The 526,022-nt window shown below is 56.8% G+C and overlaps 12 protein-coding genes and 3 long non-coding RNA genes across 46 annotated transcripts; 6 read left to right on the top strand and 9 right to left on the bottom strand.

The window, feature by feature from the left end:
- Window positions 1–1,549: 1,549 nt before the first annotated feature.
- Window positions 1,550–18,536, top strand: GRTP1 (growth hormone regulated TBC protein 1). 5 transcript variants are annotated; one of them, XM_043891858.1, is made up of 10 exons: window positions 1,550–2,191; window positions 2,475–2,626; window positions 6,881–7,039; window positions 8,021–8,082; window positions 8,433–8,508; window positions 9,440–9,564; window positions 10,341–10,437; window positions 15,128–15,297; window positions 15,372–15,557; window positions 18,335–18,536. In XM_043891858.1, exons 1-10 carry the CDS (start codon window positions 2,145–2,147, stop codon window positions 18,422–18,424), a joined length of 1,164 nt encoding a protein of 387 aa, XP_043747793.1. In that variant the 5' UTR covers window positions 1,550–2,144; the 3' UTR covers window positions 18,425–18,536. The 5 variants fall into 5 exon arrangements, with proteins under 5 accessions (XP_043747793.1, XP_043747792.1, XP_043747794.1 ...); XM_043891857.1 differs by having other exon boundaries at window positions 1,553–2,191; window positions 15,131–15,303; XM_043891860.1 differs by having other exon boundaries at window positions 2,032–2,191; window positions 8,494–8,508; window positions 15,128–15,303.
- A 734-nt stretch (window positions 18,537–19,270) lies between these two features.
- Window positions 19,271–31,026, bottom strand: LAMP1 (lysosomal associated membrane protein 1). The gene is made up of 9 exons (XM_043891856.1): window positions 30,871–31,026; window positions 25,942–26,063; window positions 24,127–24,343; window positions 23,856–24,014; window positions 21,741–21,925; window positions 21,152–21,277; window positions 20,558–20,624; window positions 20,299–20,469; window positions 19,271–20,127 (listed from the first exon to the last, which is right to left on the bottom strand). Exons 1-9 carry the CDS (start codon window positions 30,920–30,922, stop codon window positions 19,988–19,990), a joined length of 1,239 nt encoding a protein of 412 aa, XP_043747791.1. The 5' UTR covers window positions 30,923–31,026; the 3' UTR covers window positions 19,271–19,987.
- A 17,976-nt stretch (window positions 31,027–49,002) lies between these two features.
- Window positions 49,003–75,468, bottom strand: CUL4A (cullin 4A). Its single transcript, XM_043891683.1, has 19 exons — window positions 75,287–75,468; window positions 74,600–74,715; window positions 66,553–66,656; window positions 65,698–65,767; window positions 64,635–64,708; window positions 63,532–63,694; window positions 63,165–63,254; window positions 62,084–62,166; window positions 60,392–60,459; window positions 59,916–60,034; window positions 58,155–58,347; window positions 56,874–56,978; window positions 56,523–56,633; window positions 56,363–56,448; window positions 55,699–55,806; window positions 54,465–54,578; window positions 53,789–54,067; window positions 51,913–52,065; window positions 49,003–50,438 (listed from the first exon to the last, which is right to left on the bottom strand). Exons 1-19 carry the CDS (start codon window positions 75,438–75,440, stop codon window positions 50,343–50,345), a joined length of 2,286 nt encoding a protein of 761 aa, XP_043747618.1. The 5' UTR covers window positions 75,441–75,468; the 3' UTR covers window positions 49,003–50,342.
- A 392-nt stretch (window positions 75,469–75,860) lies between these two features.
- Window positions 75,861–92,997, top strand: PCID2 (PCI domain containing 2). The gene is made up of 14 exons (XM_043891685.1): window positions 75,861–75,991; window positions 78,268–78,357; window positions 79,732–79,805; window positions 80,794–80,859; window positions 81,932–81,973; window positions 83,078–83,132; window positions 85,105–85,208; window positions 85,742–85,817; window positions 86,289–86,430; window positions 87,744–87,844; window positions 88,798–88,871; window positions 89,011–89,136; window positions 91,366–91,489; window positions 92,380–92,997. Exons 1-14 carry the CDS (start codon window positions 75,956–75,958, stop codon window positions 92,467–92,469), a joined length of 1,200 nt encoding a protein of 399 aa, XP_043747620.1. The 5' UTR covers window positions 75,861–75,955; the 3' UTR covers window positions 92,470–92,997.
- A 1,573-nt stretch (window positions 92,998–94,570) lies between these two features.
- PROZ (protein Z, vitamin K dependent plasma glycoprotein) lies at window positions 94,571–103,930 on the bottom strand. Its single transcript, XM_043891684.1, has 8 exons — window positions 103,590–103,930; window positions 102,375–102,538; window positions 100,074–100,098; window positions 99,574–99,687; window positions 98,322–98,453; window positions 97,951–98,036; window positions 96,690–96,807; window positions 94,571–95,931 (listed from the first exon to the last, which is right to left on the bottom strand). The coding sequence occupies exons 1-8, from the start codon at window positions 103,666–103,668 to the stop codon at window positions 95,417–95,419; spliced, it is 1,233 nt and encodes a 410-aa protein (XP_043747619.1). The 5' UTR covers window positions 103,669–103,930; the 3' UTR covers window positions 94,571–95,416.
- A 2,410-nt stretch (window positions 103,931–106,340) lies between these two features.
- Window positions 106,341–121,056, bottom strand: F10 (coagulation factor X). Its single transcript, XM_043892426.1, has 8 exons — window positions 120,900–121,056; window positions 118,196–118,356; window positions 114,018–114,042; window positions 112,969–113,082; window positions 111,371–111,502; window positions 109,033–109,265; window positions 107,742–107,859; window positions 106,341–107,012 (listed from the first exon to the last, which is right to left on the bottom strand). The coding sequence occupies exons 1-8, from the start codon at window positions 120,967–120,969 to the stop codon at window positions 106,384–106,386; spliced, it is 1,482 nt and encodes a 493-aa protein (XP_043748361.1). The 5' UTR covers window positions 120,970–121,056; the 3' UTR covers window positions 106,341–106,383.
- A 2,326-nt stretch (window positions 121,057–123,382) lies between these two features.
- On the bottom strand, window positions 123,383–129,679 carry F7 (coagulation factor VII). Its single transcript, XM_043891973.1, has 8 exons — window positions 129,560–129,679; window positions 128,351–128,511; window positions 126,922–126,946; window positions 126,737–126,850; window positions 126,098–126,238; window positions 125,432–125,541; window positions 124,535–124,658; window positions 123,383–124,033 (listed from the first exon to the last, which is right to left on the bottom strand). Exons 1-8 carry the CDS (start codon window positions 129,627–129,629, stop codon window positions 123,435–123,437), a joined length of 1,344 nt encoding a protein of 447 aa, XP_043747908.1. The 5' UTR covers window positions 129,630–129,679; the 3' UTR covers window positions 123,383–123,434.
- Window positions 129,680–132,541: 2,862 nt separating this feature from the next.
- On the bottom strand, window positions 132,542–225,154 carry MCF2L (MCF.2 cell line derived transforming sequence like). Of its 25 annotated transcripts, none has more exons than XM_043891954.1 (33): window positions 225,071–225,154; window positions 220,755–220,927; window positions 172,414–172,497; window positions 171,877–171,991; window positions 162,267–162,357; window positions 156,346–156,465; window positions 154,541–154,657; window positions 154,038–154,187; window positions 153,252–153,376; window positions 152,962–153,076; window positions 151,876–151,995; window positions 151,493–151,684; window positions 150,921–151,112; window positions 150,423–150,582; window positions 149,703–149,776; window positions 149,133–149,206; window positions 147,802–147,868; window positions 147,191–147,306; window positions 146,042–146,111; window positions 144,955–145,047; window positions 144,458–144,550; window positions 143,691–143,816; window positions 142,619–142,840; window positions 142,444–142,536; window positions 141,530–141,608; window positions 141,325–141,391; window positions 140,507–140,625; window positions 139,697–139,789; window positions 138,597–138,671; window positions 136,319–136,440; window positions 135,167–135,279; window positions 134,998–135,101; window positions 132,542–134,121 (listed from the first exon to the last, which is right to left on the bottom strand). In XM_043891954.1, exons 2-33 carry the CDS (start codon window positions 220,921–220,923, stop codon window positions 134,036–134,038), a joined length of 3,636 nt encoding a protein of 1,211 aa, XP_043747889.1. In that variant the 5' UTR covers window positions 220,924–220,927; window positions 225,071–225,154; the 3' UTR covers window positions 132,542–134,035. The 25 variants fall into 25 exon arrangements, with proteins under 25 accessions (XP_043747889.1, XP_043747888.1, XP_043747890.1 ...); XM_043891953.1 differs by lacking the exon at window positions 225,071–225,154 and adding an exon at window positions 224,193–224,298; XM_043891955.1 differs by lacking the exons at window positions 220,755–220,927; window positions 225,071–225,154 and adding an exon at window positions 217,098–217,116.
- On the top strand, window positions 201,091–203,298 carry LOC122686739. Its single transcript, XR_006338880.1, has 3 exons — window positions 201,091–201,194; window positions 201,383–201,465; window positions 202,691–203,298. It is a non-coding gene; the product is annotated as an uncharacterized LOC122686739 (long non-coding RNA).
- Window positions 203,363–204,304, top strand: LOC122686740. The gene is made up of 2 exons (XR_006338881.1): window positions 203,363–203,713; window positions 203,899–204,304. It is a non-coding gene; the product is annotated as an uncharacterized LOC122686740 (long non-coding RNA).
- LOC122686699 (basic salivary proline-rich protein 2-like) lies at window positions 222,118–228,205 on the bottom strand. Its single transcript, XM_043891880.1, has 8 exons — window positions 227,931–228,205; window positions 226,073–226,292; window positions 225,246–225,402; window positions 225,045–225,138; window positions 224,675–224,870; window positions 223,982–224,110; window positions 222,567–222,735; window positions 222,118–222,194 (listed from the first exon to the last, which is right to left on the bottom strand). Exons 1-8 carry the CDS (start codon window positions 228,203–228,205, stop codon window positions 222,118–222,120), a joined length of 1,317 nt encoding a protein of 438 aa, XP_043747815.1.
- Window positions 228,206–231,185: 2,980 nt separating this feature from the next.
- ATP11A (ATPase phospholipid transporting 11A) lies at window positions 231,186–335,230 on the bottom strand. 4 transcript variants are annotated; one of them, XM_043891617.1, is made up of 30 exons: window positions 334,851–335,230; window positions 284,808–284,930; window positions 280,794–280,883; window positions 279,805–279,885; window positions 277,207–277,314; window positions 275,074–275,202; window positions 273,352–273,455; window positions 272,874–272,924; window positions 270,184–270,248; window positions 269,478–269,559; window positions 268,087–268,237; window positions 266,677–266,874; window positions 265,876–266,049; window positions 265,062–265,225; window positions 263,368–263,439; window positions 262,263–262,336; window positions 259,093–259,196; window positions 256,657–256,838; window positions 253,788–254,039; window positions 252,528–252,702; window positions 250,966–251,068; window positions 250,577–250,722; window positions 249,982–250,041; window positions 249,390–249,517; window positions 247,598–247,733; window positions 242,333–242,398; window positions 241,610–241,713; window positions 239,542–239,707; window positions 235,282–235,385; window positions 234,441–234,577 (listed from the first exon to the last, which is right to left on the bottom strand). In XM_043891617.1, exons 1-29 carry the CDS (start codon window positions 334,887–334,889, stop codon window positions 235,293–235,295), a joined length of 3,420 nt encoding a protein of 1,139 aa, XP_043747552.1. In that variant the 5' UTR covers window positions 334,890–335,230; the 3' UTR covers window positions 234,441–234,577; window positions 235,282–235,292. The 4 variants fall into 4 exon arrangements, with proteins under 4 accessions (XP_043747550.1, XP_043747552.1, XP_043747551.1 ...); XM_043891616.1 differs by lacking the exon at window positions 334,851–335,230 and adding an exon at window positions 289,801–290,017; XM_043891614.1 differs by lacking the exon at window positions 334,851–335,230 and adding an exon at window positions 288,633–289,471.
- Window positions 335,231–347,069: 11,839 nt separating this feature from the next.
- LOC122686517 lies at window positions 347,070–348,560 on the top strand. The gene is made up of 2 exons (XR_006338802.1): window positions 347,070–347,227; window positions 347,855–348,560. It is a non-coding gene; the product is annotated as an uncharacterized LOC122686517 (long non-coding RNA).
- A 47,454-nt stretch (window positions 348,561–396,014) lies between these two features.
- On the top strand, window positions 396,015–431,811 carry TUBGCP3 (tubulin gamma complex associated protein 3). The gene is made up of 22 exons (XM_043892013.1): window positions 396,015–396,209; window positions 401,302–401,409; window positions 403,093–403,160; window positions 404,646–404,723; window positions 405,937–406,154; window positions 407,351–407,523; window positions 408,224–408,342; window positions 408,937–409,062; window positions 409,931–409,999; window positions 410,343–410,475; window positions 410,946–411,112; window positions 414,356–414,466; window positions 414,787–414,895; window positions 416,153–416,342; window positions 417,425–417,560; window positions 417,900–417,968; window positions 419,677–419,812; window positions 424,783–424,871; window positions 425,070–425,201; window positions 426,378–426,518; window positions 430,080–430,196; window positions 430,767–431,811. Exons 1-22 carry the CDS (start codon window positions 396,134–396,136, stop codon window positions 430,923–430,925), a joined length of 2,724 nt encoding a protein of 907 aa, XP_043747948.1. The 5' UTR covers window positions 396,015–396,133; the 3' UTR covers window positions 430,926–431,811.
- A 3,340-nt stretch (window positions 431,812–435,151) lies between these two features.
- SPACA7 (sperm acrosome associated 7) lies at window positions 435,152–449,913 on the bottom strand. The gene is made up of 7 exons (XM_043892187.1): window positions 449,782–449,913; window positions 446,197–446,253; window positions 444,697–444,801; window positions 443,626–443,730; window positions 441,555–441,650; window positions 435,924–436,004; window positions 435,152–435,305 (listed from the first exon to the last, which is right to left on the bottom strand). Exons 1-7 carry the CDS (start codon window positions 449,867–449,869, stop codon window positions 435,289–435,291), a joined length of 549 nt encoding a protein of 182 aa, XP_043748122.1. The 5' UTR covers window positions 449,870–449,913; the 3' UTR covers window positions 435,152–435,288.
- Window positions 449,914–526,022: the final 76,109 nt, after the last annotated feature.

Below are 526,022 nucleotides of genomic sequence, written 5' to 3'. Positions count from 1 at the left end.
GCGGGAGGGAGGCGCGCCCGCCAGGCCAAGGGAGCACCAACAGGGGCGGGGGCGCCTGGGCCCGGGGCAGGGGGCACGTGCCGGACGTGCTCTTGGAGACGGGGAGGAGGAACGTGTGGGCCCACAGAAAGGTCAGGACGGGAGAGGGTGCAGGGAGCCACCTGCCCGGGCTGGGAGCTGCCCTGTCCAGGGAGCACAGCGGCTGGGATAGGCAGAAACAGGGGGCTGGGGGCACCGGCAGCTGGGGGCTGCATGCCCGATGATTTTTAAGACCAGCATGGGTCGACGCCTGGTGAGCCAGGGGCCCCGCGCTGGTGGAAAGGCCAGTCACCGTGCCTGTGGACCAGAGTCTGCAGGAGGCCCCTGGGGTGAAGGCTGAGGAGGGGTTCTGTGTCTTTCAAAAGCAAAGCAAGCTAAGCTGAGGGCTTGGAGAACTTCCCCAGAATCAGCGAATGGGGGGCCTTTGTGGTTCTGTTCAACTGAGCATGAATTTCCTACAGAGCTCCGTGGAAACGGACAGACAGACGTCCCCAGTTGGGGGCAGGCGTGTTCCCCAAATTACTTCCCAGGCTCCCTGCTTAGACCTCCAACAGGATGCTCGGGAAAAACCAATGTTAAGGGCCAGGCGAGTTCACAACAGCCCAGCAAGCCTTGCAGTGGATGCTGGCAGCGCTGTTCCTACCATATCCAGGCACGGCTTACAGGCACCCGCCACCAGAAACGACATCAGAGTCCGAGGGAGACATTGTCCCCATGGGCCGGGCCTGGTGGAGTGGGCCGTGCAGCCCATGGCTCCATGGCGTCGGTAGGGTGGTGCCTTTCCAACGCGCCTGACTTCTGCTGTTCTGAATCCAGTTCTTAAAAATAACTCTTGGGATGCTGGGGGGGGCTATGAAAGTCCTTTATATCTTAAATTTAAAGGACCTTAAAATCCTCTTATCTCACCACGTTTCCAAAGCAAAACTCAAAATGCAGTTTGTGCACATTCTTGAGGGCACAATACAAGAAGCGGTTTTCAGGCCACACATGGAAACACCAGGGCACCGCGGTGCTGAACGGGGAGGAAGACGCTGTTCTGGGCCAGGGCCGCCCTGCGGGCCCAGTGGGCACACTGCGTGGTGACCACCGTGTTGGTGTCTGCAGGCAGGTCCCTCAGACTAAAAGGCGCAGGCGGCGGGGCATGTCTGTTCCGTCCCAGCCGTGACTCACGCTCCCCAGATCCTAAGCATCTGTGGAGAGAGCCCTGGAGCAGAGGGGACGCGAGCAGTCAGCCCTGGTCACCCCAGACGGACACCGGGCAGGGCATGCCCACCCTCCCGTGTGTGCGGGAGCCCCAGCTGCCGGCTCAGTGCGAGGGGCGGCTCGGGCAGGGCCTGCACCCCTGCCTCCGAGCCTGGTTTGGGGCGGTGGGAGGCAGGGACGGGCTGATTCCGCCGGGGTGGGGGAAGGGACGGTGGCACACGGATTAAGATCCACTTATTTGTGTCTTATTTTCAGGTCGGAAAGTGTAGGCTGAAAGAGAGCAAGTTAAAAATAAAACGGTCGTTTTCTGTAAAAAGAACATTAAACCAGCGGTCACAGGTCAGGACGCCGGCCTTCGGACCCGCGGGGCACGCAGGCCTGGCCAGCTGTCAGAAGAATCTAAACTGGACTCACCTCCTCCCACCTTAGCTTCGGCAGGGAGGCCCCGGGGTGCGGGGTGCGGGGTGCGGGGCGGCGGGACCTGACGCGCCGGGCCTCGCCGGGCCCAGGGCCCTCTCCCCGCCGGGGGCCATCCCCGCGCCCGCATCCCCCCGCGCCCCACCCCCTCCCTCCCCGCCTGGGGCCCCCATCCCCCTTCCTCCCCGCCCCGGGGGCCGGCGCTGCCGCGCCCCTCCCAGGCTCCGGGCTCCCGGCTCCGCGTGCAGGAGCAGGTGCAGCCCCTCCCGCCCCCTTCCTCCGGGCCGCGCCCCGCCCTCCGGGTCCCCAGACATTCCCATCCCTCCCCGCCCCCCATTCCCCTCCCCTGCCCTCCTTCCCCGCCCCCAGCCCCGCCTCCCGGCGCCCGCGGCCCGGCGGAAGGACGCGAGGCGCCCCGAGTCCCGGGAGGTGAACTTGGCACCCCTAGCCCCGCGGCCCGGGCGCCCCCTCCCGCCTCTCCCGGCATGGCGGCCGCGGGGCGCGCGCAGGCGGCGCGGGACCGTGTCCCCAGGTAGGTGCGCGGGGTCCGTGCGCCCCTGGCCCAGCGCGGGGGCGCGGGGCGGGTGTCTCGGCGCGGGCGCGGGCGGGGGCGGGGGCGGCGGTGCGGGCGCCCGCGCGCCCCTGGGCGGCCCCTGCGCTGCGTGCGCGCCCGCGCTCGGCCCGCCGCCTCTGCTGCGGGGCCGGGTGGGGGGCAGGGAGCCCGCGCGCCCCACGCAGGGATCGGGCGGCTGGGTGCCGAGGGTCCCACGTCCACGTGCGCGCGGAACTTTACTCTGGCCCTTTTTGTGCGGTAGGATCGATCCGTATGGGTTTGAAAGGCCTGAAGACTTTGATTATGCAGCTTATGAAGAATTTTTTTCCACCTACCTGGTGATCCTCACCAGGAGAGCCATCAAATGGTCCAAACTTCTAAAGGGCGGCGGTGGTGTCCAGAGGAGCATGACCGGTGAGTTCGGCGCCTGACCCAGCGGGCGCGCAACAAGTCATTCGGTCGGTGCCGTGCGCTCGGGGGAGCTCAGGACTTGGGGTTCCTTCGAGGCCGGGGGCGCTGCCCCCTTCCCAGCCGTGCCCCGCGCAGGCGCACAGGTGAGAGGCCCCCCTTTCCTCGCCTGGACGTGGGGCCTGCTCGCCCTTTGAGACGCATGGCGCCGTGGCCCTCTTTCCAGAAGAAGCCGGGTTTCCTGCTCCTCAGAGCGAGCGGCCAGGGCAGTGCTCCCGCCGGCTTCTGTGCGGAGCGCTCCCTGTCCCCGTCAGAGAGAAAGCGGGGCGCTTCCTGGACCCCTCAGCTCCTCCCCTGCTTCTCCTTGGGGGTCTTCCCCGCCCCAGGCTGTGCCCCGGCCTCCTTCAGGTCTGGATTGGAGCGCCTGCTCCGGGAAGCCTTCCAGTCTCACCCCGCAGCCCCACACTTCCTTACCACTCCTTGCCTCTCTCTGGTCCTCCACGTGTGGCTCTTACTTATTTTATCCTGTTTTCCGCGCTGGGGTCAAAGATCCCTCTGTGCCGGCTGGGGTGGCTGATGGTCCCTTAGCTGTTTGTTGAATAAATGAAAGAATGGTTTGCCTGCCTGCTCTCCCCCTGAGGATATCTGTATCCTCAGACCTGCCGGCAGGAGGTGAGGAGTGGGCAGGAGTGTCCCCGGGGGCGTTTCCTGACACAGGGCGTTAATGACGGTGAAGGGGTGAGGACAGGGGTCCCAGCCGCCGGGGCTGAGCGGTGTGACCAGAGCATTAGGGGTGAGGAGAGGAGGGCCAGAGGTGGAGCAGGGCCCACACCAGCTGACGGTGGGCACAGGGGCATGGCCAGGCGGAAGGAAGAAAGTTTTTAAGGGGCGGGGGGCAGATCAAGGTTTGTCTTTGAAGGGCCATCCGTCATTGAAAGGCAGATGTCTTTAGTTGTACCGAGGGCCACGCCCGCCATGCTGCTGGGCATTAACGTGCTTCCAGCTCTCTTTGGCTTCATTTTTTCCTTTTGATTTGTTTTTTAAAGTTATGTACAAGTATATAAAAATACAAGGTAGACAACTTTTGCACGTGGAAGAACATCTTGGTCACACTCGAAGGTGTGAATTGAACTGAGTTTCTCAGCTGCCCAGGCCCCCACCTCCCGTAGAGGGGCGGCTGTGACTGTCCCCCGTCCCCCCGGGAACAGGGTGCACCGTTTGCCTCCATGCAGGAGGCCGCCTCCTGTCCAACAGGGACCCAGAGGTCAGGTAAAGCCGCAGAGAATCACTTCAAGATATACAGGCGTTCATGAACCTTTTCACATAACACACGTGTGGACGTGCATTCCCCTTCAATTCTGTCCTTTGAGTCTGGTCATCTTTTTTTTGTACAGTAAGGGCCCACTAATTCTGTATCTTTCCTGCGGAAAGTGTTGTTGTTCAGTCGCCAAGTTGCGTCCAACTCTTCGCGACCCCACGGACTGCAGCACGCCAGGCCTCCCTGTCCATCACCAACTCCTGGAGCTTGTGCAAACTCACGTCCATTGAGTCGGTGATGCCATCCAACCGACTCTTTCTGGAAATTTAATTTGGTTTTATTGAAACCGCTATTATTTTTTTTTTGCTTTACCTTTTAAAATTTATGTAGTGATTGTTAAACTTTGTAATTATGGGGTAGCAGGTTTAGGAGCAGATATACTTGATTCCTGGTGAGCCTTGGCCTGGGGGTGGGGTTGTCTGTCAGCTGAGCCGGAGGGCATAGTGGCCTGGGGTCCTTTCAGGAAACCTGGCCAGGGGCCTGCAGGCTCACCTGATCTGTCGTCTGGGGTGTTGCCGCTGAGCTGGTGCAGCTTCCGGTGTGACGGCCGGGGCTCCCGCAGCACCCATGGCACTCCGAGGGAGTGGTCAGGCGTAACCTGGCGTGGGTTTGCTAGTCAGGAAGTGGGAATACAGCTTCTTCCCGCCAGACGTCCTGGGCTGGCGGGAGTGTCCACAGCTGTGTGACGTCCCGTGGGAGGGAGCCCGTGAGGGCCGTGGGCCCCAGGTGGGCAGTGGGAGCTCCATTTGGGGCCCTGACCTGGACGCCGGCGACCACACCTGGAGAACCGCCTTTGCCCCTGTTCCTCAGCCGCGTCTTGCTCTTGGGCTCTTCTGTGTGTGTTCTCTCTTGAGAGGACTTGTGTCCACGTCTGCAGATGAGCACTGAAGCTCAGCCTGCGTGAGGGTGTCAGCTGTGGGTGCGTGGTTTCTTTTCTTTGTCGGTGAGGGAGGTCCGCCAGGATCTGCGATCTCTCACCCACTCTCCGCGCTCGGCCTGGCCGGCCGCGCCGGGCGAGCTGCCCCTGTGCCCCTGTCCATCTGGCGTGGAGGGGCTTGACAGGAGCTCCTCCTGTTTTCTTCTTTCTCTCCTGCCCATGGGTGAGGGGGTTAGCACCATCTGAATAAGAATGAAATTGCAAGATATGTTTAAAGACAAATATAAAAAAAAAACCCCTGGGAACCTGCTTAACTCCTGGGACAGACAGCTGGGAGTTAATTCTTTGGGGTCGAGCTTCTCCGTAAAAAAATTTCCCACCTGTTTCTGCTGCATAGTTTACAGTCCTCCAAATGTCGGGATGAAGAGTGGATCAGCCCTGCCCTTGCTCTGAGGATGGGAGAACCATTTTCTTCCTCTTCCAGAGAAACTGAGTAAAGTCAGATAAGAGGCAATGAAAGTAGCAGAAGCCCTCATTCTCTGAAACTTCTGGATGTTGTTGTTGTTCTTGAAACCAACTGGGAGTCCGGAACCCTGACTGTATTCCAGGCCCTGGACTTTGCTTCCATTTTGCAGGGATGGAAGGAAACCGAGGCATGATCGAGGTATGGTCTGCCTAGCCACGTCCGACTCCAGAGTTGGGGGTTTAACCAACTTGCACTTCCCTTTTTATACTTTCTGTTAATTGTTTAAAACTTCGCAGTGAAGTTCACTCTTCTTGGCGTGTTGCCGTGTGAGTGTGTTCAGACGCACACTCAGGTAATCGCACCATGCGCAAGGTTTAGAACAGCCGGTCGCCTTTAGGGTCCCCTCCTGCGTGGTTCTGGGCGGCTGACCTGCAGGCCTGGACGTGGGTGAAGGCCTCGGCTGGGGGGGCGGGGACTAGCAGAGGCCGTGGGGCTGCAGGGGGATCCTGAAGGTGCGTTGGCGTCTCTCTCCCTTTTTCTAGCTCTTTGGTTTCTCTGCAGTTCTCTCAGAGTTACACCTGAGTCGTCCTCGTGTTAATACTTGTGGTGCCGCCGTGAAACTGGCAGTGCTTTTATTTCTGCTCTTTGCGGTCCGTCCATGAAGTCACCATGAATGTCTGTGCGTCTTTTCCTTCTGCCCCGTCTCAGTGGGAGCGGTCCCTGCCCAAAGCCAGGACTGAGCCTCCCCTTGTGGTTCGAGGGAGGATTAATTCAGGGCACCCCTGAGCATGCCGAGCCCTGAGGTTCTGTGTAAATAGTAGGAGGTTGGAGGGACGGTCCGGCTGAATGATTGCTGTGTTTGATAGACTGAAATATCACATCCGGTAGCGGGATGACCACGTCACACTGGCCAAGACATTCTGGCCACACGTGATCCTCCAGCTGCACGGGTGCCTCTGAGCTGCAGAGGGTTCTTGGCTTTCTCTGCCTCTGGCGGGTGGTGTTCAGGGCCATCCTTTCCTTCCCCTGGGCCTTCCTCCTCATCCCCCAGCCTCTGCAAACTCCTGTCCCGCACGCCCTCCGCCCTCCCGAGAGAGGCGGGTGCACGCGACCTGGCCTCCGGGAGGCGCTTTCAGGAGCTTGTGGACTGGTGGCTGTCAGTTTGAGATGTAGGATTTCAGCAGCAGCGCTTGTTTTGCTTCTGACCTAGGATGTTGTTCCTGTCATTTTTTTCTGTTTGGTACAGCGGGTGCCTGAGCCAGCGCTGATCTGTGCTCAGGGCCGTGGCGTCCGGCCCAGCCGGCGGGGCGGGCCGGGTGGGGAGGAGGCAGCCCGTGTCCCCGCACCGCTGCTGAGGTGGAGGCCAGGCTGCTGCGGCCCCCCGACCGCTCAGCATGAGCGGAGAGCGGACGTCTGTAGGGAGGGCCTGTACCTGTGGGCGGGGCATGCCTGTCTTGCTTCTTCCATGTCTGACTTACTGATTTGTGAGAGCTATCAATGGAAACTCTTGGAGGGGGGCCCCTCCCTGCAGCTTCTGGGGCCCAGGAGCCCCCCCCACCGCCCCCGGGCCCATCTGAAGCTGCCGTCTCCCTGTCTCAGTGAAGCGCTACATCCGCAAGGGCGTCCCGCTGGAGCACCGGGCCCGCGTCTGGATGGGGGTGAGTGGAGCCCAGGCCCAGATGGACCGGAACCCTGGCTACTACCAGCGCCTCCTGCAGGGGGAGCGGAGCGCCAGCCTAGAGGAGGCCATCCGGACAGGTGACGCGGCCCCCGGGGTGGGGCGGCCCTGCGGGTGGGGGCGGCCCTGTGGGTGGGGGCACCTCCCCCAGGGAAGTGTGTCTGCACCCAGACTCCTGGTCGTGATGGGGTTGAGGAAACCTATGCTGTCAAAGGCACACCCCTGATTCCCACTTTCTCAAAGGACAAGCAAAATGGGGGCTTATTTGACAGGAGGACTATGACCTGAATTGGTTCAGAAAATCCTTGAGCAGGCAACTAGGTGGTAAGGAAAATGGTAGAAAGAGTGGGTTTCTTCCGTGAGGACACTGTCCAGGGGCGTGAGGAGGTCGCGGAGCGAGCCGTCAGAACAGACGTGGGCTGGGTGACCCGAGGACGCACAGACGGAGCTGCAGGAAGCCGCGCGCCGCGCCCACTCTTTGCGCCCGACTCCGAGTGTCCGGAGACGTCACGCCCTGGCCGCTGTCTCATGACCCCAGCTTCCTCGCTGCCCACAGGCTCTCACAAGTGCAGAGTCCTCAGAAAAATGGTTAACCTAAGTTGAATAACTAGATCTTTAGGAGACACATCCATTTTTCAGATTTTACCAGTTTCTGAGAACGACAAAGTTAAACACGAAGTACTTCATTTAAAAAGTTGGTCACTTTAAATGTCGGGGAGGTGGGATTGACTGGGGACAGTGAGAAAGTGGCGTGGCCCCAGCGTAAGGAACAGGGGTCTCGGATCCCAAAGCTGCAGTGGGAAAGGCGCTGGGCCGCTGAGCCTGCTGGCCGCACCCTGACCCCCCAGAAAACCCCGGCCAGAGGCCTCAGGACAGACTCTGTCGTGACCTGCAGGGAACGTGGGTTCCCTCTGCAGGGACAGCAGTGCTGACGTGGGCAGGGAGAGACTGCAAGTGACGGGTGGTTGTTTGTCTGAAAAATGAATCTTAAAGGCTCTATTTGGTGTAGAGTGTTTGGATACTTTTATTTTTATTTACGGTGAAACATACACACCTTGCAGCCTCTGTCCCCTTTACGCACGAAGCCCCCCAGCCCTGGCTCCACCATCTGCTCCCTGTCTCTGTGAGTCTGACTCTCCTAGACTTCACGTGGGTGGAATCAGGCAGTGTCTGTCCTTCTGTATCTGGTTGGTTTCACGGAGCACAGTGTCCGAGAGGTCCACCCGAGCTGTGTGTGCGTCAGGGCTTCCGCCCCCTGGCTACAGTGAATTCTGGCTGAACAGGCTGTCAAGTAATTCTCCGAGACCCGCGGTCTGTGCTCTGGGGACAGACCCCGAGGTGGAATCGCTGGGCCACACGGCCGCTCTGGTCTGCTGTCAGGGAGCCTGCCTCAGTCGTGGTGCAGGGTCAGAAGAGCAGGCGCATCTTGCACCAGCCCAGGCGGGACGTTCACCACATCTGCCTCCGGTGCAGGGGCCGGGGAGAAAGATTTCAAAACCTGCTAAAGCTTCTCATCGTACGGGTCGTCACACAGGCGTGAGCACAGTTGGTCAGTCTACTCTGAATTAGTGAAAAACTCATTTCCCCCGATAGGTGCCAGTTTGGGGAATGTTCAGAATTCCATGGCAAAGAAATCTTTTTTGTAAAAAACATATGGTTGAAAACTACATGCTTAGAGGCAGCTAGTTTGCTGTTTGGCTCAGATCTGGTCTTTGTGGGCAGGTGCATGGCTAGGGGCCTGAGCTTGGGGGCAGAATTCCTGCAGCTGCCTGGAGGCCTGGCGTTATCAGCGGTGTCCACGTGTGTCCCTTCGCCGACACCGCCGCTCTGCTCCAGGCAGGGTCAGATGGTGTCCGTCAGCCCCTTCACTCTGCCCTGGACGCAGGCTCACAGAAATGCAGTGGGGGGTGGGGGGGGTGGCGGAGGTGGAAGAGGCCGCCAGGCGCCCTCCTGCAGACGGAAGTTGGCGGTAATGAGTTTGTCTGTGCTGTGCTAAGTCAGACGTGTCCGACTCTTTGCGACCCTATGGCCTGTAGCCCACCAGGCCCCTCTGTCCATGGGATTCTCCAGGCAAGAACACTGGGGTGGGCTGCCTTCTCCTCCAGGGGATCTTCCCGACCCAGGGACTAAACCACGTCTCCTGTCCTGACAGGTGGTTCTTCGCTGCTGGTGCCTCCTGGGTAGTTTTCAGTTTTGTCTCTTTATCTCCAGACGGAACTCTCAGCGTGTCCTGCCTGCTTCTGTTTTCAGTCTTAAGAATTGGGGAAAATTTCCAAAGCTTTATGTAAACTGCTCACGCTTCACCCACACTTCGTCCCCAGCTCAGAGAGGGGCATGGGAACGGGGGGAGACACTGGGGACCCGGCAGCCTGGCGGAGAGGGGCTGACGCTGGTGCTGATTGGAGAGTAAGGGCTACGGGGCGCTGGGGGCCCGGGGGCGGCCTCTGCTCGCACCCTGAGAGCTCTGCGGGTCCCCGCAGACATGAGCAGGACCTTCCCCGACAACGTGCGCTTCCGGAAGGACGCGGAGCCTTGCCTTCAGGGGCCCCTGTACAACGTGCTGCTGGCCTACGGGCACCACAACCACGGCGTGGGCTACTGCCAGGTGAACCCCGGGCCCCCCACAGACCCCGGGGCCTCGCCCAGCCGGGGCTCTCGGCGGGAGCGGGAGGGGGCAGCCGCGGACGTGAACACAGGCTGTGTTTACCGGACGTGGTGACCAGCAGCCTGTCGCCTCGGAGCCGATGGTGTGCGTGTGTGCACGTGTGTGTGTGTATGCGCGTGTGGGTGAGTGCGTATGGCGGGCTGGCCGGGAATGCAGGGCCTCCTCGGGAAGCCGGGCGGCTGGGCGGCGCGGCAGGCGGCGGGGATCAGTTCTCTGCCCCTGGAGGTGTTCTGTCTGCAGCATTGCAGGGACGCGTGTGCACAGCCCAGACCGTGAGCCCCGGGGGCCAATCCTCGGGCTGCCCGCCCTCCTGCTGTGTGCTCTGGAGGCCACGGTGTCCTGGGGGGTGTGGGCAGGAGGGCGGGGCGGAGGGGTGGGGTCCCCACGCTCCAGGCCCCAAGCCAGAGGCCAGGCCTCCCGAGAGGACGGCTCGGCATTCAGAGCCATGGGAGGTGGCGTCCGAGCGGCCCGTGTGGTTTCTCCTAGTGAGGGTTTCACGAGGATGTGCCCTGCAGAGTCCAAGAATCAGGCCTGACCGCATGTGTCTGTCGATGGCAGAGCCTGCAAGGCAGACGCTACCCCAGACGGTCATTCCAGAATCACACGCGTTCTAGGGAAGGACGAGGAAGACGGGGAGTTAGCGGGCAGCAGCCACACGTTTACAGGGTCTGGGGGTGGAGCCAGTGTCAGCGCAGGCCTCCTCTGTCTGATTTCAGGGGATGAACTTCATCGCGGGGTATCTGATCCTGGTGACTAAGAGTGAGGAAGAAGCCTTCTGGCTGTTGGATGCCCTGGTGGGCAGAATACTCCCAGGTACGTGGAGTCCCACCTTCTGGTGTTGGTGTAACGATGCTGCTGACAAGTCAGGGTGTGACGAGACAGAAGGCGTGTTTGAGAGTTGAGAGGTTGACCGTCCTTCTGCAACTGAATTGAAGCGAGACGCTCACTTCAACGGGGGGCCCAGCGGAGCGGCGGCCTCTCCCCCGTCACCCCCATCCCGCGGGCAGCGCTGTGTCTCAGCCTGGACGCCGCTGAGCTGCTTGCTCAGTTATCTCAGAGACCGAATCATGCCGGAGGTTCCCACCGTGACCATTTCCAGGTGTCGTTTGGGCACTTGGGGAACTTCAGGGAACAAAGCCTAAAAGCCTGGCAGCGACAGCAACTGAGAGAAGCAGGTGAAGACATGGTGCTGGGGGGCGGGAGGGGCCGACCCCGAGGAGCAGAAAGCAGGGCTCCAGGTGCCCCCCCACGCAGGGGTTCATTACAGAGACTTAAAGTTAGAACATGTCGTTTCCAGTAGTCCTTAGATTCAGTCCCACTAAAATACAGCAAAACGGGTCTTGCTTCAGAAACAAAAGGAAACCTCCAGGTGAGCGGTCAGGACTGGGGGGAGGGGTCACCGTCCCTGCTGGGGTGGGCAGGGCCGTGAGTCCTCGGGCCTCTGGGTGCGCCGGCTAGGTCGTTTCAGCGCGTGCTCGTCCTGCGTTTAGCTGCTTCTGTCTTAATTACACCAAAGCTGCACAGAGAATCCGCATCTCTGGAGTTCCGAGACTGCAGTGCTGACGGAGGCTGAGCGGTGGCCGCTGTCCTCGGCGTCCCCGTCCCGCTCGTGCTGGGCATGCTCGCCGCCCGTGCTCGGCAGGCTGGTGTCCGCGTCTGCAGCATCGCGTTTGTGTGCACACAGGTGCACACGCGCACACAGAACATGGAAGTCACTGACAGAGAAGGACACGATAGAAAGGTGAGCTGAGACAGCAGCTGGTTCTTTGGGAAAACTGTTGTAACAGACAGTCGTCTGACAAGACCAATAGAGAAGGGGATGAGGAATCTAGAAGTGGAAAAGGCGCTGGAATTGGAACCGCTGCAAGGACTCTCAAGAACCACTCGAGTGCAGTGAAGAGACAAACGGACGGTCTGAGAGTACAGGCTGACAGCCGGAGAGAGGACATCCGCAAGGCCAGACGCACAGACAGCAGCATCTCGGGAAAACACGAACGAACCGGCGAGTCCCGTTTTCTAAAAAATCTTGCAGAATGCAGAGAAAGATGAACTCGTCGACTCGCGTTGTGAAGCTGGTGTGGCCTTCCTGTCGTACAGGCTGATCTCAGGAGGGATGGGAACACAGATCTCATTAAAATAATACTCACGTCAGCACCCGGAGTTGAGCGATGGTTATAGGGTAGTGTTTTCTTAAATGTATGGCTTAATATATGGATGGATTAATCCATATATTAAGGACGGATAATGGCTTAGTCAAGGATGGAAGGATGGCTTAATCATGGAAGGATCACTGGCAGTCCCGAGCCAGGAAGGCTGGAAAGAAGAGCGTTGTCCTGGTGGTGTTTAGTCCCTCAGCCCTGTCCGACTCTGCAACCCCATGGACTGTAGTCCGCCAGGCTCCTCTGTACTCCAGGCAAGAGTACTGGAGTGGGTTGCCATGCCCCTCTCCAGAGGATCTTCCCAACCCAGGGGTCACACCAGGGTCTCCTGCATTGCAGGCAGATTCTTTACCTCTGGGCCACCAGGGAAGCCTGGAGAGGAGCGTGCTGGGGTTGTATTAGGTGCTGTAACAGTTGTTAGGTCAGCGAGGGATAAACAGGTCTATCCATCTGTTGTACTTGGCACGTGAGATGTATCGAGGAGCAGGTAAAAGACTGTTTGAAACATCATTCCATGACCGTTGATTGCCTATAGAGAAGAAAACAAAACTAGACCCTTGCTTCAATTCCAGGCAGATTCTAAACGTGAAGAAGCAAAGCTTTGAAACTTGAAAAGAGACAGAGAACAGTGTCATGATTCCAGAGCAGGAAAGACGTCCTTGAACAAAGTTCAGAAAGCATAAAAGACACAATTGATCATTTTAATGATGTTAAAATTAAAAACTGATTTTGACACAAGACATCCTCTGCAGAGTAAAAAGGGATCCATGCAATTAGCGTGTAAAGAATTCCTAAAAGTCTAGGTGGATACAAGTCGACAGAAAAGAAGGTGAAGAATATGCCTGACGGGCAGTTTACAAAATAGGAGACCTGCGTGGTCCCCGAGTTGGGGTGAGGCAACCGTGGTCTCCCAGGAGCGGGGAGGCCAGATCTCAGCGCCGAACCAAGCTGGACATCAGCGGCGTGGGCGCGGCCACCGGAGGCCTCCCCCCAGTGCCCACGACACCCCAAGTTCAGAGCAGTCGGGTCAAGGAGGAGCAGAGGCGGGGAGACTGCGACTCTAACGAGGTGGCGACGCGGGGTCCCCGGTCCCCTTGCTGGGCCCCCCGGGCTCTGCCAGCCCTGGAGCAGCATCTGTGTTGGTGTTTGATGTGTCGCTTGTCAGCCGCTCAGACAAGTCCCTGCGGGACTTCACGTTTCCCCTCTCGTCCCAAGTCAGCAGAAGACTAGCTGCTGGCACACAGACACGCTGGTTGCCCGAAACTGGACTCACCTGGTGGTGGGTGAGGAGCCAAGAGACACACGGCCAGGCTGGAGGCGGGAGGATGGGTCCTCGCAGGGAGTGCGGGGGTCTCTCCCGGAGCTGTGAGTCCCCAGCAGCAAACAGTCGTGTTAACCTAAGCGTTCGAGCGTCGTCCTGCTGGGGCTGGAGGTGGGAGGATCAGCACGGACCTGGGCCCAGGCCCCAAGCCCGCCGGCCGCAGAGGTCAGCGCCGCCGTCCCTTAGCGTCCCTGTGGCCTGCTGCTCAAGCGCTCCAGGGCGTCGGAGTTCTGGAACAGCTCGGGACAGTGCTTTCGGCTCATCTTTACCTTGGGAACAGAGCTGGGAGTCTGCACTGACGCATCGTCTCTGTTGTGGGGCAGCTGTCACCCCGGCCTGGTCGCAGCTGTGTGTGTTCACCTTTTGTTCCCCTAAAATCTATAACTGGGCTTGCCGGGTAAAATCTATAACTCGGCTTGCCGGATGGCTCAGTGGTAAAGAATTCGCCTGCCAGTGCAGAGACCCAGGAGACACGGGTTTGATCCCTGCATCGAGAGGATCCCCTGGAGAGGGAAATGGCAGCTCACTCCAGTGTTCTTGCCTGGAGAATCCCATGGACAGAGGAGCCTGGCGGCTGCAGTCCACAGAGTCACAAAGTCGGACAGGACTTCTCGACTGAACCGCCACAAAATCTAACGACTGAGACCTTTTATTCTGCAAAGACCTAGATCACAGGATGACCCAGACCTAAAATGGCTTGTTTTACATCAAAAAAGTTATGCCCGAGTCTCTTCCTCCAGGGACCCATCAGCCCGCCGCATCTTGAGCCTGCAGAAAAGCCCCGCTGCGCCTCCCACCATGTCAGGGACCGAGGTGGGGTCTGGGATGTCACATAAGGGAGGAGTCCATCCCTTAATGAACGAATGCATCTGTGTCCCGAAGAGCTGGTCCCACCTGTTTGCCCTGCGACACGGGAAGCGAGTGGCTCCCCTGCCGCAGCTGGACAGCGAGGCCCAGGGCGGGCGGCGGGGCTCGTCCTGGGGTGGTGACTCTCGGGCCCCCCCCAGCCCTGCAGCCTTGCTCATCCCCCCACCCCCCGTGCTGACACCTCTGGGCTGTGTGCAAAGGGGGCGCCCCGGGAGAGGCCTGACTCGGGCCCTGGAGGGGAGGCTGGGCCAGGGGCCCCTGAGAAGTTTCTCAGCCTCTGTGCGCAGACGGGACCCCGCAGGTGGGGCTGGCCGTCGGGGTTTGTAGGCGTTCTCAGCCGACCCGCAGCGGGGTTTCAGTGACCCTTCAGCGACCGGCTCGGGCCCGTGGCGGCTTCGGGGGGTGACCTTGACTCTTCTGGGAGCTGCCATAAGCCTCTGTAGCCAAAGTGAGACGGTGCTGAGCTTGCGTTCTGCAAATCCGCTCGTCTGCTCCGCTGAGCTGCTCAGGGCCGCCCCCCCGCCCCCGGGGCCAGACTGGGCACCGCTGGGCAGGGGCAGAGGGGGCGGCAGGGTGGGGGGCGGGGGCGGAGGGGGCGGTGGGCCGGACTCGCAGCGTGACGGCGTGGGGGGTGGGGGCAGGGGGCGTGGGGGGGAGGGGCGCCCCAGGCCCCAGGTGTTAATGACCCAACAGCTTTTCCAGCCTTGGGCTCGGGTGAGCGCGTGCTAACCCTGAAAACTGGTGATGTGACCGTCATGTCAGTATTCCTGATGATTCCGTTTTAACGAAAATACTTAGCAAGAATGTCCGTTCCTTTGTCGCAGTGAATGGCCAAACTTTATTACACTGATTGCTTACTGAACTTTTATGGCAAAGTTTAAGCATTAGGTTAAGTACACCATTATGATGATATACCACATTAACAAGCTAGAAAGCTACTTGGCAAGAGAGCATCCATTTAAAAGACAGACGAGCGGCGGGCGTGATGGGTGCCAGCAGGGGCCTCACTGTCCGCTCACTGGCCCGGCTCCCGCTCTGGGTGGGTCGTCCTCTGGGAAGGGTCCCCGGGGGGCCCCCACCACCACCTGGCTCTGGGGGCACGCAGGTTGCGGCCGCCCGACGGTGAGACCCGTGTCCCTGCCCCCTTGCCCCACAGCAGACTACTACAGCCCCTCGATGCTGGGCCTGAAGACGGACCAGGAGGTGCTCGGGGAGCTGGTGAGGCTGAAGCTGCCGGCGGTGGCGGCGCTGATGGACGGCCATGGCGTGCTCTGGACCCTGGTCGCGTCCCGCTGGTTCATCTGCCTGTTCGTGGACGTCCTGCCGGTGGAGGTGAGGGCGCCCGGCTGGGCCCGGGGCCGGCGGCAGGGCCGTGCGCTGACCCGCCGCTCCCTCCGCAGACGGTGCTGCGCGTCTGGGACTGCCTATTCAGTGAGGGGTCCAAGATCCTCTTCCGAGTGGCCCTGACCCTCCTCAAGCATCACCAGGCCTCCATCCTAGAGGCCACCAGCATCCCCGACCTCTGTGAGAAGTTCAAGGAGATCACCCGGGGGCGTTTCGTGACCGAGTGTCACAGCTTCATGCAGGTGGGTGTCGGCCACGCCCGCGGCCCCTGGGGACCCAGGGAGGGGCTCCAGGACACCAGCGCGCTCACCCCGCGCCCCCCGTGCTGTCGGCGGGGGGCGGTGCCACCTGGGACACCCCCCTCCCGCCCCGCTGCTGGAGCCTGTCCTGCTGCTCCTTGGCTTCTTCCGAGCCTGGGAGGTGACCCCATCCTGGGCCTCCCTGACGGTCCCGTCCACGCCGGGCCCACCCTCCTCCGCCTTACCCTGTTGCCTTCTCTCCCGCCCTGGTGGGGTCACACATGTCTGTCCCCCCCCACCCCCCCGCTGTGTTCCAGGCCTGGTGCAGGCTGTGTAGACAGCTCAGATCACCTGAGTTGATGACCTGGGTGCTGCATCCCACAGGCCCTCGGGGAGGTGGGGGTGGGCAGGGATCAGGGGGACGGGTAACCCAGGGGGGCCACTGACCCCAGCCACTGCTGGACTGCGGTGTGGACACTCAGGCCGTGTGGCTTTGGCGTCTGGCTCTTGGGCTCAGCATGATGCTGCCGAGGAGGCGTGGGGGGCTCCCAGGGAGGAGCCGGGGGCTTCCAAGTGCAGCAGGTGCCCAACGAGGGCGGGTGGCCGGCCTGCCTGTCCCTGACGGCTGCGTGTCTGTGGTGGGGTGGCTGGTGTTCTGGGCCCTGTGAGCTGAGTGGACTCGAGCGGATCACAGAGGGTGAGGTAGGGGGAGCATCTCACCAGACGGCAGAAAAAGTGCTGTGTAAAGAAACATGTCTTTGCACATGGCAGGTGTGGCCGCTCACCTGACGCGCTGGTGGGAAGCGACCCTGGTCTTATTTCCTTGGGGGTCTCTATAAACTTGTGCATTTCTGCAACACTGCAGTTTATGCATCAGAGCTCTCTGAAGTCCTGCCCCAGAACATCTAGAATCTCCTAGATCCCACGTGGAAGCTAGGAGCACTGTAATATGAAGAGGCCAGCCGAACCCCCAGAAGAGCCTGTTCTCCGGCCACTGAGACACCCGGGGCTTGCCCCCCAGGCTCCTTCCCTTCTCCTTGTCGTGAGGCAGTTTCTCTCTTACTGGAAACAAGTCTGAGTCCCTTCCTGCTTCCGCTTCTCAAGTCTAGTCTCTCCTAGGCCCCAAGTAGGTTTCAGAGCTGCTAGGAGAGTCAGCAGTCACAACAGGGTCAGAACTCAAAGAACTCAGTACAGGGACGAAAAGCAAAAATAGCAAACTGGGACCACGTGGGGCTTGAAAGCTTCCGTGCAGCAAAGAGAAGCAGTAGCGGATGAAAAGGTGACCCCCCCCAAACAGGAGAGTGTGTGTGCAGGTCGCATCCAGACGCACGGAGACCTCAGCTGGACACGAGCTGAGGCGTCCTGTTCACAAAGAGGCAGAGTACCCGAGTAGGTAGATGTCAGACACACAGGTCGCCAGCAGGCACATGAAAGGATGCTCCAGTTCACCCATCAACAGGGAAACGCACATCAAAACCACGTCACCTCACACCCGTCAGAATGGCTGTCATCCAAAAGACCACAAATAGCAAGTGTTGCTGAGCATGCGAACAGGGAGCCTTGTGCACCGTTGGTGAGAGTGTAAAATGGCGCACCCACCGTGGAACAGTATGGAGGCTCCTCAGAAGCTGAAGAGAGCTGCTGTCTGATCCAGCCGTGGCACTGCTGTACTTCTCGAAAGGAAATGGAAGCAGGACCTCCGGGAGACGCTGCCCACCCACGCTCACTTCAGCGTCACGGCAGCCGCAGCGTGGACGTGACCCGCAAGGCCACACGAGTGGGTGGGGAACCAGTGTGGTCCAGACACATGGTGGGCTCTCACTCAGCCTTGAGAGGGAGGGAGATCCGACACCTGCTCCACCCTGGATGAAGCTGGAGATATCATGTTCAGTGATTGTCACAGAAGGACAAAAACTGATTCCACTAACGCAAGGCCCCTAGAGGAGTCAGGTTTATAGAGATGGACGTGGGGGCTGGGGACGCAATAGGCTGGGAGATGAGGAGGAGCTGGAAGGTGACCCCGCGGGCGCAGAGCTGACACTCAGCCGCACACCTCGAGTGGCTCGGGGTAAATGGTGTGGCTTTGGTGCACACACACAAAACCAGCAAGAGTGGAGACTGGATGTTACCCAATTTTAATTCCAGTGGCTCAGAACCTCTGCCTTCGGAATCAGACGTTTACTTCATGGACTGGATTCAGCATTTTAAAACTGACCCGAGTGTGAGGGGGCAGGAGCCCGTGTGCCGTCTCCCCTGCAGCCAGACGTCCTGTCTCAGGCACTTTCCTGAGCTTCACAGTGGCTGCAGCCAGGATGTGGCCCGGCCTGAGGACTGACGTTCAGAGCTGGGCCCCAGCTGCACGCACACCCTGGGACCACATCCACCCCCCGCCCCACCCCTGGTCCTCAGAGCGCTTTGCTGAAATCCCTGCGGGTGTTTGGGGGGCACCAGCAGCCTGTTCTTGCTCAACCCTGCAGTAAGCCCTCCTCCGCTCCCCGCGGCTGGCCCCTCCTGGGCTCCCCATTCCCAGCCCTCCAAGAAGGGCTCCCCACGCCCGGCCCTCCCAGGGAAGGTCCGGCAGCCACGGCCGCAGCGCCCCCTGCTGGCCCCCCGGGGTGGTGTGGCCGCTCTGGAGGCGTCTGTGCTGAGGCTGGAGCTCTGTCACTGGCCGCTTTCTGCTTTGTCTCATGTGAAGGAAACTGACCTTCCTCCACTCGCTGGCCTCAGCCCGGCCACCACCAGGAGCTGGGAAGGTCTAAATGATCCCGTTTCTGTTCCAGAGAATATTCTCGGAGCCCGGCAGCCTGTCCAGGGCCAGCATCGCCCGGCTGCGGGAGCGCTGCAGGGCGCGGCTGCTGGCGCAGGGCTGACGCCTCGAGCTGTCACCTCCGGCTGGAGCGGTCACTGGCGACTGAGCGGTCCTTCTGTACGTGCTCTTCACTGGGAGCTGTCTGTTGTTTCTAAATACATATTTTTACCTGAGATGCTGATGCATGTATAGCGTGAGGTGCGTGTCTGTGTTCGTTACCAGTCTAAGGAAGTGGTTACACACACGGCATGTAAACCAGGTGTAAGACTGAGGAGCTGTCATCCCAGACCTCCTGGAGAGAAGATGCCCCAACGAGACCCCTCCTCTCCCGGCTGGAGGCTACGGCCCTCCACCCTGCCGCTGCCGTCTCCCTCCGCCTGGATATGGCACCGTTCGTGGGAAACCCCTTGCCCAGGAAGGCTGTGCCCTGCACGGGACATGGGGACGGTGGGCACAGGCAGGGGTGGGGGAACAGCGTTTCCTGGGAGGGGACCAGCTGCACCTCGAGGGGCACATCCCCCAGCAGGGGCTCCAGACCCCACTGCCCTGCAGAGACTGACCCTGCAGACAGGAGCTGCTGGGCTCAGCCCAGTGCCGCCCGCCCCCGCGAGATGGCCATGTTGGGAGCCCACGTGGCCTGCATCTGGGCTGCTGGAGGGCGGCCAGGGGCCAGCCTCTGCCTACTCGGCCCTGAGCACCCCTCCTTGGCCACCAATTTGTAGGACTGGGTAAGGAACCGTCTTCCACAGAGATCTGTCCCCAGAAAGCGGGCTCCCCTGCTGGGTCCTAACCAAAGACCACCTTTGTCGAGTCGCTGGCCTTGGGGCAGCCCCCCAAGCTGACCTGCTGACCCAGCTCATGTACTGCCACCTCTCGTGGGAGCCAACAAAAGCATGAGGGAGGCCCAGACAGACAAACAGATGTTTTATTAGCATCGTTACGGCAACGTGTCCCAGAGGGGATCCTTGGCACACAGCCCACTGAGCTGCAAGCGATGAGCAGAGCGGAAGGACTACTGTACACAGTGCGGACAGAGGATCACCCCAAACCTCCAACAGAAAACGGAAAATCACTTTACAAAAAAGTAAAATAAAAATAACACCCATTTTTCTATTTTAAAAAGTGCCAGCTCTCAAGAGGCAGTGCGTGGGCCCCAGGACCCAGCGCCAGGTGCCCTGAGGCTTGGGGGCCGGGCCAGGCCGGGCGCCAAGGTTGAACTGAGGAGCCGGGTCTGTGTCTCGCCCACCGCACTCACCGCCCGGCCACCACCTTCAACAAAGCCGTGGACCAGACCCTCCTGTGAGGCTTACGTCTGAGTGAAAAGCCCCAACACCATGGTCTCAAGAAGCCAAACCAAAGTGGAGCCTGTGCCCATTTAGAAAAGCTCTTACCCCCCACCCCCTTAAGAGTCCTACTTTGGTAAATATTAACGTTTAACCAGTTAGCAAAATAGTTAACCCAGTTAGCAAAATTAACACCGTCATTTCCATAGTTACTCTCTTGTGCATAGTAAGTGTTGCCAGATGAACTTCACGTTGGATAAAGCAGATTTGAAAACCAGTTTGCAAGAAAGTGCCCCGACAGTGATCTAAGCCCAGGGAAGCGGCCGGGGCTGTGCCCGCAGCTAGATGGTCTGGTAGCCGGCGTGGCTCCTCTTGCGGCCGATCAGGTAGGCGATGAGCACGATGAGGACCAGCCCGGCCAGGGCGCCGCCCACAGCGATGGGGATCAGCATGCTGTTCTCATCCAGCTGGCACTCCTCCACTGCGGGACGGACAGACAGACAGCGGGCTCGCCCCAACGGCTCTCGCGGGGAGGCCTCCCCAGCCCTGCTTGGAGGGTGGTGGGAGCACCCATGGCCGGGCTGGCCCTGCGGAGTCAAGGGCGCAGGCAGAGGATGCCGGGGCCCTGCTCCTGACCACCCTGCCTACTCACCAGGCCCAAACTTGCCCCCGTCCACACGGAACGCCTGCACCCACACTCTGAACACGTTGAGCGAGAAGGTGCTGGTGACCTGCAGGCGCTGCTCAGCGTTGCACTTGTACGAGTTCCCCGCAGTGGCCTGCAGCGCTCTCAGCGAGCTGTTGGTGGCCGTGAAGCTGCGGTCTGCAAAGGCAGTGGGCTGAGCGTGCCAGGCACCTGCAGGGCATGCGGGGTGGGGTGGGGTGGGATGGGGGGGGGGGGGGGGTCTCACCTTTGGCGTCGGGCAGAGTAAGGTTCAGCTGGACTCCTTGCAGGAAAACCCGGCTGGAGCTCTCGTTCTAGAGGAGACGACAAACACATGGTCACCATCAGACCAGAGGGTCACCCGCTGGTGACGGTGACTGCCGGCAACCCCAGCCTCAGGAGGAAACTACACGGCGCTCGGGAGCAAGAAGGCAGCCTGTCATCTCAGTAACGGAACTCCAGGTGGCTCCTTACAGTCCCTGCCCAGAGCCGGAGTCTTCTAGGATAGGGGCTAAAGGAGCCATGTTCCCCAAAAGCCAACACTGAACTTTGCGGGAAAGCGTTCATCAGGAGCAGCACAGTGGTCCGCTGCAAAGTGAGGCACGCACGTCCACCAGGGCCATGTCTGTGCGTCCCTGGTCTCCTGCTGACTGGACTCGCCCCGGGCAGGGGTGCAGAGTGGGGGCACGGGAAAGCCACTCCAGGACGGGGTGCAGACAGCACCCGAGGCCTCAGGTCACCCCAGCCCCTGCAGCACCACCAGTGCTGCGAGGGTTCTGCTGATGGACGTGGGCTAGGGGGCCAGGGGTCCCGCAGACCAGGCAGGGCTGGGGGGCCTCACCATTGAGAACTGAAGCAGCAGGAGCAGGAGGTTCCTGTTGGAGAGCTCCAGGGTTGCCAGCGCGGCAGAGCAGCTGCCCCCGAAGGTGGTGTTGTCGGGGTTGACATTGAACTCTCTGGTCACCGTCTGTGAGGAGAGCAAGGGCTCAGCTCCCCGCCCGCCAGCCCCAGGCGTGAGCAGGCAGTGGCTTCACGGCCCATCCACAGGAACAAAACCAGAAGGAGAGACGCAAGTCCACTCAGAGAAGACTGCTGGATGCAGACGGTTTCTGGTACTTCTGGCAGCCTTCCCCGGCTCTCATCGCTGCAGGAGGGGCAGGCCTCCGTCTCTCAAAGCCACCCCAGGCCCTTGGCCTCGGGGAGACTGTTATCTCCAAGGACAAGCAGAGAGCCCTGAGCACCTGGTGGACACTCAAGAGAGCCCGCCCTCTCAGGGCTGACACACCTGCCCCGAGGGAACGGCAGCTTCAGGCTCCGTGGCCTCAAGACAGCGGCCCGGGTGGATGGGGGTCCAGCTGAGCACCCCAGGACACACCACCCACGACCCACCCCAGGACCCAGCGCAGGGAGCAGGGCTCCGGCCGACCCACCTTGTTGTCGACTGTCCTGTAGGTGACGTTAAGCTGCAGCCCCATGCTGACCAGCAAGCAGGTCCCGTTGGTGCCATTCACGCTGTACCTGAACACCGTGGGGCTCGCGGGAGCTGGGGTGGGCGAGGGCCGTGGGGGTGCGGTCGGGGTGGCCGGGCTGGGCAGGTCCTGTTCACAGCGCGTCTCTGCGGGGACAGTGGGGTGAGTGTGCTCCGCCTCCAGGGAGCCAGGGCTCCAGAAGTGCTGAGCGGGAGTGGGCTGCCCCTGGCCCCCGACGCCTGCCTGCACTCCCAGCCCCTCCTGCTCCTGGAACCCTGGGGCCCCGGGTGGCCCCTCGCCCACAAGGACATCCTCTCGCAGAACAAACCTCCCGTGAAGTCAGGAACAAAACCTCAACCGTGTCCTGTGCCGTTGGGACGGTGTCTCCGAGACCATTTGAAACTGACAGTTCACACACTGTCTGAGCGCCTGTGCGCCGGGCTGGACACGGTCCCGAGGCAGCAGCAGAGGGGCAGGAGCACCCAGGCCAGGCGGGTACAGACACCAGACACGTGCCGCAGGCCGGCAGCAGCCCCGTGTCCCCCGGAGGGCAGCAGGGGCGGCCCCGCAGGCCAGACTCGGAGCCGAGACCCATGCCCAGGCCACAACTGCCGCAAGCCCGTCCAAGAGGCCACACCTAGCAGACGAGGGGGCCACGGGTGGGCGGTGACCCCAGTGGGGAGAGAACCCCATGCAGGAGGCCTCACGCCTGTGCCGTCCCTCCTTGGAGAGAGACCACCATGTGGCCACTGACAAGAGAGGGCAGCCCCTGCGTGGGGACCAGGCTACGTGCGGAGTCTGTACCCTCTGCGGTTCTGCTGTGAACCTAAAACTGCTCTGAAACCAGTACTCTAAAAACAGAGCGACACCTTAACAACATGAGTCTCTATGCCTGCATTCAGAGGCCTCAGAAGCAGAAGGCGGCCGTCAGGTAAGGCGTGCCCAGGCCTGGGCAGGTCAGGAGACCAGATGCTACCCGCCTGGCCTGACCTCCTGGGTCCACACAGCTTCCCTCTGCTGAGACCCATGCTCAGCTGCTAACTGCAAACCCGGGCTCCTGAGAGCACATGACCTGCTGCCTCGGGCACCCCCGAGCGCCTAGACCCCAGCTCGCACCCACAGCCTCACGTGCTCTCTGCCCCAGGAGTAGCCGGGACCCTCCAAGGGCTGGCCTGACCAGGGCCACATGGCGGCCTCAGAACCTGCCCCTCAGCCCTGTGACGGGGCTGTGGGCCACGCGTCTCCCGGTCACGGGGGGCTCCCTTTAGCCCCCGCCCCGCCACTGACATGCCTGTGGGGTCAGGGATTGGCAAGCCTCCTCTGAGGAGGGCCAGGCGGTGGCTGCTGCGGACGGTGGCCGTGGGTGCCTGGCTCCACCACGCGAGCGCAGGAGCAGCGTGAGATGGGAGGGCGAGGGCCCGTGGCTGCTCCCCACAAAAGGTCGGTCACAGGCACGGAAAGCCTTACCTCACCTGTTGTGAAACAGTCTTTGGATTTTTTTTTAACATTAAATCTCTGATCACAAACACCAACCTTCGTCCGTTGGCCGTGCAGAGCCCAGAAGCCTCGAAGCCCCACTGGGAGCAGGAGGGCCCAGGCCTACTGCCAGCCACAGGGAGGGCCACGGAGTTGCCACGCAGCCCAGCACCCGGCCACTCTGAGCCACCAGGCAAGGCTGGCACAAGGAGCTGGGTGGGGGGATGCCACCTCCCCCCATGGTGACCTGTGAGCTGACCAACAGGATATGAGGAGTCGGACGCAGAAAACAGCAGGCTGTGCGGTGCCCAGGGCACTCTCTGCAGACTCCTGGGCCCCCACGCCCCCTGAGAGGTCAGTACCCTCATCTCACAGGAGGGGGATGCGGTCTTCCCGACTGGCACCCTAGGCCCACCTGCCTGAGCGGGACTGTGGTGGGCGAGGCCTCTGTGTAGAGACCGCCCCCCCCCCCCGACCCCATCCACTCCATGACGAGGGCAGAGGGTCTGCCTGCTTTGCCCCGCACCCCATCTGAACCCAACCTCAGGGAGGAGGGCACCTTCCCCACAGAGGGGGCCGGGGCCCCGGCGGGGTCCTCACCCTCCCTGCTGAAGTTGCTGCCAGACAGGTAGGCCTGGATGACGGCGTCTTGGAGCGTGACCGTCACGTTGCCCATGTGGACCCGGGTGTCACTCACACACCGGTACGTTTTATTGATGTCGGCCTTGATGTCGGTCACCGACTCCACAGTCTTGACTCCTGTATTTTAAAAAATCGGTGTTTAACCCCTTGAAGTGCTTGCTTAAAAGCAGTTTAGATACTCCCCAACCCAGTTCTCTTCACCTCATCACTGGTCCACACCGGTTCTTACCTGTGGAGCTCGAATTGGGGAAAATGTCTGTGTCTGACAAGTTATAAGCAAAACGCATCAGCTGGACCTTGTAACGTGTTGCATTTCTGGTGAAAGTGAGGGTCAGCATGTGGCCTCTTCCAAAAGTGATCATGAGACTGGGGTCAGAAGCATTCTCTTTGCCACAGGAGCTGCTGTTTGACACTTCCGCACCAGGTGGCAGATTGAAGGACACGTTCTGGAACCAACACGACGACAGGTTACTACAGGGTTCAGAAACAACCACAGCTCGGAACCCAGACCCTCTCCACCTCAGACATCACTATCAATGCATACATTTGTCATAAAAACAAAAGACACGAAAGTATTTTATGTCAAGTAACAGACCAAAAAGTAATTCAAGTGTAAGATAAGGATGACCTAATTACTAACATTGTCTTCACTGATGTAATTTTACTTCACATAAGAACGAAAATAAATCTATCACATAAACTGAAATAATTCATGCTGGGCTCCGGGATGAGCTGATACTCTCAGGCCTTCGTGACTGCTACAGAGCTTATTTAAAGAACATGTCTCTCTAAACAAAGAGAAGATGAAGTTTACTGCAGAACTGTTTGCGTGAACTATTATAAGCAAAACGAACAACTACAGAACCACCAAAGCCCATCTTCATGACCTGAACTCAGCAAGTGACCAGCGAGAAGCTGTCTTAGCCCTGTTCTGTAGACAGACCACACCTGTGACAGAGATTTCGTGAAGTGGGAAGTCACATTACTGCAAACAAATGATCCCACTTGTGTAATACGATTAACATATAATGAAACAATACTTAAAAATTCCAACCCCAAAAAAGCGAAGTGGAAATTAAAAGGTGCCCGGACGAATCTTTACAATGAGAGGCATCTCTGTGGACAAAGCCTGCAGAGCTCCCTTCTGTCTGACAAGAGGAGTCCAGGCGGCTGGCGAGTCCAGGGGGCTCCGCAGGACCTGCTGGTCCTCCTCCTCCTGGGAGTCCTGGGCTCCCCCTGCTCTCCAGGCGCCAGCAGACGGCGTGAGGTGGACATGGGGATGGGTAAGAAAAACGGTGCTTCAACAAAGCACTGGCAACAAAATCTGATGTGAGGACATATTTACAGGAGCAAATGTAAATGGAAGAAGTAAGTGCAAAGTTCACAAACAGGTAATTAACGGAGGAAGAATCAACAGAGAGGGAGAAGGGAATGGCTCCCTGTGCCGGCGTTGTCTGGAGAACACCATGGACAGAGGAGCCTGGCGGGCTACAGTCCACGGGGAAGCAGAGTCGGACGCAATAAGCACGGCACAAAAGGCAGAGAAACGCTGCTCATCCGTCAGGGACCTCGGCCAGCAGCGAGCAGTGCTCCCTCTGCAGAAGTGCCGTGCTGCTGTAACAAGACCACAAGGGACGTCCTGGCAGACTAGTGCGGTCACCCTGCACCTCCAACACGTGTTCACGTTAATTCCTGCAGTGCAACAGCTTATCTAAAGCAAAACCAACAGATCAAAGAAAGCTCTATTCCCAGAGCTGCACACCAGGGAGAAAAAGAACACGAGAACTCGGCTACAGGTGACGGGCGAGCAGACCCGTGTCGTCAGCATAATGAAGCACTGCACTGTGAAGATAAAATGCAATCGCGAGGAAGACTGGAAAAGGCCCAGAGGGGAGCTGAGAGCAGGGCCCACGACGGTCTGCGTGACTGCAGCCTCAGTGAGCACAGGCCACCCCGTCACCACGGGACACCGCAGTGTGCGGCACGGTCAAGCAGGCCCAGCACGCGCGCACACAGCGAGGTGCGCAGGCCCGGGCTCTCCTACCTGAGGCCCACTCCTGGTGTCGTAGATGGTCAGGAAGGCAGCAGAGAAGTTGGCCATGACGCAGGCGGTCCCGTTGCCATTCTTCACCACAAAAACTGCCGATGTGCCATGCAGGAGGCCTGCTGACTCCCAGAAAGAAACCACCATGTGACTTTTTGAAAATGTCTGTGGCTCACAGTTGCAGCAGCGTGGCTGTTACTGGGAAAGCTGCTTAATTGCCAAGAAGACCGGGACAGGCAGGTACCGAGGACTGGGTCCACAGGGCTCCTGTCCCCCCACACCCCTGTGACACTGTCCTCTCGAAAGCCGCCCCGTCAGTGTGCCAATCTGGGGTCACCCCAGGCCTAGACGGCCTCACGCTGGTTCCTCAGAGGACCTCAGGGAGGCGGGGCAGGGTCCTGGAGGAAGGACTGAACCTTGGAACCAAACGCTGACATTCTACACAAACGGTGGACCCATGCTGCAGCTCAAGAGTTGCCTGATTTACCTGCTGACAGGGCAGGAAAAGCCACAGACTAGAAGATCAGAGTTCTTTACCCTCTTCCAGAAGGGCCTCAAAACACAGGAACTCCATTGGCTCTGGGCTTGGCTGTGCGACCTTAGGACCCCACGCCACCTCTGCACCGAGGCCAAGTGCCCGAGGGAAGGGCGGAAGGGAGCTGTCCAGCCTGGGCGTGACTGCGGCTCTGAGCCAGGGCCAGGGCCACAGCCCGAGCAGACAGCTTAGCAACAGGTGCACCCTGATTAGGGGCACAGAGCTGAGCTGACAGCCATGCACTTCAGCACCTGGTTCTTGCACAGATGGGCAGGAATACATGTTCTGACCCTTCTAAACCCAAGCAGCTTTCAGCCAGCACAGGTGTGGCCACGTGCCAAGAGACACACCTCTGTGTTTCTGCAGCACAGGTCCCTGCACGCCCTTCACCAGGACGGGACACACCCGCCTCTGACGGCTCTAAGGGTGAAGGCGACCCAGGTGGTGCACTCCGAGAGCAGCAGCTAGCTTCCCACGTGTGGTCCCTGTTGCTCATGTGTAAGTGACTCCAGTGAACCCAGTTCCCTCCACCCTTGCAACTGGCACCAAATAAAATCCTCAGAGCAACTATTATTTAGGCCTAAAGCAGAGAGGACAGACAGAATCCCCCACAGTCCACCCGTAAGCCTCAGGTAGAAGAAACATCAAGTTGGAGCAACAGAGAAAAGCTGCTACACAAGGACGAAGCCACCGAGGGCGTCACGGACATTCTTGTCTGTTTTGATTCACAAATTTTTAAGCTACTCCTCAGAATACTCAAGTAAGATGACACTGAAATCATTTCCAACGAACGAATACTGTTTTAAAAGGAGAGAAAATCCCATGATTCAGTTCTGACACTGAAGGTTTTAAAGACGCCTCTGAGCGCGACAGGGTAAACGCACGAGAGCCGCTGAGACGCCAGCCAGGCAAATGCAGGCCCAGCAGCAGAGGCAGACCCCGGGCACAGAAGACAGGCAGACACTGGACGCCGGCCAGCGCCCGGTGCACACGGACGCCCCAGGCCTGGGCGGCCCTGCCCTGCCCTGACTGTGGGATCCACGTGCCACCATGCGCAGCACCACGGGCTCAGCGGGGCAGGCCACTGCCTCCCACATCAGCTCCTACCAAGCTGCTCTCCTGTAAGAGTTCCTTAAATCACCAAACACTTCCTACTGACTCAAAGCCCTCCACTAGAAAACACTTCACATTAAATAACTTTTCAACCACATAATTCCCTCATTTAGTAATAAACATGCTAAGGACCTGAGCTTTCAGAGAACAAAGAAATATTACTAAAACAAACTTCAAACAGACTTCAGCAGCACTAGAGGCCCACATGTATTCTGGAGAGGCCCAGAAATTTTGCAATTAAAACAAGAAACCACAAGTCAATTTCAGTCAAGAGAAAAATGTCTACAACAGCATTATAACATAAAATTTTAAGAGAACACATGTATGCGAATGGTCAGAAGTTTCTTTTTAACTCTATAGAAACACCACTATCTCAAGTCAGAATGTTTCATAACTTGAGGAGTGTCCCTCCTGAAGGTCAGAACCTGCACCACGGGCAACCCCTCACTCAGGACTCACCATCATCCTCTCTCCAGGGTCCCGTGAGGAGTGAGCACCTTATTCCTTCAGAAAACTTCCATCTGGAGACATTTCAGTCTCCAAAACAAGCTGTGGGAGCATGCCTGCCTAAGGTGAAAGCTCAATCTTAAACAGACTCCTCCGTCACTCCTGGCCCCGTGAGCTGGGCTCAGAGGACCCACCAAACCCTTAGTTTAGGCACCTGTACAGTGAAAATAAGTGAGCCGACATGAGAGCTGTCAGAGCATCAAGTTAGCTGAAGCAAGCGGAGCGCTGAGAACATGGCGAGGGCCTGCCTTCAGAGTGAGCTGTTACCACTGATGCGTTCAGCGCCACAAGGCTTCACCTATCAAGCTCATCACTGAATCCGTGGCACCTGACACAAACCGTCAGGTAAGTGTTTTATTTAACGAGCACCTGTACTGTGCTTTGCAGGTAACTGATTTACTGTGACAATTTTAATAGGTAGACACTATGAGGACTCCCTTTCACAGATGGGGAGTCCAAAGCAGAGAGTTTACCACCATGCTCGAGATCACACTGCCACGATGGTGCAGAGCCAATCTGGAACTGGGCCTGCTGACTCAGACCACGTGCCTGTCGAGCTCACCACACCTGAACACTTTCTCTCCAACACTCAGTGAGCAATGATTATGTTTCAAATTACGACATACTCACTTGAGATAATGAAAAAGATTGCCATCTAGAGGAACAAGTCAATAAATTAACTTTTTAAAAGAAATCACTTTCTAATCCAAGATCAATTCTTTTGAATCCAGTATTTTTATAATCAGTGATACATAATCATGTATGAAGACTTAAAGGAAGAAAAAGAATCACAACCACAGAATCACAACCTCTAAGACTACTGTGTACATTTCCGAACAGCTGACATGCATGTTCTGCTAGGGGGCACTGTTGCCAAACTGGACGTCTCTTCACAGAGGTCCTGAGCACTTAATGTGTGAAGCTGAGATAGGCTGTAGGATATGGAAGATACAGGCATAAACATAATCACAACACAGCTGAACAGATGCTCCAGAAGATGTGTAGGTCATACACGCATGGAGTCAAGTCTTTCGGACACGCGAAGAAAGGACTACCACAGCCTGGCATGGATCTAACAATATAAATTCAAAATTATGGACCTGAAACATTTAAACTTCAAACCTAATGAAGAATTGGATCGCCAACCTGCGTAACTGACAAACTCCCACAAGCGAGAGTAACATTATCAGTAAAAAAAAAAAAAAAAAAAAAATTTTCCTCCGTATTTTGTAAGCAACAGTTATTCATTTTGAAAGGGGAAGGTCATCCGGGTGACATCAACGGTCAAGAGTCCCATTACGTAATACTTGATCTATGTATCAAAAAGTTTCAGTTCACACTTGCCTAGCTTTCTACAAACTTTTCAAACAAAACTTAACTTTCTAGTTATTAATGCAGGATGACTTTGTAATTTAGAACTCTGAAACATTTTTAGAAAAATGCTTTTTGGTGAAATTGTGTATAAAAATAAACATTAAACAGATCCAAATCCAAGCTCTTAACAAAACTTTTTAAAATGGATTTTTAATCAAATATAAAACTTAAAAGACTTGACAAAATGGACATCAAAAAAGTAATTATACGCACGATACTCCAAGCTATCAATGTAGAGAAGTTATGGATTTTTCTCTTCATCAGGTGAGTTTTTAAAACATGAAACACAGTAATAAACTTGTAACGCAGGCAAGCTTTTCTAATAAAGAACAGCCAGCCACCCTGACACGACAAGACTCGTCCCAGGAACTCCTCACCTAACTCAGGACACCTGCCAGGGAGAGCAAGGCTCCAGGTTTGCTGCTGGAATAAGGTCACCCCTTGCGGCTGGTCTTGCAGCTCAAAGAATGCATTTTACACAACAGGCAAAACAAGAACCTGAAACCAAAATCCATTCCGTCACCAGCAACAGGATTTCAGAGCAGACATCTAGAATTCCCAGAAGGTAGGGATGGAAAGTGCCTCTCTGTCTGCTGAACTCTAGGGCGCTCCAGTAGCACTTTTCAGATCCTAGCACTTTCATCTTCCCGTGTCATGGGAACCAGGAGAGAAAGTGCCAGAGAGAGAGTTGTCAAAAGCCCTAAAGTCAAATCAAACTAGGCAGTGATTCCTGTTCAGTTAACACGGTTTCTCTCTCGTTAGGACAAATAAATGAGAGCAAAATCCCTCAACGGAGAAAACACCCGCAACCACGCACGACTCTGGAGTCATACACACGCCGCTCTTCCGACGACGCCTCGCTAGACATGAGCACAGCCACTGTGACGCCAGGCCCTTTGTCCACTGCGGGCTCCCTGAAACTCCCCAGGGTAACGAGATCGTTATAACCTAATGAGAACGCACAGCGAGCAAGCAACGTCAGAACACAGGTCAGCGCTTCGTGCCGGCCCACAGGGCCAAGGGTAAAGCCCGCAGGACGGGCTCCCCAGGCCGGGGTCGCCGCCCGCCCTGTCCCCCGCGGGGACCGAGGCCCGCGCCGTCCTCGTCTCGGGTGCAGCCGCTCGCAGCCCTCCGCGACCACCGGAGCCCCCAAGGTGAGGAGGCGAACCGCAGCGCTGAGAAGCCGCCAAGTCTCCGCCAACGGACCCCAGAAGCGGGCTCCGGAGCCCGAGAGCCGCCCCGGGCCCCTCCGTCCCCTCCGGGCACCCGCGCCGACCCCGCCCCCGGCAGCCGGCCCGTCCGGCGCTCCCGGAGCCTCCGTCCCCCGGGTCCGCGCGGCCCCTCACAGCCGCCCCTCAGGCGGCGGACCCCGAGCCCTCGGCCCCCGCCCGGCGTCTCACCGAACAGCAGCAGGACCAGCGGCCGTCGCCGGGCGCCGCCGAGAGCCGCCATAGGCGCGAGCGGGAGCCGGGCGGGGCGGGGTCGGTTGGGCCGGGCCGAGCCGGGCAGGCGGGCCGGGGACTGATCGGGCCGGCGAGAGGGCAGCAGGTCCCGGCGCTGCGCCCGCTGCGAGAAAGAGACCCCGCGGCCGGCGGCGCCCGTCACGTGAGGCCGCACCGCTCCCGCGCCGTCACGTGACCTCCGCGGATCTCGCGAGAGCGCGCGAGCTCAGGCTCCGCCCCGCGCCCGCCTTGCACGTGACCTGCCCTCGGCACGTGACCGCTGCGCCACGTGACGCGGGCCTCGCCCGCTACCCTGGTCAGGTCCCGGGTCGCCGAAAGCGAAGGGCGGGCGGGGATACGGCCGGTCACCTGCCCACGGAGCCGCCGGGCCCGGCCCGCGGCTGCGGGAGGACCAGACTGCGGCTCTCCGCTGCGGGCCGAGGGTGGGCGCGCCTCGGCGGCCGTGCCATGCAGGGACGTGGCCTCGGCGTCGGGGGGCTCCTGGAGGAGGGCGGGGAAGTGGACACTCTTCCTGAGGGTCTCCACGAGGGCGGGGTGGGGGCCGGGGGCGGGGAAGTGGACAATCTTACTGAGGTTCTCCACGAGGGCGGGGAAGTGGACACTTCCTGAGGGTCTCCACAAGGGCGGGAAAGTGGACACTTCCTGAGGGTCTCCACGAGGGCCGGGTAGGGGCCGGGGGCGGGGAAGTGGACACACCGGAAGCACGCAGAGCTCGGGCGTAAGGAAGGCTGACACAGTCCGAGGTGGAGGGGCCGTGGAGGGCTCGCTGACTGCCAGCTGCGACCCCTCCTAGAGCGTCCCAGAGGGGCCGGGCGGGGCAGCGTCTGCTCGGAAGGTTCGGGGAAGCCCTAGCCCGCCGCTTTCACAACCTTCCTTAAGTGCCTCTCGCCCACGCCCTGGTCCCCCGCTCGCCTCGGGACTGCCAGGTCCTCTTCTCTGGACTGCGGTCCGGCCGCGCCGGGCCTCTGCGGAGAGGCGGCCGTCCAGCCCTGTCCACCCCGCCTGCTGCGGCCTCGGCGCCTCCGACCACCCGCTCGGGAGCCGCCTACCGTCACCCCGCCCAATAGACTGTGATTCCCTTGGGGTTGTGGTGGTGTTGACCTTCCACGTGTTTGCTTTGTGTAGGTTTTGTCTTTTCCTTGTCATTCCTTTCCGGTTTACCCACCCTCCCCTCCAGATTCTAACACACAGCTGAGAAAGTCTGACGCTGAAGGGCTTGAAGGCTGCAGTGTGGACTCACTGATGTCTTGGTGAGGTGCTTAGGGACCTTTCTGGATCTTTGCTGCTGTCCTGGACAGGGAAGACTCTCAGCCGGGCCTCACTTAAGAGAGAGGACGTTAAGAGGCTGAGGGAACCCCAGGCTTGTTGGCTTTTTGTTGACTAAAGATGCACAAGCTAGAAGTTGAGAGCTGTGCTTTATGCCTCTAACATTTTTAGGACTTCAAGCTTGGGGGACAGCATCTCAAATAGCCCAGAGAAAAAGCCAGGGTATATAGGAGTTTTTGCAACAAAGGGCAGGTAGTTCAAAGGTCAGATTATTGTTATGGAAAACCAGATAACCCAAGTTAAGGAACTTGGTGCTTTCTGTGTGTGAGAAGATGCAGGAGTCTGGGCTCGCTGACGTCTTGCCCTGATCTCCACTCCAGCTCTCTGGGGCCAGTGACCTGTGCTTTCCCATGCTGCATTCCCTCAGGACTTGTGGGGCTGGTTGCCGTGCAGGTTTGCTGGGTGGCGGACGTTTCCCCAGGCTGCACCGTCAGGGGTGGCTGCAGTCACTGAAGGATAATGGCCGAGACATCCTCCGTTGCTGATTTGGCAGGCTGCATTCTTAGTCCACGGTTTGTTCTGCTCTCCGGGGCAAGAATCTACTGCTACTGAAGAGTCAATTCGCTCGACGAGGTCTTATTAGGTGTTTGGGATCTTTCCAGGTTCTTGTTTGTTGCTGTTCTTGGTGGGGCAGAGTCTCAGCGGCATCACTTGAGAGGACTGTCCAGGTGCGCTGTGGAAAAGAAGAGGTGCGGAACTTCGGTCTCTGTGCCTTTACCGTGATGTCCTTCAGCAGCAACAGTTTGTAACATGATGTTCCTCCACTAGGTCATCATTTGAGCCCACATTTTCCTTACGAAGTAGAGTGCTAAGCTCAGGAGTAATTGGATAATTCCAGAACATTGCTCTTTTGTCTTGGACTTCCTGATGGTGAGAAACTACCAAATAATCTTAGTATGAAAACAAAAAGACCTATCAATTGTTGGTTCCTGGCTTGGAAGCCCCTTCCTGTGTTGAGAGACATTTTACCCTCTGAATGTGGGTGGCAGAGAAGCTGGCTGCCCAGGAACCCGTATTGGGTGTTGAAGGGCCTGCCCTGCCCTCACGAGTCAGGTCGGTGGTGAAGGGCCAGTGCCGCCCTCAGAGGGTCGGGTTCGCACCCTCGGCTGTGGCTCCTGTTGCCCCCTCGTGCCTGCACTCTCCTCGCATCTGCGTTCCTTTTGGAAACTCTGTGAGCTACCCAGAGTCCCTTTGGCAGGCAGTTTTATTTTCTTAGGCCCTTCAGAGCCCATTTTTTTGTGTCCAAATACCTAATACATGAGTTTAAAGTCTTCTCTTTTTAAAGACCCAAACAGTTTGTTTCAGCAAAAGGACCGGGCTTTTAAAGCAGCAGAAAATGAAAGATTTATCAGAAATTCTATGATGCTGTGTTTTCATACAGTATGGGAAATAACATGGTGGAATTTCCTTATTTGGTATTGCTTTTTGTTTTAATCCTTAATTAGGGTTGGGTCTGATTTTTTTTTTTTTTTCCTTTATGGCTGAGCCGGGAGGCTCTTGGGACCTTAGTTCCTCGACCAGGGATCAAACCCATGCCTCCTGCAGTGGAAGCACAGCCCTAACCACTGGACCGCCAGGGAATCCGCTCTATTCTGGTTGAAGGAAGGATGTGGAAAACCACAAGGGACTCCACACCTTCTGAATTCTTTTGGAGACAGCCTTTTTATTTTTGTTATTTAAAAAAAATATATTTATTTGGCTCTACCAAGTCCTAGTTGCAGCATGCAGGATCTAGTTCCCTGACCAGGGATCAAATCCAGGCCCCCTGCATTGGAAGCACAGGGTCCTAACCACTGGACCGGAGAGAAGTCTCAGAATGACGTCTTTAAGGATTGGCTTTGGTAACAATGAGCCGTGTAAGCTCCAGTGAAAGGCAAGGCCTCTTTACCTGTGAAATAACCCACCTCTAGCGCTGTGTGGGCCGGTTTCCCTGGAGGTATGGGCTCCATGTCTGAAGGAGAGGAGCAATGGTTGAAAGAACGTGAAATCGAGTGGAACAGCCCAGCAGGCAGTCTGTAGCTTTTTTCTCTTTTGCTTGAAGTTATACTATTTCTTGAGCTTTCCAGGTGGTACTAGTGGGTAAAGAATCTCCCTGCCAATGCAGGAGACTCCGCTTTGATCCCTGAGGTGGGAAGATCCCCTGGAGGAGGAAATGGCAACCCACTCCAGTATTCTTGCCTGGGAAATTCCATGGACAGAGGAGCCTGGTGGGCTACAATTCATGTGGTCGCAAAGAGTTGGATACAACTAAGCACGCACACACACTTTTTCTTGAGATATGCTAAGCAAACATAGTAATGTTGCATAGTGCTTTTCAGACTTGTTTTATGAAAATTTTAAAAAGAAGATTTGAATAAAAACAAGATCATCTGGTGAGCCCGGTGGTGCCTGTTACTTTCACAGTTTATCGTCCCTCCTCACCTGCCTCATGTTTTGCTTGGTTTTTCAGCTTGAGTTTTATAAAACAAACCCTGGACGTTTTATTTTTCACGTAAAGCTTTCACATAAGCAGAATGCCGTTATTATAGCTAATGTACAACCAAAACATAACAGTTTCTTAGTAATTAATTCCCAGTTGATGTTCATGGTTCTCCAGTTGTTCAAAAAAGCTTCTTTTTTTTTTCCAGCCAGTTTGCTCACTGTGGCTCCAATGAGGTCTGACTATTGTCTTTGAAGGTGTCTCAGGGCCCTGTCCCTTTGCACACCATTGATTAGTTGGTGTCCTGAAGGACACCCCACACTGTGGGTTGACCTGGGGAGCTGGTGAATGGCCGTTTCTCCCTCTGTTCAGGCACCTTGGAGTGGGGTCTGTGTTGTTGGCGTCACCTGGCCTGTTGGAGATGCAGAGTCTCAGGTCCCACCTTGGCCCTAAGCCCTCCTCCTCCTCCAGGGCTGCGGCCATGCTGGGCTGTGGCTAGCTGGCCTCATCCGCTGCAGGGTCCCCACCAGCCTCAGACCTCTGCCCTCACGGCTTCCTGGTGGGTCAGTAGGTCAGTGATTCCAGTGGGCTTGGCGGGTTGGTGGTTTGTTTTCTTTCTTTAGGATCTTAGTTCCCGACCAGGGGTCTAACCCGGGCCCCTCCAGCGGAAGTGTGGAGTCTTAACCACTGGACTACTAAGGAATTCCCCGGCCATTTCTCATTCTGTCTTCCCTGTTGTGTTTTCCGGCTGGAGCAGGCCTGTAAGATTTTCCTTCATGGACCCATTAGTGAAGTGAAGTGAGGTCACTCAGTCATGTCCGATTCTTTGCGACCCCATGGACTGTAGCCTACCAGGCTTCTCTGTCCATGGGATTTTCCCGGCAGGGGTACTGGAGTGGGTTGCTATTTCCTTCTCCAGGGGATCTTCCTGACCCAGGATTCAAACCCGAGTTTCCCGCATTGCAGGCAGACGCTTTACCCTTTGAGTCACTTATTCCAAAATACTGTCTATGCAGGACGGTTGGATCTGCGCCTGATTGGTGATTCTTTTGTCTGGTTTCAGAGCAATAACTCAGACCCGGAGCAGCTTCCAAATGTGAACCAAGCACTCTGGGTGGTGGTGACACCTCCCTGCAAGCTCCTCAGTGGGGACCGACGCCCCCTCCTCAGCTGGTGGGCCATTGTGGGGGAGGCGGTGTGTGTCCAGCCTGGCAGAGGGGTAATGAAAGTCTGTATTTCCAATTTTGCTGTGAACCTAAAAATGCTCTAAAAAACACAGTTTTTTGGACCTCCCTGGTGGTCCAGTGGTTAAGACTCTGTGCTCCCAGTAAAGGGGGCTGGGGTTCAATCCCTGGTCAGGGAACTAGAGCCTACATTCTGCAACTAAGAATTCACACGTTGCATCAAAGATTGAAGATCTTGCAAACTCTGTAAGACCCGGTGCAGCCAAATAAATATTTTTTTAATTATTGTCATATTCTGTTCTTTTTTCATTTGTAACCATTACTTTCCCATGCTACTACAAAATCTATAAAAACACATTTAGTAATAATTAATGTAACATCATTTGGTGTAATGTTTTACTTAACGATAGCTCCCTTAATGATAGCTTCCCTGCTAAATATAAAGAACGCTGTAGGAAAACCTCACAGCTCCCATGTCTCTGCTCCATGTCATCCCGGCCCCACTCACAGCATCTCCGACACCACGCCAGCCACTGCTGGGATGTGGGCCTGGCATCCCGCAGGTCGGGCTCAGCCCCACCCGTCAGAAGCCAGTCACCAGAAGAGCATCCCCAAGTGGCCCACATCTTCTGTCTGGCTTGTTAGAAATGCGTGTCCCCACCCCCGACTCAGCCTCCATTAAGTTGCTAGCAGGGCCTGCAGAGCTCACAGAAACGCTCCTTGAGTTTCCTGGTTCCTTCTGTGGGGCAGGACGCGGTGAAGGACACAGGTGAATAGGGGGTGAGAAGCCCGGGGGCGGGTCCCCAGGGTCTGGAGTCCCCAGCTTCTGTCCACTGGAGCTGGGCTGCCACGTGTGGTCGCCACCCTGGATGCCCTCTGAACCCCATGCTGTTGGGGCCTTCTGGAGGTTTCGTCACAGAGGCGTACGTGATGGTTAACTTGATTACCAGCTCCTCTTTCCTTCCCGAGGCTGGGGTGGGGCTGAAAGTCCAAGCTTCTAATCATGGCTTCTAATCCATGGTGACCAGGAGCCATCAGCAACTCCCCCAGAGTCACCCTGTGAGGACAGAAGCAGCTCTTATCATCAGGAACTTGCAAGGGGTTTAGGAAGTGTGCATCAGGAATAGGGTCAAAGACCTGGTGTGAAAAGATGCTGGGGTTTCCCTGGTGGTCCAGCAGTTAAGGGGTCCCCAGTTTGATCCCTGGTTGGGGAACTAAGACCCCACATGCCATGGAGCCACCAGAGAGCCTGCTCGCCACAACAAAAAAGATCCCACATGATGCAACACAGATGTCGCAACTAAGACCTAATGCAGCCAAATAAACGTATAAACCAAGGATGCTCCCAGTGGTCTTATCAGGACATCCCAAGGGTTTCTGGAGCCTTGTACCAGGAACCAGGGCCTGAGACTAATAATGTATATTTTCTGTTATCTCACAAATACTATGATAAATATCTTGAAGATAAGTTATCTGTTTATGATTTTCTCTGAGATTAATTTTTCTTGCAGATTGAACTGACCAGGTAAGAAGCAGTGACGTTCAGCGTGTACCTGCTTGTGTGCACATCCAGCAACAGGCTGGACCAGTCATTCTTCCCTCTGGGTCATCAGAGGGTGAATCTTGTGCTCCTGTTTCTATTTCACTCAAGTTACCCGCCCTTTGTGCTTGGCCCAAGAACTCCCTGGGAGGTCCCCTTGGAAGGGACCACTGCTCACAGGCATTAGGATTCCCAGCCTTGGACCTGGTGCCACAGAGCTGCCCGGCCTGGAGCTGTGAATGCAGAGTCCAGGGCCCCTGGCGCTCAGTCGGCCCAAGGGAGACCTGGCCTGCTCCACACCCCAGGACTGAGATCTCTCACTTCTCTTCTCCAGTTCTCCTGCCCGCTTACCTCAAGAATGTTTAATTTTGGTTCATTGATAAAAGGCAAGAGACTCGTGGCTGCTAAGTGTGAGATTAGTGTTAACAAATAACACGTCAGAAAAAGAGTAAACTGTGCTTTCAACTCAAAACTATGTTAACAAGTGGGGAAAGAGGTAAGACTCCCATCCTGAGATACTTTAAAAAAATCCACCTCTCCTCGGGGATACTCTGGGTGCTCACACCTTCCTACTGCTTAACACAATGAGAACATCTTTTATACACGTTCCGGGCGCCTCTCAGAGAACTTCCTTTTGATGGATCCCTTGAAATTTTTCAGCCACGGTAGGCTTCCTTTCAGATGGTTACAAAAGAGGAACTCTCCTGAAAAAGAACCAAAACGTGCTTTCTTAGAAAGCAGATCCAACCCAGTGGTTCCAGGTCGTCTGTGGCAGAGAACATGTGTGACTCCACTCGTGGCGGGTTTCCAGTTCCGTGCCCCTGGTCTCAGCGGGCGGGCCTCGAGCCTCAGCTTGTTTGAGAAATGAGACGTGGTCATCCGGGGCCTCTCCCTAGTCGTGGACGCCACAGGACGGGAGCTGAAGTCCACGTGAAGTCGCTTCTGCGCTTTTAACTCACATTGGTTCTGTGAGGCAAGTGCAACACGCCAGCCTGCAGCACGAAGGCCGGGAGGGCTGACTGGGGGAGGGTGTGGCCCCGGAGCCTTGGGGAGAGTTTGCGTTCCAGGCAGATGCCCGCTGTCCTTCTGAAGGCTCACTCAGTCGTGTCCGACTCTTTGCGACCCCATGGACTGTAGCCCACCAGGCTCCTCTGTCCATGGGATTCTCCAGTCAAGAATACTGGAGTGGGTTGCCATGCCCTCCTCCAGGGCATGACACTTCCCCACCCAGGGATCAAACCAGGGTTTCCTGATTACAGGCAGATTCTTTACCATCTGAGTCACTTGGAAAGATCCTTCTGAAGGCGGTGGTATCAACCCGCTGATCCAGCACTATCTGCTCTTAATGACAAAAGGCAAGGTTAGGACCAAGATAGAAACCTTAAGATCACGATGACCAGGGAGTTCCCTGGAGGTGCAGTGGTTGAGACTCCGCACATCCACTGCAGGAAGCATGGGTTCAATCCCTGGTTGAGGAAGTAGGTTCCCACATGCCTCACAGTGCAGCTAAAACAACCCACAAATCAAAAAAGGCAAAACATAGTGAAGACAAATCCCTGTCTCCTCCATGACAAAATGTACTTAACACAATGGATAGTTTGTGAATGTAGTTATTACTAGTTGGGTATTTCTACATATCACCAAGATTTGAAAATAAAACTGGCAAGAATTTATTTAAGAAAAGAAAACTCACAATGACCACGATTCCAACTAAAAAGAAGCCTAAGACCAGCGTCCTGTTGCCTTTTGTTTCTCCAGGTGGAGCCGGGTGAAGGCACCTCATTCATGTTCTTTTTTTCTTGTAACTTCTGCTTTTGCAAATCAGTTTTTTGAAAATTTTGTGTTAAATACACGAACCACCTTAGGTGTGCAGTTTGATGAGTTTTGACAAATGCCCTGCGAAAGGAAGTCAAAATGGCTCCAGTCTTGCCAAGAGAGCCTCCAATGGACTGGAGGCCAAGGAGGAAGGGGCGCTTGTGTGCGTCTCAGCCCCGATGGGATCTGGACTCTGACCTCCCCTGGTCTTGACACAAGCCTCCAGAAGCTCAGGACGAACGCCTGCCTGAGTGACCCGTGGCAGCCGATCGCTCAGACACAGCCTTCCTTTCTCCTGTCGGGGTCAGGCGCAGCTCTTGCCAGACAGCCTGAACAGCCTTATGGCCTTCTGCCCCGGTCAGCAGTTTCTTGGTCAACAGCAGACACCCACGAAACCAGCACCCCAGTCAAGACAGAAAGCGTTTTCTTCACCCAGAGGCCCTCCCGTCCCGCGGGCCTGTCCCCGTCCCGACCCCGGCGGCCGCGCGCCGGCTTCTGTCGCGGTTCATCAGGTATTCGTGTTGCAGAGTTTCATGCAGATGGAATCACGTGGTGTCTGCTTTTCCGTATCTGGATCCATCTGCACTGTGTGAACCACTAGCTCATTCCTCTCATTGCTGACAGCTGCTTATTCCAGAAGGGTCTGCCAGTCTTTCTACCCATTCACCTGTCGAAGGACCCTTGGTTATTCCCAGTAGTTTGGTGGCATTATACCTACGAAAGGAGTGGCTAGGTCATATGATTGGTGTACGTTTAGCTTTAAAAACAAACTATCCAATGCTGTTCCAAAGTGGATGTACATTGTGTTCGTAAGTTCCCACCAACAGTAGCTCCACATCCTTGCCAATACTTGGTATTATTAGTCTTTTAAATTTTAAAGAATTGGAGAAGGAAATGGCAACCCACTCCAGTATCCTTGCCTAGAAAATCCCATGGACAGAGGAGCTTGGAGGGCTACAGTCCATGGGGTTGCAAAAGAGTTGGACATGACTTCGTGACTAAACAACAACAAAATTTTAACAATTATGATAGTTGTCTGATGCTATCTCATCATGATTGTAATTTGCACTTTCTTGATGACTATTGAGGTCATAGGTCTTTTCATGTGCCTATTAATTCACATACCTTCTTTGGGTAAATATTCAAACTTTGTCCTGTAATAGATTACTAGTTTTCTTATTATTGAATTACAAGTGTTTTTATATATTCTGGATACAGATACTTTGATGTATTATAAATATTTTCCCTGTTCTATGTGGCTTGCCTTTTTATTTTTAACAGAAATAGTACCTTTTAAAAAGCAAGCTTTACATTTAATGAAAACTCAGTTTATCAGTATTTTTTATGCTTCATGCTTTTTGTAGCCTAAGAAATGTTTGTGTATCCCAACATCATAAATATTTTCTGTCATTTTTTTCTAGAAGGTTCATGGTTAGTTAGCCTCTACAATTAGGCATATGATCAAATTAAATTTTGAAGGTAGTGTGAGATAAGAGTTACTGTTCATTCTCCCCTTGTGATGAATGAAAAGACTTTTCTTAACCTACTAAGTCACCTTGGCATCTCTGTTGAAAACAAGTGGACGTATTGTGATGCCCCCTGTTTCACTCAGATGATGTACATGTCTTAATGTCACCAACATCATGACATCTTCACTGCTGTAGCCTTATAATTAAAGTCTTGAAATTAGGTAGAGTAAGTTCTCCAACTGTTCTTGTAAAAAAACTGCTTTTGCTTTTTGAATTTCCATAAGTATTTTCCATAATTCCATAAGTATAGCATAATTCCATAATTATGCTTATTCCATAAACATTAAAAAGCAGAGACATTACTTTGCCAACAAAGGCCCATCTAGTCAAAGCTATGGCTTTTCCAGTAGTCATGTATGGATGAGTTGGACTATAAAGAAAGCTGAGCACCTGATGCTTTTGAATTGTGGTGTTGGAGAAGACTCTTGAGAGTCCCTTGGACTGCAAGGAGACCCAATCCGTCCATCCTAAAGGAAATCAGTCCTGAATATTTATTGGAAGGACTGATGCTGAAGCTGGAACTCCAATCCTTGATGCTGGGAGGGATCAGGGGCAAGAGGAGAAGGGGATGACAGAGGATGAGATGGCTGGATGGCATCACCGACTCAACAGACATGAGTTTGAGTGAACTCTGGGAGTTGGTGATGGACAGGGAGACCTGGTGTGCTGCGATTCATGGGGTCGCAAAGAGTCGGACACGACTGAGCGACTGAACTGAACTGATGCTGTGCTTTTCATGCTGTTCATGGGGTTCTCAAGGCAGGAATACTGAAGTGGTTTGCCATTCCTTTCTCCAGAGAGTTGGACTATAAAGAAAGGTGAGTGCCGAAGAATTGATGCTTTTGAACTGTGGTGTTGGAGAAGACTCTTGAGAGTCCCTTGGACTGCAAGGAGATCCAACCAGTCCATCCTAAAGGAGATCAGTCCTGGGTGTTCATTGGAAGGACTGATGCTGAACTGAAACTCCAATACTTTGGCCACCTGATGCGAAGAGTTGACTCATTTGAAAAGACCCTGATGCTGGGAGGGATTGGGGGCAGGAGGCGAAGGGGACGACAGAGGATGAGGTGGCTGGATGGCATCACTGACTCGATGGGCATGAGTTTGAGAAAACTCCGGGAGTTGGTGATGGACAGGGAGGCCTGGCGTGCTGCGGTTCATGGGGTCGCAAAGAGTCGGACACGACTGAGCGACTGGACTGAACTGAACTGATGTTGTGCTTAGTCACTCAGTCGTGTCCGACTCTGTGACCCCATGGACTGTAGCCTGCCGGGCTTCTCTGTCCATGGGATTCTCCAGGCAAGAACACTGGAGTGGGTTGCCATGCCCTCCTCCAGGGGATCTTCCTGATCTTTTGTAAATGTCCTTTCTCAAGTTAAGGAAGTTCCCTTCTATTCCCACTTTTCTGAGAGTCATTTTTAAAATCAACAAGCGTTGAATTTCATAAAAATCTTCTTAATCTATTGAGATGATTTTATGTTTTGCTTCTTTCTTTTTTAGATTTTCAAATGTTAAACCAATCTTGCATTCTTGAGGAAAACTTCACGTGGCTTTGGTATATTATTGATTTTATATGTTGCTGTATTCAGATTGCTAGTATTTGGTTAAAGGACATTGGTCTGTACTTTCTTGTGATATTTTTGTCTGAGTTTTCAATCAGGGTAACACTGGGCTCATTAGTTGTGAGCTAGTCCCTCTTCTGTGTCTTGAAGACTGTGTAAGATTATTTTTCTTGACAGTTAAATGGAATTCACCAGTATAGTCTCTGGAGTTTTCTTGGTGGAAAGGTTTAAAATGACAAATTCAACGTCTTTAATGGATATGGATCTATTTTTATTTTCTATTTCTTCTTGTGTCCATTTTGATAACTTGCAGATTTCGTGGAATTTGACTGTGTGATCTGAGTTGTACAATTATTGGCATAAACTGATTCATAATGTTCCCTGTCGGATCTGCTGTCTTGTCCTTTCATTCCTGGTATTGATCATTTTTTTTCTCTTTGTAATTAGTCTAGCTAAAGGTTTATCAGTTTTGTTGGTCTTCTCAAAGAGCCTGGTTTTGGTTTCATTGATTTCTCTATTTGTTCTTTTTCTATGTTTTTGATTTCTACTTTTACCTTTTTTATTTCTTCTATTTACTTTGGATATAAATTGCCCTCCTTTTTCTAGCTTTTTAAGGCTTAGGTCATTGTTTTTAAAACTTTCATCTTTTAAAATGTAAGCACCTGAATCTATGAATATCCCCTAGGCACTTGTTAAGCTGTATCTTACACATTTTTGGTCGGTTGTTTTCTTATTCATTCAATTCAAAATATGTCCTAATTTTCCTTGTGATTTTTCTTTGACTTGTAGGTTATGTAGTGTGTTATTTATATTATCTATTTATGTTAGAATTGTTGGATCATTTATTTAGAAGTGTATTGCTTAAGTTCCAAACATTAGTTACTTGTCACCTATCTTCCTGTTGGATTTCTCCTTTAATGTCATTGTGGTCTAGGACACGGTCTGTCTAATTTCAGCCCTCCTGCCGCAGTGAGCTTGTTCTGTGATACTCCGCGTGCTTCCCTGGGCGAGCATCCCCGCACCGTCTGCAGCGCGTTGCTCAGCATCTCGTCCTGCAGTCACCGAGGTCGGGTCGGCTGACGATGTTTCTCGTCCTTCCCGTTCTTCTGTCTCCTTATCAGCCACTGAAGGGAGAGTGTTGCAACCTTGACCGTTGGGCTGTCTGCTGCTACCTCGCTCTTGCCTGTGTTGGGAAGCCGTCCCTGGAGGTCTATGCGCTTAGGGACGCTCTTACGGGCGCCTGTCTGTATGAAGTGCCTTCTTTGTGTCTGCAGACACTCCGTGTCTTGATGAGATGGGGAACCAAGCTCTGTTCACGGAGCTGAAGGATGGACTTGGCAAACTCGCACACACTCATGCAGGCAGAGTGTATTTTAAAGGATAGAGATGCAAAGCCCTCAGCATAGACACTGAGACGGGGTGAAGAGCCCCCAAAGGTCTGTCTTTGTTAGAATCGATCTGTTGTCTTTGGTTGGCCCGGGGCCAGATGCCTGTAATTTCTGACCAGTGCATGTAAATGTGTGATGTCCAGCTTGTTGTGTTTATGGCTGTCTTTTGGGTCTCAGTTCCTCAGTTTCTCCAGACATAGTGACGCTGCCCCTTGACCCTTGACCCTTTCTCAGGACCGCAGACCATTATTTAGGAGCCAGATGCATGTTTAAGAGCTGATGATCCACCAGGAGTTTTTCTCCTTGATAAACTGGGCAGCAGTTAATGATTGTCCTGTCCTGGGTCTGAAGGTTTTATGAGCCTCCCAGACCGGGAGCCGTTCCTCTCACTGTGTAGAAATGGAGACCAACGCAGCTTTAGGCTGGTGGAGCCAAAAACGTTTACATGTGAGAACCGGAATCAAAACTGAAACTAGGTGAAGAACCGAGGCTCTCACTTCTGCACCGACTGCCTAACAATGTCCCCCTCACTGAAGCCTGAAAGTGAAAGTGAAGTCGCTCCGTCGTGTCCGACTCTTTGTGACCCTGTGGACTATAGCCCACCAGGCTCCTCCGTTCATGGGATTTTCCAGGCAAGTGTACTGGAGTGGGTTGCCGTTTCTTTCTCCAGGAGATCTTCCCAACCCAGTGATTGAACCCAGGTCTCCCGCATTGCAGGCAGGCGCTTCACCCTCTGAGCCACCAGGGACGCCTCACGTTAGCCACACAGCTTGGGGGGTGTGTGTACTTGTGGGATTAGTGTGTGTGTTTGCATGAGTGTCTCTGCCTGCACGTGTACGCTCCTGCTTTGTGTGTGTGATTTCATGTGATTGGCTCTCATGGTAAAGCTTTTCTCACCTTTTACTTTGAGCCCATCTGTCTTTACACGTTAAATGACTTTCTTGTAGGTGACGTATACCTGTCTGGGTCTTAATTTTCTATCCAGTCTGAACGCCTTTGTCTTTTAATTGATGTGTTTAGATCATTTTATTTGTTCATTATCCTCCCACTTTCCTGGACCACTTTGGGCAGATTTAAGATTTATACCAAATTTGTTCTTCTTACCCAGGCGTACCGTGTTTGTCACTTGCGTTGGCCGGTGGCTCTGTTGTAAGCACCGCTGTATTGACTGTAACAACCCGGCAAGCAGCGTCATTATGTCTTAGAAGATAAGAAAGCCAAGGTTTAGAGCATACGAGTGATCTTCTTAAGGGCAGCAGATGGAGCGGAGCCAGGCTTGACCCCTGGGCCACCTAAGCCGGCAGCCCCAGCCCATGACTCCTGCTCTCTGCCAACCTGGGGCCTCCGTGTGGGAGGCTGGCAGCCTGTGCAGAGCATTGATTCCTCAATAGGGACCCTTAAAAACCGCCTCAGCTTTTTATCTTGCGGCTTCACATGTATCTGCACCTACGTTTATACACTGTCCTCCTGTCTTTGCAAGAACACATACAGGCACACAGATAACACTCATGCAAACACGCATGCATGCCCACGAGCACACACACACACACTCAGACATACACAGTCGCGTACTTGCAGACACACAAATACACACCAGTCACAGGCACTGCAGCAGCCGAGGTGTGGGGGCATCCTGTGCTGGGAGCGAGGGGGCGCACAGGCCCGCCCACCCGACTCCAGGGCGGGCTGGTAAAGCCTCAGCACGCAGTGGCTGTAGGAGAAGGAAGGGTGGCTTTTATGTAAAGTTGTTTAAAAACAGCAGAGAGCAAGTAACTGACTCTAGGCAGACCACGAAGCAGGAGCTGTTTACCGTCTCTCTCTTCACAGAAAAAGTTATAACCTGCCTTGGACTTGATGAAAGAGAAACGGACTCCAGACATTTGAATTAGTGCCCTCAGAACTTGAAGAAAGTATCATAGCCTTAAAAAAAACAAACAAACAGTCTTCCATTAAAACTGTGGGCACCAGGACAGAGCTGACTCACTGGAAAAGACCTTGATGCTGGGAAAGATTGAGGGTGGGAAGAGAAGGGGGTGGCAGAGGATGAGATGGTTGGATGGCATCACCGACTCGATGGACACGAGATTGAGCGAACTCTCGGAGACGGGAGGACAGAGGGGCCTGGTGTGCGGCAGTCAGTGGGTGTGCAAAGAGACAGGACTTAGCGACTGAACAGCAGCAGCCAGAAAACAGGAACTGACACGCTGATCTCGAGGCCACTGTGGGGAAGACTGACCAGAAAGAGAAGTGGAGAGTTCGCGGCAGAGCAGAGGTGGCAGGGGGGCAGCCCTGTGGTTTTCCATTCAGGATCTCCTGACCCGTGCGCTGCGCAAATTCCTCTCACAGAAAGTGAGAGCAGGACGGTGGAGGGGAAGGTGCCTGGCAGGACGTGAGTCAGGAGTCTTCACCGAGTCCTGTTGGCACAGAGGGAAGCAAGCCCTGCTGCAGTCTTGTGAAACAGAGACGCCTGGGACAGGATTTCAAAAGTTCTGTGGGAAAAAGCCCAGGTTTCACAACACAGCCGGCCTCAGAGCTGCAGACCAGCAGGCTGGGGAGCCAGGCCCTCTGAGTGCTGAGGGCCAGGGCTTCAGCGGGAGCTTCACACGCAGCCCGCTCGCAGGCACAAGGGCAGAAGGCCGGCATACCAGATGAGCAGCGACTCAGGATGCCGTCCTCTCACGGCTTCCTGTGGATAAAGCCCTGTAAGGGTCACCTCAGGGAAACAAACCAGGAATACAATGGGGAGGAAGGCTGGGGTTTGGGGAGGGGGGCCCCAGCCAAGGAGGGAGGGTTGGATGGAGGGAGTTCTGAGAAAAAGGTCTTTGAGAACGAGCTGGGTTTGTGCAGATCGTTTAATGAGAAAACTGCTGATCACAGTGATCAGACAAAATTTTGTGGGTTGTTTTTTGTTGTTGTTGTTAACAATACATTTAAAAATTGCTGTATTTTTATTTTAAAATGTCCAGGGAAGACAAAAAGCTGGACGATGGTCCGAATATAAAGCAAGTTAACACGTGACAAGAGCTTTGCTTGTCTGCCGGTGTTTGGGAGAAGAGAGCCCATTCGTCTCTGTGCCCAGAGCCTTGGCTGTCCCGAGTCAGAACAGCACTTCACTCCTGGGCTCCAGGGGGGTTAACAGGTCACAGATGCTGCCTGTGTGTGCAGCTTTCAGACCAGACATGCAAAGTCTGTTATACACACACACAGTCTGACAAGAGCTGTCGGAAACTGGAAGGGAGGAATCATGGGGAAGAGCGTGAGCCTTCATTTCTTCATTTTCAGAGCAGACGTTCTTGAGAAACAGTAAGTCCATGAGCCAAGAAGATGGAGGTTTGTATGACTCATGATAAAGAAAGATTCCTGTGAAGCAAGCAGGGAGGACACAGCTGGCTCGGTTAGGGGCCCTGGGCTCCCTGGGGTGGGCCGACCCACACCTCCCAGGGCGGGGTGTGGCTGGTGGCCTCATTCTGTTTTTTGTCAACAATTCATGATTAATTTTAATTACAGATGCTGTTTTGACAAAAAAATTCAGGAGGTATGAAAGGGTGTGCAGTCAACAGGTTCCCTTGGCTCTGCAAGTCCACCATGGGGTACAGCTGCTGTTACACACACGTGACTACACATGCACACACACACACACACGCGTGTGCAGGGGCGCTCTGCCCCCTCCACGGCCCTCCCAGCACAGTGGCTGTGACATCCGCTCCATCACGTCTGGACCCCGTCCAGGGGACACAGCACCACACTCCTCTGCATCCTGTCAAAGGACATTCAGGACTTTTTTCTGAAAATGCTGTTCCGGCATCGGAACTCCCTCCCCGCAAGTGTCAGGGTGTCGTGGGGATGTGGATTTTGGTGGGTCAGAGACACGGGCATCTTGGAACACTGTGCTGGTCAGTTTCCCTGAGGGACCATCACCCTGGCGGCTGCGGGCCAAGCACCGGAGCCCAGGGGCAGCACGGTCACTCAGCGGTCCTCCTCCTGACCCATCCGGTCTGACCTCCAGCTCTGACCCCGTTTCGGCCCCCTCCCACCCCCCAGACCAGCCCCTGCGCACCCTGCGGCCCAGGAGCACCCCCAGACCAGCCCCTGCGTACCCTGCGGCCCCCTCCCGCCCCCTAGACCAGCCCCTGCACACCCTGCGGCCCCGCCCCGCCCCCCAGACCAGCCCCTGCGCACCCTGCGGCCCAGGAGCACCCCCAGACCAGCCCCTGCGCACCCTGCGGCCCCGCCCCGCCCCCAGGACCAGCCCCTGCGCACCCTGCGGCCCCCCTCCCGCCCCCCAGACCAGCCCCTGCGCACCCTGCGGCCCAGGAGCACCCCCAGACCAGCCCCTGCGTACCCTGCGGCCCCCTCCCGCCCCCCAGACCAGCCCCTGCGCACCCTGCGGCCCCCTCCCGCCCCCCAGACCAGCCCCTGCGCACCCTGCGGCCCCGCCCCGCCCCCAGGACCAGCCCCTGCGCACCCTGCGGCCCCCTCCGGCCCCCCAGACCAGCCCCTGCGCACCCTGCGGCCCCGCCCCGCCCCCAGGACCAGCCCCTGCGCACCCTGCGGCCCCGCCCCGCCCCCCAGACCAGCCCCTGCGCACCCTGCGGCCCAGCAGCGCCTGCTTCCCAGCCCCTCCTGGTTCACCATCACACCTGGCTGGCTTGTAGTCCTGTGCACACCAAACTATTCAGCACTGCCTTAGTTTTACTCCCAAATTTGTCAGTTTTTACTTAAAAGCTTTTCCCCATGTAGATTTTTAAGAATGCCATTTACCTTTGTTTTTTAAAAGAGAGATCTTATAAGTCATTAGATTTTTTTCCACTCCAAATAAGACGCACTTCAGATTTTCTTCCATATCCAGTTTCTTTACTGCTGTAACTTGGGAATCACCGTATCTTTTAAAAAAAAAAACATTATTTGCTGCCTGCGGTCTTTGTTTCAGCAATGTGAACTCTCTGTTGCGGCATGCAGAATCTAGATCTTAGCAAGGACTGAACCAGGGCCCCTGTGTCGGGAGTCTCAGCCTCTGGCCCCACCCTGGGACGTCCCACAGTGTCTGTTTTAAAGGGGACACCTTCCTCGAGTTTAGGAGGTTTTCTGCCTGTCTTTCCCTTCTCAATCGTTTCCTCCTGTGTGTCTCACGTCACTGACCCTTAAGTACAATAAGACAGGACCAGACATGGGGCATCACGTGGGCAAGACTGAGGTCCAGGCGGAAGCGCCAGGTGCCGCCTCACTGTCCTGGAGGGGACTTTAGGGGCTGAAGGGCGGGGAGCAGTATGTTGGGTGCATACCAGTTTTATTAATGTGATTTTAAGGCCAATTGAAACTACTTTTATTCAGAGTAAGTCTACATTAAATTACAGTATCAACAATTGAGAGACATCGAACTTAAAGTCTAAGAAGCAGAAGCTACTGGTCTCTGATTGACCATGTGTGATAAACTCACAACTGAAAATTTACAAAGAGAAAAGAGGACACGCAAAGAGGGAGGGTTTTCATCTGGAAACCCATGAGATGTCATATTTTAAAGACGCATGTTTCAAAAAGGGAGAATCTTTTAATAATTTAGCACAAAAATCAAATGATATAAACTTGGTATATTCCAGAAAATATTGCTTTCAACACTTACACCATGATCAAAATTCCTTTGGTAGCTTTTAATCAAAACGAAACATGCTATTATGTAAAATATAAAGTACTTTTAAATGTTCTCACAAAAGTATCTTTGTTGTGGTTCCCACACGAACCAGCGTCCGCTGCGTGGCTCCCTTATGCACGCGCGTGACGGCAGGTGCCCATGAGGCCACCTCTGCGCCGCGCTGGTCTCCTCGAGGCGCTGACGTGGTCGCGTGGAGGACAGCTACCACCCAGGGCCGCGAAAAGAGAACCAGACTTGACTGTCGCCATCGTACAAACGCGCAGTTAGAACAGGGCACATAGCAGCCGCCCCCGGGCTGAGAACAGGGGCTGCCAGGCGCAGCCTTGGGACGGCACACACACACACACACACACACACACACGCACGGCTCCCGCCAACCCCCCACAGAGAAAGTTCACAAGCAACGCGGCGGAAGCGAAACAGAGACAGGGACGGCTCGCAGCGTCACACGCGCCAGGGCGACCTCCTCTCCACGGAGCGAGGCCTCGCGAGGAGCCTCGTCCAGAAACCAGGCCTCAAGGTTAAAACTTGGTGCAAAGGAACGCACAGAAGCTACTATGCAGGCTGCATGAGTCATCAGCTGTGGCGCTACAGGCTCTCCCTCGCGCTCACCAGTCAGGGCCCCGTTCTGGGCCCAAGAGCTTCTGTCCGAGCACACGGTGGTCCTGCAGCGGCAGGAGGCAGCACGCAGGGTCTCACACCTGCACACGCGCGCGCACACACACACACACAGAACATCAGCTTCTGCACAAGAACACTGCTTACAAAGGAGACTGCCTGCCTACCCAGCCTCAGCCACTCTGCGGAGCCCTGGAAATCATCAAACGCCTAAAGGAACAGGAGGAAGAACTGGAGGGAAGACACACGCCACCTGCGAGTCCCAGAGCCCGGAAAGTGGTCCAAGGACGCCCGCCCATGCAGCCCGCAGTGGCGACCCGGGCGCCGCGGAGCGGGCTTCTCCCTGAAGGGGCGCTGTGTCTCCCGGGCGGGCGGGCCTCAGGCCACGTAGTGGTACTGGTTTGGGCTGTCCTTGTCCCTCTCCATGTAGTCCCTGTCTATGAGAGACTCAATCCGCTTCTTCAGATCTCCAGGCTGGAAAAGAACAGCAGGGGCCTGTCAGAGGGCGTCTGGCTCACCTTGAGGGAGTGGGTCAGGGCGCACGTCTGAGGCATGTGGGTCACGTGATCAGGGCGCATGCCTGAGGCATGCGGGTCACGGGGCACGTCTGAAGTACATGGGTCACATGATCAGGGCACATGTCTGAAGCACATGTGGTCACGTGATCAGGGCGCACGTCTGAAGCACGTGGGTCACGTGATCAGGGCGCAGGTCTGAAACATGTGGGTCAAGTGATCAGGGCGCAGGTCTGAAACATGTGGGTCAAGTGATCAGGGCGCATGCCTGAGGCATGTGGGTCAGGACGCCGTCTGAAGCACGTGGGTCACGTGATCAGGGCACACGCCTGAGGCATGTGGGTCACGGTGCATGTCTGAAGTACATGGGTCACGTGATCAGGGCGCACGTCTGAAGCACGTGGGTCACGTGATCAGGGCGCAGGTCTGAAGCACTGTGGTCACGTGATCAGGGCGCACGTCTGAAGCACATGGGTCACATGATCAGGGCACACGTCTGAGGCACGTGGGTCACGTGATCAGGGCGCATGTCTGAAGCACATGGGTCACGTGATCAGGGCACACATGAGGCACGTGGGGCATGTGGGTAGGGCTCACGTCTGAGGCACATGGGTCACGTGATCAGGGCACATGTCTGAGGCATGTGGGTCACGTGATCAGGGCACATGGCTGAGGCATGTGGGTCACGTGATCAGGGCACACGTCTATACACATCTGTGCAGGACCAGAAGCTCACGACAGGACGACTCGGACAAAAGCTCCCTGCTTCAAAGACAATGTCAACATCGTAGCGCGAGCAGATGTCTTCCAAGCAGGGCAGCTGTCAGGGGCCCCTGAGCCTGCAGAGTGTCCTGTGAGGAGACTGCGCCCCACGCTGTGCGCTCATCACTGGGAGACACTACACTCACCCCAGTGGACGCTGTCCCCCTGCGAGAAGGGGAGGCCTGGCCCTCAGGGCGCAGCTCTCTACCCCGACAGCTGCAGGCCTTGCCCTGTGCCTCTGCTGAACGTCCAGGTCTCTGGTGCAGGGGGCCCTGACCCCCTCCCACCCACCCTGGGCCTGTGGAACCTGGGGGAACACACAGCCCCAATGGCCCGTCCAGCGTCCGTCCACTGCCTGGTCCTCCTGAGCTCGACACCACAGTCACAGAACCTCCCTGCTGCCCACCGGGAGCCCTCAGACGCCGGCACTAGGGAAACACGCCCGAGGCAGAGAGCCTGGGGCTGGGACCACGGTGGGAGGAGGGGAGGGCAGCTGCAGTCACCAAGGAACCGGGGGAAGCTGCTCGCTCTCGGCACTCAGAGGAAGGTCTCTGTGGCAAGTGACCAGCGACAGCAGGGGACAGACGGCCGACTCTAGAGGCCCTGAGACCCGGACGTGCGGTGCCAAGGGTGTGCAAACGCGGTGACTTGACAAGCCGACGCCTGCTTACCTTGACTGGGAACTTGAGCTGATTGTACAGCTCAGAAACGAGCAGGTTGTGGCCCAGCGTCTTCCTCATCTTCATGATCCTGACAATGGCAGCATCGATCTGGTACTGCCGGTCCTGGAACACGCGCTCCGTGGTGCTCACCTGCTCCTCCACCTGTGGGAGAGGGCCCGCTGCCTGACTCAGCGCTGGCACCGCCTCTGTGGGGGCTGCCAAGCTCCAGGCAGAAGGCAGGCCAGACTGCGGGGGGACCCCTGTTCTGTTCTGCGGCTTGGTTCCAGTGAAACCACTGAACTTCAGCACCAAAATCAGTGAATTTATAGGAATAGTGACATCAATTAAAAGACTTCACGTGCTGGCTTTGAAACAGAACTTGAAAAACAGAAACGAGAAACTGCCCGGTAATACGTGACCCTGATTTCTAACAAAAGTGACAGTTCTAGTAGGTTGTCAGAGAACCCATTCAGGTTTTAAAATAGGAAGGGTGGCTGGAATGCTTTCTTGATGCTAAGGTAACTTCTAACACAGAGAAATATTTCAGAGGAAAATTGAAACAGACGACTGGAACAATACAAGTAAACGTTCTTTAAAATGTGGGTCAGAGGAAGATCTTCGTTAAGCTGACCCTCAAGGCAGAAACTGCAGAGGAACAGACTGAACCTCCCACTGTACTCACGTGGGAAGGACCCTCTCAGAACGACAGAACCACCCACCACCAGTCCCCTCAGCATAAACAGAACATCCCTGCAAGTCAGAGGTGGGATATTACAATAAATGTACCAAGGACTCGAGTTCAAGCAATTAATTAAAAAAACAAAAAAGCACCAGCGGTGACCCACGAAAGAGCAGGGGCAGGACCAGTGAAGCACTGCAGGTGCGTGGCCGAGAGCTGGACGCCGGCACTTCCTCTCCAGTCTCAGCCCTGTGGTGCTGTTACGCCCACGTTAGAAGATGAAGAACTGAGCATTGGGACAGCCACCTAATTTGTATGAGCTTCTAAATGGCATAAAGATGCTCAGGGGACTCAAAGCAAGTGGCACTAACTTGGCCATGAACCACCCGTGTGCTCCCCAGCGGGGAGGGTGCAGGCAGGGGGGGAGGTCAGGGCCCCCAGGAGCTGGAGACTGGTGCGCGCTCATGTCAGCAAAGCTCCTGTCCTCTGACCCAGCGAGTCCAGGGTGAGGAGCTGAGACTCGAGAGAGCCAAGCCAGGGGCCGAGAGCATGAGTGTGGCTGGGTGGGGCCCCTCAGCTGAAGGATGGACCAGGTCCGAGGCACCACCAGGCTCTGCAGAGGGGCTCCATGCTCTCGGATTCAAGTCACACGATGTGTGACTCTGCACATGTAAAAACCAAGTCCTGACCTGGGAGGAGGCCCGCGCAGTCAGAGCTGGAGCTCCCTCTGGACGGAGCGCCTTCTGACAAGGCCACGGTGCCCGCCTGCTGGATCACAGCCCTGGGGTGCGAGAGCTCCTGCAGTAGGGTGCCTGAGGGCAGCGGCCTGGAGCCTGCCTGGGCCCATGACCCTGGGGAGCCTGATCAAAGGTACAGACGCTCGGCCTGGACACAGAACCCAGCGGCGGGGCCTAGAGAACGGCCGGGGGTGGGCACAGCTGCTAGGACAGGTCACCAGGTGTGGAACGAGGCACTCCATACGCGGACACAGGTGGGCTACAAAGACCTCATCTAGGACATGTTTGTGTGGACAGCAAGTTAACCGTTAGACACATGTCCTTCTGAGTTTCACTCCTATCCTGAGTATAAAAGTAGTAACAGTTACGCTAAAGCATCTCACAGACATGAGTGTGTAATGAGGGTCGAAAGTTCCTATAGACCTACGATCCCCTGTGAGCGGGGAAAGCGGAGGAAGCGGATACGTACCGTCTCCTTCATCTGAATCTGATTGATCTTTATCCGAAAGAGCTTGTGCTTGAACTCTGCGTTGAAGAGGAACTTGTCTCCATCTTCCACCTCCTTCCCTTTGGGACTCTTGAGGAGGACGCGGGCTTTGCCACAGGCCAGGGACTGCAGCGTCCTCCGCAATTCGCTGTCCTCTATGCCAGTGGCCATCTTGATGTCCTCGAAGCTGAAGCCGTCCCCTTCGTTGAACATGAGCAGCACCAGCGTCTGGAACAGGGACACCTGGAACTCCTTCTTTCCCTGAAAGAGAAGGAGCCACGCAAGTGTGTCTGCCAGCCCGTGAACGCCTGAGACAGTACTGACTAGTCGCCAGGTGAGGAGACACCCTCACGAGCCTGTGTGCGGCGTGCTGAGACGGAACTGACTAGTCACCAAGTGAGGAGACGTCCTGACGAGCCTGTGTGTGGGCGTGTTGACAGTACTAACTAATCACCAGGTGAGAAGACATCACTAATTTTATTGATTAAAATATTAGCCCTTTGATCACTTCATTTTACCAACTTCAAAAAGCCAGTATTGAGTTATATTGAATAATCCCTCCCTTTCTTTCTTTGCTATCAAAGTCTACTGGCAATTTAAAAACATCTTTTCATAAACGTGCTTCAAAAACATAAAAAGTGACAGACACAGGACTTGCCTCCTTGAACTCGGCTTTCAGCACCGCGTGGCCCAGCGTCGTCTGCCACTGAAGCTTCCGCCCACTGTGTTTCCCCAGATAAAATGTCTTGAACACTTCCTGTAGCTTGATCATCTGTCAGCAGAGGAAAGCGAGTGTGATCATGCTGAACACGCTTACTCTGCCACGACCGACGGCTCAGTGCCCAAGTTCCCAGGACACCGCTGGGCTGGACGAGGCCTGCTGCGCGTGCTGACAGCTGCCCACCGGCACGCGGCCCCGTGCTGCCACCATTTCAACAACTCCTTCCAGGGCGGGTGGGGCCTCCACCTCCCTCCCGAAGCCCCGCAGGCTTCCTCGGCCCCTCCCGCAGCCTCTGCGCCCAGGAGTGTCTGTGGTCTTGTCCGGTTGCGCTGCAGCTCCTCTTGCCCCAGGGGAGGCCCTGGGACTCTGGCCTGTCCCTGCCACCCCTCCAGGCCTGACTAGTCCTGCAGCGCATGCATGCGCAGGCACAGCCCGGGTGGAGGGAGGTGGGGGGAGTGTCAACCAGCAGGGGCAGACGGGGCGTGGAGGTTTTCTGGGGAAGAGCGTCTACTTGCAGGGTCACACCAGCCCCAGGAGCGTGAGAGTGCTGGGTGGAGTGTGGGGAGGGGCGCAGAACCATCCCATCGCGTGGGGAGACATGGGAGGGGGCGCCAAGTCTGGGACAGCTGTGATGGTCCTGGCGTGGGGGACTGGAGACACAGGCCGGAGGCTGAGAGGGAGGGAGCTGGGGCTTCCGGGGAACATGTGCATTCAGGGCACAGGGCAGAGGAAAAGGAGGGGAAGACGTGACAGAGACTGACTAGGGGGCCAGAAACAGGAGATTCCAGGAGACTCTGCTCCGGGAACAGGAAGGGCGGATCTGGGCCCTGGGCCCACACCGGCAGACACACCCCATCCCCCTCAGAGGGCCCGTGTCAGCCACACACACACCACCCCTGCCCTCTCAGGCCCTGGCTCTGGTGTGACGGGTGGGAGCATCAGCCCGACGAGGAAGCCCGAGGCTCCCACGCGGGAGCTTTTAAAGCCAGGGCCTTCATTGGCAGGCAACCGGCGGCCAGAGACAAGGAGTGTCCACTGTGAACGCTGCTCCCAGAGATGACACAGATGGCCAGGGTTTTCGGCGCGCGTGTGATTTCAACACTCCCCGAGGTGTGTGGGGCCCTGGAGCACTCGTGTGTGAGCGCTGGGCGGCAGGTTCTCGAGTGCTCACCTCTGGGGTCAGATGCACCTCCATGGGTGTGTATGTTGGCCAGTAGCCCATGGTCAGTATGTTCACGGTCAGGTCTATGGAGCCCGGGTCACTCTGATTCTGCATGTACTGCAAACACAAGAAACCGAGACAGATGGTCACCTTAGACTACCACCCAAAAGAATCACTCTTAAAAAACGAGTGATCCTGTTTCCAAACTACAGTTTACCTTGTGTTTTCATTTGTTTGAGACCCTGGAACATGGTCCACTGAAGCCACACACTCTGTTCTAAAGTCACTGGGAATGTTCTTCTTTAGTTTTGTCCCAAATATGGGTCATTAAACACATTTAAGCCAGAGTTTCAAGTGCACTTTTAGGAATTCTTTTTCTTTTTTTTCCAACTGTGTCACACAGCTGGCAGGACCCTAGTTCCCAGACCGGGGGTTGAACCTGGGCCCTCGGCAGTGGAAGCCTGGGGTCCTAACCACTGCACTGACAGGGAATCCCCAGGGGTTACATTTCTTTTTCATTTTGAAGTGTTTTGAACATGTGAAATGTTAACAGTGTAATTTTTAAAGACGAGGATTTTACATAGTTCACATACTTATGTACATGATCATTTCACAGAATTTAAAATAGTGTATTTTTTAAAAAGCTGTTTCATTTGAAAAGAACACAACTTGCCTGCTTGAAATGAACCATGATGTCCTTGGAGAGCTCCATGTCCTTGAACATGCCCTCCAGCTTGCTGGTGAAGGCGGCCCCACACTCTGGACAAAGCGGGAGGCGGGTGAGCATTTGGAGGCCCCGCGCAGGGGTGCTCACCCCACCCCCGGATGCTTACCGTGTTTCAGCTTCGACAGCATAGATTTCTCAGCGTCGACAGAGGCACTTTTCCCAACCAGGAGTCTTTTCGCTAAATCTTTTTTGTAAAATGCTTCAAACACGTCTTTACCTATTTATAAGCAAGCAAGAACCAGGTAAGACATTTGACAGTTACCGTGAAAATGTTCAGCTCAGCAGCTGACTCAGCCCAAGAGGCGGCCACACGTGCGTGTGAGCCAGCTCTTCCCGCTGAATCCCCACAAACACCCTCGCTCCGTCCACAGCAGCCGCCACCCCGTCCTCTGTCGACGGGGCGGGGAGGAGACAGGCTGGCCAGGAGCTGCAGATGTGTGCCAGGAGACCAGCTCACCGTGGATGAACCGGAACAGGATCATGACCTTGTCCAGCATCCTCTCCAGCTCCTCGTCCGTCGCCTCCTTATTCCCCGCTCTCAGTTTTGAGTCTACGTGCTTTGCTGTAGGAGATGAAATTATTTGAAAAATAAGCATTCACTATACAATACATATTCTAAATACAAAAAGGAAGATCTTTAATCTCTGTAAGAAAAAACTGAACATAACACTTGGAACTTTCCCAAAATGACATTATTATGTAATAAACAGGCAAACACCTGCTGTTCTAAGATCTGTGCTTTCAAGGCACCCTAGAACACACTCTGTGGTCCCACACTGGGGCTTCCTGGCACAGGGCTGCTCCAAAAACTGGAGCAGCCCACCAGCAGGATGTGCTGAGACACGCGGCCAAGGCTTCCTTACATGGAAGCACTCCTCTCGGGGATGACCCCGTATTGACAGAGTGGCTCTGCCTGCCCTCCTGCTGTTGACGCACAGGCTGCCTCGACCTGCCCGAAGGGAGAATCCACGCTCCCGAGGGTCTGAATGTGTCTTTAGAGAAACCACAGTCTGTAAGGTGGCACAAAGGCCAAATCAAACAGGTGCATTTGAATGTCTCCTCCTGTTGCTCTTCTTAGCTCTTCCCCTTATCGTTCTTTCTTCTGAACATCGCAAACGTACACACTTGTATTGTGACCTCCACTTTCCCACTAGGTACCTTCAACAGCCCACACCAGAACTCAGTCCTGCCCGCTGCCTCTGAACAATTCCAAAAAAACTGCCTCACTGATGAGACTCCATGAATCCTGAGTATATTTTGATGTTATCATGAAATAAGTATACAAAGGGATCATTTAAAAGAGATGCCAATCAATCCCACCACATTTAATACTGACTGGAGGATACAAGGTTGGGACTGAACAGACATCTCCTGTCCCGCGCTGTCAAGAGGTCAACAGTTACCCTCCCAATGTTCCTTCCTACACGACAAACCCAGGCCAGTTTCTGAGCAGGAAGAGCTCTGGAGCTGGGGGCCATGCAAACTAGGACACATCTGCTCGTCTCTTCCTTCTCTTGTGATGTCAGGCTCCATCTCATCACAAAACCACGAACACATGCTCCCTAGTGGAAACACCACGTGCTCACATACAGATTTAACACACACATGAGCACACGTTGGTGTCTGGTTGTTGGAAAGGCGGTCCTTTTAAGCCCCATTCCCGTCCTCCCCATGAGGCGCCTGAACTTCTGGGAAAACCTCTGCTTAAGCTGTGCTTTATCGTTCACGTGTTCCCTACCGATCAGCTCTGCAGGCTTATTGGGCCTCTTGTTGATGAACGTCTCAAAGGACTCCTTCATCAGGTTGATGAACCTCTCGTTCCGCTGGAAGCACACGTCGATCACGTGGTCCACGCGGTCCTTGAAGTCCAGCAGGTCCTGCACCATGTCCTTGTCTTTCTCAGGGTTGATGACAATCGTCGTCCCGAAAGTCTGCAGAGACACCAAGTCAGCGGCAGGGCCCTGGCACAACAGCTTTTCTCCTGCCATCAAACACTCGTGATGGTTTAACAAATCGATCACTTCCAATATTAAATGCTAAATCATTTCAGAAGTTTCATAAATTTAGTCCACATTCTAAAAATTAAGTAGGTATGCAACTAAGCTTTAAGGTTACAATTCCGCTTCTGAAAGAACTTTTTCTTACAAATCCCTCAGACATAAATTAATCCTCTTAATCTGTCACACCTGTCTGGGCTTCCTGACTACAGTTCCTTCTCTTTCACTCCTAACTGTGCTTTAGACTCTGGTTTTTAGCCTGCATTTTTATTTAAGAAATGCTACGTAAACATCACTAAAAGTCTGTATGACAGTAACAGCTGGCTACTTGACGACACAAACTACTGGCTTTCACAGGACACGCAAGGAGCTCCACATCACAGGTACGCATGGGGGCAGACTATGGTGGAAAGGCTGAGGTGAAGCCGCACAGAGGCTCCTGGAGGGGGGCCTGGCACGACCTGCAGGAGTGGGGGGCACCGTGTCACGCTCATCCTCAGCGGATAGCGGGGCAAGTGTTCACGATTCAATGTCTCCTGCCCAGGCTGGACGCTGCAAAGGTGCCCGCCTGTGTCAGGACCTGTGCCCGTTCTTTGGGGACCCCTGGGCAGCAGAACCCTCAACCTCCTAGGCCTTTCCTGGCAGAAAGTCCAGTGCTGACCAGGCCTGAGTTGCTTATGCCTCTCAGCTCAATACAGTGGCACAAGCTCTTGGCGGTATGTGTGCGTGTACAAACTTTCCACAGTCCTGACTGTTTCCTCCATCTTTCTTACTGAGTTGAATCTCCTTCTTGATGGGTACAGAGCCGCAGGCAGCAAGAAGAGCGAGCGTGTGCCTCGTGCACCCAGCCTGGTTCCCCGATGCTGACACACGGGACCCAACCGAGCAGCAGCACAACCAGGACCCTGGCCCTGACAGTTCACCCGTCGTCTCGTCCAGATGGGTCACAAGTCCACCTACAACTCACCAACTGTGCACCACCTGAGGCCAGCACCAAGATGAATAGGCCAGCACCACACAGATCACTCCTGTTGCCTTTTTATAACCAAAACATGCATAAATCCTGGATTTCTAGGAAACAAAGCAGCATGACCCTACCCAGACACACCAAAATGTGTAACAGTTCCTGCTGAGCCAAGCATGAAATCATGTTTCAACAGCAGATTCACAAAAACAACCTTTTGAAAATCACAACTATAGAACTCCGCTAGTACTTATGCTGACAACAAATGGCCAAACAGCAACTTTAAGAACGTTTACACCTGGATGCTATTTATCCCCAAGACCATGTGCACGGGGGGCCCAGGAGGCGATGGGCACGTCCAGCCAGGCCCCCTGACCGTGAAGGAGCAGAGGCAGCTCTGGCCCGGGCCCGGGGGGCCACTCCCCCACCCCCGACCATGAAGGAGCGGAGGCAGCCCTGGGGCCCGGGCCCGGGGGGCCACTCCCCGCCCCCGACCGTGAAGGAGCGGAGGCAGCTCTGGCCCGGGGCCCGCACACACCTTGATGTAGTCGCTCCAGTGCTGCAGCAGCGCCTGCTGGCCGCCCCGCACGCGGCTGAACAGCTGGTACATCTGCGTGAGGTCTGGCACCCGGTTCTCGTCCAGCAGGTGGTCCAGCCCTGAGACCACACGGCAGCGTCAGCTCTGGCGGCAGGCGGACACGGGCCCCGCAGCCGTCCGCCGCGTGCCTACGCTCCCGGTCAGCCAGGCCTGAGCACAGCCAGGCTGCCTGCCGCCAGAGGCTGGGGTCTTCCAGCCCCGAGAGGACTGCCGGGACTCTGGCCTGAGCCGCCTGGCTCCCCGCCAGCCCCCGACGCAGCTGGTACCCAGGCCCCTCGGGCTGAGGGCCACCACCCTCGCTGGCTCACACTGACTGCGTCACAGCGAACGGCCCCACGCTGCCACAGCGCCGCACCAACTCTCTCCCTGAGTGCGGGACAAGCGGTCAGAGCACACACGCAAGGTGGGAGGCCTACCTTTCTGCAGAATTGCTGTTAAATGTTCTCCTAAGAGCTGCTTCTCCACACAGGCGATCAGCGGTTTCCTGGGTGGGGGGAGCGGGGAGCACAAGGAGCCTGTCAACCAGGAGTGACGGGACCACGCCAGTGCCGACTGCCTCGGGCCCCCACGTCCAGGGAGGAGGGCGGCAGCGACGGGGCGCCCGAGCACGCTCCGGCCAGCTGCACTCCAGTCCCTGGGACTCCTGGACCGCTGCCCTCAGTCCCGCTCCGCTGGGCCCCACAGACCCCCCGCCACCTCCAGCTGCCCCTCTGCCCTCAGTTCAGCCTGCGTCCTCCCAGGATCACACATCAAAACCCGACTCCTTACAGAGGCTGGGAATGTCACAGGCAACAGAGAACCTGACAACCTGGAGACGGCCACGTGGGGTTGTCCCCTGCACAAGGGGACATGGCACCCTTCGGGGTCCAGGCCTCTGCTCGCTGAGCGCTGCTCTCAGAGATCAGAGCCCTGCTGCACTCTCAGGACTTACTAACCTTGGGCCCACTCGAGGGACTTCTCCCTGCACCTCACGTGACCCTCACGGCAGCCCCAGACGGACAGAGGCCGGCAGCCATGTGGGCCCCAGGCACGGAGGGCTCAGCATCTGAGCTGTGCCCGTGCCCTGGAGAGGGGGCATGCGGCCCGGGGCGCATTTATTTATCGGCCTTCTGCCTCTGCTGTCTCTGAAAATCACCTTTTACTCTGTGACCTTTGAGTCATCTGATACTGCAGAAGCCACCTCAGTGCTCCTCAAAACCCCACCCCAGGGAACCACCCTTCTCTCCGAGTCCTCTGCTTAGCCCGAGGTCACTCCTCACTGAGACGGGCGGGGGGGCTCTCTGCGGCACCTGCACATGGGCGTGTGAGCCCGCAGGAGGGCGTGAAGGCGCAGCCGCGGGGCCCAGCACCAGGGGCTGCAGGCTGGGGCGTCCCACCAGACGCAGCCTTCTGTCTCCCTGCACCCCCAACCCCCGCGGTCCCCACGGCACCTCCAGCTACGCGTCTGGGGACAGCCCGCTTCTGCTCCAGCCCCGTTCTCTCGAGATGACACACTGCCCCTTCCTTTCATCGCCCCCGCGCCCCCACGAGCCACCACAACCCACACAGTTTAGCACTTTCCCTCTTAAAAACATCTCTTTTTCATCTCCCACATCTCTGCTCTGACCTCCCTCGCTTGACTAAACATTACGTGCCTGACACAGACACTCAAAAAAGTTCCCCTTGAACTTCTCCTTAGATACTCATCGGTTTAGAGAAAAAAATTAGATGAAAAAAGAAAATAATCGGACTGAGTAGCAAAATAATCACAGCTCTATCAGTACATCAGATGTCCAACCAAAGTTTACAACCAAAACTGCCTGCATTCAGTGATACACCATTAACACTTCTATAAATTACAGATTCATAACATAAATTAAAAATGGTAAAAAGACACCAAGTATCTCTGCCCGAATCACTCCTTTGGACAGGAACTCAACACAGGCCACTTAGTCAGTGTGACTTACGACTATTGAATAATCACAAGTAATAAGCAAACTGCTCGAGGAGCAAAAATATGTCCAGGGTCAGAGAGCAGCGAGTGAGTCTGTGAGACGTCCCGTGTGTTGAGGAGTGGAGGGGACATTGTCCCCAGGAGGCCCCTAGATGGAGCCCAGAGCTGTACTCACTGTGTGCTGTGATCTAGGTATGTGATCACGCGGTCTGCCTCCTCCTCCAAGCGCTTACTCACATGGTCAAGATACTCTGGAACCTTCCAGAAAGAACATTTAAATACATCAGCAACAAAACACATTCTTCATGTGACCCAAGAAGTTCAAACATTGCTTTAGTAAAAGAAAAAGCAGAATTGCATGCAAGCCAAACGGGAACACTGACTAACGGGAGTGGGGAAGGGAGGCAAGGCCTGGGACAGGTCACGGCACCTGGGTCCACGCAAGGTGCAGCCAGCGAACACCAACCACACGCTTTCTCCAGGGGCCCAGAGTGGCCGCAGGGGCTCTCAAACCACACCCTGAGTTTCTGGGGGCGAAGGGTGTCCATGCTGCCACCTGCCTGCACGGCAGGGGCCCGGTGATAGGGTCCCTGAGGCCCTGGCCCAAGGCGGTGGCCAGGCTGCCCTGCGACATCAACTGCCCCCGCCTGAGCTGGCCCCGGGGCCTGCCTCTGGGCTGGGCTCTAACACCCGAGAAACCAGCTAGCGAGGCATCGGCATTCTATTACCACCACCTGGCATCCCCCACAGCTTTTAGGGTCATTTTATTCAGTGTCTCACACAGATGAAAATTTTTAATGTATCAGGTTTATCTTTCATAGCTAAGCATTATCTTTAGAGAATCCCCTGGTGGTCCAGTGGTTACGACGCCACGCTTCCACTGCAAGAGGCACAGTTCAATCCCTGGTCTGGAAACTAAGATCCCTCAAACTGCCGAGCACAGGCACCCCTCCCCGCAACACACACACACACACAAAATTATCTTTTATCATCTTGTTTCAGCTTGAGCTCCTTATGTAAATCAGAAGCTGCTTTTCTGGCTTTCTTAATGGGGGGATGGCAATGGAAAAGTTTCTAAAATAGGGGGAAAAAACCCTCAAAATACTAAGAAAGAATCTCATTACTGGGAATTGAAACTAGATTAGATTTTCAGTAGAATGTTTGCATGTGTGAAAAGACAGATGCTTAGAAATCACACTTGGATACACATCTATGAAAACAAAGTAAGGCACTTTAGAAACGTCTCGGCGACTCACCTCTCTTTCTTGCATTAACCTTTGGCCTTCTGCAGCATATAAACAATTCGTTTCTTCCAAAAATTTCAGTTCAAATGAGTCTTTATATACCTAAAAAACGAGCAGTTACTGGCCAATTACAGCGAAGAAACCTCTCATCCTGAAGGCTGACCCCTTGGCGAGGGCGGCTGGCTGCACTGCCATGTCCCTGCTTGAGGGTGGCTCCCTCCCCGGCCTGGATGCAGGGCTAGCCTGAGTGGTTACCCTCCTAGAGGGAAAACACTCCCTATTTTCAGCCAACGCTTTAACGACATGGGTGTCCACTGAGGTCTGACCTGGTTTGGCGGGCGGGGGGGGGGGGGGGGGGGGGGTCGGCAGCCGGGCCCACCTGGAGGTCGGACAGCATGCCCAGAAGGCTCCGCAGCAGGCTCCGGTCCACCGCCTCGCCGCTCCGCTCCCGCTCCACCAGCAGCAGGATGCCGTCGATGGTTTTCGTCTGGACCATTTTATCACTGATGATGTGGTTTCTAAACAGCTCTAACCCCATGTCCCTGCACAAACAGAAAAAACTAGATGTGTTAGGTTCACTCTTTACAAATTTTGGGTGAAGCTCCAGACACACTTACTTGCTAACTCACTAGTGCATGTGTCAACTTTTTAAAAAAAATTTTCCTTTTTGACAGTCTGGCACGCCTTGCTCTTCTTTTGTCACCCAGGCGGTCTGTTTCCTGTGTGAGCCAGTGGTGCCCCCGCCCTGCCCGGGGCCCTGGGGTCTCCTGTCCTCAGTGTTCCCCGAGCCCGTGCCCCAGCTGCTCCGTCTGTCTGTGCCACGGGACCACAGAGCAAGGGTGCCCGTCCTCAGCTCGCTGCCCGAGGACTCAGGAGGAAGTCTGGCCATGGCTGCAGGCGTCCTCTTCTGGAAGCTGAGATCTTGGCTCAGGCTCCAGCAGCTCACACTCAGCCAGCAGGGTGTGCCCTCACCCCCCCCCGCCCTCCGACGCCCACAAGCTGCGTGTCCCGGGCACAGCACGCAAATCAGGACTGACCACCCGTGTGGATGGAGGCCAGGAGGGCCGCGGGGACCAGCTCCGACACAGGCTGAGCTGCTCGGGCCCGAGGCCAGGAGGCACTGAGCGGGGACCTGGGCGATGGGGTCACAGGGTCCCGGCTCACGGGGCCCCTCAAAGGCCCGCGTGAGGAGCAGGTGGAAGCCGGGCCCCCGCACTCAGCTGATCAGCAGAGCACCGGGGGGCGGCGTGGCACGGACCGTGTGCCTGGCCCCCCCAGAGCAGAGTGAATGGTGGAGACTCTGTGCCTGCTGGCCCGTCCCGAGATTCCATCACCTGCAGGAGAACACGCGGGACTGCCAGCCGCCAGCTCGGCGGCCACCCCCCAGGGACCGACGCCCTGGGCTGAGGTTCACCAGGGGGCCCGGCGGGCGCGGAGGACAGACAGTCAGGCACATGTGGCAGCCGCAGCGCAGACACTCACCAGATGGAGGGCAGCGTGGAGTTCTGGAGCACGTACGTGCGGTCCAGGAACAGGAAGATGCTCCGGATCATGATCTGGGGGCAGAGGGCTGGGTCAGTCCACCCCAGGCCTCTGAGCAGTCATGCCGCTGTCGCAGATCTAACACGGCTGCCTCACCAAGACCCTCAGGGCTGACGTCCCTGAATTTAATTGTTCCCCTTGGTGCTGGCTTTTCCTCTTTAATCCAGAAAATATGACTGGACGGATTTCACAGCACTCGGCCTCTGAGACACGTGTGATCTCAGTCCCTTCCTCACTGACGTGCTCAGTCTCCTGAGCGTGGGCTCAAGCATTCCTTCCTGGCACGTGGGCATGCGGCTCTGCAGGTTCAGGGGGTGTGGAGGGCCCAGGACTCTCCTCTCAGGGAGCTCCCCAGACTCTGTCGAGAAGCTTTGCTCACAGAAGTAAACAGAACCTTCCTGACGGATGTTCGCCTGTTTTTACGACTCAAGCGGAGCTTGGCCCGGAAGAGACTCTCTTGTTGCCGCCTACTCACCCCCGTGAGGAAACAGAAGCGCTCAGCCCACCTGGGAGAGCTACTGATACTACCTCTGCTCTCCCTCGCCTCTCAGCCAGGTCACCCTGAAAACTCACATACATAAAGTCAAATCAGAATCTATATCCACTAAGTCTAAGCCTGGCTGTCTCTAGGTGCTGGGAAGCCCTGGGATTCGGGCTTGATTCTCAGGCACAAACTGAGGCCAAGGGAAACTTCAGAGGCTCACCAGGAGTCACAGGCCTGGGGCCACCTGCGTGTGGTCTGAAGGACCCGAACAGGACAGGCCCCCAGCCCCGCCCACGGCCCGCCTGCCTTCCCCGAGGGTGAGAAGAGGGGCGAGGCCACGCACTGTGAGAAAGTCACCCAGCTGGATGAGCAGCGGGCATCACCCTCAGCTGCCCAAACCCCCTTCGGCCCGGCAGAGCCAGAGGCTGGAGAGGAGGCCCGAGGGGACCAGTGCACCGAGCCGGCAGAGGGAGGAGGCACCCGCGACACTCGCATCGCAGAGGCCGTCGGCAAGCTTACCATCTGTCTGCAGTGATCCTGCCAGCACGTGTTAATCTTCTTGAGAAACAACACACTGTCTAGTGAGTCTGTGCAGACCTGCTAAGGAAGCTTCAGAAACATCGGCAGATTTATTGCAATTTTTACCCCTTAATTGCAGCTCTCTTCACCACAGACTACTGCATGCTATTTAGTACTCAGAGTACTGAAAAACGGGAAGCTCAGAAGCCACAAACGTGGTTTCTCAGTCCCCACGCCCCTGCCTGGGATGCACCTGCCTGCACTCACCTACCCCATCCCTTCGAGCCCACCTTGTTCCCTTCCCTCCCCTGCCAGGGTCCTGCCCCAGGCTCTGCAGACACTGTCCCAGAGGGAGGAAGTGGGTCTGCTGACAACAGCAAAGGTCCAGGATGGTTTCAGCCAGCGAGGCCCTAAGCTGAAAACCACTGAGCCACCCCCAACCTGCAGACTGTGAGTGGACAGGCAAGGGTTGGTTCATTTTGCCAAGTTTGTGGAAACTGGTTATAAATCACAGAAAACTAACAAGAGTTTTAAGAACAAGAATAAAAAATAGCAGAACTCTAAGATATTTTTCAGAATGTTTCCTAAATACTTCAAACCAGACTTAATAAATGGACACTCTCACTTTAATCAGATCAGCAGAGAAGTTTAAATGGTAAAAAAATTCTACTTCAAAAAAATCTGTTTTGTAGGGTTGTATGATATAAATGCAAGGTTTTGTTTCCATAAATAAAAGAAAATTTTAAAAGCTTTTGTTTTGATATTAAGGATATTCATTCATTCTTTATTCTATTAATGTTCAGTTTCAAAATATTTAGGTAATGAATAGGAATCGCCCAAATCAAACAAGGATATTCTCTGAACTGGAGGATCTGTGCTTGGACATGGCCCTCGCAGGCCTGGCGCAGTTGCTGGTAGAGCGTCGGGGACACTTTGTGGGAACAAAGGTTTTCAACAGCCTGAAGACAAAAGGAATAATGAGTCATTCACTATGAATGAGAAACTTGTTCTTTAAAAAAGTGTATTTGCATAAACCGCTATAATCCTAACAGAAAGGCGCTCCTTCAACACTTACACAGTCTACAATACACCATCACAGTGATTCAGGGCCATCACTGTTGGAACACCAGAGACCAGCAAAGAGTGGCCCACAACAGCAGGGACCCAGAACACGGACACGACTGCGCCCCGATGCCCGCCTGAGGACGGGGGCCCCGAGGGGGTGCGTCCAGGCCGGGCCTCTCCAGACCCCCCCCAGGCTCCCTGCTCGGCAGCCTCTGACCCTGGCCGCACTCCACTCACGCGAAGACCAAACTGGGCCTGAGCCCACGGGCCCGTCTGCGGTGGGGCTGCAGGGAGGAGTGAGCTGACCCTGAGGATCACAATGTGAAACCAGGCCCGGAAACCCCTGCTCCAGACCCTGAGACCACCCCATGGCAGGGGAGGGGACAGGAGACCCGGGCCCTCAGGCCCCCGAGTAGGTGACGTCCAAAAGCTCAAGGGCCAAGGCCCCGAGGGGGTGGCGCGTAAACTTGTCTGAAATTAATGAGGAAACAAGTGTTTGGGGTGGAAACAATTTTCAAAAAATATTATCAATCCACATCGAAGAATACTTGTATATTCTTACCAGTTCTAATAAAATTTTCTTTCAAATCTCATGTACAAGATCAGCACCTGACCCAATCCAAATATGAAATACTATGAAGAGAAATGCAGTGTTTCTACTGCCTATTTCTGAGCTATTTAAAAAAGTATGCGGGATATACAGAACGGACACATTTTAGAATCTTTGCTCAAATGTAAGGGCAACTTACGTTTTTATAGCTATAAAGAAAATAATTATGTAAAGAAATACATAACATATAAAACACATGCATACTTATAAAGTTCAAAAGAGAACATCAAATAATGGTAATAAGAAAACAAGAATACCTTTCCCTTACATTCTGTGTTAATGAGAACAAGGCGTTCCCATCCACATTTTCTTTCTATATCCTTTACCTCCTTTCTCAAAACTTAACGGTTTTATAATTCAGCCCAAGACCAACTGTCCTTTTCCCACTTAAAATAAAAAGGGGGATACTGTCCTAATAAAGACTTTTGTTCCAGTAGGTAGTCATTACAAATATAATTATTACAAAGTAAGTTTTTACTATAATACATGAAGAAAACATATTTTCTTTGGTAAAAATCAAGATAAGCTCAGTGGCGCATGTCCTTCAAAGAAGAACATCTTTTTTTTTTTTCATTTATTTTTATTAGTTGGAGGCTAATTACTTTACAATATTGTAGTGGTTTTTGTCATACACTGACATGAATCAGCCATGAAAGAAGAACATCTTAATCAGAGGCATTTTCTGAACGCTCCAGTTCCTGGAGCAGGTGTCAGTGTCCCCAGGACAACCTTTTCCCGGCTGTGAGCTTCCTGGTGAGTTCTGGAACCAGCTCCCCTTCGTGTGCCCCACACGGCACGTGCTCACTATTGACATCAGGTCCACTGAGACTGTTTTTAACTCGGAATCTGGAGCGCCCTTAAAGCCACGAGCCAAGCCCCGGGGCACCAGGCAGGCCTTTGCTGAGTCACTGCTGGCGTCTTCGTGTTACAGCCGCCCTGTCACCTGCTCTCCCCCTGGGGGGGGGGGCGGTGGGGCAGGGACGCCACAGGCCCTTCTCCCCAGAACTAGATCGGGAGGTTTAGTCACACTTAGAGATTCAGAAGTCCCTCTCAGGGTGCATGAGGCCCCCGTGGGGCCATGTGGGCAGCACAGGGGTCTTAGGGGATGCAGCGCCCGGAGGGGGTGAGCAGGACCCGGGTCCCATGGGCAGCAGACCCGTGTGGTTTGGTGTTTCCTCGGCCAGCCTCGCGGCCAGCAGCCTCCCAGCCCCGCCTCCCTCTCCACAGTCCCACACCCGCTTTGCACAGGCTTATCTGTGTCAGGACAGACAGTGTCCCAGCAAAACACTGACCCTGAGAGAGCGCCTCCCACGTCTAGGAGCAAAACAGCCTCGAGGGGGAAAAGTGAAAAACAAACACCGCCCTCCGAGCCCGGGGGAAACCACACCCCTGACCATTCCACAGACAGACCGGCCAGGGCCCTGCCCTCGCCTCGGCTGTGGGGCCGGGCTGCCTCCTCCAGCAGCCCCGGCCCCGGGCACCCAACTGGGTGCCAGGTGTGTCTAAACGCCACAAGCCCACCGCACGGGAGGAGCCCCCACCTGGATGCTGTCCCCCCAGGTTCCCGCCCACGAGAAACCAGTGAAGAGCAGTGCAAAAATGAAACAAGGACTTGGGCCTGAGCATGTGGCGAAGTCCAAGGGGACAGGACGCCCACCCTCCCAGCCCCAGTCCCAAGTCTGGACATGATTCCCTCATACAGAGGGCTGACTTCCAGGAGGGACCAAGCTGCTGAATTACAGAATCCTTCCTGTTAAGCCTAAGACAGCTGAACTTGAACATTATGTTTCTGAATAACTTATGCACTGAATTCACTCTAATTTACACTCTCCAACAGGCCATCAAATAAAGCGTCCACCTGTCTCCCATCTCCTGGGCTCCCTTGATTTACCAAATCCACCTGGTGGATGCATCAGCACCCGAGTCCACCCCATGCTCCTTCCCCAAGCTCACCAGGTACAGGGGTCATGGAGACATTCACCCCAGGACTCAGCACCAGCAGCAAGGCCTTCTCAAGTGCGAGGTCCCTGCGACAGGTCTGAGTCTGAGCATCAGAGCCAGTCTGAGACCCACACGGATCAGACTTGAGGCTGCAGGGGGAGGGGGACGAAGACCGACGCCCCGGGAGCCAGCGGGCGGCAGATGCAAACTCTAATACTTAGGATGGGTGAGCAACAAGGGCCGCTGTGGAGCACAGGGAGCCCCAGCCGAGCTCCTGGGATAGACCACAAGTGAAAAAACAGTAAAAAAAAAAAAAAAAAAAAGAATATATATGTCAAATGCATATATATAAGAATATATACGTAAAATATAAGAACGTAGGTAAAACTGACTCACTGCACTGTACTGCAGAGATTGGCATAGAACTGTAAGTCAACAAAACTTCAGTTTTTAAAAAAGTCAAAAGCAAAACAAAAATCTAGTCTGAAATCAACACACAGCCTTCCCCTGAAACACTTCTTGAAAATGTTCAGGTTCCTGTGGTTTCACTGAGCTGACGGGTAGGACTAAGACATAGACACCCAGATACACTTTCTTCAGTGAGCTGGGATTTCACACCTTAATTCAGAAAAGATCTATGCATTCAAAAATCTCCTCCTCCTCGCATTATGGGAGGAAAATGACTGAGTGGTATGTGGATCTACTGGTTCATCATCATGATCAGAATATCCCTTTCCAGCAAACAAAAATGAAGTGAGAAACGGCAGATGGGCTGAAGTTGCCCTCGGCCTCCACAGGCCTGGCTGCCTGCAAGGGAGATGCTAGACCCATTTTGGGGAAACTGGCCAACATCAAAACAAGAGGTCCTCCCTCCAACATCCCAAAAACCTCCTCAAACAGAACCAACCTTGCAAGCTCTGGTGAGGACTGTTACTCGAACAGAAGACTCTGGCAAAGTGCGTCCCACCCCCCACAGGAGAAGCTGGGGCTCTATGCTGAGGCCCCAGGGCAAGCACTGTTCCTGCCGCTGGAGGCCAGGATAACCTCCCCGTCAGGTCACCTACTCTCCCCCCCAACCTGCACCACGGGACCTGAGCGGCTCACTCTGCAGACACACACCACTCCGAAGTTCTGAGCGGCCAGGCGCCTGCCCATGCACCTGCCTCCAAAGGCCAGCCACTGGCCCCGACAGGCCCTCCAGAGACGCCCCCCGGGAGGAGTGGGGCCACTGTGGGGGGAAGCACCCTGAGCCTCAAGGTCCCAAGACACAACACCAGGACACCTGGAAACACCATTTGTGATAATATCCAAGGTAACCACGATGAAACACATCCTGGGTAAAAGTACAGCTAAGAAAACGCTGAGCAATTGATACCAGTCAAATCTCCAGGAAAAGAGCAATCATGAGCCCTAGCTGAAAGACGTAATATTTTACTAAATTAAAAGCCCCTGAGTTTGGGCATGTGGTGGGACACTTGCTTCTGGCCCAGACACAGCAAAGGAACAAGCCTCACTCTGCTACTGAAATAATATACAAAACCGCAGTTTCCAAAGCACCACACACTGGGTTCTGAGAGGCAGTGACCTCGGCAGACAGAAGACAGATAAGCACTGACCCCTTGGGCGTCCAGCGTCCAGGCTGCAGAGCGGACGCCCTGAGCTGAGGACTCAGGAAGGTCCTGCGTTGGCAGCGGGGCAGTTAGTCCTGGACAAAGCCCTGCTCTAGTACTGCCTGGCACACCTTAAAGGCAACAGTCTAAAAGGTCAAACTGACTCCAAATAATTTAACCAAGTTAGGAACAAAACTCAAGAATATTCACAGAAACATAAAAGCATCTAGCACACAAGTCAAAACCCACAATGTCTGGCATCCAGTCAGAGCTACCACTCAGGCAAAACGGGAGGAAAACAACGCCAGTGGAGAGAAAAATCAACCGTGCCACGCAGCCCGGAATGGAGACGTGGCAGATCAGGACGCAGAAGAGCTATGACTATGTCCACACGTCAAAAAAGCTAACTAGAGACAGAGAAGATACAAAAAAGATTCAAACTGAACACCTAGAGAGGAAAACAATGCAGGGTTGAAGATTACACCAGATGACATTAATGGCAGATTAGACACCGCAGAAGAAGAATGAACTGAAAGAAGTGGACAAACTGACTAGCTTCATATCCACTAAGGAAATCTGTAGTTGAAAATCCTTCCACCAAGAAAGCCAAGATGGCTTCCCTGGGGAATTCTCTCACACCTTTAGAGAGAAATAATACCAACTCTATACAAAGTCTTCCAGAAAATGAAAAGAAGAGAATATTTCCAATTCACTTTTTGAGGCCACCATTACTGTGTCACCAAAACCAGACACGGACATTACATGAAAATAATACATCAACATCCTCTGTGATCACAGGTACAAAAATTAACAAATGATTGGCAGACTGAATCTAACACATTAAAAAAAAAAAAAAATACTCATGACCAAGCAAGATTTATCCCAAAATGAAAGACCAGTCTAAGATTTGAAAAATCAATCAATGTAATTAGCAAACAACAAAAAAAGAAAAATGAGACGACCACCTCGACAGTCACAGAAGAATTTATCAAATTCCAACATGTATTTCTGATAAAAATGCTCAGCAAAATAGGAACAGAGAGGAACTTCCTTAAATTGATAATGCGTATTCTGGAAAAACCCACAGCTAGCATCGCATGATGTTAAATGATGAAAGACTAAAAGCTTTCTTTCCTAAGACTGGGAACAAAACAACTGTACCTGCTCTTTACATTTCTATTAACCATCAGAGGCTCTAAGCAGTGTAATCAGGCAAGAAAAGGAAATAAAAGGAATGCAGATTAGAAAGGGAGAAGTGAAGTTACTTCTATTCACAGGCAATGTGACTGTATAGAAAATCCAAAGGCATCTACAAAAAAAGCTACCAGCAAAAAGTGCAATCAGCAAGACACAGTACAGAAGATCAATGAATAAAATCATTTGTATTTATATGTACTATCAAGAAATTAAAATTTCTACCACGTTTCCTGACACCATAAAAACATGAACCGCTTTAGGGATGAACCTCACAAGGCCCGTGCAGTGCAACTACAGACACTGCTGAGACGGAGCAAAGCGAGTGGCCCCTGGTGGCCGGCTGGGCCGGCGCTGTCGAGGCACAGCTCTCCCCACGCTCCCCTAGTGCTCCACAGAGTCCCACCTAAAATCCTGGAGCACTTTTCTGAGAAACTGGCAAACAAATTCTAAAACCCATACGGAAATACAACGGACCTAGAACAGCCAAAACAAGTTTATCCTAAAAAGGATAAAGCTGGAGGGTCAATGCTCCAGACTTTGAGACTTAGGGCTCTCATACGGACAATTTCTGATGAAGGAACAAAGCAGCTCGCTGGAGGAAGTTCAGATGCCTGGACCGAGTGGACATCCACAGGGAGGACAATGAGCCTGGATTTACACCTCACAAGAGACACAACCACTCACCTGCAAACAGGTAATACACCTAAATGTGAAACTGAAAACCCTGAAATGTCCACAAGGAAATAAAACAGAGAATCTATACCACCTCAGACTTCTCAGACACTACCAGCACAATCCATAAAAGACCAAACTGATGCCAAGACTTCATCAAAATCTAAAACTTATGCTCTCTGAAAGCCATAGTTAAGAGAATCAAAAGGCAAGTTGTAAACTGGGAGAACATAAGTGCAAGGCAAATATCTGGAATACGATATGTACCTAGAATACATAACAACCCCAAACACTTGATGGTAAGAAAATAAACAAGACCATGAAAAATAAGCAGATGTGAACACACACTTCAGTAAAGCAGGTATGAGGAATGGCAATGGGCACAAGAAAAAAATACTTCATGTCATCAGGGAATTGCAAATTAAAACCAAGGTGAAATGCTACTACATACCAAACTAGAACAGCAAAAATTAAAGACTGACAATACCAGACATTGGCATGGACATGGAGCACCTTAAACTCTCACACGCCACTGACAGACAAAATCATGATGCCACTTTGAAAAAGCTATGAAACGTCTTATGAAACCCAGACGTTCATTAACTCAGGATAACCAACCGTGGTACCCAGCGTACTCAGCGACAAAGAAACCAGTTACTGTCAAAAGGCCCACACCAAATGCAGAAGCACTGCCCTAAGCGAAAGGAGCCAGGTACAAGAGGCTGCAAGAGGCACGGTTCCGTTTAGATGAGGTTCTAGAAACGGCAGAATGCACTGACAGACAACAAATCAGGGACTGCCAAGGACTGGGAGTGAGGCGGGATGGCTGGCTGCACAGTGGCCTCCGGGCACCGTCTGTGGTGACGGAATGTTCTACAAGTGGACACATCTGTTAAAACCTACTCAAGGACACATTCCATACCTTAATAAAAGTGGTTAAAACACACAACAGACTTACACTTGAGACAAGGAAGGCACACATGTTTCTCAAACTGTCATCAGCAGTCTTCTTTGGGTGGTAGGAATTGAGGGGATTTTCATTTTCTTCAGTGTACTTTTTCTAGTTTCCATAACTTTTATAATGTAATTGCTTATGTAAACATGAAAGGTTTTACTTATTTACTTATTTACAATTATCAAACTTTAAACTCTTTATGTCACACTGGGGAGCAGCCAATTAATGATGCTGTTGTAGTTTCTGGTGAGCAGCAAAGGGACTCAGCCACACACATACATGTACCCATTCTCCCCCAAACCCTCCTAGGAAAAAAGTTTAAATGCAAGTCTCTTAATAGAGAAGCTATATATTAATAGAAATGCTATTCTATTACCTAAAACGTAGATAAGAGTTTCATATATAACATAATGGATAATAATTTGCTGCATATTTGGAAAATGTTAAAAGTCCTATGGCTCTTAGAAACACATTTCTCTCCCATAAATGAGTTAAATTTAAATGCCTTTCAACAGCTTAAGGCTGAAAATGAAATAAAAATACCACAACCACCAAAAACAGAAAACATTCCTTGACTTGGGACAGGATGCCACAGAACTCCTACTGTTCCTGTTGGAGGCAAATACTCGGATTCTATTACCTCCTTACTTATTGTCTCTGAAAAACACTGAGGACCACAAAATCCATGGCAGTGTCACGTTTCACCGGAGCTGGATTATCGTGCTATTTAGACAACTATAAAAAAAGTCAGGTAAGTGGGAAACAGGAGGCCAGCACCCTAAGAAAAGGGAACCTTTCCATCTCAGTGAGCGTTCTATAAAGCTCTGCTTTTAGCCACCTGTGGATGCTTACCTGATAGAGCTCTTCCAGGTTATAGCGGATGGAGGTACTACTTTGTATGGCTTTCACTGCTTCATGAAGCTTCTGCCAGGTGTCCTGAGTGTAGTTATCAGGCAATTTAGGTCTGTCTGTAAGGGCAGACAGAGTCAGTAGGTAACAGCACCCATGCCAACAATCACACGTCTTTAAAAAACCATTCTACAAAAAAAGTACGTCAGAGACACACAGCTAAGGAACGCAGGACATTGTTTTCCCAGCACAACGTATCGTGTTTATAAATCTCTCGGGTTACAGACTCTGCAACCATCCCACCTTCGTTTTGCTAAGTAAACACATCTAATACTGATGATCAGTGTAAGTGCATGTAGAAGACATAAAAATCTTAGTGTTCTTTTACTTAACGAGTGGATTTCCCAAACGGGAGGACGAGGAATAGTTACACTCTACTCAACACTGAAAGTTGCCCGAAACTGCCCCCAGTTGGGAGGACGCTGAGACGTGAGCTCCTGACGGGCCAGAGGCGCCTGCTTGGGGGCCGCGACGCCGCAGGGCCGGGGCGAGCAGAGGGGGTGACCACGCCCGCCCCTCCGAGAGCTCCGGTCCCGCCGTGCCCGGCCCGACCCGCCCCAACCGGGCGGCCGCAGGGCGCGGGGCGGCGGCCGAGGGCGCCCCCGGCCCGCCCGCCGGCCCCGCACCCACCTCGGAAATTCTTGATCACGAGCTTCTTGGAGCCGCCGGCGCCGCCGGGCTTGGCGGTGACGGCGGCCGCGGCGAGGGACGCGGGCTTGGTGAGGCCGTTGGTGTGTCCGACGAGCGCCGAGAAGCTGCCCTTCCGGGGGGTCTCGTCAGCCATGGCCGCGGCCTCCGCCCGCCCGCCGCCCGCCCCGGCCCGGCCTCCGCCCCGGCCTCCCTCGGCCCCGGCCTCCCTCGGCCGCGCTCCCTCGGCCCGGCCCGGCCCAACCGCCGACCGGCTCGCCCGCTCGGCCCGCTCGGCTCGCCCGGCCTGACCCGGCGCCTCAGGCCCCAGAGCGCGCCGGACCCCGACCCGAACCGACCCGGCCGCAAGCGCGCGGGCACCGCAGTCCGCGTCCGCCGCGGCCCGTGAGGAACCCGCAGCGGCTAAGGGAGCGGCGGGCCCGGGCACCCGCGGCGCCAATGAGGCGGTCGCGCGAGGGGAGAAGGGAGTCGCAGCGCAGTCCCCGACCGTCCTCAGCCCGGGCGCGCCGCCATGCCGGCCCGGGGCTCGCGCTCCGGCGCACACACCGCCTCCGGAACCAACGCGCGCGGAAGGCGGGGCCGGGGGCGCGGGGTCGGGGCCGGACCGCGGCCCGGAAGTGACGCGCGGCGGCGGCGGCGGCGGGCGCGACCATGGCGCACATCACCATCAACCAGTACCTGCAGCAGGTAAGCTTCCCGGTCTGCGGACCGCCTGCTGACTGCCCGCCCGCTGCCTTTTCCCGTGCGCTGCAGCTGGAGCCTGGGGGGGCGGGGGGTTCTTTTCGCCGGCTGCGCCCGCGCCGTCGGCCGCCGGACGGCAGGCAGACCCGGTGTGTGTCCTGGGGGCTGGCCACGTCCGCGGTGGGAGCCGGGGAAGGAGAGAGCCGGGGTCCGCCTGCGAGCGGGCCGCGCCCGGCGGGCTTGCGTCCTTCGGTAATTGTGTCTCTCAGGGCTGTGTCCACACAGCCTGTAAACGCAGGAGCACAGCGCGAACACAGGCATCGACGGATTCAAAGCCTACAGTCTTTGCTGAAAGCAGGGCTTCTCTGATAGCTCAGACGGTAAAGAATCCGCCTGCGATACAGGAGACCCAGGTTCGCTCCCTGGATGGGGAAGATCCCCTGGCGGAGGGCATGGCAACCCACTCCAGTATTCTGACCTGGAGAATCCCATGGACAGAGGAGCCTGGTGGGCTGCTGAGTCCCAAAGACTCAGACACGACTGAGCGACTAAACACAGCCCAGCATAAACACTGTGAGGGCTTCCCTGGTGGCTCAGACAGTAAAGAATCCACCTGCAATGCAGGAGAGCCAGGTTCGATCCCTGGGTCGGGAAGATCCCCTGGAGAAGGGAATGACAGCCCACTCCAGTATTCTTGCTTGGAGAATCCCATGGACAGAGGGGTCTAGCAGGCTACAGTCCATGGGGTCGCCAAGACTAGGACACGAATGAACGACTAACACAGTCTTTCCTCTGAGCTATGCTAATTGGCAGAGCTAGAACCCTGGTAATAGGATTAAGGAAAGGGGGGTGGGGTGGGCGTGGACTTTAAAAAATATCTGAAGACTGCCAGGACTCAGTGAGTAAAGGCCTGTGGTTGGGGCACCTGGAGGAATCAAGAATCATTGCCAGGTTTCTAGCTTGACAGCAGATGAGCAGAACCGGTTTTAAAGGAAAAATAAATTATTCTGGACCTGTTGTGTTGGAGGTGTCGGTTGACAACCAGGCAAAGATACCTAGTTGGCAGTTGAATATAGTAATAACAAGATTAGAACTATTAGCTTAATGGTTAATGGTTCATTGAGAAAACTGGTTACAACAAGAATCATGAAAATACAAATACATGCCTTTGTTTTAACTTAAAGCTTGCAAATATAATACATTCGTTTGCATTCTTCTGGTTGAGGCCTAAGACTTTTTCTTTAAGGATATGTCTACCTTGGCCTTATCTTTGCAGAGTTAACATTTTTCAATACCAGTTTTTATATAAAGTTGAACAAGAACACAGACATTTGAAAACCAATGTGGATATAGAATCTCTAGAAGTTTATGCTTTTTTATATCTTATCTTTTGTATATAAACGTTGTGTTTTCTGTACATTTTTATATTACTCACAATTTTCTTGCCCACACCTAACTGCAGAGTTGGGGGAGGTAGCTTGCCACCATCACCGTTTTCCTAGGAGGTTGAATCATTACAAACCCTATTTCACAGAGCAGGTTAAGTGACTCTCTAGGGTCACTGGGCAAGTAGGTGATACATTCAGACCAGGAATCCTGGCCCCAGAGTCCATGCTCTGACACCAGGCTCACTATCTCTGTTAGCCCAGGTTTCACCCATTTCCTTTCTGAGTCAGAACCTGCCTATTCCTTTGCTTCCAAATTTATTGTATCTTGAATTTCAGTGACCTTGTCAGCTTAGACTTAATTCACACCTTTGCAGCCTCCTTGGCCAGGGCCACCTGTGGACAAGTCGTATGTCTTGCATTTCCCGTGGTCTCTGATAACGTCCATTGGCTTTTGGGTCTGGAGTTTGATTTCACCTTCATAAGCTCGTAAGGTCTCTTGTTAGTTTCTTGGATGCTGGCAGAACACATGCAGTGCCTTTCCATTTTGAACATATGTGGTTTTCAAGCTTGTTTTTCTTTTTCATTAGCTGAATAAGTGGATTTTCAAATGTTTATTAGTATGACTGAGTAAACTGGCCTAACTAACCCTCTTTAATAAGCAAATAATAAACCACTGGCTGATTCTGCTTTTTCATTGTTTTTAATGGTAAGTCACCTGTTTGCCTCCAGATCTCATTTTGAAATGCAGTGATTATTTGCTCACTATGGAGGGTACTGATTATGCCTCCACTCCTTTCAAAGCACGGGAAAGTGGTGCAGTGTGTTGTCTAGGTTCTGTTGGGGTTAAGTGTTTCACTTTCCACTTAACAGCTCTTCTCTTTCCAAACACTTCAGGTGTATGAAGCAATTGACACCAGAGATGGGGCATCCCTTGCAGAGCTGGTGTCTTTCAAGCATCCTCATGTTGCCAACCCGCGGCTTCAGGTAGGTGGGGGGGCCACGCACATAGATGTCTGAGAGGGTCACTGGGTCACCACCTTCCTAAGTTTAGGGTGTGAGCTGGAAGAATACTGTTGCCATTCTTGTTTGAAAATCACCAAGTTCCTTCACAGTTTACCTAATTTCAGTTCATTTATTGAACATTAATTGAGTATCGTGTGTCAGAACCTGTACTGAGGTTTGTGCTTGTTTTCCTGCCTATAATTGCCGCAGGACTCTCCCGGGCTCAGAGAAGCGCAGCAGGGTGGCAAGGTGATCAGCAGACAGGCGGTGGGCTCGGGCTCTGGCAGGCCTGTCTGTCCCTGAAGTCCACAGCCGTGTGGTGTTGCTGCCAGTGAGGTTTTGTGCCTGTGGCCACAGAGGCAGACCTGGGCCCGCAGAGCCTGCAGCATTTCCTGGCTGGCTCTTTATGCGAATGTCTGCCAGGCCCTGCTCTCAAATGTAAGCATCCTTGATTCAGATGATAGATGGTGTCCAGGTAGAAGCTTCTGTGTAAAGCACTGTTGAAACCTTGTTGAAGTAGTGCCCACTTCCTCGTCGATTGGCATTACATATCGGAGTGTGTTCTACCGGGAGCTAAACTTCGCTTTTGAAAGAAAGTGCCTGCAGTCTTGGTGGGTCTCAGGTTGCTTGCTGGCAGGTAGCCCCACATGTGACCTGAGGCTGATCCCTTCGTTACACAACTCCGCCTAACCTTCCATCTGCGGCTCCCTTTACTGGCGGCCTCCGTCTACCCAGTCATTTCGTCAGAGACTGTGGAGCGGTGACCTTTCCCATGTTGTCATCTCCCCTCTCACTTTTATTGACATGAATATGCAAGTATAGTTATGGTGCCAGAGTAGAGTTCCCCAGTCCCTTTCTTGTTGTGTAAGCTGTCCTGTTACACATTATCTAAAATCTGGCCGCTGAGAGGAGAGGGCAGGTGACAGGTGAGTGTCTGCCATCCCCCAGGACTCCTGAGTGGGCAGTCTGTCAGCAGGAGGTGAGAACCCCCCCATCTCCCCTCCCCCCAGGCATCGTTTCCAGCTCCTTTGACCTCACATGAGCGACCTATGTTTGTTAGGCACGTAGTAGCTGCTTAATAAACACACAAAGACATCTGTGAGCACGCCTAGAGTGCTTCCTGACCTGTGGTAGACAAAGCAGACCACGTTCATCTCCTGTGTGCAGGTCGGGCTTGATAGACATGTATGGAGGTAATGAACCTTTTTTTTTGAATTGCTAAAGTGTGAAGAGCTTCTGTCAACTGTAAAGTGTAAATTCTCTTGAAACAAAGGTTTGTCTGAATCTCTTCCTTTGCATTGCATTCTTTCTGTCCCAGTTAATTTTCTTTTTACCATTTTTCTTATTGGCATTCAGATGGCCTCTCCAGAAGAGAAGTGTCAACAAGTCTTGGAGCCCCCTTATGACGAAATGTTTGCAGCTCACTTAAGGTAAGCCATGGTTGAGGTAGGAAAACAAGCAAGTCTGGAGGTTGCTGTCTTGATTAGGGGTTTTTACACCATCTTGAAGTGTTGAAAAATTTCCTTTGAAAAAGTAGAAAAGTATGTTTGTAATTGCACTTTGGTAAAACCTGTGAAAATCGTGTGAAGTTTAAAATACTTTAAAATTTAATAAACTTTTCCATCTCAGGGACCACGTGTGTTTTAAAAGTTAATGAAATGGTGATTGTGTGTCTGTGTCCCCTGTAATCTCGAGGAAGCGTTTGATGCTCCTCCCACTGGCTGTGTGGTGGTCTTTACTCAGAAGGGTGTGGAGCCCACTGGCGTTTTTCATGGAAACACCCGGTTTTTAACCTCTTTGCCTTGAACTGGAAAAGAAACTGGATCAGAGAGGAGCAAATGAAATTTTGCTTTTTATTTACATGTCCTGTCTGCTATTTTCACCTCTGAAGCCTCGATTCAGGCCAAGCTATGGGTCCTAAAGCGTGTGGTCTGGACTGTCCTCCTGCTGACACGCTCCACCAGTGTCTCCGGCAGAGGACTGCAGTGACGGAGTAGACGTGGCCCCCCTGAGATCTCTGGAAGAGTTGGAGTGCCACTGTGTTCCTGAAGCATCTTCCTAGATCTGTGCCGTGTGCAGTGGAGGCTTGGGCTTGGGGAGGGACTGACTGATGCTGACGCTACCAGCAGGCATCTGGGTGCAGCGTCCTCGCCTGCTGATGCCCTGGAAGGGCCACTGTTATGTTAGTAGCGGAACCTCTGCAGCTCAGCTTCTCCTTCTGGGACTGGAAAGACTTCCTTTTACACCCAGTGGTCTCCTGTGAGCTTCTCTGTGATCTGCTAGCAGGAGCTCCGGCTTGGCTCTGGGCCAGTAGAGAGCAGGGTGTTTGTGACAGCCGTGAGCCATGCAGCCACGTGGCTTGCGCCTGGTTCTCAGCACTCTGCCCCTCGTCCTCAGTCCCCTCTGCCCGCTCTGCAGGTGCACGTATGCGGTGGGGAACCACGACTTCATCGAGGCCTACAAGTGCCAGACCGTCATCGTCCAATATCTTTTGTCGTGTGCGTTCCTGTTCAGTGTGTGACAGACGCAGCGGGTTACCTGGGGGTTGAGATCTCGAAACATCAGACCAGTTTGAGTCATACCTTTAATTAGGGAGAATTAAAACCTTTTGGAAGAGAAATTCATTTAGCTGCTCCACTCAGGTGCTTAAACTTAGTTTGAGCTTTCATACTGGTGTTCAGTCACGCAGTAGGGAAGAGCATTGGTTATGATTAAGAGTTTTATTTAATCCTATTGTGAAGAATAGTATTTTGTTGCCTTTAAAGCAATTGCATGTAGTTAAGGGATGGGTTAGTCCCCTTGTGGAAATGGAAGAACTCCCAGATCCAGACTGGCCCAGGGGGAGGAGTGGACCCCGCTGAGGCCTTGGTCAGGCTGGCTCCAGCTCTCATCACTGCAGGGATATCTCCTGGCTGCAGCTGTGGCCAATGGGTGTTCTCAGGCTTATGTGCATCTCCAGACTTTAGTTGATTTTTTTTTTTTTTTTTTTTTGACCTCACTGCATGGTTTGTGGGATCTTAGTTTCCTGACCAGGAATGGAACCCAGGTCCCGGCAGTGAAGGTACCAAGTCCTAACCACTGGGCCACCTGGGAACTCCCTCCAGTTGCTTACTTTTCAGTCATCTTGTTTAGTATGCACAGGAGAGAATTGGTTACTGACCAACTGAATCTCGTTTGAATTAAAGACTTTTGTAATCAATGAAATAGACTTTATACTAGAGATTCTAAGCACATTATATGTAACTTATGATGATCAGGACTCAGAGAAACCAAACAAAATGTGTGAAATTGCCAATTTAAAAAATCTTCAAACAATAGTGTTTTTCTTACTTTGGGGAAAAGATGTGTGAAATCAGTGTATTTACTTATCCCGAATGACACTCAGGTGTCTGTAATGCGGGCTTATGTGTTTCTTTCCTTCGAAAACCTACTGCTGTGGCACATAACCTTCTGAGTGGTGAGCTGGAGCCCTTACAGTTCAGAACGTGTTGTTCGGCATCCTTTCACTTGTAGCATCACCTGAACTTTTTATTTAGGGCCTTCCTTAACATAGTACATCATTCCTACGAGCGTTTCAGGCCCACAAAGAAGAAAACTGGTAAGTACAAACAGAAAGAGCTGGAAATGAGCAAATGGCTTTTTCTCTTTATCAAAAGCAGGAGTTTTTAAAAGATTTACTCTAAATAAATATGTATTTTCTGTGTTGGTATTTGATACTGTGTGTTGACGTAGGATGATATCAACACAGATACTGGAATTTTAATAGTCAGTGTAAACTTAAATGGCAGGTCAGCCAGATTATGTCCAGTGTTTTTCTGTAAATAAGAAGTATTGTTTCAGCCATTCCATGCCCCCAGGTATTTATTAAATACTACTTTTTTTCCTTTGTCAATTTTGATGTTACTTGGGCTTCCCTGGTGGCTCAGCTGGTAAAGAATCTACCTGCAATGCAGGAAACCTGGGTTTGAATCCCGGGTTGGGAAGATCCTTTGGAGGAGGGAACGGCTACCCACTCCAGTATTCTGGCCTGGAGAAGTCCTTGGGGTTGCAAAGAGTCGGACATGACTGAGCAATTTTCACTTTCACTTTTTGGTTTTAAACTTGGATAAAAGATGTAGATCAACTACAGTTCATTTGGGATGACAGATACAGAATATTTGGGTTATCTTAAACTGTCTTGTGATTTATTAAAAGTCTCGGTAAATACTGAAATTTTGTTTATACTAAAGTAACTGAAGACTTACAGATACCTTTTACCAAAAAAAAAAGTTTTGACTGAAGATCTGTCTTACATGTGAAACTGACACTGCCGGCTAGATTTTATAAGTCTTTTGACGACATCTGTCTGCTGCATACCTTGGGCCCTGTTAGGAGATCATTCTGAACCACACATCTTGTTTTCATGGAGCCATTTAGGTGGTGGTGGGGCTGAGGGGAAGGAGAATTCCTGGCCCAGCGTGGGGTGGGGGCAGTCAGGGCTGAGGCCCTGGCCTCTGGGGAGGCTGGGTTAGTGGGTGCAGAGCTCTTCCGGCCAGATGCACAGACCAGGAGGGGCTGCAGCTCCTGGAAGGAAGGTGAGGGGAGGACCACGGGGCCATGGGGGTGGGGCTCTCCCGTCCGGGTGGGGGCCCTGGGTGTCCCCAGCGCTGGTGAGGGAGCCTCTGACCTCAGAGCCTCACACACACTTCTTTTTGCCCCATAGGGCTCTGCCTGTCATGTATGCAGTGGCCCTGGACCTTCGAATATTTGCCAACAATGTAAGTATGGTTTCTGTCACTGTTTTAAACCCAAACTCACTGTACCTGTTGCTTAATTTCATGTCACTCCTCCCACAAGTTTTGGGGTGTGCGTGGGGTCGGGACACCCCTGGTGCAGAAAGCAACAAAGTGGGGTGGCTTGGCTCACTGCTGAGGGACTGCCCGCGTCTGCCGTGAAGACACGCCTGGTGCCACCTTGCTGGACTCGGCGGAGCCAGGGGCCTCTCTGCTGTGCGGAGGCAAAGGACTGGACTTGACGCGTCCATTTTCCCGGCAGCATCAGCTGGTCAGGGAGCAGCGGTTCCTAACTCTTTGGTCCACACATCCCTTTACTGGGTCAAAAGCCGTCACTAACGTCTGGTTGTGGACAGGTGGACACAGTCACGTGTCTCCTCTCCCCGCTGCTGGGGACTTCAAGGCTGGTGAGGCTCTGAGAGGTGGGAAGCGCAGAGCGGCGAGCTCCCTGCCTGTCCTTCTTGTCTCCTGGGCGTCCTGGATCCGGGCACAGCGGGCCAGGTCCCTGATGGGATTCCACACCCGCCGCTTGTGGTAAAACCCCCGGAGCAAGAGCAAGGGCTGAAACAGACGTCTCCACAAAGAAATGGAAGACGTCAAACAGCCTCGAATGGAAGCCGTGGAACCAAAATAACTTACACAGAAACCGTCAAGCCCAAAGGTTCTGCCAAAGCTTCTGCTTGTGTAGTTTACATCCATCCTTAGTGTAGTTACGCATCTAAAGTAATAAACCTTTTACACGGTAACATCACTGACTTCCTAAATAGAAGGGAGACACTCAGATTCTCGCATCTGCTTCTGCGGTCACTCTGCTGGGCATCATTTTGGTTGAGTATGTGCAGCAGTCTGGCTTCACACAGACGTGGGTGGAAGTGGGAGGCCTGTTCTGATAGCCTTTCCAGGTGATTGCTGACGTCCTTGTCTGACCGGCACCTTTTCAGGCTCCAGGAATGGTTTTTACTGTTGGTCACAGTGTGGCCTCTGAGGCCGGCAGTGTGACCTCCAACCCCAGTGGTGTGGATGGATCTTCCAGCCCTGCAGGATTTTGTGACGTCCAACAAAATTTTGATGATCTGGAAACATTTCAATCACTGAGCTGCTCAGACATTCCAAATGTTGACGTATTTCATTATGTAAAAAATGAAATCCAGGAAAACTCTACCTTTGTTAGTATATCCAGTGACCTCCTCAGAGACATCTTGAAGTAATGAAAAGCTGCCAGGCTCTTGGTGGTCAGTACAAGTTTTCCAAAATTCTAAGTTTTTCTTGCACGTGCGAATGTTGTCATTGGGAAGTACTGTCAGTGTTTCCTGGTGGGACAGGCCTGTGTCCTTCACTTTCTGGAGACTCATGCTGGCCGGCGGTCCACACTGGCCGACCAGGCTCTGCAGCTGTCTGTTCCCTGTCCAGCTGTGGCCACAACAGTGGCCCTGGTGCTTTACCTTAAAAAACAGACTTGCTGTGTGCATGCTTCCTGCTTCATCACAAGGAACACTAAAAACTACGTGTGTATTCAAGGACCAAGACTCACTGACACGTTCACTGCATTGTCACCGACTCTGAAGTGAAGCTCACTGTGCTGGTCGGTAGAGGGGGGACTCGGGCCTGCGTGTTGAGGATGCGGGAGGGTGCCCACACTGCCTCCTGCTGCCTTCTCTGTGCTGTCCCCTCCATGTCGTCTGCGAGACAGGTCAGAGGGTTTGTGCCAAGTAAGAAAAGGCCTCTTAGTAGCATATGGCTTGGGCAACACAGGCTTAAAAACTCAGTGACCAGCGCACTGGTCTGAATTGGTTGAAGAGCCATGTGGCCTGTAGAAAGTTGGAACAAGCGGTAGACACCACAGTTTTGAGAAACACCGCAGCACAGCCTAGAGGGTCTCTTCTGGCTGTGTGGTGATTTTCTTTCTAATTGAAGAATCAAGAGGAGATGAAAATTGAAGCCTTTTACTTCCTGTCAGGCAGACCAGCAGCTGGTGAAGAAGGGGAAGAGCAAAGTGGGGGACATGCTGGAGAAGGCGGCCGAGCTGCTGATGGGCTGCTTCCGCGTCTGTGCCAGCGACACGTGAGTCCGGGGCGGGCGGCTGTGGCCGTAGCCGCACAGCCATGGTCATTTCTGCTTTGAATAATCTGTTGCTTGGTAAAGGATAAGAGAAAGGAATCCTCTTTCGTGCTCAGCACACATCGGGCACCACGCCTCTGGGCCCACTTGGCCAGCATGCTGGGTCTCATGCTTTCTGAAATTCATGTGTTGTGTCTCAGTGGTTCATGATGTTGTAATGACAAGAGAAAATACTTTCACCACGTGTCACAAATGCTTGATAACAGTCCGCTCTTACACAACATTGCTGCAGATGGAGTGGTTTTCATCTGCTGCCCCCCAGATGCTCAGCCAGTGTCAGAACTCCTGGGGCAATCTCTCCAGGTTTACCTGTCAGAGGAGACATCTACCTTTGTAGTGTAACATTCTTTCATGAATTTGACTTGAACTGTGGGGTTTTATCTCAGGATGCGAATTTGTTTTGGAAGTTTGCTTTCTGATTTGTACATACAATTTTTGTTTCCTATGTAACCTTTAAAACATCATTTTCCCTGCAGTCGTGCTGGTATAGAGGATTCCAAGAAGTGGGGAATGCTGTTTCTGGTGAATCAGTTATTCAAGATTTATTTTAAGGTAAACTCTGCTTGAATTCTGCCTGTCTTCCCAGAGAGCATTTCTCTCCCTTGTCAGCCGGCCTGCCAGGCCTGGCTTGAGAATCAGTGCCCACCAGCCACACACAGTCCTGGGGGCTGGTGTTGGTTGAGGGCCTCTGGGTGCAGGGACTGTTTTGGTGCTCTGCACTCATCATCTATGTTCACCTCCACCCTCTGAGGCTTCAGGGAACCAAGTGCTGGCACCTCACACAGGTCCAGGTGTGACAATGGTGTGGTCAGGTGGGGAGCATGTCTGGTCAGCTCCTCTGCAGGTGGGCGTTCCCCGGTGGCCTGGTTTGGATGGAGCAGCGGTGTGCTGTGTCCTTAGTGAGCCCTCAGTTCTGATCATGTGAACCCACCTCAGGAGGCGTGTCCTTAGTGACCAGGGATTGGTGGCTATCCTGCCTGTTTATCTGGAAGACAGTCTGGAGTGGATTCTTACTTGTTCTAGATCAACAAGCTCCATCTGTGTAAACCGCTCATCAGAGCCATCGACAGCTCAAACCTGAAGGACGACTATAGCACGGCCCAGAGGGTGACCTATAGGTACTACGTGGGGCGCAAGGCCATGTTCGACAGCGACTTTAAGCAAGGTGCGTTGCTGCTGCCAAGCAGCCAGGGGTCCAGAGCACCTTCGTGCCTTCTGGTGTGGAGGTGGACATGGTGTCCACTGCATCCAAGCAGCGTTGCTCTGACACCAAGTCAGTTCCATAAAGGAAAATCCCATTTGCGTTTCTTGCTCGGCACCAGGTCTCTGAGCGGGTCACCGCTGTGTCCTTTCCTGGGAGAGGAAACCACGCACCTCTGTCCCACGTGTGGGCCGTGCTCAGTGCTTCCCTGTGGCCTCAGTGGGCCCTGTCGGCATGGGACGTGGAGATGGGGCAGCTCGTAGCTTGTCTCCAGCCTCGGGACGTGCCCTTGCGCTGGTGTCAGCCTCGGTGCCTGTGGCTGGGGGCAGCGGGTCGGTGCCACATCCAAGCTGCCCTTTCACGAAACCATGTTGTGTGGTTTGTGTCCTTCGCTTTCTCGAGACTGGGAGGCTGTTTTTTCTTTCTGAGAGTTTGGAGTGGCCGGTATATGGTGGTCCTTTATGATTCTTCTCTTATTCTCAAATGAGACTTTTTAAACTCACTTCCTTGACAGTTACTCACACGCGAAGCCATGTGACTTCAGGTACCATATGAGACGTAAGAGTCTTTTCACTCCATGTGTCAATAGCCACAGAGGCTCTGATGACAGAAAGAACAGCTCTTTCATAATGAGAGCTCTTTTTTTTATTCCGTGGGGTTGTACAGACCAACTTTTCATTTCCTTTCACAGAGTTTTCAATACATCAGTTCAGTCGCTCAGTCATGTCCGATTCTTTGCGACCCCATGAACTGCAGCACGCCAGGCTTCCCTGTCCATCACCAACTCCTGGAGCTTGCTTTCAGTACATACAACTTTTGAAAGGGGACTTTCCTTGGTCCTTTTTCTTTCCCCTAAAATATGAAGCGTTGGAATAGCTGAACAGCGAGAGGGTTAATCCACAATTGACTCATGGTCAGCCCTGTGTCTTTGGTTACTCTGCATTCATGATCAGCAGCCACAGACGGAGCAGTATCGTAGCGTTTACAATCAGAAACACCCACGTGCAGGGCACCCATGCGGAACAGACCTGCCCCATTCAGGTCAGCTGTATACTCAGTTGAAGTCTCTGAAGGCATTGCTTTGCTTCTCCTCTGAATCTTCACTGAGTGCTCTTCTGGATATTTTTGAAAAATAGCTGACCCTGTGGAAAATAATCTGTTAATGTTGATGGTAGACATTGTTGCCTCTGAAACCTTTGGGCCCTTGTGTAAGGGCGGGTGTAGCTCCAGGCACAGGGCGGGGACTGTGGTGACCGTGTCTGTGGTCGACTCTGCAGCTGAGGAGTACCTGTCCTTTGCTTTTGAGCACTGCCATCGTTCCAGCCAAAAGAACAAAAGAATGGTCCTCATTTACCTGCTTCCTGTGAAGATGCTCCTGGTAAGTGGTCTCTCCAGCTCTCTGGGGGCCTGTCCCTTACAAGGAATGCGTAGTCATTTCACAGCATAGCTCATGGTGTGTGGTGGGTCTCGGTCTGAGCCACATGTGAGTGCACTCTCAGAACAGAGGAGGAACAAGCCTCGGGTGTGACCCAAACCACTCTTCTCTTGACTGACACTTCCAGATCCTTCTGGAAAGGCTTGTCTGTTTTTGTTTCCTTTTTCCTAAAATTACCTCACTCAAAGGTTTAACATATGTAAGACAGGTAAAATAGTGCATGTTATGTCTGTTACTCCTGAAAATCTAGAATAATAGAGCTGGATTAACCAAGAGAGAAAAAGATCATTCTGTCTGGGTGTCTCACTTGGTCACTGAAAGTTGTTTTTGGTATTTGTAAAAAAAAAAAAAAAAAAGACAAGTAACTAGCAAGTTAATTGACTAAAACATTCTCACAGCGATAGGGCTTCCTTTCCTCCCATTGAAGTTTCTTAAAAATTGTCAAAGCAGCACACACACACAGTTAAAACTCACCCAGCTCTGGACGGTGTGTGGTGGGGAGGAGAGAATGCCACACCCCTCCCCACGGCTCACCCAACTTTGTGGAACAGCCAGTCTTGGGTTTTCAGCTCGTTGTTCTGGAAGCTGGGTCTGAATCCCTTAGTTGTAGCCTAGTGTTCCTTCAGGTGCCACCCGTTCCTGTGATCGCTAGCAAGAAGGTTGAGGTCAGGGTCACACGTCACTGTTGGCAGAGCTGTGTTGGTGCCAGGTTTTCTGATTTCTGAACCAGCATGTTTTTTTCCCAGTTGGCTAGGACGCGTTTCTTGTTCAGTTACTTAGGAAGAAAGTCTGAGAAACACAGGTTAAAAGTTTTTAAAACTTGGTAAGGGTTTTTATCAAAGACAGTTCTGTTTAAAATGAGAAGGTTCTTATTTTGGAAAATTACTCTGTCTCAGGGCCACATGCCAACTGTAGAGCTTCTGAGGAAGTACCATCTCATGCAGTTTGCGGAGGTGACCAGAGCCGTGAGGTAGCTTCTTCTCTTCCCTCGGGGGCCGTTTAGAATATAAAGTCTGTGCAGAGGTCCCCGTGTTTCCAGGGAACTAACGGGGTCCTGTCTCCTGTCCTGGGCGGCGCCCTGCCTGCGTCTGCACGTCTCTGTGGCCCAGTGAAGGCAACCTCCTCCTCCTGAACGAGGCCTTGGCCGCGCATGAGACCTTCTTCATCCGCTGCGGCATCTTCCTCATCCTCGAGAAGCTGAAGATAATCACCTACAGGAATCTCTTCAAGAAAGTGTGAGCACAGCCTGCCTTCCTGATTCTATGGAATGAAGTTGATCTGCAGCCCCGAGCCTTGGTGCTGGTGCTGTCCAGGCGAGGGAGTGCACAGCTGAGGGAGGGCACGGGGCCCAGGGGAGAGCGCACCCGAGTGAGGGAGCGCCTGAGTGAGGGAGCGCTAGACTGAGAGAACGCCCTGGCATGCAGGCCCAGGTGAGGGAGCGCCCATGGCCTGGGTGACGGAGCGCCAGACTGAGAGAACACCCAGGTGAGGGAGCGTCCGGATGAGGGAGCGCCTGGATGAGGGAGCGCGCAGGCCAGGATGAGGGAGCGCCAGACTGAGAGAACACCTGGGTGAGGGAGCTCCAGACTGAGAGAACACCCAGGTGAGGGAGCGCCTGGATGAGGGAGCGCGCAGGCCCGGGTGAGGGAGCGCCAGACTGAGAGAACACCCGGGTGAGGGAGCGCGCAGGCCCAGGTGAGGGAGTGCGCAGGCCAGGATGAGGGAGCGCGCAGGCCCGGGTGAGGGAGCGCGCAGGCCAGGATGAGGGAGCGCGCAGGCCCGGGTGAGGGAGTGCGCAGGCCCGGGTGAGGGAGCGCGCAGGCCAGGATGAGGGAGTGCGCAGGCGGGTGAGGGAGCGCCAGACTGAGAGAACACCCAGGTGAGGGAGTGCGCAGGCCAGGATGAGGGAGCGCGCAGGCCAGGATGAGGGAGCCTGCAGGCCCGGGTGAGGGAGCGCGCAGGCCAGGGTGAGGGAGTGCGCAGGCCAGGATGAGGGAGCGCGCAGGGCCTGGTGAGGGAGCGCGCAGGGCCTGGTGAGGGAGCGCGCAGGCCCAGGTGAGGGAGTGCGCAGGCCAGGATGAGGGAGTGCGCAGGCCAGGATGAGGGAGCGCCAGACTGAGAGAACACCCGGGTGAGGGAGTGCGCAGGCCAGGATGAGGGAGTGCGCAGGCGGCTGAGGGAGCGCGCAGGCCAGGATGAGGGAGCGCGCAGGGCCTGGTGAGGGAGCGCGCAGGCGGGTGAGGGAGCGCCAGACTGAGAGAACACCCGGGTGAGGGAGTGCGCAGGCCAGGATGAGGGAGCGCATAGGCCAGGATGAGGGAGTGCGCAGGCGGGTGAGGGAGTGCGCAGGCCCGGGTGAGGGAGTGCGCAGGCCAGGGTGAGGGAGCGCGCAGGCCAGGATGAGGGAGTGCACAGGCGGGTGAGGGAGTGCGCAGGCCAGGGTGAGGGAGTGCGCAGGCCAGGATGAGGGAGCGCGCAGGCCCTGGTGAGGGAGCACGTAGGCCAGGATGAGGGAGTGCGCAGGCGGGTGAGGGAGTGCGCAGGCCTGGGTGAGGGAGTGCGCAGGCCAGGATGAGGGAGCGCGCAGGCCCGGGTGAGGGAGCGCGCAGGCCCGGGTGAGGGAGCGCGCAGGCGGGTGAGGGAGTGCGCAGGCCAGGATGAGGGAGTGCGCAGGCCAGGATGAGGGATCGCGCAGGCCAGGATGAGGGAGTGCGCAGGCCAGGATGAGGGAGTGCGCAGGCCCGGGTGAGGGAGTGCGCAGGCCAGGATGAGGGAGCGCGCAGGCCCGGGTGAGGGAGCGCGCAGGCCAGGATGAGGGAGCGCGCAGGCCCGGGTGAGGGAGCGCGCAGGCCCGGGTGAGGGAGCGCGCAGGTCCTGGTGAAGGAGGGCCCGGGTGAGGGAGTGCCCAGGCGAGGGAGCACCCGGCTGAGGGAGTAGGCGCAATAGCTCGGGCTGTGTGAAGCGGGGACTCTGGCAGGAGTTCTGACACCAGCCCTGAGCACCCACCTACACTATGCTCAGAGCGTGGCATTGGTCCCTGTTTCCTTTACTCGTGACCCGCTGACCCTCCCGCCACTCCTGTGCGTCAGGAAGTTGCTCTTTTTGTGGGACTCCGAAGTGGGCTCTTGTCCGAGGCCTGGTCCCAGCAGGATCTCGGTCATACTCTGCTGTGAGGATCACGTCCAGGTTAGAGAGACCCGCAGGTCATCAGATCCCTGACAGTCCCTGTCAGGTGCTTCCCAACTTGAGGGGTGTTGAAATGTGAGAATGGAAGCATCTGAGATTCAAGGAAGTGGTTGAGTGTACTTGTACTGGTGGCTCTTTAAGTGGGAACGTCAGTTACACCCGGAAGCTCTTGTTTTCCGAGGCTCCTGGCGGGTGGGAGGTGCTGTGTTCCTCCCGAGTAGAGGGTCTCCTGCCCACTTGCCTCCTGTCAGCAACAGCCTGAGCTCTGCCTCTTCCAGGTACTTGCTGCTCAAGACCCACCAACTGTCCCTGGACGCATTCCTGGTGGCCTTGAAGTTCATGCAGGTGGAGGACGTGGACATCGCCGAGGTCCAGTGCATCCTGGCCAACCTTATCTACATGGTGTGTGGGCTCCGTCCAGGCTGGGGGGTCTGGTACCCGCCATGTCCATGTCCTCAGAGGGCGTGGTGGGGCTGGTGTGTGTGTGTGTGTGTGTGTACACACACACTCCTTTTCCTCTCAGCGAGCTGACCACTCAATAGCTGGGGCGGTGGGGGTGGGGGGCGCTGTGTGTGTGTGTGTGTGCGCGCGCGCGCGTGTGCGTGTGTACACACGCTCCTTTTCCTCTCAGCGAGCTGACTGCACGATAGCTGGGGCGGTGGGGGGCGCTGTGTCTGTGTGTGTGTGTTTACACACACTCATTTTCCTCTCTCAGAGAGCTGACCGCACAATAGCTGGGGCGGTGGGGGTGGGGAGTGCTGTGTGTGTGTGTGTGTGTGTGTGTGTGTGTGTGTGTGTGTGTACACACACGCTCCTTTTCCTCAGCGAGCTGACTGCGCAATAGCTGGGGTGGTGGGGGGTGCTGTGTGTGTGTGTGTGTGTGTGTGTTTACACACGCTCATTTTCCTCTCAGAGAGCTGACTGCACAATAGCTGGGGCGGTGGGGGTGGGGGGTGCTGTCTGTGTGTGCGTGCGCACGCGCGCGCGGGCTGCACGATAGCTGGGATGGTGGGGGTAGGGGGCACTGTGTGTGTGTGTGTGTGTGTACACATACTTGTTTTCCTCTCAGTGAGCTGACTGAACAATAGATGGGTCGGTGGGGGGGTGCTCTGTGTGTGTGTGTGTGTGTGTATGTGTGTGCGTGTGTACACACACTCATTTTCCTCTCAGAGAGCTGACCGCACAATAGCTGGGGCCCTTGGGGTGGGAGGCGCTGTGCCCCGGCTCCAGCTCACTCACCCTGACAGCCTTGACCTTCAGAGTCATGAGCCCCCCTCTCTCCCATCCTCTAGGGTCACATCAAAGGCTACATCTCACACCAGCACCAGAAGCTGGTTGTCAGCAAGCAGAACCCCTTCCCCCCACTGTCCACGGTGTGCTGACGACCCCGGCCCGATGACAGGGGCAGGCTGATCCTGGTCCTCCTCCCGCCCGGAGCGCGTGCTCTGCAGTGGAGCCTCTCAGGTCTCGTCCCGGGAATGACATCCCCAGCATCACGGCTGACGAACGTCCCCATCACAAAGGCCTGGGACTCGGGCCTCAATGCTGCCGCCTCCGCTGGCCAGGCTGCTGGTGACACTCCCCGAAGGCCACTCCGTCTCCCAGGCAGCTGCTGTTTATTCTCAAGAGGACTGTTTGTGAAGGCGTCTTTGTAACTGTTTCTATATAAAAAAAAAAAAAGGTGTTTAAATTTATACAGATGGGATATTCTTTATTGTATTATCCGGGACACATCTAATTTTATGTTAAATTTGAACACTTTGTGTGATCAAAATGTTTGGTTAACTTAATGTTTCTTTTTACAAGCTGAATTTGATTTAAATTTTCCAGGTACTATAGCTATTTTTTTTTCAGATTACACATATTTCCTCTGTTTATGCAAAAACTTACTAAAGAAGAAAATTCATGGACTGGAGTGACTCATCTTTGCAAAGGTGCCGAGTCTGGAGGGGGCTATGGCCTTTGTGTGGAGAGGGGCCGCCATGGGATTTGGACCCCCCTCCCTGAGGCCTGCTCAAGGCCTCCCATCTGTGCCCCCGCATCTGCCCCTCCAGCAGCCATACTGAGCGTCCTGGTTTGCTCCGAAGTCTGCAGCGTGTCCTCGGCTTCTCCATGCAGCTCATCTGGAGGGCTCTTTGGGGCCCTGCGACCCACCCTGAAGGCGTGTCACCCCGGGATCTGACCTGGTGCTCGGTGGCCTCTCCAGGCTGATGGAGCCGGGTTCCGAGAGTGAGGACCCCAAAGAACCAAGTGGAGTTGGATCCACTCTAAGCCGGGCTCCTGAGTCACAGAAAGTAGCCTCCGCCCCGGGCATGTCCAGACTTGGGCACGGGGATGGGGTGTGCTGGGGGCGGCCTGCTGTCGGTGTCTGGTCACCAGCCTCCCCAGCCCCACCAGTCCCCTGAGCAGGAGAGTGTGGCCTGGGGGAGGTGCAGACGCCAGGGTGGGACTGTCTCTCCATGTTTCTTGGGGTGCTGTCCTCGCAGCGTCACTGCTCCTCAGGGTCAGGCATGGCCTCCCGTTAGGATGAGCGCTGCATCCTCCTTGGAGGGAGACCCTGGACTTCTGTGAATGTGCCTGGATCTCGTAGTGTGGAAAGCTGGGTGTTTTCAACACTTTCAGGTACTGTCATTGTGACCAGTAAGTAGTGACACTGAAAATCAAGGAGTGACAACGAACGATAACACGAGGTCAAAGTCGTAGTTGGCAAAACAATGAAAGAAACAGAACCTCAGGCCCGAGTCCGCTGCGTTCCCACTGGTTTGGAAGCCTGTGCAGAGTGGTCGGCCCGGCCTTGAGAACACTGATGCCAAAGAAGCAGACAGTCTCTGCCATCTAATCACATTCCCTTTTCTTGAGTTTTATTGTTTTGATTTGCTTACCTCACGTGACTTGTAACCATTTTATTAATTTAACACGTGATGGATGAGCAGTTTTCATTCTGTGCCTCAGCTGCCCTGCAGGCCTGCAGCGTTCTCAGCAGTGGTCTGTGTTCAGTGGAAGTGAAAATGTGAGTTCCTCAGTCATGTCCGGCTCTGTGATCCCACGGACTGTAGCCCGCCAGGCTCCTCTGTCCATGAAATCCTCCAGGCAAGAATACTGGAGTGGGTAGCCATTCCCTTCTCCAGGGGATCCCCCCGACCCAGGAGGCAGACCCAGGTCTGTGCTGCAGGCGGCTTCCCTGTCTGGGCCACCAGGGAGGTACAGCCCATGAGCGCAGCAGGGCGAGCCCCGCGTCTGCCTGCTGTTTGTTGTAGGCATCAGGCAGGGTTTCTGCCTCAGCAAACACAGATTTGTATGGCAGATTAATGGCGGCGGCAAGACTGCAGATGTTTTTGCAGGATTATTCATGTAAAACCGCAGTGCTCCTTTGCTAGATTTCAAATCTTGGGCAGCCGATGACCTTAGTTTGAAGATAATACCACCGCACTTTTGGGAGTTTAAACACAATTCAGATTTTTAAGTCTAACAATTCAAAAACACTTTCATTTCTGATATTATACTTTAATCCCAGAATTAACGTTTTTTGGCCAATCTGCAGATGCATTGGCCCATTTCTCCGAAAGGACCTTGGCAAAAACAAAGGAAGGCAATGGAGGAACAGTAGACTTTGAAATCCTACCAGTTTTCCAGTCAGAAGAATGTATAAATCACAATTCTAACCCCTTAAAACAACGCTGCCTTCCCCAGCAGCGCGGTGCCTCATGCCTGAGCCTCTGGATCCCACCCGCCTCGAGGCCCCACCATGGGGTCCAGGGAGCTCAGTCGTGAGGGCCGCTCCATTCTCCGTGAGCCAGGCACCTCCTGGCTTAGAAATGATGCGTAAGTACACAGCACGTCCGTCCACGTGCTCTTGCTGTCACTTGGGCGCAGATGGGGCGGGGTCCTGTCTGTGGGGGAGGGCGGCTGCAGTCTGGGTGGGACTCGCTGGTGGGTTCCGGGCCGCTTCGCCCTCTTGGGGCCTGCAGACCCTCCATGCAGAAGTTCTCCCCAGACGTGAGCCATGCACGGGCCCTAGTTCCTCCCCTGCGCCGCCTCCTCCCGGAGCTCCACAGCCCCGTCCCCCCACCCCCCGCCCCCCGGAGAGCTGGGAGGTCGCTGTGCTCGCAACTACCCCCGTCCCCCCCAACCCAGAGTCGCTGCTGTTGGATTGAACCCCGGTTCCCCAGCCGGTTTAGGAAAGCGCTGTTTGGGGTCTGTTTTTATTGCTGGACACGCCTCCTTCCCTCCTAAGGGCTCAGGTCAGACGAGAGGTCCCGGAAGAAGGGCCGCAGGTGCCCACCGCCCACCAAGACCACCCGGCACTGGTTCCCCGTCGCGCCCCTGACCCTAGTCGCCTCTCGGACTGGCGAGGTTCGGCTGCTGAGTGACTTGCCGGAGCCAGAGCGCATATCTAGGGACCTTGATGAGCAGGAGCGGCCCGGGCCCTTCGGGAGGCGCGGCGCCCAACAGGCCGGTGAGGAACCAGGCGCCCCGGTGCTCCCGGGTCACCGCGCCGCCCGCCACCCACCGCGCCGCGTCGGCTGCCGCGCCCCGCTCGCAGCCGGTCCGTGTGGTCACCGTGGCATTGAGGGCCCGGCCGCACTCCGCGGGCTCCACGTGCATGACCCGCAACCGCAAGGGTACCATCTCGCGGCCGCGGAGGGTCCAGCCGCCCAGGACGCCCGGCTGCGGCAGGAGGACGCGCTCGGCGAAGTCCGCGTCGGCCGTGCAGACTGGCCGCCCGGCGTCGGGGCAGCGCACGGGCCGCGCCAGGTCCAGCAGGGCCACGTCGTTGTGCCCGGTGTCCGCCTCGAACCTCGTGTGCACGTGGACGCCCTTCACGCGCACCCGGAAGTCGGAACCTGGAAGGAGGCGGAGCCGGGCTCAGGGCGACTCCGTGAGCCCCCTTCCCCCTGCGTCCCCGCCCCTCCTGCGCCCTCTGCCCCGAGTACCCCAGCGGGGCCTCTCCCACACTCCAAGTGAGGCATCCTGGGGGCGCGGCGGGAGCACAGTGAGGGGAGGCTGAAAAGGTCGGAAGAAATTAGGAAGACCCTCTCAGAGCGAATCAGACTTGCCTGTTCAGGAGTCATTTTCTAGGCTGATGGCCTGTTGACTGAAAAATGTCTGAGGAAGGAGGGTAAAATGCATTCACTATTCGCGGGTCCTGGGGACTATGGAGCAGTTCGCAACACAGCCCAGGCCCCCTTGAGGACGGGGGTCTGAATGCTCCACTTCAGCGTCAAACCAAGGGCCCCTTTCCTCGGCTATCAAATTCCGCATTGCCTGCGTCCTGTGCCCAGAATTCCGCTAGCTAGTCTCCGTTGCTTTGACTGTATGAGTGATCTCACCAGCGGGAAGCTAAACCGAGTCTGTATTTCATTAGAAACAAGAATTCGAGATTAAAGGGCTTCTTTTTATTTCTACCTGGAGAAGGAAACGGCAACCCACTCCAGTACTCTTGCCTGGAAAATCCCATGGATGGAGGAGCCTGGTGGGCTACAATCCATGGGGTCGCAAAGAGTCGGACACGACTGAGCGACTTCACTTTCACTTTTATTTCTACATAGGATAGTTTTTGTTTCCGGTGCCATCTTATAAAACTGAATGACAAAGTACTCACTCGTTTTCACACTAATGTTTCTGTACAATAGTGAGCATTTTGCTGTTGTCAGCACAAAGTTGTCCTGTATTAGAACACCCCCGCAGAAGTCTTTTCCTTCAGAATTTGTTAGTTTTACCTTTAAAAACCAAAACAGACAAGAAAGAGTTAGTGTCCCTTTGCAGCATTTGGGGCAGCACGGTGTTGTGGTTGAGAATGTGGGGCGCACACCCTCCAGCCAGCCCAGCGCACCCACCCATTACTGAGTCCCACTCAGCGGGCGGAGGCGGGGCGAGAAGGGGAGAGGTGAGCGAGGGATGCGCGGGGTTGGGGGGGGCAGTCAGCAAAGGTGCAGTTCCGGGGAGACCGAGCCCCAGCCCCGGCTCGGCCCTCATTTGAGCTCCCCTCCCGTGACCTGTCCAGTCCTGGTGGTCACTTAGCTGTGGCCGTCGCTTGGCCAGGCCTCCACACAGCGGCTATGTGCTTCCACCTGGCCAGACCCGCGAGTAAGCGTCAGGTGAGGGAGACACGCTCCGCACCTGCACACAAGTGCGCACGCGCAAGCGCACGCGCACGCGCTGGGTGCCGAGCGGTAAAGCTCTCTGTCAAGTGAAGGTCAGTATGGTTACTGAGCACTTGCGATCCACTGGTCCAACCCAGGATGTGCTGCAAGTGAGAAATGCTGTACCCGACACGCCCGAGAGCCAAGACTTAGGTAGAAAGAGGAAACGTAAATATCTCAGTTTTTAAACTATTCATTACGTGTTGAAATAATATGTAGATGTATTGAGGTAAGTAAAGCACATCATCAAAATTAATTTCACCCGCTTTCTATGCACGTGGCTGCTAGAAAATTTAAGTCAGGTCTGTGGCCAACTTGGTGTTTCTCTTGACACGGCTGAGGAAGAACGGGGTGATCTGTATTAGAGGCCTGGGATGCAAGGAAAATACAAAATGTAGGTAAACCCAAACCCACACTGGTGGTATTACTAAAAATGGTGCTTGTTTTGTGGGGGTACTGGAAAAGCAAGAAAAGAATAAAATACTGGTCAAAGTAGCAGATGAGCATAAAGGAAAGTACTTGAAATAGTTTGGGAGAAGGGTCAACATAATAACTTCATGTGTTGCTAAGTTAAAACATACCACACTGAAGCTGTGAGTTCAGCATGAGAAAGTGCTTTGAAGTGTGACATGGAGGTTGTGGATAGTTTGCCTAAATCAAAGAAAGGAGAGAGGACAGACAGGTGAAACGTAAGGAAAGATTAAAATGTGTTTCTGTTACCTGCCACGGAAAAGGCGGAAGGTTCTGCTGGCTTCGCTGGGGCCTCTGGCAGCACTCAGAACCGAGGGTTCCACACGCACAGCTGTCTTCATTGTGGCGGCCACACAGAAAGGAAGGTCAGTGCCTCCCAGGGCAGGCGGCGGGGTGACCACGGTGCTGACCCTTCCAGCCTGTTCTGTGGTGCCCATACACTTCGTGTATATGCAGAGCAGGTGGGATTTCATACCTGCTCTCAGAGACGGTGGGGGGGCGGGTAGGGGAGCCTGGCGGGGGCTGGGAAGCCCTCTCCCCACCCCCCGGCCACAGCAGGGGAGGTGGGCTTTCAGAGTCGCTGCAGAGGAAGGCCCGGGGTATGGGGGGAGGGGACTCACCGAGGGGGAGGCAGGACCTGTGGTCTCCGCCCAGCTTGTGGCCCCTTGCACAGCTGCACGTGTAGGACTCCGGTCCCGGGTGGCAGAAGTGCTGACACCCGTCCAGCCTCAGAGGGTGACATTCGTTTTTAGCTAAAAAGAGAAAAAGGGGAAACCAGAAATGTTACCCTGGAAATAGACATTCTGAACTATCCTTTAGTCCATCCTAAAGGAAATCAGTCCTGAATATTCATTGGAAGGACTGACGCTGAAGCTGAAACTTCAATACTTTGGCCACCTGATGCGAAGAACTGACTTGTTTAAAAAGACCCTGATGCTGGGAAGGATTGAAGGCGGGAGGAGAAGGGGACAACAGAGGATGAGGTGGTTGGATGGCATCACCCACTCAATGGACCCTGAGTCTGAGTAAGCTCCGGGAGTTGGTGATAGACCCGGAGGCCTGGCATGCTGCGGTCCGTGGGGTCGCAAAGAGTCGGACACGACTGAGCGACTGGACTGAACTGAACCGAACTGTCCTTGAGCGTGGGGCTCTGGCTTTTCATTCCAAACGTGCTCCTGTGAGTGTTTCCATTCGGTGTCAGGAACGAACGGGGGTGGAGCCGGCAGGCGGGGTAGGGTCTGCGAGCTCCTCACAAGGGTCCGCGTGGCCCCTCCCTGGGCTCACTGCCCACCAAGGCAGCCGGAGTTCTTAAGGGGCTTCTTCGAGGTGGGGGTCGGGACGGGCAGGGGATGCGTGTGGGGTGAAGCTGGGAGCCTGCTCAGCGCGCTGCACTTGGGCCGAGCTCTCAGGGAGGCCGCTGGAGCAGAGCGCTGGCAGGTTCCGCGTTAACGTCGAGGACAGAGCAAGTTCATTTCTACACGAAGGGGTCTCTGGCGGGAATCGGCTTTGCCCCCCCCCCGCCCCCCACCCCCTCCCCGCCGCCCCAACCCGCAACGTTTAAGGGACATCAGGTGATGAAGCTGAGGACGGTCTTGCACCCACGACCCAGGGAGCCGTGCCGTCGGGGGAGGGGCGGGGGCCCAGGGAGGGGCGAGGGTGGGGGGGCAGAGCGGGGGTCCCTGGAAGGGGCAGGGGTCCCAGGGGAGGGGCGGGGGTCCCAGGAAGGGTGGGGGTCCGGGAAGCAGCTGGGGGGTGTTGCGGGAGAGGGGCGGGGGTCCCAGGGAAGGGGACTCCCCAGGGAGCAGTGGGGGGTACGGGGGAGGGGCAGGGGTCCCGGGAGGGGGTGGGGGTCCGGGGAGGGGCGGGGCTCACCGAAGGCGCAATTGGGGCCTTCATAGCCCGGCGCACAGGTGCAGGCGTAGCCGCGAATGGTGTCCTGACAGGACCCGTTGTTGAGGCAAGGCTGGGAGGCGCAAGGGGAGCCGCCTGCGGAGAGGACGCCCCACGCGGGTGACCCCCTGACGCCCCCGGCCCAGCCGGCCCGCCTGCCCCTCTAGGACCCGTCTCCTTGCCGAGAGGCCTCCTGGAGACCCCCGGTCACCGTGGTCCCCAGACAGCACCCCCAAGCCTCGCCTTCCTCAGCTTAACCGGCTTCTGGCCGTCTGCACAAGGCCCATGGGAGCCTGGGGAGCGGGCAAGCTTCCCCCTCATCCCGCGGCCCGGGGCCCTTCCTTTGGGTCAAGGTCCAGGACCCCAAGGCTGGACACTGGGAATCCTCTGGCCTCGAGTTCTCAACCCTGGAGAGTGGACTGTCTCCTCCAATCGAAGCAAAAAGCAGAGGAGGCGGTGGGCCGGGTGGAGGGGACACTCACCCATGTATGTCCTCCAGAATTCATCCTGTCCGAGTGAACATAAGAGTGTTAGAAATCAAACACCTGTTCTTCCACCTCCTCCTGGGGCTGGGCTTGAAGATAAGAAAATGCTGACTCTGTTCACTTAGTAGGAAAATGCTGGTTGAGACAAAGAAAATGAAATTCTCTACATTTATTTCACTTAAGTGAAGCAAAGTCGCTTAGTCGTGTCTGACTCTTTGTGACCCCATGGACTGTAGTCTGGCAGGCTTTTCCATCCGTGGAATTCTTTAAGCAAGAACACTGGAACGGGTTGCCATTTCCTTCTCCAGGGGAACTACCCCACCCAGGGTTTGAACCTGGGTCTCCTGCTTTGCAGACACACTCTTTAACCAGCTAAGCCACATCTACTTAATGCCCTCTTTAACATATGTTCCGGGCTTCCCAGGTGGCTCAGTGGTAAAGAATCCGCCTGCAATGCAGGAGATGCGGGTTTACTCCCTGGGTCAGGAAGATCCCCTGGAGGAGAGCATGGCAACCCACTCCAGTATTCTTGCTGGGAAATCCTGTGGACAGAGGAGCCTGGTGGGCTGCAGTCCATCGAGGACAGACGGGACTGAGTGACTGAACATCCACGCGTGCTCCACGTCCTGCTCGGGGTGTGTTTGCTGTGACCCACTTGAGGAAGGGAAAGTGTCAGCAGCTGAGACGCAGCTCAGACCCCATGGCCTCCGGGGCACCTCCCCTCCCAGTCGTCTCCAGGGTCCCACTCCGCAGAGTGCCGGATGCAGACGTGAGAGACTCACACTGCTTTTTCCATTTTATAAGCCAACTCAACAATGATGGAAATTTGTAAATCGCGTATGGGAGGTGTTATTTTCCGGCGAGGCGTCTAAAGGCAGGAGACTACTCAGGCGTAAAGCCTGGAGGTGAGTGCGTGAACAGGCCACACACCGCCCCGGCTTCCAACAGCTCGAGTGGGGTTGCAGCCTCGGGGGGCGAGCCCAGCCTTCCCTTCACCAGGAAGTTTTCATTTCTCCCGGGTCTATGATAGTCTATGTCAGAAGAATTTTCTTATACATGGGCACCCGAGAAAATATATTTTAAAACAGCTAAAAGATATATTAGAGAGAGGCTTCCCTGGTCCCGTGGTAAAGAGTCTGCCTGCTGGTGCAAAGGACACAGGTTCCATCCCTGGCCCAGGAAGACCCCACGCGCCTCGGAGCACCTAAGCCTGCGTGCACAGCGACTGAGCCAGTGCCCTAGCGCCCTCCGGCCGCAGCTGCTGAGTCCGCGCGCCCAGAGCGGTGCTCCTCAAGAGGAGCCACCGCGCCGAGAAGCCTGAGCACCGCAAGGGAGAGGGCGCCCACCTGCCACGGGAGAGAGAGCCTGCAGCGGAGAAGCCCCGCCACAGCCAAAACAGATGATACACAAGCAGACCTTAAAACACATGTGGTGGTGGTTTGGTCGCTAAGTTGTGTCTGACTCTTGGGACTCCATGGACTGTAGCCCATGTAGTCTCCTCTGTCCATGGGATTCTCCAGGCCAGAATACCGGAGCGGGTTGCCGTTCCCTTCTCCAGGGCATCTTCCCAACCCAGGGATCAAACCCAGGTCCCCTGCATTGCAGGCAGATTCTTTACTGACTGAGCTATGAGGGAAGCCCCCTTAAAAAAAAAAATATATATATATATATATATATAATATATATATTCAAGAAACAGGTCAACATTTGTTCAGAATTGACTTTAAATATTGCTGCCTTGATATGTAAAGCATATTACATAGTTTGCTGTTCTGCGAATTTACGCAAACACCCAGCCCCTCTGTCTGCCCCCTGACAAGCCTCTGGGTAACTGAGACAGGGGAGATCGCCGCCTGGTCTTTAGTGTACGTGTCGTCACTTCTGATCCAAGTTGCTGATTCTGAGAGATGTTCTTACGGTGGAGGCATCCTAAGGAGGATTTTTGTGTTGTTGGTACATTGAAACCATGTCATCTCTATTAAAAGTACTAAAATCTGTCAGAGTCCTGACAGGCTGAGTGACCTCTGTGAGGAGTCCGGCTACTCACTGCACTAACTTGCTGAATCTGAAGGAAGAGTTTGCGGGGTTTAGGGGGACTAAGCTGCCATCGGGGTCCCCCACCGACAGGCTGGGGAACGTGATTTCCCTGCAGTGTCCAAGTCCTCGTCTGTGCAACCGGGTTAGATCAACCTCCCACGAACGTGAGTAGGTTCCTTAACTGAGTCTCTCTGGGAGAGCACGCCCCCTAAGGCGGCAGAGTAATCGGAGAGCGGGTGCGTGTGTGGCAGGGATGCGTACCGTGGACTCGCCGTGTTCAAACACTTCTCTCGCCTCCTCATAGACACAGACCTCCTCGAAGCACTCCTTCTCTAAATGCCCCTCGAAGAGCTCTTCTAAGAGGTAGGAGCCGGCTCGCCTCCACCTGGCCAGAAGTTCGTGCGCTTTCGAAGCGGGAAGGAAAACTGCAGGGCAGGACGGGGGTGCAGGCGCCTCAGTGCGGCTGCGACCAAGGCCCTAGGGCCAGGCTCTGGCCGATGGGCAGGCAGACCCACGCGTGGCCCTCAGACCCGGGAAGATCAACGTTGTCCTCCTGCTCCTGATGACACCGGGTCCCAGCCCTTCACATGCAGCCAGGTGATCAGGACGGAGCTTAGAACAGGAGGGCAGGAGCCCAAGAGTACGGGGCGGAGAGCAGGCTGTGTCCTCCGGGCAGTCCTCTGCCAGGACGAGAGCCCTCTACTTCCAGCTCAACCCGATTTGAGAAAGACCGCGTCTCTGCCATTGAGGCGGACGGGACACGAGATTACTGCTGTTTCCAGACCCCAGGCTGAAAGCAGTGACTGAATCTCGGGAAGAGGTTCTCCACCAGCACCCCTGTCCCCTCGGGGACTGTGTATCTTTCCTCTGAGCGGTGCCAAGGGTGGCCTAGGCTGGGCAGGGGTCTCTTCCTGGGTCCACTCGGGCCGTTAGGAGGTTGCAATCATATTAATAATATACTTATCTAACCAACAGATCCAGAATACTACTGTTTCAAGACACAACAACTGTTGAAAGAAACTAAATTTGCATTCTGATTTCTGTGCTAAAGCTGTGCAGTCGGGTGTATTTTGAACTCCCGGCAACCTGATTTTGGCTGCCAGTTGGCGAGGAGGCACCGTGGCCAGATGGGTGGCGGGGGTCCAGGGTCCCCCGTCTGCAGTCGCTGGTTTGGGTTCAGAGGTATAGGAAGGTTGAGGAGGGGGGTGGGGCCCTGGGCAGGGGCCCTGGAGGGGCTGGGGTCTCCTCAGAGCTCCTTGGAAGCTGTGCCCCATCCTGTCCTGAGCCCCAGACCTGGCAGCTAGCTCTGTCTGGGCCCCTGGGGACCTCAGAGGACATGGTTACTTCCGACATACTCGACACAAACAGCAGAGACTGGGAGCTGGGTGCAGGCCACCCTGGTCCTGCTGGGGCCCCTCGGCTCCCAGAGAAAGCCCCCGAGCGCCGCCCCCCGCCACGCCGCCCGAGTGCACCTACCTGTGGGCCAGGCGGCGTGCGGGGCGAGAAGGGCTAGGACCCCGAGGATGGCGAGGGGTGGCAGGATGCAGCCGGCCATGGTCAGCCCGCGGCCAAAGTCCCCGCCGGCTCCTCGTGCAGGGCGGCCGCGTGGGGGCAGGGAGCCAGCCCCGCAGAGAGAGGCTGCCCTCAGAGGACACTGCGTCAGTGCGGTCAGGGTCCTGCGTGCAGGCTCCACTCCCGCGTTTCTCTGTTAAAGCAGAGAGGGAAAACGACGGAGAAATGGAAGCCCAAGGCAGAGGGACGTGGCGCTGGCTCGTGGGGGTGGAAGTGGGAGACCGTCAGCGTTCCGGGGGGGATGGGGGGGAGGTTTCACCTCTCCCTGGTGCGGGAATGAGAGCCAAGAGCACAGAGCCGAGGCTGTTTAGGACAAGTTGGCCACCGGGGCCGCCTTTGGGAGGAACCTGAACACAGCAGTGAGCAGACCACGCCCCCAGGGAGGGGGCTAAGGCAGGCCCTCGGGGGCAGGGCCAGGGGCCTCACGAGGTCCACAAGGCCAGGCCGGGCCCGGATGGGGAGGCCGGGCCTGCAGGGTCTTCTGTCAAGGGCGGGGGAGCCCACCACCGCCTCCCGGGGAGACCAGCTCCCTGGGGCGCCAAGTGCCACGTGGGGACACGCGCTGAGAACCACGCTCAGCACGTGGGGGCAGCAGTCCGCTGACTGTGCCGGGGACAGCAAACGCACAGGGCGGTCAGCCCGGAGTCCACCCGGGGACACTGCGTCCGTCTGTCTCTGGGTCTCTGTCTCTCTGGCTGCCGGTCTCTCCTCTGTCCCCGCACGGCCCGGGTGTCGGGTTCCCGCCTGCTAAGGTCCCTGGCAAGAACTCCACGTGCCCCCACCCTGCACCCTCTGAGTCTCCCTCAGACTCTGGTGCGGCATGTTTTCCTGGGCTATCTTGGTCTTGGATGTGGGCACCATGGAGGCCCCGCTGAGCCCTCTGGGCGTCGTCTTGGCGGGCACACCCCCATGTGGTCATGATGCACCCTGGCTCTCATCCGGAGCTACGCTGTCCTGCCTGTGGTTCAGGACGACCTTCCCCGGGCTCAGCGGCTGTCGTGAGAGCCCCACCCTGCAGCCCCGAGGGCTGGGGGCTGCACCTGCTGCAGGCCGGCCCCTGGGGGCCTCAGGGACCCTGCGTGTGCCAGCCCCCGGCGCTGGGCCTCTGCGCCCCCTGTGCTCCTGTGTCCTCCCCACAGGGACCGTGGGTGCTGGTGAGGGGGCCCCCACTCTCGGGAGGGTGGTCAGACGCTGTCCCCCATGTTTCCTCTCTGTCAGCCTCCTGCTCCTCTCTGTTCCCAGAGGAGACTTCCTCGGAGATGTCCGGCGGACCAGCTATCCTGGGGCGCAGGCCTGGCACAGGTCCACCTCAAGACCAGCCTTGTCTCCCTCCAGAGGGAGACGCTCAGTCCGTGAGGCATGTCCTCCCAGGCCCAGAGTCAGCCCCGTGAGGCCCAGGACATACTCCCCACGGTGTGACCGGAGCCCCTGCTGACGCTCCGAGTCCAGCTCCAGTTCCTGCGGGGACGGCTCAGCCCGCGGGTGGTGGGGGCCCTCCTTTCCCAGGGCCCAGCCCCCTGCCCGCTAATCCGTGGGCTCGGCCCCGACAGGGGGACACGCGAGCGTGATGGGAGCCAGGTTCCCCAGAGCCGTCTCAGGACTCTGAACAGCCGCTGTCCGAGAGCCCACCCAGGTCATGCTGCCCAGAGGCCCCGGGTTCACTCTGCCCAGAGGCCCTGGGCTCACTCTGCCCAGAGAACCGGGCTCACTCTGCCCAGAGGCCCCGGCCCCACCACGCCAGCCTGACCTCCACCACCCTCTCTGTGGGGCCTCCCTTTGTGGAGGTCAAGGCGGGATGCTCGGGAACAAACCCTCTGGTTTGACCATTTCTGGGAAGCCTGTTTCCACTGATTTTTCCAAACTTGCAATATCTCCTGTTTACAAAACTGTCTGGTGACCCCTGGGGACTCTTGGGATGGAACTTTGAAACTTTGCTTTGTTGGGTTATGCAAAAGGCAGCTGGCATGGTAAACAGCAGGGCCTACGGACGTGACTGTGTCTTTGAGAAGCATGTCTGATTTTCCTGACTGAGTTGAGGGCCCGGAGCTGGTGCAGGTGGGCGGGCTTGGCCTGGGATGTGACCATTCAAGGAGGGGGCCCCTCCCACAGTCCCCCCGGCATGCGCCCAGCATGAAGGGGCCCTGGGGGGCAGTGGGGACTCATCAGAGCTGGGTTAGTGCTCTGGACTCTGCCTGGACCTGGGACTTCAGAGCCCCAGCTGGGGACAGTCACCCTGGGGGTGTGTGGGGGACTTCAGAGTCTGTGGGGCTGGGCCTGGGGGACTCATTGGTGAAGCCGGTAGAGAACTGGCCGATAGGCCAACGTCAAAACACCCTTGCAACAGGAAGCCCTCTGGGCCCCTCTTCCCAGGGAGCCTGCCTTTCCTGGGAAGGCCCATGAGGGGAGACCCCGCCCAACCCAGCCCCCAGCCCAGCTCCCAGATCCTCTGCAGAGTCCAGAGTGGCCTGGACTGCAGCCTGGGGCCTCTGAGGACAGTGAGATGCACTGGGGACAGGACAGGCTCTGAGGCTCCTTCCCGGAGCTGGGCCGTCCTTCCCGAATCCCAGGGACACTCCCAGCGGGGGATGGGAGACGGCCCTGGGCCTGGTCCCTGGAGTTCATTTCCATTTCCGGGGGGCAAGAACAGACCCAGGCTAAGGAGAGGACACAGTTCTAATCAGGCAGGGAGGGAGCCCACTCAGAGCCCAGCATGGGGCGGAAGGGGAGTCGGGACTGTCTGGGTGGCGGGGGCTTCAGTGGGGCTGCGGCTGCCCACGGCCCCCGCCCTGGCCTTCATGATCTTGTCAATCCACTTGAGGAAGTTGGAGACTTTGGTGTAGATGCCGAACTTCCCCTTGCGCGCGCACCCTTCGCCCCAGCTGACGATGCCGGTCACGTAGTAGGTGTCCCTGAAGCGGGTGACGTGGGGGCCGCCGCTGTCGCCCTGGCAGGCGTCCTCGGGCTGGGCATCGTAGCCGGCGCAGAACATGTTGGGCGTGATGCTGAAGCTGCTGGAGAGCTTGCAGGTGTTCCGGTCCACGTAGGGCACCTCCAGCATCTTGAGTGTGGATGACAGGCGGCCCTTCTCGTGCGTGCGCCCAAAGCCGCTGACGACGCCCGTCTTCTGGGTCAGCAGCGTGGCCTCCGCCCAGTCCTTCTCGGGCAGGCAGGCGGGCGCCACGTTCCGGCGGAACTGGATGGGCGTCTTGAGCCTCAGCACCGCGATGTCAAAGTCGTAGGTCTCCTTGACGAAGCGGCTGTGCTTCACGGACATCTCCACCTCATGCGCCATCTCGTTGCCCTCCTCCCGTTCCGTGTTCCGGTCGCCTGAGGACGGGACACGGCCATCAGCTCAGGGCCAGCGCGCTGCTGACACCTTAAAGTAGTCGTGATAGTTTCTGCTTAAAGACTGGCACGTGGTCACTAGACAATGTGAAATATAGGCGAGAAGCGCGAGGCGGGGAGACAGCCTTCTGCTTCGTGGCCGGTGTCAGCGGTCACTGACCCCTTGTTTGCCCGTGCATGGGCCGGCCCCCAGGTCTGACCTTCCAGAACCCCCCCGGGCCGCAGGGCCAGGTGGGCACAGGTCAGAACCCACGTATGCCATGAGTGCCAATTCTCAGACTCAGAATGAAGAAAATGACTGAAAATCTCCCCCAAGTACTGCAAAAACTCATTACATGTGGAGCTGACAGTATCTAAAATTGCTGAAATGAGAATCACCTGTAAACTTGTAAAATGTGTAATTAAAAAGGCAATGTAACTATAAAGTTAGAAATTGCAGGTGTGGCTCGCGTCCGTGGCTTGCACTGGGTGTTCACGGAGCAGCTCTAAGACCTCCAGAGAAGGGGGGTGATTGGAATTAACCCCCAGACAGAATGTCCTGGCTGCTCAGACCACTGGGGGTGCTGGCAGGCTTCCTGGAGGAGGGGGCCCCTCTTCCCCTTTCTTCCCCCGGCCCAGGGTTTCAGGGCTTTAACTCCTTGTGTTTCCAGCATCTGTCGGTCCCCACGTCTGACACAGGAGGAGGGCGCTGTGGGCGTGGCTGGCACTCACCGACCCTCACTGTGAACCTCTTGGCCTGGTGCAGGCAGTGGGCGGCCGTGAGGATGTAGAACTCGCTCAGGATGGTGCCCCCGCAGAACCCCTCGTTCTCCTCATTGACCAGCAGAGCCTGGGGAGGGGCGGGCGCTGGGGAGGGCTACCCTTAACCTGCCTCCTCCCCGCCCCTGCCTGAGTGGGCCTTCCTGCCCCTGCCTGCAGTGGGCCTCCCCATGGAAGGGTTCGTGGAGTCTTCAGGCTGGAACGAGGCCCTGGGCAGCGTGCCCCAGTGCCCACGCCCGTGCCCACCCCCACGGGCCCTCCTGCCCAGCACTGCTGGTTCTCAGAGCAGGCCCCCCGTGGACCCCACGGTCCCACCAAGTGCCCAGCACTGCGGGCTCCAGACTTGCCTGCCAGGCCCTCCTTGTCTTTATTCTCCCTGCCCTTCCTGGGTCACAACATACACATCAGAGAAGAGGCCCTGGTGTCCCCAGACGGACACGCACAACGCCCAGAGCCGCCGTGACCTGCATCGCACTCTCTGGGGATGGGGGCTGCTGTGGTGTGTGCTTCCGCGGGCTTGTGACACGTCAGACAGACGCAGGCCCAGCGTGCAGCCGTGGGCCAGCGGACGTCACCACTGAGGACTGTCGCAGCTCTGGGAACATCACTTGTAGCAGAAGCCATCTTGGCTTTGGACACTAAAACCCTGAGGTCCAAGCAAGGGATCCAGGTAGAATCGAGGCCCCAGTGAAACCCACCCAAGTGAACAGCAGGTCGTCTTCAGGGTGTGTCCGGTGTGGTATTCGGGACACGTGCTGCTAAAAGCTGCTCCCTGTTTACCTGAAATTCATATGTAAGGGGAAGCCTGTGCTTTCACTTGCTAAGTCTGGCAATTTTAGTCCAAATTGACAACCAAAGAGTGATTTTTTTTACCTTTGAAAACAAATGGATATACTTTTCTCTAAGGCACCATCTGCCTCTTTAGGACTTAGGTGTTTGGGTAAAAGAATCTTTCAAATTACAAGTGAAACAAGGAGAGCAACTCTTTTCACCTCCTGTTAAACCCAAGAGCACGCACCAGACTCAGGGGGCCGCCCTGTGCCCACAGACCCCACCCTACGGCCCAGACTGGAGCCCCTCCTCTGCCTGGGGCGGGGCGTGGTGACTGAGAGGCTGAGGCCCAGCGTTTGTGGCCCCAGCTCCTCCGCCGGGGCCCGAGCGCCTGCAGCAGGCCCTCAGCCGCCTGCAGTGCCCGGCAGACGCCTCTCCAGCCCCGCCACCGGGCCGCCGAGCCCCTTGTTACCTGCCAAGGGCACTCGCCCTCCGCGCAGTCCCGGCCGCCCACTATCCTGATCAAATGGCTGCCGTCCTCCTTGGAGTTGGACTCGGTCCTGTTGAGGCCCAGCAGGTGCGAGGAGCTCTCGGTGGGGCCCAGGTCTCCAGGGCCGTACTGCTCCAGCTCGCTGGCGTCCTCGCCAGCGTGGATGACCCACCGCCGGCTGCGTCCCTGCGTGAACTTCCCGCAGGGGAAGGGCTCTGGAAGAAGCGCATGGGCTCAGCCAGGAAGGAGGACACGGTCTACTCCGTGGGAGGAACAGGCGGAGAAGCGTGCCTGGGGACAAGGCGGGGGCCACAGGGAGTCCTTGGGCAGCGGGAGGCCCTGTGTCCTGCTGGGTGGGGGTGGGCCACGGGTGGGCGCCCTGACCGCTGGCTGGTCAGTGCTGAAGGGTCTCAGGGCCTCTGCAATCTGCTGCGATGCCTGCAGAAGTCAGGGGGCTGTGGATGAACAGAGGACCGTGGGCAGCAGGTGACATGGCTGGTGGAAATACATCGAGACCATGATGGCAGAACAGAGGGGCTGGGGGGCACAGTGCCCCGAACCCTGTCAACCCTGCCGTGCGTGTTAAATGTAAGGAGATCCAACCAGTCCACCCTAAAGGAGATCAGTCCTGCATATTCATTGAGAGGATTGATGCTGAAGCTGAAACTCCAGTACTGTGGCCACCTGATGTGAAGAACCGACTCACTGGAAAACAGCCTGATGCTGGGAAAGATTGAAGGCAGGAAGAGAAGGGGACGACAGAGGATGAGGTGGTTGGATGGCATCACCGACTCAATGGGCATGAGTTTGAGCAAGCTCCAGGAGTTGGTGATGGACAGGGAGGCCTGGCGTGCTGCAGTCCACGGGGTTGCAAAGAGTCAGACACAACGGAGCGACTGAACTGAACTGAACTGAACCAAATGCCACACCAGAGAAAAAGAAGTGTTCTGGGCAGAAGGAACACCGCACTGAGCTTCACAACGCCACGTCTGATGATGGCAGGCAGTTGCTAACCTGAGAAGTGCCCAGCACAGGAAAGGGGTCAGTGCCCACGAAAAGCCTCCTTTTGTAGGATGACCGCCAGCTGGGGACCTGAGGCAGAGCGGGAGAGAGGCAGGACGGGGGCGGAGAGCTGAGGACCTGCAGGGCCCCGAGGGCTTCCCTCTGCCTCGGGTGTCTAAACTCAGACGAGCAGCTCCTGCCGCCTGGGGGCCCTGGCCCTGCAGGCCCGCCGAGGCCGCAGGAGTGCTCACGGGGGTGACACTTGTCACTCGACGCGAGCTGCTGCTGCGTTAGTGTCTGTGATCTCTGCCCCTGGAAATTCTGTGCCAGCTTGTCCATGGCTTAGAACAGATCTTTTTGCAGCAGGAAGTAGTTTCCCTAATTTTATTTTCAAACATCAAAATTTATTTTAAATTGATCTGTGATTACTCCTAGAATTAAAAAAAATTTGCAAGCATGTCAAAAAATGTCTTCAATTAAGATAATTTTGGACCAGCTTAAGTTTAAAATGTCATTACCAACAGAAACATAATCTCACTGTCCTCCACCTGCTGAGAGGCTCAATTTGCACAGTTGCCACTGCCCTGAAATTGCCCACCCCCCCAGCCAGCGGCTGGACTCTGCATTCCTAACCACCCCTGGTGATTGGGGCTGCGGGGCCAGTGGGAAGCATGCTGGAGGCCGGGCTGACCGGGGCCATGGTCTCTCAGGTCCTCTGACCCAACTCTGTCCCACACGGGGGGGGTGGGGTCCTGGTCAGACAGGACCTCCCCTGCAGTGTGAGATGGTGGGGAGCGGCTTGCCCACCCCCAGGACCCCCAGGACCCAGGCCCTCACTCAGCCCTGCCTGAGCTTCTGGGCCGATGCGTGGAGTCTGGCTTTATCAAGGGAAAAGCCATTTCCATCTGACCCGCTGCAGCCAAATCAGTTCTGGAGGGCCCCGGGCTCCCTCCTGGTCCCCCCACCCCGTCCAAGGCTCCTTGGCCGGCCCACAGCTCCGGTCCTGGTAACTCTAGCCTCCCAAGCACGCACCCTTCCCAGGGTGCCGGGCACCATGGCAGCAGCTCCACGGTTTGCTGGGGGCCGAGCTCTGTGCACCCTCACGCACCACATGCCCCCAGGAGAGGACGTCACAGGTCTGTCCCCCAGACTGTGTTCCCCACCCAGAGGCTTGGCCCTCACCAACCCCCAACCAACTGTGTACCCCCCCTCCCCGCACCCCCCAGTCCACACCTGTGTACCCCCTCCCCACACCCCCCTCCCCACATCCCCCCTCCCCGCACACCCCCTCCCCTGCCCCCACTCCCCCCACCCCCACCTGTGGACACGCAGGACTTGCGGTCGTCGCCCAGCACGTAGCCGCGGGCGCAGGAGCACCGCACCTCGCCGCGCTCCTCCCTGCAGAACTGGTCGCAGCCCCCGTTGTCCAGACTGCAGAGCTCACGCGTGGCTGCGGGGAGGCGCGCAGCTGAGGGTGCTGCCTGACCAAAGGGCTGGGGGGCCCTGAGGCCAGGCCAGCACCCTGGGCAGGCCCTGCCCCTCCCACCACCTCCCATGGGGTGGGAGCCGAGCGTCCTGAGGTCCTGGGAAGCTGCCCAGGCCGGGAAGGCCTGGGGGCAGAGGGTCTCAGGTTCAGCCCTCAGAGTGGCAGGGCGCTCTGGCCAGGGAGGCGGGCCTCGTGCTGAGCTGGTGGGGCCGCGGGGTCCCCTCTGAGGCCTCCATCCCCCATGGCATACAGGCCCTGGGGTCCGGCCTCCTTGTGATGGGGAGTAGGCACGGCAGCCCGCTCCTGGACTCAGGCCAGCTCCTGCCAGGCCGTCCATCGTGACTGAGTGACCTGGGCGGGTTACCTAGACCCGCAGCCTGTTTCCCTGCTGGTGATGGGGTGGAGGCCACACACTTCCCAGGAGAGCGCCCAGGTCTCGAGAGGCGCTGGGCACAGAGGACCTTGCAGCCGGGCGGAGGGGCATCACCCCGCCCCCAGTGCGCTGGGCATCAGACTCCTGATGGAGAGCGCCCAGGTCTCGAGAGGCGCTGGGCACAGAGGACCTTGCAGCCGGGCGGAGGGGCATCACCCCGCCCCCAGTGCGCTGGGCATCAGACTCCTGATGGAGAGCGCCCAGGTCTCGAGAGGCGCTGGGCACAGGGGACCTTGCAGCCGGGCGGAGGGGCATCACCCTGCCCCCAGTGCACTGGGCATCAGACTCCTGACACCCATGAGCCCCGCCGCCCTAAACCCAGCTTTACACTTCACCGCTGGGCTTTGCTGAGAAGACGCTCATAGGCCAAACGTTAAAGAAACGTCAGAAGACGTGCCCGGCAGCCCCCGGCTCAGCCAGACGGTCTGAGGCGCGGGGCGGGGCCCTCTGAACGCAGAGGGGTTGAGGCACGACTGATATACCTGCTGGGGAAGTTCTGAAGTGTCTAGTCTCAGAGCGTGCTCTCAGGATTATACATTCAGAAACGAAAAGTAAATGTGCAAAGCTTTCTCCTTCGGGAAAACTGGTCTAATACTAACCCAAGTTTTGTTAAAAAGTAATCCCTGTATTAGGAAAACTCAGCGATTTTTCCATGTAGTATTACTTGTGTCAGATTTGGACAATCCCGGGCACTCAGCACTGACACCGCATGAATTTCCAGAATCACAAGAAGCAGGAGAGACACCAGTTCCCACATTAAGGGGCCCGCCCTGTACCCACGTTCACCCTGCAGCTGCTCAGAGGAGCAGGGACCTGCCTGGGGGCCCCTGTCCCCCACACCGGGGCCGTGACGCGCTTTCCGCTGCTGCAGTGGCAGAAGCTGCAGTGCCCAGGCTGAGGCGTGGTGGCCACCGGCGGCCTCCTGGGGCCTCTGGCTCCCGCCCTCCACCCCACCAGGCAGCTCTGACCGGAAGGCACGGTGAGAAGAGGAACTCACAGAATTCGCAGTTTTTGCCTTCAAACCCTTCCGCACAGGTGCACGTGTAGTCCCCGAGGCCGTCTTTACAGCGGCCCTGATTCAGGCAAGGCTGGCCTTCACACTGGTCTCCATCTGCAAAGGAAGCACTTGGAAACCAGCGCTCGCAGCCAACTCCCCGCGTCAGGGAAGCGAGCGCGCTGTGTTGGTCTTGGCAGGCGTTTTCAGGTGACTCGAACGAACCTGGTGTTCTTCCTGTTTTCCTGCAAACAAGTTGTCCTGTCTGGACTTTGTTACCCACCCCTCCTTGCGGCCACATGTATGTGAGGCATTTATCTAGCTAGATTATTGACTGAGCATTCCAATTCTTGCTGGGACATATGACAGTGCTTTTCCAAGCACTGACAACATTTTTATATCAGGCAGAGGAGCCCCGGGCTGGGGAGTGGGTGCAGCAAGCAGGAGGCTGGAGGCTAGGTGATCGCCAGACACTTATTCTGGGCTGAGCATCGAGAGGCAGGGTGTCAGGTTGCCCAGGTGAGAAAGGAGAAGAGAGAGCCCTGCCCAGCGCTAACGCGACTCTGCATTTCTTGGTCCATGGGTGCCGTCTAATTCAGGGATAGGTCCAGTTGTCATTGTGAGAAATCTGAACACCGTTACCAGGACGAAAACATTATTATAACTCACACCATTTCAGATGCTATAAGCGTTAACTCAAGATGGTTACCTTATGAGAGGACCCAATGGTTCAGATTCTATTTTTTGTTTCTATCTAATATACTTGGGTTTTAAAAAGTTACCATGGAATTTGGTATCCTCAGATGAGAATGAACTGATTTAAATGTATATAATTAACAAAACTAGAATTAAATAAAGTTACCATAAAAAACTATTTGACAATAACTATTCAGGAAACACTCAGAAGGGAAAAGTCTTAGATGAGTAAAATTTACACCGGAAAGAAGGAAAGGAAACTCAGGAAACATCTTCAAAATTTGAATACAGTCTCTCCTGGTCTAAGTACCCTGATGAGTCCTTCTTACTTAGGGTTAAAATAGAAAAGTTCTCACCTTTGTATATACTCCAGAATTCATCCTAAAAGGAAAAAAAGATTTTAAAGTGCATTAGGGAAAACAGGCATTTCATACCAATAACAGCCATAATCTGATAACTCAAGTGAATAGCCTATTTCCCAAACAGAGACCATTTTATGGGACAAATTGCTCTAGAACTATTCAATCTAAAAGGGATTTTTTTTTCAGATATCCTGTATTTGTAAAGCTGTGGCTTCAAGCATACTTTTTTTAAAAAAAAAAAACACATGTTGGTATAATACTCATATCCTAGCATCTATTTTCTTGCTTGCGAACAATTGAACACGGCAGCTGGGAAACACTTTGTAATACTAACTTTACTTTTCTAGCTTTAATTCTTGCAAAATCTCTAATTATGTGATCACAATCAAGGTTTTCACATTATTTGTCTCAACTGTAATTCTAAATTACTTTTCTTGAACTGTAGAAGTTTCTATATGCTTTTCTTGTTTGTTTTTCACTAATTTCAGTTTGGAGAAACTTTGCTGAAACAAGAGCAATTGAAGTAAAATCTCTGAAGCGAGTGCTTAGATTCAGAAGCAAGTCAGAAACTTTATGCGTCACAGTCAAACCCTGTAACACATTCGCAAGGACAAGTGACTGTAACGCTAGGGGTTCATTCGGGCCGCAGTGCGTATCGATAGTTCGTTCTCTGGTGCTGCAGCCGTGGGGTCGCAGAGTCGGACACGACTGGGCAGCTGGACTGAGCTGAGTGTGGTGTCATGTGGCGTACCGCAGTTTGTTTACCCATTCACCCAGCAAAGGACTTTTGCACTATTTCTGGTTTTGGGCAATTATGAATAGAGATGCTATAAATGTTTCTGTACAGGTTTTGTGTGAAAAAAAAGCTTTTAATTCTCTACAGTAAATATCCGGGAATGAGATTGCGGAGCCACGTGGCAACGGTCAGAGCCTGGCTTTGCCGGGCTGGCGGTCCCCACAGGCTGTGTGAGAGCCGAGCGTGCCTCACAGCCTCCCCAGACCTGCTTCTGGTCAGGGCTTCCACTTCCCGGCGTGCTGTGGTCGTGGCGTCTCACTGTGGGTTTCACTTGCCTTTCTGTAATGCCTAATCACACCAAGTATCTTCTCATATGCTTATTTGCCATCCACATATCCTCTTCAGTGAAATGTCTGTTCAGATCTTTTGCTCACTGTGTTTAGTTGGATTGTTTATTTTCTCCTCTTGAGTTGTGGGAGTTCTTTATAAAGTCTGAGTGCAAATCTTATGGCAGATATGAGATTTGCAAATATTTTTAGTCAACAGCCTGTATCTTCATTCTCTTAACAATGTTTTTCACAGAGCGAAAGTTTTAAATTTAGAGTAAGTCCAATTTATCTGTATTTTCTTTCATGGATTATGCTTTTGGTGTCACGTCTAATAATTTTTGCCTAACTTTGTGTCATGAAAATTTTCTCCTAAAAGTTTCCTGTTTTATCTTTAGAGCTATGTGACCTATTTTGAGTTAACTTTGTGTAGTTGCAGAGATTTAAGTTAAAGCTGACCTTTTAATGCATATAGACGTACAATTACTCCAAAGCATTTTTGAAAAAGAGAATTCTTTTTCCACTGAAATGCTTATGCATCTTTGTCAAAGATCAGTTGGCCGTATTTGTGTGGGTCTATTTACGGGCTTTCTATTCGGTTCTATTTTTCTGTGTTTCCCAGGACTTTACCAGTACCACACATCAATAGCTCTTAGAGTAATGTAACTTTATAATAAATCTTTAAGTCAGGTAGTGTGATTCCTCCAACTTTATCTTCTTTCTCAAGACTGTTTTAGTTAGTCTAATTCCTTTGCTTTCCCATATTTCAAATTTTAGAATCAACTTGTCTCTATCTAATGGAAGGTTGATTTGCATTGCATTAAATCTATATATCAAATTGGGAGGAATCAATGTCTTAATATGTCGTCTTGCAAACCATGAGCAGTCTCTGTCTACTCATTTAGGTTCTCTTTCTTTCAATAGCATTTTGCCAATTTCAGCATACAGATCGTGTACAAGTTTTATTAGATTTACACATAGATATTGTTCTTTGGACCAATAGTAAGTAGCATTAATTTTTTTAAATTTTTAGCTTCTAACTGTACATTACTTGGAGAAGGAAATAGAAACCCACTCCAGTAATCTTGCCTGGAAAATTCCATGGACAGAGAAGCCTGGCAGGCTACAGTCCATGAGGTGGCAATCAGACATGACTGAGTACTCACACATGTATATTACTACTACATAGAAATATGATTAATATTTGTGTGCTGACCTTGTATTCTGTGGCCTTGCTAGACACATACATTTTAGGAATTTTTTTTAGATTCCATGTGATTTTCTATGTAGATTATCATGTCACTCACCAATAGGGATAGTTTTATTTCTTCTTCTTAACTTGTTAAACCTTCCGCTTGGCGAGGGCTTCCAGTACAATGACGGATTGAGAGTGTTAGAAACGGACATCCTTGCCTTCTTCCAGCTTTCACTGTGGTTGCTTGTTAATAGTCTTTGTCTTGTTGAAAAAGCTCCTTTTCAGTTGTAATTTGCTGAAAGACTTTGAAATTATGGATGGCTGCTGCATCCTGTCTGGGGCTTCTCTATATCAACTGACATGACGACGTGGGTTCTTCTTCTTTAGGTGGGTTACACCGAGCGAGTGAGGGAAAGCTGCTCAGTCGTGTCCAACTCTTTGCGACCCCACGGACTACACAGTCCATGGGACTCTCCAGGCCGGGATACTGGAGTGGGCAGCCTCTCCCTTCTCCAGTGGATCTTCCCCACCCAGGACCTGAACCAGGGTCTCCTGCATTGCAGGCGGATTCTTTACCATCTGAGCCACCCGGGGAGACCTCACGACTGATTTTTAAATATTGAGCCAGACTTGTGTGCTCTGGATAATCCCGCTTGGTCATTGTATATTCTTATAAATCTGTGTCTGTATTTATTCTCTATATGTATCTGTATCTGCTTTATTCAATTTGCCAATAATTTGTTGAGAATTTTTATGAGAGGTTCATGTGAACTATTGTGGTATAGTTTTCTTCCTTTCTTTCTCCCTCCCTCTCTCCCTCCCTCTTTCTTCTGTTTTTGTGGGGCTTGGCATCAGAGTAATGCTGATTGAAAACAAACTTACAAGTGTCTCCTTTTCTTTCCTAGAAGCGATGACACAGAATTGGTGTGCGTTCTTCTTTAAACGTTTGGTGAAACACCAGTGACGCCATCTGGGCCTTGATGTTTCCTTTTCAAAAGGGTTTTAACTGAGAAGTGGGATCTGCAGATGCTTCTGTCATCTTATGTGTGGTGGTAACTCAAGGTTTTGAGGAATTGGTCCATTTCCTCCAAATTGTCCAAATTCCATCCAAATTCATGCATAGAATTTTTCACAGTATTCACTTGTTATTCTTTTAACATATACAAGGCCTGTAGTAATATCCCCTCTTTCATTCTTGATATAATTTGTGTGTTCTTTTTTTATCAATCTTGTCAAATCTCATCAGTTTTATTTATTTTCTCTATTATTTTGCATGTCTTTAATTTTACTGATTTATCCTCTTTGGGGTTTGCCTTTTTGTGTGTGTGTCTTAAAGTGGAAGCTTAAAGTATCGTTGTGAGAACTTCTTTCCCAGTAAGCATAGTAATTCTATAAATTTCCCTATAAGCACTGTTTAGCGGCTTCCCACAGATTTTGTTGTATATCCATTTTGTTCAGCTGAGAGTATTTTCTAACTTCACTCGAGACTTCGCCTTTAACATGTGGATTACTTAGGGAATCCCCTGGTGGTCCAGCGATCAGGATTTTGAGCTTTCACTGCCAAGGGCGCAGGTTCAGTCCCTGGTTGGGGAATTAAGATCCCCCAGGCAGTGGGGCATGGCTGAGGCAAACTAATGATTCAGCACTTTAAAATCACAAGGATGGCAGCTACAAGGAAGTAAGGCAGATGTCTGGGAAAGGATGCTGAGGGGGAGGGCGGAACACGCACGTCCACTGGTGTCAGTCACCCTTGTTACTTAGAGAGATGACCGGGACCCCGAGTGTGGTGGCAAATGTCTGGGTGAAGAGCCCGCTCCTGGGGACCCTGTGGGCGGCCCGGCCCCAGAGCTCATTCCGGGACCCAGCGCCTCGTGCTTGCCCGGCCCCCCGTCCTGCTGCACGGCCGGCCCCTCACCGTCTGCTCCGTGTCCTCGAAGACCTCGCGGGCCTCCTCGTACGAGCAGGCCTCCTCCCGGCACTCTCGCTCCAGGTTTCCCTGCTTCATCTCCTCCAAGAACGAGTTGGCCCTGCGGGCTCTCTGCAGGACACGGTGGGCCTGGTCCCGGGGCAGGAACACTGGGGCGGGAGGACACGGCTGTCACGGGCTCGCCACGTGGCCACGCACCGCCTCCGTGAGCGGCGGGCCAGACCCCTGCCCCGAGCCCGCTCCCGCCGGGGCAGCCCACCCCGTGCAGAGCCCCAGAACTCGGCCTTCCTGGAGGCGGCTGGGCCTGCCCCTCCTGGGCACCCCTCTGCTCTATCCGGGGCTCAGCCGTGCCCCTTCATCCCCGTCTCCCAGGCCTGAGCTCTGCTCTCGGTGGGGAGTTGTGACATGGTTTTGTACAATCTACAATTGAAAGCATGACTTGTTTCAAATGCCAGAACATACAAACCCATGAGTAAAACAAAAGTTTCAAGAAACGGTGCTTACTATTATTTTCCAGAAAATAGTTCCTGTTACAAAATTTTCTGCTTGATTCTGTGCCATTTCATTTAAGACCGACTAACGTGACCTGCCCGTGACAGCGTCTGGGGTCCGGGGGTCCCTGGTCCTCGCCGCTGTCCGTGCTCAGCTGTCCCCACGCTGCTGCCCTGACTGCCGCCTCGTCCTCTCTCCACCGGAGGCCCTCGGCTCCTGCCCCGGCCCTCTGCCTGCCCTCTCTACCTCTCTTCTGCCGAAGACTTGAGTCTCTGCCTAAGACAGACGACTCTGTAAGCTGATTTCCAGTCCCAGCTCACGGCCTGAGCTGTGTTTGCAGCTCTCCCCGCAGGGACTGTCCCCCTTGTCTGTCTCAGAGCGCCAAGCTCCGCGCGTCGGAAACTGAAACGCAGGACTGCAGAGTCAGCCGTCTTGAGTGGCAAATACATCTTGGTCACCAACTACTGGATACTGGCGAGTGGAGGTTACAATCCCTCCCTCTTAGGGTTATTTTAGAGAGTGTATGAAACTCCCAAGTGTTCAATTGGTCCTACCTCCAACTACTTTCCCTCCCAAACCCCCTCTTCTTTTAGTGACACCTGGTTTTCCCAGCAAGGCCAGGCTCAGCCTTGTTCTCTGTGGGCCCCTCCCCACACTCCAGACCTCCAGGGGCTCCTCTCCACCAGCGAGCGGTTGCTTTGAGATAAGCCCATGCCTCCCCCTCCCACTCGCCTGCCTGGCTGCCCTCCTGCTCCGCTGGCCTCTCTCTCTCTTCCCTCTCCCCCAGCCTCTCGGGCTCCTGGACTTCCGCCTCAACCGGAAGGCAAGCATGCAGGCAGGCCAGGGGCTGCCTCTCGGCTCTCTGCTCTCTGGCCTCCAGGACGGGCCTGAGTCCTGGGAGGCCCAGAGCCCCTCTGTCCTGTCTCAGGTCGGGCAGCCCCTACCCGGGCAGAGCCAGCCTGGTGGGGTGGCACTGGGCCTCGTTTTCTTTCCTGCCTTGGAAGCCCCTCTCTGCCTGTGACCCCCCGCGCCCCAGACAGAGTAGCTCCTCCCTCTCTGCCTGTGACCCCCCGCACCCCAGACAGAGGGCCTCCTCCCTGTCTCTGCCTGTGACCCCCTCTGCGCCCCAGACAGAGGGGCTCCTCCCTCTCTGCCTGTGACCTCCTCTGCGCCCCAGACAGAGTAGCTCCTCCCTGTCTCTGCCTGTGACCCCCCGCACCCCAGACAGAGGGGCTCCTCCCTGTCTCTGCCTGTGACCCCCTCACCCCAGACAGAGGGGCTGCTCCCTCTCTGCCTATGACCCCCTGCACCCCAGACAGAGGGCCTCCTCCCTGTCTCTGCCTGTGACCCCCCGTGCCCCAGACAGAGGGGCTGCTCCCTCTCTGCCTGTGACCCCCCCCACCCCAGACAGAGGGGCTGCTCCCTCTCTGCCTATGACCCCCCGCACCCCAGACAGAGGGCCTCCTCCCTGTCTCTGCCTGTGACCCCCTCTGCGCCCCAGACAGAGGGGCTGCTCCCTCTCTGCCTGTGACCCCCCACGCCCCAGACAGAGGGGCTGCTCCCTCTCTGCCTGTGACGCCCCCCACCCCAGACAGAGGGGCTGCTCCCTCTCTGCCTATGACCCCCCGCACCCCAGACAGAGGGCCTCCTCCCTGTCTCTGCCTGTGACCCCCTCTGCGCCCCAGACAGAGGGGCTCCTCCCTCTCTGCCTGTGACCCCCTCTGCGCCCCAGAGGGGCTCCTCCCTCTCTGCCTGTGACCCCCTCTGCGCCCCAGACAGAGTAGCTCCTCCCTGTCTCTACCTGTGACCCCCCGCGCCCCAGACAGAGTAGCTCCTCCCTGTCTCTGCCTGTGACCCCCTGCGCCCCAGACAGAGGGGCTGCTCCCTGTCTCTGCCTGCCGCGCCCCCTCCCCAGGCTTCCGTCCTCCCCCTCTGTCCCTCTGCCCCTGTTTCTCTCTGTCTCCCCCTCTCTTTCTGTCCACATTTCCCTCTGCTCTGATCCACTCACTGACTTCCCACCCATGGGGAGGCACAGCTGGCCCTGAGCTGCCCCAGGCTGAGACCGCAGCCAGCATCTCAGGCCGAGCTTCCACAGGGGCTGTGCACACACTCTCCACTCAGGAAGTTCAAGGGCATCTCCCGGACCCCTCCCGCCCTCCACCTGGGGCCACCTGCAGTCCGCAGGGTGAGGGCCACGTACCGCTCCCTGCCGGCCGCAGGAGGCCGCCCAGGGCGGTGGTGAGCAGGATGAGGCGCAGCAGGCCGGCCATGGTGGGGCCCTTCGGAGGACAGCCGTCCGTCCCGCCGCGACAGGCCTCCGGGGCAAGGTCCGCTCGCCCTGGCTGGAGGGTGGCTGGCGCCCGGCCTGCTTATCGCGGCCGCCGGTTGGAGCCCGCGCCTGCGGGGGCGGGGGTTCAGGGACAGGGGGGTGGCTCTGGGGGCCTGGCCGCCCTGCCTCTGCAGCCCCGGGGAGGTCCCGGTCGAGCTCCTTCTCGTCCGGAGCCGTGACCAGGGGCCTGGCGTGCGCGCGGAGCATTTGTTCTGAGAACAGACACGCCGTTGTGTGGTTCTCAGACATCCACAGCTAGCCGTTCTCATCCTTACGACTGTGACAAACGTCAAGTCTCATTTCCCCATCTGTTTTTCTAGGACAGAAAACAGGTTTAGAGAGAGGTGGGGCACCATCCACGGCCATCGGTGCGGACGTGGGGTTAGGACCAGGAGCTTTGTGCCCAGGCTGGGTGGGAGGTGAGGGCACCACACTGGGCTGGGGCTGCTCTCCCAGCCAGGAAGTGCCCCTCTCGGGAGCAGCAGGTGTGGGACGTGACCACCACAGCTGCGCGGGGCTCTGCAGGCAGCCGTCCACGGGCTGCCAGCGGGCGGTGCTGTCCTGGGAGGCGAGGGGGTCATGCTCTGTTCGTTGGCCGAGCATGCCCGGCCCGCCCCACGCGGGACGCCTGCTCACCAGGCCTGTGTCCGGCGCGGAGAGCGGCTCCGCACACAGCAGGTGTGGGGTGAGCACCAGTGCGCTGAACGAGCCTCTGCTGTCCCCAAACGCTGCTGCTGGGCACCCAGGCAGGGCTGGTCTTTGGCAGAGAGGTGGCTGTGGTAAAGTGAGGTCTCCCCTTTCTCTGTGCTGTCCCTGGCCTGCAGGGCGGGTGGGGTGAGGCTGGGCTCTGGCGAGCCCCTGCCCCGCGCCCGTGTCCAGCGGTCCAGGTGGGCGATGCTCCCCAACGTTGCCCGGTGCGGTGAGGCCCACCCAGGACCTGGTCAGTCCCTCCAGCCCCCTCCCCTCCTCTTCCAGGAAGAGGCATCCAGCCAGCTTTTGCTTCAGGAAGAAACAGCAGGCTCTGCGCTCAGGGCCTCTGGGGGCATCTTGACTAGAGTCTCCCGAGTGTCTGCAGCCTGAGCTGGGGCCGCGTGGACGCTGGACGACCCGCTTCACCATCCACAGCTGGGTGACCCGTCCTCCCCACACCTCATATGCTGCCTGCGCCGGTTTCACGAACACAGGACCCCATTTACAGATGAGATGGGAGGCAGAAAGGGTTAGCGGTGAGGCCGAGGGCACCAACCAGAGCTGGAGCCGGGGTGCGTGACGTGTGTGCCCAGTGAGAACCCCAAAGACTACCGCCTGTGCGGGGTGGCGGAGGCCAGGCGGTGGGCACACGAGTCTGCAGGTCAGACGGCCTCTTCTTCAGCCTGGCAGCCTCTGACCCAGCGACTCCGCGCTGCCGTTTCGGGCAGCCTGGGTGATGCGTGTGGCCAGATGTGTGGCCAGGCTTGCCCAGCCCTGCTTGGTACACGAGACGTGGCTGGACTGTCCAGCAGGGCATGGCCCCAGCACCCTAAACTGAGGTGCCGGGCTGGACAGATGAGACCCGAGGGGGCAGGTGCCCACTGGCTGGGCTAGGGTGGGGTCTGGAGCTCCTGTCCCTGGTTCCTCATCCTTCCCCCTCGCAGCCTGCGTGCCCATCACCTGAGGGACTCGATAGAAGGTAGATCGAGGACCCCCCCCCAACCCCGCCAAGTGGGGCAGGACCTGGGAGCCTGCATCCTGCAGAGGGTCCCTGCTGGTCCTCAGGCTGGTGTCATCTCCTGGGGCCTCAGCCGGGAGAGACACGCAGCCCCGAACCCAGGAGAGCGTCTGCATCGGAAATGGCTTCACGTGAGAGTTCACGTCAGCGAAGCTGGTGACTGTGGAGGAGCCCGGCTCGAGGACCAGCGTGAGGGTCTCTGGGAGACGACTCTGGACCGTGCGGGGAGAGCAGGGGGGCGGGCCGCCCGCAGTCAGGGGCAGGGGAGGGGCAGGCACACAGCATGCAGGGCTGCGTGTGCCGCACACTCAGCGGGATGTGGGAGGCCGATGTCCATCGGGGTGCTCACATTTACCCGGAACGAGGACGCAACGCTCAGGGGAGCGACAAGCCAGACAGGGAGTGGCGCAGGTCGCCGCGAGGACGGGCACCGGGCCTGTGCTGCCCGCGTGCGCCTCCCGTCCCGTCTGGACGCCTCCAGCCCTGGCTGCACCCCGCTGCCGCCCTCCCCTCCCCGTCCGCCTCTGACTCTGGGTCTTTCTCTCTCCCGCCCTCCGTCTCTCCCTCCTTCTGAGTCTCTCTGTCTCCATCTCTGTTTCCACCTGCCCCGCTTCCCCGCCCCAGGAACCACAGGAGAATCTCCGGCTTTGGCTCCTGGGGGCCAGGCACGCGTGGCGGCTTTATTGGCAGGGCAGGGGCTAGGGCAGCAGCGGGACCCGGAGGAGGCCCCGTTCGGGCAGAGGGTGGCCCATCAGCCGCCGCAGCCAGGCCGTGTAGCGGGAGACCCGCGTGTAGACCCCGAAGTGGCCGGCCGCCGCACAGCCCTCGCCCCAGCTGACGATGCCGGTCAGGAACCAGGTGGCTCGGAAGCGTGTGGCGTGCGGGCCCCCGCTGTCCCCCTTGCAGGCGTCCTTGCTGCCGTCCGTGTAGCCGGCGCAGAACATGTTGTCCGTGACCGCGGGCCCGCCGGGCCTCTGGCGCGACTGCTGCAGGCAGTCCTGGGTCAGCAGCCGGGGCACCAGCACCACCATGAGCTTGCGGGCGGTGACCCCGCGCTCCAGGAGCTGGCCCCAGCCGCTGACGGCCGAGAAGCGCACGAAGGCCAGCGTCTCGTCCGCGAAGGCGGGGTCGGGCAGGCAGAGGGGCGCCACGTGGTCACCCAGGGCCACGGGCTGCGACAGCTGCAGCAGGGCCACGTCGTGGTTCGTCTTGCCCGGCACATACTCCTTGGGGACGATGACCTGCACCACCAGCCGCTCCTGCTCCGAGCCCTCCACGCGGCCGAGGTCGTGCTCACCTGCGGGGCACCAGGACCTCTGCTCACGCCCCCCTCGCCGCGCGGGCCAGGGCCTCCTTTCCCGGGAGCAGGGGGCGCACATTCCACCCCCCAAGGTGGGCAGGCAGCCTCTTGGCAGCTGCTGGCGGGTGAGTTGGGGCGAATCCAGACCCAGAGGTGGAGGTGTGAGAGGGGGTCCTGGCGGGCAGTGTGGTGGGTGAGGAGGGGTGCCCCAATTCCTTGCCCCCCCCGGGGCCCCCGTCATCCCATAAGCCCGCCGGGCAGAGCACCCCGGGGAGGGCACCCCCGCGGGGCTCCTGGCAGGAGCGGCGTCACCCGGGGCTGCGTCTGGGCGAGAGAGAGGCTGCAGGGGGTGGGCACAGGGGTCCCGGGGTGCGGGGTCTGCCCACACGCTGCCTGCGTGCCTCTCTTTCCAGGAGAGTTGCCGCCGCTCGTGGGAGCGGTGGCTGGAAGCCCAGAATCTTGGCCCGCGGGCCAGGGGGAGGCGCCGGCACCACCTACCCAGCACCGCAGTCAGATTCCGCCAGCTCCGGAGCCTGTCGAAGCAGTGGGCAGCGGAGACCACCCAGGAGGGGCTGACCAGGGTGCCCCCGCAGAGCAGCGCCCCGTTCAGCTTCAGCATGGCCTGGCGGGCGCGGCACACGGGGGGGGGGGGGCACGTCACGATCACGGCCGCCGGCGCTCCCCTCCCTGCACCCGCGTGGGGGCTGCCGGGGACGCCGCGTCCGTCCAGGGAAGGGTACGGGGAGCTGGCGGGCCCCGGCCGGAGGGTGGCAATGCCGGGTGGGGTTCTCTCTGCTCCCGCAGAGCCTCAGACAGGTCCAAACAGCGGGCCTGCGGATTCGCCTGCCGGGCGACCCTCCCCTTCCTTCCACCCTCCCCCAGGCCTGAGGACCCTCCCGCCCCCGCCCCCGCCCCCCCCCCCGCGCCCGCCCCCCCCCAGCCCCGCCCCCCCCAGGCCCGAGGACCCTCCCCGCCCCGCCCCCCAGGCCTGAGGACCCGCCCCGCCCCGCCCCCAGGCCTGAGGACCCGCCCCGCCCCGCCCCCAGGCCTGAGGACCCGCCCCGCCCCGCCCCCCAGGCCCGAGGACCCGCCCCGCCCCGCCCCCCAGGCCCGAGGACCCGCCCCGCCCCGCCCCCCAGGCCCGAGGACCCGCCCCGCCCCGCCCCCCAGGCCCGAGGACCCGCCCCGCCCCGCCCCCCAGGCCCGAGGACCCTCCCCGCCCCGCCCCCAGGCCTGAGAACCCGCCCCGCCCCCCAGGCCTGAGGACCCTCCCCGCCCCGCCCCCCAGGCCTGAGGACCCGCCCCGCCCCGCCCCCCAGGCCTGCCGACCCTCCCCGCCCCGCCCCCCAGGCCTGAGGACCCGCCCCGCCCCGCCCCCCAGGCCTGCAGCCTCACCTGCCAAGGGCACTCCCCTTTGGGGCACACGTGGCCCCCCACGATTCGCCCTTGGGGCTTGCTGCCGTTTCTTTTTTCCAAAACAGGTATTTTCCCGCACGGATATTCCACTGTGTGAGACAGAGGTCAGCAGGACGTGGGCGTGACAGAGGCCCTGCGGCTGGACCGGCGAGCGCCCTGTGTTGGAGCCTGTGCCCCTTCTTGCCCGGGGTTTCGGGGGTCCGGGGGAAGCTGCTGGGGCCAAGCGGCAGGGCCTGTGGGCCTGGGTCCTGCTGGTGTATTGGGTGGAGACAGGCAGCCTGACGCCCCCAAAGGGCCTGGGATGTGCTGCGGGGGGTGGGCAGCGTCTCGGGCAGCCCGGCTGCTCTCCAACCCCACTCTTGCTTTCCACCTGGCTCCGGGGAAGCCCCAGGCTGGAGGGGACAGGTTTGAGGCGGCCGCTGTCTCTGGCCTCCTGGACGAGGCCGCCTGCACGATCTTCGGGAGACCAGGGCTGGGCGGGGGGCGTCTCCTCCCTCCGCCCAGGGCACCCCCTCGCCCTGGTGAGGCTCAGGGATGCTCCCCCCCGGGCCTCCAGCTTTTAGCCACAGAGGACGTGCAGCAGGGCGGTGGTGGCTCATCGGGAGTGGAAGCACACACCTCGGGCCTGGGCCCCGGGCCTGTTACCTGCGGGCGCACAGGTCACCCCGTCTGCCTGGAGTGCGTAGTCCTCATGGCACCAGCAGAAGCGCCCGGCCCCCGGGTTGGCCCCGCAGTACTGCTCACAGCCGCCATTGTCGTTGGCGCAGATCAGCTGGCTCTGCTTGTCTGCGGACACAGGGCGCAGCTGACCGGGCCCCTGGGTCAGGGCAGGAAGCCCCGGGGCCGCCCCTCCCTGGGCCAGGGGCCGGGCCTGCGCGGAGAAAGGGGACACCCCGCAGACACCCCAGGAGGGTGAGACCCGGGCCTGGGGGACCCGGCTCAGGGGACACCCTGCTTCTGGCTCTGCCCACCCTGCAGATGATCCAGGAGGGTGAGACCTGGGTCTGGGGGTCCTGGGTCAGGAGACACCCTGCAGATGGCCCAGGAGGGTGAGACCTGGGTCTGGGGGTCCCATGTCTGAGCACGCTGGCCACTGCGGCTGTGGGAACCCCGCGCCAGGGTTCAGGGGAGCTGGCAGAGACGAGTGGCTCCCCCAGACTTGCCCCAGAAGTGGGTCAGCACCCAGAACCTTGCACCCAAGATGCTCGGGCGGAAGCCTGCGAGGTCGCCGAGCCCAGCCTCCCACATGGTGAGTCGGCAGCCTCCGGGGCCCCGGCTCCTCACCTGTCTCGCAGTTCCGGCCCTCGAAGCCGTCGGGGCAGAAGCAGACGTAGGACTGGAGCTGGTCCTCGCAGGAGCCCCCGTTCTGGCAGGGGCTGGAGGCGCACTGGTCCCCGTCTGCGGGCAAGTCACTGTTAGGAGGCTGACGGGGGCTGGCGGCGGATGGGGTCGGCCGGCCACCTACTCACCATTGTAGGAAACCCAGAACTGCTTCTGAGGGAGCAAGAAGAAGCCGTGTGAGACACGGGTGCCGGGGCAAGCTTTATGTCCCCGTGGGGGAGCTGCCGGCGCGGGCTGGGGCAGAAGCCACACCGCTCCTCTGGAGATGGGTGGGTTCATCCAGGGAAGCGAGTCTTTTCTCTAACACCCGCCCCTCCCGTTGCTAAGGCCACAGAGGTCCACATGGCCTCTCCCAAGTCCCAACTCCAGGCTTCAGCCCCAGCCCTGCCAAGTCAGAGCTGTGAACGTGGGTGAGACCCCACGCTCCCCGAGCCTCCGGGGCCTCCCCCAATGCTTCGCTGACCGTCCAGACACCCGCTGACCGAGGAGAATGTGGGAAAGACACGCATGGGTGCCCTGCCAGTTTCAGGGGCCTCTCAGTAACTGTGACTCCCCAGGGATCTTTAGGCCAATGAAAAGCAACTCACAGCATTACTGTGAGAATCAAACAAAGTGAAAACTGTTGGAAGGTTCTGAAAACCACAACCCACTCCAGTATTCTGGCCTGGAGAATCCCATGGACAGGGGAGCCTGGCGGGCTAAAGTCCTCGGGGCCGCAAAGAGTCAGACACGCCTGAGCGACTCAGCACAGCTGCAGCTAGTGGTAAAGAGCCTGCCGGCCAGTGCAGGGGATGTCAGAGTCGCGGGTTCAGTCCCTGGGTGGGGAAGACCCCTGGAGGAGGGCACGGCGACCCACTGCAGGACTCCTGCCTGGAGAATCCCGTGGACGGAGGAGCCTGGTGGGCTACAGTCCATGGGGTCACACAGAGTCAGACACAGACTCCAGGGATGGCCATCCTGAGCGCACCTGGGAAGGGGCGTGTGAGCCCTGCCCTGCGAGTGCGACGTGTGTGCCGCGTCAGACGCGTGTCCTGTGCGTGTGAGACGCGTGTCCTGTGCGTGTGAGACACGTGTCCTGTGCATGTGAGACACGTATCCTGTGTGGGGTGTCCCCCGAGTGTGAGGGGAGAGGGGGTCTTGTCTCCTGGCCTCCCGATCCTCAGCCCCCTGGAAGGAGTTCATCTCACTGGAAGGAGGCACTTTCGGCGGGCATCTCTCTGCTCTTGGACTGGAGGGGAGGCCTGCTCTGCCCACTGGGGGAGGAACAGGCTCCCTAGGTGCGCCCTCCTCACTGGCGCGTCCTGGAGGCAGCCCTGCCCGGGGTCTCCGAGGGCTCTGATGGGTCTCCGATGGCCAGGGTCCCTGAGGGCTGTTGGACAGGCGGCCAGTCCCAGGGCCTGGACGGCTTCTGGGGATGGGGGAACTTCCTCGGGGGGGTGGGGGCACAGGAGACTGAGCTTCCGGACGAGGGGTGAGGATGTGCAAGGGTCACAGCGCGGGGAGACTCCGGCCCCCGCGCCCAGAGCCTGCCGCCCACCCCGGCACGCCAGAGCTCACCGTCCTCTCCTCATTGTGGAAGATCTCGCGGGCCTCCTCGAAGGAGCAGAGCTCCTCCCTGCACTCCCGCTCCAGCGAGCCTGGCCGGAGCTCCTCCAGGAACCCGTTGGCACGCCGGGGCCGGTGCAGGACGCCGAGGGCCTGCTCCTGGGGCAGGAAGACTGGGGGGGCGCGCTGTGAGGCGGGGGGGAGAGCACCGTCCCCCCACCTGTGACAGCACCATTCCCACCACCCCGCCCCGCCCCCCAGTGACGGGATCACAGGCCTCCCCTCCCCCACCAGTGATGGAATCACAGGCCTCTTGCCCACCCTTCCCCCGTGATGGGATCACAGGCCTCCCCCCCTCCCCGCCCACAGGCCGGCTGGTTTGCAGCAGGAGAGTTCCTCACGCTGCCAACGGGCAATACTGCACAAGCTTCATATGTGAGGAGAAGGCAATGTGTTCAATAAACTATAACAACACGTCCATGCCCTTGACCGGGTCCCTTCGCTTCCAGTTTATCCTAAGGAGATGCTCTGAGCCCTGCAGACACCCGGCCGCTGGGAGAGCTGGAGACACGTCACTGGCAACACTAATAACCCACGCCCGGCGATGCCAGGTGAACAAAGAAGACAGGTAAACAGGAAGGACCCGGGTGCTGCCGGCCCTGGAGCAGGGCTACAGGCAGGGACCCCGCGGCTGGCTGTGGGTGCCGGGGCAGACGTGGACGGGTTTCAGGGGACAGTGTCGGTGCCTGGCTTCTGCCTCGGTCACCCCTGGGGGCTGCGGAGTCACCGTGGTGACTGCTCACAGAGCCGCCCGCCCGTGTTTCCCGCTCAGGCCTCTCCGCGTCCGCGGGTGGGGGTCGTGGTCACTGCCGTGGCAGCCGAGCATCAAGGCGCAGTGTCCGCGCCCTGTCCCTGGGGCGGGTCGCCCCGCGAGGGGCCGAGAGCTGAGCGGGAGACGGGTCACCTCTGAGCCCACGTCTGGGCCTGGGGGGCAGTGAGGGCAAGGGAGGGCCCGCCGTGGCCAGGGTGCCTGCCCCCATTTATCTGGGGGAGGACTCCCGTGGCCTGTCCTCCAGGGGCTCCGCTCGTCTTTTGAAAGGCAGGCAGGTCACAGAGGACCCACCAGCCAGGCTCCCGGCAGATGGGAGCGCCCACCATGCGGGCTAGCTTTGGGGGCGGCTGGCCTTCCACGGGGTTAATGGGGAGCCCCCCTCCACTTACCTGCCGGCAGGGACCCCCGCAGGCCAAGCAGAAGGCAGAGGAGGGCCAGCACCCGGGCCCGGGATAGCATGGCCAGATCCTAGGCTGCTCAGCCTGTTGACTCTCTGGAGGGCGGGGGGGTGGGCAAAGTTCTCCCAGAGCCGGAGATGGTGGGGGAGGAGGCCTGGCCTCCAAGCCCGCGGTGCAGTCCTGGCCCGGGGCCTGCGGACGGGGGCTGGCTAGACTGCCCCAAGGGCTCTGTCCCTAAGACGGCTCCGGGACGCGTGTCTGGAGGGTGCTGCTCCAGTGTGGCTGCTGGGGGAGAGCGGCGCCCGCCGCCCCGTGACGGTCCCGGCAGGGCGGCATGCTCGCGGGGTGATGGTGAACATGGCCCAGAGCGGTGCTTCTGGCTCAGGGGCCTGGCTTCCTTGCTTTGGGGGGCACGGGGGGAGACGCATGCCCTCGAGGAGCCCCTGTGGCGTCTCAGCCCTGGGCTGGTCCCTCATGCCTTCCTGCCCCAGGGCCGCAGGCGGGGGTGACCAGCTGCCCTGGCTGCTGGGCAGTGGTGGGTCTCTCAGGACCCTGGGCTTTTGGGACGAAATCGGGACGTCCAGGGCCACTGGGCTGGCGGTGTCCCCGTGAGGCTCCCTTGGGCATCCAGCCTCCTCAGGAGGTGCCCCTTTTCTCTAAATGGTGGGCTGGGGACACTCTTTCTCTTTGTGGGGGTGACGGGGCCCAGCTGTCCCTGCCGGTCCCGGGCGCTCCCTCCCCGAGAGGACGACAGCCCTCTACTGATGGCCTCTGGACTCTGCTCGTCGCTATCAGTAACCGCTCGGTTGCTCAGGATCCAGGTGTAGTGGAATTTGTGAAGGAGGTGGGGGGAACTCCGAGCCCCTTGGGGACACGTTAGGCAGGTGTAGCCGCTCTGGGCTCAGCCCCCTGGGGGTCCTGGCTCCATCCTCTCTAGCTCTGGAGGGGCTCACCCCTCTGAGCCTCGGTCTCCTCAGGGGGCAGGGGCACTGGAGAGGCCGGCTGAGAGCTGGGGGCGCCCCGTGTCCTGTGATGGCTCAGAAAGGGTTCCCAGGACCCCCCGTGAGCAGCCAGCGCCCCGGCTTCCTCCCACCCCAGCCAAGAGCCTCACAGTCACTGGATTCCTTGTGTGCCCCTCTAGCTGCCCACCCAGCCCCACGCCCAGGGGCTCCCAGCCACAAGAACTAGCCTGTCCCTCCAAGGCTCTGCAGAGGGTCCTTCCCGCCCCTTCCAGCTCCCGAGGCTCCAGTGGCCTTTGGGCCCGGCTGCGTTGAGCGGACGATTTCTGCCTCCGCCGCCCTGTGTGTGTGTGAATCTCCTGCTGCTTCTAAGGACACCAGTCATTGGACTGGAGACACTGACCCCATGTCAACCTGCTGCACCTGCACTGACCCCGCCTCAACCTACTGCACCTGCAGTGACCCCATCTCAACCTAATGCACCTGCAGTGACCCCATCTCAACCTACTGCACCTGCAGTGACCCCGTCTCAACCTACTGCACCTGCAGTGACCCCGTCTCAACCTACTGCACCTGCAGTGACCCCGTCTCAACCTAATGCACCTGCAGTGACCCCGTCTCAACCTACTGCACCTTCAGTGACCCCGTCTCAACCTGCTGCACCTGCAGTGACCCCGTCTCAACCTACTGCACCTGCAGTGACCCCGTCTCAACCTAATGCACCTGCAGTGACCGTGTCTCAACCTACTGCACCTGCAGTGACCCCGTCTCAACCTACTGCACCTGCAGTGACCCCGTCTCAACCTAATGCACCTGCAGTGACCCCGTCTCAACCTAATGCACTTTCAGTGACCGCGTCTCAACCTAATGCACCTGCAGTGACCGCGTCTCAACCTACTGCACCTGCAGTGACCCCGTCTCAACCTACTGCACCTGCAGTGACCCCGTCTCAACCTACTGCACCTGCAGTGACCCCGTCTCAACCTACTGCACCTGCAGTGACCCCGTCTCAACCTAATGCACCTGCAGTGACCCCGTCTCAACCTACTGCACCTGCAGTGACCGCGTCTCAACCTACTGCACCTGCAGTGACCCCGTCTCAACCTGCTGCACCTGCAGTGACCCCGTCTCAACCTAATGCACCTGCAGTGACCCCGTCTCAACCTAATGCACCTGCAGTGACCCCGTCTCAACCTGCTGCACCTGCAGTGACCCCGTCTCAACCTAATGCACCTTCAGTGACCCCGTCTCAACCTAATGCACCTGCAGTGACCCCGTCTCAACCTACTGCACCTGCAGTGACCGCGTCTCAACCTACTGCACCTGCAGTGACCGCGTCTCAACCTACTGCACCTGCAGTGATCCCGTCTCAACCTAATGCACCTGCAGTGACCCCGTCTCAACCTAATGCACCTGCAGTGACCCCATCTCTAAGCGGGTTGCTTTCTGGTGTTCCGGGTAGAGGGGGCTCTTAGGGGCTGCTCTCAGCCCAGAGCCCCTGATTTCCCTCGAACAGAGCTGAGCTGAGCCTGTGTTTGTAGCCACACATGCGGCATCCTGAGCACAGGACCAGCAGGGACAAGGCTCCTTCTGTGGCTTCTCCAAGCATCACCACTGAGCCGGTTTCCACAGACAGATGAACTGCGGGCAGGGGTGTCAGCATGCATTAGGTGAATGTGAGGGGCAGAGACCCTCAGGTGCGGGGGATGGGGTCCCATGGCAGCCCAGGGGGACTTGGCTTTGAGGAGCCACTGATCCCCTGGCGTTGCACCCTTTCTCCCAGCGGCCTGGTCTTCTCAGTGGCTGGTGGCTGAGCAGGTGCAGACCTCACCTTGTCCTGCTCCTGCAGGAGGGCGAGGGGGCACAGGCGCTGGGGCCCAAGGGGAGAAAGGCTGTCATTGTGCAGAGCCTGGGGCCTGCTCACTTGTGTTGGGCTCTGGGGGCATTCCAGTGAGGGCGACCCTGGCATCACCACCCAGTTTCAGACCCTGTGCCTTTACAGATGAAGGCAGACTGCAAGAGTTGCCAATATTTATTCAAACTCCATCCGTACAATAAAGAATTCTGACTTTTAAATTTCATTTACATCAGAAGGTTAAAAAAACAAATGTGACTGAAACATGAGGTTTTAAAGTGCCTTTATGAGGAAGAGGTGACAGAAACGGGGCCAATCCCAGGCTGAGACAGCAGGAACGATGTCTGAACAGTCAATATATTAAGTAAATTATGTGACTCATCGTTTTCCAAATAACTTACACACTTCTGGAGAAGAGCTGCGGAGCTTGCCCTCCGTCTACTACACGGTTCAGAGAGGCCTGACCCGCCCGCCAATGGGGGGCCGCGGCGGGACTGCAGCGGCCTCGGGCTCGGGGGCTGCGACCTGACACATTGCCAGCAGCTTGGAGGCTACAGATACACCGCCCGCGCCGGGCGCATACGCACCCACACGTCGACACACACACACACACACACACACACACAGAAATATCTGCCCCAACCAGACACAGAGAAGCACTTCCAGACAACAGGATTTGTTTCTGAAACACAGAGAAACAGTGAGACGGAAGAGTTTTCCTTCCAGTTCTGCCTTGAGTAGAATAACATACACTCAGCTCCCGCGCTCACGCGCTTGCACACGGGCCACGGGGCGGGGGCGGTCCCACTCAGGGCTTCCCCGGGCACCCGGGCTGGTGTCAGCTCAGGTGACACCTGCGAGACTGCATCTTTACATGTAAAAACAATAAAAATACCCTAAACCAGTGAAGAGTGTTAAAAAATCAGGAGTCCCCTCATTTTTCTGTAGAAAAGGTTAACCTCTTAAATTATAGTTTACATGTTCTTTTGGAAATTAACCTATACAGATGAAGGGATTTCCTTGGTTTCTCACCGCAGGTCTGTAGAAACTCTGCCTGATCCTCCCGGGGGACCCCCTCCCCTGCACCTGGGACCAGGTGGCCTCAGAGAGTGCTGCCAAGTTCCCCGAGAGCATGCCCCCCGTCACCCAGTGCCATGTAAACCCCGGTAACAAAAAATAGTTTTATATCAAATACAGTATCAAATTGCCATTTCATGTAAACACAGTGATTCCTGGTAAAGATCAGAGGCCAAAGTACCACAAAAAAAGGGCCGTAGGATTAATCCCTGCTTAAAAAAAAATGTGTATAAGACAAACTATCCCCACGCTCATCCCCAGCCGTCGGCCGCTTCTCCTGGACGCAGCGTCGCGGGATGCGTGCTCCTGCCGTCAGCGCCGCACCAGAGGCGCCGGAAACCCGAGGCAGCGGCTGCGGTAGAGGCCGAGGGGCGGCGGGGTCCTTCCCCGGAGGTCTGTCCGTCAGCTCGGCCGGTCCGCCCCTTCCCAGGGGATCGGGCGCCGCGCTCCGCCCCGCGCCCAGGAAGGCGCCCTGCCCTCGGGGGCCGCGGCGGCGCTGGGTTCCGGGCGCGGCTCCGTGGGCAGGCGGCCCCAGCAGAGGCCAGCTCCCGCGCGGCGGGCAGGGTGGCCGTGGCGCTACCCACGCAGGTCGGCGACGGCGGCCGTGCAGCTCTCACTGCAGCTGGACGAGGGGCTCAGCACCGCGGACCCCGCGCTGGACTCTGCAGACAAGCAGGGGAGGGCTGCGGTGCGTGCTGGACGGGCTCGGACCCCGCCGGCCGCGCGAGCTGCCCCGCCGGCATCGCAGGCCTCGCCGGGCGCTCGAAGGGCTGGGTGCTCACGGGGTGGGGGGAGCTCACGGAGGTGGGGGGGGCGCTCAGGGGGTGGGGGGCGCTCACACAACTGGGGGCGCTCACGGGGGGCTGGGTGCTCACGGGGTGGGGAGGTGCCCACGGGGATGGGGTCACTCACAGCGGGTGGGGGGCACTCACCGGGCTGGGGGGCACTCACACGACTGGGGGGTGCCCACGGGGGGGGTGGGGGCACTCACGGGGTGGGGAGGTGCCCATGGGGATGGGGGCACTCACGGGGGGTGGGGGGCACTCACGGGGCTGGGGGGCACTCACATGACTGGGGGGCGCTCACGGGGGGCTGGGTGCTCATGGGGTGGGGAGGTGCCCACGGGGATGGGGGCACTCACGGGGGGGGGGGGGGCACTCACGGGGCTGGGGGGCACTCACATGACTGGGGGGCGCTCACGGGGGGCTGGGTGCTCATGGGGTGGGGAGGTGCCCACGGGGATGGGGGCACTCACGGGGTCTGGGTGCCCACGGGGGGTGGGGGGCACTCAGAGGGGTGGGGGGCACTCATGGGGGTGGGTGCTCATGGGGGACTGGGAGGCACTCACACGACTGAGGGGTGTTCACGGGGGGGTGGGGGGCACTCACAGGGGTGGGGGGAACTCACGGGACTGGCGCTCACGGGGGTGGGTGCTCACGGGGGTGGGGAGGTGCCCATGGGGATGGGGGCACTCACGGGGGTGGGGGGCACTCACACGACTGGGGTGCCCACGGGGGGTGCTCAGACGCGGGGCTCACCTGGGCTGCTCAGACACCCCGTGGGGCCGCCCTGGCAGAGGAGCGCGGACAGGTTGTGGGCAGGCACCCAGCCCTCGGTGCCGGAGCTCAGGTTCCGCACGCACCTGCAAGGGGCCGGGTGAGGGCGCGGCCGGGTGCGGGCGAGGGGCATGTGGGGCGGGGGTCTTACCAGAGGCCCTCATCTCCCTCCTGCACCAGCTCCACCTCATCCCCGCTTCTCAGGGCCAGCGCGTCGGGGACGCCTTTCTCGTCCAGCCTGGCGACGGTGTACCTCCCGGGGACCTGGGGAGGCACGGCAGGGCACCCCATGCACCACGGCCCTCAACTTGGGGGGGCCTCCTGGGCCAGGAGGACCCTGGGCCTCACTGGACCCCTGAGAGCCCGCCCTGCCCCTCTAGGCCCGCGTGCCCGCCACCCAGCTCCTGGTGACCGGGGCCCCCGCTGCCCCCTTCCTGGGTCACACCTGCGGGCACGGAACAAGCTCGGCTTGGGGCTCGTCTTTCACCCACAAGAGGGGGCTCCTGTCCCCCGTCTGCATTCACTGCCCGGCGGCCAGCGCCTCACACGCAGGCGCCCAGCACCTCTGTGGATGGAGCTGCCAAGCAGCGTGGACTCGAGACGGGGAGGCCGTCCTGCGGGAGCGCGGGGGCTCCAGCCTCATGTGACTGAGCTGTGCGGGGGCTGCGCCGCCCGGCGTGGGGGTGGGCAGAGCCGGGCCAGGGCCCCTCTCCTCACAGGGGGCCAACACCGCCCGCCCTCCCTGGGCACCCTGCCCAGGCCCGCCCTGGCCCGGGGCAGCCCCTCCCGCCCTCCAGCCACCCTGAGAGCAGCAGGCACCCCCCAGGCCTGCCTGCCCGCTGAGGCTCCCCCACTGAACCCCGGGGTCCTGGCTGGCTCCGCTCACCCTCAGGCCTCCTCGGGAAGGGCTGCCCGGCCACCTGAGACACCCCCTGCTTCCCTGCACCCACGTCCATCTGCCCCCTCCTTCTCTGGGGTGCTCTGCGTGCTGCAAACAGCCGGCGTGACAGGGCAGCGCTGAGCGCCAGGAAATAACTGCTGCGCGGCCGACTGTGACGGCCTGACAGCCTCCCTGCACCTCACGCTAGAGCAGGACTTTATTCGCAGGCAAGTTCGCACCTCGGACGGTGCGATTCTCTTAAATGCTGCGGTGGAGATGCACGCGCAGTGTTAGCAAAGCTCCCCCGCAGGGCAGAGCGGGCTCATGTGAACTAACAGAGGGCAGGCACTGGGACGACCCTCTGGGGCCCCGGCCCCCGAGGGTGCAGCGGGGAGTGGCCGGCCAGCTGGGAGCCCAGGTTACCAGCTTCCCGGGGCCCACTCTGCCCTCCTCCTCTGCATCTGAGGAGTTGACTGGTTCCTCGGTGCTTGACCAGCCGTCGTTGTCCTCGGGCGTCTCTGACGGGTGGGACGTCTTGCTCCAGCCTAGAGGGGGACAGGCTCCGGTGAGGACCCCCTCAAGGCCTGCCGCCAAGGGAAGGCCATTTCCGTGACCACAGGCAAGCGCAGCACCCCTCACCCCATGGCGGGCAGCCAGCTGGGAGGAGGGTTCCTCCCCGGGGCTGGGGAGGGCAAGGGGAGTGGCCGGAGGCCACTGGAAGACGCTTCTTTGGGGCTTTATAAACCACGCGAACACTCCTTGGTGACTGTTTCCACTGCCCTGTGTCCCCGAGGGCAGCCACCGCGAGCACGACCCACGGCCCTGGAGGCTGGGGGCCACAGGAACTGCGAGTTTACAGCCACAGCCCCCTCCCCGCCGCCTGGGCATGCCCGCAGCCGCCCAGCGCAGGAAGCGCAGGGGGACGCTGGGCTGGGTCACCAGGGGCCCTGGTGCCGGGCAGCTGGCCGCAGACGTCTGCACTCCCCGCCCAGCACCCACAGCGAGTCTGACGGGGGACAGTGCGGGCGGAGACGACGCTGCGCCTGCGCAGAGGGATGGCACCGGGACGCGGGCGCATGCAAACCCGGCTGGGGCCAAGGGGACGGGCACTGCCCTTTGATCACGCCCGGCTACCCGAGGCCTCCGAGGGACTCTCTGTGCCAGGCGAGGTGGTCCCTGTCCACACTGGCAGGAGTAAGGGGGAAATGCTGAGCCCACAGCCGTGCAGGGGCTGGGGGCTTGCAGGAGGACATCAGGCCAAGGTGACTGTGAGTCTGGTCACCTGTTGTCCCTGTAAAACAGCCACTGCCATTGATACTGGAGAAAGAGGGGGCTGATGAAGCTCCAGGAAGCAGACACTTGGCATTGGCAAGAGTGGAAGCCAAGAAAACCTCACTGTGCCCTGATGTGGACTGAGGTGACTCACCACAGGGGAGGAGGGGGAGCAGGGGGGAAAGGGAGGAGGAGGGAGGAGGGGGAGGGGAAGGAGAGGGAGGAGAGGGGCCAAGGGGGGAGGACGGGAAGGAGAGGGGGGGGAGGGGAGGGGAGAGGGAGGGGGGGGGGGGAGGGGGAGGAGGGGGAGGGGGGAGGGGAGGAGGGGTGAACGGGAGGAGCCAGGGAGGAAGCCGAGGGGAAGGAGAGAAGGGGAGGGGAAAGGAGAGGGAGGGGGAGAAGGGGAGGAGGGGGAGAAGGGGAGGAGGGGGGAGGGGGCTGGTAGTGCTGGGCTTGCTCCAGGCTCTAACACGCCTCTGTGGACTCGAGGTCACCTCACTGTCTCACAGGTAAGCAGGGGAGCTCAGAGTCGACACCGCTGGGCTCAGAGGCCATGCATTGCATCTGAGTTGCATGAGCCGGCAGGGCCCCGGACCAGGAGGCAGAGCGGGTAGGCGCCTCGGACACCCCTGGTCTTAAGCAGGAACCCAAACAGCCTCAGCAGCCTCTCCCAGGAGCTGCGCGGGAGGTGACTCCTCTCCCCAGCCTGGGCTCTGCAGGGCTCCTGCCTGGGTTGTGGGAGGGCACAGCCTGGGTCCCTGGGGCACAGACCGTCCTTTGAAGCTGGGGAGGGCCTGGCGGCCCTGAGTGGTCTGAGCAGGGGGTCTGGTGCAGCTGCACCCCTGAGAGACCATCACGCTGTCTGGGAAACGCAGGACAAATCATACAGTGGAATCCTCTCTGGGAACCTCAGTCTCTCAACCTGGGCCGGGGGCCTTGGGGTCTCCTGGGGTGCAGGGGCTAGAGAGGCCAAGGCCTGAGCTTCAGTGCGGAGCTGACCCTGTGTCCTCACAGCGGGAGCCCCCAGGAGACTCGTGGTGGGAGGGCTCTGCCAGCTGCTGTCCCGGGAAGTGTAGGGACAAAGGGCGAGGCAGGACGGGCCTGGGGCGCGGAGCCCCGCAGCTGCAGTGGAGACAGCCCTGCCCATCCCAGGCGCCAGCCAGGGTCCCCAGCTGCTGCCTGGCGTTCTGTGGGCAGCTCTGCTGCTCTGGGCGCAGCCAGCCTGGGGCCCTGGACCCAGAAGCGAGTCGGCACCGGGGCCGCTGTCGCTGGGCTGTCAGTCAGGTTTTGAACGGAACACTGACTCTGCCCCTGGCTGGGAGGGACCTACTTGGGCGGGCAGCTCAGATGACGGGTGAGGGTGAGACAGGGTCCCTAATCGGACGGGGAGGTGGGCGTCAGGCCTCGTCCAGAAGGTGAGCCACTCTACCTCGTAACCCAAAAGGCGTGGGGTCGCTCTTTACTTGGTGTCGCTTAGCTTTTTTGTCGGGACTGGTGGGAGACGCTGCAGAGGGGCGAGAGGCAGAGACAGAACAGGAGAGCGTGAGGCGCCGCGGCTGAGCGCGCGGGGCGAACATGGAGCGCAGGCGGCAATGAGACGCGCGGCCAGAGCTGCCTTCCGGGGACCCCGAGCCGAGCTCGCAGGCGGACGGACCCCGGGGTTCACCTTCCGGGGACTCCGAGCCGAGCTCGCAGGCGGACGGACCCAGGGGTTCACCTTCCGGGGACTCTGAGCCGAGCTCGCAGGGGTGCGGGGGGGGCCCCGAGGGAGAGCAGGAAGGGCTGCAGATGACGTGGCATCGGCAGCGTGGTTTTAGGAAGCAGCCGGTGTCCTGGACCCCGCAAGCAGCACGCGCCGTGCACGTGCTCTGCAAACCTGGCGAACGTGAGGACCAGGATGTGTCCATCTTTTCATTTGTTTGAGGCCAATTTAAAATGATTTTGTAAATTGGAAAAACAAAAAAGAAGCTGCAATTTTCTGGGCCCGTGTAAACATCTCTAGTCTTTTGGTGTCTGGCGGGGAACCCTCTAACGACCCGCCTGCAGCTTCTGGGCGTGTTTCTCCCGTGTATCTGCTGCCCAGGCGCCCCGGCAGGCTGTGAGACCTCCCTCGGGAAGTGTCTGAGCCTGCCTGAGCATTCGAACCGCCCAGAGAGAAGAGAAAGCCTGGCGGTCTGGCAGGCGGAGCGATGCTCCCGGGGGCCTGACAGGAACCGCGGGAGAGGGCGGGCTCACAGGAAGAGCTGGGCCACCAGGCAAAGGACACTTGGGCCCCCAAGACGGGCCTCCATCAGAAGCGCTCGCCTCCTCCTTCCCGAAGGAAAGGCCCCGAAAAGAGCTCTGGCCACATGGATGACAGACACACCAGCGTCGGGGACAGAGAGCGACAGAGTGGAAGATGCTCCCCTGTGATGACGGAGGCAGACGCCCTCCCGAGACGGTCCACACGGATGAACATGGCACCGCGGGTGATGACAGACAACCAGGGCATGAGCTGCCGGGAAGCCGTGGGCTGGCGAGCGCCTTTACCTTTCTGGGCTTTGAGGGCAGCAAAGCTCTGCAGGGTGAAGCGCTTTTTGGAAAGGGCAGAGCTTTCTGAGGTAGAGCTAGTGACCACGTCATCTGCGGGGAGAGAGGGCGGTGCGGGGGGCGCTGGGCAGTCACACCTGGGTCCCCCCCAGGCCCCACGCTTGCCACGGACCTGCCCGGGGCCACAGAGGTTGCATATGACATGCCTGCTGCGGGCACCCACACCGCTCCCGGCGCTCCGGGCTCACCCCAGCACCCACCTTTGCCCTTCTCAGGGGGCCTGGCGCTCCGGGCTCGGCCCAGCACCCACCTTTGCCCTTCTCAGGGGGCCTGGCACTCTGGGCTTGGCCCAGCACCCACCTTTGCCCTTCTCAGGGGGCCCGGCACTCCGGGCTCACCCCAGCACCCACCTTCGCCCTTCTTGGGGGGCCCGGCGCTCCGGGCTCACCCCAGCACCCACCTTCGCCCTTCTCGGGGGGCCTGGTGCTCCAGGCTCGGCCCAGCACCCACCTTCACCCTTCTCGGGGGGCCTGGCGCTCCAGGCTCGGCCCAGCACCCACCTTCGCCCTTCTCGGGGGGCCTGGTGCTGCAGGCTCGGCCCAGCACCCACCTTCGCCCTTCTCGGGGGGTCCGGCGCTCCGGGCTCACTCCAGCACCCACCTTTACCCTTCTCAGGGGGCCTGGCACTCTGGGCTCAGCCTAGCACCCATCTTTGCCCTTCTCCGGGAGCCCAGTGCTCCAGGCTAGCCCCAGCACCCATCTTTGCCCTTCTTGGGGGGCCCGGCACTCCAGGCTCGGCCCAGCACCCACCTTTGCCCTTCTCGGGGGCCCTCGGCAGTGGCATCGACCCCCCGTATCCCTCCAGGCTCAGCGGGTCCATTTTTCTTTCTTCTAACTTTTTGATGTTTCTTGTGCTCCCTTTTGAGGGACTAATGACGTCCAATGTGTGGAAAAAGGAAGAGAACATTGCCGTTAGCGTTCACAAGCCCTGAGGGTGGGGAGGGGACGACTCTGAGCGCCTCCCCAGCTCTCGGGCCATGTGTCTGGCGCTGCGGGCCGTGGCCATGCGCCTCCAGGCTCCAGCTGCAGCCAGGGGGGACACCCACCTCCACAGCTACAGAGGCGGTTTTGTTGTTTTTTTCCCCCACAGGGTGTCCTTTCTCCTTTAAAGCTATTGTTCTGTGGTTTATTCATTTAGACTATATCCTATTCCATAGACAATTAGACGTGGCTTACATAAAAAACAGTGAAAAAAAAGTAAATGGATAAAGTAACGGAGGAAAAACGAGGGCAGAAAAGGTGTAACGAGGCCAGTGTGAAACGCGCCCTGCGCTGCTGCGTCCCCGCGAGCCGCGGGCCCCACAGCTCTGAGCCAGCGTGCTCCCAGTGCCCGACCACCCAGGGCGCTGCCACCTCTGACACGCGGGTGCGGGGCTGCTCTCGGGACGGCCGCCCACCCCTCGCTGACCGTGACGGGATTTCCGCCCCCTCCCCAGGAGAAAACAGGGACACAGGGCCTGGGCTCTGCCTGAGGCTGGGGCCAGAGACACAGGCCTTGACGCTGACCTCACGGGCCCTGGGCAGGGGGCGTGGGGACCGGGAGACACGGCGGTGCGGGTTGGCCTCACCTGGTGCTGGCCGGCGCGGGCAGGGGCAGGCTCTGGGACTGCTCGAGGGCGCGGTGCTGGCTGGCCTCTGCAGGGACAGGGGCCCAGCACGGTCAGGACCCGCGGCCGTGCGCCCTCCCCTCCAGGAGCCTGGAGGGCCAAGGGTCGGGGCTGCTCCGAGGGACCAAACGCGCCCCAGGGGGCAGCCCGGGGGATGGGCTCTCACCTCTGCACGCCTGCAGCTGGCTGGTCAGCACCTTCCGGATCTCACTCACCCAGGCCGCCTTGATTTCAGGAGTGGGTGCCTGCGCCCCAGAGCAGACCAGGGGTGAATGAGTGCCCACCGTGATGCGCACCAGTGTATCCCTCTGCAGGGGCTCGGGACACGTGGGAATGGGGGTGACAGTGCTGCCCTGGGGGTGCAGGAAGGACCCCGCCTCGGGTGAGGGCGCGCTGACTGTTGGGGCCTGAGGGCCATGTGGGTGGGTGCTGGGCTCTGAGGATCCCAGGCTCAAGCAGAGCCGGGCGCTGGCTGAGGCCGCTCCTGCCGCAGCTCTGCGGGCCCTGGGCTGGCTGACCCGGCTGGTGGGCTGTGAGCTGTGACCAGGTCGCCAGGGCCTCCTCGCTGCCCTGTGGCCACATCCCCCAGGGCTGCAGGGGCCCAGACCACCAAGGGCGTCAGAATTGTGGCGGGCAATGCGGCAAGGCGCCTCCCAGGCTGGGCCGCTCTCTCGAGGTCTCTGCCAGATGCGTGGACACCCTGACAGCTCCACCACCTCCCGCGCCCACAGAGAGGTGAGGACACACTTCCTGCACGAGCCAGGTGCGTGTGACCGCGTGCATGCGTGACAGCGTGCATGTGTGACATGGGCAGCCCACACCGCCCCGCCGTCCAGGCATGCAGGAGCTGGGCCCAGGACTGTGAGCCTGCTACCCTGCCTCCAGAGCCCCTCTGCCCTGCAGGGTCCCTGCTCCGCATCAGGGCTCGGCTCTGTTGCTGACAGCCCAGGTCAGCCCCACATGAACGGGGCGGGGGGCGCTGGCCTCTGGGAGATAAAGCCTCAGAGGGTCCTAGACGGCGGCCCTCGGCCGAAGCCGCTCACCGGCACCCGCACGGGCCGGGCAGACCCCGGGGCCCACCTGGATGATGTACACCTCCTCCCTGGCGTTGTACCAGATCTCGAACTTCTTCGCATCACCCTTCACGTTCTCCGTGATGCCGACGGCCGTCATCTGTGAGGGCAGAGCGGGCGGGTGGGCCTCCGGCGGGGCACCCCCGACCCGGGAAGGCGGGTGCGCGGCCCGGGGCACTCACGTTCAGGGACTGCTTGTAGCTGTAGGAGGGCGCCTTCTCGTAGCCCTCACCGTTCTCCTCCCGCCGCTTGCAGAACAGCACGGCCTTCTCGTGCAGGAACAGGTGGCGCTGCATGGGCTTGAAGCGGGCCAGGTCCTTCACCTTGGCGTGGCCCCGCTTGTGGTCGGTCCACACGCTGAAGGAGCCCTGCATGAGCAGCCTCCCCAGGTCGCTCAGGTTCCCCTGGGGCGGGGCGGAAGGAGGCATGGTTAACGCCCAGCGCGGGCCTGGGGCCTTGGACACGCGGCCAAGCAGAAGCCTGTCTGGGGGCCGGGCTGTGGCCCGTGGGGCCCAGCCGCCGACACTCGGGAGAGTCAAGGGTAGTGGGACGGTCAGGGGTCGCAGGGCATCCGCGGGGATGAAAAGGGGATGTTTGGGGCAGGGAACTGCTCTGTGGGACTCTATCACGGTGGACACTGGTCACCAACTTGTCCAAACCCACTGCATGACCCCGATGTACGCTGTGGACTCTGGGTGAAGGGTCAGCGGAGGCCCATCGGCTGTGATGGGCACCCGACTCCAATGGGAGGCGGGGCTGCGGGGGCCGACGTGCACCCGTGGGGCGGGGGCGTGGGAAGGCCTGTATGCTCCCTTCTATTTCTCTGTGAACCCAGAACTGCTCCAAAAAGAAAGTCTACTAAAGGGAAAAGCAAAGAGACGACGAGTGCTGAAGGGATTTACAAAGAGGAGAGGAGCCAGGGAGCGGCCTGAGCACCCAGGGACGGAGGGGCAGCATCTCGCTGTCAGGCGCTGCCTCAGCGAGAAGGGGAGGACCAGGAGGGGGTGGTTCCCAAGCCCTGTCTGTGAAGGGGAGGACCAGGAGGGGGTGGTCCCTGAGCCCTGTCAGCGCTGAGACGCACCCTGGGGTGGAAACATCCGGGGCTTCTACCTGCTGATGAGCCGCAGGGCGGCCAAGCAGAACCGGGTTTTGATGGGATTCCGGGTGATGTGCGTGTAAGGCAACCCCCACCCCCCGCCCGTGATGGGCCCCCTCAGGCCCCGCCCCAGGCTGGCAGGATGGGTGGGGCCTCACCTCGTAGCCAGTGATGGCGATCAGGTGCATGGAGTCATTCACAGCCTTGAGGATGCCCAGGATGGAGCTCAGGGCCTCCTGCAAGTCCTCGGCGCCCTCACAGCTCTTGCTGTATTTCAGCATCTCCTGGGGGGGGGGGGCGCGGGGAGGGTCACTGCCGTCTGGACACTGAGCCCCGCCCCTCCCAGGAGAGTGGCTGGGATGCCCTGGGACACGGGTGTGGCTCCCGTGCAGTCGTCACTGGTGGGGCAAGACCGCATGTGCCCTGGGGCACTCACCCCCTGCCTAGGTGCAGGGTGGGGGGGATGGTCAGCCTGCCATCCCCATGGCCCAGCACCCCATCCTGCGCTCAGCTGCACCCTCCACAGCTCACATCTCCGACAGCCCCTCCTTCCAGGTCTGACCCCCGAACGAACGAGCACCTGTCACAGCTCTTCACGCCCGCTCTCAGACCTTGGGGATCTGCTCCGCAGGACGCCACGGTCAGCAGGACACAGGCGGCCTCGCGTGTGCTCTGGAGGCAGGGTCTGCCTGCCTGTGTCCCCACCCCCGGCCCCTGACGACGGGCAGCACACGGGCGGCCCTGTGGGGAGCCAGGGCCCCACAGACATGGGCGGGAGGTGTCCAGAGACCGTGGATCTCAGGGATGGGGTAGGGCGACTGCCACTGTGCGGTGTGCAGCTGGGAGGGCGTCCAGGCCAGAGGCAGGCTCCAGGGAGGGGGCATTGGGCCAGGCAGGGGGGTCCCGGGGATGCCTGGCCTCTCACCTTGAGCAGCAGCTGGTACTTGGTGATCCTCTGGACTGGCTTCAGCAGGTAGGAGTCCAGGCTCAGCTTGTGGTCCAGCTTCTTCTGGCACTCCTGCACCCACCACACCCCCTTAGACAGCCGTCACCCTCCCTCCGAGAGTCAGCCAGTGGAGGAATGTCCCCACCACAACCCTTAGACGGCCGTCACCCTCCTTCCAAGAGTCAGCCTGTGGAGGACCGTCCCCACCACAAGCCCCTTAGATGGCTGTCACCCTCCTTCCGAGAGTCAGTGAGTGGAGGACAGTCCCCACCACAACCCCCTTAGACAGCTGTTGCCCTCCCCGGAGAGTCAGCCTGTGGAGGACTGTCCCCACCACAACCCCCTTAGACGGCTGTCACCCTCCTTCCGAGAGTCAGTGAGTGAAGGACAGTCCCCACCACAACCCCCTTAGACAGCTGTCGCCCCCCACCGAGCCTCTGCCCATGGAGGACCGCCCACGCAGGCCCGGGACACACCTGGAAGAAGGGGCAGTCGGAGCACTGTCTCCACAGGCTCTCAGAGCGCGGCTTGTTCTGACAGTACTTCTCGTAGATCTGGAACTCCTCCATCTGCCGGGGAACGGGGCTGCATCACAGGGGTCTCAGAACCCACAGCCGAGTCACAGCCCTCTGGGCGGGGACGCCCGGCTCCCTGGGCCCCGCCTGAGTCTGGGCACCCCCTCCATCTCAGACGCCATGGCTGTGGCTGGGCAGCCAGGGAACAGCCGCGCAGAAGCTCCATCTCAGGGCTGCCCTAGTCCTGGCACCTCTCTTAGAAACATTGGGTCCGTGTGGCTGGCTTTGGCCTCAGGGAACAGATAAATAGACACAGGACTGGCACAGACTTTGTGAAGGACTCAGCTGCACATGCGCGGGGGTCGGGACGACCGGCCCGCATTCCACAGGTCGGGGGCGTGGCCTGAGCACCGGCCCTGCCCCTGGGTCCCCAGGAGGGGTGGATGCTGGCAACACCCCCCACCCCAGATCTCAGACAGCACCGGGAGGCATGCCAGACTGCGTGCAGCACAAACAGGGCTCCTTCTGCCTCCTCTGCCCCCAGCGCCATCTCCTGCCAGGGCGTCGGCCTCTGCCTGCTGTTTGCATGTTGCTGGGTCAGGGTCCTACACCCCATCCTGCTGCTCCCAGAGCCTGTCCACGGCCCCCAGCCCACTGGTGGTCCCGCGTCTGTGACTGATGCCTCAGAGCAAGTGTGACTGCCCAGGGTCAGCTGGTGCGCGAGGGACCAGCAGGGAATTGACGCCAGCAAGGACAGTCAGCACGCCACACTCGCGATCAGAACTCAGATGCCCTCTGATTCCGGCGGCTCTCAAAGCTGAGGTCCCAGGTTTCTTTCTTTTTTGAGCTAGCTACTGGGTTTTAGGGAAACCGTGCTCTTCCAGCCCTAACAAAAAGCATCACGGCGTCTCAGCTAAACTGGATACATCCGTCCTTGTAATCTCTGTTGGCCAGATGGGGACTGTGACAGAACGTAAAGCCACTGTGGCTTTAAGGAGCAACTTCAAGGCGTCAGGCCCGCAGAAGGACGCATTTGAGAAGCACGTACCCGCTCCAGAAAGCACCTGCCGACCAGCTCCGGGCAGTCTGTGTAGTTCTCCAGCTCCCTCAGGAATATCCTAGATGAGGAGGTTTGTGACACATCACGTGAACACAGCCAGAATATGACAGCTGGTCGCCAAATATTAGACGTTCTTTTCCAGACGCCTATCCCGACTCTGGACGGTGCCCGAGACCGTGAGCAGGGGCGCACCGTCTGCTTTCGGGGCTGCAGCCCACGCCTGTCCCTCCCAGGGTCCCGACTGTGCCAAACGCTCAGGGACACGCAGCCGCGGCTGCATGGGGACGCCTTGTTTCTGGAGAACACAGACATGGACTGAGGGGCTGCAGCGGCAGAGGGGGCCTCTTGAGGCCCAGCAGCCCGACTTCTCAGTGGGTTTTCTGCAGATTCAAGGGTCCTGCCCTCAGGACCCTTCACCCTGCGGTGCTGACCCTGAGCCTTGGGCTGAGTTTTCGTCTAGGTTTCCGACTCCCACCCACCTATCAGGTAAATCCTGGCACCGAGGGCAGCTGAGAGCCAGGGCCAAGGATGTGGAAGGACCAGAAGGCCCAGGCCACCTGCTCACCCTAACCTCTCAGGGAGGTGCACCTGAAACGCAACTTCATAAGCAGCAGGTGACAGAGGCTACGGACAGGGGCAAAAGCAGGTGGTCAGACAGAAGTTCCAGTGCCCCTGGCATCCAGGGAGATGGGGCTGGATCCCACGGCCATGGGCCTATCCGTGGGCAGGCTGGAGGGACCCGTGCATGGCGGCCTTCCTCAGGACCACAGGCTTCTGCCCCCATCTGATTCCCTCTGCATCCGCTGTTCATCTTCCCACGAGCCCCTGAGACTGCTGAGGGTGAGCGGCCCCAGAAGGACTGCCCACGTCTCCCCAAAGCCATGCAGAGGCCACTGGCACTCCCACGAGGGGGGAATGGGCAGGAAGGAGTGTGCTCTGTGGCCATCCCTTACAAGAACAGGCTTGGCCCTGCGGGCACGCGGCCCCTTTGTAACTCCTTGCCGCTCGGCGTCTGCCCTGGGCTTGTCCCACCCGAGCCTGCTGCCCGTCTGCTTATCCCCCTTGATAGGAGGGAAGGCTCTCCTCCAGCAAAGCTCCAGCAGGCGGGGCCTCCAGTGACCCAAACAAAGGCCCAACCTGTTATGAAAGTGGTAAATTTCTTCCATGTTTCCAAACAGGATATCCTTCTTGTTCTGAAGGCCAGTCGAGATTAGATGAGTCATTAAAGGGTTGTCCATCTCTGCAGCGTAGCCCTGCGGAGGAGGGAGTGGTCAGCACAGGAGGCAGGCTCCACGAGGCCACCAAGCAGAGAAGTGATGCTGCTCAGGTTTAGGAATCAAGTCTACTTGAATTCATTCCGGATGGACAAGCACAGAAATGTGAGTGAGTTACAAGCAGCATCAGTTACTTTTTTTTTTGTGGGTGGGGTCTCCATCCATTTCTCCACCTTTCAACCTTTCTAAACTCAGGCACATCTCCTATGAAGGGAACAAAGCTTACACATGCGTTCTGATGGATTATCTCTGTGCCTGCACCCTTGTGACCACGGCCCAGGTTCCGGGGCAGAGCGTCCCCGCACCCAGAAGCCCCTCCGCCATCCCCAGGCAACAGCCCCTCCCTCTTCCTGCAAACACGTCCCAGCGCAGCTGTGCCTGTGTCCACGCGCCCTGGTCCCGAGGACGTTCCGCCGACGGGTTTCCAGCTCCTGGCCGGCTCAGCAGGGCTGCGTGGGACGAGACCACCCTCACCTCCAGGACGCACAGCAGCTCCTCCACGTAGACCCGCTCTGTGTCCAGAAGCTCCTTCATCACGTGCCTGTGGGCGGGTGTGCTCTCATGCACAAGCTGCTTCCCACTGCCTCCCGGCTAACACGGGCCACCTCCAAAGGAGCCCCGACTCCCAGACCATGCACGGTTCCAAGTCCCCGACCCCCAGGCCTCCCCACTCCCAGGCCACAGTTCCAAGTCCCCCGCCCAGACCCCTTCCAGGAGAAGACCCTGCTCCACGGCACCCCCCAGCCTCCCACAAGAAGTGGGCCTGCATGATCTCTGGGGACCTGCTATGTGCTGTCAGGTTAGGGATGCCCAGGAGGGCACGGGCTTGCAAACGGGTGGGCCAGACCTCGCTTTGTGGACCAGGATCACCTTTTAACTGCCTATGACCAAGATTCCCATTTTTAAACAGAAAATGGAGCTGGGGCTGGGACCATGAGCAGACGATGGCTAGCCCGTCGCCAGGCCCCATGCCTTCTAAGTGCCCGTTGTCCACACAGGGTGGCGAGGGGCGTGGAGAAAAAGGCTCGGGCTCTCTGGCCACCGGGGGCAGAGGGTAGTGTGGACTGGCAAGGAGGCTGTCCCCGTGGACGCAGGGCAGTGTGGAGCCTGGGCGGTTTCTCCAAGTGGACAGGAGTGCGGAGGGCTCTCCCGGGGGTGGGGGTGGGGGGGTCCGTGGGAGAGTGACCACCCGGAGAGGAGGGACATGGGCAGGGCCTTCCTGTGAAGTCCAGAGTTTAGTGCCCAAGGGCATGTCTATGCAGGAACAGGCGCCATCCTGGCAGGGGGGCGGTGTGCGGGGTCAGGGGGGCTGTGGGCCGAGCAGACCCTCCACAGGGTGGGGGGGGGGGGCAGGAGGAGACAGTGGGGGGAGCCAAGAAAGACAAGTGATGCCTAACACCCAGTAGGGCCAGAGTCAGGCAAGGCTGTGGGCAGGGCTGGCGCGGGCGGGTCCGAGGCTGGCCCTGCCCGTGTGACCCGAGAGCCAGGGCCGTGCCCCCGAGTCGTGTGCCCTGGGCTCAGGGAGGGAGAATGCTGCTGCTTCAAGCCCCAGGGCCACCAGACGGGCGGGGGAAACGTGGCCTTCCTGAGGAACACGCAGGGGAACCCCAGCACCCGCCAGGCGACCCTCGAGGTCAGCTCTGCTCTGGGCTGCTCCTCCCGGGGTCGGGGGGGCGGGCGGGGTGGCGGGGGTGGTGTCCCACCACTTCTGCTCCTCAGCGTGCAACCCTCCCAGGGTGCGGGCTGCGGGCTGAGATCTGGGGGGCCGCGCTCGTCCTCGGAGCGGCGGGGAGGCAGCCACCCACCTCCGCAGGACGGCCAGGCTCTCCTCGTCCCCCGTGGAGCTGCCGCGGCCCTGCCGGCCCTCGCTCACCTCACTCTGCGGAGAGAGAAGCCGGCCAAGAGGCGCACTTTCAGAGACAGAAGGTGAAGCCTAAGGCCCGGCTCCAGAGCCTGACCCCCTGGTCCCTCTGAGGCGGACAGGAGGCCCCATGGTCGGGGCAGGAGGGGAAAGGACCCGGGGGAGGCGGGGGAGTGGGGGGCGGGGCCGGGTCAGGAGTGAGGGGCGGGGCTGGGGGTGAGGGGGCGGGGTCAGGAGGGCCTGGAGGGGAGAGGGCAGGGGAGGCAGAGGGGAGTGAGGGGGCGGGGTCAGGGGCTGGGGGCGGGGCCGAGGAGTGAGGGGCGGGGCCGGAGGGCCTGGAGGGGAGGCTTAGGAGTGAGGGCGGGGCCGGGGTGCGGGTGCGGACTTAGGGGGAATGAGGGGCGTGGCTAAGGCGGGGTGGGGCTGCGGCGTGGGGGCGGGGACAGGGGGAGTGAGGGGGCGGGGCCGCGGAGTAGGGGCGGGGCCGCGGAGTGGGCCCGCAGCCGGGTCTCACCTTGGCCCTCCTGTAGGGCCCCCTCCGGAGCGCACTGCTCTCGGAACTGTGGTTCTCAGAACCCCTCCGGATGCCTGGTTTCGGAAGAAGGAGAGGAGAGCGACCTCGCATCTCACGGCGGGGAGAGGGAATGCGCGCGCAGGGGCACCTAGGAAAAGCCACGAGCAGCCCAGAGCCGGGGAGGAAAGCACAGGAACATGAAGGAGGCGGTGGGAGACGGGCCGGGAGCCCCCGGGGCTCGCCATTCGCAGTGGGGCCCGGCTCCCGGTGACAGGGGATAACTCTGCGCCTGGAGTCAGAATGGGCCCACGAGCTGGGCTCAGAGGCTCTTGGCGTGGAGAGGCAACACTGGCCAGGGCTGCAGAAAGCGACAGGGGCCGTGCCAGCCGCTGGATAGGTGTGTTTTGGGGACAGGAGGTGACAGGAAGGGCCCAGCCCTGCCTTCCAAAGGGGATGCACCTGGAGAACCAGGAGGTTTCAGGGTGGAAGGCCGAGCCACACAAGGGGAAAACCATCCCGCCTGTGGCACTGAGGACAGACCGCCGGGACAAGCCCAGGGAAGGCCCTCGAAGCCACGGTGGACCCGGTCCAGCCACAACAACGGGGAGCAGCACGGCTTAGAGGGACCGAGTGAGGGGCCCGAGTGCCAATAAAACTTTATTTACACAATGGGTTGGATAGAAGGGGGCGTTCCCTGGGGTGAGAGGCGGCTGCTCATACCTGGGGAGGGGCAGGGCGACTTGGTGAGCGCCTCCGGCCGCGGGGCCACGGGCTGCACGGGCCGTGTCTGCTTGGCTGCCAGCTTCTTGAGGCTGGCCTGCCTGCGGTGGAACATCTCCTCCACGCTCTCCTGCTTCTGGAAGACTCTCTGCACATGCTCCTGTAGAGGGAGACGGCATGCTGGACTCAGCAGGACATCTCTGTGATGCTCCAAGAGTCACCGTGACACCTGTGGGCCCCACTCTGCCCTCAGAGGGTTGGGGGGCACCAAGGGAGGAGGTGGCTGGCGGGAGGCTGTGGACAGCCGGCAGGAGTGAGCAGTTGGGGTCCAGCAGTGTCCAGAGGCTGGTGGAAGCGGGGCCCAGAGAGTGGCCAGGGCTCAGAGCACAGGCCTCCCAGCAGGCAGGGACCTCATGGGGTGGGAAGGGAGGGGGACTCGTCCATCCTGAAACACCCCCACCCTCTGCCTCCCAAGTGCCCAGAGAGTCGTCCCCTCACCAGCAGGTCTTTGGTGAGGATGGGCTCGTAGTCCTGGAAGATCTTGCTGAGCTCCTGGATCTTACTTTCTGCCCCCGTCTCCAGAAACCTCTCAAGCTCCTGGAGGGCGGCCTCTGCACCATCCTGGGACTGGCACTTGTCCACGGGCTGTGATGCTAGCAGGTAGATGCCCTCATCACACCACTTCATGGACTGCGGGGGGAGAAGTCACCTTGGAGACTGTCCTGGCATCTCAGGCGGCCTGCTGACCGCTGCCCTCTGAGACCATCTGCAGGACGAAGCATGCACCTCCTGCCCAGGTTCAGAAGGCTCCCCGGGGACGCGGGCCTGAAACCAGGGGCCTTGCCCAGGATGGGACGCATCCACACCGAGGACCAAGTGCAGGGAACTGGCTGGCTGGTCGTCTCTGGGTTTTTTGTGGCAGGTGAGTCCTTGAATCACCAATGTTGGCGCAGGACCGTCTGGGTCTCGGGAGAAGCCCTTGGGAGGCTGGGGGCCACTGTCCACCCAGCACCTGTGGTCTGGCCCCGGTGGGAGTGGCTCTGCAGGACCAAGGGTGGGGCCAGGCCTACCGCCTCCAGGAGGCTGTGCAGCTCCAGCGACTTGCCCAGCAGCCCCCTCCTCCGCTCCAGGTCGGCCGCGAACTGGTCGCACAGGTGGCGGAGCTCATGGCACTTGGGGCGGATGGAGTCCACGGCGTAGTGCTTGTGGCCGATGAGCCGCTCGCCCTCTTGGGACAGCGCGCGGGCCCGCTGCACAGCGGCCTGCGGAGGGACGGCGGAGGCGGCTCAGCTTCTCAGCTCCTCAGGGCGGAGGGCGCCCCCTGCGGCCGGGGCCGGCGGGGCGGGCTGGGGCGGGCTGGGGGAGGCCTGGGGGTCGGCAGGGTAGGACGGTGATACTGCGGGCACGGGGTCCCAGCAGTCCCAGTGGTCCCGCCGCCCGCATCCACACTTACACTGGACTTCTCCTCGAAGCTGGCCAGGTCCTTCAGGAGGTGCTGCACATGCGCCAGGCTGTTGCCCACATCAGTGAAGGTCGTGACCTTCTGGGCCAGCACGTCCAGGGCGGCTTTGACCTGAGACGGGGCAGTGGGGCGAGGGGCCAGGCAGTGAGATCGTGGGAAGACCACGGCTGGGGGACGGAGGGGGGTGCTGTGGAAACTGGGTGCAGGGAGGGGAGGGGGCCCAGGCCTCCCCTCGGAAGGGGGACTAGAGGGAAACTTCCTTGATCTGAGAGAGGACATCCACAAACCCCCCCTGCCAACTCTCCAGGTGTAACGCTGGTGAGGGACGCGTCCCCCAGGGGCTGCGGCCCGCAGGGAGGGCCCTCCACTCTCATCACCACGATCCCAGTGGTGGGCGCACGAGGGCAGACAAAGAACAGACACAAAAACACGCAGATCGAAAACGAAGAAATCAAGCCATTTCTGTTTGCACGTGGCCTGATGGTCTGTGTGCAAACGCTACAAGACAGAGCCTGGATTGAGCTCGGCAAGGTTTTAGGACATAAAATCAATACACAAGAGTCTATTGTATCTCTACAGACAGCAATGAACACACAACACACCAGAATAAAAAGCATAACACCATCTACGGTTCCTTAAAAAATGAAACTTGTATGTGTAAACCCAACCAAACACATCTGAACTTGTGCAAACCATATAGCATTGGTGACTAGAGGACACTGAAGAAAATCTAAACAGATGGACAGACATATGTGTTTACTGACTGAAGAGTCAGTGCAGTAAAGTGCTGACTCTCCCCGAAGTGAGGCACAGGTTTAACACAATTCCTGACAAAACCCAGCGGGACTTTCTTGGAGACACAGATCAGGTTATCTGACATTTGCACGGAAGGTGAAGGAACCGGAACAGCTAAGACAGCTGTGAAGCGGGAGAATAAAGGGGCAGAAATCCCGTCTGGAAGGATGTACACGACGCCCTGGGGTTCCAGCCTGACCCCCGGCTCCTCGAGGCCACGAGAGGTTCCCACAGGGCGTGTCACCCACTCCAGCGCCCCTCCGCAGCCCCCAGGCCACTCACCTCCCGGAAGTCCTGCTCGAAATGCCGGAGCTGCAGGCACTGCTCTAGTTTTTGCTGATGTTTTGCCCAAAACTCGTCAAAGGCGGCCTCGGTCTCGTTCAGCTGGGCCAGGAGCCTGGGGAAGGGGCGGCAGCCACGCTGGTGGGGCCTGTGAAGCCCCCGCTTCTCACAGCGCCAAGCGACGGGGGGCTAGTCCGCCCTCCACGTTGGACAGGGCCTGTCAGGGCCCCTGTGGGCCTCAGCACGGTGGAGGGCGTGCCCGGGCCTGGGCTGGTGTCTCCCCGCCTCACCTCTGCACGGTGCTCTGGCTGTCCAGCTGGTCCTGGTTGGGGCTCTGCTCCGGGCCCCGGCCCAGCGGCTCCCGGATGCTCTCCAGGACGCGCCGCCCCTCAACCAGCGCCAGCCTCATGTCCTCCTGCGGGACGTCCAGGCTTGTCATCCAGGCCGCCAGCCCCAGACGTGGCTCCGGGTGGGGGCCGCGAGGGGTCAGAAGGCACCACGATGACCTCCGCCCGCCTGGTGCCCCGGGAGGGGGTGCTGGGAGGCGCCAGCGTGGTGAGCAGGCAGGGTAGGGTTACGGGTCTCCCGGGCAGCGGGCAGGAGTAACAGGAAACCGGAGCCCCGCGTGTCCGCTCCATACCCAGAGGGAGCAGGGGGGCTCTCGTGAGGGGCGCCCATGGACCGGCAGTGGGTCGGGGCCCCCTCTGACTCAGAGCCCACAGCGTGTGGCTGCCTCGGCCGACCCTGTCACGTTCATCAGGAGGCCACTGTGTGCCGTGACCGCAGGTCAGCTCAGCCATCCGGGTCCGCCCCCACCTCCCGCCTGCTCCCCGGGGCACTGGGGGTGCCAGCTCATCAGGGGACCAGCAGGGCCCTGCGGCAGGACTCGGGAGCCCGACCAGAGACGCTCTGAAGGGCGGGTCACAGTCCATCAGGTTCTCGGGAGCCCAGAACCACCTTGGGGGGCTCCTGGGCTCCTCTTACCTGATGCACCGCCTGCCCCCACGCCCTCCCCGCCCCCTCCCCATTCCTCCCCCTTCTCCCTCGCCCCCTCCCCTGCCATCTCCCACACACACCTTGGCTCTGTCCTTCTTCTCAGTGTGGGTAAGGAGCACGGAGCTCGTGGACTGCACGTCATTGGGCAGCTCCGTCTCGGCCAGCTCCGTCCCAAAGGCCTGCAGCATCTGCGCCGTCTGCTTGACCAGGAGGGCGAAGCTCTCGATGGCCTGTGGGGGAGGAGACTGTCACCCCGAAGCCCGTGCTCCTCACCCTCCTGGGCCTGGAAGCCCGGCCGCAGCCCAGCCCCTCAGGAGGTCCCCCAGCCTCAGCCTCGGCTCCTGCACGGACCCGCCTGAGGGCGATGCCGGGAACCCAGCTTGAACTTTTCTCTGTCCCCATGTTCCTGAGCCCCAGAAAGCCACTCCCGACATGACTCACGCTTCTCCTTCAGATGACCGAGGTCCACTGAGACCATCGGCTCATGCTCAGGGAGAAAGCTCGGGAAACGGCACGAGGTCCTCGGAGCAGGCAGAGGCCGCGCTGCGGGGCGGCCTGGGGCCATCGGGGGTGGGGGACTCACGGTGCGATGGCAGAGCCACCTGGAGTGGCAGTAGGCCAGCGTCCCGCCCAGGTCCTCCGTCAGCTGGGACTTGTCGATGTAGCCGTGTAGTTCTGGGACGGAGCTCAGCATTATGACCTGGGGGGCGAGACCGCCGTAAGCAGAGCGCCCCGCAGACCCAGGCGGGGGGGCTTCCCAGCTCCTCCACGGCAGTCAGGGTGCGACGCGCCCTGGGCCTCAGCTCTCCCGTCCATGAAATGGGCGCATAGTCTCGTCAGATGACAGCCCTCGGGGGTGAGCAAAGCCCTGGACGGAGCCGGGCACTCTGCTGACGAGGGGCATCTGATGGGTGAGGGGGCCCGTGCGTTGATGGAGCCAAAAGTCTCTTTGGACACAGAGTCCAAAGCCGCCCGCCTGTCTGCATTCCCGCCGAAACCCAGGAGGTTGCATGGAGGTGGAGGCAGGCGATGAGCATGGCACAACGGCCTTTGTGGAGAACAGGGGCCCAGGAGGCTCTTCCACAAGGGATGAGTTTTGTTTCCTGTCTTGCTCTTGCCCTTCTGAGGTCACTGCATCCGTGAGCTTTGGCTAAAAATACCGCCTTTGCTTTGCAAACTGTCAGGCGCTGCCCCCAAGGTCCCGGAGGCTCAGTCCATGCGCCACTCAACACCACCTCGTGTTTTATTAAACATTGAGCCTGCTCCAGGCTGAGGTGACATCTGACACGCCCTGGGTCAATGCTGACTGTCTCCACGTGAGGGCGGGAGGAGGGGACGGGGTGCCCTAAGACCACAGAGGACCACCCGCACAGCCGTCCGGGCACCCACGTTGAGACCCTCGACAGAGATGTCATCTTCTCTTAAGAACAGGCTACGGCGCCAGCTTTCAGCAGAGACATCGGGTCTCTCTTCACCACCCAGCAAGGCTGTTTGCCCAGAACACCCTGACTTATGCCAACAGGAATGGAGACGGGTTGGTGAGCTATTCAAGGACTTAAGGCTCTTCCTCTGTGATTTCCGTCTGCTCTGTGTTGACTGAACCACCGTGGAAAAGGCTGGAACCCACCAGCCCTCTTAACATTTTTCTGCTCAGCGTTGGGTCAATAAGGGCCCCAGGACAGCAACATGGACCCACTGCAGCAGCAGCCCTCCCCGGACAGCGCTTCCCAAGTTCTGAAGGGTGACCGAAACGGGCCGGGGAAGGGGCGTCGTGGGCGATGGATCCTGTGAACCTGGGTTCTGAGAACTCATGGGTTTGGTCCCATGTGGCCGGGTGCAGGGCGACTGCTGTTCTCAGGGTGGAGACCCCCGCCCTCGGCGTCAGAAACCGAGGCTTTTTGATGGTACAGAGACGGGTGCACCCATTTCCCTCCAAAGCCCGGGGCCTGCACACCTGACCCCTGGCCGCAGAAGGCCCTCCGTCGGCACAGGAGAGCCGGCCTCGGGGACGGTGGCCCACACTGGGGCGCTCAGGTTTCAAGAGCAGCCTGGCAGGTCTTGCTGGGGAGGTCACGAGGTGCCAGGCACAAGCCCCTGTGCTCCCTGGGTCCTCTGCCCGCAGCCCCTCCCAGCCCTGCTCCGGAGCCTGACTCGACGTGGCTGGCCTCCCAAGGGAACACAGCTGCCCGGGTGCGCAGCCTCTAAGGGATCCACACAGCCTTGGCTTTCCGAGGACAGCTGGCGGCCGCCGGGGCTGCCCCGTGCCGGCTGGAGTGAGGAGGCGAGGCAGGGGTCCCGCTGCGGGGGGGGGGGGGGGGCGTCGCTCACACCCTCTTCCCCACCCCGCCCCCGAGCACGCGGGCGCGCCCCACGGGAGGTGGCTCTTACCGGCACCTTCATTTTGAAGTCATCTCTGTTGAACCTGAAGGCGAGCTCGGAGAGCGTCCTCTGGAAGAACCCGGCGGGCCGCAGGACGAGGACCAGCTGCAGGTTCGCGGGGAAGGACGCCTGCGGGGACACAGGCCACGCTCAGGCTGGGGTCCACATGCCCACAGCGGCCCGTGGCCCCGCGGGGAGGACCGGGTGCCTCCCACACGCCGGGGCCAGCCTGGGGTGGAGCCAGGTACAGACACTGCACTCGGAGCATCGCCACCCCTCACGGAGAAGGACAGCCACTGCTTGGAATGACTGCGTTACATGGCTTGTGATCTTAAAGGTCAAAAGCTCTGACCTTTCGGGGAACTACACTCAATACCTTGTATCAGCCTACAAAGGTAGAGAATGCAAAGATGTATATATTCATACATACGGATAACTGAATCCCTTTGCCGCACGTCTGAAACCAACACGACGTTATAAATCAGCTACACTTCAATGCAAACTTTAAAATAAAAAATCAACTGCAGGAAGAGCTTTGGCCTTCCCTTCTGGCTGAGTCATATGTCCCCACAGTCTTATTTTGGAATTCAAGCCCCCAGCGCCTCAGAATGGCTTTAGGGTCTTCACAGAGGTGACCAAGTCAGGATGAGGTTGTCAGGGCGGGCCCCGTCCGACTGGCCATGCCCCGTAAAGGTGACATCTGGGCGTCCAGACCCACAGAAGACGCGTGTGGGGTGGAAGCAGATTGGGGGTGCTTCCACTGGCCGAGGGTCTCCAGAGGCCGTTGGGGGGCACAGACAGACCCCCTCACAGCTGCAGAGGGTCCAGCCGGCTCAGACGTCCCCCCTCCAGATGGGGAGACAGGAGACCCTGCCGTCTGAGCCCCGCCGTGGTCTATGGTGTCTGTTATGATGGTCCCGGGAAACTGGGACACCGGTGGGGTGAAAATAGCCACAGACACACACACGAGACAGAGAAATACAGGAGAAGCGGGCTCACAGCGAGGCGCAGGCCCCCACCCCCGGACAGGAGCTGGCTCGTATGTGCACGTGAGCTTTGTGGACGAGGCGTCTGGCCCTGGACAGGTCGCCCTCTGCGCCCTGGACTCCCGCCTGGACTCCCCGCCACCCGCAGCATTCAGAGCCCAGCTCTAGGCCGAGGCTGTGCCGGCCGCTCGGTCAGCCTCAGGCCCGGTGCCCGGTCCCCTGGCCTCTGAGAGCAAGCCCCTCCCGTGAGAGGGGAGCGAGCACAGGCCGCAAGGAGCCCCCACCGGGCGGGCGGGCAGTACCCCCGGGCACAGACACGGCCAGGTCCTGCCGCTCCTCTCCTGCCTCGCCCGGACCTGACGCCGCCCCGCGCTCCCGTGTGGAAGTGCTGGGATCCTCCTGAGCTGTCCGCAGTCAGGACGGCCCCCTGCCCGGGACATCTGGAGACAACCCCCCCCACACACACCCCGGGTCCCGAACACGGCCCACGGGGGCCCCTGACCCCTGGGCCGCCCCATGTGGCTCGCACGTGTACCCTCCCTGGCCTCCTCGCCCGGGCCCCCCTCCGGCACGTCGGGGGGAGGAGTTACAGAGGCCTGGGGCTGGCTGCGTGTCTGAGGACCAGCCATTGCGTCCCTGAAGCCCACACCCCAGGGGCCGCCCTCCCACCATCTCTGGGGGCTCCCTGACTCCCTGTAGCCTCTGTGTCTCCCTGGGGCCCCGCCACATTGTCCGGGCTCCAAACAAGACGTGCTGTCGGGCTGGACCTCGCTGCCGCCTCCTGCTCAGGCTCCCCACGTCTGAGCGCGAGCCCCCTTGCCGGGCGTGCGGGGGGTCCTGGCCCCCTCCCCGGGCCTCAGTCGCGACAGTCACGCTCAGGCTGGATGCCTGCTCAGCAGTGCTCTGCCCCACCGGCGGCCACCTGCGACCCGGGAGGTCCCCGAACCCCGCCTCCCCCCAGGCCCTCCTCTTCCTCCCGGGGGCTCTGCACGCCAGGACTCCCCACTGGTCACCCCGCACTGGGCACCCCCGCTGGTCCCCCCCACGACCCCGAGCCGTGCCTCCGGCCTGGCCGCCCTGACCTCCTGCCTGCCGGCCCCCCTCCTGTGGCCCCGGGCGTGTCTGCCTCTGAAGTCCCTAGTCACAGCCCGGGAGGGCAGGACCGCGTGGCCCCCGTGTCGGCCCCGGAGCAGCCCCTCTGGGCACCGTGGGCAGGGGCGAGAGACAAGGTGGAAGGCGGGCGGCTCACGGCGGGGGCTGCGGGTCCCCGTCAGCAAGAGGGCCATGGACCCCACACCAGGCGTGAGACCGGCCCCCACGACTGCAGAACAGCGGCCTCCAGCATCTTTCTGGAGGCGGCACTTAGTCGCGTTTCCCTAGTCTTCAGCACGGTTTTCTGCCCTTACTCACACCTGCTGACAGGTCTGGTCTGAGCTCACCCGGCTCCGCGAGACCTGGGCCTTCACGGGGACCCACGGAGCAGGGTCAGCTCTGCCGGGAAGCCCTCCTGGCGTGCAACTTCCCTCCGCGGGGCGCTCATCACCCGGTGTGAGGCCTGAGTCACTGCCGCCCAGGAGGGAGCCCCCAGCATTGCTGAGGAAACGGCTATTTCGCCACATTGGGAATATTCACCGCCTGACCTGAAAATCCTGGGTGTCTCAGGAACTTCGGTCCATCCCTTCCCTGCACACAGAGGGCATCGGCTTTACAGGCCAGACCGGAGCTCCGCCCCTCGCAGAGCAAACACACTTCTCACTGCGCTTTCTTTCGGGAAGAGCTCAAGGGCCGGCTCGGCTTAGTCTCCAAACACAGACCTACAGCCTCCGCTGTGGTGTCCTCCCCACACTCGTGTTTAAAAGAGGGGCCCCTTCCCCTTTAAAAGAAGGGAACCCCGGAAGAGTAAACACAGCATTTTACAAAAGACACATCCATCAGAGGATGGTCCAAACCCGGGTCCAGCTCTTGGGCCAAGAGCGAGGCTTGCACTCTGAGCCGTGGGTCTTGCCAGTGGCTGTGACCGTGGCTGCCCGCTCAGAGCTGCGGTGGGCTCTGCTCTCGGTGGGGACACCGGAGTGTGGACCCCACAATGTCTTGTTTTCCTTTCCAAGCTGAACTGAAGGCATCCAAACCAGGAGAAAGAGTGCCCTGAAGGAGAGAACGCGCAGCTCACGAGACAGCACACGAGGCGGCTTAAAATAGCCCCGAATTTCAGCGCGTTATGTAAGCGCCCAGGCTCGCTCGGGGGGCAAACACAATTGGATAAACAGCCTCTCTGCTGCTGGCAGCAAAGTGTAGCCGTCCAGGTTGGGGCACCGGTGCCTGCAGGGGTCCCCTCGCGGGCTCCAGCCCAGCAGATGCCAGGGCGTCTCTCCCTCAAGCCCCCTTGCATGAAGCACAGGCCGGCGGGGCTGGCAGTCCAGATAGATCCACGGTGGGGGATGGCGTCAGCGTGCCAGCTCTGCCCACCTGCTGCGGAGCCAGGGAGGAGATGGACCCGAATGCTGGCTCAGGGTGGGGCGGGGACCGGGGCCCTGGGAGCAGCAAGGCGGGGCCTGCAGTGTCCCCACCCCCATGACCGAGTCCTGCGCCCCGCCAGGTCCGGCACCTGGTCACAGGGTCAGCCGCCTGCAGCCCGCTTGTCCACACGGTCCTTGCTTCCCGTGTGGCCACAGCACTGCCCCCCATGCCAGGCAGCATGTGTCAATAAATGTGCTGCAAACACAGACAGGACTTCTGGCCTTAATACAATCAGCAAATTCTTGTAAGAAAAGGCACTGGAGTTCAGAGAATTTTTGACAATTTTGCTGGAAAGTGTTAATTTCTAGGGTTTCCGAAACAGCACAGGGTAACCCCAGAGCTTACGGAAACAAACCTACATTTTTACTGTTGTCAGAATCAGTGCGACCAGCGCAAAAATCAGTTATGATTTTCACAAAACAAAGTTTTAAAGATGCACCAGCTCTCTTCAGAAGTCCACCTGATTATCAGCTCGGCGAAGAAGACCATGTTCACACTCGGCCGCGGGAGAGCGCGACCGACGGCCGGTCTGCCCTGGGCCATCCCGCTGGCTTGCTGGGAGCCTCAGGGATTGTTACTAAAAGTAATTTGTCTGGTTCTTAGCAAACAGTCCTGCCTTTGGTCAGCCTTGCTAACTGACCACAGTGGCTGATTAGCGGGGGAAGCATTTATGAGGCTCCTGTCTCACCCAGGGCCTGGGATGGGTGTTGGCCACACGAAGATGGACGGGGCTGGCCCTGACCTCGAGGGACCACGGTGTGCAGAGAGGGAGGGTGCCCCACCGGGAGGGGAGGCCAGGTGGGGCCTGAGCGAGAGCTGCTCTGGGGGGCGCTGGGGGGCTGCAGGGCACAGTGGAAGCCGCCCCGCCCTCAGGTGAGGGCGTCCCAGGGGCAGGGAATGGCAAGGACGTGAGGTCTGGACCCCCATCCCCCCAAGAAGTGGCTGACGGACTCCCCTGCACACCAGCGCAAGTCCGAGATGCACACCAGTGAGACAGACGCACACAAAAGACCTGGGCGATCACTGGGCCTGAAAACATCAGTCTAACCGTGTAACCTCTCAAAACAGCAGCACACTTGGCTGGGGACTCTCTGCCATCCAGCCCAGGACCAACCTGCTGATTCCAGAACCAGCTCCCGAACGTCCTCTGTGCACCTGGCCCGCTGGCTCTTACAGTTTAATCCTTAACTTGGCCGGTTGGGTGACACCGTGTGCAAATTCACCTTAAAACTTAAAATAATGAAAGGGCCACGCTGGCTATTAGCTGGTGGTGGCACACAGTCCCCTGCGAGCTTCTAAGGATTCAAAAGCACAGGAGCGCTGACGATGACCGTCTACACACTACACTGTACTCTTCTGAAACTCCCAAGCGTTTAGACTAGTTTCAAGTAAACGGCAACATGGAGGGCGTGTGTCCGCTGGGGCGGGGACAGGAGCCTCCTGGGGGCAGAGGGAGACGACGTGTCGGGACAGGCTGGGCTGGCACCCAGGACAGGTAAGCACCAGGACCGCCAGTGGCGAGCCTCGGGGCAGGGCCTGAGCACCGGGAGGAGGAGTCGGATCTCCCACCCCCAGACCCCAGCCCAGCAGCCTCAAAGTGGCCAGCGCGGGACGCAGAACAAGGGCCTGGGGGCGGGTCACCCCATGGGGTCGGGAGATCGCAGCGTCGTGGCCGGCCAGAGACCCCAGCGCAGGCACTCTGGGCCGCCCTGCTGCAGACAAGCACAACTACCGTCCTCTCTGCAGGGAGAAGCACTCCCCACCTCTCTACCCAGCTTGAGTGGGGGTGGAAGCCAGCGCCAAAAATAAGAGCGGGCTTTCTGCTGACTGCACCACCCTCCCCAGCTATCCTGCGGCTAAAAACAGCGCCCTGAAGGGCAGCCGCGGTCTGCAGACTGGAAGAAAACAACATGGGAAAAGCTAGTCAACGTAACCCCACACCCATAGCCTGAAGGTGCCCTGTGACACCCTCATCACCCTCAAGGATGACCGCCCCGTAGGTCACCCATGCGCTCACATGCTCAGCGTCAGACACAAACCAGCAGGTGGCATTGTTTTCAAGTTGCAACACCGCCCCTGAGAGGTAACCCATGTGAGAACACACATGCATGCATATACACATGCACACGCGCGCGCACTTGTACACACACGCACACATGTGCATACTTGTACATGCACGCACAATGTGCACACACATACTTGTACACGCATGCACACATGTGCGTGCACACACACGTGCCCGAGCAGCTCGAGGAGCCCAGGGAGGTGTGCGCTGGCCCTGCCCAGGCCCCAGCTGGCGCCCACCTCGGCCTTGGGCCCCACCACGCATGCAGCTGCGGCCAGGACCCAAAGCGCCACCGGGCAGGAAAGGCCGTGTCCCCCGCCCAGAAAAGGAGTGGGGGTGGCAGGCCGCGCACCGACACTTACCGCTATTCTCAGGATGGACGCCTTGACTGAGGTCCATCTGTCCTGCCTGCGGTCTATGACCAGGATGAACCCGATGCCAGTGTCCTGCAGGCTGAAACGAGACAGCACGGTCAGTGTGCACCCGGAGGTCCGGCCGTGGCTGCGGCGCGTCTCTGGGAAGAGCTCGGGGTGAGCGGCCGCCCCTGAAGCCCTCACACCGCTCCTGTTCCACCGGGTGCCAGAGCCAGGGGAGGACGGAGCCACCTGCAGCGCTGCCCCGAGCTCGGCGGGCACCTCCCTTGCAGGGCTCGCTCAGACCGAGGTGGACAGGCAGGCGCCACATTGCTTCCCGCCCTGACACCGACCAGCTCGCAGTGCAGAGAGGCGGGCCGGGCCTCTCCGTCCCGGAGCCCAGCTGCTCCATTGGAGCCTGGCAGCTTCCCTTCCACGTGGACTTGCCAGCGGGCCCGTCACAGGGAGCCTACGGCCCAGGCATCACCTCAGTCCCAGCATCTGGTCCCCCGGGCTCATTCATGGTCTATAATCACCGTCGAGGTTGATGGCACGGCCGCAGCTTGGGGAGAGCCCCCCGCAGTGCCCGGCGGAGCGCGAGCATCCGATGGAGACGGGAGACGAGAGGTGGCTTCTCGCAGCGGCAGCATCCGTGAGAAAGATGCGGAGGCCGGGAACGACAGCCCGTCCCTCTCAGCCTGCCGTGCCTGAGTCACCGCCGACCCGGAGGCACTTCTGCAGGACGACCCGCCCCCAGCCCTGCCAGGCGGTGTGGGCAGCAGCGCCCGCCAGCCAGTCCTGTGAAAGACTGAGCGCACGGGCCTAGGCTCCAACTGGAGCGCTGATTGCCAAGTCTCTGCACATATCCGGGAGCCGCGGCCGCGTTTAAATAAAAACCAGAACTACATGCATTACATATAAATTATGTGGTTGTGGCAGTACTCTGCCTGCTGCAAACGTTACGTAACACGGTGAGAGCTGAAACAGCCCCAACCCTCCCCGATCTCAGCGCAGGGACAGAGACACACAGTCACGCCTGTGTGGGTATGCACACCTGTGTGACCGCGCACGCCTGTACCAGAGCAGGCGTTCCTGTGCAGGTGTGCACACCTGTGTGGGTGAGGGTCCTCTGCGGAGACGGCCCCTCCCAGCGGCCCCTCTCCTCTGTGGGGGACAAGTCACAGGCTGTCCCCTGATGGCCAGCACATGCCACTTCTCCACAGCCTGTGTCTGCATCCCCCCACCCCCGCCCTGCTTCCTGACCAGCCTCCCTGTGGCCCCACTCCTCCTGGGCCCGCAATGTCTCCTCTGCGGCCCCTGTGCTGATGGCCTGTCCCGTTTAGGCACAGGCAGGGCGGGCGGCCTGGCCACGGGCGGTGGGATACGGCCCGGGGCCTCCACTCCACTGCCTGCCTCACTTGCACATCCCAGCCGCCCCCCCACCGCCCAGTCCCTTGGGGTCTTTAACTCGCTCTGTGCATTTGAACACCAGACGGTAAAAATTCCGTGACATCAAAGCCTCCTGTCACAGCTGCAATGCACACGCCAACATCATGAACAGTACTGACAACAAACACAGTGGAGAGGCGAAGGGGCCTTTGAACGTTGCCGTTTCAGGTGAAATGTAAGGAATCTCCTGGACTCACGAAAACGTGCCCGGAAGGCGGGTTTTAGGCCAGTGGGTGTCGAGCAGGCAGCTCACGTTCCTGGTTTAGGAAACACACAGCCTCGAGCTCTGTGGCCCTCTGGCCGCTGCCCAGCAGGGGCAGGTGGGGCAGCTTGAGGGCCAGGCCCCTCCCACCCACAGGCCTCGCGCTGAAGCTCGGGCTGTGCCTCCTTCAACCCTTGTAATGACCCAAGAGGCAGCTGGAGTCACGGATGGAGGCTCAGACAGACAAGTCATTTGCCCAGAATCACACGGCTGGTGAGCACAGACAGGACACCCGTGGTCTGGCCCCCCGTCCAGACCCCCCAGGCCGCGTCCGCCCTGCAGGGCAAAGCAGCCCCTCCGTCCCGCCCACCCAGGACTGTGTCAGACCAGGCAGGGTCCTCCCCTTCAGGGGGCCCGGCCCCAGGAGCAGGCAGACACACCCCACCCAGGACCCGGCTCGGGGCCACGAGCGGGCTCTCCCAGCCCCGCCTCGTCTCCACCACGGCTCCACCACCAGACGCAGCAGGGGGCACCTCACGTGAGGACCCGGGCCCCCCCATGGCCCCCTCCACCCCCAGGACTGCAGCCCCAGAGCCAGGCTGCGTGGCCCGCCCCGCCCCCGGGAGCCCAGGCCCCACCCCCGGGGCCCATCCGCCACCCTGTGCGGACAGGAGGGCCGTGTGTGACCTCACGCGCCCAGGGGACAGGGCGGGCAGCCCACACTTGGTCATGGAAAAGGCGGGTCCCCCGGGGGTGGCTGCGCTGAAGGCGGTGGACGAGGAAACCGGAGCAAATAACCCGGAAGCTGTAGCCACACGGACGAGCCCCAGACCCAGGCACACTCGGCCATGCCCACACACAGACATAGCCTCCAGCCCCCCGAGGGCTGCCTGGAGGGGCCGCCGAGTGAGGCTGATGAGTCACTTTTGGCCCAAACAGTCCAACAGGCACAGAGCTCTCGCAGAGTCTGGTTCCGGGAGCCACGCGTGCACCGGTGTCCCCTCTAACACCCCAGGCCTGCTAACTCCTCGGGGGGCCTGGAGACCAGGCCTGAGGTCCCCGCATCTCCACGCCCAGCTCCTGTTCTTACACCCGACACATCACAGAGAGGGGCTGGGCAGGGTCTCGGGGACTCCGGGCCCAGGCTAGCCTCACCCCTGCCCACAGGGCTCACGGGGGGCAAGGGCCTTGACCCAGGGGACGGTCAGTGTTCTTGGGGACACGTGCACTGGGGCCCGCTCGGCCTGGCGCTGGAGTCGGGGAGCAAGCCCAGCAGCGGGGCCAGGGGCCTAGCGGGCTCTTGCGGGAGGAGATGTGGGCAGGCTGGCGTCGGTCCCAGATCAGGCCTGGCAGGTGCGGACAGGCGTTGGGGAAGTGGGTCCCCAGGGTCCGTGGGAGGGAAGGTCTGACCTCCTAGTGGGGCCCTGGGGGCTGGGCCAGGCTGGGGTGGGGGGTCCAGGTGGGAGTGGGGCCAGGCGAAGAGGAGGGGTGGGGATGGGGATGGGTGGACCAGACGGGGGGTGGGGATGGGGGGCCAGGCAGGGGGTGAGGGGGGAGGGGATGGGGGGCCAGGCAGGGGGTGGGGATGAGGGGCCAGGTGGGGGGTGGGGGGAGGGGATGGGGGGCCAGGCAGGGGGTGAAGGGGGAGGGGATGGGGGGGTCAGGTGGGGGGTGGGGATGACGGACCAGGTGGGGGATGGGGAGAGGGGATGGGGGGCCAGGCAGGGGGGAGGGGGGGAGGGGATGGGGGGCCAGGCAGGGGGTGAAGGGGGAGGGGATGGGGGGGTCAGGTGGGGGGTGGGGATGACGGGCCAGGTGGGGGATGGGGAGAGGGGATGGGGGGCCAGGCAGGGGGGAGGGGGGAGGGGATGGGGGGCCAGGCAGGGGGGAGGGGGGAGGAGATGGAGGGCCAGGCAGGGGGTGGGGATGAGGGGATGGGGGGCCAGGCACAGGGTGAGGGGGGAGGGGATGGGGGGCCAGGTAGGGGGAGGGGATGAGGGGCCAGGTGGGGGGTGGGGGGAGGGGATGGGGTGGCCAGGCAGGGGGGAGGGGGGAGGGGATGGGAGGCCAGGCACAGTCCTACTCGCAGGCCCCCCTCCCCTGGCCACACTGCTTTGCCCGTCTCTCTCTCCACCCCATCCTTGGACGTGGTCTGGGAGGCTGCGAACGTCACAGAGACGTGGCTGGGCCTGTGCACTGGCCTGGGGCCCGCCCGCCAGGTCTGAGTGCGGGGACGTGGGGCAGGGCCGAGCGCTCAGGCCCAGCCTTGGTTGCGGCCGCCTCTCCTCTGTCCTCGGGACTCAAAGCTGCCCCGTTACGCACCAGACGTGCAGCACGGTCTCTTTGCGCTAGTCAGCTCGTCAGAGCTCAACGGCAAGAAAAGCCTCGGACCTTTCACAAAGCTCCCCATGCGCTGACAGCACGGCGTCTGCCCTCAGGCTCCGCGCCCGTCTGGGTCAGGCCCACCGGGCCCAGCAGGGCGAGGCAGGCATCCCGGGCGAGCAGACGGCCGCCCCCCCCATGCCCAGCGGGCACCGTGCTTCGTGCTTAGTCGTGTCTGACTCTGCGACCCTGTGGACTGCAGCCCGCCAGGCTCCTCTGTCCACGGGCATCTCCAGGCAAGAATCCTGGAGTGGGCTGCCATTTCCTGCTCCAGGGGGTCTTCCCGACCCCGGGATCAAATCTGCGTCTCCTGCATGGCAGGCAGATTCTTTACTGACTGGGCCACCAGGTGGGGGAGAAACCCCACCCAGCACACAGATTCCATAACTACGTGAAACGCACACAGAGCCGGCCACCGCTTTGTAACCGGAGTGACTGCACCCCGAGGGCGTGAGCCCGGCACCCTTCAGGAAGCCAGACTCCCGTGAGGACCCTCTGGGGCCCGTGTTACCTGTTTCATGTGCAGGCTCCAGGTCGGGGTGGCCCCGTCTGCCCGCGCCCTCCGAGTGGGTCCTGGGCCCGGCCCGGCCGCGGTCCTCACTGGAGCTACTCAGGCGCCTCCCTCCTCCCGGAGCTGAAACCCCAGCAGAGGCGGCCTCTGGGCACACAGCCCCGCCGTGAGCACAGGATGGTGGGTCAGCCTGGGCTCCCCAGGGAAGGGCTCCCACACCCCTCACGGCAGTGCAGGGCGAGCCCCCTCCTCCCGGGAGGGTCTCGTCCTCCTCCCGCAGGGGAAGGGCAGGGCCGGCCGCTCTGAGCCGGACACCAGCACATCACAGCTGCATGTCCCCCGGGTGGGGACAGCCCACGCTTGGACTGCCTGATACGGCAGCCCCCGGCCCCTGGGAACTAAACTTTTATGTTTATTTAACTTTAATTTTTCAAATTAAATGATGTTGGATGGCACTGACAGAAAAAAGATGACAAGGAAGAAAGCAGACTTTTTCTGAGATGGGTGGCCTCTGGCTCCCCAGGAGAACGAGATTGGGAGGGCGGAGAGACAGAACCTGTGGGGAGAGGTCGCCCCGTGGGGAGGGGACCTTGAGCTTCATATACACGGACCAACGGGCTGAGGCCGGCCACGGACGGCAGTGAGAATGGCCTTCACTTGCTTCTTACATGAGCCCTAGGGCCTGAGGGCCGCTACAGCAGAGCACCCCACCCGCCAGACGCGGAGCAAGGCCGCTGACGGCAGGAAGCCGAGGCGGCCCGGCTGGAGATCAATGCCCGTCCATCCACACCAGAGGCAGCCGCGGAAGGAAGGCAGGGTGCCCGTCGCAGGCCGACAACAGGAAGGGGCTGGGACGACACGCGTGTGCAGTCTGCTTTGGGGAGCCTTGCACAGGGATGCGGCTGGACGCTCCCTGTGGTTTCCTGTGGGGAGGGTGAGAGCTACTGCCTGTCCACAGATGTCTGGGGTGTTCGGGACATGTTCACACATTTTCTGTCTTTATGTGCAAAAGTCAACCAAAAATTCAGGTGGCCGTCACAGCCACAGCAAGAAGTGAGGTGCTGCCAGGGGCTGAAGGACAGACAATCTAAAGCTGAGTGAGCTTGATGGGGCGGGGGGCAGCCTGGCTGGAAGACTCTGCATGAGGCGTGGCCCAAACGTGGGGCTGCAGCTTAAGAACAGCACTTAAACCCTGCTCCTTTCACAAGTGCCCTGCATTTGTCTGCCATGCAGCCCACACAAACTGCATGTGGGGACACGTGTGCACATGTGTGGTCTGTATGCTTGTGTGTGGTGTGTGCGCACAGGTGTGCAGTATACACTCCCTCCTATGCATGCATGAGCATACATGTGTGTGGTGTGTGATGCATGCCTGTGTGCAGTTGTGGTGAGTGCACACACACCTGTATGTACACGTGTGGTGAGTATAGGTACACCTGTACCTATGTGTACATGTGTGGTGAGCACACGTTCGCCTGTGTGTACACATGTGGTGCATGCATGCACCCCTGTACCTGACTGTACACACACGTGGTGAGTGTGTACACTTGTATCTGTGCACACATGTGGTGAGTGCACGCACCCCTGTACACGTGTACACACGTGTGGCAAGTGTGTGTACGCCTGTACCTGCGTGTACATGTGTGGTGAGCACACTCACGCCTGTGTGGGGGTGACCTGTGTGCGTGCACCTCTCCTCAGGGTGAACGTGGCCCACCACGAAAACCACCTGGGAGAGGCTCCTCTGTCTGCAGCAGTGGGGCGATCTGAGCTGGGTTCACAGAAAGTCCGCGTCCTTATCAGCCTCAAGTCATCTGGGACCCAGGCCTATGGTCTCTGGGCTGGGGAGGGGAAGCACGTGTGAGGGAAGGTGACCCTTAGGTGTTATCTTCCAAACGCAGCGGGCAGGTGCGGGAGGCCCCCAAGGATCCTGCAGGGTGGCTAAATGGGTCCTTCAGAGAAAAGCCAGGAGCCTGCTGCCTCAGTGTTGGCAACACCGTGACCCTGCGTGTGAGCGTGCACGTGTGTGCCTGTGTGTGTCTGCACGGGTGTGCACCTGTGCCCACAGGGAGACCTCCGGTGGCCACTTTCACTGGGAGGGGGTCAGCTTTTGCCGCAAGGAGGGAGGGAGGGGTAAGGGGCGTTTTCCAGGAGACCAGGAACAGGCTTCCTGTTCTCATGTGTCTGCTGCGTCCGGGCGAGGCCTGCCCGACAGCCAAGACTTTTGGAATGACCCGCGACCGTGAACCAGATACAGCGGCCTGAACTGGCCCTCCTGCCCCCATGTGAGATGACAGAGAACAGGGGAGAAAGGTTTCAGAGGACCAAGGGAAGCTTGTTTGGTGACCGGAGGAGTCAGCGTCTGGGAAGCCGGGGGCTCGTCCACTGGACCTGTGTGGACTGTAGAGCCCGCCTGGTCGCAGAACGCCCCCTGCCCCGCCTGCCTGGAGTCCGGGCCCCCTGCCCGACTTCCGGACTCCCTGGTTTAGGAGACTTGGGCCTGCAGTACCGGCCACAGCCGCCAGGTGGCACCGCCCCACACCGGGTCCCACGCGGAGGCCCCACGGGCAGCGCCCCTGCCCTGCCTTACCCACGGACACCGAGTGTCTCCCCACCTCTAAAGGTGCACCGAAGCTTCCAGAAACGCAGCTGCGTTTGAGCTGACGGGCGGCAGCACTTCGGCTTCCCTCACTCAGGGCCGATCCCCACCGCGCCCCCAGGAACCGCCCCTGACAGCACTGGGGGGCGGGCCGGGTCGGGGTGAGCAGGGCTCCGCCGCCTCCTGGACGGCCTGTCGGGCGGCCCCTCCCCCGCTAGCCCTTCACGCAACTGAGGAAAGACGAGCCAGTCCCAACGTGGGGTTTCACTCCGGGTGGAAGGGCATCAGGTCCGCCGGATCCCCCCGCTACACCCTCCACCCAGAAGAAGAGACGTGAACGGAACACGCGTGACCATCACGATACACACGTCCGCCTGGAGACGGAGCCGCGGGTCTGCGCCGCACCCACGTCCACACACCGCGGCCCCCCAGGGACGCAGTCACACAGGGTCCCTCCTCGGCTTCAACGGGAAGCGTGTGCCCTGCTCACGGATCTCGCAGGGACTGTGTGGGCAACCTTGGAGATCAGGGGTGGGAGGCTCCGCCCGGCTGGGGTGAGAACCGTTTAAAAGGGGGAGAGACAAAGGGGCTGGTCCCTCTGAAGGGGCGGCAGGGGTGCTGGGGTGAGGGACGGGGGGCCCCCCAACCCCCAGACCTAAGCTTATCTCACTCTGTCTGAACAAAGCCTGTCTGTACGGCAAACGCTCAGCGAGGAGCCACTGTCTGACCCGCGTGCAGGGCAGACACAGACCCATGCCAAGTGCCATGAACGGGGACCGTCCAGGTGCATCCGCGAAGGGGATGGGCCGCCAGGGGCCTGGGGCTGGTGAGCGTGACAGAAAGCCCCCCAGAGGAGGGGGCCCCCATGCAAGAAGGAGGCACCTGGGCCGAGGGCGCGAGAGCAAGGGCCCCGAGGCCGGGAGGCCTGAGGGTCAGCAGCACCCACGGGGGTGGTGACCCAGGGAGGGGAGACCAAGAGGGGCGGGGGGTCAGCCTGCCGTGCCCAGAGAAGGCTCACCTCCTCCCCGCCAGAGAGAAAGGGACCTCTGCCCTTTCCAATCCTGGGAGTGACCTGAAACCTGAGATTCCCGCAACGGCGGGGAAGGCCGCCCCAGAGAACCATCTCAAGCGGGCAGTGGGAGACCACAGAAGCCCCGTGTGGCCCCTGGCTCAGCCCACACGGAGAGGTCACTGCAGATGGCTGCCTGCCAGACGTGCAGTCCAGGGCCCACCACCGCCTTGGCCGGGGGCCGCTTCTGGAACAGGGACTCAGACCCTCCCTGGGCAGCGTCCATACGGACCTTACTGTGCTGTGGGCTCCACTGCCTAACCTGGGACGGGCCTGGTTCACAGGGGACGAGGGGCACGGGGGAGCACAGGAGGGGCGTGGCCCTTGGCCCCTGTGACGCCCCTCCTGGACATGGAGCCATCAGCCCTGGGGACATCATGGAGAAGAGCTGGCCAAGTTGGCCAGAAGCCTGCCCTCCAGAGGACCAGCGAGACCACTGGGCCCACGGTCAGCGGTCCACAGCCGGCCGTCTCGCTTTTAAACCACTGGGCTCCCTGAAACCAGCGTAGCCGCCCTTCCTCCCACTGGCCTGTCCCCGGCGTCCCACCCCCGGGCCGGGTGGCTTTTCCATGTCCCCCTGCTAGGAAACCAAAAGCCAGACCCACCGTCCCGGATCCCCACACCAAACACCCTTCGGTGCCACTCCACAAGGGCAGCGCCATCTCCTGTCCTCTCCAGACCCTTGAACCCACTCAAGCAACGTCCTCTGAGGCCCAGGGCCCTCGTCCACGGGATGGGACCAACGCCTGCCTTCCTGGCTGGAAATCCAAGGGGAAAGTAAACGAGACGCAGGATCGCCGGCCTCCATGAAGTCCCTCACGGCCTGCCCGAGGGCCCTAAGGAAGGCCAGTCACTCCCAGGACAGTGGCTGGACCACCCACCTCAGCTCGGCTGCTTGGAGCCTGGCCCAGCAAGTCAGGTCCACAGAAGGAAGCGACAGGGACCACAGACCTCCACCCCACCCCGTGGTGCCATCTAGGTCCTTCTGCCAAGTGACCCTCACCCCCCACGGCCTGCGGAAGGGTTCTTCCATCCTAACACTCCCACCCCACGCTGGGCGGTGAGGGGCCAATGCTGACCGGGTCCTGGAGGTCAAACCTGCTGTCCGGCCGGCCTCCTAGATTAGAACAGCTCATCGCGCTGTGACCAGGAACCTGGCCGAGGGGGCATGCTGACCACACCCCTGGGGCGATCTTGCCCTGCACTCACGTCCCCCTCGGGCACTTCAAAAAAGAGAAGCATCCGCCGCCAGGCCACTCCCTGCGGCCCAGCGGGTTGGCCAGGGGTGGAGGTCCACGCCTCACCCGTCCAAGGTGGGCACCGGGGCAGCCCTGCATCCACCCTTGGCCCCCTGACCGTGGAGGAGTCTCTGCACCCCTAGGATGAGGGATCGGGGCCCTCGCGCACCTGGGGATGCTGGTGAGGTAGGTCATGACATTCTGAAAGTCCTGGTCCGGGACGTCGCCAAAGGCCGGGTAGTCGGGAAAGGTGATGACTGGGCTGCCGTCCTGGCCCCGCCCGCCTGGGGAGTGGGGAGGACAGCGGTCGGCACCCCTGGGGCCTCAGGGGCGGGTGGCCTCAGATCCCACCACGGGGCCACAGAGCCCCGTCTCCCCTGCACCCCGCCCGGCGGGATCACAGAGCCCCCGCACCCCACCACGCGCGCCCCCACGCCCCGCCCCGCCCCCTGAGCCCCGCCCTTGCCCCGAGCCCCGCCCACACCCCACGCCCCTTAGCCCCGCCCCACTGTTAGTCCCGCCCATGTCCCTGCTCCCCGCCCACACCCCAGAGCCCCGCCCCTGCACCCAGCCCCGCCCACCAACCCAGTCCCACCCACGAGCCCCACCCCACCCACGCCCTCGCCACGCCCACTACACCCCGCCCCGCCCCTGAACCCCGCCCCGCCCTTGAGCCGCGCTCCACCCCTTCCGGCCTGGCACTCACCCGAGAGGTAAGCGAAGCGCTTCTGCAGCTGGTCCCGGATGTCGGCGGCGCAGAGCGGGCTGATGTCGTGGTGCATGATCTCATCTGCGGGAGGACAGAGCAGACGGACACGCAGTCATCGGGGACAGCCCCCTCGCGCCTCGGCTGGGTCAGCCCCACCGCTGACACCGAGGGGACCAGCGCTCGCGGGCCCGGCAAGGGGGCTCCGCTTTCCTGTACAGAAACCCTTGTTTCTCAGCACACAGAGAGCTGTGCGCGGAGTGAGTCATCAATATTTAACGTGTGGTGTGTGTCAGAGGCACGCAGAAAGGCGCAGGGATGGACAGAGAGAGGAACGGACAGAGAGGGGCAGGCAGGCAGAAGGGAGACCCGGGGTGCAGAGCAGGGCCTGGGACAGCTGCTCAGGGAGCAGGCCGCTTTGCTCCGCAAGCGCACAGCCATGTCCTGGAAGTGGCCCAGGCCATCCCCGGGGCCCTCACCTGCCGTCTCCGCAATGACTCACTGGTCAGAATGGAAACCTGGCCACTGCAGTGGGTCCACACACACACCTGGCGCCTCACCCCTGCCAGACACTGACCCTGAGCAGGGCTCTGAGCCCGTCCCCAGCCCGACGCTGACGCCCGCAAGTCCTAGACCAGGGCCGGCAGCGACCCAGCCACAGCCTGGAGTCATCGACCAGAAACAAAGGATTAGCAAGACTCCTGAGAACACAGACACGGACAGGGGTGTGTGAGGTGCTGGGGCGTCGGTGGGCGGCCACAGGGCCAGGGAGCTGGGCCCGCGGGACCTGCATCTTAGCGCTGCCTGGCTGGTACCGCATGACTGACACCCCGTGTCTTGTGTCTGCAAACCTGGGTGTCCTGGAGATTTCTCTACAGACACTCACGACTCATGCTGGTCACTGGCAAATGGCTTAAGACACAGGCCCCTCCCAGGCTGGAGATTTGGGCCACGGAGACCTTGGCGAGAGCTCAGTGGAGGTAGCAAAATGCCCTCCGCCCTCTGCGTGTCCAAGCCTCCATTCTGCAGACAGGCACACGGGAGCAGGTGGTGTGTTAGACGCAGGGCGAGTCCTGGAACCCGGCTGTTGTCTGTGGACCTGCCCCCACACCGGCTGCCTTGTGACTCTGCCTGGTGCAGATGAGGAGGGGGCGGGTCCGTGCCCCCCGCAGAGCGGGCAGCACTCCAGGTCTGGGACTGAGCGGGGGGGCCCATCACACTCAGGGCCGGGGCTCCAGCAGTCAGCCCACGGCAGCTCGGGGCGATGCAGCCTCCCTGCGCACGGAAACCTCTCAGCACAGCTTCTTTTGTGGGACAAAAACAGCTGGAAACGTCGCGCCAAGAGAACGTGAAATGTTTCCAATTCCAGACGCGGTGGGTCACGGCCATCACACCGCATTTGTTTGGAACACGCGTTGGGTGTGACAGACACGCAGCTGCACGGAGGCTGGGAGGCCAGGTTTCACGCTGCCCACACTGTCTGTCGAGCGTGCACCCTGGGCTCCTCGAGGCCAGAGACATTCCCCAGGGCAGCGGTGCAGGTTTCAAAGCAGGGTGGCCTGCACGGTCCATTCAGACAAACAGACACAACTCCTGCATGTTCGATGGCCGCTGGCTGCCCCTCAGAGAGCAGTTTCCAGCCACCATCAAGGCCCACGGTGTGTGTCACGTGGTCCCCCGTGGACGGCGGGCACTAGGGGGTGAGACACACGCTCCTTTATTCTGCACTCGAGGGGCCGCAGCTGGTTGAGAAGGAAGTGAGGTGCCCGCCTGCCCCTTCTGTGGTCTGGGCGGGACGTGGGGTCGGCCTGCCCGCCAGCTCAGGGTCAGGGTCAGGGGACGCCCGGCTCCTCCACAGACCCACTCTGTGTGTGGACAGCGCCTCACAGTTAACCACCGAGCCCGGCCTTCCCGTGGCCCAGACGTGCACGGAAACTCAGGCTGTGACCCGTCACAGGGCCGTTCGAGGCGGGAGGGGTGCAGGGGGGCGTCGGGAGGAGCACCGCGGGGCACAGAGCCCGCTGCCCGGTCAGGGGCCAGTGGGAACGGCCTCTCGCTGAGCTCACGGCTCAGCCGTCCGGACACCCAGCTCAGCTGTACACGAGGACAAAGGGGAAGGACCCCCTGGCCCAACTCCCCCGCTGGAATCTCTGCCCACAGAGCTGTCCCCCGAGTCCTGCTTGGTCTGGGCAGCATCAGAGAGTCGTTGGGGTGGGGCACCCTTTCATCTTTATGCTGCTTCATCTTAACACAATCAGACTCTGGCAGCAAACTTCCTTCCTCTGGCAAACTGACTCCCGGACTCTCTCTTTAGGACGAGGATTTCGTAACGCGTCGCGGGCGGCCTCTGAGTAGCTGTGTTTGCCAGCCCCACCTTGGGCAGGGGGCACACATGGGGCAGGGCTGGCAGGGCGCAGAGTGGACCCTGGGAGCCCTGGAAACCACCCCAGGTGGTGGTGGCCGGGGTCAAAGGGGCCCACAGATCCAGCAGGAGCCTGGTGTTCGGGTTCGGGGGCTGGTTCCTGCCTCGTGGGTGACCTTGGGCCTCACCGTGAGGAGACAGGAGGCTGAGCGGGGCTCCTGAGACGGGGTCTGCTGCTGGCGGGAGGCCCTGGGCTGCGAAGTCCACTAAGTCCGTCACAAGCTCATTCCCTTCCCTGTTTACATCTGGCTGAACGTCCACACCCAAGGCTTCCGTTTGTTTTCTATCAAAATACACCCGTGATGCCCTTTCAGAGTTCAAGGTGGAGAGTCCGCGGGGGCCTCTACCCGCTCACTCGGGAGTCCCAGCTCACCAGGACCCAACCCCCGCCCCCCCCACCAGGGAATCTCCAAGCCGGAGCAGAGCATGTGCAGAGGCCACAAAGGGGAGGAGCACGCCTGGGGCTTCGAACAGCTCTGGCCTGGCCCTTGGCCAGGGTGGGTCAGGTCAGCTCCCCAAGTGTCCGGTCCGGCAGGAGAAGTCTCCGTGGCGACCTGTGGTCTGGTCTGTGGCTCTGGGGCTAACCCTCAGGGATGCTGGACGCCTACAGCCACTGGGGCTGAATCTGCTCTCACAGCCCACCTGGGGTGCTTTTAAGGAGTTACTTGTCACTGGATTAGGCACAAATAGTTCCCATCATGTACAATGCATCATTAACTCAGGTCACCAACATTATCCTGATTTCCTGATCTCAGGAAGTGAATCGTTACATATTTTAAATAAAAAGCCCCGTATGAGAATATGCTCGACCAAACTCCTATCATTAGCTCAGTTCACCAACATTCTCTCGATTTCCTGATCTCAGAAGGTGAATCCTCACGCATTTTAAAATAAAAGACCCTGTATGAGATGCTCAACCAAACTCATCCTCAGGGAAGGGCAAGCACGTGCGGGTTTGAAAACCGAAGGGCGAGGACCAACGAGGATTCAAAAGTCAGTGCCCGGAGCAACTGGGAAGCAGGCCGCGGGCCCTGCGGGCCCTGAAGAAGCTGCGTGTGGCAGAGAAGCCGGCGAGGCTTCGGGGTGGGGGGGGCGGAGTGTCCACGCTGCCGCCCACCTGAGCAAGGGGGGCAGGGGAGCCTTGAAGGGCCAAGGGCCTGCTGGGCACAGTTCAGGAAACACGCATCTTTGGATGAAGCAGCACATCCAGCACTGAACTTATTCTCACGGACAGATAGCGGGGTCGATGGAGGCCACGGAGAGGCTTTGGGAGCTCCAACCACGAGGTGCCTGGGCTCTGAGGGAGTGTGCCTGGGGCAGGTCCTGCCCACCTGGCCACGGCCAGAGGGGACACGTGAGCAGCAGGCAGGCCCTGACTGCAGGGCTCCGATGGAGGGCCTGGGCCTCCCCGGCGAGGCCTCCCTGGGGAAGGGTCCTGATGAAGCAGGTCCAGACCTGGGGAGGGGGGATGGCCCAGCAGGAGGCCTGGTGGCCCTGTTGGGGGCAGTTTAAACACACGGCACTCTGCCCAGTGACTCTGAGTGCCCAGCCTGGGTGGGAGGGACGGGGGTGGTTCACACACACCCACCAGACGTGTACCCACCCAGCAAGGAGCCAGGCAGCGGGCAGGCCAGGCATGGAGGGAAGGGAGGCCCAGGGCGGCCTGGGGCCTCTGGTGTGGGCTCCGCACGGAGTCTGGGTGCCAGGTCTCTGCGGACCTTTTATCACCAACGAACATGGCTCTGCTGGGGACCCCGCTCCCACCCGGCCCGCGGCGAGCCTGCAGTGGGTGCAGCTCCCAAGCCCTGCCAGCCCGCCAGGCAGGGCACCACGCGCAGGGGCCCGCGATCAGAGTCACCGCGGGCAGAGCCCTAGGCCCACACGAGCCGGCCGGGCCAGGCCCCTCTCCTGGGCCCTCACTGCCCCTGCCGTGGCCCAACGCCCGCCTCCACCCCGGGTCTGAGGCTAGGTCCTCGCAGACGCGTTCCATCCTTCTCCAGGCGCCCGGGCCTCTGGGATCTGCCTGATGAGTGGAGGCCGCAATTCAAACACACGCCCACCAGCCCGAGCCCCTGGGCCAGCACACACTGGAGACGGAAAGACAGAGACAGGTGAGAAAGACACGGAGAGACAGAGGGACCAGCACAGACAGACAGAGGAGGGGACGTGGGTGACCTGTCTGCAAACAGCAGGCGTGAGTGGAAGTCGGCATCGGGTCCACGGCAGGGAAGGACCTCATCGAGGGGGGGCTCACAGCACAGGTGCCCGCGACTCTGAGAAAAGGGATGGACACTTTCTCTGGTGGGAAAACAGATTGTTTCCAGAGATGGGGCGAAGCCCTCCAGACCTTGGGTCCCCGGCAGTGAAACCATGTGGGCGTGAGGGAAGGCCCAGCAGCTGGCAGGGAGCTCGCTGCGCCTGGGGGAGACCTCGAAGCCGAGCCCGAGAAGCCTTCCTTCCGAGATTCCAGCCTTGTCATCCTGACGCCGCACACTCTCTCCCCAGGACGAGCCCTGTGATCCGGGTGTAAACGTGATGACTGAGGTTTCTGCCCTGGCCCCCCCCAGCACTCATCCTCCGAACCTCATCCACCAGTAAATTCACACACGCAGTCTCCTCTTTATTAAACTGGAAACTTCAGACACCAAAGGCGAGGGTGTGGCTGATTCACACAATTTACAAAAGACCTATTTAACGAATTGTTCCTCAATCCTCAGCAGAAATACCCAGTGGAAGATGAGCTCACAACAAAGCCCTCCAAAGCAGCACCTTCCATCCCTGAAACGCGACCGGAAACCCGGGCGCGTCGGCACGGCCCCCTCTTTGTTCTCGGTCACCACGGGTGCGACTCTCCCCAGGCCGGGCAGGTACAGGGGCGCCAGCCCCAGACCGCCCCCTGCGACGCCCCCCTGCCGGACCCTGCTGGTCCTGCCCCTGCGGGCACGGAGACCCCCACCCACAACGTCCCTGGGACCCGGAACAAAGGAGCTTCCAGGCTGAGCGGAGACTGCGCCCCGGTGCCCGGCAGGCGCTGCTCAGGACGAGGGAGAGGACGGGGACAGGCGGGAAGGGGGCTGGCCCGCCCGCCCCGGAGGCCCCCTGCGAGCTTGCCGCCCGCCTGGGCTCCCGAGCAGGTCCCGCGTGCAGGCCCGGGGCCCCCGCCCTCACGCACACCCGCGGCCAGCCCACCTGTGCGGGTCTTCAGGAGCAGCCAGAGCGCGGACAGGTCCCGAGACAGCAGGGAGAGGAGGCTCAGGGTCATGCTGCTGCCGCCGGCTGCGTCAGGAGGCAGCGCCCCGCTGCCCGGCACGCCCGCGCCAGCCGCACAGAGGGAGGAGGCTGGGCTCCATCCCGGCCGCCCACCCGCGGGACGAGGACCCCGCTCTTCCCGGTGGCCGCGGTCCGCCTGTCTGTTCTGCTCGCGGCCGGTAAACTGCGCTCGGCGGGGTGGTGCTGGGGCTCCCCGGGGGCCGGCTCCCTCCCTGCCGCACGTCCCAGCCCTCCCTGCGGGGGGCCCGGGGCTCAGCAGCTCCTAAGCCTGCAGGCAGGCGGGCAGGCATGCGGGCGGCGGGCGGCAGGGGGGGCCTGGGGGCTGGGACCACCAAGACCTCCCGGGGCAACCCCTCAGGTCCTCAGGAAGCAGACCTAGAATGAGGCACACCCCCGCCCCCGCCGGGCCTCCCCAGGGAGGGGGGCCTGGGGGAGCTCGTTAAAGTGCAGCTCGGGTTCAGCAGGTGAGTGGTGCTCCCGGAGGCCCGGGGCTCCCTCTGAGGACCGGGTCTCCAGCAGGAGGGACCCTGGGGGCTGAGCCCAGCCTGCAGGGCCTGGAGAGGACGGTGCTTGGGCCTGGCCGGGACGGGACGTGGCCGCGTATCGTTGGGCATCGCCGCTCATCCTCCCCATCCCGGGCACACAGCTGACCGCGCCCGCCCCCAGTCTGGGCCCCAGGGCCTCGACCATAAGCGGAGGCCCTGGAGTCCAGCCGCTCACACCACGTGGGGCAGCGGTCACTGCACTCCAGGCGCCCCGTCCATGCCCCGCTGTCCATCACATGGCTCGGGATCTGACCTGGTCTTCGCTGGACGGGCCCCGTGTCCCCCTCCTCATGGCTCCCCGTGGCCTCCCTCTTGCGGCCTCCCGCTGACACTGGACAGGCCCCCTCCCTCGCGCTCTCACACCGCTCCCGGGGCACCGGGGCCGGGGACCTTCCCACGGAGCAGGGGCGACTCTGACCCTCACGCACGGCCTGGCTCACACCGTGGGCGGTTCTAGTCTCAGCACAGCCTCCAGGGCCACGATCCAACCCCTCGGAGATGCAGAGACCACGACGGCCCAAGTGCAGTCCGCTCCGGCCCGAGGGACAGCTCGGGCATCCGGCACAGTGGAGGCCACCCGTGGAGTGGGTGACCAAGAGCCTGGGAGTGGCCGTTCAGAGCCCCGATGTGCTTCGGTGAGGTCACGCTGCTGGGGCTCCATCCCTTTCGCCTGCTCCTGTGGCCCTTTCTTCCCGACTCCACAGCAACTGGGGCCTGACCGAGTAAGTCTAGGGGAAGGCCTGACCTCCGGTCACCATCTCAGGCGGGTCGCCGCATTGCTCGCCCAGCCGTTGGGCCCCTGGGTTCCACTGTGGGTGCCCTTCTCCAGCCCACAACACAGTATCTGCCTTTCTCGTTTCCCTCCAGGCTGTGCTCGAATGTGAGACGCACGCTCGGCCTGCTGTCTGAGGTCCGAGGCCCGCCTCCTGGGGAGACTCGTGGACGGACTCCCAATGCCCGCCCTGAGGTCCTGCAGAACCACCCAGAAGGCACCGCACTGCGGTCTGCACTGGACAAGCATGTTCCCGCCTTTACAACCAGAGCCCTTCGGAACTCCAGCATGGAGTTTAAAGAGGAGCTAGCGGTTTGGAGGTTTCCCCTCTAAAGACACGTGATCGGTTCCTCCCTTCATCAAACGTGCAGAAGCAGCTGGCAAGGCGTGGGGTCCAGCAGGAGCAGCCAGACTCCAGGGTCCCCAGAGGAGGCCGGGGGCGGGGGCTTCCCCAGAAGCGGCTGTGGTCGGGGAGCCATGAGGACAGATCCCTCCTGGTCTCTCTGGCCCGAGGACCCACGGAGCTGAGGGCCATGGGCACGCCTGCAGGTCCGCACACCTCAGCCCTCCCACTACGTCCATGGAGCTCTGGTCCCTGTGATGGGAGCCTTGGGCCATCTGCCCCCGCCCCAGGACGCTCCCAGGACGCCCCCCAGGGCTGAGCTCCACCCCCCAGGCTCAGCTGTGCCCCAGTGTGAATGCCCAGCACGAACGCACAGAACCCACACAACGGGACGAGATCCTGGGTGGGAGAGGAGGGAGGAGAGGCTGCCCCCAACCCTCGCCCCCTCCACACCCCCCTCGTATCCTCGCCCCCCTCTGCCCAGGGTGGCGCTTGGGCCACAGGCAACCCGCGCATGGCTCTCCTCGGCCTCAGACCGCTGCATCAGCTCCTGGGTGCCCCCCGTGCCCCCTGTCCCCCGTGACCACAGCCCCCACCACTGAGGGGGGCTGCCACCTCCCCCAGAAGCCTGCCAGGCTTTCCTTCCCACCGTGCCGATGGTTCTAAGGCCACGGGTCCGGTCCCTGCTTTTCATGTCTGCCCGACGCTGTGCGCTCGAGAGGGCGCTGAGCGCGGAGTGGGAGGGCGTGCAGGCCAGCTGGGGGCCAAAGGGCGCACACACTTCCCGCGGTCGCTGGGGACGGTTCAGTAGCTAGCGCCCTGCAGATCCTCGAGGAGGGCCCTGGGCCGGGGGTGACACGCCCACCACACTGGGGCACAGCTGAGTGGCAGCCAGACACCCCGACGCGCGGCTTCAGGCCCTCGAGTTCACCCAGGACCCGGCACAGGGGGCCAGGGGAGAGTTTGTTTGAGGTGCAAAGGTTCTCCAAGGTCGGGGGGGGGCGGGCGGCTAGTGATTTTTCAATCACTCACATCTTTCTGATCAACAAAGGGGGCAGTTTTTTCCGGCTCTGCCCAGCAGGCCACCAGCACAAGAGAGGCAAGAACCAGCGGCAGGAGAGGCTGCAGAGAGCTGGGACAAGGCCAGACGGTGGGAGAGGAGCTGGAGGCCGACTGCAGGCCTGGGGGCTGGGCGGGGGGCAGTGCAGAACCTCTGTCCTGGAGCGGAAGGGCGTCCAGCACCCTGACTGCCCTGCAGGAGCTCCCTTGGCTGGAAGGCACCGCGGGCAGGGACCTGAGTGTGAACAGGACGTGTTGTCTGAGGACACAGCATCCGCGCCACGAGGCGTGTTCCGCACACGGCGTAGACGAGCCACGCTCTGAGCAGTGTTCAGGCCGCCCTGGTGCAGCCCGCCTCCCGCCCTGCCGGTCCGCACACAGTCACAGACACTCGGCGTTAATCCCTCCCTGTCCAGGGGCGCAAGACAAACGAATGAACCAAGGACAGTCTCCTGCGGGCGAGACGGCCCTCCCGGGACCCCGCGAGAACGTCCGGAGGTGTGACTTTATAGCTGGATCCAGGCCCTGGAAGGTGCGGGGCCCTGAGTGGCCTCAGGTCGCCACCCCCTGCAGCCGCACCCGCTGGTGACAGAGCGGGAGGGGCCGTCACTGACTCACAGCCTCCTGTTTGCGGAGGCCTCGCCACCTGGCCCTGGAGCGTCGTCATGGCTACCTGTACGGCAGGTGTCCCCGCTCTGCAAAGCCTCCCAGGCGGGACTCCTCATCCTCGCCCTGCCCGGCAGGCCCCTCCCCTCCATGTTCCCTCCTTTCCCCAGAGTCCCCCTCCTGCGTCCTCCCCGTCCCTCTGAGGCTCTGTGGTCCTCAAGCCCGGGTCCTCCCCATTAGGGGAAGGTCCCCAGCTCTGCCCCGTCCGCTCCGCTGAGAGCCGAATGCGTGCTCCCAGCCCCAAGCTCACCCACGGCCGCAGAAGCAGGCTTCCTGGCGTGATGGCAGGCCCCGAGGGGCCAGCCCGAGCGATGGTCCTCCCCACTGGCCATCACATCCCCGCCGCCCCCAGGCTTCCCCTCGAGCTCCCGCCGGGAACTCGGCAGTGAGACCCTGGGCCGGCTATGCTGGGCCCCCTTCTGGGCCACGTGCCACCACGGCTCGGGGGACCCGAGGCAGGCGGGGAGTCAGCAGCACGGGGTCCCAGGCAAGCTCTCAGCTCACACGGGCGCCGCAGTCCATGCACGCAGTCAGGAGCCTGGACTGACAACCCGGGTCGAGGCCAGTGCTCTCGGGGGACCCCCCACCGCCCCTCCCTCGTCCTGGCTCGCAGTCTGTCGGGGTCCTTCCCTTGGTTCCTTTCCAATGACTTTGGTTTTGTCTGGAGCCTGGACCACAGCCTGCCGCCCACTCACCCTGCACAGATGCCCGGCAGGCCCTCAACGCTGTCAGAGATTCTCAGAAGGGCAGACCCTCCCTCACCCTCCACCCAAGGAGGCTTAGCCCCCGGGTCCCGAGTCCACGGGGAGCCCGAGATGACGGGTATGTGGTCCGTGGAAGAGTCGCAGACGGCCGCCACGGGGCCGCAATCCAGGACCCAGGGCCCTTTCGGGGAAGGGAGCAGGCTCGCTGCTGTTTTGGGGCCACCTCTCTGTGCCCCAGGCCTCCCCCGCCTGCTTCGCCTGCAGCTAGAAGCACCAGACCAGACCCCTAGACAGCGATGAGCATGCGCACCCCAGACACCTGCCTCCTGCGCTGCGGGGATCACGGCTGGAGGGGATGTGGGCTGGCACGTCCGACCTCGGCCTGCGGGGTCAAGTGCGAGGGCGCGGGAGGCCTGACCGCCTCGTGGGCAGTGGAGGCAGGGGCCCGTGAAGTGTGAGCGAAGCACACCCCCACGGCATCTGTGCCGCGCCGCGCTCAGAGCCAGCCAGGACGAGCCCCCACGGCCCCAGGGAAGGTGCTTCTCCCCGTCTCTGGCGCCCCTTCCTTCTGACTACAGCCTGAATCCGGTGTCCGGTCACCCGCCTGTCCAGCACACATCCAGACACGGTGCCCCCGGGGCCCGGACCCCGGACCCCGCCAGCCTCGGAGCCATGCCGCCCCGTCCTCTGAAGACCGCTCGGTTCCGCATCCCGGCATCTTCCGCAAGGATGTCCTCCCCTCCCGACCGCAGCCGGGACGGTCAGGCTCGCCCACCGAGGGACCAGATATGGCCGTGGGAACTGCTCGGCCCTCACTTCCGCCCTGGCCTGTGCTTCTCGCATGCGTGGAGTTACACAGGGGGTGCCCCACAGCCTCACGTGGTGGGGATGGAAAGACGGACAGAGGTGAGGCTGGGGGCGCCTGGCTGCTCGGATGGGAGGCGGCAGGAGGCAGCTCGCCCTCCCGTGGGCTGCAGACGTGCTGCCCGCTGGGCTGTGGGCACGGCCGGGCGCCCCCGCCCGCCTCCCCGAGCTAAGCAGGAAGCCTCTCCCGGCAGATTGGAAAAACAGACACGGGATCACAGATAGCATCGCTGGCTCGCGGGCGGGCGGGGCCGGACAGTGTTTATCTGGCTCCCACCCTCTCGGCTCGGGAACAACGCTCTGCTTGTTCCGCACAAGCTGCGACCTGGACAGAGTGTGGGGAGGGCCGCCTCCCCGAAGATCAACATCCTGGCGTCTCATGCGCAATGATTCCGGGAGGTGCAGAGGCAGACGCAGAGCACAACAAACACAGCTGGGCCCGGGGTCCCCCACACACGGCGAGCGAGGACGCCCGCGGGCCCCAGACACCCCGGGGCTTGGCCTCTGGACTGCAGGCGTGGGGACTCAGAGGGCCGCCGGAGCCCAGAGGAAAGGGTCCCGACACACACACACCTGGAAGCTCAAAGGGGCTTTTGTTGTGGGATCCGGGGTGGTGCAGAGGTGACTGCCCCGCGGCGGCCTCGGGAATTCTGGACCCAAAGGCGACCACCGAGCTGGCTTGTTCCCTTAAAGCGCAGCGGGACCCCGGGCATGGGCCTGGAGGAAGGGATGCGGGGGGCGGTGGAGGGGACACTGAGCCAGCTGGGTGTGCCTGCCGGGCCGGCGCAGTTTCGAGGGGGCGGCGGCTCATAGGCGCAGTGGGAGGCACTGAGCTGTGGGGACACGCACACCCGGGCCCCCAGGCAGGGCGCTCCGGAGAACCAGGGCAGGGGGCGGCACCTGGGGAGGGCGCCCAGGGCCCCTCAGACCCGCACGGGGGAGGAGACAACCCGTGAGGAGAAGACCCCGGGAGGGCGGCCTGCGCTCGACTCGCTTAAAGCTGTTCCCCGTCACATCATGGGTCTCGGGCAGTCCAAGGCTCCCAGCTCCCCGCCGCAGGAGAGGGTGGGTTCGGTCCAGGCGGGCGGCTCCAGCCGCTGTTTTTATTTTACTTTCTGGCTGCGTGTGAGGCAGGCAGGATCTTAGTGGCTTGACCAGGGGTCGATCCCCGGCCCCTGCAGTGAAAGTACAGACTCTTAACCCCTGGACCACCAGGGAAGCCCCCTGGGAACACCTCTTACCTTTGTGCTAAAAATGTAACTACGGCTGTAACTAAAAATCACTTAGCGGCTTGGGCCAAACCGCTCTGGGCTCAGAAGGAACGCCTGATTCTTCTCGGGGAGGGGAGGAGGGGGCGAGGTCCTGGATGTGACGTCTCAGCGGGAGGAGACGGGGTCCGGATTCGAGAGAGGATGGAGGGGACGTGCTGGACGCTGCTTGGGGGCCAGGCCAGGGGCACCTGGGGCCAGGGGTCTTCCCGGTCTGCCCCGGGCCCGAGGGCAATCCCCACCTTCTGCCGCCCGGACCCACTGGTCCTGCACGCCCCCACCAGCCCCTGGGGGGCCCTGCTCCGTCCCCCCAGCTTGGGTGCCCCTGGGCCGGCGGGCAGGATGCGGAGGGGCCCCTGCCTGCCCCTGAACTGCAGAGACGCCCACGCTGGGCCAGGGCCGCGGACCCTCTTCCCTCCTGGGGCCCCGGGCGGAGACGGCGTGAGCAGGCGGTCTCACCGCTGCTTCACTTTCTGCCTTTCTGTGTGTTGGGACGCAGGATTTTAAACAGCAAATCTGCAGGTTCTTAACCTTTTCTGCTCCCCTATAACACTGTCCGCCTGCAAACACGGCGGGTGAAGCACAGAAGCAGCCCGTGTCCAGCCAGAGGCAGCCACGTCCACGGCAAGCGGCCACGTGTGGCCAGGCGCCCCCACGCCCCTCGGGATCGCACCAAACACGGCAGCGCCTCCTGGGGAAGCGCCCCGCCACGTCACTCCCTGCAGCATCCCCAGACAGGGGCTGTTCACAGCGGCAGCCTCCCACGGCCCTCGGCGGGCTGGGGCCGGCGGGTGCCCCCCCGACAGCGGTCGCTCCCCACCAGGCCAGCCCGGACGCGCCTGCGCGCTCTGAACGACGCCTGCAGCTGGCGGGAATGTGGCCCCAGCCCCCGCCCCCAGCTCCAGGCCACCTGCTCTTCGGGGCTGAGGCTGACCTCTGAGACCCGGGGCCTGTGGCCCCAGGAGGTTGGGTCTCACTTCCCCATGGCTGCTCTGACTCAGTTTTAACCCACCAGTCGGGTATTTTTAGCCAAACGTGAGAAGATGCCCCTGATGCCACTGTCACGGGAACAGCGGTTCCGAGGGGGCCAGGAGGGGAAGCTGGACGTTAAACGAAAGAGGAAGGAGCCAGAGAATCAAAACAGAAACTGCACGGCCCAGGTTAACCTCGTGCCCGGCGGGCTCAGGGGGCGTGGGCAGTGCCCACCCGCTCAGGGCTGCAGTGTCCACCCTTCAGCACCAACACGACCAGCGTGTCTCCAGGAAGTGCTGGAAGGGGCGGGTGGGGACTGCATCGCACCCGCGTGAGACCCGGGCAGAGGCCGTGACCCAGGCCCCCCACACGGGCAGTCCCTGCCGTCCCCGGGGTGAGGGCGGGGGGCTGGCACCCAGAGGGGCGTCCGGGAAGAGTGACCCACTGAGGTCGGGTCACTTGGAGACTGGACCTGAGCGTTGGGACAAGGCTTCTCAGCGCTGGGGCCTCAGGCGTCTTGAGCTCAGAGCCCAGGGGGCCCGTTGACCCGAGAAGCTGATCCCGGCTAAATCCCTGAGGACCGCGCAGGACAAGCGAGGCTGCTTCCAACCACCAGCACCTGGCGCTGCCCACCTGTAAAATGGGCGAGGTTCCCGCAAGGCAGGGATGCCACGCTTCACACACGCGGAGCTCGGGGCCCGCTGGGAGTCAGAGCCGCCCCGCGACGCCACGGGAGTGCCAGCCTGTGTCCTCACTGCGGACCAGGCCCGGGTCGCAGCGGCCCCCGAGCGTCCCTCACAGAGGAGCCGTGACCCTCACAGCCTCCCGCAGCGGGGCCCGGTCAGCGCCTGGCCCGGGGGGACTGCCAGCCCCTGGAGAGTGGCCACGGGACAGCTCCAAGACTGAACCGCACTGAGGCGCGAGGCTGCCGCTGTCACGGGCTCGAAGGCACCACGGGGCCGAGGGCTCCACTCTGCTCTGCGTGTGGACCTCCCCCCCGGGCGCCCTCGAGGGGGTCCGTCCACTCTGACGGCGGGGCTCAGACCAGCGAGGCTTGGGCTTCTGCCCAAAGGGAGGGTCATCTGGGGACAAGTGGGCGAAGGGCTCGCGTACCCACAGCCCCGTCCCCGAGCTGTTCCAGACGCCCTCCCCCGTCACCACGAGGCCCACTCTGCACAGCCGGGCCCAGGGCCCAGCACGCCGCCTGCACTCACCCTCGGCCACGGAGAGCAGCCAGGAGCACCACTCACAATAGAGGTAGTAGCTCTTCATCTCCGCCACGGAGATCCGGGCGGCCGCGCCGTCCCCCATGGCTGAGGGCCCGCTGCGTCCGCCTCCTCCCGCTGGACTTTGCTCCCAAGCGCCTGCCAGGGGCCAGCTGGCTTTTCACTTTCACATCACCCTGGAACCGCGGCGTGATCCAGCGGCGGCCGGCCTCCTCACCCCGCCCAAGGACTCACACGCAGGCCGGGCCGGCAGCCCCACCTGGCCGCGGGGCAAGGCCCGGGCCAGCTCCGCGCTTCAGCCGGTGCCTTGAGGTCAGCACAGCCACACCAATCAGAGGACGCTGGCCCGGCCCGGCTGACAACACCCAGGGCAAGTGGGGGGCGTGCCTGTCCGAGGAGGTGCATCCAAGGCCCCTCGACCCGCCAGACGTCAGCCAAGGCCGGCACCTCTGGCCCCGTGTGGGCGAAGGGGCCGCCCCCCCGGAGACCCCTCAGATGCTCGAGGACGCCTGCCCCGCCGCACAGGGCGGTCTCTGCGGCCCTGCCCTGCCCCGCACGGGGGCCGGGGGACGGCTCCTCACCCGCGGTCCAGGGACCGGGGGGCAGGGCCCATAACCCCAAGTGGCAGGCGCTCAGCGAGGCTCGGGGACCCACTGGAGTCCAGGCCAAGCCCTCAGACCCTGGAGCCTGGGGGGGGCCGGGACCCCACACAGACCCAGACACCAGATGCACCCAAAACAAACCCAGACACCTGACCTCCTACACAGACCCACACATCTGACCCCACACACACACCTGACCCCAGACATACACACACCTGACCCCACACACATACCTGACCCCAAACACACACACACACCTGACCCCACACACACACACACCTGACCCCAAACACACACACACCTGACCCCACACACACACACACACACCTGACCCCACACACACACACACACCTGACCCCACACACACCCACACCTGACCCCACACACACACCCACACCTGACCCCACACACACACACACACAACCTGACCCCCCCCACACACACACACCTGACCCCACACACACCCACACCTGACCCCACACACACACCCACACCTGACCCCACACACACACACACACACACACCTGACCCCACACAGACACACACACCTGACCCCACACACACCCACACCTGACCCCACACACACACCCACACCTGACCCCACACACACACACACCTGACCACACACACACACCTGACCCCACACACACACATACACACCTGACCCCACACACACACACACCTGACCCCACACACACACACACACACACGTGACCCCACAGAGACCCACACACCTGACCACACACACACACCTGACCCCACACACACACATACACACCTGACCCCACACACACACACACCTGACCCCACACACACACATACACACACGTGACCCCACAGAGACCCACACACCTGACCACACACACACACCCACACCTGACCCCACACACACACATACACACCTGACCCCCCCACACACACACCTGACCCCACACACACACACCTGACCCCACACACACACACACCTGACCACACACACACACACACACGTGACCCCACAGAGACCCACACACCTGACCACACACACACACCCACACCTGACCCCACACACACACACACCTGACCCCACACACACACACCTGACCCCACAGAGACCCACACACCTGACCACACACACACACACACCTGACCCCACACACACACACACCTGACCACACACACACACACCTGACCCCACAGAGACCCACACACCTGACCCCACACAGACCCACACCTGACCCCACAGAGACCCACACACCTGACCACACACACACACACACACACACACACACACGTGACCCCACAGAGACCCACACACCTGACCCCCCGCCACGTCCTCCTCGATTCTGGGGAAATCAGGGAGTTTAGTGCAGAGACCTGAGCAGGGACATCAACCGAGTTGCTTGAAATTCAAAATAACAGAAACACTAATGATCACCAGATTTCCCCCGACTGTGAAGTCTCCTCACCCACAGGTGTGAGTACAGCCCGTAGGGAGAGCCCCCAGGTGAGGATGTCCTCTGAAAAAGCACTTTGATTAACACAACATGTCCTGTCTGTCTTGGGAGCTCCCACCAGCTCCCAGTCTGTTCTCCAAGAGCCAAACAGGACGACCATCCCGTGGCGTCTGCCACTTCTGGATGAAAACAACGTTCACAAACGTCAAACCCGCTGTGGGCGAGACCCACGTGCTAAAGGCATTCTGAAACACGTCCACGCCTGCGGCCACCCTGAAAAAACCCGGGCTCCGGGCCACCCTCACGGCCCACTTCCAGCCCCCGCCTCCCAGACCCACGGCACGGCGGCCCCGGCCCTGACCTGGTGCCCAGAGCACGATGACCCCGAGCCTGTCTGGGCCTGGGTCAGACCCCGCATAACAGGGTTCCCCCAAACAGGCGGAGGGCCCAGGCAAACGCCAGAACCTCGGCCGCGTCTGAAAGGGCCTTACCCACAGTCAGTGGCGTATTCAACAACTTCAGGTGCATCGATTTTCCAAAAGAAAGGAAACATCCCAGAGACACCCCCTTGAGGGTTTCAGCGCACCCGCTGGTCAACTGCGTTCCTCTAGAATTCCTTCTGGAAGAATCTTTTATTTTTTTGTGCATGTGACCTTGCGTCCAAACATTTCCCCTTTTTGCATCAGCTGCTGGGAAGCTCATAAGGGAAATTCCGGGCTCACTCAGCTCACGCACGTGCCTCACATGTGTGTGTGTATGGCCAGTCGTGTCCAACTCTGTGTGACCCCATGGACTGTAGCCCACCAGGCTCCTCTATCCAGGGGATTCTCCAGGCGAGAACACTGCAGTGGATTGCCATGCCCTTCTCCAGGGGATCTTCCTGACCCAGGGATGGAACCCAGGTCCCTCGCATCTCCTGCACTGGCAGGCGGACTCTTGACCACTGTGCCGCCTGGGAAGCCCCTGATGTGTTCATTGCTTTTTAAAGTCAGTTCTGGTTCTGCGTAAAACAGTCCCTGACAACCTGGATTTCCCTGCTTGTTGGGACTCAGTCCCAAATGTCCGAGGCGAGAGTGGATGCCCCTCCCACCGCTCCATGGTGTCCTACTTCTGAAAGGTGGCGGCTCCTTGGAGGGGCAGAGCAGACGCAGCAATCTGTCCCTGACTTCCTCTTCGCGAGCTGCTCATGTCCACTCTGGCGATCAAAGCACACCCCGCCTCGCAGCCACTGTCTCCTGAGTCCTCACTTGCCGCGGGAAGCTGACTTGGACCATCCACCAACCTGAAGGGGCTTCTTTCCACCCGACGCAGAGGACAGCCCAACCCAGACACAAGCGTGGACAGGTCTGTGAGGAGGGAGCCGGGGCAGGCTCACCGGCGGGAGGAAAGCCGTGGGCAGAGCAGGAAAAGGGAGGCTGTGGGCACCTGGGCTTGGCACTGTCCCTGCAGGTCGAGGACACTTTTCCCCATGGTGTCAGGCTAAGCAGCGTGGGGAGGGGGTGGAGAGTGACAAAGGGGTGGGCAGTGAGGGAGGGGAGGGCAGTGAGGGGGAGGGGAGGGCAGTGAGGGGGAGGGGTGGACAGTGGGGGGAGGGGTGGGCAGTGGGGGGAGGGGTGGACAGTGGGGGGTGGGCAGTGGGGGGAGGGGTGGGCAGTGGGGGAGGGGTGGACAGTGGGGGGAGGGGTGGACAGTGGGGGAGGGGTGGACAGTGGGGGGTGGGCAGTGGGGGGAGGGGTGGGCAGTGGGGGAGGGGTGGACAGTGGGGGGTGGGCAGTGGGGGGAGGGGTGGGCAGTGGGGGAAGGGGTGGGCAGTGGTGAGGGGTGGACAGTGGTGAGGGGTGGGCAGTGGGGGGAGGGGTGGGCAGTGGGGGGAGGGGTGGGCAGTGGGGGAAGGGGTGGGAAGTGGTGAGGGGTGGACAGTGGTGAGGGGTGGACAGTGGGGGAGGGGTGGACAGTGGTGAGGGGTGGACAGTGGTGAGGGGTGGACAGTGGGAGGAGGGGTGGGCAGTGAGGGGTGGGCAGTGGGGGAGGGGTGGACAGTGGGGGGTGGACAGTGGGGGAGGGGTGGACAATGGGGGAGGGGTGGGAAGTGGTGAGGGGTGGGCAGTGGTGAGGGGTGGGCAGTGAGGGGTGGGCAGTGGGGGAGGGGTGGACAGTGGGGGGTGGACAGTGGTGAGGGGTGGGCAGTGGTGAGGGGTGGGCAGTGGTGAGGGGTGGGCAGTGGGGGGAGGGGTGGGCAGTGGGGGAAGGGGTGGGAAGTGGTGAGGGGTGGACAGTGGTGAGGGGTGGACAGTGGGGGAGGGGTGGACAGTGGTGAGGGGTGGACAGTGGGGAGGGGTGGACAGTGGGAGGAGGGGTGGGCAGTGAGGGGTGGGCAGTGGGGGAGGGGTGGACAGTGGGGGGTGGACAGTGGGGGAGGGGTGGACAATGGGGGAGGGGTGGGCAGTGGTGAGGGGTGGACAGTGGTGAGGGGTGGGCAGTGGGGGAGGGGTGGACAGTGGGGGAGGGGTGGACAGTGGGGGAGGGGTGGGCAGTGGTGAGGGGTGGACAGTGGGGGAGGGGTGGACAGTGGGGGAGGGGTGGGCAGTGGTGAGGGGTGGGCAGTGGGGGGAGGGGTGGACGGTGGGGGAGGGGTGGGCAGTGGTGAGGGGTGGGCAGTGGTGAGGGGGGGGCAGTGGGGGGAGGGGGGGACAGGGGGGGAGGGGTGGGCAGTGGTGAGGGGTGGACAGTGGGGGAGGGGTGGACAGTGGGGGAGGGGTGGGCAGTGGTGAGGGGTGGACAGTGGTGAGGGGTGGGCAGTGGGGGAGGGGTGGGCAGTGGTGAGGGGTGGACAGTGGTGAGGGGTGGGCAGTGGGGGAGGGGTGGGCAGTGGGGGAGGGGTGGACAGTGGGGGGTGGGCAGTGGTGAGGGGTGGGCAGTGGGGGGAGGGGTGGGCAGTGAGGGGTGGGCAGTGGGGGAGGGGTGGGCAGTGGGGGGAGGGGTGGGCAGTGGGGGAGGAGTGGGCAGTGGTGAGGGGTGGACAGTGGTGAGGGGTGGACAGTGGGGGGAGGGGTGGGCAGTGGGGGAGGGGGTGGGCAGTGGTGAGGGGTGGGCAGTGGGGGAGGAGTGGGCAGTGAGGGGTGGGCAGTGGGGGAGGGGTGGGCAGTGGGGGGAGGGGTGGGCAGTGGTGAGGGGTGGTCAGTGGGGGGAGGGGTGGACAGTGGTGAGGGGTGGGCAGTGGTGAAGGGTGGGCAGTGAGGGGTGGGCAGTGGGGGAGGGGTGGGCAGTGGGGGGAGGGGTGGACAGTGGTGAGGGGGTGGGCAGTGTGGGAGGGGTGGGCAGTGGTGAGGGGTGGGCAGTGAGGGGTGGGCAGTGGTGAGGAGTGGGCAGTGGGGGAGGGGTGGACAGTGGGGGGGGGGTGGGCAGTGGTGAGGAGTGGGCAGTGGTGAGGGGTGGGCAGTGAGGGGTGGGCAGTGGGGGGAGGGGTGGACAGTGGTGAGGGGTGGACAGTGGGGGAGGGGTGGGAAGTGGTGAGGGGTGGGCAGTGAGGGGTGGGCAGTGGTGAGGAGTGGGCAGTGGGGGAGGGGTGGACAGTGGGGGAGGGGTGGGCAGTGGTGAGGAGTGGGCAGTGGTGAGGGGTGGGCAGTGAGGGGTGGGCAGTGGGGGGAGGGGTGGACAGTGGTGAGGGGTGGACAGTGGGGGAGGGGTGGGAAGTGGTGAGGGGTGGGCAGTGAGGGGTGGGCAGTGGTGAGGAGTGGGCAGTGGGGGAGGGGTGGACAGTGGGAGGGGTGGGCAGTGGTGAGGAGTGGGCAGTGGGGGAGGGGTGGACAGTGCGGGAAGGGTGGGCAGTGCGGGAGGCGAGCCTACATGGAACCGCACCGCCAGGGGGCCGTGTGTCAGAGCCCTTAACTGCCCCTCGTCCACCCTGATCTGAGCGCCGGCGGGCAGAGGGCAGAGCAGAGGCGTCTCCCGTTAACCAGGAACCCAGCAGCTGCTCTGGCCACATACCCGCCCCCTCCCCCGCCTCCGGGGCAGACCTCCGCAGCTCACAGCCAGCCCTGCTCTGCACAGACGGGACCCTGGGCCCCCACTTCTGAAAGAGGTGCCCCGGGGCCTCACTGCCCTGAGGGTCCCCGGAGCACCAGGTCCACCTGTCCTGCCCCGCTCCTAGAGTCGGGGGCAGACTCAGCCCCCAGCCTCCCCTCCCCGCACAAGGCCTCCAAGTATCAGGGCAGTTCAGTCCTCCCAGGACTGGGGGGTCCTGGGCACCCCCAGCAGCCAGGGTGCAGATCCCCAAGGCCAGGGCCCGTCCAGTCAGGCGACTTGGGACCCCCCCACCGTGTGGAGTGCCCGGCGCACAGCAGACTTGGGAGGAAGACGGGAGAGGCTTGCTGCACACACATAGCCCTGGGGCCAGGCAGCACACACAGGCCCCGCTGACAGCCCCCAGCCCCGAGTCAGCGCAGGAGTCAGCAGACTCCTGGCGAAAGGCCCTAAGTCGTGGGTACGGGTGGAGCCAAGCGCAGAACCACGGCCAGGAGCCGTCAGCGAGGGGCTGAGTCCACGGGGTCAGCCCTGCCCGGGGCTCCCAACGTCCTCCCCGGACCCTCCCTGCCAGCGCCCGGTGAGGACGGCCCTGCCGGAGTGGGAGAGGACACGGCCCGAGGGGCGGCTCTGACCTTCGCTCCGATGCCCTGCAGACACGCGGGCATCTGGGCACAGACTCCCCCCGAGCGCCCCCGCGGTCAGCACCACCCTCTGGCTCCCGGACCCTGGAGGACGCGGGGGCTCCAAGCCAAGGGGTAGGACAGAGGAGTCAGCCCAGGGCTGCCCTGCCCCTGCCGCAGCCAGCATAAGCCCCGAGACCCCCATGCACGTCCACTGAGCCTTCTTCCTGCGTCCTCCCCAGGGTGCTCCCGACCGCACTCTGGGGCCCTGGGACCAGAGGGCAAAGTAAACAGAGAAAGACCGCTCCAGCCTCAATCGAGGCCACCGACACGGCGTCTCTAGCCTACCTTTCCTAACAGGCTTAGGGTGGCACACGAGTTTTGTAAAAGAAACATTCAGAGAGTCGCCGCCCACCAAGGGCCCCCCCATGCCCGTGGACAGGGCCACCACGTCCCGCCTCACCAGGCTGCCGGTGCCTCGAGGCCGCCCAGCGACGCCTCCAGCGCTGCAGCAGGGGTGGCAGGCGGAGCCAGCGCCGGGGGGTCCCCCGGGCTCCGCGGGACGCTCCTCTCTCGGCCATGGTCCCGAAGTCTCCCCACCGAGGAGGAGGCGGCGGTGGCTCCCGGTCTTCAGCCCCGGATCCCCCGAGGGCTGTCCTGCAGGGCTCCGCGGGGGACGCTCGAGAGCCGGGCTGACCCCGGGACGCGCTGAGCCGGACACACGGCCCTGGGAGACCTCGGGGCGACGCGCGCATCCAGGCTGCAGACCCCAGAACGCCGGGCACTGACAGGCCGTGGAGGAGCACAGAGGACACGCCTGCCGGTCTGAGAGGGGCTCCCGAGGCGGGCGAGGCTGTCCACTTCAAGTCCTGGGCGTTTCCTTCCTCCTTCCTCGGGGGTGGGCTTGTGTGCGGAGCTCTGGGCCTCGGGGGCGCGGAGTCAAAACCCTTCCAAGCTCAGGAAGCCTCGAGTCCAAACAGCAGGAGCGGGAGGGCCTCAGGGGATACGGCCGGGCTCTGGAAATAAACCGGCAGTTCCGCCGCACAGCACTGCAGCTTGCAGAGAGGAAACCGATCGCGGCTTTGTTTGGCCGGCGACACTTTCCACAGAGCGGCTCCGAGCCTGCCCCTCGACGAGGCCTTGGGGTAGCCCTGAACTGTCCCGGGGCGCAAGCTGCACCAGGCACCCCGGGAGCAGCTGGGCCTCCCTTCCTGGGGCCTTGGTTCACCTCCTCGCATGGGCGTTCCCAACATGACCGACCCCGAGCTGGAGCAGACGCCATCCACGCTTGCATCTTCTCACTGGCTTCCCGAGAGGCTGGCCCGGCTCACGATCCGAGGAAACAGATGGTGCATTTGATGTGGCAAGTCTGGGATGCAGGCCACCCCGAGACCAGGGTGCAGGGCCTTGGGGCAGCTGTGTGGAAATGGTCCCCGCAGCCCACGGGAGCAGCCCCCACGGGCTCTGGGACCCACGGTGAGCACGACCCTGAGCCGTGTCCCTCCCCGTGTGTGTGACGTTGCCCCAAAGAACCCTGAACTCCAGGGGTCGGGCCGGTGAGTCAGGACGCGCACCCACCGCAGACAGTTTGTGACGGGACACAGGCATCCTGCCAAGCCGCTGGGGTTAACTCACTGTCTCCTAAATACCTGACTGTGTTTTAAAGGTGCTGCTAACTAAACTCTTCCCCAAAGTCAGCTCTGCGTGGAACCTCAGTCACAACCAGTGGGTTTCTGTCCTGCACGCTCATAGCCTCGAATCCCGAGCATCTGAGATTCTGCAGGACTTCCCCAGCAGCCGGTGGGCACTTCCTCCCCAAGACCCAGTGAAACATCAGAGACACCCGGGAGCCAGGGCTTCACGCAGGATGCTGGCCACCCTCCCGTGCGAGCGGCCGGGGACGCTGAAGGCCGCTTGAGAACCAGAATGATGCTGCTGGGCCCAGGGGTGTATGTCATACAACGTGGCCTCAAATTACCAGGAAATGCCTATCAATAAGTGGGAGCAAGTTAAGGCTTTTGGCAGTAATACAGGCAAGCTACTCACGCCAGGGGAGCGGAGGGTCACTCGGTGCCGGCCTGATGCCAAGTGAGATGCTGGGGGACTGAAGGGTCAGTCCTTCCAGGGTGCAGTGGGCTGGGAGCAGTGCCATCTGAGCCTGTGGACCACGCTGGGAGCATTGCAGACCGCCTGCCCCTCATCTTCTCGGGCACGTGCACATAGTAGGCTTCCCCCGTGGGGCCGGCGGGTTCCCGGGAGGCCAGAACACAGGGGAGCGACCTGAGGGGCCCCGGCCCTGCAGGGCACGGGCGAGCACCCCCTCCCGCCTCATCCCTCCTGGGCCTTCCCTCGAGCAGGCGCCCCCACTGCACGGGCAGGAGGCCCATGCTCCTGGCTGCCCGGCAGGCACCGAGGTCCGCAGGGGCCACCCCGATGGCCCTCCTCCCCGCCCATCTCAGCTCGTCCCTGGCTCCACTCTCGGCCACAGCCTGGGTCCCACCTGGCAGCGGCTCCCAAGGCTGCCGGGCAGCCAGCCCCTCCTAAACTGCTCCGCGTCTAGCAGGGGTCTTGAGGGGCAACACTTCCTGTCACTTCCAGGGACACGTCTTCCTTCGAACAAAGGAAGCTCTGGGGCTGGACGATGGGGGTAACCTCGCTACGGCTCCAACACTCGGAGGCTTCTGTAACCCGGAATAAAGCCATCCGTGGAGAAACAGGTCTGTAGGGTCTGGAACTGGTTACTCTTAACAAGCTTTTTAAATGATATGCTTACTTTCTTTAAATAAAGGATATGGCACAACCGATGGACCAACCACGTCGCCATTTGGAGATGATGCCCGGGTCATCAGAGAAGGCGATGGCACCCCACTCCAGTACTCTTGCCTGGAGAATCCCATGGACGGAGGAGCCTGGTAGACTGCAGTCCATGGGGTCGCTAAGAGTCGGACACGACTTAGCGACTTCACTTTCATGCATTGGAGAAGGAAATGGCAACCCACTCCAGTGTTCTTGCCTGGAGAATCCCAGGGACGGGGGAGCCTGGTGGGCTGCCGTCTGTGGGGTCGCACAGAGTCGGACATGACTGAAGCGACTTAGCAGCAGCCCAGGTCACATGAGTGTGTGTGTGCGTGCTCAGTCGTGTCCCACTCTTTGCAACCCCGGGGACTGCAGCCCAACAGGCTCCTCTGTCCATGGGATTCTCCATGCAAGAGCACTGGAGCGGGGTGCCACGCCCTCCTCCGGGGCAGCTTCTTGACCCGGGGATTGGATCTGCGTCTCTGGCACCTCCTGCGTTGGCAGGTGGGTCCTATACTACCAGTGCCGCCTGGGTCTTAAAACACTGACAACGATGACAAGGTGATTCAGATCCTCCCTAAGCTATGTTTGCAAAAATCTTCCAAAGACACAGGTTGGGATGTGGCTGGGTCAAATTTTACGTAAAGGTTTTTGTTTGTTTCCTTGGGAGCAAGCAGGCTGCCCGTGAACCACTCGGTTCTGACACTGATCATGGTGAGTGACGGTCACATCCAAGGACCGCGCCCGGTGAAGCTTCAGATCCAGACAGAACCTTGCCGTCCACTCCACAAGGTGCTGGCCTGGCCTTGGTTCTGCTCCCTAAGCGTCCAGGAGTGACTGAATGAAAGGGTCCATAGGAACACGTGACCCTGTCAACAGTAAGGGAGGGTTTCAGACGAGAAGACAGCGAGAACTCTAGTCCTCTCAGAACTGAGGTGGACAGTTATAAGACCGAAAAGCCGCGGAGCCCCACCATCTCTGCTCATTCAACAGCCTTCTGTGTTTTGTTATCATTCAAATACCAGGGCTTCCCTGATAGCTCAATTGGGAACGAATCTGCCTGCAATGTAGGAGACCCTGGTTCAATTCCTGGGTCAGAAAGATCCCCTGGAGAAGGGATAGGCTACCCACTCCAGTATTCTTGGGCTTCCCTGGCGGCTCAGCTGGTAAAGAATCTGTCTGGAATGTGGGAGACCTGGGTTCTATCCCTGGGTTGGGAAGATCCCCTGGAGAAGGGAACAGCTACCCACCCCAGCATTCTCTCCTGGAGAATTCCATGGATTGTATAGGCCATGGGGTTGCAAAGAGTCGGACACGACTGAGCGACCTTCACTTTTCAAATCCTTAAGGATTCAGGAATCAAGAATTCTAAATAAACAATTCTGTTTTTAAAGACAAAGCATTCTCACAAAAGTAAGGTCACATGAAGGGCCCCAGTTCACCACACCTAGTATCTTTCCCCGGAAGTCATCATTTGGTGACATGTTAGTATCAGTTCTCCCCTTTGGGGAAAGAGCGCCACGGCCACGCAGGACGAGGATGGGGAACTGGCCCTGCTTTGGGGATTGGACTTGCTTCTGTCCCACAGTTAATGACTGAATGAAGCAGAAGCCCGGAACGTTCGCTGACTCCATTTAGAGACACAGAAGGCATCTACTCTCTGAAGCAGAGAAAGAAGGATTGGCTCTTTTTCCAGCTTTACGCTTTCCTGGAGTCTCCTACCCACAGCTGGACTTCCTCGCACATGTGTGCGTCTGTGGATCTGAGCTAAGCAAGGGCTCCAGGCCGCAGGCTCCCTCCTCGGGCATGGGGCCCAGACATGCGCTGGGCGCCCTCCACGCACCGGCCCCCGCTGCCTGGATCACGGGTGTGGTCCTGGCTCCGAGCCCCACCCCCCACTTCTCACTTGCTGGGAGAACCCCCGCCTCGCATCCCTGGGAGGTTAGTCGAACAACAGTTAATAGCGTGTAACGGCGGCAGGGACAGTGAGCCAGGTGCCCGCCCGCATGAGCTTCTGTGACATCAACCCTGGAGGCAGGCGCTCTCGTGATCCACTTCACAGATGGGGAGACCGAGGCTCCCCTCCTGTTGGGGGGAGGATGCCCACCCTCTCACCTGCCCTCCTGCCTTTATCACCTGGATGACTTTGCTTCAGCTGAACTTTTCATAAGCTCAGGCAACTGTGGTCTTGGTGATGGGATGAGAAGACCTTGGGATTTGGGCAGAATGGGAACATCAAACACCAGCTCGGCCGCTGAGCAGCCTGCAACTGGAAGCCTGAATACAGCTTCCGGAGGACACGGCCGTGGGATGCCCTGGTCCTTAAAAGGAATGCGGCGGACGTGTGACTACCACGAACCCAGATGCTGCTGGACAAAGGTCCTGGGATGGCATCCCGGCCCAAGAGGTCGGCTGAGCAGCTGGGACGGCAGCTGGAATTAGTTTCTTGGTGAAGCTGGTGTAGGAGATGGGACCGCCGACGGTGCCAGACCAGCGGGCCAGCGTCCCTGCTACACTCGAGCTGGGGGTGAGGCAGCTTCGTCACTCACGCCCATTACTTGTCCCTTCAACACGCAAAGAGCCAGGAGCTGCGAGTCCTCACTGGGGCCACGAACACTTTAAATGTGACAGAGCTTGTATTTTTACCCGGAGAAGGAAATGGCAACCCACTCCAGGATTCCTGCCTGAGAAATCCCATGGACAGAGGAGCCTATATTCCATGGGGTCGCAAGAGCCAGACATGACTGAGCGACTGTCTTTTCATCCATCCATGCCTCCATCCATCCATCTGGACGCTGAAGCATGTATGTTACCACATGTAAAGTAGGCGGCCAGTGCGAGCTCCATGCATGAAGCTTGCATCCATGCATGTCGGGGGCCAATACTGACTGCTCACGGCCAACCCCTGGAGAGGGGACACCAGGTTTAGGGACCCTTCTGCTAAATGGTTCTCCAAGCCAGGCTCCTGGACCAGCACCAGAGGCATCACCTGAGACCTTAAAACCGCAGAGCTCAGCCCCCGACTGCCCGGATCAGAGGCTCCAGGGACGCCGGGAGCCGGGATGACTCCGTCCGGAAGGTTCAGACGCTCTGGTCTGAACCACCCTTCTGCGTCAGGGAGAGGCTTAGTGGGCTCCATCCACCAGCCTTTCTCTGTCTAGCCTTCCTCACTCTGTCACCACTTACTGGGAATCTAGGGAGAAAACCAACACAATGGCCACGCTGGGAAAGCAGCCGGCCGCACAGAAGGGGGCCTCGGCCATGGGAAGGGCTCCTGGCCTCGTGACCAGGAGAGAGAGGGAGCGAGCTCAGAGAACGTAAATTCCCAAGGTCAGCAGCCTCACAGACCACACAGGCAGCAAGCTTCACCCCCGCTCAGGTGGACTAACCCGATGACGTCCTGGGGAGGGGGAGCGAGAGTATGCCCGGGCTGAAATCAGGGAGCAGAGGGTCCCCGTGGGATGGAGAGCAAGTCCCGCCGGCCCAGGGTGGGCCACGCGGTCCGGCTCCGTGCAGCCTGGGAGGCCCCAAGCCTCAGCTCCAAGTCCATCCCCACCCCACCCCTGCCCTGGATCGCGACAGCAGCGTCCAGGTGACCTCCATGACCTCCAGTCAGAGCCGTTCTGCTACACACGGGGGCTTCCTCTGCAGCAGTGCTGGGGACGCAGACCCGAGCTCCTGGGGGGCTCACGGCGGCCCCAGGGGGGCACGTGTGACCCGCCCTGCTTGGCAGGCGGCCCTGTCAACCCCGCACGACACTCAGCCCCAGCTGGTGGCACCTCCCCCGTCGCAGGAGTGGCAAGTGGGTTTGCGCCGAGGGAGGAGGCAGGTCCTCCCCCAACCAAGCGGACGGTGCTCACCAGACCGGCGTTTACCTGGGTTTCAGAGTCTCGGTGCGAGGGGAGCCGTCGGAGCACCGGTGTGTCTGAGGACACAGCAGAGAGCCGGGCGGCAGTCTGCAGAGTTCGGGGTGCCCAGCACCACCCCGCTCCTGGAGGGCAGTCTCCGCACTGTCAGAGTGCACACGCGTCTCCCCGCTCACCAGGAAGCCTCGGGCCCTGAGACCCAGGGATGACATCACCCCTTGGACCAGTTCCCGCTGCTCTGCAATCCCGACTCCAGCCCAGCGCGGGGGCGCGAGGAAGCCTCCCTCCAGGGCGAGCGGGCACCCGGTCCGCGCCCCTCACCTCAGCTGCACGCCGCACCGCAGGACTCACGCGTCAGACCAGGGAGCCACCCTCCTGAGAACAAGGGGCAGACGGCAGAGGGGCTTTATGTGCTTTTGACCCACTTATCACAAATCCAGTACTTTCAACACCAAAATCACCATTAAACACAGAACAAGCCCCAGGGTCCCAGACCACCACACACAGTATACTCACACTGACCTCGCCACTGCTCTGCTCTCAAATCCACAGGGTCTCATGCTTATGATAGAGGGGTAGGAGAGGCGTGTGTTGGGGGGGTTACCACACCCAAACCAAGTGACTGATCACACCTAACCTCTCGGGAAAGTGTTACTTAGATGATGAGGCAAAGTCCGTGACGCAACACAGCAACATCAGGAAAAATCTGGCAGCTCACTTTTAATGGTGTACGACCACCTCCTCTTCATTTCAAGGAGAGCCGGCCCCAGCTGATGGGGCCCTGCACACGCGCAGGAAAGCTCAGAAGTGACCGACGAAGGCAGCGCCCAGCCCGGCCAGCGCACGGCCCTCCTGAATCCAAGCAAATGCAGCAGAAGTCCTCAAAGCTAATTGTGATTCGTCCTTTACTCAGTACAGAAAACAGCATCCGATCAGCCATCTCCCTCTCCACACCCAAGCCGCGTTCCAGCATCTGTCTTAGGTTCACATCCTATTTGGTGGAGAAAGACCTCCCTGATGGATTGGACCCTCCCTCCTCAAAACGAGCTTCGACGCACCTCCCCCCCCACCCCGCCGCCCCCAGCCTCACACCAGCTCAGAAAGCCCTGGGCTCACGTTCTTTTCCAGCCACAAACATGTTTACCGTCTCCACTGCGACTGCAGCACGCGCAGCCCAACGCAGGCTGAATGAGCAGATTTCAGATCAGGCTCCACGTACAAACCTGCGGTCACCCAGAAAGCCCATCACCAATCTGCCATCCTGGCCACCTTCCTAGGCGGAATAAAATCGGGCTGACCGGCCAAGGAGCCTGTCAGCTTCCAGGTCAGAGCCATCCTTCCCTGTCCTGTTACCTCTGCTTGGGAAAAGAAATGCAGCCTGCCACAGAGAAACCAGGCGCGTCTCCCGAGACTCAGCGCATGATGTCAAGCTCAAAAACGGGCTTGGGGCCGGCGGCTCCTCCTACCAATGCGCTTGGAAACCGCGTTCAATCTCTGCACCATTTCCTCCAGGGCCATCTCTTCATGCCTCAGCCAGAACTTCATTCTCCGCAGCGCAGAACGGTCCTGCAGCCCCGGCTTCCTCTGCACCAGAGGTGCTTCGGGGGAGGGGAAGCGCTGGGGAGGGGGCCCGCCGCGCCGCCTGCCCGGGATTGGTCCCGAGCCCCGCCGAGGGGGCGTGTGGGGGGGCTGCTCGGCGGAAGCGGAAGCGGTGCGCGCCCCGCGTCTCTCCGCAGCCACCTGGGCAGCCAGCGAGCGCACCCCCGCGCGGCGAGCAAGGCATTCCACAAGTGCACCCCCGGGTGCAGTCAGCCGGGGCCCCCCGCGAGCACCCGCGGATCCCTCGACAGTCCCGCGCGCGCTCCCCCGCGCCGACCTGGGCGCTCGACCAGTGCACCCCGCGGCCACCTGGGAGCCGCGCGGATTGGTGCAACCCGCCGGGACCTCAGCCCGCAGCCCGGACCACCCCTCCAGCCCCAGGTCTCTGCGCCCTCCCCAGAGTGGAGCGGGGAGCCGCGGGGGCGCGGGTATGGAGCCTGCCCGCCGTTACCTCCGGCCGCCCCGGGGCAGGTGCAGAGGCCGCAGCAGCCGGGCGCACGCTCCCCGCGCCGCCGCATGTCGCCCGCGCCGCCCTCCGCGAGCGCGTCGGTGGGTTCGCGGTGGTCCAGTGGCCGCCGCCTGCCCAAGGACGCGAGGCGCAGGAGGGAAGCGCGCGCCCAGGCTCCAGCCGGCCATGCTTGGCACGAAGCCACCCAGTGCATTCTACACCCGGCGCCCTGCAGAAGCCAGCCATGCGTGTGCCCGGGCCCAGCGCCACTCCCCTGGGAGGCGCAGGAACCCTGTGTGCGCCGCGACCCTGACTGGGGTCTCCGCACCGGGGCTGACCTCACAGAGGGGCCGTTTGAGGAGCAGGTGCCTGGTCCCGTAAGTGGTTTGGGAAATTCAAGTGGGCAGCGCATGTCAACGCAGGGTGTGCCCACATCCCAGTTGGGGGGTGGTTTGGAGAGGAAGGTGGCAAGCTCCCAAGGGCTTGTTGACTCCCGATGTCCAGCTGCACTACGCCCCTCTGTACTTCTCCGGCTGACCACTGTTCCCTTCATCCAAGGTTCCCACTCGCTGGCTCTCAGCTTCCTTCCTCTCTGTGCCCTGGAGCACCTCGCTCTGGGGCATTTCAGGGGCCAAGCAGCTAACACCACGGCTTCATGGTTGAGCCTGCCAGCCTCTGTGCCCGGATGTTTGCTCGAACGGTCCGGATGTCATTTTGAGGGCGTTCTGTAGCCGAGGTGAACGTGTAGACCAGCAGGTCACCCTCTGTTGCAGGTGGGCCTCGTTCAATCAGCTGAAGAGGAAAAGACTGATGTCCTCGAGACAGAGGGAATTCTGCCTCCAGAAGGGCCAGACTCCGCCCTTCCCGGTTCCCACCCTGTGGCTGCGCTGGACACCTCAGACTTATGGCCTCCATGATCCCCTGACTGTCTCTCCCTCCCTCCTTCCCCCGCTCACTGAGTCTGTATCAAACCTTTACTCTCTCTTTATATTATAGCACACTTGGCACGATCTTGATACAAGTCATTTACTATTGACTGAAGTGTAGCCGTCGTAACAATCCCATCAGATGCTATGGAGCACTTCTATTGTGTTCCAGGGACCCTCCTAAGTAGCTTTCCTGGTGTGAATTGATGTAATCTTCACAAGGATCTAGGAGGCAGGCACTGTTCTACCCTGTTTCATAGTATAAGGCACAGAGACATCCAGTAACCTGCCCAGGGACCCAGAGAGGTACTGGAGGCACGGTTAAAACTCAGACGTGTATAAACACAAATATGAAAGCTGGGTTTGCTTCAGGGAAGCACCATCATGTATCAGTTGGAATGCCATCCCCCAAGTCTCTTACAGTTCAATAAAGGACAGTGAGCTAACGGTGCAGACCCCACCCTGCAGAGAGAGGCTTCGCCTGAGTGTCCCAAGGGTGCGGGCGCGTCTGCGTCCCTGCTGGGCCTCCCAGAGAGCAGAGGCGGTGTGGCACCCAGGTGGCAAGGCAGAGTGCAAGATGATCCCTGGCTACCGAACACATCCTCTTAGCAACCGTTCCGGAAAGTCAGCCTGAAAAGGAGGCGCAAAATAGGAGAGCTGAAGGGTGTAGGTCGGGTCCGAGGTGGGGGCTCTGGGGGAGGCGGAGACACGCCTCCTGGGAGGAAGCGGGTGCTGCCCGCCAGGCTGGGGTGCAGCTGCGTCCTGCATCAGAGGATCCCGCGTGGGGCCGGGGCCGGCGAAGCAGGGAAAAGCGGACACTCTGAAGGAACCCGCAGCCTTGGACAGGCAGCTTCACCTGTGACCGCACCTGTGAGCCGGGGCACGGAGCCGGGGTCTGTCTGAGGAGGGCATCCCAGGGATCTCAGTACACGCCCACCTCTCCCGGGCATCTCCCCCTGGGTCCTGCTGAGTAGGCCGTGGTGGGTGGGTGGGGGGGTCCCTGCCCCCCAGGGGTCCCCAGGATAAGCCCCTGGCAGCTGCCTTTTCTAACTCAGGGCCAAAGATGTAGACAGAACATTCAGAAGACAAAAGGCAGGATCCACCTGGCCTGCTGGGAGAGAGACCAGCTGTGGGGTGGCCAGGACAGCGTGAGGACTGCTGGGTCGTGCTCAATGCTGTGGACATCAGAGACCCGACCAGGGGAGGTACCACCTCACAGCTGCCAGAACAACCTCATCAGAAAGACGGGAGGACAAGTGCCATGCGGAGGCAGAAAAAGGGAGCCCCCGTGCAGTGTTGGCAGGAATGTAAATCCGTGCAGCCACTATGGAAACAGTAAGGCAATGCCTCAAAAACCTAACGACTGCCGTGTGATCCAGGAATTCCATTTCTGGGCGTTTTCCAGAAAAAAAAAAAAAGAACATTAATTCATAAAAATAAAGTACCCTATGTTAAACTGCAGCACTATTTACAATAGCCAAGAGGAATCTAAGTGTCTGGATGGATGAATGGACAGATAAGGTTTTGTGCACACCCACGGTGGAATAGTACTCAGCTGTAAGACAGAATGGAATGTAGATGCTAGTAACGTGCAGGGACCCTGGGGGATGATGCTAAAGTGCCGGGCTCCAGCGCACAGCGTGGGGACAGCCATCATCAACACCGCACCATGAGGGTCAACCTCGTCACGAGGTAGGTGGTGACGTTCTCCCCACAGAAGGGAAACGGTAACTCGCTCGCTGTGGTTCCCACTGACACACGTGTGGCACGTCGTCACCTAAACTCACAGGATGCAGAAGCCAATTCATTCCGTCTTGTACCTCTGGGGGGGGCGTGCTTATGAGAGAGCCCAACGGGCTTCCACACAAAAGGGGTAGGGGTCCCCCGGCTATGGTGCAGAGGCTCCAGGGGAGGCAGCCACTGTCAAATTGGCTTCAAGTGGGGTCACACTGGCCCCCAAGAGACAGCCCAGCAGGTCACCCACAGGAGCACGTGTGAGTGTCCCATCCCTGCCCGAGCCCTGCCCCAGGGAGATGCCGGAGGAGGGGGGTGCAGGGCACCCTCTCCACCCGGGGGGGCAGGTGGGGAGGAAGGGGCTGGAGACGGACGTCTCAGATCAGAACTGAGACGGGACTGAGGCTAATCTAATGACAGACACTAACAGGCAGGTGCTGGACTCAGAGTGGTGTCCCCAGGAGGACCCCCTCTGCAGGGGCCGAAAGCACCGGCCCTGGGCCTCACGCCTGCGGTGCAGACCGCACCTTGTCTCACGAGGCCCAGGTCAGCCATCACCTCAGGGCCAAAGATGTAGCCTTCGGCCTGCGTCTCCAGCTTTGCCTTTCGGGGCCGAGACAGGCCCTGCATTCCTGAGGGTGGCAAGGGACCCAGCGGGTGTGGGTTCTAACAGGGGACGCAAAGCTCGGGGTGCTTCCCCACTGGTAATCTTCCCCTCTGCAATTTACAGGGTCTTCTAACGGCAGTCTCACAAGAGCTTCTGGTCCGAGCGATGCTCTCGGCCTGGGAGTGGGCAGGAGGGGACCGCCCCCCAACAGGGGCTACACCAGACTCAGCCCTGCTCTGCAGGGCCGCAGGCGCCCCATGCAGGACTGGACCTGGGGGACCCCCAGCGCCTCCCCTCCTGCTCGCAGGGACCCGGAGCGCCGGCCTCCTCGGGGTCTGCGTTTATTCTACGGGTGTCACCAGACTGGGGTCCAGCCTGGCTGCCTCCCCGCGGGCACCTCTGGTGGGTCCTCCGGGGCATCAGGCCTGCATGTCTCCTTGGGCCTGACCGGCTGCCAAGTCAGAGAGGCTCTGCCCGTTTAGGTGCAAAGCAGTCAGTAAGTCTCCCACATGCCCCAGGCAGCTTGGAGGCTACAGGACGCAGGGCTTGGGGCTCAGAGGCCACAGAGACTTAGCTCCCGCCGTCCCGGAGGCCAGATGTCCAGGACCGAGGCGCCGGCATGGGGGGGTCTGGAGAGGAGCCCCCCAGTACCCCTCGCTGCGGCCTCACACGGGAGGCGGGGTCGGGAATGCTCTGGGCCCTTCTCCAGGGCGCTGATCCCATTCTGGGGGCTCCACCCTCATGACCCCAAAGGCCCCACCTCCTAACACCACTACCTTGGGTACCATGATTTCTACATATGAATTTTGGGGGACACAAGCAGTCTGACCCCAGCACACTCCCCCTGGGCCCCCAAATCCACATCCACCTCACATGCACCCTCCCCTGCAGCCCCCCCAGCCCCACACCTGCAGGCCTGACCAGTTAACCTCACAAGTGGGTCTCGCAGCCTTTGTCCCTGGCTGTCTGCTTACATCACTCAACATAACGTCCTCTAGGTCCATCCACGGTATTATAAAAGACAGGATTTCCTATTTTTAAGGGTGGACGTCTTAGGCAGGCGTTGCCTGGGGACGTGGGGGTGTGTTTGTGTGTGTGTGAGTGGTCCCAGGTGTCCCCTCTGCAAGGCAGCAGTGGCCTTGGCCGCCTTCCTGCCCCGGACGCAGGGGCAGGAGCAGAGAGTGAGGACTCAGGGCCAAAGGCCAGAAGGAGCTGGGGGGGGGGGGGCAGGAATTCCTTCTGTTGCTGAGCTGTGTTTGAGGTCTAGGTGGTGAACTCTGAGCCCCACCACTGCTCTGGGCGCTGACAACCTCACCAGGTGATAAGACAAATGTGGGGAAAGCTCCAGGGTGGGAGCAGCTCAGGACTTCACATCCACAAAGGAAGGCCAGGTGGGCGGCCAAAGGAGACTCAAACGGTCCCCTCGGGAGGGCACTGGACAGACACAGTCCTCCGGGTGGGTGGCCCCCTCCCCAGCCCTGCCATTGTCTGGGCCCCGTCTGGGGAGCAGCTCCACTTCCACCCTGTCTCTGCAGAGGTGAGCCCTGGAGGTGAGCTCACAGCCCCTGTCTTAGGCTCCCACGGCCCCCCGGACCATCGGCGGCTTGGTGCGTGTCTGCTGGTGTCCACCTTTGCCTGCTGGACCCGGAGGAGATGGACACCAAAGCCAGACATCCCCCCACCCCGAGGACAGGTGTCTGGTGGCCAGCCCTCCACCACGGCACAGAGGTCAGGGCTGGAAGCGCCCCTTCCACCAAGACCACACAGAGTAAGGACAGATGCCGAGACGGGGCCCCGGCCAGGCGCTGCGCCCCCCCAGCAGGGGGCACCCCAGCCCACACGCCCGAGGCACCAACTGCCCAAACGGGGGCACCTGCTCCCCAGGCGGCCGCGGCAGCTGCCTGCCTCCTGAGCCGCCCGTGCCCCGCGGCGGAGCTGAGATCCGTGGAGAGGAAGCCGCTCACAATAGGGTCACCGGGGGCAGCGATAAGGCAGGCTTCTGGGCTGGGCTGACGCACCCGGTGCTGTTTATACTCCTGCCCCGGGGACTCGGGTCCAAAACAGTAAACCCGGGAGAACACGCCAACCTGTGGTCAGGAAGCTGCTTTATTGCTCTCTTCTCCCCACCCAGCGAGCCACAGAATACCAAAGCCCGAGGCCAGCAGGCGCAGGCCCTCAGGCTCTGCAGGGGCTCGGGGCCGCGATGGGGCCTCCGTGTCTCCCCCGGATGTGGTCATACGGTCGGCAGAAAAGATGCAGGGGGCGGGCTCCTCGTTGAGGCTGCAGGAAGGGAGGCTGGCTGAACCGCACACAGTGACACCACAGTGCCCACCGGGCAGTGGGGGAGGGTAGGGACAGTGTGGGGGAGGGGCCGTGGGGGAGGGGAGGGGGCAGTGGGGGAGGGTGGGGGCAGTGGGGGGAGGGTAGGGGGCAGTGAGGGGAGGGGAGGGGGCAGTGGGGAAGGGTGGAGACAGAGGGGAGGGGAGGGGCAGTGGGGGAGGGTTGGGATAGTGGGGGAGGGGAGGGGCAGTGGGGGAGGGTAGGGGGCAGTGGGGGAAGGTGGAGACAGCGGGGAGGGGAGGGGCAGTGGGGGAGGGGAGGGCAGTGGGGGAGGGTGGGGGCAGTGGGGAGGGGAGGGGCAGTGGGGGAGGGGAGGGCAGTGGGGGAGGGTGGAGACAGCGGGGAGGGGAGGGGCAGTGGGGGAGGGGAGGGCAGTGGGGGAGGGTGGGGGCAGTGGGGGAGGGGAGGGACAGTGGGGGAGGGTGGAGGCAGTGGGGGAGGGAAGGGACAGTGGGGGAGGGGGGCAGTGGGGGAGGTGGAGGCAGTGGGGGAGGGGAGGGGCAGTGGCCACTGTGGCTCTCATAGAACCCACTGGGCTCCCGCACATCAGGAAGCAATCACCTTGGAAGTGGGCTGGTGATTTGCATATGCTGAATATTTAAACACAACTGATTTAATTTCAGAAATGTCATTTTTTTCAAGCCTTAACTTAGAGGCAGTATTTTCTGAGGTTCAACAAACAGCAAGGTCACTGAGATTGAGTTAACCTACCTTGACATCTATTTACTCGTGTGGATCTGAACCAATAACTCCATAGCAGATGTTTAATTGAAGCCAGTCAAGGTCAGAGCGATCTAAAAGGAAAGCTCTTTCCCCCCGACCCCCCTTCCCACTTCAAGTAAGACTCTACATCGGGCACAGCGCTTGTAACACGGCGCACGCATGTGGACTTGGGGCAGCGAGGGGCTGGGCTGCGGGTCATCACCCTCCTCTTCAGAAGCCGACTGCAGATTCACGAGCAGCGGTAAGACACAGCCCCAAGGGACCGGCCCCCCAGCGGTTGCAGCGTGCGGGGCTGCAGCACAGAGTCACGCATGCACGCCGACACCCTCACCCAGGGCTCCCCCCACACCACCCGCCTCCCACCCCTCCTGAGCCCTGGCGACCACCGCCCTCCACTTCCACAGCGTCAAGATCGTTCCCAGGGGGACTCAGCTCACAACCTGGTGGGACGAGCTCGTTTCACTCAGCCCGGCTCTCCGGGGCTTCATCAGGGGGTCCGGTGCCCCGTCTCGTCCCTGTTCTCGCTGAGTGCTTGGCGCTCCACGGCGTGGAGGGACCGCAGCTTTTTCTAGCTGTTCACCGGTTGAAGGGCATCAGTCTGGGGCTACGATGAACAGAGCTAATACAAACTTGCGTGTGCATGAGCCCGTGTGAACGTTTCCCTTCCGCTGGGATAAACGCCCAGGAGTGCGATTTGCTGGGCTGGATGACAGCTGTGTGCTGTGCTGCTTTCCCGGCAGGCGGTCTCCGGATGGCTGTGCCCCCAACACAGAGACCGACTCTGCGCCCCAGCTTCTGGAGCTGTCACTGCCCTTCACGTCGGCCCGCGGGACGGCGTGCGGGCGGCTCGCAGAGGTTCTGTGCTTCCCCGACCCCCTTTCAGGTGCTCATCTGCCGTCAGCACCTCTTCACTTCTGTTTTCCACTTTCTGCCGGGACTGTTTGCTTTTACACTGGTGCGCTTTGAGACTTTGTGGTCTGCGAATATTTTCTCCGGCCTGTAGCTCATCTTAGCAGGGGCCTTTGGAGAGCATACGTTTTTCATTTTGATGAAGTCCAATTTACCCATTTCTCCTTTTATCCTGTTTTTGGCATCAAGGCTGTGCACGCTTTGTCTATTCCTAGTTCCTGAATATCATCTACTATATGTTTTTCTGAAGTTTTACAGTTTTATGTGTTATGTTGAAGTCTGTGACCCATGTTGACTCAAACTTTGTATGAGGTGTGAAACCGAAAGTCATGGTCTTTGTTTGGTTTTGCCTCTGATGTCTGACGCCCCAGGCCACTTGCTGGAAGGTTGTCTTTCCTCCACAGAGCCGGCTGTCCACCCTCGTTAGGAATCAGTGGGCTTGCTGTCTAATTCTCTCTTCTCCACTGTCTTCTGTCCCTCAACCTACTCCTCCCGTCCTGATGACTGTGGCAGAATAATCCTTGGTATCACAATAACTTCTCCTTTCTTCTTATTTAAGATGTTTTAGGTATTCTAGCTTTGCTGATTCCCCACACAAACTTTACGATAGTCTGTCTATAATTTTTTTTGGTTGAGATTTTGATAGGAATTCTGCTCATTGGTTTGGAGAGAACTGACATCTTTACTATATTAAGACATCCGATCCAAAAACAAATTGTGTCTCCCTGTTTATTTAAATCTTTGAGTTCCTTTGTCAGCCTTTTCTAGTTTTCAAGCTCTGTTTATAGTTTTTGGGAGCTGCACCCAAGTATTTAATTTTTGGGAATATGTGAATGGTATTGTATTTTTAACTTTGGTGTCCATGTTCACTGCTATCCACAGAAATACAATAGATTTTTCCAGTGTTTATTGCATCCTGCAGCCTTGCTAACCTCACTTATTAGCTCTAGGAGTGTTTCTGTAGAGTCCTCAGGATTGTATAGTTAGATAATCGCGTCGTCTGTAAATACGGACTGTTTAATGTTTCCTTGCCAATCTCCTTGCCTTTTATTTCCTCTTCCTGACTCACTGCGCCGCTGAACTTCCCACCTGCCGCTGAGCACACGGCTCCCGACTGTGTGGGGAGGAATACGGCTCTGACCACCAGTGCCGTGCCGGCCGCAGTTCTTGGTAAAGACTTACTGATAACTTAAGGAAGCTCTTCTGAATTCCTGTTTTTCTAAAAGGGTATTGAATTTTGTCAAATACTTTTTCTACATTGATTGAAATGACCATGTGATTTTCTTCAGTTCATTAAACAGTGGATTACATTGGTTAATTTTCAAATATTGATTCAGCCTTGCATTCCTGGATAAAACCCAACTTGGCCATGGTGAATAATCCTTCCTATTCATCACTTAATTCTGTTTGCTAATATTTTGTTATGGATTCTTGTACATTCACGAGGGATGTTGGCCCATAGTTTTCCCTTGTTTTTGTCTAGTTTGGGCATCAATGTAATACTTGCCTCATAAGATGACCAGGAAGAGAGTGTGAAGAACTGGCATTCTTTAATGCCTGGTAGAGTTCCTGAGTGAAACCATCTTGATCTGAAGTTTCTTTTTTGAGAGCTTTAAAATTATGAATTCAGTGGATGTAATAGCTTCAGACTATTCAAATTAACCTGTTTCCTATAAAGTGAGTTGTGGTAGTCTGTATTTTTTAAGAAATTTTTCTTTGTCTTTAGTTTTCAGACATTTGACTATATGTCTTGGTGTGGTTTGGGGGAAATTTATTCTAACTGGGGTTCTATCAACTTTTTAAATATTAGGGTTTGTGTCTTCTGCCAAGCTGGGCAGTCTCCTGCCTTTATCTGAGTATTTTCAGCCCGCCCCCGCTTCTCTCCTGCGACTCCAAGGACGAGAAGGTCTGATCACGGAGAACCCCTCGGGTCCCCAAGGCTCCTGGTTTTCCCTGCAGCCTCTTTCCTTCGAGGCGTTCGGGGGGTGGTTTCTGTCATTTATCTTCAGGATCACAGATTCTTCCTGCTGTCCTCTCCCGTCCGTTGTTGAGCCCACTGACTGGGATTTTTTCTTTCATTACTGTACTTTCATTTCTGAAATTTCCATTTCCTTCCAGCTTCTATTTCTTTGCTGAGATTTCTCAGTCTTCCCTTTTCCAGTGTGTTCATAACTGCTCAGCAAAGGTCCTGTGCTGGCGGCTCTGACCTCTCTGTCGGATGGTCCTGACGTCTCTCACATCTATGTTGATGTCTCTCGCCTTTTTTTCTTTCAGTTTGAGGTTTTCCTGGTTCCTGATGTGACAATCAGTCATTCAAGGAAATGTGGGCCTTTGGTGTCTGTTATGAAACTCCTGAGTTTTTAAAAAATCTGTTGTCCTGGCCAACTTCCTCTGGGTGCTCCAACAGGGTGGGGAAGGGCAGCCTCTCGTTCCTGCTGGGGGTGGGGGGGTCCTTGTCCCTGCAGAGGACTAGGCCTTGTCCCTACTAGGCCTCCACTGATACCTCCCTGCTGGTGGGCTGGGGGCTCCGCACTCTGCTCCCCACGTCCCACTGTCCCGGTTGGGGGGTGGCCTCGTCCCGGGGTGGCGGTGAAGTTCTGGGTCCACTAGGCCTCCTCTGAGTCCCAGGGCGGGGGCGTGTCCAGGCTCCCATGAGGTCTCCCCACATGGTCTGCACCCACCTCGTGTTGGCGTTGGGACGGGACCCGTCACCACTCATGGCGCAGGGGCCTTGTGCAGCCCATCACGGCGCGGGCAGGAGGCTGGGGTCCTCGATCCCGGAGCCTGGCAGGCAGAGGGCAGTGTTCCCATGGGGTCTAGCGGGGTGGAGCAGGCCGTCCAGAGGCTCAGCCCTCCCTGCCCGGGTCCTCAGGGGAGACAGCAGGTCTGGTGGGGACTTTACAGCTGCAGGTCCCCCAGCGCCAGCCTGGACCACCGTGTCCTTCCTGGGCTGGTCTCTTCCATCCCAGAGCCTCTCATCTCTCTCATGGGTACGGTTCAGGGGTCTATCCTTAGCGTGGGGCCAGGGAGAGGTCCGTCTGGCCCATCTCCCTGTAGTGGTCTTTCGTGGGTTAAGTTTTAAAATGACCTCAGAGCACAGGCATGTCTTCTGACCCAACAGCCCTGAACACACACCTCCCTCCGGCACTGGGTGAGTTCATTCAGAAAAACTCCAGACAGCAAAGGGGGCTGCCTCTCAGTTCCCACATGAGAGGGGCCCTGCCCTGGAGGGGGGCTGACCTTGACCAGGGAGGGCCCTGACCTTGGGGGGGGGGCGCTGACCTTACGGAAGCCTCTGGCCCACGTCACAGCAAAGTCCCAGGAGCTGGGACAGACACAGCTCTCTTCCTCTGAGCGGCTGGAATAAAGCTGTGACCTGCCTTTCTTGTCTGCTTCCGGCCCGTTTTCACAATGTCCCATTTGTTTTGGTAGAACACGCGCGCTCACACAGAGTTAGAGTCTAGTGGCTCGTCTGCTGGCAGGGTATCCAGCTAGTAATCAGGCTTCTGTGGGTCACAGCTATGTCTGTTTTATTTACTATGATAGTAAAGCTCCTGTCGTTTTTATTGGAAGAAGAAAAATGATTTTAGGGACATCTGTAGGAGGACGTTGGCCGGCGTTCATTAGAGACAGTTCACTGGGGAGCTAAATGTGCCTGCTTCCATCCTGACACTTCAGATGAAAAGGTGATGAAATTGTGGCGTCAGTCATGAGACGCTTGGGAATTTCAACAAACAGATGGGACGGTATTAACATTTCGAAGAGGAGTCCTCTCAGACCATGATGCTGGGAAGAGAGACGGTGGCCCCCAGGTGAGCTCAGGTATTCTGCAGGGAACAGCTGCAGGTGGGTATGAAGAATTAAAAACATGATGGATACCCGTGTCAGTGAGCCATGGTCCTGCCAACACACACGCCTGGGCCTCGTCCTCGTAAATCTAAGAAGGAGGTTGGCACCAACCCAGTTACCTCTTTTAGCCACCTCACGTACTCTGTGTATAAACCTGCCAGACAGCCTTCATCACAGCCCGTGTGCAGGACGAGCCAGCATCGTGCCTGCAGACGACCTGCCCACACAGCTGTCTCCGTGGGCTCCTGCTCACAGAGCGCGGCCCCCGGTCGAGACAACAGTGCAGGCGGCGAGGCTGCAGACGCGTCACCACAGCCCCTAACACACCTCGAAAGAAGAGACCATAAAGACTGAGGGCAGAATCACCGCCTCCCACGAGAAGCACTTAGAAGGGAGACTTCGACCTTCAGAGCAGTCTGAGGTTTACAGGAGGAGACACAGGACCAGCAGAGCATCCCCACCATCCCCCCACTGGCGTGGTACCCGCGCTGTGACGATGGACCAATAACATCGCTGGGTTACTGTTAATTAGACCTGCAGTTTTTGCCACGGCCCACTCTCCGTGTCAGCAGCTGGTGAGTTTGAACAAACCACGATGTCTCGTATCCACCGTTACAGAACCGCGAGAGACGGTTTCACTGGCTGAAGGTCCTGTGGTCCCCAGGCTGCCCTGACGTCACACCCCGTGATGTGGTTCCTCCCGGGGGACTAAGCGGGAGGCACAGTGGCCTACCCTCACATCATGCTTGCTTGTGCTCCATCCCCCCCCAGTTCCCTGGTCCTAACCCCCAAACCCGTGAGGCCCACGGGGCCTGCTGCAGCCTGAGCAGAAACACAACCTTAGAAGCACACCCGTCAGGAAGGCATGGCTGCCTTCCAGCTCCCCAGAGACAAGTTCTGTTCTGAGAAGCTCCCTGGGGGGCATCATCGGCCCAGGTCACTGAGACCAGGGACCGTGCCCACTTGCCCCACAAACAGCCCCGGGGCCTCCAGTCCTCGGTGGGGTCAGCGACTTAGCGACTAAAACCAGCAGCAGCAACACCTCACTTTATTGTGCTTTGCAGATACTGCATTTTTTACAAATTGAAGGTTTGCGGCAACCCTGGGTAGTCAGAGGATAATTGCCATTTTTTAGCAATAAAGTATTTTTAAAGTATACGTTTTTTTCATTCAGGCATAATGTTATTACACAGTTAATAGACTGCAGTAGAGCATAAACATAGCTTTTACAGATACCGGAAAACGAAAATATTCAAGTGATGCACCTCACTGAGATATTTGCTTTATTGTGGCTGGTCTGGAGCTGAACTCACAAAATCTCTGAGGTCTACGTGTATGCAAATTATGCCTAAATAAGCTGATACTAACCAAGCTACACTCAGATGCACACTGGCCCCTCCTGGAAGGTGGCCAGCTTGTCACGGGTCACTTTCTCCTACTTTCCCTGCAACAACCCAGAAGCTGACGGAGAAACTGGCAGAGGGCTGAGCTCACCCAGGAGCCACCCCAAGCGGAAGCGTGCCCTGCGTGCAAACTCGCCCACGTGAGCTCGCCCGCGTGTGGACTCACGCGGCCACGTGTGAACTCGCCCATGTGTGGGCTCAGCCACGTGTGAACTCACTTGCCCGCGTGTGAGCTCGCCCGCGTGTGAGCTCAGTCGGCCACGTGTGAACTCACTCGTTTGAGGACTCGCCCGTGTGTAAGCTCGCCCGCGTGTGAGCTCGCCTGCGTGACTCTCGGGTCGGTGCACAAGCCCGTGTCTCAAGGCCTCCTGGGACCCTCCGTCCCCTTGAGAAGGAGACCCGACTCCCTGCTCGTCCAAGCTGAGCGCTCAGGCGTCCGGGGCGCCCTGACCAGCCGCATCCTTCGGACGTTTCAGCCCTGAACGGGAGGAGCGGTGGTCCAGCCTCGGCGGCTCAGCTGCGCCCCCTGCTGGCCCGAGGGCGGGCGGCAGAGGCGCCGGGGGTCACGTGACCCAGCCAGGCACCCGTCCCTCCCGCACCCTCGGGACACTCCTGTCCATAAAACTCGGGCCCATGTACGTGAGCCCAGAAACACTGCACGTTACACAATAGTGGGGGTGGGGAGCGGCTGCCCACGGGACAAAGTCAGGAGACGTTCCGGTTGTCACGACGCGGGTGCCGCTGGGTCGCGTGGGCAGAGTCCAGGGTGCTGCCCACACCCGAGCAGGCGCTGGACGGCCCGCAGCGGGGAGGACCCAGCCCCAGCTCACGGCTGCCGAGGCCGCAAAACCCCGGGGACCCGCAGGTCTGTTCCTGCTCCTCCCGTCTGGTTCCCGGGTGTGGCCCTGCAGTGAGAAGGCCATGGCATGGCTGTCCTCAGAGTGGAAAACAAGCTCTCTTTCTGCCGTTCAGCGAAGTCCAGGGGTGCACTTGGAAATGCAAACTCCAAGGTGACGCTTTTCTTCCACGTGCCTGACGGGCCTGGGGCAGCCTCCCCAGCCCCAACTGGAGCTCCCAGGGTGCCCCAGGGATGCCTGCCCCCCTCTAGGAAGGCACCCCCCCTCACCCCTCCTTCTGCACTGCTCTCCGGAGCAAGCGGGCCCATTTGCGGGACACATGGCCAGGCTGTTGCATAAGCCACACAGAGGTGGACAAGTCGTACCAAGCAGTGGGCAGCAGGGTGACAGAGCTGAGGTCAGGAATGCGGTCAAGTTTCAAAGGGACTGCTTTTGTTTAAAACTAAACAAAGGCCCTTTCCTCCAAGACACTGGTTTGGGTTCCGGGATCTGTGGCCACAGCCCCGTGGTGGATGCAAAGCTCCTGGATTTACAGCCACACAGTGACAGCCATCACCTCCCGGAGGTTTTCCAGAAAGGCGTCGGGAAGACACTTCACACTCCTCCCAAAGACGAGGCCTACCCCCCGGCAGCTTCCCTTCTGTGTCCTCTCCTCTTGACTCCTCTAGAGCCTTTTAAACAGGAGTTTGAAAGGATTAACTTCAGAGAAACAGTGACCTCGAGGAGTAACTGTTGTCCTGTACAAGGGCTCAGAATTAAACACTTACAGCCTGAATTTTGCAGAAAAACATCTAAGAAATGACCTCCTAGGGCAGCTGAATCACAAACATGTTCTAGCAAAATAGTTCAGATTATTTTCAGATTAGGGGAAACCTTTTTATCAATTTGAGGAAAATGACAAAACGCCCACGAGTTTCCTGCCACCAGGGAATAAATCACATGCCGTCCTGCTGCTTCCTTCTCCTCTCCCCAAAAAGCACCTTCTTCCAAATAACCAGCATTAAATCAGAGGCTTTCACCAGAGCTTAACCGCACTGCATGAAGATGACCAGCAGGAAAACCACAAGAGTCCTGGGGTCCACCTAACAGAGCCCCACGGGCCCAGCGGCTTAGACAACACGGTCTGTTTCCGCGGAGCCGCCAGCCGGAAATCCGAGATCAAGGTGCCGGCAGGCAGGCTCGTCTGAGGCCCCCAGAGAGGGCTGGCCCAGCTCTCTTCCAGCTTGGGGGAGATGGGGCACGGGGCAGGGGAGGGGCCCCACTTACGTCACTGACTGTCTTTGTGACCCCTGTTCACAAACCCTGGGGTACCCTGGCCCTTGGCTAACAGATACCCTGCTCCCCACGTGACTCGTGTTGGCGAGTCCTTCACCCTCTCACTGACCACACATTTGTAGCGAGTGAGCGTCTGCATTCTTCATGAGGCCCCTGCCCCTCAACCATCTTTTCCATCTGCACCCACTGAGGTTCTAGCCTTGTGCTGTGAAGTTCCCTGGGTCTGACAAATACACAGCGTCCCAAGTCCACCACCACAGCCGTGCGGAGCGACTCCCTGGCCTGGGATCCTCTGCTCACTTCCGTTCCGTTCTGAACACCATCACCACCCAGACAGACCGTTGTTTATTCATCTGTCACCTGCGGCAGGGCTACACCAAGCCTGGCAGCTCAGAATGAAGCTGCCCCAAGCCCCCATGTGTGGGTTTGTGCAGCCATGAGTTTGGGCACAACTGGTGAATGCATAGGCCGTGGGTCGTGTGGTGAGTTTTGTGTTGGAAGAAGCTGCCCAGCGGCTTTGAAGTGGCCGCAGCGTCTTGCACCCCCAGCCCACTCACCCCGATGAGCTTCTGCAGCTCGGCATCCCGTGGCGGCGTCCAGTGGAGAGGACGTCAGGAAACTGGGCTCCCAAGAAAAGGCAGGCTCCGCAGGAGGAAGCCAGGTGGGCACAGAGGCCGCGTCCCTGCCCCGCTGTCTGGGGGGCGGTGGACACATCCCCTGCGGATCCCGACCCGCGTGTGGCTGAGGCCCTGCCTGCTTCCCGGGCTCCTGGGGGTTGAAGAGTTAAGCTGGGCACGAGCTCTGGCTCGGCGCCCGCTGTTTCCTGCAGAGATTTTGCTAATGCGCCTAAGAGCAGGCGGACGGTGACTGACAGGTCCGTGTCCCACTTCCTGGCCTCCAGGCAGGCCTGTGACACGGCTGGCCAGCCTGCTGACGTACGTCAGCCAGGAAGGCAAGTGGCCCGAGGTCGCGGCCAGCACGGCCCCCGGCGGCTCCCGAGTCCAGGAGTCTGGTGCCTCCAGGTGCCAGCAGCTCAGAGTCGCTGCTCCAAGGCCGCTTAGATGGCGCCCTGGAGCCAGGAGCGGTCGGAGTGTGGCGCGCCCCCGCACACACTGGTCGGGGGCCACTCAGGCCAGCAACCCCCTTCCCGAGGCCGACTCTCGCCCACCCCCACTGTGCAGAGGTCTACGCCGCTGCCAGGCTCGTTCCAATGCCCATCGGCTCCTGGTGCCACGTGCAAGCCCACGAGGCCTGCGAGTCCTTGTCCCTCACACCCGTGAGCAAAGGCAGACTGGATCATCCCCCTGCCTGCTGCAGTGGCTGAGGGCGACCGAAACGCGCTCAGAGCAGAGTCACCACGGCCGTCAAGGAGGGAAAAGAGCCCCAGATTTACTAGAAAAGGCGAAAACTGTGCCTTTACTTTCGGGTCTGGTAACCACTGGCCTGGCTGGACGGGAGAACCCTTGTCTCTAAGAGTCCCCAGGGGTGTGACTGCGCCCGGAACTGGCCCCGACTGAGCCGACCGCCAACGACCAGGATTGGGGTCCCCGCCACACAAGTGACGTTCCAGGGGGATCTTCTGTTCACAGCAGAGGCTTCAGACACAGGAGCGGCGGGACAGGGCAAGGCTGGCAGCCTCCACGCGCACCCTGCCCCGCGTCTCTGCCCCCACGTGTGATCTCAGGAGAACCCAGACACCCCGCGTTTGTCTAAACGCAAGCACTGGAGAGTCAGCAGCTCTGAGGCCACAATGCGGTTCAGACGCCGACTCTACCTTGAAGCCCGCAGTTGTTGGCGCTGGGTCGGCTGGGTTTCCGGCGGCTCCCCTGGCCTGCGGGTCCTCCTCAGGGCCTCTCTTCTCCGCAGAGTCTCCGCGGGTCATGAGCAGCCCCCCGCGGCCCGCAGTGCGCCCCTCTTGCACCCCAGGGCCCGTCCCGCTGCTCCTCGAGGCTGTGCCGGGTCTCGGACCGTCAGGTCCCAGGCAGCCCCTCCGGGCCGGCTTTACTGCCAGGGCTCTGCTTCCCCGGTGAGCCCCTCCGCCCCAGCTCCCACTCCCAGGTGAACGCCCAGCGGCAAGACCCCCGCTCCCGCCCACTGACCTGTCAGAGCTCTCGAGCCAGCGCCCGGCGCCGCGCCCCCAACCCACAGGCGACCCCTCAAAGGCCCAGAGGGCCGGGCCCTGCCCGCACCAGCGCGAGGCTGCCCCGGGGTCAGAGCTGCGTGCGCTCAGGATGCCCAGCAGACCCTGCCTGCCCGACACCTCCGTCTGCGGACAGCGGGCCCGGCGACCCTCCAGGCGGGCTGCAGGGCCCCGCCGTCCCATCAGCCACGCCCCACGGGTCCTGATCGGCCGTGAGTGCCCGGGACCAACCACGCATACGTGCAGGCGGCCACCCCCACACACAGTTCGCAGCTGCTGGCGGGTCAGGGCTCATCCGTGTCTGCGCCACATGGGACAGGCGAGGCGGCCCCGTCGGCTGACCTCAGACGCGAGTCCTGGAGACCCAGCTCCCCCTGCCCGCCTCCCAGCCACAGAGGCGGGTGAGCCAGGCCACGGGCCTGCTGGACACACCCCTTCCCCTTAACCGCCCAACTCTCCAGGGGTCCTGACTGCCTTCCTGTTTCCAACCTCAGAAAACAAAAAACGTCCCAGCCACACAGGGGCCAGGCCAGGAGAGGTGGCAAGAGTCTCGGCAGAGACCTCAGTCGCTGGGAGGCGCGGCGTTTCCTATGAGGCACAGAGCTACTGGCAGGTCTGCTATCAATGTATGACAAAACCCACTGAAATGTTGTGAAGTAATTAGCCTCCAACTAATAAAAAAATTAAAAAAAATTTTAAAAAAATAAAAAAAAAAAAAAGAAGAGAAGGAACGTGGGTGGTAAGAGATGCGTGGCTCAGCCAAGCCTTGCTCTCTGAAGGAGGAGAAGTCATACAGAGACATCACACGGGTGTTGGGGCCTTCAAAGCGAGCAGAAGAGGAATACTGCACCTCAAATCCATTTCATGGTCTACTTAATTTAATAAGCAAACAATTCCATTTCAGAGTTGCAGGTGGTGCTAACGAAATGAATGAAAGCTATTTCCCAGAGCGTGACTGAAGACGTCGCCTGGCTAAATGTCCAGATCAGATTTTAAAGCAGGTAAAACAGGATCACAGACAGAGACCACAAGGAGATGACACACAGTAACCACGACCACCAAAACCCGCCGTTTATTCACTCTCTATTTTTTCAAAGCAAAACCACAGCTTCTAATATTTTTGGCATGAGAAGAGTGTTTTAACACTGCAAAATCTGACCTGATGCTCACCTTTTAGAATGCACAGTTAGGAAAATACACAAAGACTGAAAGTCCTGCTGTGTGATTTCATATCTTTCAGGTAAATCTTATTCAATCAAGTGGTCTCTACACATGTGGAGAGAGAACAAAAGAATGAACAGCAGAGACCCGAGTCCACGCGGACTCGCGTCCGACAGAGACCCCAGAGAGGCAGCAGGGCCCGGGGGGCGGGAGCTGATGTGGAGAGCGCGGCCCGCGAGGCCTGCAGGCGGAGGTGTGAGGAGGAGCAGAGGGGCTCCAGAGCCAGGGGCCCTGAGGGGCTGGTGCCGCGCAGGGCTGGGGGGGGGGGGGGGGGGCGGGGACTCTGGACGCGGCTCCTGCGAGAACGGAGACCCGGGGACACGGGGAAGACAGGAGCGCTGAAGCCACGCATGAGGGGACAGGGCCAGGGGCCCGGGTGGGCTCAGGAGGGACACGCTTGGGAAGTCAGGAGAGTGACTTAAAAACTGGCTTCTGGAAACAAAATCCACAAACCGATCCGTTAGCTAATCTAATGAAGCAAAAGAGAAAGTACAAATGCTCAAAATAAGAAATGGGAGGGAAAAACAGCCTTGGAATAAGATGAGTTTAAAAATCACAAGCAATTACTTTGTATAATTGTGCGATTCAGTTTGAAAACCTGGTAAAACGGAGCCCTGGAATCTAAAACCCAGACGACTTCCTGAGAGCTCACCAGAGCCAGCCTCAGCCTCACCGCCAGGAAGGCAAATGGGCAAGCGTGTGGACTGAGGTCTCATCCACAGGCCTGGGCCCAGCCGGCCCGCATGTGCAGGCAGCCCTGGGTCCCTGGGGAGCTGCCGATGCAGACCCAGGACACTGGTCCCCCGGGAGGCCCGAGGCCCCATCCGCACCCCAAGGAGGCAGCCAGGCCTACCTGCGGGCAGGGGCGGCCCCTCCGGCGGGTCTGGAACAAGCCTGATGAAGTCAGGGACATCCACCCGAGGGTCGCTGTCTTCTGCTTCGGCCTCCTGGGACCCTCGCGCAGAAGCATCGGTGTTGCTTCTGGTTTTCTTGCAAAGGATGAGCCTCCAACAGTCGAACATGAGTCTGCAGAGTGAAAAACAGACCTTAGAAGGAAGACGAGGTCACACTGCAAAGACATCAGCCATGCTTCCTTGAACAAAACCCGAATCACCAGGTAAGGCTTTTGGCAGTGTTTATTCTGAAACGGATGTGGGATATTTAAAATTCATTCTTCTCCAGAGAATTTCTACTGTGTCCGCATTCAGGTAAACAAATGGCTTCCTTTTATAACACTGGAATGGAATAAAGCATTGCACAAACAAAAATATTATTTACTTCTGCTGCATTAGAGAAATAAAAACCTAGATTTTCCCTTGACATTTGGGCTCCTGTTTCAAGGACAAAAATGCCCCTGGTTCTCCTGGCTTCAATGTCACAGTAGAATTCACTGAACTGGCAAACGTTCAAAACCAATGCCGCCTGGGCCGGAAACATCTCCAATCCCCAGGTAAAGAATGCTGTCCGAGGGCCAGGACAAACATTCAGGTCTTATTCCTCAGGTGGAAGTCTGGCAAAGAAACTCGAATCAAGTCTTTGGGAGGCAACCTTGTATTTAAAGAGACAGCGAGTGACTACATCTCGAACCGAAGCCACATGACGTCATCTGCCCGATATGCTCACCCCGGTAGGTAATCGCCCACAGCCCCCTCGTCTTTGGGCTTACTCATGGCTCATTATGGCTTCCCAGGTGGCACTAGTGGTGAAGAGCTCGCCCGCCAGTGCAGGCGATGTAAGAGATGTGGGTTCGATCCCTGGGTCAGGAAGATCCCCTGGAGGAGGGCATGGCAGCCCACTCCAGTGTTTTTTTAAATTTTTTTAATCATTGGTTTCAAGTTTATCCTGTGAATAGACACCAAGGATTCCGTAATCATGAAAACTCAAGCGCAAGACTGATCAAAGAAAAATGAACACATCTAGACAATAAATTTACTTACAGACAATGTGTAACTACGCATCCCGCCAGGCTCCTCTGTCCATGGGATCTCCCAGGCAAGAATACTGGAGTGGGTTGCCATTCCCTTCTCCCACTCCAGTGTTCTTGCCTGGAGAATCCCACGGACAGAGGAGCCTGGCGGGCTACAGGCCACAGGGTTGCAGAGTCAGACATGACTGAAGTGACCTAGCATGCACACACACAGGCCATCATCGCCCCGTTGGCTTATGTCTGGCTGGGCCCCTTTCAAAAATTCTGCTTGTGGCCCCACGGCAGCGGCTTAACCTGCTTGATCGTCGGTGGCGCTCACACCCACCACCTTGTCCAGGGCATCGGGAGGGAGGCGGGGCTGTCCAGCTGGATGCCGGGGACGGGTGACCCTCAGGGAGGTTCGGTCTCCACCTCCTCCCCACGCCTGTCCCCCCTGCCCCTCAGGCCCAGTTTGTGGGATGACAGCAGGGCCTTTCCCCCGGGAGTCACCCCGCTCTGTTCCGGCGCCAGCCCTAAGCGCTGAGCGAGAAACGGGCCAGTGAGGAGGAAGACGGTGTGGAGACGTTCGGGGCTGGTCAGCTGCGCGCTTCGGTGTCCCCACCCATATCTTCCTATTTGACTTGTTCCGATTTCTGTGGTTGCTCAACTTGGTACTTTGAATACAGTTCTTCGCTTTCTCAACAGATTGGACTGAACGCCCCCAGCGGTGACCTACACTCACGCTGACATGTTACCCACTGGGGCGCAAGCTCTGGTGCTCCTGGGTCACCTCCGTGGAGCTGCGTAGGACTGGCCCTCTGGGCTCCAGGGGGCTGCTGGGAGGTTCTGGCGGAGGCTCCAGGTTTCCTGGGGATCCTGGAGACGACGGCGCTGCCTGATGCTGGATGAGGTGCTTCGGGAGCGGCCGCTGACCACAAAGTCGAGGTCCAGCCCTGGGTGCCCAAGAGTTCCTCGGTAATAGCCACAGGGTGTCCGGGAGACCGTTGCGGGCTTGCACTCCTGAACGTTTTACTTGGGGAGGCCCAGAGGAAAAGGACACGGTCGTCCCCGAGGGGAAGGTACTGTGGACCGGCTCCACCAGCAGAGTCCATGGGCGGCTGGGCAGTCCGGCCGGCCACCCCACACTGACCACACAGCCGACCGTGCCTTCTCTGGAGCGGGGCTGGGCCGCCACCCGCCTTCTCCAAGGCAGGAGTGGACTGAGCATCTCTTGAGCGGCTCCAGACGTGGCCCCGGGCCCTCAGCCAGGTCCAGGTTGTGGCTGGCGCTCAGCCAGCATCTCCCACCTGTTGGGGAAGAGCATCACCCTGGCTCTCCTGGGCTCAGGAGAGGGTGAAATGAGTGGACCTGAGAACAAGAGGCTGAGCTGACTGTGGAGCAGAATGCTACCTTCTTGTCCTGTTCTTCTCACACGTCTAACTTCCCTCGGAGCCTCTTAGCACCAGATCAACTAAGCTGATGGCCAGGTGCTACCAATATTCCATTCGCACAAACGCTCCACTAACCTCTCTTTCCACTTCAGGCTTTATGCCATTTTACAAAAGGTATGTGAGTTCCTAACAGCAGGAAGCTCTTCTGTCCAAGTGACCTTCATTCTACTTCTAATCACCAAGATGCGCTTCCCAGGTAAATCTCCCGTTTTCACAGCTGAGCCCCCAACACAGAACGAGCCTCCTGGAATGGTGATCTGGACACCGATTACAGCCACAACCCGAGGTCAGGAGGTGCCCAGCAGTGGCAGGGCTGGGGAGGGAAGAGGCTCTGATTCAGGAGAAGGACGGGTTTCGAGCTGCGTCTGGGGCAGAAGTGTTCTCAGAGTGCTGAGCTCCACAAACAGGTGACCCCTGAGCCCTCCTCCTGATCCGTGGGTCTCCTGGAGAGAAAGTCACCCCAGAGTTGGGGACAGTCACGAGAAGGGTGATGCCCAGGCTTCTGGCGCAGAAGGCCCAATGCTCTCGCCAGCCTTTCCCCGGATCGCTGCCAGGGGGGCCGTCACAGGTGGCGGGGCCAAGGTCACAGAGGCCCAATCACAGCTGCGCCCAGGTCCTGGCCAGACGGTGAGCCTGGGACCTGGGGGGGTGCACCCCACCCGGAGGGACACAAGTGCTGAAACACAGCCAAGCCCCTCTTCCTGCCCCTCTGGACTGACTCACCCGGAGCACGTGCCCTCCTGGCCGCCCCCCTCCCCCGGGCCCACCGGCAGCCTCTGTCTGTCCGTCCCCCTGCCGCAGCGGGTCCAGGAGCCGGGAGCAGAGCTCAGAACTCAGGTCCCCGAACCCGCACTGGGCCGGCCACTGGGTCAGATCTGCACTTTAGGAGAACTTCCACCGCGAGGTCTCCCCCAGGGCACCACCCCTCACCTACCTGCCCAGTGGGGTCCCCGGTCCCCTGGGAGGGACACACACACTCCAGCACCAGCACCCCCGGACACACGTCTATTTTTGTAGCCTGGCCCCTCCCAGTGGTCACACATCCTGGGGCCTCCCACGGCCACCCCCACACATCCTGCTGTGCCTCAGGGTCACCTTAACCCCTTCCCTGTCCAGGGCCCGCGGGAGGTCCCATAGGGGCAGGGTGGGAAGCTTGCAGTAAAGTTAAGATGCTGCACCTGCTCCAGAAAAGTCTCCTTTGGGCCAACCGGAGCAGGCTCCTGTTTAAGGTCCAGCGCTGCAGAGAACGGAAGGTGGTTTTTAAAAACTAGCAGGAACACGGTTTAGAGTTGAAAGAGCAAACGGCCTTATTTTTAAACTGCTGAGTCTTACTTTTCCGCTGCCAGTTTGAAAAGCAAAACAGCCAGACAGGGGCCGGGAAGTCCAGATTCAGCCGGCCGCCCTCAGCGGCCCCACCTGGCCCGGGACCTGCTGGGGGCCGGGACCCAGGGGTGCGGCCCTGGGAGGGGCCGGGCAGTGACACCTGTCCGCGCGGGAGGACCCCGGCCGACAGTGGGGGGCGTCCCGCACGTGGAGCTCGCGCTCCCCCTCCGGCGGCGGCCCCTGGATACCGCGCAGCGCCCCGCTCCGCCGCGGCCGGTCCCGGGGCTCCCTGGGGTCGCACGCAGGCGGGAGGGGATCGCAGCGGCGCAGACCGGCCACGGGAGGCGATCGGAGCGCGCAGACCGGTCACCGGCCTCCGGGACGCTGAGTCCGCGCCCCCCGCCCTCCTCTGTCGGCCCCTCTCCCGCGCCCGCCGCGCCCCCCCCCCCCCACCCGCGTTCACCGCCCGCGCTTCCCGCCCCCACACACCTGCCGTGGGATGGCCTCCCGGCCCCGGTCCTCCACCCGCAGGTGCGCGGACGCCCCTCCTCCCCGGCCTGGGGGAGGGGAGGGGAGGAGGGGGAGGGTTAGCGGGGCAGCGGCCAGGACGGTGGGGGAGGGGACCGCGCGGAGGGAGAGGGAGGAGCGCGAGGGGAGGACGCACGAGGGTCTGCGCCGGCGGGAGGGGGAGGGGAGGCGCCCGAGCCCCGCCCCCCAGCGTGTACCCCATCACCGTCACCCCCTGCGCGGAGCAGGCGCTCTCTCACTGGGCTCGGGGTGTGCAGACCCCAGGGCAGGGCCGTGCAGATGCGGAGGGGCCCCTTTTTTGCAGGAAAAGGGAAGGGACCGGCCTTTTCCCTTGTGGGTTCCCCTTGTTCAGGGAAACTCAAGTTCCCCAGTAGAACTCGGAATGTTGAGGCGCACAGGCTGAAACGTCCCCGATGTTGCTCTAGGTGTAAACTTTATTTTAGCTGGCGCTTTCAAACGTCTGCATTCTGTGGGCGACACCGGGAAATCAGAGTAAGACCAGCACGTGGCTCTGTCGGGAGGGCAATAGGCACAAACCCCAAGGCTCCAGGGAGCCCCGCCCCCAGGAGCCTCCGACCCGCCCTGGGGGTGCGGCTCCGGGCCTGCGGGGAGGGCGCGCGGACCTCTGCAGGACTTTCCTCCTCCAAATGCGGTCCCCACCACACGGCATCGCCTGGCAGTCAGCACGCGCTTAGCCCCTGCCGCGGAGCCCAGGCAGGGGACCAGGCCCTCGGTGGTGGGCGCCGCTGAGCCTGGGCTGCCGAGTGGACAGGACCCCACATGCGCTCGGAGGCAGGGCTGCCACGCGGTGGAGGCTGGCCCAGCAGACAGCAAAGCAAGGCAGGACCTTCCTCCCCTGGACGGTTTCCTTCCCGAATGAGCGGGGATGGGAAGGCCCCAGGAACCTGGCGGAGTCAAGGCGGAGGCGGGGGCCTCGGAGGACTAAGGTCGCCGCGTCCTGACCCGCTCTGTGGGGCCGCGGCCCGGTTCCCACGACCTCAGGGCCCCGGGCTCCTGGGGGTGCCCTCCAGGGGCTGTGCTGAGCGTGCTGGGGCTGTGAGAGCCGGAGGGAGGCGCCGGCCGGCCTGCTCGGAGGACGGGCAGGAAGTGAGAGGTGCTGGTGCGGAACCGAGAGGCCGCGCTGGTGACCCCACGACCCGGGTCGGGTCTGCAGGCTCGGCACCTGCCCCCAGGTGGGCGTCCCGCGGAGGGTCCCGAGCCCCACCTCGGCCACAGGCACCCGGACCGGGAGCCTCTCCCACCGCAGGGAGGCCTCATGTTGGGACGTGGTCGTTGGCCCAGGAGGACGTGGAGGACAAAGGCCCAAGACGCCTGTACTCTCAGAGAGAGTTTGCGCTGATTCAAGTCTCCCTACTCAAGCTGGGGAATCCCAGAACAAAAGCCTGGGGCGCCCCGCTGGCCAGGGGCCCTGAGGGCCAGGCCAGGCCTTTGTGCGGCTCTCAGAGGCTGGGGAAATTACCATCACAATCTGGGCTCTGGGAGGAGCCGAGGGGAGAAGGACCTTCTGCTCCCGCTGGGGTCAGCCCCTCCCGCGGGCCGAGGCTGCGGGCCCCACAGGTGGGCAGGCGGCCTGGAGACCCTGTGGGCCTGGGCCTGTGTCTCTGCCTGGTCCCCACGCCCTTGGCCCTTCAGGGAGCTGGGGACTTTGCCGTTTGAGATTAACTCCTCTATGGAAAGCCTTGCTCCCACAAAGAAGTCTGTGTCACAGGAAGCGATCCCAAGTGGCTCAGTGGATAAAGAACCTGCCGGCAAGGCAGGAGATGCGGGTTTGATCCCTGGGTCAGGAAGATCCCTCTGCCCCAGTATTCTTGCCTGGAGAATCCCATACACAGAGGAACCTGTGTGTACAGTCCATGGAATCGCAGAGGGTCGGATGGGAGCTACCGAGCGTGCACGTAGGTGACACCCAAGTGCGGAGGGCCACCCCGCCCCCCATATCCTGGGGTCCCCTGGGCATCTCAGCGTCTGCCCCTGCCCCCTGGGTCCAGGTTAGGAGGGGCAGCTGGGACACGCAGGAGGCTGGGTCGGGGGCCTGGTCCTCTGGAGTTCTGAGGTGACCCAGGGGCATGGAAGCGGGGTTCCTCTTGTGTACCTGGGGCCTCAGAGAACCAACCTGCTGGGAGAGACACGGGCGCCCCAGTCGCCAGCAGCCACGGCCTCCTCGCCCGCCCCTCCTGAGCTGCGGCTCCTTGGGGCTCGTTTCTTGGCTGCTGACTGGCCCTGCCCCACGGCCCTCCTCCGGGAAGCCAAAGGCAGGGCTGCTGTGACCCTCCAGTCTCCAGGGAAAGCTGCTGGGCGGGCAGGCGGGCAGGGCCCTGAGCCTCCAGCCAGGTGTTTATTCAGGCAACAGCGTGGCCCCAGGCCCGCGCTGGCCGCTGGGCAGTTCACCTTGCCCAGGCGGGGTCCCAGGGCCCCCGGAGCTCACCCCCAGTGTGGAGTCAGGCTCTGAACACTGATGAGACGGGGAAGGAGGCGCTTAGCACCCGGCCCAGCATGGGCAGGACCCCCGGGACCCGCGGGGCCACGGTGGCCCATGGTGAGTTAGGCCGCGCAGCCCTGGGTGGGGATGTGAGGACGGGTGGCTGAGTTCTGTCCCCAACACGCACCACCCCCCGCCCCGCTGCCCCTCACCACACGCAGCACGAGGGTTTCTGCCCTGCCGCAGGGCCCCAAAGCAGAGCATCAGTTGAATTGTGTCTCCCCAAAAAGATATGTTGAGGTCCGGACCCTGGGTACTCTGGAATGTGACCTTTATAGACACAATTTATCTAAAATGAGGGCATCAGGGCGGGGCCCTCACCCAAGGTGACTGGCGACCTTGTGGAAAAGCGGACGCTGAGACAGACAGGCAGAGTGGGCGCCGCGTGAGGATGGAGGCAGAGATGGGTCTCCAGGAGCCCCAAGGCTGGGAGGCTCGAAGCCCGAGGGAGCCAGGCTGACCTCCGCCTGCGGTGCCCGGTTCTGTGGCCCCGGGACAGGGCGAGCAGACGGCAGGGGCGGTTTTAGCCCAGGCGGGAAGCAGCGCTGTGCTGCCTGCGGTCCTTTTGCTCTGTCCTGTCCACGGGGAACGACCATCCTGTCCTGAGACAAGCTGCCGGCGCCACGGTCATGGCTCGTTTCCAGGTTTTTGCAGGGACAGAATGAAGGGACAAAGTCGGTGATTGAATAGTTAATCTCCCTAGGGGATGGGAAGTAGGAAAATACAGACGATCCCTGTAAGCTAATGACCTCTTGATAAAGCAGCTTGCTCCACCACAAACCCCCAGCAGAAGCGTGAGGCCCGAACTAATGAGACCATGGTGCATGAGCCCCACTTCCTGCCCAGGAAGTTCACTAAGTTAACGGTCCCTGGGCCATGCTTTCTGCACGCCTGTGAAACAGTCATCTGTGGACTTCGCTTCACCACGGAGAGACAAGAAAACTCTCCCACCCACTCTGGAGGAGGAGCTGATGGCAGAATGACGTCTACTCGGGAAAGACAAGGCTCTCCCCTCCTCTCCACTCCTCCTTTGATTACAAACCGCAGCCCCCTAAGTGCTCAGAGCCTCCCGGCCTTGCCCGCCCACTTGTAAGCCTCACAAGCATCCTGTTCTAGTAAATCGCCTGCCGACCACATTGCTGTCACTGAATTCTCCTCGGCACTGAGACCTAAAGGCCCATGGTGCGGGCGCTCTCCGGAGCCGCCCTGAAATGACGCCAGGCGGCTTCAGTTTGCCACGTTCGTGTGTGGTCTGCCTTTCAGCCTGCTCTCGACACTAGCAAACTGTTTAGGTTCGTGCAAAAGTAATTGCGGTTTTACATTGTTGAAATTGGCTGTTTGGTATTGGGATACATTCTTAATAAATGTGACTATGTGATACATCATTTTAATGTGTATTTCTCAATTTATGTTTTTTGCTATCACCTTATTACTTGCTGTTTATTTTATATTTATTTTAGGCTATGGAAATGTTAGACAAAAAAGCAAATTCCAGTGATTTTCTTGAGTTCATAATGGGTTGTAAAGCAGCGGAGACAACTCGCGTGCGGCCCAGGAGCTGCTAACGAACGTGCAGCGCAGTGGGGGGTCAGGGAGTCCTGCATCAAGGCTCACATGAGCCTTGACATGAGCCTTGACGCTGCGGAGCGTAGTGGCCCGCCATCGGAAGCCGACAAGGACCAGCTGAGCGAGAGCCATCTTTGAAGCTGATCCTCTTACAAGTACACAAGAAGTTGCCAAGGAGCCCAACATCCACCGTTCTGCGGCCGCTCGGCACCTGAAGCAAATTGGAAAGATGAAAAAGCTCAAAGAGGGAGTGCCTCATGAGCTGACTGCAACTCCAGAAAACCACTGTTTTAATCCCTTCTCTTAGTCTACACAACAATAATGAACTATTTCTCAGCCGTGCTGTGACATGCGACGAAAAGTGGATTTTATACAACAACTGGGACAGCCAGCTCAACAGTGGGACTGAGACGAAGCTCCAAAGCAGTTCCCAAAGCCAAGCTTGCGCCGGAAAAAGCCACTGCTCGGCGGGCTGCTGCTGGCCTGACCCTCTACAGCTTTCTGAATTCCGGCTGAACCATGACCTCTGAGAAGCAAGCTCAGCAAACCGAGGGGACGCACCGAAAACTGCAACGTCTGTGGCCACACCAGTCAACAGAAAGGGTCAGCAGAGGTCACAGACGTAAGGAAGGGATGGAGGCCTTGCAGGGCAAGCTGTGGGCCTTAAGGGCATCAGCTTCTAAGACCGGCTTAGGCCTGACACTGCCCACTAACTGTGAGGTTTGGTCTTTATATCTGATTAAAGACGGGTTTCACTGGGCCTCTGTCGGGCTTGATTAGGGCTCATACCTGTATCTGGATGATGAATTAGACATTTGCCACCTGACTAAATGCTCCTGAATCATTCCGACTGTACGTGATAAACATGTATGAAGGTGAGCATCTTCCCTGGGTAAGTTATTATGATGATGCAGTTTTAGGGGTGTCCTCTTAGTGCAAGAAAGGAACTGATAAATTGCATATTATTTCTAAGATTTTTCCCTGAAAGAGGAAGCTTAATAATTGCAGTTGATCACACTGGGACCCAGCCCAGTGGAATGAAGGGCTGTGTTCACATGCACACTGGTGGGAGCCGGCTGTTCACACCCGCACAGCCTCGGGCCAGGGTGCCCTCACTCACTTGAAAGGCAAGCATTTTTCTCCTAGCTGCCAGGGTCAGCGTGGCCACAGGTCCCTGTCACCCGAGGCACGTGTGGACGCTGGACCCCAGCGGACAGCACACCTGGGACCCAACTCACCTGCGGCATCTACTTCCTGTAGACTGGCATGCTGGCCGCTGTGTGGTCTGTGACAGCCAAGGTCGCCCACTCGGGGTGAGTTACTTGCCCTCGCTTTGTGGTTTGGGAGCTGGGAAAAAGCCCCCAATTTTAGAATTGTGCCCGGTGAAGCCAGAGGCCTTCTGAGGGACCCGTCAGCCTTGAAGGGGCCACCCTGCCCCGGCCCAGGAAGGCCCTTTCTCAGGGTCCACCCTGGTTCCCCAAATGAGTCAGAATCCCAGGAATGAGACTGTGAGGATCTGAATGTTTGGGGGTCAGTTTTCAGAGACAGGAATTGCAGGGGTGGCAGGGGCCAGCAGAGGAAGGGGGCAGGGCTGGGGGGGGCAGAGCTGCCAGGCCCCGCGCCAGGGGGCCTCTCGGGGCCTGGAGGAACCCGCTGGGGCAGGGCAGGATCCTCTTGGAGCTGCCCGGGGGCCCTGGGGTGTGGGGGCCGGGGTTTGGACTAGAGGAGGAGCAGAGACCCCAGGGGCGGGCGGGTCTGGCGGACAGTCCGGGGGCAGCTGGAGCGGGAAGGACAGGGCGAGGCGCTGGGTGTCCTGTTCCGCGCCCTCCCCCCCGGCAGTTCAGGTGTGGGCCGGGGCCACCGCATCCCACACGTTCCTGAGAGGCTGCTCCCGCGGCTTCATACCAAACAGAAACACTCGCTGGCAGAGTGTTTACCCTGCAGCTCGTCTTAGCAGAAACTCAACACCAACTTCCATGATCTTTTTAATTTATAAAGAGACTAAACCAGAACTTTTTCTTCTTTATTGCAAGCAGATTCAGGTCTCCTGCCTAGATATTCTGCAGAAAAGTCCAATCATAATTAATATTATGAAGATATACTTTATCTACAGAAATAAAAGTTAAAAACAGTAGCATACAAAATAAATTTTACAGAAATTTAAGATTTGGTTTAATTCACCATTTAATTTTTCAAAGCAGATTAATAAATTATCAATTAAACATTACTGTTCAGAGGTTGATTTATTATCTTAAACACATCTACTATATTCAATAATTTAAAAATAAATTTCAGTATTTATGATGACAATACCTATAGATACATTTGTGTTAAATATATTTTTGAAGATTCTCTTTTATCACATTACATAATGAATGAACATTTTAAACAGCAATGCAGACGCACATAATTTTAAGTCAGAGACAATATATGCATATTAAAATTCTGTATATTTTGATAAGGTAAAAAATAAAGCTATATAAACTGATCTTTAGATTTTTTCTGCAAAAGTAGAATCACACTTTAATAATACTCCGACACATCTTCATTAAAGCTTTGTTTATAGACATCAAAACGATTCTCACCCCCATTCACCTACCCTTTAACTTATTTAAAAAAAATGACAACAGAATGAATGCATTTGCCAGCTGACATTTTTCCTGTTTTTAAAGTTAGAAATGGGAAACTTCCAAAAGAAAGTGCATACCAAGCTGTTACACTGAGTTGTTAAATAAATACCATTAATTAAGATAAGCAGAAGTGGTTGCATTAGGTTATTCATAATCAGTGCAAAACAGATGAACTTAGTGGTTTTAAAGAAAAAGGCTGGAAACTTCCCTTAGGTTGCCCTGAACTTTTGGTTGATGCCCATGAATTTAAGAATAGTTAAACTGTGTGCGAGGCATTGCTGTAAGTTCAAGCTGCAAAGTCTCACAAGGCTACTAGGCGGCTGCGACCTGTCGCTGCGGAAGCTCCGCCCCCAGCGAGCCTCTCCGGGCCGCGCCTCTGGGGGTCGTTTGGTCTATGTCCGCCCGTGGAGTTAAGGGCACGGGAATGGGCTGACTGGGGTTCTAACAGGAGTGGCCGAGAGAGCGTCTCTTCTCCCAGCCCGGACGTGGCTGCAGCTGGGAGGGGCTGGCGGTGGTCCCGAGGGCGGGTCTCCTCCGGTGGAGTGGCCGCACAGACAGCTAGCTCTGGGGGGTGACGTGGCGGTCGGGAACCAGACATCCGGACCAACGGGGGAAATGTTAATACGTGGCTATTGTGCAGCTGTAAGATTTTCAAAACTAAGGAAGATGCTTAAATTACTTGCTCTAAGGTCAGTTTAAGGCGAGTAAGCACTGCCCACCGCCAGGTGGGAGCCGCACTGTCTTGTCTGAAATGTCCCTTCCCTGGTTCCCCGTCCCTCTCCAGCCTCTGGTCTCATGCCCCTGGTCCATCTCACATTTTCAGGCGCACTTAGGAACTTCCCGAACAATTTTAAGAAGACGTACTGGGGCGTGTAATGGTCAGTAACTGTCCTAAGGAGACTTGAATTATCCGAGGTAAGTGATAACCGTCTGGATACAGGCAGAAAGGCGACAGCGAACCGTCAAGAAGCTCCTATTTTAAGGCTGAAGGCTAGAAACTAAAAACTAAACAAAAAGCAGATGAAATTGCAATGAATGGTGAAGAAAGAGCAGAGCAAATGATCAGACTCTATGCCTTGTAACTACTCGCTACTGCCAGAAACACCAAAAACAAAACAGGTGCAGAGAATAAAGTCAAATCTGAAAATTCACATTCATCAGATATTGAGACATTCAGCCAAAACGTTCATCAGAATTTAAATGTAAAGTGGCCAAAATGTCTTCAACTTAAAAAATAAAAGCTTTAAAAACATACTTTAAAAATTAGATATGGTACGTTAACAAATAAAGGAATAAAAGAGATATAAACAGCTATGAAAATACTTCAGTGCAAAGGCAATTTTAAGATCTCTAAAAAAATACATTACAAAGAATTTGTTAACTAAACATACAGAGAATCTGCCCCCCACAGGTATGACATTTATACCCATTTTAGGTTCTTAAAAACGGCTGTAAAAACGCACACACCGCTGCTTGCAGGGTCTAGTGTGGGCCACACGCAGGCCGCGGGCCTGAGGAACAGCGAGGGGGCGGGGCCTCGGGAGGACGCCCCCACCCCAGCCTCGCCCCCGTGGCCCTCACCCCACTCTTTGGTATGCGTCCTGCTTCCTCCGCGCCACCTGGGTACCCTGCCCTGCGGTCAGCTCCTCCCCTCGGTCAAATCAGGCTCTCACAGGTGAGCACCGCCCCAGCGAACCACGCGGTCCGGGCGACGCGGGGGCGGACCCGGCGGGCTCAGCACGGGCCTCGGCCCACAGGGCAGCCTGCGGGGGCAGCGCTTGGCTTCCGGGTGACCCTCCCCTAAAACGCTGTCTGTTGTACCTTCTCAAGTTTGAACCTCAAACTGAAATGTTTTCCTTACGGACCATTAAGGCTACGTCGAACGGGTTATTTCTAGAAACGGAGATTCCGTTACAGGAGAGCGACAGGGTTTACCGTGCAGCTGCCTGCGGGCGGCGTGCGGGCGGCGGCATTGCTCTTGGGTTTCCCGGGCCGCCCCGGCGACCCTGAGCCCGGCGCGGATCTGGGGGCCCACGCGCCAGAGAGGCCGCTCCCCGTGGGGGTCTGAGCACCGCAGCAGAGGCCGGCCCCCGGCACCCAGACCACACGCGTCCCCGCAAACCCCGAAACACCCTTCCCACAACAGCAAACCGCGCCTGCGCCCTCGGAGCGGGAAGGGGCACCTCTCGGAGCCTGTGCTTTCCGGGCCAGGCCCCCCTAGAGGCAGCGGGGGACAGAGGGGGGCTCCCCGGGCACGCGGTCAGCACCTCCCCCGGAGGGGCGGGGTCGGGCCAGACTCGCCCCGCGGTCAGCGCCACCACGCGCAGGTCTGGACGGCAGCCGTGGACCGGGCGGGGGGCCGCTCTGAAAGCAGAGGTGTCGGGCTTGGGAGGACGGAGCAGACCGGACCCCCGCCTGCGAGGCTTGGCCATACTCCCCGGAGGTCCTGGTGTGGTGGCCGTGCCTGGAGCGGACCGAGACTCCCCTCGCCACGGGGCCAGGGAGGGTAGCGGGCTCGTGCGTGTCCTTCCCGGTCGCCACTCGGGGACGCCTGTCCCGTCTTCCTGCTCTTCCGGCCGCAAGAGCAGCACACGCCACGCGGCCCTTCGCGGCTGGACCCTTGAGTGTGGCCGCCCCTGGGGCCGTGGGTGGGAGAGACGGAGCAGGAGGGGCCCCGCGTTCCCTGCCTTCCAGGGTGCTGCCTGGGGCTGGAGACTACAGAGAAGCAAGTGGGTAACTCCCCAGAGGTGGTCCTGACACGGAGCGCGAGGTCTGCGGAAACAGAAAGGACAGTCAGTCCCGGGACCCCGCGCGGACCCCGTCCAAACCCGTCGGAACCCAGCGCAGCCGCGGCCCTCGCTGCCCTGGCGGGGTTGCCCCCGAGCATAGCTGGGCCAGACACGGGGACGGCGTGTGAACCATCCGTCCACTCCTTGTGTCCAGCGTCCCGCAGAAAGGTGTATAAACACGAGGCCCCTCCCCGGGCCCCAGGCTGAGTGCGGCTCCTCCCACCGCGCATCTCCCTGGACCGCTCCGGCCGCGGTCGGAGGCCCAGGTGGTCAGACTGGATGGGCAGGGAGGGGGAAGCCGGCCCGGAGATGCCCGCTCTGGATGCTGAAGGCGCAGCTGGACGCCTGCCCCGGCCTGGCTCAGATCCCCTTGTTTATTCCACAAGGGGGTCTCTCCTGGAGGTCTCTCAGGTGGAGCCACGCCCACCACCGCGGATGAGAATGAAGGCCGTGTTCCGGGCGTCGAAGGACGCGGTGGGCCTGCGCACTGCACAGGTGTGTGTGCACGCACGCTCACACGCGTGCCTGGGTGTGCACCGCAGGCAGCCCCAGGCGGCCGGCCTCTCCGGTGGGCCACTTACCGGGGACGGACCCCACGTGTGGGCAAGTCTCTGCCACCGCGAACCTAACAAACGGCAGAGCTCTGGAGGAAACACAGCACACGGGCTGCCCGCGGGCGGCCGTTACCTATCCTCCTGCTACTCGCGCCTCGGCCGGGGCTCGGGGTCCGTCAGCAGCGGCCGGTCGGGGCTCGGCGCGGCGTCGGCCGGGGCTGGGCGGCTCGGGCTCCTCTGCAAGGCGAGGACAGACACTGAGCCCGCGCCGCACGCCCGGCTCCGCGGGGACGGCCGAGGGGTACGCGTGCAGGGAGGCCCGGCTCTCGGCACAGCAGCGGCGATGGTCGGGGCGTGGGCCCGGGGCTGACGGCCCTGCCGCTCACCCCGACCGTCCGGAAAGGGCGCTGCTCCTGAGGGCACGCGGGCCCCAGCGAGGAGCTCTGCACCGGCCACTCTGCCTGCCTGTCCCTCTGTCTGCACCTGCCTGTCCGTCTGCCTGTCCCTCTGTCTGCACCTGCCTGTCTGTCTGTCTGTCCCTGTCTGCACCTGCCTGTCCGTCTGCCTTCCTGTCCCTGCCTGTCCGCCTGCATGTAACTGCCTGTCCATCTGTTCCAGCCTGTCCCTGTGTCCCTCTTTGTTCTCCTGCCTGTCCACCTGCCTGTCCGTCTGTTCCTGCCTGTCCCTGTCTGTCTGTCCACCTGTCTGTCCCTCTGTCTGCACCTGCCTGTCCGCCTGCCTTCCTGTCCCTCTACATGTACCTGCCTGTCCATCTGTTCCTGCCTGTCCCTGTCTGTCTGTCTGCCCCTGTCTGTCGGTCTGCCTGTCCACCTGCCTGTCCCTGTCTGCACCTGCCTGTCCCTGCATCCCTGTCCACCCGCCTGCCTGTCTGTCCCTCTGTCCCCGTGTGCCTGCCCGGTCCTGTCCCTTGGCCCCATCTCTAGTCAAACAAAAGAACCCTGGCCTGAAGCTAGAATCCGGAGGTTGGGGCGTGGCAGGGCTGCAGGCCAGCGGGGTCCGGCGTTTCTAGTCCGAACACTGAGGCTTTCTAGTCAAGTGGTATGAATTTCTCAGTGCCTCGGAAGAAGGGAGCTGCAGGAGCTGGAGAAGCAGGGGTTGGAGGTGCAGATGCCGCTGGCTCGGCGCGAGGGGCAGGGGGCGAGGCAAAGCAGACCAGCGCGCGGGCGGTGGCTCCTTGCGGGAAGCACACACAGCTGTGCGTGCACACGGGTGTGGACAGAATACACGCACATGTATATATAGATGCCATACATGTGTACGAACACACCCATGTTTACATGTGAGACCTGGTAGCCTCTGTGGTTTTCACTTTAACTGGACAGATGAAAAGAAAAAGCCACCCATCTCAAATGCAGCATGTTCCATGGAAGCACTAGCCAAGGGTTTGTTCCTTTAAAGTTTGGCCAAAATTGTCTGGTTTTGCAGCAACACCGCATGGACCCCGTGTGTGCTGAGCACTGGCTGCAGGCACCCATGAGGCTGGCAGGCCTTGCCATCACAGCCGAGGCCACAGACACACGGAGCTCAGAGCCCTGCGCCAAGCAGTGGAGTCTGGCTTCTGCAAAGGCTCAGAAGCAAACCACCTCTCAATACACCCCATCAATCGTCAGAGGATTTATTTTTAGCCCAGAGTTGGCATGATTTAACTGGTTTCACAAGCACCTCCTGTGACTTATTAAAATGTTCCTAATAATTTCATCCTAAATGTTTCCAACTGCATAAACATAATATTATGTAGTTTATTCTAATAAATTCTGATGCACCAGATTAGAAAAATTTTGATTGCCAATAATTACTTGAACTTAAAAGATGAACAATTATTAAAAGAAAAAAAAGTCGTTTTTTTTTTTTTTTGCTTTAGGCATTTTCCTGTTAAGCAAGCTGCCTGGTAAAGCGGTAATGTGTGCCCAGTGTGGGGACACAAGTGGGGCATCGGGACACAGATGACAGAACAGATAAGCGTGTCCTTGAAGCCTTGGCTCCAGGCGAGAAGCCTCCATCCTGGGCGGCGGCCACAGAAAACGGTGTGACCGCTCCATGCTCCTGAGAGAGAGCCACAGATGCTGTTTAAGGCACAGGTGGAGTCTGTTTCTAAAAACAATCAGATATTTTTAAAAAGATAAGAGGGACTTTGGTGAGACAGCTGGCCCCAAACACACCTGTCCCATCCGCAGTCCAGGGGCCCGGCCTGAGGCTGCCTCTCCCTGGGCTGTGGTCCCGCCAGTCCTGTGGGCTCCACACGAGGGGCAGGGAGGACCTGCCTCTGGGCTCCAGGGAGCTGCCCCTGCCGCGCGGAGACAGGACCGGCCTCACGGCTGCCACCCAGCCAGAGGAACGCTGAGCCTCCTCAGGGAAGCCCGGGTGGCCGTGTGGGTGGAGATGGCCGGCGCCCACGGCCCCAGAGGGCCTGTGTGTGTGGCTCCCGAGCTTAACCGTCAGCCCTCTGTGGTCCTCCGATCAAGTCCCAAACATGCAGAAAGACAGAAAAGCATCACCTTGTTCCGTTAGAAAGTCAGACTGCTGGAAGTCTGAGAAAGCATAAAGACGGTGGGCTGCTCGACAGAAAGGCACTGGTTCCTAGTCTGCCGGTCCCAGAGGTCAGAGGTCAGGAGGCCATGCACATCGTTAAACAAGATTTGGGCAAAGAGGCCGGAAGATGAAAGGAACCAGGGAGGGAAGAGAGAAGAAAAGGCAGTGAGTTGGGGGCCGTACCCGGAGTCCCTGCGGCCACGGAAGACGTGGACACGGCGGCCCCTGCAGTCCCTGAGGCCCAGCCCGGCCCGGTGGAAACCTCCCGTGCTCTCCCGCGGGCCCTTCCCTGGGATGGCCTGAGATCACGGAGCAGCTCTTGTGAAGTTGCCGGTCGGGGGCAGCTCTAAGCCCTCTGCGCCCCCTGGCTGGGCACCGCGGGCAGCATCTGAGATCAGCCCCGGGGGTCTGAGAGCTCGCCCACCTGACCAGTCACCTCTGGGGGCGGCCAGTGCGGTGACGGAGGCTCCACCCCACAGCCGGCAGCAGCGGTTGAGGACTAAGACCAGGGGCCCCTGCGTTCCCCAGAGGGGCTCAGTCCCAGGATGGGGGCGGGGGGCGCCCTCGCCTGTGGTCACCCGCCCTCCTGTCACTCACACCTGCACGCCCCGCCCTCCTGTCACTCACACCTGCACGCCCCGCCCTCCTGTCACTCACACCTGCACAAGCACCTGGTGCTGCAGGTGGGCCAGGCATCTTGCAGAACGGCCTGCTGCGGCCTCTGCCTCTCAGAGCATCCCTCCTCCTCCCCGAGGGTGCACGGCAGGACAGGGGGGACGGGTGCGGGGAGAGGGGTGCCGGGTCACAGGGGGGAGGGGTGCGGGGTCACAGGGGTGAGGGGTCACATGGGAGGGGGTGTGGGGTCACAGGGGGAGGGGGTTCAGGGTGAGGGGGTATAGGGTCACAGGGGGAGGGGTGCGGGATCACAGGGGTGAGGGGTCACATGGGAGGAGGTACAGCGTCACAGGGGTGAGTAGGTGTGGGATCACAGGGGAGAGGGTGTGTGGGGTGAGGGGGTGAGGAGGTGAGCGGTCACAGGGGTAAAGAGGTGGGGGATGTCCGCTCCCCGAGAGCTCTCTAGAAGCTCCAGGTCACATCTCCGTTTGAAGGCCGGCCTAGGCATTCTCAGCATCTCACCCATCTCCTGAATCCAGAGTTCAGACTGTTGGAGTCCCCTCGGGAGCACAGAAAACAGCAGCCCTACCTACTCAGGACCAGAATTCCCCAAACGAGGGCTCAAGTCGGAGCCACACTTCCTCCCTAGAAATAAAGCGACTTTACCTTCAAAGTAAGGATTAATCAAAAAACCTGTTTAGGTTCACACAAAATAATGTGCCTTTTGTATTGGCTTAATCTTTTTCCTCTTAATCTTTTCCTTATTTCAGGGGCTAGCTGACCAAATCTAAGCACTGGACATTTAGTTCAGGTATAAAATCATGTGTCACCGTGGAATTCGCTAGTAACACTGGACGGACCACCTTTCCTGCTGCCTCCCTGCCCCCCCCCCACGCAGTGCCCCCAGGGCTGCAGCCCCCCTGGCTGCCGGCCCCCACCACGGTGCCCCCAGCTGCGTCCCTCCCCCCCCCCACCCCGTGACCCGCCGCTCCCCCCCCCCCCCCGCCCCCCGCCACGCAGTGACCCCAGGGCTGCAGCCCCCCTGGCTGCCGGCCCCCATCACGGTGCCCCCAGCTGCATCCACCCCCCACCGTGACCCGCCGCTCCCCCCCGCCCGAACCCGTGCCCCCAGGGCTGCAGAACCCACCCCCCGGCCGCTGGCTGCCGGCCCCGCCCCCGCCCCCGCGCCGGCCACGCCCCCGCCCCGTGCCGGCCCCGCCCCCGGTACCTGCACTCGTTCGGTGGCGCTTGGCCACAGCTGCCTGCACAGCACCTTCTTGAGGACGTCGGGCAGCAGGCTGACGGTGACCAGCAGGACGATGGCCAGCCAGGCGGGGCCGCTGGACAACATCTGTATGAACACGTAGTACATCCTTTGATAACTGAGGAAGGGCCTGCAGTATCCAGGGAAAGAAAACCACAGCACGATGGCCAATGAGGAGCCGGCAGAGACCCCCGAGTCCCGCACAGAGGGCCCTCTGCCCGGCGGGGTCCACGTCCGTCTCTGACGGTCACGGTCCACCCGCTGCTGTCACTACCAGGTCACCGGGGGGCGTCCCCCCACAGCCCTGCGTGACTTTGCCCTGAAGGCTGGTTAGCGTGCAGGAGAAAAGGAGGGCGGAGTCTATGAGGTCATTCCAAGGGGGGAACAAGCCCCAGAAGTTCAGCTTCAGAACAGCAGGAAAGACTTTTAAACATGAAACGGGGGGGGTTTGCTCAATACCTATTAATAAAGAGAAGATAGTGTTGTCATCAGCAGAACGGCTAAACACAAGCTTATGCCAAAATAATTTTTTAAAATTTCTATAAAAATACAGAGGATGAAATGACTTCCCTGCCAGGTAGGCCAGGAATGCCTTTGGAGACAGGCAGTGAAGTGAAAGTAACAGTCAGTCCTGTCTGACTCTGTGTGACCCCATGGACTGTAACCCGCCAGGCTCCTCTGTCCATGGGATTCTCCAGGCAAGGATACTGGAGTGGGTTGCCATTCCCTTCTCCAGGGGATCTTCCCGACCCAGGAATCAAACCTGGTTCTCCTGCATTGCAGGCAGATTCTTTACTATCTGAGCCACCTGGGAAGCCTTAGAAATTGGCAGTGACTGCACTAAACTTGAGTCTCACAGCTTCACGCTCCGAAGTGTCCAGGTCCAGGAGCTGGCCAGGAAGTTTCTGGGGAGCCTTTCTCTTACACAGCCACTTGGAAAGCTCACTAGAGCCACAGGGATCTCTGGCCAGGAGTGGGGTGGTTTTCCCGACATGCAATGCATGGACTGGCCACTGGGGGTCAGCAATGGAGCAGCCGCCGGGTGGATTGGCGTCCACGCAGCAGCCTCCACGCAGGGACCGGATGGACCAGGGGCCTCTCCCGGGGCTGGGGTCTGCCTGCCTTTCCCCTGGAGCCCTGCTCAATAGCGGGGAGGCCGGATGGCCGGGACACCGCTTCCGGCCTCAGGTCTGGGCTGCCCCCAGCGGCAGCCCTGCTCAGGATGTGCTGCACCTCACAGGCGGGGTGGGGGTGGGGGGGTCACAGGAGCCCCCGTCAGTGTGTGACAGGTGTGAACAAGCGCCCAGGGGCCAGGCGGACATGCCCGCCTGTGACGTGCCCCGGGGGAAGGGCTGAGGAGCATGGCGGGCCCCCGGGTTCTGAGGGATGAGGAGGAGCTCACTAGGCTGGCCACTTAGGACGCCCTGGGCAAAAGGGACGGTGCGGGCGGAGGTGCGCTTGTGACCAACACAGCCGCCGCCGCCGGCCCGTCAGGACTGACCACTGTGTCTGTCTCTGTCCACCCCCAGGCGCACGTTCAGCCGGCAACACAGGGACCTGGGCTCTGCGGCCCTCCATTTAAAATCTTCCATGGCATCCTAATGGTCTCCGGGGGAGCCTTCCTGCCGGGCCTGCCTCGGGGCCCTTGAGTGCAGGGCTCCCTTCCTCAGGAACGACTCTGCCTCAGCCCAGGGCCAGCGGCCCAGAGCACTCACAGGATGAGGTCAGCGCTTTTCTCCCAAGTTTCTCTTTAAATAACAGCTTTTCTGGAGAAGCCGTCCCCGACCTTTGATCGGTCCCTTCCTGGAGGGTTTGGTCTGTTCGTCCCCTGACTCACTCATGATGCAGCGTGAGAACCGGGGGGAGGGGGCAGAGACCACCCCGCCTCGTCCCAGTGGGCCCCTGGGCCCTGGCGTGAAGCCCCTCCCACACACGGGAATGCGGCGGTATGGAACGTGAGTTTTCAGGCCTCGGTGAGAGACACTGCAGGACCAGTGCTGTAACGGAGACTGAAAAACCATCGAGTCCGTACCAGATGATTCCTCCCCAGAGGAGGGAAAAGACGACATAGAACAGCAGTGACCCCCAGATGACAAAGTGGTTTATCCAGGTCCAGTAGTGGGTGTCCAGCGCCAGCTGAGGACAGACAAGGCGGTTAGCAGTGGGGCCACCCGCGCGTGTCGGCATGAGCCCCGGGGAGGGAAGCGGGGTGGGGGGAACAGGAAGCAGAAACAAACCCCTAACTTCAGCCAGAGCGTCTACAGGGGCCTGTGCGGGAGAAACACACCTCGCCTTCCAGAGGAGGGCTCCGCAGGCCCACCCTGCCCGAAAGTGCCCGGATCCCAGGGCGGGCGCGCCCCCTGCTGGAGATGCCACTCCCCAGCACACGGCTCTGGGACTTCTGCCTCACTCTCTGACCCAGGCTGGTAGGATTTGGGACCTTGGTGACGATACGCCACGAAGAGTCTGACTTGATTTTAAAAACAAGCTCAGCTTCCCACAATACATTCATCTGTTTTGGCTAAACTGTGCTTTGACTATAACGGGAGCTGCCTGCCACGTAAAAGCAGTCTAATTCCAGTCCTTTCACAGAAAAGGCTGTGGAATTTCCCTCCTCCCCTTCTGTGTATTTCTGAGCTCGCCCCTCGGGGCCGAGGACATGGTAGCAGTGGGGTGAGGACCCCGGCAGGCCAGGGTCAGGGTCACTGGGCGGCCGACCGTGCCTGGAGGAAGCACATGCGCTCAGGGACGGTACCTTCAGGGTGACTGTGAACACCATGGCTGTGAACACCAGGGTCCCGAACGTCCAGTTTCCAAACACCTGCAGAGAGAAAGTCCAGTCACCTCTCGTTAACACAGACTGCCCCTTTCACACTCAACACAAGTGCCCGAGCACCCCACCCACCCACCGCCAACTCGTCCAGCCCGAGACGCGGGGACCTCCTGGTGTCACTGCGATGGGGGTGGGCCGCACCCAGGCCCCCGGCCCCCGGCTCCAGCAGCGTCCGCGGGCACCCAGTCCCCCCTGCAGGCCACCCCGAGTCTCCCCCTCGGTGCCCCACGAGCCGGACAGGATACCCGGGAGCTGGCGTCTCGGTGGGCACGGCGCCCACTCTGCTCCTCCGGCCTGTGTTTCGTGCAGACGAGACCTTCAGCCCATCGCCCCACCCGACTCGCTCTGCGTGGCCGAAGCGAGCCTTAGGGGAGTGCGTCTGTCCTCCTTCCAACTCACAACCCTGAGGGTTCGGACAACAGACCATGGTGGCACCCTCCTGGGGCGGCGTCACCGAGGGGGGGGGGCCTCACGGGACTCACAGAGGGGGAGTGGGGGAGACAGGATGGAGCTGCACGGAGGCCAGGGCGGCCCGCGGCCGGAGCCCCGGACACACAGCACGGCCCCCTCACGGCCCGGAGAGACGCGGCTCGGCCCGCGGGAAGCGCGCACGTCAGTCCGGGAGACAACATGGTCTGGCCCACAGACGCAGACACAAGCAGGAGGAAATACGGGACGCGGAGAGTCTGTCCTGGGGACAAACCAGCCTCTGGGACGCGCCACCTCACAGGAGCTGGCTGACCCGGTTCTGGCTTGTCAGGTCTGTGAGCTGGGCCTCTCAGAAAGAGCTCCTACTCTGCTTTAAGCAAACCCAGAGCCGCAAGCCACAAGCAGGAGAAGCTGGAACCGTGGTTAGTCCTCAACCAAAGAAACATCCCTGCAGGTGAGCATGTGCGCTGCCGGTCTGTGATACGTTTAGTGAGACAGAATCTGCTTAGAGAATATTCTAGAAGAAAAACCAAAGCATTCGGACTTCTGTAGGAAACAGACCTAAGGCCCCTCATCACTTGATTCTTCAATTCATCATCGTGATCAAAACTGGGCTCAGTGGTTCTCGCCACAGGGGCGTCTGTCCCGAGCTGGGGGCCACCTGCCATGTCTGGGGACATTGGTGGACGGGGGTCACTGGCCTCCAACAGGCAGGGGCCGGGGGTCTGGATGGCACCCCATGGCGACGTGCCCAGGCCGGGATCCCCCCAAAGCAGCGCTGTGTGTTCAAGGCTTAATGCTGGGGGCAGGAAGCCCGGTCGGGCGGGCCGCGCTGGGCACGCCCAGCAGGTGCAGGAGGACGTGCGCCTGCGTCCTTTCCCCTGAAGCTGCCGTTTTCAGCCAAAAGCAGAGAGGGATGGTGTGGGAGGCGGCAGCTCTGAACCCCCGGGACCCTCAGCTGGGTGGGCAGGAGCCCCGGGGCCGGCCATCTGCCTCCTTACGCCCCAGGCCCCCGAGTCCACCACACCTGCTGGGCGGGAACCCCAAGCTCCCTTAAAACATCAGAGAACAGCGTGCGTGGGCCTGGGGACAACGCGGGGGCGGCCGTCCTGGCTCACGGGGACGCAGCCACGTAACGCTCCAGGAGCTCCTCCAGGCTTCCTTACCTGCGGGAGAGCCCAGGCCGAGTTACTGAAACGGTCCGCCCTCGTTTCTACGCTCTTTAGTGGGGGCTTCACTGGGGTCCAAGCCCCTCTCTCAAAGGGTTGTCCGAGGAGGGGACTCTTCCCAAGTGAGGTCAGTTCCCCAGTCCCCAGTGACGCCCTATGTCTGGTCTGATTTCCTAAAGTAACATTGTGTCCCCGTGGGAAGCGTCACACGGGGTGACACTGTCATCACATGGGGTGTCCCCGTGGGGGCTCCAGGACCATCGGGGCCGCGTGGGAGGATAAGGAGGGGCAGCTCTGGCCCCCACAGCTCCCACAAGCAGGTCCCGGTTTAATCCCTCCTCTTCACACACCTCTTTTTCCTCTGAGACTGAGGACTCTGCAGGACATTTTCCTGCTCACAGAAGCTCTAAGACCTAGACTGATTCAGTTCTTATGTATAAGACGATTCCACGACAACACATCCTGTGTTTCCTGAAGGTCGCAGTCGCAGGAACGTCTATCACACTCGGAGGAACATCTGTCACACTCACAGGCACGTCTATCACACTCGCAGGACTGTCTTTCACACTCGCAGGAACGTCTACTATGCTCGCAGGACCATCTACTACATTCGCAAGAATGTCTATCACACTCACAGGACCGTCTGTCACACTTGCAGGAACATTTACTACGCTTGCAGGAACATCTATCACACTCACTCCACGTGCGGAGCCTCGGGCAGCCCTGTGCTCAGCCCGCCAGGCAGGGCCCGGAGGCCGGCTCTCGGAACTTCCTGGCTTCTATTACTGAGCACCCGGAACTTTCCAGCATCTGCCCGGGAATGCCCCGCTGTTCAGCTGCAGTCACATCACTGTCTTCTCCTCTCATCTGCGAGACAGCGTGGCTCTTGTCTGTGAGGAAAACACTCCAAACTTTAATTTCTCTGTCTCAAAGGTCATCACCAATTCTATCGTCCTTTCGACAGATCCACGAACATTCCCGAGTCGACAGAGGTCTCAGCGGTCGCCTCCTGACCGTCCCACCAGCAAGACGTGGCCCCCTTGGAGGGGCGGCTGCAAGGCTGCCGTCACCAAGCACCCGCTGCCAGAGACTGAGGGCGCCACCGGCCGCCCGAGGCTGCGCCGGGCTCACAGCTCGTCTGCAGCTTAGTTTGAACGACAGAACCAGCTGATAACATGTTCTCAGTTCTGTGAGCCAGCCAACCCTCCCACCCGCCAGACATACAGGAATCGTCTAAGAATCAGCAGTCTGGAAGAAGACGCCACGTCTGGGTCCCGAGTCCGACCACGGACGCCGTGCACACTCAGCCCCAGGCCTCCGCGCTCCTGGGGACACAGGCCCGCCCTCGGCCCGGCGGGCATCGCGCCGCTTAGCACTGGTCTCGCTCTCATGCCTCTGAGTCTTTAGGTTACTCACGGTCCCCTGAGCACCAGGGACCCGAGGCCCAGCTGAGGACAAATGCCCGCGTCCAGCACCTCACTTTGCAGGACTGTCCTGCCGGCTGCTTGCTGACACCACTGGGCGTCTCGGGAGCATCTCCCGTGACAGGCAGTGCATGACCCGTGCGGGTTCTGTCCCCTGGGGCCTCAGAGCTCGGGGTCCCTGCCGACTGGGGGCCTCTCTACTTCCGTCTCCCTTCCTGTCATCGTTCCAGGTTCTAACCAACACTTCTGTCCAAGATCAGCCAAGCAAAGGCACTCAGCTGCGAGGTGCGGGGGAAGGTGCTTGAGAATCTCAGGAAAGACCCTCTGGACGCTGGGATCCAGGTCCTGGAGTGGCTCAGCGCACCCTCGGGAGAGAGGGGCAGAGAAATAGGACCCAGCAGAAGCCCTGGCTCACAGGAAGGACCTCAAAACCATGCGGGCCAGTACCTCTGACCACAGAGCAGCGGACGACACGCAGCCCCCGCCCAGGTCTGCACCCGAGGCTGCCCAGCGACCCACATCCATGTCCAGGGTGTGTGTCCTGCCCACACACACACACCCACCATCTGTGGGCTCGCGGGGCAGGGCTCACGTCACCTCCTGGCGTGAGACGGGCTCTTCAGCAGCCTCATGGACTAAACACGCACCCGGGCTTGCTCTAACTCCCCACCATCGCCCCCCGTCTGCCTGAGCATCCGTCTCCTCAACTTTAACTCCAGGAAACCGCCCAGCTGGAGAGGCGACGGCAGGGGGCAAGGGTGACGCCCGGGACCGGGACCTCGGTGCTCGGGACACGGAGTCCGAGCTCTGCAAGATGCACACAGGTGCGTGCTCAGTGCTGGCCCCGGGGAGAGCCCCGTGAAGACGTGAAGAGCCGGAGACAGCGCGAGTCAGCCCCCCCACCGCTGGCAGCACCCGAGAACCACTCAGCTAAAAGTCTCTAAAAATGGGAAGATTTCTGAAAATTGCAGTAAGGCTCTGAAAAACCCTCAATTTAGTAAACGCTGGTTAAAGTTACAATGAGAGACAACAGCCCTTTTCAGCCACGGGAAAAAAGAAACAGAGAAATTGACAGGCAAACAAGTTGCCCAGCACACACAGCAAGACTCAGAACTTCAGGCCAAACACGCGGAGGCAGAGATGGGCAGAGAGAGGCGCCCCGTCCAGCAGGATGAGCAGGCGACCCCTGCTCAAAGCCCCGTTCTGCTTCGTCGACCCCAGGACACTGGACTGGAAGCAGGAGGCCTGGGGCCGCGGCCTCCCGACTCTCCAGGCAGCGAGGGGCTGGCCACGGTCAGAGCATCCCCCACCCCGCCCCGGCCACGCCCGCCTGTGCGTCTTCCTACTTATTTAGGGCAAGGGAAGACCACACAGATCCAGTCAAACGTCGCTGACACGGCGGGCGATCCCAGCACGGAAATCCAGGGATGGCTGCCAGCAAAAGCGACCCAGGTGGACACACAGGTCTCTGGGCCGACCTTGCTCCTACGGACGTGGGGGGGCCGGCTAACAGCATTTCTACTGACAAAGCACACGGAGGGGGTCACGCTGGAAAATATTTTCGAGAAATATTTTATTCGGAATGCACTCCAGAAACACAGAGGACACGCCCACAGATGTCTTACCATGTGTGTGTTGGTGGTCATTATCTGAGAGTAGGAAGGAAGCGCCGCAGAGAAAAAAAGCAAGATACAAATAAAGCAACCCCAGAGATTATGCAAAAACCCAGAGAGCTGAGTGTCTATCGGAAACTACACCATGAACTACACATCGCTAAGGAAACAGAACTTAAGCTAAGGACATGAACAAACGCTACAGGGGGTTAAATACCAAATTACTTCCCAAACTAAATAAGCCATGTCTGGATGACTGAGTTGGACCCCTAGATAAATGACTGACAGTGAACTACAAGTTAAATAAGCCACGTCTGGTTGACTGAGTTGGACCCCTAGATAAATGACTGACGGTGAACCATAAGCTATAAAGGCTGGACCCGCCCGCCCTGAGAAGGGTGTCCCTGCAGCCGGCAGAGCCCCGCAATTGGGTCCGCTCCACCTGCGGCGGACACCCAGACGCCAACCCCGCCGGCCGTGCCGAGCCTGGGCCGTCCCGAGCTTCACCCCAGAACCCGCAGCCCTGTCACCACGGCCCAGCGCCACACGAACCTGCCCGTTGCTGGTCACAGTCGTGTTTTCAAACATGAAGTAAGCACCGAAGAAAAATACCAGCGCGTCGAACAAGCCTAAGAGCGTCCAGTAGATGAACACGCGCCAGCGCAGGAGCGCGTTCTTGGCGATGTCCCTGAGGGAGGAAAGGTGGGGACGCGTGAGCACCACCTGGTGCCTCACCGCGTCCGGGGGGCCCTGACCCACTGAGGGCCCCGAGACAGCAGAGCCAGGGGGCTGGGGGGCGGCAGGAGGACAAGGCCCGACCGACACCCGCTCGGCCGAGCTCCAGAGGGGGGCCTGGGGCAGCCCGACCACGTACATGGCCTCCCGGTTCCCGCCCATCTGGCCAGGTGTTAGCAGACCCCGTCTCCGCCCGCCCGCTGACCAGCAGGCGCTGTGAGCCCACGGGCCTCCCGGTTCCCGCCCGTCTGTCCTGCTCTCGGCAGACCCCTGTCCCCACCCACCCACTGACCAGCACACACCGTGAGCTGCGGAGCTGAGGGGGGTGCAGGCGGGCCTGAGGCCTGCACCTGTGCTCAGGCCACACGTCACACCGCCTGCCACTGCTCTCAAGATCACACCTGGCCCCGGGAAAGCCTTGGGGCGGCTCACGGCACGCAGCTGTCCTAGCTGAAGCCACCGTGGTCGGATCACGGAGCACGGAGCGACCGTGCAGTGTGACCGGAAGGTCTCAGCTGACACGGGAGCGGCCAGCAGACACTCGCTTGCGCTCCCTGGCAGCAGAGGCAAACTGCTTTTCAGACATGCTACCCAGGGACCGTCCTGGACAATCCCTGTTTGAACGCTTTATTCCTCAAAGTGGACTGGGAGACCCCCACGGGCAGAAAGAGGGCGGGTCCACACTCCTGTTTCCAGAAGTAAGGACACAGGGCACGAGGTACCCTGGCACCCGCTACGGACGAAGCGTGAGGGGAGCTGTGCGGAGTCGGGACCCAGGCGTGACCCTGTCCTGTGCTCCCGCGGGCCAGTCAGATGTCCTCACGGGGGACTCCGGATAAAACCGCCAGGGAGCCTCTCTACTATTTCTTACAACCACATGCTGAGTGGCTCAGTGGCGTCCAACCCTTTGCAACGCCATGGACTGTAGCCCACCAGGCTCCTCTGTCCGTGGGATTCTCCAGGCAAGGATACTGAGTGGGTTGCCATGCCCTCCTCCAGGGGATCTTCCTGACCCAGGGATGGAACCCACGTCTCCTGCTTTGCAGGCGGATTCTTTACCACTGAGCCAGCTGGGAAGCCACAACCACATGTGTGTCTAAAATGTTCTGGAAATAACATGTCTAATTTAAAAAGCCACAATAATGGCAGCACATTGATGTGGCCAGAGATTCTGGGGTGCAGTTCTAAAATAGCAGAAGAATCTTTTCCTTGTCATAAGAAATACTTCTCGGCAGAAAAGTGCGCCCTGAGATCAGCTCTCTTAGCTTTCTCCCTGAGTGGAACCTACTTGACTCTGCCAGGATCCACCGGGGTCAAGGGGGTAGACACTGTCACCCCAAGTTCTTTCATAAGGATCAGAGGGAAACACAAACTGGCTTAATGTGCACATTTCAAATGCAGCATGAATCCTAAGTTTGGAGAATATTCACTTAAGCCACACTGCCTCCTGTGTGAAGTGAAGAGCCTTCTGGGGAAGCGTGTGTGTCAGCTAACTCTGGATGGTCTGGGGTTTTGTTTTTTTTTGTTTCTGGTCTTTAAGTACTTCCACCAGACATGATCTGCAGGTGCCCGGTCCTTCTCGGCATCCACGGCGCGGAGCCCGCGGTACCTGTAGAGGGCAGGGTCCCTCTTGAGCATGTCCGTGGCGACGTGCTGCTCCATCAGGCTGTAGAGCAGGATGGGGAGGGAGGTGAAACTGATGTTGTAGAGCGTCAGGTAGGCAGTGTCATACAGAGTCTGCGGGGCCGAAACGCGCGTGAGAACAGCGCCCCGGCACCTCGGTGAGGTTTTCGGGGAATTTATTTAAACATGCACACGTACTTTTCCTCTGGAGAGGCCCACAAACTCGAGAATTCTCAAATGCACACAGAGCCACTCTTCTACAGAGACTGAGGGGCCAGGACGTTTTTCAAAGCATCATGATGTCGGCTGGTCAGGATAAACATCATGGCTGACCCCCCTCCCCGGTCCTGCCACCGCAAACTTGCAGCAACAAAAAGCTGTGTGAAAGTTTGCAATTCAATCGCCATCTTCAGGCTTCAGTTTTCTCCGGTCTGGCTGCTTCAGGTGAAAGCAGGTCAGTAGTGGGATGTAGGTCACCTGGCCTGCATGCCCCACTGTCCACCCTCCGTCCACCACAGCCACACTCCGGGAGAGCAGGTGAGGCTCAGGGGAGCTCGACCTCAGGCCTGACAACTCACCTGCTGTGAAAATCCACAGAAGAACTGGTATAAAAACTGAGGGAAAATGAAGCAGACATTCTGAAAGATAAGCCACATGCCTGTTAGTTCAAGGGCGCAGCATAAGGGGCGTCACTGGGTTCCTAAGAGGCTGGCCTGTGACACACTCCACCCCGGCAAAGCGCCCCTCATCCTCCAAGATGGGCAAAGACTCTAAAACTCCTCGCTCACTTCAGGAGCCCCCATGGTGCAGCTGGGACCAGGCCGGTCTCCCCGAGATCAGAGCAAAGGGGAACTCCTAACAGAAATGAGGAGGCAGCTTGGGTGTCAGCGTAGACAGGAAAGAATCAAACTGCATAATGGAGGAGGAACTAGTTCAAGGAAGGTGAAAGAACGGCCCTTCCTAAACCTATTACAATGCGGCTCCCGATGGTTCCACATTCAGTTCTGAGAGAAGAGCGATGGGCGCCTCCTCCTGGGAATCCTCCCATGGACCCCCTCCTTCTACCTGGGGACAAGTCACCCCCGTAGCCTCGGGGCATCACGGCCGGCCAGCCTTCCATCCAACCCATTACACACCCCGAGATGGTGAGAGGAGCAGAGAGAGCCTTCCTACCTTATAAAAGAAGTATTGCACAAGCTCGGATATTCGAATATAGTAAAAATGCCCATGAACAAGCAGCATCTTCTTTAAATGCTTAAACTTGGGTATTGCGTAGTCACTGTTCCTTGCAGCCTGACGACCTTCCTTCCCAATGACGCCTACAAGAGGGAGCGCACGCGCCCAATCAGCCCTCCTCTGCCCTTGAAGGTGGACACGGGGACCAGCAAAGCGGGGTTAGACTGAGCCGTTACTGTGGGCTTCCCGCCCTGAACGCTCTGAGTCACAGGCGTGCCCTCAACGTGTGTCTGAATCCTATGGTCCTGCCTTTCTGTGTCCGCCCGGGTCCGGCTGAGGGACAAACCCCGGTCACTGCGAGGGGCAGGGGGGTACCAGGGGCTTACCGATGCCCACGTGGGCCTCCAGGATCATGCTGACATCATTTGCGCCGTCGCCGATCGCCAAGGTGATAGGGTGCTCTTTCGACAACTTGATTAACTTAACAATCTGGAAAAGAAGTGAATGAAGACTTTGTCATCTCTGTTTTATTTTTGCAAAGGTCATCCACTAACTAGGCAGAAATGACAAAGACGTCAAAGTTAGTCAAGGAAAATGAAACAACTAACTGTTTAGAGTGAATTATTTATTATATGCAGTGCATTTTATCCATACAGGATAAAGTCTTTTTCATGTCAAAAGCGAAACACACTTAAGCAGAAGCAGCTGAGAAATGATCGCAGTGAGATGAGCTGAGCAGGCTGAGGGGGAGGCTGAGGACAGAGACAAGAAACCCATGGACCCATTTTCAGGGGCTGCCCCACTCACTTAAATGTGGGGGAGACATTTAAGCACAGGTGGGGGCCGTGTGTGAACGCTGCACTCCCTTAGAAGATGGTGCTATGCCAAGTTGCCTTGTATCAAGCATCTAGTTTTTAAAATAAGCTGTTCTTTCAACTTTCAAATTTGTCATGTGTGCAAAACCAAATCTGACAGCTCAATGCAATAATTTCCAAATTTTTAGTCTGTTTCTTTACAGTCTTTTTTCCCCATATTTATGTGTATAATGTTCCATGATGCAAGACAGAAAAGATGAGGGAAAAACTATGGCTTGTCTTCTTGATTCAAGACTGAAACACTAATTGGTTATCAAAGTTTGAGAAGTCACTTAAGAACCCAAAAGGTAACATGTGAAGACAAAACAGTACCCTTTGTTCCAGTCCGGACATCACTACACAAGATTGGATGCAGCTCGAGGGCACGCCTGGGCACCCTGCAGCCCCGCCCCCAGCACGCCTGGGCCTCGCGCAGCCCCGCCCCCAGCACGCCTGGGCCTCGCGCAGCCCCGCCCCCAGCACGCCTGGGCCTCCCGCAGCCCCGCCCCCAGCACGCCTGGGCCTCCCGCAGCCCCGCCCCCAGCACGCCTGGGCCTCCCGCAGCCCCGCCCCCAGCACGCCTGGGCACCCTGCAGCCCCGCCCCCAGCACGCCTGGGCCTCCCGCAGCCCCGCCCCCAGCACGCCTGGGCCCCCTGCAGCCCCGCCCCCAGCACGCCTGGGCCCCCTGCAGCCCCGCCCCCAGCACGCCTGGGCCTCCCGCAGCCCCGCCCCCAGCACGCCTGGGCCTCGCGCAGCCCCGCCCCCAGCACGCCTGGGCCTCCCGCAGCCCCGCCCCCAGCACGCCTGGGCCTCCCGCAGCCCCGCCCCCCAGCACGCCTGGGCCTCGCGCAGCCCCGCCCCCAGCACGCCTGGGCACCCTGCAGCCCCGCCCCCAGCACGCCTGGGCCTCCCGCAGCCCCGCCCCCAGCACGCCTGGGCCCCCTGCAGCCCCGCCCCCAGCACGCCTGGGCCCCCTGCAGCCCCGCCCCCAGCACGCCTGGGCCTCCCGCAGCCCCGCCCCCAGCACGCCTGGGCCTCGCGCAGCCCCGCCCCCAGCACGCCTGGGTCCCCTGCAGCCCAGCCCCCAGCACACCTGGGCCTTCTGCAGCGGGGCCATCCGGCAGCAGAGCACGGCGCTGCAGTTCCGGCAGATGTCCAGGAACAACTCGCGGTAGTTGCTGGAGCTCCCGTCCTCCCGAGGCTTCATGATCAAGGACAGCGCGGCTCCGTCGATGATTAAACCGTAGTCCTGCATGTCGGCGGAGAGTCTGTCAGGTCACAGAAACCAGAAATGTCTCTCAGTAACCAAGTCCAGAGATTCAAGGAGACTGGCTACTCTGGGGGATACCTATCGATGCTACAAATTCAGGAACAAGGATTAAGAAAGTGGGTTTTCTTGTTTGTCAATAATAAGACAGTCTAGACTCATGGCTGCAAGAACTTTGACTACATTTTAAAATTAAATGTGAACTTAATGTTTTCATTTCACTGGGGCAAAGTAAACAACAGTTACAACTGTGGATTTCTGGGCAGCTTGCAGTACAACAGCAGGAAAGCATCTGCCCTGCCATCCGGAGAGATGGGCCTTTCCTCCCGACCCCCAGGCCACCCCACAGTCCTGATGGCCACAGCTGGTAGCTCCTTGCTACTCTGCCTGTCGTGGGAAGAACGTGGTCATGATACTTCTCTGTGCTGGGTTTCAAAATTACAAGGAATATCTCTAAGCCCCAAAAGGAATTCTGCAGACCAGGTAAACGGCAATAGCTTTGTACTATTTATGAATGAATAATTTTAAATTCGTATATGACTAGAGAGCCCCCTTTGCTTTTCCTAAGTTAACAAAAATTTAAGTTCAAATGAAGTCTAATCTCAGATTGTGCATCTAAGACCAGCAAGGACAATGTTAATAAAATGTGAATTAATTGGTGAACATTCTTGGAAAAAACAACTCTTGGGTATACACCGTTTTATCTTACTTGACAAACGACCATGTGTCATTGTCCCCCCACCCCTACTCTGGCAGGGGCCCTGAGGAATCCATAGCGCAGCCCCCGAGTGTCGCAGAAATAGGTGGGCATTGCCCCACGCACAACGTTGTGTAAATCAACAAATCAAGCCTCTCTGTATCCTTTGTCAGCAGTCTGCAAATGAACATGGGCGCGCACACACACACACCCTCTACGCAAAAAGACACATCACAGTTGCTTAAAAGACAAGGCTCTGGTCTGGATCCCAACCACGAGATGCTGGCAGAGGCCAGAGGACAGAACCATGTCTGCCCAGGGGCGTGTGGGCCACCGTCCTGCCCGTGGAGGCCGCCCCGCTGCTGCCAATGCCCCGGACGCCCGCCTACCCCGAGAAGCTGTCCCGGGTGAGGCTGGTGCTGCAGCGTAGCACTGTCTTGCTCAGCTCGAAGAGCACGTCGTGCAGGCTCTGCTCCTCCAGCCGCTTGGTGGTGACCTCGAGCAGCTGCGTGTTCCTGCGGAAGAGCTTGCAGGCGTAGCAGGTGGCGGCCGCCGTCTCCATCTTGTCGCCCGTGAGCACCCACACCTTGATGCCTGCCTTCTGCAGCGCCTCGATGGTGTCAGCTGCCTTCTCCTGGAGCCTAGGCACACGACACACCTTCATCAGCATGGACCAGAAAACCAAGCCGGAGAAGTCCAAGGACTGGGGGTCTGCTACCGTGTCTTGATTTTCACCCCCAAGTTAAAATGCACCCTGGTGCTGACCTGTGATTTACTGTAAGGACCTGGAGCTATTCCCAGGCAGCTCAGATGGCAAAGAATCTGCCTGCAACACCCCAGGTTCAACCCCTGGGTCAGGAAGATCCCCTGGAGAAGGAAACAGCTACCCACTCAGGTATTCTTGCCTGGAGAATCCATGGACAGAGGAGCCTGGCGGGCTAGAGTCCACAGGGTTGCAAAGAATTGGATATGACTGAGCAACTAACACTTTGACTTTCACTTTTCACATTAGCTTTTTGCAACAAAACGCTTCCTGATACCAGATAATCCACGGGGATGAATGTTAAGGAGCAAAATGGCATTTGCCAAGCACACGGTTCTCTGTCTGGCAGGACTTGCTGCTCACAGAAGGTTCTGGGCAATTATAAGGAGGACCCTCAGAAACACCAGCCGAGAAAAGTCAGAACCAGGAAAACAGGGCCTGGCAAAGAGGCGACAGTCACCCCCTTTTCTTTGCACATAAAATGTCCTAATTTGGCCACCTGTCCAACTGGAGCCCAGGTTTCCCTAAAGAACGTGAAACAGGAGGATGCCAGCCATGCCCTGGGACTGGCTGGCTGGCGTCACAGGCTCCCTCAGCGTCAGACGCTGCAGGAGGCACTTGCCTGAGACATCTTGCCTTTGCCGAAACCTCACGGGAGGAGGACTGTGTGATGACCCTGTTCTACACGTGGAGAACGCAAAGCTTGCAGAGTTCACACAATGTGTATGAGGATAAACAGCCCTCTTGACCTTGGTCAGGCTGTCCCGCCATCCACGGAAGTCTGGCGTCAAAGCCGTGCCCGCCTCACGGTGGAGGCTGGGCGGGGGGAAGGGAGGGCTGCCCTGTCTTCTAGGTCTTAGAGGCCTAGCTGTTGACAGGTGTGTATCCAGGATGTGTCCTGTTTCTGTTCAGTGCTGAGAGGAAGGAAAGAAAAGGATTCTAACTGGGATGATCTGGTTAGAACCTGGGGGAAACTTCCTACTATTCTAGACATAGAAAAAAAAAAAAAAATCTGTGATTTCGTCAGAGGCGTCTGTAAAGGTGCTGGCTAGAGATTTTAGAAAACTGACTCGTGGTCAAATAGAACCACTTCAAAGCCACCCCCTCCCAGGTCCCGGGGGTCAGCTCTCAAAGTCCTGAGGTCCCAGCTCCCCACTGAGGCCAACAGCTCCCACGGCCCTTGAGAGGCCCTCGGCTAGCGAGGGTCCCTCCGCCCATGAGAGCCTCCCCCTACCCCCTACTTCCTCCAAGGACCAGTCCCCCTCCCCAGACAAGCAGCCCCCTCCTGCACACCCTCCTTGTCCTCACACACGACCCGTCACCAAGCTGTCCTGTCACCGCAGCTGCCCTGTGCTGAGACATGCTTCCAGGAGCAGAGGGGTCAGGACTTAAAATAAGAACAAAACTAGCCTGTCGGCCAACTGTCTGCTGAGACCGAGGACCCGGGGAATGACGACCCCCAGGAAAAACAGAGGTCTTGAGACCAGGATCTGAATCCTGCACCAATACAGACCTTCAAGACTTTTACACTGAGGGGCTTCCCTGGTGGTCCAGTGGTTAAGAATCTGCCTGGTAATGCAGGGGACACCGGTTCAATCCCTGGTCCAGGAAGATCCCACGTGCCGCGGAGCAACTAGGCCTGTGCACGGTGACTAAGCCTGTGCTCGAGAGCCCAGGAGCCGCGACCACCGAAGGCCTGGCGCCTCCAGCCTGTGCCCTGCAGCCAGAGAAGCCACCGCAGAGAGACCCCACTCGCTGCAGCCAGAGAATGCCCTCGCAGGCAGCCACATGGCCCCCGCACAACAAGGATAAGTAAGTGTTAGATAAACAAATACTTTCACACTTGATGGGAAACAAAGCTAAGTAATTCCGTGAAGTTTCTGTTCCACTCTTCTAGGTTGGGATATATTTTTTTTCTTTTCTTCAAAATAAACTATAACCTATTCCTTTCACTGTGTTCTTCAGACAACACAGTGGACAGAGGGCTCCTTCCTGTCCCTCATGCAGAGTTGGGACAGGTCAGCCCTTCCTCTGCAGAATCGTGAAAATCTGTAGCTGGTAATCTGAGCAGCTATTATGGTGGGGTTTTGCAATCTTCTATTTCATTATTTTAAATTTCTTCAGTGAGTCATGACAAAAACTGTTAAGGTCTAAAATGTTTACACTTATATTTGGAAAGAGCTAGAGACTCATTTAGGAAGAGTATTAGTCATTGATTCCATTCTAAAGAACTGAAAAACAGCCCTGTATCTTGACTGTTCCTATCTAGGTGTGGAAATGCTGGCATTCCTGGTTTCTTCTGGCAAAATGTGACTTAACAGGCCTCTTACTGGTGGAAAGTCAGGGATCACCCAGGCCTGACCCCTGACCCCTGCGCTGTCACCCAAGGCAGCTGGAGAGCCTGCCCAGCCTGACGATGCCCCCGCGACCCTGGGCGGCCCCCGCTCCCCCTCACGCCATCACGGTTTCTGAGAGCAAGCACAGTGCGTCCTCACCGGTCCTCCACGGCTGTGGCGCCGAGCAGGATCAGACCTGTTTCTATTTGCTCGTAGGCTTCGGCTAATTTCTTATCCCGGTCCTGAAGTGCCACCTTGGCGGCCTGCAGCAGCTTGCAGATGCCTTCGTACTCTTCCGGGACGAGCCTCTTGTAGGCCACACACAGGGTCCGGAGCCCCTCCTGCAGGACACGCAGCAGCCCTGACCGTGAGCCCGAGCGTCAGTCCCAGAAGCTCTCCCGACATCCGCTCTCCAGCTGAGGTGACAACCGGGAGAACCAGAGACCCCCGCCCAAGTGCCAGTCACCTGTGGCTGACTGCTCAAGAGCACCTTAGATTCACGGTCATGATCGGCTGTAACGTGTTCACACTAGTTAGCGTGGGAACACATAACACAAACCAGGGCCACCAAAAGAGAAGACTTTAGTAATAATAAGAGGATAATAATCCAGAGCTGTAATAAATAAGAGGATAATAATCCAGAGCTGTCCCAGAATGTAGAATTGGAGTGAATGGTCAGCAGAAGCTTTAGAAATAAATAAAACCTTGCTTGTCAAGGCAGATATGGGACTTCCCCTCGTGGAAACATGGAGTAGAAATGCTTTTCTCTATTCCTCCTGCTAAGCACTGATACTATTAAAACCATAGACACTGTATATAAAACGATATTGATACACAAAACCAGACAGACATATTACAAGGAAAAAAAATTACAGTCATGAGCTCTCACAAACATAGACGCAAAGGTCTTCAACAGAATGTCCATAAGCTGAATCCAACAGCATATCCAAATGATCATTTACATGACCAAGTGGGATTTATCCTAGGAATGCAAGGCTGATTCAACATATGAAAATCAATGTAATATATGACACAAATAGAAAAAAGGAGGAAAAACTCATATGATGACTCATATGATGATGCAAAAAAACCCAAACCCCAGCATCTGACAAAACCCAACCCCTTTGCATGATTTTTGTTATTTTTCAGTCACTCAGTCGTGTCCAGCTCTTTGTGACCCCGTGGACTGCAGCACGCCAGGCTTCCCTGTCCTTCACTGCCTCCCGAGTTTGCTCAAACTCACGTCCACTGAGTTGGTGATGTCATTCAACCATCTCATCCTCTGTCGTCCCCTTCTCCTGATTAAACCACTCAATAAAGTAGGAGGAAAGGAACTTCCTCAACCTTATAAAAGCCACACACGGAAACTCAGCCAGCGTCACACTCAGTCAGGAAAGAGTAAAAGTTATTTCCCCTAAGGTCAAGGACAAGATAAGGATGACTGCTTTCCCACTTCTATTCAACATGGTGCTGGAAGTCTTAACTAAAGCAAATAGGCAAGAAAAAAAAGGCATCCAAGTTGGAAGGGAAGAAATAAACTTACCTCTGTTCTCAGATGATAGGATCTTATACGTAGAAAACTCAAAGGATTTCATACACAAAAACATTGGAACTAATAATAGACATCTCAGTAAAGGTGCAGAATACAAAGTCAGCATACAAAAACAGTTGCATATTCTATACACTAACTACCCAAAAAGAATGCAATCTAAAAAGGAAATTGAGAAAAAAATTCCATTTATAATAGCATCAAAAAGAATAAAATACCTAAGAATGAGTTAAACCATGGAGGTAGGTGAAGAATTCATAGACCGAAAACTATAATACGCTGCTGAAAGAAGTCATAGAAGACCTAAGCGGATGGAAGGTGTCCTGTGTTTATGAATTCCAAGACAATATTCCCATGATGACCACGCTATCCAACATGAACTACAGATTCTGTGCAACCCTGATGAGAATCCCAATGGCATTTCGTGGGAATGGGAAAACTCGCCCTAAAATTCACATGGAACCTCAAGGGACTCAGAATAAACAACAATCTTATAAAAGAAGAACAAGGCTTAAAGACAGACTCACGGTTCCTGGTTTCAAAAGTCACGGGAAAGAGATAAGTAACCGAAACAGTGTGGTCTTAGCATAAAGACAGGCAGAGACCAACAGACAGACCTGGGAGCCCTAAAGGGAACACTTGCACATGTGGCTGCATGACTTTCTACAAGGATGCCAAGGCCGTCCAACAGGGAGAGAACAGTCTTGTTCAACCAATGGTCCTGAGACAAAGCTCTGATGACCTAAGAACAGACTGAGTACTCGCTTCAGGTGAAATGTGGAAGAAAACCGAACAGGTGAAGTCACAACACAAAGTGCCAGTCCCGAGAAATCCTCGGGAGGAAGATCTCTCTCCAACAGCATCATACTGTGCTTGTCATTCTGGACGCAACACAGCCCTCTCCAGCCACCAAACGCCAATGGAAGGCTGCGGGGGGCGGTGCCCCCCTGGAGAGGATGCAGCTGGGCCCCCCGCAGTGCGCCCCCCCCACACACCCCCCCCACGGGAGAAGAGGCACAAGGACCCCCCACTCCCCGGCGTCTCACCACCGCGTTGCGCTCCACTCTGGATTGGATCTGGTCCACTTTGCCTTCTATCACTCGGGGAAATATGGAAGAATCTGCTCCTTTGCAAAATAGGTAAATTTCTCCTAGAAAACGAGGTGAGAAGACTTTCATTGACTCACACTATGGGGAAGACAGAGATATCTTTCAAATGATGCTTTTATTTAAAAACAAAACCAGGGACATCAGTGCCAAGGCTGTTGTGGAAATGTCGATGGACCAGTTAACCTGTGAAGCCGGGAACGTCAAAGCCACAGAGTCCTGCCCCCACAAAGCCTCATCTTATTCCAACATCACCAGCATCGCAGGGAAGTCGGGAAGAAGGACAGACACTGGCTCCGGGCAGCCTTCCTCCCGTCACTTCCACCAGCTCCCCGGCAGGGATGTGAGTGAGGGATGAATCACCACAGGACCGGGCTGGGGTTTGGGCGTAAGGACACAAGGGTGTGGCCAACCCCAAATGGGCAGTGAGCTGCTGGGGCACCGGACGTGACCATCGGACCATCCTCTGTGTGCACAAGAGTTACGAGAAGCATCTGCGGTACTGTCCTCCCCCACCTGCCGCCCCGGTCACTTCACGCGTGTCAGTGCTGGGGGGCACACTCCTCCCCCCTCGAGCTGGAAGGTTCCCCCTTAGCCAGGTCAGGGTGGACGGGGGACGGCATCCACGCCGACCACAGGTTGCTGGCACCGGGGCTCCTGTTTTACGAGGAACATCCTGGCCTGCAAAGCACACAGCTCTGCTCGTGGAAACGCCAAGGGGCTTGTCTCTGGGACCAGGGTCGCTTCCGAATTTGTCTTCAGACAGAAATCTCGAACGCCGAGGAGAAACCTGCACACTCTCAGCCGTTGACCCAGGACTCCTGGTCATGCGCCCGCCAGCCTGGCACGGGCGGCACCCAGTTGTGGGCACCAGTTGTGGTTTCCATGCAATGCTCACACGTCACATGACACAGAAAACAAGTTCTGTGGTCCAGCCAACTCTGAATAGTGATGCAGTCTTGAACAGTAATTCTTTGTCCTAGAAATATCCCAGAGGACTCACGGTAATGGCTTGTGAACGACTGAGATTTCCCACCGTCCTGACCTGTCTTCCCTCTTTACCCGCTGGAGTGTGAGATGTGTTCAGCCTAAAGCTGCGGTCAAGCAGAGAACGTCCGGAGTGCAAGGCGACGTGTAAGGACTAGAGAAGACAGTCCTGGGCATCAGCTCTAGCTCCTGGCGCTCTGGGCTTGTAAAGGTCTGGGAGGTGATGCCTCCAGAGCAGTGCCCACACACGGCGCTGTGACTGACTTCGGTGCCTGGGCTCGGGCAGCGCCCGCGGCTGCAGCAGCTCCCAGGGCGGGCTGCCGAGCCCCGGGCCGCAGGCCTCTGGTCTCCGTCCTGCCCAGGAGGCCATCACTCCGTGCAGCCGGTGTCAATGCGGGTGAGGAATCACTGCTTAGAGAACAACTTCCTTAATTAACGGAGAAGGGGATGGCAGCCCACTCCAGTATTCTTGCCTGGAGAACTCCATGGACAGAGGAGCCTGGTGGGCTACAGTCCACAGGGTCACAGAGAGTCAGACACAACTGAGTGATTAACACTTTCACTTTCACACTTTAATTCAACAGTCAGCGTCTGTGGATTAACTGCTGCCGCGGTGGGCTCCGATGCCCTGGCCTCTCCCATGAAGCCCCGAGAGGTGCCCCAGGAAATCTCCTCAAGGAAAGGACTTTCAACAGCTCAGTCGCTGAGGATGCAAGTCTTTCCCATGCCCCAGCGCCTGCTCCAGGCTCGGCCACGCTGTTCATGGCCGAAGTGGAGCTGTTTGTGATGACGCCATATTCCAGCCCCGGGTACCAGGACGGAGCTCCTGGCGGTCCAGGAGAGCGTGCGGACAGGGCGGAGGATGGTGTCTGAGCAGTGGGGGTGTCACCTCCGGCCGTGGCGGTCGTGACGGCCGGCTCACGGACTGTCCCCAACACGGTTCACCTCCTAGACCTCACATCTGTGAGGGGGGAGTCACTGGACAAGAAGCCTGATGGTGTGAACTTCTGCAGCCGAACACCTTCGCCCTGGATAAGCCGAGCGCTGCCCAGAGGCAGTGGGGGCAGCATGGGCACCCGGGGACTCGTCTCCAAACACGATGGGCAGCACGCTTCCCATGTACCACCAACCCCGTGGCCACGAGTCACAGGACCATCGACATAAAGTGCTTGAGCTTTCACGGCGTCACTGGTGTGAGTCTCGTGGGTGGAGTCGTCATGTCTGACAACCCGGTTGGAGGTGAGGGAGCCCCGCGGGTCAGAGAACCAGCCGCAGCTGGCCGTGTTCCCCAGGGCGTGGAGCGTGGTTCCCAGGGAGCGGCTGAAAGATGGGCTTCAGCACCCCCCCCGACATCCCCACCAGCTCGGGAGAAAGAGCAGGCACTTCTGGTCAACGCGGTGTGAGGACCATGTTGACGTGGAACCCTCCCACGAGCCCTCGGACCGTCTTCAGGCGGGCTCTGTTTATAGTTTCAGGGCAGCGTCTCCGTCTGCCTGCTCGCCGGGCAGGATTCCAGAGAGAAAAACATAGCCTGGTATGGTCTAGATTCAAGAAACAACAGAGAGTATGATCCCACGTCTCTTGGTGAGATGCCACGGAAGCCAAGTTAGCAAGCGGAGTCCAGCAGCATTCGCCGAGCTCTCGGCACCGAGGTGGCGGGCACGCTGCTGACCAGGTGTACCCCCCATTCAGGACGCTTGCGGCCCAGAGAGGACGGGAGCACTCACAGCTCATCAGGCCGAGGAAACCACGAAGGCCTCCAACAGGTGGCCGAGGAGATGTCCTGGGAGAGGGTCTGAGGAGGAGAGTCCAGACCAGGGAGGGTCTGCGGGTGCGGATGGGGTGGGGGGCCCAGGACACAGGCTGCCTTGTGTCTAACCTGAGGGGCAGGGCCCTGAGGATGGGTCACCAGACTGCCCCTCAAGGGAAAACCCAAGGATGAATAAGCCAGCCTAAGATGCTGGGCCTAAATAGGGCTGGAGGTGAACAGCCAGTGCAGGTTTATCTGTGTTTAAAAGGGAGGACAAATGGTTAAATCCTTAGAGCCCCACCGAGTTTAGGCGTCAGAATAAAGCACAGCCACAATGGACCATTTGACAAATCAAAGGGAAAGAAATTTCTACCTGCAGCAGACTTGACAATTACACTCATTCGCCTTCTTACTGAGTCGAAACTCAAAATTTCCAGCAACTCAAACCTGAAAGAGAGATTGAAAACTCGTTTTGACGGCCACCTGGCTCCGTGGCGACCTGGCGACCACCACACCGCATCCGGGTGATGGCCAGCCTCCCTGCGGGTGACACGGCCCCGAGAGGAGCGGGTGGGTCATCAGCTCATCACGGCTGTGAGGCTGCCCGGCCGCACCAGGTGGTGATGGCCTGAGAGGTGCTCTCCCCTGCCTGTCCAGCTGGCAAGCAGGAGCCGGACAGCAGCGTCACTGCCCTCCCCGGGGTCACACCACGGCGCGCGGAGGCCCCCAAGTGCTTTGGGGAAGAGCCACGGCTGACTGTGGCTGGAGAACCCAGAAGCCCCTTCTGGAGTCAGGGGTTCACCACCTCCCCCACACCCTGGGAGTCTACTTTTCCAGAACAGAAATTTAAAATCCCGTTCTTTGAGACCATCGTCACCAAATGTTATATTCCTTACCAACTGCGCCATCTCCATAACAGCCCACTAATGCTTATTTACCCAGGAGAGATGGACAACCCCTCTGTCCAAGTCAAGTCAAAATCGAGACACACCACGTGTCTCTGGTACCAGCACTTTTAGGCTGGACTGAGTCCCTGAAGGTCAATACGGAAAGTGAAACATCCCTGTCCATCTCCTTCTCAGTGTGTCTACAGGACCCCACCCTCCACGGCCTGGAATGGGCTCCGAGGATGCAGGATCCCGGGGCCATTGTGGGGGGAGGGCTCACGTCTTCCCTCTTGTGGGGGTCAGAGCACGGCCTCGGGGTGTCAGAATGGACGAGAAGGGTTCCCGAACTCCTGCTGTAAGACGGACCCTGCATGGCTTCACCCGAGCCTGTCGGACGGTCCACCACCACCCAACCTCTCCTCCAAGCGTCCGACTCAGACTCTCCGGGCGTTCTGGCGACGCTCTTGGGGTCGTTACGGAGAAGAGGGAGGGAGCGTCATGGGAGGAGCACGGAGACTTTGGTGTTTTCTCCGGTGAGAAAGCGCTGGGAAGACAGTGCTACATTCCCCTCCTGTCCGGCGGTGCCCTCACCTCTCGACGTCATTGTCCCGGTTCAGCATCTCCATGTAATTGTCCTTCAGCCTCAGGAACGTGAAGCCAAACCTGCAGGGCAGACAGACCCGGGGTTAGTGTGGACCTCTTTCCTCCCCACAGATATTTCTCCTTCATACTTTGGGAAAGCTTTCCTTTTGGAAAAGAAACGCTTCTAGTAAAATGGAGACCGTCAGCTGCATGGCGAAGTCAGTACTGCGTTTATTCACTGCCTCAAAACACTCTCCACGAGCCCAGGGAGCTGGACATGGGAGTGGCCGCTCGGCGCGTCACACGCGATGAGCTGCTTCCTACTGGTGACTCTGACGGGCAGCAGGCCTGCGGGCTGGGCCCTGTCTCTACTATCAGGGCGGCCCTTCAGAGTTGGTTATGATGTCAGAATTAGGACTTGGGAGCCTGTCAGTCTCCAGGCGGACGCTCGGTCTACTGACACGGAAACCACAGCGCAGCTCAACATGGGCCGCAGGGCGCTCGACCGTGACCTCCATCCAACACAGGCAGGTGCGGGAGCTCTGCCCACGCCGGCCCAGCGACGGGCGAGAGGAAGCCGGCCTGGCTTCCGGACGCAAGGCGCTCACGGGAGGTGGATACACGCTCGAGCACCGCAGCAGCCTTGACGGTACGAAGACGCTGGGGCCTGCGGGTCAGGGCCCGCTGGCCTGGCGGGAGCTGGCTGCTGAAGGAGAGGCGGCTTGGGGGTGGTCCCTATGACTGAACGTGCCTTAGTGCCCGAACGCTCGTGTTCCAAGAAGACATAAACCTCGCTCGCTCTGAGAAATCTCCCCTGGGTATGCATGAATATGTATGTTGAATACACAACATACACACCTGATATCACTTTCAAACTGCAGGGGAAAATGCAGCATTTAGTCCATGACAAAAGCATGGTTCCAACAGACTAGAGGTGCCCGACGTCCATGCTCCGAGGGCAGTGAAGGGGGAGGTTAGTGCCTTCACTGATTTTTTAACTGAGGGGCCGTTGACTCACACCATGGTGTGAGTTTCAGGCGTATAGCGGTGTGACCAGGTTCTTGCCACAGCTCATATTCTGCTGCAAGTTATTATGAGGTTCTGGGTTAGTCCCCTGTGCCCTGCAGTGAATCCCGCACCTTCGGAGTTAAATCAGGGTCATCGGTGATGAGAAAGGAAAGACTTGGAATTACGCAACTGGAGAGAAGTGTTTTCCCAAGTGTTTGCGTAGAGCCCCGTGTCACGAGGCAGCAATAACTCCCAGAAAGAGACCTGAAGGAGCTGGCAGGACAGGACTCACAGGAGTCAGCAGTGAGAGCCCCAGCATCCAGCCCAGCCCTTCTCACGCTGGGTTACTTTGAGGAAGTTGCTTGACCTCTCTGGACATCAGCTTTTTAGGATGGACGACGAAGACTTGTCAGAGGGATTCTAAGACTGCATCTTAAAAAATCCTGTGAGTGTTTGCAATGCCTCTAGTTACTGCAGAAGTTAGGAGGGAAAACTGCCGTCTAAGACAGCAGGAGGAACCCACATCCACTGCCGTGGGGATCAGAGCCCAGAGGCAGTGACCACCTGGCCCCCACCCGAGTGGAACACCCCAGGCCCAGGGACCTGGTCAGGATGCTGCTAGGACACATCCACGGTGACGGTGGACAGTGCCCAGAACACCCCCGCCTCCAGGGCCAGAGTCGCCTGACACGCACCTCTGGATGCCCTCGACTAGGGCCACCTCATCAGGCGAGGACGAGATGTACGCGGAGCGCTTCCCCGAGTCCGGCGACTTCCGGGGTCCGTCCACCTCGTCGTCGTCCTTCACCTGGATGGTGTGGCACAGACAGAGGGCCCGGAAAAACAGCTCCTCCCGCTCCTGAAACACAGCACAACCCACGGCTTTAAGCACGTCCGCTTAAGACAAAGGAACCCAAACAGACGATGACAAACAACGAATCAGGGCCTGCAGCCGCCGGGGGTCGGGGAGTGTCAGCTCTGCCTCTGGGGGCAGCCGCGGAGTCCAGGCCAGACAAGATGGACATGGGCTCAGGGAGGCGGCAGGTTCAAGTTTGCGGAAGGGCCTCCTGGGTGACCGCTGACGAGGGTAACGGCCCCTCCTGGAGGGAGAGAGACGTGGAGCCACAGCAGCAGGCTGTGTGTGTGTGTCCATGTGCGTGCGTGTGCACAACTGCACAGCTGGTGTGAGCACATATGCGTGCCTGATGTGTATGTGCGTCCGTGTCTGTGTCCCTGTGTGTCCATGCGTGAGCACGCACGGTCTGCAGGGTCCCCTACTCTCAGCCCGCAGTGACCCAGCTCAAGTGTGACGTGAGCTGTCTCCAGCCCCGACGTGACGGCCGGATTCACCGGGGACGCCTGGACCCACGTCTTTTCTTCCTGCGAGTCACGGGAGAGTCGGTTCTGTCCCAGACCCCAGGACAAGAGGTGCCCTTGCTCTGTCCCGAGACATGTCCTTGGGAAGGGGGGGGGGGGGGCGGGACGAGGGGGGGGAGCACGACCACCTACCCGCCCACTGGTGCCCGGGGAGGCGTCGATCATGTCGATGGCGGAGGCGTCGGGGAGCACCTGGCCGTTGCAGACGGCGTGGGGCACGTACACGTGGCCCTCCACGCAGCACTCCTTGAACTCCATGTTGTTCTCGGTGAGGGTGCCCGTCTTGTCCGTGAACACGTACTCCACCTGCGGATGCGGCCGTGCTGACAGGCTGCCCCCGAGGGGCTCAGACCCCCACACGGCGCCATCCCTCCCCCCCACCGAGCTCTGTGCACGATGGGTCCTGGTTATCACGCCCACTTAGCAGGTCAAGACAGCGCAGAGCTCAGGCCCCAAGCTGGCAGCCGGGAGCAGCTCAGCGGAGGGGTTGTGAACTCTCTTTACGCCACAGACTGAAGCTCAGTCTCACTCTGCCCGCCCAGACAATGATGACCTGGGGCCGCGAGGACTGAGAAGACGGCTGGGGGAGCTGAGGGCTCATTGCCGATTCACCCCAACTCAGGCCCTCAAAACCCGGAATCAGCCCTGCTTAGAAAGGCCATGGGTGAGCCGGTGTCGGTGAGTGAACGTCACGAGTCTGCCTAACTTGTCGACACAGAAGCACCCCCACCGTCACATGAGAAAGGGGAAGCCGCCCTGCTGCCGTCTTTCGAGTGTCAGTTGTATCTGCTCAGGGATGGCAGCGTCCCCCTCCGAACACCCAGGGGGTCTGCCTGCAGGCTGAGGGTCACATGGCCTCTGGAAGCCTGAGGATGCAGGTGTGAGGGGCTCCCCCACCATCCAGAGAGAGAAGACTGTTCCGGAGACACCGACCTGCCCCAGCTCCTCGTTCAGGTCCGAGGTGTTGACCAGCGGCCCTTCCCCCATCTCCTCGTCAAACATCTCCTCGTCCCAGGTGATGAAGTAGGAGCCCAGGAACTTCTGCATCTCCACGGTGACGTACATGGACACGGGGATGATGTAGTTGAAGAGAACCATGAAGGCCAGGAAGTCCGTGAAGGCCCTGAGGAACTGAGACGGTGCGGCGCGGTCACGGCCAGCACTGCGAGCGCTGAAGCTCAGCTCAGCAAGTGCTGTCTGTGAACACAGGCGCTTCCGACCCGACGGGGAAGGCCACCTGGGCCTCGGGGCTGTCTGCTCTCCTCTGTCCGCCCACGTCGGCGCCGAGGCTGGCCCCATACCTGTGCTGCTGGTGGGGGGCGGGGGCGGGCCACCTGTGAGTCACACCTGGAGACAATGGGGGCCTCCCGCCGAGAGCCCGGAGGACACCAAACAGGGTGATGATTCTGTTTACTCTGAGATTCTGACAAATGACCAAGCTTAGGTCTGGACAAGCAGCTTTTCTGTCTAGTTTCGTCCTTATTTCTAAGCCATTTAGTCTCCTGGCAGGCTGGCCTGAGCACAGGAAAGAGGTAGGGTCCCAGGCTGGGATTTGCACATGGCCCAGGTAGATGCAGTAGGCCCAGCCAGAAAAGGGTACCGTTTTAAGCAGAGGAAGTGGAAGTCAAGTCGCTTAGTCGTGTCTGACTCTTTGCGACCCCATGGACTGTAACCTATCATGCTCCTCTGACCATGGGATTTTCCAGGCAAGGATGCTGGAGTGGGTGGCCATTTCCTCCTCCAGGGGATCTTCCCGACCCAGGGTTCAAACCCAGGTCTCCTGCATTGCTGCTGCTGCTAAGTCGCTTCAGTCGTGTCCGACTCTGTGCGACCCCATAGATGGCAGCCCACCAGGCTCCCCCATCCCTGGGATTCTCCAGGCAAGAACACTGGAGTGGGTTGCCGTTTCCTTCTCCAGCGCGTGAAAGTGAAGGTGAAGTTGCTCAGTCGTGTCCGACTCTTAGCGACCTCATGGACTGCAGCCTACCAGGCTCCTCCGTCCATGGGATTTTCCAGGCCAGAGAATTGGAGTGGGGTGCCATTGCCTTCTCCACTCCTGCATTGCAGGCAGATGCTTAACCATCTGAGCCACCAGGGAAGCCCCTAAGTAGAGGGGATTTAATCAAATAAACATATTGGGACTTGCCTGGTGGCCCAGCGGTTTAGACTCCGTGCTCCCAATGTTTAAGGTTCGTCCTTATGAATTTAGGATGGAAGCCGATACCCAAAGAAGGTGGAGCAGCCAGTGCCTACGCAGGGGGCGGACGCAGCTGACTCTCACTGTCAGCAGTGTGTCTACCACCAGCATCCCATCATCCCGTGCCCCCAGGCGCCTCCGCCTACCAGGTTCCTCTGTCTCTCGGCCTCCGTCTTCTGGTTGTACCACGGCTCGTCCCGGAAAGGCTCACTCTGCCACACGTACTTGAGGACGGTGTTGATGAGCGCCTTGCTGATGAGGATGCACAGGTACACGACGAGGAACATGTTCATCGATCTGAAACACAAGACGGTCATGGAGACGGAGCGCCTGTTCCCCAGGAGCCCCGAGCTGGGTGTCAGCTTTCTCGGAATGAGCACGTGGCGAGCAGACGGGAACAACACAGCAAAGGTTTTAGAGGGGCCCCCGACCAACTGCCAAAGTGGAAAAGGCAAGCTCGTCTACATCTGAGTCCACTCTGGGCGCTGGCCTGTGATTGGGGCCACAGGGACAGAACTGGGGACAGGGGACTCTGGAGGACAGGAGCACAGCGCACACCCGCCCTGCTCGAGGGCGTCTGCATGGTCTAGGGCTCTTAATTCACAGAACACCCAGAAATCAACGTCTTCTATCACGAAGCATCAGCCAGTGCATTCCAGCCTGGAGGAAGGCCGGAAGGAGGGAGCAAATGCCTTGTGTGGGAAAAGCGCTGAGTCCTTAGCCAGTGTCTTAGGAGCCTATGAAGGAAGTTTGATTTTCCAGTATCTGTTTCTGAGACCGATTTGTCCATGCGGACATCTGGAAACTAAGCACCCTTCCTTAATAAGAACCGACGGCCCAACTCCACGCTGATGCAGCCACGCTGATGCAGCCACGGGTGGGCAGACCCAGGGTCCCACTTGGAGGCTGACTTGCCAACAGCAAACAACGGTGCCCCGACAGTCACCCCCAGTCACCCCCAAGTTACTAAGGAGCCGGTATCTCTCTATTTCACAACGTGTGGTCACTCAGCCGTCCATCCCAGGTTAGGGACGCTCTGTATTTTGTGAGGCAAAGAAGATGCCACCTGGGTCACATTTTCTCACAAACTCAACTCTGTCATGACTTATTATCAAAAGGATTTTACTGTTTAATGAAGATTGTTGGCTCTGCTCACACTTTTCCTCAGTGAAACCACATCAGAAAAGCTACCTAATTTCAACTTTTTCACGGGAGGACCTGATGGGCATCCACAGCTGACCTTGACCCAGGTGTCCGCACTCAGGTGGGAGTCTACGGATGTGGCTGGGGTGAAAGGCACCTACAGCCCCACGAAATAAGATAGTCGATCTAAGATCTAAATCATCACCCCAACCGTCTGTCAGACCTCACGAAGGAGTTGCTGGTCAGGCCAACAGGAGAACGATTTCACAGCTGCCAGGGTCTGTGACAGTGGAAGTCACGGGTTTTTTACATGATTCGGATGAGACTGGGCGCGTTAGGTTGGGACGGCTGTAGACGTTTTACGTGATTCAGTCCGTGGGATACACGAGCTTACTTCTCAACAGCAGAGCGCTTCTGGGACTTTGATTGGTAGTTCAGCGCCATCTTGGTCTCCATGCCCGTGTAAATGGCGACACCTGCAAAGCAGAGGGTAGATGAGGGGCAACCGCACAGCCGTGTCTGTCGTCCTCTGCACAGCGAGGCACGTGCAGAGAGGTGCAAGTGGAGTTCTGGACAAAACAGATCGCACTTTACATTTTTCTAGGCCAGCTAGCTCTTCATAAAAAGTCATACAAGAAGATTCTTTAGACCAAAGACTTTTTTTTTTTTCCTGCATACATAGAGAGCAATCTGTACTTTTTTTTAAAAAAAGTTCAGATTTTAGTAATTTGGGCTTCCCAACAATAAGACACACTTGTGTATTAGTTGTTTCACTTGAAACATTAAAATTAACCCACGGGGAATGGAAGCTACTAACAAAGGAACACAGCCATTAAAAGCATTTCCTGCAGAACCGTAGTGTGTGAACTCTTTCATGGACATGACTTCATGTTTGAGTCACAAACTGGCATGTCCCTGTTGTGGACTGTGGTCCTGCGTGGAGACCGGTTTTCTTAGTGAGGACAATTTTCGCCACCATAAATCCACAGCACCTCAAAGCACAAAGAGACACTTTCAGGGTACCTCCATGGATTTTAACTGCTTACGGGGCCCTTAGTTTTAGAAGCTATTATTAATAATTCACTAACTAAAATGTTTACCGAAGATTTTCTCAGTGTTCTTTAGCGTGGCTCCTCTAAGAAGCAGGTTTTCCGATCCTAATGGCCTGCAAAGAGAAGGACGACCAGAAACAGGACAATGGAGAAGCAGCTCACTGGCTCAACTGCATTTCATGAGGAAACCATCTCAGTGTAGATCTGCTTGTGTCAGGACCATGAACTCTAGCCGAGGCCCAGGAAAGGCAGGCGCTGTTTCCCTGGGGACAGTAGAACCGTCTGCTGGGAGATTCCCACAGAGTCAGCTCCATCAGGGCCCAGCCCCACTGGGCAGCCCCCAAGGCTTTGACCCCACTCCACCAGAGACAGCGGGCCTCACCATCAGCAGCACCAGGGCCCCTCCCAGAAGTGCCACCCCACAGACCAGCCTGGAAACCCGCCCCAACAAGCTCACGTCCAAGGCAGCTGCGCTGGGGACGCCAAGTGGTGCCCGCAACTCACTGAGCTGTTTCTAGCACATCCCGGGGGACTTACACATACATTAACACAGTCTGGCTTTCAGAGAGGCGCTGGGGGCCCAGGGAGGCACCCACAAGCACGCAGCCAAGCCCCAGGCCCTGGACGCAGCCGGCCTGTGAGTCTGCAGTGACCCGCGCACTGCTCTGCCGGGGCAGACAGCGAGAGAGGAAGTTAAAAACCATTCGTGTGCAAACAAGCACTCGGGACTCAACAGTGACCAACAGACAAACTCTCTGCCTTTAGGGGTTCGGGGGCCAGTGGTCCCCTCTGTTGACCGAGTAATCATTTCTTCTCATTTCCCAAGAGTAGAGAGGGAATAAGAAGCAGATTCAGATTCACTAAATTTGCCATTTACAATATTCTCCTGATTTTCTTTGGAGAGTAAAGGGGTTTGGGGTAAAGGGAAACATTTGCTAAAGTTTGCTTTTCACTTAATCAGCATTTGATTTCCTTTTACCAAAGGAGGCGAGGACCTACTGAACGTTATAAACTTAAATCCGTCCAGTGTACTCAGCCGACCCGGCCCAGGACCACATCAGGGTGAAGACGAGAAAGGGGGACTGCCCAGCGGGGTGTGCTGGCTGGGACACCCTGACCCGAGGGGTCTGCCCAGGGCAGTCCGTGGTCTCAGGGCGTGGCCCCCAGCCGACAGCCACGTGGGACGGGGCGCCCAGGTGTACACATGCTGTCCATTTCTGTTACAAGCGCTGTCAGCCTCTGTCGGCAAACACGACAGCTCACGTCCAAGGCGTTTATGGAAACAAATGGCCCTTTAGACAGTGTCTCTGCGGAGTCTAAAAATAACTTACTTTAAAAAGTACTTTGCTCCTGGTTTGGACAGGAGGATGAAGAAACATCACTCAGAAAGGAGCCAGAACTTGGATATACAATTCATATCTGTCCACACCACAACTTTATAAACATCTTTAAACATCCAAATATTAAAAGTCTGTTGACTTTAGTATAAATACTAAAAAAAGCTAAACTAGAATAAGTACCAAAATACAAACTATATTAGTAATTATCTCTCAAGGGACTCAGCCATCAACTTTGTACAAATATCAAATAAGGAAAACCTGCAGTGCTGACTTCTCCAGGGTCACCCACTGGTGCCATGGAGCCAGCTAAATCTATCCACCCACCTTCAAACACAAATTAGTCCTCATGAGGCACAGGAATCCAGGTTGTTTCTCCTCACTAACCAGGCATTTACCTTTAGAACAATATGTATGTAAGAAAGACCAAGGCAAGGCCTCCATAGGTTCTGAAAAGCACTTGCTAACCTGCTGATGAAGAATGGTGATAAAAATATGCTAAGAGGGTGCCAACTGCCTCCTTAAAACAAGTAATTCCTGGAGCCTCTCAAGGAGAGAAACCCCACAACTACTTATTTGACATTAATTTCCATTTTCTTTTCTACTTCCGGGCCAGTGCTTTCTTTAATACTCATGGTAATACCAGGACACTGGCAATCTGGAAATGTTTGAATTGGAAGAAAAATAATCTCTGACCAGCAGGGCTTGTGGAAAAGGAGCGACTTCGAAGGCAGTCCCCTCAGTGTGGACCTCGCGTGAGTAAAACGTTCCCAGGCCTGGGAAGTGGAGGCGGCAGAGCCCACGCCCGGGCTGAGCGGGGTCCGAGGCCTCGGGGCTGAGTCAGCTCCCAGCCGCCAGTGGTCTGGGTGTGGACGCCCACCTGGGACCTGTGCCGGTCACTGCCCATCCCCTGCAGCAGGTTCCCCGTCCCTGGTGGGCGTGAACCGGGAACCAGCCCTCAGGAAGCACATCCCCGACGTCCAGGGCAAGAAGGTGCCCGGTGATGACCACGAGCAGATTCACGCAGCCGTTCTGACGGCCTCCAAGTCAGAAGCCATTCGGCCTCATAGTCTGTTCAGCTACGGAAGGTGTTTCTAATGGGGAACTGCACCCTCCCCATCACCTGCTCGGGGAGGGGGGCTCCTGCCCTGCCCGGCTGTGATGAGGCCCTCAGCAGACTCTCGGGAGAACATTCTCCATGGGGTCATTAGTCTGTTAACACATCCAGACATATGCACTAGAGAAACCAGCCAAGACAAGAGCCCAGACTCTGGTCAGGCAGGATCACCCCTCAAACCCACTGGACAGTGACGATGAACAGCTCTCATCAGGGAAAGAACCATGTTTAATTGAACAATAGAGATAAAACTTCCCAGCCTTCAGAAGAAGCTGAGAACTCACCTCACCACGGGGTCATTCTGATCGTTGTAAACATTTATGCGGCCGACGAACCTGGGGGCGGGAGGGTCAGGTCACTGCCGTGGCGATAGTGGGGCGGGGGTGGGGGGAACAGGACCTGAGACCCTGGCTCCTGGACCCCCCCAACCCCTGTCTCTAAGAAGGGCTGAGGTCCTCCCGGGAACACAGGGGTGGGGGCTCAACCACACTTCCTCCCCGCCCCCGCTTTTACTTGTTCTAATTAGCCCATGACTTAAATGACATTCCTTAAAATCACTTCCTCAAAGCACAGAAAATTCATTTTTCTTCAACACATTTAGTTCCATGAAGCCTTTTCAAATATCTGCATAGAGAGCTACAGATGATTGGAAGAGGGCTGGACTTCCGCGGTGACACACACCCACCCCAACCCACCCCGACCAGCCAAGAGCCGGGCCCTGGGGGCCGGGTGGGCGGGGACCCTGGGGGGAGGCCGGCTTACTTGTAGAGGTCGGGCTGGGGCTGCTCACACTCGATGGTTGCGTGGAGACTGTCGATGTCTTCCTCCGAATGGAACCCCTTTGTGTCCTGAACCGCATAATGAGTCTGCAGACGGAAGGACATGGGGAGTCACAGCCCAAACGAGCAACACAATCTCCCCGCAAGGGGAGACCCTGTCCTGGGGCAGCCCCGGTGTTTAAGTGTTTATGCACATAAATAAGCCTGAGTACAAAGCCTGGTTACCATATGGGACAGAGTCTGCAGAAGTAAAACGGTTACAAGACTATAGGTACCACCGTGCGTGATTCCTGCATCTAAGAGGTGCCAGCAAAGTCTTCCATCCTTAGCCAGTGTCCTCAACTAACCCAATTCTCCTCCAAAAGCAGACATTTGGGTTCATCTGTCCAGCCTAGTGGCCACAACCCCAGCCCTGCCCCAGAGTTTCCGAGGCCGACGGTCTGGGTGGTGCCCGAGAACCACATTTCTAAGCAGATCCCAGGGCTGCTGGTGCTGCTGGCCTGGGGCCCCATTTTGCAAAGATGGGCCCTGAGGGCACCAGGAATGGTGGACAAGTAGGCCGGCCTTGGGAGGACGCCATCTCCTCTGCATCCCTGACGAGTAAGCTCAGGCAAGCGTGTGAGGATTCAGAATGACGGGGTCACGATTCCAGCCCAGGAGCACAGACACACAGGCATGTGCCGCGGGCCACGTGTGGACGGGTGTGGCTTCGCCCCGACCGCAGTGATGCACGGACGCTCAGGCATCCGCTCCCGGGAAGGGTGGCCGCGTCTGAGCAGGGACGTCCCCCTGTGGGTGGGGGTGCAGACGGCAGCCCACTGCCCGCGGTCAGGTGGCACGGCTTGGCCGGGCTGGGGAGGAGTGGACACGACCCCGCAAGCTCCGACAGCCACTGAACACTGAGCACTCTCCACCCAAAACCACTCTCTGTACAGACGACTGTGTCGCAAGGCTCCCTCCCCTGGGATTCGGGACGTAGAAAACGGGACAGTGAGTGTGGAAACCCCACGGGCTTTACGTGATGAGGCCGTGGTCATCCACGGGGAGGAGCAGGGTGCCCTTCAGGGCTTGCCCCTCGGGGAAGCTCCTGTGTCCACGGGAGCCAGAGCCTCAGAAATGCTGGACCCACGGGCCAGGCTCACTTTCATAAACTCCCTGCAATCGTCCGTGTTTTCAAAACAGTGAAATCCTTAAAATTAATAGTGATGTGCCTTTTGTTTGTGATCATTAATTAAAATTTTTTAGTACCAGCTGCCAGTATAGAACTCCACACTGAGTGTAAGAAATGAATCATAATTTCTGAAAATCCTTACTAAGATATTTTAACAAAAAGACACTCATTGAAGTAACAGTCGGGCAAAATCTAGACTTACTTTTCACACAGTTCCAGTCTGGTGAAGTCACTGATTTTGACAGCAAAATGAAAACCTCCTAACTCTAACTATCTCTTCCTTACATCCTTAACTGGGTGCCCTCGCTAAGCAGCAGCTAAAAAGGAACACGGACTTGCTTCTGTTACCTGGAGAGGCTGAGGGTTACGGCGCTGGGGTGGGAAGAAGAAAGTGGGGATCGAGGAGACGCAAACGAGAGCAAACAGCCCCTGGTCTCCCTGAACGCAGAGCCTCCCTGCCCGGGTATCTTCCGGCCACAGGGGCACAGCTCAGGGGAAGGAGCGGGTCCCATGGGCAGAGAACAGGCACGTTACTTTGTGGCTGGACTCCCCATCCAGGCTGGCGGTGGTCACGTGGCAGGTCCCATCCGCACGGCTGCTGGACAGGAAGATCAGGTCACAGGGGAAGGTCTCGTCCTCCTTGACCATGACGATGTCCCCGACCTGCAGGACAGACGACAGACAGCGCTGTGAGCCGAAACCGGCCTCTGGCGGCAGCTCCCACGGACGCCATCACAGCGTCACTGGCAGGAAAGTGTGTGGATGTTAACGCGGCTGAGAAGGGTCGCTTCTGGGGCAATTGGCCCAAACCCAGGAGAGACCAGGAAGGTCAATGCACCACTGGACGCTTAGACCTGGACGCTCCACAGGGCATGATGACAGAATATTCTGCAGTATTCTATCTTGCAATGATAGAAGTAATGTGCAATATCTGAACTCCATCCAGGAGGATGAGGTGAGCAGTCATCCCGTGGGCGTGAAGCCTGGGACGTGGCCGCAGTAAAGAGGCCTGTGTGGTTCCAGCAGAGGATCCGCACAGACCATCGGACAGACTGGGCTTAACCAGCTTTGAACAAAGTACAAGAGCCACTCAGTGGAGGAGGGACAGCCTTCCCAACAGACAAGGCTGGAGCACGCGGGCAGTCCTGGGCAAAAAGGACCTTCGCATAAAGAGTAACACAAAATCAACAAGGAACTTAATCTAGAACTATAAAAACTTTAAAGGAAAAAAAAAAAACCCAGGAGAAAGTCTTTGGCCACCAGGCCTTGGCAAAGAGTTCTTAACTTGACACTAAAAGCACCATCCATACAAGGAAAAGTCAGTGAACTGGGCTTCATCAGAATGAAGAGCTTCTGCTTAGTGAAAAACCCCATTAAGGTATTTCTGGCAGAGGACTAGCACCTAGAATATGGGAACTCTCAACATTCCACAGTAAAAACCCTCAATGAACCAAGCAGGAAGCGGGCAAGGGCCACAAATCCTAAACCAGTCACTCCTAAAGGAAATCAACCCTAAATATTGGAAGGACTGATGCTGAAGCTGAAGCTCCAATACTTTGGCCACCTGATGTGAAGAGCTGACTCACTGGAAAAGACCCTGATGCTGGGAAAGATTGAAGGTGGGAGGAGAGGGGAGGACAGAGGATGAGATGGTTGTATGGCATCACCGACTCAATGGACATGGGTTTGGGTGGACTCCAGGAGTTGGTGATGGACAGGGGGGCCTGGCATGCTGCGATTCATGGGGTCGCAAAGGGTCAGACACGACTGAGTGACTGAACTGGACTGAATGACACACCAGAGAAAAAGCAGTGTTCTGGGCAGAGGGAACACCTGCTGAGAGAGGGAAGCACGGGGAGCCTGGTGTGCTGCAGCCCGTGGGATCACGAAGAGCTGGACGTGACTTAGGGACCGAACAGAAACAACAGCCACGAGCAGATGTCTCACGAAGGAGATGCCCTGAGGCAAGCAAGCAGCCGTGAGGCGCTCGCAGCCAGCAGGGAGGCATGCACATAAACCACACAGAGAATCAGGACCACGGAAGCGAGAGGCAGAGACCACACCGAACACTGCTGGGGACGCTGAGACGCAGAGCTGGTGGGGACACAGCAGGGCAGGCTCCGGGAAACGGCTGGGCTGCTCCTTCTCAGCCAGGAAGGGACTGCCCACGACGGCCCAGCAACTGAGATCCTGACTCTTATACCAGAGAAATGGAAGCTATATTCACATCCAAAACCTCTACACAGACGCTCACAGCAGCTTTATTCGTCATGGCCCCGACCTGGAGAAACAGCCCCCACCTGGTCCCCCCCCACGGACTCTGCAAGGAAAGAAAGGTGTGCAAATGCCCAACCTGGGCGAGCCCCGAGGGGCTTCGACTGTGAGAGGAAACCCAGCCGGCAGGTACAGGCTGTGTGACTCCATCTACATAAAGACACGTCCTGGAGGTGGACCCACCTACCGCCCAGTTCCCTGAGACCGTAAACCTGCTCTACAGTCGATCCCAGCTTTAAAAATTGACCCACAGAAGAAAGAGATTTAAAACAGAGGTAGCTTGCCTGAAGGGAACAGTACTTGGGGAACAGAGTGGTCTGCACCCAGCAACTGAAGCAATCTCAGACAGAAGTTTTGCCAAAGGAAGGACGGCCGCGGGCGGCGGGCACTCACCCGGAGCTTCCGGCTCTGCTTCCGCACCAGCCGGCCGTGCTGCACGAAGTGCACGGGGCACTGGTTCATGGCGTTGTCCGCCTTGTGGCGCAGCCAGTCCTCGTAGCCCTGCCAGGACCCAGAGAGACGCCCGTGAGCCCCTGGCCTGCCCCGGCCGGGCGGCCACGCTCAAGGGCTGCTCCACGCCCAGGGAGGCCGGGTGGCAGTCCCCGGGGAAGGGGCTCTCCACACGGAGCGGGGATAGGACGCCCAGCAGGGCAGAGGGGGACACGGGAGAGCGGGTGGCCCCGGAGCACCGCAGAGCAACATGCAGGCAGGGGGCTGGCAGGGCCGCAGGGCAGCTGAGGGCCAGGTGGTCAGGAAGGGCACAGCCCCGAATCCGCCACCTCCTCAAGTCCTTTGGGGCTGCTGGGCCGTGGCCCCGGGTGCAGCCAGGGCAGACCCGGGCTGCGGAGAGCAGCGCCCCCACCCGCCTGGCACCGTGTCCTGGCCGAGGTGGTGCGCAGGCCTCACCCCCGAGAGCCGCTGCCACCTCCCTCTGGGTACCTGCACGCCCCCCACCCGCAGGAGCCACGGCCGCAGGGCAGGACGCTCCAGGGCACCCCCTTAGGGACAGAGACGCCCCCGTGCAGTGTCCAGGGGCCCCGCGCCGTGGCCAGGGTGCTCTCGGCAGGGCTCCGTGCTCTTTCGGCTCTGACGGCACCACGGCCTCGAGGCAGAGCGCGCTCAGGTCAGGACTCAGGTCTCCAGCCCCCCGGCCTGTCCCTCAGGGGCTCACACGGGATGCATCAAGTGCACGGACCAGGCTCCACCTGTGACACGGCCCCTGCATGCAGACACCCCACACGGTCCCCAAGATGGCCCGACACGCCCCTCAGTGTGTGTGGGTCCCTGCAGGGCCACAGTCTCATTCCACCTGCTCTTCAGACTTCTACAGTCAAAGCCAACTTCATGGGCAACAGGTCAAATCATATCGCCATTCAATTCTCCACGTGCAGATCTCTGGTGAGTGGAAGACAAAACCCAGACGATCACAAAGGAAGCCTTCGATGCCGCTCCAGTTCTGGATCAAACACTGAGCAGTCCAGATGCTCTCACCGTGGAGACCGGCAGAGGCACTGGCCTCACACTCACGAAGGTCGCCCGGAGACTCGGTTTTTCACATTCTCTCGGTCGGGAGGAGTCGCTCTGCCGTGCATTCCCGTCACTCGGGGGCAGCCCGTACACCACGTCTCCTGTGACATGTCTTCAGAGTTTTTATTTTTTATTTAGAGACTAACAGAAAGCATGGCTTTGTCAGCAACAATGTGACCACCAAGAATTTAGACGCTGCCTTTCAGGAATTATTTCAACGCAAATACCATTGTGTTCAAAAGTTTGCAGGAGATGAGGGACCTGCATCTGGAACATACAAATTGTCTCAAGGATAAGACACAATCCAATTTAAAAACGGGCCAATGACTTGAAGGTATTTCTCGAAAGAAAATTTACAAAAGGCCAATAAGCTCATGACAAGATGCCCAGCACCGTTATTTATGAAGGAAATGCAAAACCACGGTGGGCACCACTTCACATCCACTAGGGTGAGTGCAACAAGGAAGATGGACAGCAAGCCTCAGCAGGAACGTGGAGAAACTGGAAACTCACGCACGGCTGGTGGGAAGGTCAAACGCTGTGGTCACCTTGGAAAATACTTTCAACACTAGAACGACTATTCCTCTGTATGTGCGCAGGGGAACTGAAAAGCTATGTCCACATGAAGCTTCCACGTGACGGTTCATAACAGTGTTTCCCGGAAGAGCCAGAGCAGCAGAAGCACCCAGATGTCCATCAGTGGATGCTGGGTAAATAAAATGTGGTCTGTCTGCATGATGGAGTATTAGCCATCTATGAGCCAATCACTGACACACGCTACGAGTGGTAAACCTTGAAAACATGCTGAGTGAAATAAGCCAGACACAAAAGGTCACCAAGGTAAGATTCTGTTAGTACAAAACGCCCAGGGTAGGCTGAAAGTGGACTGGCGTTTGCCAGGAGCTGGGGCCGGAGGAGGGGGGTGGACAGTGAGGCTCTCGGCTTTCTTCCAAGACCGTGGGAGCTGAGCAGAGCTGATGGTGAAGCACTAACCAGCCACCGGGGAACAGATCGTGGGAACAGCAGGCGAACCGCTCTCCCGTCAGTCACTGGCTCATCAGTCAGGGCTGCAGAGGATGGCAGGACCCACACTGAGTCAGGAGTCACGGGGCCGTGCTATGTGCGGGCCACGCTCAGACCCTCTGCAGGAGCGAGTCCTCGGGGTCCGGGCAGCGGGGGCGCAGCGGGCAAGCACCTCAGGCCAGCTCCATGTGGCTCAACGTGAGAACAGATTCTTCCTCAAACCCTCAGAGCAGCAAATGAGCACTACATCATACAACCTCCCTTGTTTCAACTCAAGAATCCACCTAAACCAGTTACAAACGTGAACTTTCAGAGGTGAGTGGAACGTCCCATGAACTGGCTAAAACAAGCCAGGAGGCTCTGCTTTGGCTGACAGGTGACCCCCCATAGCAGACACTCTGTGGGACCCTCCTCCTCTCCGCCTGCATCTCCAAAGCTCACCTGCTTGATGGCTGTGACCGTGATGACGAAGAACAGCGGGAGACCGCTCGTCACCGGACTCGTGGGCGTATCGATAATCAGCTGCAAAGAAGAGGGTGGTGGAGTCACCTTCAGAAACGCTTCTGAGGGCTCTAGACGGACTGGTTGGCCCTGGACACCTCCTGCGTCCACTCTGACTCATGGCAGCTCACTTGGCTGTTACCCCACCCTGTCCCGCCACCGGAGATACATGATGTGAGGTAAACCATCCCAGTTTACCACAAAACTGAGGGCACTTCTCCTTATCACGGGCTGTGTCAGCGGCAGCACGACACGGGCTGCTTCCAGTGCAAGCGTTGTTTCAGTTCACCCTCTGCTTCTGGCGCCACACTTGGACTACATTATTTAAATAAATTACTGTGGGGGAAATGTTTTAAAGTCCTTCCACTGTATTTTGTCTGACTGAGACAAGTTAGGCTGCCGATCTGAAAGCACATCTGACCTGCTTCCTGATCCACACCTCACGGTGGTTTCTGCTTTCTTTTTTTTAACTCTCTTCCTTTTAATGTTTTTTTTAAGGAGCATCCACATGATTTAGGGAGATAGTGAAGGACAGGGAAGCCTCGCGTGCTGCAGTTCATGGGGTCGCAGAGTCGGACACAACCGAGTGACTGAACAACGATAACATCATGATTTGGGGATAAGTGGGATGACGTGGAGCTTAGTAAGTCCCCCTAAAGGTTAGGGAGCTCCTGGCCTCCCGTCAGGACTGGAGGATGAGGGCAGAAGGCAGCCGGACCGGCTCACACGCACGGTGCTCACACCTGTGTTCTAGTGAACAGGTCTCTGAACCAACACGCCTGTCCTTGAAGAAAGCAGGGGACGGGTCTGCAGATAAAGGGCACCAAGTCTGTGCTCCTCTTTATCAGCGAACCAGCCAATCATCCAAGAGTAAATGTCATTTATTTATATTTACATTTGGGGCAACAGGAAGAGGGGACCAGCCTTACCTGGACCAGAAATATGATAAGAAAATAAAAGTTGGCTATTCTTCTGAATTGTTCAAATAAGTTCTTGGGTATGAAGTTCCAAAATGTGTACTGCAGAAGAGAGAAACACAGCGATGTCATTTGGATCACACTCTACAGCGGGTCGCGTTATTCTGCCACGTGACAGGCAGGTCTGCATTTCAAAGTAAAAAATGACTGGGTTTTGATACAAAACAAAGCTGAGAGTGTTTGTAGACATTTTATCAACTTGTTGACCATACAAAGAGACTGCTACCACAGAACACGGACTCCAAAGCAGCGTATTTGAATCACCCAGTCCCAGATAATTCAAGGTGATGCAAGGGAGCTTAGGAAGAGTTTCACTGCCAGAATGTCTGGGTTCTACCCTTTCTGTCTATAAAGTGATTAAAAGAGCAGCATGTACCAAGGATGTCTCTGATGGTCCAGCGGTTAGGACTTGGAGCTTTCACTGCAGGGAGTGTGGGTTCAGTCCCTGGCCAGAGATCAAAGATCCCACATGCCACAAAGCAAGACCAAAAGAAAAAATAAAAGAATAGCATGTGCCTTAGAGGAATGTGATGAGGACTGAAGTTCTGGCTTAAACTGGTCTCAGAAAAGACAGGGACGTTGAGATTCTATAACTTGAGAAAATGCACAAACAAATCAATCTTTGTAAGTGCTTGAGAGAGACGTATTTTCGTCTTAAGTGGGCCAGAAGGAGGGGTTCCCTGGTAGCTCAGTTGGTAAAGAATATGCCTGCAATGGAGGAGACCCTGGTTTGATTCCTGGGTCAGCAAGATCCCCTGGAGAAGAGATAGGCTACCCACTCCAGTATTCTTAGGCATAAGGAAATTACTTTTCACTAACTTTAAAAAGGAGTTATTAAAAGAAATATAAGATATACCACACCACAGCATTTGTGTCTCATGTTTGTGATTCTGTGACTAACCTAGAATGATCTTTCAGTCTTTATATGCTCCCTTCCAAGAGATCCTGAAGCCAAAGTGGATTGTCCTCAAGGCCCCAACCAGTGAAGCCCACCCTGTCCTCCAGGACCCAGATCAGCATACTCACCACCCAGAAGTCAGAACACGTCCCCACCTCTAACAAACCACTCAGTGCAAATCCCCATCTTTTATCTGCTGAAATGTTTATAGATGGAAGCTGTACATTGTTTAGGATTTGCTTCAAAATGGTCTCAAGGTAGAAAAGAGACGCACAGACGCACACGGGGCCACCTGCTGATATGTGCAGACAGCAGGTGGCCGCGCGCAGACGTCTGCTGCCCTCCTCCCCCTCTTCTCCTGTGTGTTTGCAAGTTTCCACCTTATAAAGCACCACGCATTTATTACAGAAGGCCATCTTCTACCATCCTTCCAAACGTGCAGATCAGTCTTGATCTATTTTAATGCTACTATTTCAGGACGCCCTTTCCGTTTTCTAAGTCCTAGTCTACCAGGGAACCGTACAGATATGGAATTTAAAACCACCTGAATGATTACTTTATTCCTACCGGGTGGAGGCGGCCTGCGCTGCAGCTTAGGCGTTATGTTGTATGATCCACATATTTTAAGGAATAAATGACCATCATAAGTTATTACTGCTGATTATCAGTAATATGGTGGGAAGAGGGTTGCTAATCTCTGACAATGTACAGCATGAAAACTGAAAACCCAGTGAGATAGTTTAAACAGTCAGGACTGCACTAATTATCAGTACTGCATGGATAAAGTGAAACGAGCTCTTTACTGCACATATGAGAGCTGGCAAATAGATAACAGTGGGCCAACCGTACATTTCTGATGCCTGCTAAGCTGTAATGATCTAATACTGGCTCAGACACTTGGGCCACAATACAAGGTAATACTTTGTATAACAGGTACAGTGTAGCGCTCTGACCTACATCCGTCTGTTGGGTCCTGCCTTCCGCTGATACCATCAGTAGGACAGAACCCAGCACCGGAGCCCTCCGTACTGAACCCCAGAGCAGGACAGCACGGAACAAAGCCGGTACTTTCCTGCTGCGCTGGAGCTGAGACGTCAGAGGCGGGTGGAGCTTCGCTCTCCCGTCAGACAACTCGGGGAGTGCGGAGTGCAGAGCACAACCCCCGCCTCAGGTCCCACTCACACCCCAGCCCGGGCGTGCGTCTGCGCCAGGCCTGTGTCGTCAGCCCCGAGCTGGTCCCGGCCCCCCGGGTTCTGTCCTCACCGTGGGCTCTGTCCTCACTGTGGGCTCCCCCCTGGGTTCTCTCCTCACCGTGGGTTCTGTCCTCACCGTGGGCTCCCTGCCCCCCGGGTTCTGTCCTCACCGTGGGCTCCCCTCCCCCCCGGGTTCTGTCCTCACCGTGGGTTCTGTCCTCACTGTGGGCTCCCCCCCGGGTTCTGTCCTCACTGTGGGCTCCCTGCCCCCCGGGTTCTGTCCTCACCGTGGGCTCCCCGCCCCCCCGGGTTCTGTCCTCACCGTGGGTTCTGTCCTCACTGTGGGCTCCCCCCCGGGTTCTGTCCTCACTGTGGGCTCCCTGCCCCCCGGGTTCTGTCCTCACTGTGGGCTCCCCCCCCCCCTGGTTCTGTCCTCACTGTGGGTTCTGTCCTCATTGTGGGCTCCCCCCCCGCCCGGGTTCTGTCCTCATTGTGGGTTCTGTCCTCACTGTGGGCTCCCTGCCCCCCGGGTTCTGTCCTCACTGTGGGTTCTGTCCTCACTGTGGGCTCCCCCCCGGGTTCTGTCCTCACTGTGGGCTCCCTGCCCCCTGGGTTCTGTCCTCACCGTGGGCTGGAGGGGGCCCAGGCACAGAGAAGCAGCCCCGCCTGGCTGCCCCCTCCTCACGTGGCCCCAGGGAGACAGGGACGGCCTGGAGCCACTCTGCTTCACTGGCCGCGGAGAGGAAACCCAGAGCGTCCGGAAACCGGCAAGGCTGTGGCCATTGGTACCTTGCAGGGCCCCGGCACAGGCGCACTCGGGTGCCCTAAAAACCCACGCTCTCTCGAGAAGGCAAGCCCGGCGGTCTCAGAGCTCAGTTTCTGTACGGAGAGGAGACCGCACAGCCTGAGCTGGATATTTACTTCTGTGGCAACTGAGGGCAGAGCCGGGAGCCACACGCACTGTGTGCCCAAAGCACATGTTGTGAACTGGTGACGTCCCATCGTCCTGAGTCTGCAGCAGGGGGTGGGCGGCTGAGGTTTGAGAACGCCCTGGCTGGGAGGCTCAGTGTGAGGTCAGAATCAAAGGGAAGGGATCACACATTTAGGGTCATTTCTTATTTTTCCTTCTTCTACCATGTTCTGCTCAAAAGGGAACAGAACGTGGATCAAACACTGATCACCAATAACAGATCAGGCTGGAAATTTAACTTAGAGAGCATAGGCATTTGTTCACTTAAGGAATCATTGTTGACAGTCTTTTAAGGTAGAAATGAACATTTTCTTTCCAAGAAAACATAGATACACCAACATAGTCTCCAAATCTCTTTGCAAATTTATTTCTTACAATCTAAGCGATTCATGGGGTTGCAAAGAGTCAGACAAGACTGATCTGAACTGAACTGAACTGAACTGGAGCTGTGTTTTCCGCATTCTGAGCTGTTTTTAAATGAAAACAATCGTGTGTCTCGCCTTCAGCATCACCCGGTCTGAATCCACAGACATCCACCGCTGCTGACTCAGGCCCCAGGTCCCCATCCCGGGGCCTCCTCTGGACCAAGTCCAGCCAGCACCTGGGGTCACAAGTGCCGTCTGTTCTGCAGGGGAGGGTGCTCTAGCCTGGTGTGTGCCGGGCAGGTGGTAAGTGGCGCCAGGAGGATCTGACCCTAGACTTGAAATCTGACACTTAAACACGACGCAGTTAGCAGGGAAGTGAGGAGGAAGTGCTGGGACACCTCGTCTTAACAGTGTTCTGGGGGGTAACCGGGGGCGGGGGTGATGAGCATGCAGCCTGGTACTCAGGGGCCGGTGGTCCCAGCTTCAGGGAGTTCTGAGTGTCCGAGGAGCCACGTGGGGGAGGCCCAGGCAGGTGCTCACCTTGGAGGAGACGATCCTGTTGTCCGGGTACCTCTGCGGGATGTAGGCCTCGGCGCCTGGCGGGGGTTCCCGGTGGCCCACATAGACCGTCCGGCTGTCCACCCAGTCCTCCTCCCCGGCACACTGCGGGCGGGAAACAGAGCTGTCAGTGTGGGCGGGGCCCGGGGAGCAAGGTCTTCCCGTGGTTGGCTTTGATGCTGGTCTGTGTGGGGGCCGGGGAGGGCTGGACCCCCTTGCAAGGTTGATCCCCACTCCCTACCTCCACCCCACTCCCCACCCATCCCCCTGGGCCCCTTCAGGTGCCTGTGCTTCCCCCCCCGACCCCCAGCTCTTCAGGGAAGTGCCACCTGCACCCCCACTGGGAGCTGAGAGGGCCTGCAAAGCTCAGTGGAAATGACACGGCGGGTCCATTTAAAAACAAAAAGTGACAGCAAAGCCCTAAGGCTTCCAAACAGAAAAGACAGTGAGTGGTCCTAGGATTTGGGGAAAGGTCTCTAAGGAGAGAAGACTGTAAAACTGTGAGCTCAGAGCAGAGGGTCTCTCCGCCCCCGAACAATCGCATGAACAAGACTTCCTGGAACGCAGACGACCCGCCTCTGACCCACGTCTGCATTATTCCGATCGCTGCGCGCCTGATCTTCAGGGAAGAGCCCCGCCCAGGAGAGCCTTCTAGGAACACTCGGCTGACTGTGCGCGGGCGGCCCTGAGTGCCCGGGACCCTGCAGCCCAGGAGAGCCTTCCAGAACACGCAGCTGACTGTGCGCAGGCAGCCCTGAGCGCCCGGGACCCTGCAGCCCAGGAGAGCCTTCCAGGAACACGCGGCTGACTGTGCGCGGGACCCTGCAGCCCAGGAGAGCCTTCCAGGAACACGTGGCTGACTGTGCGTGCGACCCTGCAGCCCAGGAGAGCCTTCCAGGAACACGCGGCTGACTGTGCGCGGGACCCTGCAGCCCAGGAGAGCCTTCCAGAACACGCAGCTGACTGTGCGCGGGCGGCCCTGAGCGCCCAGGACCCTGCAGCCCAGGAGAGCCTTCCAGGAACACGCGGCTGACTGTGCGCGGGCAGCCCTGAGCGCCCGGGACCCTGCAGCCCAGGAGAGCCTTCCAGGAACACGCGGCTGACTGTGCGCGGGCGGCCCTGAGCGCCCGGGACCCTGCAGCCACTGAGGAGACTACGGTGCATTCTTGGGTGGCAGGGTGGGGCCTGGACCCCCTAGACAGGGAGCTCCAGCTCAGGGCTCTGCCCCTCCCCCCAGACAGGCAGCCCCAGCTCAGAGGGAGCCCGCAGGCAGCAAGTCAGAGGAGGTTTCTCAAGGCCGGTTCCCTCCCTGGGCACAGGCTGGTTTTACTGTGATCACTGGACGCCTCAAATACAGCTCCCTGGTGCTGCCCTAAGCGTACAGGTCGGGGCACCATTCCTGCTCATGGAACGAGGTCAGGAAGCAAGTCCGCACACCCTCCAACGGGACTCGCCCCCCTGCAACACAAGCTCCTCCGGGAGGAGCCTCGTACCAACCGACTCAGCCCTGTACGAGAGAGCGAGACTTGGCGCTGGCCCCTGAGGAGAGAAACGGGAGCAACAGACAGCCCCCGGGGGCCCTGGCGGCTCCCCGAGTCCCTGAACAGGTCACAGCTCAAGGGACGGAGCGGCGGCGGGGGCCTTGTGCTCGACGGCCAGGCTGCAGCGGCGCCCACGGAGGGTGCCCCCTGAGGTCACAGCGGCTGATGAGCCTCAAGGCAAGACAGGCCGTTTCAGATCAGCCCCCCGGGGAGCCCCGTGTGTGGCAGAGGCACAAAGGTGCAGACCCTAAGTGGGTTAAACTCAGCTCAGAAGGCAGAGAGAAGACAGCAGACGGGAGGCTGTCTGCACACGCCGCCTGTCATCACGCGCACCCTGACGCATGCGGACCGCTGTGAGCGTCTGGATGGGCCACTCGGCGTCTCTGTGTCCAGCCTGCCCGGAAGTAACATGAAGGGATTCTGGGTGTCTGCCGGCTCAGCAATGAAAACAGACTTGGCCTTTTAAGCAATTTCTTAACCCCGCCTGTTGTAAACCAAACAGTAACCACAGTGCACGGGTGACGCATACCAGAGGAAGTCAGGCCACACGAAGCTCTGCGATGAGTCACGGCTGATCACAGAATCTCCTGGGGCCGGGCGACAGAGAGGTCGGCGACAAGAGGGAGCGGGCCCTGATTCCAAGACGTCCGGCATCTAGTTTCACAGCAGGCAGCGTGAGGAATAGGCCGGTGTCGGCAGTTTTTGAAAGTAAACTCCTAGGACTAAACCTGGGTGAAATTAGCTTCCGTGGAAGTTGTGTTCACACGTGGATCACAGCAGGACCGCTCAGCCTGCGCTCTGGGCCCACAGCCCTGGCAGGCTGGGACTGTCAGCTGGCCGAGAACACACGCCCCTTCCCTCCGGAGGAGGTAGGGAGCTGGGTGGGATCCGGCCTCACAGATTCCCACGTTCCTGGGGAATCACAAGACGTCCCGCCAGGATGCAGGTGAGCTGGAGGCCCAGGCGTTGCCCGCACAGCCCCAGGGGACGCCCCACAAGATACTTGCGAGTCATGTCTGCTGGGGAATTGGTACCTGGGATAGGCCGGCCACCACAGCCAATAATGAAAAGGCAAGGACGGCGGGGGATGTGACTGGACATTTCTCCAAGAGCTTCAGTGGCCAACGGGCACATGGAAAGATACTCAAAATCAACAGCCCTCAGGGCATGGCAGGGGCTACACACGGAGGACCAAACAGGATCCGTGTACATGGGATGTCCGAAACCGGCAGCTCCGTGGAGACGGACACAGCGCCGTGGGTCCCCGCCAGGGGCCAGGGAGGCTGCCCCTCGGGTACTGAGTTTCTTCCAGGAAACGAAGATGTTTTAATATTAGATCATGGTGGTGCTCCGTAACTTGGTAAATGCACTAAAGAACACTGAACTAGGCTTTCTGAACAGGAAGATTTTAGGATCTAGTAATTTTATTTCAGTAAAGCGGTCCCTTAGGGTCCCCCACAGGTTCCTGGGTCCCAAGCATCGCCCATCATGTTTCTGAGTTGGTGCAGAGACCCCGTCTAGGGTCAGTGCAGAGAACCTCACACCTCTGAAGCCTCTTCCACCCCGTCTTCTCACTGCTGTGCCACCAGAACGCAAGATGCTTTCCATTTCAGGGAAAACAAGGAACATCTTTCAGGCTGATTTTTCAGTAGACAGCATTTCCTAGTGGATAAAACTGAGCTCGACGGACTTCCCAAGGAGAACAGCTAAGATTGGAGAAACTTGAAAAGAAGCAATCACAGCAAGGCAGGATGGGATGAACACAGCTGCCGAGCACCCCGGCTCTCTGGGCCTGGGCCGAGGAAACACCCCACTTCCAGGGCCCTCACGGGGCGTCAGCACCTCAGGTGCGGTGGCCGGGCTCCTGCCTGGACCGCGGGGCCCAGCAGTGAAGGTGGGAGGGATTCGCAGACATGCCCTGTACAGATGCTGCCCCACCATCTCTGCCAACACGATGCTTCTGGACTCAGAACCCAGCCCCCTCCCCAACCCCAAAAGTGGCTAAAGGACCAGAGGAAGCAAGTGCAGGCAGCGGTCGCCCTCACCGACCTTGCCACAGGGCATGTTAGGATCTGGGAGCGGCAGCCTGAGCCGTCAAGTCAGAAAGCTCACAAGGACGGAAGAGAGTCTGAAATGCACAGAAAATCAATCTCGGCCAGCGGCAGTCACTAATGGAAGTTTCGAATTTCAGCTGAAACAAACACAACCTATTAGCCGAATTACGCGGCCGGACCAAACGAAAGCATGTAACCTAGCCTCAATTCACCAGATCAGCTTTTCCAGAGGTGGTTCCCCCAACAACCATTTTCAGGGATCCAACGACAAAGCAGTTGCTTGTTCCGTGGTCCGTTTTCAGCTTTAACAGCCAACACTTCTCGTTTGACGGGTAAGGAGGCGTTTCTGAACACCGGCATCTCCTACTCACGTCCCTGGCGCTCCGACTTCTCGTGGCGAGTGTGTGGCGTGGCCCCGCTGTCTCCAGCACCCACACACCACAGCACGGGGCATCCATCCACCCAGGGAGCGTTCACTGTCCTCTGCGAACCTCATCAGAGTCCTCGGCATGAATCACCAGCCTCCCCGGGGTCTGTGAGTGGAGTCGGACCTCCGGTGGGGAGGCAGAGACCCAGGGGCCCCCATCGCTGGACCTGCACCCTTGGCCCCTGCGGGAGCCCTGCTCCCCTCCACTGACCACACTCAGTGGGAAAGACAGCCCCTTCCTCCCCAGGAAAACGGCAGCCCACTCCAGTATTCTGGCCTGGGGAACCCCACGGACAGAGGAGCCTGGCGGGCTACAGCTCATGGGGTTGCCAAGAGTCGGACACGACTGAGCGACGGAGTTTTTCCTCCTCAGGCAAATTCTCGGCCTCTGCGGCTCAGTGGCATTTTTCTGCCGAGAACGTACTATTAAACACAGAATCAGCTGGATCACAGAAGTGCCATGACGGTCCACTTCACTTGGCAACACTGACCATCTGGAAAATAGTAAACGCTGCCAACCTAGACTGTAATTTACTGGGTCCAGAACCAAAATTAAAATAAGACTTTTAGCCACAGATGACTCTGGGCTGCCCTAGGCTCACCCAGTTTCAGTTACTGGCAGCAGAGCCCCGTGCTGGGGCGCCCGGCGGGAGGCGGGGAGTGGGGAGGATGGACGGGGCACTGGCTGTGGCTGCCTGGCCCCGGTGAAATGCACAGCAGCAGAGAAGCCCGTGACAACGGTGTTTCTGGACGAGACTGCGTATGAAGCCGCTGAAATCACTCCCTGGGCTTCAGTGTGAGACCGGCAGGGGTGATCACCGGGGTCTCCTGCAGTGACCCTCGCAAGGCGCATCCTCAGTGCCCGTGCAGAGATGGAGCCTCGTCCCCAGTCCTGCGGGGAGGGGGGTCAGCTCTCCCCACAGGGGACGCAGCTCCTAGCTGAACTCACTCACCTGTGGGTCACCTGTTGCCACCTGTCCCATGGGGGCCACACAGGCCTGGCTCCCTGGAAAGCAGGCCGAGGTGGGTCCCCTGGATACTGGCTGGGGAGGCGGGTCGCCCCTGCCTGTCGGGGGGCGGCCTCTGTACCAGGTGCCAGGGCAGTATCCCCACATCGAAGTCAGGAAATGGCCCTACAAGAAGCAACAAGTCCAGCCTAAAGCTGGGGGCGGGAGGCAAGATGGGCCAAGTGACCAGGCGGTGAAACAAGAGAGTTCTAAGACAGAGACGAGGCTTACGCCCACTAGAGGAAGAACCTCACCCTTCGGTCTCAGCAGAGAGCCCGCTCCCCTGCCCAGCTGTCCGAGGGGACCCAGCTTGGCACCGGCCCATCAGGGAGACTGCGACGGCCGCTCCAGCCCCACCGCCTGGCCGTCAGCCACTGCTGCCCAAGCCCTCAGCTCCTACCCCGGAGAGAAAGGGCAGGGAGCCCTGAGTCACCGACCAGATAATTGCTGCCCTGAGCTGGAGGCCAGGGCTCCCACGATCGGGAGCATAGCACAGTGACCCCGTGTCCCCTCGAGCTTGGGGGCGGGGGCAGGTCAGAGGCGGGACGGCCCCGCACTGGAGGAGCCCTGCTGGTGCTGGCGGGGACGTTTGTGAAGAAGGGACCAAAAAGGGCACCGAGGCCCAGGTCCCCAGGAGGCGGGGAGCCGCCGGGCAGCCTGGCAGAGTCCCGTCCGGGTCCCACCCTCGCCCCTGCCCAGCGAGGCTTAGCTGGAGGGGGCTCCTCTCCGGATGTGACCCCTGGAACTGCCCCTGTTCGTGATGGAAACCCATCCTGGTACGTCGCCAGCTGATCACGAGACGACGCACCGTCAGCAGCCTCCGCAGCGTAACCGTGGCTGGAGAAGCCAGAACAATCGCAGAGAGGAACCGGCCGAGCACCCAGGCAGCGGGAAGCAGGGCTCGAGGCGGGTGGGAACCGGCCTTCAGGAGAGACGCTCGAACGTCACGCGTGCAGCCCCCGTGCTTCAAACAGCGCCCGAGACCCTTGCCTGGAGGCCGGCAGGAGGGCCGCGGGGTCTCTGCACGCTCCTCCCACCAGACTGTCTCCTTCCAAAGACGAATGATGAGCAGAAAGCCAGCAACTCCCCAGCCCCCACACAGAACGTGTTGGGGCCCACGGAGGCTTTCCACCGCTGGGGTCACACACCTTCCACTGCACGGGAGGCTGACTTTCTACATCCTGAATATAAACCGAGTGAAGGCCCCGCAGGCTGGTTGGGAGTTACGGCAGCGGTGAGGTGGAAACACCACCTGATTGGATCATGGCATCCACAGAAAGCCCCCCTCAGCTGCCTGGGACCTACACGAGGCCCCGAAACCCCAAGGCAAAGGTTCTGTCTGCGGGGAGAGGCCTGCCCCGGAGCCTGCGGCTGAGGTCACCCGCCGCCCCATGGTCTGCGCATCAGGACAGTGACCGCCGGGGGCCACTAGCACGTCCTGAGACCTGGGCCCAGCGGCAGGGGCAGGAGCCAGAGGGGAGAGTGAGGGGGCTGCTCGGTGGTCTGTGTGCACAGCCTCCCCGAGCCACCCCCAAGACCGGGAGTGGGGTCCCCGGCTCCCGGAGCCCCGCTCCTGACGCCCCGCTGGCCCCCACTCTGCCCCCTCCCCAGGGCAGCCCACCGGATGCACCTCCCCGGGGATCAGGAGGCCCGTCCCGCTGCCCCCTGCCCCAGGTGGAGGGTCAGGCCTCTACGTGACCGGCCTCACCCTGCCCCCATCCGCCCCCGCTTCCCGACAAGCGCACAGGTCGAGTGGCCCTCAGCGTCCGTGACTCACTCCCCAAACCTGAAATCAGCCCTAAGTGCGTCTTCCTGTGTGGAAAGCCCACTTGAGAAACGGCGGTGCTTTCTGTCCACTCTGGAGGCCGTTTCTCAACCTCAGCTGTGTCACCGGGAACTCTCAGAGGAGAGGATGTTTAGATAAAGGATGCCTTTCCGGGGCCAGGCCTGCCGAGGAGGCTGGAGGGCTGGAGAGAAGCTTCCAGAACAGGACGCCACAGGGGGACGGAGGTGAGAGCCTCCACCCCGCCTCCCCCACAGGCCTGAAGGGTGGAGGGTGGCTGATACGGCCAGCTGCAGCCGCAGGGTGCCAGGATCACCCTGGGTAACGAGGCAACCGTTCCAGACCCCAGTCAGTCCTCACCTGACAGGCACCCCACTTCCTGCAGCCCCCATCCCGATTCTTGACAAAGGACTTTCCTAACTCGCAGGGTTTTGCCTTTATAAGCCTCAAATCCTTCTTGAAATCAGTATCTCCTGCTGTAATCCTCAGTCTGGCTCAAACAGAACTTTTCTATTTCTATTACAGATTGTTGACTATTTCCATTGACACGGTGGAAATGCAGACAGCCCCCCTCTGAACTGAACAATGATGACACGTTACACGGCCCAGGGGAGGAAGGGGTGTCACACCGCTCCTGGGGTCACCCCTTCAATGCCTAGCCTTGAGCTGGACTCCCTCCAGCATCTCCGCCAACAAGAGACGGAGACCCCGTCTGGGTCAGTCAGCTGGCGGGAGCGGGGAAAGCCAGCCCGCCGGGGCCAGAGCCTCCCTGCCTCCTGCTGCCCCTCCCTGGAGGGCTTCTCCCCGTCAGACCCAGGGCCCCTCCTGTCAACAAGCACCTCCCCAAGTCCCCTCACTGGGAAACGCCAGCAGCACGCGAGCTGATTGCCTCTGACCCGCTGTCCCACGGGATCGCGATGACAGGGACTGAGATGCTCATCCACAGGGGTGAGCAGACAGGGCCAGCCTCTGAGCCCCGCAAGGCCCTCAGCCGCGCGCACAGGGGGCCCGCGTACCCGAGACGCTGTCCCCAGGTTTTTCACGAGGAAGCAGACATCCTCACGCGGGCGTCAGCCTCTCTGGGGTCACCCTGGAAGAGGAGGTGGGGCCACGGGCCGGCACGTTTGGGGGAGCCGACGTGTTCCGAAGCCCACCCCAGGACGCAGCCCTCCAGCAGGCCACCCGGGTCCCCACCTCCTGCCGGCTGTCGTGGGTGAGCTGACGCTGCCAAGGGGACCGTCTGGGGACGCAGCCACAATGGCTGCTGCAGCTTGACCCTCGGGGACTGTGAGTGCCGGATATGGCTACTTTTCTCTACGGGGCTTCTTTCTCTCACAGGTTCACAGGAGTCGGTTACAGCTGATGGACACGATGATTCAGGCCCACACACCCCTCCTGCCAGTCACTTCCCTCTCGAGTCTTATCACACGGAGTTTTACACCGTGATGCAGGCAGATCTGCCCACCTGCAGATTTTGACGACAGCAGAAATGCTGTACACTTTGATATTTTTAAAGATGCTATCTGACTTCTGTTCCGAGGTGACAGAAGCTTGCTGGCTGACTGATCAATTGATCTGAAGACCCCACCACAAAACTGGACAGGTGAAGGAACAATCAAGTTCCAGCAGGAGGAAGGGATTTGCCCAAAGCAGCAGGTTCAGGGCAAAACCCAGGAGTCCAGTTCCCCATCCGGGTCCCCAGGCAGGGCTGTCAGGACCAGGAGCCGTAAAGATTCCAAGCGGTCACAGTTGGACGGATAAATAACTGTGTTGTGCTCACTCAGCCATGTCAGACTCTTTGAGACCCCATGGACTATATAGTCCGGGCCCTCTGTCCATGGGTTGCCTCTGGAGTGGGTTGCCATGTCCCCCTCCAGGAGATCTTCCTGACCGAGGGATAGAACTCACATCGCCTGCATTGGCAGGCGGGTTCTTCCCCACTGGACCACCTGGGAAGCCACGGACAATTAGGAGAGAAGATAAAATTTCCTAAGTGCTAGTTTTCACGATCTTGACTAGATTACAACTCCTTCATGACAAGAATCGTATTTACTGTTGATTTCTACCTTCCATCAGGGTCAGAAACTCAGGGTCGGGCAAGTAACTGGGGGAAGCAGATGGGCGTGTCCCGCAGACGGGCAGTCCTTCCTGGGGTGGCCGCAGGAGGCAGCCACACCATGGGGCCACCAGCCCAGCCAAGGGGTTTCAAGTCTTTGTGACGGCCGAGCCAGAACAAGCCACGCTATCCGGCCTGGGGGCCGCCCTGACGATGTCTGCCCAGCGCGGTGGATGCAGGCATCATCCCAGCTCCAGAACCCACTAAAGGCCTGTGGGGGACTCTCCGGTGGCCCGGGAACAGCCACGGCAGGGAACTGAGATCCTGCAAGCCATGTGGCACAGACAAAAGATAAAAAAATAAAAATAAATAAAAAGCGCTACGGATTCGACATATACAACACTCACTGCAGAGTAAGGAGTGTTCACCCTCTCTCAGCCACAGCACTTCAGACCTCAGCTCGGTTTCGTCCACTTCCTATCAAAGCAGCGATGCCACGTACAGCTAGGGCGCCCTGGCGACTGTCTACGCAGACGCGGTTCGGGGCCTGGCATCCGGGTCTGAGAGGCAGGACGAGTCCGCCCAGCTGTGAACGTGTCCTCAGCATCTGCGTGAATTTGGGGGGCGGGAGGGGGACAAGGCAAGTGTGTTTAAGTTGAGATAGAATCTCTAAAAAAAATATCGAAACGATGGGGGAAAACAGCCCTGACACCACCCGTTTGGGTTTCTGTCTGAAAAGCCTTTTCTAGTTACACCGCCAAGAGTTGCAGCAGCGCTGAGCCGTCCGGCCGGGCGGCAAGCAGCTCTGAGCCCGCTGGTGGCCCCGGCACCGGGAGCCTCGACCGTGGGAAGCCGGGGCGTGGACCGGCCCATCGGCACTCTCGTGAGCTCCAGATAACGAGAGAAAAATAGGACAGATGACTTCTGTCCCCACCTCTGGACCGAGCGTGAGCAGAGGCTAGGAGACGGAAGGCTGGGGCCACCCCTGCTGGCAACACGGGAGTCCATCCTGTTTCTCTTCCCCTGAACCCCGAGCGGTGCCTGCCCCGGGGCACAGGGGCACAAGGCTGGCCGTCTCTCCCGCCCGCTGACGAGGACGGGAATTAGTGCCGAGGGTCGATCAACAAGGTTGTGTCTTCCGCGGCCTGCAACTATTTTTTAAAGGGAAAAGCAACTCATGATAAATGCATAACTTCTTCAGTTCAGATCTGTCGCTCAGTTCAGTGGCTCAGTCGTGTCCGACTTGAGACCACATGAACCGCAGCATGCCAGGCCTCCCTGTCCATCACCAGCTCCCGGAGTTCACTCAAACTCATGTCCATCCAGCCATCTCATCCTCTGTAGTCCCCTTCTCCTCCCGCCTTCAATCTTTCCCAGCATGAGGGTCTTTTCAAATGAGTCAGCTCTTCGCATGAGGTGGCCAAAGTGTTGGAGCTTCAACTTCAGCATCAGTCCCTCCAATGAACACTGAGGACTGATCTCCTTTAGGATGGACTGGTTGGATCTCCTTGCAGTCCAAGGGACTCTCGAGAGTCTTCTCCAACACCATAGTTCAAAAGCATCAATTCTTCGGTGCTCAGCTTTCTTTGTAGTCCAATTCTCACATCCATACATGACCACTGGAAAAACCATAGCCTTGACTAGACGGACTTTTGTAAGCAAAGTAATGTGTCTGTTTTTTAATATGCTGTCTAGGTTGGTCATAACTTTCCTTCCAAGGAGTAAGCGTCTTTTAATTTCATGGCTGCAGTCACCATCTGCAGTGATTCTGGAGCCCAAGAAAATAAAGTCTCTCACTGTTTCCATTGTTTCCTCACCTACTGGCCATGAAGTGATGGGACCAGATGCCATGATCTTCGTTTTTTGAATGTTGAGCTTTAAGCCAGCTGACTTCTTACCAAGTCAGTCACTGTGGTCTTCGAAGAGAATGATTACACAAGCCCCGCACCCCCCCCACCGCTTTTTTCCCCCTATTGACATGTTGTTATTTGAGTAAGAATAGGCGATTTAAGCAATGATGCCATTCTTTTTGCTAGGCAAAACTGGAACAAAATGAAGTCTATGAAGAAAACATGTTTTGCTTTCTTTTGTTTAAAGCTTCTAAGACAGGTTCCAAAGCCCTCTGGATAATCTTGGAAGTGCCTTTGACACGGCAAACACAAGATAAAGATCGCCTATCTCTGTCTTTCCCGTCAAAATGAAAGTACATCTGCTGAGCCGAGTATGATGTCGGGGAAATTTTATTGGTGGGTGAGTTCAGTGAACTGTTATGATAACCGAGGGGCCAGAGTCAAGGCCAGCCTGAGTCACATGAATCAGGCGTCCTGGGGCTCGTGGGGGTCGGGGGGTGGGGAACCAGAGTGCGGACGGCCCCCCGGGAGCCCTGGCCAGGATGAGCATGCCCCGCCCAGCAAACGGCGAGCGGGTGGGCCTCGGGGAGGGGGACAGGAGTCCAGCATGCTCCACCTGGGGACCTTCGGCCGTTTTCTGAGTCAATCGATTTCCTGCGAGGCCCTGAAAACTAGCTGATGTTTGGAAATACCAAATCCAAATGTGAAAGGACAGAGAAGTCAGCCTTGTTCTGGCTAAAGCGCCCAATCTTCACAGTTCCTGGGTAGGAAGTTGGGAAAGTGACAGGAACACTCTGAAAGCCAGGTGGGACAAACACCTTTCCTTCCAGAAGGGCTGTGGAAACAGTCAGGCGTTTTCACCTCGCTGACTCTGAAACGAAGGGGTTTTCTGTGTCTGCGCTCAGGATGGTGGCCGGGAGGCCAGGACACACACTGCCTTGAGTCCGATGACCAGACTCAGATGCCCAACCCCACCAGGCTCTGCGGGGTCCTGGGTGCCCCGAAACCCACAGCTTGTAGAGCACGTCCGTAACGCTCACTGTGATTTCCGTAGTGACTTTTTATTTTTTGCCTGAATACATGATACGACCTCCAGCTTGGCGTCTCATATACAGCAGGTGCTCTCACGGTTGTGGAATAAATCTCAGTGAAGTCTAATATTTAAAGCACGATCATTTGATAAACAGCTTGCTAATGCATAGTGACCTTTGGTAAGTTACTAGATGGCAGAGCTGATAAACAATTAATATATGTTCATTCCCACTTTCCCCCCAAAAGTCGCTGATTCTTATCCTTCGCCCGTGTCCTCCACGGGCTTGAACATCCCTGTCGTCCCACCACTGGGCCCAGGGCCGGGCCGCAGTCCTGTGGACGGCCTGGGACGGTCACGCCCTCCCCTGTTCAGGGACGGAGCCCTCTGGACGAGCCTCTCACAGAACTCAGCAGGCGGCAAGAGTCGATTCTGGGGTGTCCTGTGTGCACCCCCAGGGAGCAGCTAGGGGCAGCAGCCGTGAGGACCCAGCCGGCACAGGCGCTGGGCTGAGCTGGAGAGGACGCCCCTCGAGAGGCTCACGGGCTCGGGACCCCTGGCCCCGAAATGGAGGCGATGACCAGGGCTGTGTTCAGACTCAGCAGCGAGAGCAGAGACGGCAGGGCACAGGCTGCCGACCGCAGACCACTGACACAAGCGCCTACAAGGGCAGGTGGCTCATCCCTCGGAGGAGGGACAAGCAGGGCCCCGTGAGCGCCCTCCCTGCGACCCCGGCGGGCGGGTCCTGGGCTGCTGAGAGCCACACAGGCCAGAGCCGCGGCCCCAGCAGGCCCCAGAGCCCGCTGGCCGCCGCCCCGGGGACCCCCTCACCTTCAGGAGTGCAGCGATGCCAGCCTGACCCAACTCGCCCCGTGGACAGCCGCACAGTCCCCGCTCGCAGCCCTGCAGGGAGCGTGGGCAGCGTGTCCGCCGACCACAGCGTGCTGCAGGGTCAGGCCGCGGCCGCAGGACGGGGTCGGCCCCGCCTCCTGTTTCACGGGTTTATCTGTATTGAATCTGTATTTTGGGTTTGGCTCTATGGCATAAGTATGATGTAATGTCAAGACAGAATTAAGGAATATCATAATAAACGAAGTCAGGATTAGGGTTCTCGGAGAAGTTTCTGGGCTCTAACCATGCTTCCCGGTTGGGAAATTGCCCAGGATGTAGGTACTGATGACCACCAACTTCTGCGAGGCACCGTACCGGCCACCTGGATGGGAGGGGCCACGCTTTTTTGGGGTCTGTACATTCTTAATCCCTTGCACTTAAAAAAAGCAGAGGAGCGGAGAGGAGGGCGCCCAGCAGGCATTTGCAGAGGGAACAGACACGGCCAGGCTAGCGCTCTAACTCCACTGGACGACCACCCGAGGGGGAAACCGGACTCTGGGAGAGTTTCGGGGTCTCAGGAGCTACAGGCGGGACGTGCACGGGAGTGAATCTCACCAACGCCGCCCTCTCGGCCACATGCACTGTCACACCTGGACCTTACGACAAGCAGAAAAACGCCGTCCCCGGGCTGACAAGGACCCCGAGAAACAGCCCAGGAAGATGCCCCCACGCCTCTGTCACCATGAACTGACCACAAGCGAGGGACGTCCTGGGCCCCTGCTCACACCTGCCAAGGGCCGTGTCTGCTGTGGGGTCACGGGGGCCACACACATGGACACGATGCCCGCTCAGCAGCCCGCCTGACAAACACAGACCGAGACCTAGAGCTGCGGCCAGAAGCTACGTCCCAGCCCCTCAGCGGTCCCAAGGGGAGGCGCCTCGCTCTCCCACGGCCGACGGGAGCTCCAGGGGAGGTGCCTCGCTCTAGAGCAGATGGGAGCCTGAGGCCAGAGGCACGCACAGGGAACCCCCCCACAGGCCACTCAGGAGCTGCCCACCCATCAGGGCCAGCAGGGCCTGCAGGACACGGAGGAAGGAAGAAAACTGGTCCCTCATGGTGAAGGTGAGACTGGCCCAAGCTGGGGCCCAGTCTGAAAGGTCCGATGCCAGGCCGTGCAGAGGAAGCTGAAATCCAGCCCCCTTGACCCGGAAAGCAGGGGTTGCTGGACCGTGGCCCGCGGGTTTGGTACAGGTTTTACATCTTCAAACAGCTGAAAAAATCAAAAGAAGACTAATCACTCCTGACACGTGACAATTACAGAAAAGTGGAACATCGCCGTCGACAGCGAGGTCTCACTCTTGTCTGTCACGGGCTGTCACGGCTGTGCCCACACCATAGGACAGATCGGAGCAGACAGGCCACGTGGCCTCGGAGCCTGAAACATTTACCGTCACGGCCATCACCGCCAGGACAGAAATGACTAGGAAGCCGGGGGCTTGATCAGTGCTTCTCGAAGCCAAAATGATTAGGCCCGGTCCATCTGGGTCCCCCAGGCCCACCTATCTTGGTGAACTGGTGCCTCCCTGCCCACCCCCCCCCAAAGCTGGAGATCCACATGAGGTCCTGGCGGAGAACAGCATTGCACGGGCAAGGCGGGTGAGAACAAGCACCATCATGGCCCCAGGTGAGGATGCAGAACAGTGAACAAAAGGGGCAACTGCTTCTGCCTCAGGGGCCCCGCCTCTAAAAGTCCAACCCAGGGACATCTGAGGAAAAACACCGCTGACTTCCAGGGCTGGTGACTGTGGCGGGGGACGTCTGTAATCGCAGTCCATAGACGGGCTGGCTGAATCAAAAGGGAGTGTCGTCCAGCTGCGTCCACAGAACGTGCGGACATGGAGCGACCCCCAGACGCACTGAGAGAAAAGCTATGACAGAGTCTCCCCCGGTGAGAACTGCTCTGTGGAAAGTACAAAATTCCGAGAACTCTGAGACGACGAATCACATTGTCCACAAGTTCACACAACCATACAATCCCGGGCCTCCACTTTCTTCCCAAAATGTTCAGCCACACTAATAAACCAGCCGTTTTCCTAACACATCTCTGCCTCTGAATCCACACAGGACTCGTGGACACTTCCGTTCACCGATCATGGGTCCCTTTGTCTCGACACTGATAACCTAGCTTCCCGAGTGTCATTTGCTCCTGACACTCGATACTATTCAGGCGCTTTTGACAGCGAGAGTCTGCGGCTGCAGGCATGGTCCTGACTTCTGGACCAGCTTATCCTCACTGCCTTTCTCCAAACAACGGTCTGTACAAAGTAAGGTGATTCAGAAGATAAAACATGGATAGTGTCCAAGCACCGGTTTTGGCAGACTCTTATTCTCAGACGACTGAGGCCCAGGACAGATTCCCCACGACTGCCGTCTGAAGTCACCTGGTCCTGTTCTGATCCTTCTGGTTGGGAGACTCTGGGTGGGCCTCCCGGGGTTTCACGTATATGCACGCCGGGCGTGTGGATCACCTGCTGCGCTGTCTCTTCACAGCATGTGAAGTCACTTCCACTGTGTCCGACTCTGAGGCCCTTCGGAGGGTTGACCCTATGACCCTACTGTAGCCAGCCAGGCTCCTCGGTCCACGGGATTCTCCAGGCAAGAATACCGGACTGGGTTGCCATGCCCTCCTCCAGGGGATCTTCCCAACCCAAGGACTGAACCCACGTCTCTTATGTCTCTTGCACTGACAGGCGGATTCTTTACCTCTGAGCCACCTGGGAGGCCGCAGCAGGGGTAAATAACTCTGTTTCTCCGTCTCCCATTCACTCCGGAGGACTTGCCCGCTGGGAGCCCCTCGCCACCGGCCGCCAGAGCCAGGAGGAGCCCCCCACCCCACCCAGCGTTCCTGGAAACCCTGGCGTGGGCTGGCGCACCCACGCCTCCTCTGCGGCAGTGTCAGGATGGTGGCTGTCTGCGACGCAAAGTAAACGGTTGGCATCCACACTCTTCCGGCTGTCAGACTACATCACGAGTTCTGTCTGCCAAAAAAGTAGGATATGTGCCTACCGCTTAGAAGGCAACTAAGGGTATGATCAGAGCATCTCCAAGCAAACGTCCTCGTGAATCTCCTCACGTAGAAACACAGGCAGTCAGCAGGGACCATCCAGGCTCTGGGTGGGAGCTCGGCCCCCGACACAGGGGGGCCCCGCCCCAAGTCCGCACACACCCAGCTCTGCACATACTGTGATGTGGCCACCAGGCCCTGGGCTGCTGACCCAGGCTGGGATGTGGCTGCTGCTGTAGTGACCCAGGGCTGAGCTCAAAGATGCCCTCCGCCTGCCGGCTCCCTGTCATCACGGGCCTCCATCCTCCCGCCTCGCCCGTCTGTGGCCCCCGCCCCCCACCCAACAAAGCTGCTGCTGCTTTTATGTATCACCTGCCGGACTCACCAGAATGGGACCCCACTGACCAGCACACACACATCACCTGCCGGACTGACCGGAACGGGACCCCACTGACCAGCACATACGCATCACCTGCTGGACTCACCAGAACGGGACCCCACTGACCAGCACATACGCATCACCTGCCGGACTCTCACCAGAACGGGACCCCACTGACCAGCACATACGCATCACCTGCCGGACTCTCACCAGAACGGGACCCCACTGACCAGCACATGCGTATCACCTGCCGGACTCACCGGAACGGGACCCCACTGACCAGCACATATGCATCACCTGCCGGACTGACCGGAACGGGACCCCACTGACCAGCACACACGCATCACCTGCCGGACTGACCGGAACGGGACCCCACTGACCAGCACATGCGCATCACCTGCCGGACTGACCGGAACGGGACCCCACTGACCAGCACATACGCGTCACCTGCCAGACTGACCGGAACGGGACCCCACTGACCAGCACATGCGTATCACCTGCTGGACTCACCGGAACGGGACCCCACTGACCAGCACATACGCATCACCTGCCGGACTCACCGGAACGGGACCCCACTGACCAGCACATGCATATCACCTGCCGGACTCACCAGAACGGGACCCCACTGACCAGCACATACGCGTCACTTGCCGGACTGACCGGAACGGGACCCCACTGACCAGCACATGCATATCACCTGCCGGACTCACCGGAACGGGACCCCACTGACCAGCACATGCAGGGCAGGGCAGGCCCTCGAGCAACACCCGTGGAATGGCTGAAACTGAAAGGGGAACCAAGACTCACCCGAAGCACAGCCAGCCCCTGCAGAGCTGGGCTCTGGTTCACACGGAAGCCTCTCCAGACCCACCCTGGCCACGCCCTGAGGCCAGGGTGCAGGACCCGGGCTCTTTCACAGGATTGGGACGGACCCACAGGAGCGGTGCAGCTATAGGTGACCTGTATACATTACACATGCTCTTTGCACGCCTGATACATTTCATTAAAAAAAAAACAAAACTGCTTATAATCCCATCTTTCCAAAATGCTAAAAAATAAAAGTGTCTGTTTTTTAAGAGAATGTGGCCAGAAATTAGAAGGCTGGGGCCAGGCTGCCAGATTCCAACTGGCTCTCAAGTCTGACCCTGCTGGGATGAAGGTCAAGGCCGAGAGCAGGGCCAGCTGCACAGAGAGCTCCCCCCAGGGTTGGGGACGCGGGGTCACCTGGCCGCATCCGCCCACCCAGAGCCTCGCGCCAGCACTACCACTCTGCACATGAGCCGGGAAAGGAGGGGCAAGGCACGCAAAAGGGGCAGAGAGGTGGCTGAATTAACAAATCTGAGCTGTTACAAAGACTCCAGCATGATCCTACAGCCCTGTGGCAATCAGAGCTGACCACAGACTGAAATTTTAATGGTGCAAATACTGAAGATGTGGACCCACAGGCAGCGTTTTCCGCTTGGTACAATTAGGGTTTTAAAATACTGTGTGCATTACATTTTAATGTACCCAGCTGGCTAGGCTGACAACACAACTGCTCATTCACATTAACAGAAAAATTAACATAAATCCCCATAATTTTAAAGGTGCATTCGAGCTTAGAATTACTTCCGAATTAAAAACATCTACTGCATGATCATCAAAATAAAAAGGTAATAAAGGCCTGCCCTGGCCTGTGTGATGGCTTCTAGCTTCTGCCCATAAATGTTTTATGAAGTCATTCCTTCCTTTCGGTTTCCTCTTATCCTTTCTTTTTGCATGAAGTCCTACTTTTTTTTTTTTTTGGAAAAAGCTACAAAGACTCTCTGAAATGTGCACATAATGCACTCTCTAAGAAAAGCATCATTTCTTTGAAACACTGCCAAAATAAGTATTTTGCTTTTGCAGTATCTTGGCACCATCGCCCGCTTGCTGAGCAGACTGAATGCTCGCCAGTCAGAGCTCCGTGGTCCAGCAGGAGGCCTGGGTGTCGGTCAGGACCCATCACCTCACTGTCCCCTCCCTCCCATCCCCATCAGGACGGGGGTCAGGACCCATGACCTCACTGTCCCCTCCCTCCCATCCCCATCAGGACGGGGGTCAGGGCCCATCACCTCACTGTCCACTCCCTCCCATCCCCATCAGGGCCGGGGTCAGGGCCCATCACCTCACTCTCCACTCCCTCCCATCCCCATCAGGGCCGGGGTCAGGGCCCATCACCTCACTCTCCACTCCCTCCCATCCCCATCAGGACGGGGGTCAGGACCCATCACCTCACTGTCCACTCCCTCCCATCCCCATCAGGACGGGGGTCAGGACCCATCACCTCACTGTCCACTCCCTCCCATCCCCACCAGGGCGGGGGTCAGGGCCCATCACCTCACTGTCCACTCCCTCCCATCCCCACCAGGGCCGGGGTCAGGGCCCATCACCTCACTCTCCACTCCCTCCCATCCCCATCAGGATGGGGGTCAGGGCCCATCACCTCACTCTCCACTCCCTCCCATCCCCATCAGGATGGGGGTCAGGGCCCATCACCTCACTCTCCACTCCCTCCCATCCCCATCAGGACGGGGTCAGGGCCCATCACCTCACTCTCCACTCCCTCCCATCCCCACCAGGACGGGGGTCAGGGCCCATCACCTCACTGTCCACTCCCTCCCATCCCCATCAGGACGGGGTCAGGGCCCATCACCTCACTGTCCCCTCCCTCCCATCCCCATCAGGATGGGGGTCAGGGCCCATCACCTCACTGTCCACTCCCTCCCATCCCCATCAGGACGGGGGTCAGGGCCCATCACCTCACTCTCCACTCCCTCCCATCCCCATCAGGACGGGGGTCAGGGCCCATCACCTCACTGTCCACTCCCTCCCATCCCCATCAGGACGGGGTCAGGGCCCATCACCTCACTCTCCACTCCCTCCCATCCCCATCAGGACGGGGGTCAGGGCCCATCACCTCACTCTCCACTCCCTCCCATCCCCATCAGGACGGGGGTCAGGGCCCATCACCTCACTCTCCACTCCCTCCCATCCCCACCAGGACGGGGGTCAGGGCCCATCACCTCACTCTCCACTCCCTCCCATCCCCATCAGGACGGGGGTCAGGGCCCATCACCTCACTCTCCACTCCCTCCCATCCCCACCAGGACGGGGGTCAGGGCCCATCACCTCACTGTCCACTCCCTCCCATCCCCATCAGGACGGGGTCAGGGCCCATCACCTCACTCTCCACTCCCTCCCATCCCCCATCAGGGCGGGGGTCAGGGCCCATCACCTCACTGTCCACTCCCTCCCATCCCCATCAGGATGGGGGTCAGGGCCCATCACCTCACTCTCCACTCCCTCCCATCCCCATCAGGACGGGGGTCAGGGCCCATGACCTCACTCTCCACTCCCTCCCATCCCCATCAGGGCCGGGGTCAGGGCCCATCACCTCACTCTCCACTCCCTCCCATCCCCATCAGGATGGGGGTCAGGGCCCATCACCTCACTCTCCACTCCCTCCCATCCCCATCAGGACGGGGTCAGGGCCCATCACCTCACTCTCCACTCCCTCCCATCCCCATCAGGACGGGGGTCAGGGCCCATCACCTCACTCTCCACTCCCTCCCATCCCCATCAGGACGGGGTCAGGGCCCATCACCTCACTCTCCACTCCCTCCCATCCCCATCAGGACGGGGGTCAGGGCCCATCACCTCACTCTCCACTCCCTCCCATCCCCATCAGGACGGGGGTCAGGACCCATCACCTCACTGTCCACTCCCTCCCATCCCCACCAGGGCGGGGGTCAGGGCCCATCACCTCACTGTCCACTCCCTCCCATCCCCACCAGGGCCGGGGTCAGGGCCCATCACCTCACTGTCCACTCCCTCCCATCCCCATCAGGATGGGGGTCAGGGCCCATGACCTCACTCTCCACTCCCTCCCATCCCCATCAGGGCCGGGGTCAGGGCCCATCACCTCACTGTCCACTCCCTCCCATCCCCATCAGGATGGGGGTCAGGGCCCATCACCTCACTCTCCACTCCCTCCCATCCCCATCAGGACGGGGTCAGGGCCCATCACCTCACTCTCCACTCCCTCCCATCCCCATCAGGACGGGGGTCAGGGCCCATCACCTCACTCTCCACTCCCTCCCATCCCCATCAGGACGGGGTCAGGGCCCATCACCTCACTCTCCACTCCCTCCCATCCCCATCAGGACGGGGGTCAGGGCCCATCACCTCACTGTCCACTCCCTCCCATCCCCATCAGGACGGGGGTCAGGGCCCATCACCTCACTGTCCACTCCCTCCCATCCCCATCAGGACGGGGTCAGGGCCCATCAGCTCACTGTCCACTCCCTCCCATCCCCATCAGAATGGGGGTCAGGGCCCATCACCTCACTCTCCACTCCCTCCCATCCCCATCAGGGCCGGGGTCAGGGCCCATCACCTCACTGTCCACTCCCTCCCATCCCCATCAGAATGGGGGTCAGGGCCCATCACCTCACTGTCCACTCCCTCCCATCCCCATCAGGGCCGGGGTCAGGGCCCATCACCTCACTGTCCACTCCCTCCCATCCCCATCAGAATGGGGGTCAGGGCCCATCACCTCACTCTCCACTCCCTCCCATCCCCATCAGGACGGGGTCAGGGCCCATCACCTCACTCTCCACTCCCTCCCATCCCCATCAGGACGGGGTCAGGGCCCATCACCTCACTGTCCACTCCCTCCCATCCCCATCAGAATGGGGGTCAGGGCCCATCACCTCACTCTCCACTCCCTCCCATCCCCATCAGGGCCGGGGTCAGGGCCCATCACCTCACTGTCCACTCCCTCCCATCCCCATCAGGGCCGGGGTCAGGGCCCATCACCTCACTGTCCACTCCCTCCCATCCCCATCAGGGCCGGGGTCAGGGCCCATCACCTCACTGTCCACTCCCTCCCATCCCCATCAGAATGGGGGTCAGGGCCCATCACCTCACTGTCCACTCCCTCCCATCCCCATCAGGACGGGGTCAGGGCCCATCACCTCACTCTCCACTCCCTCCCATCCCCACCAGGGCCGGGGTCAGGGCCCATCACCTCACTGTCCACTCCCTCCCATCCCCATCAGGGCCGGGGTCAGGGCCCATCACCTCACTCTCCACTCCCTCCCATCCCCATCAGGATGGGGGTCAGGGCCCATCACCTCACTCTCCACTCCCTCCCATCCCCATCAGGACGGGGTCAGGGCCCATCACCTCACTCTCCACTCCCTCCCATCCCCATCAGGACGGGGGTCAGGGCCCATCACCTCACTCTCCACTCCCTCCCATCCCCATCAGGACGGGGTCAGGGCCCATCACCTCACTGTCCACTCCCTCCCATCCCCATCAGGACGGGGGTCAGGGCCCATCACCTCACTCTCCACTCCCTCCCATCCCCATCAGGACGGGGTCAGGGCCCATCACCTTCTCTCCACTCCCTCCCATCCCCATCAGGACGGGGGTCAGGGCCCATCACCTCACTGTCCACTCCCTCCCATCCCCATCAGGACGGGGGTCAGGGCCCATCACCTCACTGTCCACTCCCTCCCATCCCCATCAGGACGGGGTCAGGGCCCATCACCTCACTGTCCACTCCCTCCCATCCCCATCAGAATGGGGGTCAGGGCCCATCACCTCACTCTCCACTCCCTCCCATCCCCATCAGAATGGGGGTCAGGGCCCATCACCTCACTGTCCACTCCCTCCCATCCCCATCAGGGCCGGGGTCAGGGCCCATCACCTCACTGTCCACTCCCTCCCATCCCCATCAGGGCCGGGGTCAGGGCCCATCACCTCACTGTCCACTCCCTCCCATCCCCATCAGAATGGGGGTCAGGGCCCATCACCTCACTCTCCACTCCCTCCCATCCCCATCAGGACGGGGTCAGGGCCCATCACCTCACTCTCCACTCCCTCCCATCCCCATCAGGACGGGGTCAGGGCCCATCACCTCACTGTCCACTCCCTCCCATCCCCATCAGAATGGGGGTCAGGGCCCATCACCTCACTCTCCACTCCCTCCCATCCCCATCAGGGCCGGGGTCAGGGCCCATCACCTCACTGTCCACTCCCTCCCATCCCCATCAGGGCGGGGTCAGGGCCCATCACCTCACTGTCCACTCCCTCCCATCCCCATCAGGGCCGGGGTCAGGGCCCATCACCTCACTGTCCACTCCCTCCCATCCCCATCAGAATGGGGGTCAGGGCCCATCACCTCACTGTCCACTCTCTCCTGGCCCCATCACAACCGGGGTCAGGGTTCTCCTTTTATCCCCGACAGGCCTCCCTCAGGAATCCATTTACGCTGAAGCTTTAAACAGCACCCGAGGTGAACCGCCCCCGTCCACACCTTAGTCCTCAGTCACCTTCCCACCCCCATCTATACAGAGGGGGGACTGGCTTCCTCTGCCAGCTGTTCGGAGCACTTCCGGCACCTCCCCCACCCTCCAGGACACACAGCGGCCTCACGACACAGAACCAGAGTCCCCAACCTGTTACTTATGGGGTGGACTTACATCTGATCACTGGACTGAACCACTAAGCACGCATGCGCGCGCACACACTCACACTCACACACACACACCCTGGTTCCAAACCCTGGCAGCATATCAGTACTACTTAGGAAGCTTGGAAAAAACAATACCGATACAGCTCAACAACACAATAATAAATAACCAATCCAAGGAAATGGGCAAAGGAGCTGAATCTACACTTCTACCGAGAACATATCCCAATGGTCAGTAAGACAGGAAAGATGCTCAGCATCTCTAATCTCTAGAGAAACGACGTCAGGACACGAAGAGACACTACCCACCAGGGGTGTGTGTGTGTGTGTTCAGGACACGAAGAGACACTACCCACGGTGTGTGTGTGTGTGTGTGTGTGTTGCTCAGTTGGGTCAGACTCTTTGCCACCCCATGGACTGCAGCCCACCAGGCTCCTCTGCCAGTGGGATTCTCCAGGCAGGAATACTGGAGTGGGTAGCCATTCCCTTCTCCAGGGGATCTTCCCCACCCAGGGATTGATTCCGGGTCTCCTGAGTTGCAAGCAGATTCTTTGCCATTTGAGCCACCGGGGAAGCCCACCCATCAGGGTGGCCGCCATCAAAACAGACCAGTACTGATGACTTTCCCCTCCCAGCTGAGCACGTGGGCCCCGGGGACGGTTTGGGACAGGACTGGACCCGGTGTCTGGGGGCCCGCAGGTTCCAATGTGGGGTCACAGGACCGTGTCTCACGGTAAAGAAAAGGGTAACAGAAGTGAGCCAAAGCCAGTGCTGTGGAAAAGCCTGTTTTTGTTTTATTTCTTTCGCTAAGGAGGGAAACAGAAAGTTGCAGATGGCAGGGAGGCTGCCACCTTGTCCAGAGGCAGGGTGCCGCACCCCAAGGGGCAGCGGGCGGACCAGGTGGGCGGGGCCCCGGAGGGGCGCACGCAGCGGGGGACGCGGCCCGCCCGCATCACCGCAGCCCTCGGGACGCCCGCTCTGACGGACAGGAGACCATCACCGCAGCCCGCAGGACGCCCCCTCTGACGGACAGGAGACCATCACCGCAGCCCGCAGGACGCCCCCTCTGACGGACAGGAGACCATCACCGCAGCCCGCAGGACGCCCCCTCTGACGGACAGGAGACCATCACTGCAGCCCGCAGGACGCCCGCTCTGATGAACAGGAGACCATCACTGCAGCCCGCAGGACGCCCCCTCTGACGGACAGGAATCCATCACCGCAGCCCGCAGGACGCCCCTTCTGACGGACAGGAGACCATCATCGCAGCCCTCAGGACGCCCCACTCTGATGAACAGGAGACCATCACCACAGCCCACAGGACGCCCCCTCTGACGGACAGGCGGCCTGCCGGCGAGGTCAGAACCAGGCAGCGGCGGCCCCCACCTCTGCCCGGCGCGGCCTCAGCCTTACCTCCCAGCAACGATCAAAGCTCGACTCCCATCACGTGGTAATCCACGGAGCACGGTGGACACGAAGAAAGGGAGAACCGCGGGGGCCAGGAGAGACCCTCCGTCACCCCACACCCTGCCGCCTGGCTCCCTCTGCTTCTTTCCGACCTGATAAACCACCACAGGTAGAGTTCATCACGCTCCGTCCCCTTGGTATGAAATACTGCAATTTAGGATGACTTCCTCAGACACAATTTCCACATTTTTAAGAGTTTTCACTTGGGCTCCACCTGGGCCCATAGCTGACTGCTCTGAAAATCACCCTAAAGTGACTCGGTTCCTTTAAAGCTGGAAGCACGTTTGGGAAAGAACAGGGTGGCCCCTGTGTGTCCTGTGGCCAGCTTGCAGGATTTATGTTAAAATGGGTCCTGCGGTCACACCTGCAATGCCAGGTGAGCACACGAGGGACCCACTGCATTGCTGCTGAGTGCCGGGATGACCACAGGGCAGGCAGGGCAGGCGCCTGGAAGCACACGTTCCTGGCAAAAGCCGGGAGAGGCGACCGCGGTCCGGTGAGCGCCGCCGCAGAGGCCCCTGGGCGGGGCGGGGGTGTGGGGGTGCTCGGAGGCACCACCTGTAACTTATTAACCACAGTGCGGCTCTAGCACCTTCATACACGTGTCTCAGGGTCACCAAACGGGGAGAGCCCAAGAGGGACCTACCAGCAAACTCAGAAACGGTCCCTGGAATCACTCAAGAAAAGCGTGATCAGTCAACACAGAAAAAACACTCAAATCACACCTGCTAGACCACCCAGGTCAGGTTAAAAACAGCAACATTTCTGGTTCTTTTAAAAACTTTCTTGCCAAACAGGAAGGCGTTTCTTACTTGAAAGAGGCAGGTGGCAAAATTCCACCCCCTCCTTGGAGGCTGGGTTCAGTCTGACTCATTAGGAGTAGTGTCAATATCACGACTAAAACGGCCACTTTTCACACCGGCACAAAATGGTTTTTAAAGGTGAGGACTGGCTTTCCCTACAACCTGCACTGCTGGCTCAGTCCTAACTGACTCCAGCACGTGTCCCCACGTCTGACTGCAAGTTTCCCGGTCATCAAAGGCTCGCTGTCAGAAACCTTAAAAACGACGACCGGGCTCCCCCTGTGGCTCAGCTGGTAAAGAATTCGCCTGCAACATGGGAGACCTGGGTTTGATCCCTGGGTTGGGAAGATCCCCTGGAGAATGGAAAGGCTACCCACTCCAATATTTAGGACTTCCCTGGTGGCCCAGTGGTTAAGAATCTGCCTTGCAATGCAGAGGATGTGGGTTCAACCCCTGGTTGGGGAAGTAAGATCCTACATGCCCCAGGGCAAGGAAGTCCATGTACTATGAGGAGCAACAAAAAAGAGCCCATGTGTTGCAAGCAAGACCCTACACAGCCAAATAAATAAATTTAAAAAAAAAAAAGAAAAAAAAAAAAAAACGACGACCACAGGTTCTCTAATTTGAGCCTTGTGCAAAAGGGTCACAGGAAGACTGCCGGCCACGCCGAGGGAGCCAGACCCGTGCGACTCTCAGTGGGATCAGCTGTTACTCACAGAACAGCTCAGCCTGAGCGTTTCAGGAGCATCAGCAAAATCGCAACGGAAGCTGCTCAGTCTCCCCGGGTCCTTTTATCATTCACTCTCCCAGAATGAACAGCTTACTTTGCTTGATAAACGTGCAGAGCGTCTTACCAGACTCAGATGGACACTTCCACTCTTTCGTTCAACTGCAAGAAAACAGAGCTAATGCCGGCGGCTGTCTGCTGACATTTTCCTTCTCAAATGTCCTGCTTTTCGTTGCATGTAATGGCAAACGCTGCTCCGAACCCTTCCTGAAGGAGGAGGGCCGGGTGGCGGCAGCGGGGCTCCTCCCCCGGGGGCTCACAGCACTCCACCGCACCCTGGGGCCTGAGGGACGCTGACAGCAACAGGCGGCTGCCCGAGCCGGCGGCCCGTCGACCCCGGGGCGACGCTCCCACAGCAGCCGGGCAGCGGGTGCCAGGGGCCCGAGACAGGGGAGTTTCTGTTGTGTCAAGAAAAACAAAGCTTCACCGACAAACGGACTGCTGTCGCCCTCCACTCTGAAATCTGCACCGTTACGGAAGGGGGACAACCCTGAGAGGAGGTGCTGAACTGGGTCACGCTGGTGGCTAATGCCGTCGCGTTAGTAAATTTACTTTCAGGGCAATACAGCCTTCCAACGGCCTGAAGGTGGACCCACCATCGATGGCTGAGGCTCCCAACCTGAAAACCTGATTTCTGCCCAGGTTTTCGTCTGCACGTTAAAAACAAAGACAAGAAATTCTACTTTCATCTTCAACTTTCAGTTATTACAAATTCCTTGAAGACAAACCTATTTCAGTCCAGTCTGGACGTACATAATGTAGTACTCAGATCTTATAAAGTCTGCTCTGCATGCACAGACAACACACTTTTTAATTTGTTAGTTTTTCTGGCTGCACCACACAGCGTTTGGGATCGTAGATCCCTAACCAGGGACCGAACTCGCGCCCCTGCGGTGAAAGCGAGGCATCTTCACCCCCGGCCGGCACAGGAAGGCCGTCAGACTCGGCGCGTTTTAGGAGGAAACAGGGACGCCTCTGCAGCACTCCTGGTCTCACTGATAACGGGCACTCGTGTGTCCATCACCTCAGCACCTGCCTCCAGAATCAAACAGAAACGCTAATCGGGCTAAGGCAGATGAGCCCATAAAACAGCCGTGCCAGTGCTGGGTTTTCTCTCGTTTGAACACCGAGGGCAGAAGAGGCTGAGCAGAGACACAGAAGAACACGGGAGGGAAGGGGCCGTGAGAGGCTCCGGGAGACTCAGCGCGGCACATGGCTTTTTAAAAAGTTTTGTGTTTGTTCTTGTTTTACGCAAAGTGTTCGTGCTGTTTGAGCGATAAGTCCGAATTTGTTCTAACTTAAAGATGTTCAAGTGAGCATTCCTCCGAATAAAGCCTGTGCACCAGCAGACGGGTCAGACGGTCTGGGGGTCCTAACAGGCACCCCCCCACCCCGCTCACCTGCAGGAGCCTGGGGAGGGCGCCAGTTACACACAGCACAGATGCACCCCGGCCGACAGGCTAGGACGGGAAGGGCAGACCCCCTCCCGACGGCGGCAGGCTCCACTGCAGCAGGGATACCCCGTCGGTGCCTGTGGTGGGCGACGCGGCATACCCAGGGACCACCCCGCCCCCCACCCTCTCCGGCTCCAAGGTCTGGTGTGGGGGCCCCAGCCGCCTTCTCCCTGGGAGCCCACCTCTATAACCCCCTCTGCAACCCCCACCCCACCACTGGCACAGGGCGCCTGTGTCTTTTCTGCGTCCACCCTCCACGTCCCCGCCTGCTACTTTATCACAGAGACACAGTGATGTGTGAGGCGCCGATTCCCACCTCCCTCGAGGATAAGTGCATGGATGTCACCCTTCAATCATGGGACCGGCGTGGAGCCTGCTGAGGCTGACCCTGCTCCAAGGATGCTCGCCAACATCAGGAGAGACCTGCCGCCCGGACACCCCCATCGACGCCTCTCCCCCCGACCCGGGGCTCCGGGAGGCATCTAGGACCCTGCACATGAAGACCACAGAACTCGCTGCTGACCACCCTGATGCAGGGAAAGATTGAAGGCAGGAGGAGAAGGGGATGACAGAGGATGAGATGGTTGGATGGCATCACTGACTCGATGGACATGGGTTTGAGTAATCTCCAGGAGTTGGTGATGGACAGGCAGGCCTGGCGTGCTGCAGTCGTGGGGTCGCAGAGTTGGACACAACCGAGTAAACCACACCACCACCACCTACGACACTGAGCTATCTTAGAGAATTCATAGTCAGCATGCAAGAGTTTTAAAGATGTCAATTAAATGAAACTTTACAATGTGCCCAAAGTTTTCCGTAAGATTTCCCAACCTCAGGCCTCCACAGAAACCCCAAAGGCGGGGGCTTGGAGAACTTGCCGGCTGGTGTCAGGTGAGCAGGCGGAGGTGCGGACACCGGTGGTTGGACCCCACACCCGCCCCTCGCACGCCTCACTCTGCCCGCCTCTTCCACCCGGCTCTTCCTAATGCAACCTCGTTCCCTTACTGAGCTCACGGATCACCTCTCCATCCGGAACGTTCTTCCATCTCATGCCCTCTGACCTCAGTTCTGTGCTCACGAGTGCCCATCCGCAGGGTTGGGTGGCTGAGATGGCTGCCGCTGATAACGCTGCTAATGGACAAACACCGCCATCACAGACCATCACCTGAACAGCCAGGCTGTCTCTCCAGGGCGAGACGAGTAAACAGGCCCCCAGGCCAGGACCACCTGACCCAAGAATCCTAAACCAGGGACATCCTGACCCCCAGAACTGAGATTAAGCAATGTTTCTGCTTTCTAGATGATGGCTTATCCCAGTCTCCCTGTTCTTCCCCTAAAAGAACCCCACCTCCGCACCCAAGAGTGGATCTGAGGCTTGTCCCCCAGCCTGGCACCTGCAGAAAGTGCGGACTTGGCTGCAGACACCTGCTCCCTGAGTCCGGGTGACTGTGCGGCAGGCTCACAGCCCTTGCTCCGTCACACTGAGCTGTGCACTTTTATGACAAAGGGTTCTGAGCCCTTTGAGCGCTCCAGCAATCTAACTGGAGCCGAGGAGGGGGCGTGGGGGCCTCTGGCTGTAGCTGGAGGGTCAGGAGGCCTGGACTCGGGGCTGGAGCAGAGGGTGTCCTCCCGGGACCTGACTGCGTGGGCAGAGTCAGGACCAGGCTGCATTCTGGAACGCCCTGCAGGGCCGGAGAACAGGCTGGCTGAGTGAGGGAGCCCACCTCCACCCCCACGAACTGGGCCCAGACCTAATTCCTGTGTCTGAGCTCCTTCACCAGTGCCTCCCTGCGTCCTAACTTCATGCCGAGGAGAAAACTGCCCGCACCTCGTGTCTGAGGTCCTGAAACAGGCTGAGTGCGGACTCCCGAGGGTGGAAGAGGGGTGGAGGCCAAGCTCTCCACCAGGAGCGGTTCGGCCAGCCGGCAGGGAAGGGCCCTGACCGACCACAGGGCGCTGACCAGATGCCGCCTGGACACCACGCGGGGGCAGGAGCAGCAGGTGTGGCAGGAGAAGGACAGAAGGATGCGGGCGGCCGGAAGCCAGAGGGGAGGTGGGGAGAGGAGGGCGGAGGGTTCTGGAAACAAACCCACGGAGGCGGATTCCGGCGGGCTCCTCTGTCCAGGCTCATGCGCTTCAGAAGCCCTGGAATTTCCTGGGCGGGGAGTGTCCTCTTACTCAGCCTCCCCTCCCGAGGGGACTCAGGTGGGCCTTGACGGCGGGGCTGGCCACACCAAGGACGAGGCTGGAGTCCCCACCGCAGTGCCGACCTCTGGGGAGCTGGGGTGGGTGCTGGGCTCAGAGACCCCAGGGGGCGGCCCAGGCAGTTTCCCGGCCCCTCAGGGCAGGGAGGGACCCCTCGGGACTGGGCAGAAAGCCTGAGCCCCTCCCAGGCCTCCAGACGCGGCTCCCACGGCCTGGGGCAGAGCTGTATCTTTTACAAAAACTGGAATTGTGCAGGCCGCACTTTTGCAGTGAGTTTGGGAGTCTCTCGGGGCTTCCCTGGTGGCTCAGCTGGTATGGAATCCACCTGCAGTGTGGGAGACCTGGGTTCATTCCCTGGGTTGGGAAGATCCCCTGGAGAAAGGAACGGCTACCCACTCCAGTATTCTGGCCTGGAGAGTTCCATGGACTGTAAAGCCCATGGGGTCGCAAAGAGTCGGACATGACTGAGCGACTTTCTAACACACAGGTAAACGCTGGAACCTGTGGGTGGTGAGGATGGCACCCACAGCAGCTGTCCCCGGGCCTGGTGCCACCTCGGCCCTGAGCCCTGACCCGCGGGGGTCTGCACTGACCCCGGGTCAGGACCCCCTGGGGTCGGGGAACCGGCTCAGAACTCGCTCCCCAGGTGTGGCTCCAGATGTGTGACCTGGGGGTGCAGCCAGTCTCTGCCCCTGCTCCTCACTTGAAAACTGGGGTCATACCTCAGCCACGACACACTTTTCGTCCTAAGTGGCACCTGTAACCTGGCGTCCTGGGCGTCAGAGGCCTGGGGTCCAGGCTCAGGACGCTGCGGTCTGGGGCGGGGGGCAGGTCACAGCTGTCTGCCACCATCACTTACTTCCCCGACTGTTCCCTGCATTCCAGACTGCGGGTCACATCGCCCAGGACCACTGAACCGAACTGAGTCAGACCTGCCCCGGAAGGCCAGCCCGCAGCTCCTCTCGGGGAGGGGCCGCTCTCCAGGGGCGCTCGGGACACAGACTCCTTCCTCTGCTCACACGGGCCTAACACTGGGCAACAGCCTCTGGGGAGGGTCTGGAGACAGGGGACCCTGAGAGTGTGCCTGACCACAGCTAACCGGCTTCCCTGAGGCCGCCGTCTTATCAGCTCCCCTGCACGCACGTTCTCAGCTCACACTGCCTTCGGTCTGTGCCCTCAGGTCAGAATGGATTTACATTCTGCAGCAGCCGTGGGCCACGGTGCCCCTGGGCTGTGCAGGTCAGGGGGTAGGGGGCGGAGGGGGGGTTCTCACTCACGGCCTGCACCTGCCTCTCTGCTGGTCCCCCCCAGGACGGTAAACGGTCCCTCTTTATCAGACCACGAAGCAGCAGCAGGAGGCCCCGCCCACACGGGCAGCAAGCTCATCTCCTGGTCACGCCAGGACCTCTCGCCTCCCGCCAAGTGTCTCCTCTCAGTAGTAACAGAAAGTGTCCTGAGTGAGCTCTGCTGCTTGTTTTAACTCGCCTTAATGGCAAAAGCTTTATACTTTTCTTAAGATTACAAAAGCAATACATGATCAGTATAAAACTTTTTAGCACAAGACAGACAAACAGATGAAAATAACCATAACCCACAACCTTGACATCCAGAGGTAATCACTAGCTAACATTTCTTTGTATACTTTTCCACATTTCTTTTCTATGCATGTATTTATACGAATCCATAAAAAGGCATATATATTAAAAATAGGATCATGTCATTTGCACAGTTTGTAATATGTTTTTTTCACCTAATACAGTATAAACTTCTTTTCACATCACTAAGCCTAAAATCTACACCCTCTCTCTAAAAGTCTGCATTGTATTCCTTTGCACAAACTGTCAGTAATCTACCGGTTCACAGAGTGAAGTTGCTTTCTTTACTACCGTCAACAAAGCTGCAGGGAATATTTTATTTTTGTTTTATTTTGAAGTATTGCTATACAATATTATATAAGTTATGGGTGCATAACACAGTGATTAACAACTTTTAAAGACTATCCTCCACTTATAGTTACTATAAAACGAGGGAACATTTTAATATGATCATCTTTGCACACTTAGACCATGAGTTCCTGAGGCAAATTCCTAAAGATGGAATGGAAATATTTATTCTGCATCAAGAATAAATAAGATTATTCCCACAGCCTACATGTTAATCTTTGACATTTTAATAATGTTTCAAGACAAAGTAATAAATGGGGAAATTTTATACTTAAAACAATTAAGGACAGACTTTTATATTTATTTGGGTTTTCAAATTGCCTCTCTGCAAGTTTAAACACCTGGAGCAGAGGATCACTGAATTACCTGATGCATCAGGAGGACGGACCTTGGCCACACGGCCTGTGGGCCCTGCCAACCACGTGACAAGATGCAGCCCACAGTGTTCAGTCACGGCACACGTGTAGTCAGGTCAGGCTTGGGCTGTCAATGAAAGCCTTTTCTGTTAAAACCAACAGCAATGTTTTAAGCTCCCTCGTCCCTTAATATTCTACCCTGTTCTAAAACACTGGCCCTTGATCCACCTGTGCTCGAGGGCTAAGTGCTAACTCAAAGCCCACGAGAGGGTCCCCAGACAATCTCCTTGGAGAAGGTTCCAAGAACCTAATCGGGGGGCTCCTCTTCCTCCGACTCCCCGCTCCCCAGAGTCCAGCACACACAGTTTGAAGGTGGGACCCCGCTGAAGGCTGCCGTCACCCCTGAGATTTCAAAGGACACTTGCAGCTGTATTTTTGGTTAGTTGTGCAGACCGTATGTAAAGTTATAAAACTGTTAACTGGAAAAGTTTAGTTCGAGTTGGCTAACAAATAAAATTTTATCAGCAAAAATAAAAAACAGAATGAACATCATTAGTTGAAAATTAACATTCTTAAAGCTGCAAAAAAAAAAAATCATCCAGATGCTTTCATTATTTCCATTGCTTTTATGCCCTTTTCCAACAGCAAAGCAATGAGTGCTTCTTACAGAAAAGGTGAAAATAGAGACAGGCAAGGAGGGTCTCATGCAGGGAGTAGGATTCGGGCAGCCCTGTTCTAACGCACACATAGGTTTCAACTTTTAAGGACGGTTTATAACATGTCCTGTTTTCTCACCTACCACCACTAGTTAGGAAATTCAGTACCATCAGATATTTCAGGAAATAGGTTTGCCATTACAAGCAGTACAGAGAAGCTGAAAATGAATTAACAAACCAGCCCCGGACCTGTAAACACTTCGGTAGCACAGTGACACTTGTGATGCACACACCATCTGGCTCACACCGACAGCTGAAACACACAGCAGGTCTGCACCGCTCAGCAGCGTGAGGCTGCAACCTGGGGACAGTTACTCTCAACCCAAGTCCGTGTGGTTGTTAAAATGTTTTCTAAAACTGTGTTTTCCAGAGAAACCCGCAGCTCCTCCTGGGCCACGACCCACCTAGACCGTGTGATGGGGCAGCCCTGCCTGCTGTGAGCCCAGTCGTGCATTCTGAAATAAAATAGGATATGACTCAGGAGGAAAAATGATTCTTCGAGCTGTGAAATGTCACGGACCTATTTCACCAGCTTGCAGGTGAGGCCATAATTTGCACCTGACATTCTGTCCTGCTCATTCTGCTCTCTAAGGCTTGGAAAAACCTCTCCGTGAGCAGGAGGATCTCTGCTTTCGGCTCTTGGTCCCCGTTCCTGTGGAAGCTGCAGCAGAGAGCTCACACTTCCCCACTCTCAGAACAGCCTGAGCCCCCAAGTCGCTCCAGGCCCACCACCCCCGTGCAGGGTGCCAAGCCCAGGCTTGTGTGTCCATGGACCTGAGCCCAGAAGGCAAGGGGCTCAGGCAGGTGCCCCGGCCGCCTTTCTCGAAACTACGGTTTCTGCTCTTTCACGCTTCCCCCATGCAGCCCCTTCTGAAGCAGAAAGAGGAGGGTGGTCTGGAAGGGGAGCCAGGCCAGCCCCTCTGCTCCTTCCTCCCATCACCCCCTCCCCGCAGGGACTTAGGGGAAGGGCTGGGGGTCCTCCGAGGGGCCAGAGAAGCGCCACTGGCATCTCCTCCAGCTGAGATGGGGACATCTCTGGCGGAACCCAGAAGGTGCCCCCTGAAGATCCGGCATGAGGGCAGAAGGGGGGAGAGAGGAGACCCAGCCTGTCTCGCAGGAGGAAGGGCGGGTGGGGCACGGAGAGTGGCAGGACAGCAGAAGCCCCGGGGTGGGGTGGCGGGGGGACAGAGGGACCAGAGCCCTCCGCTCAGCGACCCACCTGGTCCCCAGCCGCCGGCCTCGGCATCCACTGGAGGCTGCATTCCTGGCCTCCCTGTCTGCAACTGGGGACACCCAAGCTGGTATCTGGTTTCCTTTCTTCCTTATCAACAGTTAGCTGTCAAGAGAAGATTAAATGGCCAGAATGTGATCTTCCCACAAACAAAATGGGAATAAAATTTCCATTCTGCCTGGAACAACTGCAGCCTTAAGAAGCCACAGCTTAAACAAGAATCAGAAACCCACAAGATCATGTAAGATTCAACACCGCCATTCACACGGCTCACGCTCCTTTCTGAATGTGCTCAATAACACGAATTCTTACATCCATAAGAACCAGGAAATTAAAAAAAAAAAATCATTCCACAAAGACCCAGAGAGCTTTGTGGACTCTCTTATGTAATACCTGTAGATGAATTTACAACTATCCCAAGTCCACAGAAATCCAACTGAACTTGTTTTAAACATTCACACCTCTGTTCACAGCAACCAAAGGTGTCTTGTTTGGATATTCAAACACACGACAATGGTAGGTCTATCTGGGCTCTGGGTTCCGGGAGCGGCTGCCAGAAAACCACCCATTTCCAGATAATCACAATGGTGTGATCACTCACCTAGAGCCAGACATCCTGGAATGTGAAGTCAAGTGGGCCTTAGGAAGCACCACTATGAACAAAGCTAGTGGAATGATGGAATTCCAGTTGAGCTATTTCAAATCTTAAAAGATGATGCTGTGAAAGTGCTGCACTCAATATGCCAGCTAATTTGGAAAACTCAGCAGTGGCCACAGGACTGGAAAAGTCAGTTTTCATTCCAATCCCTAAGAAAGGCAATGCCAAAGAATGCTCAAACTACCGCACAATTGCACTCATCTCACACACTAGTAAAGTAATGCTCAAAATTCTCCAAGCCAGGCTTCAGCACTACGTGAACTGTGAACTTCCAGATGTTCAACCTGGTTTTAGAAAAGGCAGAGGAACCAGAGATCAAATTGCCAACATTCGCTGGATCATTGAAAAATCAAGAAAGTTCCAGAAAAACATCTATTTCTGCTTTCTTGACTATGCCAAAGCCCTTGACTGTATGGATCACAATAAACAGTGGAAAATTCTCAAAGAGATGGGAATACCAGATCACCTGACCTGCCTCCTGAGAACCCTTTATACAGGTCAGGAAGCAACAGTTAGAACTGGACATGGAACAGACTGGCTCCAAATAGGAAAAGGAGTACGTCAAGACTGTACATGTCACCCTGCTTATTTAAGTTATATGCAGAGTACACCATGAGAAACTCTGCACTGGAGGAAGCACAAGCTGGAATCAAGACTGCTGGGAGAAATATCAATAACCTCAGATATGCAGATGACACCACCCTTATGGCAGAAAGTGAAGAACTAAAGAGCCTCTTGATGAAAGTGAAAGAGGAGAGTGAAAAAGCTGGCTTAAAGCCAACATTCAGAAAACTAAGATCATGGCATCCGGTCCCATCACTTCATGGCGAACAGATGGGAAAACAGTGGAAACAGTGGCTGACTTTATTTTTCTGGGCTCCAAAATCACTACAGATGGTGACTGCAGCCATGAAATTAAAAGACGCTTACTCCTTGGAAGGAAAGTTATGACCAACCTAGATAGCACATTAAAAAGCAGAGACATTACTTTGCCAACAAAGGTCCGTCTAGTCAAGGCTATGGTTTTTCCAGAGGGCATGTATGCATGTGTAAGAGTTGTACTGTGAAGAAAGCTGAGCGCCGAAAAATTGATGCTTTTGAACTGTGGTGTTGGAGAAGACTCTTGAGAGTCCCTTGGACTGCAAGGAGATCCAACCAGTCCATCCTAAAGGAGATCAGTCCTGAGTGTTCATCGAAAGGACTGATACTGAAGCTGAAGCTCAAATCCTTTGGCCATCTGATGCAAAGAGCCGACTCATTCGAAAAGACCCTGACGCTGGGAAAAACTGAAGGCAGGAGAAGAAGGGGACAACAGAGGATGAGATGGTTAGATGCAATCACCGACTTCATGGACATGAGTTTGGGGAAACTTCGGGAGTTGGTGATGGACAGGGAGGCCTGGCATGCTGTGGTCCATGGGGTCGCGAAGAATTAGACATGAGTGACTGAACTGCTGAACTGAGCCCTTTCTGGGCGCAGGTTCGGCCCCGGGCCCCGGAGGGCCTGCCTGTGGTTCTGTCCAGCGGATATAAGGGCAGGTGGGCTCTCCACCCACCCCGCTGAGCTCTGCCGCTCGCCAGCACCACTCACGCAGCACTGCCCGGGAGTGCAGGAAGGGGGGCCAGGGCACCCGAGACCCCCGGAGCGGCAGCGACGGCAGCGGGGAGCAGACGCTGGGCCTCGTCCGGCCCCGGCCTGACAGCTGGCCTTCACCACGAGTCCTCTCCTGTGGACCCTGCTGGCCGCCCGAGAGCCACCCCCTCCAGCGCCCCTTCCATTCAAAGGGTACCTGGTGCCCCATCCGCACAGAGGACGCTGGCCACAGATCCCAGGGGTGAGAACCACCCTGAGACAGCAGAGGCCGTCGCCCAGGGGCCAGGGGGCCCCCGCACCACCCCCAGACAGGGGCTGGGCCCCAGAGCTCCGTCTATCCCCCAACCACAACTCGTCCTCTGGGGGCGCTGCACCTGCCTTCCCGTTTACTCCACCTGCTGGAGAGGGGTGTGTGTGTGTGTGTGTGTGTGTGTGTGTGTGTGTGTGTGTACGTGTGTGTGTGTGTGTGTGTGTACGTGTGAACCACGCTCATGAATGAGGACATGGACTCCAGGGGTGTGTGGACAGCGTCCCTGGCCACAGAGTGACATGTGGATTTTACACGCTGGAGGTCTCGTCCTGGCCTAGAAACCAGAATCCAGGATCTACTGAGAAGGTGGCTTTGCAGAAGGGTCCCGAGGCCAGCGCCTGGACCGTCACTTCCCGGGCCTGCACGTCTGTGCAGAAAGTCTCAACACCTCGCTGGCTACAGGTCTAGAGCGGGTCAACCCGTGGCCGGGATGAACACGCTGGACGCTGGGCGGGTGACAGGCTGGAGTCTATGCCCCAAGCCCCCAGTGCCCCCCACGGCCCCGTCCACACAGGGCCAGCGAGCCCAGGGAGGCGGCCGCGGGCAGCTCAGGTTACCACAGGACCTGCCGGGGGCCACGTGGGCTGCAGCCTTCATCCAGGTCAAGACGTGAACCAAACTGCTCTTTCCCCGGCCCCAGGCGGGAAGTCAGTCATCAGCTGACAAAGTGCCCGAAGGCACCTGACTCGCCTGTGGCGAGGCTGGGCCAAAAAACAGAGAGACCAGCGCCGGCCCGCCCCCGCGTCCCGGCGAGGGGCAGGCCTCTGTGCGGACGCACGTCCACCATCCCTCAGACCTGACGCCCCTGCGACGCGCGGGTAACGGCTGAGAGAGGCCACGCCCCCAGGCCTGACGCCCTGAGAGAGGCCACGCCCCCAGGCCTGACGCCCTGAGAGAGGCCGCGCCCCCAGGCCTGACGCCCCTGCGACTGGCGGGTAACGGCTGAGAGAGGCCACGCGGCCGTCTTCAGGAAGGCGACGCCGGAGCTCGCCGGGGACACGCGCCGAACTCTCTCATCGTTACTTTTCGGTCAGCTCTGCGGAGGACCACGACGCCCCAGCAGGGCACCTCACCTGCTGGTGACAGCCGCGGTTTTTAACGAGCCACACTGTCAAAGAGACAGAAGTGTTCAACTTTACAACGAAGTTTCTTGTTAAATAAATTAAGTACTTAATAAGAACTGGACTTCCTGCTTTTGAAACCACACCGCTCTCTAAAAAGTGACACAGCAATTTATGAAATCAAACAATTATTTCAATTTAATAACAACAAAAAAATCTATCACCTTTGGAGCAGAAATAACAGAAAACTGCTTGTCACAGACCCAACAATTTTACAGAAAAAAATTCCTCAAATTTAAGTTTCACCTATTTCTTAATCATTTTTTTTAGATAGTAAAAGAATAAACATTATAGATTAACTCAAAACAGAAAATTTATCTGATCCAAACAATCAACAGACTGTAGTTTCTGGAAGAAAATTTCTCATAAAGCACTAAATTCCTATTTCTTATCAATGCACTCAGGAGAAAGGCATGTGGCTTTCTAACACCATTAAACAAACATCATTATGAGCTATATTATTTGAGAGTACTGCCAACTAGATACAACTTTTAGTTATGAGATATTCTGTCTCATTACAGAATTACTTGTTTTATGACAAGTATTGAGTTTTCTTCTCTGAAGCAATAATCACCACCCAGGCTGCTCTAAACAAACACATATTAAGCAAAACATAAAGCCAAATGAATCCTCACATTCAAGTATTTAAATTTTAATAAAGCTTGCCATCACCAATTATTTAAAAGAAAAAAGAAAAAAACCCTCTTGCCAAGGGTACATTTTCCATTAAAATTTAATCACTGCTTAGGTTTCAATAAGTCTTCCCATGACTCTGATAAGGTCTTTTTCATTGATTAAAAAAAAAATGCTTCCAAAAAAGCAAGATGTACAATATAAAGTGTTGAATAAACTACTTAAAACTGCCCATAAAAAAAAATAAATAAACTGCCCATAAATCAGTTTCTGTTTGGGAAGATGAAAAAGTTTTAGAAATGGATGGTGATGATAACTATGCAAATGTAACTTAAAGCCAATGGATTATATTATATGCCTATTTGGAAATGGTTAAAATGGTAAATCTTGTGTAAAAAAAAAAAACTGCCCATAAACCAATCTACCGTACATTCATTCAATAGGTCAATGCATCTTTGTAATGTTACAACCATCCTAATTTATTACGTCACATCTTCCTCTTCGGCCATGTAATTCCTTTTTTTGAGCTTTTATTGGAGTATACAGTTGACTTACAATATTGTGTTAGTTTCAAGAGTACAGCAAAGTGAGTCTGTTATACACACACACAGCCACTCTTTTTAACATTCTTTCCCATCCAGGTCCTTACAGAATATTGAGTACAGTTTCTTGTGCTTTATAATTTTAAACCAAATTTTAACCTTTATCAAAGGTAACATACATACTCCATGTTTTAAGCAATGAGATTTTCGGGGTGGCCACGTGGCCCTACTGATTACAGCGACAGTGACCCCCCATCTGTCACACCGCCCCTACCGCCCACCGCGGACCGCTGCGCTGGGCTGGCCTCTGGCCTCCATGGACCCCCAGCCCTGTGATTTCCGGGCCCAGGGCCACCCCGTGCCCCCAGACCTGGACCCCCAGCCCTGTGATTCTGGGGCCACCCTGTGCCCCCAGACCTGGACTCCCCCAGTCCTGTGATTCCCGGGCCCAGAGCCACCCCACCCCCCTAGACCTGGACCCTCAGCCCTGTGATTCCGGGGCCACCCCATGCCCTCAGACCTGGACCCCCCAGTCCTGTGATTCCCGGGCCCAGAGCCACCCGGTCCCCCCAGACCTGGACCCCCAGCCCTGTGATTCCTGGGCCCAGGGCCACCCTGTGCCCCCAGACCTGGACCCCCAGCCCTGTGATTCTGGGGCCCAGAGCCACCCTGTCCCCTAGACTTGGACCCCCAGCCCTGTGATTCCAGGCCCCAGAGCCACCCCGTGCCCCATACCTTGACACCCAGCCCTGTGATTCCGGGGCCTGGAGCCACCCCATCCCACCCAGACCTGGACCCCCAGCCCTGTGATTCCGGGGCATGGAGCCACCCCATACCCCCCAGACCTGGACCCCCAGTCCTGTGATTCCGGGGCCACCCTGTGCCCCAGACCTGGACTCCCCCAGTCCTGTGATTCCCAGGCCCGGAGCCACCCCGTGCCCCAGACCTGGACCTCAGCCCTGTGTTTCAGGGCCCGGAGCCACCCCATCCCCCCCAGAACTGGACCCCCAGCCCTGTGTTTCCTGGGCCCAGGGCCACCCCGTCTCCCCAGACCTGGAACCCCAGCCCTCTGATTCCGGGGCCCGGGGCCATGTCGTCCCCCCAGACCTGGCTCCTGTCACCTCCCCTTCTTTCCCCCTGCCCCCCATTCTGACCCCATTCCCGTCTCCTTTTCATCCACAGCCCTTCCTGACACTCAGCCAGCCTACTGCGTGCCTATTTGCTGTCTACAACCAAAATGCCGTCTCCAGGGCCGTTGGGCATTTGTGCATTTTGCCCCCCACGGCATCCCCTGTGCATACAGGGAGTGTCAACAGATATCTGTGAATAGCGACGCTGAGCACCCAGTGTGCGCTGAGATCGTGGTACGCCTCCCCCTGCTAGAATCTGCCAGGCTTGCCCCCCACCCGAGCTTTAATGTCACGAGTTTCCACGGTTCAGAAAAACAGTGAGAAGAGCTAGACAACATCAGAAGTGAGGACATAGGCAGAGTCTAACCACAGGATGGTTACCCCAGCTTTCTAACACATGCTGCCTTCAGATGCATCCCCAAGTCAAAAAAGTGCGCGGGCGGACATACCTCAAGGTTATCTAGGACTTTAATGGCTTATCTATGTGATTCACATCAAAACGACTATTTCCAAACCCTTCCTAAAGAGAAAAGGGAAGTTATATTACTCCACGTGCATGTAAGTTGTCCGTCCATTTCAGATCCTTTACCTGAAAGGGACGGACAAATCCAGGCCTGCCTTACCCTCAGATCATTCATCTCCTGCACCAATAATCGCCCCATGACTTTGTTCCAGGGAATAATAACTTTTAAGTCCATGATTTAAAAACTCATGTTTTCTGGGCAGGACACGGAGGCCCTCCTGAAAAATCACACAGAAATCCAGATGACGCTCCCATGGCAGAACTTCATTGTCCCTAATCCTTTGCTGAAAATAGGCTGGAGGAAATCCTCTTTTCTCTGAAGGAGGGAGATTACGTAACAGCCAGCCAGGCTGGCCGCCTCCTTCCCGGACAGGACAGCGGGGTCTGTCCGGAGCAGGGAGGGTGCAGGTGGGAGGGAGCAAGACCGACACCCAGGGCAGAGGCAGACACACACGGCCCAGAAATAAACTTGATCTTGTGGGGCGGATTCCATCAACTGCACGGACAGTTCAGAGAAGACAGAGCGGGGCGCCCCCCACCCCGGGTCCTGCAGCTTTGCCGAGAGCCCTGGCATCAGACAGACGGGGCCAGCCCCCAGCACCACAGAGGCCGTGCCAGCTCCCCGCCATATCAGGGTGTTTTCCAACACGGGTGTGTACCAGCCTGAGCAGGTTTTTAATGAGAGAGAACCAGGCTGTGATTACAGGCAAACCTAAGAAGGAAAGATCCACAGCACTGGCCCGGGAACGCTCAGGTCACCTCGAAAGCCCAGGACGCGTGGGCGGCAGGGTGACCCTGCGTCCCCGGCCCACAGAGAAGTCACGTCCCTGTCACCCCAGCAGCAGCCCGGGGTCACCTTCCAGCCACCCCGCTCCGATTCTGCTGGAGGTGAAGATGCGGCCCTGCACAGAGCAAGCCAACAGCACACTGCCTAAACCAGATCCCATTGACTCGGGGACCGGCCGCTCCCCAGCCCCCTCCACCCAATCCAGTTACGTGGGGGACATCTGTCACGTCAACGAGACAGACGCTGCGGATTTAGTCCTAACAGACCCAGACGACACTTGACACCAACCACCACTCTCCTACTGAGCCTCCCAGCTAGGGCTAATGCATGCCCAGTCGCGTCCGACTCTCTGTGACCCCACGGACTGTACCGCCAGGCTCCTCCGTCCACGGCGTTCTCCGGGCAAGAATACTGGAGTGGGTTGTCGTTTCCTCCTCCAGGGATGGGAACATAAACCCAGGTGCAAAAATTTCACTGGCTAAAGGTGTCAAAATCATACAGAGTCTGTTCTCTTATCACTGTGGAATTATGTGAGCCATCAATAGCAAAATATACTTTAAAATAACCCACGTATTTTCAAGTGCAGTGTGACATTTACCAAGAGCGATCTCTGACTTAGCCATTGAAAGCCTCAATGAAGTTAGAAGACTGAAAAAACCAAGCCTCCCACAGGGAAAAAAGAAAAGAGAAAGACAGGAACACACAGGACCGTGACGGATCAGGGCTCGGATCGAGGGCAACGTGGTCTGTCGGCGCTGACGACAGCTGAAACCCGCTCCACAGCCCGGAAGAGTGACCGTTCTTGCTGCATGCTTACTCTGTTAGTCCCCCCAAATTCTGGGGAACACTTCCTTTTGTTTGATAAAACAGTCAACAGACAATGCACTTTTTCAAACTGCGTCCTTTGCAGTTCTCTCTCTGTATTCAGCCACAAACGGAAGTGTGTCCCCTGAACGCACACAGTGAACCCCTAACCCCCACTGTGATTGCGGCTGGAGACGGGACCCGGGGAAGCAGGGGAGATGAAACGCGAGTGTGAGGGTGGCATCTTCCCTGATGGGACCATGTCCTCGCAGGACGAGGGACAGAGACCACTCGCTCTGCCCGCCTCCCCAGGAGCAGCCGCCCGAGGGCAGGAGAAGGCTGCACTTGCAGTCCCGAGCCTCGCTGCGGCCCCAGCCCCGCACCAGGACAGGCACGGACCTGTCGCGGCTTCGTATTTTAGATGCCGGCGCTTAAACACACCACCACCGAGGTTCATGGACCCGCCACGAGCATCTTAGAACCACCCCGGAATCGATGCCAGCTTTTCACCACGAGGACGCCGCCTTCCTCAGCCACATTCTCGGCCTCCATGTCCTCAACGACCAGACGTGTGTTGACACGACGCGTCTCAGGCGGGCCTCTGTCCTCAGACCAGGACAGAGGCGTGCAGGAGGAAGGACACTGGGTGGGCAAAGCAAAGGCCCGGCGTCCACGTGGAAGGGGAGCCCCTCACCCCATGCGGACGGTGGGGGTGGAGGGGTGGCGGGCTACCCCGGGGCACGGCCGAGAGCAGCGGGCTGGATGACCCAGGCCCCTGTCTGCCGCGTTCGCAGGAGCGTCCATGAGCCCCGCGGGAACTCACCGGCAGCCTCCGCATCCTCCTAGGCCACTGGCTCCTGGGCGCCCGCAGCCACACCCAGGCCGGGATGGGAGGGGCTCCAGGAACAGACGCAGGCCTCCCCCAGAAGGTAAGAGGGGAGGGAAAGAAGCTGGCCTTGTGAGTCCCGACGAGGTGCCAGGGACCCTGGCCTCGCCCCATCACAGAGCCCGCGAGCCAGGTGCCGGGGTCAGCACGGCAGAAGCAAAGTGACCGGAAGTCACCAGCGTCTTGCCCGCGGCCACCCACCTTGGTTAACATGTTTTACCCGCAAAACACGCGCGGCAGACGGTGCAGCCTCCCTTGACAGCTGTGGCCAGCCGGTGCGTCGTGTGGGGGCAGACTGTGGCCAGATGACGCGGACACACGGCTGTCCCCCAGGAAAACTGGCTCCTTCCACCGCCTACATGTCAGACACCCCCGGGGGTGCGCGGACTCTGAAACCCACCAAAGGCAAAACAAAAACCACAGAGAAATGGGAAACAGCTTGCCCACAGAAACTCAGGAGGGTGGGAGGTGGTTAAACATTTGCAGAGCGAGAACTTGGAAATGGATCCATCTGGACGAGCTTTACCCTGAGAGGGTGACTGAGAGGCACCCAGACGGCAGGACAGCGGGGCACGTCCATGTGAAGGTCACCGGCACGCTCCTCGTCGAGAGGAGGGGCTCGGAGGCAGTGCGTTTCCTCCGTCTCCACTTAAAAAGGTGGGAAAAGTATGTGCGGGGTTGGTTGGAAGAGGCAGCTAACGATTAACTCGCCCACAGCGCTCCCCAACTCAGGCCTGGCCTACGCCCAGGTGACAGGGGGAACGGTAATGGCAGGAGCCCAGAGCACTCTCCCGACCCGGCCCGTGGCGGGTCTTCTCCTGGTCCACACGCAGCGTGAGCGAGACCTGGCCGGGGCCACTGCTGGACTGTGGTGCGCCCCCCACCCAGCGTCAGCACACACACACCAGGGGACGCGGGGCCCAGGCTCTGCTCCCGACGGCCAGTCACCGGGTGCCTTCTAACCGACCGGCCGGCGGATGGAGCTTGCTTTGGGCTCAGGGGTCCACCCCAACTGGAGGAGCCTGGACCCTTGGTGGACAGGGGTTGGGGGGGGCAGGGCAGCCGGGGGGCAGGGCGCTGAGCCCTCCGTGAAGGGCAGCCACCCGGCGCCGGACGGCCAGGTCACACCTTTCTTGAAACAGTGGAGGAATCTGGACACTTGCTGACAATTGTGTTCAGTCGCTCAGGCGTGTCGACTCTTTGTGACCCCAAGGACTGTAGCCCACCAGTCCTCTGTCCAGGGGATTTCCCAGGCAAGGATATTGCAGTGGGTTGCCATTTCCTCCTCCAGGGAATCTTCTTGCGTCTCCTGTGTTATCAGGCGGAATCTTTACCCCCTGGGACACATTCACCCGCCTTTAAATGTTGGCCATAAACTCAGGGAGTTCTGAAGCCACAGAGTGACTGACGTGACCATATCAGAGGGCCGGTTCCCCTCCTGCGTTTTCAGACAAGGTTCTCAGCGTTCACAGGGCGGGCACACCTTCAGGAGCCTAGCGGCACTGGGAAGCTCCCCCCACCGTTCCCCTTGCCCAGAGCCAAAGGCTCTGCACTCTGTGCTCCAGGATCCCCAGGGGACCAGCTAAGAATGCTCCTTCATAACCAGACCCCAGGAGAGGGTCCTTTCTGGGTGGGGGTCAGAGGGGTGGATGCGAGGAAAGAGGGGGCAAGTCTTGGGGGTCCGATGGGCAGAGGATCAGCTGTGATGGACAGAAAGAGCCCTAGACAGCGTGGGGGAAGCTCCCGGGGTCAGGAGGCCCCTCCAGAGGTGAGGGGGCTGTGGGCGGCAACCCTGGGGAGGTGACTGTTTTATCATGTGAGGGGCGGGACCACACACCTCCCTGGCCTCCTCCTCACTGTTCTGAGAAACATCCCAGGGAAGGAGACTCCGAAAGTGTGAAGTGGCCTCAACAAGACTTTCAAGGCCTGTCATTAACCCATTCAGGTCCTCAGAAGCACCCAAGGGCGCATCTTCGGGGGTCTTATCAACAGTCGTGGTGAGAGGCAGAACTGACCGCTGGATAGAGGTTCACGAGCTGTCCCAGCCCCAGCGGGGGTCTGCGGCCATGGCCGTGGGGGCACCCCATGCCTCCCAGCAGGGCGCTGACGGGGAGGAGAGGGCGCCAGCCTCAGGTCCCCGGCTGACCTGAGCAAAGGGCCGGCTCAGCCCCCTCTCTGCCTGGACCCACCCGCCAGACATCGCCGCTCAGAGGCCCGCAGCCCCCAGCCCCGGGGCGCTCGGACACTCGGACAGCACCCCGGGCCTCCCTGCCTCCCACCTGGATCAGGGAACACAAGACGCAGGCCACGCGCCTACAAAGCCCAGAAGGAACTTCTGGGGCCCTTGGGCTACAAATCCTTTCTGCATCCCTTTCTGCTTCTAATCTGAAGGAAAACTGTTTCCGCCCCAGTGACCTTCCCTGAAGTACCAAAGGGCAGATTCAGGAGCCAGGTGGGGGGGGGTGGTGGTGCAGAGACCAGGGAGGGGTGGTCAGGAAACAGCGCAGCCTGGGGCCTGTCCTGGTGCCCCTGGAGGCTCACCCGTAGCAAGTTTTGAATCCTTCTGCTGAACTAAGACCCCACCCAGGTGGAGGAAGGTCACAGGGCTGAGCAGATTCCAGAGCAACACCCTGTCGCCAGTCACCGGACCATCAGAAGGTCACACGCCCTGTGGCCCCGACCCCCACATTCTGCCTTTACACGACTCTCCCGGAAAACCATCAAGGAGGTCAGGTTTTCTGAGCATGAGCTGCCCCTCCCTGCTCGGCCCCACCATCAACCTTTCTCGCCTTGTCTGGCCTCCCACGACCTCACCTGGTGTCGGGCAGAGACCCTGTGTGTGGCTGAGGTCGGGGGTGAGGGCAGAAAGGGCCAGCGGGCCGCCTCGGGCTGAGCGCCCACGGGCTGCGGGAGGAAGGAGGCAGGTCTGGGAGTCTCCGGAGGACACAGTCGTGGGGACACAGCAGGGGACGCGGGGCCACGGGGGGGACTTAAAGGCACGACGGAGCGCCACGGGGACTGGTGATGCCGCTGCAGAAGGGCGGTGCTGCTGGCTCACCCAGAGAGGGGGGTGGGCGGGGGCCCCGGGACACAGCTGCAGCTTTCCAGACCAGGTCACCCGCCCCAAGCCAGGAGGGCCCCGAGAGCACCCGCAGGGTGGGCATCCTCCCCGGGACCGCCGTTCACCACCAGGGCCGGGGGCGGCCAGCACCCCCCACACGGTCCACTCGGGGAGGCCGAAGGGGCCGCAGCCCGCGGAGGAGCTGGGGCTGCCAGGGGCGTCACAGCCTTGACAGGGCACCCCCCGGGCCGCAGGGCACCCCAGTCGCCCCCCGATCCTGGCGGTGCTCCCCCCCAGGAAACCACATCAAGGGGGTCCCTTTCAAGCGGGAAGATGCTCAAGGTCTCATAGTCAAAGGCCCGGCCCAGGTCTCCACCCGCACCTGTGAGCCTCTGCTGCTGAACTTTGACCTCCACAAACAACTATTTGGTTTTTTTTTTTCATATACAAGAATCCAAGCAAAGGCAATCCCTTGTTCAAGCTTGTTGAATTTCTATGGCTGTAAAAATGGCTTTTTATTGATTTTCCTTGCAAATAAATAGCATTTCTGCCTGCATTTAACTTGGTTAAAAAAGCATTTGTGAGTCTGGAACCTGGGGATCTGTACTCTGACTGCCCCACACGAGGGACAGCGCGTGTCCAGGCTCCGGCGCCCAGCACAGCCGTAAACGGAGGCCTCCCCATGGAGCCAACGGCAGCTCAGGGGCTTCCAAGCCGTTTCAGGCAACTGCAGACTGAGGTCGGCGTGCTCGCCCCTAGAAATTCTGCAGCAAAACCCAGTCAGCTACACTCCCTCCCCTCCCCCGGGGTTATTAAATCTGCCCTCAAGCAGGGAAGAAAAGCACGTAAGGATGACTTGTCCCTAACAGGCAGACAATGGAAGGAATCTAACTTAATAGCCAGGACACAGGGGTTAAATTATACATCAGGCAGATTGCTTTGAAAGGCGTGTAGGAACACTGAACACTCGGCAGGCGGGGCCGGCCTGCCTCAGGGGTCACCAACTTCAAGCACCTGAAGGCCTGGGGTGGTCCAGGTGTCCCACCTCCGCGTCCAGGGGTGTGGAACCCCACCCCCACCCCCGGGGCTGAACCGCAGGAGGCCCCAGGGTGCCATCAGAAGCGGCCTTAGGAAGTCAGGCGGCATTTAAAGCTTTAAAACGAAGACTCATCAGATGAATGTCGTCCACGGCACAAGCCATTTGGTGATCAAAAAAAAACAAACCAGGAGCAGCCCCACACGCATGCAGATAAGCAGTGAATTTCTTAGAAGGTTCAGAGCATTCTAATACAGCCATGCTTGAGGTTCTCCAGGGACAAGCATTCATTTTTTTCCTTATGCAGAAAAATAATGTAACTGTTTGTTTCAAAAACAGATCTACTCTCATTAAGGAAGTTTTGCCCATCTTAAAATTAAAAGGTAAGAAATACCCCAGAAAGCGAAAATTGTGAGACAGAGATAAGCAGAAGCCTGGACAAGCAGGTATCCAGGCTGAAGTATTGAAAACAAAGTCCAGAGACACAATGAAGTGAGCGTCACAGTCAGACCTCCCGGCAGTGAGGTGCGGAGAGGAAGGGGAGCAGCATCATGCCAAGCGGTCATTCTGCAAGTAGACGTCATGGCAGACTTCGCTGGGCCTGCGGTCTTCAGCACCCTTGTGTCCAGATGCCCCAAGTCCCCTCTGAACTCACACACTGCCCAGAGCAGGATGCCCATCCTGACCAGCAGGTGACCCAGGGAGGTACTTGCCTTCTCCTGGCCAGTCACCAGGGACAGAGCTTTGCTAACAGCTATCAGTGACATGGGTGCTAAGCACCTTCACAGCGCCGGGCACCACCCTTAGTCCTGGCCTGTGTTAGCGCATTTAATCCTCGTGACAATCCTCTGGAATGGGGACTGCTATTCATTCTTAGACGAGGAAACTGAGGCAGAGAAAGCAAACCACCAGCCCAGGGAGATCTGGCCTCAACATGGGCAGGCCAGGTCCAACCCAGGTGGGCACCCAGAGACTCTGAAACTGGATGTCTCCCCTCACATCCCTCCTAAGGAGGTAACACTAGCTCTCCATCCACTTGAACATTTTTTTTTAAAAGCTCACAGCACAGAAGGACTTCGCCATTTCTGAGTTCAGCACATCTCTACATGGCTTACATGCATCCAGGCTCACAACCAGTGATGCCAGCTTTGGAAATACCTGGCCTAACCTGGAACAGAATTATCTCCTTCACTCGCCTACTCCACCTCTCTGGAAGTAACCCAGAATAAAATACCCTAGCAACGGTTTCCAAGGACTCCTTTATCTTTGGCAACCCTCAGGCATCATCATGAAAAGGTTTCTCTGTCCTAGAAATTCTGACTCTGTGACCACAAGACGGGAACAGGATATGACTTATTTGTACTTATAGAATAAGTCACATACGGAAATCACAAAGAAATATGAATACTCAATCCCAGAGTCTTTTTTCCCCTCCAGTATAAGGAAATATAATTAATTCCCACATATTGAAACATAATCCAATCATAAGCAAACAGACTGGCTGTTTCTGGAAAAAGCCAAATTAGTTTAATAACATAGACATGAGCTTAATATCATAAAAATGAATGGCTTTCTATGTGAATATGGTGAAGTAGTCAAATGATCAGACTGTTTAAAAAAAGCTGTGGAATGAGAAACATAGAAATAATAATAGTATCCCATAACTGGATTCCAGGGACATCACCAAGTAATGCATATGCTGGAAAAGTTCACTGAAGAATATTTAACAGTCAAGCTTGAAGGATAATTTGATTTCTTAAGTCTAACATCACAGCAAGGGGCTTTCCTGGTGGCTCAGTGGTAAAGAATCCGCCTGCAATGGAGGAGATGCAGGTTTGATTCCCGGGTGGGGAAGATCTCCTGGAGGAGGGCATGGCAACCCACTCCAGTATTCTTGCCTGGAGAATCCCACAGACAGAGCAGCCTGGCGGGCTGCAGTCCATGGGGTCCCAAAGGGTCGGACATGACTGATGGGACTGATCACCACACACACATCACAGCAAGGGGGAGACAAGCATGTAAACGACACCAACATTTATACACGTTGATGTGACACCAGACAGCTGAAGACCTGGAGGAGACAAAAGCGCAAACATTGGAACTATGTCCGCCTGACTCCGAGGATGAAGGGGTCAGGAACAGCGGGGGAGGAAAGATCCTCCAGGCAGAGGGCCTTGATGGGAGGAGGAGGAGGAGGGGGTGGGGGGGAGGGGGAGGCCCTCCCTCCCTCCCGCCCTCCCTCTCTCTCTCCTGGGTAGATTGTGTCGGTGCTCCTGGGCCGGCTCTCCTCTCCATCACAAGTCTCAGAGTCCGAGAACAGAAACTGACTGGGAAGTCAGCAAGAGCACCCTGGGTCAGCAGGGCCTCCACCCTCCCGCGATTGCACTGATTAGTGTCCGCATCCATGGAGGGTTTCTCTAACAGCTCTGCTGACCTTGTGTCAACTGGCACCAGCTTCTCCAGAACTTACTACTGCAGACAGGAAGGTGGCCCGGAGTGAGCGCACTCACGTTGTCATCTGAACTCGAGAACCCTTAGGGGAGGGGCGGGGCCTTTCCCACGGGAAGCCCTCCGGGCCTCTTACCAGAATCTCAGAGAAGTTCCCCCACTTAACTGGAAGGCTCACTGCCCTCCCCGGGGGAGCTCCCCGACCCTCGAGGCCTCCTTGGTGAGTGGAATCGGGGGAAGTACTCTTTCAACGTTCCCCTTGGGTGAACAAGAAAGCTCGTGAACGTGAACACTGACTAAGGGAATTCCTAGGCCATAAGTGCTCCCACAGCCGGTCCCCCTTCTAGCGGAAACCTCAGAGCGCGCCACTCCTGCAACCTGTGACAGACCGCGTGCGCGCGGGGCCGGGGGCGGGGCTGTCGGAGACCAGGCCGCTTCCTTCTGCCCGGCGCACCCCCTCCGCCCAGGGCTCCCCTCGGCTGCCGCGAAACCAAACCGGCCTCCCCTCTGCCACCCCCGCCTGGTGGCGGCCACAGCCAGCGAGGACTCCGGGAAGCCCCACGGCCGGCCTCGGCTCCGATTGGTTACTCTCGGGGAAAAGCTCCCAAACTTCACTTCCGAAGCCCCGCGTGCTGTTACGAAACTAAGGGGCAAAGCCGCTGCCTTTTCCCGTGGGGCGCCCCCTTCCTCTGTCCGACTCCCGACTCCCGAGGCGGACCCGGCACGTGAGGCCGGGCGCGAGCATCCCCCTTTAGCCTGGCCCGGCGCCCATCTAAGCTGCCGCGGCCCCAGCGGCCGCCGGGCTCCCGGGAGGCGCGCTGGCGGGTGGGCGCCCGCGCCGTCGGGGCCCGAGGGGCCAGCCCCGCAGGGCCCCCTCCCCCGCATCCTGCAGTCCCCCGGGGCGCGGTCGGCCGCCAAGCCCTTCGGCGCCCCCCGGCCAGCGGCCGCGGCCCCGTCCTGCCCAGCCCGGCCCCGGCCCCGGCCCCGGCCCCGCGCCGGTCGCACTCACGTATCTGTGCACGAGAGTCCGCACCAGGCTGCAGTCCATGGCTCCTCCGGCCGCGCCCGCCCGATCAGCGCCCCCAAGTCCGGCCACGCGCGCCCATGGGCCCGGGCCCGAGTGCGGCCGCGCGCCCCGCCCGGGTCACGGCCTGGGAGCGCCGGGCGGTGCGGGGGGCGGCCGCAGCCCCTCCGCGCTCATGCCCGGCCCGGCCCGCGGCGACCGGCGCGGGGGTGGCCGCTCAGCAAGGTGGCCGCTTGGCGGCCGGAGCCCGCGCGCCGGGGCTGGGGCGGTGGGGAGGCCGGCTGGGAGCGCCGATCGCGCCGCTGCTCTGCTGCTCGGCGCGCCTCCTCTCCGCCGCCGCGCTCGCTCCGCTCTGCTCTGCTCCCGGCCTCGGCCCGCCGCCCCTCTCAGCCCGGCCTCCGGCGGCCCGGTCCCGGCGCGCACGTCACGGGCGCGTGTGAGCATGCGCCCCGCGGCCCGCGCCCCCGCCCCGCTCCCGCGCACTCACCCCGCCCTGCCCCCTCCCGACCCGCCCCCCGGAGCCGGTCCGCCGAGAGGACCCCGGGGCGGAGGGCGGGGACCGGCGGGCGGGGGCCGGCTCCTGTTGCTTCCGCCTCCCGGGCGGCGGTGCGCTCCCCGCAGCGGGGACCTGGGTGGTGGGGACAGTGCTCCCGGAGCTGGGTCTGGCCGGAAGAGTCAATCTCCCCCAAAGGCCCGAGGGCGGGTGTGAGATCGGGGAGTCGAGGAGGGGTCTTGGGGCGGGAATGAGGGGTCGGGTCGGGCAGAAGACTAGCTAAACCGGGCCTTCGTCTCTGGGGTGCTCACTGTTCCCCCGCGTGGCCCCTCCTGCCTGGCAGGTGAGGCGGGGCTGGGCCCATGGGGCTCCCCAGGATGTCGCAGCTCCTCAGCGTTGGAGCGAAGGGGAGCGCAGGTTCTCCCACCTGGATTCTTTCTGAAACCCCACAGGCTCCCTGACCCCAGGATTTCAGCGTTGAGATAGTCACGAGCTCTTGCAATCCGGCGGGGGTGAGGGGTTAGGATCTGCCTTGAACCTGTCTCACCAGCCTGGCCTGTCTTGCCTCCAGTCCATCTGGTCCACCTCCTGACTTCGCCAGGTGGTCACCAGGAAGCCTAGCCCAGACCTTGGGGCGTCCAGGCGCCGCAGGCATGCGCTCTCGGGCTGTCCCTGTAGCAGAGGAGAAACTTTCTGTGGCTCAGACACCTCAATTTCAATTCCAGGGAATGTTTCTGTTTTCCCAACGTTTTCCCTTCTCAGCCACAGTCAGCTAGCCTTGGATTAGTGAATGTACTTCTGTTCTTGCTGCCATGGGCCACCACTTGTGAAACCTGAGTGGCCTGACTACGCCTTTGGTGGCCGGTCAGGAGTGGGGCTCCCACCTCTGGGGGAAGGCAACTGAGTGTCCCCCTGGCTGGTGTGGAAGAGAAGCTGCTGGACAGATGGGATTAGACAGAGAAGCCTAAAAGGGCAAGAGAGACTAGTGGTCATAGCTAAACAACTTGGATTCTGAACTGCTTTTCTTCAGTAAAATTCTCCAAGTTTCTGGTCAACTAACTCATTGATTCTCCACTTTCCAACCAAATCCACTCTCTCCTGCTCTGTGTCCAGGAGGCCCATGGCCACCATTATAAGCGGATCTTCACCAGCCGGGTGCGAGCTGCAGGCTGAGACCAAGCAGAGGCTGGGCCTTTTTCCCCTCCTCTGCCCACGGGACCCACCCTGGCTTGGCGATGTCCGTGTCCCTTGGTGACCACAGTGCTTGTCCAGCTTCCTTTTCTGTTGGATCAACTCATGTCGGGCTCCAGGGACCTTGCCTCCTACAGCCAGGCAGTGGTGTCAGCTAGGCCCTGGGGAACAGCACCTCTGGCGGGGCATGGAACTGTGACTACACTGCAGCAGATGGTCCTGTCACCATGCTCTTCCAGATCTCCTCCTGCCTTCTGCCTCCTGCCAGGACCCTGGCTGCTGGAGACAGATTTTGATTGGCCTACCACCTTGCAAACAGTGACGTTTGTGGGGGCGGGGGGAGTGGAAAGACACAGGTAGAGATCATACAAGGCACTGGATGAAGGCTGGGTGTCTCTCAGGAATGCCTGTTCTATTCAGTGGTCAATGTTAATTTCGCATGGGAGTAGATACTGTGGTAGCTGCAAGCTTGCCTTCTTTGCCTTTGCTGGCAGAAACCCACCATGGCCCAGGTAGCCACCACACTCTGTATGGCTGGGGTAAGCTGCTCTGTGTAAGCCAATCTCAGTAACTCCATGTCTCTCCCTGCAATTGGTTTAAAACAAGTTTAAGCCAATGCATCCTGCTGTTGGGAAGTCTCCTCACATAAAGGAGGCTCATAAAGAGGACACGCTCCTGTTTCTTGCTGAAGTGGTGGGTCTGGATGTGATGTCCGGCGCCTTGCAGCCTTCCCGCATCCATGATGTGACAGGAACATCGTCACAGTGGGGATTGCGTCATGGACAGACGGGAGGAGCGTGGGTCCTTGGTGACACCACGAGGCCACTGCGCTAACTTGGATTTAATGTTCTGAGAGATAGATAATCAATATCCTTATTGAACTGGATTTTCTGTTGCAGGCGGCTGATAGAATGCTAAGTCTAAACCTATGAAACAGACCAGTTAAGACTATACTAAAGTAACAGTAAGTCCAATTCATGCTGTGAATTGGTTATTTAATGGCAACCCACTCCAGTATTCTTGCCTGGAGAATTCCATGGACAGAGGGGCCTAGTGTACCAAACTCCATAGGGTCAAAAAGAGTCGGACACGACTGAGTGACTAACTCACAACAAGCCACACAAACGTGGGAGCTTACACAACAGGGAGCTGTTATTCCTCAGGTCTGTGGCTTGGTGGAAGATTTCTCTCTTTCATCTGTTCTTGGTTGGGATTGTTCATTCCTTTATGGGCTTAGCTCACCTGGAGGGAAGGAGGTTCGGATGGCTCTAGTCACATGTCTATTGTCTTAGCAGGGTGAGTGGAGAGCTGAGAGCAAGTAGGCCTCTCTCTCTGTACTGGTGGTCAGCCTGAGCTTGCGTGCAGCTGGATCCCAAGACGGTCAGAATGGACACTGCCTGGCCCCTGAAAGTCTGGGCTTGGAAATCCTGGACCATCGCCCCTGCCTTGTTCTATCGGGAGAAGTAAGTCCAAGGCCAGCCTGGATTCAAGGGGAGTGGGCAGAGCCTTGTACATAAAGAATGAGAACTTGTGAGGGTCATCTTTGGAAACAGCCTACCTTAGACGTCAAACGATGACCGAGTATGTTGCCAGTACCACGTGGGAGGTCGCAGTGAAAACGCTGCTGGAAACTCAAGGACCTGCGCAGCTCTCCCTTCGCGACCCACTCTGATTGGACCGGCTCTGCCCAGTCCTGACCAATCAGGCGCTAGGGTGCCGACGTACCCTCCGATGATTGGTCTGGGCCTGGGCTAACCGGTGTCCAGCGGGCTCGGCTCGGGGTCAGCGGGGCCTTGCCCTGACCCACGCGCGGCGTGGCTTCCTTGCGGTGGCGGGTGGTGTGATGACCGAGGAGGCGGCCGCACCCCTGCCCACCCGTCCCCCACGCCTCCCTCCAGCCTGCCCGGCGCTGGCGGAAGCCGGGGCTCGGATCTCGGACTCCCACGTGAAGAAGTGGTGGGAGACAGGAGGGAGGGGCAAGAAAGCGGCCTCCCCGTAGGTGGTACCGGGGCCTCGGGCGACAGCCCTGACGCCAGCACCGATCGGTGGAAACACAGGGCAGAGAGGAGGGAGCGCTCCACGTTGTGTTCCCGGGTGGGGAGGGGCCGTCGTGCGCGCGGTGAGCAGCCTGCTCCACCAGCGGCTGGGTCGCTGTCCCCTCCGCCCGGATTATTTCGGGGTCCTCCTCCCGCCCATCGGGCCTAGAATTCATTGGTGGAGAAACCCTTTCTTATACCTCCCACAGGCTCCCACGCATCCCCACCTCCCCGTCCTTTCGTCTGGAATCTTCTGCCTCACCCCTAACTGTTCCACCAGGTCCTACTCACTCTTGCAGCCCGGCTGGACTGTCTCCTCCCTACACCTGCCTACGCAGCGACTGTGAGTCCCTCCCTTGACTTCCTAAGGCACCGCTTACTTAACTTACTCACTTGTTCAAAAGGGCATTTCTAAGCCCTAGCCAGGGCCTACCCCAGGGTCTAACCCAGTTTTTACGCATTTGTTTATGGCCGTGCCACATGGCTTGTAAGATCTTAGTTCCCTAACGGGGGATTGCCCCGGGCCCATGGCAGTGAGAGCTCCGAGTCCTAACTCGGAGGGCAGGGGTGCGGTCACTGCGGATCCACCTTCCCCGCCTTCCCACGGCCTCCTTGGTCATCACACCACCCACCACCGCGCGTGGGTCAGGGCAAGGCCCTGCTGACCCCGAGCTGAGCCCAGCTGGACACCTGGACTGCCAGGGAATTCCTGTCCAGGAAGTTTTTAAACATATCTGCCCCTCAGGACCCATCCTCCGGCCCAGGTAGCGTGGGATCAAACCATGGAGCACAGGATCCAGGCAGGTGTTTCTCAAAAGGATGCAGCAAGTGTGAGGCCTGCTGGTCTAGACGTCTGTGCCTGCCGGAGCGGGAAGGTGCATGGGACTCCGCCCCGCACAGCACAGTCCCCTGTAAAATAAGCTCAATGAATGGCGAGAGAGCCAGACACAGCCACGCTGCAGATTCAGCCACGCTGCAGATTCAGCCTCTGGGCATTCATACTGCACAATAAAGGGCGGGCTTTCCAGTCTGTCTGAGCACATGTGGAGGGAAAGTAGCAGGCCAGTCACTCCGGACGGACGCTCGGCCCCTGAGAGGTGAGCTGGAGGTCACCCCATGCATGAGGCTCCGCTGGACCGTTTCTCAGGGGAGGTCCCCCCACTCGGGCGCACCCGTGGGGCAGCGCCACCCAGTCACTTTCAAAAGTCTGGTTTTGTGATTCATTACACAGGTATCCAGAAGTGGAAAGTTAAATTTCATTATCATTCTTAATCCAAAATATGTGACTGGTGTGAGAACCAGCCTCAAAGAGCAGGACAGAACTGTGCATACAGCCCTGGCGGGAGCGCTCAGCAAAAACCCCACCAGCTCCCCGGATTCCGAGTCCCACGCTGGTCTGATGGCCCATCCCGGGAGACTGCGCCGTTCTGCGTCCTTGAGGCTTTTGTCCCTTCTGCCGCTCTGAGCCCTTTCCTCCGTTGGGTTGTCACACGCAGGTCAGGACTGAGTCCCAGACTGACCACGGTCTCCAGCCCCTTCCCGTCTTGTAGTAAAGTGTTCGTTGCCCAAACCCAGAGGGGCCCCATCTCATGCCTCACGGTGGGTTCTCAGGCAAAGGGGTACTTGTCCCAGAATGAGCCTGGTCAGGATTAATTTTGCTTCTCAGCTACTCATTTTCCCTTAGTTAGTTTTCAGCAAGAATACATGATAAATGGCTAAGAATCCTTTTCTCTCCTTATTTATTCTCTCTGCCCTTCCCTCTCTAAAGAGATTGATTATGTTAATCCAGTTTCCTTTCAGGGAAAAAAAGCTAAGTTCTGTGATGCTGAAAATGACCAATAAAGTCATGAAAGCAATTTCTTGTTCTCATTTATTTCAGCAGAAACTAAATTTTTTGCCTCTCTCCAACAAGGTGAACAGAATCACGAGGTATCTGAAGTAGGAGCTGGACAATAGTTAGCATTAACATGGACCACTGCGTCTTCACCACAGTACGTCCCGTGGACGTCACACGACATCGCTTCACAGCATTTTCTCTTTAGGGACACGTTGTGGAAGACGAGGAAGCTGCTTCTCTTGTCCGTCTGCTTTTGTGAACAGTCTTCGGTGGATTGTCCCCAGGCTTCACTCCAGTGTCTGGGGGGTTCCCTCCTCCCTCACCATCCTCTGTTTTCTGGATCCCATTTCCTGATTTATTTCTTTTATTTGGTTGGTATATATTCTCCAGTAGCTTCCTGAGGAAGGGTGCATGGAAAGTAAATGTTACAAATGTTTTCTCTGACATTATAGATAATTTGATATATTGTTATAGGTAGGAATTAGTCTTAAAGGTGTTATAGGGAAAGGAGGGGAGTGACATGATCTTGAATCTTTAGAATGGCAACATTATATCCAAACAACTCCATAGTCAAACTGAGACCCATGAACCACATTCACAACAAAATAGGTGACGTGGCATTTTCAGAACCCCCAAATACAGGAGGGTGTATGCAGAGATGTTGCTTAGAGAAGTCCTCACGGTCCCTCATAGGTGTTGGAGTGTTGCAAATTCATTGCTAAATAAACAACTAAAAAAATCGAGCAAACAGCATGTGAAAATTTCTTGAATTCTTACTCAGGGAAGCTCCTTCTAACTTTTTGTTTATTTTTGTTTTTTGGCCTCACTGTGCAGCTGACAGGATCTTAGTTCCCTGACCAGGGACTGGCTCCTGGCTCTTGGCAGTGAAGGCAGAGTCCTCACCACTGGACCACCAGGGAATTCCTGTTTCTTTTCCTCTTTTCTTCCCCTTTTTAAATTCTAATTTGAAAAACTCACTAGAGATAGCAAGTATGTTTAGTTTAAACCAGTAAGTTTTCTAAAAATTGTTTCTTATTTTTAAATCTAAGCTGTATATGGAAGGAGGCTTACCAATTTTGGATAAAAACAATCATTTTTTTAAATCAGACTTTTACTATGGAGGCTATTTTTTAATTGCAATCTAACCCTTGTACAATATAATACAAGCTACAGGCACAATGCTATACAGGCTATAGTGATTCACAATTCTTAACGGTTTTACTCCATTTATAGGTACCATAAAATACTGGCTATCTTCCCCATGTTGTACAACATTTCCTTGCAGCTTTTTTTATACCTTAAAGTTTGCACCTCTTAACCCGCCGCCTTCCTTCTCCCCACTGGTGACCACTAGTTCTTTGTATCTGAGCCGGTTGTTGTTGTTGTTATAGTCATTATTTTGTTGTATTTTTTAGATCCCAGAAATGACCCATTTCTGGGCCAACAGAGCAGGAGGTGGAGAGATGGCTGAGCTTCTGCTGGATGACAGCTCACGGAAAGGCGAGGGTCCTGGGCTCTGAGAGACGCTGGGGCAGTGGTGTTTTTTCTGCCTACTTGTGGAAGATTAAGAAAGTGAGCCCGTGTGCAGAGCTCTTCAGCCAGAACTCAAGTGCCTTGAGCACACTCTGCTGCAGTCTGGGAACCAGACGTGACTTCAGGCTTCAGAGATAAAAATAAATTCTCTTTGCCCCCCAGCTGGTAAAATTAGAAACTTAATTAAAATGTCATCAAGTGCAGCCACAAATTCCATGTACCCAGTTTGAAATGTTATTAATAATAATGTTAGCACTGGCATTAATTTCCATCTTCAAAGCCTTTCGTAAACACCAGTCTTTTCCAGCTCTTGGGAGAACATTTGCTGAGCAGGAGAGGTAACCTGGGAGCAAATGAGCCTGCAGGGGCGCTGGTTCTGGCAAGAATGTTACATTATCTATCTGGCGGCTGGCACGTGAGTCTTGACTTTCCCTGAGAGTGCTGGACAAGAGGCTTCGGGTCTGCTCTGCAGCCTGTGGGGGTGCTGAGCGCGCTTCCTGGTCACCTGTTTGGGCTCTGATTTTCCATTGTTGGAAATTCCACACAAAAGAAGAACAGAAAAAGAAAAATTTAACTCCTTGTTGTTCACATCCTAGAGGATTTGGAAACTGCGAGGGCAGACAAGAGCCAGATGGAGGTCTCGAACTGGACCCGCAGAGAAGACGCTCGGGACCCTCGGATGCGCCGCCTTCCTGCTCCTGCTTTCTCTCTCTACTGCCCCCCAACATGCACGCCCGTCCCTGGGCCCCCAGCAGGCTGGGTGGGGGGGATGGACCTCCTCCGGTGTCATCAGGTGGGTGTTTGGGGCTGGCGCTCTCCCTGAAATCCGCTGTGTGAGCATCAGTCACCAGTTCGGAAGACGGATGCTCAGAGCACCTGGCTTTCGGGTCCGATGGAGCACTCAGTGGCTGCTTAGGGCTTATGTTAAGCCCTATTATTTGTGGCAATAGAATTATGGAATAATTGTATTTTGTGAATTTTACTATAAGGAATTTGATCCTGTTACCCAATCATTATATTAACAATTAAATATTAGCAAGGGAGCAATAAATTAGGGGTTTGGGATAAACAGATACACACTACCATGTATAAAATAGATAAACAACAAGGACCTGCTACAAAACATACTCATGGATATGTGTATATATAATATATATATCTGAATCACTTTGCTATACACTGAAACTAACACAGGATTGAAAATAAACTTTGCTTCAATAAATTATTTTTAATTTAAAGAAACCAATTTAATAGTGATTAGATCTGATTGCATTTTATTGCTGAAGCGTCAACACCTCCTTGTAGTTTTCACGGCCTCTCAGTCTGGTCCATCTGCACATGTCCAGCAGGATTTCTTCCTTTCGCCCATGTGGCTGTTCACCCTGGACCACTCATCTTCCTCCCGTGCTGGGCAAACCTCAGTGACTTCTGAGACCAGGGCTGGGGAGCCCCCTCCACTAGGCACTGGCTCCTTCCTCCAAGAAAGAATTGTAGGACTGTTAATCCATCACGACTACATTTAGGGGCAGCATTTGCCATATAGTCAAAGCTATGGTTTCTCCAGTGGTCATGTATGGATGTGAGAGTTGGACCATAAAGAAAGCTGAGCACCGAAGAACTGATGCTTTTGAACTGTGGTGTTGGAGAAGACTCTTGAGAGTCCCTTGGACTGCAAGGAGATCCAACCAGTCCATCCCAAAAGAGATCACTCCTGGGTGTTCATTGGAAGGACTGATGCTGAAGCTGAAACTCCAGTACTTTGGCCACCTGATGTGAAGATCTGACTCATTGGAAAAGACCCTGATGCTGGGAAAGATTGAAGGCGGGAGGAGAAGGGGACAACAGAGGATGCGAATGTTGGATGGTATCACGGAATGATAGACATGAGTTTGAGCAAGTTCCGGGAGATGGTGAAGGATAGGCAGGCCTGGCGTGCTGCAGTCCATGGGGTCACAAAGAGTCAGACACCACTGAGTTACTGAACAACAACAAGAGTTGGAGAGAGATTCAAAATATCTGACAAGCAGAATGGGGTCAGTAGGGGCACCAGCCATAAAGCCTGGATGGAGTGGACCAGGGTGTGCTGACTACAGGCCCCAAATACGGAGCTTGCAGCCGAACAGAGCAAGAAAACCAGAGAACTGTAAATGATTGAACGTGATCTTAGAAAATAAACGGATGAGATGGTGAAACAGGTGCTTTGAAAGAGAGAAGATTGGCTAACGTGGCCAAAGAATGGGATGGGCTGGAGTGGGGGAGAAAAGGGCGGGGGGTCAGCCACGTCCGATGTGCAGCTTAGACGACACGAGTGGGTTGCAATTCTGTTGTCTTTTCCTGTCGTACAACTTACTGGGAATACAAACACTAATGCATTATTAACAGACTGTCAGACCCCAGAAAGCGCAGATGGCTGGGTATGTTAAGAACTACATGCATTAATCATGAAGGTTTTTAATCTCCTGGTGCTCACTCACATGATGACAGTACAGGTTTTTGTTTTTTCTGGTAAACTTACTGGTGTAAGCAAAGTGATAACTTCAGTGAGGACTAGAAACAGAACTCTTAAATTCAGACCAATCTGACAAAATAAATACAACAAACGAGGATGTTTTTATTTTAAGGATCTGTTAAATGTCCCAATAAACTTCTTTTGGGGCTTCCCTGCTGGCTCAGCTGGTAAAGAATCCACCTGCAATGCAGGAGGCCTGGGTTCCATCCCTGGGTCGGGAAGATCCCCTGGAGAAGGGAACGGCTCCCCACTCCAGTATTCTGGCCTGGAGAGTTCCATGGACTGTGTAGTCCATGGGGTTGCAAAGAGTCCGACACGACTGAGCAACTTTCACTTAACTCCTTTTTGTCAGAGACCAGTTAGAGGCATAAATAAACACAAAACTCAAACAGTGATGAGAGAAAAGAATGATGATGATTCCGGCTGAACAGAATTCTACTTTACTGGCATAATCAAAAGAGGCCTGAGGAGTATACTGAATAAAGGTGAAAAGCAGGTGGATCATAAACAAAGAAATAAATTTAAATGTCTAAATCTGATGTACTTTGTAAGGACACCAAGAAGCTATTGAAAAGTGTGAAGTTTCCATTTTTCTATAATGACATGAGGAAGTGATTGACCATGCATGCCTGCTCAGTCACTCCGTCGTTTCCGACTCTTTGCAAGCCTGTGGCCTGTAGCCCACCAAGCTCCTCTGTCCATGGGATTTTCCAGGCAAGAATAGGCACCCACGTGTACCTGGATGTCCTGGGCCTGCGGCGGCTTCAGGTGGAGGCAGATACAGACCTGTGCTCAGCGAGCCTGTGGTCAAGTCAGCAATCCCCTGGTGAGCTGGAATTCATATTTTAAGGCAGGAGAAGAAAAGTGGAGCCTGAGATTGCCTCTGTGCGCGTGCAGGCCGCCTCCCTGCTCCCAGCTGTGGGGTGTGCACCAGCCTCGGGCGTTAGCCAGGGCTCCTCGGCGGCACGCGCGCCTGTCCGCTGGACCAGCTTTTGTCTTTCTCCTGACACCCCCGGTGCAGACTCATAAAAGGACAGCGTTCTTCCCCAGCTTTGTAGGGGGACACGGTGCCTCCGCTCCTTTGTGCGTGTTTACCTGGGCTGTGTGCCCGTAGTGAACTGCGTGTAAAATATCAACGTCATTTTGATGTATGGTCCGTTGTCTCTGTAGTGTGTATGACGGCGCCTTTGACTTCTAACCTCTACTACGATGTTGAATACTCGTGATAGAAATGGGCACCGTTCCCGTCTTGGGGCTTCCCTGGTGGCTCAGTGGGTAAGGTGTCTGCCTGCCCTGCAGGAGACCTGGGTTCGATCCCTGGGTCAGGAAGTTCCCCTGGAGAAGCGCATGGCTACCCACTCCAGTGTTCTGGCCTGGAGAATCCCGGGGACAGAGGACCTGGCGGGCTACAGCCTGTGGGGTCACAGAGGGTCAGACACGACTGAGCGACTTCACGGCTCATCTGTGGGCTCAGAGGGGAAGCAGTCCGTGGAGCTTCTGCCTCCGGGTTTGTACGGATACAATTTCCTTTGTCCTTCTTAACCGGTCATTCACTGAACTCTAGCCAACACACCTGATCTCCAAGACAAATGCACGGGGAGACCCTGGGTTAAAGGCTCTGGGGGAAGGGGCTAGGGTGAGGGTTACTGTCTGTTGTCAGTCCAGCCTTAGAGGGCCCCTGAGGACAGCGCCGTGAGAGCTGAGGTCCTGAAGGGTTAATTCTGCTAATTACAAGCTAATTAGGGGAAAGGAGAGGGCAGGAGTTTGGCAATCACTCATGAGGTAGAATGACTTGGGGAAAAGCAGAAATAACCTAAGTGCTAAGTCACTTCAGTCAAGTCCGACGCTTCGTGACCTCATGGACCCTAGCCCACCAGGCTCCTCTGTCCGTGGGGTTCTCCAGGCAACCATACTGAACTGGGTTGCCATGCCCTCTTCCAAGGGATTTTCCTGACCCAGGGATCAAACTTGCAGCTCCTGAATTACAGGTGAATTCTTTACCAACGAGCCACCGGGGAAGCCCAGAAATAAGGATATTTGCAAAGGGGTTTGCTGTCAGTAGTTAATAACGAGTTTTCTCTTAACAAGATCAGTAAACAGGTCCACAAGACATCCTCAAATAGACGTGGGGCAGATAAAAAGCAGTGGATTTTGACTGGTGTAATGTCACCCACTAGCCTTAGACCCTAATGATTAGACTCTCACTTCGGGCAGCTCAGAAAGAATGAGGGAATGTTGTTCCTTCCAAATGTCCTCTTTCCCCTTTAGATATCTAGGTATCTGAAATTTCTGGGAATATTTATCACTGCTTAAAAAAAAAACTCCTCCAATATTACAACAATTAATATTTTTTAAAATCCTTATTATGCAAAATTTTATAATATACATAAAATTAGAGGAAAATGTATCCATCAGTCAATTTCAATAACTATCGACTCACAGTCAATCTTTTTCCTTTTGTACCTGCACTCAGCCCATCCCCACACAGATTCAAACACAGATAATTTTGCTTCTTCCTCCAATAAGGGTAACGTTTATCTTTTAATTTCTTTTTTCTCCCTCCACCCCCACCCCAGCCCCAATTGCCTTATGAGAACCTCCACAACGCTGTTGAATACACCTGGTGAAATTGGACACCCTTGTCTTGTTCTTGGCCTCAGAAGGGAAGTTCTCAAACTCTTACAACTGAGGGTGACGTTAACTCTGAGGTTTTCGTTGGTGGCCTTTATCAGATTGAAGAAGTTCCCTTACATTCTGAATTTGGTGAGTTTTTTTCTTTTTTTTTTTTAAATTGTGAAAGAGTGTTGCTTTTTCTGTGTCAGCTGAGACGAAATGAAGTGAAGTGAAAGTCGCTCAGTCGTGTCCGACTCTTTGCGATCCCGTGGACTATATAGTCCACGCAATTCTCCAGGCCGGAATCCTGCAGTGGGTGGCCTTTCCCTTCTCCAGGGGATCTTCCCAGCCCAGGGATAGAAACCAGGTCTCCCGCATGGCAGGCGGATTCTTTACCAGCTGAGCCATGAGGGAAGCCCCAGCTGAGATGACCGTTTGGTGTTTCTTTTATTCTCCCAAAGCGACCTGTGACGTGACTGGCTCTTGCATGAGGAACAACCTCCGTGTTCTTGAGGGGAACACCACTGGGTCACGGTGTACAGTCTTTTTATACGTTGCTAGGTTTGCTTTGCGGGCATTTTGTTGAGGATTTTTGTGTTTATATTCACGGAGGATGTTGGTCCGTCATTTCTTTTTGCTCTGTGATCAGTCTTACTGGTTTTGGTGTCAGGTTAGCACTGGCCTCGTGGAGTGAGTTAGGAAGAGTCTCTCTTCTCTTCCTTAGGAAGAATCTGTGAAGGACTGGTATTGATCCTTCCTTCTTTTTTTTTTTTTCAGGGCAGAATTTTAAAAATCATTTATTCATGAATCTGGAATGGATTCCCTCTCTCCCAACCCCCACACACACGATGACAAGAGGAAAAGATGGCAAACAGTGGTGTCTGTTTACAGTGGTCTTATTACACAGTGATGATACAATTCTCAAATCAGTCTACTGATCACAACAGAGGACGCTAACATCAATGAACTCAACACGATCACGTTTACAAAGTTCATCAAAATCGGGTCTTTCTCATGAAAGAGGATTTGGAGCAGGACCTCAGACAAGAAAAACAGCACAGTTCTCTCTTACAATGTCTATTTCACGGCACTCTGCCTCCACAGAGGAGCTAGCTAGTGAAGTTCAGAGTTCACTTGGGGGGTTGCCTTGCAAGTTTCAACCTCAGCCTCTTAGTCTCCTGGAGGTCAGATTGGCTAATGCCCAGAAGTTGTGTGTGTGTGTGTGTGTGTGTGTGTGTGTGTGTGCACGCATGCATGCAAGCAGTCAGTCCTGTCTGACTTTTTGTGACCCCCATGGACTGTAGCCCACCAGACTCCTTTGTCCATGGGATTTTCCAGGCAAGAATACTGGAGTGGGTTGCCATTTCCTTCTCCATGATCCTTCCTTCAAGTTTGGTAGAATTCACAGTGAAGCTATCTGAGTTGGGAATTTTTTTTGTGGAAAAGGTTTAATTACTAATTAAATCTCTTTGGTTAAAGTCTATTCAGACTTTCTATAACTTCATGAATTATTTCCAGCAGTTTCTGTTTTTCTAGGAATTTGTCCATTTCGGCTAAGTTATCCAATTTTTTGTCAGAAAAGTGCATTTTTTATTCACTTCTACTTTTGTTCTTTCCACAAAAGTGCAAGCAGTGGGAAGCTGCTTCCTGCTTCCTGAGGCCCCTGCCGGCTCTCCTCTCCCAGGACCCCCCTCCCCGGCTCTGCCTCGGTGTCCCCTGCTGCCACCCCGGGGCCCTCCAGCTCTGCTCTGGGCGGGTCCACGCTCCTTCAGACGGGGCTGTGTCATGGGCACCGCCTGGATTCTGGGAGCTGCAGACGCCCCGAGCTGGGCTGTGCCTCTCGGTGGGGCTCACGGCCACCCTGGCCTGTTGTCAAGGCCCCCTGCCCTCCCCTGGGTCTTAACCTCAGACAGGGACACCCTCCGGCTTCCTCGCTCGTGGTGGATCATCCTCACCTGCTCACGCTCAGGGCTGCGGAACGCCCTTGTCACTTGGTTTTGTTGTGAATGCCCTTGTGGGTTTGGGAGGCCCTCAGCTTCCTTCCTGTAAAATGGCGTGAACACACCCAGAAAGGCTGTGCAATGCGCCCCAGCAGTGACATTTCACAAGCTCCTCCCTTAATGTGGAAATCCTAGAGCTGAACTGTGGCGTAATTATGTTGCCTGTTTCATTTATTTTTTAAAATGAAACAAAGATGAATATTTTTAATGATGAAAGGTGCAATTCACAAAGAAGATATACATCATAAACCAGTCAACACCCAGCAACAAAGAAACAAAGATACGTAAAACAAAAATCAGAGGAAACATGGGGAAAAGAAAAGAATATAAAATCGTAATGACACACATTAGCATTTCTCTGAGAATATTTTGTCAAGTGCCTGCTTCACTTGTGAGTAAAATTAGTCGGAAGGTATCTTTGAGTACCCCAAAAACCTGTATAGGTACAAATGAAGTTTAAAATTTAAAAAGAGTGATAAAATCATGAAATGCAAAACAGTAAGCAGCATGTATTTTACCGGCTCACGGGCCGTTTCTACGTCATCTGAGAGAACAGTAAGTGTGTTTCGGCTTAGGTTCAGAATCCGTAAAGGAGAGCTTGAATTTTAAAACTGGAACCATAAATATTTAACTCTGACAAACTGTCCACTCATTTTTTGAATCATAAAAGTAAATCAATTAAATGTGTATTACATGAGCTAGTGATGACCTTTCTCCAGTAAGTTTTGTTTGTATTGACTACCTGACTGGTTATGATAAATTGTTCCCCTAGTTTCCTAAGGAACTGAAATCACATTTTAATCTTCATTATGATGGTATTGATCAAGCCTGAAATTGAGCATCAAATTCAAAAGGGCGCATGTACACTTTGGTGCTGTTGAGAAGGTGTTCCCATGGGTTGAGAAAATCCTGAAAAGTAGCCACACCCACACCCCATAGGCCAAAGAATATTAGCTAAACTCATACGCAAAACGACCGGCAATCTTTTCCTGTTTGTTTTTGAAACGGCTTTTATTTTATTTTATTTATTTTTTAACACCAAAAACACTTTCTACTGGAGTATAGCCGATTAACAGTGTTGTCAGAGTTCCAGGTGAACAAGAGGAGCCTCCGTCACACGCAGACACGCACCCGTTCTCCCATGCGCACAAGCCCCGCCATCCGGGCCGGCCATCCGGGCCGGCACACGGCACTGGGCAGAGTCCGCTGTGCGGTGCTGTGAGCTGGTTATCCATTTTAAATACATCAGGGTGTCCGTGACCTTCCCACAGTCCCTCACTATCCCTCCCTCTTAAGTGGAATAATGGAAGAAAAGTAAGCAATCTTCCTAGGTCCATGTTCTTGAAGTAATGAGAACATTCTCATGGTGTGATGTGATAATGTTGGACGCTGCTCTGAGCAGGTGAGCTAAGTTCTGTGGAGTCACACTCTTTCACAAAGAAACCCAGTAAATGCTCGGAGCAGAGACAACAGGGGCGGTTATGCAGCGCCCGCCCTTTGCAGGAGCTCGGTCCACTCCGTCCCCCGGGGCTCCGGATGAGACCTGCAGGCAGGCTGACCCCTCGCGGCTGGTGGGGCGCATGCTTCCCTGCCGGTCACGGCGTGGGCACGGGGAGCTAGTGAGCACACCCCAGCCCGCGGGCAGCCCACAGCAAGCGGCTGCTGGGTCTGGAGCAACAGCGCTGCCGTCCCACCCTTGGCTCACACGGGCCTGGGTGGGTGTCAGCTCAGCGCCCTGAAGATTTCCCCTCCTCTGCCCGTTTCAAGGCCAAATGGCAGCCTCAAAGGTCAGGGCTGTGTTATGGACCCTAATAGCCCTTATCACTCGGGGTCTTGTCAGGTTTAAGTCTGGAATTATCGTGGTCGTTCGGTCGCTCAGTCATGTCCAACTCTGTGACCCCGTGGACTGCAGCGCGCCAGGCCTCCCTGTCCTTCACTGTCTCCCGGAGCTTGCTCACACTCATGTCCATGAGTTGGTGATGCCATCCAACCACCGTGCCCTCTGTCGCCCCCTTCTCCTCTTAGGCCTTGCCTCTTGAATTACCTGGAACCAGTTGTAAGAAAACCAACAGGATTTAATCTTCTAAAAAGAGATGGCTCACATCAGTTCATCTGACTGTTCCCCCTGTGGTCCCTCCCGGGTGAGTCCCGGACTCTGTGGGGCAGTCTTGGGGGGCCTCCTCACGGATGTCCTGGAGGCACCTTCAGTGTCCCTGTGGACACCCCCACTACACAGGAACCCAAATTGTCCAGGTGCGGCTTTGACAAGCGGACTCCACGCTCGCTGTCTAAACGCTCAAGGCCACCTGGCCCACCGCTTTGCCTTGTTCTCTGCTCTCTGAAGAGTGTCATTTTTCACTTTCCAAACCTCAAGACTAATACATTAAAGTGAATGAGGCTCTGGTTACTTTATTTGAGCGCTTTATGTTTCATCCTGTGATCACCCCTGAGAATTCACGTTCTCAGATCTGCATTCTTTTATCAAAAACCTCTTGGTTTCTCCTGTATATCTCCTTGAGTGGGAATTTGGGGGCACAGAGCCTTTTCTGGACTGTGTGAGGTATTTGTGCTGTGTGTGAATTCGCTGCGTCTCAGGATGACGCAGGTGTTGGTCTGAGGGTCTGAAGTCTGCGGGTCCATTGTCAGCTCCGTGTCCTGCCTGGGAGGCGGTCTCTGGGGCAGGGCGCACAGGCTGGGGCGGGGGGCAAAAGCAGAGAGACAGATTTCAGCACGACTCTCCACCATGTTCTTCCATCCCTCTCACGTGCGCGCAGTCACTTTTAGACAAAATATCAGGTGAATAGAATATTGCGTTCTCTCTTAGGTCCCAGCATAAAGTCCGACATCTCCCACTAGGGAGTCTTGTCCCACGTGGGGTCTCCGTGTTTCTGCCCTGTCCTAGGGGGATCTACACACACACAGAATGTGTGTTATGTTATGAGGGCTGCACTAGGCACCCCCACCTTTCCTGGCTGTAGGAATCAAATTTCCACTTTATTTCCTGTAACTGACTCTAAGCACCTTCCGCCAAGCCACCTGAAGAAAAACCACTAATTGAGGGGGAAAGAAAACCTGAAAGCTGATCCCTTTTAACGCTATTCTCTCAAAAGCCAACGTTAAAAAACACAAACCTCAACACACTGGCGTTTGCAGGTGTGACTCTGAAGTTGCTCATCAGGGCCCTAAATTATTTAAGACATGAAATTAAAGCTTCACCCAGGAGCCCGGAGTCCTGATCCCTCAACAGGGGGCTTCGCCAGGGCTTGAGCCCCACTAATGCATACTCCAAGGAGCACTTGAGCTCAAAGAGCCCTGAGACAGCCCTGGGCAGGTGAGAGCCATCCTCGCAGGCTCCTGGTGGGACGCCTGGGGACACGTGCTGCCTGCCCCTGACACAGTCCCCCAGGGCCGGCCGGCAGGACCGCCTGGAGGAAATGCAGGAGTCAGTCCAGGCCCGGGGGGGCTTGAGGGTCACAGAGTGGGAACCCTGGAGTCCCTGGGCTGGAAGGAGGTCCATCTCAGGGAGCCCCTTGGTGCAAGGCCCGTGGAGATGGTGCCCCCGGGGCTCCATGTCAGCAGCAGCCCCCACAAACTCGAGGCCCACCCCCCTCCATCTGCCGTGAGCAGCAACACGGAGCCTCCCTCCCTGTGCCCCCCTCCCAGAATGAGGGCCTGGGGTCTCAGTCTCCCCCCTCCCCCAGGATGAGGGCCTGGGGTCTCAGTCTCCCCCTCCCCCAGGATGAGGGCCTGGGGTCTCAGTCTCAGACAGGACTTTGGTGGAGAACGTGCCCAGGCCGCGTCCCCAGGCCCCCTCCTCTGTGAGGCAGAGGCTGTGGTACCCCAGCGCCCAGCGGCTCTGCGGCGGTTACAGGAAATAGTCCAGGACAGGAGATGCAGGATGCTTGGCGCACAGTAGGTCCTCCACAGATACCATCCCCAACCTCACAGCTGAGCCAGGAGGCTTGCAGACGCATTTGCTGACCTTGACCTAAGCCGGCAGAGGGAAGAGCGTGTCCTCTGGTGGGGGCGGGGAGTCCACGGCTCCAGGGAGCGGCCCCCTCTGCCTGTCCAGAGCCTGCAGAGGGTCCCGGCTCATCGCGTGCCCCCGGTCACGACCGAACAGCAGCCCACCCCCAGCCCCCAGCTGTGGTCCCTCCTCGGGCTGAGCTGAAGGAGCGGGAAGTCTGAGTCTCTGCATCATTTCAGCTCCAACAAATAAAAGCGGACCACTGTTCTCTAATGAATCAACAAACACAGGATTCACCGAGGCCGCGCTTTGTAGGGAAACAAAGATGTCATTCCCACTCCCCGCCAGCCCCATGCCAGCCAGACACTGACTCCTGGGTCCTTCAGAGGGGTAATTTACTGCTGCATGCTACTGCTAGTGTAGAAAAACCTGCTTTCGGGAAAGGCATGAAATAAATCTGTGACTTTGTTTCCAAGAGTCGAAACAGTGTGGGATACTACCCCGTATCTCCAAGGTCACACACCTTGAGAGCAGCGAGGCCGGCCTTGCGTTTGCACTGAGCTCTGGTGGTCCAGTTCCTCATCTGAATGATCTGACACCCCGCGGGGCAGACTGAGAGCCTCTCTCGGTGCTGGGAGAATCGAGGCCCCACCCAGCTAGGTGGGAGCCTGGTCGAGTCTCGCTGGGTCCCCTCCGTGCCCACCACGTGGGCCTGAGGGCAGTCCCGGGCAGGCACCGGAGAAGGGGCCTGGAGGGGTCTTCTCTGCTTGGGGGCAGACGGCGGCTGCCAGGGGATTGGAGCTCTGAAAGCTTGGCATCGAGCGACTGAGCATTGGGTGGCTAAACTGACTTTGGCAAAACTACTTACACGCTCGAGTTTTTCCACATCCATGTAAGGGTGCTGACTTTTGTGAGAGATGTCTAAGGAGAGAGACTAGAAAACGGCGCCTGACACCTGACACGCGCGATAGGCTTAAACCTGGGGCCTGAGGACGGAATTCTGTCTCATGCTCAGAGGAGGCTGATGCGTCTCTGCCAGCTGCTCTCGCCACCTGCGTCCGGGGGCCGCTCCAGGTCTAAGTCGTAGCGATCCACACCTAGCCCTTCGAAAACGAAAAGGGGATAAACATGCAGCAGACAGGTCCATCCTGTTTTCACTAACTGGCTGCCCAAGTTTAGCATTTTTTTCTCACAACAATTCAAGCTGGAAAGCTATTGAGTTGCATGCGGTCACACTTATGAAGCACTTGACTCACTTTGGCTCCATTCTTCTTTACATTAATGAAAAAACCCTTTTTATCCTGGTAAGCTTGGAAGCAAAACTCTTCCATGGCTCATGCTCACGCTTAAAACCCTTCAAGCTCAGGCTTGAGCTGACTTGTGCAGTGCACAACCCTGGGCCCTTGCCGTGGCAGACAGACCGACCTGGCAAGTCCCTGGAGGGGACTCAGATCTGTCCTTCTGCTTTAGCAGAGGGAGGTTTATTTTCAGGCCTTTAGAGCTCTTTTCTCCCCTTCCTCTTATGGAAATTGCGTACTTTCCCCCGGGATTGCAAAAATCATTAAAGGGCAGGAAGGTAGGAAACAATAAAACAGCTTATCCTGTCAGGTAAAAGGAGAGGTGCCGCCAAGGGGCCTTCGTTGGCATCTGAGACGCAGGGCTGGCGGAGGCCGAGCGGCGCCTTCCGTCCCCGGGCCTGGTGGAGACGCGGGCCCAGAGAGAGGCCCCGCCGGCCCAGGCTGGGAAGGGACACCAGCTGCTGCCCTCCTCTGCATCTGGATCAGCACTGTCCTCTCGCTGGTCCGGGGGTGGGGGCGGCCTGAGGTGCACGAGGGCCCCGACAGTTCCCAGAGGCGCTGGGTCCTCGGGGAGACTCACTGCAGGGCGATCTTCAGGTCCTCCCCGCTTCGAGAGCTGCCCCTGGGAGCTGCAGGATGGAGGCTCCCCTTCCACTCCACCTGCGTTTCTGTGCATCCGCCAGGTGCCGGGTACCGATCCCGGGTCCCCCTGAGACGACCCCCGTGGACTCACACTCAGCATCTCGAGGTGTGGGTTGAGGCCAAGACAGGGGGAGGCCTTGGGAATAAACCAGGTGGGAATCTTCCAGAAAGCCGGCCAACACAGACCGGCTCCTGGCTGCTCTCCTGCCCGAGACTGTGGAGCCATAAAGAGACAGGACAGCCTCCTCATTTTGATCTCCGGAGGCCTCGGCCTGCAGCGGCTTCAAGCGGGGCTTGGGTTCCCAGGCAGAGACTGAGGCCGGGTCCCGGCAGTGGAAGCACCAGATCCTAGCCACCAGACCTGGGGTCAGTGACAAGGGCCCTACCTTCAGCTTTGCAGAAAGAAATCCCACAAAGATGGAAAGTAGGTAAGTAAGTAAAATGTTTGTTAAGAGGAAAAAGAGTCCAGCATGCGTGGACAGACACGTGGGCGGACTCAGGGAGAGAGAGGCACTGAGTCAGGCCCTCGTCGTGACTTGAATTCGTTTTATGGGACATTTCTTCCGGGTTTCCTTTGGCCAGTCATTTCGATTTGCCTGGTTCTCAGTCCATACTTGGTCTATCTCAGGCTCCTCCCACGTGCACACACAGTTCTTAGACAGGATGGTTTTACCGCAAAGGCATCTGGGTAGAACATCCCTTGACATGAGCCTCCTTTGGTCTCCAGGAAGCCTTTCTGGGCACGTGTGGTCCAGGAGGTCTCCTGACTTCAGGAATCAGAGATGAGTGGTCTGGCAGGGCCCAGCCTCCTCCCTTAATTGTCCTGCTGTTCCTGTCTTGGAGTTTGGTCACCAGGAAAATGAACCTGCAAGTGCTTTGCCCTGGGGGCTGGGCCTCCGGCCTCACTTTTGCAAAGGCTCCCAGCCCTGCCCCGGGGCTGCTGATGGTGGAGACAGCAGGGCCGGCCCTTTCTGCCAGAGCCCAGGCGGGCTGCGCCTCTTCCCTTCTGACGGGCCCAGAGAACGGGACTTATAGGACTGATTGCAAGGGTGGAGAAGGCGGGCAGTTCTCTTTCCCTAAGCAGAGACCCTCAGCCAGGCCTGCTGATCTCTGCTGTGAGGCCTCCATCAGGACTCCCCTTCCCGGGGGTCTGCGGCCCCTGCCTCCTCCCTCCACACGCCTCAGGGCGGCCTGGGTCCCTCCTTGGCTTCAGGTGCCCCCCAGCGGGCGGGTCAGGCCCCCAGGACTGCCGTCCAGCCCTCCTCTGTCCTGAGAGCCTCTATGGGGACAGGGTCAGCCTCAGATTCTGCCTGCAAACAGCTCCCTCCTCCCCCTGAGGACCCCCCCACCAAGTCCCCATCTGGGCAAATAGGGCTGGGGGAGGTGGGGTTGGCCTTGTGGGAGAGGCTGAGAAATACCTATTGACCACTTTTTTGTTCTACGTTTGTGTTTTTAAAAATGAACTATAAAAAAATAAAATAAAATAAAAGCAAAATAAAAATGAACATAATATGGACAGGCATTAGGTGAAAGTAGAAAACTCATTTCCCAAAGCCCTGGATCCCACCCCCAGGTGTGTGTGCATATGCCCGCATGTATATGTGTGTGTACACGCGTGCACACACGTGTGTATGTGCACGCATGCACCCTGTTGTCTCCATAGTATCTGTGACTTGTTTTCTCACTTAAGGAAAAAGACAGCTTTCTGCCAGCATGTGCAGCTATTCCCCATTTTGTCCTAAATCTCTGAATTCAGTTTTATTCATTGGCTGGATCACATTTATTTCTCCAATTGCTTGGCGATAAAGACCTTGGGGGACACCTGTCCAGGTGTGCTGCCCGACCAGCCTCACTGACGGCCGGGCTGTTCTGGATGCAGGTGACCCCCACAAACAACAGGTTAGGCTGAACTATGTGATATCACCTCTGTTTGACCCTCTTTATTTAGAAAAACTGCAGCTGCATTTGTCTCAATATAAAAAGACTGAATTAAGATCAACTGAAGACAATGAAAAGGAATTTAGTTAAAAGTCTTTGTTTGACACCTACAGAAGCCTTTACAGAACCCCACCCCATGTCCGGGTTTCCTCTCTCTCCCCCTCCAGGTGGGGAGCGGGTTGGGGGGACAAGGCCCAGCTCCCTGCCCATGGGGAGGGTCTGGGACGGACCTGCCCACTCCCCTGATGACGCGGGGAGGCCGCTGCCCTGCACGGCGTGCCCATCTGCAGAGGACTTCTTCCGCTGCAGACTTGGAGGCCCCCAAATATTTCTTACAGGAAACCTACAGAGAGCAGGTGCCAGGCAGGGCCAAGGACAGGGGCTTTCTGAATGCAGCAAACCAGTGTCATTAAATGACGTTCTACCTACGTGACGAGGCATTTTTCTGTCTCTACCTGGTAGCTGACAAGAATTCAAGAATTCTCCTGGTCAGTTTTTTTTTGTTTTAAGTGCTTGTCATATTTTGTTGTTACCTGAATGATTTGGAGTTTTTCTTTTGCTTTTTACGTCACTACATTTACTTTCTCATTTTCTAAGTCAAACTTGACAAGCATCTTGGATAATGCATGATACTTTACTCACAAAGAGCTGGTTGAAGAAAGGAAATTGAAGTTAGCCCTTTCCTGAGAAATTCTACTTATGGTCCAAAGTTTGTGGTCTAAGTGTTGACGAGGTCCATTCGTGAATAAAACAAGCAGGTCAGCAGGGCGCTTTGCAGCTCCTTTGTACTCAAGGTTGCTTTTCTGACTCTCCCTTCACAGTAGGTGTGCTTTTCCTGAGCTTCATGCAGGGCCCAAGATCTCAGGAGGGTGGGAAGCTTTGATCAAAGAGGCTGCGTGATAACAAACTTCAAAGGCTGGTGTCTGAAAATCAGAGGTCATTTGAGGTTTTAAACGGCAAAACACCCATCTGTTCTGAACGCTCCAGGCATCATCTGCATGTTGAGAGTTAAACATTGGCAGGGTTGGCCAAATCTCTGTGGAAAGTTCAAGAACACTTCGGGACCCAGGAGTCTCAGAGCCTCACAATGGATGGAGCACGTGTTTCTAACAGGGCTGGAGGCGGTCCCACCCTCCCCCCACCAGATCTCGGAGGCAGGTGCCCTGCGCTCAGCGCTCCACCCCCTGGGTCCCACTTTCCTGCTGTGAAATGGGAAGTGGACCCACCAGCTCTCCTTCAGGGGAGAAGCGTCTCTTCCCGTGCTTTTGGGGTCCGCGCGGCCACCTGAGCGGTCGCTCCGATCTGCTCCACGCTCTCGGCCGAGGTGCCTTTAGGGATCATCGTTACTGTCATTATCTCAGAGTCCTTCCTCCAACTGTTCTTTGAATTTCAGAGCTTTTGAATCAACACCTTCTGGTCGACTTGGCGGCTTGAGTCTCTGCATGGCCCAGAGAAGGTCCTGGGTGGCTGGTTCAAGGCTGAGCAGGGTGGTGGGGACTTCAGACAAGGCTTTTCGGGGTGGGGGTGGGCTGAGCGCAGGGAGAGAGGAGCCTGGGCTGGAGGCCCCCCCGACCCTGCACGAGATGCTGTGTGAGGTCTGCTCCACTGGGCCCTCAACTCTTCTCTAACAATGTTTCTCCTTAATCAGGCCCATACTGAGCCTGTTCATGGGGGAGGGGTGTGCAGGGGGGGAGTGGCCCCAGGATGAGCGCAGGATGAGAGCTGGGAGCTCTGTCCCCTCTTCAGGAAGGGGGCTACCTGACCGCACTTGAGGGGCTCGGGAGGGCCGGCAGGAGCGGGGGGGGGGGTCCGCAGTGGCCAGGACGCCCCATCCAGGTGGAGCGAGGGCTTCTGGACCCCGATGGACCCGAGAGAAGCACCTGCCAGAGAGCCAGCTGCGCCCGCGTCCTCAGGGACCCCTCCAGCTGGCAGTAAACTGTGGGCCTCCCGAGGCTTCCTGTCGTTCCTCTAACTTTAGAGCAGGCAAGGCTGACAGCGAGCGCCCTGCCGTTCTCCACTGACAAACAGTGGACACCCCCGCCCGCGCCCCAAAACTGGGGTCCAGCCTGTCTGCAAGGAGCGCGACTGGCTGGGTGCAGACGACAAGGCAGCTCCTGCCTCAGTGAGAAGTGTCTGTGGACAGAAGCATGAACGAGTGAGGGTGTGATGAATGAATCAACGATTGGAGGAATGAAGGAGGAAATAGAACAGGCTTGGTTTTGAAAGCAGGACTGCATCTCGGGCCAGACTGTGGACTCTGAGCTCTGTGCCCAGTGTCTATGGAAACGACACACCAACTGGAAAACCGGGCCCCCGGGTGGAAGAGCCCCAGGGCTCGTACCTAGACTCTCTGTCGCCCAAAAGAATTCCCTAATTATCTGTGTAACCAAATAGAATCATACATTCTATTATGCTTACTGGGGTATGACCACAGGCCTATTGATAATTGTCCACTGTTAACTACCTAGGCGTAAGGCATAGGAATCACGGGTTTAAGTGATACGAATCACAGGTGAACTTTGATTGTAACTTTCTTTTTCCTTTGTTCAGACTAGTTTCAGAGAATTTGGGGAGGTGGGTTTGGGCACGTACACTTAGGGTATAGAAGGTTTTCACAAAAACTGGTCGGGGTCCTTGGCTAAGAGGAGACTCTGCCTTGGGCCCGCCGGTGTAATAAACTGCACTCCCCTATCCTCATTGTCCTCTGAGTGAGTGTGTTTCCCGGAACGGATGGCTACAACAGTGTGAATGAATGAATGAAGGTGTGAAAAGTGCTTTCCTGGGCCTCCGGGCCCTGAGTTTACTCTCTTGTGGGTTCTACTTGCTTGAACCCCGAAGTCCCGGGCAACACAGTGAAGGCAGAACTGAAATAGTCACGCTTCTCAGGTCCTGAAACCTGCACGTTTAGAGAATCAGATCGAGACCCAGGGCAGACAGCCTGGCGTTCTTCTCCTGGCCTGACCAGGCCCTGGTCAGCGCCCACACACCTGGCCTCTGCTCCTTTGAGGCCCTGATTCACCATCACCCCTCACCCCGTGAGTCCGATGTGTTACCCTTTCCCACACACAGGACTGAATCGTCTGGGGTAAGCTTGGAGGCCAGCTGTCTGCTCCCCTGGGTCCAGAACCATTGTTGGAAGCCCTGAATCCCCGTGGGATCTGGGCTGGGTGCTGGCCCCTCTCCCCTCCAGGGGACGCTGGCCCTGGGGAGGGAGGGGGTGTCCACCCTGAGAGCTGATGCTCATCCTTCTGGAATGAGGAAGTCCACCATCTCACGTGCTTATTGAGAAAAGCAAAACATGTAATCCCAGATGCTTCCTGTTGGCAAATCCTTGGAGCAAGATTATTTTCACCCATTTAGCTGTTAAATTCATAAGGCGATCATGCCTTTGAGTTAGGTAAGACCCCTGGAACCAGAGCCTCCCAGAGCCCCGCTCAGCGGCTCAGGGCTGAGGCCCAGCAGGCAGGGGTCTGCGTGCTGCGTTTGATCCTAAACTCAGAGCACATGATGAGAAGCTTGATGCTCCATGTGGGTGCGAGATACTGTCTCTCCTGCAGAGGCTGGGATGCGACCGGTATTTCTGGTTCTTAGCTCACCTGGGGCCATGTAAACAAGCCTTGGGGACCCAGCTTTGAGACAGAAATGGCCTCAGAGCTGAGCTCACTTACTTCTAACGAGATTCAAAACACTCATCAGGTTGAAGCAAGGTCAGAGTCCACATCACCAGAATGCCACGGGGGGCTCCTCAGGGCTCATCTGGAGTTCCTCCCAGGCCCCTCCAAGGCTTGAGTTTAGAGGATCTAGCCGCAGAGCCCTCGGCCAGACCGATGGGACGCAGCCCTCTGCCTCCCACACTCCGCTCAGGCCTGGAGACGTGGGGGTGGGGGTGGGGGCTGGCCTCTGAGCTGCAGCCCCTCGCCAGGTATTCTGTCTGTGATGCTGACGGACAAACAGAAAGACATTCAAACCCTGAGGTGAGTGAATTAATTATTAAGCAGCTTGGCACAATCGATACAATATTGTCGCTGTGTTTCCTTGTAGGTATTTTTGGAGTTTGCTTCAATATTTAATTCAACCCCAAACCTTAGGTCATTAGGAAATGTAGGCTCCAGGCTTCCTCAGGGTACAGCCTGTGTTATGTGGTCAGCCCGCAGAAGGATTAGAACCAGGGTGCGGATCTCTGGTTTTAAAGAGCCCCTGCCCCCAACCTCCTGGCCCCCACTGTTTAGAGGCAAGGTCAGGGGACACGTCTCACAGGCTCTTCTCTTGTCTGCCTTTTTAAATAAATACTTTAAAAAACTCAAGTACAGTTGATTTACAGTGTTGTTAGTTTCAGGTGAAAAACAAAATGAACCCGTTATACAAACATTCTTTTGCAGACTCTTCTCCCATTTAGCTTGTTACTGAGTATTGAGTGGCGTTCCTGGTGTGATACAGTAACCAACCATAAGTAACCAAACGCTACCGTAATTACTCCATGTCTATGAGCCCATTTCTGTTTTGTATATAAGTTCATTAGTATCCTTTTTTTTTTTAGATTCGGCATATAAGTGATATTATATGATGCTTGTCTGCCTTTTTTAAAACACAGGTGGGGTTGCTTCATTTGCCAGTTCATGAATCCACATGTTGCCAAGGAGTCGGGTGTGGTGGGGCCCTTGCTGAGGGCTCTGAGAAGCAGGGTGATCATACCCAGGAATTGTGGCCCGTGTTTCTCCTTATTAGTGAGTGAACTGTGGGGCCACAGAGGAGACCTTCTGTGTTTCTGGTGTTTGTTATTGAGAATGTGGAGGTGGCGTCCTGCCCTGACACATGACCGGACTTGGCTGCATTTTCTACTTGACCCAGAGAAGCAGCCAGCACCCCCCTACCCCCAGTAACTTTACAAAGTGACTGAGTTGCTTCACTGGCTGCTGGGTGAGCGGTCGCCCACCCCACGCAGAGCGTCTCCTCAGCGGAGGGACTGTCCAAATGGCAGGCATGTCCGTCTGCTGTTTGGGGAGAGAACGTGTGAGTCCTCGTGCTGATATGGTTGGGAAGTGGCTCCCGCGTCCTCTCCAGGTCGAGGTGCCGCCGGGGCCCTGGAAAGCCCCCTTGCTCCCCGCTCTCCCCGCCACTGCCGTGCGGCTGATGCTTCCTCTCGCCGTGTGCGAGTCCCCCTCCTGGCACAGCCGTGGCCCGTCCACGGACAAGGCGGCCTCTCCCAGCCCTGAGTGCATCCCACGGTGGCCGCCGAGCCCGGAGCCCAGTGGGGTTCGTCCGCGTCCCGCAGGAGGTGACGAGCAGTCCTCGGCCTGTAGGAGCATCTCTGCAGTCTCTGCCCCCATCTCCACGTGGCTCCTCTGCATCTGGGTCCAAGTTTCCCACTTCCTGCAAGGACTCCAGCCATGTGGACGTGACTCTGGGGGACGCTGTCCACGCCTGAGCACCTGCCGGTCCTCCAGTCCCGCCACTGGGGACCGTGATGGGGCTCCTGAGGCAGGACGTGAGCTCAGAGCCTGGACGCTCCCAGGGAGGAATGGTTGGTACTGCTGAGGTCCTTGGGGTGGCGGGGGGGGTGGGGTGTCCAGAGTTGACAGTCTGGGCGATGCTTTCCAACCGCCTCCATGCCCCGTGTCTCACCCTGCCCCGTGCTGACGGCCAGGGAGGTGGGAGAGGACGTGACCACCACCCCCAGTCGGGAGGTGGGCCACAGCCGCTGTCCAGGTGGCCCAGCCTCATCAGGGCCACTTTGTACCAAGTTTCACTGGGATTACTTCCCTTTAGGTGAAGAACGTCTTTGTATTTTAGGCTCATGTAAGACTTGGATGCATTGCTGAAAGGGCAAATTGCAAAATTTCCACACAGTGCACAGGAACATTCAAAAAACCCGGTCCAGGAATTTCTGTATCTGGCTCTTAAACAGGATACGATACAAAGGGATTAAGATTCTTTGATAAAATCCAAAGAAGTTTCAAGAGTCTGTTGTTTTTGGCAGCGACCAAGACCCCTGGAGAAGACCGGACTCAGGACTTCAGTTCTTGTGACTCGTTGCTCCTGTTCTAGTTGTTTTGAGCATCCAGAAGTCGAAAGTTACAAGAAAGCAGGACCTTCGTTGTGAAAGCAGTTACTAACGAAGGCGGCAACCTGTCTCTTAGAGAAGGTGGGTGTGTCTGAGGGACTTTCTTTCCCGTATGAGGGTAAACTGGCTTTGAGTTCATGAAGCGACGAGGGGTCTGCGTGCTTCCCCGTGAAGAGAGATGAGCTTTTGTGGGAGAGTATCCTAAAGGAAATCAGTCCTGGGTGTTCATTGGAAGGACTGATGTTGGAGCTGAAACTCCAATACTTTGGCCACATGCTGTGAAGAGCTGACTCACTGGAAAAGACCCTGATGCTGAGAAAGATTGAGGGCAGGAAGAGAAGGGGACGACAGAGGATGAGATGGTTGGATGGCATCACCGACTCAATGGACATGAGTTTGAGCAAGCTCTGGGGGTTGGTGATGGACAGGGAGGCCTGACATGCTGCAGTTCACGGGGTCGCAAAGAGTCAGACACGACTGAGTGACTGAACTGAACTGAAAAGGAGAGAATGTTTGGGGAGACAAAGGAGATGTAGAAACAAATACTGAATTGACAAAAAAGAAAAAAATCTCAGGGAAAGACCCGAATGACCTTTTGGCCAACCCAACTGATACAAGGCCCGAGTCCTGACCAGTTCTGTGGTTGGAGGCGTGGTGTGGGCCGTCGGGACAGGAAGGGTCCCGTGTGAGAGGAGTGTGACTGGGTGGCAGACACCAAGCGAGGTTCTTGGGGGAGAAGGGCCACCAAGTCTACATGAAATGGATCCACAGGAAAAAGAAGGCGAACAGTCAAGTGCAATGGGTTATTTTTCTCAAGCGTTCTCTATATCTGAAACTATTCACGAGGAGAAAAATCTGACACAGCACAGATTAGCAGACGCCTGAGTCGTGGGGCCGGCCTCTGTTTCCTGAGCCCAGAGTCTTGGCAAACGCCGGGCCCCTCCTTTCACCCCGTGGCCGCCGTGCACCGAGGGCAGGCCCTGTGTGGCCAGCGCCACTTGGTCCCCAAGCCCGGGGGCGTGGGGACAGTCTCCTTTGGCAGTTCTCTCCTCGGGCTTGAGTCTGCTTGTGATGACATCGTGCAGTCCTGGTCCTTCCAGGATAGCTGCTTTGGAAGCGGCTGTGTCGGAACAAGGAAGCGAGTCCTGCAGGGTCTCGATCTGCCCACGGGCTAGTGATTGAGGCGCTAACATGTCCGTGCAGCACCGTCCTGCTGGGTCTGCGTGTGGGCACCTCTTACAGACGAGGGACCGGCGGGGGCTGGCTGCCCGAGATCACACGGCCAGGATGCGGCAGAGCTGGGCTGAGGAGGGGCTCATGTCTTGTCGGTGATGTCATCTGAAACATAAATAGCAAGAAGGCTTTGGAGCGGAGGCCTGGGTAGAAGGATCAAATGGCATTTGTGCAGCATCGGACGGTGGGCACACAGCCGTTTGCAAATGGGAAGCTTAGAAGGCTTCACAACCAAGTGTTGGGGAAGCAGTGAAAAGCGGCAGCACTCTGGCTCCGAGCAAGGCAGCTGCGCTCAGGGTCGAGGTTCTGGCCTCCGAGGGCCGCCACCTCCGGGCAGGAGAGGGACCCGGGCCCTGCAGGGGTTTGACCAAATCCTTGCTGCATAGTGCCACGGGATGGGCTGGCAGCTGAGAGGTTTCTGGGCATCCCTCCCTGGAGGGGTGAGGCTCAGGTCCAGGGAATGGTGAGGCCCGTGTCCCTGACCCCCTGGGTATCTCGGCCGGGCCGCCCCCGGGAGTGGCAAGCAGCAGGGCGCGGCTGCTATGAGCGTCCAAGTGCTGTCCGGACAGGTCTCCCGGGGACGCTGGCGTCTGCCCGCCTCGCCGGCTGCTCCGCATGCAGTCGCCCCCCACTCCCTGGCCTCCCAGCTCTGCCCTTCACCTTCAGTCAGACGCCGGCCGATCGAGCGGCACAGGAAATTTTCACCCTTGTGCTCAGACGTCTTCTGGTTTCGCTTCTATTTTTAATCCCTCGGATTCACAGAGCGCTTTCTCCGATGAGGTCAGGAGCCTCACAGGCAGTGTCTAACATCTCTTCCCAGACCGGTGGGGGCGGGTGTTGTTGACCGGAGGCCACAGAAGGACAACAGCAACCTCCAGAGCTTCGACGGCGCTTCCGTGCAGGCAGGTGGACAAGCACGGGGGTTCTGGGCGTCCCCCTGCAGGAGCTCTGCGTCTTCGAGGGGCTGGGAGCCGGAGCTTGCGTCTGGGGCAGGGGCTGTCCAGGCACAGACGTCCAACATCTCAATACACAAGAGGGGCCACCACCTGCCTTACTCACAGGGACTACAGAAGTGGGGGCTCACGGGAGGTAACAAAGTTCCTTGACAGCGAATCCCCCAGCAAGCTCCCGGATGGCCTGGCTTGGTTATTACCTTATTTCCTACGAAGAAACATTAAAGCTTCCCAGGTGGCGCTAGTGGTGAAGAACCCTTCTGCCAACGCAGGAGACATAAGAGATGTGGGTTCCATCCCTGGATCGGGAAGATGCCCGGGAGGAGGCTTGGCAACCCACTCCAGCATTCTTGCCTGGAGAATCCCATGGACAGAGGAGCCTGGTGGGCTGCAGTCTGTTGTTGCCATTCAGCCGTGTCTGACTCCTTATGACCATGTGGACCGTAGCCCATCAGGCTCCTCTGTCCACGGGAAGACTGGAGTGGGCTGCCATTTCCTTCTCCAGGCCCGGCTGAAGCAACTTAGCACGCACCACGTGGAGCCACACACTAGCTCCTTGTTCTGGGATCACGCAAGCCATTCTCGGCCCAGGACAGCCCTGCCTTCCCGGAAAATCCGCTGGGAAGGGTGCCCTCAGGCCTGGAGCCCTGGATGAGTCTGTAACTTGCAGCCCTTCCTAGCATGTCAGCGCAGGCTGCGTGGGTTCTGAGGGGGAACCTGGCTCTGCTGGGGGCCCCGGGTGAAAGGTCAGGTTCCGTGCAGAGCTCCCCAGGCTGCCTGGACGGCCCCGGTAAGCGGGCGGCGTTGGGGGATCGGGCCGGGCTCTGAGCCACCGTCAGGATGCTGTGTCTTGGCCCGAGCGCCCAAGCCGGCCCCTGGGTCATCTGTGCTCCGTGCCGGGGCCGGTGACTCCGCAGGAGCCGGAACCACGGTTCTATGCCCTTTCTGGTTCCCTGGCACCTCTGGAGCTCTAGGGGCCACCCCCTGGCCGCCTCACCCAGGGGAATCCTCTTCTAGGAGCTCTGCTGATGAGACGGACAAGTCCCTGCGGACGTCTGGCACAGCTCGGGGAAGCCCATGGTGGGACTGGAAGGGGGCGTCTGGCCTCCGCAGGGTGAGACGTCGATAGCATCAGTGTTTGTGTAAAAGAAACACGGCCTGGCCCTGGTTCTCCGTGTCTTAAACCAATGTTCCCTGTAATATTCTCTGCCCAGATATCACTTCAGCAAGGAAGATTTTGGGGGTAGTCAAGCTTTAGTGCATTATCGATTATCCATTCATCCATCTACCTATCCATTTATTAATTTAGTCAATATTATCAGTCTCTATTTAACCAGACTCGGGTGTACACACTTTCACTGTTGGCCAGTGGATGGTGGGTGAGTCCCTCGCTGGTTACTTCTGATAATGCAGTAAGTGTTATAAACGCACCACCCCAAGCACAGCTGGGCTTGAGTGTACCCGACCTTGAACCTCGTGACCTCACCTCGGCCCCGCCCATGCCAGCCCCCTCCCCCATCCCAGGGAACCACCCCCTAATCCTGTGTCTGTCGTCACCTTGCTCTCTTCTCCCTGTGGCTCTGCGTCGTAGGCATTCCTAAAAACTATGTGAGTGTGGTTGTCTTTAACTCTGTAAAAGGGGTCTTGGCCTTCTTGCAGTGTTTCTAGACTTGCCGATGTACCTGTTAAATTGCCGTTTCCCCACGCTGCTCCATCTTGCTGTGGGTCATCTGTTCTGACAGTCACTGTAGGAAGGCCATGTCCAGAGCTGTGTTACCCGACTGCGCGCTCTCACGGTAGCCCACGGGCCCCGGGTCCGGCGGGAGTCAGGAGACCCTGTCAGGAACAAAGGACGGTGTCGCTCCTGGCAGCATCCAGCAGGCAGCATGGGCATCGGCAGGACCGTGCGGTCCCCTCATCCAAGCCCCACGGGGGGCGCTGAAGGCCGGGCAGGGTCCGCACACGCAGTGGTTGCCCTCACCCAGGGACGGGGATCTTCCCTTGTAGGTGACTGATATGACTACCCTCTATTCCGGGGCGCCAGCCACACTGCCGCCGAGGCTGTGCGCTGCACGGACCTTCTGGAAAAGCCCGTGGGGGTCTGGGCAGGTGTCCCTTACCTGAAGGACGCGTAGAGTATGAGAGACGACGGGGAAACCAACTTTCAGTCTTTCAGGTCCTGTTGGTAAAGGAATAGAAATGTCTCAAAGAAAGTAAACCTCCTAGGCCTTTTCCATCCATTTGCATATTAAAGAAAATTAACTTACCTGCTTTTCACCACTTTTCGAGGTAAATGAGCTAAGCTTTAAGGTGGAGGCCAGGAGGGGGAGCGTTTGGGTCCCCGGGAGGTGAATGGAGAGCGGAGGCTGCTGATGGGAGGTTGGGCAGCTGCACCTCATTTCTGCCTCTTGGGTCATTTTATCCGAAGTGACTGCGGGTACGCGTCCACCGGGATGGATGCCGCCCGCCTGCACGGCCGCGGCGTCGAGTGGCCGTTCCCTGACCTGACTGCGTGTTTGCGCTGATTCAGCAACAAAGTCAGGACGGACGGAAGGGACACAGCTCCAGGCAGGATCGAGCTCAGGCTGCAGCGCGGGGCAAGGCCTCGGCTGACCTCGAGCTGAGAAGACTCGTCTGTTCAAGAGCCCCTTCCCTCCAAGACTGTCTGCTTACCAGCTCTCGCAGCTTCTGGGCTGACTGAGGAGTGGACCCTCCAGGGGGACCCCCAGGCAGAGTCTGGCTGCTCCTCGACGGGCACGGGGGCTCTCAGCTCGGCTGCACCTGGGGCTCCCCGGGGCTGCAGACAAGCCCCTGCCAGGCCACGGCCTCACCAAGGGCAGCGGGATCCTGCTGGCACCAGCCATCCGTTTCCTCACGAGGCGTCCAGCCCGCTCGCTCTGTCCAGCCCGCTCGCTCTGCGGTCTGTGTCGACCATGTGGGCCTGGGTACAGAACGGCGTTCATGGAGTCGGTGCTCAGCTGAACTGAGTAGCTTCTCCTCCCCTCACCTGCAGGACGGAGACCCAAACGGCTCTTTCCACCTGGGGTCACAGCTGTCAGCGGGCAGCTGGAGGCAAAGCCCGGGGCCTGGGCCCCAGCGCCGGCCATGGCTGGTGTGGAAGGCTCCCAGGGGAGGCCTGAGGCGCAGCCTCTGATGCCGTCTCCTCAGCACCCGCCCGGGGTGTCGCAGGGCCGGGGTGTGGGTCAGGGAGCCATCGCGATCCGTCAGACTCGCCATCCTCTCCCGCCTCCTCCACTTGACAGAGAGCGGCCCCTGTTCCCTGCATGAAGTGTCCTGAGAGCTCCTGCAGGGCCCACCCGGCTTCTCCATGAGATGCGTCCTGGGGTTCAATCAGGGGCGGAGGTGCCTGGTGAGCGGCACTTGGGAGAAGGGGACTCTCCATTCTCCAGGGGCTCAGCCCTGGGCCTCGAGGCTTCTCTGTCTGGGGTTTCTCGGATTTCTCGGGTTCCGGGGCGGCAGGGGGAAGGCCCAGGTCCTTGCAGCCCATGCAGCGTCTCTCGCTGGTTGCTAGGTGACGGCCTGGCTGTGGAAGCAGGGCTGGTTTCGGTTCTTCCTTTGGGGCCTCTCCCACATTCTCTGTGTTTCTTTAGACCCGGGGCTTCTCCCTGGAGCTGACCGTGCTGACAGAGAGAAGAGCCTGAGGCTGAGCTTGGGGAAGGAATCCGGCCTCTGGGGGGCTGTAACGCTGCCTAGAGCCTCCTGACCACTCCCCGGGAGAGGCTCGGGGGCTCTGGGCTCCAGCAAGACAGCCTCACGGAGGGTGGGGCCACGTGGGGATGGAGGTCCCCCGTGGGCCCTTGTCATCCACACCCAGACCACCTGTCACCGGTCTCCCGGTGCCCTGGGGACGAGCTCGGGACCCGGCAGACGCTGGGGGAGCCCGGGAAGCTGGCGGGGGCGCCGGCCTGTGCTGCGTGGCCGTGACACGCGTGCCTCTCCGTGAGCATGGGTGGACCCCGACGGCCCCCGGGAGGAGCAGGCTGCGGTGAGCACGGGGGTGAGCCAGGCCGCTGGGGGTCTCACCCGGGTCCACCCTGACTCGCTGGCTGGTGCTGTGTTTCCGGCTTCCTCATCCGGGACGTGGGGATTGCAATAGTCCATGAGAGGCACCCCTGGGGCCATGCCACACGCTGAGTGCCGCCAGCGCCGCTGTCCCTCCCTGCCATCCAGGAGGGAGCGGGCAGCCCCAAGCCCGGGGGTGGGGGGTGGTGACCGGTCCAGCTGCTCTCCAGTCTCGGATGTCCCCTGCCCGGGGAGCCTGGGCCCCAGACGGGGAACACGGTGGCCTGCAAGCACCGCCCACCCCGCTGGCCTGGGGCCTGCCAAGCGCGGGCCCCGCCATTCGCGAGGCTGGGAACGGCCTGACCGCCCAGCTGCTGTGTCTTTGCTCCATCACAGTCTCAAAATAAAAAGGGAAGCCCAGTCCTGCTAATTCCCGATCGGCGACTTAGCTCATTTGCAGAACCAGTTGACAGACCAGAACGCAGGCTTGTCAGACACAGCGAGCGGAGTGCGCAGATGAGGAGTGCTCCAGACAGAGGGACTCACTGCAGAGGCGGCGAGTCAAACGCTGAGTGAAGGAGAGCAGGACCTGATCTCTGAAACAGATGCCGATTTTTTCCATCAGAAAAATGAAAGGGTGGGGTATATTCGAAGCCCCCGGGAGTGAATAACCAGTATCAGCCAGATCAGGTCTGCCAGCGTATGACTCTGAAACACCTTTTCTCTTAAAAAGGCATTTGGGTTCTGAGCATCCTTAATGCTCCCAGGGCTCTCAGTTTTCCTTTGAAGATTTCCAAATTCTGAAACAGCTAGATTTGGCCCAGAGAGCAGATAGCCTGAAATTGCTTACATTTCACCTTAAAAAGGGTTTGGGGGATTTTCACCTAGTACAGGCCCCCTGGTTCTGCCTGGCCTTTTGGACAAGCCCCGCGGGAGCTCTGCGTATCCCACACGTCCGTCACTGACCGCCGGACTCGGGGTCACTGTGTCAGTGACCGCAGGACAGTGACTCAGGGCCGTGATTCCCTTCTGTTTCTCCCGCCCCTTGGCCATTGGCAACAGCATTGTCAGTGCCTCCTCGGGCCTGGGGAGGGGACGCTGGGGCCCCTGAAGTCCTCTTTCTCTTCCCTGGACCCCCGTTATTTCAGGGCAGAAAACTGAGGCTGCCCGGAGACCACCGAAGGATCAGCCCCCCTGCCTGCAGGCATTCTCCCAGCTGCCCAGGGATGGAAGGAACCCGTCAAAATCCAGGGACGTGCTGAGGGCCGGGTGAGGGTGCTGATGCCGGGTCTGCCTTGCTGGAGGAGCCGATGGCCCCCCGCCCTGTGTAGCCCCCAGCCCCGCCAAGCTGCCTGCAGCTGAAGGGCAGGGGAATGCAGGGGCTAGGAGACCAGGGGCCGAGAAATCCAAAAGCCACGTGTGGCTCTGGAAGAGATCCTGTCCTGGAGGCAAAGAGGATGAAGGACACTCTGGGGTCAGTGACGCAACCGGACCACAGGTCAGGTCGGAGACTAGATGGAAACCTCATGTCAGTGCTGAGTTTACCAACCTTGGCCGCGGCTCTGTGGTTGTGTTAGAGAACTTCCGTCGGTTAAGGAAACCCGCTCCAAGGTCTGCAGAGGGTCGGTGACGTGTGCGGCCATGGTCACGCGGCTCGGGGGAGGGTGCGTGTTTACACACGATCACCTGTGTCCATTGCAGCGGCTTCCCTGCTGGCTCAGATGGTAAAGCATCTGCCTGCAATGCAGGAGACCTTGGGCCCGCCAGTGTAATAAACTGCGCTCCACTATCCACATTGTCCTTCTGAGTGAGTGTATTTCCCGGAAGGTGTGGCTACAACGGAGCCTGGCAGGCTATAGTTCCTAGGGTCGCAGAGTCAGACACGACTGCGTGACTAAGCATGCACGCGCATGTGTCCGGGAGAGTGGGGACACCTTTGCCAAGCACACGGGGCAGGGCGTGACCAAGAGGTGAGCCTGGGCAGGGTGTTTATGGACGTTTCTGAGTGATTCTACAAAATACCTGTAAGCTGCAGGTTTTTTAAATAAAGTCAAGTCTCTGCAATGAATGTTCATCTCTCTGTGAGGCCCCTGTCTCTGACACACACACACACACACACACACACTTACACACACACTCTGTCTCATACACACCCATACTGACATACCCTCTTACTCACACACCCACCCACACTCACACACACACACACCCACACACACACTCACACACACTCACACACTCTCAGACACTCACACACACCCACACATGCTCACACACTCACACACATTCACACACACTCACATGCTCTCACACGCTCACACACACACCCACACACTCACACATGCTCACACACTCACCCACACACTCACCCACACACCCACACTCACCCACACTCACACACTCACCCACACACTCACCCACACACCCACACTCACACACACACCCACACTCACACACACACCCACACACTCACACACACCCACACTCACCCACACACCCACACTCACACACTCACCCACACTCACATACCCACACACTCACACACACTCACCCACACTCACACACACACTCACACACACTCACCCACACTCACACACTCACCCACACACTCACACACACACCCACACTCACACACCCACACACACACACTCACCCACACTCACACACTCACCCACACACTCACCGACACACCCACACACTCACCCACACTCTCACACACACACACACTCACCCACACACCCACACTCACACACTCACACACACTCACCCACACACTCACACACACACACACACACCCACACACGCACACACTCACCCACACTCACACACTCACCCACACACTCACACACACTCACCCACACTCACACACACACACTCACACACACTCACATGCTCTCACACACTCACACACACACCCACACACTCACACATGCTCACACACTCACCGACACACCCACACTCACACACCCACACACTCACACACACTCACCCACACTCACACACTCACCCACACACTCACCGACACACCCACACTCACACACCCACACACTCACCCACACTCTCACACACACACACACTCACCCACACTCTCACACACACACACACTCACACACACTCACCCACACACTCACACACACACCCACACTCACACACCCACACACTCACACACACTCACCCACACTCACACACACACACACACTCACACACCCACACACTCACCCACACACCCACACTCACACACACTCACCCACACACTCACACACACACCCACACTCACACACCCACACACTCACACACACTCACCCACACTCACACACACACCCACACTCACACACCCACACACTCACACACACTCACCCACACTCACACACACACACACTCACCCACACTCACCCACACACTCACCCACACTCACACACTCACACACACACCCACACTCACACACTCACACACACACCCACACTCACACACACACACTCACCCACACACTCACACACACACCCACACTCACACACCCACACACACACACTCACCCACACTCACACACTCACCCACACACACACACTCACACACACTCACCCACACTCACACACACACACACACTCACACACCCACACACTCACACATGCTCACACACTCACCCACACTCACACACTCACACACACTCACACACACACCCACACTCACACACCCACACACTCACACACACTCACCCACACTCACACACACTCACACACTCACACACACTCACACACCCACACACTCACACATGCTCACACACTCACCCACACTCACACACTCACACACACTCACCCACACACTCACACACACCCACACACTCACACACACTCACCCACACTCACACACACTCACACACCCACACACTCACACATGCTCACACACTCACCCACACTCACACACTCACACACACTCACCCACACACTCACACACACACCCACACACTCACCCACACTCACACACACTCACACACTCACACGCTCACACGCTCACACTCACAGGGCACTCTCTCTCTCACTTGTCCTCCCCCATCATTCACGAGGGCACGCAGGCCTGGTTTTCCATGGCTCTGTTTCACCGGCAGAGCTAATTTGAGAAGGTCGGCGTTTAAGCAGATGCACCGGGCAGTGCCAGATTTCCCTGTGTGAGGGGGTCACAGGGCACAGGTGCGTGTGCCTGCGGCACAGACAGCCAAGCGCTTCTGAGCCGGTATTTGCCGCGGTCAGGGTTCACCTGCAGGCGCTGAGCGAGGCCAACAGGAAACTCATGTTAAAAATCCCGAGCTCCCCGCAGCCCTCCAGGCAGTTTGGGGGGCAAGGGTCTCCGGGTGCATGACCACCCCAGGGCTGGTGGAGAGGTCCAGGCGCATCTCAGCCTTCTGGCTCCAGCCGGCGGCCGGCTCGCGGTCGTCGTCCCCGGGAGCGGGCGTGGCTCTCGGTTTCCACAGGGAGACATTCATCATCTTAGCTCTGTCCCTGCAGGAGGCGCTGGGAGCCAGTGACCAACTGCTGAGTCTGCTCTGTGGAATCGGGGGAGGCCCCGGGCACAAAGCCTTTTTCTACAAATAAGGAATGGGAGGAGGAGGGCCCCACGGGCTCCTGCTTGGCTGCAATTCCCCCTTTCTGTGACTCTCTCCACCCTGCGGGGGGTGGGGGGCAGGCGGGCACAGGAAAGGGAAGGAGGCTTTGGTTGGAGGAGTCCCTCGAGAACTCAGCGGGGGCCTTGCAATCGGCACTAGGCTGAGGGGGTCTCATTATCTTACAAGTGACCTGACGTGGGGATTGGGTCAGAAGCCAGGGTGGAGGGGGGAGACCCACTCCTGAAGCTGAGGGCAGCAGCCTCCCCTGCTGCTCCCCTCCACCCCCGGACACCCGGCTTCCAGAGCCCCCCGACTGTTAGCCCTGAGCCCGGCCTCAGACCTGAGCTCCCAGCCCCGGCAGAGCTGTCGCTGAGCCCAGGATCCCGTTACAAGTCAGAGAAGGCCCAGGGAGGGGCCGGAGGCTCACCGAACGCTGCCCTGCCTGGCACCGGGCAATACCCAACCTATCGACGGGTCGATGCATCGACAGGCGGGTCGGGGCCATGCTTCCCTGCCTCTGGTTTGACCTCCACTGCAGCTCGGAGACCACCCACCCGCTGGTGCCCCGGGCAGGCGGGGACCACAATGCCTGACTCTCAGCCCAGGCCTCCGCCCACCAGTCTGGGGACGTGGTTCTCAGCACGGCCTCCTGCTGTGAGGAGTTGGCCGCCCCGGGACAGCATGTCGGGGATCCTTCTTCCTCCAGCTCAAGAGCAGCCTCAGTTCCACATGGAGAAGCAGGAAGTGGATGGTCATTGGCACAAGAACCACAGTCCGCCCTGGCCCTGGTCACTGATTTGCTCGCTTATCTCTGACCCCAGCCTGAACTTAAGCTGCGGTCAGACCTCCAGAGACTTGGGAAGAAGAGGGTGAAGAAGGCTGGGGAGTCAGCGGTGGATGGAACCTGATCTTCTACCAGGGGTCCCAGGGGACCCACATTCTCACGCTCCAGCCCAGGTCTCCGCTGGCAACTTTTATGAGCAGTTCTCTTTCCAAACGAGCACAGTGCGTGTGACTGTGTCTGTGCACAGACGCTGCTCCATGTTGGGGCTTATCTGACCCATCGCTAGTGAGCTCCTGGTCCAGGGAGGGGACGAGGGCTCCGAGGTGTGGTTAAAACACCCGAGGCAGGAGCCCGGGCTGGTGAGCAGCTGTTTCCCACCTAGTATTTCCTTATCAGCTCACCTCACCTGTGAGACCCTTGAGGACAGACACACACTTTACTTCTCGCCAGGCTCCGAGCACCGACCCAGGGCCCAGCCTGTCACAGGCACCGAATAAGCTTTTTAGGTGAACCCATGGTGAAGCAGAGGTTTGGAGGGGACTCAGGAGGGGGGATGAATGAATCTGGTGGCAAAAGGGGTAAAGGTCAGAGGAGCAGGACTACTGGGCTGGGGGAGTCAGGAAGGCCGGTGGGGGGCGATGCGTCGGCTGCAGGTGGGGCAGGGGGGTGTTCCGGGAGGTGTCCAAGGGAAGCATCCTGGCCAAGGCCGAGGACGTCTAAGTGGGATGGCCTGCTGTGGCCACAGGAAACGCCAGCAGCCACCCCCGAGCGTCGTCAGGAAGGAGGCAGGAGAAGGGTGGGAGGACCATCCTGCCGGCCCCGCACCTGACGTCTGCACTGCCTCCGGTTGCTGAGTCTGAGTGAGGGGTGGCCGGAGGCTTTCACAGGGAGACTGAGGCGGGAAATGGCTTTACTTCTCCGTCTGAAAATCAACGAAAGAAGAAATCTAACTTGGGAAGATGCATTGATTAGCTAAATCATGTCTGACTCTCTGCGACCCCGTGAACTGAGCACGCCAGGCTCCTCTGTCCAAGGATTTCCCAGGCAAGCATACTGGAGTGGTTGCCAGTTCCTTCTCCAGGGCCTCTTCCCGACCCAGGGATCGAACCCGCGTCTCCTGCCTCGTTCGGCGGGTTCTTCACCGTCTGAGCCGCCAGGGAAGCCTGGCGATCAGTCATTGTTGCTGTCCAGTCGCTCAGCCATGTCCGACTGTGACCCCACGGACTGCAGCACACCAGGCTTCCCTGCGTTCGCTCAAACCATGTCCATCATGTGATAAGTAGATTAGGTAAATTCTTCTTTGCTCAGTTTCAGAACAGGAAGCGGTGAGAGTGTGCCTGAAGACTAAATAGAGAAGTTCAACACAAACAAATGAAACTCTGGCTACAAGTTCCCACAGGGAGCACAGCCACGCCCACCAGAGGGTTGTGCTCACAGCCCAGAAGCCAGCAGGGTCTTCCCAGCGCTTCCCGAGGGTGGCAGACTGGATCCTGGCTGAAGGAAGCGGCTTCACACACCTGGCCAGAGGCAGGAGGAACTTTTAAAACAAATAAGTATTATTTAATTCATTTAGCAATAAAAAAAAAATCAAAGTCTGTTAACCTCAAAGGATAGATTGGAACCAATATTTCAAATGTTTATATACATATCATATAGTATGTTGTATATTTAATAAAGTAGAGATGTAAGCTAAGGTTTTTTTTTTTTCTAAAACTTGAGAAATACATGTATCTCACTTGAAAGAAAAAAATACTTTTGTTCTATAAACTTTCAATAAATTATTTTTTAGTTATGCTAATACTCAAATATGGACAGATCTTCCCCAGTAGCTCAGATGATAAAGAATCTGCCTGCAATGCAGGAGACCTGGGTTTGATCCCGGGGTCGGGAAGATCCCTTAGAGAAGGGAAAGGCTACCCACTCCAGTATTCTGGCCTGGAGAATTCCATGGACAGAGGAGCCTGGTGGGCTACAGTCCATGGGGTCGCAAAGAGTCAGACATGACTGAGCGACCAACACTTCAGATGTGTGCAAATATAAAATTACATATGATCTCCTTATAGGAAATTAAATAAGACAAAACTGTAGAATCAGTAAAATCCTAATGAATATCATTTCGTCATAATAGACGAGTCATCCCGGTTTATCTAAGATACCGATGAGTTTGCGTGTTTCGTGCTTCACTCGCTGGCTGAGAGCGTAGTTCGCCATCATCTGAGTCGTCGGGATCACATTTCTCTTTTTCCCCAATAAATCCGTTTAGCCGCGGTTCATGATTTAGGCGAGCCAGTCATAGTAATGCGCCATCGAAACACAGCGCTGAAATGTAAAAACAGCCGCACAGATAAATGAATGTTGTGTGTGCGCTGGTTGCTCGGTCGTGTCTGACTGTTTGCGACCCCACGGACTGTACACACCAGGCTCCTCTGTCCATGGGGTTCTCCAGGAAAGAAGACTGGAGTGGGTTCCGTTCCCTTCTCCAGGGGATCTTCCCAGCCTGGCTCTCCTGAATTGCAGGCAGATTCTTTATTGTCTGAGCCACCAGGGAAGTCACACAGGCAAAAAAAAAAAATCCATAGGAGACATCCAGGTCCTTCCTGGCTCCATGATCCCTTGGATTCGCCACTGCTTGAAGTAAGAAAGAAGCAATTCCACATGCATTTTGAAAACTGGAAGATCCGAGAGGGTCTTGCCAGGGCGTGTGAGTGATTTGTTTGCACGAGTGATGGGAGGAAATTCAGAAGATAGAAGATGCTCTGGTGTCTTGTAGACAGCTTATGAGCCCAGTGAGTACAGAGAAATGCCACAGGTCATTGAACAGCTGCTGAAGGTAGATGGGAGCTCCGGCCTCCTCTGGGACAAAGCGCGTGAAGCCCAGGCTGGAAACGCTGGGGAGATGCTGACAGTCCACTCCAGGCACAGAGGGAACAAGAGGTGTGCTGAGAGAAGACCGGCTGCAGTCAATCACCTCTTGGGAAAAGCAAGCTGGAAGGATGGAGTTGCCTGTCTGAACATGGAAGCCTTTGAGCGCAAGGCTGACTTCTGTAAAACCAGGAAGTTCAGAAGAGTGAACAGACTGATCCTAAACCCAGATCCCAGAACCTGGGGAAACTTACTTAGTTTGGAAAAGACACTACTTTCCAAAGAAGGCATTAATTTTTCACAGCAAGTAAATCCATGGAGCCCCTGATGGTATAGTTAACACTAGGGAGGTCTGGAAGATTTTAGACATGACTGGTGGTTGAGACGCAAAGTCCCGTGGAGGGAAGCGGGGTTTCACCCACCTGGGGTCAGCCTGAGGAGCCCACGTGCCATCACCGTGGGGACACAGTCCTGGGCGGTGGACCTCGGGCTTCTGCGATGATGACCTCATAGGGAGAGGCTACCCGGAAACGGTGAGCGCTGAAGGCACATTGATGGCCTATCGATCCAGAGAAATACAACTTTCATCTTACTAGTGACGTTCCAAACTAAGGAATACCAGACCCCACTTCTGCTCTTTCGCGGGGACAAAGCCAGGAGCAAAGGTGCCTTTTCTCAGCCTCCTGAAGCGCTTACTGATGCATCCCCCTTGGCCCCCCCTCTAAATATTTATGACTCATGAATGGTCTTTCCCCTAAGTGCCTTTTGGATTGTATTTAATCAGCAGTCACTTATTTATTCATAGCAAACACTTATTGAAAGGCAATACATCGATAATAGGAGGCAGGTATTAATACGATGTGGCCTCTGCCCTCCAGGAGCTCACGGTCCAATGGATGAACCACACGCCGAGAGCTGAGGGCACCATGCAGAGGGCAGGCTCGACCCCCACCGGCTGGCTGGCCAGCTGACCGCCCTGGCTCCTGAGACCCCTTCCTGAGGCCTCCTCCAGTGTCCAGACGTGTGGGGGTCAACGCTCTGGGAACAGCCCCAGAGTTGGTGGGTGGGGAATGACAATGTTGTGTATACATGGAACATAAACTCTCGGTGAAGACAGACTGTGAACCTGGGCGCTCTGCTCCTCGAGGGGTGGCTGACGGAGCAGGGACCCCGGGGGGAGGCAAGGACAGTGATGGGAGCTCCATGGACCCGGAGGACCACGGTCCTGACTCCGAGGAAGGAGATGGTCCTGAACACAGGCTGTCATCTGGGCAGCTAGGAGGTGATGGGGACCAGGGTGCTGGCCACAGGGCGGGGACAACAGGAGCCCCGGGGAAGCACCATTCGTGGGTCCGCTCCCTGAAGGCTGCCCTGAGCCTTGTCCTCGGGAGGGACAGCCTCTGCTCAGCGATTCAGCATCTGAGCGCCTGGGGAAGGCTGTGAGCTGTCTGCACCATCTCCTTGTCCCGACCCCGTGAGGTGGACCGGGCAGCCACTCTCATCCCCATCTCCATGGAAGCGGCCACAGTAAAAAGTGATGTGAATAAAAAATCGCAAGCTGTCATTTTAGCTGCATTTTGCACTTCTTTTCCTGGTTGAATATCAACCGCCTGCCCAGACTCTGCAGGATGCGGTAACAGATGGTGTGAGACTGGCCTCAGGGTCCTGGGGTGGGGGCGTGGGCCTCTGCTGGGGGATGGGCCCCCAGGGTGTCAGCACCAAGGACTCAGGTGGGGGGTAACCTCTAGGAACACTACACGGCGGGCGTACGCAGGCCAGAGGCAGGCAGGAGTCGGAGAGCAGAAAGGAGCGTTGGTACCGCGGCGGCGGCTGAGAGCGAGGCTCTGCGGAGGAGAGGAGGCGGGCCTGGGGCCGCACACAGAGCGCCCGCCCTGGGCCAGGACCCTGAGACACTGGTGGGGTCGTAGGCTTCTTCACGCAGCTATGCAGCCGGACTGGGAACCGCAGATGGTGCCAGCGAGCCCGTCCTCTGGGGCTGCTGGGGAGGTAAGTTGCTCCTGCGTTTAGTAGGTGCACAGTGGATGTGGGTCCCTCCTGTCTTTTACCTCCTGCATCATTTAAATATATGACAATAGCTGCTCTTTTCAGCCATCTCCCATGTGTAGTGCTACAAGCCTTGCAAGAGATGTGTCCTTGATTACAATCTGGTGACCTATGAGGTCACTGCAGAAGAAAATCATTTTTTAACCATCATTTTATTTATTTTGCCAAAATTGCACTTTCGAGTCTGCTGTTGGCAGGGACTGCAGCACCATTTCTAAGCATTATCACGAAGACGACGCTGGCGAAGGGAAACCTGATATAAAACACCCCTTTCTTTGATATTGATTTAATATCAGAGGGCCATTTTCTCTTCATCTCAACCAGATGCTAAAAGGAACTTGAGGTGGATAGAAAGGACATTTCCTGAGCATGGTAATGCTCATTAACCTAAAATAAACCACAGCTTTTTTCCTTCCTTTGAAATATCTTCGCGCATTTTTTTTGTATATATAGAAAAGAGCTCTTAGCTTTGTGTTGAGACAGCAAGATTCTAAAGGATAAAAATAAATGTGAAGGACACATTTTTGCCTGTTTATGTCTGTCCTTCATTCTTTGCAGTTTTATTGAGACATAATGATCAATAACACCCTGTAAGTTTAGGGGGCAGGACAGGATGATTTGATACATATATAAATGATTACGTCATCAGATGAGTTAACACATCCACCACTTTAAACAGTTTCCATTTGTGTGTACACGTGTGTGGCAAGAACATTTAAACTCTGTAGCGTTCAGTTCAGGTCAGTCGCTTAGCCATGTCCGACTCTTTGCAACCCCATGGACTGCAGCACGCCAGGCTTCCCTGTCCTTCACTATCTCACAGAGTTTGCTCAAGCTCATGTCCATCAAGTCAGTGATGCCACCCAACCGTCTTGTCCTCTGTTGTCCCCTTCTCCTCCTGCCTTCAATATTTCCCAACATCAGGGTCTTTTCCAATGAGTTAGTTCTTCTCCTCTGTAGTGTTAGCAAGTTGCAAATATTCGACACAGTTTTAATAGATAGCTTCAGTTCCCACGCTGAACACCAGATTCGCAGAACTTATGCCTCTTATAACTGAAAGTCTGTATCCTTTGAGGAATACTCCCTTCCCTATTTCCTCCACCTCCCAGTCCCTGGAAACTAGCCTTCTACTCTCTGTTTCCATGAGCTGGACTTTTTTAGATTTCATGGTCAGTGAGATTGCGTGGTATTTGTCTTTCTCTGCCTGCCTTTTTTCACTTTGCACAATGCCTTCGGGCCCACCCGTGTTGGTGCAAACGGCAGGACCTCCCCCCTCTCGGCTGATGCAGGACCTCCCCCCTCTAGGCTGATGCAGGACCTCCCCTCTCTCGGCTGATGCAGGACCTCCCTTCTCTCTTGGCTGAGCAACATTCTGTGGGACAAGCTCTGCGTCTTTGGTCCACTCACTCCCTGATGCAGGCTTAGTCGTTGCCAGGCCTCGGTTATTGTGGATAAGGCGGCATTGAACGTGGAGCCAACAACTCTGAGATCCTGATTCCATTTCCTCCAGATAAACACCCGGAAGGGGGATTGCTGGGTCACATGGTGGCCCTGTTTTAATGTCGAGGCCCCCTCCACTGTTTTCCACGGTGGTGGCACCGGCCTGCGTCCCCGCCCACAGGGCTCGTGTCCTTTTTCTGCGGCTGTGTCTGACCTTCTTACGGTGCCATCCTGACAGGTGGGCAGTGTCTCATCACAGCTCTGACGTGTATTTCTCTGATGACTAATGAGCCACTTCCCTTGTATCTGTCGGCCACTTGTATGTCTTTTTTGGAAAAATGCCTTTCAAGCCTTACGCCCATTTTAAAACCATATCACTTGTAGGCGCTCCCTATGTCTTTTGGGTGTTATTTGCTCACATTGGGTTCACAGAGCCTTCCCTTCTCTGCCATTTTCTAGAGGCAGTTGGGTGAGGTTTACTCGTGAAGCCATCTGGATCTGGATATTTCCTTTTCAGAACTTTTAGTGCAAGGTCAATTTTTTTTAAAAAGGCTATATATATATTCAAGTTATCTATTTCATCTTGGTTGATTTTTGGCAGTGTGTGGTTTTGGAGGGGTTGGTCCCTTTCTTCTAAGTCATCACATGTATGTACCTTGTTCACATAGCTCCCTTTTATCCTTTAGTGGCCACAGGCTCTGCAGTGCTGTTTATTGCTTTATACCTGATATTGCTGACTTGTGTATTCTATTTATCTTTCTCAGGTTTTCTAAAGGTTTGTTAATTTTGTTAATTTTTAAGAAGAACTGACTTTGTGTTTCATCAGTTTTCTGGATGTTTTTCTGTTTTAAATAATATTGATTATTGCCTTTATCATTTTTTTTTCCTTTTTTCTTGCTTTGGACTTGTTTTGGCCTTCTTTTTCTAATTTCTTGAGTTGGGAACTTATATTATTGCCCTGAAACTTTTCTTATTTTCTGAAATTTTCCTGTCAGCACTGTTTTAGCTGCATTCCACAGATTTTGACACGCTGTATGTTCATCGTCAAAGACAATGTAGCTTTTGGGACCCTTTCAATGCCATTGTGGCCTGCTTATATTTCAGTAAGGTCAAAATCTTACTAAGCACGTGTTCACTTTGTAATTAGAAAAATGAAAATTCAGTGTGATGTGTGTCTTCTGCCTCCTAAGTCATCACGGAAGATGCCAAGTCTAAGTTAACAGCAGGGTCCGTGTAATGGCTGAGAGTCATGGCCGGGAAAGAGGGCGCAGACGACACGTGCTGGGGCTGGGGCGGAAGGGATGGTCCGGCCGCATCCAGGAGGAATGGTTTGCTGACCTCTGTGTCCGCTGGGTTAAGACACGTCTGTCTCAAAGACCCTGTCCAGCACCTGAGAGGAGTTTGCCAGGGGATCAGACTTGGACTCAAATTTAGGACCGCAGGCTCTGAGGCCAGAACGCTCTCTTTTAGAAAGTGAGATGAAAGACAGCAGTCTTCATTAACTGACAGACTACTTTCCCACACTTACAGCGTGGCTCTAGAAATTTCACCTAATAGTCGCAGCGTCGTTTGTGACTCGTGTGTCTCAGGTGGGCAGCAGAGCTCTGGACAGTGACCAGCGCCCGGAGAGGAAACCATCCCTGCTGTGGGATCAATAAGCTCTGCAGACCAGACTCTTGCTTACTGATTAGATGGTGAAGTATCCGCCTGCAGTGCAGGAGACACGGTGAGCCCTGTGTTGGGAAGATCCCCTGGAGACGGGCATGGCAACCCACTCCAGCATTCTTGCCTGGAGAATCCCATGGACAGATGCGCCTGGCAGGCTACAGTCCGTGGGGTCACAAAGAGTTGGGCATGATTAAATGACTAAGCACTATGACTGTTGAAATAATTTTATATATTTAGAAGTTTTGCGACTTTTCATCTTTAATTTTAATACAAGTAATAATATATTTGCATACATGTAGTGTTAAAGAAAAACATCCATTTCTGCTTTATTGACTATGCCAAAGCCTTCGACTGTGTGGATCACAATAAACTGTGGAAAATTCTGAAGGAGATGGGAATACCAGACCACCTGACCTGCCTCTTGAGAAACCTGTATGCAGGTCAGGAAACAACAGTTAGAACTGGACATGGAACAACAGACTGGTTCCAAATAGGAAAAGGAGTACGTCAAGGCTGTTTATTGTCACCCTGCTTATTTAACTTATATGCAGAGTACATCATGAGAAACACTGGGCTAGAATAAGCACAAGCTGGAATTAAGATTGCTGGGAGAAATATCAATAACCTCAGATATGCAGATGACACCACCCTTATGGCAGAAAGTGAAAAGGAACTAAAAAGCCTCTTGATGAAAGTGAAAGAGGAGAGTGAAAAAGTTGGCTTAAAGCTCAACATTCAGAAAACTAAGATCATGGCATCTGGTCCCACCATCTCATGGGAAATAGATGGGGAGACAGTGGAAACAGTGGCTGACTTTATTTTGGGGGGCTCCAAAATCACTGCAGATAGTGACTGCAGCCATGAAATTAAAAGATGCTTACTCCTTGGAAGGAAAGTTATGACCAACCTAGATAGCATATTAAAAAACAGAGACATTACTTTGCCAACAAAGGTCCGTCTGGTCAAGGCTATGGTTTTTCCAGTGGTTGTGTATGGATGTGAGAGTTAGACTGTGAAGAAAGCTGAGTGCCGAAAAATTGATGGTTTTGAACTGTGGTGTTGGAGAAGACCCTTGAGAGTCCCATGGACTGCAAGGAGATCCAACCAGTCCATCCTGAAGGAGATCAGTCCTGGGTGTTCATTGGAAAGACTGATGCTGAAGCTGAAACTCCAGCACTGTGGCCACCTCATGCGAAGAGTTGCCTCATTGGAAAAGACTCTGATGCTTGGAGGGATTGGGGGCAGGAGGAGAAGGGGACAACAGAGGATGAGATGGCTGGATGGCATCACCGACTCGATGGGCATGAGTTTGAGTGAACTCCGGGAGTTGGTGATGGACAGGCGTGCTGCGATTCATGGGGTTGCAAAGAGTCGGACACGACTGAGCGACTGAGCTGAGTGTTGAAGTAGGCTTCCTTTTAAAATAGACTCAATGACAAAATTAATCTCTTTGCTGTTCCTTTTAATGTAATCTTGAAAAATTCAAATAGTGAAATCTACTAGTAGGCATTCCATAACCTCTTATATAAACTCTAATTTTCAAAAGTTTATCAGGTATTGTTTTAAACATTAACTTGTTGAATCTTCTCAAAGTTTGGCAAGGTGAATATGTTCATTCTATTTTAAAAATTAGAAAATTGAAGTTGGAATGAGAAAGTTGCTTGGAGTCACACGTCCACTAGCAGGCACCGAGCCCCGTCTTTCCGATGAAGCCTCAGTACACTTTGCTGTCTCCTACTTTCTCTTACTGACGGCAGGGTGAAACAGTCTCAGAAGCATTCTGAAGATGAGACAGACTCTTCCAGCATCATTTTTGAAGATAGCATTCAATTCATTTGACACAGCAAAAACACACTCCCGATTACACACACTCCCGATTCGCTTTTTGCAGTAAGGCAGGGATTGTGGGCCAGATAGTAAAGTGAAGTATATAACGTCTGCTAGGTTTATTTCTCTAAAACCGGTTGAGAGGATTAAGTCGCAATTCCCAGGTCTCATGGTGGCAATTCACGCTTCTGAACAGCAGAGGGCAGCAGGAGGCCGGCTCTCGGAGACCGTCCGCAGAGACCACCGTCACCCGGCTGCTCTCCTGATTCCCCGCGGGAACCCGTCTCGGGCCCCTAGGGGGCGCTGGTGGCCTGGCGCCATAATGACGAAGGGGGCGTCCTCGCTGGTCCTCTGAGGGTTGGCGGGATGGAGAGAAGAGTTGAGAAAATTCTGAACCAAACTACATTTTCTCCACCTAGTGATCCTGTCAGATGTCTGCATCCCACGACGCGAATGCTTCCTTCAAAATGTTTCTACTGTACGCCCTGCAGCAAGAATTCCAAATGATTTCCCAGGAACAAAGAACCTTCCATTTCCACACAGCCCACGGGGACTTTTGGAAAGGAAACAGCACTCACTGGGAAGAGAAAAATAGCACGCTGCTTTAAAAAAGCGTACCGAGACTGCAGCTTTGACATGGTAGATGTCAACTGGCAAAGAATTTTTTTTGCTTGTGGGATGGTCGTGCCCGGACCAGGGACTGAACCTGGGTCACAGCAGAGAGAGTGCTGAGTCTCAACCACTGGACCCCCAGGGAAGCCCTGCAAGATGCTTTGATACAGAATTTTACATGAAGTTTTTATCGCCTAATTTTTAAATGAAGTGTTAAAATAGGAAGTATTAACACACTTTATGTTTGCGTGTTCAGTTGTGTCTCATTCTTCGTGGACCCATGGACTGTGGTTCAGATGGCAAAGAATCTGCCTGCAATGCAGGAGACCCAAGTTCAATCCCTGGGTCGGGAAGATCCCCTGGGAAATGAGTGGCCACCCACTCCAGTATTCCTGCCTGCAGAATTCCATGGACAGACCATGGGGTCCCAAACAGTCAGACATGACTGAGTGATTTTACTCACTCACTCACTCATCCATGGACTGTTGTCCACCAGGCTCCTCTGTCCATGGGATTCTCCAGGCAAGAATACTAGAGTGGGTTGCCATTTCCTTCTCCAGGGGATCTTCCCGATTCAGGGACTGACCCCGTGTCTCTTGTGTCTCCTGCGGTGGCAGGTAGATTCGTTACCACTAGCGCCACCGGGGAAGCAACGCATTTTATAGGCCATCGTTCATCAGATAGAGATTTTAAAATAACATTACAGCAGTGATTTAGGTTTCTTTTACGATTACTCTTAGGTAGGCATCTGGTCCCATCACCTCATGGGAAATAGATGGGGAAACAGTGGAAACAGTGGCAGACTTATTTTGGGGGGCTCCAAAATCACTGCAGATGGTGATTGCAGTCATGAAATTAAAAGATGCTTACTCCTTGGAAGGAAACTTATGACCAACCTGGATAGCATATTTAAAAGCAGAGACATTACTTTGCCAACAAAGGTCTGTTTAGTCAAGGCTATGGCTTTTCCAGTGGTCATGTATGGATGTGAGAGTTGGACGGTGAAGAAAGCTGAGTGTGGAAGAATTGATGCTTTTGAACTGTGGTGTTGGAGAAGACTCTTGAGAGTCCCTTGGACTGCAAGGAGATCCATCCTAAAGGAGATCAGTCCTGGGTGTTCATTGGAAGGACATCACGATGCTGAAGCTGAAACTCCAGTACTTTGGCCACCTCATGCGAAGGGTTGACTCATTGGAAAAGACCCTGATGCTGGGAGGGATTGGGAGCAGGAGGAGAAGGGGATGACAGAGGATGAGCTGGGTGGATGGCATCACCGACTCGATGGACATGAGTTTGGGTGGACTCCGGGAGTTGGTGATGGACAGGGAGGCCTGGCGTGCTGCGGTTTATGGGGTTGCAACGAGTCGGACACGACTGAGCGACTGAACTGAACTGAGTGTGTTAAGAGCAGAGAGAACCCAGCCTGGAAGAGACACGAACCCTAAACTTCAGCTGTATGAGCTTAGGCAAAACCCTCAGCTTCTCTGAGCCTCAGGCTCCCTATTTCTACCGCTCAGGTCACACTGTCCTCATCAGGGAGGCCTGGTGAGGAGAGCTGTCTTATCTCTGACGCCTGGTCGGCAGCAGAGACATAACTGACGCAGATGCTCAGGGTCCCTGAGAACCCAGCCTGGGCAGCATTCAGCTGTGCTTCCCTTCGCAGCACGGCTGCCTCCACCGCCCTGGCCGGGAAGCCTCGGTTCCAGCACGGCCGAGCCTTTGCGGTGTCCCGTGGGTGGTCCACGGCAGAGCGGGGGGGTGGGGGGGAAGCGCTCATGTGGCCCCACACCCTGCCCCCGTCTCGTGGCGCTGCCTGGTCGGCCTGGGAAGCAGAGGCAGAAAGGCCGGAGGGGTTCCCCGACACCCTGCCTGCTCAGGACACGGGCTAAGAGAACGCCGTCCCCAGGGACACGGCTCTGACAAAGACTCAGCGTCTGGGTCTCCTCTGAACTCATGGCTTTCCAAATGGGCTTCAGCCGGCAGTGTGGGCCCAAGGCTGACTTCACTGGCTTTAATGTTCTTTACATATAATAACAAAGCATTTGAAAGCAACGGGACTTCTAAGATGGGGGAGAGGAAGATCCGTCACGTGAACTGTGACATGTCCTTACACAATGCTCGGTGGTCATTCAGGGTCAGAGGAAGACTGGGTGTGTAGATGCTAGAACATTAAAACGGAAGAAAAGTTTTCTGGAGGAGAACTTCCCGGTGGTCCAGTAGTGAAGACTCCGCCTTTCAATGTCAGGGGTTCAGGCTCCATCTCTGGTCGGGGAGCTGAGATCCCGTTATGCCTCACAGCCAAAAATCCAGAACAGAAAACAGAAGCGATATTGTAAAGGCTCAGTAAAGGCTTAAAAAATGTCCACGTTAAAAAAAATCTTAAGAGCAACAGGGGCTGTCCCTATGGGCACAATTATGCCTGATTTTTATCCTTTAGGTATTTTTGTGGCTTCTCAATTTTTCCATGTACATTTGCTATTTGGGGGGCAGAAAAAAGTCTACTTTAAAATAATCGTATGTATATATTGCCACTGAAATAAAAACAATTTTGTAAGTTAATATATGGAGACCATTTCCCCAGCTAAAAAGATGACAAAAGAAAGCCCTAGAAATACAAAATGAAGCTTAAATTAAAATAAGAGGCCACGATGCCAAGACACTAAGGAAAATGGGGTAAAACCTAATAAGACCTAGTAGAAATTAGAGCAAAGCATTTGGCATTGATTGGATTGTTTTCTCCCAGGAAAACAAGAAATCCTATCGGGTTACGGCTAAAATGCTGTTTGGAGTTCCAGAAATAGAGCTTAGGTAGTGATGTTGTGTCTGGAAGTTTGCTGTGAGAGCCCACGGAGAAACAGTGATCTGATCAGAGACGGTGGACGGTCTCACGGTTAAAGAGCTGAGGGTCAGCTTGGAGCAGAGTCAGCGGGACGACAGTCTGGCCGTAAAGGGAGTGAAGTCAGTCTCTTCCCTCCCCCCACCCCCCTGGCCTCTTCGTGTACACGTCACCTTCGACCCCCATCTGTAAACAAAGGTGAAAAATTAGGAAGATAAGTGGGTGTTGTTCGAGGGTAGGATTGCTATCCTGAATTCTTTTTTTTTTTAAGGTTTATCTATGCGTTTGTTCATGGCTGCACTGGTCATCACCGCTGCACGCGGGCGCTCCCCAGCCCTGGGAGCGGGGGCTACTCCCTAGCTGCAGTAGGCAGACTTCTCTTTCTTCGGTTTCTCCTGTCGTGGGTCACAGGCTCCAAGCACTTGGGCTTCGGTAGTTGTGGCTCACGGGCTTAGCTGTCTGGCGGCACGGGGGATCTTCCGGGACCAGGCATCAAACCTGTGTCCCCTGCGTTGGCAGGCGGATTCCTTACCACTGAGCCACCAGGGAAGCCCTCTCCTGAATTATTAATGGCTCCTGAGTTTAAAAGCAAAGCAAAGCAGATCTACCCAGCATAGAGAAGTAGTAATTAAATTACCCCCAAAGAACAAAGACTTACCTAGTTTGAGGGGAAGGAAACTCTGAAACAATCCCCTTACATTAATTCAAAGGCAGCTGAGGACGCTGCAGACAGTGCAGCCACTCTTGGGAAGTGCTTCTGTGAAGGCTGGTGAGGGACGTGGGGTTGTCAAGGTCAGGTGGGGTCAGAGTGTACAAGGTGTGGACCGCTTGGCTCTTTCAACAAGAATCCCAAATTCATGAGACACCTCAGTGTTTGTTTTTCAGATGAGAAAGCGGGCAAGACGTTAAACAGCCAGCCCTCCTCGGGAGCAGAGGCGCCAGACAACCTACCTCTGGTTTCAGGGCTCTTCCTGGGCTTGGGTAAATCTGTCGCTTTTATAGAAAAGTTAACTTTTTATTGAAATACAGTGGGCTTCCAACGTCGTGTTACGTCTGTAACTTCTAAATTGTAAACTGAGTGTGCACACAGGGAGGCTTCAGACTGCAGACCTGCCCTGGGACCATCCTCCGGGTAATTCTGTATTTATATTACACTCCGAATGTGAGCACTCGGGAGGGACTGTGCGGGTGTGGTCTGTGCAGACTGAAGCGCCAGTGTGTAAGACGCTTCGATTCTGTGCTTCATGTTATATAGGCTTACCCTGTGTATCCCAGCTGTATCTTTAAAAATACTCTCAAGCCGACTTTACATAAAAAGAACAAGCAGTGGGGTTGTGCACAATGGGTTCTGGGTCTGTCCCGTTGTCTTGGGAGGCTTAGCAAATAGACCGTCATGACCGAGAGCCAATGCCTTTCTCCGCTCTGCAGAGATAAGCTGAATTCTGCAGCTGCCGAGGTAACGCAGGATAGATATTTATAGAAATGAGTGAGCAATTCCGTCGTTTCCTGTGCTTCAAATCAAGCCCGGAGCACAAAACCCCAGCCCGGGAGAAAGAATCTATTCAAACTGCCTGGGAGACCCCAGGGGCCATGACAGCGCCTGGAAGGTTTGCAGCCGAAGGTTCTGGGGCCCAAGGAGGCTCCCCGGCTCCCATTGTTGACTCGGGTGCAGCGTTTGTTCCGCAAAAGGGGACTAAGCACTCTAATCATCCAGAAAACTAATTAACTTCTTTTTTTTCAAATGCTTTATCAGATTTCTCCTTTGCAGTGCTCCTCGGATTCCTCAGAACTGGAGGGCTGAAGACCCCAGAGCCGCTCCAAAAGGTATCGGTGCTCAGGATGTCTGAGGACGGACTGAAATGGACCACCCTTGGGTCCTGCCGCCCGAATGTGAACGCTGGGTCCACCCCCGGCGAGACCTTGTCAGAGGGACTCATGGCTTCGGAGGGCAACGGGGAGAACGGGATGGGGCTTGTGGAGATCGGCGAGGGGCTATTCCATGCCGGACATGGAGAGCAGGTCGCGGGCCCATCACGACCCTGTGACCTGGCACCGTTGGGCCAGGCGGCTGTGCTGGCCTGGTGGACACCGGGGCCCAGCAGTCCCTGCGGAGGGGCCCTGAGGTTCCTGAGTAGACGGAAGCAGCCTGGGTCCCAGAAGCATCACAGGCTCTGGGGCGCTGGGGCCAGCCTGGGCCTGCGGCAGATTCAGCCTGGGTTTATCAGCCCGATTTAGCCTGGGACGCGTCAGGCTGATCTCAGCGAGGCGGCCGTGACCAGTGGCGAAGCCAGATCTTAACTCCCTGCCTGGCAATTGAACCTGGGAAGCTTGGAAGAGAACCAGGAATCCCAGCCACCAGACCAGCAAAGGATAGAGGCTAGAAGCCGTTTTTCCCTGGATCTTGGACCCTGGTGAAAAATGCATTTATCATGGAGGAAGAAACTGTAAATGCAGGTTCAACGTTTATTATCAGAGACGCAGCAGGAGAGCAAGTGGGACGGCACGCAGAGCCGCAGGTCGTTTAGCTGAGACGGAAGCGGGGCAGAGACGCGCACCCAGAGAGGAAGCATGTGGGCGACCCCCAGTGAGGAGGAGCGCAGGGAGGAGGCGGCCACGTCATTTAGATCGGTCAGGTCTTCCCGGTCTTTGTCTTGCTTCAGCCAATTACTGGTTTCTGTTTCCACACTGGACCTACCCGGGGACCCACCCTGGGTGAGCGCCACCCCCACCCCCAGCCAAGATGGATCTCGAAGTGGGCTTCTGGGAAGAGCGATACTCATTACGGCCTGGACTTACCCCTTGACTTCTGACCCACAAGGAGCCTTTCGTCCCCAAAGGGCGGGGCGGAGATCCCTTCATCCCGCCCTCACACACGGTTTTGCCCGTGACTACTGCCATGACTATTACCCTAACATGCTCACAAAAGACAGACACTGGCTATTTGCCCCATTTCTGTCGCTACTTCCATTTCGGAGGGCAAAGAGGAGGCTGAACGCCAATGCTTCAGCTGGAGCCCACCTATCTCTTGTCTCAGAAAAGACTGAGAGCTGTAAGTATCCAGCCTGAGGCCCACTTGGTGCCCCAACAAATGCAAACAGCAAGCCAGCTGGAGCCCATCCACCCCCTAAGTCAGGCCTACTGACTGTGCCTGGGGCGATGGGACAGGGCGGGGGGCGAGGAGGGCCACCAGGCAGCACTGTCACCTTCAGCCTGACCTGAGGGGTGTGTCCGGCCCCCAAGCCTGGAGGCAGGTTCCAGGCCGCAGGGGTCAGTGGCCAGCGCCACGTGCCGACCTCAGGCTACACTGCAGACGCGGCCCCAGCTCCGAGGACAGCCTCTCCACCGCGCACCTCCACCTTCTTCACTCCTCACGACGGCTCTTCTTAGACTTGGGGAATCTCGAAAAAGTTGTTCAGCCTTCTACCAAGGGCATCAGCATATTCCCAGTCACCCCCAGACAACAGAGCGAACAGTTAACCAGATGGTGAATAAACTGGGACGTTCACATTGGTAAACGCACGGTCAAATGGGTAGAGATGAGGGCAGGATGGAATTTTGTACCCAAATAAAGATGTTTCATCCCTCTTATGAAAAGCCATTTTTCTTTTAAAAGTGTTTTAAAATTCATCAATTTAAAATATGTTTAAAATCAAAGAGGCAACATTCTGGTTGAACACCATATTTTAAAAAACGTGATATGCTTCAAACACTGTAAGTATAGAGAAAGAAGATCAAAGAACACAGGCAAAATCAATGCTGGAAAACAGGGTGGACGGAGGATTTCTGCTTCCCGAGCTGGGCTGGGAAGGAAAGGTAAGACTCAGTCCTGGGGGTATGTACAGAAAAACCATGTCAGGCGCCAGCCTTTGAAAACTGAGGCCGATTTTTTAAAAGTGCAAGAAGAAACATAACGTACTCACAAAACAAGATAACAGAAAGGACGGTGGCACAAAAGACTTCTTGACTTCTAAAGTAATTTATCCGTCTACTTACAAGGGCTGGATGACAAGTTCCTGAAATACGTGAGTTTTCAAAGCCTAATTGGAGTTTCTCTCTGTTAATCTGATGTCAGAACAGCAAATCATTATGGTCTCAAAAAAGAAAAGTGAATATTAATTGAAAAGTTCATTGGAATTTGAAAGACTGTTCACTAGTTTTAGTCAATCAATCACTCACAATCTTTACAATGATGGAGCTGGGTACCGAAAGCTTGGTAATCACAAAGCTTTTCTTGGAGGTGGCTCGAATGAGTTTTTCTGACCATGTCGAATATGACATGAAAGATAGGACATGAAAGAATTTTAAATCTGGCCCGGGTCAAGGGGAAGTTAGAGCACCACGTCACATGGGGGTGAAGGGCAGGTGAGTAGCCAGGCGTGGAAACTGTCTCCCACAGGATTCAGCCTCAGATGAAGGGGCCTGTTTTACAGAAAACTGAGGCAGTGGCACATGGCCCCAGAATTTGCTGCCTTATCGCAGCATCCATCACCCAGAAGCACTGGGCTAACATAAACTATGGACTTCAGTTAGAAATAATGTGTCCACATTGCTTCATTAATTGTACACCACCCTATTGCTGGTTAGGGAGGGCTTCCTTGATGGTGCAGTGGATAAGAATTCACCTGCCAACGCAGGGGGCGTGGGTTCAATCCACGGTCTGGGAAGATGCCACACGCCTCGGAAGGACCAAGCCCACGTGTGACAAGTACTGCAGCAGCCCTGCTCTGGAGCCCGCCTGCCGCGACTCCCGAGCCTGTGTGCTGTAAGCGCTGAGGTCTGTGCTCCGCGGCAGGGGAAGCCCCGGCAGTGAGGGGCAGCCCCCGCTCTCCGCAACGAGAGAGGAGCCCACGCAGAGCCTCAAGGATCCAGCACAGCCCCAAATGGCCGAATTAAAAACACGTTCATGACAGGGGAAACTGTGTGCCCGGAGCGGATGGGGGCATGAGCGTTTCTGTGCTATCTACTCAATTTTCTATAAATCTAAAGTGACACTAAAACCCGCTGTCTACTCATTATTTTTAAAGAACTCACAGCCACGTGGGAATGTCAGAGGGATACGGAAGCCGCCTGAGAGGGCTCCTGGGGGCCAAGGCTGCAACAGCCTGAGTAAGAAAATAGGTGATGCGTGACTGGATGATGAGCACCCACAAATGCATACCGATGGAAGTGCATCGATGAACGAACAAACGAGTGGGGGAGAATAATCTAATCTCCACGCAGAAGAAATTTAAAGACTCTGCGTAAATATTCCACGCTGAGGGGAGGGGACCACAGGGCCCTCCTCCCTGTGGCCGGGCTGCACGGTGACGGGCTCCCAAAGAGCAAGAAGGAGAGAAGCGACCAACACCGCCGAGGGCGGCCGACCGAGGTCCATAGCAGCAGGGAGACGCCCCCGATGCACTGCAGCCGTCATGAGCTGTGATTAGAACTGTGCCTCGCCTCTGCGGATTTAGCGCATTCAAGTTTAAGCCATTTGTGACCAATTATGGTTTCAGCATACCTTCTTAAAACGTTTTCCCATTCCTCCTGTTCCACGCTCACTTTTCTTTTTTTTAATGGATTTTCTTTTTTTTTTTTTTTTTACTGTTCTATATTCTACTGTATCATCTGTCCAGAGCGAGAGAAAGAGCTTGAGTTATTTTAAGGGACTGACTCGCATGAGTGTGGGGCTGGCAAGTCCACAGTCTGCAGGGTGGGCTGCAGGCTGGGGAACCGGGGAAGAGTTTGCAGCTTGAGTCTGAAGGCCGCCTGCTGGCAAACTCCCACCTCCTTGAGGAGGATCAGACTTTTGTTCTACTCAGACCTTCAACCGATCAGATGCGGCCCACCCAGGCTATTTACTCAAAGGCCACTATTTTCATGTTAATCCCATCCCCTAACCCTCTCTTGGAAACACCTAGAACAGTGACCTCACATCTGGGCATCACAGCCCAGTGAAGGACACGAAACCCAGCCTCACAGCGTGAAGATCCTGGGGGGCTACACTTGCACCAAGTGGGCCCCCAGCTCTGGGCGAATCGTGGGCTGCAGGGCCGCCCTACCTCCCTCTACCTGGTGAGCCACGGCTTTTCGCCAGAGCCTGCCCCTCCAGGACCTCAGCTGACCTTCTGGCAGCCGCCCTGCACGGGGGGACACGCTCTCCTGGCTCACGCTGTGCGGTGGGGCTGGAACAGCCCTGGTAAGACCGCAGGTGCGCATCTGTCTCCCTAGAGACCCATCGCTCCTTCAGGCACGAGTGCTTGCCAGTTTGTGGTCCGTCTCTGGTTGATTTCCCGTGCCACGTCTCGGTTCATTTGGGCAATTTTGTCCAGTTTCACGCCCTTTTTTTTTTTTGGTGGAAATGAGTTACTTACATGCTCACCCATCACCTCTGTAAGTCCCTCCAGCTTCATGTATTCTGAGGGCCCGTCCTCGGCACACACACAGTTACAGGTGTGTCTTCCCAATGAACTGACCCTTTGATCAGCACGAGATGTCCTTCTCTGTCTCTGGACACTCCTTGTCTCCATGTGTATCCCCCCAGTGTTAATGTCACCTCTCCAGCCTTGCTACACTCACTGTTTTCATGGTGTATCTCTGCTCCTTCATGGCCAACCGATGTGTGTCTTTGTATTAAAATATGTCCTCACATAACCTGTGATCAGGTCCTACTTTTTTTCTTCACTCATTCTGGCGATCGCGGCCTTTTGATACGGTGTTTCATCCACTAACAAACTTGTTGCGGTCATTAGTGTGGTTAGGTTGGATTGATGAACAGTTTTGAAACTTTGCTTTCTGTTTTTCTCTATGATTTTTTGCTTGTCCACTCTTTCATTCTTTCTTCTGGATGATTTGAGTCATTTTGAATTCTGCTTTATTTGCCACTGAGAAGAGCCATCCTGGTTCTTTAGCAAATCAAGGAAAGGCCAGACTCTGCACACACACGAGGAGGGGATCCTGCTGTGTTGAGGAAGGTTCAGGGGGTTTGGACTTTCACGTTTTACTCAAACATCTCCATCCCAGATCTTGGGGTTCACTTCTTCTTAATTAACAATCTACCTGTAATAGGAGAGACTTGGTAGGACTGTGGATTCAACTCACATCATACTTTACAACTCCAACAGTCAGGATTGGAGTCTGGTCCTCAGTTCTGATGACTGCAGGTACAGAATAAGAGGTTTCTTCTAGGGCTGTTATTGGAGCTCTCTGGTTCTGTCCACACTGCCTCTAGCTAGAAGTGCAAGGGCCCCGCTTTCCGCAGGCGCCCAGCACAGTCCACACCACGCGGTCTCTCTGCAGTCATCACCCAGCAGCCAAACCCCATCACAGCGGCTGCTGAAATCCCCAACGTCTTGTCATCAGCCAGGGCCTTGTCCCAAGCAGCCACACGCCCACAGAAGCCTTTTCGGTGGTCCAAAGGCTGGCCCCCTCTCTCACTGTTGTGTGATTAGTTATCCGGGGCTGGGGGCGTTGCTGTTGTTATTCGATAGCTAAGTCTTGTCTGACTCAGTGTTGGAGACTCAGCTAGGGGTGGGGAGGAGCCAACACCGCTCTTATGAGAAGCTAGAAAGGACTGATGCTGAAGCTGAAGCTCCAATACTTTGACCACCTGATGCGAAGAACTGACTCATTTGAAAAGCCCCTGATGCTGGGAAAGATTGAAGGCAGGAGGAGAAGGGGACGACAGAGGATGAGACGGTTGGATGGCATCACGACTCAATGGACATGAGTTTGAACAAGCTCCGGGAGTTGGTGGTGGACAGGGAGGCCTGACGGTCCATGGGTCACAGAGTTGACACGACTGAGCGACCGAAAAATAACAAAACACTGGGGAGGTGCGGATGCTCAGCCAGTGTAGAAAATCATGACACCCTTGTGCTTCCATAAACAGGCTGCTTCCACCCAAAATGAAAGTAGAACCAACGACCCTATGAAATTGGCGTGCCCTGTGAAGGCGCTCCGGGGCGCCCAGCGCTCCCTGCAGGTCCAGGCCCTCTGCCGGTCGCGTTTGGGGGTGTCTGAGCACCGTGGGCGTGAGCGGCTGCCACACCTGGAGCCGGAACTCTTCCGCCGTAGCCGCAGTGCTCGGGGAACTCTGAGGCCTGCGCCCCGCGGCCCCGCGCGCCCGGAAGAAGCGGGGCATTGTGGGAGGGGCGCGCGTTTCGGCGGGTTCCGTTAAAATGGCGCCCTTCTTGCCGGCGCTGCCCGCGGGGCCTTAGCCGGTGGGGGAGCCGGGAGCCCGCGGGGCCGGCGCGGGCAGCCCCGGGCGAGTATGGCGACCCCGGACCAGAAGTCGCCCAACGTCCTGCTGCAGAGCTTGTGCTGCCGGATCTTGGGCAGGAGCGAAGGTAATGGGGCTGCGGGCGGCTGCGAGGCGCCCCCGGGCCTTCAGGGTCGGGGCGGCCGGGGGAGGGGCCGGCCGGGCCGGCTGAGTCACGGCCGCCCTGGGCGCGTCCGCCTCCTCAGGCCGCGGGGCCGGGCGCGCGCCCCCGCGCTTCTCCGGGCGCTGGGCCGCGCGCGGCGCCTCCTGACGTGGGCGAGAAGCGGGTCCCGGGTGACGCGGAGGCCCGCCTGCGGCCTCGGTCCCCGCGGTGCGGGCCGAGGGGCACCTGAGATGAGCGTCGTGCGGTTCCGGGCCCGCGGGTCGTCACCGCCCGCCGTCTCTCCGCTCGTCGTGGCGGGAGGGGGGCGACGGGGCGGCCCAGTGAGGGCCCTCCGGGCGCAGGAGCGCTGGGTTATTTGTCCCTTAAGCACCACAGTGTGGGCAAGACAGTCTTCAGGTTTTGCTGGAAGACTTGAAGCAAAACTGAAGCGTTGAGACGGCCCCTTGTCCTCCCACGACTCTTGAAATTGGCCCGCGTAATTTATCTGGCGGTCAGTGATAGCCTCAGCAGCTAAAGATGGCTGTTTCGGTTCAGCCCGTGAAGTGACCCTGACTTCACTCAGGTCTCGCTCCAGTTTGTGAAGTTTCTCTCTGCCACTCTGTCCCTCTGAGAAGCCTGGTTCCCCCTCCTGCAGGCACCGCGAGAGATGTCCGCGGTGCAGGAGTGGGAGGTAGGGCCGCCGCCTCAGGTCCTGCCTCCTGTTCACCGTGGAGGGGAGCCCACAGAGTCAGCGCGCTCACAGTGTTGAGCAGTGGGGTGCCTGAGGAAGAAGAAAGCAGGGCAAATGGCTGTGGAGGGAAGGCTGAGGAAACCCGAGCGGAGACCTGAGTGTAGACGCGGGTTCCCCGCACCCCTGGGCCAAGGTCTTGAGGCGGGTGGGGGCCTGGCTGTCTTTGCCTTTTGCCTCCAGCTCCTCCTGCACTCTGAGTTGCCTTTCTGATTTGCCATCCGGATCTTCCAGCCCTGAGGATACCCACAGACACCAGGGAGCTGAAGTTGGTGGTCAGGACTCAGTCAGGTTTCATTGGGGTTTGCTTTAAGCCAGCGGGCCCTCGGTTTTCCTCCAGAGTGAAGCCGCATTCATGTGTGGTCGTGGTCACAGCTGGGCTTTGAAGACTGCACCCGTCCATGGTGCAGCATAGTGGTTCTCAGAATACTTTTTTTTAACATTTGAGGATCTTGTCGATTGACTTAGTTTCACCCATTCTAAGAGGTTGAAAAACTTCTTTTCAGAAAGTTCTGCACCACCCTCTCATTTAGAATTTTGTCTAAATTAAGAGTAAATAGGCTCCTATACACCTTAAACTTACACAGTGATGTAGGTCAGTTATATTTCTACAAAATGAGAAGGACAAAAAAGTAAATAACCTGTGAGATCCTCTCGGAATAAAATATAAAATCCACTAAAATGCTCTCTTTCCTCTGTTCTGGACAGCTAGGCTTGCCAAACAATTGTATTCACGTTGCCAAATTATGCTTCTGTTCACTGAAGAATTTATACGTCTTTATAGCTTCCCTTCTTCTGTTCTAATTTGTTCTACCCTATGAGTAAAGAAGCAGTGCTAATTGCTGCCTTTACAGTATTTGAGATTTTAAAAGAATTTCATTAGTGGGTGTTTTGTTTGTTTACTAAGTAGAACATTTGATTAACTACTTCATTTTCTAGTGATGTTACAAACAACTGGCCTTATGCTTTTATAATACATTGCTTTTTTATTTTTTATTTTTTTTGCTTTTTTAATACTATGAAATTGAAGCATTATAGACACTTGTTACTTTTTATGTGAATTTCATATGAATTATTTTTTCATAAAGTATTTAAAAAAATTTTTAGTTGGCCTCAAGGGACCTTCAGAAGCCAAGCCCTGAGCTGTAACGGTGCTTGATATTTTTATAAAGTTAGTGTAGCCATTATTTCTCACCTTTTCCTGCTTATGACACTTGTGGGTTTGCTGGAAACCCCCAGTGCCAGCCAGTGACAGGGGAGGTCTCAGCACCCCTGAGCCTCCTCTGGAGAACATTTTGCTTATTATTACATCTTTGGATAGTCAGTATTTCTCTCTTTGGAAACACTGTCCTTACATCGCTTCACCTCTGTCAGAGGCAACATTCCTTTTCTTACTTTGCAGTCCTCTTTCTAGTCGGAGATGAAGGAGAAGTTCAGGAGTTTCTGTTAGGTTAAGTGTTTCAGCGCAATACAGTCCCCTGCACAATGAGGTCAGATGGTGACATGATCTGGAAGCCATGTGTGAGGGTCTCATGAGCCCCCCGTGCGGGCAGGGATGAGTGTTGTCTTGGTAGCTCATGGGCCGCAAGTGGTACTGTGGGTTTTAAGATTTTTGAAGATGGTGAAGAGCTCTTGATGAAGTTCCAAATAAAGGATAGTCTTACTCTTGGGGAAATGAATGTGTATTAGATAATACATTAAAACTTGTCATGTATTATTAAAATGTTCACTAAATGTTGATTAATTGGGTATGTTACTTTTTAAAGGTTTAGACTTCATTTGAGAATTGTACTTAATGGGCTCGTTATTTTAAATGAATTAGTATTTAAAAATGATCCTGGTTTACATTTCTAATACAGTGTAGATAGATAGATGTAACCCCCATAAATAAAAACTTCCAGGGGTCCTCAATCTTAGAAGTATAAAGGGGGCTTGAGACGGAAAAGTTTGAGAACCACGAGCCTAGAGCAGCGGTTCTGTTTTGTTTTGAGTGTTGCTTTTCAGCTAGCTCTGTGATCAGAGTGGCCTGGGGTCCCGTGAGAAGCTGATGTAGGGCTGCTGCTCTGGGGAGAGCAGCTGGTGGCAGACAGTGGTGGAGGGGGAAGACCTCCGCATGTCCACTGTCAGGCCATTCCACTGTGACTCCTCTGTGTGGCACTTGCCCAGAACGAGTCCGTGCGCCCCGTCTGCAGAGGCCTTGGCGCTGGCGGGTCTGTTGGAGCACGGTGTCTGGGGATTGGTTTAAGAAAAAGCTGATGGATTTTCCAAACATTTTATCATTAACAGGAGAGACAGACTGGAAGCGTGGCTGGCAGACAGACAGGGAAACTGCAGTGTGGCTGTGGAGGTGGGAGGGACGTGAGAGACACATGGACATGTGGGGAGGGTGTGAAGATGGGGCTGTGCTTCTGGTTCCGAGGGGGCCTGGATTTGTGGTGGGGAAAATTCAGACGCTTGTGAAACTCTTGGAGTGGGATTTTTGTCTGATGTCCCGAGCATGTTGTTAGTGAGCTGTTGTTTGTAGGATCCTGTTAGTCCCAAGGTAATCTTTAACTAAAATACACAGCTCTCCTTTTAAATATGTGATTTCAGTGACCCTTTTAATATTTATAAATTTAAAGTATTCTTGATGTAGGAAATTTTTTACGTGTGGAGCCCCGTGACCCCACGGGAGCCCTCCGCGTTCCTCCCTTTTGCTCTTCCCTCCGCGTGTCTCACCGTGTTCAGTACCTGCATCATGTGCGGTGGTGTCCGAGGAAGACTCCGTGTGTGTGTGTGTGTGTGTGTGTGTGTGTGTGTGTGTGTGAGAGAGAGAGAGAGGGAGAGGGAGAGAGGGAGAGGGAGCGGGGAGGCAGGCTGAGGAGCTGGGGAGGTCAAGGTTCTCAGTGTCCTTGCTGGTGCTGTGAGCCGGGCTGGGGGGCTGGCAGGGGGCGAGGGGCGGGTCTGTCGGCTCTGGGCGGGATCGCCCTGACCGGAGGGGCGTTCACTCCAGGGGCAGGAGGAGGGGTCGTCTGCTCCTCAGGAGGCGTGCTGCGATGGGTTGGAGGCTGTGGCGTGGTGGAGGACATGCTGGAAGAAGCCGAGTCAGCAGGTGTAGGGAGAGAGTGAATTAGCCACGACGGCGGTGGTCAGGCCCCCTCGCCGCACGTGTTGTAAATACGTGGTCCTGTAGCAGCCGGGCTCCCTTGCAGCACTGCGCGTGCGCGTCACGACGTACCCGCTTGGCCGCGGGCCGCGTGTGGTCTGTGAGCACATGCGAGCTCCACACACATGGGCTCCACTTCACGCGCCCTGGGGGCTGCGTTACGGCCGCCTGGGGGTTGCGTCCACTGGGTAAACCGTGAGAGAACACAGTGAACCTGCTGCTACGGCTGCGGTGCCAGTCGGGGGAGAACAGGCCTGTCTGCAGTTCCCGGGGCTCCTTCCGCTGTCTTCCAGCTTCCCCGCGCCCCTCGCCTCCCCCGGGTTAGACAGACAGTGAGACGCGGCCCCTGCAGGGCTTACTGACGTGCCTTGATTTCTCTGCTCTCACGGTTTATGCCTTCAGCCTTCCTTTTCTCAGTTTAGTCGTGTTTCTGAAGGGCGTGGCGACACACGTCTGTGTTTAAGCCATCCTCTTTATCTGGAATGGCACACGTGGTCAAAAGTTACTGCCCCTGTTGGCAGCTTGTGGCCACTCCTGGTGTGTGTGTGTGTGTGTGAACGCACACGTGAGTAAGCCCTGCTCTGCTGGTACCACGGTGTGTGTGTGTGAATGTGCGTGTGTAAACCCTGCTCCACAGGTACTGTGGGGGGGTGTGTGTGTGTGCATGAGTGTGTGAGTAAGCCCTGCTCCGCAGGTACCGTGGTGTTGGTGTGTATGTATGTATGTGTGCACATGTGTGTGTAAGCCCTGCTCCACAGGTACTGTGGGGTATGTGTGTATGTGTGTGCATGAGTGTGTGAGTAAGCCCTGCTCCACAAGTACCGTGGTGTGGGTGTGTGTGTATGTATGTGTGCGCATGCGTGTGTAAGCCCTGCTCCGCAGGTATCGTGGTGTGGCTGGGGCTTTTCCTGCTCCTTTTCTTAGGATTATCCGTCCAGTTAGTCTTCTGGCTCCGAGCAGCTTTCAGACTTTGTGGCCTGTTGCTGCCTCCCTTTCTTTGCTTGTAAAACACCCCGTTCATTTAGTCCTTCATCCTGTTGCCTTGTGGCCCTTCTGTCTGCTCAGGTGGGACCTGGGCAGGTGGGAGGCAGGTGCCCCGTGCGCTGTCTTGAAGAAGCGGGAGCTTCAGGTGGTCACCGCTGAACCTGGTTGGCCGTAACTTATATGCTTTGTTTACCTTCCAGCCGATGTGGCCCAGCAGTTCCAGTATGCCGTGCGCGTCATTGGCAGCAACTTTGCCCCAACTGTCGAAAGAGATGAATTTCTAGTAGCTGAAAAAATCAAGAAAGAACGTATGTATTTTTATTAAGTGTTAATCTCGTGTTGCATTGTTAAACTTGTCAAAGCTTAAGAATATGTATGAGCACCCAGATATGTATCTGTGTATTTCTGTATCTCTGTATGTACGTATTAATGTAAGGACAGCTCAGTTCTTTTACTAGAACACGGTGGGAGGGGTTGTTTTAAATACTGCTTTAACGGCACAATTTGGGTTAAGAATGTGAGGAAGATGAGAAGACTTAATATCAGTTGCTGCTTCTCTTGTGATTCACAGTTTTAATCTTACACACCTTTTGAGCAGATAACCTAGCATGTTATCTTGGCGGTTGAACAGCCGTGTGAGTTGAGTACCGCGTCTGTTGATTGTTACCATCCAGACTTCCAGTGCTTTGGAACTTCCTGTTGAACGTTTTCTGAGATGGTACCGAAGCTCTCCTACACTTTGTCACCTTAGAGAAGAAAGCTCTCCATATGTTAGCAGCTGGTTGTGAATGGGTCTCTGACGGTGTGTTCTTGGAGAGGCTTTGAGCACCAGGACCCCCTGTGAGAGCCGCTCCTGTCCCGATCAGAGGGTCTTCTCTGATGGCCAGGCCCCCTTCCTCACAGTTCCCGGGACTGAGGAGCGGGCCCCAGCTGTCTGGGACACAGCGTTGGCCAGCGCGTTCTCCCTGCGGGCCTGGCTGTCATAGGTGGTAACAATGCCTTCTAGGAGCAGGTTCCCACGGCATGGTTTCTGCCCGCCCCGGCTGTTGCATTATTGACTGTGTTTGGCTGGCGTCTGCGTGGATGTCCTGGTTCAGAGCTGGGTGCTGTGGCAGCTGGGGGTAGGGAGCGGCTGGGTCTGGGAGTGGCTCGGTGAGCAGTGTAGGACTGAGGTGGTTCAGATCTTGGGGTGACCTAGCACGTAGGTGTGTGTGCAGTGGGGGTGGTAGGCTGTTTGTCCTGCTGTAAACACTAACTTTCCTTTCTCGTTTGTAAAACTGGACCTGAGAACGCTGTAGTTCCTTCTTGATCGCTGATGTCAGTACATTTAAACCCCTAGTGAGAACCCCAATACTGGGCATGTTCACAGACTGCTTTGCAGATGCGCAGATCCAGGCCCCTGATGGGCATGTTGCACAAGCTGGGAGCAGCTGAAAATAGTCTGTCTTCAGAGTTAAAGGCCTGGCAGCCATGCTGTCAAGTGGGTCCTGAGGATCTGTTTTCAAGAAGGAAATAGTAACCATGTGCAGATTATTCTTCTGTGTGTTCTTGAAGTAAGACTTGCTGGGTAGACATAGTGCTCTTCCTTTGCCGGTTACCCGCTGGTGTCCGCAGCTGCTCGGGGCCCCTGCCTGAGCGCCCGAGTGCCCGACCCTGACGTGGGCCCAGGCTGCCTCTGTCAGCTGACTGACCTGGTGGCACTTTGCCTCACTGGCTCTCATTACTGTTTATGGATGGAAATGATGGGATTTTCCAAGATTCTATCACTTTAGCTAGTGTTCACGTAAATTCTTTGATTCTAGCCTAATTGTGTCCATATTTTACAAGTTTGGTGTTTTTGATGACTTGATGAAATTCATGGAATGGAAGTGGCTATGGCAGTTCAGACTCTTCAGCCCAGGATTCCCTGCAGACGTCAGTTAGCTGTTGCTGTGGGGACAGTGTCTAGGAGTGAACTCGGTGTCACTAACACGCTCCTCTTGGCCTTTCAGTGACGCGGCAGAGACGAGAGGCGGACGCGGCGCTGTTCTCAGAACTCCACAGGAAGCTGCACTCCCAGGTACCGCGCGGAGGCCGGCGGGGTGACTGCTCCGCACGGCCAGTGCTCAGGCTTGGATGGTGGCCGTGGGGTGTCCGGTGCTGCCGGGATAGAGCTCGCGGCCCTTCCCAGTCCTCTCTCCTTGTCCGGGGTCCCCTTACGAGAGGCTGAACCTCGTTTGCTGACCATGTTGGTTCCTTAATGCCTTTGGGTTTACTTGGATTCATTGCTTTAAGTCTATTTTTCCGTTTTTGATAATATATATGAAGTTACAAGACAGAAACTTTTTTGTATGGTCATTTTTAGGCAAATAGTTTCAAACTGCTGTATCATTTGCTTTTCCTAAATTTTCCTCTATTTTTAAAAGCAGCTCCATCTGTACTCTAAAAATTACTAGGGTCTGCTTATCAGGTGTCATATCCCATGGTGCTCATAAGCCTTACCAAGACTGCAATGTGAGAGACCTGGGTTTGATCCCTGGCTTGGAATGATCCCCTGGAGAAGGGAATGGCTCACTCGCTCCAGTTTTCTGGCCTGGAGAATTCCATGGACTGTATAGTCCGTGGGGTTGCAAAGAGTCAGACACGACTGAGTGACTTTCACTTTCAAGATCCTGAACGGGAGATTCATCAGTGAAAGCTGTTGTGTCTTAGCATTGGCCGTTATGTGATCACACACTTAGGCGGTTTGATTTGAACGGTTGCTTTCCACAGTTCAGTTTGGAACACTGAATGCTTACTCCTGAAGTAGTCCTGTTTTAAATAGTAGCCGACTTCCTGGGGCTAGGAGACCCGTTGGGCTCAGGGCGTGGCTGGAGGATGGGAGGTGTCAGGGAGCCGTGTGCCCGCTCCTTCTTGTTGCTGAAGCGTCTGGTTCTTGGAAGCTGCAGTTGTGGTCGCTGTTTCGTCCTCTCGCCTGCCTGTCAGGGCCTCTGATCAGGGTGTCCGTGGAAACTGGTGGGATCTATGTGACAACCGTGCACGAAACCTGGGGTGACTGCTGACTTCTGAATGCTTCAGGACCTGGGTCTCCCAGGAATGCCTGATGCCGAGACCCACATCTTAGATTTTAGAATTATTTTTTCTTTTCCTGATATTCTTTTGTTATGGCCTAAGTCAGGCTTAAGTAGGGGGAGGCATGCACACATTTTATGATGGCACTATTCTGATAATCACAGTGTTGGGAAGCTGGCTATTGAGAGGATTATTTCAGGGAGGACTTGCCGTGCATCGGGCATAGGGTAATCTAAAAGCATGTGCACATCGGGCCTTGGGGTTAGAGTTCAGGGGTTCAGGGTTCCCAGGGGCTTGAGCTCTGAGAACATTCTCTTGCCTGCTGATAGAAGTGCTATGGCAGTGCCTGAAAATGGGCACGTTCCGGTGCGATGTCCCCGGGTGAATTTTAAAATGCATTTCTGTTTTGGGAAATTAGAATAATTTAGGAGAGGGAAAGGTAAAACTGCGGAGTAGTACAAAGTTTTTCTTCTAATGTTTTCTTTCTCAACAGGGAGTTTTGAAAAACAAATGGTCAATTCTCTACCTCCTGCTAAGCCTCAGTGAAGACCCACGCAGGCAGCCGAGCAAGGTGAGGCTCTGTCTTCACACTGCGGTGCTGTCTTAAGGCTCGATGTCTCGTTGGGACAGTTATGCCAAGTTTTGATAGGAATTGGCTTCTGTACTTTAGAAAATAATATTAGAAAAGCAAGGAACTTGACTTGTCTAGTTTTCTGGGTGGCCATGAGGGTCAAGAGTTTTTTTTTTTCCCCTTTCTTTGTTTTTAAGGGCATTTTTAGTCAGTGTGCTGTGTTTCCTTAAGATGTCTTTGAGAATCATGTTATAACATTGCTTCAAATATAATATCTGGTTAAGTAGAGCATGAACTATCGGTGTTCAGATTCTTACTGTGTAAAGTTACTATTAGCCCAGCTTCATTATTCTTTGAGTCAGAAGATTTTTTAGGGTTTTCTTTTGTTTTTGAATATCATGATGAGCATTAATTAGTTACATCCTGAAAAGTTCGTTGTCTGTGGGTTCAGGTTTGACTTGTGCAGTGTTTGAAGGTGAGATTGGGCAGTTGCCCGAGTCCCTGAGGGTCTGGTGTAATGAGGTGCCCCACCCCAGAAATCTGAGAGCTTAGAAGGTTGGAGAGTGTGCGTGAGGGAGTCAGATTTACCTTGAAAGCCACAGTCTTGAGTAATGAGCCTTCTTTCCTTATATAATAATGCCAGACTTTTAAAGCTATTTGAGTAATTATTTGACTTTTATTTGCTTAGCTTCTGAATAAAGTGTTTAGTTATGAGACCATGTGGGAGTCTTGGGATTTAGAAAGCTTTCTAAAACTTCTATTGGTTCAAGCATACTTCAGAAATACAACTAATTTATCATTTAATAAATATAGTACATCCTTTATCGTGCTTTGCAGATGCTACTTTTTTTGTTTTTTTGTAAGTTGAAGGTTTGTGGTAACTGTGCCTTGTCACATGATGGTTGGCATTTTTAAGCAGTAAGGTATTTAAGTTAAGATGTGCGTGTTGCTTTAGAGGCTGGTGCTGCTGTCCGCGCAGCAGATGGAGTGTAGTGGAAGCACGATCTGCAAGTGCAGTGGGAAGGCGGACGTTCGTGTGACCTGCTCCGTCATTTGCTTTGCGGAGCTGGTCTGGACTGTCTCTGAGGTCTGCCTGTGTGACTCCAGGCACAGAAACGGAGCTAGAGAAAGAGAGATGGAGTGTGAATTGTCTGTCAGCTGGGGAGAATGTCGTGTGATTCTGTATCTGCATTTGCGATGCGTTTATTTTCAGGTCTCCAGCTATGCCACGCTATTCGCTCAGGCATTACCACGCGATGCCCACTCCACGCCCTACTACTACGCCCGGCCTCAGACCCTGCCCCTGAACTACCAGGAGCGCAGCGCCCCGTCGGCCCAGAGCTCGGGCAGCCTGGGCAGCAGCGGCATCAGCAGCATCGGCCTGCACACCCTCAACGGCCCGACCCCGCCGCCCCCGTCCCTGCTCCCGGGGTAAGCCCGCACTCGCCCGGGTCCTCCGGGGTGGAGGTGCAGCGGCCTTGGTCTCAGTCTGGCGTTTCATCTTCAGAGCCTCATGCGTGTGTGGGGACTCTAGGCCCTGGGTCCTACGTGCTCTGTGGTGGGAGTCACCCGTCTAAGCACGCCCGCCGGGTCGCTTCCGTCCTCGTGGACCGTCGGGTCGGCTGCCTCCTGACCTGGTAACACACCTGCCGCGGGCAGGACCGGCTCGCAGGGAGGCGTGAGGCGCCTTCGTTGGTGGGAACTGAGAGTAGGCTCTCGTATCCGCCATCAGACAATGTTTTCCACATGATCATAATCCGGTGATAGTTATGTCATTGTATTAGTCAAGTGAAATTTTATTAAAGTTATTGGAAAATAGAATGTGTGTCCAGACACAGGGATTATAAACAGTCTAGCATTTTAGAAAGACAGCATCATACCCCCCAGAATTTAATCTCAAACTCATATTTCAGCTGAAAGACTCTGGCTGAAACATACTTTCTTATTTTTACCTTTAATATAAGTAGTTGAAATAATTATTGTCATGATACTGAAAAAGTGGTGTAGAGAACTGTGAACTGAAGTGGTCTTTTAGACTTTTTCTTACATTTAGAACTACATTCAAAACCCTAGTTTGATTTAGTGTCTCCCCTGCTGAGGGGAGGGGAGGAGGTCGGGCTGTTCCGGTTCCGTCTGGAGTTCCCTGGTGGGCCGCTCGCGGGGCGCTTGGGTCACTGAGCGCCGTCCCGACCTGGGATGGGCCTCTCCTTATGGTTGGTGTTGCCGTGTGTTTAACACTGATTGCAGATCACACTGTTTGTTTGCGTCAAGTGCTGTGAAGGCTGAGAGATAGGACAGAGCAGGGGGCAGTAGCGTCGGTTTTTACTCAACAAACGTTGATGGGTTTCCAGGGTAAAATCAGTAGTGAGTCCTAGAGTGTCTGAGCTGGGAATGTATGTGGATGTTTGCAGGCAGAGCCGGGTCGCCTTTTGACTGTGCTGGGAGGGCTGTGCAGGCGGCCGGAGGAGCGCGGGGGGACCGCAGTCGGGGAGAGACGTCCACACAGGTCTCAGGCCCACACGGGTCAGTCGCTCAGTGCGGTGACTCAGGGAGCGTGTCCGCAGCGTCTCAGCGGCCTCTGTGACTAGCCTGGCGTGCGGGACCCAGCAAGCACCTCCTCTTTCCAGACAGTCTCACCCGGGCCCGGGGACGGGCGACTGTCTCCGGCAGCAGCTGGGCGCCCGTCTGGCATGGACGTTGACTGCAAGCCAGCCTTCCTTACAAACCACTACCTCCAAAGGCGTCCCCAGCGCGGCTTCCCGCAACGTGACGCGGCCGCGGAGAGACGGGGATACGGGTGGTGAGTGAGGACGGGCTCTGGGTTTACAGAGTTTCCAGCCGACAGGCGTCCCCGCGCAGCGCCGTGGGGGTGCCTGTGCTCAGTCCTGAGTCTGGCCTTGCCGCCCAGTCCCACCCGCTCTCAGGACTGCCGGGCGTGGCCCTGGGCATGCCTCCTCCTCCCTGACGACAGGCCAGGCCAGCCCCTTTATGTTTATCTGGCGTTTGTGGAGGGTTGGACCCTCTGTGCTTTAACGGGGCCTCTCCCACTGGAACCTCGCCTCTCCGGGCCTTGCCTCCTTGTGGTATTGGGTGACAGCTGAATTCTCAGCTGGCCTTTGTTCCAAGGTTTGTGGGGCTCATAAACCCTTTCTGGTGTGTTAACGCCTTTGCTGTGGTGGGGGTGGAGCCAGGCCTACACACCTGCTGTGTAGTCAGTTTTCTAACACCATGTGAAGTAATTATCTATCCCTTTGGGCTGATTTGTGCTGCTCCTAGATCGTATGTTAAACTCCCACAGATTGCTTTGTCTTAAAAAAAAAGACTTTTGGAAGACATTATATAATCTCCATATGCTTTTCAAAAAATGCTTTTTTTAAAAATATAACTTCATATTCTTTTTATCTTAAACTCATTTAGCTTTTAAATTTTGTTGTGGTTGTAAATATATTATCTAAAACGAATTGTATCGTACAGTTCATCTTACGGATGCCGTGTTACAGGTGCTGTGGAGGTCACTGAGGCAGCCCTTGTCAGAGACATCCTGTACGTCTTCCAGGGCATAGATGGCAGGAACGTCAAGATGAGCGCTGCTGACAACTGTTACAAAGTGGAGGGAAAGGTACGGTCCCTGGACCCGCTGCAGCGCTCACGAGTCAGCTGAATGTCCCCAGGGCCAGGCGGGAGCCGCTGGTCTGGGAGGTGCTGCCCTGTGACGCGGGCGGTCTGCAGGTGGGGGTCCTGGCCCCATGCCGTCTGGTCCTCTGCGGTCACCGCCTCCCTCCTGACGCTGGTGCCAGGGTTACCTGACGGACCGCTGTCCTGGCATCCTTGCTGCTGACACGGGTCCCACGTGAGGTGCGCCTGCTTGGTTTGGTTCCTCCGGAACCTGCCTTTCTCACAGTCCTTTTTGTTGACTGTCTGTCCTTCTGTGTCTCTTAGCTGAGACTCAGGCAGCTGACATCACAGACTGAGCCTGCTGCCCGGGCAGTCCTGGGGCAGTGGGCCTCCAGCCTGACGCTTGCCTGCAACAACGGTGCTTTCTGTGTCCTGGGTCTCACTGTCTTCACTTCAGTGATGCTGTGTTAGTTATCTTTAAGTTTTGTGTTGAAGCCTAAGAATTACAAACATAAAAGTACAAGTCGTTGAAAAAAGTAATAATTAAAATTCCAGTGTTAAAAGTATTTTTTTTAACTGTTGACATGTTTCTTTTTAGGCAAATCTGAACAAATCCTTGAGGGATACGGCTATGAGGCTGGCTGAGTTGGGGTGGCTGCACAATAAAATCAGAAAGTACACTGACCAGAGAAGTCTGGACCGTTCGTTTGGACTTGTTGGCCAGGTGTGTTCCTTGTTAATAAGACACCTGGGAGTTTGGGTGACATTCACCTCGGGAAGTGCTTAATCTCCTTAGAATCTCGTATGAAAGTCATTCTCAGGAGGGCTTTTTTTACATGAAGCAGGTTTGATAATACTCTGTGTCAGCTGTGGTCCACTCAAGAAAATAAAAAACACAGTAAATATTGACACAGGTAATCAAACAGGAATTTTTTTAATGTTTAATGGATATTTAGGAACACTGACCTGTCCGAGTCACTTTACGTATTTTAATGCTTTCCCTTTGACCTGATTTTCTCAGTTAAATAAATTTGTTTAATTGAAGGATAGTTGGTTTACAGTATGGTGTTTCAGGTATATATCAAAGTGATTTGGTTATATATATGTTAAGTTGCTTCTGTTGTGTCCGACTCGGTGCTACCCTGTAGACTGTAGCCTGCCAGGCTCCTCTGTCCGTGGAATTTTCCAGCAAGAAGACTGGAGTGGGTCGCCATTCCCTGCTCCGAGGGATCTTCCCAACTTTGCTGTTTACCTGAAACTTAACGCAGTGTTGTAAATCAGCTGTGCTTCCATGAACCAGGTTAAAAGGGGTGTAGCTAAAAATACAGCATCAGTGTCTAAAGGGAACACCCTTCAGGTTATGAACAAGGCGTTGCGTGTCTCCACTGCTCCTGCGATCCGGTGCTGAGACGACCTCCCCACCACTGTCCGTTGTGTGTGCTGTGGTGGTTCACCTGCACGGGCGCCGTGGACAGAAGCAGACTCATCTCGGCCCTGAGTTCTGTCTCAGCCGTCCTGCGCGGTTGGGCTGCATCGCCGCGTGGTGACCACCCTGAGCGCAGTGACACCTCCTGCCTCTTCTTTCCCCACAGAGCTTCTGTGCGGCCTTGCACCAGGAACTCAAGGAGTACTACCGGTTACTCTCCGTTCTGCACTCCCAAGTAAGCCCTTGTTTTTATTTCATCATGATCTGAAATGTTACAAAGCTCCCTTCTGCAGAATTCCTACATCTCTTCATACGTTAATTTTAAGATTTGATGGTCCTGTTGGAAGGATTGGGCCCCTGTAGAGCTGTGGTGTGTCCTGGAGTCAGCTCACAGCTCACTCTCAGGGTCCTGTCCCCCTGAGGCAGACCTCCTGTATCTTGAAGGAGCTGTCCTCTCCCAGAGGCCCTCTGTCTCGTTTATGTGAGGATCACCCCTTCCCTGGGACTTTGTGTGGGTTAAGACGTGACTGAGCTCCTGGGTGGCTGTACTCAGGCGTTCTTTCGTGCCTGTTTTTCAGCTGCAGTTGGAGGATGATCAGGGTGTGAATTTGGGCCTCGAGAGCAGCTTGACGCTCCGGCGCCTCCTGGTGTGGACCTACGACCCCAAGATAAGACTGAAGACCCTGGCGGCCCTGGTGGACCACTGCCAAGGTCATTCTGCTCGGTTTCAAGGCAGCTCTGGGGAGTGTCCCTGAGGTTTATCTCTGTGTCTGCCCTTTATGCATAACAGCCAGAAGAGTGCTGCCAGAGACGGATGGATAGACTTGGACTTTCGGGGGGAGTGACCGCGGGCCAGGATTTGTGCCTGTGGCGCTCAGGTCCTCCCTGAGGTGAGGGCGGGGAGGGGCTCTGGTTCCCAGAGGCCCCTGTGCCCGGAGACCCCGGGGCGCGGGGCTCGTAGGGGCTGCTCTTACTCTGCCGCCTCTCCTCGGCCCCCCGGGTCTGGCTCAGCAGCTGCGTCGCACGCCCCCGTGTGTGCGTCTGCCTGGGCGTCTCCCGCCCTTGGCCTGTGTCTCGGCACTTTCCTCTCCGTGTGTGCTCCCCTGGCTCTTCCCCCCTCACTTTGTCTCTGTGCCTCGGCCTCGGCGTTCGTGTTCAGTTGCCGGCTTTTGTGTCCCCAGGAAGGAAGGGAGGCGAGCTGGCCTCGGCCGTCCACGCCTACACCAAGACGGGGGACCCGTCCGTGCGGTCGCTGGTGCAGCACATCCTCAGCCTGGTGTCACAGCCTGTCCTGAGCTTCCTGTACCGCTGGATCTACGACGGCGAGCTGGAGGACGCGCACCACGAGGTGAGGCCCGCGGCCGGGCCTGCTCGGGGCAGCGGGGCGCCGGGCGCGCCCACGGCCGGGCCTCTGCAGACGTCCTGTTAGAGCAGCGGGGCGCCGGGCGCGCCCACGGCCGGGCCTGCGGGCGCCCTGTTAGAGCAGCGGGGCGCCGGGCGCGCCCACGGGCCAGGCCTGTGGGTGTCTCCTCTGAGCAGCTGGGCGCTGGGCGCACCCACGGGCCAGGCCTGTGGGTGTCTCTTTGGAGGAGCGAGGCGCCGGATGCACCCACGGTCCGGGCCTCTGCAGGCGTCCTGTTAGAGCAGTGAGGCGCCGGGTGCACCCGCGGGCCAGCCTGTCCTCCCGACATGGCGTCAGGCAGAGCCGTGCATTTGGTGGGAAATAGTTCTTCCCGTAACTCAGTAGCCCGGACATGTCCCTGCTCCTCAGCGCGCTGGCGGCAGAGCCGTGGCCTGGGGTCCTGCGTCCTGGTCTGTCCTGGAGGCGGGCCTCGTGTGTTCTCCTGCCTCGCGTGGTTACTGGTTACCTGAGCCAGGCTGTTTATATGTGTGTTTGTATTCTACCTATTGAAACATGCTTAGTTCTGCTAGAAAGGAACGTATTTGTTTGAAAGTCACTGTTACCCAGAGTCATCTGGTGAAACTACAGACTTCTGACAGAAGTAGAGCGAAGTAGAGAGGGCCCCACGCTCGACCGTGTCACTGCGTTATGTTAGTAAAGGGGAGGACTAAGTGAAAGTTGTAGCTTTAACACACGGTAAGCAGTTAAGAAATACTCAGATTCTAGCATAAATGTGGCCCTGACCTTGGCAAAGCCCAGGGGTTGGCAGGTGGGCGTGGGCGGAGTGGCAGTGGGAGGTCCTGGCCCTTGTGGCCGGTCTCCTGGGTTCACCTCATTTCTTGTGGGTGAAACTGCATGTGAGTAACGGAAGCAGACACGACCGCAGACAGCCCTGTTCCCTAGTGCGTGTGTCCTGGGCGCCCTGTTACCTGGTGTGAGTGCACACGGGGCCCTGCGCATGTGTCCTGGGCGCCCTGTTCCCTGGTGAGCACACACGGGGCCCCGCGCGTGTGTCCTGGGCGCCCTGTTCCCTGGTGAGCGCACACGGGGCCCCGCGCGTGTGTCCTGGGCGCCCTGTTCCCTGGTGTGAGCGCACACGGGGCGTCCCCGTGCGTGTGTCTTGGGCGCCCTGTTCCCTGGTGTGAGCAGACACGGGGCGTCCCCGTGCGTGTGTTCGGGCGCTTTGCAGCCCCCCGTGGCGGGGCTCCTGTGTGGACGTGGTGCTTTACCCGGTGACTCTTGTCTGAGCAGATCGTGTTCTTGTAGTGCGTCTTCACCGATGTTAGTGAGGCAACTGTGCCTTCATGCGCCTCCGTGTGTGTTTCTGAGCGTCTCTGAAGCTAGTCCTGGGAGGTGGGCTGGCTTGGGGGTGGAGGGTGGGTGCACCTGCAGGTTTGATTTTGTCTCCAGCGCTGGGAGACTATCCCCCACCCACCCTGCACCCCACGGGCTTATCCTAGCTTCTGTGCGCTTCACAGGACTCACCTTGAGCAGGACTGTTTTTCATCTAACCCTAACTCCGGGCTCTTCTCGTGGGCCTCCCAGGCAGCTCTCTTGAACACCCATGTTTCCCTGCCCTTTGGACACTCCCCTCTTCTGCTGCTGCTGCAGAGTGAGGCCCAGTGTCCTGCCTTGACCGCCTCTGGGTGGGACTGACCTGCACCCCGGGAGGAGTTTTCACTCCTTTTTCCTGAAAAAGAAAAGTTCCAGGTCACCGCTGAGTGTTGCTACTTCTGCAGCATTATTAAAACTGCCTCTGGGCCCACTAGTTGGGCAAGACCAGAGCCCTGAAAGTCTTCTGAAATAGGCGTTTCTCCAACAGAGATGTCCAGATGGTCAGCAGGCACATGAAGGGATGCTCAGCATCGCCAGTCGTTAAGAGAAATGCAAACCGAAACCACACGGTTGTTTGTGAGGTATTACGGTACTTCACACCTGTCACGTTGGCCATCATCAAAATGACAAGAATGGCAAATGTTGGCGAGTGTGGAGAGAAGGGAACCTGTTGATGGCAGTGTAAATTGGTGCAGCCACTGTGGAAACAGTATAGGGGTTTCTCAAGGAATTCCACTTCTGGGTATACAGCCAAACAGAAATACTAATTTGAAAAGATGTGTGCACTCTGATGTTTGTAGCATTATTGTTTCCAGTTGCTAAAGTGCAGAAGCAGCTTAAGTGTCCATCAGCAGATGAATGAGGAAAGAAGCGAAGTGTGTCTCTGCAGTAGAATGCTAGTCACCGTAGGAAAGAGTGAGGTTTTGCATTTGCAGCAATGTGGGTGGGTTTGGAGGGACTTTATGCTGAGTGAAATAAGTCACAGAAAGAGAGATCCTGTATGGAGTCAGTGCTTACATGCGGAGTCTAAAAAGTACAGCAGACTAACGAGTGTAACAGGAAAGAAGCAGACTTGGACGTAGAGAATGAGATGGAGTTTACAGAAATAAAAGCACACGTCTGTTAGGGCTGTGACTGAAAAAGGAGAATGTCCTCGGTGCAGTAGCAAAGGAGCTGGAAGCAGTGATGACTTAGTTTTCTCTCTCCTTCACGTCCCGAGTCCTTTCTGCCATTAGCAGTCAGGCTGGTGCCTGGGTTGGTGGGGCTGAGGAAGCAGACCAGGAAGCCTCCGAGTGTGGCGGTTCTTAGGGCAGAGCCCCCCGAGAAGGTCAGTGCCCGCAGCGCTGCTGGGTGGCTGTTGCTGGCCATGCGCAGGTCAGGAGCTGGCCACGTCTGCCCTCTGAGCTGTGTGCCTCAGGCGGGGCACCTGTGCTCCAGAGCTGGGCCCCTGCAGGGATGGGGCGGACACCTCTGCAGGGGAGGCGCAGTTGTTTGACGCAGGAGGGCAGGAAAACTCTGGTCAGATTGAATTGACAATTCAGACGGGCCCAGAGGTCTGGGAAGAGTCCCTGTGGGTTAGCACCACCCTTACCCACCCTCCATGTACACAGCAGAGGCTGTGGTTGAAGGACCACCTCGTGTCTTAAGGAAAAAGCTTGTCTTAGCTCCCTTTTGTTACAAGAAATGGGGAATAAGTGGTTGCGTTTAGAGAGATCTGTCCAAAATGCCCTTTAAAACAAGTTGTAATGTAAAGGGTAGGTCCCCCTGTATCTGGAGTCTAGGATTGCTTGTGTTCTGCTGTGCAGTTAGTGAGCACTTTGCTGGAAGCATCACTTTGTCGCGTCTCACTTGCAGTTCTTCGTGGCGTCGGATCCGACTGTGAAGACGGACCGGCTGTGGCATGACAAATACACGCTGCGCACGTCCATGATCCCATCCTTCATGACGATGGACCAGTCCCGGAAGGTGGGCTCCCGCCGCTCAGGCGTCAGTGTGTGCCTGCCCCCGCGGACAAGGCCAGTCTGCAGGGAAACACGTCTTCTGACCTTTTAGGGTTTGCATTCTTGAGGTGAAGTGTATGTGAATTGACTGCATCAACGTATATTTGTATGTGTTTTGTTAGAAGTTTTTTCAGGTGCTGGGCTTCACTTGATTCTATCCACAGTGTTGCTGCTGTTTAGTTTTTAGTCAGTAGAAGAATTTGTGGCTTGTGAATGTTTGTAGAACTTGGATGTATGATCATTTTAATTCTGAGTAAAAGTAACTCCAGGGTGCTCCCCTTCTAGGTCCTTCTGATAGGAAAGTCGATAAATTTCCTGCACCAGGTGTGTCACGACCAGACCCCCCCAACGAAGATGATCGCCGTGACCAGGTCTGCGGAGTCCCTGCAGGACGGTACGTGGCGGCGGTGGCCGGGCGCCTGCTCCTCCATGCTGGGGGCCTCCTCGCTCACTCAAGTGTCGTCAGGACTTCTAAGTAGAATGCAGTATTGAGATGTACTGAGATGTATTTTGTACATGGTTTTGGGTTACGTGGGTGTGAATCCGCATCAAGAAGCTCCTCATGTGTATCAGCTCCAGGTGCCCCTCCTCCTCCGTCTGACGCTGGGGACACCAGCTGAGGGCTCGGTCCCTCGGCCCCGAGTGCTGTCCCCCAGCTGCCCTGGTGGTGTCCGGCCTCCCTGGGGCCTGTGATGCCCTGATGTGGCTGCGTGCTGACGGCACCTAGCCATCACGCCAAGAAGTGTCATGGCCAGGACGCCCGTAACACGTGCCATTTCGGGTTTATCCTTGAGACAGCTCTGACACCATCTTCCCCACGATCACCCTGACCTGCCCCGCGCCCCCAGAACCAGTGTTTCAGTGCGGCCTGGAGTTGGCTCCGCTGTGGAAGGGCTGTGACCTTTAAATCCGTGACAGGACGAGCAGTGCCCTCTGGCTCCCCCAGGTGGGAACACAGGCGTCTGCTCCATGTCCAGCATTGGCAGCGTTTTGGGGTCACAGCTGGGGATGCTGGTGGCCCCGACGGTTCCCATGGCCTGTCTTGGAGCCACGGGCGGGCGTGGGCTGAGGCGTCTGTGTGAGGAGCCACGGGCGGGCGTGGGCTGAGGCATGTGCGTGTGAGGAGCCACCGGCGGGTGTGGGCTGAGGCGTGTGCGTGTGAGGAGCCGCGGGCTGGCGGGGGCTGACGCTTGTGCGTGAGGAGCCGCGGGTGGGTGGGGGCTGACGCGTGCGCGCGAGGAGCCACGGCGGGCGTGGGCTGACGCGTGTGCGTGTGAGGAGCCGCGGGCGGGCGGGGGCTGAGGCGTGTGTGTGTGTGTGTGTGTGTGTGTGAGGAGCCGCGGGCGGGCGGGGGCTGACGCTTGTGCGTGAGGAGCCGCGGGCGGGTGGGGGCTTGCGGGCGGGGGCTGAGGCGTGTGCGTGAGGAGCCACGGCGGGCGTGGGCTGACGCGTGTGCGTGTGAGGAGCCGCGGGCGGGCGGGGGCTGAGGCGTGTGTGTGTGTGTGAGGAGCCGCGGGCGGGCGGAGGCTGACGCGTGTGCGTGAGGAGCCGTGGGCGGGCGGGGTCTGACGCATGCGTGTGTGAGCCTCTCCTTCCTCCTCCGTGAAACGCGATTATGTGTGTATGTGCTTTCCCTTTTTGTTTTTCACAGCTGCAGACTTATTCACAGATTTGGAAAATGCGTTTCAGGGGAAAATTGACGCAGCTTATTTTGAGACCAGCAAGTATCTCCTGGACGTCCTGAACAGGAAGTACAGCCTGCTGGACCACATGCAGGCCGTGCGTCGGTACCTGCTGCTCGGCCAGGGGGACTTCATCCGGCACCTGATGGATTTGCTCAAGTAAGATGGCGCTAGACGTTCCCGCGCGTGTGCGGTAGATTTCAGCACGGCCTAGGGTCTTGGGTTGTTTAAACAGCGAGTGCCACTAGAGGAGATGTGTTGAGTTCTCGTAAAACCTTGGGGAGATGAAGGCTTCTCAGGTCCTCACGTCAGTTCCTCCGGCTCTGCCTGCCTGGTCACGGAGGCGTGTGTGCTGTGAACACAGGCCCCGGCGGGCATGAGGGGCGTGCCCGCTCTGTTGGCGCAGCTTTAGGTGAATGCTGTCTGTAGGGCAAATGGGGGCCAATGTAAGTGTGTGGGGGGAGCGGGCGTTTCTGAACATTCAGGCCACGTCACAGATCTCATTATTGGGGTGACTCACCCGTGTTTGCCTTGTGCTCGGTTTTAATAACTGGAGCGTCTCATCCTTGGTATCAAATGAAAGCTTCGTTTCTTCTCAAAGGAGCGTTTCCAGTTTCTAACTTAGAAGGAGGCGGCATCCCCGACCAGCTTGCCTCAGGTCCCCTGAGCGACGCTGGCGTTGTTGGTCTCCTCAGCCTTTCTTGCTGACATCCTGTGCCGTGAAGGCTGTGGGGGCAGTTTCTGTGCACCCCTGGGGAGGGCGGGCTGTGCTGTTAAATTCAGGCCGCGCTCGGCCCAAAAGATGTTAGCATCGTGTGTGGGGACGCGGATGTCACTCATCCTCAGGGTCTGCTGATGGTGTGGATACCTGGCTTCCAGTTGCTCTGATTTAACTGAGGCCTGTCCTCCCACTGGAAATCTGCAGGCTGCTCCAAGGCCGGGCTTAAGTTAGAAACAGTGTTTGTTAACATGTGGCGTGTTTAAGTGTTTTAGGAATCAAAACATTCAAGGCCCAGTATTAAGCTGAGTCAAAATTAATTTTAAAGAAATGTTTTACTGACATAAATGCTTGATGAAATTTTACTTACAGTTAATTCTTTGAAACTTTTGTTCCTGTGTTGTATCATTTCCATTTGTCTTTTTAGTTTTTTTAATTAGAACTCTTTATAATTTTAAGTTTCTCCAGAGATCATTGTGAATTCAAGTAACATTCTCTTTTACTTTTATAAAAATCTGTGAAGGCCAGAGCTTGCCCGTCCGGCTACGACTCTGTACCAGCACAACTTGACTGGAATTCTGGAGACCGCCGTCAGAGCCACCAACGCCCAGTTTGACAGCCCAGAGATCCTCAAGCGACTGGACGTGAGGCTGCTGGAGGTACCGACCCTGGGTCCCACTCGGGGCCCGCGAGGCCGTGTCCTCCGTGGGGGTCGAAACACTGTCGTGTCTGCTCTGGCCTGGGTGGTGGTCTGGAGGGGGAGGTGGTGAATTTGAGCTGGACGCGCCCGTCATCCCTGCGTGTGCCCGCCACTGTCCAGGTGCAGGGCGCGGTGTGGACAGAGATGCGCTTCTCTGCTCGCGCAGCTGGCGCTCCACACCTCTGAGTGGGTTTAGAGACGGGGCTTCATTCAATGTGTTTTCCTTGGGGTTTGACCGTATGAGGGCCATGGCTGCGTGGGGGTGGGAGGCCCTGCAGTCGTGTGTGCTGTCTCACAGGTCTCTCCGGGGGACACTGGCTGGGACGTGTTCAGCCTGGACTACCATGTGGACGGCCCCATCGCCACTGTAAGACCCTCGGGTGGCTTCAGAGCTGCTGCTTCTCTGACAGCTTCTCTTGGAAGTGATCACTTGGCACCAAGACATACCCGCTGAATGAATGCTCAAGCCCGGATTCTGTGTGTGTGTGTGCGCACGCGCGCGTGAGAGAGTCACTGAGTGCTAAAGCGCTCTGTTATTTTAAGAATTCTTAAAAATATCATTTATCCTATCGTAGGTTTCAGCAGGTGCTTAATAAATGGATTATTCATTTTGTTCCATTATTCTTAGACTGGAGCGACTAATTTAGGATCATTTGAGGCAAACTATGAAGTATATTTTAGGGGAGTCGTATTTTTACTACTTAGATAAAATTTGATGTTTATTATTCGTTTAAACGACTGAGGAAATAGCCGTCCTGTTGTTCGTGGTGCTTTTACTGTGTTGAAAGAAAAGCACCGTTTCCTTGAACGGTTCCTGGATCACAAAGGGCTGACAGCCGAGCTCTCTCCTGCACCTGTGGTTAGACACCCTCTTCATGCCCAGTCTGTCTTGTTCAGACTTGGGTGTGCGTCCTTGACCGAGATCCCTCTGACCTTGCTTGTCGCTTTCACTCTGAAGTATTGAAGGCGGACACCCGTTTCTTCTCATTCTCGGGAGGTACTGTGTTGAGATGCTGCATCCCCGCTCTGCAGCGCCCCCCTGTGGCCTCTGCGGGCGGGGTCCTGGCTGGCCTGCCTGTCCCGAGCGGCCTGGCTCCCCCGCGGCTGCTGGCTCTGCCATCTGTCTTCTGCAAGGTGGCAGCTGCCGGGGCAGGTTTTCATACACAGATTCCCAGACCAAAGCTACCGTGTTTTCAATACATAGCTGCTCTCAAGTTTTATTTTTGGTTATATTCAAATTAGTTTTTTCTCCATTGACGTATATCTTAAACAGTTTTAGTAATTTTAGTGTACAAAACCGGATATTTTAGCAAACTGTTGGAAACTATTCTATCATCTACCATGTTAATATCGTATATTGATGTGTTTTTTTCATAGTATAAATGATAACCATAGCAAAGCCAGCTGCCTTGATTATTTTACAAAATGTGTCTGGAATAACAGCTAAATTGAACTTGGTCTGCATAAATAGTTAATTATTATAGTATCGAGGTTGTGCACTGCATGCCTTGTGCATAAATGATCGATCCTGCAGTGTTATGTCTTCAGAATGTTAGATTTTTCAGAGCTTGAGCAGAGTTAGGAAAAGAAGTTAGTATCGTAGATTTATTTGAAAAGAAATTTGGGATAGATCCTACCTGTGGCTAATAGGCGTCGGTTTCCGTGCCGATGGGAGAGTCTGGGTTGGAAGGACGAGGGGTCTCGGCATTGGTTGGTGGGTGTCCGCCGGGGACTCGCAGGGAAGTAGCCGCTTCCCATCTGGTCTTTGCCCTCCAGCCCTAGGGTAGGCATTTGTCTTGGGTTGGTACGTGCTCAGCTAAATGGCCATCACACAGAACTTCTGGTCGTCAGGCCAGGCCGCTGAGTGTGCTCTGGCATGTTAGTGGTCAGCAAGGTTGTTAAACGATGGAGCTTTCCAAAAATGCACCATGTGTGCTTACATACTGCTTAGAAGGTGTGGGAGTTGGCTCTGTGTCCTCCGGCTTTTGTTTGAGGAATAAAAAGAAGACGGAGCCCTGCCCTGGCCGCACCCTCATGTCCTGGGATCCCGTCAGTCTGTGCTCTGCTCTTTGCAGGTGTTCACTCGAGAGTGCATGAGCCACTACCTGCGGGTGTTCAACTTCCTGTGGAGGGCCAAGCGGATGGAGTACATCCTCACGGACATCCGGAAGGGGCACATGTGCAACGCCAAGCTCCTGAGAAACTTGCCAGGTACCCGCCCGCCCACGGGTCTGCAGCCTCTCTAAAGCGGAAGTCCTTAAAGCAATTGAAAAGTGGTTTCTTTTGTGCTGTTGGGTCTGTCTGTCGTGAAAAGGCTCGTTTGTAATATCGCTATCTTGACTTCAGTGCGTATCAGGAAAAACAAATTGAGTCAGGTTAGAATCCCATGGAAGAAGGAGCCTGGTAGCCTGCAGTCCATGGGGTCGCTAGGAGTCGGACATGACTGAGCGACCTCACTTTGACTTTTCCTTTCATGCAATTGAGAAGGAAATGGCAACCCACTTCAGTGTTCTTGCCTGGAGAATCCCAGGGACGGGGGAGCCTGGTGGGCTGCCGTCTGTGGGGTCACACAGAGTCGGACATGACTGAAGTGACTTAGCAGCAGCAGCAGCAGCTTTTTTTTAGGCCATGAAGTTTCTTACAGAATCATATAGTGTTCATACATGTTTAAAACAAATATTAAGGAAAGAGAGCCGTTAAGTAACATCACCAGCTCATTTATAATTCATTTATTAGTGTTTTAATTAAAGTCTACCTGGGAATTGCCTTATATACTGGTTTGGATCATTAACCAGAACATGAAAAGATTTTATATTATTTTACAGTTAAAAACTGTTAATAAAACTCTCATGTCAGAGAGTCAAGTTTATTTTAATGTTATAAATGTTGAATGACTTCAGTTGTAATTTTGAAGTCTATATGTTGAAAGGGATTTGGTCAGAACCTTTGAGAAAGTATTTCTACCAATGATGTTGCCAGAGAAAAACAAGCGGTCACACCCTTAGTCCTCTGGTGGTGGAAGCAGGTTCTGTAAAGGGGCCCATGTGGGCTCAGCCTGTTCACCAGGCGGAAGCCCCCGAGTTCAGATCAGGGGCAGCCCTGAGGCTGGGGTTGGTGGGCACCCAGCCCTGTATGATCGTGCGGAGTCGAGGGCTTGCTGGGTGCCCTTGCTGCTCGTACCCCCGGGACCCGGCCAGTGGCCCATGACGCCCTTGTGCTCCTGGCCCGGCTTCCTCTGGGCTCATTTCTGAGAAGGTGGATAGTGGGGCCCCTGAAGTAGCTGGGAGGAGGCCAGAGGGGACGTGTCCTGTTAGATCCTGCCATGGTTGTGGACGGTAAATGCCTTCAGCATCCACCTTCTAGTGGCCGTGCGCTGCCTCGCCTGTGGGCCCTTCGGGAGGAGGCGCCCCTGCCGTGTTCCTGGCCCGCCCCACCTTCCCTCTGCCCTGCCCTCCTCCCTGTGGCCTGGGGTTCCCGTCCTCCCTGCTGTCTGATGTGGGTCCGTTCAGTGTGATGGATGGACTTCGTCATTATTTTACTCTCCTTCTAAATAAGCAACTGTAGTATTTATAGATGTGGGGAAATCTGAGCTTTGTAGCAGTTTAACGTGTTAGCTGGTTGTGGTGCGTTTTCTCGTGGGAGTATCAGTAGTGTCTGTGTGAACTGGCTTCTCTCTTACTTTGCGTAATCATCAGTGAGTTTACTCCTCAGAGATAACTAATACATTTATTTGATCAATTTTCTGTGTAATTTTAACTTAATTCTATGATGTCATGTTCAGTTTCAGCTTCTTTGAACCTTTTCCCTTGTCATTAAAATTTCTTGTAAAACATTTTTGATAGCATGATATTGCCTCATGTGGACATATTTTATCTTTTCTCTTTGGTTAGTAGCCTGTTTTTTTTTTAAACTATTTTCCACTAATATTAATAATGCCGTAAGTGTTTTATAAATATATATTTATATGCTTCTGAATATTTCTTTAGAATAGGTGAATTGGAAATGGAATTGCTGTGTTAACAGGTATGACTCTTGCTCTTACTTTATACTTACTAATACTTACATTTGTTAGTATTTACATTTTAACTCTCTTGGTACATATTGTCAGGTTACTTTTCAGGAAAGCTGTACCAGTTTAACTTACATCCCCACAAGCACAGCTCTCACTGGTCGAAAGTTGTCTGTGTTGCTGGTTGGGGTGTTTTTTTGGGGGGGGCTAACATTGGATATTATGTTCAAATTGTCAATTTGATTGGTGAAAATTGAGATTCACTTATTTTTATTATTTGTTACTTTATTTTTTTGGCTATGCCCCAGAGCATACGAGATCTTAGTTCCGACCAGGAGTGAAACCTGTGCCCCCTGCAGTGGATGTGCAGAGTCCTAACCACTGAGCTCCCAGGGAAGACTAAGTTCATTTTAATTTCCTTTAATGCTTTAAAATTGCCTTTGACTGTACACAGTCTTCTTTGTGTCATTTGTGTTTCTTTTTCCAGCAAATTGCCCTTTTTTGCCCTTGATTCTTTTGGGGTACAGAGTTCTTATTTTTAACTTAACTTAGAGGGAAGTACTTTACTTGTTAATGGCCAGGCAACTTGATGAGCAGAGATCTATCAGGTGGTTCGTCTTGTTAACACAGCAGGTTTAGAAATGTCCTTCCCACTGTAAATCTGAGGCAGAAATACAGGAAGACTCACAAAATGCTCCTGTGAACAGCCTGTGAGCCCTTCACACATGAGCCTGTCTGTCTGGCCACGTGCACAGTGTCCATGACGATCATCCCAGGTACCATTTTAGTAACGTTCCTCAAGGTCAGTTGTTTGGAATAAATAGTTAGGCCTGAAAATGATTTGCTTAGAAGAGTTTTTGATAATGGTCTGCCTAGACGATTAAATCCATTTATGTATATTTAGCTGGACAAAAGAGAATGTTGATCTGAAATGGTTTAAAGTTTTTAAAGATATTTTTTCTTTAGATTCAATGAATCTAAAAACTGTTGCTGTTAGTGGCAACTGGATTTATATTTCAGATATGATGTAACCAGATGAGACGGACAGGTGCAGTCCAGAGCCACTGGTGAATGAGCTTCGTGTGTTCTTTCTCAGCCTTTGTGTCGGGGGCGGTGTGGGGGGAGCGCAGGGAGGCCCCCTCCCCAAAGAATAGTGTTCAAATAGCCCCTTTTTGGTCCTTGTTGGAAATAAAACTGAACAGGGAGGAGTGGTTGACTCCCCGTCACCTCGGGACTGTTTTCCTTTTTTGGCGATGAATACGGTAACGGTCCATCTCACACTTGGAGTGGTTCAGGCTTGGCTCTGAGGTCGGTAGGCGTTCTTCACTGTGAACTTCCCTTTGTGGCTCGTTTTTGTCCCTGTGGAGGAGTAGGTCGTCCTCAGTGACCAGACGCCTATGATGCGTCCTTGTCTTGTTTGCTGGCTTCTAAGCTGGGCGGTTAGTGCTCTGCCCAGCTGCTGGGCAGCACCGCCCAGCTGGGCTGTGGCCTTGGCTGCTTCCTGGTCTCCTGCCTCAGTGCCTCACCCGGGCTCCGAGCCGGCCATCAGGAAGCAGCGCTCAGGGGTCCCAGTGGACAGTGGATGTCAGATGGGTCTGCAGGAGGCCTGACCCTGATCGGAGGCCCCGAATCCAGGGGAGACCTGAGGTCTTACCAGTGTCCTCTGACTCCAGAGCCTCGAGAAATGAGCTGTGTGGTTCATTGATAAAGTCACGTTTAAATACTGCTGCAGCAGCTATAGATCCAAGTGATGTGAATACCTGGTTTTAGGGTATTTTTGTATTTTTAACAACTCAAGGCTGTTTCCACTGTGTCTCCAGTTGGCAGAAGCACCTGTGAAGATGCTCAGAGGACAGCCAAGCCTGGAGGGGTCAAGCCCTTGAGAGCTGGTGTGTCTAAAGCCAGCCCTGAAGTTCCTCCTTCAGCCTTGAGGGGGCAGTAGAGAATCGCACACAGTCTGACGCCTGGGTCAGCCGGAGGGGAGGTTAGGGTTAGGTCCCTCCTGGTGTCTGTGCAAAGCTGTCTGCTGCCCACTTGGTCCAACGGGAGCTGTGCTTACTTGTGTCCTTACTGGACCTCAGGGTGAAGGTTGCTTCGCTCTCGGGATTTTTAGAATTATGTGCATATTTGTGGACCAGTCATAAAAACAGAAGTACTTACGTTTTAACTGTGCTTTAAACGTTATTCTCAAGGCGCTGGGTAGAGAGACTCAGGGCTGCTTCAGGTGTGAGTTGTATTGCTCGGAGTTAAGGACCAGCTGACGGCTTGTGAGTCCAGCGGCCTTGTGCCTCAGCTTCTCCCCGGCCAGGAGCTCTGTGGCCTGCAGAGCCCCCACGTGTGGCCTGGCCTCAGCTTGGGGGAGTGTTCAGGCTCACAGTTGAGTGAGGTGCACAGTTCTCTTCACCCTGCTCGTGTGTCTCATGTGGTCACTCCTCTCTGAGGAGGGATGCAGACGGTTCCTCCTGGAGCCGCAGCTGCCGTGAGCAGCTTGTCTGGGCAGTGCAGCACAGGCCTGGGGTGGCCCCAGCGGCGCACCAGATCTGACCTGGGGCACGTCTTCTTGTCGGTGTCCCTCTGGCCCTGGTCCCTGATGGGGCCTTGGGGACAGTGCTGTCCCGTAACGGTCCAGCGGAGTCCCTGAATAAGTGAAAAGTCCAGGCAGACAGCGGCTGCTCCCTGGTGACCCTCCAGCCTTTTGCTGGTTTTATAAAGAACAGGAGTGGAGCATGGACTCTGCCCATCCCCTCCAAGTTCATGTTCCTCCCAGGTGACAAGGTCATATTCCTTAAGGGGATGTCATTTTGTCTCCAAATAGCTAGGGGATAGTAAAGGTCTCATGCACTGTAGGCAGACTGACTTAACTGTAAAGAAACCATAAAATTGATCTTATACAAGATACCGCATTATTATAAAATAACTTTTTCTTCAATTTCAAGTTCAGTTACGTTGTTTTCCGCGTTTCTTGTCAGATCCTTGCATTCTGTGGCAGCGATGCTCGATGCTCAGTTGGGCGGCCCTGTCTGTCTGCGCCCGGAGGCTGGCTCAGAAGGCTGCCGGCCTCAGGCCGAGCGTCAGAGCTGGCGCTGCAGGAGGACCGCCCCGCCCCACCCCGCCCCGCCTGCGGGCACCCGCGGCCTCCCTGGAGCCTGACGGCCGCCCCGATGTCTTGCAGAGTTCTCCGGGGTGCTGCACCACTGCCACATCCTGGCGTCCGAGATGGTCCACTTCATCCACCAGATGCAGTATTACATCACTTTTGAGGTAGGTCCCGGCCGGCCCCGTACGCGGTCCACACGGTGTCCCCGCGCCGCGCCGCGCCGCGCCGCCTGCCTGCTCCCCCCGGCCCTGGGTGTTGGCTCCTGGGCTGGCCGCGCAGCCTGCCTACTCCCTCGGGCCCTGGGTTCTGGCTTCTGGGCCGGCCGTGCCGCCAGCTCCCCAGGGCCCTGGCTGCGGTTCCAGGTGCTTGAGTGCTCCTGGGACGAGCTGTGGAACCAGGTGCGGCAGGCGCAGGACTTGGACCACATCATCGCCGCGCACGAGGCCTTCCTGGGCACCGTCATCTCCCGCTGCCTGCTGGACGCCGACTCCAGGGTAAGGCGGACGGACGGACCTGTCTTGGTGGCGGGTCAGTGTGTGGTCTGGGTCTCCCGTTGGGGCTGGAGCAGCGGAGCTGAGGCAGGAGCGGGCATGAGGCGGGGAGAGCGTGCAGGGAGGGCAGTGCCATCCTCGTGTGCTCCTGTCGGGAGAGCTGTCCTGACGGACAGTGACCTCTGACCCACACACACCCCCAGGCAGCTCGGGAACGAGCGTTCAGGGCTTGCTTCTCTGTCAGGGGTGTGGGTGGAAGCACAGTCTTGGGCCCCGGCTACAGAGTCAGGACAGGCCGTCCGTCAGGATGAGCGCCCTTGTTGCTGACAGTCCCTCCTGCAGGCCCTGCTCTGAGTGTTGTGTCTTACGTGTGCTGAGGCTTCTGGGAACTTTGATTTTATTCAGAAATCAAAAGGGAAATAAGCAATAGTTTGCTTTCACTTGAGATAAATGTGAAGTAGGAAGTAGAACTTCAAGTGCATCTTTGACGTTAACTGTGTGATTTCAGTGACGTGTCAGGCTTGCTGAGGGCCACTCCCCACTAAACCTCCGCTTGTCTCAGGGGCCCTTTTGGGGAGCATGATGTTTGTAGGGCGTTTGCTTCCATCTGAGTTTTTGAGTCGGCTGGTTAGCCATCCGTGTCTGGGCGAAGATGCTTTGAATTAAGCAGACATACTGTCACACTTGTTCAAAACCGCCCTTTCATTCCTGACGCAAAGCATGGTATGATACCATTTTCTGAAAATCCTTGCAGAATCTGCTTACAGTTTTTAAAGAATTTTCTCTCATATTTTCTGGGTCTGGTTTTGGCATATGTCACCAAAAAAAAAAAGAATAGATGCTTTCCCGTTTCTTTCTGATCCTCCGAGTAGCTGCACTGCAGACGCGGCTCTGCACTCTGGGGGTTGGGCAGCACGTGGGGCTCGCGAGGTCGCGGCGGGGAAGGGAGGGCGGGGTGGGCGGGGCTGGTTCTGGCCGCTCCTCTGTGGCGGCTCAGGGCGCGTGTGCTCCTGGGACGGGTGTGGGATGAGTGAGAACAGCTAAGAGCCCCTGAGAGTCAGAGTCGATGTCTGGGTTTACGGTAGCTTTTCGCTAAGGGTCAGTGTATTATTTGAAAGGTGTAGCGATTAATATGTATGTTGGGGGCTCTGTTCTTAAAAGGCTGTCGTCTCTCTCCAGGCTCTTCTCAACCAGCTGAGAGCCGTGTTCGACCAGATCATTGAGCTTCAGAGCACGCAGGATGCCATCTGCAGGGCCGCCCTGGAGGAGTTGCAGAGACGCCTGCAGTTTGAGGATCAGAAGAAGCAGCGGGAAGCTGAGGTGTGGTTTGGGGGCGGATGGCATGTTGGTTTAGGTGGTAAGCAGTTGCCATGGAAACTGCAAGCCCGCAGGGACTCTGCTGTGGTCACCTTGGGTCTCGCCGGGTCCTGAGTGAGCTGGGTGGTCACCGTCACCCAGCTTAAAGACAAACGAAGGCCAAGTGCACGGGAAATTTCGGTCTCTGGCCAGTGTCCCTCAGGGCGTGTGCAGACGTTCGTCTGCGTCGGTGTCTCCGCAGGGCGGTGCCTGGCTCTGCACACACCCATCTGGAGCTGGTGGACACACGTGTGCACACAGGAACTGGATTTCTGCACTTTGGCTGTGTTTAGCGACCTCACTGAAGTATTTCATTTATGACCTTGAAGTACAAATATTGAATAAGTTTGGGTCTTCGTGGGATCTCTTGTATTGGATATAATCTGTACAGGCTTTGGCTTTTTCAGGGTGCTTGTTCTCCGGGTGGTGACGGATGGCTTTCCAGCTGACGCAGTTTGGTTGTGTTGCGTATTTCCGGTCTGTGTCAGTGGGGGTGTAACTTGGAGGACGGCAGCGCATCCGGCAGGTTGTCTTCAGTGTATGTGGAGACAGGTGTTTCAGGGCCGGCACCTCGCGGTTCTGACACACGGGGTCATGGACGCACGGCTGGGAAATCACCCTGCTGCTGCACCATGGGGGAGAGGCCAGGACGCCCGCTCGAGGCCGTGACGTGCACAGGTGTGTGTGCTGGGGGGAGGTGGGGTCAGAGAGCAAAGAGCGGGGTGGGCTCCTGCTGGAAAACAAGACTTGTAAACATGAGACACACGGAAGAATCCTCTGTGTGTCCTGCACTCGTGTTCACTCCATTTGCGTTGCCAGGAGCAGGGTCTGGCTGAGACATCAGAGCTGGCGACACCCCCTGGGGCCTCCTGGGCAGGACAGCGTGGAGGCCCACGCCTGTCGCTGGCTTCCTGCCTTTGCTGACTTGCCCTGCCAGAGTCCAGTTTCCTGATTCACAAAGCAGGCGTGATAATAAGTAAACACGCTCCCTGGAGCACCCGTTTTCACATGCTCATGCGTGTCGCTGCTTGGCGGGCAGACAGTATGGGGAAAGCCAGCCACGCTGTGGCTCCCAGACCGCCCTGGCCTGGAGCACCTGCCCTTCCTGGGAGCCGTGAGCCTGCGCTCTGGGCCCAGGCCTGTCTGCAGATGGTCCCCGCTGTGCGCGCCAGCGCCTCGCGGAGCAGACCTGCATCGTGAGGCGGGGTGTTTGGTGTGAAATGTCCAGACGGCAGGAGTCGACAAAGCTGAAACCACGCCTGAGGGGTGGTCAGTGTTGAGGAGGCTGTGACTGGAGAAGCCACCGTCAGACCTGAGGCCCCTGCATGTTGAAGGGCCTGTGCGGGGCCCGGGGAGCTGTTCTCTGCTGTCTCCCGGCTTCCTGGAGCACCCACAGGTGTGACCAGGTGTCCAGGATACGTGCAGGATCCTTCTGTGTGTCTCGTGTTTGGAAGTCGTGTTTTCCAGGAGGAGCCCACCCTACTCTTCGCTCTCTGACCGCTTGCCCCCCGCAACACACACACCTGTACACACGTGTGCACACCACGGCCTTGGAGCCCCCCCCCCCACCTGTACGCATGTGTGCACACATGGTCTCAGAGCCCCCCTCCAGCACACACACTTGTACGCGCACGTGCACATCACAGCCTTGGAGACCCCCCACCCACACACACACCTGTATGCACGTGTGCACACCACGGTCAGAGCCACCCCACCCACACACACACCTGTATGCACGTGTGCACATCACGGTCAGAGCCACCCCACCAATACACACACCTGTATGCACGTGTGCACACCACGGTCAGAGCCACCCCACCAATACACACACCTGTATGCACGTGTGCACACCATGGTCAGAGCCACCCCACCAATACACACACCTGTACACACGTGTGCACACCATGGTCAGAGCCACCCCACCCACACACACACCTGTATGCATGTGTGCACACCATGGTCAGAGCCACCCCACCCACACACACACCTGTATGCACGTGTGCACACCACGGTCAGAGCCACCCCACCAACACACACACCTGTACGCACGTGTGCACACCATGGTCAGAGCCACCCCACCCACACACACACCTGTATGCACGTGTGCACACCACGGTCAGAGCCACCCCACCAATACACACACCTGTATGCACGTGTGCACACCACGGTCAGAGCCACCCCACCCACACACACCTGTACGCACGTGTGCACACCACGGTCAGAGCCACCCCACCAATACACACACCTGTATGCACGTGTGCACACCATGGTCAGAGCCACCCCACCCACACACACCTGTATGCATGTGTGCACACCACGGTCAGAGCCACCCCACCAATACACACACCTGTATGCACGTGTGCACACCACGGTCAGAGCCACCCCACCCACACACACCTGTATGCACGTGTGCACACCACGGTCAGAGCCACCCCACCAATACACACACCTGTATGCACGTGTGCACACCACGGTCAGAGCCACCCCACCCACACACACCTGTATGCACGTGTGCACACCACGGTCAGAGCCACCCCACCAATACACACACCTGTATGCATGTGTGCACACCACGGTCAGAGCCACCCCACCAATACACACACCTGTATGCACCTGTGCACATCATGGTCAGAGCCACCCCACCCACACACACACCTGTATGCACGTGTGCACACCACGGTCAGAGCCACCCCACCAACACACACACCTGTATGCACGTGTGCACACCACGGTCAGAGCCACCCCACCCACACACACACCTGTATGCATGTGTGCACACCATGGTCAGAGCCACCCCACCCACACACACACCTGTATGCACGTGTGCACACCACGGTCAGAGCCACCCCACCAATACACACACCTGTATGCATGTGTGCACACCACGGTCAGAGCCACCCCACCCACACACACACCTGTATGCACGTGTGCACACCACGGTCAGAGCCACCTCACCCACACACACACCTGTATGCATGTGTGCACACCACGGTCAGAGCCACCCCACCAATACACACACCTGTATGCATGTGTGCACACCACGGTCAGAGCCACCCCACCAATACACACACCTGTATGCATGTGTGCACACCACGGTCAGAGCCACCCCACCCACACACACACCTGTATGCACGTGTGCACACCACTGTCAGAGCCACCCCACCAACACACACCTGTATGCACGTGTGCACACCACGGTCAGAGCCACCCCACCCACACACACACCTGTATGCACGTGTGCACACCATGGTCTCGGAGCCCCCCTGCAACACACCTGTACGCACGTGTGCACATCACAGCCTTGGAGCCCCCCTGCAACACACACACCTGTACGCACGTGTGCACACCACGGTCTTGGAGCGGGCGTCCCAGCCCGTCCCCCATGGTGCAGCAGCAGGGTGAATTCCCGGCCGCGTGTCCACAACCCCGTGCATCAGAACTGCGAGGAGACGGCCCTGAAACAGCTCCCCCACCCACGTCTACCCCAGCCTGCGTGCGCCTTGACCTCTGGTTCTCCTGACTCAGGGCCACTGGGGCGTGACAGCAGCAGAGGAGGAGCAAGAGAACCAGAGGGTCCAGGAGTTCCGGGAGTCCATCCCGAAGATGTGCTCCCAGCTGCGAATTCTGACCCATTTCTACCAGGTGCGTGTCCAGACCTTGTGCCGTCCCCCACAAGGCACATGTGCTGTCGTGGGACAGACAGACCTCACTCAGTCAACCCAGCTTCGTCTTTGCGGCTCAGGGACGGGTCGGAACTCCCAGGCGCGTCCCCTGAGTGGAGGGCGGTCTGCGGTGTGAGCAGGGGGCCCACTAGTGACTCAGCCCTGGCCCTAGGCCCCGAGGCCTTGGCTTCCAGTGCACGTTGTTCCTCAATTCTTGAGTGTCTCCCGTCGGGGCTTCCTGACTCAGCGTGCTTTCTAGTCGCGTGGAAGGTGAGCAGCGTAGTGCTGGGCTTTCCTGCTCGGAATTAAAACGGCAGGTTCCTTTTCCGAGCTTGCTTTGCTATTTTACTGATTCTTGTAGGACTTAAGGGCCAGAAGGACAATCTGTTGGTTAGTCCTTTCCCATGAAGCTGCTGTTGTGAATTTCACTGATGGTGTGCCCCCCTGGTCCCGGGACCCCGCCGTGGTGGGAGCTGCCGGAACCCCCTGCGGGGCTCTGCAGCGGGGGCTCTGACTGTGCCTGAGCGAGGGCACCCCTCTGTCTCCGCAGGGCGTGGTGCAGCAGTTCCTGGTGCTGCTGACGACCAGCCCCGATGAGAGCCTGCGCTTCCTGAGCTTTAGGCTGGACTTCAATGAGCACTACCGTGCACGGGAGCCACGGCTGCGCGTCTCCCTGGGCGCCCGGGGCCGGCGCAGCTCCCACACCTGAGGCCCAGCCGCGGGGCGGCCGCTGGGGCGGCGTCACGGGAACGTCGCATGGCCTCCGGGATGGCCTGCTGGCCTCAGCCCCGCCGGCCGGCTCGGCCAGAGGAAGGGCGTGCTTCTAGACGGCGAAGCTGACAGTGTTTGTGACGTCACTAAGTTAAACAGGCTGGCTTGCACTATCCGAATTTATTTTTTAAAGTCTTCATATGTAAAAGATACCATACTTTGAGGTCTCTTAAGCCCTCCACAGTATGATTTATATTTGTCACTTTTTAAAAGATCACACTTTCTTTTAGAGAAAATTAAGGCGATGGATATTCATCAGTTGAGATGGTAATGTCATTGCTATTTTTTTAACATCCTCTTTAGAGGCAGTTTTTGTTAATATAACCAAATTAAATTGAAATCTAACGTCCCTACTAAGGAAATATAGAGAGCATTTTATTTTGGTTTTTAGTGTTGTAAAATATTAACCTCTCTAAGGACCTTTCTGTCAGTGCGTTTACACGTTATTGTTTTTTTCTCTTCCTTCAAAGTTTACATTTTTGTATCATTTACTCTCAGATAACTTGGGAAATAGTGTAGAAAAGGGCAGAGTCCTGACGCCTCAGTTCCTTGAACCATCAGCTGAAGCATGGTGTAAATATGGATGCCTCGAAAGTTAATGAAGTACTTTATTTTCAGGATTCTGATAAGCATTGGAAAGAAATTGTCTTGAATAATGAAGATTTCCTTTTTCCTTGCCTATTTTTTCATTGTAAATATTTATATACTGCTGCCCAGATGTTGGGGGGACATTTTTTGTAAAAATGTCATATCAAGTCACATAAATCTGCCTTTATTATGTTGCGTAAGTGAAAACTTAGACAATTAAAAGCAGTTATCTTTCAGATGTGTTGGTTTTTTCTCCAGTTGTCTGTGAGGACGGTTCACCCCCCAGGCTCCGGGCCGGGTGTCAGCAGGGTTTCTGCTTCAGCACGTGAATTACTGCGTCTGGAGCCAGGAAACTGGACTGTGTGCGCCCCTTGGGCTTGGGTGAGCGAGGGTCTCCGCGCCGGCGGAGGTGAGGGGAGATTGGTGTTCCGACACCCGCACCGGCTCCTCTGGGCGCAGGGTCCTGCAGGACCCAGGGTGAGGGTCAGCGCTCCCTAGCGGGTACACGTTTACCTTCGCTTTAGAAATTCAGAGCTGGGAAGCGGGTTCCCCAGTCCGTCTCTGGGACGGACTGCCGAGAGCCTGCGGGCCTCGGAGCCTGCCTCTGTTCTGTCCCGAGCGTCTCCCAGAGACGAGTCCTCGGCAGAAAGCATGGCAGAAAGCATGCTCGCACGCTGCTGGAGAGCCGTCAGGCAGTCAATGCTGGCCTGTGGGCTGAGGAGGAGCTTCGCGGAGCCGGGGCCGGGGGCCGCGGGGCGGGGGCGGGGCCGCGGGGCGGGGGCGGGGGCCGCGGGGCGGGGCCGGGGCCGCGGGGCGGGGCCGGGGCCGCGGGGCGGGGCCGGGGCCGCGGGGCGGGGCCGGGGGGCCGCGGGGCGGGGGCGGGGCCGCGGGGCGGGGGCGGGGCCGGGGCTGCGGGCCGGGGCTGCGGGGCGGGGCCGGGGCTGCGGGGCGGGGCCGGGGCCGCGGGGCGGGGCCGGGGCCGCGGGGCGGGGGCGGGGGCCGCGGGGCGGGGGCGGGGGCTGCGGGGCGGGGCCGGGGCCGCGGGGCGGGGCGGGGCCAGGTGGAGGCGCTCACACCCCAGGGCGGGCTGTGGGTCTGGCCCCCTCGAGGGTCAGGCAGCCTGTCACCCAGCAGGGTCTCGCCCAGAAGAGTCAGCGTTGAGTAGGGGCTCCCCCTAGGGTAGGGGAGGGGAGAGCCCACGGTGGGTGAGCTGTCTGGAGGCAGGAGTTCCCCATGGCCCCGGGAGGTCACTGCTTCCACCAGAAAACGATCAAGGCTCTCAGCTTCTGGGCCGTCACGGGGGGCGGGGCTGGGTGGGGCCAGAGCACAGTCCTTGGTCAGTGGGGCCATGTGCCCAGTGGACAGGACCCCCCCGCCCCTGCTGCCCCCACTGCCGCTGCCCAGGGAGGCCAGTTGCTGAGGCCAAAGCCCCAAGGCTGGCCTCGTGCTGGAGAACTGGCCACCCGTCCTGGTGGGCAAGTGGCCTGTCCCCCGGGCCTGGTCGCCAGCAGACTCCCATCATGGGCGACTCCCCATCTCTGGGGAGGGCGTGTCCTCCAGATTGGACTCCGGGACAGGAGGGCACAGCCCATGGAGAGCCCCACTTGCAGGGAAAGGAGACTTGGGTCGAATAGCCACAGTCAAACTCGGACTGGGTCACGGGGCGCCAGGTCCATGCGAGGGCAAGACGGGTGGAAACCACGCTGGCCACGCTGGGAAACCACATAGCACGCTGGGGGGTGCTATGTGCGCCTGGGCAACCAGGCAGACCCCCCACCCTGAGTGCATCTGCACTGCTGTGCCATCCGGGGGGACCCAGGTGCAGCAGGCCCCGTGCTGGGGTCGCCTGGCCCCACGAGAGCAGGCTGCCAGGCGCTGAGGCCCCGCGCTGGGGCTGGGCCGTCGGGGTCAGACCCCCTGCATGCTTGAAGGGGGCGCCGCGGGCGGGGTGTGCACAGCCACTGCGGCCTCCCGGGCCACACCCAGCCCTCGGACTCAGGGAGCAGGGGCGTGAGCACACGGGGATCTCTGCCTCCAGAGAACTGAGTCAAACAGTGTGCAAATTCCACCAAGTGACTGTGGATATTGTTCTGAGGACGTGATGCAGGTGTCTCTTCAAGGAGAGAAATGTGCTTCTCTGCCTTTATTCCGGTTTGGCTTTTAATAAAAATGCAAGGGGGGAAAGTCGCATAGCAGCTTGCCCGGAGCACAGCTTCATGCTGCTGACGGCAGTTTCCGCCTGGTGCCCTCCAAAGGGCTTACCAGCCCCACCACTAACCTCACCCCGGCCCCCACCCCCGGGGGTCCCCAGAGGGCGCGGCAGCCTGCGTCTGCCCCGCGGGGATGCCGGCCGGCCGCCTCTGTCAGGCCTCCCCTCCCCACCGAGCGCAGACCAGCCTCGCAGGACACCTGCCCTGCTCCAGGCACCCGCTGCGGCCGTCACGGCTTCGCGTTACCCAGGTATCTGGAGACGCCCCTGTGGGCACAGGGCTGGTCCCACGGGTGGTCGTTACCCCACGGGGGCCGGGCCTGGCCCCTGCCTGCTCCTCTCTGGACGCCCGCGCCCCTGCGGCCCAGGCCCTCTGACAGGCATGGGCAGCCGCTGCCCACCTCTTGCCCTCCGGTGCCGAGTCTCGCTCGAGGTGAAACTTGGACAAGAGCTTCCATGGAGGCCCTGGACCTCCTGGGCACACCGGACTGCCAGTGGTGGCCTCGAGGCCCTCGCATCTCCATGCCCTCCTGGCTGCCATGCAGACCTTGCTTCGTCCCGGCTCAGGTTTTCTGTGGTGGGGACGATGTCCCGCTTGTTGACTAAGACTCTAGATAGTTAGGTCAAATTAGTAAGTGACGAGCTGTTCTGTTCCAGGTTGTCCTGCCTTCTTCCCCGTGTTGCCCTCCCTTAGAGGTTCTTCTTGTCCTCTATTTGGCTCAACGAAGACAGTGCAACCTGCCCTGGTAATTGTGCAGTGGAGGTCTCTGCAAACACATTGGCTTAGCCATGGAGAGGGGTTGACTTTCAGCTGAACACAGCGCCTTTTCAGCTGAATGGGATCCAACAGAAAGACACCCATGAAGGGTTCGCGGACGGAAGGAGCGCAGCAAAGCACCCTGGTCGGCAGTGGGGGGAGCAGCGGGGGTCAGACGGCAGGCGCTGCTGCCCGGATCCTCTCACACCCCACCACTGCGTCCCTCCGTGTTCCCACGCTCGTTTCTTAAAACCTACACAGAGCCCCAGTTTGCATTTCCCCAGCCTGGTGAACGGGGCGATGCAACGGCGTTTATGTGTGCGCGCACTTTGTTGCCAGAGGAGGGAGGCGCGAGGGCTGACACTCAGGTCTTCAGGCTGGCTCTTCATGGACGTATCCTCGAGGATCTCAAGCCTTGCCCTGTAGCAAAGAGGCAGGTCTGCATGCTCTTCTCAAATGTTTTTTTTGTTTGTTTGTTTCTGGTTTCTTTACGAAAACTAAAAGAAAACCACGTACCCTCACCTTCTAGCTTAAGATTCAAAGGGACTGCTTAAGGTCACAGAAGAGAACACTGTCCTTCTGTGGGGCGGTTACCAGCGTTACGTGTGTACATACATGTGCTCTTTATTGCTAAGGGTGGGTGTGCGCGCACGCAGTCTGGGTGCCCCGCTCGGGGGGGCTCCCTCGGAGCGCACAGCCCCGGACCGCTCTCCAAGACGCCTCTGGGCCGCTCTCTTCCTCTGCCGCTTACTGGAGAGAGTTTCCTGTGCAGAGAGAGATTTCCTTGAGAAATTCCAGGACTTCCACCCCCTACCCTGAGCCTCCCTGGGATCCCAGCGGCTCGGCTGGTGACGCCCTGGTCTGTGGGCAGCGAGGGGAAGGGCTGAGGCTACGAGGCGAGTTTGCTTGGAGGAGGAGTAGGGAGGGTGGGTTTAGGGGAGGTTGTCGGCGAGCGAGGAGGGGATGCAGAGCCGCAGCTTCAGAGGCACGAGAGGCCGAGGCCGAGGTGTCTGGAAAGGCCTGGGAAGCAGGTCCCGGGCGGGAGGTGCTGGCGGCGAGGCGCGTGGCTGCCCGCCGCTGTGGTGACCTCCCTGGGCCTGGGCACTGGGGCACGTGGGTGTCTCACAGTCCCCCTCACCCCAGTTATTTCTGGAGAGAGGCTCAGTCTTGCTCGGTTCAGCCAAGGAGGGTGAGGAGCCCACAGGTGGCTGGTGACCCTGGGACTGTGGGCTCTGGTGTGGGGCTCACAGGGTCCCCCTAGGATGGCGTCTCCTCTCATCCGGAGCTGCTCACGGCCCACGGGGGTCCTCCGAGTGGACTCCGTACTTCCCTTCCCACCAGGGGGCCGACCCCTGTTGCCACCACGCCGTTGTTCGCTTTACCTGAAGATTTTCCGATATTTTGAAGGATCATGTCCAGAACCGATTGTTTCAATTGTTGATCAGTTTGGGGGTGCTTCTTTCCTGGGGGGAAAATTAATAAAACAATCAAGTCTTTGAAAGTTAAGGCAAGATTCCAAACGTCTTTTCAATGTTACAAACCATGAGCTCCAAGACAGCAGCGCCTCACACAGCTCGTGACGTGGCTCGTGGCCTCGGGCAGGGCCTGGGGACATCCTCTCTTCCAGGCAGATGTCACCAGTGAACACAGGTGGGAAAATTAAAATTAAGTGCATTTTAGCAAACTGAATCCAAGATATATAGAAATGACACTGTCATGACCAGCTGGGTTTATTCTGGGAATACAAGGCTGGTTCAACAGCAAAAATCAATTTCGTGTAACTCATGATATAAACAGCATTAAAAAAACAAAACAAACCAGTTGATCATTTCCAAAGATCAGTGGCTGGTGAACGAGGACTTGTGGGCTGTAAGTTATTATGCCAAAAGCAGCGACCTCTCTTTTCCTTGCCTCTTTTCTCTTGATGAGAATGGATCAGCACCTATTCTAATAAGCGAAGTTTTGTTGAATGAGAAGCTCACCCAGGCTTCTATGCGTTTTCTCTGGCTACTTCTGTGCCAGGATGTAGTAAGCAGTGAGAGCAGGAGCCATGTTGCCCCCAGAGGCTAAATTATTTACTGTCTGACTTTTTACTAAAAAAGTTCACTGTGCCTGCAACAGGTACCGAAACAGATTTGGCCAAAACGCAACACCTGTTCAAAACGCTCAATAAACTAGGAGAGGAAGGGAACTTCTTCAACCTAAAGAAAGGGTTCTATTAAAAATGCCCACAGCTAACATCACCTTTAGTAAAAGCATCCTTAATGTTTTCACTTCTAACCTCTCCTATTTAACACTGAGCATTGTATTGGAGCTGGGGTGATAAGGCAAGAAAAATAGATAGAAGATATATATGTGTATGTATATGTATATAAATAAAGCTGTTCACAGATGATGTGATTACAAAGAAAATCCTGATGATTCTGCAGGAAGTTTCCTGGGACTGAAGGGCGGGTTGCTCAGGGTGGTTACAGGATGAGTGTAAAACAATCACATTTCCATACACTAGAAACAGACAACTGGGAATGGAAAGAAGTACCATTTGTAACAACACCAAGAATTAGTAAATGTGTTTGTATAAATATGATTAAATGTTTGCAGGGTTTTAGTCACTGATGAGAAGAGTCACGGGAGACCTAAAGAAGTGAAGACACTGCAGGCTTGGAGACTTAGATATTGTCCAGATGTTGGCTTCTTCCCAAGCGGTCTGTGGAGTTGTAGAAATCCCAATCAAAACCACATCTGATTTTTTTTTTTTAGAAATTAAAAAGCTGTGTCTTAAATTTTTATGAGAAGACAAAGGAACCAGAAGAGCTAAATTGATTTAGAAAATCAAGACCAAAGTAGGAGGACTCACACTACCTGATTTCAAACATTGTTGTAAACATACAGTGACTGATACAATGTGCTATCTGAGAAAGAATAGATCTTATGTCAGTGGAATAAAAGAGAGAATCCAGAAATAGACCCACACACATGCCATCGACTGATTGACACCATCTGGCAATTCAAGAGCAAAATGTCAGCAAAAGCAACTCGACAGGGAAAGCTGAGCTCGTTCTACAAATGGTGTTGAAACAATGGAACCTTGATGTGTGGGAAAGTAGACCAAGACGTCTGTACCTCTCATAACGTACACCATGAGCTGGGAGTGGGCCCGAGGCCCAAACGTGAAAGCTGCAGCTGTAAAGAAAAGAACATAGGGAGTGTTCGTGACTTTGAATTAGGCAACGATTTCGGATATTTGACACCAAAAACATGATCCAGAAAATGAAAATTGATAAATTGGACTTGATCAATATTAAGAACTTCTGATCTTTGAAAAGCAATGTTATGCAAATGAAAAAGCAAACCAGTCTGGTGTAGAAAATATTTTCCAATCACATATCTGATGAAAGACTTGTATCCAAAACATACAGATGCTTCTCAAAATGCAATAGGAAAAGAAACTAATAATGGAGAAAATATTTGAACAGAGGTTTGACCAAAGAAGATATGCATATGTGTGCATGCTCAGTCGTGTCCGACTCTGTGACTCCGTGGACTGTAGCCCGCACCAGCCTCCTCTGTCCACGGGTTCTCCGGGCAAGAATACTGGGGTGGATTTGCGTTTCCTACAGGCAAATAAACAGGACAGGATGCTCAACATTATTGGTTACTAGAGAAATGAAAATTAGCACTGCAAGAAGGTACTCCTGCAGGCTCACTAGATTTGTTAAATAGTAGAGATATCAAATATTGGGGAGGATCCAGCAAAACCTGTTTCAACAGTTTCTGACAAAGTAAAACATAGTTACCATACCTCTAGATATTTATTTAAATGAAATGAAAATTTTTATTTACCCCAAAGCTACTATATAGACGGTTGCAGTGGCTTTATTTGTAATTCTGAAACCTGGCAACCGTTCAAATGTCGTTCACCTGGTGAGGAATAAGCAAGCTGTGGTTCAAGCAGAGTGTCACTCACGGAGGAGGAGGAAGGTGCCAGACGCACACGTGACCTGGCAAATTGTTGATGGAGGAAACAGGCTCTGTCTACACAGCGAACGACGCCTCGTGTAGACATCCCGGAAAAGGCAGCGTCGGAGGGACAGGAAACAGGCCAGGCCTTCTCAGGGCTGGGGGCAGGGGAAGAAGCTGACTACGCAGAGGCCTGGAACGTGGGTGACCCGCCTTTTCTGTATCTGCTCTCCGTGTTGGTGACACAGTGCTATGCATTTGTCAAAACTTGAGGAAGTGGGACGCTAAAGAAGACGGATTTCACTGCGTGAAAATTATACCTTCATAAAGGCTGGCATTTCTTACGAGCGAGGCTCTGTCTGCCCAAGTTCTTTACCTGCATTTATTTAATCCTCACAAAGCTCCATAGGTGAAGGGTCCATTGTGTGTGTGTATGCTCAGTCGTCAGTCCTAAAGGAGATCAGTCCTGGTGTTCATTGGAAGGACTGATGCTGAAGCTCCAGTACTTTGGCCACCTGATGTGAAGAGCCGACTCACTGGAAAAGCCCCTGATGCTGGGAAAGATTGAAGGTGGGAGGAGAAGGGGACGACAGAGGATGAGATGGTTGGATGGCATCACCGACTCAATGGACATGAGTTTGAGCAAGCTCCGGGAGTTGGTGATGGACAGGGAGGCCTGGCGTGCTGCAGTCCATGCGGTCACAGAGTCGGATACAACTGAGCGACTGAGCGTCTGAACACAAGTGCTCAGTTTTGTCCGACTCTGAGACCCCGGGGGCTGCAGCCCGCCAGGCTCCTCTGTCCATGGGGTTCTCCAGGCAAGAACACTGGAGTGGGTTGCCATTTCCTTCTCCGGGGATCCTCCTGACCCAGGGATCAAACCTCTTGCGTTGGTAGGTGAGTTATTTACCACCAGCCCCAGCAAAGCTCCACTAGCTTCAGCTTACAGATGACGGCACAGAAGTTCAGGGAGGCGAAGCAATGTAACAGGATCAGGAGCAATTTCATGGAGGTGGCTTTATCTCTGGCAACTGGAGGACGTTCTAGGTAAATCTGTGTCTCCGGGCGCTGGCTGCTGGCTTCTAGACTGATGATGTCGGTTCCACTGGGAACTCACCGGCAAGGCAGACACCGCCTCGTTCTCCGCTGCAACGTTTCCGGCTCATTAAAAAACGCGAGTGAAGCCGCCAAGAGGAAGGCACGAAGGACTGTGGGGAGCAGTCAGAGCCGCCGCTGCCCCAGGGGCCTCTGGGAAACTGCTGGGGGCTCTCCCGGGTCCCAGAGAGGGGCCCCTTGTAGGGCCCCTTGCAGGTTCCTCTCGCCCCAGGACTCCCAGGCGGGGCCACGTGGCCTCAGATCTCACACCCGAGAGCTGAGCTGTTGCCCTGGGTGATCTCGCTCCACGTTCCTGTCCGACAACCAGGCTCCAAGCTGACACGCACTCTCAGCCCACAGATGAGGGCTGCCGAGCCCCTAGTGGGGCCCGCGGGTGCCCTGCCCGGGCACAGGTCCGCCCAGGCTCGGGCATCGGAGCACCTGAGTCGTGGCTTCTCAGGGGCTGCAGCCTCCTTGTGGGGTGCTCAGGTGGACTTGAAACTGGAATGGGCTCTGACCACCCAGAGCCTCTTCCCATCAATCGCCGTGGCGGGGTTGTCCCGAGCAGCCCTCTTCGGAGACGTGGGTGTCACCCTCACGGGCCGGGACCTCATAGCCCGGGAGGAAGGAAGACGAGCCTCCCTGAGCCTCAGTCCGTTTCCGAGTCGGAGGAAGATGGCCACATTTATTTGGATTATTGTTTGACTCAGGAATCCTTGTTTGGGTTTACCCCATAGTTACCAGTTTGCTTTAAAGTTCTGTCGATGTGTGACTCTTAGGCTTTACCAGTCACGTCAATGATGCACATCAGCTTAACTCAGGCATTAAATTTAATTTTTGGTAACGCTCCTCAGAAAGCAATGCCCAAGTATGTGCTGTGTACTTAAAGTGATGCTGAAACACTGGAAATAAAGGAAAGGAGATGAAAGACACAGGATGAGGACCATAGAACACTGATAAATGAAATTGAAGAAGAGTCCAAAAAAAAAAAGGAAAGACAGGCCCTTGGATTGGCAGAATTAGTACAGTTAAAATGGATATATTACTCAAAGCAAGCTCCCAATTTAACTCAATCCATATCAAATTACCCACAACACTTTTCACAGAACCAGAACAAATAATGCTAAAATTTATATAGAACCACAAAAGACCCAGAATTGCCAGAGCAATTCTGAGGAAAAAGAACAAAGCTGGAGGCATAACCCTCCCAGGCTTCAGATAAGTGCTACAAAAGCTACAGGAATCAAAGCCATGTGGGGTTGGTGTGGAAGCAGACACAGAGATCCATTTAACAGAAGAGAGCCCGGAAATAAACGCACACACCTACGGCCAATTAACCCACGACAGAGGAGGCAAGGCCACACAACGGAGAAACGACAGTCTGCCCAGCAAACGGTGCTGGGGAAGCTGCTCAGCGGCATGTGGAAGGGTGGAGTTAGAACGTTCTCTCTCTGACAGGGTTCAAGCACCCAGATGCTTGCTCCTCCCGGGGCTTCCTTAACGTGAACACCGGCAGGGCGCTCGGGGAGCTAGCTTCCTGAACTGTGGCCATGGTTCCGCGACGCGTCTAAGTCAGACAGTCCTGCTGCACTACCTTAACACAACCGGAAGGAGAAGAGAAAAGCATTGTAATATTGCCTGAAGAAGCAAGTTACAGGGTTTATACCGTATGTTTCCACTATATTTTAAACACAAGCCTTGAAGAACAACTGAAGGGAAAGAATAAAAGGAAAGATCTTGTAATGATGAAAGAATGGCCTTTAAAATGTGAGCTGTCCAAACTCACTCTTAGTTAGAAAATTGCAAATTAAGAGAAGATGGGAACCCCTCCTCACCCATCAGGTTGGCGGTATCTGACAAGCGTGGGCACACACGGAGGGGAGGCTGGATCCCACAGCCTCTCTCCTCTGCACGCGGGGTGCGAGCCGGGAGGGGGCGGGTCGGCAGGCTACCCTTACCGTTACTGTGAAGACTGTCTTCAGTGTCTGAGGAGATCTGCGAGTCACGGTAACCCTCGGGGCCGCTGGTTTGGTAAGACGCGTCAACACTGGGTTCTTGGATGAGGAACATGGGGAGAAAGGGGGAAACATTTGCGTGATTACATATTTATCGACATCTTGGCTCACACTTTTTCTTTAGAAGTCTGGGTTAAAACACCACTCTTGTTTTCAGATTTCATTGGAAAGTGTTTTGGGAAGTTCTTATGTATAATGAACACTGGGGTCAGGCATTATCTGACTCTTAAGATTACAGGTCACTCCTTTTTTGACCCCCCATCCCAGTCCTAAGAATTTTCCCTGGAGATTCATCGCCAACAACAGAAAGCTTCACACGTGCCGGGCTGTTCGTTGCAGCAGTGTTTGTAGCGTTGGTAGCTGCAGAGGCTGGAAACAAGTGAGAAGACTGTGCACATACCAGGCTCTGGGGGCTCACACACCCTGCGGGATGCCGTGCATCTGGGGACTAGACCCAGACCATTCCCGTGCGGAATGATCCTCAGTTTTCAAGGTTGAGTGGGGAAAAAAGGCTAGAGGCGGTTTACAGTGTGAGCCCCTTGAGCAATAAAGGAGGGCCACGCGGATATCCCTCATCTCCTCATCTGCGCAAAAGGAGACCCGGCAAGGGCAGGGTGGAGCTGACGAGGCTGGTCCCCTGCAGCCAGTGGGGATACGGGGCGGGGGAGGCGTGTCTGTTCCTTTTCCTATAGCTGTGACTTCCAGAACCACGGTGATGTGCTGCAGAGTCAAACGTAAATAGTGAAGTCACTCAGTCGTGTCCGACTCTTTGCGACCCCATGGACTGTAGCCTGCTAGGCTCCTCCGTCCGTCCATGGGATTTTCCAGGCAAGAATACTGGAGAGGGTTGCCATTTCCTTCTCCAGGGGATCTTCCAGACCCAGGGATTGAACTCGGGTCTCCCGCATTGTAGGTAGATGCTTTTACCGTCTGAGCCACCCAGGAGGTCTGTAAATAAGTATTTATAAATAACAGGAAGAAGGGACCGACGTTGAAAGCGAACAGCAGCAGGGAGCTGATGATGGAAAGAAGCCACGCGTGGAGCGCCTGGGGGGAGGGGCGGCCCCGGGCCACACTAAATCATAGGTGTCATTCTGCAGCAGGGGGCCTGGGTCTGCTCTAGGGTGGGGGGGGCAGCATCCTGAACCCAGGACTGAGCAAGGGATTGAATATGTTGTGGGAAGTGGGAGCCAGGTTTCTGACAAAGTGGTACCAAAAGGAGCTTCACGAAGGGTCCTGAAAGAACGCTGTGATGCTCGAGGGGTGCACTGTGGTTTAGAGAGAAGCAAGGGGAGCGGGGAGGGGGACAGGGGACCCAACACAGAGGTGGTGTCTGTGCCTGTGGGCGTCTGTGTGTGTGTGCGAGGGTCTGAGTCTGCTTCTGCCCAGGACGTGCTGTGGTGCCAGAGAGTGAGGACATGCCAAGGGCGGGGTGACGAAGGACAGAAAAACTGAACGGAAGGTGTTCCCCAGGCAAGCTCGGGGCAGTGTGGACAAAGAAAATAATGACATTAACGTGCTAAAATTGACCGAATGGAGTAAGTATTTATGAGTGTGAATGGATATTAAGAAGCGTTTAAATATGCACACATATTTATAAAGGGCAAGCTCTTTCTTAAAGCAGAATCCCAATCAATAAGCAGAGATGCATGATAGAAACAGACCACCACCACTTGGCCAACACCATACTGGGCTGCAGGCGATCCGCACAAGTCCAGGTGTGCGACGCCTTCTGAGACGTTAGAAATATCAGCCCTCTGCCTGCTCCGTATTCCAAACGTATTCCAGCTCACTGGAGAGACTGGGGGATGGGCTGAAATGCAGATCCCCGGGCCCCGCCTCAGAGACACTCAGTGGGCCGGCCGGAACGTGTTCTGAGGCAGCTCCCCTCCCGAGCCGCAGTGATCTGCGGAAAGCAGCCTCGCTCTCCAGACTGGGCCTTTCGTCCGGGGAAGAGGCGTCTCTGTCTGCACCACGTCTGAGCTCAGGTGGGGGCCCGCCGGGGTGCATTTACCATTGAGAATTTTGTCCTCAGTCTCCAGAGATATTGGTGACACGTCTGCAAACTCATGGAAACCCTCAGCAGCGCTGAGTTGGTTGCTCTCATCAATGCCGGCATCTTGAGGAGGAGCGTGGAAAGAATGGGAGAAAGTATGATGCAGGGTTGCTCTGACCCACACTGCACTTTGGAACCTGAGGCGGGGGCGCTAACACACTTTCCAGCTTCTCCTGACAACGTGCTCTAGGGAGTCAACATGCACAGGCGGGCATTCTCTGACCTCTGTGAACCCAACCGTTTGGCGGATGTTCCGAGAGCTAATCCCAGGAACTGACATTGACATCTGGATGCAGAATTTCAAGTAAACGCTGACCTTCCCTGCTACTGAATGCATTCCATGCCCTGTTGTAATTTCAGACACGCGGCTCTCACCATCGTTGAGGGTTAACCGAGTGTTCTGCTTGGACCTCAGGGTGCTATTTCCCTTTTCTGTGTATGTTTGGACCACGCTAAGCTGCAAACTCTGGGAGATGGTGAAGGACAGGGAAGCCTGGCGTGCTGCAGTCCATGGGGTTGCCAAGAGTTGGACACAACTGAGCGGCTGAGCAACAACAAAATTGCACTTGGGAAAAGCACGCTGTTTTGTTCACTATCAGCTCTGTGGCCGGGGCCAGTCCATTCAGACCCTAGTTTTGTCCCCTGTCGACTGGGCTCAATTCCCCGCCCCTGCTCTCAGGAGGCTTAGGGGAGCGTCACACTCGCCGGGTAGTCAGAAGCTCCGACCTGCATGCATCCTGGGGTCCTGCAGTGACTAAACCCCACATGTACCCCAAGCACCAGACCTCTCCTGCACGTGCCCACAGAGACCCCCCCAGAGTACAGGAGCTTGTCTCTGCCCGTCTGGGTTTGACCTTCCTGCCTCGGGAAGATTACAGAAAATATGGGACTACTGTGTCCTTCACATCTCCATCTGCTTTCGCCCCAGGAGTAGCTGAGCTCAAAGATGCTGCCAAGATGAAACTGTGCATACACACCACAGACCTCCAGGAATATAGGCAATTAAGGCTTGAAAAAGTGTATACTTGCTTTTCTCCTTGAATAATCTTGTTGATGACGTTGTTCCACTATTTTGTATCAATGTAGACATTGATGATCTATTTGGCTCCAACATCTCCTTGACTAGAATTTCATCTTGGGAAAAGCACAGAAGGACACGTGTTAAACCCTTCTGCTCTGCACGGCCCTCAGGCAGTCGGTGAAAGCAGGACTGGACACAGGGACCCAAGGCCATGGGGAGATGGACTTGGTTTCTAAAAACCTTGTCCAGGGGCGGGGAGACCACTGCCTCCCTAAGCAACTTCTGGAAACCTGAGCTTATCCGGGTCCCTGGACACGCCCGCTGGAGACGGGACGCTGGACGCCTGACTCTGCGTGGTCATGATTCTCCTTCTGCCCCGGGGGCCGCTCTGTCCCCTCTGAGACACCCTGCCTCCGTGAGCTGCACCTGGCAGGCAGGCAGGCAGGCAGGCAGGCAGGCAGGCGCGAGCGTCTTTCCTGATTTCTACCCAAGGCGGCCGGCTTCTGCCTGCGCATCCCCGCATCGCCCAGGGAGCATCTACCGCGGGCCCTGGCCTTGCTGTCGGCAGCCCTGGGCCACACCTGGCCCTGCCCTCACTGCACGTCCTCTGACACACGTGTCTCTTGGGCCTCGGGCTTCCTCGTCTGTACGATGGGGTCTGCACTTATCTCATCAGGATTTGTTTGAGGTTCAAACAAAGCCGGGCGTGTAGGGCACGGTTAACACAGTCAGGGACCGGGCTGGGGGCTACACGAACACACGTCAGAGCCGAGCCCCAGCCTCGACCCCCGCGGCCGAACTGACCAGCCTGTCCACACGCCGGGTTTGGGCTGACTCCCACCCCGCGGGGTGACCCACCCGCCCCGGTTTGCCCTGCTTTTCCTGTTTTATCAAGAACGTCCCACATCCCAGGAGCCCCTCGGTCCCAGCAAGGAGGCCGGCTGGCCCCCCGGCTCCAGCTCACGTGGAGACACACGGAAACGTCCACACCTGTGGGCGTCATACGTGTAATTTTCTCTGGAAAAAATCCCAGGTAGAGATGAGCCCAACAGTCGTGCAAGGTGAGAAAAGCCCAAAGGTGCTTTTAAACCTCGTGTATTTCCTAATGTAAACTTTCCTTTCAGAGAAAGGAGATGCTGAACGTGCACACGGACAACGACCAGACCTGCTTCACACAGAGCGTGCTGACCCCCGTGTGAGCGCCCGCGGGGCAGCCGGCGGCCTCTGGACGTCACACCTGCAGGACGCTGACCGCTGACCCCGCAACGGTCCCGGAGACCGGACACCCGCCGCGGGCACTGTCAGACCCTCCAGGACAGCGTGCCCAAGCGGGCACCGGACCCCGGCCCCGGGGCTGCGGGCGCCCCCGTCACTGCTCCCGGCGGGCGGGGCCTGAGACCCGGCCACCGCCCCCGCCTGTGCGGCTTGCACCAGGGTATCTGGGCGACGGCCCCGCACCCCCCACCCCACCCAGACGTGGCCATGTTTGAGAGGAGGAGGTTCCTTACCGAATACTCCAAGCATATCCTGCTGAACTTTTGTATTATTCCTTGTAGTAGTTGTACCTGGGGTGGGACAATAAAGACCCTAGTAGGTTAACAATGTTTCTTGAATAGGCACTGATTCTCTCCAAATAGGTTTGGTTTTATGGGCCCACCAGCCTACTCGAGGGGAGGGAGACCTGCATGGGATCTGGGGACCCAGGGCTCATCTGGAAGGAGGTAGGAGGGTGATGATGGTGGCCCCGCCCTGGGAACCAGCCCCGCTCCTGGCAGGCTCACTGGTGCCGCCCTCGGGGAGGGTAAGGAGGGACACACGCATCCTTCTGTGAAAACCACACTCTCCTCCCCCATGATGAGTTCCAGCCACGAGCCTGTCTGGGGGCCGAGGACGTGGCGGGGAGCGAAGGAGACAGGCACGGCCGCCCGCCCTCTGCCCCTCTGGTTGGGGACCTAGAGAGCCCGGCCCCTGCGGCTCCTCATCTGTAAACAGCGATCCCCCGGGGGCTTGGTCCCCGGGGGCTGGCCTCTGGAAACCAGTCCTCCGTGGGGCCCTGGACCCCTGGCTCCACCTTCCCGGCCTCGCAGACCTGAATCAGCCATGAGGAGCTGGGCAGGGTGTGGGGGCCCTGAGCGCTGGTCCCCGCTGCACCCCCAGGGTGCCTCCCACTCTTCTCAGAGCTGGGGTTGGGGCCCATGTCCTCCACTCAAGGTCAAGATCAGCCCTGTCCTCCAGCCCCGGGGGGACCAGAGAGCAGATGGCCACCCCCAGGATCCCCGGGGACCCCAGGAGACCAGAGAGCAGACAGCTGCCCCCCAGGACCCCAAGGAGACCAGAGGGCAGATGGCTGCCCCCAGGACCCCCAGGAGACTGGAGAGCAAATGGCCACCCCCAGGACCCCCCGGGACCCCAAGGAGACCAGAGAGCAGACAGCTGCCCCCAGTACCCTGGGGAGACCAGAGAGCAGACGGCCACCCCCCAGGACCCCCGGGGACCCCAGGAGACCAGAGAGCAGACGGCCACCCCCCAGGACCCCCGGGGACCCCAGGAGACCAGAGAGCAGACAGCTGCCCCCCAGGAGCCCTGGGACCCCCAGGAGACCAGAGAGCAGACGGCCGCCCCCAGGACCCTGGGGAGGCCAGAGAGCAGACAGCCGCACCCCAGGAGCCCCGGGCAAGGCCGCCTTCCCACTGCGGCACTCAGAGCGTTCAGGTGGTGTCTGCGGGCATTCAAGTTCCTGCACTAAACCAATGACGACGCTGATTTTGAAATGGTTTTAATGACGGACAATCTGCATAGCAATCGCTCATCTGCACGCACGCGGGCTCAGAACAATGCAGGAAAACTGCAGAGAAAGGTCTGTGCTGTGATGACAATCGCCTCCCAGTGCGCTGACCTCCATCAGCGCCGCAAACAGAAGCACAGTCCTCTTCGGAGGCGACGTTAGCGAGTCATTACGGACGGGCACAGCTGCTCCTGCGAGCGCTTTGTTAAAAACATTCTTCTCATTTTGCGTCTGTCCCTAATTATAATGGAGCCATTGTGCAAGCCCGCCCGCGCGCGTGTGCAGAGAAATATTGATGTTTGGTGACATCCGCCCGGCCCGTGCAGCGCGCGGTCAGGTGTGGCTGCCTGTCCGCCTGCATCTCCTCGGCCGTCCGGGGTCCCCCGGGCCTGTGCCCGCGCGGGGACGACACTGCTTGCCCCGTGTCTGCACAGCGCTCGTCCTGGCCCCGCACGGGCTCACCGTGGAGCTCTGCGGGCGTGCTCTGCTCCATCTGGGGAGTCAGGATGGTGACCTCCGCCCTCGCGGGGCCCAGGGCTGCCCCCTTCCTGGCCTCGGGGTCAGGCCAGCCCGGTGTCCGCCGAGGCTGGAGGCCGGAGCAGAGACCACGGCCCGGGACCCCCCCTGAGCTGTCCTCGGGGTCAGGCCAGCCCGGTGTCCGCCGAGGCTGGAGGCCGAGAGCAGAGACCACGGCCCGGGACCCCCCTGAGCTGTCCTCGGGGTCAGGCCAGCCCGGTGTCCACCGAGGCTGGAGGCCGGAGCAGAGACCACAGCCTGGGACCCCCCCTGAGCTGTCCTCGGGGTCAGGCCAGCCCGGTGTCCGCCGAGGCTGGAGGCCGGAGCAGAGACCACGGCCCGGGCCCCCCCTGAGCTGTCCTCGGGGTCAGGCCAGCCCGGTGTCCGCCGAGGCTGGAGGCCGGAGCAGAGACCACGGCCCGGGCCCCCCCTGAGCTGTCCTCGGGGTCAGGCCAGCCCGGTGTCCGCCGAGGCTGGAGGCCGAGAGCAGAGACCACGGCCCGGGACCCCCCTGAGCTGTCCTCGGGGTCAGGCCAGCCCGGTGTCCGCCGAGGCTGGAGGCCGAGAGCAGAGACCACGGTCCGGGACCCGCCCTGAGCTCCCTCGGGGTCGCCGCGGACGCTCTGTTGGGACGAGGAGCCGGCCGGGCTCAGGGCTGCATCGGGAGAGTCAGGTCAGTCCCAGCGGGAGCCCTTTCCGCCAACGCCGGGGCGGAGAGCCACAAAAGGAGCGGCAGCGGGGAGCCAGCGCGGGGTGAGCCCCCATCCCCGCCTGTCACAGACCCCGCGCCCCGGCACCCAGGGGATGCCTCCCTGCAGGAGCCTCAAAACTCAGTGTCCTGAGGAAAGACCGCTGGAGACGCCAGCTTCTTCACGGCGAGGTCAGGCAGGGGACCCCTGCCCTCCCGCCCAGACCCGGAGCGGGCTGGGCCTCCCCGGTCACTCAGGGCCAGGCCGAGGCCGCGTCCTTCTCGGGGGAGCCGCCCGAGCCCTGTGGGGACCCTCCAGGCCGCTCGTCCCCTGGGAGCCGGGCAGGGGCCTGGCAGGGCCTTGTTCCTTGGGCTCATCCCTCTGAGGAGGGTGAGAGGGGGCCTGGGCTCAGGTCTCCCGGCAGAAAAGCGGGGTCATGGGGGACCCCGCCCCCCGCACTCCTTGGGCAGCGAGTCACATCCCAGGAGGGGGGCATCCACTGTCGCCTTCCTCCACCCAGGGGTCGGGATGCAGCGGCCGGAGCCCAGCGGGGCCTGCCCGGGCGGGATTTGAACCTGCCGCCTGTAAGGGACATTCTGAGACCCGGGGGGAGGTTTGGGCCGGGATCGGCCCTGCTCGGGAGCTTTCTTCGTTTTGTCAGTGCTTCAGTGACAATGCAGGTGTGTGAAAGGAAAATGCCCTTATCTTAGCAGGACGCGTTTGCAGGGAGTCCTAAGACATTTTGGGCGATGGCAAAATACTTCAATAACCACAAAAGTGTGTGTGTGTGTGCAAAACAAGATGGCAAAATGTGTACGACTGAAACCAGGTAATGGAGTTTCTTTCCACGACTCCTCTACTCTTGGGTAAGCTAGAAATTTCCATCATAAAAGCTAAAGTATATAATGCACGCTACTCTCCCATGGAGGGTGGGATCCGAAAAACTCTTCGAATATAGGATAGCTGTGCAGCTTGCTCCGTCCTCCAGGAATAAGTGGTAAATCTGGGGCGGCACGCAGGGGAAGGGCCTGGGAGAACCCCGCACCCCCGGACTCAGCCGGGGGCCCCGTGTCCTCCCGGCCACGACCGGCCCGAGGCTGTACCTGAGGTCACGTTGATGGGCGGGAGCTCGGCTCCCTGCCCGCAGGAGAGCAGCAGGACCAGGAGGGTCACTCCCGTGGTGGCCGCCATCCCCTCCGGCAGAAGGAGGACCCTCTCCTGAAGGCCCCTCAGCTCCTCCCGCCGCGGTCTCCAGGACGCAGCGGAATGCCCAGGGTGTGTGACATCACGGCAGGAGAGGAGCCGGGTCCTGCCTCTGTGTGGGGGGTCGTGACAGGGAAGAGGGGGCCCCCTGGGGCCGTGGGGAGTGGGGACCCTTCTCCTCACCCCTGGTGAGGCCCTCCCTCAGGCCTGTTGGCCCTGGGACCTGGCAAAACCCAGCAATCCTGCTTCGGGCAAAAGAGGTGGTTGGAAGGAGGCTGGGGCTCACCGAGCCGCAGGGCTGGAGCCGGCAGGGCAGCGGGGGTGGCGCCCAGGCCTCCCCACGTCCCCAGGGCCCCGCAGCGCCAGCCCCCTTCTCCACTTGCACCAGTGAGACCCCGCGGCGAGCCCTCCGGCGGGCTCAGCCGGGCCCCGTGTGTGCTGCGCGCTCCGTCACGCAGTCGTGTCTGACTCTGCGATCCCATGGGCTGCAGCCCACCGGGCCCCTCTCTCCATGGGATTCTCCAGGCAAGAACACCGGAGTGGGCTGCCGTTTCCTCCTCCAGGGGATCTTCCTGACCCAGGGATTGAACCCACGTCTGCTGCATTGGCAGGCAGACTCTGTCACTGAGCCTCCAGGGAAGCCCGTGGGCCATAAGCCCTCCCACACCCCAGTCCTGGACTGCCTCCCGTGTCTGGGGTCGGAGTGGGGTGGCTGGTCCACCCCCACCCGGGGTGGGGCGAGTTGGACAGTCCTCCAGCCACAGGGCGGTGGTCCTGGATGCACAATAGCCGTGCCCCCTAAGCCCGGGATGGACCCTAAAGATGGTGTCCTTGCTGGAGGACTTTGGCTCTTTTTATTGAGGATACCGGGAACTAATGCGGACGTGCAGACAGCAGTCTACCTTGAGGAGCGGCCCCGGAGGATGCTGTGAGCATCTGCAGCGTCCGTAGCCTTATTAAACTTAAACAGAGCTCACGTTTGCAGGCGGCGTGGTGGGTTCTGTGTCCTACGTGAGCCGGTCAGTGGTCTGAAGACACACAGATCAGTGGTCTGAACGCTTTCCACTCAAGCGTGGTCCTTGGACCAGCATCCTCAAGTGGAAAACGGCACCATGGAAGGGCCCACAGTCTGAGCCGCTGTCTGCGGTGGCCAGAGGCAGCAGGGAAGCCAGCGTCCGCAGTGACCGTCCGGGGGGAAAGCACCGCCCGCAGCAAACCAGGCGGTGGAAGCGTGGCTACAGTAACCTGCCCGGGAGGTGAAGCTCTCAGGCACCATCCAGGTCCGCCCCCGCCTGGACCAGATCAGGAACCAACAGCTTCCCGCGGTTTAGTCTCCACTTCCAAATGGCAACCCACTCCAGTACCCTTGCCTGGAAAATCCCATGGACGGAGGAGCCCGGTAGGCTGCAGTCCATGGAGTCGCAAAGAGTTGGACACAACTGAGCGACTTCACTTCACTCCACTTCCAGCTCAGACCAAGCAGAGCCAGCTGGCTCACACCCAGGAAGCTCTGGACGGTCCCCTGCGAGGGTGTGGGCAGCCCCGCCTCGGGCAGGGGTGTCCTGAAGACTCGCTCCAAACACACGGAGCTGGCATCTTGCGGGTTCTGGGGGCAGAAGCCCCCGCCGGGGTCCCGGGGCGACGGCGAAGGTGCGCGCAGCGCCGTGCGCCTCCCGGGGGCCCCGCAGAGCTGTTTCCTCCTCCTGCTCCCGGGAGGCGCCGCTGTCCTGGGCTGTGGTCCTTGCCCTCCCTCCTCGGAGCCCGTCCTGCCGGTCCTACGTGACTTGTAGAGCCCTGGTTGGTGCCTGCGTGTGCCGGCCTGAGTGGGCCACACCGCCTGCATGGATGGAACAATATTCTGGGTGTTTCTGTGAGGCTGCTCAGAGTGAGATTTATGTTTAAAGTGCGGGGCTTTGCAGTTACAGTAAGATATACTGTATGATTCCACTTACATGAAACACTTGAAGTGATCAGGGTCGTAGAGATAGAAAGCAGAAGGGTGGAGGAGGGATGGAATGGAGACTGTTTAAAGGGGGCAGACTTTCTGCTTCACAAGATAGAATCATGGGGCTGTTCCCATTAAACAGTTTAGCTAGTTTGTGTAAAATATGAAATCACAGAGTTAAAGCTTGGCGGAAATGGGCTTTTTAGAAGCTAATAATTCTAAGTATATTCTGCTCTTCAAAGAAATGTCTTTTTTTTCTAAAAAGGAGCTGTGGGCATAGATGGGGGTGATGACTGAACAGCCACATGACTGGACTTTATATCTCTGAACCTTACACTTAAGAATGCTTACAGTGTTAAATTTTTTTTATGTTGTTTTCCAAATTGGGAGGGAAAAATATGCAGATATAAAGTGCATGGAAGATTCTGTGGCATGTATTAAGTACTCAAATGCTAGGTATGAAAGGAAATTTTAAAAAACTGGATGATTGTGGGTGGGCCTTGTCCAATCAGTTGAAGGCCTGGAGTGGGGGAGGGGGGAAAGCCTGAAGTTCCCCAAGCGAGAGGGACGCGTGCAGACGGAAGGCAGCTCCAGCGCCTCCCTGGGCCTCCAGCCTGCCTGCCCTGCCATCACAGTTGTGAGTCAGTTCCTTAAAATGAATCTCTACATATACACCTACGGGCTTCCCGTAGAAGACGGGTTAGATTGACTTCTAACAGTCCATCCCAGAGCTCAAGCCTGCCTATTCACTGAAGGACCGATGCTGAAGCTGAGGCTCTGATCCTCTGGCCCCCTGATGGGAAGAACTGACTCAGAAGAGACCCTGATGCTGGGAAAGATTGAAGGCGGGAGGAGAAGGGGACGACAGAGGATGGGATGGTTGGATGGCATCACCGACTCAGTGGACATGAGTTTGAGCAAGCTCCGGGAGTTGGTGATGGACAGGGAGGCCTGGCGTGCTGCAGTCCACGGGGTCGCAAAGAGTCGGACATGACTGGAGTGACTGAGCACACATACACGAATGTATTTTAGGATAATCTGGTCTATATCTGCAAATTATTTTGCCGGAATTTGTGTGAAACCTGTACATCAATTTGAGGAGAATTGTTAAATGTTTTTTTCCTGCCTGAATTGGTATGACTGAGTGACTCTTTCTTCATTAGCTTGCTAAGATGGCCAGTCACACTGAGAAATTTCTATAGTTTTATCTTTTTATCACTGATTTTCTTCTCTTTTCTCCATTCTGCTGTTGAGCTCATCTTGTGAGATTTAAATTCTTTTTAGATGCGGTGTTTGTTAATTCTGAAATGTCTGTATGCTTCTTCTGCCTTGTATTTTCTCTTTGTTTGCTGAAACCTTCTCCGTCTTTGTTGAGACTTTCTATTTTTTCATTTGTTTCCAGTGTGTTTGTAAATGCTTGTTGAAGCATTTTTGCCTTCGTTGGTTCCACATCCTCTTCAGAGACTTCTCGTGCTTGTTATTTCAGGGCTGGCATCTGTTGAGCGTCTGTTCTTGTTCCATTTGTCATTTTCCTGGTTCTTGGTGGGGCAGAAGGTCGTCTACGGAAGCGTGGATGGTGTGTGGATCATCTTATAAGATGTGGATCTCTCTGAAACCTGTCGGTGAGCAGGCAGGCCGCTGACCCCAGGCTGCGGTGTTTATTACTGTCAGCTGGGGTGGAAGCCTGGGTTCCCCACTCAGCCTGTTCCACCACAACCCCAGAGGTGGGCTGGCCACCTTGTCTTCAGCTCCACGATGGTGCAAGCCAACCTCTGCTGGCGGGCTGGGGACAGGGTCCAAATTTCCTCTGTGATGTTGGGCTAGAGAGGAGCCGTTACCGTGGAGACACTGCTGACCTCAGGAAGCCGGCCCATCTCCTGGCCCTCAGGCTGGAGACCTCGGGAAGCCGGCCCATCTCCCGTTCATTAGGTTGCTGACCTCGGGAAGCCGGCCCGTCTCCTGGCCCTCAGGCTGGAGACCTCGGGAAGCTGGCCCGTCTCCTGGCCCTTAGGCTGGAGACTTCCAGAAGCCAACCCGTCTCCCGTCCCTTGCTGCTGACCTTGGGAAGCCGGCCAATCTCCTGGTCCTTAGGCTGCTGACCCTGGGAAGCCGGCCCATCTCCCAGCCCTTAGTCTGCTGACCTCAGGAAGCCGGCCTGTCTCCTGGTCCTTATTGCTGACTTCGGGAAGCTGGCCCGTCTCCCAGTCCTTACTGCTGCCCTCGGGAAGCTGGCCTGTCTCCCGGCCCTTAGGCTGCTGACCTTGGGAAGCCGGCCCGTCTCCCAGCCCTTAGGCTGCTGACCTCGGGAAGCAGGCCCGTCTCCCAGTCCTTACTGCTGTCCTCAGGAAGCCTGCCTGTCTCCCGGCCCTTAGGCTGCTGACCTTGGGAAGCCGGCCCGTCTCCCAGCCCTTAGGCTGCTGACCTCGGGAAGCAGGCCCGTCTCCCAGTCCTTACTGCTGCCCTCGGGAAGCCGGCCTGTCTCCCGGTCCTCAGGCTGGAGAGCAGGCTTTCGCGTTTGGATCTCCGGGTATTTCCAGGTTGGCCGCTTTCTCTTCTGCCTGCTGGGAGCCCTGGGCCAAACCACAGATCTGGGGCTCCTGGCCAGGCTGGTCCTCGGGTCCTTGAACGTCTGAGCCACCTGCTCCTTCCAGAGGCCTCTCACGGTTGCTTTGTCTGTGAAGTCCAGGCCCTTCCGTGGTACCTAGCAGGAAGAACAGGGAAAAGGACATCTGCTCCAATGTCCACGCCGTAGGAGACTGTGAAGGCTCTCTGTGAAACGCGGGGCCTGCATCCCACTGGGTTATTCTTTGAAACAGCCGTGGTCAAGAGGTCAGCTCCGGTCATAGGGCTGACTTATTCCCCAGCTTAGCCACTTACAGGCTGGTCCCACGGGGACGGCCGTTCCCAGGGGGCTGGGTCATTTATGTCTGGCTCACCGGGGTCTGGGTGTGTGGCAACCCTGGTCCCAGCAAGTCCTGAGATCACTTTCAAAGCATGTTTGCAGTTGTTTTCACTTGTGAAATATCCAGCGGGCCCGTAATTTGGCAATGGCCATATAAGCAATTGTTTGAAAGCGGGAGTGAGGCCAGCTCGTATACTGTAAGCTCTTCTAAGTGACAGAATGACAGGACTGTGGCTTGAGACGTGCAGACGGTGGGCATCTCCGCTCCCTGCGGACACAGCCCTCCACCCATGTGCGGCGCTGAGTCAGCGTGTGGGTGTGCTCGGGCATCGGGCCGTCGTCCCAAGGGCCGCGACGCTGCCAGGCTGCGTGCAATCCATCGCGTCTTCTCCCGGTCTCTCTCTTTGCTCTCCGCAATCTGTGTCATTGTCTTCTTACTTTTGTCTTCAGAAAGCTTTAAATAGACTTGCTGGGAAAGAGGAACCATGTCAGTCACTGAGTTCTGATGCTTCACGGATTAACTGTAGAGACCGGTTACGCCGACGCTGTAAAGGTGGGGAGGGACCTGGTCTCGCATGGAAGTCATGGGGGGCCACGGCCAGTGGGCCTTCCTACCAGGGAGGGTCCATGGGAAGCGAGTCCGGGCAGAACAGCCCCGATGGTGCCCAGCAGCAGTGCTGGATACTGTGCTTAGGGACCCCAGTCTTGACCAAAGTGGGCTGTAATAGCTCTGCATTCACAGGACTCCTCCAGAAATTCTAAGGGTGGGTGACCAAAGTGGGATGTCCAGGGGAAAGGCCACCTCTACTGAGAAAGCAGCAGGGAGGGTTTGCCTGAGTAAGGAGACCCCTGAGAACACCTCTATATCCATCCATCCACCCATTCACCCACCCATCCATCCATCCATCTACCCATCTACCCATTCATCCATCCACCCATCCATTCATTCATCCACCCATCCATCCATCCATTCATCTATCTTCCTTGTCTCCACATGGGCTGCGTCTTCTGAGAGGAAGATGTTTCAATGTTGCTCTGATAAGAAATCCAATTATTTACATGTTTCTACAGACAATAAGGGCTTCCTGGTGGCTCAGTGAAGAATCTGCCTGCAATGCAGGAAACTTGGGTTTGATCCCTGGGTTGGGAAGATCCCCTGGAGAAGGAAATGGCTACCCACTCCAGCATTCTTGCCTGGAGAATTCCATGGACAGAGGAGCCTGGTGGGCTACCGTCCGTGGGTCACAAAGAGTTGGAATGACTGAGCATACACACGCTCGCAGGGAAACCCCGTCTCTTGGCTGTGGCTGTCTGGCACAGATGCTCGGCTATGAGCATCTCTAGGCAGAGACGGCCCTAGAAGACCACCTCCACTTGCAGGTTCTGTCTTGTATCAGGCTTTTGAATTCAGATAAAGAACCCAGTATTGCTTTAAGGAATAATTTTGGCAAAATCCAATATATTCTACAAAACAGACTGTTGTTTGAGGACAGGATCACCTTACAAAAAAGAAAGAAAAATTGCTTATGTAGAATAAAGTATCAACTGAAAAATTCCAAGGGAAAGCAATCAGGACTTAGTTGTAATATTGTGCTAGGTATATTTATCCAGACCCACTCCTTGCAAAATATACAGCTATGGAGTAGGACCTCTGTTAGCTGAGCTTAATTGCAGGTTTTTTCCCCCAAAGGACATCATTAACTAGAGGGAGACAAACAGGGAAACAGGGTAAAGAAACTTTGAAGATGCTTTTAAACCAGCAACACTCCCAGTCATGCGTGTGCTTCAGCCTAACTGCTGTTTTTCCCCATCACTGTGGAAAGCAGACACTGGCTAATTCCCCAGCATTCTTTGCAGGAGCATTCACAAATCCACAGTTGTCAGTCCTACAATTACTGGGACTAAGTGACTAGGAATTAAAACTGGAGATCCTACATGTCTGGGTTGCATAACCATCTTTAGGATTGTAAAATCCTTGGGACTTCCCTGGAGGTCCAGAGGTTAAGACTCCATGCTTCCAATGCAGGGAGCATAGGTCCAGTCCCTGGGTGTGAACTAAGATCCCACATTTCACATGGCATGCCCCGCCCAGAAAAAAATTCTAAAGTCACAACTTGACATAAAATTACTCTGTCCATGGCCGTGGCTCTAGGCACTGTGTGGATTGAATCATCGCCTGGCTAGATTTTTTTTCTGATACTTGACCATTTCAGTTACTCATCTGTGACCAGCACACGTTGGGGGCAGCTCCCCACCAGTGGTCCGCTAACGTTGTGGTGAAGGAAATAAGGCGCAGAGGACCCCACACGCACACAGCTGAAGCTGGGTGTGCGCAGGGCACGGCATCGTGGGGAAACTCGCTCTGTGAGAGGGGAGAGTGTTGGCTCGTGACAAAGAAGAGAAAATTGGTGCTACACCCCGTAGTTAATGTGACAACACGCGGCTAACGAGCACTTAATGGTCCCCAGTCTGCTCATTTTTGTCACCCATTTGAGAATGTCACTTGTTTTATACTTAGCCCTATGGTGTAAGATTAGCTGCGGGCGAAAGTGAATTAGTCAAGGTTCTTTAAGAATCAGAGCAGAAGTACTAGAAAATGTGTATAGATATGAAGAGACTGAATGTGTATACACGTGTGCAGATAATGTATAATTAACTCCAGGGAATTTTTGGCTGAATGTGTGAACTGGCAGTAAAATTGTACATTTGGTGAGAATGTCACCTTAACATGGAAAATAATCTTTTTTAAACCTGAAATCATTCTTGGAGAAATATTACAGGTCATCAGTTACTGCTGTTTGTCTGGGCACAGAGAGAATCTCACTTGCAAAATAGAATTAAGGAGCTCTGTCATGCATTTATTTATTAAATATACAGACACACACTTTTTTCTTTTTTAACACCACTTCTATGTTTTGTTTCAATTCTCCCATGTTTTCCCGTAGAAATTCTATCTTTTATTCTTCACATTGGTCAGAGCATCCCAGACCTCAGAGATTCCGGGAAAGAGGTCGAATTTGTTATTTTTCTTCTTTAAAGTGCCAAGATCTCTTTCTGTCATTCTAGCGTTCTCCGGGTAAGATCAGCTGAGCAGAAAAGCTCACTCTGCCTGCTGTGAAGCATTGCAGGGACTAATGAGTGGAAACAGCTTTCTCCTTTGCTGACCTAGTGTAGCCTGGAGACCCAGCGGCATCTGCCGCTTCTATCACCCCCAAAATCCTCCACCCCCAGCACCCGCCCTCCAGAGTTCACTCTCTGCTGTGAGCACCCATGTTCCTCACAAGATGCAGGATAGATGAAAGCCCCCGTGCGCTGGGACTAGAAGGGAGGATGGGAGTGAGATTGTTCTCTTTTGAGGGACACGCGTTCAGAACAGGGCAGTATCTCTGTTCGGGACTGCCCCGCGGACCGCTGTGGAAACGCCACAGGGACCTGCAGTTCCCAGATGCAACTGTAGATGGCGACACAGTACGCAGCTCCTTCCAACCGGATGGTACAAGCCGTTTTCTTATTGGCTCAGGTGGTTGAATTTTTACCATTAGAGAGTTCTTCCTTTGCTTAAAGTAGTATGCTACTGGGGGTACCACGTCAAATGAAATACTTCTGGAAGGGGTAGCCTGTTAATCATTTACCAGCTGTTGACATCCAAGAGCTGAGTAAGGTGGAAAACGGCTTTCCCAACGCAATAAAGGCAAGCCTGGAGGTGCAGGCCCAGGGTGGGCGTCAGAGATGACGGTAGGACACTGCCTGGCCTGCTCCGCTGGACGAAGCCCAGCGCTCCGGGCCGGCTGTCCTGGAGGGAGGGACCTGCCAAAGGTCCTCGCGATGACATGTGGCTGGAGGGCTTCCTCGCATCCCACCCCTCCTCCCACCCCACCCCCACCTCACCCCCATAGAATAGAGAAAGCGATGCACTTAAAATCCCCAGGAACGTGAAATGCCATGGAAATCTAAGTCAGGAGCCAAGGAGAGACAGCTGAAACCTTTCCAAGGGCATCATCCCTTTCAATTTAGAATCAAACACTTGGAATCCTGAGTTGTCTAATTTTGTTATCTAGTCGCTCTTGGAGGTGAACGGGCCAGATTTATGATCCCATTGTAATAGACCTGTCATTGAGTCTGCTCATAAAAGTTTCTTCATTACATTAGTGGCCTGAGCCGGCGTGCAGAATTATCCTGGAGTCTCCAGGTGGCCCTGGGGTTCAATGCAAAGTTGTTTTGCACAAAGCGAGCGGCAAAAATAATCCTGGCCTTTTAGTTTTGATTTCCTTTCTATTGATTTACACTCGGTACATCTAATTCCAAATCTTATTGATGGCCGGATTGGTCATTCAATTGAGGCTTTGTCGTGGAGGAGTCATTAAGAAAGTGGAGAGGAGAGGCTGTATGATTTCCACGGGGACGAGGGATCCAGGGCTAATTTTATTGAGAGATCAGAGTTGTGCCAAACGCTTAGCAGGTCACGGGCCAACGCCATCGCTGAAGCGCAGAAGTCCAGCGGCTGGCGGTGGAGGCCGGAAAACGCAGCATCTGAGTCTGTCTTCTTGGAGCACACAGAACCAGGGAATGTGATCCTGTGAGCCACAGGAATCGGATGATTCCTGCCGAAAACGCTGTCCTGAGCGACTGCAGGCTCAAAAACCAATGGTGCTGTTTGGATGTGTCTTCACATTTTTATTTGAAACAAGCGAGTACAATTTTAAAAACTAACTTTGATCTTGAAAAGAAAGATGCCGTGCCCTTAGCCCGGCCCAGTGACCGCCCGCTTCCCGCAGTCCCGACTCTCCACGCCACGCCCTCACAGCCGTTTTCCCTGCAGTCGGACGTGTTCCCGACTCGGTGGACAGCCTGTGGCCCGGGGTGGAAAACCTTGACTTAGCATCCTGAGGCAACGTCTAAACTAATGAAAACCTGAACAACGGAGTTGTTTTCAACTTGGAAGTTTCAAAATTCCCTTGAAGGGAAGGAAATGGAGGGCTTGCTCTGGGTACGTTTCCTGTCAGGACACAGTGTCTGGGGTTGTCAAGCAGCCCACGCCCCTGGGGACCCCCGGGTTGAGCCCGCTGGCTGTGGGGGACCTCGGGCCCTGGGGACCTGAGGCTGGACGCCTTCCTGACCACGCACTGCCTGGTCCTGGGCTGGGCGCCCCCTCTGGGTGCGGTGGGAGGGGGAGAAGGGAGGGAAGGCGGGAGGGGGCCAGGGCCGAGGGGCACAGAGCAGGGGGGTGGAGGGGCGGCAGGGCGAGCGGGACCCCCGGGGTGGGGACCGCACCTTCCAGAGACAGCTCCCCTGACTGGGCGCATCTTGGAGACCCTCCCGCTGACCTGCAGCCCCCGGGGGGCGTGCAGATCAGATGCTGGGTAGCTTGGGTGTTGTCGCGGGGGGTCCTCCTGCTGGGGGAGTGGAGGAGGGGTCAGAGGTCGTGGTCACAGAGGTCAGGCCTCCCGTCTGTCTGGCGGCTCTAAGAGCAGGAGCTCCTTCCCCACGGCCCCTCCGAGGTGGGCCCGGCACCGCCCCTGGGGTTTGGGGGTCAGAGCCCAGCTTTACCGTGCCCTCTGCCTTTCCCAATGGCTCCCCGACCCTCCCGCCCCCAGCTGCCCCCTGGCCAGGCTGCAGGCGCCATTGCAGGGGCTGGCCCCCCGGGATGCTGGCCCGGCCGGACGGGCTCCTTCACGCGGTCAGACCTCCTCCTGGCCTGGCTCCCTCCTGACCCTTGTGGAAAGTGCAGAGCCTGGAAGGGCTGTCGAGATGGCATGTCCCCATGGGCGCAGAAATCGTCCCCTCTGCCGAGCAGCTCGTGGCTTCCGGATGGTGACCCGTCCGCCCCCGGGCCTGGAGCTGAGCCCCTCTCATCTCCCACCCTCCTCACCCTCCTGGGGCCTCTCACTTCATCCCCGTCCGCCACCCGCACTTCTGGAAGCGCTCCAGGAGTCTGCCTTCTGAAAACATGACCCGGAGTCCGCCCACGGCGCCCTTGAGCGTGGGCAGCCCTGCAAGGTCCCGGCTCCTCGGGGGCGGCTCAGAGACGGTGAGTCAAGGGAAGTCTCGAGATGAAGCGTCCTCAAGAGGGGAGGCTGATAAGAATTTCTGAAAAGAACTCTGGTTGTCGTTTGGTTGAAAACAATGAGTGTTTGGGGGTTAAGAAGAAGACAGCTTGTCCTTAGAAACTGTCCCCATGGATGCCTGGCAGACGCGCGGTTCCAAGGACGAGAGGCACCGGGCCGGCTCAGCCTTGAGTCTCCGAGAGCTCCTTGTTCTGAAAACGCTGGTACTGAAGTCGGAGCTCCGGCTCTCGGCTGGCTCTGTGCTCCCGGGTCAGGGTGCAGAACTCTGCTAGTCTGTTACACGCGCAGCCTCTGGGTGTGGGCGGAGGCAGACTGCAGATGGCCTTCTTGCTTTATCAGAAGGGTGACTTATCTACCATGGGAAGCTTGCATGTTTTCCACTGAGCGGCCACAGGGCCGCCTGCCTGGGCCCAGTCTATCAGCTGGTGACTCGAAGGGGCTCCCAAGAGGGGCCATGCGGTTCCCAGCCCTGTCAATCCAGCGCCATGACTTTCATAACAAAAAGGTTGTAACCTCCATTCCCTGGAACGAGTCAGCGCTAATATGAATAACTTGTGCTCCTGAAAAGCCACGTTATGCTTAATGGGAAATTGATCAAAATGAACTGTAATAAAAGGGAATTAGTTTATAATAGCACATATTTCAAAATGTAATGGAGCAAAGTTAAGTGGACAGACACTGGCACCTCCTCTGTGTGAACCTGTTGGAGTTTAAGGGGTGAAGCGACTTTCAGATGGTTCTGGGTCAAAACCTGTGGCCCTGGAGGCTGCCAAGGGGTTGTGGTGTTTGTGGAGACTCACCCACCTGAAGTTGGAGAGATGAACTGAACACTCCAAAACCATGAGAACAGCCACAGACAGCCACTATGCTCATCCACCACCACCCACAGCCATCTACAACCATCCACAACCGATGACAACCGTCCACAACCACTGAAGTCACTCAGAACCATCCACAACCGTATAGAACCACCCAGAGCCATTTACAACCACCCACAACCAACCACAACCGATGACAACCGTCCACAACCATATACAACCAACCACAACCAAGGACAACCGTCCACAACCACTGAAGTCACTCAGAACCATCCACAACCATACAGAATCACCCACAGCCATCTACAACCACCCACAACCATTGCAGTCACTCAGAACCATCCACAACCGTATAGAACCACCCACAGCCATCTACAACCATAAACAACCGTCCACAACCAATGACAACCGTCCACAACCACTGAAGTCACTCAGAACAATCCACAACCGTATAGAATCACCCACAGCCATCTACAACCACCCACAACCAAGAAAAACCATCCACAATGATGGACAACCATATACAACCATGGACAACTGTACACAACATCCACAGCCATATACAACCATCCAGAACCAAGGACAACCGTCCACAATGTTGGACAACCATACATAGCCATGCACAATCCCACAGTCATCCACAAACACGCACACGCCTGAACACAGAGGCGCAAAGGCGCTGCTAGCGAGCCCAGCGTGCTGGCGCTGCCGCCCGTGGGGAAGGGGTGGGAGACAGTCTGAGAGTGGCCGTGACTGGTGGCGGGATTTCAGAGCTGGAGGAGCTTCGGAGCTCTGCGCCCGCCGGTGTGAAGAGGATGTTGTTCTGACTCCAGCAGCCTGTGGCCTTCCTCTGGGCTGGGAGCATTGTGGGTCGGCCTGGTGGGCGCGCCCTGCTCCTGGGGGTTGGGCAGGTCCATCCTGCAGGCGGGAGCCACTTGAGGGGGGGTCTGCACGTGGAGCAGGGGGGCTGCCAGCCGGGAGGCTGGCCCCGCCCTCGGGAGCCCACGGAGCTGAGCGGAGTCGTGAGTCACGAGGGGGCACCGCTGGGAGCTGGAGACCAGGGGGGCGGTGGGCCTTCTCCATGGCAGCCAGGTGGGCTTGGGGTGGGGCGTTGTGAGGGTGGCTGCTGATGGTCGGTTTGGGGCAAGGTGTTGGGTGTCTGAGCCCCCAGGAGGGGAGTTGGCACCAGGAGGGAGTGTGGAGGTCGGGCGATTCGAAGCATCCAGACCTTCCTGGGGTTTGTCCTCACGTGGGCCCTGAGAGTCCTGTCCTGGGTCGTCCTGGACTCAGGAATGTTGGGCAGACAGGGCAGACAGGACCGGGGCAGACAATGGTAGTGGGAAGCGACCCGGATCCTGCTCCTCTAAGACGGTGCTCCTTACGGAGACCTCCTGGGTCCGCGTGGCCAGAGTGACTTTCTATAGCAGCAGCCGCGATGCCAGCCCCGCTGTGAGCACAGGGGGCAGCCACACGGGCGCCGGGGGCGGCTCTTGGGCCAGGCTGGGGTGTCCGCGGGTGCCGGCTGGAGGCTGCTTCTCCCCGCCGCAGGCCCCGCCTGTCCGGGCTCCTGGGCCCCAGGCCTCCTCCCCCGGCCTCCCCTTACAACAGGCTGGGGGAGATGCCAACCCAGGGCTGCACAGAGGCTTGAGGGCGGGAGGCGGTGAGTCCGCTCGGCCCAGCTTGTCCCCGGTGACACGGGCGCTGAGCTCACCCAGATGGCGTCAGGCGCTTCTTGGCCGGCCCGGCCAGGCGGCCCCGAGCTGTGGACCCCGTGGACGGAAGGCCCAGGACGGACGGTGAGACCAGTCCCCACAAAGGGCAGCTGAAGACCGGGTGTTGCTGATTTTGGCCAGTTTCCTTAACTTCATCCCGCCACCCCCGCCCCGTCTTAGAACTCTGGAGCAGGTGCGGCTCGCTGTTGTGATTTATCCACGTGCGTGCAGGCTGTCTGTGTGTGGCTTGGAGACTCGGTTGCTGGCTCCCTTTGCACGGCTGTCGTGTGTTTCGGGTTGAACTGGATTGAAAACGGGACCTCAGTGCGAAGGAAGCCTGATTCCACTTCCTCCCACACACCTGGGTTTCTCTGCTCAGCTCTAACGTCGCCCTCCCAGTTTTGCCCTAACACTCTCAGGTGTAAATACACATGCTTTTGAGGTTTTCAGTATGACTCCAGTGGGAGTCAGAATACGTGAGCGTTCCTCCCCACCCCACTAGGGTCCATAGCAGGGGCCTTGAAGTTTTGTTTTGTTTTTAAATTGTGGGACATGATCTCTGTATTTGAGTTCACTTTTATCAGCTCCAGTTATGATTCCTGGTCGTCAGTATTGAGTATCAACCCAATGTTTAGAGACTTCGGTTTCTTTCTGAAAACCATTCTTCTATGGTTTAGTTTCATTCTCTAGTTTCATGATGTGGTTTTTGCAGAATTAATCTGAAATGACTCAATTTACACAATTAATTATATTTGGCTTCAAACTGCTTCTCCTAGACAAGCCAGGCCCATGTCCCCTGGCCCCGCCCCGGCAGTCACTTGCACACAGTGGCCACAGAGGGTGCTGAGGCCCCGTGGGCTCCGTCGCCAGTGTGCCCGCTCCCTGGGGAAAGGCCCTGGGGGTCAGCCGCAGGCATGCGGGCCCACGCGGCAGGCCCGTGCCAGGGGGACCTGGGTCTAAAAAGCCAGGTGGTGGGGAGGGCCAGGCAGTAAGTGATGGGCTTCAGGGTGAAGGACTCAACCTTCTCTCTTTTTAAAGAAAACCTAGGTGGTGCTAGTGGTAAAGAACCCACTTGCCAATGCAGGAGACCCAAGGGACATGGGTCTGATCCCTGGGTCTGGAAGATTCTCTGGAGGACAGCATGGCAACCCACTCCAGTATTCTTGCCTGGAGAATCTCAAGGACAGAGGAGCCTGGCAGCTACAGTCCGTAGGGTCGCAGAGAGTTAGACATGACTGAAGCGACTTGGCAAGCACAGATGCAAACGTTGAGGATCCTGTTTTTATGTGGGGGACTTTCTGAGGACCTCAGCCCAGGACGCAGCCTCTCAGAAGGCTCTGCGGGACCGCTCGGAACAGGGGAGGGAGGGGTCAGGACGTACAGGAGTTCCGGAAACAGAGACCAGTGGTCAGAACAGCAGAAGGTTACTGTTAACTAAGGAAACCCAGACGCCCCAGGTTAAGAAGTTTATCGCTTTTCTGAGTATGGGACGACCTCCCTGGGCCTGGCACTTGCCCCGGGGGCTCCATCCGGCAGCTGTGACCCTGAGGGCTGCCGCGTCCTCTGTTTACTGAAACGGCAGCAGCACTTCTTCACTCACAGGATCCAGCAACGTCCACCAGCTGTGCCCACGGGCTCTCCCGCCACGGCCGGCGGCCAGGGGCCGGGACCACGAGCCCAGGGTGCCCGCAAGCAGGACTCCCTCCCACCCTGACCCTGACCCCTACCTGTTGCCTCGGTCAGGAGGGGCACGCAAGACTGACCTCCCAGAGGAAGACATCTGCTCCACCCACAGCCTGAAATGATGCCCGTTGACAAAAATGAAGGTCTGGTTTAACGCAACGGTCTGTGTAGCCCCAGAAAAGTGATAGAAAGCCCACAGTTCAGAGGGTCTGTCTAGTTTTCCACATAATGGCAAACGGCAGCTTCATAGCTTCTTTTCCTGAGTTAGATTTCTAGGCAAATGATTCAGATTCTTTAGTGATCCCACTTCATAAGTTACTAAAACAGACTCTTGTCTGACATTTTTGGTCAAGAGCCTTGAAGACCACCTGAGTAAGACACAGTTGGAATATTAAAATATTACGATTGTCACTCGTTTTCCCTGCTAGCCTAAACTCTACAGTTCAGTTTGGTGGAGTGTTGCATGAACAGCTTCTCCTGGAGGCAGAGGAAGTGACGCCAATTGTGATCTGCTCACGTCAGAGCTGCAGGCGTCGAATCCGCCTGGCATCCCTCACTGTGGCGGAGAGCTGCGGAGAGCTGGCCCCAAGAAAAGGAAATAAAAAGCATGTTCTCCTGGAATACCTACAGTACCAGATGACTGTGTTCTGTAGGAGAGAAAGGACACCTAGGCAGGGGCGATTTGTTCCTAAAATCCTTAGTTTTGTAACACTAGGCACCAGAGCGGTACCTGTTGTACAATAATTATATCCCCGGGTGCTACTTTGTATTACTTCCATCTGAATAAGAACGAAAGAAGGCTTTTCACTATGTCAACACATGTTAAATCATGACATATTACCTTTAATTTTCCCATTTGAATTTAAAGTTTTCCTTTGATTTGTCAGCTATTCCTACGTGCAACTTTTACTCCAATACGCAGCACATTCTGAAACCGCGTCCCAAGCCCCACGTGGCTGTCACCAGCGCCCTACCTGTCAGGAATGCCGGGAAATGCACGGGTCTGCCTTGGCACCTTGTTTTTATTTATAAATTGCACTCCATTACTGCAGCAGGACGCAGCAGGCGGTGCGTTTGTATGGAGCTCTGCCCCCGTTTCTGGCTGGAGTGTCTGAGCCCTCAGCCCCAAGCACACAGGCCCCCCCGCACTCGGGGATCACGCAGAAACGCACCGCGCCCCAGGCTCCTCCCTCATACAGTCAGTGGGACCCTTTCAGGGGAAAGGACTTAGAACGAAGATGACGAGCCGGAGAAAAGAACTCCTGAAAGCATTAACTGTGAAATAATATAGCTGCCCACAGGGCCTTGAACTTGTGTTTTTCGTCTGCGGGAACGCTTAAGCAGGTGTCTCTACCTCGCTGCCCATGCTCCCTCGGGAGATATTAAACTCTAACGTTGCAGGCATCTTGGCTTGTAGCATCGTAGCGACCTGGGGCTAATTTCTTAAAAGGGTTAAGCTGGCATGTCCCGCATTGAATTACCACTGTCATTCAATTCATTAGAAGAGTTTACGGACTTACAATATGCCTGTAATTTATAGCCTGCTTAGTGACAAAGCCTGATGCTAACATATGCCTAATTTGCCAAGGTTATCTCAAGTTCCATTCATCTCTCCACTAACAATGAGCCTCTGATTCCCCACTCCGAGGATAAGGTACATGCGGTTTCATATTTAGTGCTATCAATCACAGGGAATTGCCTCCCGCCTGCCTCACACAAAGCAGTTTCCCCGCAGCCTCTGATGACGGATGAGAGGGCGGCTGGGCCGGTGGAGGGCATGGGCCTCCAGTGTCCCCGGGGGCACCTGGGTCTGCGGACAGCCTTGGTCCCAGGGCCTCTAAGAGCCCTGGGTTGCAGACAGCCCTGGGCTGGTCTTGTCCTGGAGCCCCCGGAGGAGATGAGTGAGCTCACATGTCCCCGGGACGGCCTGGTAGAGGCCCGGCCCCAATGGCACCTGGTTTCCAAACATCTGAGCTCATTTCCCTCTGGGATGTGGGAACCGTGCCCGCTCAGGGGCAGGTGGGCTCCCAGGGGCCTGTTTGTGTGCGGGGCCTGCTGGGGACACTGTCCTGAGAGAAGCTGCACGTCTGCCCAGAACCCCACTCCCCTGGCCTCCGCAGGTTCACCTGCAGGAGCCACCTCGCCAAAGTGACCCACAGTCAGCTCAGCCGCTCAGTCGTGTCCGACTCTCTGCGACCCCAGGGACTGCAGCACGCCAGGCCTCCCTGTCCATCACCAACTCCTGGAGCTTGCTCAAACTCATGCCCATCGAGTCGGTGATGTCATCCAGCCATCTCATCCTCTGTCATCCCCTTCTCCTCCCACCCCCAATCCCTCCCAGCATCAGGGTCTTTTCCAACGAGTCAACTCTTCGCACCAGGTGGCCAAAGTACTGGAGTTTCAGCTTCAGCATCAGTCCTTCCAATGAACACCCAGGACTGATCTCCTTCAGGATGGACTGGTTGGATCTCCTTGCTGTCCAAGAGATTCTCAAGAGTCTTCTCCAACACCACAGTTCAAAAGCATCAATTCTTCGGTGCTCAGCTTTCTTTATGGTCCAACTCTCACATCCATACATGACCACTGGAAAAACTATAGCCTTGACTAGACGAACCTTTGTTGGCAGTACTGTCTCTGCTTTTTAATATGCTGTCTAGGTTGACCAATTCCCTTCAGGGATTCCTGATGAGAAGACCAACAGTTGAGCATGAGAACTACAAAGTTTCATTCTTGGTCCAGGAGCCTTATTAACACCTCTGGAGGCATGTGAGCGGAGGGGCCCTGCATGTCTCCTCCTGCTCATGACTTGGATGGCTCATGACCTTAAAAAAGAGGAAGAAAGGGAAGCTTTGTAGGTGGCCTGGATGGTGACAGAGATTCTGTTTGTTCGGAATCCTAAACTTGAGAATTTTAAGTAAAATATGTACAGGAAAAATGCACATTCAGCAAGAGAGAAAGCTATGGCCTCTGGTATGGGAGAAAGGAATTCTATAGAAAGTTTACTCCTGTTAACCCAGTTACAAGTTCAATAGCTCTCGAGATGAATGATGAAAGTGTCAAAGTGTTAGTTGCTCAGTTACGTCCCACTCTTTACAACCCCGTGGACTGTAGCCTGCCAGGCTCCTCTGTCCATGCGATTCTCCAGGCAAGAACACTGGAGTGGGTTGCCATGCCCTCCTGCAGGGGATCTCCTGACCCGGTGATCAAACCTGTGTCTCTTGGGTCTCCTGCATGGCAGACGGGTTCCTTGCTCCTGAGCTCCCCGGGAAGCCCGTGTCTACATTCCCTTTCATGTTCTTTACCCTGATGGTTCATCACAGGATGTTGAGTATAGCTCCCTGAGCTCTAGGTAGGACCTTGTTCTCTATCCATCCTGTGTACGACCGTTTGCGTCTGCTAAGCCCAAACCCCCCGTCTACCCCTCCCCACCCCTTCCCCTTGGCAGCCACAAGCCTGTTCTCTGTGTCTCTGAGTCTGTTCCTGCTCCACAGATGAGCTCCTTTCTGCCACTGAAGTTTGGTGGTGCTGACTCAGGGTGAGGCAGCCATTCTCAAATGCTTTAGCCTGTGGGCAGCTTTACGCACTCCACAGCTACTGAGACCCCAGACAGCTCTTGTTGGCATAACTTACACCATCTATAGTTACAATCCCATGGAGAAGGGGTAGGTCACCCACTCCAGTATTCTTGGGCTTCCCTGATGGCACAGCTGCTAAAGAATCCGCCTGCAATGTGGGAGACCTGGGTCCTATCCCTCGGTTGGAAAGATCCCCTGGAGAGGGGGAAGGCTACCCACTCCAGTATTCTGTCCTGGAGAATCCCATGGACTATTTAGTCCATGGGGTTGCAAAGAGTCAGACATGACTGAGTGACTTTTACTTTCATAGTTACAATAATAGATATTAGAACTAATAATTTTAAATATTTATTTATAATAATAATAAATCATACAAGGCAAATATAACTATACAAATATAAAAACCCATGTTCAGGGCTTTTGACCAAGTGTCCTTCAGGACAAAAGGCCCCGGCAGCCCCTGCCCTAGGGGCTGGGACCCAGTGAAGGCTGGAGGCCCACTGCTGGGCGCGGCTGCCGGCTCTGCACAAACAGCCGTTGGGAAGGATTGAGGGCAGGAGGTGAAGGGGACGACAGAGCATGAGATGGTTGGATGGCATCGCCGACTCAATTGACACGAGTTTGAGCAAGCTCCGGGAGCTGGTGATGGACAGGGAGGCCTGGTGTCCACGGGGTCACAAAGAGTTGGTCGACTGAGCAACTGAACTGAACTGAAATAGCATAATTTTATGAAAAGCGATATTTTCCAAACCGAAATTAAATTTAATGAGAAGGATAGTCTTGGTTTACATGTTTGCAAGCCTTTTTAATGTGTGACTTAGCGAGAAGGGCGTTGAATTCTCCTCTCTTTCTTCATTATGTTGTTTTGGTTGAAGTATAAGGCAGTTCAGTTCCCCTCCAAGACGTGGTTGGAAAAAGGATGAGTGTTTTTTTGAAGGAAATGTGGATAAGCTGCTTTGACGCTCCACCAGTGTGACCGGCGGTGGCTCTTCTGTTAATATTATTGTTACCTTTCGGTTACACTTGGTCTTTACTGCTGCATGGGGGGCTACTTTCTAGTCATGGTTTGTGGGCTCAGCTGCCCTGAAGCATGCTAAATCCTCCCGGACCAGGGGCCAAACCCATGTCCCCTGCCCTGGCAGGTGGGTTCTTAACCACTGGACCATCAGGGAAGTCCAGACAAACAGTAGTTTCATGACAGGTAGTTACGAACCTAACACTGATGAACTAACAACACTGATGAATCTAAAGCTCCGCTGATGGATTGCTCATTCTCTGCGGCACTGAGACTCACTGGATTTGGAACGGATCTTTTGCTTGCAGACTGACTGACACTGCTTTTATATCCAAAGCGGTCGAGGCCACTCAGAGCACGGATTTCTAAACTGGCACCATCTCACCCTTAAACGGCGAGAAGAGGGCTGCATGGAGGAGGTGTGTTTTCAGGAGCCGTGCTGACACCGGGGGACTGTGGGAGCCGCCGTCTGGGGGCCTGAACACAGTGTCTGGCCCACGCACCCTTCAACCAGTCACGACCTCTCAGAGCGACGGTGGAAAGCCCCCATCTCCCCGCCGAAGTGAAGCCTACGCAGCCACTCCACTTGCGCGGGAGCAGGGAGAAGCTTCATTAAAAGAAGGAGAAGAAAAACCCGTGTTCAGGGCCTTTGACCAAGCGCCCTTCAGGACAAAAGGCGCCCGCGTCCCCTCCCCGGGGGGCTGGGACCCAGGGGAGGCTGGAGGCTGGCTGCCAGCTCGGCACAGACACAGCCGCCTAATTGCTGCCCGTCTCCCGGCCCGCGCTCCTGGCAGCCCCGGGAGGCACCTGTGCTGCAGACCTGGGGCCCGCGCCCCCGCAGATGTCGCCGGCCCTTTGTTGCTCCCCATTAGGAGCCCTTAATGGGCCGGGCGAGCTGGGCTGAGCGCCCGGCGGCGGACAGCAAACATTGTTCCCGCGGCGGGCGAAGGGTCAAACGGTTCTTCAGCCTCTAAAGCCCAGCCAGATAACTGCGGGTGATTAGCAATTTTAATTACCAGGTGCAGGTCGGGACCCCTCCTGTAATTGGGCAGGTCGTTAACCCTCCCGGAGATGTGACCGGGGAGCGAGTTTACCAATATGCTGCCGGTCTTTTAAAGTCAATTAAATTAAAGCAACGAAAATCACCAGAGGCGGCCTGGAGTCTGCTGAGCCAGAGAGGACTGGCTTTCGGTACCAGTTGCCCCGTGAATGGTGGTGACAGAGCCCCGTGCAGCACCCCGGGAGGCCCTGGAACCGTGTCTGGCTGGGCGGGTGGCCTCAGGGGCTGCAGGCATGGTCATGGGCCGTCCCTTCTGACTGTCTGGGTCCTCGTGGAGCGGCCCACGGGCATCTGTCGCCGGCTCTCAGGGGGTTCACAGGCCCATGAGACACAGTCCGGAGTCCCTGGTCCAGCCGTGGGAAGCGCCCGGAACCCCACGGCCCCGAGGGCCCCTGCCTGCCGCGTCCACCAGGCTCGCCTTAACACCTAACCAGAGCCAGTGTCGACCGATGCTGATAAATGTCCCCAGCTTCATTTGCAGAGGCCAGGAGCCTGTTAAGAAGCTTCAGAGCCTCTAAGAGCCAGAAGAGCAGTTTTCTTGGGCCTCCGTGGCCCCAAAGGTCACTGGGGGAGCCCTCCTCGCCCCGTGAGGGTGTGCATTGGGAACAACCCAGGGGAGCTCGCATACAAAGAGGTATCTTTGAAGAGAAGAAGCTCCAAGCGGGGGTCCCCATCAGTGGGGGGTGGGGGCTTAGGGTAGGGATTGGGGATTCACATGTCTTTCGTCCACATCACAGAACTGAAGCTGCCCTGTGGCGGGCAGCTCCCCAGGGCCCCTCGGGGACCGAGCCTGGCCGACACGTGCCCGGAATCAGCGTCTGTGGGGCTGAGACGTGGAGTCGGGCAGGGTGGCCTGCTGGAGTCACAGACGGTCTCCGTCACCTGCAAACACAGCTGGAGCCACGGCCGCCGCACGACCGAGCGGAGGGTCATCTCCAAGGTTTGGGGAGCAGCTTCCGCACCTTCTTTTAAAAAGCAGACAGCTCCCTTCATTTAAAGAACACTGGTTTATGCACACAGCACAGGCTGAGACTGCAGGGAATCATACTCCAGCCCTGAGAGGAAGGGAACGTCCTGGAGAAGGAGCCCAGGCGGGTGGTGATGCCGCATGCCCGGGTGGGCCTGGGGGGCGTGGGCCGGTGGGCACCACCCGGAAAGTGCTGTGAGCGTCCAGGGGGGCCTGCAAAGGGGGCTGCCGGGACCCCAGGCACTGCTGACCCTGTGTGCGGCGGAATCCCAGCCGGAGGCCCAGCGCCCACCCAGATCCACCAGCACGAGACCCGGAGATCAGGCCTGGCGGGTCTGTCCTCAGTCTCTCTGCACGCTGCTCACAGCCGCTGTGGACTTCAGAGCGAGACCCCGGGGGGCCAGGGTGCTGGACATGGCAGGGGCTGGGACCCTTGAAGCGACCTGAGACCAGAGTCCACCTTTCTGGCTTCTGAGTCCCCTAAGAAGGGTGGAGACACACTGACACATTTCTGAGCCTCCCCAGCCCCATCCCGAGGAGGCGGCTGTGTTCTCAGAGGGTGTGGGGTCAGAGGTCGGCTCAGGGGTTGGGGGAGAAAGGGGCAGAGGTTGGCGGGGAGGCTGGGAGCGCAGCGTGATGAGCGCCTGGACATGCTGGTGGGGTCAGCCCAGGCCGTGCCTGAGGCTCGCTGCCCACTCCCCGGCCGTCCTCACCCATGGAGGAGTCGGCCTTGGGGCCGTCAGGCCAGGACCCGGGTGGAGCTGCGCCCAGACCCTCTGTCCCGGACCAGTCCCGGGGCCACCGTGCTGGGCAGGGCTGCATTTCCAGCCCCGGCCCTGGGGATCGGGTGTGCGGTGCCGGCCGACCGAGGTTGCTGCCCCCAGGTTGTCTGGGGACTTGGACACATGGCCCTGCGGCTCCGGTTGGCACACCCTGTCCTGCTCACGGGCCAGCCTGGTGCCCACGACTGAGGCCGCTGGGCCCGGGGCAGATGGTTGGAGGCTCGGCCTGGCGCCGCGCAGGGGCCACGTGCAGACACCCTCAGGACGAGATGGTCTTCTGAGGGAGCCTCCTGATGGCTCACCTCTGAGAACAGTGTCAGGATTTCCTTAAACTAGACCCAGACTCTCGTAACCTCCGCACAACCTCCCTGGGCGGGGGCCGGGGCTCGTGGGCTTCCCTGGGTAACACCCTGGGGCTGCTTCGTGGCCCAGGTCAGGGTCGGCTCACGCTTGTGCTGGTGAACACGGCGCTCTCTCCTCTCTGAATGTCGTCCCTGCAAACTCAGAGCCTCGCTGGGTCAGCAGCCCACAGACATCCTACATCTCGGGTCTGCTGCTGACTCATCGGAGGGAACTCTGTGTGGAGCTGAAGTTCTAGAGACAGACTCTGGAAGCTAACGTAGACACAATATTTATATTCAAAGTGTATGTGCATTCAGTACGTTCAGAAGTGAGCTTAGACACTGTGAGGACTGCTTTCCTCGAGTGTGACTGAGGTCTCTTCTCTCCTGTTTCATGGTTGGTTCTGGAACAGAGATCACGGCAGTGAAGAGAGACCCCAGCATGGAGAAGGACGAGGAGGGGACGGGGCGCCAGGTGATGGGTGGGTGGCTGAGATGCTCGGGGTGAGAGCCGCAGAGAGAGATGGGGTGTCAGACGGGCTGCTGGCGCCCGTCTCCCGTCTGCTCCGGACGGAAAGCCGGCCACTGTTGCCGGAGGAGCCTCTGCCCCGACTCCATCCTGTTGGTGCCGGGAGGAGGTGGGGACGTGTCCCTGGGTGGATGCTTCTTCCAGAGCTGGGAGGTGGGCTTAGGGGGGACTTTGGCCTTAGCTCTGCTTTTCACCGCTTCTGTGGGGCCGCTTGACCCCTTCTCTGTTGTTGGAACTCGAATCTGGGCTACTTTATTGATATTAGTTACCTGCTGTGCCTCTGAGCACCTGCTCGCTTCCTTGCTGGGCTCAGAAAATGCAGGTTTTGTGCACCTGAATTATAATCTTGCTGTGATAATACGCCTGTATTGATTCAACAAAATGACTTGTCTATTTTGCTTTCACTTCGACATCTATAAGAAGGAAAGGCTGACAATCAGGAACATAAATATTTTGGACTTCGCATCTTGAGGCATGAAGATGTTTTAAAAAAAACGTGTAATAATTGAAAAATAAAATTTTACCAGGAAATGCAGTCTGTCTGAACCCGGAGGATGAACTTCTTACAAAAAGCACTTATTTCAGAGCAGTGTTAAAATGTTACAATCGCCTAAGCACCTAAAAGGCAGAAAATAGACAGCATTACCTTAAACATGCAACAATCCAAATATAAATATGTAAAGTGCTGTCGGAGTCCAGGTCGTCTCTCTGCTTTATTAACAGCACACAGGATGCTGTTTCCCACAGCACTTAATTCTGGAGACCGTCTCTGGCTCCGAGGGGCTTCTCCCCCAGACCCCATGCTGCTCTGACTGACACCACCCGAGGGATCGTGGAAAATTTCACCCCCACATTTTATACCAGTTTGATGTTTTCTTATGTGTTCGAGTTCATTTAAAGGGCTTAGTTTTGGTTGGATTTCGGCGCTTAATTGTAATTGTTGTATGTTACTCGATATTTTGACAAAGTAACCTCATTGACCACATCTAATGCCATCTCTGAAGAAAGATACGTGTTTTTGTAAACAAATGGGGAAGCCAGCTTTATTCAAAAAGAGCATGACTGTTTTCCTGGCCCATCTCCCCTGTTTCTACGATGAGGCCCCATCATGGGTGTGAATAGCAGCTTACATCCAGATTTTTATCAATCCTGCAACTGCTGGGGCTGGAATTGCAGCTTCATGGTTTTATTTCTGGTGACGGTGGCCCATCGGCCTTTGCTCAGCAGACCAGAAGCAGTGACAGCTCGCAGGCTGCCTGAGGGGAGTTTTGGGGGCGGCAGGACTACGCCCCCTCATTTGACAACAGAACCCCAGCCTCCCTGGGGGAGACGATGCCCCCTCCTCCCACCAGCCAACGGGTGCTGAGGTTGACCCTTACACCTGCTCTGGGGTGGGGGGTGGTGGACCTCAGAGCCCTGTACAGAGGGGAGGGGAGTGGGGGCATCAACTACCCCTGTCCACGAGCCTTGCCCTGACGCTGGGAGCCATCAGGGAAGAAGCAGCTTTAGAATCATCTCTGTCTCAAGATTTGCAAAGAGGGGAAGGGTGAGGTGCAAGTAGGCCCGGAAGTGAATCACCAAGCCGCCTGGCTCCCCCAGGGGACCTGGCCACGCTCCCTGTCCTTCTCCATCCCATGTGTCTATACACCTTGGGATGCACATGCACCCAGCCTTGAGCAGAAAGGACCTCTCGTAGCTCATGAGCTGAGATGTTTCCTGACAAACAGTTTCAACAGCCCCCCCGCCAGTCCCAGCACGGAGACCTGTGCGAAGACGTGCTCAAGGGCTCTTCTCTCCCCTAAGATGCTGACCTGGACGGGAATCATATTCCACAGATGGGGTCCTGGCCGGCTCACCCGACAAGTGGTTATGGAGGCCACGCCGCAGAGGGTGCCCTGGGCACCTCATCTGGTGGGACAGGTGAAGTCCACTTAACAGACATGCCTGACCTTGCTGCTTGATTTCCAAAGAACTGCTGCCTTTCTAAAATTTCCTTGTGTGAGGCGGCACCCCCTCTGGACTGTTTAAGACGGGTAGAAAGGGAGAGAGGCAGGAAATGTCTCCAGCTCCAATATGGAAAATGCTGTATTTCTCCTTTAAGGGAAGCTGGGCAAGGAAGATCTGTCAACTCTGGGCTTTGGTGATGGGGATCAGCCCACTCCTCCAGCGTGAGGGGTGGCCTTGTGGCTCACGGCCCGGCTCGGGGTGGACGGACGTCCGCTCACACGTGCCTGTGCACAGGTGCTGTGGGTGGGATGGACACGAGGAAGAAGCACCAGAGAACCCCAGAGGAGGGGCTTCCCAGGGCCCGGTCCTCGGAGGGAGGTTGGTTTCCAATCAGCATCTGTCTTCTTTTGTGCTGTTTTTTGCCCTCATGCCTACGAGGTGGCCCAGGCGCAGACCCTGCTGACACTTACCGGAGAGGGTCTCTCTCAGCTGCTGCCTGCTCGGCCATGGCGTTTACCTGTTGAGAGCGGCCAAGAGCGTGTGGTTCATCATGTTGCTCCATCTTCGCTTTGGTCGTGGTTCCCGCCTCCTTGTGAGAAATGCCCGCAATACAGCTAATTCTCCTGCGCAGACAATGTCTAAGTTAATGCTCTCACTGAATGAACAGCTAAGACGTAAGCCAATGGTCTGTGTGTGTTTGTTGTTTTGGTTTTGTTTTTTTTGGGGGGGGAAGAAGGGGTTATATATGTATTATATATGGAACACATTTGATGGTCAGGTCAGTGGACAGAAAAAGGAGTGTGAATACTTTGGCTGAACCGCCATCTGTGTGTGTGTGTGTGAATGTGTGTGTGAATGTGTGTGAATGTGTGTACAGTGTGTGTGTGTGCGCATGTGAATGTGTGTGAATGTGTGTGCAGTGTGCATGTGTGTGAATGTGTGTACAGTGTGTGTATAGTGTGTGCATGTGTGTGTGAATGTGTGTATAGTGTGTGCGTGTGTGCACATGTGAATGTGTGTGCAGTGTGTGCATGTGTGTGTACTGTGTGTGAATGTGTATACAGTGTGTGTGTGTGCACATGTGAATGCGTGTGAATGTGTGTGCAGTGTGCATGTGTGTGAATGTGTGTACAGTGTGTGTGTATAGTGTGTGCATGTGTGTGTGCATGTGTGCATAGTGTGTGTGTGCGCATGTGAATGTGTGTGCAGTGTGTGTGAATGTGTGTGCAGTGTGTGTGTGCATGTGTGTGTAGTGTGTCTGAATGTGTATACAGTGTGTGTGTGCATGTGTGTGCAGTGTGTGTGAATGTGTGTGCAGTGTGTGTGTGCATGTGTATGTAGTGTGTCTGAATGTGTATACAGTGTGTGTGTGCATGTGTGTGTGAATGTGTGTACAGTGTGTGCGTGTGTGCGCATGTGAATGTGTGTGCAGTGTGTGTGTGTGTGTGTGTGTGTGTGTGTGTGTGCAGCCCAGGCCTTCAGTGAGTGATGAAAAGTCAGGAGGGGATGGTGAAGGTGAGTTAAGGGTCGGAGGAAGGCAGGGCCCCCACCACTCCCCCACCGCGCCTCCAACACGACGCGCACCTGTGAAATGAAAGAGACGCTTCCTCGTCCGCAGACGGACACAAGGCCACGATGGATGTGTAGGAGCTTCCTAAAGACCAGCCTGAACTTGCTAAAGGGATAATAAAATTCCTTTAGATATTTTTTGGTTCTCGCATTTTAATGAAAAGATTGATTTCTAGTCATTATTTATCTATTGTCAAATTTTCACAAACAGCTGTAGTGACAATTGCTGACTTTCTACTCTGTGTTTAGAGGAAACTGTCAATTCACAAACATGGAATTGTGCTATTATCTACATCGAAGGCGTTTTTCTGTAAATATACAGATTTAGTGCTGGTTTTCAATAAATGTACAAAGATGCTAATTACCACTAGAACTATTTGTTAACACTCAGAAATACATATAAAATAAATAAAGGAAATGCCATTTTTCTATTAGAAATTCAAAAATATTTGTCTTGAGGCTGCCTCGCACATAATATTTGGAAATTGTGCCATGATTATGCAGTTGACTTTACCTCTTGTTTTCCGGTCCTTCCCAGCGACTCTTCACCGGCCTCTCCGGGAGGCGCCTCTCGCTTTCTCGGGAGAGACTTTGGTCTGCGGCGGGGTTTTCCCGAGCCTGCCCGCATCGCAGGAGAAAGCCGGGCGCTGTGGGCCGCAGGCGCTGGGTGGAGCGACACTCTGCAGGTGCAGGACTGCGGTGAGCCGTGCGTCGTGTTGACCCGCACCCTCTGCCCCGTGGGCCCGCCTGCCCGGGGCGCTCTCCTTAGTTTATTCCCACCTGTGTTGAGTGTGAGGGGCATTTTCACCACTCGCTGTTAGAAACCTTTGAAAAACGTACAGAGTTATGAACAACACTCCTACAATCACGGGGGCACAGCGCTCTCCACTGTCCTCCCTCTGGTCCAGCGGTGGTGGAGCTCCGGCCCCGCGGAGGGCAGTGTGGGCTGAGCCCCCCAGGCCCGTCGAGGGCACACAACTGGGCCCCTCCCCAGGACATGCCTTTGGCTGAAGGGAGACTTCTCCCACTCCGGGGGGAGGGCACCTGCAGGACACAGGGGGAGGCCGGCTGCTGGGGGAGTCGGAGCAGCCCCTGAAGGAGGGGCTCAGAAGGGACCGAGCGTCTCCTCCTCCAGGTCGGCCACCCTGCAGCCGCGCCCAGCACCTTTGCAGCAGCTCCTCGAGCCCGTTGGGAGGTCTTGGTGAGAGGGCTCGGAAGTGGGGCCCTGGGCGACCGAGGCTGCTTTTGTTCAAGCAAACGGCCCTCCACGAGCTCTGGCAATCAGCGCTCTCATGGGTAAAGTGAGGTCTCAAAGGGCCGTGAGGAGGAGCGATGATGTACACTTGGTCTCAGGGCAGCGTCCAGCTCGTGGTGAGATCAGATAGGTTACTGTCGTCACCACCATCCTCATCATCACGTATCCACTCTCATCTAGAAAGTGCAGAGGGCGCCCTGTGCAGCCCCCAATGTGTCCAGAAGCATTTCTGCAGGCGTGAGGGGGAGCAGGGCCAAGCCGCGTTAGTAACTGAGGAGTCGCTGGGCTCCGTGTGAGCCTGGAGTCACTGCAGACGCAGGGGCCAAGCGTTTACGTGGATGGGAGCCCGGTCCCCGACTCCGGAAAGCCGGCTCCTCGCATAGACCGGCTTACAGCAAGATTAGCGTGTGCCCAGGAGGAGCCAGGGGCTCTGTGCCCGGCAGATAAGACATCTGGACCTGGCCAGAGCAGAGACGTGCCCCCCGACCCCCTGCCGGGAGCGGGTGGACAGGCGCCCCAGTCAGAACCTCTGGGGGGCACGTATGGTTGTTGTGCGTGCCGTGCTCCGGTCAACTGTTGTGGAAGTGTGCGGGAACCGCTACGCGGAGCTGGGTTCTTCGTGAAAAGCAGAAAGGTGCTTGAACATCACTCAACTGATGGCAAACCGGGTGTCGGTGCCCCGCGGAGGCAGAGCACACCCGGAAGTCTGCTTCTCCCTTGTCTCTGCGGGGGCCCCGCCCCCTCCCCCCGCCTTTGCTGCTTGGAGACCCCAGACGTCCCCCGCCTCTTCCTCCCTCGGGTGCCCGTCATCGGCGCGGCCCCGGCGTGACCCCTCTGTCTTCTGGTCACTTTCCTCTCTGCTCTGTTTGTGAGAGATGTCTGCTTTGTGGCTGAAAAGCAACTGATGTTGGCCATGTCCTGTGCTGAGGACAAGGAAGACCACACGTCCCCGAGTGACTGCGCTCCAAAGATGTTCACATTTCAGTGTGGGTGAAAAGGCAGGCTCCCCTGTGAAAGTGACAGGCTGACTTTGTGCTCATGCTTCCCAGGTGGTGTCAGTGGTAAAGAACCCGCCTGCTCATGCAGGAGGAGCAAGAGACGTGGGTTCAACCCCTGGGTCGGGAAGACCTGCTGGAGAAGGGAATGGCAACCCCCTCCAGGATTCTTGCTGGGGAATCCCATGGACAGAGGAGCATGGTGGGCTACAGTCCGTGGGGTCGCAGAGACTCAGACAGAACTGGATGACTGAGTGTGCACAAGTGCATTCGTACACCTGCTCGGGGCACAGGTCCTGAGCGAAACCCCAGGCTGAACACATTAAACACGTGAAAGGCCCCACCCAAGGGCGTTTCTCTGGAGTTGGTTCAACATCAGAAGATCCTATTTATTTAGCTTACTGTCCTTCCAGATTAGGAAAAGCCGTGTGATCTTAAAACTCGCAGAGACATTTGATAAGATTCAATATACATTTGTCACAAAAATCTTGTTAAAATAGAAACGGGAGAAATTATGTTTAAGTGGATGAATCTCTCATAACAGCAAAAAGAAAAAAGACAGAAAAAGAAAAACTCTAAACTACAACAAAACTCACTGCTAATAGTAAAACATTTTAGAATTTTCCCCACAAAATCAAGTCCAGAATGCTGGCTATCACCGTTTCCGTTCAACGCTGAATTAACATAAAAGACAAGAAAAAGTAGGAAATGTAAACACTGAGAAAAAAACGCAAACTGTCACCATCTTGATGACGAGACTGCAGATTGACGTCACCCCCGTGAACACTTGGAACCTCTTTCAGAATCCATAGGACACCTGACAACGTTGAGCAGTGTGTATCGATATTAAAAAACAAATGGCATTTCTCCTACCAGAAACATTTAGAAATCTTAATTGATAAGAAAAACGAGTTGAAATCTGCATCTGGTCAAGATGGAGAAATAGGACCTGAATTTGCTTTCTAGCCCCAACTAAAAAGCAGACAAAGCATATGAAATGTGTTCTAAACCTTGGGCTTAACTGTTACATCAGCTCCACAACTACATCATCGATGGATGTTTAGACCTGATAACTTTTGCTGTTTGTTCAACATCACATTTTTCTGCATTTCATGCAAAGTTCTTTAATTCATTTTTCACTTGTATGGAGTGCCTGCTTCAGTAATTCTTTAGAAGTGAGATTGTGGTTTCTGAGTTCTTGCCCATCTAAATATAGACATATTTGTCCTAACATTTAAACCATAATTGACTAATCATATAATTCATCATCCTTTACCTGTAACTCTGCAAATACGACTTTATTGCTATTTTGCATTTGGTGCTGCCGTTGAAAAATCAAGTGCCAGCCTGAATATCTTCCCTTTATAGGTAATTTGTACATTTACAAAATTGATCCCTCTTAGTGCAGTTTTATTTTTTCTCCTTATTCTAAGAAATTGCCAACTTATTCAGGGAATGCAAGAGTGTGGTTCTTATCCCAAGCCTAACTGACTGTCTGGGGGCCAAAACTCTTCCCTGGACCTGGCTTGGGGTTTCACGGGTCACGTGGATGGCAGGGCCGTGGGCCGCCCACCCCTCACCTGCCTGGACAAGCAGAAGGCTGTGGGGCTGGAGTCAGGCAGACACGCGGCTTCTCTCCTGGGGGGTGGCCAGCGCTTCTTCTCCTCCCCGAGTCACTCCCCCTAAACCCTAAGATGGTCTGGGGTGGAGGTGCAGGAGGGGGAGTGTGGGAACCTCGTGTGAGTGGAAAGACTTTTGGAGAGGGTCCAGGCTGCCAGCCAGAGGGGCCTGGGGCTTGGGACTCTGCTTGGACATCTGAAAGCCCAGGGTCGTGGGTTAGCCCTCAGCCACTTTCCCGGGAATGCACGCGTGCGTGCTGAGTTGCTTCAGTCATGTCCGACTCTCTGTGACCCTATGGACTGTAGCCCGCCAAGCTCTTCTGTCCATGGTATTCTCCAGGCAAGAATACTGGAGTGGGCTGCCATTCGCTCCTCCAGGGGATCTTCCAGGCCCAGGGATCAAGCCTAGGTCTCTTACATCTCCTGCGTTGTCAGGCGGGTTCTTTACCACGAGCGCCGCCTGGGAAGCCACGCTCCAGGGTTAGGTGATGCTAGGGCTTCCTCACGCCTGGCCAGCTCTCTACCTGCTGTCGGGTGTTCACCACACAGGCCCTTCCCTGAGCACCGACAGCACCTCACTGCCCTCGGCCACAGAGAGAAGGCAGACAGCCTCTTGATCTCTTGTGGCCTTGGGGGCTGCAGAGGGGGACTCAGGCTTCCCAGGGCTTCATTCCCAGAGCACCCGGCCCCCCTGACTCATCAGACGGTGTCGAGACCTCCAATTCCTGACACCCATTAGGCTCACCAGGCTCACAGACCCTGATGTACGCATTTCCTCCCCTCTCCAGCATCAGAGCAGCTCCTCTGGAGCAGAGCAGAGAATGGCACCTTCTCTGGGAATTTTCACCGGGTCCCTGCCAGGCGCTGACACAGACCGCACTTGCTGGGATGCTATGCGAGGAGGGACATGATTCTGGTCTGCACTGATATTGTGCTTTTACAATATCTAGGCATCTAGGTCTGCGGAGACAAGGCCCCTGAAATCACGTGTCTGCACACATGGAAAAATGCTCCCCGTGTCCAGGGCTAGTCTGCTCCATGTCACAGGCAAAGTGCAGCTGCTGAGCGCTGTGAAGCTGTTGGGAACAGACCTTCGGTGGCTCACATGCTTGGCACCGGAGAGGAATCCTGGGCCTGAGGACACAGGGCAGATCCTGGAGCCACTCTGAGGTCAGCTGGGGCTGGCACCTGCCCACGGCTCGCTGGCTGGGAGAGGAGGTTACAGACGGTGATCTCTCAACATCGCCAACGAAATCAGCTCCTAAAGGAAATCAACCTGAATATTCACTGGAAGGACTGGTGCTGAAGCTGAAACTCCAATACTTTGGTACCTGATGCAAAGGGCTGACTCATTGGAAAAGACCCTGATGCTGGGAGGCATTAGGGGCAGGAGGAGAAGGGGACGACAGAGGATGAGATGGCTGGATGGCATCACCGACTCCACGGACGTGAGTTTGAGTAAACTCTGGGAGTTGGTGATGGAGAGGGAGGCCTGGTGTGCTGTGGCCCATGGGGTCGCAAAGGGTCAGACAAGACTCTTGGTGACCCCATGACTAAACAACAACAACAGCACGGGTCTAGTTTACTTTTTAAGCATCTAAAACTTCTCAAGAAAGTGGTTTCTCCCAGGCCTTGACTCAGCAGTCCCTAGACACATAGACAGGAGCTGTGTTTCCTCCCAGGCTGTCGGGGCCTGGGTCCCAGATGCAGACGGCTGTGTCCAGGCGGGGTGGAGGTGGGCAGGCCCAGAACAGCGTGGGGCAGGGCACTATCTGCCTGCTGAGCCTCAGGGGTCTCTGGGGGGCGGTTTAGGGGCTGGAGAGGGTGGGGGTCCAGAAGGGAGAGTGATAACTCCTGCTTAATCAGGCTCACGTGTACCGGCTCTGTGGACAATGACAGTCAGGCGGTGAACGCCACCTGGCCGCTAGAACGAGACCCGGCTGGGTGCTGGAAGCAGGCGGGGTGCCCGGTTCATCATCTCATAGCCCCTGAGGTGCTGCGGAGCCTCCTCCAGGGTAGGGAGAGCGCCGAGCGCCTGGCGGGCTGGAGGGGAATGCACCCGGGGCCGAGCGCCTGGGCCTGCGTGTGCCACCCGTTCAGGCACATGTGTGCATGTGCACTCTGTGCGTGCCTACGTGGGCATGTAGTGCAAACTGTGGCGTGACTGTTAACCAGCTCCACCAGCGGCGGCGTCTCAGAAGCCCGGAGTCTTCAGGACTCACAGGAGGATGCTGACGTGAGTCTCCTCTGAGCGGGGCCCCCGCCCCTGGGTCCCGCCTGGCTGAACCTCTGCCCCGTGCCCAGAGGGGCGCACTGGGGGGCTCTCCTGGCTCCCTGCCCCACCCCTGCTGGCAGGGAGCAGACGGCAGGGAGGAGAAGCAGGGAGCCTAGCATCTCGGCGCTCTGGGCTGTGCTCTGGCCGGGCTGTCTACCTGTGTCCGGCCCCCGCCGCCCATCCCTGCATCCCTCACTGGGACCGAGTGGGGCTGGCTGTGCCACTGCCCTGTCCCTTTGGGCCTCTGAGCGCCCCGTCACCCCGTGACGCCCCTCTGTTGAGTTGTGAGTGGTTCTGTTTTCCTGCAGGACTCAAGTCGTCCCTGCCCTCCTCAACTGGTCCCCTCTTCACATACAACGCTGCTCAGACAAGCTTCCTATAAGCAGGTCAGCAGGACAAACCCAACGGCCCTGTGCTCGGGGACACTGCCCCAGGAGAGGTGGGCAGAGCCAGAGGGAGGCTGGGGGTCCCTGGAGCCGAGGCTCAGACCTCTCAGCCAGTCTGCACCGCTGCGGAGCTGGAGTATCACCGCCCCTGACCGACAAGGAGAAGGGCAGGGTAGGCCAGAGGCTGCCCCAGGGCCACTCGGGGAGACACAGCTCAGCTAGACTGTGCCCGTGGTTCACGTCCTGGGCTGTCTTCACGGTGGCTTCTCCACACCTGGCATCGCAGAGGGCTGGCCGACAGCGCCCGTGTCTCCAAGCAGACGCCAGTCCAGCCGGCCCCACAGGACCCCCACCTCCAGCCACACCTCGTACCATCCCAGAACGGCCTCCAGTCACAGGCGTTCAGCGTCCACGGGGAGTAGACCCGGGCCCAGCAGCGTGTCCCTGGGAACGTGTCCCTGTCTCGCGTCCTTGGACCAGAGCCTCACGGCGGAGCACAGGACTCTGAGGCATCATGTGCGTGCCTCCCACGCGAAGCGGTGAGCGCCCGCCCGGACACCGTGTGCACGCGCCCGCCTCCCACGTGAAGCGGTGAGCTCCGGCCAGGACGCCGTGTGCACGCGCGCGCGCCTCCCACATGAAGCGCTGAGCGCCCGGACGCCGTGTGCACGCGTGCGCGTCTCCCACATGAAGCAAGCAGTGAGCGCCCGGACGCCGTGTGCACACGCGCGCGCCTCCCACGTGAAGCAATGAGCGCCCTGACGCCGTGAGGAAAGACCTGGGAGCCGGGCGAGGCCCCGAGTGGACCCTGGTCGGGCCCTCAGGGGACGCCGGCAGGGATGGACGCACCAGCGAGGGGCCGTTCGGCGGCCTGAGGCCGAGTTGCGGATCACCTCGCAGCCGGGCTGGCGGGACGCACGAGCCGCATCAGCCCGCTGGCGGGTGGGGAGACCGGCAGGCGAAAGGGCGGCCCACGGGCGGCCCACACCAGGTTGTGAGGAGCCTCGGAGTCGCCAGCCCAGGGCTGAGTTCAGACCCCAGGCTCCACCTGCTCCCTAACCCTAACCCTCACCGGGACTGAGGCCTTGGGAACAGGGACCAGAGCGGGAGAGGTACTTTCCAGGAGCGCACAGCCCTGACCGTCCGCGGGGGGCGCCGGACCGCAGAGAGCGGGTCCCCCTGGAAGATTGGAGGCAGCCAGTCAAGGGCCCTAAGAGCTTGATAATTCTGCTTCCGAGGACGCGGGTTAACGCCAGAGAGGTTCCCTGTTTTAGACTGTGTCACACAAATCAAAGGACTGCCTGCGTCCTCCCCCTGAACCCTGCATTATGCAAATTGTTGACACTGTTATCCTCAGAGTTTGGATTAGTTACTGGCTGTTTTAAAATTCCATTTCTAAAAAACAAAACGGAAGGAAGGGAGAAAGAAAACCACTACACCCTCTCCTACCACCCCCCTCCTACCACCCTCTCCTGTCACCCCCTCCTGTCACCCCCTCTCCTGTCACCCCCTCCTGTCACCCCTCTCCTGTCACCCCTCCTGTCACCCCTCCTGTCACCCCTCTCCTGTCACCCCCCTCCTGTCACCCCTCTCCTGTCACCCCCCCCTCCTGTCACCCCTCTCCTGTCACCCCCCTCCTGTCACCCCTCTCCTGTCACCCCCCCTCCTGTCACCCCTCTCCTGTCACCCCTCTCCTACCACCCCCCTCCTACCACCCTCTCCTGTCACCCCCTCCTGTCACCCCCCTCTCCTGTCACCCCCTCCTGTCACCCCTCTCCTGTCACCCCTCTCCTGTCACCCCTCCTGTCACCCCTCTCCTGTCACCCCCCTCCTGTCACCGCCTCTCCTGTCATTTCCTCTCCTCCACCCCCTGTCTTGTCACCCCTCTCCTGTCACCCCCTCCTACCACCCTCTCCTGTCACCCCCCTCCTGTCACCCCCTCCTGTCACCCCCTCTCCTGTCACCCCCTCCTGTCACCCCTCTCCTGTCACCCCTCCTGTCACCCCTCCTGTCACCCCTCTCCTGTCACCCCTCTCCTGTCACCCCCTCCTGTCACCCCTCTCCTGTCACCCCCCCTCCTGTCACCCCTCTCCTGTCACCCCCTCTTCTGTCACCCCCTCCTGTCACCCCCTCCCGTCACCCTCCTCCTGTCACCCCCTCCTGTCACCCCCTCTCCTGTCATTTCCTCTCCTCCACCCCTCTCTTGTCACCCCCTCTCCTGTCACCCCTCTCCTGTCACCCCGCCTCCTGTCACCCCGCCTCCTGTCACCCCTCTCCTGTCATTTCCTCTCCTCCACCCCTCTCTTGTCACCCCCTCTCCTGTCACCCCCCTCCCGTCACCCTCCTCCTGTCACCCCCTCCTGTCACCCCCTCTCCTGTCATTTCCTCTCCTCCACCTCTCTCTTGTCACCCCCTCTCCTGTCACCCCTCTCCTGTCACCCCCTCCTGTCACCCCCCCTCCTGTCACCCTCTCTCCTGTCCCCCACTCCTGTCATTCTCTCTCCTGTCACCCTCTCCTGTCACCCATCTCCTGTCACCCCTTCTCCTACCAGTCTCTCTCCTCCACCCCCTGTCTTGTCACCCCCTCTCCTGTCACCCCCTCTTCTGTCACCCGCCCGTCATCCCCTCTCCTGTCACCCCTCTCCTGTCACCCCCTCTCCTGTCATTTCCTCTCCTCCACCCCCTGTCTTGTCACCCCCTCTCCTGTCACCCCCTCTTCTGTCACCCCCCGTCACCCCCTCTCCTGTCACCCCCTCTCCTGTCACCCCCTCTCCTGTCCCCCACTCCTGTCATTCTCTCTCCTGTCACCCTCTCCTGTCACCCATCTCCTGTCACCCCTTCTCCTACCACTCTCTCTCCTACCACCCCCTCTCCTGTCACCCCCTCTCCTGTCACCCCCTCTCCTGTCACCCCTCTCCTGTCACCCCTCTCCTGTCACACCCTCTCCTGTCCCCCCTCTCCTGTCACCCCTTCTCCTACCACCCCCTCTCCTGTCACCCCTTCTCCTACCACTCTCTCTCCTACCACCCCCTCTCCTGTCACCCCCTCTCCTGTCACCCCCTCTCCTGTCCCCCCTCTCCTGTCACCCCGTCTCCCCCCCACGACTTTGTCACCTCATGTGGAGGTGTGCTCGGGGCCTCCCACTTGCAGCCCCTGTTCTCTCAGTGTGTTTTATGGGTTTTCAGAAAATCGGGGTTTGCAGCTGCACCAAATCCCCCCCTGGCCTTTTTCTCAGTGGGGAGATTTGGAGCCAAGTTACTAAGAGACTTGGAGCCCGTGACCCCAGGGAGGGAGGCGGGAGCTCTCTGGTTGGGGCTCAAGGGACTCTGCCACTCCCGGGCTTCCCAGGGCGGCTGGCCGCAGCCCCGAGGCCGCTCTGCCCGCCGCTGGCGAGGTCGGTTGGCCCTGCCCTTCTGTGTCTGCGCTCTGGCCCTGAATTTCCCTGGGGAGCCCTCTGTCCCCCTTGGTCCAGGAGACTCTCAGGAGACACTCTCTCCAGGGAGAATGGAGCTGGGGACCCTGGGCCACTCTGAGGGCCGGCCTCGGCCCTGACGGCAGTGCTGGGCAAGGGGGTGGACCTCACGCCTCTCCGCGGTCCTGCACGGCCTGTGCTGCTGGGTGACTGTCCTCCCCCGGGGAAGGGCTGTGCCCTGTGTGGGTGCCTCTGCAGGGATGAGGGGCTCAGTCTCAGACCGGGGGCCTGGCCTCTGTCCCTCACTGCCCAGACCTGCCTATCCAGAGATGCAGGGAGATGAAGGCTGGCATTGAAGACGCGTGGTTTGGGGAGGGAGGCAGGAGGCAGTCGTCCTGATGAGCAGGAGGGCGCCCTGCAGTCCCTGGAGAGCTGCCCAGGCCCCTGGCACGGTGGTCCCCTTCTTCCCCGGCTTCAGGAGGTGGGTCAAGGTGGCAGCTCCGGCCGCCCCGTCTGCTTCAGTCTGGGTGCTGAACTGGGGCATCTGGGGCTTGAATCAGCGGCTGCTCCCACCCCACCCGACTCTTTGGTAATTTCTGATGTTGCCTGGATCCTGGCTTATTTAATAGCATCAACTGAGCCAGTTGCAAAACGTTCCCTGGGGCTGTGCCTGGTGCCCTCGGGGTGCAGGAATATGTCAGAAAGAGGCACGCAGGTGGCACCCCGAGTTCCAAGTACTTAAGGGCAGACCCCCAGCCCTGACCCCGTGAGGTCCCCCTTCACTTGGCTGAGGTGGGTCACGTGCTGTCGGGAGGACACCTCTTTCTCAGCATCTGGCTGGGACCGAGCACCGAGCTCTGCTTCAGCCCGTGTCCTTCTTCGTGCACTAGACCAGGCCTCTGAGGTCCGCCCTGCTGCGCGGGTCCTGGTGAGCCTGGGCAGACCCTGGTGGTGATGGTGTGGGTGGCAGCCTGGCAGGCTGCAGTGCCCAGGTGGTGCCCAGGTACTCCGTCCAATACCTGCATGTCACTGGGAGGTGTTTGCAGAACGTGGTAACACCCACAGTCAGCCTTCTTCACGTGGCTGGGCTTCCCCTGGTCAGTTTCCTTAGAGGAGGGGAAATTCTGCCTCAATAAATCCTTGTGGCATCAACTTCCCTCAAGTTCCAGCCTCTGGTCTGCTCTGTGGCACTCAGGTTTGCCAGCCCCCGACACAATCGCTGAGATAAACCCTTAAATAGAGAAAGAAATGTATATAGATGCACATAGGTACACATGGATGTCTCTGTTCATTTGCTTATTTGCTCAAGCTTGTTTGTTTATCAGCAGGATCCTCTGGCGCACCCTGACTGGGGCAGTGTTCGCCTTCTATTTCCCATCTGTGTGATGGTAACAGTGTCCACTAAGAATTAAAGGAAGGATTACATCACAGGCACTATTTCGGGAGCTGTTGGTTGCAAAGAGATTTGTCAAAGCCGATGAAGACGGCATTTTGGTGGGTGTGCCAAGGGACTGTTGCTGGTTGTCAGCGGTGGTTGAGGCCCCGGTGATGCTGGTACTCCGTGGGGCTTGTGGTGAGGGTCCGGCACGGCCCACATGTCTGCGGAGACTGTCTCCAGGCACCGGAAGCGGGCCACAAACACTGCTGTGACGACTGGTCCTTAACAGATTCCCTCTTTTGAATGATCACCTTATTCTGCTTGTTCTTTTTCTCTTAAAATAAGAAAGAACCCTCTCCTCCTCTTCATCTGCTCTGGAGGGATCTGAGGTCAATTTCCAAGGATGCAGTCAACAGTGTTTAAGGCATGGCCCCTGAGAATGCACTTGGGAGTGAGGAGGGAAACGGAGGAGGCCTGGCTCAACAAATTCAGTTTCCCAGCAAAACCGGTGAGGCTGAGGGTGCCGGGGGTCAGCTGCTCCCCCTCGCCCGCAGCTGGGGGGTCAGTGCCCAGGACACAGGGCGCCGGGCAGGGGGGCTGTCCCCTTGGAGCCCAGGCCGCACTAGGGGGGTGGTTCTACTGAACCTTGGTGCTTTTCTGCTCTGACTTTAGCCACCAAGTGTCACTTCCGTGGACTCAGTCAACATCACTGAACAGGAAATTGCTTTATTATTATGCTAAATGGGCACTTTGTTTGGATAGAGGAATGGTTAATGAAAATGATTGCACTGTAACGTGGAAAAGATAAAGTGCTAAAAAATGCTGTGATAGTCAACAGCTGACATAATTTGTGCTGTTATTAGGGACAATTTGTGACTTTTAAAAAGTCAAGTGGGTCCAAATGTCAAATGGGGAAAACATTAGTTAAAACACCCCGGAGTAATGAACGATTTAGAGGAGAAGGAAATCCAATGAGACTTAAACCTTTCTGTTTTAATTCATTATTTAACATCGCGGACAGTTTGTGTCCCACACTCAAAACAGCTCTCCATGCCCCTCCTGGGTGCTGCCCGCCTTTCACCCTGGACGCTCATGTTGCCTGGAAGATACAAGACATTCTCCACAAATAAGGATTTCCAGAAAATTCGTCACCTTCTGCCCCCAACCACTTCATTCTCCCCCTTTTTGAGCAAAACAGCACATAAGAGTCCAGGGCGGCGTCACAGATGAGGAGAAGGTCTCCCGCTGGGCGTGTGAGACTTAAAGGTGAGGGGGGTTAGCAGACACCACTTAACGGCGTCTTCATGATTCAACAGGAACCTCCACGTGGAATCTGGGAGGTTACTGAAAGCGTGCATATTCCTGAGGTGGAGGAGGACTGATGGGCCGAGTTCACTCAGTGTCTCAGCGCCTAACAGGCCCCCTCAGAGCGTACAGCACGGAGTGACCTGGTCCTTCATGGTGGCTGCGGGGCTGCAGTGACTTTTTTCCTCAGTGCTCGAGGCCAGAACAAACCCTCAGCAGGTCTGTTTATTTGTTAGTTAGGTCCAAACAATGAGAATTCATGAAACTGAAAAAGAAACAATATTTTTGCTTCATTTTCCAGTCACCAGAACTCCTATCAAGGGGACGTGATGTCCACTGGGTGCTGAATGACATGTGGACATGTGTGGTCAGACCGGGCTCCGCCCCAGCCCCTTCCTGCTTGACACAGATTTCAGAGCGTACTTGCTTTTTATGTTAGCGACTGTTGAACGTCAGGCTTTGCAAGCATGAGGTCGTGGGAAGGAATGGAGTATAGCCTGATACGGAAAACCGTGAACTGGTGCAGCCAGGGGCTAGTCTGTGCAGTGCACCAGCTGGACCACTGAAGCTGAGACTCAGGGTCTTCCCTGTGAAAATGCAAACAGTCTCTCCGTGTCCTGTGGGTTTACTGCGGCACCCCTGGGCACCCAGGCACACACTTTGGGAACCACAGTCTAGGCTGCACAATGAAATGTCCCGTCTTAGATGATTTGTGCTCCAAACTGCTTGTTATCCACGGGAACGTGGGAATGGAGACACAGCCTGAGAGCGTTTCAGTCACTTGACACAGGATGTTTCTTCTGATTAAGGCTGCTATTTTGTGTTTGCCTTTTATTTTTCTAGCAATTTATTTTCATTTAACTTTGCAAAGTAGTGTCTTCAATGGGTTGGAATCAAAAAGCAAACAGGGCTTCCCCACAGATGGCTTGAGAAGACCTGTTCCAGGGGTTCTATTGGGGGAGGACAGACATAAAGATGCATGCTTCCAAAATCTGAAGCTAAACCCTAGGTAGCATTATTACTAAATTACCACAACTAAACCCAGTCGCTGTAAACCTTTCAAAGGGCCGGTTAATGAGAAACTGCTAATTTGTTTTTGCAAGGTCTTGGAATATTTATTTAACCAAAAGACACTTTTGCAAATATAGTAAAAAGTGTTTTGCACCATCAGATGAAGTATCAATTTTATTGTACAATATAGTTGAAATTGGAGCGGACCTGCCTTCTGAGGTTGAATGAGAAGTTCTGGTTGTCCTTCCCCTCCCCCATCCCTCCTCCCCGCTTGCTCTCTTGTCCATCACAGGAACATTCTGGACAAAAATTCAGACTCACCCTGAGAGCACTGAGATCCTGTGTTAGCATGTTTTAGTGGTAAAGTTTTATCTTTTGTTCACTTGTCCTTAAAAATCACTTGAGTGAGACATCACTATACTAGTTATTTAATAAATGCTTTTTGTTTGGATTATGGGAGGGTGGATCCTTTGAATGAGCTTAAGGGACTGTGAAAACAGAAAAAGGGAAAACAAAATGCCATCCAGGCTGCTGTAGTACAATGATTTTTTTTTCTGTATTTGCTAAGTGGAACATGATAGCCAGAGAAACTGTTATAAATCAGAAACGCTCACAGAGTTTAGAGCCAAAAGGAATTCCTTGGACGTGTATTTGATTTATCCTCTGGGTTTCGGTGACTCGCTGCTAATCTCGTTGCGTGTTGACCAGCGGTGTGTGGCGAGGCAGAGAAACGTTTAGTAAGCACAAGTTGCATGTGCTGTCGCGTGCATGCCTGTGAAGTAAACGTGCTTGGGTTGCTCTAAAGCTGTTCTGGAAGCCACGTGTGTGTTGGGAGGGGAGGGGCTTGAGGACAGGGGCTGAACCTCTTGCTGGGCGAGGGATCCTCAGAGCCTGGTGTGTGTCTCTCGGGAGGGGTGCTGTTGCCCTGTGGTCCTGCAAGTGGGTCTGTGAAGACTCATCGACGTTTTAAGGGGAAAATGTGTGTCCTCCTGTGAGCTCTTTCCTCCCTTGACGATTTTGTCTTTTTGTTGGTTTGTAGCTTTTGATGTTGAACATAGGATGGATAATATTTGTAATGCCTAAGAGCGGCTTCTATCTTCTCTTCAGCAGAGAGGGGGTTTCAACTTCTGAATTTTAAAAGTCTTCTGCTTAGAAAAAGCTTTCTAAGATGCAGGAGAGTACACAGAGTCGCTATCAAGAGCTTGGATGTCGAGAGCTGTTGGGATTCTTCAACGCCTCCACTTCTAAACCTTTCAGCTCCAAGGAGATCCCAGTACGGCCCCAAATGTTTGGCCTTTAAGAAAAAAAGATTCCACGTATATGTCAAATGAATTAAATCTGGCGCTAGACTACATCCACTTCATTTACGTTCTGTGAGCTTTATTTGACATTTGGCCTTCCCTGATGGTTCAGCTGGTAAAGAGTCTGCCTGCAATGCAGGAGATGTGGGTTCGATCCCTGGGTCGGGAAGATCCCCTGGAAGAGAGTGTGGCAACTCACTCCAGTATTCTTGCTGGGAAATCACATGGACAGAGGAGCCTGGTGGGCTACAGTCCATGGGGTCTCAAGGAGTAGGACACAACTGAAGCAACTGAACGCTTGATATTTAGAAAGTCTTTTTCCCTGTTTTGTAAACCTCTAAAAATTAGAGCCTTGACTCTTGCTGTCGATAGAAGGAATTAAGTGTCAAAGATCAAGTTCATTTCAAAACAGATTAAGACAGATTCTGAAGTTGGCACAATGATTTTTTACACACTGCATGACATGAATTTTTTCCTTTTTCTTTTTAGATAGCGATACTGTTTGTGTATGTTTTTAAAATGAAAAAAAAAGTTTGTACTATGACCCCTTGCTTTTAGAATTCTTCACACAGGGGATTCAGGTTACAATGTCCATGTTTCAATCCTAAAACAAATACAGTGTTTAGGTCAGAAGGTGATTGAATGAGGCTGTCATATACAAATACCAAGAGAACGCAGTGGTCATAGCAAACACCCTTTCCCAACAACACAAGAGAAGACTCTACACATGGACATCACCAGATGGTCAACACCGAAATCAGATTGATTACATTCTTTGCAGCCAAAGATGGGTAAGCTCTATACAGTCAGCAAAAACAAGACTGGGAGCTGACTGGCTCAGATCGTGAACTCCTTATTGCCAAATTCAGACTTAAATTGAAGAAAGTAGGGGAAACGACTAGACCATTCAAGTATGACCTAAATAAAATCCCTGATGATTATATAGGAAGTGACAAATAGATTCAAGGGATTAGACCTGATAGACAGAGTGCCTGCAGAACTATGGACGGAGGTTCATGACTTTGTACAGGACACAGGGATCAAGACCATCCCCAAGAAAAAGAAATGCAAAAAGGCAAAATCGTTGTCTGAGGAGGCCTTACAAATTGCTGTGAAAAGAAAAGTGAAAGGCAAAGGAGAAAAGGAAAGATATACCCATTTGAATGGAGAGTTCCAAAGAATAGCAAGGAGAGATAAGAAAGCCTTCCTCAGTGATCAGTGCAAAGAAATAGAGGAAAAGAATAGAGTGGGAAAGACTAGAGATCTCTTCAATAAAATTAGAGATACCAAGGGAACATGTCATTCAAAGATGGGCTCAATAAAGGACAGAAATGGTATGGACCTAACAGAAACAGAAGATATTAAGAAAAGGTGGCAAGAATACACAAAAGAACTATACAAAAAAGATCTTCATGATCCAGATAATCACGATGGAATGATCACTCACCTAGAGCCAGACATCCTGGAATGCAAAGTCAAGTGGGCCTTAGAAAGCATCACTATGAACAAAGCTAGTGGAGGTGATGGAATTCCGGTTGAGCTATTTCAAATCCTAGAAGATGATGCTGTGAAAGTGCTGCACTCAATATGCCAGCAAACTTGGAAAACTCAGCAGTGGCCACAGGACTGGAAAAGGTCAATTTTCATTCCAATCCCAAAAAAGGCAATGCCAAAAGAATGCTCAAACTACTGCACAATTGCACTCATCTCACAGGCTATCAAAATAACGCTCAAAATTCTCCAAGCCAGGCTTCAACAGTATGTGAACTGTGAACTTCCAGATCTTCAAGCTGGATTTAGAAAAGGCAGAGGAACCAGAGATCAAATTGCCAACATCCGTTTGATCATCGAAAAAAACAAGAGAGTCCCAGAAAAATGACTTCTGCTTTACTGACTATGCCAAAACCTTTGACTTTGTGGAAAATTCTGAAAGAGATGGGAATACCAGACCACCTGACCTGCCCCTTGAGGAATCTGTATGCAGGTCAGGAAGCAACAGTTAGAACTGGACATGGAATAACAGACTGGTTCCAAATAGGAGAAGGAGTACGTCAAGGCTATATATTGTCACCCTGCTTATTTAACTTATATGCAGAGTACATCATGTGAAATGCCAGGCTGGATGAAGCACAAGCTGGAATTAAGATTGCTGGGACAAATATCAATAACCTCAGATATGCAGATGACACCATCCTTACGGCAGAAAGTGAAGAACTAAAGAGCCTCTTGATGAAAGTGAAAGAGGAGCATGAAAAAGTTGGCTTAAAGCTCAACATTTAGAAGACTAACATCATGGCATCTGGTCCCATCACTTTACGGCAAATAGATGGGGAAACAATGAAAATGGTGACAGACTTTATTTTGGGGGGTTCCAAAATCACTGCAGATGGTGATCGCAGCCATGAAATTAAAGACACTTGCTCCTTGGAAGAAAAGTTATGACCAACCTAGACAGCATATTAAAAAGCAGGGACATTACTTTGTCAACAAAGGTCCATCTAGTCAAAGCTATGGTTTTTCCAGTAGTCATGTATGGATGTGAGAGTTGGACTGGAAGAAAGCTGAGTACTGAAGAATTGATGCTTTTGAACTGTTGTGTTGGAGAAGACTCTTGAGAGTCCCTTGGACTGCAAGGAGATCCAAGCAGCCAATTCTAAAGGAAATCAGTCCTGAAGGTTCATTGGAAGGACGGATGCTGAAGCTGAAACTCCAATACTTTGGCCACCTGATGCAAAGAGCTGACTCATTTGAAAAGACCCTGATGCTGGGAAAGATTGAAGTTGGGAGGAGAAGGGGATGACAGAGGATGAGGTAGTTGGATGGCATCACTGACTCGATGGACATGAGTTTGAGTAAACTCTGAGAGTTGGTGATAGACAGGGAGGCCAGGCGTGCTGCAGTCCATGGGGTCGAAAAGAGTAGGACACGACTGAGGGACTGAACTGAACTGATACAAATACCAGGAGAACATTAATTCTCTAATCCAAAATGGAATTATTGCCAGTAAAAGACATTGTTAGTTCTTTACACATCAAGAATAACTTGACCATTTAAAAAAGAGAAGTACAAATCTGTAAATCAGAAAAGAGAATGGCAGAAAAAGTACATACCTTACCGGCCTTCTGGTCTTCATGTGGTCCAAAGCCGTGGTGTCCTTGCCTTAGAGGGTCCTCACTGAGCGCCAGCCACGTGCCGATGCTCCAGATGGTCTCCGTCTGACCTCCACCCACCACGGGGGGCTGAGTGTTTAGGCGCCGAAGGCCATGCTTCTTAGGGGCTGTTTGCACAGAGGGCTTAGAACCCAGTCCCCATGGTTCTTGAAGAACGTCTCTGTTGACTTTGTCAGGAGAACTTCACCGTGGCTTAGACTGGATGGTTTGTGTCCAAGAGGGTGTGGGGCTCCTTTTCTTGTAGGAAGATCCTTGGGGAGGAGCTACCACAGAGTTAGCATTTCAATCAGAGGTTGTCCGGCCTCTCAGTTTACAGATGGAGAAACTGGGGAAGTGACCTCAGTGACTGGGTCTTTTAATCTGGACTGTATTTTCCTCAGTGATGAAGACATTTGTACTTGGCAGAGGTGGTTTGGTTGCTAAGTTGTGTCTGACTATTTGCAACCTCATGGACTGTAGCCTACTAGGCTCCTCTATCCACGGGATGCTCCAGGCAGGAATGCTGGAGTGGGCTGCCATTTCCTTCTCCAGGGGGTCTTTCTGACCCAGGGATTGAACCTGTGTCTCCGGCATTGGCAGGTGGCTTCTTTACCGTCTGAGCCATCAGGGAAGCCTGGAGTATATTCTCCTTGGTGGTGAAGATATGTATGCTTAGACTACATCTTACTAACATGCAGAAATCTCTGTACCTTCCACTCAATTTTGCTGTGAATCTTGAAAAAAGCCTATTTTAAAAATCCTGCAGTGTGTGGCTCTGTCATTGTAGTGAGGGGTCGAGAAGAAAGGAAGTGTAGTGAAGGCTGGAAAGACGGTGACCATGTGAGGATGGACATGGCCTCGGGGGGAAGAGGCACCTCCGGTTCCCAGGGCCCTTGGCTCACCCGCGCCAGCTGTGTGGCTCCAGAGGAGGCTGTCAGACCGGAGCCTGGGTCCTGGTGCTGGCTGGCATGAGGCAGTAACCAAACACCGTGATGCCTGAAACAACAGGGATGCGGAGGCCAGAAGTCAGACGGCGAGGTGTGGGCGCGGCCGGGCCCCCGCTGACGGGCCTGGGGTCCTTCCTTGCCTCACCCAGCTCCTGGAGGCTCCCGGGGACCCTGATGCTCCTTGCCTGTCAGCGGCGTCAGTCAGTCTCTGTCTCAGGTCACGCGGCCCTCTCCCTGGGTGATGTGGTGGCATCCTCATGGGGCATTCTCCCTGCCCTTGAATGGGGCATCGCATTCAAGGGCTCCAGGGATTAGATTTAGGCTCTGTTTAATCCACTGTGACCTCACCTGAACTTGACCTATTTCCAAATAAGGTCACGTCCACGGGCGCCCCCGAGGAGAGGGACTTCAGCATCTCTTCTTTGCAGGGAGACACCACCGAACCCATAATAGCTGATGCTGTCTGCATTTGGCAAAGCATTACAACATGGGGTCTCGCTCAGAGATCTGGCTACTTTACAAGCAGAATTAACGGGAGAGTCCACAAATTCATGGGCTTATAAGATGAGAGAGGGTCACTGCTTCTCCACTCCTCACAGTGAAAAGTGAACTCGGAAGGGCTGTGTCACGTCAGACTGAGCTCACGCCCGGGTCCCCGTCAACAGACGAGGCTGTGAGGGGACCGCTCCGTCCGCGGCCCCCTCAGTGCACACAGAACGGCTTGGGGAAGAGGCCCCGCTTGGGGCTCCTCTCGCAGGCAGGCCAACAGAGAAAAAGCAAGGGTGAAAAATCAGAAAAATACAGGACATCTACGAGGACGTTCTGGATAAGAACCGAGGGTGCTGCTCTTGGCGCCTGTAGCACAGAGAAATCAAACGGACAAAAGCGAACTAAACTTCGGTGCATTTTACAGTCCAAGGAACCACCAGCCAGGGCTAACAGAGGCAGTGATTTTAGGGACGAGATGACCTCTGCCCCCCGCCCCCCACCTGTGAACAAGAAGGAGACTGGGAAGGAGTTTGTATCTGATGTCTGAATTGAATATGGCCAGTGGGGCTGAAGGAAAAGGAGGAAGCTTTTAGAAGGAAGAAGAGTGAAGCAGAGCCACTTTCAGGAGCAGAATCAGAGAGACATCACCCACCCCAGAGCAGGGGACCCCCACCCTGGGACCAGGGTCCACACATCCGCTCAGCAGTGTCTTGGAAATATCTCCATTCAATTTAAGAAGTTCTTTTTAACACCACCATGCATTAAAAAAACCAAAAAATTGGACTTCCCTTGTGGTTCAGCTGTAAAGAATCTGCCTGCAATGCGGGAGACCTAGGTTTGATCCCTGGGTTGGGAAGATCCCCTGGAGAAGGAAAAGGCTACCCACTCCAGTATTCTGGCCTGAAGAATTCCATGTTTATATAGTCCATGCGGTCACAAAGAGTCGGACGTGACTGGGTGACTCACTTTTTCACTTTTCATGCGTAAAATAGATAGCTGGTAAGAAGTTGTTGTATAACACAGGGAGGCCAGGCTGGTGCTCGATGATGTTCTAGGAGCTGGGATGGGGAGAGGGGAGGGAGGCAATACATGTGTAATTATGCTGATTTGCTTTGTTGAATGGTAGAAACCAACACAACATTGTAAAGCAATCCCCCCCAATAAAAAATAAATTTAAAACATTTATACAGAAAAAAAAGTTATTTTTAGTCAAAAGTTACCAAAGAGGACAAAACCGCAGGCCAGAAACTAGGAAAAGATATTTGCAACACTAGCAGAATGACAAAAAGTGAGTTATCTACATTAAGTGAAGAAGCCTTGGTTTAGTCGCTAAATTGTGTCTGACTCTTGTGACCCATGGACTGTAGCCTGCCAGGACCCTCCATCCATGGGAATCTCCAGGCAAGAACACCGGAGTGGGTTGCCATTTCCTCTCCAAAAAAGAAGTCTTACATGTCAGTAAGAAAGAGGTCAAAAGACAATAAAATGAGCAAAAAGTAGAGATGTCACAAGCAAGCAAATCTGAATGGCATAAAATAGGGAAGGACACTTCGCCGAGGTCAGCGGACAGCACACTAAGGTTAGTGAGATGAGTTCGAGGCAGAGCTGGGAGGACGTGGGGCCATGGAACTTCCCATCGCTGGTGGACTATCGGCTGTGTTAATCCACCCTTTCTCTTCTAAAATTAGGATGAAAATACCATCTCCTGTCCTCATCCACTATAAGTAAGTATTCTCTGGCGTGGGGAATGGTTTGTCTCGAGGCCACATGTCCAGCAATGCCTCTGAAGAGCAGAAGAGCCGTGAGATGCTCTCCAGCAAGATTTCGTGGTCAACAGTGGCCACTGGGGATCATTCTTTCCACGTCTCCCGCTCACGTATGTATGAATAGGAAAACGCGTCCGTGCTCCGTCTCGGGTTTCTAAGACTCTGTCGTTCGTCAGGACAGTCTCCCAAGACCCAGAGTGTCAGGGGCCATGTGGTAACCAGGGTTAGAAGTGCGTGAGCCCCGTGTGTGTGAGGAAGACGACACCGCACACACGGACACGCACTCAGGAGCGGGCCCGGGGCGCTGGCGTGAAGCCTTTGAACTATGGAGGTGATGTGGTGTGCAGAAGGGAGAGGCAGGAAGCTGAGAGCTCTTTACGTCGGCGGCATCTGGCCCCCCGCGTCCACCGGGCACACAGAATCCTCTCAGTTTGCTTTCCTCCCGAGCTGTGGCCGAGCGTCTGGCTGCTGACCCCTCAAGAGACGACCCCACGTTAATGCAGAGAAGAACCTCGTCTCTGTTACAGCAGGTCGGGTGGAGGGGAGCTGAGGGTCGCGTTTAGAGCAGTGTCTGCCGGTGTAAACCTGATGCATGTCAGTGGGGTCATCAGGAGCGAAGAGCCGGCTTTCTCAGGCTTTTGTAGGGAAGAAAACGCAATGTCAAAATCACAAAGGCAGGGACCAACGTGAGCATTTGTTTCAGATGAGAAATTGCAGCAAAGCACAAATGTTAACGCTCTGATCAGCCCGTCAGACATCATCAAATTCAGGGAGAGCTGTGTTACCCACTTGCCCTGCGTTTGGGAACCTTCCCCCCACGGTTCGCCCGCTTGCTCCGGCGCGTCCCACACACAGGAAAGGAGCGCAGTCAAGCCTTTATTCTCTCAGCTCCATGCAAGTTTGCTTTCAATTACTGATCATGTGAAAAATGTTCTTTTTCGACCAGCTTTTTTTTTAGGCTATGCAGCGTGGCTTGTGGGGCCTTAGACTCCGCCCAGGGACGGAACCTGGGCCCCGGCAGTCAGAGACAGCCTGCACGGGGCCAGGCACGGACCCCGGGGGCTCGCTAAGGGATGGAAGAGGTGGGCTCAGCGCAGGCTGACCCCCCAGCAGCATCCTTCTTTGTCCCCGATGCTCCACCTGGGCCTCCGTGGTCCCCAGGGGAGCCTCTCAGGGCTTTTTCTGTCCCTGGGAAGCTCCCTGCAGGCCTTGGCAGAACCCAGATGTCAAAATCGGCCAGTCATTTTAGTGGAATGGAAATGGTCAGGGTGGTTGGTGAGTCCACATTCACAGGCCGGAGAGGGGAACGACAGGCTGGCTGGCCCGGGGTGACTGGCGAGGCCCTTTGCTGGTGGGCAGGCCTGGGGCCAGGAAGGCACGAGACCAAGAAGCTCCACACCTCCGGCTGCTTTCCATCAGCGCCAGCGTGTGGCCCTCGCCTCCGCGTAACCAGGCTGGACCTTGGGCCAGCGATGGATCTGACTTGACGTTGATGGAATATGAAGCAACCACAGAATCAGGAACAGGGGGGTAAAAAAGCAGAGGGAAAAGAAGCAGATGCTAAAACGTAGCGGTCATTTATATGAATTTCTCCGCAGCCGCCGAGGCTTGAGATAAGAAAAATTGCATCGGAAAAAAAAAATTCTAAGCATGAAACAGTGATTAATATTGCAGTCATTGGAGCAGAAGGCATGCAAAAAAATATCATGAACATTTCAGGGGACTATTTTCCTCATAGAAAGCTTATTCTTATAATATTACTGCATTTCAAAAAATACAATTTTAGAGAAAAAAAAATGAACTCTAGCTCTTTGCCATGATAGGCGACAGGTCAGAAAAGCATTTCAGAATAATTTTACACCTTTTAACCTTAAAAAATACTTTGCTGACAATTGAGAAAGGGCCTTAAAAGAAGCTCTGATAGGCATTCTCACAGCAGGGTTGCCATGCCCCATCACCGCACCGGCGCGTCTGGCATAATGCATCCCGTAATAAGGAAGGCGCTGCACATCACGGAGGCTGGAGAGGGTTTTAAGAGCGTGAGCCTCGGCAAGAGCCGCTATTAGTCATGACACTGAAAGTTTGGTACGTGAAACTCTTGAGAAGACATGAAGGAAGTAAACTGTTTAAAATTTTGATTTGAGCCAGGAAATAACGACTGTGTCATAGGCTTTTGCCTGCATCTGAATATATATCAGCCTTCTCCGTTTTTCCTCTCTGCTCATGGTTGGACATCTTGTTCAATAAGAACCCTACACGGTGTAGTTCCAGGAATGGCCCTCTCCCCGAGTCCGTGGCTGGAAGCGGTAATCATTAGAACACCGGCACGACAATTATGCGAATTCAGATACGATCGAGGGTGGCCACGTTTCCCAGCTGCAAATCCTGTTCAGAGTTAGGGAAAACCCGACGGTACTTCACTGTCACAAATATGAAAATCATGCATCAAGGAAAGGTGCCCCGAGATGGGCATTAATGTGTGTTGTAGCAGGAGTGGATCCCGGGCATGTGCATTCAGCCTCAGGAGGGGGACACAGGGGGCAGCGGCGGGGGGGCACTGGGGGACAACGGGTTCTTGTGGTTTTCAGCACAAATATTCCTAGAGAAAAACAAGGAGACGGAGGTGGGTGAGACGTGTTTCTCAGCAAAGGCTTCTTCTTCCTCTGCTGGGAGAGTCTGTCAAGGACCCAGTGGTCCCGGGGGCCCTCGGTACATCTGCCCTTCCCTGTGAGCGGCCCGTTTCCCGGGACGGAGCTTACCCTAGGGCTGGACTTGGCGTGGAGCGCTCTCTGGTTAGCAGCCCTCGGAGATGCAGCGTGCCCTGCTTGAATCCCTCGGGAGGATGCAGAAGAGAGGGCCGGCTGACGCCCTGTGCTTTTATTTTTTCCTGCTTTCATCTTTTCCCTTCTTTCCAGTGTTTCTCTTCCAGTTTGGATGACAACGTCTCTTTGAAGTCACGAGGCTTAGCTCTAAACTTCCTCCTTCCTGCCCCGTGGTCCACTCCCAGGAGCTGCCCACCCAGAGAGGGGGCAGGTTCTGGGCTTTCTCTGATGCCTCCTGGCGAGGACTGTGGCAACATCCTCAGGCATTGCTTGAGAACCGGTGTTCTGATTTCTTGGGTGATTAACTCGGTTTACAGGGGTTCTGAACCTCGCACCTCATAAACGCAGAAGAATGGGATGGGGGTGGGGGCAGTGGGCTGTTCGTGCTGCTGGCGGTGAGGGGGGGGGGCTTCCAACCACCATCTGGCTTTGCTGTGGAGAGAATGTTGCAGCGTTAGATCTGGGGTCTCACAAAATCACAGGAAATTGTTCTAAGTGTTAAATTATAATTATGACTAAAGTTATTTAATGTGTTTTCACTTTGTTTATTCCTAAAATGACTATCACACCCCAGAACATAGGTTGTACGTGATTGCATTTGAATGTTCCATGTTTGGGTCAAATGTGGAGACTTGTTTGGGCCTGCGGCACAACCAGCAGGGTGACTGGTTCCGGTGCTGTGAGCCGTGGGCCCCGGCGTGACAGCCCTGCACCGCTCCTACCACGGACTCACGCTGGACACGAGGCAGCCACCTGACCTGGCTCACAGTCAGGGCCGGCCCTCGCTGGCTGCCGCGGCAGTTCCCGCCTTTCAGGACTAATCCATCCATCTCTCTTGTCTTGTCAGGGCGCCTGGTACACTGAGACATGTATACACACACACACACAAGTGACAGGAGGCAGAGACTGATACACAGAGATGTGTGCACACACACATATACACACACACATATACACACACATATACACACACACACACACCTTACAGGAGGCAGAGACTGATACACAGAGATGTGCGCACACACACATACACACACACATACACACACACAAACACACACATACACACACATACATACACACACACACATACATACACACGCACACCTTACAGGAGGCAGAGAGGATACACAGACATGCGCACACACATATACACATACCCACACACACAGCTGATGGGAGGCTCTTTCAGGATCTAGCAGAAGCATAAATTTCACCTTTTCCTCGGGAAGTGCCTCGTGTGACCTTTCTGGTAGGGAAGCGGCAGCTGAAGTGGTCGGTTCTTTCCCAAGACTTTTATCTTCTAAAGAACTGAAAGGGGAAGCCCTGCCATTGGTGTCTATTCGCCGGGGTTCCCAAAGGCTGGGAAACACCCCCAGGTCTTGGCTCAGGACCGTGTGCACCCGCCTGGCCCCGCGTTAGGAACCGACTCGCCGGTGGTTCTCAAGCTGAGTAACTGACCAGCAATGAGGGAGGCGCGGTCTCCGCTTCCTCGATGCCCCAGGGTGCCCATTTCATTCAGGGACTCCCTTCGTCTCACGGTGGGCTGTGGAGCCCAGCACCTCATGTCTGAGCGCCTCCTCACTGTGTCCAAAGAAACGGCGTGTGAGGAACGGACCGGGCTCCGTTCTCAGCAGAAGACCCAGGATCTGGGGTCTGCACCCAAAGTTAGAAGGGCCAGAGCTGTGGCAGATGGAGACCTAGATGCATTTCAGTCATTTAAAAACCATGACTATTCAGGAAGCTGAGCTCTCTGCAGTGACTTTCTGATGACAGGGGGATGGATCTCTGTTCTGTGTACATTTCGCTTCACCCTCTGCACCTGTCAAGGTAGTGATGAGATTCAATAAAGCTCTGCAGACACTTGGGTCTCCATCGTGAATGTGGCATTAAGCAGAACAGCTGCAGATGGCCAGGATTCGGGCAAAGCCTCAGGTCTTCGGGTCCAGAGGGAGGAGCTCGGGACCTCAGCCACCCGCTCCAGTGAGGTCCCCACCCCACCGTGGACGGACGACAGGCTGGGAGGGCGGGAGGGCAGCACGGCCCGAGGCGACATCTTCGGGAAGTGTCAGCCTCACCCCCCGCCTGTGCCCTTCAGGCTGTGTGGGGCCCGTGGGGAGGCCTCGTCCACGGCGGGTGGAGGGGCGGTGAGAACCCAAGCCCGGGGTGGACGCCGCCCACACCTGGCGGGGAGCAGTGACTGACGGGCGCGGACCCTTTGTGACAAGACCTGATCGCGCCATTCATTTGCAATCACACTCTAATCAATGGTATTTACACACATCACTCAGCGCGATTGAGTGGCGTGTCGGCACCTTCGCTGGGGGCCGCCTGGTGACGAGGCTGCACTGTGGGAGGAAATGTCACCCTTCTCAGCAGCAGGAGGCGCGTCCTTTCAGGCTCCATCCCCAGGACTGAGGCCATGAGAGCCTTGTGCTGAGACAGAGGCTGATGCTGGTGCCGAGGGGTGAGCTCAGGCCAGGGTGAACCCAAGCCTGGGAGCGTTGATGCCCCCACCCCTGGCCACCTGCAGCTCGGGCTGACAAGTGACACTTCCTGATGCTTAATCCCAACCTTCATTCATTCACTCAAGCAGTCATTCACTCTTTCAAAGGACCCATCACGTTTATTAAACTCCACTCTCTGTGAGAGTGTAATTCCCCTCCCTCCTCCAGCCTGCATCGCAGCGAAGCACTCCAGAGGTCCCATTCCATCCTCTGATCTGCTTAAATACTGTGGGATCCTGTTTTCCTCTGTCAGATAAAAAACCCAGGCTCGCAACAGCACACTCTGTTGGTACCCCCATCCAGTAAACACACTCACACGTGGCTGGGAGATGTGGCCGAGCCCCTGTGGAGGAAATCAGGGGAGACGTGGGAGAATGTCAGGTCCTGCTCCCAGGAGTCTGTTCCTGAGATACACGGGCAAAGACACAGAAGGACACCCACGTGGCTGTTTCCTGTAGCAACAACTGTGGCGGCAGAGACAAAAGCAAAGACATTCTCCAAATTGGAAGCAACCTTCTATCCTATCTGAGTGGGCTTCTCTTGTGGCTCAGCTGGTAAAGAACCAGCCTACAATGCAGGAGACCTGGGTTCAATCCCTGGGTAGGGAAGATCCCCTGGAGAAGGGAAAGGCTACCCACTCCAGTATTCTGGTCTGGAGAATTCCATGTAATGTACAGTCCATGAGGTTGCAAAGAGTCAGGCATGACTGAGCGACTTTCACTAAACTAATATCTTGAGTAAATTTATAGTTTATTCACACAGAGAGGAGGCCTGCACAGGGTCAGAAGAGCTAAGTGTGTGGTCTGTTACCGTTTACATAAGAAGGGCAGGAGGGCACCTTCAAATGTCTGTCCACATATAGATACAGATAAAGTTACGCTTCTTGTGACAGAGGACGAGACGATTGGATGGCATCACCAACCCGATGGATGTGAGTCTGAGCAAATTCCGGGAGACAACAGGAGCGAAGGACAGGAAGCCTGGTGGGCTGCAGTCCGTGCGGTCGCAGAGTCGGGCAGGACTGAGCAACTAAACAAAAGCAAAATGTACGCACGTGTCTGTCTACACACACGAGACACGCGTGCGTGCTCAGCTGCTCAGTCCTGTCCGCCTCTTCGCAACCCCATGGGCTGTAGCCCACCAGGCTCCTCTGACCACGGGTTCCTCAGGGCCCGAGGCCTGTGTCCACAGAAGCGCCGGCAGCTGAGTGCACTTGCTTGTCTCTAGCTTCATCTCCCTGCTGGCATGAGCTTCCTCCCCGGGGTCTGGGGTCCGCGGCCACCACCCGGCACCTGTCTCCTCCTCTTGCCAATCTGATCACCTTCTGGGGAACCGGGCGGGTGAGTAAAGCTGGAGACAGTTCCAGCTTGAAAGAAGTCCTTCAAATGACCGGTTCAGGTCATCTGAATGTGAAATATAGACCAAGATGTCAGCAGCTCCTAAGCTGTGTTATCTTCCTTGATGTGATGCCTGGGGAGGAGGCTTGACATCTATGCGAGGTGACGCTGTGGTCCCACGTTGCTGATGGAAAGTCAGCACAAAACTAGGTTAGCTAGCAGGCAATGGAGGGGCTAGGTTAGCTAGGAGGCGATGGAGGGGCTAGGTTAGCTAGGAGGCGATGGAGGGGTGCAGGGCACTTCTTGGTGTGATCTCCAGCACACTTAGTTACTCTTTAAGTTCAACCCATTAGCCTAGAAATGGAATCCAGGTGCTCATTTATGTAGATCCCCGTGCCTTCTAGGAGGCAGCCTCGAGTCCATCCTTGAAGACCCGCCTGTGTCCACTGGGCAGCCTGACTCCCGCTGAAGAGCCCAGAGCATGCATTTCCTGAGGCGGGGCGGGGGTGGGGGATGTGTGGCTTGAGGGATAGCCTGCCCTTCCTTCCGCACCTTGCTCCATCTGGCACTAACGCTGAAAGGAAAGAGAACATGCATAATCAACAACAAAGATACACCTGGCTTTTCTAACTGTATTGCTTACCTGCATTTTCCTTTTTTTTTTTCATTTTAAAACATTCTCCTGCATGCAGATCATGGTTATGGAGGCTAAATTCTAATGGATTCTGTTTAGAAGATGAGCAGGAGATAAAATCAGCAAGCACCATTGTCAGGTGGGCTGAGAAGGGTGGGCCCTGCAGGCCCTGGTCAGCTTGTCTAGTCTTTCTGACAGTCAGTCAAAGAACTTACCTCCTGCATCGGCAATAGCATTGATAAAATCATTGCATTTGTGACTTCTCCTGTGTTTGATGAAGTACAAAAAAATTCAATGTGGAAAAAAATTCCTGAATTTATTTTTTAAAAAGGAAAAATGTTAATGATGAAATATTTGCAAAACCTTCCAAAAATGAGTTTCATTAGAGAATAATATACTCCTGTAATTTATATTTTAAGTCTCATAAAACAATGCGTAAACTTTTAAAGATTATTTTAAAGGTTTCCTGGAAAATGTGTAAGATAACTTTCTCCTGTCTAAGATAGAACTCTCTGCTTTTTCTTTTTGTAACATATTGTAAGTAACAGAATAAAACCCGATACAGTGTCAGTGTTGAAGAGGTCTGTGGGGAAAAGGACATAGGCTACGCACCAGAATTGTGTTTTTGGTTTTAAAACTATTCACACAGAGACACTGTATTAAAGCCTTCTTTTTTTTCATGTACAAAATACAACTGGGAAGCTGGGAAAGCTGAGATGGATGTGCTCCATGGCAGACGTGGGGAGACATCGTGTTGTCCTTGTAACTCAGTTCAGTTTAGTCACTCAGTTCTGTCTCTTTGCCACTCCTTTGACGGCAGCACACCAGGCCTCCCTGTCCATCACCAACTCCTGGAGCGTGCTCAAACTCATGTCCATTGAGTCGGTGATGCCATCCAACCATCTCATCCTCTGTCGTCCCCTTCTCCTCCTGCCTTCAGTCTCTCCCAGCATCAGGGTCTTTTCTGATGAGTCAGTTCTTGGGCTCCAAAATCACTGCAGATGTTGACTGCAGCTATGAAATTAAAAGCCACTTGCTCCTTGGAAGAAGAGCTATGACCAATCTAGACAGTATATTAAAAAGCAGACACATTACTTTGCCGACAAAGGTCCATCTAGTCAAAGTGATGGTTTTTCCAGTAGTCATGTATGGATGTGAAAACTGGACCATAAAGAAAGCTGAGCGCCGAAGAATTAATGCTTTTCTAACTCATTTCCTCTGTAAATCATACCTGAAAGCAGACTGGCTTGATGCTGCTTGCCAGCAGCACAGAGGGTGCTCTGCAGAAATAGAGCTTGCCAGCCCTGGAGGGCAGGGGGCTTTCTTGAGAGGAGACTGTGGACCCCCAACCATCGGTAGTGGGAAGTGTGGGCTAGTCACCCAGTGACCATCACATGTGCCTGAAACCCTGGGCCAGAACCCACTTCTGATTTTTAAATTAAAGAGGCTTTTGGGTTAATTTTTAAAAATACCTGTTTTCAGGGGGAGAAAATGATATTTTGGTGTCAGGACACAGTGCAGCCTTTGCTGTCACAAAGATCCATGCTAAACTACCCGAAGTCCCTCTCGATTTATGAATGTCAGGCTTTTCATCTGTTTTCAAAATTAATATTCCAGGTAAAGGAACACAGTCGCACAAGTTAGTAATTTGAAGTGGAGTCATGACCTGTGTTCTTAGAAAAGGAAACCAAAAAATAAATGGGCACTGAGAGCCCACCTCTCTTTTCTGAAAATCAGTGATGTTTCTGGAAACGCTTTTCCCTTTTCTAAGAACTAGATGAGCCCCCACAGGGCGCGGGGAACTGGGCCTCTGGCCTGGGCTCCCGGGTCTGGAGGGGACCCACCTCATGGACACCATCCTGAGGTTGAAGAGCTCTTTCACCCGTGGCGTTTAAGATTTTCTCAAAAACCTGTATTCTCCATCAAAGGAAGGTGAGGAAGACAGGGAGTCTCGGGCCGGAAGACACAGCGGTCCCTTCCAGACGGCACTCAGCCTTCCCCCTAGAGGATCCTTGGGTGTTTATGCAGACTTGCTTCCAGAACGCTCCCTTTCCGGCCCGAGTTTCAGCCCCAGCTTCCCACCCCTAAGCAGGGGCTGCCTCTTCCACTCCTGGGAAGGCCAGGCTTCGGGTGCCCCAGGGGACGCACCGCCCCCGCCCCCCCAGAGGCTGCCGATTCCCAGGGGTTCCCCTGGGCTCACCCGAAGAGCGTGAAGGAGGCTGGGACCGGGCGGCAAGCGCCCGGGGAGGCGTCAGCAGTTTGCAGCCCGCCGGACAGTGTCGGCCAGGAGCCGGCTGCCACCCGTGACTCTGCACCGCGTTCTTCTGTGCGGTTCCCACAGACCAGGGGTGGGAGGTTCGACACAAAGGGGGCCCCCTGCGCCCGGGCCTTGGCGGGCAGTCAGCACGCCTTTCACGACCTCGCCTCTCACCCAACAGGCCTCGCAGCCAACAGGACGGATGTGTGCCGAGCCTGGGACGGGGCGGGGCTGAGGCACCCGAAGATCTCCGGGCCTCGAACCACCTGCTGAAAGCAGGCTGAGCAGCGTGTCCTTCCGAGTCGGCCTAGTCTGTCCCCGGAGGGGACCCAGCTCAGACCTGACGTCATCGACGGGCATCTCAGGCCGGTGGCCGGGTGGTTGGGGGGAGAGGTCGCCGAACAGCGCCCCGCCCCCACACCCCACGCGCGAGGCTCTCAAGCTGCCGTCTGCGACCCGGGCCTGGTTCCTGTGTCTGCAGGCTTCCGTTTGGGCAGAAACCATAACGGGGTGAAAGTGCTGGTCCGGAAACCAAGCACGCGTCTGTGGCATCAGACAGTCGGCGTGCGTCCGGCTTGATGGCAGGACGAGCAGAGAGGAGGGCGCAAGGCGTGCGTGTCGAGAGGCTCTCTGCTCTGCGTCGCGCGGGTCCCCAGGCGCCAAGTCTGTCTGCTCTGAAACCAGCAGAGGCGTTCACTCAACACGCGCTTTTACCGGCGATGGACACAGGGTCTCCCCAGAGAAGTCAGTCTCATTTCCTTTTAATCAACAGGGCCTTCTCCTTCTGTCAGACGGTTTTCTGAGTGTTTTTAGGTGGTGCTTTGAGGATGCTGGGGGGGTGGCCTTCCAGGCAGTGACGTTTGTAAAGGGAAGAGCCTGACATGTGTGCGTGCGTGCGTGTGTGCACATGTGTAAGTGCAAGAGTGTGCACATGTGACCACGCACGTGTACGTGCAAGTGCGTGAGTGTGCACACGTGAGTGCACACGTGTAAGTGCAAGTGAGTGAGCGTGCACGCGCGAGCACGCATGTGTAAGTGCAAGTGTGTGAATGTGCACACGTGACTGCACGTGTGTAAGTGCAAGTGCGTGAGTGTGCACGCGTGACTGCACGTGTGTAAGTGCAAGTGCGTGAGTGTGCACGCGTGACTGCACGTGTGTAAGTGCAAGTGCGTGACTGTGCACGTGAGCACGCACGTGTAAGTGCAAGTGCGTGAGTGTGCACACGTGAGTGCGCATGTGTGAGTGCAGGTGCGTGAGTGTGCACACGTGTACGTGTGTGCATGCGCGTGTGCACACATCTGCGAGTGAGTGAGGGCCTTCCCTGGAAGTTCCCCCCGGGCAGCCCGAGGCCCTGGGCCCTGGGCGGAGCTGGCTGGATGCCCGGCGGTGTCTGCCCTCCTGAGCCAGTGCCCCTGCGTCCCCTCCTGCAGACGCCGCGCCCTCAGCAGCCCCCCGCCCCGCCACACTGCCTCCGGTTGTGGCTGCTGGACCAGAGCCTCTCGGGACCTGGTATCTCTCTTTGTCAGCAAAGGCCTTATCGGCCATCGCCTCAGAAACGGGTTTCTCTCTTTAAAAGAAGAGTTTTCAACGAACAAGTTGCCAGGTGGGCAGCTGGACGGTCAGGGCCCCACCCGAGCCGACTGTGTGACGTCGCTGTCAGTCCCACAAAGGTCAGCAACTGGGCTTTTGCTCTCTGGCAGAAAAGGGGGGACAAGGAGGCCCGGGAAGGCCACCCAGCTTGATTTTCCGTTGGGCACAACTTTCTCACGGTCGTGAGCCTCTCGTCTCCTCCCGCCTCCTCCCCGGGCGCCTCCATCACGAGTTCCTGCTGCCGTGGCTGATCCTGTGAGACGAGTGTCTTGCGGGGCCACAGCCTGGGGAGGCCGGGCGCGCAGGGCTGGGCGGTGGGCGTCCCCGGGGGCGTGCCCGGCGCACGTATGCGCGTCCCGAGGCCTGCCTGCGGCCGGCAGGGCGGCGAGGGGAAGGGAGGTGCCCGGGCGCCGGCAGGACCCGCCCCGCCCTGTGTCTGGAGACCCCACCGCCGCCCTCCCTGCCGGCTGCCCGGCCCTCGGCCGTTGCACAGTCCTCAAGGGCTGCTTAGAGAAGCAGCCGCTGAGGGGTGAGCGGCGGGGCTCAGATTTGAGGTCTGGGGGAGAAAAATCAAAGGACCCCCATTGGGGCCCTTCCCACGGGGTCAGCACGGGAAAGCCCCTCCGTCCTCACCCCGCGCCCTTCCGAGCTCTCAGGACCACAGAGGCCCGACTTGGGGCAGAAGATGGGGGTGAGGACGTCCTCGCCCCCCGAGGCTGAGGAAGCGGGGTCCTGGGCTGGTACTGGAAGGAGGGCGGGTGTCTTTGGTCACAGGGTCCCCGTCCCTGCGTGTCCCCCGTCTGGGACCTGCAGCTCAGCGTGGAGACGGTCCTTCACTCTGCACGGACATGCTCCTGAGAGATGACCTAGGAACGACTGTGCACAAAATGACAGGCACTTGGGAGTTGACGAGTGAGGACTCCAGCAGCGCATCTTCTCTGCCACGTGCTCATCAGCGCTGACGCTGGGGACCGTCCCCGCCAGCATCGGTGTAGCCTGCCCGCCGGGGTCCCCGGGGGCCTGTCCTCACCCGCCCCTGCCCGCCAGGGTCCCCGGGGGCCTGTCCTCACCCGTCCCTGCCCCGTTCCCCAACCCGTGCCCCACAGCAGCTGTGACACGCGTGGGTGGACTGTTCCCAGAAGCACAGTCCCGGGGGTCACCAAGCAAGGGGCACGTTGGCCGTTGGGGGCCCAGGAGGTGTGCCTTCGGGTGCCCGGGGGAGGAGCCGTGTGGCGTGGCCCAAGGTGGGCCCAGGTGAGCTGGAGTCTTTCTGGGGGGAGCCCTGCTGCCCTGCGTCCCCCCACGTCCCTGCGCTCACGCGGCTGGTGGGTGGTCATGCTGTGCCCCTCCCCTTGTGATGCTAGAAATGGAAGAGGGGCCTTTCTGACATGGTCAGAACACAGCCTCAGTGTCCAGGGGAAGGGACCCAGGGCCACCGGGCCTGTCCCGCTGTGTCCCCGGGAGAGGTCACAGAGATGGGGGAGCTCTGGCTTCTTCATTTGCTCAGGGGTGGGGGTCCTCCTGCCTTCACGGAAAGGGGGCATGCCAGTTAACTGAGTTAACGGGTGGGAAACAGTGCTGGTCCGTGGTGTGACCCCTCAGGTAACGCCCAGGCTGTTCCCCTGCACCCTCTGGGCACGGGCCCGGGACCACGTGGCCTGAGGAGACAGGGCAGGGGTCAGACAGATTCCAGGGGAGGATGGGCGGACACGGCAGGAAGGCATCCACCTTGGGCAGGGGCCGTGGGCCACCGTGACCCTGAATCTCTGCCTGGGGAGGCGGGGGCACCCACCACAAGCAGGTGGCCCGTTTGTTTCTGGCACACTCGCGGGCCGTGTTGGGGTGGGCCTTGCTTGTCTCGCTTTGTGAACCCAGCACTGTCCTGAGACGCTGGTGCGGTCAGCAAGGCTGTCCCCACTTAGCAGAAGGACAGACTGAGGCCACAGGGTGGGTGACTCCCTCCGAACTGACGGCAGGACACGGCGAAGACCTCACAAGACTCTGTCTGCCATCAGCGCACTGTCAGCTTAACGCCGGTGCGTCCAGCTCTAGGGAAACCCGAGATTCCCCAGAAGGAAAAAGGGAGCGATGACTTTCATCACATTACGCCTTAGGTGAAACAAAGTTGAAAGAAAGGTGAGTGTGAATCAATTCCTCTAACTGAAAGGCATTTAAAACACACTGGATTTGTATAGAACTTAAAAAAAAAAAAACACACTGCAATGAATCTTCCATAAAGCAGTGCATTTTTTTTGACATGTGAATAGTCATCCTTAATGTTTCTGCGCTTGTAGGGTTTTTCCCCCTCAAATTTCACTTTCTCTTAAAACAGGTCACACCTTTGGAAATGGTCTGGAAGACAAAGGATTTGACAGATGGGTGTCCTGAGTGTGTGTGGTGGGGGGCGGCTTTTGAAATAAATGTAAATAAAATAAATCTTACAAAAAACAAGGATTCTGGTGGCAGTTTCTCCAAGCTTTTTTCTCCGCATTTCTGTGTGTGGCTGGGCTCCCACACTCACCGAGTGGGCCCTAGGCCAGGGGCTGAGGGGGTCCGGGCCCCGAGGTGGGGAATAGGCAAGACCTTGGGAGACCCCAGATTCAGGCCACTGCTGACCCTGAATGCCAGGGCCCCAAGCAAGTTGTTGGCACTTACTGAATACCTTTTACAGAGAGATTTGAGAAAACCAGCCGATTTAGTTTGAGAACGGCGGTTTTTTTTAACCAACTTGGAAATTCATTTTGTTGGTTTGATGTTTTTAGAGACCTCAGTGTTGGATGTTAGACAAAATCTGTGTAAAAAACTTATTCCACGGTAAAAGCAGTGTTGGCAGACTGCAGAGCAGAGGGTGAGGGACGCAGTCGGCTTCCTCTTCTCTCCAAGTCGGTCAGTGATGCTGCGCCCTGGAGCCCTTCTTGACACTTTCTAATGGGACTGCTTTCTTTTAAACACAGTCCACACTGTGTGTTTGCTTTCTGTGCTGCTGCTGCTGACGTGCTTACCTGCTTAGCTTGAGAGTGAGATTGTCGGGTCCCGGCAGCTTAGGGGGAAAGGGAGCTCGGTTCCGGAACCTTGTTCTATAGGTGGAGAGACTGAGCCATCACCAGCTACTTGATGGTGGACTTGGACCTCAGACCCACAGCTGCGCTCCTGCCTTTTGGAGCTTGTTCCTGTGACCTCTGGGCCAGAGGCTTCCACAGCAGACGGGGGTAACGCCAGCCGCAGCAGTGACCCCAGTGGGCTGTGACCCCAAACCTGGGGGCACACGGAACTTTAGCCCGCTCGCAGAGTGGACAGGTGTGCCTTGGCCTACAGCACTCACAGTATCAGTCACCAGGGGGTTTCTCAGGGGTGTTGACTGATAGGCAGGTAGATAAATAGATAGATGATAGATAGGTCACCAGCTAGCTAGCTAGATAGATGATAAATAGATAGATAGGTAGCTAGCTAGATAGGTAGACAGATATATGACAGATAGATATAGATAGATAGGTAACTAGATAGACAAATAGCTAGAACATAGATAATAAGTAGGCGGTAGGATAGATAGGTAGGTAGATGGAGATGTAGACGCAGGTGATGCAGATGCAGATGGTGGAGACAGCAGAGAGGGACAGCTTGGTTTGGGGTCTTCTCTCTTGCTTCCTGCCGGCTTGTCCAGGCCCTCACCCCCAGTGACCCCAGGAACAGCCCCAGCATGAGGGAGTCCTAGAAACAGCCTAAGTAGGGAGGGCCCCCATCTGGTTTGGGCCCTGCAGGGAGTCGGGCCCCCTGTCTGCATCAGGTCCTGGGGGGAGCCAGGCCCCATCTGGGTCGGGCGTTTGGGGCCCGTCTGGGTCAGGCCTTGGGGGGAGCCGGGCCCTGTCTGGGTTGGGCCTTGGGGAGAGTTGGGCTCCTTCTGCACCAGGCCTTGGGGGGAGTCGGGCTCCCTCTTCAACCTTGATGCTGCTTTCCCAGGCGCCCCGGATTCTGAGACACGATCTTTCCTGTCCTGACCGGCCTCTGCCTGAGGCCCCTTGAGATCACCACCAGGCCCTTCATGGAGGAAGGAGCAGAGCTTCTTACATCCCAGGGGTGGATTTCTGCTGGAACAAGCCTCTCAGCCTCTCTCTCTGTCTGTTGGTCCATCTCCTTCTGTCTCCCTTCCCACGGGTGTGTACAAGCCACTCGGGGCACATGACATCTGTATGCCTGGAGATCCCTGGGGTCAAGCAGGTGGCCCCTTGAAGGGACCTGCGAGAGGAGGGCTGGGCTGGGTGACGTCAGGGAGGCAGGGGCAGGCAGGGGAGTGGGGTGAGGAGGAGCCCAGGGCATCACGGGGCCAGGAGCTGGGCTCCAGGTGGACCCTGAGCAAGTTAGGACCAGTCTCCATTCAGCTAAAGGTTAACAGACAAAAAGCAGTCATGGTGGGGGCATGCAACCCAGAGCTCGGCGTGAACACACCGCATCTGTCTCTGGGTCAGGATCCGCTTTATTCTACTTCCTGCACGGGATTGCGAGCCAGCAGCTCAGGAGACTGTTCTATTTATTGACGCTTCTCTTCATCAGCACCCTGACAGGAAGTAGACTACTTGATTCCCATTTGTTTTCCTTGCCAAAATAATAAAGAATGTTTGTATTAATACCCACCCACCCCCCTTTTGGGGAAGAGAGCAAAGAAAAAGGGAGGAGGGAGTAATAATCACCTTAATGTAAGTGGAAAAAGTACAGTGTGTGAATAATGGATCTGACAGTGATAGGAGCTTGGGGCCCTGGGGAGAGGGAGAGGAGGAGGGAGGAGGGAGGGGAGGAGGGAGGGGAGGAGGAGGAGGGAGGGGAGGAGGAGGAGGGAGGGGAGGAGGAGGAGGGAGGGGAGGAGGAGGAGGGAGGGGAGGGGGGAGGGGAGGAGGGAGGGGAGGAGGAGGAGGGAGGGGTGGAAGGAGGGGAGGAGGAGGAGGGAGGGGAGGAGGGAGGGGAGGAGGGAGGGGAGGAGGGAGGGGAGGAGGAGGAGGGAGGGGTGGAGGGGAGGAAGGAGGGAGGAGGGTGGGAGGAGGAGGAGGGAGGATGGGGGGAATGAAGGATGCAGGGGAGATGGAGGGAGAAGGCTGTGTGTTACGCTCTTGTGTGCATGGTGCTCTCTGTCCAGCGAGGGGACAGCAGTCTGGAGAACAGAGGCTGGGAAGGTACAAACAGAAAAGGCCCTGCCCGCTGTGTTCCTGGGAAAGGAAGGAACAGGTCACGGAGAAGAGAGAAGATCTGGAGGAGACAAAGCGTACCAGAGCGCCAGGTGAACACGCCTGTCGAGGTGCCCTCCTACCACTGCTCCTCACACTGAACTCAGCCGTGTCTGACTCTGTGTGACCCTGTGGGCTATAGTCCACCAGGCTCTTCTGTCCTTGGGACTCTCTAGGCAATAATGCTGGAGGGGGTTGCCATGCCTTCCTCCAGGGGCTCTTCCTGACCCAGGGATCAAACCCGAGTCTCTGAATCTCCTGCATGGGCAGGCGGGTTCTTTACTGCCGAGCCATTGCAGGACACCTTTAGTGACTGAGGAGGAACCCTTTCAGAAATATATGCAGTGCGTCAGTAAGTGTTCAACTGAAAATACCAGAAATTACAACCATGTTGGAAGTAGGATGGATATTTAGCTAGCTCATGCAGAAACACCTGTTAGCAGGTGGTTCTGTGGAGCCAAAGACTCAACAATGTTGGGAAAACAGGGCTTTTCTCTCCTTCCATTTAGAAAAAAATTACCCATAATTCCCCCATTGGAAGGTTTCCAGTGTTGCCATGTTAGTCTGTAACCTCCCACTTTCTTTCTTTTTTATACAAACTCACACATATTCACAAAAAATGGTTCCTACAAACTATCTGTGGCTTCCCAGGTGGCACAGTGGTAAAGAATTAGCCTCCAATGCAGGAGACACAGGAGACTCAGGTTCGATCCCTGAGTCAGGAAGATCCCCTGGAGAAGGAAATGGCAACCCACTCTAGTATTCTTGCCTGGAGAATCCCATGGACAGAGGAGCCTGGCAGTCTACAGTCCATGGGGTTGCAAAGAGTCAGACCCAGCTGAAGTGACTGAGCACGCATGCATGCACAAAGTATTTGTAACCTGATTTTGTCCCCTAACAAATGATCATAACCATGTTTTCTTGCCAATAAATATGTCTATGGTTGTATAATATCATCATATAGATATATATCTATATTTTAATCCCTTTTAAACATTTAATTTCCTTCCTTATTTTTGTTCTTATCAATGACTGTGATGAAAATTCACAGAAATACATTCTTGAGCTTGTCTTTTCTCTCCTTAATTTTGTTGACTTATGGTCAAAAGACTGCTGTATCTCAAGCAGAAAAGTAGGAGGCAATGGAAAGGGGGAATTTTCCCTTGTGAAGAGATAGCTTTGCATCTGGAAGGGAGATATTTCCCAGAACACCTGTCTATCAACTCTCTCTCACAGCTGCTGGTCAGAACTAGGCCATGGATGGACCTCAGGCGGAGCCCTGGCAGAGGGGAGACCACGACTGCTCACTCCAGCCATAGTTTATCTCCTGCACCTGAGGTGAGAGAGCGTGCCTCCTAGCAGAGCAAGGGGTTTCACTGACTCTGAGTAAAATCAGGGCTATGACAGGAGGAAAGACAGGAAGGGTGGCTTCTGGGCAGCGAGGCCCCGGGAGGGCTGCAGCAAGGGCTCAAAGGGGCTCCTCCTCACTGTGGTTTCACGCCTCACTTCCGGTGTTTTCACACCTCACTTCCGGTGTTTTCACACCCCACTTCCGGTGTTTTCACACCTCACTTCCTGGTTTCACTGAGCAAGTTTGAGCTGCATTAGAGGTCTCTGTCTTCTGTTCTAGTCTAAACAGCAATGCTCAGAACCCAGACTGGGGAGGGCACTCAGAGATGGGCCCGCTGGGGCACTCCTCCTGGGGGAGACCCGCCAGCCAGCTGGTGGCAGGCTGGTGACGCTGGACCCCTTCCATCGTGGAAGGAGCAGTGCTCTGGTCTCGCTGGGACGGATGCTCACTTCGGTTATGGATTTCCTCCCTTCGTGCAGTCCTTCTGCCCAGACTGCCAACCATGGACACGCAGGACGCCTCACCATTGCCAGGTACCCCACGCAGCCCCTTCCCATCAGGACGCTCAGTTCGCAGGAAGGTGAGGCGCGGGCCCACGAGCCCCGCGTCTCCGCCCTCGGGGAGCAGCTGGCTAGTTGGAGCCGTGGCGTGGCCTTCTGAAGGATCAGTTACAATGCCAGCTGGGTGGAGCCCGGCAGGGCTCCCCAGAGCCGCCCAGGCTCCGTGTCAGTGTCCACGGAGGTGCTGCTGCCAACTTCTCTGGTGGCCGAGCCGGGCGGCGGGGGTGCAGTTACCGCCCTCCCTGTTAGCACAGGTGACCTGTTAACATCAGCGCTCACGGGAGGGAGGCAGGCTTCCGTCAGGAGACGCGACAACGCTCCTTTGACCTGAGGTTGAGACGGCCGCCCCGGCCACTTTGAGCCCCTCATACCTCCAAGTCCACAGGCAAGAAGGGAGGGCCTGTCCTGGCTGGGGCGAGTGATCGAGACGGCCAAGGGGAAGTCCGGCCGCTGCTCTCGGCAGAGGTGAGGAAGGGCGTATCTGGAGCCCAGGTGATGGCTTGGGTGTCTCTCAGTATCCCTGTGTCCTGGGAGTGAGGCCACCTGAGAACTGTGGCGGCCCAGTCCAGGCAGGCCTGCTAACGGCTCAGACCGTCGGGGCTGAAGCTTGGGGTCACCCTGCCTGGTAAAGAGCGAGGCCAGCTGGGAGGTCAGCTGGGAGGCTTGCTGAGGGCAGGGGAATCCAGAGAAAAATAGCGGCAAATACCAGCCATGACCACGTGGTCAGCTGCAGAAACCAGGATGACCGCTTTTGTGTTTCTCCCTGACGTAAGTCCTGCGATGTCAAGGAGAGAAATGGATATCGTTCTGAGATTCTTCTGCCCTTCTCGGTGGAGAGAGCAGGCTTTTGGTTGCATCGTGTTGGACAGGCGTGTGGCTGTGCTGCTGTCTTTATCTGGAGATGAAGCAGGGCTGCAGGAGGTGCCTGCCTGCCCTCTGACCGGGGGTGGACCGTGGTGCCAGTTTAGACCACTGATCTCACTGTTGCTGTGAAGGTGTTTTGTGGATATAATTAATACCTGCACAAAGGAGATTATCCTTGATAGTTCTGATGGGGAGTGGGGGCTGGTCCAATTAGTTGAAAGGTCTTAAGAGCAGAACCGAGGTCTCCCTAAGGATGGAGCAGAAAATCCCAGGCAGGGAGTTCCTGCCTGAGGTCCCAGGCTGACGGCCAGCCTACAGACCGGACCCACCTGGCCAGACGGAGGGTGTGTGAGCCAAACCCCGTGACACATCTCTCTCTCTAGGTGGCCCTGGTGGCTCAGATGGTAAAGAATCCACATGTTAAGGCAGGAGACCTGGGTTCAATCCCTGGGCTGGGAAGATCCCGTGGAGAAGAAAATGGCAAACCACTCCAGTATTCTTGCCTGGAGAATCCCCATGGACAGAGGAGCCTGGCAGGCTACAGTCCATTGAGTCAAAAAGAGTCAACACGACTGAGTAACTAACACAAACACACACACACACACACACACACACACAGTCTGGAAGATTTGGGGCTTCCCAGGTGGCACCAGTGGTCAATAACCCACCTACCAATGCAGGAGACGTAAGAGACTTGAGTTCAATCCCTGGGTTGGGAAGATCCCCTGGAGGAGGAAATGGCAATGCTTTGTAGTATTCTTGCCTGGAGAATGCCATGGACAGAGGAGTCTGGAAAGCTACAGTCCATGGGATTGCACAGAGTCAGACACAACTGATGCAACTTAGCACGACACATACACAGACACACACACATATTTAATGTGAATGTATATATTTTTCAAAATGGGAAAGAGAGTGTGCTGTGATTACCAGCCAGAAGGCCTGGAAGGTGCAGGCAGACCGCAGCATTGAGCGGGGCCCTGGGAAGCCCTGGGGGGTGTTGCAGACTCTGCCCCTGACTCCGGGAGGTGGCGCTGGTCCTGTGGGAGAGCACGTGAGTCACGGTAAGCGCCCTGCACAGCCAGGGTTGGAAACCTTCCTGCAGAGCAGGTCACTGGAGGCTCACTCATGTTGGCCAAGCATCACCGTGAGGGCAGGACAGGAGGCCCTCCCGGAGGCTCTTTCTGGGCTGCTGGGCTCTCAGCCCTGGGCCAGGGGGGTGGGCTTCTCACTTGCTGGAAAAGGTCCTAACAGCCAGAGGAGCCCGTGTGAACCACACCCTGCGTTTGCTCCCACGGCTGTGTCACTGGCTGAGTCACACCCGCAAACCCCACATACTGAAGCTCCAACCCCAAGACCTCAGGGAGGCACTGCATTCGGGGTTGGGCCTTGAAAGAGGCAACTAAGCTAAGAGTGAGGCCCGGGGGTGGGCCCTGATCTAGTCTGACCTAAGAGAAGAAGAGGTCGGGACACAGACACACACAGGGGATGACCCCAGAGGCCAAGGTGGGGAGACCGCCAAGGGGAGAGGCTTTGGGGGCTGGCAGCCCACACCTGGATGCCGGCCTTAAAGCATCCAGGACTGAGAGCAGAGAACTTCCCTGGGCGAGGCCGCCCCGTCCGCTTTGCTGTGGCAGCCTGAGCAAAGTCACACAGGTTGTAAGGAAGCTTTTTTTAATGTCAGAGCATTTCCAGCAGGGGCTTTTTCGCACATCATGTCAGCTGCTCAGGCAGGCAGGCTGCTTTCCATGGTTGCATCTAGACATGCTTGCGTCAAGTAGGCTTTCTGACTGGGCACCCTGGGTCCACAGCCTGGGCACGAGTGCCCGCCCACTCCTCAGGAGTCACACCTGTTCCGTGGGTCTCCCCGGGCAAAACCTTAGACCCTGGGGTCCGTGGGCATCACTGAGGACCAGCCTGTCCACCGGTGCCCTGGTGTCCCTGGTCCAGGGTGCCTGTGACTCCAAGTCACCAAGTTGAGACCATGGACTCCAATGCCATGCTCCTCCCATCTGCATCTCTGGGTGGGGGGCAACTTCCCATCGTGAGATCGGGAGCCCCAGTCAAACGCAGGGAGGTGGGAGGAAGAAGCTGAAGGCTGGGCCCCAGGCACCACAGCCTCAGAGTCGGGCTGGGCTGGGGGGAAGCTCGACAAGGGACCCAGTAGGCCCCCCCGGCGAGGGGCAGGCGCATCTCTGGGGCCGCGTGGACCTGGCGTCTCCAGAGGAGGAGGAGTCTCTGGCAAGGGTGTCGCTGAGTCCCTAAACGGCCTTAGTTTATTTGTTTGGTTTTAAGTTCTTACTAATTGTTAAATTATTTATGTCATTACACGGAAAAGCCACCTGTGGATTTTATGATCGTTGAAAGTCAAAGCTGTCAAAACTGTCCCCCTGGGAATGTGTGTGCCTGCGGGCGCCTCCTTCATCCGCTCTCACCTGCAGTGTGAATGGCTCCCAGGTGGGGAGACGGGACAGGGGTGTCCGCACACCCCTGACTCTGACCATGAACACCCCTCTGTGGTCCCCACTCCCTTCCCTCCTGACAACCCCCTGCAGACTCGAGGGAGGTGACTCGGGTTTTAAACCTCTGAGCAGAAGTGACAAGTGTGGGTAGGAGGGAGGCTGAGGCACAGAAGCAGAAGCTGTGTTGTTCAGTCGCTCAGTCGTTTGTGACCCCACAGACCACAGCACGCCAGGCCTCCCTGTCCATCACCAGCTCCCGGAGTCCACTTAAACTCATGTCCATCGAGTCAGTGATGCCATCCAACCATCTCATCCTCTGTCATCCCCTTCTCCTCCTGCCCGCAATCCTTCCCAGCATCAGGGTCTTTTCTAACGAGTAGGCTCGTCACATCCGGCGGCCAAAGGATTGGAGCTTCAGCAGAGGCTGCAGCCGAGGCTCCCCCACACCTTCCTCCAAACAGCTTTCCTTTGGCTGTCGGCCCAGGAAGGTATTTCTAATCCAATGAAAATCAAACGGACTTACAGGGAGGATTTACTTACAGGGCGGACTGGCTCTGGCATGCAGTTCATTGCTAATGTTAACACTTCTTTACACTAAAAGTTCTGAATATAGAGCCTTTCCCTCTACAGACAGCTTAGCGGGTAAACGACTGAGGCCCTGTTTTTCATTCACCACTGGATTCTCCAGGCCCAGACAGTGCCTTGGGCTCAGTAGATGTGAGCAAACGTTTATTTAGTGACGCTGACATGAAAAATAAGAAGAAAGCTAGACAGGTGTGATTGTCACGGTCCCAGATAAGGCAGGATCATACTTTGGTATAATTAGAACACGCTGAACTCGTAGGCTTCCAACAGAAGAGAAACTCACGAGGGTTATCAGACTTTCATGAAAGGCCCAATCATCCTGGATGTTGAGCGCAGCCCTTGTGCGGATGTTCTAACCTCAGCTTCTACTTCACTTCCATTCATTCACTCAGTCATTCATCCATTCTACAGCCTGCGCCCTAAAGGAACATGAATGCCTTGCAAAGCACGTGTAAAGCAAGACCCGGAAGGTGTAAACCTCTCACCCCATGAGAGTCAGAGGTTGCTGCTGAAACAAGCTTCTGAAGGTCAGCACAGGGACTGCTCGTGAGGTGGAATGTAGCAGTGGTCTGGGCAGTGTTTGCGCCTTTTCCAAACCACGACGCATGGAAGGGTGAGCCTGTGTGTCCCACCCCCGAGCTCTGCAGACGAGGGGGCCCCGAGCTCTGCAGACGAGGGGGCCCCGGGCCCTCAGGGGGCTGCCGCTGGCAGGCCCCTGGTCCCAGAGGTGAGGAGAAGCCACCTGTAAGCATTAAGAGACATTCAGAGTAGAAAATAATCTTCTCAGACATAAGGAAACATCCTTCTGTTACAAGGTGAGAGATACAACAGGCGCTCATAGAACTCTTTATCTACTCAGAAGTATCTTTTATTGTGTATACATTTTAAACTTGCACGGAATCTTAAACTGGGGCTATTAGAAGTGTTTCCTGAATGCGTATTTGCATCAGTCTGTAATCTGTCTACATAAATATTGTTTGAATCAAGTTAAATTGACGACGTCAAAACATTTTTTGACCTAGGCAATATGGCAATTTTATGGTTAACCAAATAACCTTAACATATGAGGCTAATTTAATTCATTATTCTTAAATGGAGATTACAAATAATTAGGTCTTTTGTGGGACATGGCTTAATATCTAAACAAAACTTGATCAAAAGAAAATTTTACATTTCTGAAACTTATGTATGAAATAATATATTATTCAGATACTAAGTTTACTTACCATTCAAACATTTTATTAGTTCACAACTTCTCTAGATGTTAAATATAATATAAATATAATATATTATATTATATAATGTATTATTACATAATATATTTATAATTTATAATTATATATTTATATATAAGTTATATTTATAATATATATAATATAATTATATAATATATAACATAAATATAATATATAAATAAATATAGCTATAAATATATATATATATTTTTACTAAAAAGCTTGGAACAGAACTATGATTTTTTATGAATGTGTGTTTGATATGTTATTTCCAAGAGTGTTAAAAATAATATGCTGGAAAACATGCAAATAAAATAATACAGACATGTGTTCACAGACATTTGTTTCCCCATTAGGGAAAAGGAAATTGAGAGCCTGCCACGGGGGGACTCACGTGGGCAAAAGCAGCACAGATAAACCTTAGGTCTTACTTCATTTTCTACAGGCTGTGCTGTCAGGGGAATCTGGAGTGGTTCACTCTAAGGTGAAATAAGGACTGAATTCAGGTGTAAAGCTTGTCTCTGTTGACTTGCTTATGACCGTGCTGGGGCCTGGTTGCTGCGTGGGCCTTTCTCTGGCTGTGCTGCGCGGCGGCCACTCTCTGGGTTCAGGCTCCTCACCGCGGTGGCTCCTCTGCTGGGCGCTCGGGCTCTGGGGCCTGTGGGCTTCAGCAGTTGTGGCTCCCAGGCTCTAGAGCGCTGGCTCAGCGGTTCTGGTTCACAGGCTTCACTGCTTCGTGGCCTGGGGGACCTTCCTGGCCCAGGGATCAAACCACAGATCTGCATTGGCAGGTGGGCTCTTTACCACCGAGTCACCTAGGAAACCCAGGATGAACTACAAATTCAGACTGAGAAAAAAGAGTTCTTTGCTTCCTGGTCCCATCATCGCCCGCCCAGCATCAGCTTTTGCTCCTGCCTTGAGCCTGTGCTGGGTTTATCTGGGCTCCTGTTCACCGCTCCTTCTGGTCTGAAGACCCCTTGAGGGGTGGGGAGTTGCATATTGTGAGTCCAGGTAGCAGCAGCGCTTTGCTCAAGACTTGGGCTGTGGAGTTTCTGGGGGGTGGGAACGATCCCAAACCAAACCAGATGGGAGAAGGTGTTCTCCAGCCTGCCCACTGCCTGCCTTTGGCCGCCACCCGTGTGAGAGCACCCGGCCTCCTACCCTCAGAAACCACACGGATGGCTGTGACAGAAACCCTCCTCCCGTCCCGACTCTGCAGGCAAGGCTCGGGGCCTTGTCTTCAGTGAGGAAGCTCTCCCTGCCCCGGTAAGACCCCTGTCACACGCACCTCCCAGAAGACCAAAATACACTTCCCTCTTACAGAAAATGTATTCCTTGAGACATCCGATTGCCGTGATCAGAGGGTGCGATCCAGCTGCTACCAGCCATTCTGAGCCCCGCGCTTCCTCTGAGTTGGTGGAGGCATTTTGTGTAATTATCCTGCTTGTTTTTCCGCTCTAACGATCTCCCCGGTAGCTCCCCGGATAGTTTTTCTTGGTTAATTGCTCACGTTGCATCTTGCCCCACCATGATTTGGGGTGCTCTGCTCCGGGAGGATGCACTGCGTTGCCCTGGACTGAAGTCTCATCCGAACGTGATGGTCACGTGCTCGGGGAGACGACGGGGCTGACCCGGCGGTCAGCTGATCACCAGCTTCGCCCCCTGCAAGTGTGGACAGCGGAACCCTTGGCTGCCGTGTTCCCCGCATGCACCCCCGTGGCCAGCCTTGCACATGGACACAAGGACATACTGTTCACCCTCACTCACCCTGGCCTGAGGACTGCAGTGACCTCTGACCTTGAACAAACTCAGTGGAGAGGCACCAAAAGTACAGAGCTCTAGGCAGGAGGGCAGGGGCACCGTGTCCCCGCATGTCCCGATGGAGCAGCCAGTCTCGGGTGCCCGTTCGTCCAGGGCGAGGTCTGCGGTGCTCTCTTTAGGCCTGGCCAGCCTCTGCCCCTTCCCCACACCCTTTGCTGGGGCTGCTGGCTGAGGAGCTTCCCTGGCAGTCCATCCCGGGTAAGGAGGCCAGGCGGTCTGTCTGGGTGGTCCCACATTGTCCATCCATCCGGGAAGCCATCCAACCCACAGCTTGAACCCCAGACATCCAGCAATGCCTGAGACATTGGCCAATCCAGGCTGGTGGAGGAGATAAGCATCTTTTCATGACTTGGTGGCTTCCTCTGGTTGATATTTGGAGCAGGATTTGCAAAATATACCCCCTCTGAGCTCACAATTGTAGGGGAACTAGAAACTTTTAAGTAATAAAAACTGGCTTTTAAGTAATAAAAACGTCTAGCTCCTAGAAGCACAACGATAGCGGGTTGAATTATGTGCTCCTCGAAAGACACGCTGACATCCTCGGTTCCTGAGATGAGACCTCATCCGGGGATGAGGTTGTTGCAGATGGGGCTGCCCAGGTGGCTCAGAGGTGAAGAATCCGCCTGCAGTGCAGGAGACAGGGGTTCTGTCCCTGGTGGGGAAGGTCCCTGGAGGAGGGTGTGGCAACCACTCCAGTGTTCTTGCCTGGAGAATCCCGTGGACAGAGGAGCCTGGCGGGCTGCATACAGCCCATGGGGTTGCAGAGAGTCGGACATGACTGAGCGATTGAGCACACATTGCAGATGGAGCTTGTTAAGAGGGCGTCACTCGGGCAGGTGGCCGTGACCCCGTGAGGCAGGTGGCCCTCCCAGAAGGAGGGGTTTGGACGCAGATGCACACACGGGGACAGCGTGTGAAGACACAGGCGGAGCTGGGGGCGGAGTGTTCACGAGCCAGGGACCCGGGAGGCGGGGAGGCGGGGAGGCGCGGGGTGGGTCAGTGTGCGGGCCTTGCTCTCAGCCCCCGACCTCCAGGCGGTGAGACGGGGTTTCCACTGCTTTAGCGCCTGGTCTGTGGAGCTTCCATCGCAGCAGCTGCAGGGATCGAATTCTAACAGCATCTGACTAAGCTAGTAGAACAAGACAGGAGATGTTCGCCTTGTCCTGCGGCTGAAAATAGAGCTATCAGTCACTCAGTTTTTCTGGAAAGACACACTCCTTCCGTTGACCCTGAGCGCGTTCATGAGTTCTCTCCCCAGGAGTGCAGGGGAAGCCCCGACTCCTTCCTCTTTCCTCTCCAATCCCAGCTGATCTTGCTGCTTTCCCGGGATTCTTCAGGGCCTCCCTGCCTCTCCATCATCGCCCAGCCTGCTCATCACCCTCCTCACCCAGAACAAAGCCCGAGCGGCTCCGTCCTCACCCATCGCCAGCGCCCCGCACAGCCCACTGCTGAGCCCCTCCCGGCACCTCCGTCCCACCCAGGGCCCTGCACCCTCCCCCACTGGCTCCGTCCCCCTGTCCTGGAGGTTCGCCTGCCTCCTCACAGCCCAGCATCCTTCCAGCTTAGCCAGGGGCCCCTCCTCCAGGCAGGCTTCCTGGCTGCTCCCTGCCAGAGTCACAGGTGACAGTCAGGGACACCTCGCTCCAGGCTGAGAGGCTCTGTGTGTGTTCCTGGACTGGACTCTCCTGATGGCACCCGAGGGTGGGCGTCACCCCAGGGGTGGGGCCGGGCGGCTCCGGGGAGCAACAGCTGCACTGCAGCCCCGAGCCCCTAACACGGCCTCTGTCTCCTGCCAGGCTGCGGTCCCCTTCCAGGACGCACACAGCCCGAAGGACCCCAAGCCACTGCAGAAGGGAGCTGGGCTCCTCCCGGTGTCTTCACCCCTGAGGTAGCCTGGTGGCTGGAATCCTTCTTTTATTCTTAAAGGTCCTCCCTATCGCTGGGCCTGCATTCGGGCCTTGTCCTCCACTCTGGTCCACCTGCCGTGGGGAGGGGAGAGGCGTGTGGTCAGAGCTGCGCCTCCCCCCACCCCCAGGCCCCCGCCTGGAGCGCAGGCCCCTCTGGCTCAGGGCCTGGTGTGAGTTACCATACAGACACAGCAGCGGTGCTCCAGCACCAGCGTCTCTGTAAACAGCCCCTCACCTGCTTCCCGGCCGGCCCCCACGCCCAGCCCAGCACAGACCCCCTCACGGCAGGGCGGAGGTCATGGGGAAGACAGACCACAGAACACGGGAAAAAGAAGGGAGAAACGGAAACCTCCCTGCTCCCCAAAGCCTGCGGTGGAGGATTTCACAGGCGCCTCCCCAGGAGCTCACGCCCGGCAGGTGGTTCGGGGGCGCGTGGGGGCCTGCCGTGAGGCCCGGGCACCCCCAGTGCCCGCCCTGCCGGGATGGGCAGGGACCCGCACGCTGGGGGCACTCAGCACGGACCTGCCGGCTCGGCCAGGGGCGGGGGGCCTCCCCGCAGCTGCTGTTCCCACTCCTTCTCAGCACTGGCCCCCTCCCCCTGCCCTTCACGCTGACACAGGACCCCAGGGCCCCTTCCCCCTGCCCTTCACGCTGACACAGGACCCCAGGGCCCCCTCCCCCTGCCCTTCACACTGATGTAGGACCCCAGGGCCCCTTCCCCCTGCCCTTCATGCTGATGTAGGACCCCAGGGCCCCTTCCCCCTGTCCCGTCACCGGGAACCTCACAGGGACTGTCC

This window comes from Cervus elaphus, chromosome 30 (genome assembly GCF_910594005.1).
Source record: "Cervus elaphus chromosome 30, mCerEla1.1, whole genome shotgun sequence".
Taxonomy (NCBI): domain Eukaryota; kingdom Metazoa; phylum Chordata; class Mammalia; order Artiodactyla; family Cervidae; genus Cervus; species Cervus elaphus.
The sequence above is the reverse complement of the archived record's forward strand: the minus strand, read 5'-3'. Positions and strand labels throughout refer to the sequence as shown.

Bases quoted from the DNA above. Each gene is read 5' to 3' on its own strand.
- GRTP1 (XM_043891857.1), top strand. From the start codon at position 2,145: ATGGCGGCCGCGGGGCGCGCGCAGGCGGCGCGGGACCGTGTCCCCAG. The intron at 7,040-8,020 runs GTGACGCGGCCC...CACACCTTGCAG, and splicing joins AGAGGAGGCCATCCGGACAG to CCTCTGTCCCCTTTACGCAC. The intron at 15,304-15,371 runs GTGAGGGCGCCC...CTCCCTCCGCAG, and splicing joins TGGACGTCCTGCCGGTGGAG to ACGGTGCTGCGCGTCTGGGA.
- LAMP1 (XM_043891856.1), bottom strand. From the start codon at position 30,922: ATGGCGGCTCTCGGCGGCGCCCGGCGACGGCCGCTGGTCCTGCTGCTG. The intron at 24,015-24,126 runs GTAAGAACCGGT...TTTAAAATACAG, and splicing joins CCCCAATTCGAGCTCCACAG to GAGTCAAGACTGTGGAGTCG. The intron at 20,470-20,557 runs GTGAGACCCCCC...CTGCCTTTGCAG, and splicing joins TACTCTGCCCGACGCCAAAG to ACCGCAGCTTCACGGCCACC.
- CUL4A (XM_043891683.1), bottom strand. From the start codon at position 75,440: ATGGCTGACGAGACCCCCCGGAAGGGCAGCTTCTCGGCGCTCGTCGGA. The intron at 66,657-74,599 runs GTAAGCATCCAC...TTTTGTCTTCAG, and splicing joins ACCTGGAAGAGCTCTATCAG to GCTGTTGAAAACCTTTGTTC. The intron at 60,460-62,083 runs GTGAGTACAGCT...CCCCCCACCCAG, and splicing joins TACCTAGATCACAGCACACA to GAAACCGCTGATCGCCTGTG.
- PCID2 (XM_043891685.1), top strand. From the start codon at position 75,956: ATGGCGCACATCACCATCAACCAGTACCTGCAGCAG. The intron at 86,431-87,743 runs GTGCGTTGCTGC...TCGACTCTGCAG, and splicing joins CGACAGCGACTTTAAGCAAG to CTGAGGAGTACCTGTCCTTT. The intron at 91,490-92,379 runs GTGTGTGGGCTC...CCCATCCTCTAG, and splicing joins TGGCCAACCTTATCTACATG to GGTCACATCAAAGGCTACAT.
- PROZ (XM_043891684.1), bottom strand. From the start codon at position 103,668: ATGGCCGGCTGCATCCTGCCACCCCTCGCCATCCTCGGGGTCCTAGCC. The intron at 98,037-98,321 runs GTGAGTCCCCTC...GCCACAATGAAG, and splicing joins CAGGTCCTGCCTCCCCCTCG to ACAGCTGTGCGTGTGGAACC. The intron at 96,808-97,950 runs GTAACAGAAACA...TGGTTTTTAAAG, and splicing joins TTCCGCCTTTTCCGTGGCAG to GTAAAACTAACAAATTCTGA.
- F10 (XM_043892426.1), bottom strand. From the start codon at position 120,969: ATGGCCGGCCTGCTGCGCCTCATCCTGCTCACCACCGCCCTGGGCGGC. The intron at 118,357-120,899 runs GTACGTGGCCCT...CTCCCGCCCCAG, and splicing joins CCTGCGGCCGGCAGGGAGCG to TGTTCCTGCCCCGGGACCAG. The intron at 113,083-114,017 runs GTGAGAACTTTT...CTTCCTTTGCAG, and splicing joins ATTCTGGAGTATATACAAAG to ATGGAGACCAGTGTGAAGGC.
- F7 (XM_043891973.1), bottom strand. From the start codon at position 129,629: ATGCTATCCCGGGCCCGGGTGCTGGCCCTCCTCTGCCTTCTGCTTGGC. The intron at 128,512-129,559 runs GTAAGTGGAGGG...GCGCCCCCCCAG, and splicing joins GCGGGGGTCCCTGCCGGCAG to TCTTCCTGCCCCAGGAGCAG. The intron at 126,947-128,350 runs GTGAGCTCTGGC...TTGCTCCCTCAG, and splicing joins TCCACAATGAGGAGAGGACG to AAGCAGTTCTGGGTTTCCTA.
- MCF2L (XM_043891948.1), bottom strand. From the start codon at position 193,963: ATGCGCGCGTCGCCCCGAGGTCTCCCAGGGCCGTGTGTCCGGCTCAGC. The intron at 146,112-147,190 runs GTTGGGCCTTTG...CTCCTCATCTAG, and splicing joins ATTTACCACTTTCATAACAG to GATATTCCTGAGGGAGCTGG. The intron at 140,626-141,324 runs GTGAGGCCAACC...GGACGTCATTAG, and splicing joins CCCGCGCCGGCCAGCACCAG to TCCCTCAAAAGGGAGCACAA.
- LOC122686699 (XM_043891880.1), bottom strand. From the start codon at position 228,205: ATGGTCGTTCCCCGTGGACAGGACAGAGCAAAAGGACCGCAGGCAGCA. The intron at 226,293-227,930 runs GTGAGGGCCCCG...ACCTGGGGGCAG, and splicing joins AAGGTCGCCAGTCACCTTGG to GTGCCGAGCCTGCAGACCCG. The intron at 225,403-226,072 runs GTCAGGACGCGG...CCTGCAAAAAAG, and splicing joins GCCGCGGCCCCACAGAGCGG to GGGCCCCTCCGCATCTGCAC.
- ATP11A (XM_043891614.1), bottom strand. From the start codon at position 288,878: ATGGATGCCCCGTGCTGTGGTGTGTGGGTGCTGGAGACAGCGGGGCCA. The intron at 284,931-288,632 runs GTGAATTGAGGC...TCCCGCCCGCAG, and splicing joins CCTCTGGAAAAGCTGATCTG to TGTGCCGGGGAGGAGGACTG. The intron at 280,884-284,807 runs GTGAGCACCTGC...TCTCTTCTGCAG, and splicing joins ACAGGATCGTCTCCTCCAAG to TACACATTTTGGAACTTCAT.
- TUBGCP3 (XM_043892013.1), top strand. From the start codon at position 396,134: ATGGCGACCCCGGACCAGAAGTCGCCCAACGTCCTGCTGCAGAGCTTG. The intron at 426,519-430,079 runs GTGTGGTTTGGG...CTCCTGACTCAG, and splicing joins AGAAGCAGCGGGAAGCTGAG to GGCCACTGGGGCGTGACAGC. The intron at 430,197-430,766 runs GTGCGTGTCCAG...CTGTCTCCGCAG, and splicing joins TTCTGACCCATTTCTACCAG to GGCGTGGTGCAGCAGTTCCT.
- SPACA7 (XM_043892187.1), bottom strand. From the start codon at position 449,869: ATGGCGGCCACCACGGGAGTGACCCTCCTGGTCCTGCTGCTCTCCTGC. The intron at 444,802-446,196 runs GTAAGGAACCTC...GCTTTTCCCAAG, and splicing joins GGATATGCTTGGAGTATTCG to ATGAAATTCTAGTCAAGGAG. The intron at 443,731-444,696 runs GCAAGTATACAC...CTCCTCCTCAAG, and splicing joins AAGATTATTCAAGGAGAAAA to ATGCCGGCATTGATGAGAGC.